The 539,807-nt window shown below is 38.9% G+C and overlaps 1 protein-coding gene and 2 long non-coding RNA genes across 6 annotated transcripts; all 3 read left to right on the top strand.

The window, feature by feature from the left end:
* The first annotated feature begins 90,602 nt into the window (after positions 1 to 90,602).
* On the top strand, positions 90,603 to 92,915 carry LOC121953026 (uncharacterized). Its single transcript, XR_006106475.2, has 3 exons — positions 90,603 to 90,911; positions 91,023 to 91,103; positions 91,518 to 92,915. It is a non-coding gene; the product is annotated as an uncharacterized LOC121953026 (long non-coding RNA).
* Positions 92,916 to 158,099: 65,184 nt separating this feature from the next.
* Positions 158,100 to 481,784, top strand: sgcd (sarcoglycan, delta (dystrophin-associated glycoprotein)). 4 transcript variants are annotated; one of them, XM_088089010.1, is made up of 9 exons: positions 158,100 to 158,948; positions 279,828 to 279,889; positions 351,351 to 351,536; positions 393,906 to 394,007; positions 403,311 to 403,398; positions 405,283 to 405,402; positions 450,197 to 450,269; positions 466,333 to 466,456; positions 472,502 to 481,784. In XM_088089010.1, the coding sequence occupies exons 3-9, from the start codon at positions 351,351 to 351,353 to the stop codon at positions 472,685 to 472,687; spliced, it is 879 nt and encodes a 292-aa protein (XP_087945136.1). In that variant the 5' UTR covers positions 158,100 to 158,948; positions 279,828 to 279,889; the 3' UTR covers positions 472,688 to 481,784. The 4 variants fall into 4 exon arrangements, with proteins under 4 accessions (XP_087945136.1, XP_042354718.1, XP_087945137.1 ...); XM_042498784.2 differs by lacking the exon at positions 158,100 to 158,948 and adding an exon at positions 167,105 to 167,477; XM_088089011.1 differs by lacking the exons at positions 158,100 to 158,948; positions 279,828 to 279,889 and adding an exon at positions 300,039 to 301,280.
* Positions 481,785 to 488,954: 7,170 nt separating this feature from the next.
* On the top strand, positions 488,955 to 518,116 carry LOC148187246 (uncharacterized). The gene is made up of 3 exons (XR_015779021.1): positions 488,955 to 489,122; positions 498,215 to 498,326; positions 517,632 to 518,116. It is a non-coding gene; the product is annotated as an uncharacterized LOC148187246 (long non-coding RNA).
* The last annotated feature ends 21,691 nt before the right edge of the window (positions 518,117 to 539,807 follow it).

The raw sequence follows: 539,807 nt of genomic DNA, 5'->3' as shown, positions 1-539,807 counted from the left end.
AGCTAAACCTCCCCAATTCTGAATTATATTGCCTCAGATAATATATTGGTTGTAAGGACAAATGTATTTGCAGTCACTCCTGAATATGTCTTAAATTGTGTGTGCTCACCGCTGCTTCTATATGGCAGGACCCCAGCAGGCTGCTTATAACCAGCTCTGCAGCACTCTTAGAGGCTGTTAATTTATGAGAGGGAGGAGGTGGTGCAAAATGGGGTAAAAATATCAAATATTTGTAAGCCCTGGGGAGGCACTTATGGTTTTTATGTTGGCTCCAAAGAGGAACATATAACTTAATAAGGTTTTTGACGTTGTGTTGTTTTGTTTTTTAATTGCTAATATTACACTCTTTACCATACCAAGAAACTGTAAAGCAGAAATTATCGTTAGATTTTAAAATTTCCAACAGTCTTTGAACAGATCATTGCTTCTGTCTGGAAAGCATAACCAAATCTAAGCTTAAAATAATAATACTTCATTTAATTCGCTTCATTTCACGTCTTATTTAAAATTTCACCAAAAAAAAAAAAAAAGTCCCCCCAGTCACTCAGGGAGGCTCAGTGAAAAACATTTGTAGCTCTGAGGAGGGTGGAGATTAAAAAAAAAAAAAAAAAAAAGAAGTCGTTATTTTTATTCCAAGATTTCTTTTTTAGCAGTTAGATGAGTGATGGCTGGTGCAAACCACTGTAAAATCTGACATATAAATTGGAGTTTGCCACTGGCTTCCTCTTCCCATGGCAACACACAGCAAGCCATTAAAACACCGAGCAGGCCCAGGCGAGCAAAACATCCCAATGCACCTCAGGAAAATATCTGTGTTTTTGTGCCACAAATATAGACCCTTAAGTGTGTGTCTGCCACACTGCCACAGCTCCACTCTGATGGGTCTTCACTTCATCCACTGCTTTGTGAGGACTTGGCCTGCAGACGTCTTCAGAACTGCCTCAGTGCCTTTACAAAACACAAAAACGATAAGCTGGAAGTGACTGGCTTTGCTAGAAGGCTTCAGTCGGACAAAAAAAGGGAGAACGTTATGTTTTTAAAATGAGATTTTATCAGCAACAGCAGGCTTTTTAAAAAACACGTTTTTTGTGTATGTGAAAGTAAACTTTTTAACTACGCATCACATAACCTTTTAATGTTTGTCAAGGTTTGATAGACATTTAGTCATTTAGTTTGTTGTTTTTGTCCTATGCCTTTTTGTTGTCCATGCTTTCTTTTCTAAAACTCCTGCTGGATGTAATTATGTCTGCTAAATGTGCTGTCTTTCATGTCCTCATCTCTTTATTTGCATTCTCTTTTGAATTCCTTATTATTGTCTGTAATTCTAAATTATATTCAGAGGCAACAGTGGTATGAAAAAAATGTACTCTGAATTTGTATTTTCTAAAGGTCACAGTGTCTCAGTGCTGTTGAGGCCCAGATTTTTGGTTTCTGCTGTTCCTAATTGGCCTTTAGTTTCCTGTTCCTGATGTGAGTGATCCTGCCAGTATTTGCCTGTCACCACGTCTCTCCAAAGCCCTTGTCAGCTCTGAGATGCTTTGAGTGTATTTCCAAATAAAATGCCATCTGTTGGCCCCAATTTCAGCAGACAAGTGCCCTCAATCTCAGGTTAGAGGCCGGATCGGTCCCACAGCACAAAGCAGCAGTGACTTTTGAAAAGAGCAAAAAGCTTCATCTTCTTTCTCTTGCCTAAACCTTCACTGCCTGACTGTCTCTTTTTAGTCCCAAACTCCCGAAAACCTCTCTGAACACAAATACAAACAAACAAAAAAACATTTGGTAGAATTTTTTTATGTACTGTTTCTTAAAATAATGTCTTTCCCTGCACAAATTATTGCCCTCCACTGGAGCCTGACTGATACTGAAATTTTAAGGCTGATGCCAAAGTTGATAATTTAAAGGCAAATAAAATATTCTTATTCTTATTCTTATTATTATTTCAACATAATTATTGTTTTTTAAATTACAAAAACAAATTAAAAATAGAATAAAAAAAACTTTCATTGCTTTCTGTAGACACATTGTCAACCATCTAAAGCATATATTTAGCATATTTTCATGACAAGGAAGTTGTGTTGATTTGCCTTTTGTCTTGTGTCTATGTTGTCTTGTGATTTCCTGTTTTATTTTGAAATCCTAACTTTCCTCTCGTTTCAGGTCACTTACTTCCTCCCTTTGTGTGTTTTCCTGCCAGTGTGATTGTCGGCCCCGCCCTGATTGTCTCCACCTGTTTCCCCTTACCTTGTGTATATATAGTCAGCGTCTCCCTTTGTGCTGTGCCAATTTGTCTTGTCTTGTCAGTCAGAGAACCAGCACCATATCCATGCTCAAGCCAAGTTTTGTTTGTTGCACGCTCCTTCGTATTGTTTAGGTCAGGTACCTAGTTTTGTTTGATACTTTGTTGGACTCTTGTCTTCTTTATACCTCGTCAGAGTGATTTTTTTGTTGTTACTTTTGCTTCCTCGTCAGAGTGATTTTTTGTTGTTACTTTTGCAGCCTCTTCGGAGTGATTTTGATTTTGCCTTTGACTAAGACTATTTTCTTTTGCCTTTAATAAAATTTATATTTTGATACTTTTGATCTCTTGTGTCGTGCATTTGGGTTCAGCTCCTAGTTCAGTCTTGTCACATTTCTGTACTGAAATGTGTTTTTGTCAGTTGAAATATACACCTATATCAATACCTTTTTGATGAGCAAATATATTTCTATTGATATTGGCCATGCTGATTATTTGGGCTCTACCCAACACCACAAAAGAGAAGTTTAAGTTCAATTCTCAGCAGCGCTGCCTTTGGTTTTGTGTTTTCACAAACAAAACTGCCAATTTCAGAGTGGGAAACCAGTGAGGGTGAAGTCGCTCTTGCCAAAAACAGGGGCAAAACTCTACACAAACAAACAAATAAAACTATTTCCACATTTAGATAGTCAAAAAGCAAAATAAATTATTTAAAACAAACAAAATTATTAATAATTAAAGTCAAAAGTACAGTCAAAGCGTGCAGCTCATGTTGGGCTGGAGGAAGAACCTCCAACAAAAATCCACTGATACCAGACAATGTCCCTTTAAATACATTAAGACTAATTGGTTGATTGAATGAATCCATGAGGAAAGTAAATTGAACACTGATGCATTCAATGGCCTTCAGAAAAGTGCTCTTACCACAGGAAACAAGTTTGACTTTTGTTTTCTAGAAACCACTTTCCCTTGCTCTAATTGTAATCATGCAAAGACAGACTGCAAAAACACACACACACACACAGACACACACATTTTCGTCTTGTGTAATGTCCATACCAATTAGTCGGCATTGTACAGATGACTGCCTCCGCCCGGCGGGTATAGATGCACAGATACACGCTGGGATTGAAGTGAAAAATGTTTGGCAAAGCTTCGGCCAATAAACCTGAGAGGCTCGTGGTCCATCTGGGCTTTCCGTCAGATAAGAGCATGTTTCTGTGAATCGTGCCGGTGAAGCGGCAATACTGCTGATTAATGGATGTGTGGATATAGAGTGGTGTGTGTGTCTGTGTGCCTGAGAGGGTGAACAACCCTTTGAGAGGATGTATAGGTTATCGCTCAGCTCATGCCCTATAGTTTATTGGTGACTTCATGAAACCACCTTGGTGAATTGCACAAATCTAGAAAGTTTCACGTCTACTTAGAGATTGCTCAGGAATGGTAGGAAAAATACTTTAAAAAATCAAATGTGCACAGAATACATTTGCAAATGGACAGCATAAATGTATATTAGGCCTCTATGGTTTGTGCTTTAGGAGCAAAAACTCACAATCTCACTGGCATTTTAGTCATGGGATGGTTAACATGACCAGAACATGGGGATATATAAGTCAGTAGCATTATGACATTGGAAGCGAGTCAGATGTTTGGAAAGTACAACAATTGACGGAGGAACACGGTGCATGCAGACTGAGAGTATGGGTTTGTAGTTATAGAAACCAAAAAAGTTCTTTTGTACTAAGCATTTTATTTCGGCTGCAAAGTTGGGCATTTTTTTAACATGGAGATCTATAACGACTGACTCACTTTTGGAGCCAGCCTCAAGTGGCCATTCAAGGAACTGCAGTTTTTGACTTTTCTTTGCCCCAGAGTTTCTTGGTTACAATGTATACCAAATAGCAGCAACATCCTGGTTCAGTTCTGCCTGGGGACCTTTGTTGTCCCTGCGTCCTGCCTGTCTCTCCACAATCAATACTAAGATGAATACTAAAATAGCAAAAAGACAATAGAACAGAAAAAAAACAAAACAAAAAACTTGTATAACCCCCACAAACACATAACCTACACTGCAAGTACATGCACACTGTTTCCTAAATCCAAATCTCCTTTGTCAAGAGTCACCTGAGTAGTGAAACATTTATTTTCCTTATTGTGGATTTCATGAGAAGTCACATAAATAATTGATCAAAAATGAGAAACTGAGCTTGTATCCTCTCTACTGCCCTCCACCGCCACTCCGCAAGGGAGCCATGGTGGAGTTCAGTGGTTACATGAAGTGAATTATGTATCATCTCATTCCAAGCATGAGCTCATCAAGCAGCAAGACAAGAAAACGTGCTACCAGCTTTGGGAATTAACTGGAGGAAAGATTCAAATAGTCTGGACTTTATTATTCATGACGGGTGAAATTGTGCAGTGAAAACATTCTGTATACAAGCGTCTGCGCTCCACTGCCGGGCCACTGCAAACTTACACACATACACACACCTGGATGAAAGACTGCGATGTCATGATGCTTCCTTTAATTTGTTTTTAATGTTGGTTGTCGGTCAACGTGCGGGGGCAGCCCAGCAGAGGCTCAGATTGAGAAACAAATAGAAATCAGAAGCCAGTTGTGTGGGGAGCGCCTCGGGGTGTTATTCATTTCCTTTTAACTTTTCCATTTTTTTCCCTCTCACTCTCCCTGTCTCTCTGGGGTGGTGTGCAGAGAACGACAGCCGCAAAATGGTGTTAGCTCCCAAATGAAATCTTCGGCACAAACACCACAGAGCAGACTGCCTGCTGGCCGCTGCTGGATGCTTTGCCCTTGAGAAACAAATCTAGACACAAAACACTTTGTTAGCTCTCTGGACAGCCTCCAATAAAGCCACATTCACCTCTGTTTTCCCCTGAAAAAAATTCCACAGTCTTTATCTCCCTGACAGGGGCGCATCTGTTTTTAAAAGAAAGAAGGAAAGTACCAGAAACAAAAGTACTTAACCGCCTGTCTGTTCCTGTTGCAGTTCAATATTTCAGTTGATTTGTTTTTGGAAATAACAACTGCAAGGCTTTTTTAATATTCAGTTGCCTCATCACACGCTGTGACACATACTTAAATGACAATAAACTTTTTTGATCTTTGAGACATCTTATGTGACAATAGGCCCCTGAACACAGACATGCAAAAGGCCCCACCACCTTGCCTACATAGGAACAAAACAGACTTGGTGCTGGCTTTGCCTGTTTTTGTTGATGTTGTTTGGTGTCTCTCTGTAGTTGACAGCATATTTTTGAGGGTTTGTGTCATTCATTGTGTCCTTGTGGTTGTTTTAAGTGTCTTTATAAATGTTTTGTTTCTCATTAAGGTCATTTTGTGTTTCCTAGGGGTGTATCTGTCTTTTTTTTGTTTTGTTTTGTTTCTCTTTGTAATTATTTTGTGCTTCTTTTAAGTCATTATGTGTCTCTTTGAGTTATATTTGTGTCTTCTTGGGTCTCTTTGTTGTTATCTTGCATGTCTTGTAGTCATTTGTTCTCCGTGAAGGGTTATTTAGTGCCTCTTTGAGGTACATTTGTGTCTGTTTTAGTAATTTCCTGACTATTTGTAGTTGTTTCTTAACTCTTTGTTGTTGTTTTTGGCCTTCTCAGTATGTGTTAATTTCAGTGACATTTTGCAGGTGAAGACTGGGGTCCCTGCACACTTCAGGGCCCTGGGTCCATTCAGTAATTCATCCATGCTTTTAGATCTTTTGAGCATTGAACATGCCCTGTAGGCTTGAAAGGTGGCTGTAAAAGGCTTGCAGTTTGCCTGTTGTTTATAGCATCTGTGGTCATGGAAGTCAATGGTTTTGACAGCAGAAATATATACACTTCTTAAACCACTGCTGCAGCATAGTCCACTTCTCAATGCCCATTTACTGCCACTTATCTTTGACAGTTGGCAAAGGTTTCAAAATGCTTCAAACAAACTTTAGTAGTATTTACACTTGTGATGAATGACCACACCCAAAGTTGGGCCAAAAAGCCTGCTGTAGTACAAAGAAGAGAAACGTACTGAATCACACAAATCACCATAATAGCACTCACTTTTGGACAGTTTTTTTCCTCAAAGGCCTTCATGGTGTTGTACATAATAAGTGGGAAAAAGAGACCTTGAGAAAGACATCTAAACCCGGCCTCCTTTCACAGCTCAGCAGTCATGGTCAATCACTGCATTTCAGAATGACTGTTTTTATAAAGTTGTTAAAAATGATGTTTCAACAAACACTTTTTAAAAGCATACTGAGGCTTTAAGCAAGACATCTTTCTTCCCAGCTACATCCTGGAGCTCTGCCTGGGAATAGCTCATCTGGGCTTTCTGTCAGATAAGAGACAGAAATGGCCCAGGCAGTAATACTTTGGGACTCCAGTGGCCAAATACAATCTCTTCAGTGTGTTCTGGGTCCCTTCCCTGTGGTCTCCTCCTAGTTGAATTTGTCCAGAATACACCCTCAGGGTAGATGAACCGCCTCAACCGTTCTGCGTCTTCAAGATGTTCCAGCTCCTCACCCTCTTCCTAACAATGAACTCAGACACTCTGCAAGGGACACTCATTTTGGTTGCTTTGTGGTTTGGAGTCTAAGCTGCTCACTTTTGAGCTCTTTCTCCATTTTTCCTCAGCTCTGTTTTCCAGATTTAACTCTGCAAGCATACATAAGTACCAAGGGAATATAATATTAAAATGCTGTTTCCTTTTCAGCTTAGCAGATCAGTAGGCCTGCTCTGCATCATGGTTTGTGTTTGTTTGAGAACACAAAGCATGGGTGCTATTCTGCAGCTCCTGTGGGTGCTGAGCAGCACTAACTGCTGCAGAAAGGAAGCAAGAGAAAAATATACCATTATTAGTTATGCAAATTCAAATGAAACTCAAAGGGGAGACACCACTGAGGGCATGGGATTTAAAATGATGAAGCTTTATTGATCAGTGTTGGCAAACTAATTTGATCAGCATGTAACATGCTGGAGCAAGACGTGTGATTTTGTTTTCATCATGGAGAGATGGATGTGATAAAAATGCAATCCACCAGCCCGTCTGACTCCACATGCCCAGGATTCATACATAACAAATACATATATATAACATGAATAACACATGATATTCAAATTAGAAAACATTGATATTACGGATGAGTGATCATTTTCATGTTGTTGGTAATTTCCATGAAGATTTTTATGACCCACCATGGAGTAAATGCATACTCATTTAAGTATTCTGCATTTTAGCTGCACTGGGTGTCACTATTGCATCACATCTGAATCCTCCTACTCCACACTGCATGTCAGGGGCTTCAGCAGCAGCCGCTCAAAGCCAGAGCGTAACGTTTCATAGGACGCAGAAGACGGTTTCCCTTAACGTGTCTGCAGACTCAGACTCCAACGGATCACATCCTACATAAAACTCAAGACACAGAAACCAATCTGGCACAATTCTGCTGGGTATGTGCGCTGCATGTCTTTCGATTCATCAAGATGAATTTCAATATCACAATCTGTCATGCATGCTGCAGCGCTCGGCTCAGAGCTGTGCAGTGTGGGGATGATGTGCAGCAGGCTGGGAAAAAAAGTACTATTAAAGACTGTTATAGTAAAATTGACTTTCTGTTACTCTGATACTGTGCGAGTGCATTCCGATATTTCATTACAACTGTACAATAGTTAATCAAATGTCCAGGCACACAGCCCTGAATGACAAGCACCACTGCATTTGCATCGGTGCCAAAACCCCACAGTGACTCCTCTCCACATAAATCCACTCACAGCTGAAAGGGCTTTCTGCAGAGGGATAAAGTCACAAAAATAAGATAAACAAACAAGTCTGAAGCAGTTGCCCCACCTCATCTCATGATTCCTTCTGTTGGGGGATTTTTGCATCAACACACAACAAAAGACACCATGTCGTACAATGTCATTAAGAGACAGAAGCTGTGTCCCTCATTCACTATTTACTGCTCACCATGTGGCAGATGGCAGAATTCTCGCACACCACTTATCTTTTTATTGACCTGTTTTTCTTCTGCCTGTGCATGCATGATGGTTGTTGGCTCTTGGTTAGTGACCATCAGTTTTACTTAACTGTACTTTTTTCATCACAGTTTGGGATCATTGGTGTCAGTTTTCACTCCTCTGCCTCTAGCAAGGCTGCTGTCATCGCTAATGGATGATCATAAACATAAAACAAAAGTGTTATTTTATATCCAACCACTTATTCTGTTGCTGGGTAAACATTCACACCTCAGCATCACCCACAATCAGCTGTAACAGGGAAGTTGAGAGTGCACATCTACCGGACAAACAGTATTTCCAGGTTATTTTTTAGCCGTACTTGTCCTCAGTTGGCAGTTGGTATTAGAAAATGAAAGACAGCATGGCAGAGTGAGAGCAAAGGATGACACAAACCCAAGAAATCAAGCCAGCAATGTTGTGACATAAAATGTTTGTTAGACCACTGGGTCACCAGGACACGACCGCATTTATATAAGTTTTCAGCTCACCCACCACAATAAATGTTGACATTGTACATTTGTGCAAAAAGTATACATGTAGCATTTGTATTGTATGATGGAGCTGATATGTTGAAATTATACATTTCTTTAAGTTTCAACGATGCTGTGGTTAATGTGTGGTTTTGTTTAGGCGCAAAATCACTTGTTTATGGTTAGGAAAAGATCATTTTTGCTGCTTTTGTTGGTACAATCATAGTGACAAGACTGGTTTTCAGAGATGAGGACTCAAGTGCATGATTTGAGAGACACATTCAGTAGAAAATCGAAAATCTTTACTTTCATGAATGGTTCAGTACACAGGCAGGCAGAAAAAAAAAAAACATTTTGTTGTTTGTTGGTCTCAAACAGTGTTGGTCTGTTGTGGTCTGCAGCTTGGCAGCCATCTCACCTAGGTATTACACAACCCACCATACAAAGTCAGCTCATATACATGTAATCAGACCTACATCATTTTAGAAATGCCAAATTGAAATATATTTGACATACAAATGTAACATATCTGTGGTTTGCAGAAACATTTTCATCTGGCAATCTGGGCTGAAGGTCCTCAGAATAGAAGTTTTGAGAAATCATCATAAATTAAACTTTACTTGAGAAAAACATGTTAAAAAAAGTATTACCATAGCAACAAGGGTAAACAAACACTGAATTTCACATTATTCTCTCTAAAACTTATATCTTATATCTTATCTTACATTTATTTCTAAATGTGGAGTGTGAAGATGCAAAGCATGAACCTCTCACTGAAATGCAATTTAATAACATTGTTTATGTGACAGTGCTATTTAAAGACACAATCTGTGATCCAAATGTATAAATGTCATAAATTGGTCTACCAGAATTCAAATCAGCCCTTTAAATGTGATCTATACAGTGTGTCTGTGAGATAATTCTGTCCTGAACTTCACTCTGTATTTACAGCGCTGTTAGTGTGGCAGCTGCACTTTCTCTGTCACTTGAATTAGGGCCAAAGTCAGAGGAGCTCACGTTTGTTTCTCGATGTTGCCGCGGGGAAAGTCACCTGATGCCTGGCGACACAGGAGATCAGAGGCTCTCTGGTCATAAAACAGCCCATAAACACAGAAACAATCAAGGGAGGAGCAGGCGTGTGTGTGGTTGTGGGTGAGTGAGTGTGTGTGTGTATTTGTGTGCTGAGTGCAGAGAATATACTGAATGCTAGTGTGTGTGTGTGTGTGTGTGTGTGTGTGTGCGTGGAGTATGTGTGTACGTTCGGTGTGTGTGTGTGTGTATGTGTGTGAGAGTGAAGGCCAGGTGGAACATAATTGCCCACCTCCCTGCCTGAAACTCACGAAAGCTTAACGTTAACTCTGAGCCAAACCTTCTTTATTAACAAGGAACATTGCACCTCTATCCAGTTAATGAAATATTGATTTGGAAATTGTATTGTAAGACGACAGAAGGCTTTTAAAGCGCTTAGTGCCTTTGCTCAGAGCCAACTTCATCAATTATTATTTTTTAATGGTATTATTTGAAAACGCTCCTAAAGCAGAGAGCAGTTTTCCCTGCGCTTAGCGTGCACTGTGTCCGTGATTAGCGTCATGTTTCCGTACTGAGGGAGCTCGGGTCCCCGAATGGCTGCATGTTTTTTTAATGAAAGATGTTGGCATCAAACTGAGTTTCATAATGGCGACGACAGTGGGATGTTGCTGATTTAATGATGTGTTTGTTCCTATTCCAGTCAGGCTGTTGAAAGAGAAATAGAAAAAAAGAAGGGAATTAGTCATCACATTTCCAAATGTAGTTCACAATCAGCAACTCAGTATAATGGGATTGTGTGTCTCTGGTGTCCGAGCTGGGCCAATTTTGAGAACCTCATGAATCAAAAATGACAAAAATTTGAATGTGTCTGCACTGTATCCATCTGTACAGTACAGATAAGAAACTAATCCAAACCAAATGGAAACCACTTGGTGCCTGAATTTGGTTATTTTGGTATCTGTGTTGAACAGCAGACTTTGGTGGACCTCGTGACTCAAACTGTGAGATAAAACTAACCAACACTGCAGTGGATTAAAAAGCCAAAAAACTTGACATCAAAAGCAAACAAAACATGTTCAGTACTGCATCAAATACATCAATCCCATTCACCCATATTGTACTGCGGTGGCTTGTGGCATATAAACTATAGGAGGACATTTAACAATTCTGGTAAATTACCCTTTTTGATTATTATTATTATTTTTTTTAATTTAATTGCAATATTGTACTATGAAAAAGTAGTTCTGTAAACCTGTAGGCATCTGATTTATCACAAACACCAAAGAAATGCCATTGAGAAGGCAAAGACCCACCTTGATGAAAACCTGCAAGCATGGATTAAGAATTTACGTTTTAATCCGCCAAGATATTTGATGGATTTAATCAGCCTTGTGGCCTGTGTTGATGAGAGATCTGTGGATGAACCCTCTCCCTCACCGGCCTGAAGTGCTTCTTACAGCTACTCTAAATGATCACAGAAGGTTTTACTAAATATGTGAAAATACAATATAGAACACTGCAACATTAAGACATGGAATGACATGGAAACATTATATAAAGCAATAACATCACATAGACACAAACAAAATCGAATAACATATGGATACATCAAGGACAACAAAATATTACTTTAAACTAATATAAACTACTATCTAGAAATCAGTCTAGAAAAGTCGTTATGATGTTAGTAAAGATAAAAATGTGGAAAAAATAGCCGTAGAGCATTTCAATCTGATCAAAAGTGGGTGAATAGTGTCCTTTTGAACAACACAGAAATGATCCCCTGGTGCCTACAATGGTATTTTTTTTTCTTATTGTGTTGTTATTTCTTGAAATATCTTTAAACACTTAATATCCCTAAAGTCATTACAACCTAAGCTGAAAGGTTGAGTAAGTCAATAAACCATAACAATTGATGAAAGCACTGAAGGTCATAAATTCAAAAAAATACTGTTTTTTTTTCCCAATCAAAATCTACAAAATCAACACACAAAATACACTAGTAACACAAATTGTGCTATGTACATTAAAGTAAAAAAAAGTGAATCTTATCCTGTTATTTAGTTTTTGAGACATTCTCATTATTATGAGCAGAATGCAAAGGCATTTTGATAGTTTAATCATTAATTACCCTTCTGCCACCTTTGTATGTTCTTGCAACACGTGTTACATAGCGTAATGACGTCTTTACGATTGAACTACATAATGACACAGAAGACGGAAGCCTAAGCTTAGTGCTACATAAAACATTAATGTTCTATTTATTTAGGATTTTATGTGAGATCAATATATACAGGATTATGCAAATATCTTATGGCTGTTACAAGAAAATATTAGTGCAACTGTCTGCTCTGACCATGTTTGCACTGCACTTAAGTTAAGGACAACTAACATAATGACATGATGAGGTGAAAGACAGAACCCTTTGCTTAATAATGAATGAATAATGAATTCTTTTGTTATTTTGGTTTTAAAATTAACTGTTTTACGTGTTAACAAACCATTGTTTAAGACACATGAAAAACCATTACCTTGTATAGGGAGTCTTGTTTCCAGAGACCCCAAAAGTGTAGGGAAATATCTGACTCTTTAGCTGCTAAATGCTCCACTATGTTTGCTAATCACTGACTTTTATGTCACCAAAAAACAAACAAACAAGATTACCAAAATTAACACCCTCACTGCATTTTCTTTTCTCCATGCAATGCCACATTAGTTATGTAGAAACAGGCTCAAGTGGTGACTTGATTTCTGTTTAATTTCACTTTGTATTGGAGGTGGCAGTGGCCGAATAAAGTATATTTCAGTCATCAATAGTTTTTTTTGTAAAATATAGCTGAATTTAGCAGTTTACATGACCACATACAGGGTCGAATGGGCAGCTTTCTATTCACTGACTGCCACCCTGGGCCGTAGTGTGTGGATTAGCAGGAGGTCATCATGGTTTATTACACACAGTCCATCAGAGGCGTTTCCATTCAGCTGACTTGTAACACACGCCCAGACTAATCAGCACCATGGACACTTCTCTCAGTTTGACCACCGTTACTCTCGATTGAAATGCACAACACTATTCACACTCCAGTACACTTAGTCCAGCCTTTGTTTTCGCTTCATGCTCCAGCAGCCCTCCACCACTTATTTTAGCATTGCAATACAAACTTTAACCCAATTTTATCCACATAGAGCAATTCATGTCTGTGCTGTGAAACTCAACATACTAAAGATGGGATCAAAAGCAGCAGCCTGCAAACATTTTGACATTGAAGATAATGTTGATGTGACAGTCTGCACCAATGCTGGAAAACTTTTTAAATTCAATAGAAAGAAGTAATGACATTTTCTATGTCAACATTTGACTTTATCTATGTTTTTCTTTTATCTATGTCAGTGTTGATTAAAATAATATAGCTAGCATGAGGCTTAAGCCAAATTTATGGTAGGGTGTTCATTCATTTATTTATTTATTTTATTTTATCATTAGACAAAAATGACAAAGTTTTGACAGAAAAACAACATTGCTCAACCTTTTTTTTTCATTTCACGGACCTGTAAAAACTGTGCTTTCTCCCACACAGTGTTATGGGCGTTACTATTGTCACTGTGGAAGTAGTAGTTTTCAATCACACCAACTTACCAAAGTTGCCCTCACCAGGCTGCCTGACATTTACTGAACCAAATATTTATTTAATATATATCCATGTTGTCACAACAAGCTGAAATCAACAGTGTTTGTGTTTACTGATTTACTGATTTTATTTCTGCTGCTCACAGACAGACAGACGTGGAGATGATCAATCAATGCACATATGTTAATAAATTAAAAACACATAAACAGTGAGATATTTGTGAGATATTAGTGAGATTTAAACAGCCAGCTGTGGGAATAAAGCTTCACAAAATGTGACAGTAAACTTGGACTGTAAAAAAATACAGACTGTATAAACAACGGACGTAGCTACAGTAATGTCACCAATTTGTTTTTGCCATTTTGAAGCCTTGAGTTCAGCATTTTGGAGCTGTAAGGGGCCACATTTGGACTAGAGGTAGGAGCTGAGGAGGAGACAGGGGTGGATCTGACCCATAGACTGCAGTGATGCCTTGAAGACAGCCTGTCAATCAGCTTTCCCCGCCCTTCAATATGCGGAACTTTGGGCCTTAATAAAATGTAAACAAGTAAATTATATGTGAATTATATATGTTTTGGAGCCAGCCTCAAGTGGTCATTCGATGAACTACACTTTCATTTTGGCACTTTCGCTTCATTTTTCAGCCTCAGGTTGCTGCTAAAGAAAAAAAAAAAAATCTCTGGTCGCCACGAAGATGACTGAAACCTTTTGTTGAAGCATAAATTGAAGCTGTCGCATGGCTGTTTAATTTCTGTCAAGGAACACTTTTTAAAAGTGTTAAGTGCCCAGCCATAAATCGGCTTTAAGGCCATGCTTCTGTGGCTTAGACTCATGGGATATGTTGTACTAATGGCTAGCTTAAATAGCTTCCGCAGTGTTTCAGTGTCTAAGAACATAATGTGATTAGCCTGATAGGGGAGCCATAATTTTTTTTTTTTTTTTTTTCCTTAGATGGTCCACTTAATGTGTCTGAGGCTAACCTCTAGTCATACAATCATAAATCAAAATTTTTTTTAAATTTTTTATTTGATTTCCTTTCTTTCATTCCTCTTTTTGGTAGAAAAATCAACTGACAGAGACTTCAAACTGATTTGAAACGTATAATCCATCACATCAATTTATGCTACAGCACAGTTGTAACTGTTACTGAGAAGTAAAGAATTTGGGCACTTTTTCCTCTTCTGCTGCCACTGTGGGTGGTGAGGGAATTAGTGAGACAGCTGGAAAATTCCCTTTAATTCCAACAACTTTCTCCAACTCTGCAGCCTGCATGTGTGCTCACCTCCCGGACCAGCACCGATCTACCACTGAGCACACAAGGGCCCGACACGGGACCAGATGTTGTTGTTGTGTTGTTGCTGCAGAGTCACTCACATTTTCATTAATCATTATCTCAACACCTTTCCTCCACTCCTCTTAAACAATCCAACATATGGGCTGCCTTGTCTGCCACTGTGCCCACAACAAATGCGGCGCTCGGCCTGCGGTTCATCAAGGTCCCACATGATGAAACAGCCCGAACCACTGATCTCCCTTTAATTTAATGATAACTATCACCTGTTCTCCAAGCGCGACGCCGCACTCTAGATGGTGTGTGAGTAATTGGCCTGTGCCTTTTGCTTGATTAATTTGATTGCTACATTTTTCACTGTCCCCTCTCTGGTGATTGCTTTGGCACTACAGGTGCTGGGTTTCATTAATTACGTCCTTAATTGGTTTGGAAATGTTGCAGGCAAGTTTGTTTTGGGGGAAGGTTGTGGTTTGTTGCGAGCGGCAAAACATCTCAGCATGTTTCTCCCACTTAAAAAGATAAATGAAGCTCATCTTTTTTAGCAGATTGTGGCAAAGATTCCAGGAGGCGTCGAAACTCAAGGACAACAAGCTGCTGTTGTATGTAAGATGGAGAGTCTGGAAACTAATATGTATTCCGCCCACTCTTGGCTTCTGCGATGTGTTTGGTGTCTTATCTAAAGACTGAAAGTTGCCATGTAAAGACCATTAGACTTTATCTGCCCACTTTAGGATACATTTGATGATGATCAACTGTGAATGATTCCCACTTTCACATGTTTTTCAGAGTCAAATGAGATAAAATACACAACAGATGGCTCTTTTTAAAGCCAAGGTTATGGATATTTCAGAGCTGCATGAGTGGCAGGCTGTTTGTAAGGTGTCACTACAGTCTGCGAGTCAGATCCACCCTTTGCTCCTTCACAGCTCCACCCTCTTGTCCAAAATCGTCACTTTAGCCTCCGAAAAACAATAGGCCAATGTACAAAATGCCAAACTTCAGGCTTAAAGACAGGAGTCCACAAATCAATGTGTCACTGCATCCATTACTTTATACAATCTATGGTAGGCACTCACTGTCATTAACAATTCAAAGTTTAAACCCTTTCATTTGGATGCATTAAATATGTGGATATTTGTATTCAATAAATGTTCTAACAAGGAGTGTGCCAAGATGAGCACTGTGTACAAAAAGTTCCTCAAAGAGCCATTCCCCTACCTCGCAATTATTACTTCAAAGAGTCTGGAGTCAGTAATGGTAAAATGATCAACAGCTGTCTCTTTCCATGATGGGGTTTCAATTTCTCTATAATTTGGTGTCAGTGGAGGCTTTCTTTGCTTCCATTGCTGTTTGATGTGGCAGTGGTGAAACCAAGGTCTGTCACGTTCACTCCCAGATTCAAACAAGCGGACACACGCCTGCAGTGGATGCTGTCATGTTGCAGCACGGCAATGTTGGGAGTTTTTGCTCCACTTTGTTTTGGAAGCTCAGTGGGCAATAGTTCCCAAACTGGGCATTTTGTCCAGACCCTTGTAGTTGATTGTAAAATACACCAATGAGTGTGTGTAAGGGCGGGTGACTTTAGGAGGCTTAGATTGATTTTTCTTACAATCTGATGGTGATCAACATGTAAGACATACAGCACCGCAGAGGCAATAAACACAGATCTTTGGTAATATTGGTTTGAGGTGCTTTTTAATGCCAAAGCTTGAGAGTGATAAAGATTTATATGTGGTTTGATTGCCAGGTGGTATTTTTTCTCTGTCATTATTGGAGCAGGCATGTGGAGCATGTCAACAAGGGAGTTTAGCTAAACCAAAAGTCTTTACAGGTATCTGCCTCTCTTCCATCACCTCGGTCTGTCCTTGTGATTCTCTCCCCTCAATTTTGAGGTTCCCAGATTTTTTTTTCATCACTTGTTTTTCCATCCAACCTAACTTTGGAGCCCCCTTCCTAAAAGCTAGCATGACATGGCACCACTGGAGTCCTTAGGTCTTCTAGTTTTATGTGATAGCAGTATCTAGCTTTAAAACTCAGCCTGTTACAGCCTCTGAAAGACAGAAATATTGGCCAAGGATTAATGCAATTTTAAAAAATGAATGCGTTATATACAGACCTTCATGGTTAACACATTAACACTGAGAGCTCTAGTCTGAACAAAGTATTACAGATGCTGTACAGTTACACTCTTCCTTGGACAGAAATTGTTCAGATGAACCCGACATTACTACATTCATCAGGTGGTGAAAAGAATGAAGATGAAGCAGAATAATGTGTGTTACAAGGTGTGAAATATGCTGTTGCAGCACCAGTGCAGGGAGTGTTGTCTTTTAGGGGGAGGGGGGCAACAACCATGTGTGGAAAACCCCAAGTCTGGATCGATGTACCCTTTCCCCACAGTCTAAATTGGATGGCCATGGATTGATTCATCTGGGAGCTCAACGAGAGCTCTGTGCTGCTGAAGACACCTCTACTCCTCATCTGTACCGCACCCACACACACACACACACACACACACACACACACACACTCACAAAGAGGTATGCGCTTACACACTGAACCTGTGCGGCATCTTAACTCCCCTTAATCATGTAATGTGCTCTGTGTCTAGACACCTGGATCCTCCACAGGCTGATCTCGATAATGGATCTGTGGCTTTCTAACACTTGACCCTGAGCGTAAGACTGTGTGTATGTGCAAATGGTCATTTGTCTGGCCTGGCCCGGACTGTCACTTTGCGAATTCTTATGGGGAGGAAAGGCAACTTGCTCTCTCACACACAGTCACTATGCAGATTCAGCCATCGCTAAAGTCCTGCATTAACAGATTTAACTGCACAGCTGCTGCACCACAGCAAGCATTTCCTTCCTCCTCTTAGATTTGGAAACAAAGAGGTCACAAGCTACTTAAACATAATTCATAGTTCTATGGTTGCTGTCGTAGGCCTTTTTATCCTAAACACCATTAATGCCAAACACTTTTAGTCTGCACATATTGCCACTGTAGTTAATCACAGTAGCAGAGGTGCTTTCAACCATGGCATGGTGTTTAGGAAAATTAGTGTATGTTTGCAGTGGCAGGGTTAATTGATTCATACTGTATGACCTCTCTAATGTAACTTCCAAGGTAAGCACTCTACAGTCCTTGGACCAAAAAATGTAAGCTTCTGCCTTGAAAGGTTTCCTTAAATGTTTGTTTTTTAAATCATTCTCATTTGATTATTTATGCATTATTCTCTTATCTTATGTGTTTTTATGTGTAATTTTGGTGTCACTGCTACCCATAAGTCTTTTCACGACTGTTGCTATGAGTGTGATATATGCTTTATTGCCTTTATTTATGTTATGGTTTCTCTTTGGTGAGTAGGAGGGTAAGGGCAAAAAACATGAAAAAAAAAATGGAAGAATTCTTGGTTGTTTGGTTGCTTTGTGATTTATACACACCGTGCATTGTTACTTCCAAACACACACACAAAAAAAAAGATTAAAAGTTCTGCCTCAGTGTTACCTATAGGGATAATACTTTTCAGCATTATACATTATGTAATTATGGATGATTATATGTATATATTAATCAAGGTAGCTAGTATTGGAATGGTAAATATGTTATTAAGCATATGAAAACTAATCAAAACAAACAGGGGGGCCAGGTTGCCCTGAGCATGCTTATCAAACTGTAATTGCAGTAAACATTTTTCAATTTTAAATCTGCATTTTGACTGATACAGACTCATGTAAAGGCTCCTTCTGTATGCAACCTATGTTTGGCTAAGCGTACAATGTATGGTGATTTTAACAGAGAGAAAAACATATGTCTTATCTTGGTGCAGTGCAAAATACTTATATTTACAAAATACAAAATACTGCTTTCTTTGATGTGGCTAAAAAGGTGAAATGCAGTGTGCTTTCCCTTGAATATCAATAAGGGCAATTAGTGTTCTTGGAGCTAAAAGGACAGAAAAAAAAGTCAAATTGTAGAGGCCTAGTAATCTCTTATTGTTAACACCTCCAAATAATGTTTTCTGTGAAAATACCTGGTATTTTTGCCTTTGGATATCTTTAGCAGTCATTACTTTGTTTTCAGCTAAGAAGGACTTTGTGCTGTACCAAGCAAAGTCATTATACTCTCTCCTTTTTCTGTGTTTACTGTTGCATGCAGCCGTTCGGTCGTCAGTTTGCGGGTCTGTCATTCAACAACGTAGATAGTCCTCTAAGGTTGAAAAGGACGTTCTGGGAAGCTGGTTTGTATTTATACCTGCTTCTCTTTCACAAAGCCACCAGCTAACAATAATCAGATCAGCTTTCAGACTGCAGCTAACCAACACACATCATGACAGCAGCAACCAAGCAGAACTGTGACGCTGCTGCTGCTGAGCATCCATTGATTTCTGTGGGTTTTGTCTGTCCTTCTGTAAAACTGCTCCTGTCACACACAGTCTAAGCAGCGATGGCACCTCCAGTCTCTGCCTCGCTGCAGCAGGAGCCTTCGTGGAGCCCGTCGGACTCCAGGCTGTCACAAGCTGTTTAGGAGGCAGCGGACGGCGCCAGCCTTTAATCAGCTTCAGGGTCTCCATCGTGCGGCTCTCAGCCGCCGACACGCTGATACAGACAATCCAATCACCCACAATGCCCGTCAAAAGACGGGGATCTGGTGCCGCTGCTGACTTTTCTGGTTGTTCTCTTTCTCAGATGCTCGAGGGAACAGAGCTGTGGAGCTGATCACAGAGTCAGTGGAAATTAAAAGTAAAGGAAACTGATTGGCTTTTACATGGAGGGCATCTATCTCTCTATCCTTTAACACAATTTCAGTTGCAGAGTTATTTACAATGAAGTTATTGTAAAGTTGTGCTGTTCGATGGTTCGATTTCTTCCTAATCTGCTCAAATTAACTCTTGTAACTGACTTATACTGGCAATCAAGCACCATATCTGTGAATTTTTTTACCCTGAAGAAGGTGTGCACACAATCCATCTATTCATCTATATCTTTGCTATGGATCTAAAAGCTGCTGTAATAATGTTGTAGTGCAATGAGACACCAGTTCTCTGAGGTATGGAGCACCAGAAATGTTAACAGTTCAGAAATTTGGTTGAATCTTTGTTTTTCATGTTATTTATCAAACTCAATCATATAAACAATGCAGACAATGACTACTTGAACTTAGAGACAAGTAAGAGTCCAGCAGGCAGAAGACAAAACCCCAGTTAAAAGACAGAATCTGAAAATACCACTTGGTCAAAACCAACTAAATATTAGCAATGGTTAGACAAATCCGACAATTAAAGTTGCCACGAATTTAAAGGTCTGGTGTGTTGGATTCAGAGGCATATAGCACTTAGGTTGCAGATTGTAACCACATGAAATTTCTGCCATGTGCCAACAGAGTAGGACAACTATGGTGTCTGACAATCTAGAGTACCTGAGTACCTTAAAGTATCTCACCAGCACCGAAAACAAGACAACGAAGCCTCAAGTATCCTTTTACCAAAGGGCTGTTTTCACCTGAATGGCAGTGGCCTGGTAATTGGGGCACTGAGATACCGATAAAATCATGTCCTGATGTGTTTGCTGCATAACTGCTCACTTGTAGTTTCTACATTTCCTGTCTGTCTCTTATCTTCACCTTCATCTCTTGAATGAAGTAAAACAAATGCTAAAAAAATAGGTAGGGTTGTATACATATTGATTTTAGACATTACTAAACTTAAGTTGGACCAGATTTGAAGTGTGTTCCATGAAACTGGATTTCTCTGGACCTCCATCCCATATTACTAAACACTAAAGCTGCTTTCACAATCACCTACCGGCAAGTGCATTCCCTAAAAAAGCAAATCATTTTTAAAAGCTGTTGTTGCCACTTCAGTCCAGGACTGTGATGACAGGTGTGTGCTTTAGTGAACAGCACTGGATATAGTGCAAACTAGTTTGCAGCCGCCTGCTGTAGCGAGATAATGGAAGTAACTGAAATTTACAACGTTTTTTTTTTTTTTTTTTACATATTTTGGACAATTACCCATCATCTAAAGTTTACTAGAAATGTTATCTCAGGCTTCAGCTCCTCCATCTTGTCTTCATGCCACCTTTATGCTGTCCCCCTCTATTTAACATGACAAAGCTAGGCAGCAACTGCCACAAGTTCAACACAGTGAACTCTGAGCTGAAGAGCAAAATCTGTGAGCATTCACGTAGGTAGCAATACTTCATACCTTGCATCATACCCCCACACACGATCAAAACCTCTTCCCCTCTACCGCCTGCCCTTCATTGAAATGACTGGAGGCTGCAAGGTACACCTCAGCTGTGTGAAAGCCCCTGAAGAAAAGCAACATGACAGTGAGCAGTGAGATGCAGCTGTAGGGGAGAGTCCACTGATACATTCAGCAGGCATGGCTGACTAAGATTCCAGCCTGTTCTCATTTAGTATTACTGCTTTGACACTGCTTTTGCTGTATGATCCTGCCACCAAAAGGCACCTTTCACAGGCACATGATACTGGACGGCATCAGTTGGGAACACAGCCGGACAGAACTTGTTGTCTTGTTATTATATATCATTGGAGGACTGGGAGGCACCTGGTGCGTGCGTTTGTTGACATTCTGGCGTTTCTTGCCATGTGTTTGTAGCAGCATCCGAGGCTATAAAGCGCAGACACAGAAGGATACCTAAAATGTAATATGTCCACTTGGAAGTCCACTGCAAAGTGGCAACATGTGACAAGAACATGTTGGAAATTCATGCTATTTTTGAAGATTTTTTTTTGTTATTTTGTTTGCTATGTAATGTATGAAATGTATTGATGCGAGGGAATAAAACCAAACCAGTACAAATGCAAGAATCAAACCAGATGTCCTAAAGCTTAGAAATGATATTAGAAGCCCTAGCTTGTAAGAATAAAATATAATGGCTGACAGTTTGATAATATTCTGCTTCAAATGTGATTTTAAGATTAACATTTAATTTCTTAGAGAATGCCACAGAGATCCAGTTTCAGTCAGCACCTCTTGGTCTCAAGGTTATGATGGCGTTCAGGCCTGTTGTTTCATAAATCAGGGGATAATGTGATTGGCTGAGATCGAGTCAGGGAGGCAATTAATTCTCCCCACTCCTTCAGCAGCACTTAAGGTGGCATTACTAACACTCCAAACGTATTATTTCAATCAAAGGGCTCTCTCCTCTTGCTGGATGAAATAATGGAGGGATGCTACAGAGAGCTATTTGTGTCGTCGTCGTCCTCCTCCTCTTTTTCTCTTCTTCATTATTTCTTTTTCTAGGTTCTTGGTCTCTAATGAAACTTTCTCTTTCCTTACGTTTGCTCTTTTTCTTCTGTCTTGCTGTCTTTTTTTTATCTCCTTATCTCCCATACACTCAGCAAATGGTTTAAACTGCCTTTCTTTGCTGTAATCTACTCCATTTTAACGCCTGATCATACTTTATAGTACATGTATGAATACAATAATTGAGACACTTCACCTCCACATGGGTCTTTGCAAAGTAAGTCTATGCGGTATTTTTTTCTTTACTGCAGTTCATGCTTCATATAAGAGCCAAGAGACATTCCTCTTGGAGCATTTGCACACGTTGGCCAACTAGAAATGATTCCCTGCACTCAAGGTGTTTGTGCATGACATTGGTGTGTTTGGGGAAGTAAAATGTACTCCACTAGACTACAAGACTCCATGTTTTTTAGGCAGCATGGTTGCACACAAAGTACATGATAGGATGCAATGCAAACAAACACAAATGTTGTCAGGCTTGTGCAAATTGAGGCGTATTCAAGCAAGTTGCAAGATCATTTATTTTCAATGTTCGTATAGCTAAACATACAGCGGAGCTGTTGTAATTAACCTGTACTTGCCAGCAACTGCATAGCGGCTTGAGAATAGCTACTGGTTGACATGTAATATTCATGAGCCAGGATTAAATCACTATTTCATGCTCGTTTTGTTGTCTGACAACAGAAGCAGAAAAAAGAAATGTAAATGAGAACAACTAAATCATGTATCCAGACGAATTAAAGTACAGGACAGGTGATCACAGAGAGCAGGAGGGGACTGAACAGATGTTTAACGGGCTGAGACTCAACAGAGTAACTGGTCTGGGTCCGTCCCACTCCTCACCAGATGTTGGCTGTGACGCACAGGTTTGTTGCTTGCCAACAACTAAAACAAGGATGGAGAAGAATAGATTAAACATTTTTCTATTGTTCAGGTGCTTCACTGTAGAGTGAGATTTTTCCACAGACCTAGAAACTCTGGTGGATGTATCACATTGTCACAAAAATAGATGGTTTTGTGTAGGCAGGTTGACACACGGACACAGTGCAGGCACACAGAGACATGCATTCTTGTACTTGTACTTTGTGAAGACCCTCTTTGAAATAATGTATTACCTAGCCCTTTACCCTGACCCTAACCATAACAACCAAGTGCTTAAACCGCACCCTTACCCTAACATAAACAGAATGTTCCTAAATGTTACAACGTAACGACCGTGTATGTTCTCTCTTTGGTGATTAAATAGGGTACTCCACAAACTGTACCAATAGGTAAATTTGTGAAAATGAAGCAGCGATAAAATTATGAATTTGATTATTTTTTTGTAGCACTTTCAGGAGTCACTCTGATTTATCAGGTATATTCCCTAGCACATTAGCTCATAATAAAATCCACATAATATACAGATTTAATTAATTGCACAGACTGATGTAAACATAGTTAGAGGTGGTTAGGATAAAATAAATAAAAACCTAACAATCTCTCTCTCTCTACTCCCTGTTTCTGTTATTTGCTCTTTCTCACTCCTCTCTCTGCAAATTGTGGTTCCCCATGGCTCTCTGTTTGAATTAAGCAACTCAACTGATTGCAATTACACACTGTCAAGGGCTCTTATATCACTTTGATTGAATAACAATTTTAATTCAATACCACCCCTTAACAAATTTTGTGCCATTTTATACAATATGGTGGGAGTCAGTTGCAATTTCCCTTCCCCAACTGTCATGTTAGTTATTTTTCCTCCTTTAAACCATGCTGCTTTTTTTTCTCCCTGCAGGAAGTGGATTCCACAGGAAGAGTGCCTCCTCTCAGTTTAGCCATGGATGATCATAATAGAGCTTACCATGATCCATCATGAAAGGGCAGTGTTCTCCTGCGGGATACACTATTATCAGGGCGACATTTGCGCCCTCATGCTCCCAGTTTGCTTCCAGTTTCCAGCTCTCGCTCACAATTATCTTTATGAGCATCTATTTAGAGAAATCTCCAGGGAAAGGAAATTAAATTTAGCTTCCTACTGTGTGCTTTCCGCTGCTTACAGTGGGAACCAATGAATCTTGACAGTCAAAAGCCCATTTCAGACATTCCATTACATAAATGTGATGGCAATTTTGTATGTCAGTCTCATGTTTGAATAAGCAACTGAGACACTTTTTCCATTAAAAGTCACAAAGGCAATCCTATATAGTAACTCCTGGTAAATTACTTTAAAATGTGAACTGAATATCTGACTGTTAACTCACTTTTGTCACCATGAAAGATTGGAATAATTACAGGCATGATAACTTTCCAGAGATGTAAAATTGTCTCCCAGGATATTATAACCCTTTATGTAACCTCAATATTTTGTATAACTTTAAACTCGTGAGTCTGTCAGTCAAAGTGGCCTTCTTGTATCATATTTCTTAGGGGTGCCTGAAGCAACATACCCTCACCAAAATAATCTTTGCAAGGTTTTGCTTATACAGAATTGGAGGGGGGGGGGCTGAGAAGTCTGAAGCACAAAGCACTCCCTCTTCTGTCACTGACAAAAGGTCTAAGAGCAAAATGTGTCCAGTCCAGGTTTGATGACACTGACCTTTTCCTTGGCCATCCCTTGTACTCAAACCTGAATTTCAGATGAGCTTATATATATTCAGCTGAGTCTCATCACCACAGTGATGCTCTGGAGACCATCGACTCATCCAGAGCAGCTCCCCCCTTCTACTTCCCATCAGCACCAGACCGACCACTGAAATAACAAGACTAAAAGTCTAATCCCTGCTGGGGGCCCTGGCAGACTGCAGTGTTATTTAGACCACACAGTACAACAGTTCTGGATGGACTGAACAATGTCCAGTTTTGCTGATATTGGCCGTTTTTGTTTAGGGTTAAAGGTGTATTCATGCTGTTGGGCCTGAACATGCTCAACAAGTGTCATGGCAGATTTCCTTTCAGGTGTTGGTGTCACACTGGTGCAAGAAGGAAAGGAGAGGGTTCATCCTCTGGGTAACATGAACCTGTTCAGTAAATTTGATGACCATCTACCTATTAGATTGAGATAAAGCACATTCAAATGTAATGTAATGAAGGGCTAAGTTACTTTAAAACAGTTCATTTATTCTTACAGTATAGCTTTTTGTGTTTCCCTGGTACAGGAAAAGAATAAGTAAAAACAAATAACATAAATAACAATATTTCAAAAAAAAAAGAAAAGATCAGCATCAGCTATTAGCCAAATTGCAATTGCATTGTTTTATGGGTGATGATACATTCTCGTTAGGGGTTAATAAAATCAGTATGATTCATGGGACCATGAATGTCTGTTAAGGATATCATACTGTGGGGACAGACAGCGCAGAGAGATTGAATAAACCCATCATCATAAGACCCAGCTCCTTGTCATCCAAAATGAGATCAAAACAGTGATCCGCAGCAAACACTTATTGGGGGTCTATCTGAATGGGTCGGCATGGATCAGTTATATTTTTGGTGACACTTTGTTGATACACTGGGGTGTGTATATTTACATATACTGTGATATTTTTTTTTAATGTGAACCCATTAAAAAAAAAGAAGCCCTTTCTCTTTCAATATATCTCTGTCTTTGGCACTCCCTTTGTAGAGGGGAGGATTGGGAATCCTCAAATGATCTCCAGAAGCATCATCATATCATCTGAAAACCAATGATCTGTTCCTTTGAAGGGGAAATGAGAGGGTATGATCTCAGTGGATGCTGTCAGCAAGAGGCAGTGTGACCTCTGGGCCTTTGAGAGTCCACGCTCTTCATTAACAGTCGGGTAAATATGTTATTATGGCCCAAGGCAGCTGCTCACTTCCACCTGAGCAAGGAGCCTGGGCTGGGCTGCCTGGGGCAACAATGAGCCCAGCATGCAAAATGGGTTCCAGACCATGAAAATATTGTATTTGTAGTGTTTTGTGTTTGTTTTTGTTAGTTTGTAGTCATGAAGATTGTGATTGTCTTTCTATTCCAAAGTTTTGTCCTCTCGGTGTTCCTTCACTCTGTCCAACTTTTTCTCCTTTGCTCTTTGTGCCTGTTGCCTTCTCTTTCTTCCTACCCTCTGCCCTTTCTCATTCTCTCTGCATGTATTTTTCTCACTCAGACTCTCTTTCTCCCATTCAACCTATTTTTTTTTTTTTGGTTTCCATTTATCGCCTTGCTTGGTCCACAAGGATCTGGCTATTGTTATGGAAAACTTTGGCTGAAAAAATGAAAAGGGAACACATTTACAGTCTTTGAGAAATTGAACTGACTATACATTATCTTTATTAAACAAGGGTATTTTATATTAATATAAAAACTTCCCCTACAAAATTATCATTTGTATATCAATTAGTCGGGTTGTCTTACCTTAAATTCATGAAGAAAACTTTGTGTCTCTCACATGCCTCCCTGAAAAACATATTGATTTATTGATAAATTGGGGGCACATTTAAAAACAGCTTTATAAACTCTCACAAAGCCCAATATAATTCAAGTAGCATTTCTATGCTCAGTGTTTCCTAAACATGCATTTTTTGCTAAAATATTGCTATTTAAAACTGAACTGAATGTGAAATTCATGTTTTCTTCAAAGCAAGACTCCAATACTAAGGTTTTAGCTAAAATGGATGGGTTGGGATGTTCTGGTGTAACTTGGCATGACTAACTGTTTCACACATGATCACTTTGTGGATGAAGTATTCATTTAAGTAGAAGTAGCAGTAGTAGAAGTAGAATGAAAGAAATGTGAAAACAGTCCTTCCTTTTGGGATGTTGATATTGTTTAGAGGCTTCCAAGTAATTAATTAGCAGTTCTTCGAGAAGCTGGCTCCATTTAGGTATGTTTCTCCGTGTCAGTGCATATAAAATATGTATAAAACTGTCTAGTTAAATTAACAAGGGTTGTAAAATATGAGGAAAAACAATACAGACAGCATGCCTCGTCAAAATCTGGCATATTTGTCAATAAAATCTCAGTTGGATTGTTCAGACTCTATCCTGGGTGGAAGTAGAGCACAGATTTTAGGATTGCAGCAATTCAGGTAAAACTGAATCAGGAACCAGTTGGGTTTTGGGGGTATTCCGTGATGGTCTGTATCTCTTCTGGTAAATTGGATTGCTGCAAAACTGGACAAGCACCTCGAGCTTGCTATGAGTGATGTCAAAGATTATCCATCCATGTTTTCCACCAGTTTAAAGGAAACACAGGAGGGCATTATTTTTCCTCCAGTGTTCTGTCAAAGTCCTCACATTTGGATTTTTACATGTTGATAGTGTCATTCAAACTTTGAAGAATAACAAGCAGTCTGGCAGTCACACTGGTTGTAAACAAGGAGACAATTTAGACAGATTACTTCCAAGACTTTCAGACAAACTCAAAGGTTGTTTAGTCTTCCAAATAAGCTTGGGTAACTTGGGGATTTGTTTACAACCTGTCCATTTATATTAGCTGCTCAGTGGGACCTATTTTTAGTGATGTTGCAGAATTACAAGTTCTCTACAATGACTTTGGTGAGTTTGATGTTATTAGAACTGATAATATAGTTGATGGTCAGTATAGTATAGTTAGTATAATATAGTTGATGCAAAAAGTAGAAATAAACCGTACTAATGCTTTGTTTGGAAGTAACCGTTTCTGGACATATAAGCTTTAAATGTGAAATGATGAATGGATACAACCCAATATAATATTATTTACGGAAAACTGGATGGAAAAGCTAACGTCAAAGCCACTGGAGATACTGAAGTTGCAGGCATTAAAATATATATCCTCCAGTGCACAGCCTGGTGAATGTGTGCCTCGGATGACTTCGACCTCACATAATTGGCTCGCCCTTCCTGACTGTCACACGCCGATCAACGACCTTAATGCTGCTTGATGACACACTAATCCGGATGACAGCGCTAAGCCGCTATATAGGCATCATCTGTTCGCCATGAAGCCACCGGACATTTTCCATTTTCCAGCAAGAAGGCAAAGTCGTGAATTTGATTCAGTGCCGAGTTCTGACCTCTGCTCTCTGCCTGTCACACACATTAGGAGACTGAGGGGGAAACAGAGGAGAGAGAGTATTGTGCTTCACTGATGCTATTGCATGTGTGTGTGTGTGTGTGTGTGTGTGTATGTGTGTGTGTAATCCCTTGTAAATGTAGTTGTGGGGCTTTGTAGTAAACTGTCTGTCTAACTAGTGAATTCAGTTACTGAAAATTAATTTCAGATTTAGCAGCAACTCTCTCTCTCTTTTTTTTTAACAGTGGCACATTTGCATGATTGACATTTTATTTGCTGGTAATGAGAGCATAAAAAAAAATGTGGTGTTCTTTTTGTGTACAGTGTCTGTAGACATGTACCAAGTATGCAAAAGTGGAAGCATTCAACTTGACCCTTTCAAGTATTGTGGCATAAAAACAGGACAATGTGAGTATTTTATTGTGTGTGTATGTGTGTGTGTGGCTGAAAGCAGGTGCTCAGGTGTCCTTGCTTTGAACTTGACACTAGCCTCATGAATCAATCTCCACTCCAGGGTTATCTGGCAGTAGTGTAGGCAAGTGTGTGTGTGTGTGTGTGTGTGTGTGTGTGTGTGTGTGTGTGCTTGTGTGTAAGAGGCAGGTTAAGACTGGCCAGGAAGGTATTAACTTCTGATTGATTCATTTGGCTTTAATCCACCTCTCAGTGAAAGGTGCAGCTCGCCTACCTCCTTTTCGAAACATTATTAACTCGATATTCTCACACACCTCTGTACAGGACATAAAGGTACCAACAAATTTCAGCAGTTTTAGTTCTTCTTCACTTTATGTATTTTCCAGCATGAGTCCTACATGACAAGTTCTCGGAACCTTTTAAACGCTGGTCATTCTGAATGAGAAAATATATATTCTTATACATCCATTTCATATGTTAATCCGATACTTTGGGAGGCTAAACAAATGGAAGTAGTACAAAAACATTGTTTTTGGCCTGGTCCTGAAAGGGTTCATAGAGATCCCTCGTAATTGCAGGTGCAGCAAAATTTTCCATATATTTTCTTTCCGCAGATTTCTAAAGTCACGATTGGTTCAGCGAACCAGAATATGAAGAACTGCATGGAGCTGAAAGTGATGAAGTGGTAAATGCAGGTTGTATTTTTCTCATCTTGACTTGCTCTTACTGAGAGCAATTAATACAAGACATGGAGTGAAAAAGAGGATGGCAATTATGATTAATTAAATTGTGTTGGTGTGTGCACATGAAAGTGTTTGTGTGTAAGTGTGTGTGTGTGTGTGTGTGTTGCATATCCATTAGATTCAATTTGTGTAGCAGCCTCCACAAGTCTTCTTTTATTGTGTGTGATGTGTTGACATGTACAGGCTCACAAGTTTTAACACCCACATACCTTGAGAAAGAGGTCTATGCTTTCACCTTCTCTTTGTTAGACTGTTAGATTTTCCAGACAAAAGTCAATCAGTATTGCTTCAAATGCAACAATACACAGAATATCTCTGCCAAATATTTTTTATATATCATGACACAAGGGCATATTTTTTATTTTCAATGTGAAATCTTTGAATGTCTTGTTTTGTCAAATCAGCAGTCCAAAACCCATTTGATTTGTAGCGTGGAAAACACTGCAAAGCTTGACAATTTAGATATGACAGAGATCTATTTGTCACTGTCACACATTGTCCCTTTGCTAAACAAGTTTGGCACAAAAAAGCTTTTATTAAAGTAGGACATCTGTTTATCCATCTAGAATCATCAATACCCTTCCCTTTTTAACAATATCCAACCTCTTTTCTTTGAGGAATCTCCTCCAAAGCTACTGTACCATAGGATCTAAGAAACACAAAGGTTCTTTCATGGCAGTAATTTGTTAGTCGCATTAAAACATTTCATGTCAAAACTGAAATACTGAACCTCTGAACATGGATGGAGCACAGCCATTGCATAATCCATGAAAGCCTATAAGGTCATAAGATCCAATATAAATACATAAACTCCTGTCATCTCTTGCATAAATTTGAGAACAATAATAACTAAATTTGTGTGTGTGTGTGTGTATGTGTGTGGTCCAGAGGAAGGTTGTGACACTAATGCCTTTTGAGAATACTGATAGAAAGCCACAACAGAAGGGGTAAGAGAAAGTGAAAAGGTGGCAAAACAGATCATAACCCCAAAAACACTTTACCAGAGACGGACCTGTCCATAAAAACAAAAAAAGACCCTTCCAGGTTAATTTGGCGAGTGTATTGCTAAATAAGCAAATAAAAATACTTACTTAATATGCAAACAGCAGAAGTGAGTTTACTTCTCAGGGTGTTTGGTGTTACTCTGTGAGATGGGTGAGAGGTCAACTGAGAAACTACAGCTGCTTTCACATTAAAATGAGCTAGTTATTGAGGTTTAGCATCTTAAGACACATTCCTGTTGACGTATTCTGTGTATGTCCAACTAAAGGCAGACTGTGGAGCCTGGATTATGTATGTTACTGAAGCTGTGGGACATGCCTGCGGAAAAAAAAGTGTACTTTAAAAAAGGCCCTAAATGTATTTTTAGATGGTCAGTAAACCACTTTGGTCTAGACTTTATTATCTTGGCAACCATTGGGTTGGACTGTTAGAAAATTTGCAGACATCTATATTTCCCAAATCATGATCCTAATGACTTTGTTGACTCAGTGACTCTGTTAAGTGTCATCATCAGGTCAAATTTGTACTAATCCAATGAAATATCTCCACCAGATAGACTGGTTCCCATATATTTATGGTTGCAATGAATTTGGTGATCTAATGAATTTTCATCTGATACCACCATCAGTTCAATGTTTCATTTTGCACAATACTTTGGTTTCACATGGCCACATCAGCATTCAACCCCAATTGTACTATGTGTATGTCTATGTTCATGTGGTTGTGCTTATTAATCATGTTCTCACTTATGAACATACTGGACTGCAACTAACATTACACCTGCATAACATCAGCATGCCAGCATTTTCATTGTGAGCATGTTGACATGTTGATAGCACTTAGCTCAAAGCACCGCTGACACTTATAACTGTTTTCTTTAATGCAAAGCACCGCAGATTTGTGATGAATAAAATGTAGAAATAAAAACCACAAAACCAATAAATTGGGGTTGCCATTCGGCAACCTTCAGTACATAAATAGCAAAATACAAAGCAGCTTTACGGTATTAATATGTGACTTGGTTTATGTGTGTTATGTGCTTGAAAATAAAGAGCTAGTGTATCACAGGCCATTGAAATAATTTATGTACACTGACTGCTATTGATTAGCAATGAAGTCATTACACTATTTTCTCATAACTTGGATGAAAACAGCTTTCATTCCTGTTGTTGATGTATGTATTGAGGCCCCTTTCAGCCATACTAATTCTTATTTGTCAAAACACTGTGCAATAAAGATACACAGGAAATGTATCATTACTTAAATGAATGAGTATCACTCTGAAAAGCTGCAATCTATACACCAAAATGGTTTTACTTTACATTCATAAATTGCTGGTTTGCCAGAGGACCCTGCTTCCATTTGCATTTACCATATATCTGCTCACTTAATGTTCATCCCATTAATTTTCTCCTGATTACCCGTAATTTGAATGAAATGGGATCTTTTCTCTTTTTTTTCCAGACAAAAGTTAGTAATTATTCATTAACTTCCTGATAAGTGTTCCTGAAAGCGCATCATTAACATTTTCCCAGTTATTTTCCAGCAGCTTGACTGGCAGTATTACATAAAACATACCCCACTTGCTGCTCTCCAGGATGCAAGGCAATTAAAGAACAGTATTTCTCCCTCTCATGAAGTAGGTCGCGGCTAATTGCATTTGACGATGAAGAGTGGGAACATACTGCGGCGGAAATTACATGCAAGGCTTGTCACAACAGCTGTATTAATAAACATGAAGACAAAATGCCTGTGGAGTTTGTCTTTGGATGTCTTTTGACAGCACAGGCTACATTTTTTTTACTCTTAACAAATTAAAAATGCAGATAAAGCTTTCCTAAATGTAAAACTATGTGTATTATAGAAAATAAACAGCAGAAAAGCTAATATTTCCCACTACTGGATTAAGTGTTAACAAGGCCAAGTTTCTGCCATTTTAATTTCCTGTCTAATAAAGCATGTTGCAGTATGGAGTGATTAAAAAGTTAATAATATGCAGTGTGATAACTATTTAATTGAGCTATGAAAATACAAGATATTTTCTTTCATGAATGTCCTTTTGCTAAGCATACATTGGGTTGTTCATTTCAGATTACATTTTTTTCTTTTTTTTCCACTCTTAATGGAGTCTTGTTGCAAACAACATTTTAGCTCGCAGGCAATAAAAATGTTGATAGAAATGTTATTATGGTCAAATTTATTAAACTCTGTAATTAGTTTTGTCTGAAGCAAAAGAGATATTAGAGTGTCTTTGTTTATAATTAATCACCGTATAAGACTGGTATTGACTTACACCTACAGTTACTACTGGCTGTGCTTCTAAAATGTGTCTTTTCTTCTTTTTTTATTCCCCATTATTTAACCAAGCAAAAGTTTCATTGTCATTAAAAACCTTTTTCAACAAAAAAACTGACAAAGAAGACTTTACAATATGAACTCATCATTAGAATACAAACATAAACAGCCAAAGACAATTACAACCTGCTGCAAAGTAGCACTGAAAAAAGAGCATCTAAATTGTCCCCATGAAGTAAAAGTGATAAATTATGAGTAAATTTTTCGTCCAAAAAAATAATGTGAATGTGCTGTACACTTACCTGTTTGTCAACCTATGTTTTTTTTTTTAAGATAGATGGCTCTTGTGCCCCTCTGTTGTCCGTCCTTGGACTGTCCTACTGTTATTGTTCAACATAAGTGATGGCCATGGTGGAAGAGTGATGGCGAGCAGCAGGTATAACAGAACAATACAACGGCCTGACCACAAGTGGTTTCCAGGAAGTGTTTCCGTGGCTCCCAAAGAGGCACACAGTAAAAGACACCAAAGACAGGCTGTATGAAAAGGCATTGTCAGGGTCCACTTTGCTTTGCTTGCTCATCTCTGATGACCCATGAGTCAGTTGGGCTCATGCTGGGAAAGCACACAAACATCCACAGTAGCACAGCTAGGTTTCATGGTAACCGGTCAATCCATCGAAACATCAAATGTTAGCTTCAGGTTTTGGTTTTCTCAGAATTGAAGCACAGCACAAGGTGTCTTTTGAGGAACATTCATTTCAAACTGATGTTTAACCATCACACAGGGAAAAATTCATAGCATAAAAAAACCCAAAATGGCAAAATGTAATACAGCCATAAGAAGGACATGCCTACTTTTACAAAGAATTATGTCTCTTCCTGGACTTTATTAGACATCAAAATGAAACAAGACAGACTGATGAGAACACTTCATAGATAATGTGTTTTTAATGCTTAAAAAGCAAGATGCTGCTTTTGTAGATGTAGATGTTTATGTTAATATAGAGTGATATATTTTACCATTAAAATATATACTTCATATTTAAAGCCCTGCTAGTTTCTCCTTGAGGTGATGTCCTCACTACAACCCACAATATGAAAATTATAATGATTTTACTATAATTTGCACTACACTATAATCTTGCATACCTTTTAGTTTTTAGTGTGGCTGCTGTGAAAAGCATTTTATTCTTCCTCTTCTGTATGGCCTTTCAAAAACTTGCCTTGGAGTGTTGGCAACCTGCAAAAAATGCGCAAGAGTGTGCAATTTGAGCAAGACTAGTGTGCTCAAATCAACCCCACTTTGGGGCCATAATGGCTCACAAGACTGAGAACTTTCTTTTTTTAAGAAAAAAAGAATTGCACATTATGTGACATTATTGCATCATGATGCCACTTATCAGTGTCATTTATTCATTTATTTCCCTTAATTATCTGTTCTTGCAAGCAGTAGCAATTTAAGCATGATTTAACACATTTATGCTGTTTAGGGACTCAGAATAGAATTAGAATTTCTAGAATTTTGACACTGAAGCGCATGATAAAATTATTGGTAAAAATAGTAAGGATGAAGTTACTTTGCTCCTGTACCAGGACATCTTAGAGTGTTATTCTATGCTAAAATCCACTTTGATACAAGGTCAAATATCTCAGCAACCATTTGATGGATTGCTATGAAATTAATATTCCCTGAAGGCTGAATCATATTGGCTTTGGATATCCCCTGACATTTCCTCTTTAGCACATTTGTGTATTTGAGTGAAATTACTCAACAAGCATTGAACAGATTGCTGTAAAAAGTGTGCACCCACTTGCAATCAGTATTGTTGCCATGGTTACCTGTAGTGTAATCCTTGTACACTGGTTTTACAAAGTATTTAAACTGTTGGCCTAATCTTTGTTTTAGGTGCATTGTTAGACACCTGCAAGAAACTCAGAAGCAAAAGATTATCAACGGCAATAAACACACAATGCATTGTGAGCTGGTCAAGAGGTTCTCCATCCCCTACTAAATGTGAACCTAAAGCCCTTTTGAGCTATAGAGGTTTTTCAAAGGTTTTCATACTTCATGCTTAATGTCATGGGTACAGACTCTTCTATGCATTGAAAGAATTGAATGTCCTTTGGAGTTAGGAAATCTCTTCAAAGCTCATAAGATTTGGAGAAGAAAAAGACAACAAAAGAAAGAAAAATGAAAGAAAAAAATGTCATCCACCTTGGCTGAGCTCTGGGTGGATTGTTGTGAAGTTTGGAGAAGCTAAAGCGCTCTGGTGTGGTGTGATTTATAGGAGTTGGGGGATTTTAGGTAGTTCTCACACAACCTTTCTGCCTCGATCTCTTTTGTCAGTGTGTTTGGAATATTACAACTGTCTCTCTGGAATCAACTTCATTAACTAAAAAGCAACTTTGCATGTTGTTCTTGTCAAGTCCAGCATCAAGTCCAGCACAATTAAGCTGCAGAGATGGACTGTTTATTTTATATCTGCCAGTGGTTTTCAGTTGGTTATTTCCACAACATTCATATGTGACAATAAAGTATTAATAAAGTAGGGCTATGGTGTTAACGCTTATGAGTTAGTACAAGACCCCATTCCTTCCTTGTCTCTCTCCTCTTTTTAGCCTCTTTGTTTTCCATCTATCCTATCCTATCCTCATTGGATTGCTCGTCCACTTTAAGTATATCTTCATTTTAAAGCCACCTGTTAGTCAGACAAACCTAAAGAGACAAAGAGCTCCTGGCAGCTCTAAGCAGAAAAACATCACAACAATATTTCTTGTTCTCAGGCTAACCATGTGAGCAAGTAATGGAGTCATAAATAGTAATGCAATTTAGGACTGAACTGTTAAGATTAACTTCAGAACCTACAGAGAGAAAGAAACGATTTCAAACAGAAGATGAATGACAAACTTTTTAAATACACTAAAATTTAGAAGCAAGTTTAAGTAGTAACTTGACTTTTTGATCTTGCTTGAAGGTAAACATGTATGCTTTTAAAATTAGCACCACTGCAGTTTGTTTAGCTTTGTTTTTTTTTTAAAATGTATTCCAATTTTCTATTTCCAAGTATTTTGCATTTTATATAGATTTTGAAAAGTGTATTTATATAGCACAACACTAATTCTATGAAACTTTTATTAAACAAATCCCCATCACAGCCACTGAGTGGTAAGGAGTCTTGGCTTTAATTAAAGCAATGTCACAATTTAAGGATCTGGGATATTGTGATCAGCTTTGATACAAAAATATCAGCAGTGACATGTTGGATTACAAATAAAGCTATATTAGCGAAAGCATCATTTAAATATATGTCTACAGCAGTGAATAATGTTCCGTTTATGATCACAGCTGGCTGGATCTCCTCCACACCCATGTACTTGTGAATGTACCGACTAATTACCCATGAAATGCATCAATATGCTGCATTATTAATTGGAAGCAAACTGTGAGGTATTTAGCAGAGTTCAGTATTTGGGTGCTCTCTGTGTGTGCCAATCTGCATATTTGATCAATGTGCTTTAATAATGAGCTGGTCGAGCTTTGACTTTCAGGACGAATAATCAATTTGCTTCCTCTAAACAAATGGAAATCTCCATCAGGAAATTATGGTGGTTATTTAACTCCACCTATTGAGGTGCCACTCAACCAATGGGATTTTCTTTTTTTTTTTTGCCTCCTGCAGCTCTTCATATTTCATTTTAGTAGGATTCACTTTTTCCTTGTGTCCATCCAGACCCAATGCAGGGCTCACAGCCTCTCAGTATGTTGCTCTGATGCTCCCCTGTTGTTCATCAGTGCTTTAAACTGACCCAAAACACAGAATACATCAACACCTGCTGCAAAGGGTGTAGGTTTTGCTTCAGAATGTGGTCAGACGGGACCTGTCGAGTGTGCATGATATGCCACAGAATAGCATCAGGTCGAAACACTGCTGGAAATGATGTAATATAAGGAGTGCAAGGGCGCCTATAGAGTGGAATGGAGGGGTGGTGGATGGATCCAACAAACCCTGGGCTTTCATGCAGGAGTCTGTCTGTGTTTGTTTCCTGTCTAAATGTGATGTTTTTTTTATCCTACACCTTACCATGTGCCTCGTTCCCCATACCAAAAAAGTAATATGTAGATGTGGAAGTCCACTGCAAAGCGACAATATATGATGACTTAGGATGAGAACATGTTGTATTAAATACTGCGGTGGCCATCTCTGCCCCCTGCCGAAATCTACACTTATGCCTGCAGCAACCCACATAGCTCTTTCTACACAGCAGAGCCTTTAAACATTCAAAATTATATACACAATCACTTTACTCACCACAGACAGGTGAAATGTTGTGAAATTTGTAGATTGCAGTTTAATAAAAACAATAAAAGATGAACAAAGCCCAAATGTGCAAGCAAGCAAAAGCAGGTGACCCGTCCTTTCCTTTAAATATCCCTGTGGAAAAAAGGGAGGCAATACAAAAGAAAAATCTGACACCCTGAAGCCATACACATACAAATGCATTACACATCATGCTTCAATTAGTTTGCTCCTCTTTTGTGCTCTTGCTCCCAGTGTTCCTTGCTCCTTTCATGGATGCTGTCTGAAGTGCGGAGCAGATGAAGGTGGATCAGGGCAACAGAGAGCAGAGCAGAGGCCAACACAGGGGATTCTCACTGACAGATCCCTCATTCGTCTTGACAAGCCTGGCAGTCTGAGCGGTAGTGCAAACAGCCGGTTCACACGCCTTTTATATTACACCTATCAGGAGCACTGCACACACACACACAAACACATATTCTATCACACAAAGTCAAGGGTAGGCTTACACATACTTTTTTCCCCAACTTTTATTTATCATGGGAATCTCAACTCCTTTCAGCACCACCTGCTTCATATCCACACATGTCCAGTTTTTCAAAACAGTAGAACTCCAGCTGGCAAGAGCTTCACTTGAAGAGTTGGCAGTTAAATGCTGTGCCCAGGGGCTCTTTAACCATAGTGGAGAGAATTTCCTATTCATGTTATTTACCATTATGTTCCAAGGCACACCAGGTATTCAAAATGGTAAAAAAAAAAGAAAACTTCCGAACCAGAAGTTCTCAAAGAACAGCTCCTCAGAGATCGGCCAGCTCCATTTGCCTCTGGTATCTTATCCACCCCTGAACCAGCTGGGATACCTCTAATTTAAAGCATATTCACTTTCAACTCATGTATTTAGAATCTCAATTGCTCTGTTTACTTCAGTTTTATAAGAATCTTATACCCGCTCTGTACTGGACGAGCTTCAAATGCAACTTTCAGTTGTTACAATATAGGACACGATTTATTTAGTCGTGCTTGCTATTCCCTGACCCACAGCACTTTTTAAAACTTCCAGGTATTTTCTTCCAAAGTTTTGGATTTTAACATGGGGGTCTATTTTAGAGACTGCAAGTGACTCAAGTGACACAATGACCATTCAAAGAACTGCGATTTTTGGCAATTCCACATTAGCTTCATTTTTCAGCCCAGGAGGTTGCCACTTAGTACTAAGCGATAAGGGGCACTGGTTCCAGTTGGGTCCTTTGTGTTGGCCACTCAAGACAGACCTGTTGCAATCAACTTTTAGCAACTGGACATAAAAGTTGGTGACCAAAAAAGGACAGCCTGTAAGTGTGAATTCAGCTTGTGGATACACACAGTGTGTTTTAGTGTTAAATGTGTGATGTGAGCAAAACATTTTAGTTGTAATTAGAACTCCACAGGGTACTGTTAATTTTAATTTAGTAATTGAGGTACACACTTTGCAAATAGTGACTACTAATGAAGCAAACATTTTATTTCCAATTGCCAGGTATTTACTCAACTGAAAGAAAAAAAAACCTTACAGAGTAGGAACGGTTGTGGATTGTGCATTGATGCAAGCCTGAAAAAAATCACAAAGGTCCATCTGAAGCCAAATGTTCATCAAAACAGTGATGTGATGTAACCAACTGTGATGGAAATAGATTGCACTTTGGCACAAAATGTAGAGACTTCTGTTGTTTGAAAAAATGATTGCAGTTGTTGTTTTGTTGCTTTCTACACATTTGACCTGTTGTTATTTTATACATGATGACGTTCTTTGTCCATGTCTACGCAAAAAGAAATATCTAACTGTCTACCAAACACCTGACTTTTTCTTGCTTTATTATCAGCTTGGCTCTATGGAGGGTAACATCAGTCTGTACATTGGTTCACCACTTTGATCCAGAATCTCTCTACAGCTGTTGGATGGACTGCCATGAAATTCTGCACAGACATATACAGCCTAAAGGATAAATCCCTCTGACTTTGGTGATTCCTTTACTCTTCTTGGAGTGCCACCAACAGGTTAAAATTTTCACATATCCTGTGAAATATCTCAACATCTTGTGGCATAACAGGAGAAACCAGACTAGAGTCACAGGGTTGGAATAACATAAAATAATTTAATTAATTTAACAACCAGGAAATAAGGGCAAGGGAGTCCACAAATCTTAGGTTCCTCCCAAATCAGGACAGCTTTTGTTTTCTTTGAAGGGCTGTTGTCCTCCTGGAGAAACACAGTGAAGAGAGACAGAGAGATTAGGAAGGATTTTCAGTCTTTGTTTCAACATTTTACTTTCTTTTGTTCTTTCCAGCTCCTCAGTTTCTCCTCCCCTGGACAGTTCCTGATCTCCTTCTTATCCAGCTTTTACTGATTGCTGATGGGACTGGGCGCTCTACAGGTTTGGGTGAGCTGGCAGTGCTGGAATTCTTGGTTGACAGCTGGTGCCAACTCCATCCTGTTCTCTAGCCTTCTCTGATGGAAGTCAGGTACCACAACCACAACCTCCTTGACACAATTTTGTTTTACAGACTCTCATGATTTACAACAACTTTGGTGATCCCTTCCCTTCCCATCAAGTGCAGTTATCAGGTAACAGTTTTAATCAGTCCACTGCTATGGATTCTGACAAAATATTTGCAAATCCAAAGACATACCCATGAGCAGCTGTACTTTGTGTTACTGGTAACTAGAAATATATATGCATAATTAAAGAAAAAAATGTAATGCTGCCAGATTTAATCACCATGCTAAAACTATGTGACCCATGGGACACATGGCACTTTGGCACAAATTTCATGAAGGGTGAAAACAGATTACTGCTTTGACATTGGACACTCACGTGACAGCAGACATGCATTGCAGATACATCTTCATGACTAGACACATGATTGAAAGTTCTGGAGACTGTTTAAATTTTCAGTGAAAATACACACATACACACACACACACACACACACACACACACACACACACCTGTATTTAACTTGAGTATCCTGTACTACACTTGCAAGGAAACTCATTGGCATCCTGCATTCTGTAGCTCCTGACATTAAACATCACCACTAAATGCCTGATTCAAACCTTGACCCCAATCTAAACCTAATTTTAACCCAAACCCAAACCATCTGAGCCCTCAAACAGGCCTGTGAAGGTATGTCTAAAGGTAAGGACAAGCCAAAATATCCTAACTTTCCAAAAATGCCCTCACTCTCAAAGTCTACACTAGAGCTTTGAATGTTGACCCCAGGCCATCCAACCCGCCATGTTCGGACTGGTGGTTTTTGTTGCTGTTTGTTTCTTTGCCTTTTAATGCAGACCTTGCAGTTTGTTTAATTTCATGAAGAAATAATGGGCTGTGTTGCCATCAAACCATCCTCACTCCTGCCTCTCATTAACACAGAGAAATGTTTTACAATCTCTCTTCCATATACAGTATATGGCATATGACGGTTTTTGGTTGTACTAAACATTTTTTAGGGGAAGGCACATGCCAGAGATCACGTAACAAATGTCTGTTACCACACTGAAAAGACTTTATTTGACTTAAGCTTGTAATAAATAATTAAATATTAAAAAAAAAAACAAATAGTTATTTTTTACAATTAAATTTGTGAGTTTTTAATGGCACCTAGGCCGATGACTGCAGCCATGGTTTGGGCACGGGTCAGCCTTGGACAAAATCTATGTGGGTGTGATGTTTTGGGCTTTAGCCTAAACACACCTGTCAGTTGCTCTCTCTGTTTGTTACATCGTCTCTGTGCTGGAGGGGCTCGGGGAACCCACAGTGCTGCTATTTTCTATGTCTAAATTGAAGAGAGCAGTGGCCTTGTGCCGATTCATTGAGGGAGATGAGGATATCACTGATGAAAACCTTGTAACTCCAACTAAAACACTAAAAAACAGTAACTAAAAAACAGTTCATGGCCATATTACACATACTGTTATTCATCACACAGACTTTCTTTGCTCACACATGAACACATAGAGAGCAGTTGGACATATCTGTACATTCTGGTTACAAACTTTTTGTGGTTTGAAAGTGGTATATATTTTATTAAACATCTTTGTTTATTAAGGCTGAATCGAAGAGAACAAAGCAACTGTAAAAATACTGCCAACTTAATACGCTGATAATTATGCATTGTTCAGGATAATCATTTTAAATTTTGTTAACCCAGTTCTTGTTTGATACAAAGAATTAATTGATTGGTTTGGATGCACTTGCACTCTCATTTTTAGTATCAGACAACAATGAAAAATGCATTTCATCACTGCATGTTTTGATATCACAGCATGCTGTAAGTTTAAATAAACACCATTCATGTTTACTTAAACTTACAGCATGCAGACTAAAGTTGGTAACTTGTCAAATTCAGTTTTGCAGGATACTGTTCTTCTTTTTTAACTTCCATTACTATGTAATCCCATATAATGAATGTTGTCCTTACGATTCAGTGGTGAAGTCAGCTTCTTACTTTAATAACTACTGTCTTAAGACAAAAACTTGCCTAATAACTCTTTGCTGTTTACATCTTAACAATTATTACAGAAGTCCTATAAAATCCCCATGAGAGCCACAGTAGTTTTATATATCCATTTCAGGTATTTAACTGAACCCATTCGGTTTCAGATTTCCAACATGCAGAATAACTCATTAAATCTAATCATTTAAATTAAAAAAAACATGTAACAAAGAAAACTGAATTAACCACCCTCACTTGAACACCATTAATATTAATTTAGATACTCGAACCCTAATACACTTTGTATTCAAGAAATAAAGCACAAGAGACTCTATAATGAGCAAAGATGCTCTATAAGTGTTCTTGGATTTACTCTGAAATGAAATCATCTCAGATACTGAAATTGTGCAGAAATCTATCAAAAGTGGTTTTATTGTCTTAGACCTCAGGTTATTGGTGTGTGGTTAGTGGTTAGTGGTTAGTGGTTAGTGTGTGGTTAGGTAAGGCTACTAACATATAACAGAACATTTGTCTAAATTGCAGAAAAGATGTGGCCTAAGAGATTCTGTTTCATTTCATAGTTGACTTTTTCAATGTTTAACTAAGATGCCAATCTTTCCTGTAGTTAACCGGTTTTCATGAAGTTTTTGGCCACTTAGGGGCAATGTTAAAAGCTGTAAATACAACACTAACATGATCAACCCATACGGCAAAGCAAACTTCCTTCTTTGTACCTTATTTGTTTATTTGGAAGTAACAGATAAATCTACTGCTTAATTTATACTATACTTCTGCAACTATGCTAATTTGCATTCTTCGTGGCTGGGGAATACACCTCTTGTGCCCACCAGGCATATGTAGTACTACAGCACATTGTACATAGCATGTGTTGTTATGTATCTAACAGAACAAAACTTGTTTGCACAGCTTACCCTCACTGTAGCTCCATGATTAACCTCAATTTCTCTTGCATGACAAAAGGAAAGCAGGTATCTTCACCCCCTTGCACTCCTGCAGCTCTTTCTTTGTTAATTTTTTGCAAATTTGTATCTCAGAAGCTTCCATTTTTTGGAATACTAACATCACGCCTCAGCTATTTGCCATTTTCTTTCCAGGAATTGTGACTTACTACATTTATTTTTATATGATCTTTAGAAGATAGATAATAATAATAATGATAATGATACCTTGCTTTGCAAGCCTTTCTTCAAACTGATCCATGCTTGTAGATGTTGCTGTAAGGGATGTGAGGAACTTCTCTGGAAATCAGTCACATTTTTCAGAAGGTGTGCAACACACTATGGCTCTCTGTGAGCCCTGCAAACCATCTCAGCAGAACATCTGCTTTATCTGCAGAGGTATAAATTATGCATACACATTTGTTGTTTTTGGACAAATATGAGTAATATTCGCTCTCCTTATACCTCAGTTTGAGTCTCCACCAACAGCTAGCTAAGTCACCAAGCCTGTCTTGTGTCTTGTTTGTAGCTGCACAGGTAGTATACAGGGAGTTTTTAGTTGTTTTTTTTTTTTTCCTTTTTCTCACTGAATACAGAGTTCTGTGGTTGAAAGTGTTGAGGAAAAAACAATGAGCTGAACGAGGTGCTCTAAAAAGCTGATATTAAATGCTGATATCTCTCTGTGAGATTGTCCCAAACTAACATTTGGATTATTGTGTTTTTATTAATGTTAATTTTGTATTTAAGATTAAGAGGCGTCTTTACAAATGTGGCCAAATGTGTATTCATCAGTCTCACTACCTCTCAAATAAAATAGTCCCATCAGATAATCAGCTAGGCTGCATTTAAGTACTACTTTGTGCATTAAACAGATTCTTTTCTGCTACACAGCATAAGCAGCCATTTTGCCAACACATAAAGCTACTGAACTCATCACTTTAAATATGGCGTTACTATTATGATGACAAGACCAGGATTTGATTTTTATGGCCCGCCACCTTGCTTAAGTAAATTAGTTTGAACTATGAGTGTTTGAGGTGTTTGACATCTCACCCACTGCATATGTCTCTCATTTAAGGCCCACAGTCAAACTGCCTACCCAACAGGCTCGCCCATGAACTTTAAAGTCACCTCAATATTGCATCTAAAAAAAGAGAAAGAAATCCATTTCAAGCAGGAGAGAGGGATGGAAAGGAAGACAGAGTGTAGGAGAGAGAGATAGAGACAGCGAAAGAGTCTCAGCGTGTCAAACCCAAATACTATTATACTTGTTATAATTCATTATTATTTCAATGACAGGGGTCTTGGTCTGAAGGTGACTTCATTACATTACAGGTTATTGCCTCATATATCAAACTTGGGTGGCCCCAATTTTTAGGCAGCAGAAGTGTCTGGCTGACTGTGAAATTGACTGCTCTCCATCACAGAGTAATTAGATTAGCCTGCTGGTTATGTATAAAACAAGAGCAGACAGAGCTAGCTGCTCTCCTGAGGCTGCCGGCAGGGACGAGGAAGGCGATATGGTGATGAGGGCACACAGGTGTACTGTAGTAAACTGTACAGGGAGACATACTGTAGGCGTATGTGTGTGTATGTGCGTGTATGTGTGAGTCACATTAGGGGACTCATTTCAGACTTCAGACCTGTTATTTGTGGAAATTGTGGATGTGTAATTGGGAACAACTTGGGGTCCCCAGATAGCTTCAAAAGCAATCAAATTCACCAAAAGCTCAGTTAAAGTTAAAAATGGTCTCAGACTTTGTTTGATTTTCCAAAATGCACTCTCTTTAAAGCATACAAAAGTTCGTTGCTGTGTCTCAAGTACACTACATAGCCTACACTTTGTACTTACGTAGCGCGCAACACGGCTGTGGTACACACCTAACAGAAGTGATGATTACAAGATCCGGCAGCTTTTCCTCTTCTGCTTGGCAAATTATTAAATGTTGGCAATAATGCTCTGCCTGATTGTCACTCTTCAAAAATATATGCTTGTTTGCTCGCTTGACTTCTTCTGTAGTTATTTATTTGTTGAAATTAATCTGCTGTCACAGCACATTTCTATACTTTATCTGTGAATGTCCGTGGCTGATGCTGGCTGACTCTGTCACCCGCTGATCAACTGAGTTAGTGATAGCTGCTGTGCACAACTTCTTACTATACATTTGTGTATGCTTGCACACACTTATGCCCTCACAATAGTAAGTATAGGTACAGAAGTATCTGATTTTAGACACAGCATTTTGGTCTTGTGGCCAATACAGCAACACACATTCAGCTGGGATTGTTGTTGCTTGTGATCAATAAATAATGGCTAAATCGCTCTATTTGTTTACTGACAGAAAGTTATATGAAGTCTAGATATCGACAAAGTGCCCAGACTTCAAATGAACACCACTCAATGTCAACTACAAACATGCCCAGTGCAGCTTTAAGAACCAGGCCTATAAGTGCTTGTGATTGTTCTTTAAAAAAGAAATTGCATGTTTTCATCCTATTTATTTTTCAGTTATCTGTTATTGCTTAAACCCTTTCATGTCTTAATTAAGCCTCTTTTGTAAGCCTCATTAAGCACTGGTGTTTTGCATTATTTGACATTGCATTTGCTGATATGATCGTTTTATACACAAAGTTTAAATTGCTTTTTCACAGAAACTTTACTCCACATTTCCCCAGAGGAAAGCTATGCCGTAGGTTCTCAGGCACTGTGTGTTAAGAGCAAATTTGTGTAACAGTGTTCTTGTGTGTCTATGAGAAAGCATCACGAATGAGCATAAGTGTGAATGCAAGTGTTGATGTGTCTACTCACAGGGTTTGTTTCCACAAGAAACTCACATTAGGAGCCACACTAACTATAACTAGCTCATGCATTTTGCCGAGATTGCTGCATAATTCAGGCTTGCTGCCTTTGTTCAGCACCACTAAAAACAAGATCGTTAACCAGCTACGTTTCCACTCCAAGCTGATAGAGACATCTTATTTGTACTGTTTACATGATGTAGATGTCTGAATTTGGTCATTAATTTTTCAGTGGAGTGTCTTAGCTCTCTGGTACAGCCTTGATCCTCCATGCTTCATCGAACTGCCTGTCTTCGAGCCAGAGGGTAGCTGAGCCATGAGCCATTCTGAAACACTGAAGTAGCATCTCTGCAGATCAGAAGTGCATGTTTATGCATGTGTATGCATTTCTGTCATTACGTGCTTGTGAATGTTGGTGGAAATAAATCCATATGTATAACAGGTTGTGTTTGTACTGCATGGATAAGCATTTGGGTGTCAGATAAGATAAAACGTCATTAATCCCTGCAGGAAAATTGTGTCATTGCTGAGGCCAGAGAAAGAAAATCATTAATTTATGGAGAATGTAACATTCACTCAGAATGCCTTGCACCTCTAATATTATAACCTCTTCTTACATTTTGTGTACTCACTGACATGCAACTGCAAAAATGATCCTTCATATTCATTTTTTATTTATTCTTTCTGCAGGGCATCACAACTTACTGAACTAAACAAATCCAGTTGAACTTACTTTAAAGCAATAACTTTATACGCACTGAATTTATAGACTAACGGTTTTCAATTTAAATTCAAAGAAGGCCACTTACTAAAATTTCCTCCCAGTGAAAGTCAGAACCTCATAATGTCTAAATTGCTTCCTCGAGCCTACCCATACAGTACGTCTATAAAATAAACAAAAGACTTAGTTTTCCATATCATGTCAACAATGTTGTCAATTTTCAATGAAGTAGGATACTTTAAACGTAGCATACAGACTCATTAAACTTGTACGCACTTGTATATATACCTTAAATAAAACTAGTCACAATAAACTTAAGGCCTGCATTAAAAGAAAACAACAAGACATAATATTGTAATGAAATAAAATGCCTCTTTTAGAAAAAAGAGTAAAACAGAACTTTAAGCTGTATATATATATTTATATATATATATACATATATATATACATATATAATTACTACTTTGTAAATAGGGTCACACTGCCCCTTTTTCGTGATTTTATACCTGTTACTGTTCAGCCAGAAGTGTAAATCCTGGCTGAACTCTCAGGGGCAACTCTCAGCTGTAAGTTGATCCAAATATGGTCAAAGTGTGCAGTGCTTCTTTAGTTAGAGTGGGAAAAACAGTCTTATTTCATGTCTTCATTTAAACAAGGACCATACATAAAAAAAAAACATTTATCTCCAAAAGAGAATAGATGATTCATGCCAGATTTAGCTATTAGCTAGTGTACATCTGCAAGTCCCTGGGCCTGTGTCTTAGACACAGTCTACAATTAGAGGTTAGTGGCTTCATGCTGTCACCTCTCCTGCATCTCTCTTACACTGTTCTCTCTAGTGAGCTGTCAACTCATTATAAATGCTCAACTGGACTGATTCAACTGACTGGAGGTATTGTCATATTAATTGGATCAACTGTACCCACAGTCTATAGCCACAAAAAGAAAAAAACAAACAAAAAAAAAAAACAGTGAATAATATTCATGGAACAATGTTCCATGAGGATTATTATTAATTATTATGAAATAATCAGATATGTGTCAAGGGTGTGGTGAAGTGGTTGTACTTTTACCCACAGCAAGAGGATTTCTGGTTCAAACCTGCTGGATGGTTTGGACCCTTTTGTGTAGAGTTTGATTCTTTTGCCCTGTCAGCATAGGTTTTCCATTGGTTTTGCTTTAGTATATGAACATACTCCCATTACTCCCTTCTTTGGAACAAAACATTACCCTTGAATCGCAAATGATTTGCACATTAACTTCATTTTCAGGAGACAGGACAGTCAGAAACGCAAATAACTTCTAAAGTGTGCTAGTCATCTACCATATTCCACTTTACTGACACAAATGAGTCATTGAACTATGCCATGTTATATGTCATGTGTCATACCTGCATGTGTGTAGGTTTGTTAGAGGCCGTCTGTCAGTGTTTTTCCTTTAGAGGTCAAAAAGCTTGTGGTATTAATGGAGCGTTTTCTGGATGAAAAGACAGCAGTGTTGTGGGGAAACGTATTGATGGGAGAACCAATGGAACTGTTCATCTTTCCTGATTCATTGGCCCATACATCAAAATTGGGAAGCCTCAGTGCTGATAGGGTCACACTGCCCTTTTTATGATTTTGGACCCCTCGTTGTACAACACACACACACACACACACACACACACACACACAGTGAAGTCACTTAAAAATTCTATTATAGAACTCTACAACTTTTTATTTTTATCTTCACATTAAAGTTCATGTGTTTTAGATGTATTTGCAACCACATGATGCTAAAAACTCCACTGAATGTGACTTATATGAAAATGGGCAAGAAAAAGCTCTGAAGGTGTGACATTTTATTCAAGCCCCTTAACTCCTGCTGTGAAAATAGAATGAGGAGGAAAAGAAGGCACATGAAGGAAAAGAGCAAGATAAGAAGATGAGAATGTAAATGAAATCTGCCATTCAAGTTTTTCCTTAGCTCTTATTCTTCCAGTTGTCTGTCTGTCCAGTTGTAGTCAGTGTGATATATTTTAAAGGTCTCTGGTCAATAAAATTAGTGAGACCATGATGGTTTTATCATAATTTAACGTGAGCCCAGCAGAGGCTTATATGGGTCAAACAGCCCCATAACTTAACGATCTTAAAGACTAACTGATGAACTTGTGAAGTGACAAACAGAGCATTCACGCCCAAAGGCATTAAGTTACGAAGATGACATCTTAAAATGTAATCAAGTCTATAAATCTAAGAAAAATATGTCAAAATTACTTCAGCTGCTCACCTCTTGGAGTAATAATCTGTGATAGATTCATATAAATCAAACTGTGTTTCTAAAATCTCTTTTAGTGATTGATACAACATGACTGTGATTCCACCTTTTACATATACATCAAAGCATTTGACACCTGATGTTTTGACACTGGTTCAGCTTGTTTGTTTTCACCAAAAACTACGTTGGTTGCACTTATGAGAGGCACGTGGTTTACATGAAATATTCAACACTGCTAAAATTGCAAAGAAAAGAGTACACCCAACTAAAATCAAACAGAAAAGTCAACAGCAAATAAATCCAAGGAATTACAGAAAATCTATATTAATTTTTTTGATATACAAGTGTTATCATCTGGGAAGTGTTGTGAAGTGCCTGAAGGCTATTTTTGGTAGCCTTGCTCACCATTTGTACTATAAGTAAGTAATCAGTGGAGAAGAGCACAGCACAACACATCTGCCCTTTAAAAAAAGTAAAACTGCATTGATGGAAAAATATGAAAGTTTTCAAATCATCCTGCAGAATTTCTCTGTTCTTTTACTTTTAGTTTTGGCATTGTAGAACCTTATTGATGTGTATGTAACCAGGTAAACATTTTGAAATGTAAAAATGATGACTAGTAGAGAAATAAAGATTTATAGTGAGCCAACCTCCTATCAAAGTATGATATTACATTGGACCCTTTGTGATTATAACTTGTAATTGTATTTGATTAGATTTTTCTCCAAAGACTACTGTAAACTGTTTGGAATGCATGACAAGGGAAATATCTGATATTATTCATAATTGATTGGCTGGCTACTTAGGGGCAATGGAAACAAGCTGTTAACACAACACTGATACATTATCACCTTATGGTGAAGCTGCTGCTTATTTACTCATCCAGCAGGTACAGAACAACATTAGTATTCAACAGTGATTATAGTTGTTTTAAAGACTCATTTCATAGTCAAACGTCTCATTGTGTTAACACTGTTTTACAAAAGCTGATTATGCAGTCAAACCCACAACCTACATGATGCAGTAGGACAAGCAAAGGTGTAAATAATCAAATTAATTGCAGCTGATTGCCATATATGCCCACTATACACTAAATGACTTTGAAATAGATATATATACATGATAATAAATACATGAATTAATAAATAGACTTTTGTCTATTAATGTCTGACGTCCTATCACATCTAAAGACAATATGAGTTTTTAGTCACAGATTATAATACTTTGCAAAGACTTAAGATCCTGCAGGGTCACTATTTGCAAGACTAAAATTAGATTCCTTTCGAGATAATTTCCCATGCTGCTCCTGGTGGGAAATAGCATGATAAACTCCCTTAACGAAATATAACAATAACAATTCCTCACGTGTCCCCAAAAACACATAATTCTAGGAACACAAGATAAAAGGTGCCAAATGTCAACAGTATTCTTGTTAATTTGGCATTAGTGTGATCCATAAAGATAAACTGTATTTGTGTACAAACTTAACATTTTGGAGTTTTTCACCTTAACTCGCTACCAGCCCCCATTGGTTAGCTGTGATATCTTAGTGGGTGAGGACTGTTAAAATGAGAGATGAATCATTTCAAAAATTGAGATTTCTCACAAAGAATATACGCCAGTTGATGGATCAGATGTATGCAGAGTTAAACAAACACTTGTCCACTCCACAGCTCAATCAGTTTGTCCTCCTTTTCCACAGGACAAGAGACTTCAACATCAACTTCTTCATGTCATTAAATCTAGTTTGATTTTAGAGGAGCAATAAGATGAGAAAAATAATGACCTATGACAGCTGGGACTGAGTTTTATTATAACTCCACACCAGTAGAGCAAGATCCTCCAAACTTTAGCAAAATTCTCATAAATTTATTCTGACACGTGTCATGATGGCATCATGGCAGCCCTCCTCTTCCCTTATGTGGTTATTGTTTGTTTTCCCCTGTGTATGATCCTTCATGTTTCTCCCCCTACTTTTTGCTCTTTGTCTGTGAGCTTAGTGGGCGTGGCCTTCTCTGGCAGGCTGTGCCAGGTGGAACTCATCCAGCAATCAACCCTCCAATATAAAAGACCAGCTAGAGACTCACTCAATGTCAGATCAGTCTGTCTACTCGTGTGGTAACTCTGTTGCTGATCCTGGCTCGCATTCAGTTGGTGTCATTTCTTGTGTTCCTAGCTTGTGTAGCTAATGCTCCCTTGTGTTTACCTTGCTGCAGATAGCCTGCTTGTTCATGCTTCCACACTTCATTCCCACCACCTGTCTGCCTGCTTGCCACATGCTGACCAACGCCTGGTTTGTGTGAATTGTTTGTTTGTACTAAGGACGCCATTACCACATGGAAGATGCCATGTTTCCGGATCGGAACTCTGAATCTCTGGGCACATTTCACACTGTATATATATATATATATATATATATTCACATTAAATCACTTGAACTTTGTCTATTCGTGCGGTGGTACAAATTTTTAGGTTCCTGATATTATTTTTGTTAGCTTACTGTCACATTCTCATGGCTTCCTGAGACACTTAAACAGAACATGGTCTTTGTCAATGTTATTATTAAGACTTTTTCTATAATGGCAAGTCAAAATGTCAGCTGTGAGTACAGAAAACACACAAGTGGATTAGCTCTTTAGATCTAGTGCCAGTTTTGGTACTAACCTGACCTTTGTACTGTATAATGGGCGAGTCCCTCAAAGGTTTAAGTGCTAAATACAGAGAAAAAAAAAGAAAAGAAAAAAATGTTAAATAATCTAAAAAGTAAACGATACATTTCATGCAGTAAGGAACTGGTCTAAGTTACAATGTATCTCAGTGTACTTGCAACATAATTTTCATTTATGCAAATTGAAAAACCAGTGTCAGACATCCGTCTGGTTTCAGTGGGCTTTCCACCCGCCCACTGCCTTTTTAATGTTATTCTCCAGCAATGATGATGAATAACAACAATTATCCATAGCCCTAGAAAACCTTGTGTTATTGATGGCAGATGCTTAGAGGAGCAAAACAAAGGTAGGAAAAAGAGCTTCCCTCCTGTATTCATGAGTGCTGCTTTATCTGAAAGAAACACACAGATAAAGGCCTAACATTAAAGTCTGGTGAAAGAAAAATTGTTTCTATATATACACATATCCCCACCAGAGAGCGAAATAACAAAATAAGCAAAAAACTATATGTGAAGAAACTCTAAAATAGGAGCCTTTGTGCTGCAGTTTTAGAGGTGACTGGAAGATGCGGCTTTTAGTCAGTTTTCAAAAGGTCACACATTCAGTGACATCCAGTGTTTCCCTCACCCTTTAGTTTGGCAATCTTTTTCAATTTCTTGATGGAATTTGGCTGTCAAAGCTTTCTGAGAAATGTAGACAGTTTTAAAACTTCACCTATGCAGTAAGATGTCATTTTCATCTATCCTCCAAGTACAGACTCCATCAATCCACTGTTTTCCCACTGCTTCTAGTGCGGCAAGTGTTGCAAAAAGGTATTCAGATCTTTTGGACTAAAATCCAACTGGTTGGTTTTCAGCGTGCATCCATTGCATAGCAGGCTTCTGTGTGGCTCAGTGTGACCATCTGCACTGGCTACGGTAGAGAACTGATGTTACTACTTCATGCAAAATTTTACTGGCTGTTTTGAAATAAGTTCTCCATCTGTATAGATAGATACTTTAAGGTATTTTTGTTGAATAAATGCAAAAAAAAGGAGTCAAAAGCAATATTTAGACAGAATGCCAGGATGTCAGTGTTTCAACACATATCTGTTGTCCCTTTGTCTCATTTAAAATCCAAGTCCTTGAGTACAGAGCCAAACCAAAACAATCCATATCCTCATGGACTGTACTGTACAGTATGTCGCTCCAGGTCACAGTGGCAGCAGCTTCCAAAGCAGGAGTTTTGTTCCTGCACTGTGCGTAGAGCTAAGCTCAACTATACACCATAGAGTTGATGTTTCATTTAGCCAGTTTTGTAGCTATGCTTCAAGACTGCAAATGTTCCTTATAAACCAATTTGTAACCTGGATACAACAGATCACTCACTGACGTTGGTAGGGCTTATATACAGAGCTATGGCTCACTAAAAGGGAGCAATTTGAGGTTCATTGTCTTGCTAAAGGATATTTCGACAGGTGGAAGCAAATCATTTTAATGCTGGTAAGCACTGACAAGTCTTGCTCTAACAAATCAACCGGATCACCAGAATAAATGTTGGCATTACAAGTTTTCGCAAACCATGGATATGTAGTATTTGTATGTAATTTTTTAGCAAATAATCTGTAATCAATTTGATGGCACAATCATCACCAGAAATGCTGCAGATGTCTCCCTACAAACAGTGGTCTCATCTAGATATCAAACCATCCACAATTCTGTCTACCTCCCAATGACAACAGATAAACTGTTTGTACGTTTTCCTATGAGAATCAGTACATCCAAATTCATACATATCCCTTGTATTTTGAAAGGATGTGATCACATGCTGAAAGCGCTGATGAGAGTAAACAAGGAAGCAGTTCTGGGAGGTTTTGAAAGGAGGCAGGTTGGGGTGGTGGATGGGACACAAAAATATGAACTGTGTGAATTCTTTGTGTGTGACTTTGAGTCATTTTAAGATACATCCTTGCCATGTTTCTTTTCCTAAACCCAGCCATAGAAACTTGTATTACCTAAACTTAACCTCCATAACTAAGTTCATTACCTAACTGTACATCAAGGATGTAACGTCATTCGTGGGATAATTATTCGTATGATATCACACAAACTGATGTGCACGCATAATGTTGAATTGTTTTAACTTTTGACCCCTCTGTCTTTCTCACATCGTAGGCCTGCTATACCCCGATGCCTTGAGGGACAGTTCACTCACAAGGGGATGAGGTACTCAGCTCTACACTCATCTCTCTTGGTGATTGTAATCCACTTTGTCAGTACTGTCCCTGCAGCTTTCTTTCCTCTTCCCCACATCAAGCTCCATTTTGAGGGAAAATACGGTTAAGTATAATATGATTCTGTATTTTCTCTCTTTGATATCACCAGGGCAAAGGTACCAGACATGGGTCCAGACTGGCTTCTTGTCTTGTGTCTCATTTTCCCTGCTTCTCTTGCTTCGTCTGTCCGTTCATGAAAAGAGCACACCCACCATTAAGTGATAAAAGCAGAGAGAGAAGGATGGAGGAAAGAGGGGAGAGAACACCAAAGGGATGCAGACATGGAGGATGGAAGAATGCGAGGCAGGCAGATATCATGGGTATAAGGAGGATGTAACTGAGATAAAAATCCGTTTGAGCTGAAGTGGGGTTGGGAGGAAGCTAACAATTTTCTGCATGAATCGACTTGGCTCATCATAGCTGTCGGGGGAAATGTGTCAGTAACATTGTGCGTGTGCATGTGTGCGTGATATGATAAACATTTGCTGCTGCTGCTTCCAGCCTTTCTCTAGCAGCAACCCCCACACCTCTCCAAACCTCTGGCTTCCGGCAGCTTCTCCTTCGTATCTCACGGTGCAAAGTGGACTCACACACACGCACACACACTGTGTGTAAGTGATTACATCAGGTTTCTCCCCCAGCACTGGGCTTCTCCTGAAAGGAGGAGATTTGATTAATTTGGCAGCTTCTTTTGAGGATATCATCCAGGTTTGGCTGGCAGATGACAGGGCTGTGGGAGTGTGTTTACTCCTCTATTTGGTTCGTTTAATCGCAGAAGTCAAAGCAGGTATAAGAATCTGTATTGCAGAATTTCATGGAGACAAATGATGAGTTATCTTTGACTCTGAGTAGATGTGGTCATTGTAGAAGAAGAAGGAAAAGCAAATGAATCTCCTTAAGTCTGGATGTTTGTCAGTGTTGGAGGATCTTCAAGACCATTAAAACTGGATTTTAAGTCTGTGTCAGCGTGTTAAGCCTCCTACAGACTGTGAGATTTTAGTAGTCTTATGAGTTTAGTACAAGCTACACTATGTAACATGGATCTAATAAACTTGGGTATGCCATCAAGACTGATGTATGCAGACTGTACAATGACAGCAGCTGCTGACTCGAAGGCCGCAACGTACATCCATCAACATCAATACCCAATAACAAAACAACATCAGCGTGCGTCATCTATCTACGCCACTGTAGTGGTAAAAGAAAAATGTAAACAAACATGAATTGAGCCCTTGCTATAGCGGCATTCATGTGTCGAAAAAAATATGAAGAAAATGAGATGAAGGAGAATGTGGACGCAGTTGTGGTTAGGGAAAAGAGGCCAACTTGGCATGTCAATTTTGCAATGAAGGCTCGAAGTATTAGCATCTGCTAGCATTAAGTAGTGCTGTGCAAAATAGTGCACCATTTAATGCCGCATTTCTGTTGGTTGGTTAGTGAGTACATAGTAAAATAGTCTTCCCAATCCTATCCCAATTTTCAGACACTGTCAGAATTTAATCCTACGTTGTCTTTGATTGCAAGACCATGACAACAGCCATCACTTTTAGAGCCACAACCAAAGATATTACCAAGTTTAGTTCACGTGCTCAACAATTGCTTGTTTTATCCAAATTCTGTGAGTGGGAGTACTAGATGTAGAAGACATCCTGATGTCCAAACAAAAAGATGAGCATGTAATGGAAACCACCAGCCCAGGGCAAGCCAAACAGAAATCCAGCATCAAAACCATACAAAAACAATCAACAAACCATTTATGTAATATTTCTCAACTACTGCTGACAACCCAGTGTAAATACAGGCACATACATATTGATTAGCACACTAAATTTGACAAAATGTTATTTACCGCAAAATTATTTTACTTGTCTTCCTACTTCACAACAGTACCCAGCCCCCGTCCCGCCAAGAAAACTTGTTTTCAGTATCCCTTACAAATCATCATACACGCAATAGGATGAACCCCCTCCAACAGATTGTAATCCTGTGAAACAATAAAACACACAAATTAAACAAGCTTTTGTTATTTATATAACCTAATTAATAAATTCCCTGTTATTAAAGGATTCTTTTTGTGAGAGTTCCTTCTTATCTGCTGTGGAGGTCCAAGGACAGAGGGTGTTGTGTGTTGTAAATTTTGATTTGTTTTACTGGGCTGTATAAATAGAATTTGATTTGAAGTGAATAATTTACAAGATAAACATCAGACTGAAATGAATAACAGACAAATAACCAAATAAAAACAGTGTAAGGGAAGAATGGCAAGTAAAAAAGGAGAAAAGGAATGTTTTTTTTCTTGGCCTTTCATTGATCACCTCTGTACGCTATGCATATCGTGAAGAAGCAGCAAGCTATGATTGGTCAGATTTACTGTTTTCATGCTGTTTATGTATGTGCAAATTAAAATATATATATATAAATAAACTAAAACAATAAACTACAGAAATGCTGCATTAGTTATTAAAAGACTATAATTTATGCACAACATGACCTGTCTATGAAAAATGCATGTGTTGATGGAAAAATTAATTTTAGTTTAGAAAAGCGTAAACTGGCAAAAACACTATTACCATACCTATTCAACTATTGCTTGAATTTTGACTCCTCCACCACAATTGATTGGAAAGTCTCTGAGGTCTCAACAAAAAAAAGATTATTGACATTTTTGCTGAAACATGGTTGCCTCTTTTGCATGTTTTTATCTCTCATGAAATTACCAAGCATGCAAAAAGCTGCGTAAATTTAAAAAGAAAAAAATACCAAATCACCAAAAACAATGTCTCAAAAACACTACCTCCATACATTTACCCGAGGCACACAATTTTACTTCCCTGATCATTTAGAAACAGTTTTCTATCACTTGAGCAGAGTATCTCCTGCCTGCGCTCCTTAAATAGGTCAAGGGAGGTGAGACAAATCCTTTGAGTTAAAGAGCTCTTCACATGCAGTTTTTTAACTTCACCATTTATACAGATAGTACCCAGACCAGCAGCGCTGAAATTGGATGTATATGAGAATAAATAACCATTTGCAGATTTGTTTTCAATGGAATAAACACATTCTGTCAGCAGAATGCCTGACCCCACTGTGGCCCCCGAGTGTGCAGCAAAGCTATTTAAATTTCACAGGAATCGCATCAGCTGTGGCGTTCACATACACAATCACACACTCACACACTCAGAATGAATAAACTTAGACATACACGGTCTTGACAGAATGAAAACCACCATGGGGGCTTTAGCCCACAAAACTCCAGACTCCAAGACATAAACACTCTCATTTAGGCTGAGGCATTAAGTCCAGGCAGTGCATAAGCTACAAAGACAACAGATAAACAAAAGCAAATTAAAAGTGAGAGCCCCTCGCTGATACTAAATACTCCATAAACCTCCCTGAGCAACCTTTAATGTCTTCAATGATTCTATGGCAGGCAGACTTAAAACAAGAGGGGGTGGAGGCAGACTGAGGGGGAGAGAAAAAAAATTGTGTAAACAAAATTTGTGGTTTTTTTTGTTTTAATGGGGGTGGGGGTGAGAAAGTAGAGTTAGAAAGTCTGATGAAGTTTAAAAAAAAAATTAAAGAGAAGTAAAGAAGAGATCAAAACAAGAAGTGGCAATAAAAATATGTTAACCCTCCAAAATCTAGCATGAACTTCTGTCAATGGCGCTGCCAGTGAAGACAGATGTTCATTTTCTCACATATTTCAACAAGCTCTTTTATCACCACTATTGGGCTGTTTGGATGTGATGCATCATTCTGGTACTGAATCTTGGGAGCTTTAGCCAAGTTGAAATCAGAAAAAAAGAGAATAAACCAATCTGTTGGCAAGTAAACTCCTCTCACATTTTCTTTTGGAGCTTTACTTTGACCATTAGATACAGTATCAGTCACATTATGAAAGACACACACAAGTACACAAGGTGATAAAGACAAAAACTTTGACACTAAAGCAATTGTAAAGACAAAAGTGATGGCAGAGCTGTGTGGGATTTAGGGGCATACATTAGCAGAAATTGAATATGATATAAAAAGTATGTTTTCTGACATCACGGTAGTGGCGTCCCAGAGCATAAACAACAGATGCAGAAGGATACATAACTCCTAATATGTCGGTGCGGTACTCCACTGACAATGCTGCAACACGTGATAAGTTGGGAGAGCATATTGAAACATCCCAGTGGTCAAATTTGCATAAAATAAAGCAAGGCATAAATATATATATTTTGCCAAATGTAAACACACATTAAGGACAAGCCTATGCTGCAAATTCCCACTGAGATATATGGTCTGAGCCACAACCTTCATCAGTGAGAGCCAAGGGTTAAATATTGAAACAGAAGTATAACTGAAACTGGGCAGTATGATGACGCCATGAAAGGTCTCAGCCCAACACCTTATGTGCCCCACAACAACCACCACCACCGCTTCCCTGTAAAGTTCTTTCCTGGTGGATCGATCATAATGAAGGTAAGGGTGTAATGGATCTCAGGCCTTGAGGAGAGCATGCTGGCTTCTGACGCTGCCTGTCAACCAGAGATAAAAGATCAGGGATAGTGGTCTGGTCCGATTCATCACCTCCTCCCACTTTTCACCCCTCCACCCAGCCTGCTCATTAACATCCTGGTTGGATAACGGATGGCCTCGCTCGGTCAAGGCCACACAGTAGGGAGCGTGCTCTCTCGTTCTCTCCCTGTCTTGTTCCTATTTCTTTGTACAGCCATAGAGTGTCTCATTTTCCCTTTACTTTCACTTCATTCCTCCTCCTCCTCCTTTCCATCTCATTTCATCTTCCTCACTCGTGCTACCATATCTCTTTCCCTCGCCTGCTCTACCTCTGCTGTCCCTTTTTCTTCTCCGTTCCCTCTCATCTTTTTCACCCACTGCCCTCTCTCTGCTCAAGCCAGCTTGTTAACGGTCTCATCCCTTCATCACTCCTTTCTTCTTCTACTTCAGTCACCCTTCTCACCTCTCAGCATTTGTCTAACCTCTTCAATGCCTTGTCCTCCATCCATCTCATTTCCCAGGCCTTCACCGTCTCACTCATCTCTCACCACGGTTATTAACCATTTCTCAAAGCGGCGCCACCTTCTCTTTGCATCAAGGATTTTCCCCTCATTTATCTGCAAATGAGTCCACCAATGGGCGTTACATGTCTCTTGTATATTTTATATATAATAGGCATGTTGTTATTGTATCTTTGTATCAACAAATTTCCTTGATGACTCCTAAAACAACAATGAACGTATCCTGCTCACAGGTTTTATTTTTTTATAGCCACATTATGAAAAAAATGATTATTCTAAGCCATATAACTCAATGGTGCTCAAAAAGTATTTAAAAACACATAAAAAAGTCATATTGTTGCATTGGGAGATACACAGTATTCTTTCATTATGATGAACATGGCCTGTTTAGTGTATTCTGTAACAATTCAGCAATTGCATTTTTGATTTCTGTGTCATTGAGCACGCTCAGGGATGCAGTTACATTTTCATTTAGTTTTACAAGCTCAGACACTCTGCTTTGTTTATTATATAGAGGAAACATGTCACCCCTTGGAATGTTGTGGCTTTTTTATGCTTAGATCATGTCCCAGCCAACATTTACATTTGTCCATTTACAACCAACATTGGACCAACGTGCAAATGTTAGCTGGTGTCCTGTCAGTCAACATGATATTGAAGAGATATCAGTGAGTATACAGGATTATGTTTAGGTGAGATATGTTTACCAGCTGCAATGTTGTATATTAAAGAGTAGTCTAGTAATTTAGTAACTCACTTCCGTTAAGTCAGTAGGCTTGAAGAGAGATATTTTTAAAAAAAAAAAAGGTCAAAAGCAGGGCAGATGGGTATGGGTTCTACTCTCAAAATATCGGATCTCACACAACCCATAGATTACCATTCCATTCCTCCTGCTCCACTTTGTAACTTAGGATTTCTGGCTTTCTTAAAATGTGTTGTCCCTAAATCCAAACTGATATTACATTAATGACATCATCAGGGTTATATTTTCATTCTTGACAAAGCTCCTACCTAAAGCTGTGACAGCTGTAACATATTTATTATAAGGTATGATAAATTAAAATCCTGCATGGTCATAAATTCTGCAAACTTTTTGTGGTACTTCATAAGTCACTCGCTTACATGTAATTTATTATGTGAACTAAACAACAGTTTGGTTGTTCAGAAAGTCATAGAAAATGCCTGGTGGCATGTTGTTAGAAAATCAGAAAAAGACTGACATTTAATTCACCTCTCATCCGTTCTCACCCCCTCACACCACAGCGCATGTTCTCTCATCTCTTCTTATCTACTCTTCTCTAATTTCCTCTCTTTTCACTGTGTCCCATCACCTGTCCTCATCTCTGTAACCCTTCTCCTCTCCTTTCTTTTCATTTCCCGTCCTTTCCATGTCACTTCTCTTTTTGCTCATGTCACCAGCTCCTCATTAAGTCCTTCCTTTCCTCCTTCATCTCATTCCCTCGTTCATATGTTTCTATGTCTCTCTTGAATAAAGCACTCAATCATCTCAATGATGACGAAGGGGACAGGGTTGTGTACTACCTGTTGTACATTCTATAATGTAGACTGCATGTAGAATAACAGATGACACCCCTTTCCCATGGTGACACCATCCTATACGCAATACAGTTGTACACTAGGTAAGATAGAGAACTCATAGATCTGTTGAGACTGAAATTGCTAAATATTGTGCTGCTGTAATTAGCAGCTAACTGTTGCATATCTGTTCCTCCAGCCTGTTCTCATTCCAAAGTCGTCTCTTTGGAGTAGTCCCGGACTTTCACCCTGGAGGTTGGTGTTCTCTTTCCATGTGACTGTTATGTTTGTTTATTTTTTCTACACCTAACCATCCAAGCCTTCGTTGCCTATAATCCTATAAGCAAGTGCTTTTGTTGACATCCCAACATTGGTATCCATGTGCTTTTGTTGCCTAAACATAACCACATTCTTATGTAGCTTAATCACACCATATGCTTTTGTTGACATCCCAGCAAAAGCATCCCAGAATATTAACCGCAGACACAGAAGGATACCTAGAGCATAATATGTAGACGTGGAAGTCCACAGATAAAGCAGTGATATGTGAGGACCTAGGTTGAGAATGTGTTGCAGGTTCCTTTCAATTAGTTGTCACAGTGACAGTGCTCACTGCTGATTGTTTTCTGCTTGTTTTTTTCCGCTACCATAATGTCTTAATCTGATTTAGTGAACATTTGAAAAGATTCAAATGTGTTGCCAGACTCATGACATTTGTTATTGGAATTCCTAGGATCTGGAGATGCTTATGAAATGCTGGCTAACAAAGAAAAGGAGTGGAATTTCTACGCACTATAACATCAATGGTATTTTGCCATGATGTCTTTGTTGACACAGATAAATTGGCTGCATGGCTGCTACTCTGCAGGAACACAAACTGTACTTGGCATCTGGCTCATTAATCTCACCCTTCTTGTGTGTTTACTTGCTTTAAATGACACTTTCCAAGGAAAAACTGACCATTGATGCTAAAATCAATTTCTTCAAGATGTCCACTCAAGCTGAGTGACTGAACTTCTACAATAATAAACGTTTAATATGAATCAGTATTTATATTATTAGGTTTTCGTGTAACTAAATCTCACGTTGCCATGGCACTATTTTTTTTCTGTCTGCACTGCTGTTCTCTCCTCTGCTTTACCCTTCTGTCTCACTTTTCATATAGCTGTGAATTCATGACTGTCGGCAAATGATAAACACTTTCTTCGCTCGACTTGAATATGAAACATAAAACCCGATCAGAGAAGAAAGGAGTTTCAAAGAGAAAAGAGACACGGAGCTTAAAAAAGAGACAAAAGTATCGAGACGCAGACAAGCAGCTCTGCATATAGCTATTACCACATCATTTCTTCTCACATCAAGCACCAGCTGTGTCTAAATTATTTTGAGTCCATATTTTCCTTCTGTAAATGAGAGGAATAAAAATATGATATGTGGAAACTAAACCCCTCCAGGAGTTTCTCTCTTTCACTGAGGATAAATCACATGAAGAAAAAAAGGAAAGACCAATCTCAGACTTCAGACACAATACATGGCTTCGCCTTGGAATCCAGCCACCAGGCAGACTGCTTAAAGTTTACTTTTAGGGGTGTAATGTGCATAACATTATGTCAGCACTATTTATTGCCACAGCCAGGAGTCTGCAGAGTGTGTCCTCAGAAACAGTGCCTCAGCAGCTAATGTATAAATTAGAGCGAACAGGAGTCAGTGGATGAGCCAAGATAGGCACCCTGCTTGGGGTTATTTTTCATTCTATTTCAATTTTTTTTTTCTCCTCCGTCACTCTGTTGGTATACTTCTTCAGTCGTGTTTTGCCTCTTTCGCTTCTTCTCCTGTTGCGTCTATCTCTTTCATTTCAGTATCGCAAGTTGATTTACATCTTTTGCCAGTGATGCAATGCTGCGGCATTTTTGGCAAGAAAGGTAGAGTTACTCTATTTACAGGTTGTTTTCTTTTTGTGGGCAGGGTAAACACAAGCAGTATGTCTACTGATGATTGTGGTGTCCAAGGAACTGAATCAGTTCTGAAATCAAACAAACTTTTGCTCAACACAAAGAGAGAAACAAAAATTACGTAAGGTAATATATGGGGCATTTTGTCTAGTCTTAATGAAAAGATTACGAGTGCACACATTTCCATCACCTTTCTGTCAGCTCCACTAAATTTGTGAAAAAAATTTGCAAAAGTTAAGCTCTTGTGTCTTTTTTGCAAACCCTGGTGGTGCTTTTGGTATTTAGCTTTGGATGATAGTAGCCAGTCACTCACCAGTATGCAGAAATCAACTCACCAATCTGCAAACTCTTGTGCTGATTTCTAGAAAGCTAGATTGACATTTTCAAAAATAAATATCATCAAACATTAAGGAGAAGATGGAGAAGAATGATCACCTGGTAAGTTAGCATCCCACTAGCCATTGCATAGGGGTTGGAAAATAAACTGGACGACCTCTGTGCCACATCAGCTTCTAACGGAACACTAGGAACTGTAATATCCTTTGATTCCCCAGAAACATCTGGAGACATGGACAATTTGGAAAAAATAGCAGCAAACAATGTATGAAGATGCAAAAAAGTACTAAGTTACAGTGCACAGGGTAAATGATCTGATGGGATCCCATATCACTGGAGTTTTTTTTGTTAATTTGTTGAAAGTACTTTTTACAAAAACTCTTTGATAGCATATAAGCATATTCTCTGTGATGAGTGTACATTAGTGAATTTATTTGCACATAAATAAAGAATGTGGCATTAAAAACAATCAAACGTTCAGAAGCATCTGTTTTCAATAATTTCACTGTGCAAATCTTGATGAGTCCCAATCACTCATAAACAGGAGTCACATTCACACATCCTTAATTATCATGAATCAGAACAACGGCACTGCTTCAGAAACAGTGCCTATTAATACTCTTGCAGACCAAAATGGCAATAAAAAAAGTTGTAAACAGAAACATCAGCAAACATAAAATTAGTTTTAGAGTTTATTGGAATTTCCCAGCCATGATACAGCCCAATAAACAGCGGACATAATGAAGACCATGGAGCAGGTCATCATCAGCTAACAAAACAATATTCACAGACCAAACAGGGTGTGTATGGTCTGAGTACAGATGAGCCATTAGAAATTATGGACAGAGGGGACACAATTTCGAATTGGGCCCATCATCCCGCTCCACCCATGATACCACCACAGACAATTTCAAATGGTCTCACTGCAATGAAAGGGCTACTATGGGGACTAAGATTATCACACATGAATACAATTGGGCTCATTTAGTCCATTTAAGTCTTAGTTGTTCTTTCATACCCAATGAATGTAATTTCAAGACTGTTTAGGGACCCAAGCATGCCAAAAATATTCAAATACACCATTAAATAAATAATAATAATTACATAATAATAAATAATTTTTTTGTTGTATTGTGATAATATAGTGGATTGGGAAGCGATACATCACACCAATACATTAATGAGTTGGAGAAATCAACTACTTCTGTTTGTCTATCAAAATCAAACAAATGTGGTTGGTTGTCTCCATGTTATAGCTCCAATTCTACACATGCTACTGGGCGACTTTTAAGACTTGACTTATGGTGAGGCATCACAGACATAATTTTGAGTCCATATGTGTGAACAGGGGGTTAATGTAGCTTTTACCTGGGGATGATGTCTGCCATGAGTGCCCTGCACAGACAAAATTGCTGATGAAGTGATCCTGCCAACCTCTTACTGCCTGTAAATCAAATAAACTCCCCCCAACATCTGGAGTGGCATGCAAATATTATGATCAATATTCTGCACAGCATGCCACGTGTGCCTGAACAACACCTTACAGAATAATCAATACCCCCTACATCCACCCAAAACTCCTAAAAAAAACCTTGCTAACTTCACTCTGCCTGGCAAATGTAAACTTGGAGAATAAAAAACTTTGTGAGAAGCCGTAGCAATGTTTCTTTTCCTGCAATGACAGATGGGAAGCCCAGCACAGGTATCTTGTATGGCTTTGGTTAATTATGGTGGTATACAGTATATTGTACATATAAAACTCTCAAACGTAGGAGTCTGCTCTTCCCAGCAGCACAAGGAAATAGCTGACGGGTGCATATGGTCTGATCACAGGGGAGTTATTCTCTGACTCTTTTTCTCTGGCTGTCGTGATGTATGCAGGGCTGATCTTTCTCTCTGTGCAGCCAGCCAGGGAATTATCCACTGAAATGATGGGAAATCTGGGAAAGCTGAAAAATCAGCAGTTAAAACAGAATATGAGTACCTTTTCTCCTGAATGTAATACAGTGTCCTCAGTCGTCAAACATAAAGTATCATTGTAAAGTCATGTAAATTAGTTAAGTATGTGATAATCAGAGGTGTAGACTTGAGCCCCTTATTAAAGCAACATGTTCTCACTCTGAAGTCATCACACGAGGATGGTCGGTTCCTGACTTTGGTGTTAATCGTGTTTCGTGTTAAGCTATGACATTTTAGGTATCCTAGCTAAATAAACCTATGACGTGCCCAGTTCAGAGTGAGAACAGGTTTAGTAACCATGTAATATAAGGAGCGCCAATGTGCTTGTTGGCTAGGTGGGTAGGAAGTTGGATGGGTTCCACAAACAACCAACTTTAGTGCGGGAGTACAAAGTCTGCGTCCCTTGTATGTTTGTGTGGGTGACCTTACAATGTGCCTCTTTTGCCTAAACCTTCCGTGACTTTGGTGCCTAATTTTAACCATCGTGACAGTCTGCGCTGTTGTGTGAACATAGGGACTGTGCAACGTCATCCCACCACATGTGCATTTGTTGACATGAGAGAGTTGCAGAGTTGCAGCATCCCGCAATGTCCTTGGTTAATGCAGCAAGGACACCCAAAACATCATAGGTTGATGTGGAAAGTCACTGACTGACCGTCACCATGTGATGAGTTCAGAGTGATAATCTGTTGATTAAAGAGGCGTTTCACCCCAAAATCAAAAACATATGTTTTTCCTTTTACCTGCTATCTAGACTTTTTGGGTGTAAGCTGCCCATTGTTCTCTCCAGTGTAATGGAACTGGATGGCACTCAGCTTGTGGTGCTCAAAGTGCCCAAAAAATAAGAAATAAATTAAAAAAAATATGAAAAAATTTGAATAACTCAACAATGTCTCTTTCCAGAAATCATGACCCTGTTAGTTTAGATACTCCACTTTCTTCCAAACTGCTGTGACAGTCTTTTTAATGGTCAGCATTCAGAGATTTTAAAAACTTTCCTCTTGACTTGCAATGACCTAAAGACTTGTACCGTGCTCTAGGAAATACACATAATGACATGTCTTGAAATACACAAACAATGGATGAGGCAGATGCGCCCCACCGCAAGTTACTCTCTATGTCATGAATAGGGCTTGGTATCAAACCTCAACCAAAACACAGACTGAGTATTGTCTAAATGTTTAAAATACATATGTAGAGGGTACCCTGTTTACACCTCATATGAATGTGTGATCTGCATGGGATTTCTTCTCTGGATAAGGAAAAACGTATTATTGCCAGATGTAGAATTTTTCATTGAGTGTTAAAAAAAAAAAGAGAGTGCCAAGTTCTTAACAACACTTTAGCTTTCATTACCTCAACTATCTTGACTATGACCACAAATAAAAAGAGAGAATAAAAAAGAAAAAAAAACAACAATGGTCGTCCTTGTCACTACATATTGGTCATTAACAATGCAAGCATTTTCTGTCACTTCACTGTAGCAACCATAGCCTTCTTCAAAGGGCTTCACTGTCACCTCCTCAGCTCATGCCATAACCAGTGTGTCATAAAGCCTTCACGTCACAATTACAGCCTGTAAAATGAGGAAGCAGCTGCACAGATGCCCGCCAGAGCGTCCTGTGTGTGTATGCGTGTGTGTGTGTGTGTGTGTGTGTGTGTGTGTACACCCTGATGTTGTGCATGTATGGTTTAGGTGACACCCTGCAGCGGACTCAGATGTGAACAGAAAAGGGTGGTTGTTGACCATAAAAAGAGAGATGCAGGCTTACTAATAAAATAATAACTGTGTGTCACAAAGTATAATCACACATACACACACACACACACACACACACACACACACAAACACACACACACACACACAGCAGCAGCGCGGTAGTAAAATCAACACATCACAGGTAGTGACAAGGTAAAAGGTGAGAGCAGGGTGACATCAGCATTGGCTGACAGAACGAGCTGAAGAGCTGCTGTCACATGGGAGTTTGAAAGAGCGAGGTGACAAATACGCCAAGAGGGAAAGAGAGAACATCCGCAGTCACAAAAGGTACAACAACTGTGTCCTCTGTTGTGCTGACAATGAACTGTCAACACAGCAGGGACAAGATGAAATAGAATATAACAAGAGGAAAGGATGAAGAGATGGAAGGATGGACGGAAGCAGAGAAAGAGAGGTGGATTGATGGGCAATAGAAAAAAAAATGATAAAAAATAAAGGGATGGAGGAATAAATGCTGGACTAGACAAGGATGGCTTAAACCTTTGCACCTTGTGCACATCGGTGTGATTAAAAAAAAGAAAGAGAGAGAAAAAGTCAATGAGCAACTTCCATCCATGGAAAAAAAATATGGAAAAACTCTAATTATCATAATAACATATTTATATTTATATTTCTTAAAGTATTATAATTTTCAAGTACTTTAAAACTTTTTTTGTTTTGTCATTGTTTTAACTAATATTAATGTAACTGTCTTTTCTTGTTAATTTTAGGGTAATTTTTATATTTCCCTGCTCATTACCCTTTCCACATGTTTTGAAAAAAATCCAAAAAATTCGCTCAGGTTTCAAAGCGTTAATTCTTCACCGTCTGTCAGGTCACCTCTTCGCCTTGGCATTCTTGACCCCCTCTATCCCTCTATCTCTTAATATTCTTTGTTGCCGTCTTTCACCGTTCCATCTATTCTTAATCTGTTTGTCCTTGCATTCACCCATTGGTTTTGCCAACCATGCATCATTACACCTCTCTGTCCCTTTATCTCTCCATCAGTCCATCTCTCCACCACTCAGGCCCTTCATCAATCCATCTTTTCTTGCACTTATGTATCCTTCCATCTCTTCATCTAGACATCCCTCTCCATCACTTAACCTCTCCATTCCTGTAATACCATGTATCTTTCCTTCTCTTTATATGACCAGCTTTCAACCCTTCCCTTAAACAATATCTCCAACCCTGCATCATCCCTCTCCGGCTGTCCATCCTTCCATCTTAAAATACTTGTTAAAGGTTTCTAAAAGAAGCACAAGGAAAGTGGTGTTGCTTCAGGTTTCAAAGGGTTAAGGCATTAACTGATGGATGGATGGAAAGTAGAGATGGACAACTGGATAGTAATGAGAAGATCCCTTCATCTCACCATGTCCTCTCAGTCCCTCTCCATCCCTTCATCCATCTTCTACAAGCTCCACTGTAAGACAACCGCGATAGAAAAAATCCTCCCCTCTGTGATATACATTCAGATTCACAGCTGCATGCAAACCAGTCAGATGTGACATCATCTGTACTCACACAACAACCAGCCTCCTCCCCTCCAACTCCTATGCAACTGTATGCCGGTGCAGCTGACCGTGAGTGGGATCAGAGTGGGCACGCAGCAGATTTGTCTCTTCAGTCGGGGCTTGAAGCTTAATGTTCCGGCTAAACCGTTACAGAATAAATGCTGACACAAAAGTGGCAGGTTCAGAAAATGGACACGGCTGCAGGGGTTTGGCAAGACGATGCCAGAGGACCTCTGTAAGTAAATGTGACGCGGTGTCGTACATCAGAAACATTGTGACACAACAGAGGGAATGACAAGGGGCATAAAGAGGGAGGAGTGACAGCACTCTCTCCGTCTTTTAGTTCTCTCTCTCTGTTTCTGACTCTTTCCTTGTGTCTCATTCCCACATTTATGACACAAGTTGGTATGTCAAACTTTATAGCAATGGTTAAAACACACACACACACACACACACACACACACACACACACACACACACACAAAAAGGGGGGGGGGGGTCTTGTACTCTTGTACTTGTACTAACTCTTGTCTTTTGTCTGAATAAAGAGTAAATTAGGAAACCAAATTTATGTTAAGGACTAACTTTTAAAAAGCCAGAGGCTGCAGGAGCCTGGTTTAAATCCTCCACGATAAGGCTTAAGAGCACAGGTGAATGGGAGAGAGGCATGTTAATTAAATGCATCATATTTAAGGGAGTAGGTGTGTATGTGCTTGATGTGTACAGCGGTGTACTATGGTCCTAATCTGCAATAAGACCATGTAGTAATTGGGTGCCGGTGAAAAATTTAGTAAGAGCTAGAAAAGATTAGGGAAAACATGTTTAGGCACAATAAAAATTAAGATAAAGGACAAGCAGAGAGAGAGAGAGAGAGAGAAAGAGATGCAGACAGGATGAATAAAAGAAGAGAAAGACGGCTACCTTTTAAAGGAGACAAATAATGGTTAGGGGAAGAGGATTATATCTATAGGGTGAGAGAGCGATTGTGGGAATAAAACACATTTAACAAGAGAGATGCCATGAGTGGGTGTGCTTGTGTTTGTGTTTGTGTTTCCGTGTGTGTCTGTGTGTGCGTGTGTGTGTCTGTGTGTGTGTTGACAGCATTGTGAATTCTATTATTCCAGTTAATCTCCATCTTGCTGGTTCTCCTCCCAAACCGCCCTCCTCAGATGTTTACACGCCACATTTCCACGCATTTTACATCTAATTGCTTTTTTCCATTTTCTTTCTTGTGGCAGAGAAGCCCCCCACCCTCCATTACTGTTGCATTTCTAGCTGTCCTTGACTCTTCAGCTAATTAGTTTTGGAGTAATTACCTGCTTCAATGATTTGTAATAGTCTTTCTTATTGGTTCAAAAAAAGGAAACCAAATGGTACAGGTACAATGAGAGAAATGATTCTCACATTTTGATTGAGTCTTTATTTGTTTATTAATTATTCAAATGTGTCACAGCCTTTCAGACTTTGATGTGAAATTGTAAAGATGTGGAAAAAGCAGCTAAACCTGTCCTCTGCCTGCACCTTATTCATGTAACTGTTAGAAATCCAGGGAAAGTAGGTTCCTGGAAATTATATCAACGTCAGGAGGGAATAAAGCACTGACACTGCCTTGAAATTATAGCTTGGTTTAAAAAGAATTTTACAAAAAACTTTTGGCACAGTACCATTGTTATGACTGGCTGTAACAAATGATATTCATATAATCATTTTATGATCTATTATTTCTATGGTTAAAGGCAGAATGAGGAGGATTTTTCTTTAAAAAAAAAAAGGTTGAATAGAGTCATACAAAAGTAATTCCTCTCAATCATCAGTTATGACCCACAGTGGTGTCCTTATCTGCAGAGACCCTGCCTGCTGCCTGTATTTTCTAACTTTGCTGTGTTTAGGATGTTTCAAATAAAAGTGCACAGAGAGCACAAACAAAGGATTGCCTATGGTTTGCATGTTCCAAACTGTATCTTAACTTATGTCCTGCAGTGTGGGACACACACTGATCTGGTCTTGGTCTTGACTTCTCAAAGTCTCTGTCTTGTCTCGGTCTCAACCCTTCGGTCTTGGTCTTGACTGAGTCTCCATTTAGGTGGTCTCGACTACAATATTGGTCAAATGTTAGTAGTAAAGAAGGAGAAAATAGTGGTCTATAGATACTGCCTTTATATACAAAAATAGATAACTTTCAAAGATTGCAAAGATCACTGTCCTCATACTCCCATGCATCCTTCATGTTTGCATTGATACAGTCAATAAATGGCAATTGAGGGCAGAGTCAAAGGTTTCTCACAATAACGAATGAGGTGATGGTGGAAGAAGTCATAATATTGTACCTTTAACTGGAGGCAGTGTTGTATACAGCTGAGAACTGGGCGGCCATTATATATATTCCTGATATGTTGTCTGAGAATATTTCTACGCATTTTCACATGTTACTGTATTTTATTATATACTACTGATCCGTGCTGTTCCGCCATTATTGAAATCATTTCGTCATCGCACTTGAAATGCGTCACATTGCCTTAATAAACTTTAAATACACCCCCCCATGTATCACCAACTGGTGTTATGTGACTGAAGTTCCAAGTAATGGCATCTGAAAATGACATAAAGATCTGAAAAACTCTTCAATCAAACTTGAGTTAAGACTATTAACATGGTGCAGAAAAGAATTTCTTTTTTAAAAGGTGCACAATTCAAAATATTGGTTCCCAGACAACAGATGGAGCAATTATTTCTGTCCTTGGATTGTTCATGTTGTGTGTGTATCTACCTCCCCACATGGGCATAACACTTGCAACACTCCTCGCAGTTTCCCAAAATGCAGTCATGTTTCAAAATAAATAACATAACTTACTGAGTTTTGTTTGTTTTTTTTTTCTGAAAATGATTGTCAGTAATCTATTCAAATGTACTTACCCCTCAATCTGCTGCATTGTCAAAGCACCAAAATGTAGCTTCATCACCAAAATCTGAACTGAAAAAAACATGTGGGTAGCGCATTTATGGACACTCAAGTCTGACAGCAAAGAAGTAAATCAAATGTTTTTCTTTTGTCGCATATCCACTTAAGTCCCTGCTGTGTTTAAAGATGAACGTATACACAAAAACACATTTCCCTGTCTCTCCATTTCTTTACTTCTCTGTCTCCTCCTGACTCACAGTTTTGTGTTTTCTTCACTCAGCGGTGCAGTCACAGTAAAACAGATGACATGCATTGTGTGTGCATCTGACTGCTGCTTTAACAAACACTGTTGGCACCAGTGTGTGTATGTGAGTGGGTGTGTGCGCTCATAAATTGGTTCTCAGGGTATCAGCACTACGACACTGAAATCTGCTCTTCATGAATTCAGAGGGTTACTAGAGCTGCTGTTCATTTATTGAGAGCATTGCACAGAGTACTGGGAGAGATGGAAAAAATGTTGGCGCAAAGTAACCAACATGAAACTTTATGAATGAAAGTAGAGAGTAAACTTCTATTGTATAAAGCTCTAAACAAGTTCATGCAACAAACTACACAGTCTGTATTTAACAGCCCTGCACAACAAGTGTAAATACACACAACTCCAATCATTTTGGCTGAGGAGACGTCCTCTAACACTACAGACTGTGCTTGATTGACATCTCCCTGGCTGGTGACCTCACACACAATAGTTCATAACACAGCTCTTCTCACGTTCAACCCGAGCAGAGGTATAAATAGCCATAGTAATTGAAAACGCATGTGAGGGGGTGTAAGGCCTTTGTGTGGACCATGTAGATTTGTTGTGCATGCAAGCATTAGCAGCTGAAACACATATTAAGCTGCAAATCCGATTCTCACTTGAGGTTCATACAAGCTCTCAGTGAATAATCAATACTTTGCTGCACATTAGATTAGAAGATTCAGATTTTACAGTGATTTCACAATGATTTTGTTCTAATTTAAAGGACTCAAAATCATAACTCTTCCCTTTGTAGCTCTGTGTGTGCGTGTGTGTGTGTGTGTGTGTGTGTGTCTGCTTGCTTACCTATCAAACAATGGACCAAACAGCGAACATTTTGGAAGTCCCCTGTTGGCCATGCTCTAAATCACCCTCTGCTGATTTTTTTTTTTTTTTAGTGTGTGAGTGTTAAAGCCCATAATCAGCACTGCTCCTGTAGGCTGGAGCAGGTATTTTAACAACTCATTCACACCCAAAATTGCAGAAAGGAAATATTTTCTTAATAACATTAAAGTTTGATTGTCATTTTTAAAATAAAGAAACACTCATTAGGTGAAAGAAAAGCAATTGACAGTTTCTCTCAGTAGTATATGGAGGTCCCCTCTTTGATGATATTGCTCAGGATGCAAGTCCCCTCTTGGCTTTCTATTTTATTTGTTTCTGGGAGCTTCTGAAAGGTGTCTGCTGGCATTATGACAATTGTCACCACAGAATGCACCTTTGATGGAGCTACGCTAGGCTAAACACCTCACAAAGCTAAAACTACAGAGACTGAATTGTTTTTGATTTATTTCTTAGTAAAACAGCAAATAATGTTTACACATCCGAATGGCCTCATGCATTGCCTCCTTATACCTCACAGTCCACAGAAAGCGACTTATTGGCAAAGTGAAGATTGGAACAAAATGGGTGCAGAGAGGAGCATTATGCTGCAAGAGTAATTGTTTGACATTTGCTGAAACACTGTTTCTCCATTGGTATTCATGGTTAACATCTACGAATCATCTGACTACAGCTGATGTCCTCCCAAAAATAAGCAAGGGACAAACTTTTTTAGACCCACACTTTAAGCCTACAGAAGTATGTTTTAAAAGATAGATTTTTGGTGGCGTATCCCTTTAAAAGTGCCACTCTGTGGGTGTACTTTTACCCTGCAGGGCTGGAAGGAATCACAGTTAAAACCCAGCCAGACATCGTTGACTTTGTTTTTGGTAAAGGATCAGTGTGTCCTAATTTCAGTAACAGACTCCCCCATTCTTTCCTGGCTCCTCTACTTCCTCCTTGTTCTCTTTGCCTTTGTACTCCTTTTCACCTCCGTCTCCTCCCTCATCACAGCAAAGAAAGAGGTCACCATCTGTGGCAACAGTAAGGCCAAGTCAAACACACCATCTATTTATCAGAGCTACATTAACTAGCATACTTAATACAGCCTGCCAACTGCACCCAGGAACATATTGGGGATAAATATTTAAAAAGCTCACCGTATGTCAATTTGTGCCAGTGTCTCCTCCATTGAACTGTGGATGAGAAAAACTTTTAGGAGGCCTTGGAAAATTAAATAATCAACAGGTAAGAAGATAAAATGCTATTCATCCTGTGTGGAGAAACAAAGGAGCTACTGTTCATAAGTAAAGATGAACACAAATACCTGTAATGCACTTAGTGGTAAAAGTTCTCAGATTCTTAAATTAAAGGAGTAATTTGTTTCTATTGCATTGCAAATTGCAACTGGCCAAACTTTTGTTCACCAAGAGTGAACTCACAGTTATAATTACATCAGTGTTTATTGTTCAGGAGGTTTTTACCAGGAGCTGGATTATCAATAGAGGTCTCTGCCTCTCTGAAACAAATAAAGCAGAAGCTTAAATCTGCTTTTGAAAAAAAAAAGACTGAATAAAGTAGTTTTAACATTAGTATTTGGTATTTTTCACCACTGTCCGGCTCTTCACAAGTACAGAGAAGGAAGCAAAAATGTGAACTGCAAAATCTAGAGCTAGTATTTGTCTTTGATTTTGGACTACTGTGGAAACATACAGCTACACTGGATCTTTAAGCAGAAAAGCAGAACTTTCCAAATGTAGAAATAATCTGATAAGTAAAAAGCTGCATTATTTGCAATCCAGCTTTAATAGAGCGAGAGAGAGAGAGAGAGAGAGAGAGAGAGAGAGAGAGAAAACATTGTCATTGTGACCTCTATAGATTGACATGTTCATCACTGTTGAACAGGTTAGAAGTTCAAGAGCTCAGGTGAGTTTTATCATCTCGTGTTTAAATAAAGAAGCAGCTCTGTGCAAAAGAAGAGCTTAGTTTGCATCATTTGTAGATTCAAGCAAAATGTATTGTCACAAGCACTATCCATGGGGCTGATCCTACCGCGTGCTCCGGAACAGATGGCACTGCCTTAGGAATGTGCTCTGTTCTCATAAAATCATATTTGTTCCAGTGGGTGACTGGGTATCACCACAACCAATTATCAGACTAACTCAAGTTATCAGCCTCATCCTATTCACCTGCGCGCACCCTATAACTTCTCAAGATTGAAATAAAGTGCTCAGAAGGCGACACGGGTGAAACAAGATAAAATCTGCTTTTGAGTTTGCCATATGAAAGGATACTGGTGTTATTGCTGCCATTTGAGATTGATTAAAATTTGAATTGGAATAAAATAAAGTTTAACACAGAATAGATAGGATCCTGAATATGGGTGGATTTTGCTGTGATTAATATTAATTCAGTGTTTCATACTCTGCATGCAAACCTATGACTTATGAAAAGGCAATTATTCAAATGAAAAATACCATGCCATTTTAAAGATATGACAGGTACATCCATGGATGAAATGGATTAAGGGTGGGTATTGGACTTTCTCTCACCTTTCATAGGTCACACAGCTTGAGGTTGTCCAGTTGTCAAACAGCCATTTCGATAATGTGTTAAAATTCACTGCGATCCCTCCTGTGTTCTGCTGGGAAAATGCTGCTGTAATCCCTTCGACATGTTAAACATCCCATAAAATGCTGACCTTTTTAAGAGTACCTGATTGCTTGACATTTGCAGTGACAAGTAAACTTGTGTTACCTTGTTGTAACAGGGCAGAATGTAAGAGAAAATCAATGTCACACATATGAGAGCAGCAGGCAACAACCTTGTGAGTCGACAGTTAAAAGCAGAACCACTCTGACATTCTGGGCACAAATCAAATACACAGAGGGAAAAATAAAGGGATTGCAGTCATGTGTGTCATTTCTGACTGAGTGCCCAAACACATACGAGCATTTTTTATATGATTACTGAGACAGACATCAACACTGCTTGAATAAAATATCTAAAAAAATAAAGTGAAAAGATTACTTTTATATTGGAAATACAGGAGCAAATGTCAGACCGAGGAAATCAAACTTGATCTTTTCCTGCAGCAGCTGTATTCATAGTCATTATTCATGCTTTAAATGTTTTAGTAAATATTAGTGTTCCCCAAAACTGAAACAATCAAGCAACTACAATCGATATTTCCACAATGATAGTTTGACATTGTAAAAAGATTATTCATAGTGATGCATGTACAGGGAATTATCACACAAATCTTCAGCTCCCCTTGGCATAATAGAACTCTATAATGAGTTTCAGGTCATTGTTTAGCTGTGCAGACTGCAACTTTAATGTTTTTTTATTTGAATTTTGACAAGCCAGGTGCTCCAGTGGATTTAAGTGGTCACCAGTGCACGAAAGGTATCTGCAAAAGAATGAGATGCTTGCATACAACCACTAAAAAATACAATATACCATTAAGAAATAAATAATTAAAAAATGGATTCAATAGGGAGATCAGCAGGTTGAGAACTGACAAGCATTTGTGTGTGTGTGTGTGTGTGTGTGTGTGTGTGTGTGTGCAGGTTGCTTCAAAAAAAAGTTTGTATGTGTTTTCTTCCTCCCTGGAGGAATTCAAGAATTCTCCCAAAGTCCACTCTGTCATGAGATTTCTGAACACACGTGGAGCAGCTTCTGGCTGGCAGGAGGCTGGCATCCCCTGGGGTGAAGAAGAAAAGGTTTGCCTCCTATCAGCGCCTCGCAACAGCTGTTTCAGTTGACCTTCGGGCCTTGATCAAAGAGGCCTGCTTTGTCTGGTGTTAATATCAAATGATGAACATTCAGCTCCTGCTCTGCCCTTTATTTTCGCTGCCAAACAGGCAGCGGGAACACATCAACTGGCCCTGATTAGTATTCACAGACGCTTGTATAAATGATTATGAGGCTGCTAGATGCTGTTGGACAGTCAAGAGAAGCCTAGCTGCTTTAAAGGACCATACCAGTACTTTGGAATCTTTGCAACAATTTAGATCCCATACTCAATGTGCATATTCATTTATCTGTTTATTTTGAAATGATTTCCAAACAAAATCACTGCTTGTCAAGACTCAGATGAGAAAATCGATACTATCATATCTGTACACTAATCTTAGCCTAGCATAAAGACTGCAAGCCTACCTCTGGCTGGCATTGCCATAGTAGATCATACCATAACTGCCATGGACATATACTGTTGAAAGAGATTAGTGCATCTAAAAAGCTTTGGCACTGAACAGGCATTTGGAAATAATCTTTATTCTAACTATTGCAACATTCTCTTTATTTAGACGTAATCTCAAATACCCTGATGACATCATGTTAGGTAAAAACTAAACAAAATAAATAAATAAAAATATTAAATAAATAAGGAATAAAAGCCCATGTTGGATCAGTATGCATTCAGTAAAAGAAGCCACACTGAGCCCCATCACCTTGTAGTGAAGAGGAAACTGTTCCCATATTTTCAGTGTCACAGGGAAAGCTGTTATTATGAGCCATGTGAAAGCAAAAGCTATCAGACATCAGAGAGATGGATTAAACAGGAAAGTGCCTCTCCTGTGAAGGATTTTAGATGGATCAGGACAAACAATCAATGAATGAGGCATAATTCACACCAGGTGCACGTTCGCATACATGCACAGGCACACAACCCACAACAGTTTGGCAATTTCCAGCCGGTCAATACTCCATATGATCAATCACGTGAGAGGGAAACAAAACCAGCGGTGGTTGTGGAGGATTGGTTGTGCTAAATTGTGTTTTTCACAGCCGCTTGCTGCTGCGGCATGTTCCACACAGGGACTTTGTGAATGATTTGCCTTTGGAGGATGTTTTTAGAAGATCCCATAAATTATAGAACACTCAGAAACACACCACAGCAGCCGAATACAAACAACCACTCACTTTTCCTCTCTAGTTATATCTGTCACCCACTGGTACCTAAGTGTTTGGGTTCCCAAAGCTTTGGCCAGATCTTTCAAACATGGCTGGCTCTCCCTTCCTCCAGCTGAGCACAATGTTACTTCTAGCACCAGTTCAAGAAATTAGGATCCCAATTCTCTACAACTTCAGTCTCCAAGCAGCAGGAACATAGTTAATCTGACAGCATGTGAAGCAGGACTCTTACTATCAGAGTATGATTATAGCACACATACTGTTTGGCACATTAGAGGAACATTTGAACAGATTTGTTAAAGTTTGGGGATTATGTGGCAAATGTATGTAATAAGCAGAAGCTGTATCCATTTTCTCCTTTGGGAAAAATGACATGTATGCTTCAAGGGAAAATCCTTTAACACAATTTGTGTCTTGTGTCAATAATTTTGGTCATCATTTTCATTGGTCATGACAACATTGTAGCCTAACATTGTCAAAACAAATCAGAAACGTTAGGTAATCTGGAACTCAGCACATTTTTGCCCAGACTTAAGACCTATCATAGTAAAAAAACATGATTATTTGTTAAGCAACAACAAACTGCAAATGGACTCCAGCATGTGAAGATGAGTTGTGTTAGTATTGTGTAGTATTACTATATTTGTGAATTAGTGTTGCTGTTTTTGCCATCAGATTTCCAAAATGATACTCCAACAGAAAGTTTCACATCAGCTACACCCATTTTGGTCGTTTTCAAAAATGCATCAATGGTACTCTTCTATTCTATGCTATGTTAATGCTCTCTGTAGTGCCCCTGGCTCTGGGGTGGGAGAGCTAAGAATAATGTCATCTTATATTTTTCGTGAATCGCAAAGAGTCCACTAGTTGTCGGTCACTTACTGAAACACTCCCCATAATAGACACACTGCTGTGACTGGTTTTAGGTCTGTGTCAGGTCATCTTGAAATATGTTTGAACAGGAGGGAGACCAGACACATTAGCCAGAGCTAATAAACCATGAACGCACAGATTTGTCTGGTTCCCAGGCTTATAGCGCTACTCTTTCCAAAGTAGTTGCAGAGATCTAAGAAAAAAACAGCATAGCTACAACAAGTTCTTGTCCATTTTGCAATCAGAACTTTATTTAACACTGATTATTTAACAGGGATCTAGATGCTGATACTTTACTGTATGTGCTGTCTTATTTAGGACAACTAATCTGAATTTCAGACCCTTTAAAAAATCCAGGAGAATAAGACCATAACCAGCACATAGCCAACTGCAAGGATGACTCTGTGCATGTTAATGTATCTGATGTCACAGAGCGTCATGTACTACTTATACAAGTTATTTTCCTCTGTGCAGAGGTTTTCATCACAGAAGCTGATGATCATCACCAGATAAGATTTGATGTCAATTTTGCAGTGCTTAACATTAATTTGAATTTCCTGTTACAGGGCTCTTCCTTATCATCTCTGCTTTGGTATTAAAAATCCACTTAACAAGTTCAGAGTCCCTTACTCTCTTTTCATTATGAGATAGCCCTTCTGCTTTCATCACCTCACAGTAGCATTAGTATGTAGGCCTCGTCCGGGTCCTCATCCACACGTCATTAGCAGACACGATGTGCAATTTCCTCAGTTGGGGGCATAACATGTGAGTACATGAGGGATATCTACAGTTGATGAGTTGAACATGTATGTGTGCGCACATCTGTTGGCTGTGAGCAGCTGCCCCATATCCATCATCTGCAGATTAGAAATCCAAGTCATTACTGCGGCCGAGTTCCTGTCATGTCAATCACCATTATGAGGAAATGTGTTGTGTGTAAGTAATTCCACAATCCGAAATGAATTCAGAATCATGTTATAAATTCCAGCTAAAGCAGAGAGAGAGCGCTGCCATGGAGTGCATGAGGATTTATATTTTGCACAACTCTGTGCATCCATTTTGAACCAAAGCCATTACCTGAACTTTGTCATTCATTCATCCTTACCTACAGGAGTTTGAGGCAGTGGAAGGTTTATCTTTATATCCGATGAGGATTCTGCTGATATTAAAACTAACGACAACTTTATTTAAAACTTTAATTTTAAAACATGTGGCTCAGCAAGAGTTCATTTTGTATTCCTAACTGTACCCATTTGGGTGGGAAGACGCATTAGTTTGACACAGGGAAACACTGAGTGAAGTCAAAGTGGCATCATTTAGTCAGAACTGATGGCTTTTAAAAGTGCAATCTCTCCCCCAAGTTTTGAGTCAATTTGAGCAGCTGTCACAGTTTTTCCAAATATTAATGAAACGTCTCAATTTGGAATGAAGTTCTTTGAAAGTGGCAGTCCTGAATCACCAAACAACCTCGACTGTTGCAGGTTCATTGAATTATTAAGTGATCTGTCTGTAATGAAATAGGCAATGCATAATCTCTCTGGCAGGCAAAACACATTCATGCACATATGCACACTCAGTCGCTCACACACATCACGTTATTGTGCTTTTTCTTTGCTATCTAAAATAGACACTCTAAGCTGATTGTGCATCTTATTTCCCTCTTAGTGTAGACAAATATTTGATTATCATGAAAAATTGTAAGACAGCTGGGAGCTGCACAAACTACACGTAGATTCTTCCCTAAAAATCTAAAAATGTCTCCACTAAACAGTTATCATTGTTGTCAGTCCATTCATTCATATCTGTTTGTTGACATAATTCCCAACATAGCTCTAAACAACACCAGCATGGCTATAAGTCTAGTTAGTCAGAGTAATTTAAAACATCTGCGTGGGTGTGTTAGCCAAGCTTTTACAAAAAACTTTACAGCATCCGGAAATTCTTTACGTTATAATGTGTTTAATCTGCTGCCCTTTACAGCCTGGTGTAGTCCACTTTTTGTGTCTTTAACTATATCTTGCAGATGCAAACTGTTATATTTTGGCAATCAATCAACACATAAGGTTTGGACCCCAAAGCATGACCCAGAGAGCAGGCAACAAGCAAGGTGAAACACTGAGTGAGGAACATCTGACAGAGAACAGATAGAAATGGCCTGGTATATTGTTGGATTATTAATGGATTAAGTGAGTTTGTGTTTTGGAAAAGTTCACAAGACTTCTCAAAACAAAAAGGGGTGCAGTAAAATATGTCCTTGCTTGCTTGTCAAAACTGTGCTCACTAAAGCAGTTGCACTCAATCTCCAGTGGTTTAGGTACATGTTGCTTATGCTAACCTTGTGATAAATCCTACCTTCACATCACTTACAGTAAAAGTCTGCTTCTGAACTTTATGGTCAGTTTGGAGGTTGTATTCTGCACTACTGTTAAGATGCATGATGAGAGATGTTTGTAATAAAAAAAAGGTTAAAAGTTATCTAGCCAATTTATCCAATCTTCTGGGTTTATGGATATCACAGTCCTGATTAAATTTTTTTAAAAATACCCTTTTATGTGGTTTCCAATCATTTCTTTTCCTTGGCAGCTTATTTGGCTCCTCCCACTAAGGCAATATGTTTATGTATTCCAAGAGAGCAACTAGACTTGCAAGAAATCTGACTCACTGCAACTCAAGTTATGTGTCTCTGAGTTCCTGTCAGTGAAGGCTTTTAATCTGGTGTGCGTCATATCCTGGAAGCCACCTCATTTGACAAAATGTCATGTCAAGAAAGAGTAACACAAGGCCAGACTCACTCCTAACATGAAGTGTGGCTAAAGGAAGAGATGAAGAGTGGCTGCAGGATGATTAATATGACAGCAGTCTTCCCTTTCTTTCCTTTTCAGCCCCTTTTTGTTCAGTTCAGAGCAGAAAAAATATATTAAATGTATCTGCTTTAGTGCCTGTTGGACTAAAATAAATACAAAGATTGTTTGGATACAAATTATCACCAGAACAAAGGGAGTATTAAATAACTGTAGATCTACGCTAAGACAAAAAGATACAAATTAGCTTGTTCTTTGCAGTTAATAGAATGTGTGTGTGTGTGTGTGTGTGTGTGTGTGTGTGTGTGTGTGTGTGTGTGTGTGTGTGGAATGTGTGTAATCAGATGAATTTGTTGAGGAGAAGTAATTGAGAAAAGAAAGATTTTTCAAGAGAGGAATAAAAATACCTGCAGTAATTTTTACAAGGACATGCAGATTTCATCCTCAGTCTACCCTCATCCTACCCCCCTAACAGGACTGATGCTGGATTCACAATGATTTCAGAACTACACTTTCAAGTGTCAGGAATCAAACGGCGGGCCGTGGTGGGCTCCGTGTTTGGATTTTCATATTGAATTAACCGCTCCGGTGGAACGCCGACCTTCGCTCTATGTGTGGATCGAAACTTCTCTTGATTCGTCTCTCCTGCCGGGAGCCCTGCGGGACCTCGGCTGGTTAAACATAGCTGGGTTCACGCAGGAACAAAGGCTAAGGTTAGCTTTGATGGCACATCTCATTTCTCCGTGCAGCAGTCAGCACTTTGAGAGCTGGAGGGAAAATGAATTGTGGCACGTGTTGCTCACCCTGCTTGAGTTGAAACGACAGCTCTGTCATTTATCACAAGAGCCTCAGCAGGAAGTGCTGAACTCTCCACGGGTAGATGAATAAACTATATGGAGGTAACCCTGTTTTGTCTTTGCTTTCTAAGCATGAAAAGAACATCCGTTTGTTCTGTAGGGAGACTCCTGCCTTGTCCAAGTTCAAATTTTTAAGTTAAAACCCATTTCATCCTAAAGAAAGCCTGGAGACCATAGAAAAGGTATGTGGTTCACACCAGTTATGACAAAGAAAGGTTGACATTTTGTGGGAAAATTAATGTTTATTTTTTTACGAAAAGGGTACTCACGAAACATGTGTAGTCTTTAGTCCATAAATCAGTGCTGTCCAAGAGAGAATGTGTGCATAGGATGTGTTCATGTGCAAACATGTTGTAATATATGGTGTAAAATAAATCTGGTTAATGTGTACAAATCATCAAAAACATCAAAATCCTCCATAGCAATATCAAAAATTAAAATCCTCCCAAGCCAATGTCAGGGCCTCTTAAAGAAATATATATTTTTTTAGATGAGAGACTGACAGCAACCCGCTGATATGACTGCCTTAGCTGTAACCTATACCCACACATAAAACCCATGACTTTAGGTAAACAGACAAAAAAAATACATTTTTTTTAATGACCAGCAGCCACGATGGTCAATATCATATGTGATGCTTCGGTGTGTATAGTTTTAGTTTCACTACTTAGCATGCAGGGGACCTGAATATCTTACAATTAGTACTCTCCGTGTCTGGAATGTGATGTGTTTTGGGATGCTGCCTGGCGGGAAAGTGCAGATACTTTTGATGAACAGTAACTGAATATTTCTAAAACAGGAGGACTTCTCTCACATGCATTTGCATATTAACACATGCACACAAGTGACACACTCTCTAACTAGAGGAAAATCCAAATAAATATTGTGGTCAAGGTGAATGTAAGGTGATGTTTGCTGCCCCTTCTTTCCTAAGCTACAGCTACAGGATTTATGAACACACCCTCCCCAACACTCGGCAGACAAGGAGAGCCGCAATCTAAAGACTTGGCCGTGTCACGTAAAGGTAATTTTTTTTTTTTTAAATGAGCTGGTCCCTCTGGAAGCAGCATGTAAAGGTAGGCAGACAGCCAGTTATGATTCTGCCATTGAAAAAAAACTTTTAAAAAATGTAGTAAGTTTCAAATGGTGTTCTGAGAACTAGTTCATTGTTTGAGCTTGGTTTGAAAGTGCACTATTCAAATTCTGCTGTATAATGTCAAAGTACAGTTGTAATGCAGGAATGAGGAGAGCTCGATACACTGGCTCCTATTACAACTGTCAGTTAACAATCTCAGGGTCAGCTACAAGCTCCGGACTGCAGTTTGACAAATACTGAATAGAAGATCTGCCCTTGACTTTGTGTGTGTGTGTGTGTGTGTGTGTGTGAGAGAGAGAGAGAGAGATTTGATTCCAATATACCATATAGCTAAAGTTATCCTGATGGTTACTAAAATCATTATCTTTCAATGTTGCATGTTGTTATCATAGTGTTTTTGACTCAGTGTGTGTGTGTGTGTGTGTGTGTGCGTGCATATTGAAAGGGCAAGTTGAGGTTGTGTGAGCTCAGTAAGGGAGGCCTTGTTGCCACAAGGGGGTCGGTGTATGCAGAGGTTGTATGTGATGAATGGGGTTTACCAGAATAATGGACAAGGGCTGCAGTCAGTGACATGAGATGCGGAACATGGATTTATCTACAGCAACAGGAAAATCAATTAAACCTATGTGTGTGTGTGTGTGTGTGTGTGTGTGTGTGTGTGTGTGTGTTCTTGGTGTGTGGCAGACGGAGACAGAGAGTAAAAGCTTCAGTAAAAGTCATCTTAAAAGTCATCTCAACTGCAACTTTTCAAGCTACCAAATCCCAAAAACTCTGATCAGAAGAACTGGACCCGCAGGAGCCAAATGTGAATTTGCATATAAGTATTTCAATCTGTATTGACCCACTTAGAGTGCCAGATGGGTGGGATGCACACCGCACAGAACCGCAGACACAGTGATGATATCAGTGCCAATCTCTCTGTCACATATTGGGTAGGGTGACCAATGGGCCAAGCTCTCTGAAATACTGGTGCAATCTGTTTAAAACTGGAGACCCTGTGAAGGATCATTGAGCTCCTTTGCAATCAGATAATCAGGAGGGGAAACCTCACTGTGAGGCAGTTTGGTCCCTGCCCTCCACACAAGGAAGAAAAAGTAACTATTAGGCTGAACTGAGTCAAAAACGAGTAAGAGTCTTATTTTATCTGTTATGACCTGAATACGACAACAACAAAGCGAGTTTTACAGCAGTATTTTTTTTTTCTGTGAATGTAGCTGTAGCTATGAAATCCCTAGATAAATAATGTTTTTTCAAGGTTCAATATATTGTAATTCTCTCCTTATACAAAAGTTCGTCTGTAGGGCAACAAAATTGTGTTTTTTCAGTGCTGCAGCATACACAATAAACAAACAAACAAACAAAAAAACACAAACATAGTAAAGTCTAAGTGGTATTTGGTTGAGTAAAGTCCAATGAATGAAAATTAAAAAGTGCCATCACACTTTTAAAGATATGACTTTAAAATAGTAAATTATTCTAATAGGTAAAAATGTACATTTAAAAATACAAAAAGACATTCCAGCCTACTCATCGCTCTGATGAAACTTCAACCGAAGTTACTGGATTCATAATTATAATATAATATTTTAATGATAATATAATAATAAATGACTCGCTTCTAGAGCCAACTCGAAAGTGGCCACTCAAGGATTTGCAGTTTTTGCAGTTTGTTTTTTTTTTGACACTTGATTCTGCCGTCAGGTCACAGCATAGCATTTGAGCTAAGGTTAATAAGGTGCTTAACTGCATCTTTGATGAGGATGACACATGGATGTGTCTAATGAAATAACATTGTTTAATTTTTTCCAAAAATAAAGGCACTAAGGCACTCAAAGCAAAAACAGCATGTCACCAACCCTTTTTTTGCAAAGCTCAAAAAATCCTTACTTCTACTTGTTTTAATGACAGAAGACATTCAGATAGTTTGCTTTTAAGAATGGGTATGTTGCTGTTCGAATAAAAATATCCTCATGTAACAGCTGGTAATAACTGCTGAGGATGCTATTTTTGACTGTTTCTTCTCGGGATCCTGGCGGCATAGTATTATGAGCAATTATTTGTGGTAATTAGGTCAGGAGGAGGCAGTAGCATGCTGAGGGGGAATCACAGCCCTCAGCGACCCTGCTGGGGAAACTTGAGCTCATGACTCATTATTGGCAGCACTGCAAAAAAGTGTCAAAGAAATAAGACGAAGCTCATCATGTGTCAGGACTTTGTCTTGTAAATGTTACTTAAACCAAATAAATGTTGGCTGCTGCTGGTAAATCTGTCAATCTTCAGCAAGCTTCTTCAGCAGTTAGCTCTCCATTTTAAAACAACAGTGACTACACAAAGCCCCATTAGTCCGGTTTAGAAACACTTTCAATTAAGAAAATCCTATTTAGCGGTTATTAATTGACATGTATTAGTAACATATGAGTCAGTTACTATGGCTTTTCTCTCAGTAGTCTCATTTTTAGTGCTTATTAGCACCAAGCTACAGGTTTGGTGCATATAACAGCATGTTTTATGTTCAGTATCACAATAGTAACTTCAGTTTTGTAAAATTAATGTATATGAATAATGTAGAAAAACTGTAGGTATTACTCAAGCCCCACTTGCACAAATAAGCCTGAATTATTAGAAATAGGGGAAAGTTCACAAGCTGTGTATCTAAATAATCTGTTCTCAGAGGAAAAGACTGTGACCTTGGAATGTGCACAAACACATCACTGTCTAAACTTTACCTTTAAAGGTGCTTGCACTTCACCAAGAACAAACCAAATCAATGCCTCCGTGTAGTGTTCAACCATACAGCAGGCAGGAAGGATCCCACCCTACCAAGATAGACGAAGATGCGGGGATGCTTAGCTAGCAATGAAAAGTCAGCCCCTTAGTTTTTATTGCAGGTACTTGAAATGCAGCTGTCCATGTAAGCTGCAGCGCCTTTACCTTGTCTAAATAAAGAATGCCAAAGTGCGCTTAATTTAGCTTTGGTCTTCCCAGTAATGGCAGTATTTGCTTGGGGTGAAGACCAACTGAGCATATAACAACAAGTGCCGAAGTCTGTCCATTTTCTAATAGTTGCAAGCAGTTTGCCTTCTAAGGTGTGGAGCCATCAGCATTTGCGAGCACAGACTCACAGTGTTTTGATTTTCTCCCAGAAGCAGCAATTTGATCACATCATTCCAGGGGTGCTGTTAACTGATGAACATTGAGATGACGCCACACTAGGAGCCTCACTGCCAGCCATTCTCAAGTGCAGAAGAGAGAAATAGTCATGGAAGACAAATTGTTAAGAGAAATGGCTAAGCATAGACAACAGTACAGTGAACATGATGTAGTTGAGCCTGAGCTTTTTCAGCAGCATTTATTTTTTAATGTCTGATGGCACACAGCTTTAATAATAACATTGTTAAAGCACATTTATTGCCTTCTTTTTCCATCTTAGACTGTACCAGAATTTACATAAGCACTAGGTTAAAAAATGTCCCTCTTTGAGTGCCTACCATGTCTTCAAACGATCAGCTAAAAACTTGACTGACACTTCAAATATGCCGGCACTCCTAATATCAGCTTTTTTATTAGCCTTTTGATTCAGGTTTAAATCAGACCTCTAAATAATTCAGTATAAGGTCTCCTTCAGTGAATGTTGTCAGAGTAAAGAACTGCGGTTATTTGTATCTGGCATCTGAAAAGAGAAAGTAATTCTTGAAAATGATTGTGCAAAGAACATAACAGTGCAAATGGAGTAAAATTTAGTTAATTTTTATACATTTCTTTTAGCACAACACAGTTCTGAATTGGCTGTTGGTGTACCATGTTTTTGTTTTGTTTTTTTTTTTGTTTTTCGTGGTTCAACCTGATGGATGTATAGTTTTCATTTCAGATTCAAGCTTTTTCAATGCAAAATTATAAAATTGTATATATATTTTTTAACCTGAATAGAATGACATAATATGTATTTGATGGTATGTGGCAGCGGTCTAATTGCATCTTTTCACCTAGCAATATTTCTTGTATTTTTTTGTTCTATAATACTGGGTCCATGAGTAATTTATCTCCTCCTAAACTACAGAATCTGCAAATCCTCCATTTCTTATTCAACTGGCAGATACAACACCGACCTGAATTTCCCTCAGCCCCAACTTTGTGGGTGGCTTGAATTGAAATCCCCTTTGTGTCCCCTTTGTTTGTCCCTGCTGGGCTTCCGTCTACAAAGAGAAACATGGCTTCAGGGCATCAGGCAGCTCTGGTGGCTTAATAATTCATGACTTGCCATTGTGAGTCATGGCACACTCCCCTACTGCAATCACTGAGATCATTTGCTCAGCAAACCCTGCTAAATGCCTCTGCCATTTGTCACAACAATAATTAAACGTTTCACATTGATCCAGCCACCTGTGGTTGATGCATCTGACCTGTAACAAAGTGGGAAACACACAGGTGGCACTGTTATTGGCTGACATGTGTGGAGTAAACAGAAAGCCCTGTTCAAGGGAAATGAGTATTGCAGGACAGCTTAAACTTTGCATGGCATATATGTTGTATTGGATACATTTGTCACTGTTTTGCCCTACAAGAACACACAGAAAATGTTTGTAGAGATTTGTTAAGAGCACAATTTACATGGGTGATTTGTTTTTTTTACGTTTGTGAAGGTTTTTGTATTCATTCTTAAGGGCATAGGTTTTATTTCAACACGGTGGTGGACACATATGAAATAATGCAGCTGTTAATTAATTAAGTTGTTAATTTAGTCAAAATAAAAGTCATCTGGCACTTGGGTTAGGGTTGGTGTTAACCCCATGCCATTATTGTGAAGGGAAAATATTATGATTACTTGAACATATGGGAAGTGCAGAGGTGCGTGTTAAAATTTTATTTGGACAGGATCCTTGTCCAACAAAACTCTATATACTATGAGATTTGAGGCTGTTCCAGAGATATCAAACATGACGGAAGCATTGATAAATCTTTGGTCATGAGTCCAATATGATTGCCCTACCGTGTGAGATTCATTCAACAAATGTCTTTTTTTTGGATAGTAAAGAACCTTTGTTTGTCTTTTTTAAAAAATACTTCATGATATTCTACAGAATACATTTGCAGAAGCCTACTAATTCAATGGAAGTGACCAGCTCTCTTTCCCATAGAAGCCAAGCCAAACACCATCACAGGGACCAGTATTAAAGTAGCCTAACTCGGATATATTTGCATACCCCAACATCAAGAAAAAACTTCAAAATACTCCTGAGATGTGAGGTTTTAGTCCTAAAACAGTAAAACTCTGCTGGGGTTTGTTAGAAGTGAGAAGGTAATGAGGAAACAATGCCAAAACATAGGGATTTATGGGTAAAAGGAGACAGATGCTGACATCTGACTGCCAACAGCTCCTAATGAACAAACTGAACTGAGGCAGACTGGACTGATGCACATATCCAGATAATTTCTCATGTGTTTCCCAACTGTTACAGACTGAAGAGAGAAGGCCAATTACCGCGCAGAGCACTGGCAATAAATAATCATTATTCTGCTGTTTAGCTAATATTTTGACAATTGCCATGTCAACTGACAAGTTTTATTGTCTATAATTAGTTAACGCTGAAACCTTGTGCTCCATAGAATTAGCTGTGTGTTATTAATGCACCCATGACCTCATGACTTGAAAAAAAAAAAAAGTTAAGTCTGTACTTAGTTAATCATGTTGATCTTTTCAGCTTAAACCATCCTCACATGGCATACAGGCACAAAAACCTAAAGTTCCTTACATCACACATAGCCACATATGGTATATCTACAGTCTTGCAAAATCCTACCACCAGGAGGCAAACAAGTGACCTTCCTCATTACATATGATAAACTGTTTCCAGTTGGCACAAGTCAGTATGACATCAGAAAGATGTTGGACCCTTATGTTGGACAGATGTTACATTTTTGAGTTGATGATATGTTTATTGTCTAACAACATTAGAATGTCACATTTTGTTTGTATTAACAATATGACTTGATGGTGGGATTTGGTCTCCATGCCTCATGACAAAATTTTGACATTATACATCATTGTCATTGACGTTGGTATGAGAAGTTTGGAAGATGTTAGCTTTTGGTTACTTAACAAAACAAGTTAAAACCAGACAAAATATCTCCATCATCTGTCATCTGCCTGCCAAATTTGCATACTGCAATGGGATCACAGTGAAGGCAGAAACAAGACAGCAAGAATGCCTATAAGATGGAAATACTGATTTCTACACTATAATAATAAAATTTTGCTATTTCCAAAAATTCCAACTGTGTGCGGAATGTTTCCGCCCAACAAAACTAAAGTGCAAAATCAATCTGTTGCCCTCAGATAGGACAGACATGATATCATTTGTAAAAGAAATAGTGTTTAAGCTCAAGTTATATAATTGTAAGTATATATTTTTTTCTGTTGATGTGTCAGAATGTTCAGAAGCGGTTTATCAGACAGGGGTTTTGTTTTTTTGTTTTTTTTTCAGGGAAAATCTACTCCCTACCATATTTTCCTGCTTTTTTTCAAACTTCACTCCCCTGTTATTTTTGAATCCCATTCTTGGCTCTTGACATCGGAGGAAACTGAGCGCTCAGTCAGTGCATATGAGGAGAAGCTCCCAGTGCTCCATTAATTATAGGGCAGGGTGTGAGTTGGCTGTGCAAAAAAGATCAACAAATTCTGTTAAAAGAAAGCCAACATGTACACACATATAAACACACACTTACACACACACACACACACACGTGGGTTCACAGCACATAAAGCAGAAACACATCTTGCTTGTTCGAGACTCCCTCAGCAGTCGAAGCAGCTTCGGAGCTAATTTGCAACCCAAATCCAAACTGTTTCACCCATTTCCTTCACATGTACAACACAACCTGTGATTTTGTTACAGATGTTTTGCTTTTTTTTTTTTTTTAGCGCCCTTCTGTTTTCCCTTCATGGAAACACATGGGGTCACAGCTGGAAGCAGTCCCAGCACAGTGAGCAGATATAAGTTTAGTTGCCACTTTTAGAGACCTCGGTGATTGTTGTTAAAGGAAAGAAAAGTGTTACTGATTCATTTTCCTGGTCAGGTTTCTCAAAGTTGGTGCAAGAGCCTTTAGGCACCCATCACTGTCCAAGCAGGAGACGTCTTTAAAAGCCTAGCTCCATTTATTTTGGTCATGGATTGTCTGGCTAAGGTCTTACCTGCAGGCCTTATCAAACAGGATTTCACACTCAAAGCTAAAAATAAATGTTACTGAAAAAAAAAGTTTCCAATATTTTGGAGTCATGTTTTTTTTTTCATTTTTGCTGCTCAATTTAAATCAGCCTAACTTGATTAAATTTAATTGAAATTGGTGCCTGTGTTGAAGTAAATGCCAAGTTTTAAAATTGTTCTGTGACCACAACATGGTCAGAGCTTTTAATTGGTGAAAAATCGACAGAAAGGAGTTAGCTTTATTTCAACAAGTATGCCCATAACTGTATATGTTGTGTTGTGTTGGTGAACTTGTGATGACCCTCCACATGTGGAGTGATGACATAGCATGGGGAAAAAGAAGGAAAAACAGAGACTCTACACATACTTTAAGCCCAGAAGACCAAAGGGTAGCAGAAAAAAATAATCTCTTTAAGGCTTTTTATTGATGTCTTTTATAGGTAGCAAAGGAAAGGTCAGCGCTGCCTTGAAGACGTTTTCTTTGACGTTTTTGAGTCTGCTGTGTGGATTGCTTGTTTATTAGAACCTTTGCACCTGCTGATAATTCCATTGAAGAACTGACCTCAGGTGCATCACTTCGCTGAGCGGTTTTGTATCCACAGGTGGTGCAGGTAATACAGCTTCATAATGCCACATTCACATCATATTGTACAAACCTTGAATATGAGCAACAAAAACTTCAAGTTGTAGTAGATTTCTGAGAGCTGCAAATGGTAGAAAGAACTACAACAATGTTCACAAACTGGTGCAGAAATTGTTGTAGAGCCTCTATGAGTAGAAGTTCAATGTATACAAAATTTGACATTAAAGCACAATCAATGCTAATAAGAAAGGAGCTTCTGCGTATTTTGGAATTAGAGTCACTCATTCTTCATCTGTGGTTTTTCAGTCCCAGTTGTTATTTCAAAGACATGCTACAAATGCCTTTAATTTCATTTGCCCCTTAGGCGTTTAATTATGTTGTTATTGCCAGCGATGTAGATGCACACAATATATGACAGCTGATGTCAACGGTCATTACCATTAGATGTTCCTAATAAATTCTTATGGAGCTGTCAACTTATTCGACTTTGCAGTACCACACCAGATCACATCAGCATGAGGTGGTTGACAAACTTGCTGACGTACAAATGATAGACGATCACTCACATTAACATAAATCCACATACTGACACACAGGATGGTAGGTATGGCTGGATCAGCTCGGTGACCTGCCTATCAGCTACATCACTTGCCCACCATACCTACATGATCAGCCCCCCTCACTCTCTGGTTTGGAAAGTTAGCCTGTATTTAGCCATGAAATGTTAGGTTAAAAGAGAGGAGGTTAAGATTAGGGTAAGATTGCAATTATCACTACCTTTTGGCCTCAGCACTGTATTGAAGCAGGTTTCAAATAACCTTTGCGTCAGGGGGACTATCTGTTTTTGAAACAGCCCAAAATTCTGAAGCCCACTTAGTTCAAAGAATGTCCCATTGGATCAAGAGCCTATTTCTTCGGTAGCATCTTATCCCAAAAACAAGCAACTGCTCTGAAGTCCCATTTCTCCAAAAAAGGAACACTAACTGCAGTTGGACAGCCCACTTGCTAAAAAAAAATGCTCGCCCATCTGTAGATGGATAATGTTAACTGACATTTATCAACAATCAACAATGCTGTGGGTTAGGAACAAAAAACACTTGCTTATTGTAACCCAGGTTACCAGGCCTTATTAACAGTCCAGTTCACCAGTTGATTAATTAGACCAATAAATTAATAAATTCATATTTTTTCCTGTGACAGATAAGTTACAGTCTTGCATAAAATGAATAAATAGGATTTATGGTTAAAAATCATAAATATGTTAATAAATAGATTAAAAAGATCAACACACACAAGTTCATTTATTTGTTTTTAAAAGAGTATTTTATTTCATTTTAAGTGTGGTGAATGTGCCTTTCTGAAAGTGTAAAAGATTCGGGTGACATGAGGAGTTCGCGTGATAGTGTAACCAATCAGACGCCACCAGGGCGTACGTGCCTGCGTGCTTCCGTTTTTTCTCTCTCTCTCTGTCGGATCGTCTCCGAGGCAGCGGTGTGTGCTAACTTCCTGCTGCGGACTATGCCGATTTTTGTCTGAGAGGGCCAGATATTTTAAGTTTAAGTCACTTTTATTGTCAGAGCAGAGAGTGGAGCCTTCCCTTTTTGCCGTGGGTAGATGAGCGGACCGTGTGTTTCACAACAGAAGCGGAGGAGAGAGTGAGTTGTGTTGATTAGCATTCGGCGCTAACTCCAGTCGTTAGCCGCATCCATTGCTAAATTGTAGAGGTTACACGTTACTGAACTCCCATGTCCCTGTCTCTTAAAAAGCGGGATCCTGGACTGATGAGAGCCGTGTATTGTGCCCTGTGCCTGGAGTGTGTGTGTGTGTACATGAACTGTGAGCCTCTGGTGAGTAACTTTTACTGAAGTTAGTCTGATAAATTGAGTGAAATGTGCTGCTTCTGCTAATGTTAATATGGATCAATGAGGCATTATTTCCATGAATGTGGTGGTTAAAAAAATGTTTTATATTACAGTGTTTTGTTTACATTTGCCCTCATTCTGTGTTTTTTTTTAAGTGAGTGGCAGTAGGGAAAAAAAGATAAAAGAGGGAAAGAAATGTTCAGCTGTTTTGCTTCATGTTAATACTGAGAAATGTATTTAGTTCATTGAATTTACAGTAAAAAGTGGCTAAAGTAATTATTAAGAAGCTGTGTTACAAAGTATATGCATAAAATTGTGTGTTTATATGTATTTATTTAAATTTAAAAGTATATTTTGTTTATGGGAACAACACAGTAACCCTGTTTTTGGCCTTTATAGGCCGGGTCTTTTTCTTTCCGTTCCCTTGTATGGATTCCTGTGTTGATCTGCAAGACATCTTCTTCTACTGGGGATTGTATCTGTCTGGGGATTGTCTGTAAAGGTAGAACGGGACCTCAGTAGTTGTGGCGAGCCATCCCAAAAAACAGAGACTGGAATTTACACAGGGACTGTGATTTATTTAAGAAAAAAGGGCTGATTTATTGAGGACTGTGGTTGATACTTCATGTCTGAAGAGCTGAAAAGCTAAAATCGTTTTTTTTATTATTTATTTTTTTCTACAACTTCATTTCTTATTCAATACAATACAACACACTTAAAAACTTACCTTTGATGTGTGTGAGGTTCTTTGCTCGGTCACTCATTGTATTTTGCTAATACACCCTTTCTCCTGTAGCGACCTAAACTTCTGACTACTGGTCCACAAGGTGATTGATGCACTGATGAAATAAATATCTGTATCTCCCAGTCTTTTACCATTAGCAGTTAGAGCTGAGGCAGGTTACATTATGGTTAGGAAAAGACAACGTTTTAGCTCAAAACACACATCGTTGGTGGCACAAAAGTCCATGAAACAATAAGAGGGACGGCCTACTGAACAACATCTGTGATTGGTACCTAAATGCAGCTAAGAAACACTTTGAAGGGCTAGTAAAAATACTCATGATTGGTTGTTCATATCCTGCTGGGAAATGCTACTAAAGGTTAGTAGAAGCATCAAAAAGTAATGGCTAAATCAATGCTGAAAAACTGAACAGGAACTGTGTATTTTTAGAGAAATGGGACTTTGCAGCGATGGTAGTTTTTGGAATAACACACTTTGAGAAAAAATGGGCTTTTGGTCCAGGAGGACATTTTTCAAACTAATGGGGCTTCATAATTTTGGGCTGTCCTTAAAATGGCTTGGCATCTGCATTCGTGTCTTTGTCTTCTACTGTTGGTGGGTGTAGTTTGTAGTGGCATACTTTTGGAGCCTACACGGCATGTGTAGGCTCCAAAAGTAATATGGCTGTAGCTCTCGATGTCTCACATAATTACCCGAAAAGTTATGTGTACATTCATCTGACATCTAAGCTTATATCTATCTTATATATATTTGTGTGTGAGTGTGTGTGTGTATACTCAACACTACACTGTATTGTGGTTGGTGTGTGTTGTACCTAAGATGTCCAAATATGGAACAAATTGCACTTTCAAAACTACATGGTAGCAGTGTGATCCAGAAGATGCCCTAGACTTCAGTATAACAATTGCATCACACCATGTCAACTTTCACATTGCACCATGCTGATAGTAATTGCTCTAAAATCTTCAAAGCCTACTACTTACTACTATCCTGTCCTATCACTCTGTCTATAGCCTGCTTCTTATTTATTTTTCTTGTTTATTTATTCTTGATTTAGCTCCACTTTTTAAATATATGTTCAGCTGCTTTGTGCATGTCCAAATATGGAATAAATTGCACTTTCGAAACTACTTTGATGTCAGAAATAAGAATCTTCTCTGCAGACATTTCTCCTCACACCCGATGATATTCATGGCCTTAAACTTCATGCCATTTTAAATATTATTTTTTGGCTGAAACGGATTACGTCAATTTATATCAAGTACTTAGTGCTTTATCAGTGCCAATATTGATAGAGTGTGTGGCCCTGTAGGCATTTTAACAGCATCCATCTTCATATTTGTTGTGCATAGGTTTGTGTGGTGCCAGTTTTCTACTTCCTCAGGCTGCTTTCTTTGTGCAGCCTACAATTATGCATACCGTTTTCTGATCAAAAAGCCCTTCCCAGAGCACATTGCGAAGAATTTTTTTCATGGCTTCCCACTGATTTCATACACATATGTTATTGTTCTAATTTTTACTTTGTGTTCAGTCTGAATGGAACCTCAGTAAAGCCAGCCTTCCTATCTCACTTGCTCAAATGCAAGCCCTAAGCACCACTTATTAACCCACCTGTTCTTGATTTACATTCCTACATCTCTAATTCAGAATTCCCAAAAAACAAATTAATAAAATGAAAAAGGAGAAATAGCTTTGGTGCAGATCCCTGGTTAGATCATGTTATGGGGGAAAAATACCTTTTTTTCATGCAGTGAGTAAAAAAAAGCAGTAATATATAATTAGTCTTCTTATGTTCTACAGAGACAAAATAATAGCAGAGCTATGTGGGAGGGCAGACAGATAAGTTTAGATTCAGGCCTCGAGGCGGGCCTTGAGCGGCTTAAAGGCTGCTTTGTCCCAAAGTGTGCCACATTATGAGTACAATCAAACTCCCACTTCATTGTAGTACAACATGCACTGACTGTGTGTGTGTGTGTGTTTTTTGGAATTTATCAAATGTAAACCCATTAATTGATCATTTTATCATTTTATGTTTTACAACCTTCTTTACCTAAATAACTGAATAGGTCAATTTTTGCCTCTTCCAAAACATATATGACTCACCCCCAAAACAACACGCAAGAGTTATCTGTATTGTAGGTATTGAATCATCTTCACTCTTTTTTGTAACAGTTGTAAACTACAACAACTACTATCATATTATACTGCAGTTGACACAAATAGCCTATGTTACATCTTGGATTTTAAGCATGGTTTACTTGTGTTTAGGGCATAGTGTAGTATTCTTTCAGGTTTGTGTTCATGTGTTTGTGTTGAGTTCCTGTTTTATTCTGAAATGTGTTCTCATTGTGTTTAGTGTTACTTTTAGTTTTACTTCCTGAGTTTTCCCGCCTTTGATGATTACCTCATGTGTTTCACCTGTGTTTTGTTTCACTCACCTGTGTGTAGTTAGTAATTAGCCCTTGTGTATATAAGGCCCAGTGTTTCAGAGACCAGCTTTTCACTGTCGCCTTAGTTTGTTCATGCTCTCCAGCCTTTTGCTTGTGTTTAATTCCCTGTATTTTGTGTGATTTCCCTGAATGGATTTTTCTGCATCAGCTGACTGCCTTCACACATAACCACATGCATCACGGTAGCAGTGTGATCCAGAAAATGCCCTTGACTACCGTTTTTATCGCACCTTGTCTCCTTTCACATTGCACCAGTAATACTGCCATTTTGCATATAGTGCTGTTGCAGTTACTTTATGCTACATCTGTTGTTAATGTGCTGTTTGCACAAGTTCCTGGTACCACTTCAGACATACCTAGGCACCATAAAATCCTCAGAGCATACACACTTACTACTATCCTGCCCTGTTTCTTATCTATTTTTTTTCTTTTTTTATTTATTCTTGTTTTAGGTCTACTTTTTAAATATACTGTATGTGTTCAGCTGCTTTGTGCATCAACAGGACAACTTTTTTACATGAATCTGTTGGCTGTGATCTCCAGTGATTTCACACTCCTCCTCCAGAGCTAATATTATATTCGTCCTACAACTGGGGCCTTCTGGCTGAAAAACCTGCCGTTGAAGTCAGAAAGATAACATTGTCCATGTTAATTAATTAAAGATATAACTTTACTCCCTGGCGTTCTTCCTGTTCTCCTGCTGCCAGAAGCAGCTTCCCACTCTCACTGTCAGAAATTATATATAATTTTGGCAATAAGACCAGAGTAAAGGGAGGATAAATGAGTTAATGGTGGAAAGTCTTTCCAAAACTTAGAGATGTTATGAAAGTATCTCAAAAAGTGCCTTAAAAGTTGACCTTCATCTGTTTCAGAAGAAGATGGAGTCTCTTGGGAGGGGATGAAAGCACATGGGAGCATTTTTCCCATCACTAAGTCACTGAAATTCTTTGTAGATTGTCACTAAAAGTTTAAAGCAGCAGCAAATTAAAGCAAAGTAATCAATACTTAATAAACCAGAATTTACTAAAATTATAGCTGGCTTCCTTTTAAGCATAACAGATGAGAGTTAATGCTTTTCTTTGGGGCAAACATAACATTTCTCTTTAACATCTTTGTAAATTGTTGTAAACAGCGCAAAAACATGTTTGGCAGCTTCCTGAAAAAGTCCAATTACCTCAAAGGATTTCATCCACTGATCTCAGGGTATATCAGCCTGACAAACCATCCTGCTCTTAATTTACCCAAAATGCTGAGCCAATCCAAACAGCACTGCCTTTAACTAATGACTGGACTATAAGTTAATGAGCAGGAAAGGAAATTGAATTAGAGTCGGCGTCTGGAAGCTCTTCAGTTGCTAAATCATTAAGCCAGTGCGATATCTTTACTGCCATAAAAACAAGAATTAAGGCAGGTTTTTACAGCAGTGCCTTGTTCTAAACATATTTGTGGGGCGTTGGCCAGCTGACACTTACTGCCCCTTGTTTAGGATGTTGTCTATACTTGGAACAGTCACTCAGAGGTAAACACAAATAAGTAGAACAATCCTACTTGACTGTTTTAATTTCCCTGACTTAACAAAAATGTACATGCTAAAAATACGATATCAACCAATTCAGGTTCAGGTATAAGATCATGGATACTCTTGACTGTGACTTCCAAAGTATTGTATCCGTTGCAAAGTAGGGAACCCCCCTAAGGAGTCTAGATGTGGTTGGTCTTGAGCATTGGTTCTCAAACTTATTTCTCTAATGAACCCCCTTTGAAATAATTTTTCAGCCAAGTACCCCCTGACCAGCACACAACATTTTTGGTAGAAAAAAAAGAGGTACAAGGCAGCATTGTGCCATTAGCGTCTTATTTATTAAACAACATTGTAACTGAATAACACTTTCAGATTTGGGGGTTGCAATTCGTGGACATAAATCCCATTAAAACACATAATCTTCTGCATTCACCCGATAGTTTGTGGGTTCTGGTTTCGCCTTCTTTGTCACTTGTCTCTCTGTGTTTTCAGCACCATTGCTGCTTTTAGGAGTTATGCATGACTGTTATTTTTTATTTTTTATTTTTTTTAAATCTCACGTTTCCCCTGAATATAAAGTTTACAACCCCTTTGAGAATCATCTGAATGTGATGAGGAGTTGACTTGATGAGCGCGACATGGGCACAGAATAGGTGAATGGGATGGAGGAACGCAAGACCATTATGCCTGAAATAACTGCTGACTGCAGCGAGAGAAGAACATCCTTAAAGTTTGACAGCGGCAACATGATTGGCTAATACAGATCAAAGTTAAATTTGATTGGTTTAACGGGAGAAGTGAAAACCTATAATCAATTAACCAGACAGCCTCATTTGGAATTCGTAAAATATGGCGCAAGATCGTGATACTATAAACACCATTCACATCTGCATGGAACTCTACTGGATGTAGTCAGGTGAGAATGCAACCAGTTGCGGTGTTATAATATTTCAGTTGGCGGTCGGACAGCGCCTGCCGTGTCATTTTAGAACGCAGCTGGACAGAACCTGTCAGGTCCACATGAAAATGCGTCAGGACGGCATCTAGTCGAAACGCTGCAAATAATGAGGCAAAAAATGTCTGGCAAACTGCAGGGCTCCAGTTATCCTACATATGTGTGTGTGCCATTTGACCAAAATATATCACATAGACATATTTAAAATGGCATCTCACAGTAATCTAGTCTGATGAAGAATGGTTGTGCTAAAAACGTCACTTCACTTTGGTGCATTAAATAAGTGATAACTGGAGCCCTGCAGTGTGCCAGACATTTTTGCCTCTTTACTTTTCACTTATGTTTGGCCCAGCACCTGCTCCAAGTTGGGATTGGGTGTGCGTGCATACTTTTGCTTCTGTAACACTGCAAGTAAAGATAAGTAGGGTGAGGAGCAGTGAATGGGTCTATCAAACCCTTGACATTCATGTAGGAGTCTGATGTTTGCTTCCCGTTGAATGTGATGTTTTTTTTCAACCTCTTACCATGTGTCTCTTTCCCCTAATCCTAACTATCTGTGCCAGTATGTGTCTGTTTATATAAAAATCAGATGCAGTAAGATATGTAGAGCATACAATGTACATGCAGAAGTCCACTCCAAATCAGCAATATGTAACAATTTGGGTCAAGAATGTGTTGGATTGGAAGGAGTGGGGAAAGAGAGACAGAACTGTGTATGAATGAATAAAGAAAGTCTGCCTAATGAAACTAACGCTAAGCTTCAAAATCAAATCAGTCATGATATTTCTACAATACTGTAAATTTAGCCTGGTTCCAGGCCTTTGAATTGTTGCCACTGAAGTCTGGTTTTGTGCTTATATTGGCATATTATTTCTCTAGTGAAAAAAAAACAGCTGAGGAGGTTGGAGCTTTGGCAACTGAATTAAGAGTGTGGACTTTATGTTCCTGTGCCAGAGCCACAAAAATGTTGCCTGAAAAGTAGGACTGCCCCAAATTACCAATGTTGTTTTTCTACTGACAACAGACTTGGAAACTTTAATGACTGTCAGACTGATTGACAGGTCTTTTATTGCACTGATTCATAGTTGACAACAACTAAATAAACTGAAGATTATTCAGTGCTGTTTATTGATGCTGACAAGGATTTATTCACATCATTTTGTCAAAGAAGTCTAAATCTTAATTCCTGCAGCCCTCTATTAATTTCCATTCATAAGGTGCTTGATTTAGCGTAACCACTGTGGTTATACAGTAGTAAGATGAGGTATTTTGCCAGCTGTAAAGTTATGAATGTTCTAAGTTAGTGCCCTGAGCCCTGAAGCCTTTCCCTGCTGCTGCACAGAGCACTGTTCACTTGTTTAATCAAAGTTTATTAATATGGAGCGTGTCGTGTGTCCAAATCACACCAAATTTGACACTGTGCAACCTTGGGTCCCCAGCAATACACACACACCAAGTTTGAAGTAAATACGAAGATCATTTCATGAGATATGAAAGGACACACAAAAAGAAAGACAGAGACTCATTTGTTTATTGTTAGGAGAAGATAGAGATTTGGGCTATTTTGGACTATACCAGTGTTTTTCCACCACCGTTTTCATTATTTCCCCAAAGGCATGCTGCTTTTTTTGATAGTAAATGGGCTAAAATATGCAAAACCACTCGTATGGTCCTTGAAACAGTGTAATCACATTCAAATCTACCAGAGCAGTAACAGCGAAATAGTAATGGAAGCAAAATTACAGGAATAAAACAAAAAACAAAAAGAAGAGATGGAGTATGTACACAAATTTGGATACCACCTGCCTCGTGATAACTTTTTGTACATTTGGTAAAATGTGCTGTCAACTTACATTTAAAGAGGGAATGGTTTCCCAGTGTGTATACATTGTAGCAATCCTATTATTTTTTCTTTCCTGCTGTTCTTGCTATTTCTCTGTGTAGCAGCTTCTTAAGGGAGGCCTGTTTATTAAGCACAGAAGTGTTCTTGGGCTTTCGGAGAGAGATAAGCAGATGCAAGTGCATTCAGCAGCACAAGGTGGATTTAGTGTCCTGTGCAGAAGGCGGTCATTCACAGGCAGCTGCAATTAGAATGATAGTGCCTGGCCATATGCTGTTTTACGTCCCATCCATTCCTCTGTGCAGCCCCGCTCGTCTGCAGGGATTGGTAACACCTTTGGAGAGAGCTGAAGTGCTAACACTACTCCCCGTCTCGCTGCCTGACGCTTCTCAAGGATGTTTCCCTCTCTGCTCTCTAAAAATATGGCCAGGAGCCACAAGTGATGTCTGGAAATGAATAATAAAGCGTGTAAGGACTCCACAGAGGGTGAGAGCGGACACGTGCTTGAGCTGAATTTGGATTTCTTGACAGGCTACGACCCGAGCATTTGCATAACCCCCTGCAGGTTCTTTTCTCAGCTGGCAGAAGCAGCTCAGAGATTTTCTTGCTTGAATATTTTCTTTCTTCTTTCCTCTCCTTTTCTATCAGTCTGTCATCTGCTTCATTATTTCTTTTTGTTTCCTGCTCTCTCTTTTTGCTCTCGTATCCTCTGCTACAGGCGACTTGACACTGGTAAACTGGGTTACTTGAATTTGCTCAACTAAGCAAATGGTTGACTTCACGGGCAATGACAAACATCTCCTTTAATTCCAACCAATTCACCAGGGCTCTAATGGTACTTGTGTTCACTCTATCAGGCACAAGGAGCCCACGAGATTGGAGAAAATGGTGGTAGCCATTCCCAGTTTTATAACATTCATTTAAAGGTTGGAAATACAATTATCTACAGCACTTTCTTAAATGGAAACCTAACCTATCACTGGAATCTGCATATACTTAGTTACTTTATGGGAATCGAACAACAAGTGATAGTTGAAGGTAATTTAAATTCTAAAACATAGAGATGTGTGGGTTGTTAATGCATATAAAACTGCTTAATTGTGACCTTAAATTTAGGTTTTGACGTCGGGTAACAGGATGTCTTATGTTAATGTTTATTTGACCTAGAATTTGACAACAGAGGACATTTATATTATGGAGATTCTAAGTTGTGCTGTTACGTAACCAAAATCCAGCCTTTTCCAAATGTTTCATGCCAGTGCATCTTGAAAGATAACAATATTTAGTCTTACAGTATGGAGAACAAAACTCAAGTCCTGCAAAACATCATAATGTTAACGTCAACATATTGTGAAATGCTAACGTCGTGACACATTTAGAATACTGTCAACACAATTTTGATTCCAACCAAAATTTACCATCTGTCCAACATAAGAGTCTGTCTTTCTGATATCATATTGATGTCTAGTGCCAGCTGGGTAAACTCTTCACCTATACGTAAAACTTACATCAGCAGCGTGAAAATGCTTATCTCTGAATTTTGTTAGTAGACATTCTTAGATATGTAGGAAATCAATGCAACATGAAAAATGAAAATGAATCCCTGTGTTTTGACACTCCTGTCATATTTTTTTTTCTTGATTTGACTTTGGAAACAATTATGCTTCAAGCATTTGAATTGCAGTTCCCATATTTTGACAAATTGATGGCACGTCCAGTTGGCTTTCCGTAGTTGGCTTGGCTTGTTTCAAATGTAGCCGAGCAGACAACAATTACTTTAATACTGAAGAACGCTTCCAAATGTGAATATTCTAAGTTCAGACGTATGCCTTTTGGTGTTGGTGACAGTTTTTCATTTTCGTAACATTTCCTCTTGCGGTCCCTCTAATCCTCGTGTTTGCAATTTGCAACCCATAGGAGTCCTTTTCACTTTCAAGGGGGTGTTCTGTAGTGCCAGGTAAATGTAATACGCCTTTTTAAGTATTTTTCGGCTTTCTGTCACTGGGAGGAAGTGTGAACTTGTCTCATGGCTGAACTCATGCTGTCTTGCAATAGTAAACTGTGCAAAGTCAAGATCGAGGTCCATTATCTGTGATATATTCACTTTATGTGCTTCACCACCCCTGTAGCTGTCGGGCTTGTGAGAAGAGCAATTTCGAGTATTTAAAGTAAACAGATATGGTTTGTTTAAGCAAATATTTACCATCAGTGGCTGCCAGGCACTGTGTGACATTACAATCACGCAATGTTTATTGCCTTCTATCATGAAAATGTGATTCCTCTCAGTGCTTGTTTATTTATTTCATTCTTTTTTTTTTTGCTTTCTCTCACCTTTTTGCATTTCTCCTTTTCTTCTTCACCCTTTCTCTGCTCTATAGAATGATGGATGTGGCTTTGCTAATCTCCCCTGTCCCTCATCCACTGGGAGACCCTCTCTCAACTTTGTCTGCCTTGTTCCCTGTCGTTCCCCCTCGTTTTCTCTATCCTTTCCATGTCTGGGTTTTGTTCCCCCGTTCTGTCTCTCCTTCACCAACTCCTCTCGCTTCTGCTTGATGATGGATGTCGCTTCATCAGCTTTCGCTTTCTGAGGGACTCTCAGGCCTGTGATGCCAGAGGACCCAGAGGACAGTGGGCCAAGCCAAACCTTCCCAACGAGGTGTTCATTAAACTCATCATGGGAAACTAATGAGGATGAATTTGGAGCCCGGATGTGCTTTGTATCAAGGGAGTGCTGGGCTACTCTCAAAGTGTCTGTTCATCTGTTACAACCAGAGAACTGAAACTGGCTTTTGTTTTTTGTTTTTTTTTGTTTGTTTTTCTCTTCAGGGTCTTTAGCTTCAGTCCTGTTCTCTCACATTTTTTTCCATTTAAATTGATATTAAAAAAATATATATATATGTATATAATGTCAGACTGCAAGGATATAGCTGATGCAAAAATAGTATAGTAAGCAAGTAATGTAAGTTTGAATAAAAATATAAGCAATCACAGTCTTAGCTCACCTTAAGTGAAGAAAAAATGTGGTCAGTTTTGTTTTCAGTATACTGCTCCTCTGAAATGGGGCTATCAACAGTCTATACTGCAGTTTACAGTGCTGCTGAAGTGAGAATGTTAAAGCTTGGTCGAGTTTGCTACAATTGTTCCAGAATGAAACTTGTCTCTTCACAAATTATTCAGATAAATAAGGATTTTTTTATTTCTGAAATAGTAAATGAACCAAAATTTTCTTTTTTTTAACAAAATTTCTGACCTGAAGCCACAAAAAATGATTTTTCCAATAAATATAACTCAGAAGAATAGTTTTGATTATAGCAAATCTGTAAGAAGGATGTTTCACTTCTCTCCTTGTCATCACCATATTTCTTTTCCTAAACCTAACCCTAAAAAAAACTTTACTTGCCTAAACCTAACCTACGTAACTTAACATTTTTTGGTAACTTGTGCATAATTTAAAATATGTAACTTTACATTCAGTACATAATGTGATGACACTCAACCCTGTTCCTTCCACTTGGTCAAGTCATTTACAAACTGCCCGCAGATGCTGAGCTTTGTTTGCACTAAGAGTCATTAATAGTAAGTTTGAGGTAGTCAATTTTTAGTGATTCTGATTTTCTGATTCTGATTCTAGTTTTGTGTTGCAACATACAGTAAGGAAAAAATACTCTTACCTCAGTTTAGCTTCACTGTATGTTCTGTCTGAGCACACCTTGCCACATTCATGGCCCCTCATTCTCAGGCCCTCTCTACCTTAACCACAACTAACCTTCTGTGTGCACAGGGCTGTGAGAGTGGCTCTGCAAGTCGGTGGCATTATATTATATGCATGAGCAATATATGCAATTTAAATATTCAGTCAGGAAGACTTCCTTTGCTGCACAGACATGTACTGTGAATAACCTTTTCTATAAAACAGCATGGGTACATCAAAGCAAGTTATAATTGAAATTAAAATAGCTGGTGCAGGTTGTTATGTCTCTGTTTCGGCAGGAAAATTTACACTTACAACTCTATAAATGTACACAAAACATGTAAAATGCAACAGAAGCATGAAGATGATTTCAAAGCCTCTCTGGCTTTTTATCTCCAGTTTAAAAGTGCTTTCCTTCATTACTTTGCGTAATTTGGATTCACAATGGTCCAGGGACTATCAACCCGTCTGTGTCATTTAATTATGGGTGTATGAAATGAGAGTTTTTCCTCCCGTACTCCTTTAATGTTTCCTGGAATTGATAAGAGAGAGGAAGCTCATCACATTACATTGCAGCGCTGTGATCCTCCTTTGTTGCGGCTCACTCGCGCTAATGGGCCTCATCAGCGTCGCAGGCAGATACTCGACTATTAGCCAAGAAGAGACAGAAGTCGTAATGGGAAACAAAGAGAAGGAAGTCAGGGGAAGAGGTAGAGGAAGGTGGGAGGTAGTGAGGACAGGAGAAGGGGGCAAAGAAAATGACAGAGAGATGTTAAAAATGTCACAGAGGCAGATTTATTTAATAACAGAGGTTACAATTATCCAGATAACCCACAACTAGCTCATTTACATTGATTTTTTTATTCTTCTTTTTATTTCTACTTTGTATCACTGGTAAAATAATGACTTTTGCACATTTTATATGTATCATACCAACATTACTAAATAAACTAAATGTATGAGCGGACTTTGTCATTGGTAGGTGGAGAGAATGGTAGATGGCATGAGACAGAAGCAAGAATGCTGCCAAGCTACAGACAGCCATTCGAAACCAACCAACAACAAAACTGGTTGTGCTTTAGCGAATCTTTGCGCAACAAGCTGTTGTTTTTTACTGAGACATCACTGCTTTTCCTATTGGGATTTTGGCCTGAAAACAGCTTTTTACTATAAGTTTTGTTTGTGCTGAAACCTAGCAACACATTATCAACAGTGTTATTGAAACAGAAAGACTCACAAGAAGATCAGCTACACTATAATTTACACATGTAACGTATATGTAGTTTGCAGAGGTGTTCAATGCTAACATTTTGTCTGGCAGCTGGGTTGGAATCTACTTGTATTCTTGAAATACTGCATTGGCAGTCACAAAAGAAGCTATGTGTTTCATGTTTCAGCAGTTCTAACAATCTCTCCCAGATAGCCAAAATGACCATGTCCCATAATAGCTTACGCCAAAAAGAATTGCCAAAGTCTTGCCAGAATTGGTATGACTCTACTCTTACTTCAAATGAGAGCAATAATGCTTTCTGCAGCTGACAAATAACATTTTGTACATTTACATTTAAAACCTCCAGAGTTTTGAAGTGGGGTTTAAAGGCAAGACAAACTTTGACATGGAAAAATATCGTTTACTTTCTGTTTTGCTACCAACTTCAATATTGGTTAAAGGCTATGAACTTCCATTACCATAATTATTCTTTTACCTTTACAAAGCTGTCATTTCAGTACAAATGGAGTCAACCTGCCAATAGGGGTTTCAGATCAGAAAATGCTTCATGGTCCAGGGGCAATTATAGATTTTGTAATCTGGAGTTTGATTTGGATGGTTTAATGGAGTGGATCATGTATACTGCTCAAAGCTGACACTGGCCCAGAGTTGGTCTGAACAATTCAACTTGGAGTTAATTCTGAGCCCACACAATATGTTTGCACCCCTGCCAATGGCAGACATTTGAGGCAAAGCAAGGTTACATTTGGTCATAAAGTGCCAGAACTTATTTGACCATGCAAATGCTCAGTCATGATCTGCCACAGTAGCTCTGGCTTCATGTTTTTTTGCAATAAATTATAGGTAAATGATGGCTTTTAGCAAGAGCACTCATAACTATGATGGCTTACTTGGTAAACTGAGAACACAACTTGCAGAATCTTAAATTTAGTCAATTTCAGTTGCCAATATTGAAATGAATCATCCGAAAAAAGGAACTCAAGGGTTCTAACTTTAAAGCATGAAAAAAGGTAATCAGTAAATGATCGAAATTTGAATCATTACAAACACATAAAGGCAATGAATCATTAGGGATTGAAATTTTGCATAACTTATTAAGCTAAAAACTTTTCATGTCAGTGTTATGTTTAGGTACATAGCAAACAAGTTCATGGCACAGAATACTGCCAAAATGACCTTGTTCACTGATTGGTTGGTAAGAAAAAACAGTAAAATAAATAAATTATAGCTTAAAACATCAAAATGAGGTCTGAGATTAATGGCCAAAATTAAAATTCTACAAAAGTACAAAAGTCACTTGCTCACACACGTAGCAGTGCTTGTGCAAGTAGAATAGCACAAACACACACATACGCATTGCACGTCGCCATTACTTTTTCACATAGTAGAATGAATAAGCCATTTGTGGTCATTCGTGAGAGATTGCAATCAGGAGCAATTTGCCCTCCTTCAAAAAATCAACACAGGTGATTGTTCTTCCAATTCTGAGACAAACTGACCCAAACACTCGTACATTGTATACGACGAGTCAGCCTCTGCAGTGCTGGGTGCAAATGCATAACTCTAGCCCTGGTTAAGTGAATTCCAGAAGGGCTGTTGAATGTTTGCTGTTGTTTTTGTTTGTTTGTTTGTTTGTTTGTTTGTTTGTCTGTTTTCTTAAAGATAAAACTGTATATTTTACAGTGGTCTTTTGTTGTGAGCAGTCCAAGACACACCTGTGGAGTAATCATGCTGTTTAATCATTGGCTTGATTTGCTATACCTGTCAAGGGGAAAGTATAGTATGGATTAGTTAAGGAGAAGTACTCACTAACTTTAATTCAACTCGTAAAAACTCTTGCATATACGTATTGCTCTTACATCTGTGTTAAGTTTATATATACAGTATGTGCGAGCTAGTGATGGGTGAACATGAACAGACAAGTAGGCATAAGTCGGCCTGTTGAATGTCAGAGTGCTCATGAATACATGACTTTTCCCACTTGATCACGCACTGTTATTATAGGGCACTGCTCATGCTGCCTGCTATGGTGAGTGAACAAGAAGCCATTGAATTGAGACCTGCACCAGCTAAGGCCAATGGTGCATTCACACGCACCACAGATGGTCATTCTTCCAACTTCTGTCTGTTCAAGAGCTTTGAATTGTAATGTGGTAAAACCGTAGGATGCTACAAAGATCAGAATCAGAATCAGGATCTGGTTTTATTGCCAAGTACATTTATTTATAGAAGGAATTTGAATTGTTGTTTTGGTGCAAAACAGGACATAGACATAAGACTAAGACAAAGGACTAAGACATAAGATACAAATATAGAACCAATTTAAAAATCTAAAATGAAAAAAAAAATAGAATATAAAGAACACAAAATCTATGTACAAAAAGGTGCAATGGAGGGATTGTACAGTTGTGCAGAAGCTGGAGTTACAGTGCAAATATCTACAGTCCAAAAGAAATAAATTAGACTATAGTGCATAGTAAACAGAGAAAGTCGAGTCCAGTGTGCGTTATTATAACGTGATGACATCAATCCATCCATCTGTTGATCCTTTTTTATTCTGCGATCAAGGGCATAGACCTGAAGGTTTTTCCTCAAGTCCAGAGGCCTATTGATGTTGAAATAGTGTCATCCATAATGCATTTCTCCCTAAAGGAGGCCTGTCTAGCAGAGTGAGAAGTTGAAGTTTGTACTTTCACAAACAAACATGCACACAGAAATCTCTGTTATTCAGATCCATTATGGATTTGGGGACCAGTCTCTGAACACAGTGTGGCTGTGATTTATCTATATGAGATGCTACTACAACAAGAGTACAAACTCTTCTGCTGATTTTCAAGTAGGCACACTGAGCGGACACACACAGGCTCACACACACACCCTGCCTGCACCTCTACAAGCTGACAAATACATTTGAGAGAAGATAATCATGCAGCCACACATGCACAAACATTTGCTCTCAGAAGGCGTTTTCTGCTGTGAGGTGGCCCTTCTTGTTCAGGGCTCAGCTACATCAGTCAGGTCAACAGGTGAGGTCGAAAAACAAATGTAGACGATGCTCCTAAATCTCAAGTAGCTGATTTCAACAACGACACAACATGAGACTCTGTAATGTCTTTCCTGGCTCCAACTTCCTTTTTATTTGTTGGTTATGCATGTTTTATAGTTTTAAACTGAAAAAATAATTTTGGATTGTTTTTTTCCCTACAGTTCTCCTGAAGTATCAAGTGAAAATTTGTCTTTGAATGAGTGGAGAGAAACAAGTCAGCATATATATTTTTTAAGATTAACAATCGCTAGTTTTCATAGCTCATAAATTTTGGGGTATCCAAAAATTTCCAAGGTGTGCTCATCCAGCTGCTGATATCATCTAAAAAGATACTTACAAACATGTGCTTTTTAGGATGCAAGCTAGTTGTAAGTATGCTGTATTTTGAAACATTTATACGTTTAATGATGGTATTCTATATAATGACAGTTTCAAACACAAACATATAAAAATGCCTTTTATCAGTTAATGTAGGCTACAAAACATACGTACTGTACATGTGTTTAGCATTGCTGGTATTAAAGTCAAAAGCTAGTTTATATTTAGCCAGATTGTTATAGTGTACATAGGAGGGCGCCCCAGGCAGCGATGAGGCTGGTTAGGTGACATTTAAACATGAGTCAAATGTATTTGAATTCATATTTTTTTATTTTTATTAATTTATTTTCTTTATTATTAAATGGGGTTTAGGAGAGTGGAGCACCTGAAAAAGTAAAGCCTATCAGTGCAAACAGACTTTGTTGGGAAACAATAAAAGAAAATAAAGAATTAAAAAAAATCGCATGCATTTTCAGAAAGTATTTTGGATGATTTGATAATTTTGTTTGGACTCTGCTTTCCTTAACGGCATTCAATAGAAATATTTTTTCTAGGATCATAGAGTGTAAGTACTATACACAATTTATATTGTGTTTGGATGAACTGGTCTTATAAAGTCCCTGTTTATAGTGCTTAGAAATTTTAATTTGTACTTCTACACATAGTGGCTTTAAATTTGGATTAATTCAGTCTTGGAGTGAGTGCTCTATACACTGTGCTGCACTGAGTATAGAAAGTTAATAAGAAATACGTTTCATGCCACTGAGTCTTCTGCTTTAGGTTGCTCTGTATATATCCTCAAAACCAAGTCAACCACTCAAGAAAAAAGCCTGATTGTAACTTTCAAGTTATTTTATATCACTAAGCTGGCCCCAGGGGGGCACTGAAGACATTTATTGAGGACAGAGAAAACTGCTTAACGTCTGGAGGCGTGCAGGCGATAGAACTGCCATATGTTCTCGTGTGCTGCAAGCAGACGTTTTAAAATTCAGAGCGGTGGAAAAAAAAGAAGGCTGCTGTAAAACTAAGTGGAAGCAAATTAGCACAAATTAACAACAGGACATTGATTTTTAGCTCTTAAAGGTTAATGTGGTCTGTGACTCTTCTGTCTGAGAGACTGTCCTGGGAGAGAAAGAGGCAGAGAGAAAGAGAAAGAGAGAGAGAGAGATCTGATGTGGGAGATGGAAATAAAGAGAGAGCAAGCATGAGAAAGGAGAGAGACAAATAATATTCTCTTTTACTTTCTGAAATAAGAAAATGTCTGAAAAATCTAGAGCCTGAGTGCGATAAAAGTTACTAAAACCAAAGGCTGAAATAATTAGAAGAAATGTATTCATTTAAATTCATTGATTAAAACAAATTGAAGATGGCTGAAAAGCAATCAAGAATTGATATTAAACCCAAGGAGAGAGGCAGAATGGAGAGAGAATTGCTGGGAGGGGGAGGAGTTGTTTTGTCATTACCCTGTATGTAATTATAAGAATTTAATTTAATATCTTATTAAAATGTTTTCCTTTTGTTTCACAAGGATCAGCTTCATGCCAATGATGATCATCTGGGCACAAAGACATTTTTAATAATCCAAATTAATTATAAATCGAGCCTTTTAATATAACCTTTTTTTGATTGCATTTTGTGTGGTTCACTGCAAATGTCCAGACCAAGAGAATATATTCTCACTTTCACCTCACCAAATACTACCCTTGCATGTGGCCGTATACATCAAAATATGACACACCATTTACCCCTCTAGCATCAGTTTTGGATGCTTAGGCATGGCATGTCAGTTTTGCTTGTTGTCATGTGTCCTTTCAAAATATATTTTGTTTTTTCACAGGAAATGTTTAGTTTCTACTCATTTAATGCAGACAGTTTATTTCCATACTAAACTTACAGCATAGGTAAAACACTGTAAGTTTACTTCCTTAGATGTAGGCAACAACAGCACATGGTTAGGTTTAAGAAAAACCTTTAACAAACATCAATTCCCCCAAAGCACTAGACCATTTCAGGTTAAACATCACCAGCTTGAGACAAACCATGGCTGAATCATGTGGCTAAACACTGAACATGACACTGAAGATGTTTTTAAATAGCAGAAGTTTCAGGTAAAACATTGAAAAGCATCAGTGGACATCAAGTATATGGGGGAAACTAACAATTGCAATGTTTTTATTTATTTATTTTGTATTTATTTATTCATTTTCTGAAGTACAACAGTAAGTTACTGGGCCAAATTGGTGGCAAGGCTCACTGTGCTACACCACATCCAGGGCTATGTGTGGTAGACCTTAAAACAGGGGTTTATCAATTTCTAAGGATATTTTTAGAGATCAACAGTGAGTGGACTGTAGAAGTGAAGCGACTGAGGGGGCAGAAGACAGTCAGCAGGGGAAAAAGGCCAAACAGGATTAATGTGATCATAGGTGTCTAATTCAAGGGTCATCTCCTCAGCTTTTGTTTAAACGGTGATGCAAGTAAGGGAACCCACTGGGTGTGCACACACACACACACACACACACACACACTTGACCAATGGACGCTCAGGACAGTCCTTATCAGTCGCCCTGCACATGGTTTGTACACACATACACACATCTGGCAGCTTCACAATTTTACACAGGTGCAGATTAAAAAAAAAAATAAAAAATTGAAAAACACACACTGGGAGACACACCCCCACACACACATACACACAGCTGCATAAATGTGTGTATATATAAAAATACAAGTACATACACAATTGCAAAAATATGATCACACACACACTAACCTGTACATCTACACATGTGCACATATACAGAAGTCCATATGTGTATTTGAATGTGTGTGTTGTTTGTGCCTGGATTCTTACCAAGTAAAATACTGTCATTTATATTCATACCCTCCGCCTGAGGAGAAAGAGAGCAGCACACTTTGTATCTGACACTAATGCACATAAGACATAGAGCCATTTTATAAATAAGGATTCATCTTTCAGGCTTTTGGTTTCCCTCCTTCTTTTCTATAGTTTTCCCATGAGTTTTATCTTGCAATGCCATTTTATTAGAATATTAAGATTTAATGTTTATGTTTTCTTATATTTGCATGTTGGTTGCATGCTTGCCATTGTATGCCATGCCAAGTTTACATCTTATTTATTTACTTCTTATTTATTTATTTTTTTCAATGAAATAGACAGGGACCAAGTTTTCACAGTTTACCTTGATGCCACACACAGGTGATATAATAATATGAAGTTAGACGAAGCAATTATTTTTCTTACCTGTCATATGAATTTTGTTAGATTTACTGTTGTACAGAAAAATACACTTGATTCATATAACACTGTGTGATAAAGCCCAGCAGATGTACCACCAAAAACCAATCGAGTGAGACACATTGTAAAGTGCAGTGTAGTGGCCCTGAGGAGGCTGTGAAACACTCATTTGTTTACAGTACTTCTACTTTAGAATTAATGGGAAAGTGCAGTGGTGTAAGAAGCATTAAGATCCTTTACTTACAAGTTAAATTAAGCAAGTGGAAATTTAGTGTTTTTTATCCTGTGCCATGTTTCTTAATTGTGATTATGCTGTAGTACCAGGTGGAAAAAAAAATTTTTACATTGTGACATAATGAGCCTACCCTCTGGCTCCATGTCATTTTCAAAACCAGTCTTTGAGCCTGGACTCAGGTCTGATATTTCTTCCACTGCCCTGTAGCACTTAGTATGCTATGGTTACACTTTTTATAGTAGTCTTCAATGTGTTCAAGTCCTGCTCACCCACCCAAGTGTTTGCCAATGTGTGATGTTTACCGACACGCCGATATCCTATTGAATCTCCTTTCTTTTTTTCAGTAATGTTGTGGATGGGAAATTTTGTTTTAAAAAGCGGGCGGATGGTAGCGTAGACATATGCGATTAAAATGCGATTAATTTCGATTAATTAATTACAAAGCCTCTGATTAATTAGATTAATTTTTTTAATCGAGTCCCAGCCCTACTGTTTTTGTTTGCTTGTTTTTATTAAAGTCACTCACTTCCATATTATTACATAAATATGCAAGTATCATCTGCAAATAAAAAAATAAAAATAATACATTTCCACCACAGCGACCATAAGTACACAACTTCCCAGTAGAAACAATCCAGTGGCACACATTACAAAATACAGTCTAATGGTCTGTGGAGGCTGTCTTTGATTATTGTCTTGATGTTTTTTACAGGTGCATGAGATAGTGTTATATTTATGCAGGCATGGCATATGTGACACCTTTAAAAAAGATTCTCTTGCATGTCTCACTCAGTATGAGGGAGACATGCAAGAGGAGAGGAGATCAAGTCTCAGCAGAGCGGAGACATATTTACTGATGTGATCTGTGTGGCAGCTCTGTGATGAAGAGATCAGCCTCAGAGGACTGTGATCCTCTCGAGCAGGTGACCTTTCCACCTGACAGACAGTGAAGAACGGGGAGAGACAGAAACACATGAGGACGGTGGAGCTCTAAGCGACACTGACATTTGTACACTGCAGTATGTTGACCTGCTGGGATGTGATCATCCACCCAAATATTTGTGGAAAGATTTTTGAGTTGCAGTGTCACGATTTCTGCAGAGTTGTAATTTTATCCAGAGTTTCTTTGTCCACCTTCAGCCCTTATTTATTGAGCTTTATTTCACTAAGATATGTACATATTCTTTGTTCTCCAGCTTGGCATGTTCCACTCAAACTGACTGCTACAAGTAAACAAGAGTAGGAGTCTACACAGCCATGCCAGTGGCTCTGTGAGGATGTACTCCAGCACACAGTGCTCGAAGCTAAATGCTAAATTTGATTTTAGAAAATAATTGGTGAAATGCAACAATCAATGTCCGGGAAAAATGTCTCATTTATTAATATCATTCAATGCCATCTTTCAAATTTAAAGTCAAATCAGCTATTTGACCATTAACTGTCAACTAAAAACAATAGTACATTAAGTTTATAACAGTTATATCTGATGTTGTCAATGTGCATTTTTACTGAAAACATCCTTCTCTGGATGTCTGGCTAATTCTTTGATTATTTTGATTTTACTCTTTGACATTGAGGAGATGTTTAAAACAGTGCATGTTACTGTAGAAACCCCAATTAATGCATATGCGCTGGGTCTTTAAAGCATCATTACCACAGGGAAAACACATAAACATATTGTTTCTGTGTAGTTTAATAGGAAAATAGTTGTCTGACAATGCTGTTAGATATCCTACATAACAGAAAACAGAGCAAGTTGACAATGTCAAATTCTGCATTCAAACAGCATTTAAAAAAGCTTTATGTAAAATATTTCACCCCTGAAAGACATTAGCTTTGTAGTGCAAACTGCAATGAAACAGAGTTAATTAATTATTTTAGGCACATAAATTGAACTTTTTTTTCTCTCTAAAATGATCATGGACATTGTCTGCTTTCTAATGTTTTTGATATTTAAAAAAAAGATTTTTCATGAGCTTCATGTTAACAGGGGGAGGTGGATGGGTTCGGCAATATTTTCAGCCCAGAGATCAAAAGTCTACGTTTTAACATAGCATTCCACAATATACCCACGGTCCTCATGCACTGACAGTTCACGTCAAATATGTCATTTGACATTATATAACATTTAAACCCAAAACACAACCTTTTTTTTCAAACCAAAACCAAAGTTTTGTTGCCTAAATGAGATGCTTTTACAACATTAACTACATGCTACAATGTTTTTCAGCTGTGTGTTACTTAGATATGAAAAAGGTTCCCTGTGCTTATCTGCATGACAAAGCGTCTGTATTCGACGACTTGGGAATGGGTTGAAACTTATACAATCAAGCTAATCCTTGCTATAATTTTGGGTGAAAAATAAACCAAAACTTTGCACCAACAAATGAAAAAAAATACATGCGGGTAGGCGAAACTCATAAATACATACTGTATATCATGCAACATTTCAGTCAATAATCAGCAGATCTTAATTCTCAGGGTATTCTGACTTTCACAAGGAACTTATACACAGGATGCATAAATATGCAAAATTTGATATTTGAAAAAAGAAAGCCAAACTGTTTGTGGGGGATAGGTACCTAATTAACATGCAACTCATCTTTTCACTGTATTCCTATTCAAAACGTACCCTTTCCTCACTCTTTCCACCTCAGTAAACTTGGAGTGAAACTTCACTTGTTGGGCCTGCAGCTTGACATTAAAGATTACGGCAGAGGTGCTGCTAATTGTTTTATTTTATACTCACTATTTTTGAAAGACCCACTGTCTAAAGATGAACGCGCCTGGGCATATTGACAGGCTGACCTTCGGTTCTGCAATTAATGAGAGTGAAAACCAAGTAAACAGCTTTCTGCTTTCGTCTTCTCCCAGAGGGGCTCTTCTCCACTTGGGCAGAAGGAAGTGGAGAAAGGATAGTAATGCTGCTAACATCTCTGCACCACACTCCTCATTGCTGAGGACACAGGGGGGAAAGAGAGAAAGATTTAGGAAAAGAGAGATATACACAGAGACAGGCCAAGACTGGGAGGGGAAAAAAATGAAAGACTGGCATGTTTCTCCACCACCACTGCCACCTCATCTTCCTCTTTCCCCACCATTCCTCCTCCCACTTAGCAGAGATTTAAAAAGATGAGATCTTTCAAAGTGGAGGAATTATATTAAGCTTTCCTCTGGGGTTATGTTGAGCTGCTGCGGTTTTTCTCAGAGCAAATGCAGCGAGGTGAGCGTGGCAGGACAGAGCTCGCCTGGGGAGATTAAAATCTGCGACTAAGGGTCCATCTTGCGGAGACCTGTCATATCTGTTTACCGGTTAGCATCGTGGCGAGCAGCCTTGGACGCCGGTTTAGGCCCAACGCCACAAAGGATCTTTCTCGCTTGTGTTTTTCTTCCTCAAATACTTTTCTGCACGTCAGGAGACCAGCAGAGGGGAGTTTAGTTAATAGATGAAGGCATCTCACTCACTGTTGTCCTCTTTAATATAAAACAAACCTTCTACATGCCACCTACCTCCTGCAGCCACCTGACTTGGCTGAGGTTTCCATCTCATTATCTTTACAGAAATTACACTGTGGGTTGTAAGATATTAAAGGCACTGCAAATTATTTCAACACCCATAAAGCAGAGAAACATGAACCCTCTTTATTAAACTGCAGGCATGTTCATTTCAGGAAATGTGATTTATAATAAAGTTACAATCAAACTAAAGGAAAGAAACAGAGCAAGTCTTAAATACCTGTGCATGAAAATAGAGCATATTATGCAAAACATGTTTAAAGACCTCTACTATCATGTTTTGTTTAGTTTTTTTCTGGAGAGCAGAAGTTTACTTGTTTGTGAAATATTGGTTGCTGTTTGTAAATCCAGTGTCACTGGATTTTCGCTGCATTATAAAACCATTAACATTTTTCTAGTTAATTAAAAGTTCATTTACTTTTTCTAAAATTTTGCCAAAACTGTGTTAAGTTTGTACCATAGACTATACAATGATAAACAGATTGGCACACACAGCTGTCAATCAAGATTTCAAATCCTCTTTTAAAGTATCAAATAACAAATTCAAAACCAAATTCATCCGAAAAATTAACACTTCAATGTACAGCAGCGTGATAGGAAATACCTAAAATAATAGAAACCATATTTGGGAAAAATGTATTTGACTTGTGCTTGAGTTGTTAGTTTGGCCCATCCACTCACATGGAGGGGGCAAGATTGAGCTATACTGCAGCCAGCCAGCAGGGGGCGATTGAGATGTTTTGGCTTCTATTCACTTTAGGAGGGCTGTTGTGTCTATCTTTAAACACAGTCCTCGGTTTGATGGAAGGAAATCGATACACAGAGATTGCTATTATGCAAATTCTAGCCCCAAATGAATTGCCAGCGCAAGATGGCAGCAGCCATATCCAGAATATTTTGCTTCTTTAATGTGCAGTGGGATGAAGATGAGACGTGTCATCGATCTTTTTAAACGATCATTGGTTTCTACACCCAAAAGCAAGGCTTTTCTTCAATAACAGCAAAATATGTTTTATATTTTGAACTTGAGTGACATGTTTGATTTATGCATCACCGCCTGTTGTTTCTTCTCTTTCCTGTGAAAAGTCTCTCCATCCTGTGCTTTTTATTTTGTTTTGTCCGAATCTTGAAAGCTTTAGTACTCTATCACCATGCCATGTTGAGTTGTCTTAGCTTGGAAAGCAAAGGTAGAACTATAAACTTTAATGATGGGTTATTCAAGCAATTAATGCAATGCAGTGCAGCAGTTGATGATAATATCAGGTAGACCTGTAACTGTCAAGTCAATATGTCTGTTGTGAGAATAGTTTATTCGCCTAAAAACTATTGCACATATTCCTGCCCAAGTTTCTGCCATATCTGTCAAGTTTTCTAATGTATAAACTGAAAATGTGCAAATTTCAGAATCCAAGTTCATATGTTTGCCCTGTGACAGATCGTTTCCCGGCCTTTTGCCCGGTGCATGCTGGGATATGCTCCAGCACCCGCAGCGGCAATACACATACCAAGAAAACTAACAGATGGATGGATGTGCTTGTTTCTGAATTTTAATACAGCAGTTGTTTTCCCCTTCAACCAGCTTAGAGGTGATTGACAGCAGCAATCACACTTACACAACCTAAATGCTGTTTGCTGAAATTAAACCGAGATGGTGTATAATGCATGTCCCATTCTGCTGCCAGTGCCTCTGGGGAGAGAAAAGGAAAATATGATTTTTCACTGGTGCTTCCTCAATATTAAAGCGTGCAATCTCTACAGGAAGTACCAATGTTCTCACCTCACATCAGATTAAATTGTCCATCTAATTGGGGCAACGTGGCTCCTCTTTAAAGGAAGAAAAATCAGTGCTTCAGGGTACAAGCATGTGATGGCAGTCAGGGCGAGAATGAAGCTTAAAGGGAGACTAGTAAAGAGACATGAACACATCGAACGAAGATGGAGATGTAAAGATACAAGGAGGAAGAGGGAGAGAGCTGCATGCTGCTGAGAAATTGGAAAGCATGCTGACCATAAAATCATTCTCCTCTTGGAGAATAATCAACTGCTACACCTCTACACAGTCAGCCTTTCCTGCATCATTGCATATTGGCATGTGCCGAAACGCAGTCATATTAATTAACCTCTTTAAATCAGCTCCAGTTGTTACTGTAAGCCCGTCAATGCAGCTAATCAATGCATGCATAATTACATCAAAGTAGATACAGCATTGAAACAGTAGAGTTCACTCCGCCTCCAGCTGATGGCAGATCACAGCTTTACTCATGCTCAAGATTTATATTCATCCCAAGTATTTTTCCCACAGGACTGTGTTTTGTTAGAGGGTCGATAAACATTGAATGAGAGGTGATGAGGTTAATTGCTCAAACAGAAGGTCAAATCAATTACTCACAAACACAGTCTGTGGAGGGGGAGGAGCAGAGGTCATGAAGCAAGAGGAAGATTTGTGACCCACTGGATCAGGATGAAGGCACAAGGAAGGTCTGCTCATCCTGGACAAGGGCTGGCCAAATATCAGATTTTCACTTCGCAATTATAATAGCCAAAAGTGTTAACGATAACCACACTGCTGTGACATCTTTTAGATTTTTGTTTTAAGGTATTGCAAAAATGTTATACCTCTAGTAGTATTCATAACTGTACAAAATCATATGAAAAGTCATTCAGTTGTTTTTTGTTTATTTATTAATCAATTTTACTCATCCTATGTGAATACAAGTGCAGTTTTTACTTATTTTTTAGTTAGTTATTGGTTTATTTTTTCTATAATTTATGTTTGTGTAAATATGTGTTTGTGTAAATATTTTGAAGATGAGAAACCCTGATCAGACTCGTCACGATTCTCCGAGTTATTGTTAGGCTATAACTTTTACTGGCCATAGTGATAAAAAGCAAACTTTTTAACACAGGACTTTCTCCCAGGAGATTGTGTTCTGTGTAAAGCCAAAAATCAACACTGACTTAACCTACATTACATACAAACATGCTTCACTTGATCTTTTACTAAACCTACACAAGCAGCTTTGATTCCTTAGTGATACCAAACATTTCCGCAACATTAAACATGTGAAAAACTGCAAACATAGGTACATGTAGCTAATACTGGTACTCTCTGATGGTCATATACTGTGTTTCTTTTGGGAGTCAGTGGCATTCTGTTGCTACGGTAAGAGTTCATGCTGGAGAAAGCATTCTTCAGCCTTAAAGCCTTCTCTCACATAAAAATGAAACATACTCCTCCAAGTAATGTTAATCCCACATTTGTGTAGCTTTTCCAAGAATGTCTTCAACTGCAACTAATGTCATACTCTTTATTAGTGACATACTTATTCTCAAACCCTCTGCCAGGCTCTTGAAAAAGGTTGGGATGATTCATAACATTTCTGGGGGAAAAAAATCTTACAGTTCAGCCCATCTTTCTGGCTTCCTGTGCTGCTTTGCCGTTTTTCCTTGCAGGATCATCAGAGCAACGGGCTGCACCTGAGAGGAGAGAGGAGATGAAGGAAATGTACTGATGTAGACTGGTGACAATGGAGTTGACCATCTAGTCAATTTGTCATCCTGAAAGTTCAGTTCTCACCATTTACACTATTCCATTGTGGGAAAATAGATGTTGGCTCTGGCCGGGTAGTATTTTGAAGTTCATGTGGGGGCGTAGTTGAAACTCCAGTGCACACCAACCGCAACTCCTTTGCATTCCTACACTCACTGCAGAACCCAGAATCAACACCTTATGAAATTGTGATGTTTTCTTCAGCTATTCAACTTAGATTAAAGACTTAACAAAATGCAGAAAATGTCTTGGCCAATGCGATATCCAAAGCATTGCCCTACCAACGGTTTGTCCACTTATCTGACTGCATTACTCTGTTGCACTATTTTATCTAATCTTCATCTGATTCTTCAAGGTACCAAAGTTGCTGAGTAGGGAGGCTGTCAGTTTAATTTATGTTTACGTAAGTTATAAAAACCACACACATACTACACTCACTCGTCCACACAAGCCTTCCATATCTCTACAGCCCTTCTCCACCCCCCACCCTTAATTATCGTAAACACATATTACAGCCCCATATTTTGATTGTTGTGATACTGTGTCCGACCAATGGGGACATCATAGTTAAGATATCTACAAGTGCTTGTTAAAATCAAAGGATTGCTGTTTTTGCCTTGAAGATGTTTCACTCACCCATACCAGATGCTTCATCAGCATTACCATTCATAAATGATTAACCCTTGCGGTTGAGTGATAATGAGAGTCTCTCCACTCAGAGAATCATGGTCTCATTCAAAACCATCCATTTCTGGGTTTCCCTCGGGAGTTTTTTTTAGAAGATACAGCAGTTGTGCTTTTGCACCTCAACATGATTGTTACTGATTGTATAATTTGTCTCTGATTCAACATTGTGATGTGCTGCCTAAATTATGGTGCAAGTGAGCTTAAGTGCTGTTTGCTAAGATTAAAGTAGTATGAGTGACCATACAATGTGACTGATTGTTGAGTTGATTCTTAAATTGAGTCAGCCTGATCCTAAAGTGCTTCATCCCATGATCACTAGACAATAAAACAATTGCTTTGTCCTCCCTGAAGGTTAATGTTTTATATTTTTAGAACTTCTTGTGTGATGTTAGCAGAGACAAAGACAGTTCGTATTTCAGATAAGGAAGCTCGCATCAGCAGTAAAACTTTGTGGGAATCATGGTACTACTTCCTTGATATACTGTAAACACATCTTTGGAATCACATATCCAAACTTTCCTAGCTCTATTCTGATTTGATTCATCAGTGCTTTTTGAGGACATGATGGTGGAATACGTTCCTTGGTGAATAAGGAAGCCTTTGATGTGTCTCAACTGAGTCAATGAAGAACAGGTGTCCTGGTTTCTCCCTGCTGGATAATGGAAACTAATGCATGCACTTAAGAAGCTACATCAAAGACAGGTACAGCACTTAAAATGCTAAAGGTGTGGAGTTAGTCCTCACTTCATTTTTACATTACATTCCCTCTGGCATTTACATCCAATGAAACCAGCAATGAGTGCAACTATAAAATATGATTAACTTCCATCACCAACAGTCATGTAAGCATCATATTAAGGTTAAAGTTCAGAAATTTCTCAGGCCTTAAACCTTTTTTTTCTGAAGAAAGTACCTAGAACTGCTGAAAAAAGTTGCTAAACATTTGCAGATGACACCATATGCTTTTTCTTTTTTTTTTTTTTTTTTTTTACGATTTGTGTCTTCCAGGCTGCTCTTTGTCTGTTCTGGAGAGATAAAGTCACCACACTTCCCATATAGATTTGTGTGTCTGCATTTGATTTATATGTTTGCACATCACTTTCTGAAACTTTATGAAACAGCTGCTCAGCAGCAGCTCTCACTTGTTCTTTGGTGGCAGTGACAGTACATCATGTTTCAAAAGACATGGCAACAAAAGTTACAATGAAATATGGTAAAATTTTAAAAGTAACAGATTGCTCATTTGAAAATGTGCTACTCCAATGATAGTTCTGTCATTACTGCAAAACCTCACCTCAGTGCTTTTCCGACTTGCCACAAGTCAGTTTGTTAGTTTGAAAGTTTATACATAAGTTATCCCATAACAACAGTTGCAGTGGCAACACTAAACATAAAACATGTCACAACTCTGACCGTCCTGTTACAATGCTTTGAGTAGGAATGTAATTTCTATCCAGTCTATAGCTTTGAGTGGAGCTGAATGAGTACAACATCAGTGGATGTGTCAATCAAATGAAGTCCACTGTCCACACCAGCTGTTACTCGGAGCACACTGAAGTCAGCTTTGGCTTAAGTGGAGCTTTTAATAAGATGAGTATTTTGTTTAGTGGATACAGTGTGGCTATCAAAGTTTCAGGTTAAAAAGGAAGTTGTAAAGAAAGTAAAATCCCATGACGCCACAACAAAATCAGCCATGATTCTGCTCTATGGCCCACAGAGGGAAGGCATGGAACATAGTGTATTGAAGATAGTATTGAAATTAATAGAGTTTTTAATTGTGTCTCAGACGTTTGTGTCCATGCTGAGGTCACCCATGGGTCGGCTTAATGCCACTCTTAATCATCAACATCAGAATTCTCAGTTTTCTTATTAATAGAAGGTCGTCTGCGGGTTATGATGAAGGATTTTGATTTAGTACAAGCTGCCACAGAAAAAGACAACCTGAAAAATAAAAGACAGAATGACAGAAGAAATAAAAAAGAAAAAGAAAGAGAGAGGTCATCAAAAGGCTATGTGGCTGCAGAGGCATAATTCAAAATGTTCCACCATTCAATCTCAAAGGCAGCACTGTTTAATTTGTCTGCAGTGTCATTTTTCTTGCAGGCTGGTCATTCTCTGCTTATCATGGCAGCATTACCATGAAATGGTTTTGGCTAATTGAAAGCCCAAGAAGGTGGCTGTCAAGCTACATGTGAGTAGCGAAGACACAGAGCAGCAAACAGATGACCATTAGCTTTCAGCTAAAAAAATGTATGTAATATTTATTCTTTATCTGTAAATGAAAACATCAGATTACTGGTAAAAAAAAAAAAAATTTAAAAATGTAAAAAAAACGTCATTCTTATTTTTGCTGTTGTACGACACTGGGAACACACAAACTGCTATAGCATGTTGAAATAATTGGTTCTTGTAATTGAAGTTAGTTTGCTTAAAAAATCTGCAGGAAGCATTGAGTTACACTGTTGGTAACCCGTCATAGCTTAAGATAAATAAATGAATAAAAAGATAGTGTTAACAGTGTTAAAGGTGGCTCTTTTTAAATCTTTATCAAATGCAGGGACAATAATTCATTCATATGCTCAATCTCTTCTTGTGACTGGGCCGCCCAAGGTAATTTTATCTTAGGGTTTGGACTTGGTTTTAGATAGATAGATTTTTGAAAAGGTTAACATTACCATTGGGGCTTACATATGTACAATTTATCAATGTTTTTTCAATTTTTGTCAGGACTTGTATCTCTCTCTACTATGTAATATAATATTAATACTAATAATAATAACTATACTCTAGGCCTACTAATAGCACAAAGTGAAAAAGTTATGTTGGATGTACTAAAGCCACTATAGAAAAAATTCATTATATATATATATATATATATATATATATACACATATATATGTTTAGTGTGTTCTCGCAGCAGGGAAAGCAAAAATGATTTGATTCAAGGTGACATCAATCCAGGTCAAAATCTGATTGATTCACTTTGCTTATGGAAACTGGGTATTTTTGATTTAAAAATTGTTTAAGCCAAAATAAAAAAGCACTCTGAACTGTGCTGTTGTTTGAAAGGTGCTATACAATTAAACTTGCCTTGAGTTTTGGGAGTGCTTCGCTTCTTAACCAGAATAACCTCAACCCCTAGAGACACGACTAACCTGCAAAAACAACTGAATCACCTTGACCTCTGAAACACAGGTCATCTGTAAACACCAAATACACAAACACGCACACTCACACACATATCTTTCCCAAGGTTAGCAGTGGAAGAAAGTGCCGGGATTGAAGGATGTATGAGGAATGGATGTGTGTGTTTGTGTGTGTGTGTGTGTGTGTGTGTGTGTGTGTGTGTGTGTGTGTGGGTGTGTGTGTGTGTGTGTGTGTGTGTGTGTGTGTGTGTGTGTGTGTGTGTGTGTGTGTGTGTGTGTGTGTGTGTGTGTGTGTGTGTGTGTGTGTGTGTGGATGGATGGACAAACAGATAAATGGACAGTAGGTGTCCACAGATGGATGAATGGATGGGCTGATCCTTTCCCTCCGTGGCTGCCAGGTGTCATTGATCAGCCTGCTCCTCCACGCTGCATTTTTAATTACTTGGTGAGAAAACAAATTAGACGAGGCTGTGGGGCGCTGCAAACGCAGAGGTGAAGCCAGACTGCGATTACTCAGGGTCCTCTTCAAAGACCATCAATAGAAGTCGAGATCGCTGGGAGCAGGAACTGAAGAACAGAGAAAAAGAGGCTGTCCTGTCATGATGTGTCTAAAGTGATTTACACTTGTTTGATTTACAGAGGAAGAGAGACGCAGCTGAGTTCCTTTTAACTGAGACCTGCATTGACCTAAAAAAATATATATCGACTACAATTATTTATCTTCCAAGTATGAGTTGTGATTAATGGCTACTTGGCTTAAATACAGTTGTCATTCTTAGGGGAGAGAGATATGTTTATTTTTTTTTAATTTCTGTTTAAAGATTACCAATATAGCTGTTGAAAGATAAAAATAAAACAAAAAAGTGGAGGTTCAACATGATTCTACAGTCTATGGAAATTAAGGCTTTAATAATAACTTTTGTAATAGTTTTATTGTTCGCCATTGTCTTCTCTTCAAAGTTAAATTGGCTAACCTGGACATTTGTTTCCAACTTATCTAATCGTCTTACTGTTTGTATTTATTGTTCCCAGGTAATGGGTGTATTACCAAACTGACCCACCAGGCTGAGGCCCAGGGGCCAAAGGGCTCAGGGGGCTACTAAGCCAGGGTCTCTTTATGAGATCACAGTTGTTAACCTGGATTTTTTTTTCGAAGTGTTTAGTCATTCATGTCAATAACAAAGCTCCAAAAGTCCTGAAAAAAAAACAGTGAAGGAATAGATGAAACCCTCACTGTAAAGATGTTACAAGAAACAAACTGTTAATCATTTCAGTTTAACTATAACACTTAAACTTTTTCTTTCTTTTCTATACATCCAGGCCCAGTGGCCCATTGTGTCCTGTTTCGCCAATGGCCATTAACTTGATAGGTCTGAAGTTATTATCAAAACTATAAAAAATAACACACATAACCAGAATTGTTCCTCAAAGAAGTAAAGTCTGATTTATGGCAGGGTGCTTGTCACTGTTGATGAGTGTTGCTTGACAAAAATGACACTTTTCTTTTAATATCACGCAAATGGAGAATTTGGTTATGTCACAGTCACTGTCATATTTTGTCTCACAATATGAATGGGTAGTGACGACGAGCCTCTAAAACATCGACTGGAGCTTTGTGGGGGTCTGATGTGAGCAACATAGGGTGTGATTTGGTTAATTAGCAAAATACAGAAAGTGCCTCTTCTTGTCCATGTCACGCATTGTTTGGAACAAAACATATTCACCCTGTAGCATGTTGCTGTGCATGCTTAATAGATGACCGCCTCATTTTCTTGCACTTCCAATGTCTTCTTGGTAGAAGTTTGTTTAAAATATCTTCCTAATTAAATTAACTCACTGTTTTCATCAAATCCATTATTGAAATGCAAAGGATACAAAGTAGCATTAATAACGATACATCACAAGCAGGTGGGTTTATATACCGATTGAGATGATATAATGTAACGATATGCGCTGGCTGGATGATAGAGTCTTGTAACCATAGAGACGACTGGAACCTTTTGCTCAAGCACAGATTAAAAACATTGTGCTGTTTCTTTGTTTCTGGTGGGTGACACTTTGAGCAGCTTGAGATTGTGACATGTCCCGTATAAAAGTTTGAAATTCCCTTCACATGGCACATAAACATGAACAAATACCAAGAAATGTATGAAAGTGTATTAATTTATTCCTGTCCTCACTGTATCAAATTGTGATGACGTGTGCATCAGTCCCTGATAAACACACTCTCATCACTTCCACTTGTTTGCCCTAAGAAATCAAAACATTTCCTCCGAGTGCTATAATTGTAATAACAAACTTGCTGTGTGTATGTTGACTGAGGGGTAATGTTAAAATAGCGACATGTGAACCAGTGAGCAATAAAGGCTGTGTCACTCTGTATTTTCATATTAATTCAACGGCTGGATGCGCGTCTGACAAATTTCCTCAGGGAGCGTAAAAGGTACTTTATCTGTCATATTACCTTACCTAGTTATTGAAAATAAGAATTATGCATTACTAGGTGTGTTGTGTTACAGGTGACATAATATAGAGTGAAAGTGCCATGCATTCTGCTGTTATTTTTTTTTGTTTGTTTGTTTGTTTGTTTGTCTGTGGTTTTTGTGTCGTTTTGTTTTTTAATTTATTGTACTTGTTCCCACCTAACACCTCCTGCCTGTCCACAGTTTTTGTTGTGTTTGTATAATTGTGACTCTGGTGTTGTGTTTGATAGGGTTCACTGCAGAGAGGAGCCATAATCTGTTGTGATGTCTAAGGTGTTTTATTGGAATGTGGCATTGACAAGGCATACCGGTTGTTTAATAAACAAGACAAACAGCAGATCATTGCTTTAGATGCCCAGTGGGGTGTCAACTGCAACCCCAAAAATCCTGAGATGTCACTCTGATCCATGTTCTCTGCAGAGGGCGCTGCTCTGCAGCATGTTCTGCAACATCATCACAGAGTAACTGATCTTTTGGCACTGTACACTTCAGCTGGATACAGGATAGTGAATAATGCCAGCTTTGTACCAAACATATACAAACAAGGTGAAGTCTGGAAGTCAAAATCACTGAAAAAAAAGATAGATTAAATTATTTCCAAAATGCACAACATGTGTAATCTAATGCAAACCACAATATTCTGTTCAGAACATTGTGGTTTATGCTGGTTATCATCATATTTGTGTTAGTTTACAGTGTACATTAGTGAGTTGGCTGTTACCTTTTATTATATCAGCTGTATGTCTTGCGCCATGGCTTCTGATCTTCAACATTATAGCATGATTATAGTCATTTATGTTTTATGAATTTTATAAATGATAACATGCATGCAGGTATTCTGTTGGTGTGGTGGTTGAGAAATAGTGAAGTAATATTTATATTGTTGCTGAATCACTATCATGGCGATTTCAGCACATTTGCTTGGTTCGAACTATATTTCAGAAAACCAAAATTCCTAATATACAACTAGTATAATAGGAATTTTGGTTTTCTGAAATATCTGAAAAACAAGTAAGGGACATTTTGTTCCCAAACAGGGGGTCAACTTCCCAAAATGCTATAGCTAACTTTGTGGTGAGTTAATGGTTGAGTCAAAATTATTGACCAACAAACCAGCTGACCTCCTACAGATAAGCATGCCATTTGTAAAACACTGTTATTTTTATTCAAGGTGACACAGAACTTGGAGGATTTAGTTGTTTTTGTGTTACTGCCTCCAGCCAGTATCTGCAGATATCTGAACAACAATTGGCCAAGTCCTAATTATTCACCTGTGAGGTACAAAGGCACTAATGAGGCCCAGATGCCAAGTCCCTCACATGCTTGACTTGGAAAAAGTTTCCCTAGCTTTCAGCGATAAGGAGATTTCTTATTTAATTTTAGAGGGGGAAAAAATCCTGGTTTGGGTTAAAATGAATAGATTTCTGCCAGAACGGTTTAATAGGTTGTGAAAGGAGTCTGAATGCAGCACAAATAAACTGATGTCAACCCAGGATTCAAAGGGTTAAACCACACTTGCCACAAAAAGAAGACTTTTAACCAAAGTAAGTCTAGATTTTAACATGGATGTCTCCGTGTATTTTGACCTGCAAGTCATCGTTATTCAACTCAGTCCTGATTGGGCCTTAATGGAACACCACTGTTTCCTGTAAGCTCCCTCTGTAGGCCATAGTGGTGCTGGCTGTGCCCAAAACTGAAGCATCTGCCTCATACATAACCTGTTATCTGGTGAAGGGAAAGGCACGCACCATCGCTCCTGAGCCTCTGAATATTTATTTAGGAATGCAGGTTTGCTATCAAGGTCAAACAGCCTCGGCTCTACCTTCACAGCAGAGTCATTTACCTCCCTGAGGTGGTGGGGGAGGAGTGATAGCAAGGAGAAAGAGACAGGAAGAGAAAGAGAGGGGGATGCAAAGACACTGCAACGTTTTGTGTTTTTATCTGCGTGCATTTTTTCCTCACACTCGCCCAGGGCAGATACGTCACGCACAGGCGAGAGACAGTAAGTCAACAGTGGAACTTTTTTTTTTTTTGGCAAACCTCCATGCTTGTGGAAAACTCTTCTCTCTGCTCAAAATTCACATAACATTACTTTTTTCTCCTATTCTTGTAAAATTCCAGTCATCTCATTTCTCTCCACAACTTCCTAGAAGTTCCTAAATTCCTAGATAGCGCCCAATCTAAATGACTGCAATGTCTGACTCAGAAGGGACACTGTCAAAGTGATGGAACCTGTTTGAAGATTTATCTCGACACCTGTGTAATGACTTGCTGTATTGTTATGTTTATCTGCAAAAGAACATAGAGGGAAAGGATGAATGCCTGTGGTATGTGTTGATACCACTCTGACTGTGATTACAATGCACTTTGATGCTGTTGCATTAAATGTTAGCTCATCTTTCTCACCTTCACTTCCTGGTCCTTGTCCTCTCTTTACAATGGGAGGATGTATAGTAGGTGGAAGAGGAAGCTTACTTACCCTTATTTCCTCCATGACTGTCTGTCTTTATGGTTTGATTTATTAACCCTATTTCACAAAAACCCATTGTCATTTCTAGGTTGCCAAATCCCAACACTTTGTCACTCCCCTCAGTGTCTAAAACTAATGTGTCAGGTACCTTATAGCATTTGTATGAGACGCGCCAGGCTTTCAACTAACACCAATGTTATACCCATGATAGTATTAGACAGTCAGAACAACCGATGTAGTACAAAGAGCAAGAAAGTCCATGTACTGAGTTCTCTTATTGGACTTTTTTCCCCTCCTTTGTTGACTGGGTTAGGCTCCTCTTTGCTTTTGTTTTCTCCTGTTTAAAATAAATTAAGAAAAAGAACTTGAATGATAAGAGAGAGCTGAACCACCTTATGTTTGTTTCTGTGTAAAGTAAACCTTGTAATCCGTGGCAGATAGCTCAATGGGAATTGAATATTCACAAAAAAACAGAAGGTGGAAGGGAGGGATGAGAATAAAATTGAGAGGAAACCTAGAACCTCTCTGATTCTCGACACGTGTCTGATAAATGGGGCATGACTGCCAGGCCTTGGATGGCCGGGTTGACAAAAGCGTACCTGATATAGCCACCCTGTCGTGTCTTTTCGTCTGTCAGCACCCATCATTTCTATCTTTCTCTCTTGCCTCTTTTTTTTTCCCTTTATTCCTCTTTATTCACATCCAGCTGACTCTCAGCTGACATCACAGCAGAGTTAAGTGTTAGAGACTTTTTTTTCCAGGTCACTGAAGTTTGCTGTGATTCAGTCCAGTCTGGGTCAGGGAGTGTCCAATGTTTGTACCCAACCATTCATTGACAAAGTGTGGGCAAATCATCACATATTATAGAAAAGTCTAAATATATTCATTTTTGTTTCAAACCTCATGTGGCCCTGTCAAGTTTCCAAGCATGCATTAATGATGGATGAAACAGAAAACTTTTTACCACTGCCATTTTCCATGATGCATAGTGGCCCTAAGGGATATATTGTAATAAAAATAATAATGTGATACTTTTCTTGCAAACAGAAGTATTTCCAAAAAGAGGGTTTAAAAATGCTTATAACTTAAGGAATAAGGAATGGCATCCATACATTCAGGTAGAGAATCACTAAAGCATCACTTATATGGCATCTGTTCTGTGTGGATAGAGATGAATTAATAATTTAAAATCTAAGCAAATTGGCTTAATTCCCTTCAAAAAAACATGGGGAGAAGGCAATTAGCAACAAAAGAAAGAAATCATACAAAAAATAGCAAAATTAATTAATTAATTAAAAACACAGGGCAATGACCTGATATTACTCCAGCTTTCAAAGGGTTTTTATTTGGCATCTGTGTTGGACAGAAGAACTTTTTTCAGATAAACTGTTGTTGAGTCAGATGCTTGAACACTCTTTTTCCTAAGGATTTTCCTCAGGAACTGTCCTGAGGTATAATCTGTGGATGTTTAAATAACTTCTCAAAAACATATTTTTTAACATATTTTTATGTAAAGGACTGACCTGTCCTGGTTTTAACCTCACTTGACCAGTTTTCTATATTCTCTATCTTATTTGTCCTGCCTGCCTGCTAACTGTATTTTTTTAATTCTCTGTATAGTGCTACTGATTTGAGAAGTGCGATAATTCTATTATAGCATTATAGCCAGTGTTTAGACACTTGAATTAATGCAATTATTTAAATGTAATTTCTGCTCATATTACAAAACTCACAGTGAAGCATTAAGGCAGTAGAAGGAAGACAAAATATGACACATTCATTTCTTGTTACCCTCACCCGCTGCTATGCTCTGTCTTTAAGCTGGAAGGAATTTAAAAATGTCAGTGTTAAAAATAACATGACCACATAGTTTTGGGGCCTAAAAATAACCAAATTTTAACCACATTGGTGGCCACTCAGAAAACATTGATATTCTATCTATTTTGGTAAGACCCTGACAAACATTTTGTCATTGGCGGCTCTGGATCAGTACACACTTAGGGGTGAGTTGGAAGTTCCTGACAATGACCTATTTTGTAATTTGGAAATGTTATGCCAGAAAACATCTTCCCTAGAGTTGAAAATTGAACACAAAGTCATATGTCTCTCTATATTTAATCCCTGCACACACTTTCGTTACTCTGCAATAGTTCAAAGCCAACGTCAGTGACTCCATGTAATCCTCTCCTGGTGAGAAATGAATTCCTCTCATTTTCTGTGCACAGGGCATGTTATGTTATGACACTGTGCTCATTTCATGAAATGTCAGGAGACGTGTGAGAGCTTCTGTGAATCCGAACGTTGTCACTGTGTCAGCACCAATGTCACCACAGCTAATCCTCTACATTTCCTGTACAATTAAAATTTAAAGAAAGAAAAAAAATGCTTTCTATGCACAAGAGCAAACACTCAACACTCCCTAGTTCATACACACCACAATCACAATCCTGAGCATGGAGTTGACTCATGAACTAACACACTAACGAACTTCCCTCTCTGGCTTTCTGTCCTCTCTTCTTCTCTTTTTTCTCTCTCCTCACACACACACACACACATACACACACACACACAAGCTCACATCATGACACTGTTTCATTATTCTGACCTGCACATCATGCCTGCATTGAGTCAAGCTAACAGTCCCATGGCTAACAGACAGCACAGTCCCCGCATGCTAATGTCAAATCTGATGATCATGAAGGAGGAAAAGGAGGGAAAGAATGTGGTGAAGGAAAATGAGGGAAGCAGAAGAAGAGTAAAGAGAGAGAGAGAGAAACAGGAAGGTTACAGCTGCAAACAACCCCTGTAACCACCACTGGCAACTTAGTTTTGTAAGCGAATGGTGATTTAGCAGTCATAAACGAGTTATGTAATTTTATGTTTTACAATACACATAGTTGATAGTGTGCATGTGTGAAATTGGATAACTGTGCAAAAAAAAAAGGGGGGAGAGTTAAAGAAATAAATCTGAAAACAAAAACAGTTAATGTTGAAAATTTGTCTTCTTAATTTGTTTAGCATTTTTATGTGGTAGAAAGCTCAATTAACAACAACAAATAACAAAAAGATAATTGCAAAAGCAAATTTCACATTTCTGTATAAAACTATCATTTTGGGGGCCACTTGGAGGCAGTGCAACAAGCTGAAACCACACTACTGACATATGTTAGATCACTGACATTGATGTGGTGAACTGTGCCATATTTTGGTGATAATAGGTTAATGTGAGCATGTTTACACAGCCTGCAGACACTAGTCAACATTGATATTTATTTGGAAACTTGCTCGTGTCCAAATTCCAAAAGTCCAATATTCACTCTCTTTTCAGTTTTCCTTTTTGGTTTCCACCAAAAAGTCCACTGGTTTGTGGATTGCCATTTTGAAGCCTTAAATTTGGTATTTTGGCGGTCAAGATCTTTTTTTTTTTTTTAATCTGCAGCCAGAAGTGACCATATTTGGATAACAGGAAGGAGCTTTGGAGTAGCAAGGAGTGTAGCGACAGACAGCCTCTCATTAAAAGCAGTCCCGCCCTTAAATATGCTAACTTTAAGCCTTTATAAAATGTAAATGGGTGAGGGCTTTTTGTTGTTGTTTTTTTTTTCATTTATCTATTATTTTTGTCTGTGTCCATGGGTATCTGTTGGGAATTATTTCATGCTGGAGCCAGCCTCAAGTGGCCATTCAAGGAACTGCAGCTTTTGGTTCTTCTGCGTTCATTGCATAATTTTTAAACCCTAGAGGCTGCCACTTGCTCTTAATCAGCTAAATGGTCCACTATGTTCCCTAGTTAGCTGATAGATTAGAGGCCGCCTTTGGTGCTGGACAGACCTTTTTCTGTTAAACCAGCTGCCTGCTGTGACAGAAAATGAATTTAAAATGATCAAATTCTAACAAATAAAACTGATTTTGAATCAATTTCAGTTTTAAAATGATACATTTTGATCATGAATAGTTGGTACAAAGCCATGTAGTGCCCTTTACCTAAACATAATGAGGGGCAAGGAAAGAAGACGAGTGGTGGAGGTTTGAATAAGATAATAGAGAGAGTGAAGGCAGAGGAGAAGCAGACGGACAGACCCAAGAGATGGATAGATAGAAAGGAAAATCTTCTGAGGAGGAAAGTTTGCTGCAATCCTGCTGCAATACTTTGACAATTTCCTCATCCCTTTGTTGTTGATGTGTTTTGGTATGAATTTTTCAGATGAGCAGGGGAGCAGCTCTGATACAAGGGTTACGGCTGACACGATGACAATTTTTTTGATAGACTGCAGATCAAAGAAGGTTTAACGTTGCAGTCAATCAAGTATTGAGGGTGACAGGATGGATGGAGGCGCAGATCTTATTGCTCATGCTGCTGAGCTTGATTCTAAAGAGTCTGGGTGTGTGTACTTGAAACCACAGCATAACATTTTTGTGTTTGCAATTTTTAAAAGAGTCATTGTCTTTTTAAATCACAGCTCACACCCAAATGGTCTTAGAAAATCTTAAAAGTTTGCTAAATAACTTCACATTTTAACAATCCCATTCTCTTTGTGACATGGAATAAATTAATGTAATTATATAAAAGGATGCAATTAAAGTTATTTTTAAAAGGGCTGCCCCAGTGTCATTTATATATTTAGTATCCATTAATTGAAGTTATGTTGCTCACACACTGGCAAAATACTAATTAAACTTTTCTTTTTTTATGGGCACGCTATTAATTTTAAGGTATTTGTAGGATTGTTGGTGACAGTTTTATAAAACCCTAACTTAACCTGAGCACTGTGGGGGGTACATGCTTAAAACATAGTCCAAACAAAGAAAATAAAAAGAAATTACAGCTAGGGAGTATCTGCAGGAAAACATTCCTCTAGTAGGTCATAAGTGGTGACTAAGAGAAATGAATCCTTTACGAGTTCATGAATTATTTTTTAAGGGAAAATCCTGCATTGTATATCTGTGTTTTTTCTTTATTGTTGGAGTCCTGTGCATCATGTTGTAGTCAGTAATCTTCAAAGTTCGGACAGACAGATCTGGCATCTTCTTAAGAAGTTAAATTGCATACTTGTACATCTTTGTGCAAACTTGTAAACTTTGTATTTTTTTGCTTCAGTTGTCACATTCTCAATTTTCCACACATATCTTCGCCGCAGTTCATGCCACTTACTGCAAACTTACAGCTGTTCTTGCCCACTCTCATCATTCCATTAACTGATACCCTGAGCACAACATTTTTAATTGGTTTGATTTCTTCTGTTTGAACCTTGTGACACCGTAAGAGTTTAAAAAATAAACACAACTGTGTAATAATAGTTGAAGCAGAACTACTGCAAAATAAATAAATAAATAAACAAGTCAACTTAAATAGTTAAACACCAAAATTATAACAAACATAAAGCCAATTCATTATATTAAAATGTTAAAGATTTACAAGAAAATGTAAAACCCATCTGTGGTACATGTCCTGCATAATATACAAGGGTTCTAGGTAAGTGTACTAATTTGGCTCATTAATCATTTGATATTTACGTCAAATGTCATCTCATTGAAACGTGCATCGAAATAAGCAAAAAGAGTCCCATTACATAAACAAGACTTGTGTTGTAGCACAGACCAGCTTCAGTTGAGCAGCCTGCTCAGATCGATGCCAGCTCTCAAAAAGCAGTCGGCCTGTCAGTCCTGTTTCCAGTCTGTGGCCTTTTGCTAACCTCCACCTTGAAATAGCCTGCTGCCATCATGCCCCTGTGTAGCAGAGCAGATGAAGTCCCAGTCGGCCAGTCTGTCTGCACACTCAAGCATGGTGATAACTCCCGACAGCTGGCTGCCTTTGCTTCCTTCTCACACCGTGCTGCCTCTTGCCCTCGCCACCGCCACTGCTGCTGTAATGACTGCAGACCTTTAAACCTCACAATGAGGGAGGCCTTCAAACTCAGCGGAAAAGAGGTGAAGCTAAAAATAGAATGCTGGGATTGGAACCGTGACGTCCAATCCAGGTTTAACTGAGCAAAAGGGTTTTGAACTCTGTGTGTGTGTGTGTGTGTGTGTGTGTGTGTGTGTGTAATGTTGGTGGTGATGCTTGGGAGGGGAGATAGAAATCAAAAGCAAAAATATAAACTGACAGTAGCAAGTGGCAGCCATTTTCGCAGTGTCCTTGAGGTTACTGATGGAGCTCTGCTATGTTGGCAGTGTGAAGGAGAGCGGTGTCACGTGCAGGTTTAGCTGTTTAAGCTCTGATCATTCCTTGGCAAGAAAACAAAATGACAAACAAATGAATGAAAGAGCGAAGGTTACAAGTGTTTCTGTGATTGTCTGAAGAGGTGTTTGCCCTGCTGACAGATCGCATCAATGTCAACCTAAAGGCATATTTAATTCAAAGTCACTGAATCATCCGTGCCTTTACCTGTCTGATTACCCGTTGGATCTGTCACAGTTGTAGACTTAAAAAATTTAGATGTGGACTCAAGCTGGACTACAATGAGGCCTTGAGGATTAGATTTTCTCAATTAAACCAATAAAAAGTGAAAATTCTATGTTTGAAAAAAAGGTATTTGTTCCCGTGTTAAAGAAATTCTACGAAATGTGATTTTCTCACCAGAGAGTTAACTAAAGTAGAGCCACCGTTGCTATGGTTACCTGCACTTTAATATACATTGCACACTGATACATCTATGTTTGAGGTGGGCTTTCATAAAACAGACAATCAACAACTTCTTGCTGTGGCTATGTCATAATTACAGTTATTAAACAGATGATCATGTGGGCATGTTTGTGAAAATTAACATCTGTCTCACTGTCAGAGTCTGTCACTGAAGTGGTCAGGTTCCTGTTGCTTCTTCCTCTATAATAACGTTGTGGTTGTTCATGTGTCAAACACGTCTTATCTCCGCACAGCTGCTGGCTTACCTGCTGTCATTTTTTCCTTCACTGGCAGCGTCTGCATTCATTTGTCTGCTTCATAAATATCTACATTTTGACAGTGAAACCTGCTGGTGACCTGTCATATCCGAGTGATGTTCTGTGACCACTGAAGGCTGGTGAGCTAGTGGTGGAAAATGTTTTGAAACAGGTGATGCTGTTCAGGCAATTTGCAACACTTTTTTCTTTGTTACTTAACTTGCGGTTACAGTGAGTTGTTAAATTGCAGCCTTTTTCACGGCTTGCTGTTGTTCCCATTACTTACTAAGAGATAAAAACATGGAGAAATGGGGATTTACAGAACTTATGTTGCCCTTTAAGATCATGCATAAGAGCAAATGTGTTTTCTTGTGAGAACCACTTTATTAATTGTGTTAAAATATAGTAATTGAAGGTACAAACCTAGGGAACTTTTCATCATACAGTGCCAGAACAGTATGGTATGGATCTGTTTTCTGCCATTTAAGTTGATAATCTTTGCAAATCTTAAACGGATCAGTGTTTGTTGAATGTTCTTGATATGGAGTATATATCAGGGGGAAATCTAATGTGCACACATGTTGTGCTCAGGTGTTCAGGTGTTTTTTTTTTCATCTCAATTCACATTCTTGTCACATGTTTACTAACCTTTTACCTGTGTGTGCTGTTGTTTCTGCAGGATAGTTTTTCAGGCAGGGTTATAAAATGGTCTTGGTACCTAGTCAGCTCATTTAAAACCTCTGCAATCAACAAGAAAGTGTAATGCATTTTATTTTAACAAAGTGTTTGATTTCCCTCTTCACCAGCTTGCTGTAAGGTACAAATGCAGAATTCTCAGAGCCAACCAAGCATGCAGCCCACTGAGATATTTCTCAGGTTTTTAAAGGATATTTCAGAGTGGAAATCTATAACGTCATGCCCTATGTAAACATTAGCCTACACAGGAACAGCCAAACATATTTAATAATTCTTCTTTTTTTCTAGCAGTCAGTGCATATTACTGTTCAACACCACTTTTTTCAGCTATTTTAATGCAGCAGGAGAATCAAACCACTCAGCGAGAAGTCACACAAAAAGAGATGCTGCATTTTATTTGTTCAATTGAAAGATTTTCAAACATTCTTGTGAGAGGATTCATTGAACTTGAAGTTATTACTTTGTCAGTCTGCACATATTGCGAGCTGCAAAGCTACCTGAGCCTGTCCAAACTCGTGATATAGTTAGTACAAGTGTGATGTTGGCTTATACACCTTGCAAAATAAGGCTGTGGCCCTGTGGCAGAGAGCCTCTGGAAGCCTGTTCATCAACTGGTCCAAGGTAATTAAGGGCAAATTTGCTGTGTACACTGTACTTTGTACAGTGCAATGCATTTGGGTACTCGAAAGGGACAGGATGTGTGGTGGTTTGGGGTTTTCGGGTAGATCAGGACTTTGGGTGGAATTCCTGGGACTGTGTTTGTGGTTTGTTGTGGTGTGTTTTCCCTTTTTTGGTTATGTTGCAGGGGCTGGGTGTGGCTTCTGGGTGCTTTAGCTCGCGGGGCCCTTCCTCACCTGCAACCCCTCAGCAATCATCTCTGGCATAAAACACTCAACCTCATTCGTCTCTGTTGCCAGATTGTTGCCAACTGCCCGTGGTTCGATCAGCTGCTTCACTCATTGTGATTTCTTTGCAATCAGTGTTATTCTGACTGAGAAGATTTTTTCATGTGCTTATTGACTTTTCTGTGTGTTTTCTCCAGTGCCTTCTCCTGCAAGCTTCAGCACCTCACAACCCAGCTTCCATGTGCCACCACCCGTTCCACCCCCATCTGGATTCCTCCATCACCAGTCTCACCAGTCTCACCAGCCCCATCCATTCACCCCTCTCTCTCAACATCAAGGATTCCCCTTCCCTTGCTCTCCTCATTCCTCACCCATCCCTTTTTTCCATTAAAATATCATTTTTTCATTCATTGCAAATTTGTCTATGAGTTTGCTCCTGGGTCCTTGCCTCACCACTGGTTTCCAGACTACTACAGGATGCATACAAAATGCAAAGGAAGCTACACAAACAGCGGTCAATTAAGCCCCTGTGGCTCAATTTTGTACCTGGGCCACCTGGTGGGTTTATCAAGCCATGCTGAAATATCTTGAAATTCTGTATGCAGCTGCTGCAGGGACATTTTGTTCCAAGGATGTACAGGCGAGCAAGTGACTTTTGAAAGCCAGAAATCTCTGGCTGTATCTGGGAAAGTAATAGCTGAGCTACCGCTATCGATCCAATGTATCAACCCCCCTACAGACATCATCATTTTGCTCTGTGGGGTTGTAAAAATCTTAACTTTGTTCCTTTAATTTATGAAGGTTATACGGTTTGAGTCAAGCTGAGGTGACATGTGGAACTACAAACATTGTAAACAACAAAGCGATGAAGTTCCAACCAATCCTTAGTTCTATTGCTTCCTCCCAACTTCTTCATCTGCCTTTTCAGTTTTTTACATCACATCTACATTCTGCTCATCATCTCCTCATAATACCCCATTATCTTCCTCTTTTCATTTTTTTCTCTCTCCACTTCTTTAACCTTCTTCCCATTTTCATTTCAATCCGATCATGAGAGCATGAGTTGTTATACAACACAAATTTGTTCTTTTTATATGAAGCAGATATTTCAAAACTTTACCTTTCAGTTTTTCATTTTATGTTATGACAACACTGGTTAATCTGTGGTGGGATTTAAGCACAAACCCACTTGGCTAGAGTTGGGAAAACATTATGTTTTTGGCTTAAAATACCCATTTTGGTATCTACAAACACATCTAGAAATACCCTGAACTCTACACACTTCTGTTGGTCTTGAACAATTATCTTCCGCTGTCGACTGTTTCTCTTGGGTTTCATGTGAACCATGATCCTGTTCTCCTTCTGACAAGACACCCAGCTCATATAAATGTAATCTAAACTGTATCACTTTAAAAATGTTGATATGATACATATGTAACATACAAACATGTCTGTGACTTGCAGAAACGGCTTCTCCGTTAGTGTATCTGCCCATATTTTTCCCCACACACTTTCTCTCCCTTATTTGTTGCTCACTGCCCCCCTCTCTATTTCTGTATCTTGCTATCTCTATTGCTATCATTTGTCTTGCTTGACTTGTCATTCCTCTGTTTTCAAAGAGAGATGATTTCTTTTTTTATTATTTTTTTTTGTCATTTCAGTGTCTAACATTACTTTTTCCTGTTTTATCTGGTAAAGTGGAGGTTCTGAAATGATCCTCTGTTGCTGCTGCAAGACCGGTCTTTGCATCATCAGGTAGAGTATTTTGGGAAAACAATGAAACCCCCCTGAGAGATATACAATGTAATGACATGTTCAATTGTGCACAAATAATAGGAAAAACTAACGATGATAAGTCTGACGATATGTAAAAGGTGTGTAATATCACTGAAACTCAATTTAGTTCAGTGACTCAATTTTACGGTCTCCTGTAGCAATCAATCCATTATAGTGACGATTCACACCCTTTCCCCTGTTTCTTACTCCAGGGTGTGCTGACATCTGTTTTGAACAGTGTGTAAAGGTGTAAAGTAAGCCTCAACCAATGTGCATGTCAGATCTTGTAACAGTTCCTGAAGCTCTCTCCACCAACACCTTACAGACGTCATAATTAGGGGTCTGTGTATGACAGTCATAGCCACATTACACAGGGATTGGCCAGATGCGCAGAGGTACCTGTATTTGAACCTTACTCTCAAGGTCACTTTTCATTTGTCATTCTTCACACAGCTACCGTAAGTGGACAATCAATCAAGTCTAGCTTTAGTGCCATGTCAGTTTTTCCGATAGCCCAAAATTCTGAAGCCCCGTTAGTTCGAAAAATGTCCTGTTGGACCAATAGCCCATTTGACCAACAGCCAGTGTTCCCAAAAACAAATCACACATCTCACATTTCTGCAGAAATACACATTCCCTGCATTAAGTGTCAATTTCCAGGTGGCATTTGAGCCACAATCCTGTTTTTAACGATCCTTCGCTGCAGCATTTTAAAGTTTGAACAATTGATCTCAGGTGATTATAACAGATCCTTTGTGGCATTTCCTAGCACTGTTCAAGCAATCGCAGCTAGGTGTTTTTCACTGACCAATCCATATCTTTTCATCAACTTTTTTGCCACCAAACGTGAGTATTTTAAGCCAAAACATGATTTTTTCTTGACCATAATCAATTAGTTAACCACACTTTGTTGATGATAAATGTAATATATGCATGGTTTACAGAAATGCGGAAAAAAAAAAATCTGGCCATAGGGTTGTCCAACTACAGGTGGTGTGTATTTGTAGAGAAACAAAACTTAGGAGCTATGGGCATTTCTTTTGGGGATAACAGGCTGTCAGAGAAATGGGCTTTCTGTTCAATTGGACACTTTTCAGACTAATGGGGCTTCAAAATTTTTGGGCCATTGGACAAACAGGCAGTCCCCCTGGCCTCCCTTTGTGACAGCAGTTTTTAGCCAGTCTCAACTCTTGCTGCTGCCTACAGTTGGACATGCTTTTGTTTTGCATCTGTGAAAATGTATTTTCATTATATTCCAACCTGTAGACATGACTTGACATGACTGACCAGTATATGGGATATTTTTAAGAAAAACATTTGACCACAATCCAATAAAGCATTGTCTAAAGTTCCACATGTTTTCAGTGCATTCAGACATTGACCACTGCAACCACTATGGTGATTAAAAAAAAAAAAATTCAAAAATTCAAAATGATGTTATGATGACCATCGGAAGAAAATCACAAACAGTATAGACACCTCAAAGGCAGAACAACTGTGTACATGTCTACTAAACATTGAGGGATATTTTCTAGAAAAGTGGGTTGTGAGCGGAGTCCTCTGTAACTGCAAGCAGAGTTGGGAGTGACACACATAAAGAGCTAAACACACTAGTGTCAAACAAACGCGGGGTATTGAATGGCTTGGCAAGTCAGTAGCAGGGATATACTGATCAAATGGGCAGTAGAGAAGTGGACTATGCTGCAGGTATGGTATTGGTTTTCTGGACATTACTGACGTTTTTCCTTTTGGTAAAACTGTGTCACCATTGGAATCCATTGTAATTTCTGTGTATGCAAGCTTACTGTAGGTGCTGACGGCCACAAAAGAGCAAACTTTGCAGAGCTACCTCTCAAGGTTACAAAGGGCACATGTTTGACAGTAGAATGTAGCTTTTTAGTTGAGTGTATCTTTAATTTCCTGTAGTGGAAAAACGGTACTTGTGCCTATCTCCTGTCTTTTTTTCCAGTCTCTTGCTCTCTGAAAATCCAGTTGTGCTGTGTTTTAGTACCCTCTGGTAGCACTCAGTGAACCAGAAATAAAACTGTTGGTGAAACCACCTGGATGATGATTTGGACCAAAACACTGCTCTCAGACTTGAGAGCTGAAGTGCTGTCCGCAACACATGTGTTTGTAATTATGGAGGGTCAAGAGGAGGGGAGCATTCAGCAGGGCTCAACGGAGGAAAATATCTTGAGTAGATATGAGCAGGGTCACTCAGCGGAAATTGAACATGTCATTTACTTTTTAGGACCAGCTGAGAACAAGGAAAAAGTTGCTATGAAAAAAAACATGTCACTGCATTCAGAAAAGAATGATAGAAAAGAAAAATGAGAAAATATTTTGATAATTAAAAGAGGTTAAAAGAAGGTTCGTATCAAAATGTTCAGAGTCAGAGAAAAATGGGAAAATCACAGTCGAGCTCTGTAAGGTTAGATCTACTAGCGTGTGATTGTGAAGCAAAATGTGACATACAGTCATTCAGTAGAGTGGAGTTTGGAGGTGGAAGACTATGAAAGCTGGCTTTTGTGCTGAGGAATGCGGTAATATGTTGTAAAATGAATACAAAGTTAAAAAGTCAAGAGAGAAACTCAATGCAAGCAGCGCGCATGAGCTTTTGACCTTTAACCACTTTAAATCTAGATGGTTGTTATTTAGCTCAATTTCTAAGAGGGATATTTGGGCACTGTACATACTGTAGGTCAAAGTTTTCTGTGACTCTTTGCGGTGAACTGTAAGATGGTAGCGTGAGCACAGACGGTTGTATTTGTATTTGCAGTGTGTAATAAAAAATGAGGAAAGTGAAGTAAATCTGGTTGTAGATGATCCTCTGTCCCTCTCTCCATTTTGCTCTGCATGGTCCTCCTCTCTCCTGACATTGCAGTGGTGGAATAATCTTCTTTTCTCAGTCAGAATCTCATTTTCTAATACATGCTGAAAACTTATCTCCACCACCACCTTACCCAGTGCTCTGACTCAACCTGCAACACCTTTACATCAAGTTTTGTCCCCTGTCACTTCTTACAGATGAGCAAGCATCATATCTATTTCAAATGCAATACAAATAAAATGTGAAATATAAAGGAGCAATCACACTGACCAAGGGTGGTATTTTCTTGGTCCTTTTTGCCTAGATCCATTCAAAGTTTTGGGACCAAAGTCTGTAGAATATTGTATGCACATAGTAAAGAAGGAACCAGCCCTAGGGTAGACTCATATAGTGACATGGCCATAGTATTTGCCTGTATGTATTTAGACCACTGTAGAGGTCTAATGTTGGGTTTATAGCCTGCAGTCCATCAATGCTTTACCTATGGCATAGGCTCTGCATAGACACATAGCCTGACATGCAGCTGGCCAGAAATGCAACCACACATGACAGTAACACAGACTTCCTGTTTTTTTTTATAAACTGAAAACCATTTCCCTCAGTGGAAGTTAATATTTTGTTTATTTTACAGACAATAAAGCCCCCACAAAATAGCATTTTATGTATTATATGCCATTGAGTAGAGGAACATCCACTGGGCACTAGGCTAATTTATGCAACAGAAAATTTCATCGGCTCATAAGCTAAGTGTTTTTGTTGTTGCTGCTGTTGTTGTTGTTGTTGTTGTTGTTGTTGTTTTTGTTTGTTTGTTTGTGTGTTTAGTTTTTTGGGGGGTTCTAATATATGGCAAAAAAAAATATTGACGCTTCAGGGTCATGCTTTATGTGTGACATTTTATCTTTATTTTTTTATGCTTAAAGATGTACAATACAATACAATACACCTTATACTTATTTTAGTTTTCTTTGCATGAGTGCTTGAACCAAAAAAATGTACCATGGGAGATTCAGTATAACTACCAAGCAGTAAAACCTGGAACTTTAGAGCTGAGTGTATCTACACTGAGTATATCTATATTGCCAATGTTATTTTTAACTCCCTCCACTGCCATATTATCTTTATTCACTGTAACCTCGGTGACTTACTTGGTCCACGGAGGCTTCAGTGAGTCTGTGTGGCACTGGAGCCGGAGGTTAGAGGCCCTGCTGCTTCTGCCAGCATGTAACAGTCCTCCACTTTCAATCCTCAGCTGGTTAGGTTGTTAGAAATGCCCGCCAGCTGATCCCAGTGGGGTGGAGCAAAGTGTCAGCTCCCCACATAGAGGTTAGAGGAGAAGAGAGAGGGTGAAAATAGTGTGGAGGGATTTGAATCTATATTCTCCTGTTCCATCTTTCACCCACTCACTATTTCCACATTTCCCATTGTTTCTGGTTATTTGTTTTGACTCACAAAATACAAACAGAAAAACAAAAGATATGCAGTTTGACAACGAATCAACCAAAAAGTGATCGCTGCTATTCCAAAACCCTCCTATCTTAAAATCTAAACCAACCCTTTACCAATGTTCCCTCAAACAATATCAGTCATTAACACTGTTACTTTAATTTGCACTGCACTTCCATCATACATTTCTCATTAAGAGATAGATTTAGGATTTCAGTGATTTGTCACTGCGACTACCTTTGGACATTGAACACGCACACACACGGTGACGGGGGAGAAGGGACAACTGGCCAATGTAGTTCTTCTTCTGTATCTAATAATTACACAGCCTCTCTCACACAGAGAGAGGAAACATACATGACCATTATTTCAGCTCCTATTGTCACGAGATCCTTACCTAGTCTGTGATTGTTGTCAATTATGACTTGTGACTCATTCACTCAGTAACACACAAGCACACACACTTGCATCATCATGCAAATGTGGGTGCACAATCTTCTACATTTCAACTCTGGGGCAGGTTAAGGGCCTGTTTCAGTTGTAAGCTTGTTGTTATCTATATAGTCAACCCTATGTTAACACAGCATTACATTAGCTACATTGCTAATGTTAATGTCAAAATACATCATATAATTATATTTGGGAATGCCTTTAAAACAACCCAAGTTGGGACGTCCTTATAAGCAGAAAGACATTGTTTTTCTCTAAAACCATAAACGTAAAAAAAACCAAAAAAAAAACATGACTTTTCAGGCTTTTCAGGCAACTAAAACTGCTTGTTTGGGTCAGTTAAAGGTCATGACCTTGGTTAAAAGACTCTAATGTGGTCTAGAGGTTAGGGTACTGACCATAAATTGCAACGTCCTTAATTCACTTCTATTGGAGGACCTTTTGTTGGCTTAAAATTGTCCAAACAATAAGGATAAAAAAGACACAACCACTGAGTGTTGTTAGGACACACGACTTATTTACACATTTACCATGGCCTCCTCTGTAGGACGTTTAGTGGCTCTATGACTGTGTCATGCCACTTAAGCCTCCTTGTCTGTGAGACAAGAATCACTACTAGCAAAGCCAGAAGAGGTCAGTGTTAAAAGGTTCTTTTTAAGTGTTTAAACAAGCTTTTTGTTTGTTTTGTTTTGTTTTGTTTTGTTTTGTTTTGTTTTGTTTTGTTTTGTTTTGTTTTGTTTTGTTTTGTTTTGTTTTGTTTTGTTTTGTTGTTAAGACAGATAAAAAATGAGTTGATCACTGGCAAAAAGAAAAAAAGTAATTCAAAGATAGTTAAATACACTACAAACTTTTTGTTAATAAAAAAGAAAAAAAACAATAATCAGGCCCCTATGTGCAAAAGAGGGCCTGGGATGCTCCAACAGAGGTTCTATATACAGACTAAACAGAGGCCGCACTGACTAAAGTCATCATGTACAATGTCATCAAACAGCTCCAGGGGCTCAAAGCTGCATTTGACCATTCCTAAAACTGGTCCATTGCTTACCCTTCACTCTGCTTACTGTAGCAACTAGAGCAGAAATTACACCCCCCCCCACAAAAAAAAAAAAAAAAAATTTGAACAGCTGTCATTATTTGACTATGATGAAACACAAGAGGAGGCCTGAGAGGAAGCCTCTGGTGGCTCTGCTCACTCAGCCGGCCTACCTTGCGATGGAGCATGTCATAGCCATGATGTGTGTGCTGGTATGCATGCTTAACACTTTTGAGTGACCTTGGGGTGGAACACCGGTTTAAATTCTGCTGAATATCATGTATATTTATTAACATATTAGGCTATAAACATCTTGCTATTACTCAATGCAAACTCACCATGTTGCAGTACATCATGTTATGGTTGATGCTAATATATTCCATGTTAATATTGAATAATCACTGCGATGAACTGTAATGAACAATGAACCCTTTGAAACCTGAGCAAATAGGCTTGATTTGTTTCAAAAACACAGGAAAAAGGCATGAGCAAAAAAATAAAAGAAAGAAAGAAAGTAGCATGAAAGAAATCAAATGTAAATGAAAGTTACCTGAAAAATAGTAAAAATCTTAAAAAATAAAATAAGTAAACAGAAATAACATGAAAAAAGTGGTCAAAAAATATAATTAAAAAAAAATAATAATTATGTATCAGTTTTAATGTAATTTGGATAATTATAAATAAAGATTTCCTTCTTTATCTACTAATTTCTTGTTATTTGTAAAATATTTATAACTAAGTTGCTCATTGCCTTTTTTCCATGTTTTTGAAAGAAATCGTACCAATTTTCTTGGGTTCAGTGGTTTAAATACTCATTAAAGGCCTCTGAATGCAGCAAAGGAAAGTAATGTCACTGCATTTTTCAAAACGTACTAAACCCACCTACTTCTCTTCACAGCTACTCTCTCCCAGGAGCTTAGGACCTCCAACATGGCTGCTGGAGGGCGTGTTATTACCTGAAACCCATCTGCTCTCTGGTACAAGGTGGTTGGAGTGTTCTGGTGCTGCTTTGATAGCAGTGAGGTGTTTCTCTGGGATGTAATGCACAGCTGTTGCTTGAGGAGGTGTGTATGTGTGTTTGTGTGTGTGGCTGTGCCAAGCCCAGTGATCCCTGAGCTTGGCACTGTCTGGGCTGGAGGCTTGAGTTGGACAGACAGACGGGGGTTTGTTGTTGTTGTCGAAGTAGATCCCTGGGGTTCGAAAAGCCGGTTGCATCTGACCCCTAACCTCCCACTACTGCCTCTGGCTGTGACACACACAGTCATACATGCATAGACATGCACACACACAGGCACACACATCCACAGGTATGCACAGGCACACACATAATAAGCACTGTGTCCACACTTGCACGAGCAAATATCACAAATGCACATATAAAACAGGACAGACACATACACATGAGTTATTCAAGCCACATTTGAAGGTTGAGACAGAATAAAGAAAGGAGACAGAAGCTCTTTCAAAGTTGTCGAAAGACAACTCTGAGAAATCCCAAGGATGGGAAAAGAAAGAAAATTTAATTATAAATTTCATTTGAATTCTAGGGGAGGGAAGTGGGAATTAGCGAGTAGGCGTCCACATGCCTGCATGTATGAGATGTCAAGTCTACCCCTCAGTTCATATTCAAAGGTAATTGTGGTGGCATTGTTCACAGAAATGAATATTGTGCATGTGTGTGTATACTTGAAAGGCAGAGCCATGGGGCCCATAGCTGCATGTTTATGTGGTGATGTGTGTCCCATTTGATGTGAAAATGAAAGCCATTGCAGCACCGTTGTGTTGCTGTTCCTCTTCTCTGTCTCATTTAAAATTGCTCTAATAGCATGTAAGTTGAAAGCAGTTTGTCTTTATTTAGCTGGCAGATTTTGTGAAAAATAGCTGGATAGAGTAGACCATAAATGCACAGAGTTATACATCACAGAGACACAAAACAAACCATAAAACTCAATCACTGCTAAATGGTTCAGAGAACCAATGGAATAGAAATTGAGGGGAATATGATAACAGAAGGTAAAAAAAACACATATATATTTACAGCCATTGGGATGAGAATGAGTTTTGTTCCAAGAATAACAAAACTTTGCACATTTCAGATGATGCCAGTGGAGTTCCCCTCTTTCTAGTCAGCAGCAATCACTCCAGATACAAAACGGCCTGAGAGTCAGTAAGCCACCAAGCCATTCAGTCAGTCTATCATCCCAGTTCATCATCCCATTCAGTTGCTATGTTCGTTGGCCTGTAACTATGTTTTAAAGCTTAACTTAAACTGATATAATTAGACAGCAAGTGAGAGGCAGAGATGGGCCAACAGAGTTTCAGCACCATGGAGAGTGACCCAAAGACAGACTTGGTTTAAATATTTCAGCACCATGGAGAGCGACCCAAGTAGGGACTGTGTTTAACTGTTTGACCACCATGATGAGATACCTGAAGAGAGACTGGGTTCAACAGTTTCAGCACCTCGGAGAGAGACCCAAAGACAGAATTGGTTTAAATGTCTCAGCACCATGGAGAGAGACCCATGGAGGGACTGAGTGTAGATGTTGATCACAATGATGAGAGACCCCAAGAAAGGCTCGGTTTATCCATTTCAGCACCATGGAGAGAGACCCAAAGAGAGACAGAGTGAAACCATTTCAGAACCATGGAGAGAGATTCAAATAGAAAGACTGGAGGCCTCTCTCAATACAGAGTGCAGGTGTCAAACCGGTCATGTATGTTGTAACCTTTCAGCAGCTGGTGCAGCTTAAAGGCTTAGTGGTAATTAAATCCCCTACAACTTAAAACAAATATTTTTACTAGTACTACCTGTGCCATGGTGCATATTTTTTTCTTTTATTAAATCATGGCATTTTCTGTCCATGTAAGAGACAGAAATACACAGAGACAGTGCTATTGAGCAACTGACAACAATTGACAACTGTCCAATAAAAATTTATCTTACCTTTGCCTTTAGAAAAAAAACCATCACACATAGATTTCAACATAAAACCTGGAACCTATGTCTATTTTATATTTGTTTTTATATATGTTGTCCTAACAGTGTTTAAAACAGCATGGTTAATGCCATATCTAGAAAATAACATTTTTTTTATTTGATGATAAACACCTATGAAGTGTAATTTAAAACCTCCGTTGACATTAGATGGTGTGAAATGTGTGGGATACTTGTCAATTCCACGGTTACTTAAGCCAGCTCACAAAAAAATTCAGTCTGGATAAGAATTTTTCTGGACTGCCTTACAGTTATCTATATACAGGATAACCCAGTCCTCAATATGATGCATTTTACAATCAATTAGTATACTAATAAATCAAACTCAATCCATTGAATCTATAAACTTGAACTTTGTCTGTGCTTCTGTGCAAAGGAATAGGCATTTTGCCCAACTTGGTAGCTGGAATGCATTTGGACCCAATGTGACATTTTAGACTATACAAACATAGCATGAGTCACCCAGTAAATCAGAGATCCATTCAGTAAATCAACCACTCAGACTGTCATTCTCTTGATTACCGCTGGCCATGAAATCATATATCATCGTCATAGCTACTATACTGTATTTTAAACTCTGTCTCTTTTCCTGCCTCACTTTGCTTGTGTGAATTCCTGTGTGTGCATTAAAGAAACAGAATCTTTTATATCTTGTGAGTCTTGAAATAAAGACAAAATTCAAGGGAAAACTTTGAAATAAACTAATTTCAGTCACCTTGTAAATGTTTTGCAAGACAGAATTTTTCATTGACCAATAAGGTATTGAACAGACAATACTAAGTAGTTTTGCGATATACTTTCTGAGAGCTTGAAATAACTGAGCATACTTTTTCCTTCTTTCTCAGTGTCTTTATCTTCTCTGTTCTCTCCATGATATCCCACCACCCCACAGCTCCCCGCTCCCTATTTCTCCAAATTATCAGCAAGAATATACTCTAATACAGACCCTTCCTGATATAATTACAATACTCTCTTGCATGTCCCGCTTATTCCCTTTCCCATCATCCTCTATTTCTCCCTCTCTGTCTCACTGCCTCCCTCTTTCTGATTATCTTCTCTCCCTCTCCCTCTTTTACTTTCTGGCTCACAAATCTTGAAAATTGAGATCTGAAGTGTGGTGGTGCTGGAAGCCTTGATACAAGGCTACCACTCTCAGTCAAATGAAGACACTCCTTTGGCACAGTGAGACGTGAAAACAACCCTACCCACATTCCTCTCCCTGTCAGAGATTTCTGTTTTCAGAGTAAGTGGGTCCTCAACTCGGTTTACTTGTCTTCACGTATTCCCATTTTATTCAAGCACATCAAACACGGATGAAACCTGTAGTGTGGTAGTATGTGAAGATGGAGGTGTATTTATTTTTCAGCTTTTAACTCCATGCTTTGTTGCAGAGTGTAAATTGGAGTACTGCTCTGCAGGTCTAGAAAAATGTTTCCCATCATGAAACTCACCACAATAAGAAAAATCTAAATACGGACTGAACTTGCATTTATGTTTTGTTTCCCTTTAATTATCCACACTTGAATCAGTTCTCCACATGGCTCAGGATAATTTTTAATGCATTTCCATCCTGCTGAGCACCGTCGTGTCACAGCACAGCGCTCACATGCACTATTGCGGCCCTACTGTACACCTTCAGTCGCAGCTGATTGCACAACACACATGGAGTGATAAGTATTTCAACAATTTATTGTATATTGTTGTGGTTTTTGTTGGGAGTAAAAAATTCCAAATCTATCCAAAACTCAGAAAATGTGTTTGAAGAATGATAATTGTAATTAACACCAAACTGAAAACTAAGAATAATTTTGCAATGTGTATTTAAATTTTAAATATTAGCCATTTATTTACTATATATAACAAATCCCTTATTTCATTCTTAAAAATATATAGAGAGGTCTTGCTGCCTGCTTTACTGATTTAAACCTTTACTGAAAAGGCTTGATGTGATAGAAACAGCCTGCTTCCGTTATTACACAGCACTCTTTTACCGAGAGAAGGTTATTTGGCAATATGTTTTTGTTCCTGCAGTGTGGTGTGATGATGCATGGAAAATGATTGAATGGAAAATACCATTGACTCATTGACTTCTGTTCATTTAGGTGTGACTTCTTTGTTGAAAGAAATTAAAGTGGGAGGCTGCAATGGGATGCATCTGTCACATTCATTTAAAGTAAATAAGTAATGTTTTATTTTATTTGATAGAATGATGATGATTGGATTTAAACAGTAAACTGATGACTGGACACTGACAGAAGCTAAGATTGCTATTTTTGTATAAATTCCAGTAATAGTATGTTTACTTTTGTTTTGAAAACTACAAGTTTAAATTACATCACTCAAATCATAAAGCACCTGAGTAGCTTCTTGCTATCATTTAGTTTTCTATTGTAGTCTGCAGACATTTTTATTAGTCAATTAGTCTAAAGTTTTATTGCTCATGTTCAGAAAAGTAATCAACTAAGCCTTGTTGAAGGAATTACATAAGACACAGACTGTTCTTCAGAGTTTTGTAATGTTCTCTACATGCGAGAGCCTGGATTTGATGTGTGGGGATGATCAAATTGTTAAGAACCAAATTAATGAGGCCCTGTTTGTATGTATTATTGGTTCAGGCATATTTTTACTGTTGAATGGTTATCCTGTTGGCAATTAGCTACTGTATGTAGGCCAACGTAACTCTGCCTTTTGCAAAATATGTACTCCCAATTAGCCTTGTCTGGATTACTACATTTCTCCAGACCATTAAGGATGGCAATATACCAGACAAAAGTCAGAGGGAGGTCATTGGCTGAATGGTTGGGAAAACAGTGGATACAACTGTCACTGTGTTCCATGTGTTGTTGAGTCTAGGCCACCATAGACTTTGTTAAAGCTAGTCTTGGAAAAGTTTGTTTTTTGTTTTCCTCATTCTTTGAGTCTGACTATACTATGCCTCAAATATGTTTAAAAGTAGGGGCACTGTGTATGCAGCAGTTGAACATTTTTGGCATCGTGCACCACTGAGCAACATTCATAGGAATAAACAGGGCCCCACCCTCAAAGCACTGTTTCCAGTTCTCTTGATACACCTGTCCAACACTGAACATCTATCGTATGCATACTTCCAGACTGATTAGAAGTATGTTTTTTTTCAGATTTTATTGTAATGTATGTTGTTTTGTCCAATGTATTCAACAATATAATGTGAAATGAGTGAGAAAAAAAATAAGGTTCAGGTTTAAAGTTTTAAAAAATGAAAGAAAATGTTTTGTTAGTTTAGCCCAGACTTTTTTTTCACTTCGCTAAGCATAGCTTTCTCCTTCTATGACTAAATTGTAGCTCCCAGTATTTGTGCTGCATGCTGTATCCACTGGAAATGCTGTATTTCAATGAATATTATTGAAGGAGTCCAGGATCAAATACATAGGAAATGCTTTGTGGGATTATTTTCTTTCTTATTGTCCAGCTCTTTGTGTTTAACATTTAGATAGTATTTCTCCCATTATAAGAATAGACGAAAACTTTCCTAACAGTTGAATAAAAACCTGATAGCAGATTTAAAAAGCAGAATAGCAATGATTCTGTGTATGCTTGTTCAGGCGACACAACATGTAGTTGGTGTGTGTGTGATCTCATGGCCTCCACAGAGCTCTTAGTCGTGCCGTTTTAACGCAGGCAGGAAGTGTTTCGCCCTCCTCAGCTGAAGCAGCGGCTGTATAATTCAGCCGGAGCGATGGGGACTCCCACCATGATTGAACATAATGATGTGTGAACCCATTAGCAGCTAATCAGAAACAGCAATGAAGCTGATGATGATGAAGGTGATGCCGATGAGAACTTCATCGCAACCATCAACCCCCCTCTCTCTCAGAAAAAAAAACCTAATTCTAAGGAGAGTAATTGAATTTGAAAAGAGAGGAGGTGAAGGGATCCTGCTGCAGTATGTTACTGCATGTGGTCGCTGCTTACATAACTACAAAAATGCCAACATGGATACAGGAAGGTGTTTATGAATAATGCAGTTGTACCTGAAGAATCAATCTGCCTTTACAATTGTTGAACTGTTTCAGTGTCATGTTCACTTCTGATTTTATTCATTCGGGCATGGCTGCTACTGCTGATGCAACTTAATGAGACACATGAAAATAAGGTCATCTGACAGTTTCTAGCACACTGTCAAACAACATCTTACAATATCACACCAAAACAAATCTGCCAATGTGGTAAGCATGAATGATTTTAGGATTTGTTTTGAAAGTAGCATGAAAATGAGGCCAGTGGGAAACATTATGTTATACTGTGACAGAAAAAAAGGGTTAAAGATATTAGACAGGAAAATTCATTTTATCACGTTTTTTTAGGACAGAAATTCTGCTACTTCACTTTACCTGCACTACACATAGAGGTCAGCATGACCCCCATGCCTATTCATCCCACAGCCCTTTAAAGTCCCACTCAAAGCAATAAACCAGAAAACAATGCACTTTTTGGGCTCTTGGGGGCAGCAGAAACAAGTTGTGAATGTGACATTGACTCATCATCACCTTTTAAGTTGATATGGTGAGCTTGTTAAACAGTCACTTATTTACACATCCAACTGTTACAGAGTAACATTATTGTTCATTTGGAGTCGCATTTGTGGACGTGGTGAATTTTGGTCAGATATTCAGTCTCTTAGCTCTATTTTTGGTCTCTAACAACTCCCGGGGGAAATAGCTGTCTCTTTAGTCACACTGTTCTCTAACTGTGTCTCTTCATTGTTTGCTTATGAGCTCATACAATAATTTATTAAGTTTCTTTTAACTAAAAACAGGGGCCTGCTGTGCTCAAAAGATATGTCAAAATAGCCATGAAAGCTAGCCTAAAACTACATTGTAAAATGTAAATAAGAGATTATACTACTGGTGTGTCTCCAGCCCCTGCTTAATCTCCCTGATCACGTTTGTCCCTTTAATTCCTCAGACCTGCCATTTTCCATCCAGCCACCAGTTGTCCACTGACTTTTCTCCAAACTCCATATTCTCACCTGTTTTCCATTTGCAATCACCTGGGCTTCCCTCCACACTCACACTTCTGTTCCCAGTATAACCTTCCACTGTCACCAGCTTGTTGCCAGATCATCATGTTTCTTTGTGTCCTTTGTGGTTCCTTGCATTCTTGGGTTTTCCTGCTAATTGTTACTACCTGTGTGCCTTCCAATCAAGGATATCAAAAAGAGGCTGGGACACTCTCTTTGATGCCAGGGGAACTATGGGCTACACAGACAACGCTGGGAATAAAGGTATGGTGTTTGCTCAGGTGCTCTCTGGGGGTGCTAATTTTAGCCTCCTTAGGTGTGCTCAGTTTGACAAAACTTTTGGGTTTACTCACATTAAAATTGGCCAACATAAATTAGAACGTTTGCATACAAAAACATTTATTCATGGTTTTTGTTTTTGTTTTTTTTCTCTATAATAGTGCACCAGTTACTGAGCCTTTCAGTAACTGCATACCCGATTTCATTGCACATTGCTTGGACCATTGTGGTGTGATGTATTTTGAGACTATAACTTATCTTCTTATTAAAAAAGTTTTGTTTTGGTTTTTTTTTATGATAGTCTATTACATTTTTCCATGTTTTTTTGTTTTTTATGTTAATCCAGCTTTCAAAGGGTTAAACAAAATCATTTTAACAGGATATATAAAGCCATCTGGTTTTCTCTTGCAGATCAAGTCAAAACCGTAACCTTGAAACACTTCTAATGCAAATGATGCTTCAGAGGAATGTCTTCAATCAGATAAAAATAGTCATCCTAAAACAATACATTATGACAGATATTGAGCAGTCACTACTTTTCAACACATTAATTCACTTACAATTTACACTCACATAAATATATGACCCCCCCACCCCACACACACACACACACACACACACACACAAAAACAGGCATTGCAAAGTGTCATTACATAACAGCACATACATCTACATATCTTAATCAACATTACTAAACTTATTAATATTATATAGTTTCACACATGCTGATGTCACACAATTTCTCTCACACATACACACATTCACAGACTGTCCAGTGACAGGGTAGGCACAGAGAGTGACAGTAGATGAGATCCCCAGACGTCTCTTTAATGGGAACATGGCTGCCACAGCTGATCTGTCCCATTCTTCATAATCATCTCCATGGCTGACATGTCGCACACTTCGCCCACAACAAATTCACGACTTCATCTGTCTCTCTTTGTGTTTCCGTGATTTCTCCCTCCTCCCTCTGCCTCACTGTCTTCCCTCCATCTGCCGACTTTTCAGTCTGGTCCTGTCACTTTGATTCAGCCTTTAGTTCAGTGAAGCTCACTAATGTTCACTGCAAAAAAAAAAAAAAGGAAAAAATGTATATACATATATATAAGGTTCTATTTTAGGGATACCTTCACAAAAGACAAATTACAAACTACAGGGTGCCTTTCATTATATGGAGAGAACAAAAACATAAGATATTTGGCCCATTTTATTTATTTATTTTTTATTTATTTCTGTCTCCTAATCAATCACCTTTGTAAACTTAAGGTATGCTTGGAATAATCATGTTTTGTTTTGTTTTATTTTAGTGAAAAGGGTTCTCAGACACTGATTTAGCATAAAAATCTAAACTGTCCCCAGTGAAATACTCTCAATAATATGTTGTTGATTGTATGCATTGTTGAAAATCAAATACAAAACAAATTAGTTTAATAAAATATTACAAGGCTGAAATCCGCTAAAGGTTTACTTTTAGGTAAATGTTACCTCAGAAGAATGCCCACTCTCCAATGGAGGGCTGACTCTCAGCTGTACATAAAATTAATTGAGTTTCTAGTTATGTACCGTGATCATGTTGCTTAGTGGAAAAAATGTAAATAAATAGTATGGTAAGGTGTTTTGCAGAAATGTGCAGCTTGATGGTTTTTATTTTTTTTTAAAACCTACTGTACCTTCAAAACCTACTGTTTTAAAGATTAGAGTTTTTAAGATTGGAAAATAAAAGCATACATTATGCACCTTTATCGTGACCGTCAATATTTCTCAGTCTGTGCCTCATGATCAACCTTGTGTTTGAGAAACCTTGTTAACACACCGAATGATGTAGATATTTAAATGAAATTAAGCACATTTCACTGGCAGAAATTTGCAAAGCTAAGCTGCAAAGCTGGGGCCCCAAAAATAAACATTTATATAACAAACAAAGGCAAAACATCTAAGACAATATCTTGTGAATGAATTGGCATTAAATAATCTATCCACATCTAGATAGGTGAATTCATTTATGTTCCTTTGTACTCCCTCTTTCTTCTTTCATGCTTCTATGATAAAAATGGCCTCCTTTTGGCACTTTGTCGGCTGTGTGCTGTTTGCCAGGTGCTGAGCAACCTTGCAGAGTTTTGCACCATCTCTGCTTAATGCAGTTCAACTAACTGCCGACTCTGCACCAGTCTTCAACTGCAAAAAAAAGGAACAATAGAATCACACTTGTCTTCATTTGCAGAGGACACCCCTCACACTGAAAAAGGAGTTGTTTGGAAAATTAGGATTATCTTTTGTTTCTGGGGTCAGAGGACAATGAGGAGTTGTTGTTTTTTTTTACGTAATAATAACAACAACAGTGATTTATTCAAAGAAAAAGAAATTCCTGGATTTTCCTCAAGCTCTTTTTTATGCTTTTACTTTGACAAAAACACTTGAAAGAGCTTGTGTGTTAAGTTAAGTTGTTCCCTTTTATAACCATTATAAACACATTAACCATACCAATTAATAGAAGGGGGCAGTTATTATGGTCTATATCAGCCATTTAAAGAAAGTTAAAACCCTCCTCTTAGTAAGAAATTGTTTTATCTTCAATGCATATGACCTGTGGCTTATGTTTGATGATTTTCCTCCTTAAAGCTGCATCAGTCCAGTATTCACTCTCTTTTTAACTCTGGTTTGGTCTCCTCCACCTTCTGAGAAAATATTTGGCTCTTCATCTACTAAGTTAAAGTTAGAAATTGCTACATCCTCCACAAGCTTTATCACCTTGTTGCTAACTTTGTAAGTCTGCCATTCAGTGATGGGCAGTTTGAGTACAGTGTGTTAATCATTGTACTGTGATAATAGCTGCCTGCTGCTCCTGGAAAGAAAGCTAATGGCATTGGATGACAGTAAAACTAAAAGTATTGAGCTGAAGAGGGGAAAAGCTCAGTTGAGCTGCAATGTTGGTTGCAGTTCTCTGGGGCTTTGCCACTACGACTAACCTCTTTCACATAGTAGTTTCCTCAAAAACCACCAGGTGTGGAATATAAAGTCACTTTATTTGCTCTTTTAAATAGAAAAAAAAATTGCAAGTATAAAATATGTTACATAATATGTAGAAATTAAGCCAGGCAGGCCCTCCAAAGAAAGAAAAACGTAATCACAACAATGTCGGCCCAAAGCAGATGAATGAATCAGTTCACATTTTTGTTTTCAAAGAAATACCTTAAATCCTTGCAGCTTGAACTGGGGAAGTACAAAGATATTCCATTTTTCCAATCATTTCTAAAGGCATTTCACCCTGTTGCAGAATGCGCTCATAGAGAGTGTCCTTACAGTACGACCAACTGAGATTAGTTCCTTCTTTTTATATGTAAATTACTCTCATGTGTAATTTCCTTTAGTGCAGACTGTGCCTCTGTGACGCGTAAACAAAATATATACGTTTCCCCTATAGCGTTTGCATGTTTGTCACTTGTCACAAGAGAATCAAAGCCACGAGTTTCTGTGCCAATAAAAATATTACATGCATGCATAATTAAGATGAGCTTTGTTTCTAAACTGAAGGTATACAGGATCCATTTGGTACAAAGCGTTGCTTATCCATCTCTGTTTCACCATCAGCAGTCACAGCCCGCTTTCACTTGCCAAGTACATCCTGACAGGGAAGAGGAATTAGCAAGTGATGTTTCACAGTTATTGTAAGAGGCAACAAGCACAGGCAAGAGTGAGACAGACACCATCTGAACACATACAAAACATTTATAATTCATTTTTATTATGGGTAAACTCAAGATACTGTTTTACAAATAAGTATTTGAATGATTAGCATGCACTCCTTCTGTGGTATTAACAAGTTACACTCCATATGCAATAGGATTTTACATCAACATTAGATACGCTAAAGCGCCATGCCTAGCATTAACATGTAAAATGGAAAGAGCTAGCTGCCTTTAGAGGTTGTCACAAAAAGAAAAGGAAAAATTAAAGAAGGAAAGAAAACGTTGTGTTTTCTTTCCTTGACAATTAATCAACATCTATACAGATTGAACAGAAATTCATCCAAAACTTGCTGAGATTTTTCAGTCTAGGCCAAAGTGGTCGACTGACGCTGCCACTATAGTCACACCATGAATGTTACTAATAACCATAATGAATGATTTCATTATATATATATATATATATATATATATATATATATATGCAAATGTGAAAACATTTGCATATATACACTCAGAAATTACCCCTTCTTGAAAAGAAAACTGAGATGCTTGGGGAATGAAAAATATTGTGTAATGTGAATGTCACTTGGTAGAGTCTGTGTTTCAAGTCTCTTAAGATTTTAAACTTCTTATAGTGACAAATTTCAGTCAGTAACGAAGAATATGTTCAGTAAGACAAGAGCCATTCCAAACCCATTTGGCTTTGTACTCATGAATTATGATCCACTGCCTGATTTTGAGCCATTAGATTATTTCATTAAGTCAGTGAAACATAAAATTCCAATTAGGATGAAGTTTGTGTATCACTGCCAAATGTAAAACTGTGGTGATTAGCTTACTAATTTACACTTTCATTGGCATTAGCTTTGCACTGATGTGGCCAGAGCTGCTGCAGTTTCCCCTCCGCCAAGTCAAGACTTTGATCTAATTCCAAACTTAATAACTAAACAATAGGGAAGCATCGGGTCAGTTGTAACAAAGATATGAAAGTAAGAGAACACACAAAAAACAGATTTCAGTAGTTTTTTTTTCTTAAAAAAAACAAACAATTTACACTAATTCTAAATGTTAATGTAAATGACCCTGCATGTGAGGTAAGCTGTAACATTGCATCATTAGACTTCTTGACACCTGCATTATTGGTATTAGTGTCTATATTTATCTAAATTTATACATACACATTTTTTTTGACTAACCTGGAGGTTTGTGTCCAAATGTCTCACTGCTTGTGTTTCTTGCCCCATCTGTTTTTTTTTTTTTTTGGGGGGGGGGGGTTTTTGTTGCCTGGTTCCCAGATTTTAACTGAAACATTTCTTAGAATGAATAAAGTGTAAAGAGGGTAACATTTGGGGAAAAAAAGACTCTAATTGGAGTGTTTGACTGCAATGACTTGGGTTTGACAAAAACACTATTTAGCATAAATGAAAATACCAGTATTTTACCAATATAAAGAAAGCCCTCAATTAAAACTCAGCCATCTATGGAGTAAATAAATGAATTATTTTTTAAATTGATTCTCTATGATCACAGAGGGGAAGGTGTGTCTCTTGATCAGCTGTATACTCTTTGACTATGTGGTGGTGGCAGCGGGGTTGGTGGCAGTTGGCAGGCAATACAAAAATGCAGAAGTACAGCCTGTAGTTTAAGTAACAGTCCCAAGAACCACCAGGGGAGGGAGAGATATCCAGGTGCTGGTTAGTTGGAGTAAAGTTTAGCACAGTTCATCTACACAAACTACATATCTGGTTGAAAATCTGCGAAATATCCCTTTAAATGTGAACCCAGGATGTCACATTTAGCCCTGTTCTCTCCCGCTTTCAGGTTGTTGTAGCAACAACTCAAAGGAAAATATTAGTGTCTCACATTTTGGGACAAACCAGTTTATTGTTTACCAGCACAGATCCCCCTTTACAACCAAAGACTGTTTCCTGACAAGCAACAACTCTTAAGTGGCAGATTCATAATAGATAATCAACGACCAGCCGAGACTCCCGATGTTAATAATAAAAGATGTGCAAGAAAGCATGTCTTTATAATTGCGTGTGCTGCATCAACATGCTGTTTGCAGCACCAAAAGAAAAGAAAATGGATCAAGGTTGAAATTTTTGAGCCCAGAGCACTTTAATAAACTTGATTCCTTTACTCTCTATTACTTTAAAACAGCAGACAATATTATTTTCATAACAAGTATTGATTAATTCTGTGCCATAGCTCTCTCAGCAAATTAAGCAGTGTGTGAGTCATGGAAATTTTTGCACTTAAAGCATCTGGGTATCTGTTTGTGCACAGTTATGTACATGCATGTGTGTTTATGTAGATGTCCATTTTATGATGACAAATTAGCACAACAAATACTATATTTACATGTATGAGAATTGGGGTCAAGAAAATTGCAGCACAGAAATGCCAGAAGTACAGTATGTTTAAAGTTATTACATTTTTGACATTAAAAAAAATGTTGCATGGAAAAAAATCAACATTGGGCTTATAATCATGAAAGCCTATTTGTAAGGGTCTTAACGGAATAATGAAACTAATATTTAACTTTATTTTGTATTGCATAAGTAAGTTAACAATTAAGAAGGCAAGCCAAGACAATTTTATTTATACAGCAGGATTTAATACAAGTAAATTGAATGTCTTTGACATTAAAACACTTACACAGCAACAAATAACTTCCATGAAATAAAATAAAAATTCATTAACAAAGTGCTTTACAGACATGAGCAAGCAATCAAATGGAATCGTGAAAAAAATAACATATTGGAAGCTTAATTTATTGATTCTTTTTTTCATTCATTTCTGTGTAGACCATCACAATCTTTCACACTAAATATTAGCTGGCATCTGTACAATGTACCGTGCATGATCAAAGCCTAATAGAAAAAAAGAAAGTCTCTAAAGTAAAATTACAAAGTGCTTTACAGACACAGAGATCACAAGTAATAAGGCAATAAAACAACATAGAATATCAATAAAAACTATTTAAAGAACACGTTTTGAAAATAATAGAAACAGAATAAACTTAGGGCATATGAACGCTAGTTTATAAAATATGTTTATGTACTGTAAGTGTGTGTGTGTGTGTGTGTGTGTGTGTGTGTGTGTGTGTGTGTGTGTGTGTGTGAGCACATACTGTACGTGCCTGTAGTATGTTTGAGTGTGTGCCAGGGCCGTTAAGTGTCCATGTGTTTTCTTTTGGTGCATGAGCGCGTGCGTCTTTAAATATTCTAATCGATGTTTACGACCCCTGGCAAGAAGAGGGCTGTCAGTGTGCCAGCATCACTGCAGCTGGGGACTCTGCCGGCCCCCACCCCGACCCACCCCACCCCAACACACACACACACGCATGCACACACACACACACACACACCACCACCACCACCACCTTTCCTCTCTCTCTCCACTAATTCTCTCTTTCCCTCAGCTGCTGTCACTCCTCTCGCACGTTTCTTTAACCTCTAAACATCCTGATCATATCCTCCATCCTTCACCTTTCTTACTCCTCTTTCATCCCTTTCTTTGTCTCCCTATCCCCTTCTGTCTCTCTCGCTCTCTCTTTTTCTCATAGGTGTCTCTCAGTCTCTCTCTCTCTCTCCCTCTCTCTCCCTCTCTCTTTCTCTCTCTCTCTCTCTCTCTCTCTCTCTCTCTCTCTCTCTCTCTCTCTCTCTCTCTTTTGGGTTTCAAATCATGATCCCCCCTCCGCTGCTGCAAGGAAAACTCCACCTACTCAGTGCTGTTAATGTAGTCACTGACAGTGTGAGCTGCTCTCTCTCTCTCTCTCTCCCTCTCTCTCTCTCTCTCTCGCTCTCGCTCTCTCTCTCTATCTATCTCTCTTTCTCCTTTTTTCTGTGTCTCTCACTCGCTCTCCTGGGCATCTCTCCCCAACCTTCCTCCTCCTCTTTGAGCATCCTCCTCTCACATCGCTCTCCGGCTCCACTTGCACTCGCAGCATCCTGCCCGTACACTGCTCTCCTCTCTCCGCCTATCTATCCTCTATTGCACACACACACATTTACACATACATGCACACACATGCATGCATGCGTACACTCTCCCTTCTCTCATTGTCTCCCCTCTCTCTCTCAGTCACACTTGGTCCTGTGCAGACTTGAGGAGCCCCAGATAGGAGATGCTGCTGGTGGTGATTCTGTTGGAGCTTTAGTAGTGATTTTTCTTTTTCCTCTTTAAAAACAAACAAAAAAAAAACTAAGACTCAGAACAATGTTGATGCAACAGCACCTCTTCCCTCTCCGCTGTGTTGATCTGCCTGCCTCCTGCCTGGAATCAGCCCATTTTGGGGGAATTTAAACAACAGAGAGTGTGCTGCGCCGGCTGTGCGCTCTGCGGTTCTGGTGCGCTGGATCTTCTTCTTCTTCTCTTTATCTCTCCACTAAAGGATGCTCAGTTCTTCCCCCAATCAGGAATATTACTACTGCAACTACCAATACTCTCACTGCTGCTATTCACTTCTCTGCCCCAGCCAGATTGCAGTCTGAGGTGCCCCGGTCCCCTAAAGGGAAGAAGCATGTCAGAGGCACCCGTGTTGCACATGGAAATGAGCCGTCTGCTGCTGGTTCTGCTGGACTCAAGCCTCTAAACCAGACTTGAGATTATCCGTAAATCAGGCTCTGAAGAAACTGGGGATCCTGAGAGTTCCTTTCTGACGAGCCAAAGATTCTTGTATCACTGTATATCGAGGAGCACCAGCTGCTTAACCAGCTCTATGGTTTTCTGACTTGTCCAAGGCTGCGATTTTGGCATCTGACTGAGAGGTAAGGCTGCTTTCACTTTGACTTTGCTGTGTTGCTTCTTTGTGGCATTTTCACTCTGCTCTGCTCTCCCCGAGCCACACATCGATTCTGTACTTTGGAGAGGAACGGCTCCGTCTCAGTGATGTGGCAGATTTTGCTTTGCTGGATTACTCTCTTGGTCTGCTGGAAGCTCATTTTAAAGAAACTGTGTCCACTAGTGAGCTGCTACCGCATCCCTGAGCTTTGTCTGATTAGTCATGACTTGCACTGCTCTGTCCTGTTTACTATGCATCAGCCAGTGTCTGTAGCAATGTCCCTCACTGTGTCTCTCTGCTCAGCAGCCGGTTAGAAATGAATGGCACTGCAGCTGAGAAGCCAGAGGTGTTTAGTGTTAAGTGGATTGCTAGAACCACGGAGCATCCAGCATCTGTTTTCACTGAGTTCATCGTGATCAGTCTGTTGGCATAGTTGCACAGGAATCTGCTCTCAGAGATGAACTGCAGCTATTTTAAGTTCATTATATCCATCTTTTGAGAGGAGGGCTCATTATCTTCAGTTTATGATTCATGTTTTTCTCATTCTGTATAAGCCTGAAGGTTTCATTTTCTCATGCCAGATATCAGAAAGATTTATTCTGTTATTTGTTGCATTAACTGATAAAAAGTCATGACAAAAAGAATAATTATTGAAAAAATGGCATTGTATCTGGACCAGCCTCCTGCATGTGGAGTTTGTGCAATGGATTAAGTTAGTCTGCTATATCGTACATCATCCGTGGGTTATTCCCTATAAGCATGGTGTCTTTTCATGGAGATCCAGATGTGGGGTAATTGTATTCAGTGTCGGGGTCTGTGCCAAAGTGCGACGTCCTCTGAATCAAGCAGTACAAATGACTGTGAAAGGATATCACATCCTGTGTCTGAACTAATATTTGTCACCAAGATGTTCACCCACAGATGGTGTTACTGGATCATGTCTGTGAATGGAAATTCAAACTTAAGGATGATTGCATTTCAAGGTCTACTGCAGTTTCTGGATTGCCACTCTTCAGTATTTGTTGAATAAATTAGTTACATGAAAGTCAGTGGATGTGGAGGTTAGATGGAGTAATTTTTGATTAAAAAAAAATAGAAAGACGTCTGCTTTGAGCAACTGCTCTAAAATTATTCACGGTTGCATTTATAGTCTTTTTATTCAGCTTTAGTACCGCAGAGAATGGGCATATTGAGCACATAGAGCCACAGGACTGTTGGGAAGATCTATATCAATAACATATTCAAAAAAACTCATGATATATTGTGGTGTAAATGCATATGTCTGTGAGGAATAATGGGATTATATTACTGATCAAAGTTAAGATCTACACTGTAAAAAGCATTAAAATTAAGTAGTTGTATATAATATCATTAATACACTAAGGACATTTTGAGACTGAGATGATATAATTTCACTTGCTGCCAAAGCAGTTTGTTGTTTCTCAGCATTTTGGGAGCGTCTGTAGCTTGAAGCGATGCAGAGTAAAGCAGATCACTGCTATAGTATCAACAGACTGACTCATGAGAATTTTTTGCAGTGTACTTGTTGTGTCTGTCAAGGAAACTTGATAAAAATCGACTCATGCTCCTTAAACTACAGTCAGCAGTTTCTTGAAAATAGTGTATAGTAAACATTGCACATTAAAAAACAAATTAGGGCATTTGACACTTAATTGCCTCGGCTGATTATTTATAGTGCAAGGGTCATCCTTGCTTCTCAATACATATGACAAGAGAAGAAAAGCTTCAAAATCCAATCACTTTTTTTTTTTAGGGTGGAGGTACAGTGTTTCTAAAGATGCATAGGCAGCAATATGGAGCTTCTCTGTTTGTTGACAGAAGATGGATTGAAGGAAAAACTTGAATAAGTGAGTGGAGAAACATAAATGCCCTCTGCCACCAATATCAAAACACCAAATAAGGGAATGTTTTTCAAAAGAATAGTGTTCGTTCCTTTGGTACCGTTTTAGAAACTTGGAGAATCAATGCAAAAGAACTTGTGAAAACTGTGTAAAAACACTTAACTTTCTATTGCACCAGAATGCAGCTGTAAAGAAGGATACTACAAAGTGATGGGCAGTTTATGTAAGTAATGCAAAAGAAAACGAATAGAGCCTCAATCCTGAAGGGCATTTAGAGATGCAAGACACCAAATGAATCTTAAGGTACATACAATATGTCCAGAGCAAATGCTGCCACTAAGGTGATCCGTATTAGATCCATCCCAGATAGCTTTTTACATCAACCTTATTTATACTGTAATTGTAAAATTTGTTGGTTAGCTTGAGGTTGTTTTGTGTTGAATTCTTGGCAGATGCTACAATCTTCTCCCTTGAAGCTATTGTGAATGTGATTAATTAAAATACTTGTAAGACATTCACCATGAGGTGTTTATGCTCTTCTTTTTTCACTCTGACAATTCTGTGCTTTCAAGTGTGAAAATCATCGAATCAATTACAGCAAGTTTTCCCCTCCCACTTGCAGTATATCCAGCCTTCAATGTCATTGAAAGTCTTGTATCCATTAACCCTTTGAAACCTGGATCACTTCTCTTGTGGTGCATTCAGACACATTTCAAAAGCTTTTAAATTACTTTTACTCTTCAGAATATTGAAGAATAAATAAATGCACAATGTATCTAACAACATGGAGGACTATAGTTGCATTATCATTATTGTTAAATTAATACATGGATGAATAAATAAATGTTTCTCATGCATGTTTGCAAAACAAAATTTTCCAAAAATAATTGACAATTCTGATTATCAAACTATCTTTTAGTAACTCGTCAAGCAACAAAACTAAGAGTCAGTGGCAATGCTAAGAGTTCTGTGAGGCTGTACTTTGTGTAGCATTTGTTTAAACTAAATGTTAACATCAGTGTGCTAGCACACTTGGAAGGAAAATATCAACATGCTGATGTTATCAGGGTGGCTGCCTTGGCTTGGCATGTTAGCATGCAGAATAGAAATGAATCTATTGAGGATGTCAAAAGTTCTGTATGTACTAGGTCATGGCACTTTCAACTTTCGAATTATGATATGCATGGACTTAGATGATTGATACAATCACACTGAAAGAAATAACCATACTGAAACCCAGTTTGAGCTTGAAGCTGTCCTGTATGTAACAAAATGAGTTTGGGTGGTGGAACTGTTTTGTATCTTCTGTGAGGAGCGAGAAAGAAAGAGCAAGTGGCAAAACACATATGGGAGTTATAGTAAGACAGAAGTATAAGCAGAAATAAAGAGGAGGACAGGAAGATGAGAGATGACGAGGCAGGAAAAGAAAGAACAAGGGAGGATGACGGGTGGCAGAGATGAGAACAGTGGGAGACTGTAGGTGTTGATCGAGTATTGCTGAGAACAAAGTCCCCGTCAGAAACCATCGCCATAATGATGGACACTTGGACAAGACAGCCGATGAAGAAAAAGAGTAATGAATTTTTAGTAAAGGTGCTGTGATGAATACTGCAGCAGGGAGCAGAAGAAGCTCCAAGGTGTTTCTCTCCATGACTCTCGCTCTACTTCAGCAAGCACTCATGAATTACTTAGGCTAAAAACTAGCCCATACACACTTCAATTATACACACACACACACACACAATGCCTAACTACATTAGATCGCAGAGGGCGTCACCTAAAAGTCAGGAAAGTTGATTTGGAGCCAGAGGACGAGTTGCTGTGTCCTTCAGCATGTCAGCACCTTAAACAAATCAATGCATTTTAGTGTCTGATGATGGCCTTCACTGTCCTTGCTTCGTGTTGGGATACACACTTTAATATGTGCACATGTTTATGCGTAACATAGATTTTTTTTTTGTCGTAAGTATGTGTTTGTGTAAAGCAGGTATCCTTTGAAACATGTTTGGATCTAAAAATAAGTACTTAAAAAAGCAAACAAAAAAAACAACATTAAACTGTCTTAAAGCAGAAAAGAAGAGGGTAGCAAAATACATTTTGCGTCACTGATATCTTACTGAACTATTTATCCTGTGTGATAATGGGTGATATGTGAGATTAGGAATAGGACATCAAGTCGAGGGAGAACCAGAAAAGAAGTTATTTTGGAAGGACTTTCTCTGCTGTATTGCTTTGTATTTTAAAACAAATCTTGTTCATTTTTTCCTGCCTCATGTGAGTACTTCAATTTCACAAAAAGCAACCGGAACATGAGTCAAAACTGAGACAAATTGCAGACTAAGTGGCCTAGGAACTTTGATATGTTTAAACGGCCACTATAGTTACTTTTTTCTAGAACTGTTGTCACCGCTGACATTTCGACATCACTTCTAAACAATCTGGAGTTGTGCTGTTTCACCTTGAATACCTGAAAAACCCTTTCTTTTCCATGCATACCGCCACTGAAAACAGTGAACGTATTGATTACAGACCACATTTAACAACAAAACAAACTATATCTAAAAAAAACTGTTTGCAAACTCTCACACAAAGACATTTTCTCTAAATGACCTTAGCACTGGATTCTGACTTTGAAGAGAGCATAGATAACAAATTGACCTTGTTAAATTAACACGCAAAACGCAGAGTTCACTTATTTTTGTTTTTTTAATATAGTAAGATGTCAATCAGTTAAGAGTCAACCTGTGTATCCTGGAACTTTGAATTCCTTTGGTTCATGTGGTTTATCTTGCGACAGCTGGCAACTTTAGTTCTTTTGAGAGCACAGACAAGTTTCAGTGAGTTAAAAAGTAGGTTTTAGCAAAATTGCTTGTGTTTCTGAAGTGCATGGCATTCAATAGGATAAATGGCACTGTAAATGACTAAGAGTTGTTAAAACTGTTTTAATATAGTTTTGCTGTTATTAAATGTGGTCCCAGTAGAGCGCTCCAGGGATGACATTCTTTTGTAGGTCAACCCAGAAGTTAACCTTGCCCCGGGTTATTCATCAAAAAGCCAATGGGATTTTGCCATTTGATTTTAGATTATGGCAGAAAAAGGGTCTGTGGTAAACATATGTTTATGATGCTTACACATTTTGTTCAGCAGGATAATCGCTCTCTCTTGCAAAAGAGATCATTGATCTTAATGGGACATACCTGGCTAAATAAAGGTTATTATTATTATTATTATTATTAATCGCCACATATGAACACCACTGTTATGATTTTGCTAAAACGCAATTGTGAGAAGTAAAAATCTATTGCTAGGCTATAACAAACTACACTATAGCCGTGTTGCCACCACTACAAGGCTGTAAGCCGTGTTTGGCCCGGTTTGGCATAGTGACGTTCTGTAGCCTAATGTAGCCATTTGTTTGCAACTGTCTTTTTAAATTCATATTAAAGCTTCAAATTGCATGAGTGGGGTAATTACTGGCATATTTTATGTGAGAGAACAAAACATGAAAGTCTCTTAAGCTAGTGTTAACCAAAGAGCTTATTTAAGGCTTCTAACCAAAAACCCATTTGACTTTGAAAAAAAGGGAGCTGGAGGTGCTAAAATGCCCATGGATTTTGGGGTTTCAGGACTCATTACTGGGGTTCTCTATCACTCAGTCAATCAAGATGTTCACTGTTTTTTGTGGAAGCATGCAAGGAAAAGAGTTTTTTTTTTCACAAACTCAAGGTAATGCAGCATGACTAAGTGATTGAGGGTAAAATATTCATTTAATGTTATCAGTTACACATGTTCCACTTATGTCAAGTATCTGCCATGACAAGAGTCTGTTTTGTTTTTTCTTACTTCTTCTCTCTCCAAGTTGAATAAAAACAACTCTTGTCCTCGAGTTACTTTCCATTCTTGTTGCTTCATTTCTTTCCTGCCATCTAACTTCCATTCTTTTCTTTCTTACATCTTACCTCCTTCCTGTCCTACTTATTGTTTTCCTTCATTCCAACTTTCTTTGTCTTACTTTGCTTGTGGCATTCTTTCCTTTCTTGCCTTATTAATTTCTGTATTTTCTTCCCTCCCACTGTCATTCTGTTTTTTTTCCATAGTTCTTCAGTTCTTCTTCCCTGTCTCCCTGCCTTTTCTTCTTTACATCTGTCATGTTGCTTTTATTTATTTCCCTCTGCCTATCCTTCATCCATTTGCTTCCTTCACAGTGCCTGGGTATTTCATATGTATGTATGTATGTTTATCTGCCTGATTGTGTCTTGTCTCCGTGTCCACTTTCCTGTCCAATTAGTCACACACAGAACATTGCATCTCCTCAAAAACAACAGTACAAAGACAATAACAGCTTCTCTGAATTCACTGTGAATATTTCTTCTCATTCTTTGTCAGCAGCGTACTGCTCAGTAAATCTGTGTATCTGTATGTGTGTGTTTTTACTGCAAGTGGGACTGTGTACGTGTGTGCATGCATGTGAGTTTGTATGAATGTTTGTGAGGCGGGATTCTCTCTGGGGGGCAGGGAAAATTGGAGGCTTACTTTCTTTCCACTAATTACCCAGCAACAGTCCCCACTAATTGTCAGGGCCTCGCATGCATTTGATGTCTTTAAATATCCAGCAGCATGAAGCCATGTAAACGAAGCACGGAAATGGCGAGAGGGAGGAAAGGGCAGAACAAAGCAGGTCATTGGATCTGCTTTGAAGTCGTGTTCAACCCGTAACCTGCAGAATAACTGCTGCTGAATGTGTATCCATCTCCTGAGAGGATCTGTGTGTTTGTTAGAAGGGAGGAGGCACTCATGTTCTGCATTGCATTAAACATCAACATAAAATGTACTGTGTTCAATGTGTTGACACTGATGCTGAATAAAAATACTGTTGCATTGAAATGAAAAGTGAGACGACTGTTGTCCATGGCCCCCTGAAGTATTCATTTCAAGATGGCACCTATAATGTAAAGAATGAACATAACAATGTGAACACTTGCATAGTTTAATGCAATCCAATGCAATGGTCCTGCAACCAATACTGCAGCCTGGTCTCACAGGGTATCAGAATATGCAGGCTAGGTCACTGGTCAGTGTCTGTAGGAGACACACAACGATACAATTGAGTTCAGTGAGGTTTAAGTCTGAAATTTGGAGCCACTGGCATTCATGTATGTAATGTAAATGCCTGATTCACTGTGGAATGTTAAATATATATATGTATATATGTAATTTTATTTTTCAATGTCCCTTCTTTGTTTCATTTTGTCGATATTATCTTGTTTTATTGTTTATGGACCTCTCTATGAGCTGAGTCCTTAGTAACATTTTGAATTGAATAGAATTGATCTGATATAACTATATTGTATTGTGTCTGGTAATTTATGAACATTTGATCATTATTATAACAACTTATCATTATAAGAGACAAGAAATTTTATCATCATGGCCATACTGACAAAGTCATTTAAACTTGTATAGTATAACAACAGTATAAAGTTCCAGTATGCAGATACATATTGATTGCGTTGCAGCTCCAACTAGTCAGTCAGCAGAAGAGACAGAAATGACAATACAATTCAGCACACAAAAGTAACCTACTGTTCACAAAAATCACAGCTTGGGTGTATTTAAAAATAAATAAATAAATGAATAAAAATATATATATATATGTGTATATATATATGTATATACATATATAAACTGCAAGTAGATCCGACTTACAGCAGTGGCACTTTAAGTGCAACAAACGATGATAATAGCATATCTTTTCATTTCCAGATCAATTATCAGCAACACAAACATGAGGGTAAAATAGCTTTCAGTGAACTCGGGGGAACAAATTTACCTCTACACACAGCAAAAATTATTATCTAGGCCTAATGCATTATTACCAAGAATAAAACCTTTGCAGTGGCAATGGAAGCAGGATAAATAGACGGGCTTCAATGGTGGCTGCTGCTATTTACAATTTACAGACTAAACGCAGATTGCAATGCATGGTTTTTATTTTTGTTCTTGTTTCTGATGGGAAATAGTTGAGAGAAGTGTATGTGCAGAGCACTAGAGTAAAAAGTAAAAAGCCTCCTGGGGCTCAGCACGAAAATTGAAAAAAGGAGATGATGTTTATTTCATTATTATTTTATACAGATTACGGTAACAATATGTTATTTATTTATTTTATTTTATTTGTTTTATTTTTTGATGGCGGAAGCTTGCATAGGGTACCACATGTGATAGGTCCGGCAGTGTGTAGGGCTATAGCATGGATGTATTATAAGGAAGTCTCAGCCCTGCCTGACTTCCTTATTATACATCCGTGAGGCAGCCACAGACCGCCGAGAGCGGAAAATCACCTGTCATGCTGGGCTGATCTAATACTCTTAATATTGAGGGGGGATTCGATCGGCTGAGTCGTTATTTTCGTGAGGAGTTTTCATCTTTGTGGAGTTTATGTGGAGGACGTAATTTGCGAAAAAGAAAGAAGACTGAAGAAGACAAAGAACTCGGTGTTGCAGAATAATTACGAGCTATAAAAAGTGCAAAATGTTGGTGCAACATGCAGCTAAATGCGCTAAAGCGACGGTTGGTGGAAAGTCAATGTTGCTGTGGAGACTTAATCAGGACCCTAAAAACTGGCGGACTTCTTCACGGCTCTCCGCTGATATCAGGTAGGCCAGTCTCTATTAGTTCTGGGATTTTGAGAATGTATAGGCCTGTATTTTGTCTGTCTCCAAATATTTGCTGTTAATGACAAGCAGCTTGTTTGTATCTCTTCTCTCTTTCTCTCACACACACGCACACCTTTTATTTTATGGGACTGCATTGTGGTTTCTGATTAGCCTATATATTGAAAAGCATTGACTGTCTCAGTGTCTCAGTGTCTTGTGTGTGCATCTGTAACTCATTTTATTGACTGCCTGTATTGTTGTGGTACAAAAGTTGTAGTGTGACTTGGTGTCCCAGCTCATCTAGGCTGGCCTGGTCTTGTTTTGATTTAGTGCAATGGTGATATCACTGATATGTTATACAAACTGAGGAGACAGATACCAGCAAAACATCCCAAAGTGTCAAAGTGAAGTCATCAGCGTCATTAGTTTCTGTTTATACCAAAAAAAATGTATTAGTGTTCAAGTTATAGAGGTGTAAATCACAAGTTTAATCGCGAACAGTACTAAATTGAGTTTTTGGACGACGCAGTATTTGTTATTATTATTAGGTCTGCCACTTGCAAGTTTGATTTGTTTGAATTCAGGGGCCTGTGATTGATATTGGATGATATCAGTAAATATGCTCATTGTCTTTTTCTCGGTTTTTGCCATTGTTTGCCTGGAAAAGAGGAAGTGGGGAAAGGAGGAGGTGTTTTTGGACAGAAATGGTGACACAGACATTCCATGGAAATGATACATATTGATGTTTTCGCATTGCATCAATGATATTGGATCATTACTAACTGAATTTATATTGCCTATCGATCCAGGTGGATGTAGTGCAACACCAAAAATTACTGCCCAAGTTTTTTCTCGGCATGCCCCCTGTGGGACTCTCTCCATCTCAAGGTCCTGGGCTGATTTTCAGTCCTGGTACATCCCTGTTTGTAGGAAACGAGACTTTTATGTGGTCTGCAGCAGCATTAGAAATTGAATGCTTGAAGCTAAACATTGAAAAGCAAACAGTGAAATCCAGTTTTGACATTTATTTTTAGTGGGGAAAAAATAAACATATGGATGGCAAGTAAAATGCGACTGATTTTCTGTTGGCTGCTGACAGGTGGGGCCTGATTGTATCTACCTTGAGGCTTTTATGTGTACATGACCTCAAATCTGTTTCTTAATAAAATGGCGGTCTGAGGATCTCAGAGAGGGACAGGCGGAGAAAGAAAACCGAGTCTCCCATCTCTTGTCTTCTCCATAAATAGCTTTATCTCCCCCTGCCACTGAGTGATGCTGACAGCCTGCATTAGCAACCTGGAACTGATTTCACTTAGGAGTTTGAGTCCTTTAAATTGATTTGTCTTGTAAGGAAGAACAAAAGCCAACACAAAGGTCCATCTGAAGGTTAGAAAACTCAGCGTGGAGGAGGCGTGAGGGGACAGATGGACAGAGAGCCGTGCAGAGAGACAAACGGGCATGTGCTCAAGGGAGCTGATGGGCTTTTGATCACATAAGTAGAGCAAATAGATTCAATAATGAGAGGTGGGGGCCAAGGGGAATCTGAAATGCCTGTTCACTTGACATAGATTCCTCAGGGTCCACCCGGTTAACACGTGATTTGATATCCTATGAAGGGAGACTTCCTGCTTTTTAATAATTGTCACTGGTTCTGGCAACAGCTGACAACTGTATCTGAGTATGTGTTGATTTGGTGATTTGCTGGTCAAAACGCATTTAGACATCGAGGAAGAAACTGTGAATTATAGCTGAAAGTGAAACCTTCTAAACATCTATGTTACATATCATTATTGTTTCAACAGAATTCTAATGACTGCTTTCAGAGATATAATTAGGATCTGCTTCAAATTTAAAAAAAAAATAGTCATTGAAATTTTGTTGAATTGGTTATGTGAAACCTATTCTCAAGAAAAAAGAAAAAAAAAACCCGACAAAAAATTTAAAACCAGCTATATGACTTTTGACTTTTAATTCAGTAAATAAATATTACTAAAAAGACTCAGATACCTAAAAGTAAAAACACCTCTGAAGTTGACTGTGGCTGTCTCAAGAGGCAAGAGTTTAATAGGGGCGACTGCGGCGCAGGAGACAGAGTGGGATGTCCACTAAATGGGAGGTTGGCAGTATGATCCCCAGCTCCTCCAGTCTACATGTCAAAGTAGCCTTGGGCAAGATACTGAACCCAAAAATGCTGCGGATGGTGGTTACATCAGTGTGTGATTGTGTATGAATGTTTGGAACCTTGTACAGTAGTTTTGGCTTCCAGAGTATGAATATGTGAATGTCTGAATGAGTGAATGTGACTCATAGTGTGAAAGAGCTTTGAGTAGTCCAGATGACAAGAAAACACTGTTATTCTGAAAATTCTGCCTGTTGGTGAGATGTAACGTCACAAAATGCAATTTTACCTAGCAGGAAGTGTGTGAATCTTCAACACCTGACTGTCTCTAATAGTAGATCAGCCTTTTAATTAACTTCACCAAGACAAGACAATGACCATCTTTCATCCTCCCACGTAAGAATTACGATAAGAGGTCTTGTTCTCAGCTGTGTAGACGCAGTGGTGAGTGCAGTGAGTCGTGTGTAGGTGGGATGATGGGAAACATGCATGTGCAGAAGTCAACCTTTACATAGCCTAGGTTAATATTAAACATAATTATATAATACATGCTAATGGAGAAAATATGGCTCTGCATTTTTTGTGAGTAGAGCCATCTGTATTTGTGTCTTTTGATGATGCTTTGCATCTACACACCTGCACCTGTATTGATAATTTATAAACCAAACTCTGCCGAGACATTCAGCAGCTGCTGATGTTGCTTTCCTGAGGTAAAGTCAGCTTCATCAACATTTTAACATGCTACCAGCATGAAAATGTGTTTCTTTGTTTTCAGTTTAATGGTGTATGATGTCATTTACATACAAAAAACAAACAAACAAAAAACGTCTGGGACTCACTGTAACAGTGGTGTGGAATTGTTGAAAAAATAAGTTTTTGATGGAGTTTACAGCAACATTTTGGGTGATCAACTGATGCTTTAAACCTGAAGGGTTTACTTTTTGAGGAAATTTAAGGTCCAGTGTGTAGGATGTAGGGTGATACATTGACAGATATTTCATATAATATAATTATTAATATTGAATATTATGTAGTGTATAATCACCTGAATGTGAGTATTGCTTTGTTTTTGTTGCCTCAGAATAAACTGTTTTTATCTATGTAGGGAGCGGGCACTCGTCCACAGAGATCGGCATGTTTCTACATTAGCCCAGAACAGACAAACCAACACTGGCTCTAGAGAGGGCCATGTGGTTTTTGTGTTGGCCACCGTACTTAGCAGCCCCTCCATGACACATGGTTCTTTCAAAAACACAGATTTTATAATGCAAAACTGCTTTAGTTCGTGTTTTTACCAGTTTAAATTACAAGGTCCGTGTGTTTTGTAGGAAGAGACCTCTGTGGATAATTCAGCTCCCGGTAAAAACACCTGAACAATGAATCAAGAATTTCTAACCAGAAGTTTCAGCTAGTTGCAATCTGTAACACCTACCACTAGATGGCTCTAAATCCCCCTAAATCTTGCACAGTGGGCCTTTAATTTAAATATACTGGAGAGTAATAATAAGAGCAAAAAGAGGATTGTGTTTTTTCCAGTTTCAATTTACCTTTACTGGGATTGTCAGTACATATTAAGGCATGTTTTTGATATTACTGGAGAAAATAGCAGCACATTTAAGAGAAAATTAAAAAAAATTCAAAAGATCACAACCCAAAAAATAGGATGACAAACAAGGCAATATTGTTCACAAGGATTTTTGTGAATTTATGTAACCAAATGCAGAGCCTCAGTCTGATACTGCATTACACAAACTGTTACAGCACTGTTACGCCTGTTGGCATCTCTGTCATGTGAAATGGTGAACTGTATGTGAGTGGTTAGCTGTCCGTTGTAACATGGACCCCTTTTGGCATTGAATTACAGCAAGCTCATATGGCTCAGATGTTTGTGTAGGACTAAAGAACATGCATTGATTTGTTTGTCAAAGGGGGTGAATAATTCTGATGAGGTATTGATTGTTGTAAATCAAGACATAAGTCACCTTGGTTAAGGGCAGCGGGGCCCCTGCTGATAGATTGTATGATGTATATATGATTATTGAAGCTTGAAACAAGGCATTGAAAAATGACCACTTTGCTGACTGGCTTTTAAAACTCATCATTCACTGAGGGATTTTATTGACAAGCTCACGGGGAACACAATTGCTGAACACTAACAAAAGGGCTCGAAAGTTTGTTATTTTTCATTGTCCCAAAAGGTTTTCACACACTGACATTCTGCACTGACGGCTTTACAGCGCGACAGCGAAGTGAGCCATGTTTTCAGATAGGGGAGAGAGTATTGCGTAATCAGCATACCATGAGTAGCCGACTGAGTGAACGCCAGCGGCTCGTGAAGGATGGTTATTGTTTCAGATAGAGACAGAGTGAACGAAGGGGAGAGAACAAGAGCAGAGAGTGAAAGAGGAGTTCAAAAGGCAGAAAATAAAAGAGACAGAAACTTGAAAGCGACAATGAAATACAGCATCGGAGATATAAAGGAAGGGAGAAAACAAAGGAGAGGACAAGACAAAACTGCCGAAAATGAAAGAAAACCGAGAAGATTACAGAGGATGACAGAGTCAGAGTGAAATGGACAAAGCAAGAGAATGAAAGACAGATAATAAATGAGACTGATGGCGAAAGTGAAGAGAAAGAAGGAGAATCCAATTATATTCGGCTTCAAAAAGTGCAGTAGTCTCATCAAATGTGTCGGTCATGCAGCTTCGGTGGGACAAAACCCAGACTTACCCCATCTGCACTTTCAGCTCCTCTCAAAAGATTTTCTCAGTCAGTTTGTCACATTTAAACAGGTAATTTGGGGGGAAATAAGGTCTTGTTATTTGTATTTCATAAGTCAATACCTTAGTGATGAGGACCGAGTTTCTAAATGCAGGGTTCCCACGGTCATGAAAAACCTGGGAAATTCATAGAATTCAACATTCTCATTTTACAGGCTTGGAAAAGTCATGAAAGTGGTGTAAATCATTGAAAGTTTTGGAAAAGTCATGGAATTGTGTGTGTGTAATGAAATTAATTCTTACAGTAATCTTTCAGGAATAACCTTTGACGTAATGTAACATAATTGTGAATATATTTTCTTTAAGTTAGTAAGTAACTTAATATGCATCGACTTGGGGCTGGACGACATGTCGTTTCAGCATCTACATTGTGATGCGCAATAATTGCATCTAAAGATGTTGCATGTCAAGGCAGATTAATGCAAACAATTTATCTGCTGCAAGTGCAGCAGATACAGTGGTGCACATGCTTTTTCAAAATGGAAATTTTATTATGGAACCTTAAAAAGTCATGGAAAAGTTTTGAAATTTTGTCTATAAAATGTATAGGAACCCTGTACATGTGTAATGCAAGACAAGATCTAAAGTAACATCTCTTGGAGATCACCTGTCAGTCAAGCAATAGCTTCTCTGCCCTGCTTGTTATGCCTGCTGCTTCTGCTCATTCCCAGTCGCAGCATCGTCCGCTGTATGAGACATTCCTGGGCCAGGTGTCCTAATGTGCATGAGTACAGGGTAAGCAGTCAGTCAGCTTGAGATCTCCTCTCCCCTCACTCTCCTGAGTTGAGGCTTCTATTAGATTCAATTTTGTTTCTGCCAAGAAAACACATCCTCTTTAATCTATTATTTGTTTTGTATACTAACGCTTGATCAGACAGAGAGCATTTTAACAGCCCCGGGTGGCTTTTTGTAATAGTTTTAAATGAGAGTGAAGCATTTTGCTTGCTGCTTTTGTGTTGCAGAGTGCCTTGTGTTTTTCCGCTTTATGTGCCTTAAATTTTTTGGGGCTGTACCTTACAATGTAACTGTCAAATTGGATTTGGTTACTCAATATGAATTTTAGACAGTTCAGTTTGTTTTCCTTACATAGTTTTTAAAGTTTAACTGGCTCTGTGGGACATTGACTGTGACAACGGCATTCACTTCAGATAGTAAATGAGCTAACTGCACTGACGACGGTTTGTAAATGTTCAACAACATTTTTTGCCATCACTAGATATCAAACAAAAGCTAGAATGTATTGTATTAAGTTGCTGTCAGCTGCAAATTTACCACTTTTAAGCAGAAGTTATTTCCTCCTCTGTGCTTCTGCCTGCATGTCGAGCGCTCCTAAGAGTGGCGGGAAAAACTCAGGAGAATTCTCTCTGCAGCAAAATCTGGGGACCAAAATGTTCACAGAATCACTGCACAGCAGGCTGAGGGTCTCCAATTTATCATTTGAATCTCAGACTTTCAAGGGGCAGCCCTACATTTTCTCTGAAATGCCTTGAGTAGAAAAAAACTGCAAGTCAGAGCTGAAAAAGTGCCCAACGTCATTGCCTTTTTTTTTCTTGTTTTCCATGAGATGCTTTGAAAGCTTTCTGAAGTGGCAATGACAACAATTATTAGCATTCATGGTTTATGTGAAGCTAATGTTAGCTTACTTTCACCCTGAGCTGGCCGGCAAGCTGAAACATGTCTGAACAAATGGATGCCTCAACTAGTTTCTAACATTTTACCAACCACATTGAGGCCTGATGATTCAATTGTCAGATTGCCACAGTCCTATCCTTAAATTAGCCTTAAACTGAACATTATAACTTTACAGCTAAATAGTGGTTAAGCCAAGGACAGGTACTCCAGTGGCTGCCTTGCAACAGTTAAAAAAGAAGCAGCAAAAGCTGCATAACTGCCAAAAGCATTCTGTCTGATCGTAGCAGGTTTCAACAATTGTGTTGCATTGTGTTTTGCAACCTGCAAAACAAACTCTGTCCAATTGGAGCATTTCCTTTTTGTTGCCTCATTGGCACCTGCATGGGCTGGCAGAATAAGGCGCCAGCCATTGAAAACATCATCCCTGGATTGTGTATGACTAGACAGTTTTTTTTTTTTTTTGCATATTATTCCAAGTCTCTCTCTTCCCTCATTTGCTGTAATCGCTCTGCTTTCATCAGGCTGGCAAAAACTACTCACTAACTGATAAAAATGCAAAAAAAACCCCTCCAAAAAACCCAACATTCTATGCAATGCATTTTCAATTGCTGTCAGATTCTTTTGATCTGGCTTGCGTTTCTATAGATGCCTTATTATTTTTTTGCTTAATGCTACCACTTTAAGCTTTTTTTTTAAAATCCCAAACAAACTACTGTTGCTGCTACTGGAAGTGTCTGGCTTTCTGTTTTGTGTAGTGGAAAGGTGGACGTATTGTTTCACAGTGTAGCTTATGTTTGCTTTAAATTATTATGAAATATAGAAACAAACTGCTTGTACTTGATCTTAGTTTGTATAATCCAAAGGACACATGCTTTAAAAATAAGAATGCTATCAGGTACTTCCAGACTCATTTTTTTTGTTTGGAACTACATCTTTGTGGTACATGATTAAATTTCATGTTGTGTGAAAATATCTATGCAGTTTCTATGAGCACTTGTATGTATGTTTATGTGATTGCTCTCTCCATGATCCCAATGTGAGCAGATATGCTATCTCACAGACCATTATTTGTGTGTGAATATGAATGTGCATTAGCGATTGCGCGTTTTGCGCTCTAGCACTTTCATGTTTGGTGGCATTTACATGAAACAGGAAATCACTGCCGGCTTCCGGACAAGACCACTTCTCCCTGAGCCGCAGAGAAAATTAAATGAGTCAGAATGTAAAATTTATTCATTATTTGATTTCCATCTCTTGACACCGGCCACTGAATCCCACACTATAACCGGCTCAGCACAAGTGCCCCTGGTGTGTGGCAATAAGAGCACAATAACGCAGGCATATCATTTTAATGCAGATGTTCCCGGCAGACACCCGTTTTCAGCTTCGGTCAGAAGCGGAGTATAATGTCAGTCAGAATGGAAACTGTTGTTTATTTTTCTAATAAGCATTACAGCCACATAATAAACCGTTCTCACTGGGACATTTGTGGAGTTTGAATGAGCTTTTGCAATTGCTTTGTGGTAATGTTTCTGTATCAAGGCTGTATGTTTATTTGCACAGTTTGCTCCTGCATGTCTGTGCGTGGTTTATTGTTTACCAGAGAGCAGAGTTAGCCACTGGAATCTAGAGCTTAAATATGCTGAGGCCAGCAGTAAATGAGCTGATATTGACTGTATGAGTGATGGTCATATTTACCTGTTGAATGGATGACTGCTTTGACTAATGACTGCCTGATTTTTCATTTTCTTAAGTCCCGATTTTTGCAAGGATGGTTGGCGTAAATTAAAAGATACAGTGGTGGAGGGAGGAGGAGGAGGTGAACAGAAATGAAAAATGGGTAATTATTGAAAACATCCACAAATCCTCAGAAGGCATATTTCAAGTGTGCGTACAGGGAGTGTTTGTCATATCAGATAGTTGTGTTTCTTTGAGAATATAGTAAAAGTAACAATCCCCCTCTCACTCCCCATGCCCCGCCCCGTTTCACTTTACCAATCTCTTCAGCTTCCGCTCAGTCGTTTCTCACTCCCGCAGCACTGTTTGTTTCCCAGACAGTACAAATGAATGAGGTGTCGCTTGAATGCCATTTCAAAGTACATTTGAAGTCGTCTGTTTTGTTGGTCCTGAGCAAAGTCAAGAATATTTTCTTTTCTACTGCCAGATCGAGTTTCCTTAACTGCAAAAAAACAAAATAAAAAATGGAATCAAGAGAGTAAGACGGGTGCTGGTTTGTCAGCAGACAGATGCTGCATGAGAAAAGATCCAATTAATTTAACACCAACAGTCTGATGGGAAAAATTGTGAAAAGTGAGTGTGACTTCGCTGTGACACAGGATTGGATCAAGGCTTAGAAACTCTGTGTAATAGAAAAAGATTGAGCTCAGGAGCTACTATATCATGTTCAGAGTTAATGTTTTTGTTAATGTCCCATTTTAGCACCACAGACACTTGGGAAACTACCCAAGAGAGCAAATAAGCTGTACTGCTGTGTGCCATAATGACAATGATATTTACAGCACAATTTCCCAGAATCCTGAACTAAATGATAAATTTCAACTGAATCAATCTCACAATAATGTCCAAAATCATTTGATTTATATTTTAGGTGACTATTGTTACCCACCGCAATGTAACCTAGCTTAATTTAAAGTTAATAACAGACTTGCTAGTGGCTTATTTGTTGACTATACTCAAGCAGTCATTACAGAATAGAATCAAGAAATCTTGTGCCAAAAAGTAATACTAAACCTTTAGCCTTCTGCCCTGAGTTTAACCTCACTTTAAGATGTTGGAAGATATTTCTGTCTAGTCATGTCTTTTCCTCTGAGCAAAACAATAGAGTTTCTGTTTTGCATGAATGAGCCTGTTTCACTCTGCATTCTTCCACAGTTTTGTGCTCTATGGCCACCATCAGTTACTGGATGCATGTTCATGGCTGTTATGTGTAAGCAGTAATATAATGCACTGACCACGTTTTAAAGTGTCTAAAGTATCTGCCAAACATGAACAGTGACAATTCTTATCTTGCTTCCATCAGATCTCACTAAAATTTAATTAAGCAGAGTTAGCTCCAACAGAATATCAATACTAATACCAGTTGCAGTCTTTTCAGACAAAGTATTGGTGTCATAACAGAAGTAGTATAAGATTGTCTGCTACAGCTCTTAAATCGAGCTGAAACTATAGGAGTTTTGGAATGATTTATCCCGTATTTATTATTTTGCATTCAGGCTCCCTCTGGCACAATAATCTTAATAAGATCCCGCAGTTTGCGATGCGCAATTATTTTCAAATCTGTGTTTGAGATCAGCGAGACGAAAATCTGAGAAGTTTCTCTAATTGGCATGATGCAACCTGATCTCAAAATCTGTTATGATTTTAAAACTCCTGCTTGAACCTGGCTTTACTCAAATCCCTAAATATTAAATATTTTTTATTGTTTTAAAATAAATCACACATAAAGTCCATTGGAGGCGGCCTTTTTTAAAGTACAGGTGCTGTGATTTTTGATCATAAGTGTCATTAACCGGCTTCTCCGTAGTGTTTGTCATCTTTCTTGACATCCTGGGAGATTTTCAGTTTCACTTTTCATTTTCAGAGTCAGACATGACGTGAGTGAAGCAGGCCTCTCCCCTGGTGTCAGCAGTCGTCTGGCCACAGCTGGTCCTGGGTAATGAGTCTCTCTCATCCAGGACTTCTCTGATTTGTTTCCTAAAACATTCTTTTCACCTCATTCTCTCCGTCTCTACTGTGTTTTTCTTTATCTTTGCTTTTTTGTTTTTCTTTTCTGTCAGTCTATTCTTTCTGTATGTATCAAACACTGAGGTCACCTGCCAACATTTTGATGACTCATGACATCTGGAGTTGGCTAAAGTAGTGATTGTTAGTCACTTCCTCCGTTACCTTAAGGATAAGAGTGGTTTAATTTGAAAAAATTAGTATTTACCTAAAATACTGCTGATTTAAAAAGGATGCCCCCAAGGTGTGACAAATGCTAAAGTGTAAAACAGACACCTTTTTGTGTGATATTTTGTATTTCCTGCCAAAATAGGTGGTGTAGAAAATAGTGAGGTTTTTTATGTGTTTACTCCCTGCTGTGCAGCACATGCACACATCTGGGATTTTGTCACATATTGTGCCACAATACTACTCATTTTAGTATTCTTTCCCACTGTTTTCTATTACCTTGAAGCTATATAAACAAGGAAGGTGCTTGTATGTTATCAAACACCCTGAATAGTTTCGTATATTCCAACATAATCTATGCCAACACCACAGGAGGGCTTTGTGTAACCAACCATCTCCATTCTACCTCTCATGCAGCACAACTGATGTGACATTTGGTGCAGAAATCATATTTACAAACGTGACAGTCACACCAGTGCCACAAAATAAATTCACACATAACAGGATAAGGAAGACTGCCTGGAGCACACAACACAGGGTCCAGTAAAAATGTAAATTTCTTTCTGCCAACAATTCAAAATAGGCCTCACACTGCCTATTTGATCCATATTGGTAATGTATTTAACCCTTTAAAAATTGACATCCTGTGGACAACAAAAGGAGATTATTGTTTTCCATGATCCTGTTTAAATAGATTCAAAATGTGAACCATAAAAGCAAATATACAGTATGTGTATATATATTTGTTTTTGTGGTGGCAACTCCTACTTTTGTATGCAAGTCAGTGGAACATCTTTTTAGGAAAGGAGACATAAACTGCAGTCACACAGCATTTGCATTTTTATCTGTACTTGTATGTATAAATTGGTTTGGCTAGAAACAGAAGGTGAGTGAGAAGGCAAGAAGATCAGTACTGTTTTCGTTGCAGACCCCAAAAACATCTGCTTAGCACCTCAGAGCTAGAAGACCCTGAAATATCAGACTCTTTATCATTATTTTTTATCCTAAATATGAGTAGGTAAATGCAGAGAATGAGTGCAGGGATGCAGAAGCAGTTACTTCCACACCTCCCCAGAAAAAAGCTAATCCTATGGTGAGGAAGCTGTTCCAGCCACTGAAACTGCACAGAAGTCCCAGTTAGTTGTGATACATTATGTCAGGCACTTGTCCAATGAACTGCGCTGTATTTGCAGTAGTGTGGCAGCTTCCTGTCACATGCCATCAGACACTTTGGGATGAACATCCACTTTGTCCTAACACTGAAACAAGCAGGGTTTCTCCATCCCTGTGAATCAGCGAGCCTTTCAGTGCTGCAGCAGAAGATTGCCCACAATCCTCCATTTTTTTTCTCAAACAGTACCAGTCTGTTGGTTGGAGAGCTGCTTTTGCTCTCAGCTAAAGGGAAGAGGAGGAGGACTAAAAGTCATGTCTTGTCAAAATGAGTTCCAATTTGTCTGTGTTCTTTGACAGTCAAGCTTTTGAAAAACCCTCTTTATGCATTTATCACATACTACAGGCAATTTACCCTTAAATGTCACACATTAGAACAAAGTTAGCCAAGTCGTTATTTCTCTGTAGCTACTGGTGGTGTTTCAACAGGCAAAACGTTCTTCTAGTATGTGTGGGTGTATGTTCATATATGATTTCTGGCTAAAATAACATCTGAGTGATTCTTCCAGTGACATGGAACAGCGTTACATCTGTGAGATTAAAAAAATAGATAATATAAAGATAGAAAACCAACTATTACCAACTACTCTGTGCTTTTAACCAGATAGTACTGCATAAAAAGTAGGCAAAGAATGAAAGCACAGATTTAAGAGCAAAATTGCAGCAGTAATTTTAGAGCAATATGTACAGCCACCTTACTCATTGTCTTTTTAAATGCCCTGAACATTACAAATAATTGTTGAAAGTGTCACAATTTACAAGGATCCTCAGCGAGCCTCATCTCACCTTCTTCAGAGGGCAGATGCTTCTCCAGATGGGCTGATCCATCCCACCTCTCCACTACAGGGAACTGAATAAAGCAGAAGTGCTCCAAAAAGAGCCCTTATTAAAACACTCCAGCACTCATTTCCTCCTCTCATGGCCTCTCGCCTGCGGCCATAACACCAGCGCCTGTAAGCTGCCTCTTTTGACCTGCGCAGGTGCTCTGGTCGTACTCCCTTGCCAAAAAAAAAAGGAGCTAATTTTGACTCGAGGCTCTTGCTTTGAATTTTACGATGTGGAATTAAAAGACTAAGGGAGGGAAATAAAGTCTTGGATTCTAATTAAGAGAGTTCTGTGCGTCCCAGGGAGAGATGATTATAGAGAATAAAAGCTTTTAACAAGCATGGCATAAGGTAATCCACCGCCATCACCCACCACATCCCCCATCTGGAAGACAATGCATGCAGTAAATGATGCCCCGGGCATGTCAGATTGATTGCCTCAAATTAAGTAACATACAAGTATGAGCCAGGACTGTCGGCCACAATACAAGATCTAATGGTCTAATAATGCATTTGGAATACTGCTGTGCATGTGTGTTGTCTAGTTTGCTGTCAGACCTGGCTCACACACTGTCCATTTGCAATATACATGAAGTATCTGTTATTTTTAACATTAAAAAATTTAATGGTTCTGCAACTTCTGATTCTGATAGCAGATGTTTGGTTGTGTAGCTCCAGTCCACTTAATAAGTAATATACTCATGGTTGTTTGTTTGTTTTTTGCTGTTAACAAAAGAACAATTTGTAATCTGTAAGCTAACCTTCAAACATAATGTGGTCCAAAAAATGGCTACTGAATAAAACTACTACTACTACTTTCATTCTCCAGCTAACAGCATACTAAATAATTACAGTTTTTGTTCTCCATTTCCTCAGAGGTCAGCACAGTTAAGATATTTTGCATAATTTGGTTCAAGGCACAAATACTTATAAGCTCCCCATAGCTGAAAACTATGCCATAGCTCTATGCGGATTTATTTCATCCCTGTGAGCAAATCAACTGATTAATGAAGTGATAACTTAAATTATCTGAAACTGAAATTAAGTTAACTGATTTTGGTTTCTTTACTTTTATTTTATAAACTCTGGTGTGGCATTTTGTTTTGCTACAAAACTAATTCTGGGGTCTGAAGGTCAAGTGTGCAAGGTTAAGTGGTATCTAGTGGTGAGGTTGCAGATTGCAACCAACTGAAAGTTGTAGCATGGAGAGCATGGAGCGAAAATGCGAATGGAGGCACCGTTTGGTTTGCCTTTTCTCAGCTGCTGGTGGAGTCAGTGGAAGAGGACCTGCTCCATGTATAGATATAAATGGATTAATCTAAGGTGACAAAAACACAATAATTCCTAGTTTTGGGTGATTCTACACTAATAAAAACATGACATGAATATTATATTCCATTTCTATCAATATATCCACCTAAATACTACACACTGGACCTTAAAGTGAAAAATAATTGAAAAGTAATCAAACAAACGAACAAATACATGTTGGCATTACGTTTTAACAAACCACCTCAGCAAAACTATGATTCAGGTCTGTGACATTCTAGTCAAAATCAGCATGCTGTTGATGATATCTAAGGTTAATGCCTTTTTGCTTGTCTACATCTGAATACATACACGAATATGATGTGCCAGCAAACACTTGTATTTTCCAAATCAATACTGCAAATCACAATTCTCTTTATGAGTCTGGAAAGTGACCCAAACAGCTGATTTGTATCGGCAAATGTTTTTATAGTGTTGTCAGTTTGCACTGTACTGCTGCTGTTTTATATTTATTATATATAAATATTTATATTTTAACTTCATTAAACAAGGTAAAAGTCTCACTGTGAGTAAAATCTCTTTTTATTAGGGTTCAGGCTAAGAGGCCAACATAAAAAAAGCATTAGAGCAATAAAGAGAACATAAATAGGGCAATATTACAGTCACACTGAGTAAAAAAAGCATATATTTTATTTTGTTAAAACATAATAAGTACTATTTTTCTCAAGTGTGCATTCAAATACATTAGGAACAAATACATTGCACTAAAGTGCTAATTTCTAGTTATAGCTGACTTGAGCTTCCGTGCACATTGCCGATAAAAGTACACCTGCATGCACTGGCAGTGCATTTGCTTTTGTAGCTGTTTGATGATTTATTTTATTCTCACTGTATATTTCCATGCTACCAGTAGGTACGCGGATTATCGTGCAAGCAAGCAAATTCAACCGTGGGAAAAGGTTATGAATCATGCATCACGCCACATTAAATGGTTATATAATGATATCTTCATGCTTAAGGCTCTCCATTTGATGTTTTTTTTCTGACCAACATATCCGTGTAGGATTTTATTTAAATGCAGTGCTGTTGAAGAGAGAGAGAGATTATGACGTGGGTGACACTACACTGTGTTAGCCACTTTGAGCTGCTTTCAGTCAGTATATTCCATCAGTGCTCTGTGTGAACAAGAGTATTTAAGCTTAGACTGGACCCCCCAAAAAAGATTATATGTGGTTTTCCTGTTCATAAAGTGCAATAGACAATTGTCAAAATGTGAGTGCAGGATTAGATAAAAATACATCCTGTGTTATCTGTCACCTGCATATAAAGCTTCTTACAGTGCTGTTAAAGCATATATGCAGATTTTAGTATATAGGGGAGTGGTATGATATTCATGTATGACTGTCATACATTGCGATGCGTTAAGATATGTGCACAGTGAGTCAAAAGAAGACGGGAAGCAGCTGGCAAGTGGTTAAAAAGAGAGAATTCCAGCAGTATCCACTTTTTCCATTATATAGTGAAAATAAATTAGTAGAGATATTTCCCCCTAGATGCAGGTCTCTAACCTGTTGGGCACAGCTCTTTTTTAAATACAGTGACAGTTTGCAACCATCTCTATGATCACTGGATGCCAAATTGCATCAGACTAAAAACTTGCTAACATTGCATGGATCCCATCCAAGTAAGTTTTAACCAGGAAGACAATCTTTTCCTAACCTCAAAGCTCCAGCGTGCAGGATTTAGGGGGTATATTGGCAAGAATGGAATATTATACTATAATAAGTTTGATGTATAATTAACTGAAAGTAAGAACGGTTGTGTTTCCGTTACCTTAGAAATAGCCACTTATATCTACATAGGGAGCAGGTCCTTTATTTATTTATCCAACTGAGATTCAGAATCTCTTTTCCAATGGAGCGCTGGCTAAGACAGCAGCACACAGAATTTCACATAAAAGTCCATCATGTTGCATCGCCATGTTTCTGCAATAACCCAGAATGGACAAACCAAACACGGGCTTTAGATAGGGCCTTGTCATTTTGCGTTTTTGCGTCTGTTACCTTAGTCAGAAATCCCTCCACAACAAACAGCACTGGAAAAGACATTGACTTTTCTGAATGTGGAACAGCTTTATTTCAGAGAGGAGAGACCTATGTGAATAATTTGGCTGTCGTTAAAAACCCCCTCAACGTTTATATCTTAAGTTATTAAAGAAAAAAAAAGGTGAACACACATTAGCAGGTGCTGGGCTAGTGGCTTGTCTTCAGAGAGCCAAACATCAGCGGGGAAACACATTCTAACATGAAACAGCTCTGTCAGTGTTTATACCAGTTTAAATCTTAGGGTCTGTTTGTTTAGGAGAGCAGGAGACCTCTGTGGATAATCTGGCTCCCAGTACAAACCTCCGTAATGACTGGATCATAAAAATAGGTAAGCACACTTTCACAGGTGCTTGACACAGAGAGAGCAAATAGTGTTTGAGAAACACTGATTTGTAGTGTGAAAGTGCATTATTGTGTTTAAGGAAAGAGACCTTTGCAGATAATTCGCCTTCCAGTAAAAACCTCCTGAACAATACAACACTGAAGGTTTTCTAACCGGGAGAAGTTTTACTTGGTTTGAATCTGCAATTCTCAATGTTATACAGCCACTAAAGCCCCCTAAATCTAACTCACTGGTCCTTTAACTTGCTAATCGTCAGTGAATAAAGTTAACAATACATTAACCATGGGGGCACCAGTTGAAAAATCCTGCTACATTTTAATTTTGGAACACAACCAATTTTGCTGTTTTGGTTGGACTAAGAGTGTTCATTGGGAATCCCACAGTTGATGATGATGTGCATACACACACTCAGCTTTTGGCGCAGTTAAGGACAGCAGAGTCACTCCTCAGGCTGCTATAATCCTTCGTAAGAGAACTGAGACTTTTATGCATGCGGCAACATCAGAGGGCTCACTTCATAAAAAGTGCTCAATGTGAAAGGGATTCACTAGGCAGAATTGTAATGCAGAGGATCCTTCTGGCCCGGCATCGCTGTGTTCGAGTGGTTTTGTTCCTTCAAAACCTCTGCGTTCTGTAATAGAAGAAAGGACGAGAGCATCAATCACGGCGGCACTCTGTTCGGCGGATGTTGGAAAATAAACTTGTTAGGAGTTGTATGGCTTCCGACTTTCATTTGTCCTTTGGGTAGAGCTGATTCGCAAATTAATCTGTCAACCGTTCATGCCTGATGCATGAGGCTGTAGGTGTGTTAAAACCATAGCTTGTGTCTGTGCTTTGCCAAACTGGATTATGTATCTGTTTGTGTGGTTTTTTTTTTTCCATGGATACCTCTCTAACTGGGTAATGTAAAATCAAGTCAAGATAGCCGACAGTATAAAAATAAAACAATAATAGATACATCAGTCCTTGTAGCAGTGCACCCTAACATTCAGTGCCCAAGGCAAGCTTTTTATGCCTTATTATAATTATCTTTTAAATGTATTGTTTTTTTTAACAAATAAGAACAAGAGCTAATTAGAAATGAACACAAATAAACAACTAAGCTTAAAACAATAATCAGTGAACAATGAGAAAATATAATATGGATTTTTTGTCTTCTTGGTTTTATACTGAGCCCTGGATGGATTTTGCCCTTTTATTTCTCTTACTTTTATGTTCTTCATAAACACTCCACCATTTCCCTTTGGCTCATTTTTTATTAATGTTCATATGCCGCAGCACATGCTTTGATTTAGATGCAATATTCTCTTTTTGTTCACAGTCAAATTGAAAAACTTGTTCTCTATGTCACTATTTTCTCCCATAGGGGACTGGTTAAAATAGTTCTGCTTCGTTTACTTTTACTTTTTTTTTTTTTATTGTCGTTATTATTATTATTATTATTATTATTATTTTTAGTAGTAGTAGTAGTAGTAGTAGTAGTAGTAGTAGTAGTAGTAGTAGTAGTAGTAAAGAGAATACCTAACTCTAACACTGTTCAATCATAGAGATAGATAGATTATTACAGTAAATTATTCACAGTATAAAGTTTTTTTGTGCATTGAAAAGTCGAGCTGTAACCAAAAAATAATGGAAGTGAATTGCATTAGGTCTCCCGATAGAAGAAACTAACAGACTAGACGGAGGCAAAATTTGCAATATCAGGACACCAAGGTGTCCTTTTATACTATTTTAGTGGACATGCCCCAACCTCACCTGGTTTCAGACCTCAGATTTTTTTCCAGCATTTTAAATACACCTGTTGCAGTGCATATTGACTACTTCTTCCTTGGTTTGAAAAACAGCCTAGCCAATTAGAACTCTTTAGGTGAGCTTAAAAAAGGGTCATCGTCTTTCATTGTCAGTGGCAGAACAGAACAGAAAAATGTCCAGAAAAGTTTGTACAAGACTGACACAGCACGGACAAAAATAAAAACTCTTAAATCAACATATTTTTATGATTGAGTTTTGTGTGAAAAAGATGAAGAAACAAGACTTTTTGCCAATCTCTCTCTTTCTCCCAGAGGGCTGAACAAAGCCTTTCCTTCCCCAATTATGTTGTCACAAATGAGAGAAGAGAGTCCTTCCTCGTCCAGCTTTCACGTTTCCACGTGTATCTCTCTTTTTTTCTTTTCCTTTCACTCTCTCTTTCTATCTGTCTGATTACCATATTTTCTCCTCTTGCTCCCCGGCCAAAAGTCCATTGACTTCCTCTTCATCTCTCTTTGCCGTCTCTCTGTCTTCCTGTCCACAGTATTGGCTGTTACCTCAAAAGCCTAAAAGTGTTAAATCATCTACAATACATTTAAAGTTCCAATATGCACATTTTCGCCTGGAGACACAAACCAGTCCTTCCCTCTTCAGCTTCATTTTGTAAAGTTCTTGACCTGTCTCTCTTGGTACAGCTCACCTTGATGAGCTGTCTGCCTTCAAAGCGTGTCGCCTGCAGCTGATGTAACCAGAATCAGTGAAGCCTCCACAGGCACTGAAGACGCAGCCAGTTGTCAGAAAACAACAAAGCTGACGTTCAGTGCTGTTGAGTGTGTCTTATCTGCAGCATGCTTCGCTCATCTTACATCCGTTTTAAGTTTAAGTTTGTGTTGCCAGCTATGATGGGCTTGATGTCTATATTTGTGATGTGCTTGATGTCTCTCATCCAAGTGGTATACCCCACAAAATGGCAATAACAACACTGAGAAGATTTGGAGCCTGTTAAAAGAAAAATGTTAGTGAGTCAAATAGTTAAGTTCAGTCTCTTTGAGGTCTTCGCCCTGATAATTTGAGATTTGAATCATCAGTTGGAAACCCCTCAGTTGAGTGAGATTCCTTCAAGTTAAGATCAGTCAGTGCAGTGCACTTCTGGGGATGTTTCGGTCCCCTCTTTCAGCTGCGGAGTAAGCGCTCCTCGCTTTCTTAGTGCTCCTCAGCTGTGGACACGAAGAAAGCTGCCCTGCAAGGAGAAAGACTTTGTCCAGCGAAGCTCCAAGATAACCGTATTTTCTGCCTTTTGCGTAGAGGTGGTGAATTTACAGCTCATGGCAAGTTATTACGACACAGTTTCTGCCCTTTGTTTAATACCTACCCAGTTACCCAGTGATGGCAATGTGGGCAACTAGAATCAGGCTGCTTAAACTAAAACTGGTGTCATTCATGCTGAGTCTCAGCCGAGCTGGGAAACTGGACCCAGACCGACATATTCCTTGTGGCGTGCTGAGTTTTGGCCGATACTGGGCCAGATCATTTTGGCTACCCGCGTAGTGTCAGCAAAAAATGTTGTTGCACATTTTCGATCTGTTGTTAGCGTAGTTAGCTTGTTTACCAAATTACGTATTGTCACTGTCACCATGAACATCCTGCTGAACCCTGAAGAAAGGAACAAATAGACAAATATTTATATTGAGCCGCCAAATCTGATTTGATTTACATAATTCTGAGTTGGGTGCAAGCGAGTTGGGTCTTTAAAGGTAAATCATTGCATCAAATTGCAAATTTGTGAGCATTTGTTGAGACTTTGTGAACAGTGAGTAAGCCCGGTCAAGGTTTGTGGATGGCTCCAAAAATAGTGTTTTTTTGACAAGAAATGTTGCATCCCATCACCTACCAAAAGTCAGCATTGACACATTTGCACATTTAATGATGACTGGACTTAAGCAAACTCTACTTCTGCCTGGTTTGAATTGTCTTTTTGTTCTTTTTGCTCCTTTGTTAACTTAATTAGCCCCAAACTAAATTATAGGAAGCAGAAGTGAATAAATAAATTGTTCTAGTATTTTAAAAAAAATGTAACTGCCTGAAACTCTTTCTAATCTTCTATTTCACCTCTAACTCTCTCTGCCTTGAACTCCAAAACTCCCTCAGGCACATATTGTTCTTTGTGTTGCCTGCTAATACACCACTGCCCCTGGATAAAGTTTAAATGACAAGAAATACGCTGTGATGAGGTTCCTTGTTTGTTTTTTGTTTGTTTTTTGTTGGTTGATTTTGAGGTTGATTTAGGTTGTCTATTATTAAACACTTCTTACTTCAACGTTTGGCTTTGAATCCCTCAAAGGCAAAATGTTTTTTCATTTAGGCCTTTAACAGTGTTAAGTAATATTTATTTTATTTATTCTTAATTTTTTTTTTGATCTTCCTGTCCCACATGGTATGCATTAACAGGGCCATGACTAGATGTATGTGTGTCTGTGTGTGTGTGTGTGTGTGTGTGTGTGTGTGTGTGTACATGCAAATGTGTACGTTTGCGGCTTACTTTCCACTTTAATGTGTTTATACACTCTTTACAAAGCTGCCAAGACTTTCCAAAAACTATTCATCCGTTTGGGAAATATATATCTTGTTTGAATGAGCATACTGAAATCTGAAATCTTTTGACAGAGGTGGTGAAGCTGTCATGTGTTCCCTCTTCTCCTCTCGGGAATGTTAATTGCAGGTCTGTGACAGTATGCAGACTCTGGTTTCCTGCAGGAAGGTCTGTTTTGCTACATACCCCTCCTTTGCTCTGACCTCACATGTAGGACAAACCACTTCTTGCAATAAGGGTGAATTTAAAGATAGCTAGTGAGCTCTATGGCCAAATTGGTGTTTAGTTTTTTTTTTTTTTTTTTTTTTTTTAGAGGATTTTTTTTTTTGTGAGCAGCCTTCATGTTGAAGAGACTGAAAGTTAACTGTGATGCTGAAAAAAGTCACCACATCATGTAGTGTTGATAATCTGTCCGCTGAACTTATCAGGAAAAGCCATATCACCATGCCCTGCCGAAATTATTCTGCTCAAGCTATTTGAAGCTCTTTGACATTGCCTGTCACATCAGCTGCATGCAAGTTTTTCTTGCTGGATTTATTGATGGTAATATAAGATCTGAAGTCTATTAGCTCATGAATGTTTAGAGTAATAATTGTTTTGTTAAACTCAATCGAGGTAGCATTTCCTTGATATGATTGATCTGATATTTGCAAGGTTTCCTTGATACATTTCTCAATATTTCTGAGAGCAAACACTTTGATATTCCTTTTCACTTTGTTTTTAGACAGTTCAGACAGTTATACTGAACTGTTCAGTCGAAATGGCCCAAAATATATGCCAATTTGATTCATGGATTTCTAGCGATAAATGTGGATGCAATGTTAGGAAGATATATTTTTATTAACTGCAGTTATTTGCATCCTCTTCTTTCTCAAGCCTGGTGAGTGTTATATGTATAAATATGACACTGCTCGGTTAAATCATATGAAATCATATCATATACCATCATATTTAGTTATTTGTTTTTCAGGTTCAGAATGTTTAAGATTTGTTGTGGAGTGTATATGTCACACTATGAGTAGTAGTCATTACCCTGGGCTATTCAAAAAAGAGCATGGGTGTGTGTTTTGTTTAAAGCAAGTGATCAACAGCATAATATCAACGGCAAAAGCTTTTTCTGAAAATTAATAACTCAGCAGTACAGGCTGTACTATCAGATTTACCTACATACTAAACACATATAAAGAGCGAGCCTATAGGCATCAGATCAGTATTCAGTCTGGACCGCACTAAAATATATATGATAATGGCAGCAATGTAAATAAATTACTACTTTACTATTCATCACTGGCCACCGGCCTCCCAGTGAGGACAGAAACCATTACAATGACGGATATGAACCAGAGCAATGCGCTCATCGCACCCCACTGCATGCTGGGAGCCAAGCAGGCGAGGCGGCGGGTAGAACCCGGGCCGGGAGACCTCCTGGGGAAAACAAATTATCACTGATGGGAAAAAAGCGGAGAGTTTCCACCTCTCCTCAGACCACAGTTTTACGATCACATTATATCATCTCCGCTGTGGGTTATCGCCATGATGAAGAAAGAGGTTTTTTTTTCTGTAGATTTAGTGGCTGTGATGGTGAAGAGATGTATATTCACTCTATGGTCATTAGCCAGTGAGAAAAGTGCACCTTCGCTGCTGGTGCTTTGGCGCCTGTCCCAATTGTTTTGAAAACGATAGCATGGCCCTTGTGGTATCATTTGAAACCCTGTAAATGCTCACCACTATTAGCTTAGCCTCTAAGGACACATTTGCGTTTTAGTGATTATGCAACGCATCCTATCAATATTAATAATCACTGCACAGCTGCAGTCTGAACTGTCTATGTTAACAGCTGTGAAAAGTATTCACTTTGCATTACTGCAGTATGTCATCATATTATATATGATATCTACAATATATACAATAGCAGCATGGATCGACAAAATGATTTTGTTTCAATTTCATAGCATTTTCATTTATATTTACTTTTTTGGTATTTAAAATTAATTTTCCTTTTGTCTTTTTTTCGCTTTCATTTTTAATATCTTTACTTTTTTCTCTTGATTTTCCTCTTTTTTTAAAAATGTGTTTTTTCAGATTTTGTAAATGTGTCTTTTTTTTTTAAAAAAAAACCAATGGATTCACATTTTTTGTAGCACAAATCTTTGTCGAACAGTTACTAAATGCTGAATATATTTAGCATCACTAGAACGCATGGTGGTACCTGCTTGTTTTTGTTTTGTTTTTTTGTTTTTTCCCTAAATAAGAGTTAAAGACAGCTCCAGCTTAATTACTGTGTTCAGTTCACCAAGGCATTGTTTCTGTGCACAATGCTGAGGAATGGCAGATGGCTAGACCTGAGATATGTGAACAAACACACACTCACTCACACACACAACACACACACACACACACACACACACACACACACACACACACACACACACACACACACACACACACACACACACATTAAGCATGCACGCTTCAACCCCCCTACATTCACATCCATACTGAGTAAAGTACATGCACTCACATGCACCTACAAACACACACAGCAGTGATGCTGCAACCTCGGTAATTAGAACCCAGTCGTCTTTTTGACACAGTCAGACTCACCTTTTGTAGCCTTGAGAGCTCTGTGCCTCTTTGTCTGAGAGACACAGAGAGAAAAGAGCAGTCAGGCAACTAAGGCTTGAGTTATGTGACATGTAAGGAAGTATCAGGAAAATGATACACGAGAAAGAAAGGTAAGGAAGGGAGGAGAGGAGGAAAAAAGGAACAGAATCACCTTGTGAAACATTTCACTGTCAAAAGTTCCTAAGATTTATCAACCCAGTTTTCTGTCTGCCTCTCTCTTTAGATAATTGGAAGGTAGCGTCTGTGTGCACAGAGCCACAGGGAGACAGAAAACATATTTTGGCAGGGCTTGACAGGTTAGACAATGGTATGAAAAAAAAAGAACAAATGCTGTCAGGAGACAATGGCAAGAGGACTAGAGGAGGGCTGCAGTGTGTACGTGAGTTTGTGCACGGGTGCAAAACCCTGTGTTCATGAGTAAATGTATGCATGTTTTTACATGGACATTCACACTTGTGTGTGGATCCTTTTATGCACCTTTCATGTAACGGCCTCGCATCAGTGAGACCAGCAGACTGTCTGCTGATAAAGGTCACAGTTTAATTATCTGCAGTAACTTGCTGTCTCCTGTCTCCTCAAATCAAGAGGCACTAAGGGTATATTTTCACTTCAAAGAACAAGTGCCTGAAATTCTCAGGTGCTCCATGACATTCAGTACTGTAGTGGTAATATTAATGTTACAGTTGCAGGTTGGGAGTGGTAGCATAAAGGTTAGAGAAGCTTGTGACTAGAAGTTTGGTTCGATCCCTGGAACAGTGGGATAAATCTTGATGGGGAAGTTGAAAAAGCCTCACTAGCCCTTAAACCATTTTCACTACTGTGATGCCCTTGAGCAACCTCAACTACTGCAGTGAAGCTACTATGTGGCCAGCGGGTTGGATACTGATTTCATTGTGCAGCCTTCAGGGGTGAATGTGGTCAGGGCGTCCCTGCAAAAGAGACCTGGGCTCCAAGTGAAACTTTCCAGAGTGAAATAAGCTAAAATAATAAAAAAAGTTTTGTTATTTGTCAACTTTAGGAAAGTTTTAGTAAGTAAAATTCAATGCATGGAAACTGCCATCAATCAGACCTATTTATAACTTTTCAAAGCCTCTTAAATGTGAGATATTTCTGTTTTCAAACTTGTCTACATCATAAAATGATCATCTATGGGCTTTGGATTGAACTGTCAGACAAAACAAGCATATTAATTAATTGATGATGGAAATACTCACTAGTGGCAACCACAAATGGATGGATTGATGGACATAAATTAAAACATAAAAACTTACCATTGGCAGTGAATGGTCAGCAGGATTGTACAGTGAACACCGTTGACTCTGTCTTACTGACATTATTTGACTTTGAATTTGGCTCTGTCCCAATCAGCTCCATCTTGGCCCCACAGTGGAAACCAGATGATGTTTATTCATCTTGTCTGAAATAACCCCCCATAACCCACATCCTGCTGTTGGGGGGTCCTCACCTACGATAGACTGCAACAGACTGTCTCTGCCCCCTAATAACGCCGCCCTCTGGCTATCTGCATTAATTTCTAGCTCCCCTGCCGGCTATCTTTGCTGAGTCCAAGCGTCCGGCTCTCGCCAACGCTCCGGGAGGTCATCATTTCGCTGTTTGTGTGGGCCCAGATAAAATGAGTATTACGACCTCGTTTAATGGTGTCGTTTAGAATCATGCTGGGGCCTGAGATAGCGTGGTGCCTACCATCCACTCTGACTTCTCTGGCTTTTTGCTGGTCAAGATGATGATGGGCTGGGTGAAACCAGGAGGCATGGCAACCGCTGGAGGGCCATAGATGCTAATATTTTTTTACAGTTTTAAATGGAATATTGCCTCTTTTTAGATAGCGGGATATGACAGAAAATAAAGGAGTGATAGGAAAAGGTCATCCTGGCTGGCTAAAAGTATGTGGACACCAGTACATTACAGCCATATGTGACTCTTATTGACTCAGTGGATTGTCATATTGAAACAGGGAGGGTCCTTGCTCAAACTGTTGCCAAAAAGTTGTGAGTAAGTGAATTGAATTAAAAGAAAAATAATCTACAGTAGTTTTAAGGACCTTCATATTGAATTTCTGTAGTTCTTTTGAGTATTGTATTTCTTGTGACGGTCAAATGTGACAGTCAAATGGAAAAATCCATCACATAATTATGTATTTTGTAAAATGACTCAATATTTACCAATTTCTGTGGTTAAGCTGTGACTAATTTGTATATCTAATGAGCAGCAGCACATTCGGCCATCCTCTCTGCTTAAACCACATCTGCTATCATAATTAAAACAACCTCTTACTTCTCAATTCAGCTCAGCACTCCGTCCCTGATTTAAAAAATAAAGAAACACAGTTTGATTTATACACTGCCACAGGCCAGCTGAGCATTCGTCCACTCCAGCGCTGGCCATCAAGGGCATCTCTGATCTGACTATAAATAATCAATTATTTCAGCTAATGACCCCACAAGATCCCCTTTAGACGAGGTCGAGCTTCCACTTGGCAGGAACCCTCCACCCCCGCAGAGTCGACAAGCAATTCGACATTAGCGGGCGCTGACACATCCTCCCAGCCTCCCTGACGGACTGAAGGACCAGCTCTCCTTTGCTGTGGCAGAAAACGCTCACTCTAAATACCCAGCTGTCTTGTCAGCCCGTCCGTCTTCCCAAGCGGCCAATCTGCAGAGTTTTTATATCAGGGGCTTTGCGCTTGATTAGACGGTGGCAGGAAAGATGTGTGAGAGCAATGTTGACGCGCCACAGGTCAGGAAATGATTGTCAAATTGTCATCTAAGAACATCATCAGAATCTTAGCATGCTGGGTACTCAAGATGGCCCAGAGTCCGTTCTGCATGGCCATGTGTCTAACTGGCATAAGTCTTAATTCTTATTTTAGTCCAAGTTTGAAACTCTTAATCTGATTTTTTTTTTTTTTTAAAGCTTCAATACACTTAGGTGATTTGCTGTAACAGCCCTATTAACAGTCCTATTATACAAAAGTCAGATGTTGGTGGGTATAATGGGTTTTTAAAAATTTTTTTAGTACGTTTATTTATTAATTTTCAAAATTTTACAAACAATATACAGATTAACACACAGTACAAACAAACATAAGAAGCTGCATAAGATCCCCCCCTCAGGAGGGCTCTAGAAGAAAAAAAAAAAAAAAAATGAACAAAAAAAGAATAAAAAAAAAAAACCAAAAACACAAACAAAAGACAAGATCTCCTGATCTCCTCAGTCTATAAAGGGGCTCCAGGTTAAAACAAGGTCCTTGTGTTTTTTGCCTATTTTATACCTAAGTTTTTCCAAAGGTAAAAAGGAGAGCACCTCCCGCAACCACTGCATAAATGACGGCGCTTTATTTGATAAGTCTGCGAGCAAGCAATGCCACTGCATGTGCTTGCAAGCTTGTTAATTTGAGGTTTGGGGGAGGTACTACTATCATGAATTATGTTATTTATATTAGCACTTTTTTTCAGGTAGTATCATATGGAGGTAGCAACACAGATTCATAGATGTTTTTTCCTTGTATAAACAAAAAAACATGCATTTTCTCACTTTTTGTGCATATTTTACAAGTTTATTTTGTATGTTTTGTCACAAAATCATGAATAAGATATACAATATAGCACAAATAAGAAATGAGACATTTCCCAGTTGTCAGTTGATAAAGACCAGGACCAGAGGAAGGTCCTGTTGGACTGAATTTTATTCAGCCTTAAAATGACTGTTGCAGTGAAGTTGCACCATTCTCCTGCTTACTGCTCATAGGTCACAGGCCAAACTCAACTACTAAGCAGTCAGATCCTTCAGCAGAAATGTTACTTGCTGATTCAAGAGACTGACCCATGTCACTCAGTTGAGAGCTGTCATTCCAAACAGTTCTATTTTTGGTGTTGACGTTTAGCAAACACAATAATCTCTTGCAATTAAATCGACCACAGACGGCCTCGGTGCCATCTTATGGCTGGCAAACAGCTTCTGCACAAGTTAGTTTTTCTGGATTTACTAATTATGTTGGATTTGTTTTTGTAAATCTTCAGCGTGGCCTGCTGGGAGATGAAGCAACATTTCATTTTCAAACAAAAACATGGTTTAGCTGCCGTCTGGGGTGGTTGTGCTATTTTGTGTTTTTTCATCATTGTTACAGGAAAAAAAAAACAGTACCACAATAGGGAAATACATTTCGGATTCAACACTGCAGAGCATAGCTGCGCCCAGCTCAGTCTCCAAGGTTCAAGGGAGGGTTGTTTTCCAATAGCTTTATTTTGCTCTTGCCCATTGGGAATGATAAATATGCTTGTTTTACAAAATGATGTAGTTTGAATACATAATAATGTGCTGCGCTACAGAGTCAGGTTCAATTTCTGCTTTTGTTCATGCGGGAGGGGTTGGATTGAAACTGTGTGTATAGAAAAACAAATATCAAAAAGCTGGATAAATAAATAACCACAAAAAATACAACTGGATTTAATAGGACCAAATAATGAAAATAAAAAATAAGATCATACAAATCAGTATTTTTTTCCAGTTGCTTTATCTGTTGTAATAATCTTACTAACTGGACAGGGCAATCCGTAGCATAACAGTAACAACAAATAAGATGCAACAGTGCTTTGACAGAATTTATGTCTTCACGGCTTTCAGAACACAGCTTAGAGCCGAAATATTAATTAGCTCTGCCATAATCTCCCTCTCTGGAGGAAGCATGGCATCTATTTTACATGGAAATGTCACACAAGCACATGTCTTAATTTCTTTTTTTAACATAAGTCGTAAGTTAATTAAAAATCTGAGCTGCAGGTACTGCTTGACAGTGCTGTGCTCATATCACTCTGTCTTCTGTCGCTCATGGTAACAATTTGATCAGAAGTTGAACAAAACCATAAAGCTTTTTTTCCTTTCTTTGTGGTTTTTCCTTTTTATTTTTTGTAGGAGAAACAAGACATAAATCATAAAAAGTGTCATTCTCACACAGCACAGTGTCTCTATCAGAAGACCTGTCACATCCCGTGGCTGACATGGAATTCTCACAGGGGGGCGGACATTTTATCTTGTTTGAATGCAGAAGGGGAAATAATGCCAGGCAGCTTTCTTTCCTCGCCTGTTTTGCCCTCCACCTCTTTCCCACACTGAGTCATCTGCTAAAGTCTTGTGCGTCGCTGATGAACTGTATCCTTCGCATGAACCTGCTCTATCTGCTGTAGTGTCATTAAAAGGAGCGTTCATCTTTAGCAGGTAAAATGCCACCTCTGCTGCCGTCATCCATGGCCTCATCCTCCTCTTTCCTGTTACAAGACATTGCTGTTCAGCTTCCACCCACTATGACTTTATGTGGGCTGATTTGCAGACATGTATATAGCAAAATTAGTCATATCTGCGTCCAGTAAACAAATCAGTTTGACATCGACTTGAATTAGGAACTGCTGCTGAATGAATTTAAGGTTTATACTAGTTTTCTTGGTTTATTGTACAACGTTTATGATTTCACAGTTGTCAAAGATAACATGAAAGGGGTCACTTGGATATTACAGGTCCCTCTATTTTCCAGGGTGTCAAACTCAGCAATTTAGTCAGGGGCTGCCATCATCTGATTCTGACACTCAAGCAACCCTTTAGCGTCTGTATGAGATACACTGGGCTTTTAACTAACTCCAGTGTAAATCCTTTTGTGGCAACGATGAAGTATTAAGAGAGAGAAAGTCTGTCAGATGGAGGGGTGACACGGGATGCAGATGGGTCAAACAAATACAGGACTTTCACTCAGGAAAGTGGGTGTTAATGTTCTCTGTCTGATGTACATGACATACATCACATCCCTTGACATATTTGTTTATTGTTACTTAAGATAAGTTACATTGGGTTATGTAAGAAACATACATCAACCCAGATCATTATGGGTAGCAATGTAAAGCAATGTAGTTTTGTTGCCTAAACCCAAATTAGTTTTGGTGATGAAACCTGCATTTCCTGTGAATTTCATTTTGAAAAGACCCAAACCAGGTAATGAGACGATGTTAACACACTGTATCTGAGCATCCAAAACTGACGCGTCATAGTTTGAAGTGCAGGATTACTGACTAAGTTACCTTAATTGATGAGTTGGGAGTAGGAATGTGTTGAATATTCAGTACATAAAAATGTGACACAAACACAGAGTCATTGGCCAGTTCTGTCTTGAATTAAAAAATATAGATTTAAATTACTTTTACCTGGCTCAATAAAGTGAAAGCAGTCCCCTAACTGTATGGAAGTGCAGTACTGATTTACTCAGGCACCTCATTAAGCAAACTACAACTTTGATTTTGCACGTTCATTTTCGTTTCTCAGATTTAGTCAGAGTAATATTCAGTCCATGAATGTTATAGTAAACCCTGCTCTGTATTTAATTTGTAACTGCCTGTCATACATTATTTATTTATTGTTTTTTATTCTTTTATTTGTCCTTCACTTTGCACAGAACCTACAGACCAACCACATAAAGCTTTTCAAAAGAATGGAAAAAGTCATTCAAACTTCCCAGAAATCGTATAGTAAATGGGTGAAAAGTCATTTCATTTGGCCCTCAAAATGATGTACCTTGCTGCCCTTCCTGTTCTCTTTCCTTTGAATCCGTAAAGCTGCAGCTGTCTTGTCTCGGTTGTTTTTTTTGTCTCAGCTGCAAAAGATGTGACACTCTGGGTTTGCAGCCTTGACATCACAAAGTTAATTTTAGTCCAGCAATGACACAAAACGGACCTGACAAACAGACAGACGGGCTGATAAGATGACCTGCGGCTGGTCATCGGCTCACAGGGCCTCTGCTGTCGCCATAGCAATGAAAGCTCCCTGTATATCAAGTAACAAGACTTTCTAAAGGAAATTAGAGGGATGACAACAGAGATGTGGGTTAGAGTCAGAGAGGGAAGAGATGGTATTTGTCTGGATGTATGTTCTTCAAGTCTGCATGCTTCCATTCATTGGCACTATAGAAATTAAGATTTAAATAACTCCGGAGCAGAGGAATATTTGACATATAGTATTACTTACTATTGTGTTGACTGATGAAGTATGACCTTTCTAACCATTATAACTGAATTCATTTGTCCTGCATAACATCATCTTGAAAAAGGTTTCATCTACGTGTGTGTGGCAGCTGGCTGCTTAGAGTATTCAAGTGACTTGATAGATTGACTGGCTGACGGGATCTGCAGGAACATATGTAGTCGCTCCACAATTATGTAGCTTTTTGTACGTTTGCCTTACACTGCTAATAATCAAACTCCCTTCAGCACAAATGAATGGCAAATTAACTTCCAGTTCTGAAGCTTTGGTTTGTCAGCGGCATCAGGAGGTGACCTGGAAATACTCAGACGAACCCTCAGCAGCTCGTCGCAGAGCGCTAGATGCCTCTCGGCTGCAGAAGCAGTGAGCAGCGTCAGCCTCGGCATCCATTCCAGCCTCTGCCACCTGTCCCACTCTGTCAGTGTCAGAGCACATTTCATGAGCAGGCCAAAAGCCATCGGCTAGATATAGCCACTGGCTCACAGAATGGTCCCTTCATGGGTCATTACTTACCAGAATAGCGGGCTGTTTACGAAGCCATTACCGCAGGCGCTCGGGGTTTTGTGTGGTTTTGGGAGGGGTCTGTTTGATACCAGCGGCTGAGTGTTGGGTGTATCTAATTATATCTTGTCATCTGGGATCATGTAAGAGCAGAATGTCCAGTTGGATGGGGTGAGGGCAGACTTGGCAGGGAGTCAGAGGCTTTCTGTCTGACCCAACATCATTAGACCCTTTGTGGACTTTTTAAAACGTCCTTTGTTCACAACAGAGCTGCAGCTGAGGTCATAGAAAAATATTGTGTTCCAAAAAATCTATTTTAAAATTAGAAAAACAGTGAAAGAGCGATATTTCTGCTACATTTATCATAAAAACGGGGCAAATAAATGAAATACTTAGTGTCCAGAATATCTTAGTTCTTGGACTAATGATGTGGATGCCCTGATGTAGACTATATCTTTGGAAATCTCTACCTGCATTGTCACCATAATGTACCTTTCTGAATAGTAGCTCCCAACCTGGGGCTCACTGAAAGGTCCCAGGATATATTTTGATTCAAGGTCCAACATGTAAGATCTAGGGGATACATTGGCACAAATGGAATAAAATAAATATGTTTCCTTTATTGTATATTCAACTAAAAATAAGAATCGTCATGTATTTGTGACCTCAAAATAAGATCCACGTGGGGAGTGGGTCCTCATCCAAAGAGTCTGCCATGTTTCTACAGTAACCCAGAATGGACAAATTTAACACCGGCCCTAGATAGTCTTCAGGTCTTTTATACTAATTTAAGCTCAGTGCCTTGAGAAGGAAAAATCACTTTTTGGTTGACATGCTCACTGGCATTATGAATAAGAGTTTAATTTTAAAGGGTCACAAGACAAAAAATGTGTGAACCCACTTGTCAAAAAAACAATGACCTGCAATACATTGTGAGAGGTGTATGTGATAAAAATGTGTTTTATCACAAGAGATAAAAGGGACAAAAACCTCTCATTGGTGTTGTACACTCACTGTACATGTCCTCAATCACATTTCTTCTCAGAAAAAGGACAAGTAGTGAGTTGATGTATGAAAAAAAGCCCATTAAAGCATCTTGGATTGATTACCCCTTTTTTCAGAGAATCATTGATGTGTCTGATCAAGGCTATATCTTGGTATCAGAACAATTCCTCCTTGGCCTAGCATCTGTTTTGTACCTACAGACAGAGGCTTCTTTAGACAGGGTCACTCCAATATCCCTCAACTCCCTCTGAATGAAGACATTCATCTTTTTGCTAATGCATCAATAAAATTGCTCGTATAATTGGACACTCTAGTAAATTTTGATTAAAGACCTCTAACACTTTGGCGCCTGATGGCCGTCTGAAAGGAAAACCCTATGTCATAAACTTGTTATATAACCCTCAGGATGAAATATAAAGCACCTTCCATTATCCTTGCTTATTTCTGTCCCCAAACTGAGAGGGAGTGTGTAAAATAATAAGTTCTAAAAAGTGAGATAAAGGCCGGGGCTCAGTAATTTATCTAAAATGCTAATATTTTCTCTGGGCAAAAAAAAAGCATAATAATTTAATACAGTTCAACTCTGTTACATCCCGGTCCAGTGATAAGGGGAAGTTATCTGCTGGCGCTGGCCTTTTGAATGCTAAGTAGTTCCATTCGAAGCTCTGCATAAACACAGAGGTGATAAGGACGTTTTGGACTCATGTCACTTCAAATTCCATTTAACAAGCTCTAATCTTCCTCCAGTGAAAATAAGAATAATGTTTCATATTCAAAATACATATTTTAGTTTAGTTAATACACGTAAGTCAAGAACATTCAGTAAAGTAGACTTAAATGTTCACCAAACTCAAGTCACACTTTAAAAGAGTTACCAAAGGTGAACTATATGTCAATACACTTCTCATGCTTAAGAATGTACTCTTGTAATTTTATATAACTCGTCTGTTTGCATTTTTTTACAAGGCCCGTAAACAAGTTACTCGTATTAAAGGACGAGGTGGCTTGGGTGTCAAGCAGTCTGCAGGGAGTCACCACAGTTTATTCGTCAGATCCGCCCCTCGCTTCTCCACAGCTCCAACCTCTCTTCCCAGTATGATCACTTCTGGCTCCAAAAAACCAAGATGGTAATGGCCAAAATGCTGAACACGAGGCTTCAAAACAGCATTCCACAAACCAATGAGTGATGTCATGGTAGCAATATGTCCATTATTCATACAGTCTAAAAGTACAGTGATGAAAAACACAACTCTTAGTTTTATGTCACTTTAAGCAAATATAAACTTAGTTTTTAATATTACATCCAATTTGTGCCAATATATGACCCTAAATCCTGCACACTGGGCCTTTGAATAATACTTTTGAATTACATCAGTCATTGTTATTTTAATAAATACTGCATATTTCTCTGAAAAATACATTGGACTTTGCTTAACTGAAGCTGTACTTACATTACAGTATATCTATTCAATAGAAACTATTCTATTCTGTTATATTAAAGAAAGTGTGTTAAGGTTTTAATTGCTCAGAGTGTAACTTTGACATCTCTTTATTTGAGTCACAAACAGTGGCAAGGTTTCAAATGATAGTAGTCTGTCTGAGCAGAGCTTGGTATCTTGTTTTTGACCAAAGCATGAGACAGACCAAACATCAGACTGACATCTGGAGGCCCTGCCTCAAGCGATGCAAAAATATTTAAACTCATTAAAACTAATTTAAGAAGAGCAAGAGTGCAGCTGTAGGTAAACGGGTTCAGTAACATCTGGGACTTGTACAGTGGCTGTGTTTGCATATTCATGGAGCCAAGCTCAGGGTTTATTGTATAATAGAGCCAAGTAAAGCAACTTTTCCTGAAGTGATTTTTTTTTCTTTTCTTTTCCCCTCTGGGGCTAAACGCTGCACTTTGGTATAGTCTGCTGTGGTGCATCTACTTTTTGACTGAGTACTGTTTGTTCCATGTTTTTGATATTTTCAAGCCAGATGAGCTTTCTTGGGTTGAAATAACAGCAGTATGTAAAGTGATGTCTAAAATTCAGATGCCACACCAATATAAATTGAGTGCTACTAACAATCCTCCCCAGAAAACATTTTCCTCCTAACAAAATCACCCTTGTTGTTGTTTTTTGTTGGTTCTTTTATTGTCAGTGCAGAGTGAAAGCCTCATCAGAAACCTGCCTTTCGAATTTGTTGCTTTTTGCCATGAGTTCTTTCGGAAATGACTTGAGCTGACATTTCTATGCAGGCGATCAGTCTTTGTTGGCACTGTTTAATCTTGCTGTTTCCCTTGGTGCATCCGCACTCTTCAATCATTATAAAGTCACAGGGAGAAACCCGAAAGAAAGCTCAATTCAGGATAGATGGAGCGTTGCTGTCTTTGTTTTCGTTATTGTTGTTTGCCACTCACTGCTGTTGCTTGTTTTTACTGTCCTTTCATCACATCATCGTGACTGTCAGTGTACTTTGTCTTCCTCCTGAGCGAAAGCCTCAGAACTTTCTTTGAATGTAACAGTGAACACTGTTGTAGTCTGTGGAATGGCACAGTTTGCTAGGTTTATTATTTTGATGCAGCTACCCAGTGGTTGCACAGCCCTGAAACTAACAAAAACTATATATATTAAAATGTATTTTAATTCCTGGGCTTTTTATTAATAATCAGTAAATACAGGCATCTTTCAGAACAAAAAAAACTGGTACAATTGCACACTGTACAGGCTGTTGTCATGCACCATTCATATCCCTTTTGACCAGTAATGTTCCACAATTTGTTTACAACCAGTGTAATCAGGAACGCGGTGGTCACATAACCAATGCCCTGATGGAGAGTAAAGTAGGAAGTAATCTGCATAAAGTGGCAGGTTGGGGTAGTGGATGGGTCAGACAACACAGTACTTTCCTCCATGGCACTGATGTTCAGAACCCTGTGAAAGCAAGTGAAGTTTAATATATTTTAAAGTTACGCTTACCGTGTTCCTGTTTTCAAACCAGACCAAAGTAAGCTTATTTACCCTAATCTAACTCATGTTACTTTACATTATGTACTTTTAACTTTGCACTAAGTTTAAATTTCATATAAATTGTTTTATGTGCATTTTCATAAGATATACAAATTGTTGTAAGAATATGCTGCACTATAGAAGGAAAAACACATGGTAACCTGTGTATTTAAAGAAAAGCTCCAAATATGCTGGATCCCACATTTTCCACAATGCAGCCTTTAGTAGGTTTATATTATATATTCATGCAACGTTGGGGTAATTTAAAGAATGTCAAAACCTCAAGTTAATAGGAGGATTTCATGAATTACTCCATTATACTGTAATTATTATAATGGCCTTTAAGCCATTGGTAAGTTTAAAAGTGAGACCAGAAAGCTCCTTTTTAATTTGAGAAATTAACTCAATTAGAGTTAATGTTATATATTATTTAGAAGGAACTGTCAGTGATGGTGACTTTGTTGCCATGTTGCTACCAGTTCATGGACTTGTTGGATAAGAGCTACTGTGTCAGAAATTCTAATAACCAACTTTAAATCACAGCTATGAGGCATAATTGTGGTCTGAGTTGTATGATGTAAATATAGCATTTGTACCTCCCTGCCTTATGAATAACAGCAATTCATTTTATGTTTTTTTTTTTTTTTTTTTTTTTATGGCAAAGCTCCTCTAGCCATAGGAGGAATTATAGAACAATTTGTGTGGTACTGTTCATAACAGGTTTACAGACTGTTATGTGTTAAAAAAATAAATAAATAAATAAATAAATGGATGGAACGCTCTTTAAACTGAAACACGCTAAAATTAACAGGAAACAAATGTTTTTACAGGTTCATGGTTGGTTTTAAGAAGCCTCTGGGATTCAAATGACTACTAATGTCAAAAAACATTTGACATTTTGGAATTTCGAAATGTTAATGTCAGCACTCATGAATAGATACTTAAACGGGATCAGGACCTAATTTGTGATACTTAAATTTTCAATCTCAAAGCTCCCGTGAAAAGACTGTTTTGTTTCCTTTCGCTTCGGGCTGGAGTGAGAAGCAGAGGCAGGGGGAGAGGAAAATTCAGCTCCCTGTCATTTTCAAAGAGTCAAAGTGCTTGCTGTGGAAGAGGAGACATAGCTGCTTAAGACCTAATCTTGCAAATAAATGAGTGTTTCCTCTTACAATGTGAAATGAAGCCAAAAAACACAGATGTGATGTACATGATTAGCCCAGTTTAAGATGCTGCTTTGTAGATAAGACAGTATTATAGCCTGATGGGCTGATAGCACCATTCAAACATAACTTACGAAAGAAAACCAGCTCCCATTGCAGTGACAGAAAGGCTCACATTTTCGCCGTTGCTGCACTGTTGCTTGACTCCCAGGAGCTGATCAAATCTTTTTGTGCTCTTTCAATTGCCGGAAGGCACTGAGGCAATGAACCGGCAACTAGTGGTTTGAAAGGCTTGAGTTTTGTGTAACAATATGTCTGCTGAGGTCTATTTTGCGGCATTTTGAGAGGTAATAGGTTTCAGTGGCTGCTGCTGCTGTGCTAATGGGGGTTACAGAACATGCAGGAGAGACTCTGGGAAATCTGAGTGGCACTGGTCTGTACTATCTTTCCAACTTTACACATTTTACCCAATGTCTTACAAAATATGTTTTTATACTACTAATTATACAATAAAAGCGCTGTCATTGACTGGCTTGCATTTCCTGAAGTATTTACAGTAAAGTCATGTCATTTTAAAGGTCAGCCCTTAGAGCATGCAAGACTTGCTTTTTGCTTATAACGTACAATGGGAACAACCTGATTCATGTCACAATTAATGTCACATAACATACTTTGAAAAACTGTGCTTGCTCATTCAACAGACTGATTTTTGTTTGTAATCAACAGGACATCAGTCTGTCTGCTGAAGATAGTGTGTCCTTCCTCCATCTGTAGTGCTGATAAGACAGCTGGTTGTGAGAAAAGTGACGAACAAACATGGTTCAGAGTTGATATGAATCGCACAGCTTAGATGTTTCTGTAACACTTACAGGTCACAGGTTCTGCTGTACTTCTCACCACTTTTTCTCATGATATTTTAGTCTTTTCTGCCTACTAAGTTAGCAAGTAACCAGAGCCTGGCAGTGATGTCTGACTTTTGATGCCTTGGAAACTCAAATAACAAGTATGATTATAAGAGCTTTATTTAAACTGCCATATACTACTAATTGGTATTTTACTTCATACGACTCATTTGTGTTGCTGCCTTTGTAATTGTGATTTAAAGAAGTCGCTGCTTGTATTGCTAATGGGGTAGATGTAATCACTACAGAAATGAAAAGCAATATGAAAACAATGTTCAGAGATCAGTTTCCTTTCCTTTTTCTTTTTTGAATTAGTTCATGCTGTTCATCAGCTGCTTGTGAAGTCAGGATCTGCTTCATGTTGAATTACAGTTTAAATTCAGCCCGTTTTAATCTGGACATGTAGTCAACTTCATCAAAATCAACAAATCAATGCTTACATGGTTCTTGAATGGCGGCTAAATCAACAGTCAGAGGAAGTCTGTGTACCTGCTGAAGCTTTAGCTTAAGTTTAAAATTTGTAGCAGGGGTGTACAGCTCAACATCCTGCATCAGCTGGCTGTTCTATAGCCTGATGCTGCACCAACTAACTTGAAGAACTCATGCTCTCAAACATCTTTAGTGAGGTGCAAACATACAGAGCTGCAAATCTGAAAAGTGCAGATCACATGCTAAATATGGTGGGCAAAAATCTTAACTGCTGAGATCGACAGAAGCTTATATTATATTACACTTTCATTAAAAAAAATGTTCTCTTTAACTGTTTAATTTAAAAATAATTCCCTGTAGCATCTGATGAGTTAAATGAGCAAAATATTGTTTGGCTAAGCAGTTTCTCCTGTGGGCTGAGCCAAAACCAAACACTTTATGATTTAATGTTGTTTTGTAGTTACTGTAATTACCAGTTTCCAGCATAAACAGCATTCTTGTCAATGTCTGAGTCGTAATTACATCTGCAAAACTCAGATTTTTTTTTTTCTCAAAGCTCCAATGTATCCGACTAGGCACAAAATTATATAGTGCCATGTGCCTGAAAAGCAAACAAACATGGATGGATGGCTGTCACCCAATACCCATTGTTCCAGGTAATCAAACCCATATTTAATAGATTTGAAACTATCCTTCATCCAACTTAGCAATCAGCGTTATCTGATGGTGTAAATATTTGCAAGTTGTTAAAATGGTAATCTTTCTCATGTCTACCATCAGTCTCATGACATAAATGCAGACTATACATACATGAGGCTTAGGGTTCCATGTGCAAACAGAATTACATCATTTAAAGTGGTCATTTAAAGCCATGTTTCATTTTATTTTATTGTATTTTATTTTGTTTGAGTTAATACTCAGAAAATAACTTTGGAGACAAATGTCTGGATAATTATGATATACCTTCTGGATCAGCTCACCCCTTTCTACAGGAATGAATATCTTGATCTATATATGTGGCTGTAGTTTTGTTTTTAGTTTTCTTGATGCTGGTCCGCCTCACATCACTGCCTTTTGTAGGTGGCTTCCTTTAATCCTCAGTGTAGGCTTGTATTTTTGGTGTTATCTTTTGGGAAATGCTTTGGTGCTAGGGAGATATGCTTGTAAAAGCTACAGGTTTTGTTTTGCCATCTATTCTGGAGGAGCACATTGTGTGTGAGAAAGCTGCAGGTCACCTCTCAGGAAAAAAGTAAAAGCTTTGGTTCTGTGGATTCTTCTATATTCCCCTGTTAGATCTTGACATCACTTCAGGGATTTTATGATGCCCTTTTTGTCTTTTTTTCTGTACTTGATTTCTGAATGTACTAAAGGAATCCAGCCATCACGCAAACACACACATGCACCTATACACAGAAATCACCCCATCGTGCACCACCACCCTTCTGTTATTTGTTGCGGTCCTGATCCGACTCCTAATATAATGATGCCACAGGATACACATAGCCCGGCTGCAGCCAGCAGACAGGCAGGTCATGATGCAGAATTAATGACTCCGTGGTGTGGCGAGCGGTTTCTCCCGGGACGTTTTATTTTCTAACAGCGAGAGCTCTGTGCAACACTGTGGATTCACATCTCCCTGTGGTCGTTTGTCTCTGAACCTCAGCTACACTTGAACTCAGCTACTTTGCCCCTCTGGCCTTATACAAGTCGCGTTAGAATAAATCACTGCATTTTACTGATTACAGACTAACACATATTCGTTTCACTTTGCAGATTCAATCTTATGTTATGTTAGTTTATGTAATAGCTTGCTGTGGAAGGGGGTTATACCAGCAAAATTCTGTCATTTTCCTAGAATGTTTCCCCTTGTCCATTACACCTGCTTCTAGATGGACCAAAGAATTCAATGCTTTTACTCTAATTAACAACAACAGTTTTTATGCCTCTGCACTGGTGTTAGCTGTGGCCGGAGCCATTATGTTTACGGGGTTGTCCATTCATCCCATTCCTGTGAACGTGATATCTCAAGAATGCCTTGAGGGAATATCTTCCAATTTGGCACAAATGTCCACTTAGACTCCACGATGGTGTAATAAGATTTTGGTGGTTATAGGTCAATGTTCAAGGTCACTGTGTCCTTGTCTGTCCCATTCTTGTGTACGCAATGTCTCAAGAAAAGCTTGAGGGAACTTATTTTTCACATGGCACAAACTTTTACCAAACCTGAAATTTCTGGTTGAGCCTGTTTAACCTCCATATTTTGACAAATTCCAAGTGAAATGGAATAATTGGAATTTGATCCAGGGATTTTATTTGATCAGTTAAGGTTGGGGTAGATTAGTGACTTGCAAACAGTTTTCTTCCACGCACACACCACTGCATCGTTGGCTCTTGAGCATGAGAAGGAAATTAATATGTTATACCTCAACCACACTCTTTTTGAAATGTTAACAGAGTTTTTGCCAAGTGTCATCCAAAAACACACCTCAAACCCAGAACCTATTCCTCTAGCTACTGCCACCTACATGCTGAAAAGGTCAAATGTGGTTTCACATGATCCCAGTTTATTACATTTACAAAGCTAAACAACCCCAGTCTAAAACAGTAGCTATTAAATATATGCTATCAATATGTCTTAAATGCAGAGAGGAATGTTAAAGACAAATACTCAAATGTTTACCAAAAAATAGAGTAAATGGTTGAGCAATGATGCTCAGAAACTGGTTAAATTAAATAAATATGGTATATTAGTTTTTTGTAATTGGATCCTCTTCTATAAATCAGCCTGTTTTCTGTTGTTCTGTTAACTCTAAATTTCAATTTAATGATGAAATAGCTGTAATTTATTTAATGTAAATTAAACATCATCAGCAGCATCATCACCGTCATTGGTACTACTTCATATTCCAGAAACAAATCCTCAGGCATACTGATTATTGTAAAATGTCACGCAAAGCCTTGTCTGGAAAAAAACAATGAGCTGCTTGACTTGGCTCAAATCACATTTACTTAGTGGGAAAGCTTTGATTATGAAGCCATAAAATTAAATTTTAATGAAGTAAATGGAATTATTTAGCTTGACATGGATTTTTGAGCATTGGGGCTATTCTTAGCATACACCTGAGCCTGCCTTGTGGCTGGAAACACTTTTAATTATGAAGTTACAAAATACCGTGATTAGTTTGAAATCTTCGTAAGATTGAAACGTAGAGCTGTAGATCCACTAAATATCGCGTAGCATGATAGTCTAAGAGCATTTCTGTGGACAAGATTACATCCTACACTACATAACTCACCATTAATGTGACGTTTAGCAGCACTTTGAACAATATCTGCATCTTTATTTAGAAAACAAGCAAACAAAGAGATAAAACAACAATTTACCTTCCTGACATTCCTCAACATCAATGCACAAGTCGCCTTGTCATCCTCCTGTTCAGTGATGGCTCCCTGACCCCGACATCTGACCAATTCTCTCCACTGATATCCACGGATCAATGTTAGTGTGTCACACACGGGCCAAAGTGTCCTGTGCTTGTAATACTGAACTCTGCAATTGATGCTCACAAATATGACACTGACTCTCCCTGTGTCTGAGCAGCTGCAGGCCTTATAGATTTATCTACACTTCACAGTGGGAGAGAGAAGAACGCTGTGAATAACCCACAGCAGCTCAAGGGTTTTATTCTGTAGTTTTTGTTGTTTTGAAGTTGTGGCACAGGGTCTGTGTGAGCAAAAAATTCACATCCTGCTTTATCCCACAGCTATCCTCACTTTTGGCATGTTGTGGACTTTTTTATTTATTTATTTAGAGACTTCCGTAAATTCAGAAAAATAATAAACTATTAGAGAACAAGATAAAACTACTGGGTCTAAAAATGTGCAGACAGCTGTCGTGCACCTGATTTGTTATTTCCCTAAATATTATGTCATACAGATGATCAGTTTGAAAGATTGCGAAATTGTGATGTATTTTTTATGTTAGCTAACTTTGTGCCCCCAAAAATCTGAAAATATACTCTTGCATCATTAACTGGTTTCATTTGGTGTACAGTAGTGCTTTATTAGTAATGTATGGATTTTGCTGTAGACACGGAGGTCTAAAAATCAGATGTAAATTGTGTGAATTGCTGTTCTTGATTTCTGTTTATATTTGTAGTATCATTTAAAAATGCACTGCATTGAAGTCTGCATTGAGGTTATGTTAGTTTGCAGTGTCTTGTAATTTCAAGTGGTTTAGAAGGTTCAAATATGTTTTATGCAGTTAATTAATCTACACAGAATATTTCATATTGGCAGTGGCTGTTTTATTCCAAGTTTAGCGCAGATGAGTTTAACATTTCTTGAGTGTTTTCTACAACTTGATTGGACTCGACCTGCAACCAATTAAAGTGAGAAAAACAGCCTCCTGTCTATATCAGGTCCAAGAGATACTGAGCAGTTGGGTCCACCAGCCTCTCTGTCGTCCACATAGAAGTGTGTTGTGGCGCAAATACAATACATATAGGAAAGAGTATAAATATGCTAAAACATTTGAAGTTCCCAACAGTTCAGAGCATGTTTGAGAAATGTGAGAGCACGGAAACTCTTCCTAGACTCTTTCCTAGAGACCAAATCACCTTTTAACTGAACTGCTCTGCTGAAATGGAATAAACCTTGCAGAAGGACCACCACCATCTCTGCAGCGCTCTGTCAGTCATAGTTCCTGGGAAGAAGCTGTTTTTGAGTGACAGGTGACACACAGACTTTTTTCAGACTGGTGAAACGATGAATATTTAAGTGTGACAAAATAAGGACACAGTCAAGACAACACTAAAGTGACTTTAGTGCATGTCTTAGAATATCCTTGAGCAGCCAAACTAGAATCCTGACTTTAATCTCATTGAACATTAAATGGAGACCAATTCACTGCACAGATCCAACGTAACTGATCCTGACGGGATCTTATAAGAAGAAATTGAAGGGCAAAAACAGCCCTAATCCAGGGGTGTTGGATGAATGGTGTATTTATTTCATTTAGATTTATTATGATGCGCATTAGCATTTATTAATAAAATTGCTAGTTTTTCTCGGGGAGATTACATGGGACTTGTGATATCATACAAGGAAAGTATAAAATAAGAAAAGAAAGATTGGTGTGCTAAGTATTAGATTAAAGATAGATACAGACTGTTGTTTCCATCTTCAAAAAATTGTACAATGACCTTGAAGGAATATTGTGTAGGATTTAGTGGCATCTAGTGGTGAGGATTGCAGATTGCAACCAGCTGAAACTCCCCCATGTGTCAAGCATAAACTCCTGACAGGAATCCTTCAGTGTTTATTTTTCACTGGAAGCTGAGTTATCCACAGAGGTCCAGTCCTCTCCAAATCAAATGGACCCAGTTATTAAAGCTTGTAAAAACACTAAATAAAGCAGTTTCATGTTATATATCAGTGTCAACTTAAGATCCAGGCATTTCCAGACGTTTTTTTTTTTTTTTCGAGAGCCAAATTATCCCAAAGGATGGACAGACTCGATGGATCAGGACCCATTTCCTATCAAGATATAAATGGCTCATGTTAAAATAACAAAATGCATGACACCTCTCATTTCCAGTTCATTAAAAACTATATAAAGCATACGTATTACATTATATTCCATTTCTGCTTATATATCCCCTTAAATCCTACACACTACACACTGGACCTTCAAAAAATGCCATTGTGATGTCAGTCTGGGGTTTTGAGTGTAGGTTTACAATGAAGGTGCATTGGTATTGGTCCTGGTGCTCCCCAATACTTGTACACACTGTTTATGTTCACTTAAAGTAGGACCGATACTTATAATGACATGCAGTTTGAGGTATTGCAAGGAAAGGTCTTGCTCGAGGCAACAAAACAGAGATATTTGACAGAAATTTATCACCTTCACTTTTAATATAGTCTTCTTTTATTCTTAAGAACAGCCACTTTTGCACCTCAAGGTATAAGACTCTTATTTAAATATTTTGTTTAAGATCTGAGGTATGAATAACCATTTATGTCGCCCATATTCAAGGTTATTTTATTTCATGGCTTGCAATACAATAATGAGATACATGACTCATTTAAAAACACTCGAGGAGTACTCAAAATTTTTTGTATTCAGATCAGTTCTGGTCTGCAAAAGTATAATGTGAAGACATTAAGTGAGCAAGTTGCTCTGATGATATGAGTTCAGAGTTTTTAAATGTTTTCATTAATTGTCGAGCTCTTAATTGTGTGTGCTTAAAAAATAGGTATTCCTTTTGCATTATACAACCATTATGTTCTTATCTGTTTGATCTATTTAATTCCTGGTGCGCTAGATTTTCTTGATGGTTAAATTGATTGTAAGTTGGCAGAGAGCTTAATGCTCCTCCATGTTATTCATTGTTCTAATCCCTTGTTTGTAGACACAAATGGTTGTTAAGTTGGAGAGAAAATGCTGTCTCATAGTCAGCTGACCCTTTAGTGAGGCACAGGTTGATGTTTGCAGGGTCTGAAGTGATGTTTGCTGTGTCACTGTTTGGGTTTTTATTGTTGACCAGAGGATTGGAAGGCGGTTAGAAATGGTCGAATCAATATCTCATATTTGTACAATCTTTAACTATCGGAGTGATGACAAATGGTTCATTGCATTCACATGGCAGCTTAGTGTGAATGGGCACTGCCTTTACTTGTTACCTGAAGCCGATCTGGCGATTTTCAAAACAGGGTAAAACACAAAATTATACAGGAAGAGTTTTATTGTTTGTTTTTCTTCTTTAAACTGTCTTGCTCTCAGACAAGGTTGCATTCTACAGAAAAAAAGACAGTCACCCAAAATCTAGCAGAAATTGTGATTTCACAACACAAAATCCTGAGACCTGAAGTTAAAGGAAAGATCAAGAGTTAGCAAAAAAGGATAATTAATGAGAGAATATAACTAAGCGACTACATTTTCTGTAATCTCTAAATGATGATTCACTCATTTGAACTTCGGCACTCCAGTTAAATGATCTCAGTTAAAACTCAAAAGGTATCACGCTTTTGCTGCACAAACTTCAACAAAACTAGCAATGTTAATTGGGCCAAATCCCATTTTAAAACCCATTTGTTGTGATAAATCTGAAGTCCTGCTGCTTATGTGTCTTTCATTTTTTATGGCTTTGACAGCACTTTGGCCTTTTTATCTGATTTATAAATAGAATTCCACTTTACTTGGAAATTATAGCAAAAGAGAATCAGCAGCCAGTATTTGTCATTTGCTCAACCACTTAAAACACCCTACGTTTACCCTTTCCTGGCAAATGACTCTCACAGGCATCAGAGTAATGGCTATTGTCTATAATAGATAATTGATTTTTGCATCTATTGCAAATATGATAGACGGGTTGCAACCTCTAGCTCACCTGGTAGAGTGTGCACCTCATGTAGGCTAAGTCCTTGGCAGCAACCCGAGATCTGACCCACGTCAGTTGAATCCAATATGTCCCCATCTGGGACTGTTGGTGTAGACAGTTGGTAGGTCATAAAGTCATTATGTGTTGTTATAGTTTCTTCTGTGTCAGGCACTGCCAAATCACTCTATTTATGATTTTAAAAAATATTAGATTTTTATACCTTCGCGCCAGGAATAGCTATGGCATGATTTTGAGTTGTTCGTCTGAACGTCTGTCCCATTCTTGTGGGAAAGTGATATCTTAAGAACACCTTGAGGGAATTTAATCAAATTTCATCCTTTTGGACTCAACTATGAACTGATTAGAACTTGGTGGTCAAAGGTCAAGGTCACAGTGAGCTTGCATCTACCTCATTCCAATGAACATGATATCTTAAAAACACCTTGAGAAAATGGGCACCAAAGTGCAGTGGTTTGCATAGATCGTTTGTGTTGCTGGGTGGAAGATGTGAATGTGTACAATGCATGTTTTTACAGACATGATTGTAAACTGTAACATGCAATTTTAATGATTTTGGGAGGCATTCAACCACGAGGCAGCAATTCTAGCATGATGGTTGTCCATTTCTTGCAATAGCAATGCAACTGCAATCACAGCCTACCGATAAGTTTGTTGTCTCTAATTTTAAGGTGTTCACCATGTGTTCTTTTCTGAATGCCAAAATCCCAAAACATCTTAGGCAGGAGCTCATGGTGGATTTCTGACAATCAATGTCTTGTACTAATACTTCTAACATACGGTGGTACTTTTTAATCTCAGTGGTGATGTTTTCCTTACAGTAAGTACTTTATCTAACCTAAACCTAAACTTGAACCATACTTTACCTGAACCAATGGGCGTCCTGTTTTTGGGTTACTGGCTCCAAGAATGAAATAACACGCTAGAGTTAAACACATTCTAAGAACTTTTGCCCTTATTCTGACTTTTTCTGTTAAACTTTTTGTTGGCAGCCTTCAATATTATACACAAGTTTGCTCCTTAACTTTTTTGTGGCCCCGAGGCATGAAGTTGATTCTTGAGACTGTGTCATGACTTGTTGTTACATCATTAAATTTACTGCTTATGCTGGCTGACACACAAATAGCTAATATTGTCTGAATATTTTGGGGGATTTTTTAGGTAGAGAGGTAGCGGGAAATGGAGAAAAAAGATGACTTTGTGGTTTGAGTTTCATCATCCTTCTCTCAAAACTTAGTGTTTTTTTTTAAAGTGGCATATTTGTCATGCAGGAAATAAATAACCATTGACTAAGCAGAGTTTTACTTTTCACCCTTTCCTATGTTCCTATTCTATTTTTTCCCCATCCATAACCAAGCATTTCTCTTCCGGTCTGCAAAAAGGCATAATGAATAATTTAATCCCCATAGCTCTGTTTCATGGGGAGGGAAATATATTTAGTATCTGATGGATATTAATGTTAATAGTGCTAAGCGTATTTGCATCCAATACAGTTGGTGACAATGCAATCTCCCTCAAATGTATTATACACACATGCACCACATAAATATGTGCTGTTGCTTTGCCGCCTGAAATCAGCAGTGTGCTCATTCAGTAATCTTCAGCATATTGGTTTGTGACAAATGGCTCACTCGGAGTCAAAAGAGGAATGGAAACCATTTGTAAACAGGCAGTAGCATTCCTCAGTGTGTATTACTGAGACATTAATCTTGATCCATGGGCACAGACATTTTAATTTTTAGGGGATCCTTATGAAGTTATAACTTAACACCTATGAATCTGAATGATGGACTTGGTTTGTTTGCTTAACGCTGAATCTGGCCGGTTTACTGTCCCTCTTATAAAAACCACATCAAGTTTGTATTGCTCAGTTGGTTTTTGGCTGTATCAGAAAGGTATCAACTGCAGTATATGGTAATGCTAGAAGCCATAGTATGTAGCAATATCCAATTAAATTGCATACTGTTATGTGTTGCTGTTACTTTTCACCCAAAACATGTAATGAAAAAAAATCAGTCCATGCAAGTTATTGTGGTGGAACCTGTTTGAATATGTAGGTGCTAAGGGATATTTTGGAGCAGGACATAATGCAGTATGGAATTATTCTAGTGTTAATTGAATGGAAATTTGGTTTTGACAAAGACTGTTTGATTTGATAGATTGGTTATATATATATATATGTATTTATGTATTGGTATGCTGTAAAAGCAGGTTTATTTTGTCAAACAAGCACTTTAGTTGAGCCTTTCCTTAAGCTCATGTGGTTCAACTGTAGTTATAAAATTCTTCTTTGTCCAAATATTGGGATCATGTTGTCACTATGAAGCTTTGCACAATGTACAGTTTTCTGATTATAATGGCTTTCCATGTGTTACTTTCAGACTTTTCAGTGCCATGGACAGTGCCAACCATCCATCTGCAATGGCTCTGAGGAGCTGATTTGTGAGATTCATTCAGATTAACCCTTGGATTGATCATTCTTAAGGAAATGGGATCCAGGTTTACAGACTTACAGTGGCTATGTACAGGAGTTCTCTATATGAATATCTGCTCCTTTCTGACTTTACAGTTGAGTGAAATGGATTTTTGAAATAACTTTGTGAAATTGTAATCCTGATTTAATCCCTTCATGCTGTGGGCTGTAGCTGGTATTCATACCCCAACATCAGGAACTGTATATTAGCTTTAGCAATGTCAAGTCCCCTAACACAGACTGCTCATATAACCACACTATTGCAGGGCAAAGCATGTTCTGGTATCGAATTGCTTTAATGTTACAATGTGCTGATTTAATGCTGAGTAATTTTGCAGACATCCACAGAGAGTGTGTCATTTTTCTGTTTGGTAATGAAAATGGAAGCGAGAGAGGCTTTGCCTTGGTGACACGTTGTAAAGGGGCTTTTATATGCTTTATCACAATAGGCTCACATTGAAAGTGGATTATTGCACCTGGCTGCCTGTAATGGCGTGCTGTCCTGCTGGACCACCGATACACTGGAATCCTATAAGACCAGCAGCTAAGACCCTGTTGGGACCCTGACAAATCCACAGGCTTACACTGCTGCCTTTGAAGGGATAGAAATCGCTACATCACTGCTGGAAAGAGGTTAGGCACTGAAAGCCATTGTGCAGGTCCTTGGTAATGCATTCATCCCACTGCTCTCCTGGATTACAACTGCACACTGTTCTTTCTTAAAAGTTACACAGTAGTTTCAAGTTTTCCTCCTGTGAAACATAACTCGTGTGAACCAGACGTTCACAGGCATTTGGGGAAATTCAAGGGTAGCATTTGAAATGAAAATAGCAGAGACATGGTGAGGTTTTGTCCCACTTCAGACCAGTTAGGTTACACCATAGTTAACTTGTTCATGCCCACACAGAAAACAATCAGTGGTGGTGTTTTTGGAGTTGAGCACTGTTTAAACACCCATGGTCGTAAAGGGTTATTTTGTTGTTTTTTCAACCTGCATCCTTTTTTCCAACGCTTTTTGGTAAAACAATTTTTGAAACTGGTCCAGTATTGAGCCAGAATAGAACAGAACAGAACAGACTGCCATGCAGCCACTTGGAGCATGAGCGCGATGTCCATTTAGGATCTGAACAGAGAAAAACCGTCTTTCTTAAGAAGATTTTTTTTGTTCTTTGTAACCTCTTTAAAACAAGGCCTCTTGCCCAGGCCCCTGCTCAAATATGACATGCCCAAAATGAATAGAGTTTATCTCTGTAACTACAAGGTCTACATAAATAATATTGCTATCATAAGAAAGTTAGAGAGATGTAAGCATTTAAATTTACTAGGTTAGAGTAAATGAACCTTAGACAGAATAAATGAAAGATTTTATCTCCACCTAATGAAACTTGATACTTTTAAAGTAAATATCTCTTTGGAATTATGCAGTGTCTCTTCCTGGTTTGGTCACTTCCTGCACCCACAACATGAAAAAGAAAACCACCAATATGGGCAAAGGGATGAGTCAGGCATTTTGGATCAAGGTATCCAGTTTTTTAATACATCCATGTTAGTCCATGGTTAACATTAGACAGTTGAACATCATATTTAACTTTAGGCTCAAAGCAATGTAGAAATAGCTTAAACTGGCCGTATTTCATTACCGAACTGGTGTAATCCAGGGATTATGCAGTTAAATTTGAGCAGGTAGTGAGTATTATATCTGCTCCATTTACTGGGAGGGAACAGTTGTGCCTTTGTGAGCTCCTCCTCTGCAGCATTAGGCAGAAAAAAAACATAATCTTTTACTTTGGATATTTGCTCTCTAAAGGGGAAATTTGCAGACATGACAATGTGACTTTTGTCTGGACTGGGTAGCTCATTTTCTGCATGGTGTTCATCACTTTCGAGAAAAAATGTTATCAGTTACATTCTTCCTACTCATCTGTGACTGACCTTTCTTCCTCCTCCTCCAGCTCTCCTCCGTTTTCCCCTTCACTCCCTCTCATTTCTTCCCTCCTCTCTCATTCTCTAAGACTATTCTTTACCTCATCTCTTTTTATTTCCCACCTCTTCTTTTTTCTCACTTACCATCTTCTCTTACATCCACTCGATCATTTTCTCCTCATGCTACATATTCTGTTTGTCTCTCCTCTTTACTCAGTACGTCTCAGCTCTTTTTCCTTGTCAGTTTTTCACCTCCTCTACCATCCTCCTTCTATTTTCCAGATATCCTCTCTCTCCATTTTTCCTCTCACTCTGCTCTTCCGTGCCACTTCAGCATGCGTGAACAGACTCTTGGAAGGCGTCGGCTGAGAGAGGTAACTTCACGGCGAGCCGGACCACTGTGTTCATTTATTAGAAACTTTCAAAGAGTTTCAATTTCCCTGAGCAGACTGCAGTGTGAATATTTTCCTTGATATATTCAGCATTCTGGTGCTACACTGCTGACACTTGTATTTTTATTTTAGTTTTATAGTTTTACACCCTTAGTAACTCTATTTTGCACTAGTATTTAGAGTCATTTGGATCGTGATTGGCAGGAGAAATAAGCCAGAGAAGGTTTTTTTTTTTTTTTTTTTGCGGTGTATAAATTCATTGTAGGTAGAACCACACTCCCTCTCTTTTTTCTTCATTCATTGCCTCCCCAATTGCCCAGACTGGCACTTTACCCCCCCTCAACCACTTAATCTACTTCTCTCTCCATCAGCAGAACCCTCTGTCCTCTTTCTCTCTAATTTCTATCAGGAATTCCACTTAGAGCTGCTTATCAATTCAGCCCACTCCCCCTTTGTACCCTCGTACAAATGAACAAGCGAGCCAGCAAACGGGCAAACAAACAGACAAATAAGTAAAAGTGAAATTATATAACAAGATGTAATTCATCAAAACACAATCAAGAGTGCGGGGAAAAGCAAGCAAAGTCAAACACAAAGTCAATCTGGAAAAAAACTATAAGACAGCAAAAGCCGGAGCAAATGGAAAGAATTCAACAAAGGGACACTCCCCCGGCACATTTGCATGAATTATGGGCCTAAAATTGAGCAAGCGATGATTGTTAGTCTCTATTAGATGGTCTGTCTCATTCTCTCGTCGGTGTAGAGCAACATGCTGAATAATCATTCGTTTCAAGGACAACAGAGCGTCTTTAGCGAGCTCGCAGCAAGCCTGGCAACGCTGCAAGAGCATCACCCGCCACGGGCTTGCTCACCCGTGGGTGCTGGCATTAATCTCGGTCACTTCTCACAGCACAAAGACCTTCCCAGCGCACCCTAAGCCCTCTGGTTTACTGTTTGTACCAACAACCCCTCCTAGTCTGCCTTCCCAGGGGCCCTGTGCCCTTCCTCCCCAGCCCAGGGCCTCTGCTCCCGGCTGCAGGGCTGTGCACGCCTGGGTGAGGCCGGCTGGGGGTGGTGGTGGTGAGGCGTTTAATTCTGTTATCACAGCCTCTTAACTCCCCTCTCCCCAAACTTTTTCTCCGGGCGTGACTTTCAGACAACATTGAAACACTGTGTGGGAAGGGACGTCCTTGATGACAGTGGTAGGGATGTTGTTGCAGCAGACTGAGGATGCTTCTGTAAAGACTTTGGCGCTGCCGACTGTTGCCTTGTGTTTTATTAGGTGGCGGTCAAACGGGGCGTGAGGACAGACGGGTGGTGATATTATATTAGAGCTTCGGGCGACTGTCATTCTGCAGCCTTCTCCTGCGTCTTTAGGACTGTCTGTCCATCCCTCTGCTGTCCTTCAGGACGCTCAGGGCAAGTCTTCTGTCTGAACACTTCCAAATGTCTGTGTGCAGCAACCTGTATTTAGTAGTTTGGGATTCAGGTTTTTATTGTGGTTTATTTCATCTTTGTCCAAATAATTAGGACATGAAACTGACATCAGCTGTAATAAAGCAAAGATGGCTAATCCATGTCTTATTTATATCTTTGTAGAAACTAAATTGAGGTAAATTACTGGTTAGATTAGATGTAGAAGTTAAAAAAGAGACAAAAGTCAGAAAGCTTGCAGCACACTACAGCAGTGATAATAACACTAACACACAAGATGTATTCTAAGAGGACATTAGTGTAGCTCAGGAGTCCATCTAGTCACTAAAAAGAAATCAAACAACAAACCAACTATGTTATATGTAAATATAATAGATTATTTTATGAATGAGGTTCAATTACATGACAAAAAAAAACAAATTTTAAAGTCGTGTGGAAAATAAAACCAGTATCTCAGAAAACCATCCTCCTGGTTTCCCTTTGACAGCTGATTTTGTTTGGAAACTGGTGATTTGTAGTTGTCTGATTTTTAATGTCTGTTGGAGCCTTTTTGTTCACAATACTAATATTTTAGAATTTTTAGAATTTTTTCCTTGCATTTAGATTTTTTTCCCAAATAGGTTTTAAAGGTGAATTCGACATTTCAGGCTTAAATATCTTCTTTATGTCATCTGTTTTACTGGAAACAAACAAACAAACACACACACAAGCAAACACACAAGCAAACAAACAAAAAAATTAGGGAACAGTTGATCCAAAAAGTATGTATCTTCAAAATCAGGCAAATTCAGCTGTCAGTTAATTATTTTATTATTTGGTCATCTGGATGCCATGCCATCCTTGATTTTAGGTTGGAGGTTGATGAGTTTGTGGATATGATCAAGACTAATCATAAGTGATGACTATATTGACAAAAAATAAGATTCAGGTTTTTCAAATGTTATATTTTCCTTTAAAAAAATCACATATATTTTAAAAGTGTTGGTTTACTGATGTTTATTTCAAACCCCTGGCAGTAGTGCTGGAACACCTCTGTTTTATTACAGTACAATGGATTCTACTACAAACTTTGCTACTGATACATCTAATTGGTTTTGATTAGATAATAAGAATTTTAGCTCATTAATTTGCTCATCATAATTGTTACTGTTTTACTGTAAACACATCTAATTTGCTCATAAGCTATGACCTTCTTGTGTCCTCCTATCATATTAACAGTTAACAAACAATGCATAAACATACTGTATTATCGTCAATTAGGTGGCCATGAATATTAAAATGTATTCCATAAATGAGCTTTACTGCATGCACACAGAATCAGGCACACACATCTATACACATGACGTGCTTCAGTGATTAATGCTGTGGTAGAATCTCCTGGAGGGACTATAAAAGAGCTTGTAAAGGGAAAAATAAATGAAAGGAAAGAGGAGTTACAGAACAAAAGAGGAAAGATCAGACAAAAAATGCCTTATCACCACCAGCAACAAGGCATCATCCCGGTCACCTTCTGTGTTTGTATTTATTAAGAACCAGCCAGGTAGCTATCAGCTAGGCTAAACTAAATGTGAAACCTCTGCTACACTGAGCAAACATGGTGGAGAGGAGGCAGCCAGCCCAGGTGTTGAAGGCCCGGACCACTTGTCCAATCAGTTGGTTTGACGTCCTCTCAGAAATGAAGTCACTTGCTAGATGTTTGGGAATGGTGGAGGAAACTGTGCCCTGGTGTTTTTTTAGGAGGGCAAGCAGATGATTTTTTCCCCCGGTATAGTCGTTTTCTCAAAATGCAAACAATGTTCTTTGAGCATAAAGAGACGTTATTTATGTAAACTAGAGTGGAGCAGCAGCATAAAACAAATGGATAATTTTCATTTTTGCAAGTAGGATTCTATTAGTGGACATACATAATGCAACACAACCCAAAGGTTCTGTAATACTGCCCTTGTGGATACTATCATGTTTAATTTTGTTGTGACTGAGTCAGAGAGGAGTTGATTCAACTCTGCTTATTTTCAGTGCTGCATTTGAAAAAAGTTGTTCCTGTTTTTGTACTATTTGGACGGACAAGAATATCAAGAACACTGAAGCTGCAGGCAGTCTGTCTGCTTACATCACTCATTCACAATCTGCTGCGTTGATAGCATTGGAAGAACTCAATAAATTCCCTGACATTTACAGTGGAAACAACTTTGTAATCTCAATATTGAAATGTATTTTTAAAATGTTATTGCTGTTTTACCATGAGGACATGTCCTCACAAAATAATCTTAAGAACATTTTAATCTTCTTGGTTTGAGAGCAGCTATTCGCTAAACATGACAACCACCTTACAACTGTAGTTTTGCATTTTAATAGGACAATTTTAAGGGAATAACTGGGGCAATTCCTCAGACAATTCATTAATTCAAATAGTTTTAGTGTTGTCTGTCATCTTCCAGCCTACTCTAGACCAGTGGTTCCCAACACGGGGTCCATATTTCTCCTTAGTCATTATTTCAGGGTCCACACAGTTTAATATTTTCAGTCATACTTGCATTTAGCCAAATAGGCAAGCTAGCCAGCTGCTGTCTCTGTTGCCATGTGTTATTCACTCACTTTTCAGCAGGAAATAGCACTTCAAAATGAAAGGTCTGTGTCAGAAATGTGCTGTACTTTAAAATAAGGTTTTTTTTTACAAACTTGGCACTTTTGCAAGTCACTTGCAGTCCATTCAGTATAGGCTCTCGACCCACTAGTTGGAAACCACTGCTTTAAATTAAAACATCTGCTTTCCGGAGGATACTTGCCGTCTAGTGCGGGGTCTCAACAGCAAAACAAAGTTCGCTTTCACTCGCCTGTACAGCAGCTTCTTCTCTAATCCATCAGTCTGAGCTGATTAGCTCTGATCAGTCTGACCAGAAAGTAATTGAAGGAATTGTTGAGTGTCATTAGCAAACAGACTTTTCCTAAATTCTCCATCTTTTGACTCAAATCTCAACAAACTGCTCCTGAGGAAAAAATCAAAACTCATGAGTAAAGTAAAGTAACCCCAGCCTCCCTTGACTGTTCAGCTACTGGCAGACATAGAGTCTATTTCTGTGAAAAAAAATGCTTGCAAATATTGAGAGTATTAAAGCAGCCATACTGTATGTAGGAATAGAGTGAAATAGAAAAATTGCAATGTGTTTAAGAAATACCTTTGCAGCTTCCTAGCTGTTGTGGTAGAAGAGGGAGGAGATGAGACAGGAAGATAAAGAGGGGTAAGCAGGGAAACATGTCAGATGTGATGTTATTGACTATGTTGAAACAATTATGGAGCTGCGGCCAACCTCATTATTGCACAAATTTGTGCATCCATCAAGCCTGAGCTTGGCCTAATCACGTTAATAGACCTCTCACACCGCAGACATTTTGACTTGTCAACCACAGGTGTAACTAATAACATTAATTATGGCTGCATTCCGTTTGGGCACTTGAACTGGAACAACCAGATGGTATATATGATGGTCTACTGGTGCCACTCACTGGAACACTGAAGTGGATTAGAGCCATTATTAGCATTTTGAGTTACAACGTGTCCCCATTATTTCCATATATCGAGACACTTTTATTGCGTGTTATTGTTTATTATACAACATGAAAAACCCAACAGACTCTGGTCATATTCTGCGGACTGCTGGAGTTTAATGTATTCTGTGACAGAGGTTAAGTGTCAGAATAATTCAGCATTCATGGAAACAACACAACTGAAGCAGTGATGCTTCTTTCATCTCACAACCTGTGAGTTCTGTATATTTCAGGCTAAATGCTCTGAAAACGTTAATTCCCTCCTCAGAGATCGGTGGCATATCATGGAGAAACCTCTTGTGACGGTAACATGCTCGGATGTGATGGGAGAGTCATGTTGGCTGTGAGCGTTTAGAGTCAGCAGAGAGACAGAGGCTCCAGTGTGACGAGAGAGAGGGCTTTCTGTGCTGTGACTCAGATGAACACAGCAGTTGTTGGTGGAAAAGGTCAGTGGATTTTGTTGGTATTCTGCAGCCGTGCGCTTTTTGGCAGGACACTTGACGGCGCAGCGGGCACTCGAGCTTGAAATGATGTTGCTTCCTCCGGCCAGGAGGCGATGGCTCCCATGCCACACAGCATACGCAGGACGCCATAAATCCTACAGTGTAAATAAAGACCCGCCTCGCTCCACCACGTCTCACTCCTTCTGTGTCCTTATTTTTTTGTAAATGCTCTCCTGTCTCTTTCCATTCTCACTCTCCTTTGCTCTCATTTTTCTTCTTTTGTGTTTACTTCTCACTATCTTCTGTTGTTTCTTTTCCTTTTTTCTTTTTTGCAAGGGATGAGGTGATAAACAAAAAGGTGGCTGATCGCAGACTTCATTGTGTGATCTTTTTAAAACTATATCTGCCAGTATCTTTTGTAATCAACTTTGTGTCTGTTAGATCATCTTTTTTTCTTTCTTTTCATAGGTCTCCTTTACTCTCCACTGCTTCCTTGTGAAAACTTTTTGTTCTCAGCTGTTATGTAAAACATTATCCTCATTTTCATCTGACTTTGCAGCACTAAAATGCAGTTTGAAGCGTGTTGTTATGTGAAAGAAAGGGGAGGTAAATCTCATTAAGTCACAGCTTGACTTTATTAACTGCACAGCAGGCAGTGACAGAGGTTTATCCTTTGACAGATGTTTTGAATGCTGCTTGTGGTGTCGGACCACTACCCCCCATCCTCAACACACACAAGCACACAAGTCTGCACTTCCTGATTACAGCCCTACAACTCCCCGCAAAGCCTATACAACAGCATTCAGGCCCAGCAGGTATTCTACTGCCTTTTTAAAATGACTTTACCACTGACAACACTTTGCTCTTTGTCATACAAAAAAACAAAAGGGCTTTACAGTAATACAGATTGCATGCAGACAAAAGGTGGCAAACTTTTTTGTAACCAAGCAAGAAAAAAATCAACCCTGATTTGTGTTAGGTGCAGTTACACTGCATCACTAATTTATGGTTAGTGGCAACATGCAGTGCCAGTGGAGAAAGCTGTGTAACATAATTTATTAAAGTACAAAGCTGAAGGTGTGTTTTCCCTCGATACTAGCTAACACATGCTAGCTCATCAGTAAAGCACCGAAGGTATATGTATTTTAAAAAAATGGTGGGGGTTAATGTCAACTGCAAGCATATTTACTGGGGCTAAAGTTTCTGAGCATGTGCATTTATCCTCCCAAATAAAAAACATGAAAGTTGCAGAGGACTTTTATTGGAGGAAAGTTCAGTCATTTGCACCTTAAATAGAAAAGACACAATGTTCTGATGGTGCCCCCCTTTTCATGTGGTTCCCTCCTCAATTCTGAAACAAAACTGACGCCTTTGGCCTATGGTGTGCATCACTATGATTTTGCAGACAGGGCGGCAATGTTTTTAAATGATCTGATTTTGCTGTTATTTAATATTTCTGTTTCATTTAAAAAATAAAAAATAAATTAAATATTTCCCCCAAGCCAGAGACATCCTGGTAGAGATGGGAATAGAGAAATTACTTGAGATGTTGTATGACGTGATGGTTAAAAACACAGCATTGACAATACAAGGAGCATTCGTCTTTTTTTATTTCAGGCACTTCCATATAACAAAGCGCTGAGTTAGATACCATATATCGCAGACAGATGATAAAGTTGCTCGGGGATCCTGTCCAAATGATGTCACTTCTTTTGGACAGCTGCTGTACAAACTAATAAAAATAGAAAGAAAACAAAAAACTTGACCTAACTAAATATTTGTCTTTGGTAATGGTAAATTCCAGGTCATATGGCATCTTTGCCTTATCTGATTCTCAATAACCATAAGTGCTCTTTCATTGACAACTGGATGAGTTTCAGTTTCTGCCTCTCATCCAAAAGGCCTCTTCAGTTCTAACCAACTGGAAGGGAGTGCAGGCTTTATACCCTGTGTAGGTGTGTGCTACAGAGTCGTTAAGGTCACTTGTGGGTTGTTAACCGAAATCGGATTTGTGTGTCGTTGGGGCTAGAATGGTCCAGGTGTGAATTGGTGTTGATCCCTCTGGGGAGGGAACTCAGGACTGCATTGTAAGTGGGTGATAAGTAGTGTTGTAGGCCGCCTCCTCTGTTCAACAATGGTCGTTCCAGTTTGACATAGACGGCTTCTTTAATACTTCGTTCAAACCATCTGTCTTCTCTGGCTAGGATGTGTACACCGTTGTCCTCGAAGGAATGTCCTTTCTCCTTCTGATGTAAGTGGACAGCAGAATCTTGACCTGAGGCGGTGGCTCTCCTGTGTTGTGCTATACGCTTATGGAGGGGTTGTTTAGTTTCCCCAGTGTACAAGTCCATTAAGTCCTGGCTGCATTGCACTGCTTTAAAATACTAAATCACATGCAGTCAGTGACCATCCTAAACTCATTGCATTGACTGTTACAGCAGCAGTGCACTGTACAGTGACTTTATTGGAGGTTTAAGGGGGGTTCTAGTTGGCCCCTTTTCCTTCTTAAACTTAAATTATATGGTGTAACACACTTGACTCTTTGTTGTGAAAGATCACTGCAAAAATATGAAAATAAAAATCCAACTAGGGTTACACTGCTCAAGAGTTAAGCCCACAAGTGGTTTCGTGCATTATGCTGTATTCTGAAAGTAACCTCAGCCAGCACGGACCATATGTTTGAGGATCAGTTGGGCAGAATTCTGAGGCTCTGTTTTGCTGCCCTTGGCCTGTTTGCAGTTTGGGGAGTGGCCGAAGCAGAGCAGTTGGTCTTTTTCCAGGGGCGAGGAATTAGCATTTTTCGGCAAAGATTATTTATCAAGGCTTTTGTTCCAAGTTCCTGTCTCTTAATATCATTTCCATATCTTAACATTTAGGTAACCTTGAGACTGGCTTTGACAGCAAAGTGGAACCTTGTGTTGTTCAGATCACTGAAAAGGCTCATTACCTGAAGTTAATCTTTGAACAGCTTTAAAATACACACCATTCTGCAATTTAAAAAACGTTTTAGTCTTTCAACTTGGAAAAATCAGTGATTGTAAAAAAAATAAAGGTGTTTAAATTTTGTGCTGTTATACCTCTTGTCAGAGGAACTGTCACTTTTTTCACCATATCTACTTTTAGAATCATCTCTGAATGTCATTCAGGAGTTTATTCACTCTGTTGAAATGCAGAATCCTCTTGGGAATGACATGTTCAGGAAATTTATTGTCAAAATATTTCACTGGCTGAATGCTTTTCTTTAAAACAACTCACAAATATAAGAATGCATTTCTGTATATACGGCTGTTTAGGAGGTTAAAAGTCAAACCTTTATTCTTGGCCATATTTGACCTGCAGTGGATGTCCTCCCCCATAAAAAAATCCTGATCCTGACTTGTTGAAAGTGGATTGAAGGTGAAGCTCATTCATAATAATATCCAGAGGTAAGCTGGCATGCACAGAATAATATTTCTTTCTCGAGCTTTATGGTTCAGCTTGATTTATTGTTTGCAGACTGGAAAATGCAGAAAAGCACCAACAAAACGTGATAAATTACAAAACTATAATTACATTAAACAGACAGGGAAGGAAAAACCATTTTAATAATCAGTCCACTGTTATCAGCCCTGCTCATTTTAAAATCTGCTGTCGTGCTTGGTTTGGGCCATAAACCAATGAAATTCTCTCTCGATTTATTAATGCTGTAAGTAATAATCCGTGGTATTCAAAATGATTTTATACAGTGTTGAAGTATGTGTAAAATGTGTCTTGTTACCTTGTTTATGGGGAGTAGCATTCATACTGGATCCTGTCTTGATACACTCGCTGATAATATTTACAGTTTTCCGGTGTCTGTAACATCCTTACAGAAATTTAGGATAAAATTTGTGTAATTGCACAGTATCTCATGCAGAAGTTACTTATGTTTCCAGCAATATAGAATATAATTTCAGATCAGCATAGATTTCATTCATCAGTGATATCTACTACTTGAATACTCAGCCCCTGGACAGTAATCTGAGGGGGAACAATGAGGTTGTCATTATCCTAAAGGGAAGGAAACACACCTACACATCATATCAGTTACATTATCCATATTGATTTTAAATTGACTTAAAATGCATCCCAGGCACCAGGAGAAAATGTTGGCATTGTTTATTTGTGCAAACCAAAGATAAATTACATTTTCATGTTTTATATCAATGTTTCTGAAGTGACGTAGTATATGAGCTGACTTTGCCATTGGGAGGGGATAGTGGATGGCATGCCAGCTAGGCAAGATGCCTGCCAAGCTGCAGACCACTGTCCGAGACCAACTCACAACAAAAACGGCTGTGTTTCAGCAACCCAACCTTGTCTCTCTAGCAGCTTTTTAGTCACCAAATGAGTGTGTCACTGTTTTCCACCAGAGACAGTGCCACAAAAATGATGATTTCTTTTTTTTTTTTTTACAGAGACATTGCTGCTTTTCCACCAAAACCGGGATTCCAAGCTGAAACATGATCATTTCCTTATCTTAAAAAAGTTGGCCCTGAACTTAACAACACATTAACCACTGTGTTGTTGAAATGTACATTATTAGTGTTTGCTACATAATACTGTACAAAATGTGACATATTTGTGGTTTGCAGAAATATACAGTGCAACCTTTTTATGGCTACTGGACTGGAAAGCAACTACAATGAACTTTAATTTTCTGTTGAGTTTGGCAGACCTTAAGTCCCAGAATGAGCGCTGCCATCTTGTGCTGTAAAGATCTTGATTGAGAACTTAATTTTGATACAAATGTATTTTTAAAACATGGCTGCAGTGGGCATAATGATTAGTTATTGTATCTGTTTGTGGCTATGTAAGATTATTAACTGCAAAACAATGATAGTGAAACAAAGTAAACTTCGTTTTAGTATTGTTTACACATCTAGGTTACATATGAGCCTACAACTTACAAGTTCAGTTGCTTATTAATAGTAAGTTTGTTGAGGGGCAGATGACTCAGTCTTGAATCCTTTCAAATCCCATTTGTTTAATGACTGACAATGGTTGACTCAGTTTTTTGTTTGTGCTCAATCACTGTCCCTTTCAACTTTTCTTTGTTCTGTCAATACTTTTCTTTTTCTCTTGGCAGAGACTGCCCCAATATTAGGCCTAGCTACAACTATAATGCCAAAAAGAGAATAATATAAAGAAAATATCCTTCTTTCATTCAACCATTTAAAACCTGGCAATACATCACTTTTCTTGTGCTGCTTTCAGATACCTTTCACAAGTATTGAAACCTATGAGGTCTTAGAAGATTTCGAAGAATATATTTTTTTAAAAGCTAAGGAAAAAGCAAAAAAAAAAAAAAAAAGCTAGGGAAAAAACTATATTTACAATTATCACAATTAAATATCTAAAATTTTAATTTCTTCTTTAATTACTTCTTACTTTGTTACTAATTTTCAGATAATTTAATCTTGCACATTTAACAATATCTTGCAAAGTTATGTTTTTTTTTCTTCTTTTTTGCTCATTGCCCTCTTGAAAGAAACCAGGCTAATTTGCTGAGGTTTAAAAGGATTAACTGGCAAACTTACTACTCATGGCTAAACCTTCCAGGGAAAATGTAAGCCTAGACTCCTGTGCTCCCGCTCTAAATTGCTTTGTATGATTTCATGGGAATTCAGACCTTGGGGGCAGGCAATGATACTAACTGTAAAGAAATATCCATCTTCTCCCTAGTGGTCCTGTTTGTTTATGCTACTCATATAGAGGTATCAGTATTAAATTGAGACTGTTTTATAATCAGTTAAAAACTCCTTGTAGCTGCTTGAACAAATCTCATTACCTTGTGCATGGGAAACAATAATTAGGTCTATCGTAGATCATTATGTTTCTGTTATGAAGGCGGCAGGAGATGTGTTCTATTATACAACAGGACTGCATTAAAAATGTGATTTTACTCACCAGTGGCTCGCAACCTTAATAGCCGACTTTCCATTATTTGGATCACATCCGTCCATTAACACTACTCTTGAAAGTGCTGTTGAGAGCTGTTAATGCCAACCTGTAATCAGACCTAAAGTCCCTGGACCAGTCGTGAGTGTTACTTACTCCTGCAGCCATGTTGTTTCAACTGCAAAAAAATATATATGAGGTGTGCCCCTATGGGAACAGGGCGAGAGGTTCCGTTTACCAAAACTGTTAATGAAAAAATCATATTTTATTCTTCTTTAGCTCTTTTTGAGTGTATAACATATTAAACTGACCTTCAATGAAGTTTGTTTTCTCACATTTCATCTCAGCCAAAAACACTCTTTTTTTGATTGTTTGGACAGCAAGCCATCACTAATAATTTACAGTGGCCAAAAAAGTTTTCGTTATAACTTGCAAACTTCCATTTTGTTTTCTCATAAACCAGTACTTGACATTTGTGTTTGTGTGTGTGTGTGTGTGTGTGTGTGTGTGTGTGTGTGTGTGTGTGTGTGTGTTTGTGTGTGTGTGTGTGTGTGTGTGTGTGTGCGTGTGTGTGTGTGGTTTGTTTTCCATCTTGTAGCGCCTGCCACTTTAATTTAATCCTGGCACTCAGAGTGTCAGACGTCCTTCAAAGTCAACCTGTAACTTTATTTTGCTGTGTGTTTTGAGAAACCTTTTTTCTTTGAGTGTTTCCGACAATTTTTCCTCAGCACTGGAGGGGGATAATAGTCTGAATATCTGCTGTCAAGGGAGACTCAAATTCCCTTTGGAGGAAACAGACATTTAACTTTGAAAAGCCGGATGTACATTGATTGAGATCATATCCTCATTTGAGAGATTCTTCTTTGTGAATCTGAGGTGAGGATCCAGGTGTCTTTTGCCTCTTTAACTTCTAAATTTGCATTCTCATTGTGGAGGCAATTACCAACACTAAGAGTATGACAAGAACAGCAAAATGTGAAAAGTGGTGAATTGAATGTGACAAGACTGAATAAATTGCACCACTTAGCAGCCATTTTTACTCTCCGATGTATGCAAGTTACTGATGATTAGATGGCACGGCAATACATTACAGCAGCCAAGCTATTATGTTCAACTTTGAAACCCCATCTTCCATTCCAACAACTTTATACAACATTTGGGCAGAGAGTTTGAGAGTTTTCTGCAGTAGTGGCTTGTTGGATGAGAGTGTGTGTGTTAATTTCTATCATTTAGAAGACAGGGAGGAAGGTGTTTATTTTATAATTAAAGAGCGAGCTTAGGTTACGTTCCAAGGTGAAGTTCTGCTGGTTAATTAATCATTTCAGTATCAGCTCTGCTCTCCATTCTAATGAACTGAAGTCACATGGCTCCACTTGTGCTGTATTGTGACTGGTAATTTCCTTGTGTTTTTACTCATAAGTACCCCATTCATCAAAAAGCTGCGCAGTCTTGCTTCAAACCCCAATATAGTTTGGTAACCACTCCAATTTTTAAAGGCAGGCTGAACATTGGGTTAAGGAAATCTTGGACTTGTAAGCTTACCATCCTTGTTAAAATGTGTGTGTTTTGTACTTTATTTTTTGACCTGGAGGGATTTAACTGGCTGAATTGATTCATTAATAGTTTAGGTTCATTGGTCTGTTGCATTCCCTTATAGTGAGGTACCCAGGGTTCCCAAAGTCATTGAAAACCTGGAACTGTCATGGGATTTCACAGTCTCATCTTCCAGGCTTGGAAAAGGTATTGAATTAGTAAAAAATTTTGAAAGTTTTGAAGTTTCAAGATCATGGAATTTTGTTGTGTGTAATAAAACTAATTGTTACAGTAATCTCTGAGATAATCTTCCACATGATGTAACATAACACATAATTTATTGTCTGTAAGTTAGCTGTTAACATACTGTATCTCTAATATGCATCATTTTTAAGCTGCGCCGTTTATTGTTTCAGCATTGCAATATGCAATAGTTGCATCGAAGGACGTGCAATGCCAAATAAGGCAAATTAACTGTAACTAATTTGCTGCTTGATTCACATGGAAAACTGGCACAGTTGTCACTTTCCATGACCAATGCTGGCCAAGCCTTCCCCTTCAAGACAGGTTACATGTATATGTGACGTAATGTGGTGCCATTTGTTATGGGAAGTGAAACTCTCCTGCGCCTGTGTGTAGCAAAGCACAATAATCGGGCCGGCAGGTGCTGTATGGGTCCTTGAAAAGGCATGGAGAAGTTTTGAAATTTGGTCCATGAAAATGTGTGGTAACCCTGGATACCAAATGGTAAATTAACTGCTTTTATATAGCACATTTCTGCTTTATCAGACAAAGTAGTGAACAATATGCATCTCATTCACCCATTCTCACACATACACACACACACACACACACACACACATTGATACACAAATGGTTGCAGGGCTGCCATGGGTGCTCGCCTGCCCATTGGGGCAGGATGACCCACTTTGCCTCCTGAGCTAAAGCTAGCCCATGCACAGTGTAGAAACAGAGCTATGAGTCCTACACTGTTTACTCAATATAAATGTTGAGTCAAAATCCAAAGCTGAGAATCAGCACTTTTACTGTTGTAGTAATTGTTTTATTTTAAATCCAATGCTGAAGTAAAGAGTCAAAACAATGAAAAATGTATGTGTTGCATCTCAGAATGCACTGCATGCAGAAATATGTCAAAATCAGGTTACTTTGATGTCATGAAGTTGAGTAAATTACATAAAAATGAACAAAACAAACTTGTAATGCAACAGACAGGCAACCTGGGTTGCGAACACAGTGGCTGTTCAGCTCTTTTTCATCTCCATCACATGACTAATAACTGATGCTTGTCTGATTCACATGAAAGCCTCAATTAGAGAACAGGAGAGTTTTGAGATATGTGAAGACCATGACACATATTACTTATAATTACATGATTTAATCAATGTGCTTTCTCAGATGCTCAAAGGAAATTCAAAACACAGAAGTGCACTTGAAAGTTGCACTTCTCTTAAAATACAAGAAAACTGGAAGGAGAAAGTGCCACATGTCAAACAAAGCTAATCACAAGCCTTCTTTCAAGCCTACAGTAGCAGAGAATAACATTTTTGCTTTGTTTATTTAAACGCTGTCTTTACTCGCCCCCCCAAAGATACAGTAAATCACAATAACTGCTTTTTCGGTTCACAGTCTGCCTCCACAAAACGTGACATGGTTGAGGTGGAGAGAGGTGGCTGTGTGCGTTTGTGGGCTGATGAATAGAAATCGTGTTTCTGCACATATTTTTTTGCCATATGTGTGGAGAGGCTGATAATGTCCCTATAATGAAAGTTGGTTCCGGCCACTAACGGGATTAGAGCTCAGAAATGAGCACGCAAGCATTTTCCTACGAGGTACAGAGAGTTTCGTTTTAACAGCCCTCTGTTTTGTAAGTCTTTGTCTCATCACTTTTCCAGAGATTGTCTCTCTGTTTTACTTTCAAATTCAGCTGGAGCCGTTACAGAAAACCTGTTTCATGCATTTACATCTGTTTTTCCTGAGTGCAGAGAGGCCAGTATCAAAAATAGCACTTCATTCATTTATCCTGCCTCAATTTTGCACAATATACTGAGAAGCTATACTATCCCAGTGAGTCAGATCAGTGCATTGTCCTTGCTAAATTTGACTTGAGTCATAATTATGAGGAAAAAAAAAAACAACTAATCACATAATACCAACTAAAAACAAAAGACAACTACTTTCACTTCAGGGTGACTTATGGGCTATACCTATTTCTTGGCTTGGAGCAATGACTTCCTTTTCTAAGCTAATAGTCCCCTGACTCAAACTTCATACTTTATCTTACTTTTAGCAAGAAGGCAGAAAAGCGTATTTCCCAAAATGTCTATAGACTGATCCTGCAAACGCAGAGGTGGCAGTTCAGAACACAAACATAGGAATCATTTTCTTTAGTAAGAGTTTTGAAGGAACTGACAAACCAGATATTTTGTTTATTTACTTTGGAGGACTTGTTGTGACACATATATTACATCATTATTTTTGTTTGTGATGCAAAGCCTTGACTCAAACCTTCGGAGTGAGAAACAGTCGCTTGAGGCAAAATCAAGAAGTCTTTTACATCGTGGCGGTGTCTTTTCAGTGAGTGTTTATGTTTTTGAGACTTTGGTGAAAGTTGCAGAGTATATAAAAACCCCAAAACAATACAATGACTGTAAATGTTCTGTTATTTAGGGGAGTTTAGAAATAAGTTGTAGTGTGTGTTAGGTCAATGCCTAAAGACATCTGTATGCCTCAACACTTCCTGCATGACCTTCTTCGCTAGAGCTGCTATGACACTAGTTTGCACATCATTAATATTAATGAGAAATTGACTCCATTGCTCATGCTTCCCTATTTATTCAATTACAGATTTTGTTTTGTTTGTTCCTCAGTACAAACTGTTCATATGTAAAGTAAACTAAAGTTCATATTTTGCCATTCATGATACTCATTGATGTCCGCCACAAATATCAGAAGGTTTGCATGTTGTTCTTATGTTTATGCTCTGTTTTGTTTTGTTTTTTACCTTTGGATGATTTGAATACTTTGTTTGCTGCAGTAGAAGCCTGATTCCACCTCAGAATCATTATTCATCATTTCATCTGAGCTTTAAAGGGGCTCTCCACTCAGATATCTGTTTTGCCTTTGACTATGTTTTATGTAATTAGCCTCTTATAACTCTCAGATTTTAAACTTTGAAGAGCAATACCTAATCACTACAGTGCCTCCCTAAAGGTACATCATCAACAATTTTGGTTGGGAAGAGATCTGATTGCTATTGCTGTTGAACTGATGGGGAAAATCTGAAATAAGAAATATTCCTGAGGAGGCAAACAGATGTTTTTCACACATGCTGCAGAGGCAAAGAACTACACAACATGAATTGGTGGGTGGCTGTTCATTTGTTTACTATACAATTACACAGGACATTTGTGGGCTTCTAACAAATTATTTACCAGCAATTTTGAGTTTGGACAAGATTATCCTGCTTATATTTGAGATACTTGATAGTTTTTAAAACACAAGTATTATTTCTTTAGAATTTTAGGCAGTATGCTAAAGAAGAAACTTTTTGGCACTTTGTTGTAGCAGTTTATGCTTGTCAAACAAGCTTCTGTCGCCTTGTAGCACTAACACTGATATAACTGTATTTATTTACAACCTATAATGAGGCCCCTAATTCAGAGCAGTTTAGTTGTCAGAAAATATTGCACACCCTGTAGCCAAATAAAAATAACTACTTTCAGCCAGAGTCACATCACCTGCCTTTTGCAAATTTGGTTCAGCGTCAACAAATTTTGTGCACTTGTAGCCCAGGTGTGAAATAAGGTCATACTTTCTTTCCAAGTAGTTCTCTATATTTTGTTCTCCGTCACAGACTCCCTCTTCTTTCTCTCCAACTCACTAATTACCTTCGGTTTTAAGTAGCTTCATTAATTCTGTAGTAACGATGCAGCGTTGACCACACTACCTGACAGTAATTCATAATTAACACATAACACTTCCACAGCAACAGGCAACTGCCTCCAAATTAATTATGCAGGACCGTGGAAGTGTATATGAGCTTGCAGTGACATTGTTTGAATAAAATGCTGCTCTCTGCTTTTTTTGGAACAATCATCTATGAAAGGAAGTGGCAGCAAACTCACTTTCTGCCAAAGTAATAGCATCAGCAGATTCAGTTGACTCAGTGAAGCACTACAACTTTTTTGTTTGCGCACATCCAGGGGTCAAGTAAAGTCCCATACCCCTTTAGAGCCGTCCTCCCTTTTTTAGCCTCATTTTTCTTCTACAGCAGCCGATTTTGAGAAGCTTCATTCATCTTCTGTTGCTGTTAAGTCTGAACTACAGTTCTTTGACACACATGCATTTTGTTTGCAAGAATTAAAATACGACCTTGTTCTCAAAAAGACAAGAACTTGTCCTCTGTACAGTTAAATAAAATTGTAACTGTAAACAAAAAGCAGAGAGCTTTATTTTCTTCTGATTACTGCACAACACTGGCCTGTAAGTTTTGCTAAGTTTGTGTCACCATAGTTGTTGAGTGGCTTCTTTTCCTCATATTTATTCATAGTGTCCGAACTTCTCAACTCTCTAAACAAAATATTCCTTCTTTTTTATAGTTGAAAGCTCACCGAAGATGAAAATGCGCACACATACATGCACACGACTGTTATTCAAATGATCACTGGTTTGAGTTATGGGCCCTTTTCTTTTCGAACAGTGAACTCTTTGAGCAGAGTCCTGACAGAGATGGAGTGCAGGAATAATTGTTTCATTGCTCGGTTTGAAGCAGGCCCATCCATCAGGCTGCCGCGTGTCCTACACTGAATGTGTACAATGTGTGGATGAGGATGGGATTCGGTGATGATGGGTATCGGAGAAACAAAGTGCTTATGGACTGTGGGGAGCTCCGCATTGAGTTACATGATTTTCTTCCTTCATGTACAGAGAGGATGAAGCAATATGCCAAAGGGATTGAGAATTTGAGCTTTATCTTTTAGGGATGCTGGTTTACACATCCTTGACATAACCACTTACCAAGTAGTGAGGCTCCTTTGACACTGTATAAGTCATATTTGTCTAATTTATAAGTGTGCTTGAAAATGATAATTATTTGATCTAAATACTGGATGAATGTGTACATTTTGATTTTATTTTCTGTAATAATTAACCCAAAGCATTTTTAAATGGATAAGCACATTCCTGGGACCTTAACTATTATGAATTAGTCTCATAGCTCAGATATAAGACATTAGGCATAGAATAATAATCTTAAAATGATAATTATCTGCTAGACCATAAACAGAAGTGGTGACATTATGGCCTTGTGGGGATTATGCTGAGTTCTGGGTTAAAGCTGACATTCAAAACTAGAACAATTCACCAGCCAACAGACTCATAAACAGACATCAACAATCAGCAGATTGAAGGCTGATCCACTTCCACTCCCATGTGAGATTCAGTTTATTTTGCTTTAGATAGGCCAAACCCCAATTAACTGATTGGTTAATTTTTAAAAGAAAATAAGACATACAATAAAAGAGGCCTTTCCTTTTAGTCTGGTGCTTCATTGCCTCTGTGAGCTTTATCACTCCTTTTTAATGTGCGATCCATTTAGAGGTGGTGAAATTAAAAAAAAAAAATGATGTAAATATTTTAACTTTGATTTTATTTTCTATTGGCTTTGCTGTCAGACAGCTGGCAAGCTGTGATAACATTTGAAAACATGCCCATTGTCCTACCCTCCAGTTTCTGGTACCTTGGTTGCTTTGCACTGCACACCACCCGGGTCTGGGATCTAACATTAAGCAGCTAGCCACACCGCTCATTCCGCGATTACAGCAAGTAACGCCATTCCAGTGATGAAATGCATTTTTGCAGAAGCATTTTAGCGACCCTTCAGTCTCCCACCAGTCACCCCGGTGAGTAAGTGGCTTTATTCTGAGCTGCGAAACCCCTTAAGCATTGTTAAGTACCGTTAAACTTCAAATAAAGGCCTAGTCCCAATAAACACCAAGTCCCTTTTACTAGTAGGGTGTTGCTACACATTTTGACAAATAAAAGCCTGCCTTAATTAGAAGCCTGGTCTGGTTGCCATTCTGTTCATTTGTATAGAAGTTCTTTGGATGTAAAAAAACAGATTGTTGGCTACCCGCTGGAGATAACATTAGTTAGCTGCGTCGATCACGTATACAACTACCGGTATATATGTTTAAACTTTTGTCACTATGTATATGCAACACATATCGTTAGCTTGGTAAGATTCTCTACAATTCAGTCATTCAATTCATTTTACTGAAACCATGACCACAAAGGGAGACTGCAATACCAGCATAGTTAACAAGAGAGATGGAAAAAAGAGGTTTAAATAAACAATTTGATTGTATTTCCCATTTTTGCTGAGCCACAGTTTTGTGTGAAAGGAATTTAAAGCGCATCCCATACAGATGCCCGTCCCAAATACAAGTTCAGTGATTTATGCAAATCATAGCCCAGCCTTCTAATTTAAGTTGTAAGGTGTTTTAGCACCTAGTTGTGCTGACACTGCACACAGTGGTAACAGAGCTAACAGTGATGACAAAATCAACTTAAACGGTTTTACAGCTTAAAACTGTGTCATTTACTCACAAGGGCAACCTGGGGGTAAACAAGACAATGACCACAATGTTTTCACAGCAACGCTGTTGGGTCGGGACAGCATTACTCACAGTAATCACCAAGTGAGTGGTGCTACTAAGTATCTACGTCCTGCCAGGCACAGCTGATGCGTACTGCAGTAAAATTAATCTATAGACTGACATGTTACCGTCAAAAATGTCCTTCATGGTCAATAGTTAACCATCAACATCCCTAATATCAAACACACCCCAAAGCATAGGTAAGGGTCCTGTCTCCACTAATTAAAATGCCTTTGGTTTCTACCTGTTTACTGAAATAAAGTTTACATTTACATACATTTTTAAGAGCAAAACAGAAGTGAAAGAGCCATATTCCCTAACATCAAATACTTTCCCTCTCTTGTCTCTGTTTTGAAAGCATCTCAGACAGGTTTGTTTTAATGAGTTTGGATTGTGTCACTGACTGCAACATTTTGGAGTTTACGCTTTATAAAGTTTGTGGTTTGAACTTCTGAAAGTCAAAAGGTCAGGATATTCACAACAGGATTTGGGAGCCAAATACAGACACTGAGGTCTGTCTGGATCTGGTAAAAGACAGTTTAAGAGATCAAATAAACAGTCACAGTTGGCAGTGTTCAGGCCGTCAGACCAAGCAAACAAATCCAAAATTCATCAGATGGGTCAATGGCAACAGGTGAGCAGAATGGGCAACAGGCTTGGCAGGGGGGACATGTAGAAAAGCTCAGAATGACTCAGACAAAAAGACTAGATTGGGCTCAGGGATTAGACAGAAATGTATTCAAACTCCGACCAGGACTAAGACAGAGACAGCGGCTAAGACTATGAACCCGTTTGCTTACAACAAAGAGACATATTCCATTTCATAATGTGAAGGTAACTGAAGGGGACATGAAGTAGGTCATTATTTAGAGATTTTCATAGACATGCTTGCAGTGGGAAGAGAAACACATTAAAATATTTTAAAATATTTACAGTAGAAAAGCGTAAACCATCTACAAAGTATGGGTTTATCACAACCAAATGAATTATTTATAAGCACATCTCAGCCCAATGCATTTTAGTTTTTTTGTGTCAGTGTGAAGCACATCACTGTTTAAGTTGGAACAAATATGTAGTTGGAAATCTGGAGATGGTGTTTTCCATAGTGACAGCCATTATGCAGCTCAGTAGTTATATAATGACAGTATTAAGTCTCTCCTCACATCGCAGCTGTTGCAAAAAACTTAGCTACACTTTATTTTCTGTCGTCACAGGTGTGCCTTGTTGTATTGAATAATCATCTTCATTTTGTTGCTTAAAAAACTGCCCCAATATCTCTCTTAACTCCCGAAGAAATGTTCTGCTTTGTCTGCCTGCTGGTAGTGGGGCGAAAGGATGACTGATGATCACGGTTGGTCTATTAATCAGTTAGTTTACACATCACTTTTGTTCAGAGCTGAATGATATATCAGCAAATATTGGCCAAAAGTAGGGTATTAATAGTTTCCAGGAGATAGAAAGATTTGATGATCCCTTGACCTTTCTGTTATCCTGATCATCAGGTCAATGTTTCTTTATCCACTCTTCATCTGTAACAGAGTATCGTAAAAATATATTGCCAGCAGCAAATATTCAAACTTCTGGAGGATAAATACTAATTTGTGTGGGTTAGCATGACGTTAACTGTGTGTGTTCATGTTCCTTGGAGGATAAGCCCTTTCTTTTTTGGACCCTCTTATGGGGTCACCATGGTTTAACTAAAGCGCTTGTCACACTTGTCCAACATCATAATGGAAAAAAAAATGGTCAGTTTCTTTAACATTCAAGGACTGCAGTTTTTGGTATTTCATCATTAGCCCCAGAGGATGCAGCTTGGGTTGACCAGAGGTCCAGAGGTCAGCAAGAAGGAAGATTAAAATACATACATACATACACACACACACACACACACACACACACACACACACACACACACACACACACATATATATGTATCTTCATACAACTAATGCCGTCACATTTCATGGGAACCAAAGACTGGTCAAAAGACTACGCCATTATGTGACTGCCATAATGGAAGGCTTTTATTCTAAATGGCCCTATAAACACCATCAAACATTAACAACAGTACTAGTTGTGAGGGTTTTGAGCAAATATCACCGCCTATACTGTAGTGCCCCCCTCAAACATAAAATCTCATAATGGCATTTTGCATCTCTTGAGCCTGTTGTTTTTGATAGCAGGGTATTTCGACTCATTCTTTGTACAAAGAAGCCACCACCACCATCATCATTCTGACCAGGTAGTGAATTAAATCAGTCCACATTTTGTTATTCACCTGCTGGGTTCATTCTAATTCAGTCCTGTCCTCTTTCTGGTAGAGCTGAGAGTTTGTTGACAAGCCGAGCAGGACACCAAAGGTCGGCGCTGGTCTTTCTGCCTCTTAGTATGAGAAGCTCTCCCTCCCTGAACAAGATTACACCATAAATCAGCAGCTTGCATTATAAGCCAGCCAATAATCCAGCCAGGAGGGAGGCTGCTGAGTTTGTGTGGTTGTGGTTAGTTGACTGAGTGCATGTGAGTTGTTACTGTACTTGTGTCTGTATGTTTAAGTATTTCCTCAGCAGCATACTGTGGATGTTTGGGTGTGTGGCTCCGGTTGTGTGTTGGTGTGTGACCATTAATTTGAGTGCATAATGGCGAAAATTCTTCTGATGCCCCACCAGTTCTTGGACTGTTATATATATATTTTTTCCTTTCTTTTTGAAATGGTTGTTACTTTGCACCTTGAGTCTGATGTGTATTTTAATGAGGCAAGGTTGTTGAGTGGAAGGCATACAATTAAGAAAAAAAATGTACCAAAGTGTTTTCCACCTTGCTGTTATGCACCTCTGGAACTGCTATAAGGTCCCAGTGGTGCTGGAAGTTTGTTTCAGTTTTAATATAAAATGGGGTCATTGGCACGAAACATTTGGAGGGATGGTGGCCCTTGACCGCTGTATTATCATCCAAGGAATCTAAAGGATTTGTATTTGACGTGATTAAAACCAAACCACAGACTGACACATAAAGTAAACCAGAACCTACAGAAATTGACTTAAAAAGTATTTTTAATGATGGCTCCAGACATTTTCTTCACCCTTTCACTGTAAAATTTGTTTTCTGTGATTGTAGTTAAATAGACAAATATCCAAGAGAGAGCAAGGGAGGGAGACAGCCAGTTTACGAATTATATCTCTTCTTTTCTTCTGTTTCTGTTTTCACACTACCAAATTAGCATGAAATGTAATTGTGGCTCATAAATACTGTGTTGACAAGTAGTCATGACGAAGCTGCTGAGCTGCAGGTAAAATCTTTGTAAACTTTGTATTCAGCGTTATGAATTTAAAAGAATTCAAATATGCTGAGGTGCAGCACACGCTGTCAGCATATGACCAAGTCAAAATATTCGCAGTCGTTGTCAATGTAAACTTAAGTACGAGTGGCGTCTTGATGCACGTCAATTCTTCAGAACAGGGGCAGTTTGGTCACATTCACTCCACGGTCAAGTGCATCAGGGAACAGTATTTTGACCACATGTTCTGATTGTATACAGAGGATGTTTGTGTCATAGTCTACTGATTATGACAGCTAGTCCCGATTAATGGCCCACATCGGACTGTGTTTATGAGCTTGGTTAACTCAGTCTTACCACCAGAGAAAATACTTTTCAAGCGCTTTAAGTGAGGAATAACTTCGCTTCAAGTCACCGTAATAAACTGTTTTCATTTTGCACCAGCGGTCCATGTAGCTTTTAAGTAACTGTAACTGTCAACTAAGCAAGTTGGATGTCAGCCTGTGAGATATCATGTTCTCAACACTTCAGTTCAGCTATAATAAGCAAGTTTGACCCGTAAGCAGAATATACGTTTTCAGGACAGAGGGCTGGACACAGAAAATAAATGAAAATGAAAAAACAATCCTTTACAAAAACTAAGTATATAACAAAGTGAGGAAGAGAAGAGCTGGAAACAAAGCAAATAGTCCAATTGAGATGTTTAAGGTAGTGAATGACATCAAATATTCACCTCATGTTCGAGGCAGTCATGAAAGTAATACTTCTGATCCACTGTCACATTACCTTTTGGAATGATGACGCCTCTGTCTGTACAGTCAGACTGTCAATCGCAATTTCGCAACCAGCAGAGAGACATCGCAGTAAATTAAAAATCTGCTGTGCCACACTTTTTTAGTGGTTATAATGTAATTACAATAAAATACTGCTTGATGTATTCCGACGACAGAATTTTAATAGAGCAATTACAATTCAATCTCTGCAGATGAAATGGCCACGGCCCCCAAGAAGTTAGATTAATAACAGTCTTACTTATTAACTGTCTCATTGCATAGATTTAATATTGCTGAAGAAAAAAAAGAGAGAAAACGATGGATCTCAGTCTTAACGATACACCAGGCAAAATTTGAGCATAGAAGAAAAACAATAATAATAAATGAGTATGATTAATTGATGATACAAAGAAGTAATATTTCAGAGTTAGGGAAACCGATACCACTGTAACTTAATGAGGAGATGAAAGCAGAAGCCTGTGTCGCCTCATTCAGCTCATGTCCTCATAGGAAATGAATATTCATGAGGATGTAATCACAGAATATGAAAAGATGGAACAGACTCTCGTTAAACTCATTATATCTGAATGGTCATTTCAGTGGAACAAAGAAGCTGCTGTACCATGTGACATTCATCAAATCTAGCAGCACCAGTGAACAGCTTCAATCTGAGAGATAATGTGTCTCCAGGAGATGCGGAGGATGTTGTCAAAGTCTCTGGTTGTGGAAGCCTCAGATTTCTGACGTATTCCGTCATGCAGTGTCTTCAAGTGACGCTAATATACAAAGTTGTCAGAATTTTGACTGATATAAACACACAGTAAAATCCTGATCAGTTTAGAAATGAAGCTGCATTGCACACAGAGGCAAGTGTTCCACATCATAGATACATAAATAAATGCATCACACACCAAAGGAAATGTTCCATATCACACTTTTAAATCTGGAGAAGATTTTTCTGAGAGCGTTTTTTTCCCCCCAACAATGGCTACAATCCTCACAATGGGAAATTAAAAGAAGTTTTCTTCACAGATTTAAGGGAAGCTGGCATGTTTTATTGATTTACAAATGGCCATTTTATGGCTGAAGTATTTCTTCAACAAAGATCATGGCCGGGGAAAGTGATAATAAATTATTACGCTAATAATTCAACAGAGGAGTGAGCTTTTTGATGCCCCAAAATGGTCTGTAAATGTGAGTCATGATGAAATGGTCGTCTCTATATCACTTCTCTCATCACAGATTTTGTAGTGTACATTTTTTTTTGAATGTAATTAAACCAGCTTTAATCGAAGACTCCTCATGAAGCTCTCATTATGGCACCAGCACTTCAGAGAGACTCAGTGCAACTTGGCATCTGTCAGCAGCTGAAGACTTGTCCCAGTTTGTCCCAATCTGCCAACAGGGATTATTGACAGCTCCTCTGTTTCATCAGGGGTAGTTGGCATTGTCATGGCAACATTATACATCACTGGATTTTGTGAATGATTGACTAAGTCCCGCACTATCTCTCTCAACATCATTTAGTTTCCACTCCATCTCTGTCGTCTTTCATATAATCTTTCCTCCCTTTCTCTTCCTGTCTTTCTAACTCTTTCTCTCTCTTTGCCTCTCATAGATTAAAAAAGAAAAACTCTGATGAACTGTTAATTGAAGTTTCTTTTCGCCTCGTCGTTCCCGTTCATCACAGTAGTGATCACATCACTAATATCTAATCATGACCTCCAATTGATTCATCCTGATGCCTCTTTAATTGTTTGCCTCCACCTGCCAATGCAAACTTTCTTTGAAAGTTATCAAAGACTTTTGAGGTAATGTTGAGTGACGCTGAGGAGTAAAGACTTTCTTTCCTCATATAATTTTTTACAATTACTTCAATGACCTTTCTGATTTATCAGGAGATACATGGGAGACATTATGACATCCAACAACAGCCCAGGTGTTAGATTTCCTGCGAATCTGCGTCAAAGACAGTGTGAATCTCTAACACACAAAATATGGAAACAAAACACACACGAGGCAAAGAAAGAGTAACAGAAACACTGCAGTAGTCTCACAGTAAATGCCATTTTGTTGAAGCCAATAATATTGGGTTTTGTTAAGCTAAAAGAGGTTGAGCTTCTGTTTGTGATTGCTGTTACATGAAAGCGGTGAGATCTCGTGGATTTCCGTCAAAGCATTCCTCGGACAGCGGTTGAGCTAATGTTTGCTTCAGACTAACAGACAAGCTACTTCACAGGCCTCAGACTGTGCACTCACCAACACCCACATCTCTTCCCAAGTGTAATTCTTCAGCTTAGCTCCATTTGGGGGATAATCATGCTCTCAATCAAATCTTTGCTACAGTTTTGCTAAATTATTAAAAGTATGAAGAAGGAGCTATTAACAGTTCCGGCAATGTATTCATTGATGTGCAAACTAACCATCACTGGATTGCTTCGATTCTGAGGAAAACTTAAAAACATAGTGATTCGGAGGCACAGTGGGAACTGTTCACATCAGAATTGTTGCATTTTTATAGTAGCAATTTTGCAAATTTCTGACAGCTACAATATCTCCCACTTGATAAGAAAGAACTACGTAAATGACAAAAAACCCTGTAAAATTGAAACAAAGCCAGACAACCATAGGCTTGTTGTTTAGTCAATGCATGGGAATTATTCAGAAATAAAACCAATGCCAAGTAGTATCAAAATGCCTGCCTGTCATTCTTGTTTGGATCAGGAAACTTTCTGTTGCTGCTGTCTCCGTCGAGCATGACATTTTTGCTAGATCTGGGAGTTCAGCATGCCGAGATGCCACCAAAATGTTTCAAAGTACGATTATACTACATGTCACTCCATATATATTAAGGGTATTGAATCAATCAACCTATTGATATTGGTTTCACTTTCAGGGTACTGGTATACTGGTTGGCATGTCAAACTGGTCCACAGGGGGGCCGGTGTGGCTGCAGGTTTTGTTTCCAACCAAGTAGCAGCACACCAGACTTGACTCATTTAATCAACTGATCTCTGTCTTCAGACAGTTGATTGGTCAAACTGTGTGCTCTTGGTTGGTTGGCACAAAAACCTGCAGCCACACCGGCCCCCCTGTGGACCAGTTTGACATGCCTAGGTTAGCTGTTATGCATCCATTATCTACCGATTGTATTGTATCGATTGGACAGTCCACATTGATTGACATTGTGGTAAATCTGCTTCATAAAACAAGCGGTGGTGATTTTTCTTGCACTTTTGAATTGACGTGTATGCACAGTATTTGTACCATATTGCTCTTTGTGTGAAAGTGATAATGTGCTTGAGGTGTGCATTGTAGCCATGAGTGCTGCTTTGCAACATTATCATAACCATATTTTTAAGTGCTTCAATTCAGGAATAGAGCAGTGGTAGGAAGAAAGCAGTGAGGTGCATCCGTGGGTGTAAGGTGCAGGTTATTTTAACACAGCTGTTATCAAGTTTGATAAAAGTGGTGGACTAAAAATAGAATCTCTCCAGGGTGAAAGACGCGAGTCTGTTAGCACATAATGTGCCGGTTCAGTTTGAAAATCTAGCGTGGAAAGAGAATAAGTGCCATTTTCTCTAAAACGCCCATCAAGTACCCTTGAGCAAGGTACTCTACCTCCAGCTGCTGCTATGTAGCTCCTGAACAAACTCAGGTGTATGTGAATTTGAGGCACTACAGAAATACGTTAAAAGTTCAAAAACAGCATTCCCAAGCACTAGATGAATACAGGTACAGAAAAAAAGGGAACTGAAATGTATTTCAGCTGGATAATGTTGTATTTATGCTCTGCATATGCATCAGTGGTTTTCATCTTCAAAGGACTAGAGGTGTTTTTCTCCATGCTTCTCTGCCTCTTTTTGTCCCTCCTTCCCATCTGCTGGAGAGAATTACCTCATATTAAACATCTTGTGAAGATGACTACAGCTAGCAAGTGATTAACAATTGCAGCCATCGGAAATAATTTAATGAATTCCCAAAGAATGAATTTAGTTTCTTAAAGTGAAAGTTATTTGAAAATGGCTATTAAAAGTATTTGCTTTAAATAAAAGTTTAATTTTACATTTTATGTTTAATTTTTAAATGTAATTTTATATTATCAACTCAAGACTGTATTTACAAATAAAGGAGTACAAACAGCATATGCAGCACAGCAATTATAGTACAGTGATGCCACCCAGCATTGAAAAGATATTTGCCAAAAAGGAAGTTTACACAGAAATGTGTCTTTTACAAATATAATAACAGAAAGTCAAACAGAGAATAATGATGCATGCTCTAGAGCAGGGTTGATTGAAAAAAGTGTAGCTGCTCCAACACGTTCTCAATACAAAATTGTTGAATACTGGTTATTGATCAGTGGCCCTGCGCATCAAGCCATGATGCTCTAGGTACCCCAAGTACAGTGTGTCAGTTTCTGCTCGTTATATACATGCAGTCCCTTTTTTTAAAAAAAAATAGACTTTAACTACTTTTACTTTGATGTAAGGTTTGGGCAACAAATGTAGGTTTAGAAAAAAAATATGATGTTGTGGTTTAAAAATAAGTGTGTTTGCTACTAACCTAACCTGATGTTTGTTATGTAATGTGACATTGTTTGGCACGAATGACCATAAAAGATCACCCCCCCCCCCCAAAAAAAAGCAAAAGCACCATAAAACATCATGTCACATGACTGTACCACATTACACAAACAGCAGTCTCCTGGGTGAAAGTCCTATGTTTGTTTGGCCCACCCCTATCATCCTACATGGACTACGACATCAGTTGCTTGGTGCATCTAATAATAACACAGCCTGCTGCGTCTCATGAAGATGAAAAAGGGTGCTTCAGTGCATCCGTATCACACCCCTGAACACAGAGGACTACTGACCAAGCATTGGTTTTTGATGAGTCAGGAGTGAGATTGCCCTAGTTCCAACAGATGGAGACTGAAACAGGGCGCTGAAACACCTCATATGTAGATAATCCCCACCTCAGCATTTTATAGGCTGGATTCCTTATATTCTGCAGTACTGCTGCAGACAACAGTAGATCACATGATTCTGTTCACACTACACTTTGGGGGAATTTCACACAAGAAACCAAAAATGTGAACTCTTTGAACATAAGTTTTGGGCAGTGTCCTTTAGTTTGCTCAGATGTCAAGACATGAGCAGCTGGTGAAATTTACATCACAAGGACCCTTGCATCTAGATAGATGGTGACAGTTTAAATTTGCCTTAAAATCCCTGTAAGAAAGTTATTATTATCACTCCCCATTCTCTGCAGTGCAACACTTGATGTATGCTTGCAGGGAGTGACAAGGTCACAAGAAGCCAAATAGCGACTCTGTACTTTGCATTCTCATTATTATTTGCATTATTATTATTAACTATTGCACATGAATATGCTGACTTGAATGCAATGTTACAATGGTACAGTACCTTTGTTTTTTTCGGATCTCTTTTTTTCTTGCATGGTTGCAATATTTTTTATCATTATTACCCTAGAGCACATTTAGTAAACCTTTCTGAACCTTATTTAGTGTCTTATTGTTCAGTTGACTTTGGCTTGTAAGGTGGTTTGAAGGACCTTTGTTGACTTAACTCTGGAAGGTTATTGATTGAGATAATCCAACAACACTGAAGTGAGGAGGTTTCCAGAGGACAGCAGAGATAGTATTTTAGTGCAGCTTGTCACTGTCTGACTTACAACCGCTCTGTTTTAGGATTGTTGTACTTCATTTTGTCCTTTTCTATTTTGTTTGAAAGTGCAGCAGCACACAGTAAAAATGTGAGGGCACTGTCTCAGGTCATGCTTATTCACACACACACACACACACACACTCACACAAATATACATGCACACACACAAGCATATAAATCAAGTAGACGCAACCTCATGGGAGCACACATATGCCTTTATACACACTCAGACACACACTGATGGCTTTCTCGGAGATTCACTGAGGCTGTAAAATGATCTTGTAAAAGAGTGGTTGGGGCCTCCGGCTCTGGCTCTAGAGGTTTCATTAACTGACACACACACACACACACACACACACACACACACACACACACACACACACACACACACACACACACACACACACACACACACAAACAGAGACACACCAACAGACATAAAGTGACCCCTGCGAGGAATTCATTCATTTTTATGCCCCTCTCACCTCATGGCTGTTTATTTGTTTTCCAACCCATTAGGTTAGCAGCTTTTCAGGACTATCCTTTTTTAGGGTCTCTGTCGGATTTACTCACTGGAGCAATGACTGGGTCCCACGAAGAAGAAAATGTCCGCTAGAAATAGTTATAAGAATAGGACTGCCTGAAGACAGTTCACACTGTTAGTTATGAATATGGCCAGAAGTGATATAACACTGTGCCACAGTGATTTTACTGTGTACCCTCTTCCACTGGCATTGTTGACTTCAACTGTTGGCTAAAAATACCTTATATTATACTTAACAATTAAAGCATCATAAGCATTCTAAAAAAAAAAGAGGTGGCATGCTCACTCAGAAATCTTTTGGAGTGTTCTGGGTGCCGACTCAAAAATCACAACAGTAAAAGGAAGTCGTCAGCACTTACCGATAAGCATTAAATATTGTTTATTCACACACAGCAGGCAAAAAAAGATGCGTTTCAGCACTAAGCTTTCTTCAGCGTTTAAGCATTGAGCTTTCTTCAGCATTCAACGCTGAAGAAAGCTCAGTGCTGAAACGCGTCCGTTTTTTGCCTGCTGTGTGTGAAGAAACAATATTTAATGCTTATTGGTGAGTGCTGACGACTTCCTTTTACTAGCATCATAAGCATCCCCTTAGTTTGTACTGTCAACCTACATTACAATAATAAACATATTAACTTTTGTTTAGTATGCTGAATTTTGTAAATTCTTCCTCTTTTCACTTGATGAGATTTTGTGCAGTATTATGAAAAGGCACAGGAGTTAAAAAAGTATAAACAAGGCTTGGGTGGTATGTACTATTTCATACTACCTTCCTAATTTTCACCGGGGTATACTATATACCGATGGCGAGTACTTTCAAACCTGTACATACACAATAGAAAACCAATAAATACTACGTAGAAACCCACAGAAAAGTAATACCATCACACCTACTTCCCTTATTAAATAAAGAGATACAGCTGTACACCTTTTAAATTCATCTTTCTCTCCGTCATGGAAGACTGACAAGGCTTAGTTTCCTCGTCAACTCATCATGAAACATACTTAAAACTCACCCAAACCGTCTTAGTTTCTCCTGCTAGTTATTAGGTTATTGAGTGAAAAAGAAAAAGCGTTATATCCTGCTGTCTCTCTCTGCTGTTCTCTGCAATTTTAGACCCAAGTTGTTGCCTAGCAATGGAATTTCTTTGAAATGGTCAATAATGAAATGAAGTTCAATTTTTTTCTTTGTCTTATTACTGTGCGTAAGTGTTTTGATTGCAAAGTGCTGCTATTCATCTTTTCACCACCTCTATTCGAGGCTCGTTTGTAGTTTGACTCTACAGTTCTTCGTACAATGATGTGATTGTCTTTGCCAACATAATATTATGTTTCCATGGCTCTTACTGATAATTGAAGATGTTCCTGATTGAAAGTGTGCCTCAGTGAATGAATACTGCATAGTTTGGAGTATGCATATGCTTTTTTTTTATTGTATGTTTAATGACTTTGTGGAAAGGAAGGTGCACCCTAAAAACACAATAGGTGCTAACATAGCACAGGAAAAATTTACTGTTTACCCTTATTGAACCCTAAAATGGAAACTATTGCAAAGTATATGAGGTTCAGGAGTTCAGCAGCACAACTTTACTGAGTTTGCTGTAGGGAACTGCTGCTAGAAGTACTGTTTGCCGAATGAATGCAGCACCAAAGAGTTCAAGAGGTGAAAGCTTCTGTTCATGTGCAATTTTGGCCCGAGTGCTCAGCTCTTGTTCAGCTGTGTGTATAACAACCACCAAACAAACACATAATCAAACTAACCATTACTCTTTACCTTCCCCTGTGTGTTAATACCTGTTACAACCAACCAGTCTGTGCTACCACACTTGACTTTTTTCTTATTCTTTCATTTTATTTTGAAACATCAAAGAAAATTACATGTGAAACAGCGATTTCTATCATTTAATGTGCTTTAGTACACTGTTGTGCATTAGGAGTCAGAAGAGAGAGAAAAACAGAGGATTAAGAAGGGGAAGAGAACATGCTCAAAACTCCTATGTGCACAATGTTTATGTTATTACAGCATCTTTAGAATTATCCTGATAGCAGACAGACATGAAAAGACTCAGAAGAGACTGATAACAGAGCACTAAGGCGTCTAATGTTGAATTCACAAAATGTACAGTAAAAAATAAAAGCATTTGTGACAGTGTAGCTGATAAAGTCAACATAAGATGTTGTTGAGGTGCATGTGCAGCGAAATAACAGCATTGTAGAAAGTATTTTTTTTTAGTACACATAAAATAACATCACTTTGATGCTAATGTGCTACATTTAGCCACCTGGTTAATTAACAACTGCAGTACCTGGGCTGGGCAATGATACAAAATAATGATCATGATAATACTTTCTTTTATATATTTCATTAAAAGGACATCTTTTAATGAAATATTGAAAAAGTCCAAACTGTCTTTACACAAAGTGTTAACTTTATTAACTAAACCCACACATTTTGGCTAACTTTCCTAAAAATAATTTTGTTGCCTGAACATAATCACAAACATGGCTCAAGAAGTAAATATGTGACCATTCACTTCAGCATCCTCCCTGCAACTTGTTTTTACAACATATAACTTCACTGGAAAAAAAAAAATGTTGTCAGTGAACGTAATCCAAGCAGCACTCGCATTTTCCTCCAAAAATATTAGACAGAACAAATGGAATTTCTAGGCAATGGGGTTGGACTGTAGGTTACAACAGTGTCCGAGTCAAGTAATGATTTTCTAATGCTGCGGTGATGGTGTCCAGATTGTAACAGTAATTATGTTTGTATGCACCAAATAGTCCAGTTTTGCTCTTATTCTAAGAGACAGTATTTCTACTAAGCAGTTTACATGTCTAATGAAAAGGATTATTCAACTAATACTCCTATTGACATGCAGCCATACGTACTCTGTGCCCTAACATGCTGTTTATTCTGTCAAAATGTGGAAAAATTGAAAAGCTGGAGCCGCTTTTTATAGTTATATACCAGTGGCTGCCACGTGAGCACAGCCTCCATCTTTCATTCTTTTAACTACCTTCTTGAAAAGGTCAGTGTTGCGATATTTGTGCGTATCCAAAAACCTGTTGATATCCAAGTTCTTTACAATCTTTAAAAGCAGGTGTGTCTCTCCTTCTAACCAGAAATGTGGGCTTTTCTGTATGCATCTCTACCCCAGCCTTGCTAGGGTAGAACTGTCAGCTTGTTGATTTGTGTACAACGTATCCATGACAACACACAGAGCTGACTGTAAACACACAAGAGGAAAACTGCCGTAAAAACCTCAGCTGAGACACATATTTCAGATTGCCTATAAACATGTCCAAATAATGACATGTCTTAATCGGAAAATGCTAACTTTGGAAAAGTGCCAAGTTTGGAATATTTAAAGGCAATATGGTGTTTACATGCCCCACATCATATTCAGAATATCATTAGATTTGAAATCATGGGGGAATATTGGTGTGGTGTTGGTGGTTTGTGTACCTGATTTATACCCTGTGCCCTCCTGCAGTGTCTGAAAGTGTCCTCCAGGTGAAGTGGTTTCTGAGTAAATCTGTCGTCATGTAGCCTTTGCTGAGCTTTGCTTTGGGTGTAGTCAGAGTTGCACACCACATGAGACAGTTGGAGGTCTATATTCTCAAGCATTTTTGAATTGTGCTACTTAACTCAGTTACAAAATCTATTTTTTTTTCTACATTGAGAGACAAGTTGTCATCCCTCCAACACAAGGAAACCTTTTTTTCCCCAGACATTTTCATTGTTTTCATTGATAAGGCCAATAACTGTTCATTTGAAGGGTGGCTTGTAGCCAGCCACCATGGGACGGCACCGTATTGTTTCGTTTTCTTACTATCATGCAGTCACCTTTGTACGTGATTGTTACATTTTGTGGTTGTCTGAGCAGGTGTTGTAAGCTCTGTCGACCTTGTTCCTCTGGGTTTACAGTCTCCTCCTGTATATTCATGTCAGCATATTCAAAGCTAGCAGTGAACCATCTGTGAACTCTGCCAGTGCCAGGACAACTTTCTGCCCCAGTGACAAGAGCCAAGTTTGACCCAAACTGCGGCACTTTGCAAATATATGTGCATATTTGGAGTGTGGGAACTGTGGATGACAAGACAGATTACAGAGAAGATGAGGAGAATCAGAGAGTTCCTCTGTCTGGCTGTATTTTAACTGGGAAAAAAATGAAGAAAAAAAAGCTCATAGAAAGTAAAAAAAAAAGAGTATGCATGAATAGTCATCCATCACTGGGTGAAGAAAGGTTAACAGAAAAATCTCTCTAGAGCTGATTTAGCCATGGTCAGTGAACAATAAAGGGATTCAATAAAGCAGGATTCAGCAATTTGTTCCCATCACCATGAAATAAAAGCAAAGCAAAACTGACAGTCAAGCTGTGACAGCTTTGAGGAAATATGACAGAGAGAGCGAGGACTTGTGGCTGCAGTGGTAGTTAAACCCACTTGCACTCAATTTAACCAGCATTTCCAGCTGACCTTAATCATTCAAATGGATGAAAGCACTCATTTTCTTCATCTGAACAATTTTAAGGTCAGTTCTTTTACCGTGCAGCTACATGGTTCTGTCTGAATGAGCTTCAGGCTGATCAGTGACAGAATCATTTAAGGCATCTTGTTTTTCTACAAAGTGAAAGACGACAGCAAAAGTTTCAGCAGCAAAGCCTTTAGAGTTGGGCACTAACTGGATTTAACATGAATTTAGCTTTTCTGGAATAGTTTTTAGACACACTTGCCAAACCAAAACAGAGGTAGTAATGTACAATGTTTTTGTGCGATATTTAATTCTCAACAAGCTGGTATCAATTCAGCGTTATAATGCTGTCTCTGTGTCTCCGACTCACAAACTCATCTACATTTTCTCTTTAAAGGGATACTTTGCAGATTTTTAACCAGCTTTGTATAATAATAATCCAGATAATATGTGTGAATGAACTGTGGTAAACTCCTGTCCATTCAAGTAGTGCCTTGATCTTTTCACTCCCCCCAGTGAAACTCCATCAGATTACCTTTGCGCTGTTGCTTGAACTACAGGTTGTAGTTCCGCATTTTCGTGCTGCCTGTCACTCATGCCACCACCACAGACACAAAGAGTATTAAATTGGATCAAGAGACAGACACACACACCCCTCTCTGTGTCTTTCAATCTTGGACTAAGCTCAGATCAAATGATAAAACTGGGCAGTGCTGGTTGAATATAAAACAAGATTATGTTACTGCATTGCCTATTTCTCCCCTAAAATGTTTTCAGAAACATATTTTAGTGCCTTGTTTAGCTGTAATAACGACAATTTGGGGCCAGGAAGTGGGTGCCATAATATTTTCCGCATTGTGTGAATGGAGACTGAAAAAAACTAAGATCAAACAAAACTTAGCAGTGCTGATCAAATATAAACCAAGATAGTGTTACTGCGCTGTCCATTTTTCTCCTCAGATACTTTCAGAAAGTACCCTGTTTAGCTATAGTAGTCAGAGTTAGTCAGCAGGAAGTGGGAGCCATACTGCTTCCTGTAGTGAAAATGAAGGCTAAAAACTAAACTAAACAGGCTGAAACTAAACAGTTTTGATCAAATGTAAAGTTATTTTACAAAAATATTTTTGAGTTCAGATTTTTTGTTTGTTACCAGCTGGCACGCTTGTGTAAAATTGAATAGTTTGCATTATGTCACCTACCAGTGGGAGTGTATTTCGGTCCGGTGTAGTGCATTCTGGTAATTGTAGGTTTTCTACCTCTTGAGCAAGAGCAAAATCCCACAGCCTTTTCCCTTGTTTTCTGTTGTCATATAGCACCAATTTAGAAAGTATTTAGGTCGTGCTACTGCAGTGTCAGGTCTAGTTTTATGAGAAGACCATCTTTCAAGTGTTTAAATACTTCTTTAGGACCTCGTGTGGCTGATGTGTGTTTCATCTCTCCATTTTGGGCAGTGTCATTACAGTGCAACTGTGTAATGTTTATTGATGGAGGAAGTTGGAAAGGAAATTGGCTTGATTAGGGTTTTGTCAAAGCCGTCAGCTGTTGTCAGATCAGGGACCAAAAGCACTCTAATGCTTTGGTGACTTTAGGATTTTAAGAAAATCATTGACAACAGAATTGATTTGACATATTTGAATCACTAAAAATTGATGTGAACAGGAGGTGTCATTGATGGTGTTTCTATTGACAGGCTGAGTACAGAGTTCTTAACACAGCTGAGTAATACTGAAAAATCCCTGGTTTTGACTGGCGTACTGTAAAAAAATAGTCATTGTAAGCACATGCTGCAGAGTTAAAACAGAAAAGATTAAGAGTTTAGACTGGAAGAAAATGTATTTTTGAAATGTGGACATGCTGAGCTATGTGGTTTAAAGCTAGAAACAAAGGCCATGAAAATAAGTCTTTTTTTAAACTAATGCCCTACTTGTATTCCACAATTACAATTATTGATGACTGGGTCTGTTGTTGTTTTTCTAATTTGCATTTGTTGCAGTGTAATATTATATCACTGAGAAGCTGAAAATCCAGTTTAAGTGAATTGAATCAAGCTGAATGGTGTGCTAAATATGAGATTTGTCCTTTTATAACATAGCTAGAGGATGGGGAAAGAGAATAGGTGTCTAGTTTATGATCTACGATGTTCAGGGCAAAGAGGAGAATCCTGGATTCTTTTCAGACTACTAGGAGAAGAGGGAGGAGAGAAGAGTATCACAAAAACAGAAAGAAAATGCAAAGGACTTCATCGACTTCACCGCAGTCCAGGAAGTTAAGAAGACAAAGCAGGAAGTGATAAGACTAGAAGGCCAAATCCTGTTGTTTTCGATTCTCATTGCTTTTGAGACCAGGGGAGGAGAAGGATGAGGTTAGGTGCAAAAGCAACATTTCTCTTTGAGGTTAGAAAGGAGGAAGACAAGACTAGGGTGAAAATAAAAGCAAGAGAGAGCAAAGAGGCAATGTGCAAGGGGTGATGCGGAGTTGAAGAGGGGTTGGGGGATTCCTAGACCACCAACATGGCCTTCTGTCCCACAATCCATCAGATAGTCAGAGGCTGCATGGCTGCACGGCACGATGACAAATCTGCCTGTCAGCCGAACACAGTCCAGCATGACAACTTGGCATTTTAACTTTCAAACTTAGACACTCAGACGACATGAAACTCACAGCTGCATACAGAATCAGACAGTCAGGAGGAACAGACAATTACGGTGAAAAGTACAAAAAAAAAAGGAACAGATTTGTCTCATACAGAGTATAATGTGTCAGATTTATGACTCCTTATGGTTATTTTTAACAGAGTTCGGATAAAACTGTGTATTTAAGTAACAAAATCTAACTTTTGAATGTGAAATGTGAGTCAGTGAGTTGGTAAACCATTGAACTTGCAATCTAAAAAGAGGGTCACGTAGTGGGGTTGAGATGGAAGCAGTGTGTTTAGTCATATTTTGGAGAGATACCTTGATTATACTTGGAGTGGTTTTAGAGGTCTCTACGGACTTAATGAAACAGCTGTCAAAACAGCTTGTCACCATTGGAGCACTTTCCTATGTGACATCGTCCGTTTGCAAAACCCTTGATCATTTTCAGTGATCTTTTACGTCCAACGCCAAACCTTGTTTTTTAAATTCTCACTTACACGTGCATGTCAAAAGTGGTGTAGTTAGGTTAGACTGACACAAATGTGTTTTTTTAACTCCTGTTGAATATTGTTATGAGCACATACCATGATATTCATTACAACTTCAGGAATATGAATATAATGGTGAGCGTGCAGCTGTTGACACTTGGGTTTGGATAGGGAAATGCATGTTTTGGAAGCTCTTTCCAAGCAACATATGATAAACCAAAAACATGCAGTCCAAAAAAAAGCTGCTTATCACCTAACGTTGGCCAGTTGTGCAGAAATTATTTAGGCAGTAACTAAGGCTATGTTAAAATCTCTACAGGTTGATATGACCAGCTTCTGTGGTAATCACACACCTAATTTGACATCTTTATATTTTCAGTCTGAGTCTCTTTCCCATTACATTTATTGTATTTGCACAAAATTCGCCTGCAAACTCACAAAGTTTATTCTCTTTTCTTGTCACCTTGGTAGCATGGAGTCAGTCAGTTTATTTACTGAAAGGAAGAGTAGTGGGATTCATTAATTCATATAACCTTTACACATATAGGCCACTGAAGACAACATATTTTATTAGAGTGCAGAGTTAACATCATAAAAATGACTCAAAAAAAGTTTAATCATAGAAAACATATGGATGAATCAAAGCTATGGGCTTCCAGGGATACATATGTTTATTGTGGAGACAGACAGATTCTTCAATATGATACATAGGACTTTGTGATATCAGATATGACTGTGAAAGCCACATCCCTCCCTCATTCTGCTTTTATACTTCACTATAATAAGTGAGACATCTGTTGCTTGGTGACAAGTTGAAGTTTTATGCCTTAAAGGTAGGGAATGATTTAAAGGCAGTTAAGAAAGTAATTAGTGAGTTTCTGATTAAATCCTCTTGAAATGTTTTGACATCTGCGTCACTGCAAATGATACAATAGAGAATGAGGAGAAAAGATCAATTTATTTGTGACTTACAGAGTGAAACGCGAGTGTTAGTAATGTAATTGCACTCATGCTTTTTGTCTTATTTTTGTCTGTCACTTAGTCTGTTGTTCTGGTTTGTCTACGTAACTACTACTACTTGGGCACTATATTAGCTGACAGTATCTAAAATGCAAACTTTTAACAAAACACAATCATTCAAAAGGAAGTTTTAATTATAATAAAGGATTATTAGACCTCTGATTTACATCCTCCTCCTCATTTCAGTCCCAATCTCTTTGTTTGCACTTCAGATTGTTTGTCTCAGGTGATAAGATCATAAGTGTTTGTTCACCATTTCAATATCCAATTTATTCAAACACTAATTTCTGAAAATTAGTCATCATCATGATACAGTGGCATTTACTAATCTTTGTTTTCACGTTGTCTGAAATCCTAATACAAGTCACAGAACAAACTATAGCTTAATTATCAGTGCAGGCACATAGATACCTGTGTGAATGGCACTGGTAATGGGGCTAATTAACCCTACAGTGCCATCAGTGGATCCATCATTATAAATGCATGCTGAGAAAGTGTTTAAACCCACAGAACTTAAATTACAGTCAAGATGTCAAATACATCTAATAAAGTCTAAATTGAAGGTCATTGCATACAAAATTATGCATAAACACTCTCAATTGAATAGTGCAGAGCAATTTTGAAAACTCATTATTTTTCCAAGATGTAAAGTATGCATCTTTTCTTTCTGCTCCTGCCATTTTAATTTTCATGTTGGGTTTTTGAATAACATATAATGATTGAATTCTTCACTCAAATTGCAGGATATGCTTTTCTCATCTTTGTTTGTACTTGATCAGATTTCTCACAACAGAGCAAAGGCCATCTTTTTATTAGATATTACTCTCTAGCATTTATTTTCAAATAAAGAAAGGGTCTGCTCACTACTAACCTTGATTTACTCTGATACACTCATCGTGTTTCTTATCATTTCATGTGGGATTTGATTTGGTAGGCAAAGCGAAATAAGAACAGCTGCATTATTACTAAAACATCAGACCCAGAGTCAGTGTTGGCTGCTAATAAATGGAAAAAGTCACATGTTGACTTTCATTTCTTGGCAAATGAGAACCATAGGAAGACGGTATGAAATGTTAAAAAAAAGGAAATGTTTCGTGACAAATTGGAGAAGGTGGGATGAAGGTGTGTTTTGCAAGAAATGCAAAAATGGGTATGGATAATATTATATAACCAGATATGATTTAAATGTTGCGTTTGACCAAGCAATTTAGGTTAATAGTGTTTTTTGCTGTTGACCCATTGACATCTTTGTTCTCAGTTTTTCTCAGCTTAATATTTATATACCTCCTTCAAAATAATTTAAAGTTATCCAATTAAAAACGCAAACACATATAGTTTTTCTGTGACACTGTATGTGGCACAAGTGCAATGTTTTACTGGTTACCCTCTAACACGAAGCCCACAGTACTAACAGTGTCACAGCAGAAGCCTGTTGAGGGCTCAGCAGCCTGGCTTGTTATTCTTGTTTTTAATTAGTCATGCAGTCTGCGGTACGATCACTGCGATGCAGGGCGGTTTAGGTCATGTTGCTCCCAGGAGTGTCCCATCAGGCTCCCGTGACCTCACACACCACATTAGCATTGTGATGACGACTGTGAACAAAGCTGCTGCATCTGTTTCAGCCTGTTTAACTCTCTGCTCAGGTATCACAAGGCCAACCTAGACTAAGATGCAGTGTGTTTTTGAGTCTGTGGTCAGGTTTAACAGTAAGACAGCAAATGGTTGCTTTTAAATTGATGTCATCTTACATGTTTGTAGATTCCTGTGGGGTGTGCGCAAGAGAGACAAACGCTGCCGTCACTTAAGACGAGTTTCCTGCAGCATGAGGTGTCTCTTTGGATCATTTCAATGAGCTTGGACATTTTTCACACTGCTTTTGAGCTCCAGGCATATTGCAGTCTTGTGTCCAACATGGCTTGTGTCATTTTTCAAATTTCAAACACACACACACACACACACACACACACACACACACACACGCACACACAAAAGAAAGCTGAAAAATGCTGATCATGACTGCATGCTTTTATTGGTCTCTAATCCAGCAACTACAACAAAATAATGTAATAAATATATAAATTCACATTGAATTTAAATCATCAGTAGCTTGTATTACTTACAGGGCAATGCTCTAATTTGGGATGATTATCATTAACTACTGACCTCGTATAAATATCAGTCCTCTGGAGTATGCAACACTGAATACCTGATTATTTCCCAGTTGCTGCAAAGAAATGTTGCCTTTATTCAGACAACATAACAAGTATATCAGTGCAGTGTTGAGTTGATCCTTATCAACTAAAGTTAGGAAATCTCATGTAATGGCACCACATTTACAGATATAACACTGCAGGATGTCAATCACAGAGTTTCCTGTATCTGTCCTTGTTCTCTATCACAGGACAAGGATAAGATGATAATCTGAATCCTATTAGCTCATACATTGAACCCAGGTATCAGGGGCCTTGTCAGTTTAAGATTGATATTTAAGATCTGTCGGACACTTGAGGACAACTGCTCAGTGAAAAATGTGAATGTGCTTGGACGCAGCTTCAGTTTAGGGCTGAGGGCTTGGTGGAGCCTTCAGGTCCTCAAGGAACTTACCGTCATGAGTCATGTCCTTTGGTGGATCCAGCCCTTAAATTTGGACATAGCTAGAGTGATGCACTTATAAATGGTACATGCTAAAGTCAGGGCTCTTATCGCTCAATTCAAGATAACAAACAGGCCATTCGCCCAAAAGCCTTATTGTACCCCACCACTCTGCTGCTCTTTCTTGACTGTTTTTTACTTTGTGTCTTTCCCCTAATCCATCTGATTGCCCAGGTGCTAGCAGTCGATTTACCCGTTTACTTTTCCACTGAACGTTCTTACTGCTCTCTGTCTCCTTCCTCTGGCTCGTCTTCAGCAGTAAGAAAGGAGTAATGAGAGAAGGAAACTGACCTGCTTTTACTGATCTGTGGGTGAAGGTCAAATAGTGACTCAGAGCTGGATAATAACAGGAGAAGAAAAATATAGAGCTTAAGTGGCTGCTGCTGCTACACTGTATGTTTGAGAGTGTGTGTGTGTGTGTGTGTGTGTGTGTGTTTACAAGAACGTGTGTGGTTCTTCACTGTTATGCATAACTGTGTGGGCATTTTAATGATTGCATTTGTACATTTAAATTCATGCTATTAATTGTACGTACATTGCCCTATCTCTCTGCCGAGGATGGGGAGTGTTCACCTTATATAGGGTACTTGGAGAAGAAAAAATAATTTTCACATAGTAAGTCTTGAAATATTTAGTGAGTTAACTTCAGATGATGGTCTCGACATTCATTAATTTATGAATTAAATTCATCAAATTAACTTTAATGCACTTTTGTTGCTTTCTTGGCACCACACTTGGCTATTAGATATGTATAACTCAGCTTAGGTGAAATATGCTTTTCAGTGGATGGAATCACAACTCAACAAATTCTGTCATGAGCCACATAAGCATTGTGAAGATCCTAATGAGAGCATATTTCAATGGGATGATCAGGGTCGAGAGGAGGGGATGTAAAAGCTGGTCTTTTGCAGGGGGATAAACAGGACACAAAAGTTGGTTGAATCTTGAACAATGGGATGATTAGAGGTCAAGAAAAGGGATGAAAAGGAGCTGAGTGCATGGGAATAAATTGGGTTGAAACGAGTTTTGGTGTGGTTGCGCATATATGAATACAGGGGTCGAGACTCAGGATACGAAAACATCTCGATGAACTCATCGATGTCATCCCCTTCAACTGAGTGAAGCAGGAGAGAAAGGGTTAAGGCCGTGAAATACCAAGCTGACGGTCAGACTTCTGCCCACGTTGGGCCAATGGTGAGCATATGCGGCCCTTTTTGCCATGGGGTCTCCTGCACTATTTGCCCTCGTCAACCATCATTGGCTACTTTCCACCGATTCAGCATGTTGAATTGGCGAAGGTGGCCTTGGAGCCCGTTGGTGAATGAAATCGCTCTGATTTGCTGTTCAGCTCAGCCCAGAAGAGGAGAGACAGAAGTTATAAATGTAAACAAACAGCTAAAGTTAAGAGTGGGAGGTCAAAACAAGCTTTTCTTAATGAGGCAGGATTGTTTTCTCTAACCATTGAGCTCTTAACAGAAATCTTTCCTGATGGGCTGTGGTGTTGTTCACTGGTGCACAGTAAATCTGCTTTCTTCTTTCAATAGTGGGTTGTGTTGTTAATGTGCAAACTGGCAAACCAGCCTCATGGGGCCAGTTTCCCATTTTGAATGACTGTTACCGATGACCGCCGTCTGCTGGTGTGGAGTTATGTCCTCTCACGCAGGAGCAGAACATACGTGCTGATTGGCCATCGGTGTGGTGTGTTCCTGTGCAACTTTTTGGCCAAGACACTGCAACATAGCAGCAGGCTTTCATAGCTGCTAGTTCTCGGATGTTGGCTTGGTGTGACACGGCCTTTAGACGCACCAATACTGTAGGTCTGAGCATGTGATTGAATTAATAAGACACAGGTGGTTGTAGTAGCTTGTTCCTAAACCTTAGTTATGATTTCTCTGTATCAACTCAATCTATGATAATATAATCTACTCAAGTGCTTATAGTGTGGCTGCAGCATTGGCAGTTGCTAGTTCTTTGCTCCACATGTTGAGCTTTTTTTATGTACAAGCCCGTGAGTGTGTTTGCACACAGTTCGGCGTGTACCCTGTCAGGAGGGGAGTGTTTAACAAATGACTGCCAGCTCGGGGACACAGGGGCCAGGGACCTCTGCTAGGGAGTCGGCCAACAATAAATCTCAAAAATCAATATGACAGGGCCCGGGGTAATCAGTATCAATGATTTTAAACTGGAATAAGTCCCTCGGGGAAAAGAATGATAAAATCCTCTGAGCTCCGAGTCTGAAAAACATCCCGAGGATGAAGGATGGAGACGAGAAAAGAAAAAGAGAAGGAGGGGGAAAGAGAGAGAGAGATTATTGATGCTTTTTACCCAGAAACCCCTACAGCGGGGTTGGGATCTTTGTTGTGCTTTCTCTGTCTGTCACTTGTGCTCTTTCCTTCTTTCTTCCTTTCACCTTCCATTGCTCATTCTTCTGCTCTAGTCTTTTTTACCCTCTCCTATGTTTACACTCTCACTCCACACTTTTTATAACTTCAGCTTGCTGCTTTTTACCTTTCACGCTATCTCAGACATTCTCCATCTGTAGTGTATCTATCTCTGTCATCACTGATTCCCAAACTCTTAGACTATTTTTATTCTGTTTTGTTCCACTTTAGCCACTCAGGATTTATTTTTGATATCACCCTCTCCCCCCTCTTCTACTTCATATTTCAGTTTCTAATCTCTCCACTAAAAAAAGTCCAGATCTACAGATCAAAGTCAACTAAAATGTCTAATTCTCAAATTACAAATCCATAGAAAAAGACAGTTGTATATTTTATCAATCCATGTCTTGGACCCAAGGGTATACTTTTCACAAGGATATGGGAAACATGTCCTTGGCTCTTCAGAGAATCCAACAAAGATCTGCAGGGATACAAAAAAAAAAAAAAAAATCAGCACGCCTTGTCCTGCAATGTTCTGCTAACACATTGTGTCATAATACTCTTCTACATTAAACTAAACCAGTACATGAATATTTTCAGTGACAGTTCACCTCAAAAACAAAGGTAAAATTTATTTTTCCTCCCATGTGAGTAGTATTTATATCTCTAAATGGTTTTGGTGTGAGCTGCTTATTGTTGGAGATATTGGCCATGGAGATGTCTGATTTCCCTTGAATATAACGATGCTAGAATGCACTCGGTTTGGTTTAATGTAGGAACTATTTTCATTCTACCAAACAACATCCACCAACCATATCACAGTGCCATATCAAGAAGCATCTGGGATAGAAATTTATGACATTTTATTGATACTAATAAGATAATCAATTCTGCTCATTGGTCCAATTCATTATCCATCCCTTCACTAATTACTGATCAATATTCTGTGTGGGAAATAAGTAGGTCCACATAGGATTTCGGTGTTAACGCAAATGTTTTATCATCCCTGAGTTAAGCACGGTGAAGAATTCATATAAAAAGCCATGAATGTGACACAGCATGGCACTAATGTTCCTATGACATTATATTTATGCTTGATTATAATGGTTGGGAAGCAGCACTCATGCATATGTTGTCAAGCACATGGCATTCCTGGATGTTAAGCCCATGTTGCGTAGAGAGATGTTTCAGCACATTGCTGATATTTCCACCCTTACTTGAAAGGAACATTTGACAAACACTACAAGCAGCACTGTTGTCATCTTCCTTCATGAAATGAAGCAGCGCTTTGGACTGTTTCTTCCTCTTGCCATGACTTGTTCTTGTTACAAGTTTCCAGGGGCATAGACACATGAGTTAGCAACATTGTTTTACAATGTGCAACTCTCAAAAAAACATAACATTATTAATAAAATAATCAATAGGGTTTGAGGAATATTATTCAGGTTGACCATTACAAAATGATTCTCTAGTCAAAACCAGTTCTCTATTTCCATCCAGAGGAAGCATCCATCTATAGTGCCCATAAAAATAGAGAAGAGAGGCTAGGGTGCAAGAGAAGAGGGAACATGTATTTTTGATTAAAGGGTGAACTGTCTCTTTATTTCAAACTCATTCTGCGGTTTTTATCAGCTAGGCAGCGCACAGTCAGTAATAAAACATTTTTACACATTTTCAGTGCAAATGTAACGACAGGTATCAGAGCGAAGACTATATCGTCATTGTAGGAGTAGTAGCTCTGAAACCAGCCCTTGGTGTGACCACCTCTGGAGACGTTTACCTGTCATTTGTTTTGTGTATTCTGCTCTTCATATGAGACTCATTGTCGGCAAGGAGATGGCTGATTTGGGTTTCGTGTGCAATAAGGGCAGATCTCTGGAACAGCGGCTTGTGCCCTTTGCTGAAGACAGTATTTAGTCACCCCCCCCACTCCTTGGCACTAGTCAGAAATATGGTGAATGCTACCCCGTCATGCTTGAAACATCTGGGTCTCTCTATGGGTAAATGTCAACAAATAACATTCTGTCAGCATTTAAACATTTATCTGCCCTGGAGTTTCTCTTTGCACCCCCCCACCCCCACCTCCCCCGCTCGGCTGCAGCTGCCCGGGGTTCCCCCCTGGATGTATTTTAAACCCAGATAACACCCTAATACCCTTACACTCGCTGCAGCCAGAGCTCCACAGGCCATCGTTTCAAATATTTTTTGCCTCCTTTTTTTTCAGCAGATAAATGTTGGCATCCATAATAACTCGCATTCAAAGGAATGCAAACCCCTGAACGCAGAGCAGGCAGGCCTCATTTTGGCTCCGGCAATACAAGAAGGCAAAGCAAGCTTGGCAAGCCCCTGAGTACCAGCTGCACAGCATATTTCACCATCGCTGAATACACTTAGTTGGTGAAACATTAGGTGCATTCTATTTTAGGTGCATTCTATTTTTTCAGTTTCAAGGCTTATAGTGCCGCTGTTGTAGTAAATAAGAGTAGTAAATAAGGGCTCATATTATCATAACTATTAATGAGTTCTCATTTTTATTTCACAAAGACAAAAATAAACCTTGAACCTCAACATAAACACAATGTGGAGCTTCCATTTCGTTCAGAATTCAAATCCAGCTGATCTTAACTGAATGTCATCGATGATGTTCTCAGCCTTTGGAGATGACCTGACTTCCTTTTAGCTTGGCCTTGAACTCACTGATTTTGCACAGATGTGATACTTGATCAAGGGGTTCCATAGTTTAGTAGCAGCAAAAACAGAAAACTGAAGAAACTGTGCTTAATGTCAGTTAAAGCAATTAGCAGTAGTGATAGAAGTAGATGAAACTAGCAAAATAACTTCAAAGCAACAACACTTTGGCAGCAGCAAATGTATTTAACAACAGCAATGGCAGAACTGATAGTTGACTCCAGCAAAAGCAGTTTGAAGCATTGTGGTAATACAAACAGCAATCAGCAGTGATATGGGTTATATTTAGGGCTGCCCCTTGAAAGACGGAGACCTGAATCATGAGTCGGAGACCCTCATTTCTCTGAGATTGCTTCAAGGCAAGCAGCAGCAAGCAATTTTTTTTTTTCTGTGCATTGTACTTTTCGATGCATATAACTATATTATAGCTATACAGGCTTTTGGGCTGGGGAAAAGGGAGCTTACAACAAAAACAATGATAAATGGGTGCAATGCAAGCTTCAACCAGCAGATGTCAATGTAGAGTGAACAGGCTTTGAAATGTTTCAAAAGTTTCAAAGCAATGGTTTAGAAGTATTGCAACATTTTAAAGTGTCGAATTTGCTATCTCTAACATTTTGGTCCCCAGATTTTGCTGCAGAGTGAGTGCTCTTGACTTTCACACTACCCTTTGCAGCTGTGGACATGCAGGCAGCCACACAGAGTTAGAAAGAGACCACACTTTAAGGTTAATACATGGGGAATTTCCAGCTCACAGTAAGTAAATATGATCCAGTCTGACTTTTGCTGATAGAGTCAGCAAAAATATGTTGTTGCGCATTTGCGACTTGTCGTGAGTGCAGTTAGCTTGTTTATTATATGACGTGAATGCCACTGTCACACTGAGACAGAGGCAGAGGCAGAGCCCATTCAAACTTTAAAACTTTGTATGGAAAGAAAAACAAATTGTTGAATATTCATACTGAACAGCCGAGTCCAATTCCACTGGCATTATTCTGAATCGAGCAGAACTTAGACTTTGTCATTGAAAGGTGTATAAAAATAACTTAGAGGCCATTAAATGGCTTCTTGAGACATTAGATGTAGCAATTTAACTGTTTTTGAGAATCATGTATGACTTGAATGGTGTTAATCCCCATGAATATGTATATATAATCCAATAAAATACAGCCACCATATATATTATGTACACACTTTAGGATTGCATGCCACTGCTTGTACTTCACTTGTATACCTCTCAGCTGTCTATCATCGGTGTGAACGTGTGAGCTTCAGAATAGTTCTTCTATTTCATAATGAACAGATACTGCATGATATGAAAATGTCATACTATATCAGATGAGAAGAACACAACATCTTAAAGGTCAATGTGGGAGGCAAAGGGTGTCTCATCCACCCACACACAGCACACTGTAACTTTCCCACAATGTTATGTAGGGATTGGGACAGAATTGAGACTGGTGATTGGTGACGGAGACAAGACGGAAGAAAGCCGCTGCCTTTTTGTGTTAATCTCCTCAGCAGGAGAAACAGAGAAGCTTCATCATTTCCTTTGATTTTGCTCTGTTCACTCATCGTGTCTTTTTCTACCCTCAGCTCCTCTGTTCATCATTCCATTCCCCAGCCTCCCCTTATTATCTTTCAGGCCCTCAACTCATCATTTCGTCATGTACTCCGTCATATCTCCGTTTTTACATTCCTTCCCTTCTCTCGGTCTGTCTGTCTCTGTCTGTCACTGTCTATTCAGAGCAGATTAGCAGCCATCAAACTGCCAGCCGACGCTGACTCATGAGCCTGTGAGTGTGTTTGTGTGTGAGTAGCTCCAAGAGCATCAAGGTTAATCTTTTGTCAAATCTTTGTGTTTAACCTTTGCTGTTTGCACACATGAGTCACTTTTTCTGCCCCTCTAGTCTCTACACTACTGCTGATAACACACACACACTTACCTTATGTGTGCAGACGTGCAGAAAGACACGTATACACAAGATCAATGCAAACACTGATCGAGGTTAAACTGACAAGCAACAGTGATGAATTACCTACCTCTCTTAAGTTTCACCTCCTGGACTTTAGCAAGCCCAAACGCCTTACTGTTACATATATATACTGTATACATACTGTATGTGCTCTCTGCTTCGACAAGATGCTAAAAATCCTGATACGATACTGTTTCAAATTGTACAGTATATCCACATTTTAAAATATCACTTAGCTGAAATTAACTCTAATCCATGTCTGCTGAACTGTTGTTGCCCATGTGCTCTATTTCAAAGGGAAGGGTATTAAATTCAATTAAAAAATTGGCAAGGACAAGAATTTGCAGTGAAAAATGTGTTTTCAATTACATTATGCACAATATTCATTTACAAGTGTGTGCAATTCTAATGTTGGGATGCAAGTATAATATTATCAGTGTACATATTGAAAAACAGTCCCATTTTAATTGGCGTTCCATGGGCCTGAATCAACCTCCGAGTGGTCCAGCATATATAAATGATATGACAAAATACGTAAACTACATAGACTGTCTGGAAGTAGTTAAGAAGTGAGCCATCTAACCTTTTTCTCATCTCTGTTGAGTTACACGTGCAGTAACGATAGCAAAACCAGCAATAAAATGCTTCACAAAACAGAATTTTCTCATGTTATGTAGTCCAAATTGTACTTAGTAGCCTTTCAAAACATCTGGGCTGTGGTTAAGTCCCTTGTCTTTCCTAAATATTTTTTTTTCTTGAACTCAATGGGAAAAGTCATGACACGAGTTGTTTTCTAACAGGCTGCTGACTATGTCTGGGTCCATCTACATCTCTTGGTTTTAAAATCTGACCTTATGGAATTTTCAATTGAACAGCCCTGTTGTAAATATTGAGTCAGAAATTAAATCAGTCGTGAGTGTTTTTAAATTCATCATGCTTCAAAGGTTAAGCAAATAATGACTCATAGCCCAAGAGAGAATTGTCAAAGGGCATACAGATGACCAGGCCAGCACTGGGCTGTATTTTGTTTAAAAGTGAGAGCCAAAAAGCATGTCAATGGCTACATCCCCATTATGTAGTTAGGACTTGCTTCACATTGATGTCGTCATTAAAAATGCTGTTGAAGCAAAAGGTAGATGTAACCTTGACATCTTAAAAATATACCCACCTTTAGCCATGTTTTTGACCTTTAAATCACCAAATCAGTATGTACTGGTTGAGTAAAGGGAAGATTAACGTTGTTATTGCTGATAAAGAATCTTCCCTAGTTCTGAGCAGAAGTCAAACAGGGCAAATCGACAGCATGTCATTTAGTAGTCAGAGAATGTTTCACTGATGCAGCCTGACCTTTTGATTTGTGATGAAGTGTTTGTCTGATACACAGCAAGGCCAGGGGATAGCAATGTTGGTTTGTTAATCAGAAGAAATTTATCTTGACCGAGATTGCCATGAAATTGGTATACATTTAAAGACATTGCACTTCCTCTAATCTTGTCTTTCCCTCACTTTTGTGCTTCCTTCCCATTGTGGATATTGTAATTCTAAATATGGGAGGAAAGAATGACAGAACTAATGAATCCAGTGATATTCTGACCTTTCCTCTAACATCATCATCAGGCCAAAGCTTTCACTCATACGCAAGCAATATCAAAATCTATCAGGCAAATTGGCATCGAGTTTGCTGAACACATCCGTGCTGCCCAGATGACTTTCTTCTTGCACCTCTGTCAGAACAACCTGTGAACTTTGTAGGCAAGAAATTCTATAATCTAACAGACAGGTTGACACAACATTGTTTATTCTTTCTAGTGCTGTGAAATGAATACATATTGGAGCATTTGGGCCAGTTGAAGGTATTTTGGAGTTTTGGTCTTGTTTACATGAAGGAAACTAATTTTGTGTGGCTTAACCGTTTAAAATCTGAGGAAATTGGCCCGATTTTTTTTCAGGAAGATAAGAAGAAGGCAATGTGTAACTTTGCAAGAAATAACCCCAAAAATTAGGAAGTAGTAAAGGTTAAAGAGAAATTTTCCTAAAAAAAATCAGCAAAAAAGACAAGTAAAAAATCAACAAAATGAAGAATGACCTAAAAAGTGCTAAAATAATATCTACATTTATTTCGTATATTTGTATATAACATATATTGAAACATATAATACATATATATGCAGTTCTCTTTTATTCTATTTTTACCTTTTTGTTCTATAATTTTCACTCTCTTTTTCAGGTCATTATTCTCATAATTTTTAATAATTTCTTGCTAATTTTAGGGGCTATTTCTTGCCAAGATGCTCATTGCCTTATTTCCAATCTGCTCAGGTTTCAAAACTTTAAACGCTTGTTGAAAGGTGTCCGCAAAAGATAACTTATGTCAATCCAGGTTTCAAAGAGTTGCCGTGTAAAAAAAAATCTTAAATCCAGAAGAAATCTGGAAGAAATACTAATACACTGCAGTATTATAAACACCCCAATGATGGTTTTATCTAGCAGAGGATAGACACAAGACCTGTTGCAGGGTGAGTGAGTCATATGAACTCTACATCCCCCACACATGCACGTACACACACAAACACACATGCAATGAGACAAGCACACAGTCTCGATATGTTGATATATTTTCTTTTTTTTAATGGGTTCTTCCATTTTCCAGCTAAAGGTCAAAGGAAAACTGAATTCTCTCGCGTGTCCACTGTACAGCACGTGCTCTGTCCAACCTACATGTCGCCTGTGTATGTGTGTGTGGCTGAGGTGAAGTCAATCTTCGAGCCAGGAAAGGACAAGTAGAGGATAGAGAGTGATGAGTAAAAATGTTGTTGCGTGAATTCTATATTTCCATAGTTTGTCGTCAGACATATAGGTACATACAGAAGAAGGCTCACCAGCACGCTGACGGCGGTCATAAACACAGTCGAGCCCCTCTCTGTGGAGCTGTAGTGCAGCGTTCAGCTATGATACAGCTGGTAATAAGTCATCAGAGCTGTGGGGGCTGAAGGACCCAGGAAGGTTTATTATCCCTGTCTTTACACACAGGAGCCTCACTGATGGCTCAGGATTTACAAGATCACACACGTACTGTATGTTGCTGTGGTCACTGTTCAGGGGATGTCATCAGTTATGTAGGGTTTAGTCCTGTTCGGTGCCTAAATCTCCCAGTGGGAGAATTTTACACAGAGATAAATTCACATAATGTATTTAATACAGACATAAAAAAAACAAAACAATAAAGACATTTAACCAAATATGACCCAATGGAGTATAGATAGATAGTGACATTCCTTAAGGTAGTAAATGTCTGGGCGTTCAAAAGAAGTGCAACACTGTATGCAAACTGAGCATTCAAAGAGCTCATCAAAATGTGACAGATCATGGGTAAAGAGTACCTTAATCATTTATCATTATGCTCCTGTAAGACTCATTACGTATAGTTTAAAAAATTGGGAGGTCTGCTTATGTCACTAATAACTAACTCCATACCACCAGATTATTATGCCTCTGTGCCTGCAATGGCCCTGGCCGAAAGCATTAGGTTTTCAGGGACTATGTCCATCTGTCTGTCCCCTTTTCGTGAATACAGTGTCTCAAGATTGCCTTAAGGGGATTTCTTTAAATTCGGCACAAATGTCCATGTGGACTTAATACTGAGTTGATAAGAACAGTTGCATAAACATTCCCTTTGAGTCAAGGATGAACTGTTTTGAATTTGGTGGTCGTAGGTCAAGGTCACGATGGCATTTTTTCAAAAGTAGTGCAAAAACACTTTTTCATAACTCAGGAGCAGAAGGAGAGACATTTAGTTGGTGACACTAATCTTGGGTTCCCACCAAGAAATTGCTGATTGTATGGATTTTGGGAAAGATGTTTGTGAAGCATTCATGTTTTCACAGATAGATGTGAGCTGCAACTCTAACTTGACAGGTTGGCTGTTGCATACATCGTTAGGCGGTAATTCTCATTTTTATTTTCAAACTTCCGCCTTTAGTCGATGACAGGAGTGACATCACTCAAGGATCTTTCACAGATTTCACACACAGCTTCCTCTCAGCAGACTTAAAAATGACAGATTTAACTTGTCACTGCTGATGTCATTCTTGAAGGAATATGAAGGAATAAGGATACAAAACAAGCAAAGTAATCTGACATCCCCTCCTGTACTAACACACATTCATGTTTGTGAAAATAAATCATCCCACCATAAAACCATCAAATCTCGATTTGAGAAGGTCATTTCCGGGTCACAGTTACATTTGGAAAATGTTGCTATGACTTAGCAAGTCTAAACCTTCCCATCCATTCTGTTTGGCGAGATCATATTATTAGGAATTACTCAAGTTTGAATATTACTCGGATTCAAAAGACACATTTGAACATTTTTATAATTTCTACATTTTATTTTTACCAATACTGTGAACACTCTGTTCCCATACATTATACACTACCTACAGAACTGCAAGACAAACCCAAAAGCTAAATATAGATAAAACAATTATGTAAAAGGTGATAAACATCTTAAATAATCAACGTATTGCTGACATATCTATCAAATCTATTTATGTATAGGTGGCGAGTGTGCTAGGGAGCTGACTATTAATAACGCACCCACTGTTCCTACAAGCTCTGTGGACTAATTAGAAAAAAACAGGTGGATGCCTGCTGGATGTGGAGGCATGAAGTTGTGTGCGTGTTTTCCTGTATTCCTATACTGATGAGGACAGAGGCTTTAGACTATGAGAGTGAGGACATTTTTGCAAAGTGCAGATATGTCGGATGATCCTTGCTTCAAGTGAAAATCACTGGCTGTGACTGACGACTAACTAATCCATGGATAGTAGTGCCTGGGATCTCTTGGCATAGTGGCATACAGACAGCAGCCAAGCAGGCTGGGTTTAAACAAAAATCTTTTAGCCACAAGACAATAGGCTATGATGTTTCTTTAATCAGCTGCAACATGAGAAGACATATTTGTGATTGTTCTGTGGCATTGATTGATTATGCTTTTGGTTCTCACCCCAGAGTGTCTGAAAGGATGCAAACGCTATAGCCTTCTGCCCAGGTACACTGGCAAAATCAGCTCTAATGCTTACCCTGTTCCTGTTTTATGAAGAACGTAAAATGCATCGCTGCATGTGTGATGGCAACATGACTCGAGGGATATCAATGCTGGCACGATGGTTGATTAGGCCAATGGTTTGATCCAAGCTGTAATATCTCAACTATTAAATGGAATGTCACAAAATTTTATCAAGACAGTCATGATTTCCAGAAGACTTTGGTTAACCTCTGACATTTCATTTAGTTCCAACAGATGAAAATTCCCATTTGTCATTATCATCATCATTACAGGAAAGGGTGGGATAGGTCTAAAAGATGTGAGATGTGAATGAACTATGATTAATAACAAATTGTCAATAAGTCACTGTTCTGACATATGACAAGATCATCTACATATTGTATTGCAGACATATCTACTGAAATGAGCATCCTAGCCAGCTTGCCCAAGGCTGTCTAGCCATGTAATACCACATGTACCTTGAGAGGTGATAGTGTGTCTCTGTAGTTTCCAGTCTAAGCTCAGTCAAACAGGAGAGGACAATAAAATAGAGCTGCCCTGAGGGCTTGTCCATAGGGTTGGGCTATACAATTAATATAGTGGCTATTGCCAATTGACTGAGTAAATTGCAAGTTGATTTTTATATGGAGCAATTTTCTTGGGGTGTTTTTTGTTAATTTATTTTGCTTATTTAATGGTCTGCATCTGAGAAATGAGTGAGATCTGCTGTTCAGCAGGCAGCAAGAGACAGTGTGTAGAGCTAGCATATCTCAGATGTAACTAATGAATTAAAAGTTCATTTTGACCCAAACCAGAGCTGGTGAATGGTGGATCAGTGGAGAGACTAACCAAGACTGTTTTGCTAAGTTTTATTGTGTCAAGTGTGAATGAAGTGTTTTTTTCTGAGTCTACAGGTAGTTAAGCTATAGTTCAATGAAGAGCAACTCAGAAGACGTGCTGTTGAATTTTTCAGTTTAATAAGAAAGATAGGAATAAAAACATTTCTTTTCTCTATGTTTTCTGACTTTCTTATGATAAGTAGACTAGAAATGCTACGAGAGCGATTTCTAGCTGGCTAGGAGGTGAGATGCTGCCCCCCCCCCCCAGTACTTCAAAGCATGTGCTCCAGCATTTCACATTTCACCTTAAAAATAAATCTAAATTCCTTTCTATTGCCTTTCTATGTTTTTTTGCAATCAATGTTAATGTGGCATGATTGTGTGCTGACAGTACATTCCCTGTTATGCGTGCTAAATCTTAGCATTTTTCTTTGCTAGGATGAGTGTTTCCATTGTTGCTAAGCTGCATATAAATGTTATGTGCAAGAAGTCAAACCAGCATCCCAACATGCTAATTTTAGCATTCAGCTTAAAGCACTGCTGATTATATGTATAGCTAAAGTCCACTTCAAACTGATGGAAGTTAAGCCAAGTCTGACAGTGTACAGCCCAACGTGAATCCTTAATCCTTTTGATCAATGTAACAACTTAACCTTTCCTCTGGTGCAACCTTAGAACAAACTTTACATTTCTGCCTTTCACATGGCAGTCTGTCTCCATTTTTATCCATCCAAGAGTTGATTCAACAGTTTTGTGGTCTGTAATAAGTGTTGTAGCCTCATGGTGCTACCAGTGAGGCTATGGACTTCAAGCGATGTTTCAAGGATCTACACTAGTAACGAGACACTGCGTGTTCACAACAGCAGATGGACAAGCTGCAGGGTAGATGGTTGATCAGCATAATGATAATAATAGTAATAATAATGCATTTTATTTATAGAAAACTTTTCAAGGTTCTCAAAGACACTTTACGAAAGTAATAAAAGATAATAAAATAGACTACACAAAAATACACAATAAAATGCACAAACAATTAATTTCGTTAGTTGTACAGTTAGATAGAAAAGTGGCAAAGCTCAGATTATACATCTAGAAACTTTATAAACGTGTATATGTGTATACATACATATATATATATATATAGATGATAATGTAGGATAGCTGATTGATTAATGCAGTCCCATGAGAACACCCTGTACGTAGAAGGGTGTGTGTACGTGTGTGTGTGTGTGTGTGTGTGTGTGTGTGTGTGTGTGTGTGTGTGTGTGAGAGCGTGTGTGTGTGTGTGAGTAAGCAGTTAACACCAGCTTCATTGCCAGAGGTTTGCCTCTCGACTAATTAAGCAGGTAGGCGGTGCAGACAGGGATCTGCCTGCACAGGATGAGCTGATGGCCATTAACACGACTTCTGCCTCCACTTTAATCTTTCTTAGCTGGAGAGAGATGGGTGAGAGAGAAAGAGAGAGAGAGAGAAGTTCGGAGCTGAGACAGTGAGGGAGGGAAAGAGAGTGACCTAGAAATTGAGAGACTTGAGAGAAAGGAATAAAAGTTTAGATGGAGAAAACAGATGGAGAACTGTGAGATGGAGTACCAAGGATGGAAATACATAGAACAAAATATAATATGTAGAAACATCTGGAACATTATGGAGTGTAATCAAGCATATCTTACATTTCACCCACAAGTATTCATTAATTTAATGCACCCTTTATGCATCTCTCAGTAATGAATAAAGTCAGTCAACATGGAAATGAGAAATAGATAAAAGCTTCTAGTGCTGAGGGTGAGGTTTGTGAACCGTACTATAATATTAATCCCTTTGGGTGTTTCTCATCCTCTTTCTGAGTTTTGATTCTACTCTGCCAGAGAGAAAATAAACAGTTTAAAAGAAAAAAATAATAATAATAAGACGACCAGGTCTGTGCTCTTTGTTTTTTCCCATCTCTGATATCAGGTATCCTTTCATGTGTGTGCCGCAGACAGGATCGCCTCCCTTCTCCTCTTGGAAAGCGCAGAGCGTGTTGGTTCAGTGCAGCTTGATTGGTTTGCAGTAGCTCATTTCTCAGCAGCGCTCGCAGGATGTTTGCAGTATTCAGAGTTTCTGAGTCCTTTTGAGCCCCGTGCGCCGTCAGCCGCTGCTTCTGCAGGCTGCCCAGGAAACTGAAGCCTTCATTTTCCCCAAAGAGTTAGTTTTTTTTTTTTTTTTGGTTAAACAATTCTCTGTCAGTTAGAATCACATCCTCCCCTGCAGATGCAGAGTTTCCCGCTGGAAACATTTTCTCCTTTAACTCGTTAGGTTTGCAGGTTTGTTTCTGTTATGCAGTTGTTTGTCTATCAGTCAAGTCTGACGATTTGCGGATGTTTTTCAGATATCTGCTTGCGTTTCCTGACTCGTATTTGACATTCAGCTATAACAGCACATTCTTACTAATAACTGCAACATGCATACAGGCACACCTTCATTTTTCCCACTGACTTCTTTGATCATTAGAAATTGCAAGAATAGAGCATCTTGATTAAGATAACTAAAAGATCAAAAGAGAAACTGCTTATCTGTAGAGTCACTCAGATGCTACAAACTTCTCAGCTCAAGCTAAGACTTGTACACAGGAGCAGATATAATTTTAATGTGTTATTTTAACATAAAAATACACTGAAACTTGCTGTGGACACTGGGAGAGAGTGGGTGTTTTTCAAAGAAAAGGTACGTAAAGTCACTGAGGTTAGAAAGTAGGCGTCTTTTATTCCTAATATCTGGTTAAACTTAGTAGTATTGTTTTGAGAAAACATAACAAAAAAGTTCCAAAGATTTATCAGGTGCAGGACTACTTTTGGAGGCTGAAATGCCTTAAACAACACATAGTACACTGTCCTGTTAGTACAGTTTTGCTTATCTGCAAATGAAAAGGCAATAAATAGCTATTACATAACTTTAACATGTAGGTTTTTTTCACCAATTTTAGACACATAGACAACTTTTCACCCATGACTTAAAAAAAGTCTTGCTCACTGTCTTACCGTATTTCTATTATTTAGATTATTGTAAAGAATGACTATACCTTTGTCTTCAGCAGTTGATTACCATTGTCTTCTCTGATGTTTGCCTAGCTAAAGCTGCATTTATTGATTTATTTGCTCGTTTGGGGGCAGTTAAAGCCTGTATACAAAATACTGTCACATTTATGCTTCATATACTGCATCACTTTATAAAGTTGGGTGTAACCAAACATCTAGAAGATACAGAGCAACAAAACAAATTTGAATTTATTGTTCAGTATCCCGTGTTGTCTTGACCAACCCACCAGCTGTGTTGCTGACTTTGTCAGCTGTTTGATGCTGGGCAGGTAGCGTGGCTGTTTTAGGGAAGTTTTTCTTAGTCACTGTCCAAGGACAAAGGGATGGAATCTGATGTAAAGCCCTCTGAGACAAATTGTAATTTTTGAAAATGGACTTTATAAATTAAATTAACTTGACTTGAGTTTACTCAACACATTCTCCTATCAAATGCTGATGCTATGCCTATAGCCCTACCCAGGGACAGCGTTTCAGTTTACATTTGAAACATGTATTATGTCTTTTCAAGATAAACTTCTGTTTCCACAAGAAATCTACAATTTTCACAGACTACTTCTAAATGAATTCACAATGGAGGTTTTAAGAAAAGAAAAAGAAAACGTTTTTAGTTTTTAGCTTTACATCTTTAGGTTTAGGCAACCAAAGCACATGGCTAGGTTTAACAAAAATCATGCTTTGTCTTAAATTTGTACAGGTGTTACTAACATAATGTAACATCAAATACTAGCATAACACACTGTTGTTTATATAACTAGAGTCCGGTGTTTGTTTGACCAATTCACCTCCCCTCTCATCACACAATGTGGACTTTCTCACTCTTTATACAATGCCCGAAGGTTTAAAAGCTGCCACTGCCAGGTGCATCTCACACCGCCATGTTTGGGTTTTGCTTATATAGTTGATATTAGAATGAGGTGTTGAAACACTTGTAAAAATGAAGATTGCACTGTATTTACAGGACATTATCTCAAGGCAATGATAGTTTTCCTTGTAGACTGATATGCAAGTATTAGATTACATGTAAAACCCGTAAGAATATCAAATAAACACATTCATTAGTAGTAATTCTGCAAATAACTGTTTTCTCTCTGCTTCAACTGGTTTATTTCACTTTCTTTCCACCAAACAGTGGAAACAGAGAGGCAGTGGCCCCGCAGGCTGATGACATGCTTTAAAATAAAACAAGTCACCAGTCGCCCTCACAGCTGCAGCTCAGCTCTACAATATAGTTTAAGGAGTTATAGCACAGACGCAAAATAACACTAACATGATAATAGCGAGTCAGAGGGAGCAGCTGCCTCTGTGAAACTTAATGCAGACTGAGGATACAGTTTTTAATTTCAGCCCTCAGCAGATGAGCGCCACCCTTCGTTAACCTGCCCTGACCTGCTCATTAATTCACATTCCTGCTCTAATTGGGCTGTGGTGTGTGTAATGGGTGCTGTATACTTGTGTAGAATAGAAAAGAAATGATTAACAAAAGTGACATCAGTAGAAGTTCCATGCATTCACAGCTCAGCCTCTGTCAGCAGGACGGCCACGAGCCACTTTTTTTTTGAAAGGGTGAAAATTTAATTAAATTGAGGAGGAGGTAGGTCATGTGGTGGCTGTGGAGGCTGGAGCGCTTTTGCATTCTTTATATGGCTACTTGTTGTTGGAGCAGCTGCTGCAGTTGTTCTAACAAATCTAAGAAAGTTCCTATTCCCAAGTCTTTATTATCTGCATTTATTTGCTTTGTTTGCATTTATTCATTTCGGAGAGTAAGTGAAGAAACATTTCTTTTCTAAATAATCTTTCTCTCTGAAGGAGGATGTGAATGTCTGTTTTTTGTCAGTGAGTTCCTTTGCACTCAGTGTATGTTTGTATGACACAAATGTTGAGCTAATGTTGTGTTTGTAGTTGGTTCTGATTTAATTAGTGTAGTGTACACAGAGGCAATTTGTGTTTGCTTTACACACTCCAGTGGCCTTGAATAGCTGTAGATTACTTATTGTGATAATTCAAACCAGTAATACAGGAGCTGTTCTCAGGTTGTATTGGATACTGTATTTTGGAGCAACCATGATAAATGCATTATTCCAATAAGAACTTGAAATATCTGTTTTTCTAATGTACTTGTACTGCAGGCATTTTAATGTACTTCTTTTTTTACGTGTTCAGTTGATTCCTATTTTCTTTTGTATTAAAAAAACAAAAACATAGTTTGTTTTATGTGCCTTGCTGCAATTAAGTGCATTTGTACGAGTATTCCCTGTTATCTGATTGTCTTACCAGACTCAGATATCAACTACATGGCCAAAAATAGGTTCATGACCTTTGGGGCTTTTTCTAGGATCCAGAATCTGGTTGAAAAACATTGTGAAATAGTGGAAGCTATAGCACCATCGTTCTGAAATTATCCACAATCAAGTGCAGTATCCAAGTGTTGACACACTTACAATATATTCGTATAACTTAATTCATCAGGTGTTTGGCCACCAACACCAGGCAGCTGCTGACCTTATCACACAACACTGTGAAAAAAAAAGTAGGTTTTTTTTTCAAACTTCCTGTAAAAATGGCCATTTTGACTCGTATGAGTATAACTAGTGTCACTTTGGGTCATGTAGTCCACTTGCAAGGGCATTCTTTCTTTCTTTACTTCCAGTCAGACTTGCAGACGAGTGTTTGAAATGATACATGATTCAAGTCAGTCTAATTAATTGTCCAGTGTGTAGGATTTAGGCAGATATGTTTTCGTAGAAATGGAATATAATGTTCATCAATATCTTTTTCATTAGTGTATAATCACCTAAAAATAAGAATCATGTTTGTTACCAAAGAATGAGTCATTTATATCTACATAAAGAGCAGGTGATCTCTAAGGCTATATAAAAAACACTGCTGCACACTCTTTGAAACCATGGGAGCTATGGGCTATGACACATGTACAGTGTACCTGGAGCTCTTTGGCTGTGCTTTTTTACCATCATTAGGTGCATTCGGCCTGAAAAAACTTTATTTTACGCTCAAATTAATTTTTTATGGTCTTCTATTAAAGCCTTTTTTTGGTTCTATGATAGTGTGCCAGCTTTTTAGCCTCATGGCAACTGCTGACCAGTTTTCACTGCATGTGTGTTGTACCCCATTGAATTGATGTGATATGGTGCTGCAGCCTCATCTCTTTTTAACCTCCTGGGTCCTGCCCCACCAAGGCCACCATGTTGTTTCTACAGTAGATCCATCCAGAATGAAAAAACAAACACTGACTCTAAATTGGGCCATTCAGGCTTTTGTGTCTGCCACTGTAGCTTTCCTACACTCATGGCAAACAAGCGTTTAGTTGGTTGTAATCTCCAACCTCACCACTAGATATCACTTAATCCTACACACTAGACCTTTTATAGGTGAAAAAACAATGAGTTTTCCTCATAATGTTGATAAGCAAATCATGCTGTGTGTCAGAGCTTGAGAGTCTTAATCAAGCCAAATTAGATAATGATGAGAAGGAATATCTATGTTATGTCACATTCAAATACAATAGGTTATTGGAGCCTACATTATAGCATTTCTATACTGAACGAGATAATATTAGATTATATAAATGGAACTGGTCAGATTTTCAGAGTTTAAGTTGTGTATATGTCTGATGGTAGCAGGAGTGATGGGATGGGATGTAAATTTAGGTTCTTGAACTTACTTGAAGTACTTGAAGACACCTAGTGACATAGATATACATAATATGTACCCATGTGTACAAACACACACAGAGACTGCTGCAGCATGCTCTATCTTTCAAACTCGATAATATTCACAGCATTTTTTATTGGGTTGCCTTTAAGTAAATGCTGCTGATTCGTTCACATTTTTTAAACCTCCATATGCTACGTGGCTCTGCTCCACAGAGCTGCTAATTCCTCTTACAGTATTTTCATTTCCCAACCTAAAAGGGAATCATTAAAGTCTCAGTCCAGGTGTGTCACCAGTGTCAATAACAGCTCTTAGCACTTGACACTGGACTTGCTGATGAATGTTTTTGCAGCCATCAGCTTCACTTCACCTTCAGTTTACTTTGGTATCACAGTGCTATGTGCTGCTATTGATACTCTTCAAATGCAGGACTTGTTTCCCACCTGCTGCAAATGGCACTCTGTACTGTGTGTATTAACAATATTAGATACATAGCTGACTTCATGGCTAAATCTGCCAGAAAAAAATCTAATCAAGAATGATACATATTTCCTGAATTCATATTTAGCTTTGCCAGTCTTGTGCATTGTTTACTTCCCTTAGCTGTTTTGCTCTAAATGTCATATTATGAGTCACTGCATCATTGCTGTTTTTGCTGTGCTTATGAATCTGTACTTACATACCTGAATCAATTTCAAGAGAGACATTTTGCTGTTATCATTTTGCTGCTGAGCATCATCTTTGAGCTCTTACTGTTTTTTTGTTTTTGTTTTTTTTCTGTCCTATTACGCACTGGTGTATGGTAGAAGTATCCTTTTTATATATTTATAAAAGCAGAGGAATGTAAATGAGTTTTTAATTTGGACTGGCAAAGTTTCTTTGTGAAGTTTCAAAACTTCTGAAAATGTTGACATAAGCACTCAGTGATTTCTAATTTTTGTGGCTCATTTATTATCTAATGAGACAATGAGCCGGATATTACACTATTTTCAGACCCTCAATGTAACAATATTCTGATTGTCCTTTTTTGTTTTAATGTTAAGGAGCTTTGCTGATTGGTTGGTATTCAAGTTGGAGGGAAATCAGTCAGTGGTGACCTTTATCCTTTGGTTTGCACCACTGAAGATGACAGCATATGACACCATATTAACAGACAGTTTTAATCTATTATAACTGATTTACTTTTCAATTTCATCACCCCATTAAATGGCTGTTATCAGCTCTAATTGAATGCACAGATTTAAGGTGGTAAGACCATACTGCACCTTCTATATTTGCATTTATTGTAAGTCTGAGACCTATAGTGGGCCTAGTGATTATGAGGGAAGCAAAGGAAGAAGGCAGGTGACGCATCAAAAAAAGCAATAAAGTCCTCATAGTAAGGAGGCCAGGGTGGGTGGATAGGTCAAACAAATACAGGACATTAATCCAGGAGATTGCTGTTTTTGTCCTGTGTGACAGCAAAAGTCAATGTTGACCTGCTTTAACTGGCATGCATAATACATTACTTCACATTACTGATGTTACAGAAGAAACATACTTATTTTAACTCAAATTTTGGTATATTTTCCTTAATTTAACCACATAGTTTTGTTGCCTAAGCCTAAAAAAAAAATTGAAGCATCATAATGGTAGAGATGACAGCTAATAATGGCTATTTAATGGACTGACAACATGTGAAAGAGGTGCAAAAACCTGACAACAAAACATTCTGACTGTCAGAACCAATCAAACAACAAACTATGGGAACTTGCTAGGTAAAGTCTTTATGCAACAGTGGTGACAGTAAAGTAAATACCATATAGCAGCAGCAACAGTGAGGAACTACAGTTGATGAATAGGTTTTGCACTTTTTTTAATATGTACATACTTGCTGCAACGTTGCGAAACCACTTAACCACAGTGATTTAACATAAAAACACAACAAAAGTCCACACAGCACAACTTTATCTAAACGAGGGCTCAGAGAGTTGAAACGACCTCCAGAGCTCCGTGAAGCTTCATTTGAGAAGGATTTTTGAGGAATTCTGCTGATCCGGTCCCTCGGTTCTTCTCAGTTCTGCCTTCTCTTTCTGTAATGAAAGCGATGACTGTGGGAGATCTGTGCACTGATCCCACATCAGCACTCCATAATTGGAGAAACTTGGGAAATAATAATATGGGCCTGGGAGATGATCAGCTTAGAGTTGGCCCATCCTTCACATGCTGACCGTATCTTTCTACCTCCTCATCTCAGGTGATTAGAGAAATCCCTCGGACCCTGTCAGAAACTCCGAATCAGCACACTCATACACTGAGGTGAGTGCATATGTGTGTGTTTCAGTCTGTAATCTGTGCATGCATGACCTTTGATGTGTGCGTTTGTTCCTACACTGCATGTCTGCTTGAGAGTCACTGCACAATGCTATACCAGTGATGGAAGAAGTATTCCTTTACTTTTCTTTACTTACTTGAGAAATAGTAAAAATACGACAGTCTTATCATTCTTCATTACAAGCGAACCCTGCATTACACTGTCATGGAAGCCTGTCATGTTTGTCAACGTTGGTTTTATTTTTTGTCACTTATGTCTGTTGCCTGTGATGACATTTTACTCACCAACTTAATTGTAGATATTCTTAAAGCAATGTCAACGCGCTGCATTGTAAATGTTTTTTTTTTTCTTTAAACAGTGTTTATAAAAGGAAGTCATTTTGCATTTGTCAGAGACTATTTTCAGCTGCAGATCAAAATATATTTGGTCCAAAGGTGGAGAGTGCACTTGATTATTCCTGGTACAGGGTGGTGTTTGTGGGATTCAGTCAGAATCAACTAAAGCATGTGTATGTTAGTGAGGTAGAGAAGGAATGTAATGAAGCAGACTGTTATCATGCACTGTTTGTATATTTACCTCCATAAAGTAATGCACCACAATTAGTATCTAACACCCATAATCACGAGCCAGTAATTTGTGTATAACCCATATAATGGGGAAGGATGGGTCACGTGACCAGTGCACTGAAAGGAGTATTAAGTTAGTAAAAAGAGCAAAAGTCGGCGCAAAGAGGCAAGTTTGGGGGTTGGATTCGTCAAACAAGCAAGGTCTTTCCACCAAGAGACTAGTGTTTGTGTCCTATGTAAAACCAAGTAAACTTTAAGTTATTTTAAGGGATCATCACCATGTTTCATTTCCCAAATCTTGCATAATTTTACTTGCCTAAACCTAACCTCAACCTGTGTAATATTACGTTCCATAAGTAACTTTTACATGAAGTATGTAAAGTGATGTAGTTCCTCTATACCTTTTATTAGTCAAACAAATAAACCAGAATTTGAGTCTTTATGTGGTAGTTAATAAAGAGAATGTGACATCTATCCGAAAACGCTTCTTTTGAAACATACAGACAGACACCATCTTTTTGCATTTACTGTAATAATGGTAATAATGGACACAAAGTGAGCCACAGCTTTACCCCTAACATCAGAAAAGTGGTGTGAATATTTAGATGGACATGTCCCAGAATCTCTCTCAAAGAACACAGCAAGTATTACAGAAAGAATTTCAGTAAATATAGCTGTTTTCTCTGAAACATAGTGAAAAAAAGTATAAGGTAACATTAAATAAAGATACTCAAAGTACAATAAACTTTTCCCAGAGAATAGTACTAAAGTAAATGCACTGAGTATGTTACCACTTCTATTGATGCAGTGTTTTAACTTAGCGAAGCAGAGCAGAAAAGCACAGGTGCCCCTCCTGAATTCAGGCCTCGGCAGCATCTGTTTGCAGGTGGGATGGGAGCTCTGTTTTACTGGTGCGAATAAATACAAAGGCGCAGAGCAGTCAGCTATATTCTGCCACATATTGTCATGTTGCCAGAGCGGTTAGACTGATTTCACAGGTGTTTCCTAAGGCAAGAAAACAGAAAATGGCTTTATAAAATCAAATAAAAGCACGGAGAACGGATATGCCAGAAACAATAACAAACGATTTCAAGTAACTAGACTTGTCAACTTGTACATGTTTGGCTTCCTTTGCTGCCAATGGACTGTAAAATAAAATAGAATTGACTTGAACAGGAAAGAGGTTTGGTGGCAGGCATGTCAGCTGCAGTGTTCATGGACTCAGTGGGTTGCTGCTAATTGGTTTGGTTGCTTATCTTGACTCCTGCTGGAGGAACTAAGGGAGCAGGAGGCTGGTTAGATTATCTTCATTCTGAGGACAAAGACAGGGTCAGGTTTGGGTCAGCTGAGCCCCCAGTTCATCTGCGGATTAGAGCCTGCCCTGAGGAGACTATAAATGTACAGTGCATAGGGCTTTCCTGTTTTCCAATACCATTCATGAATGCTGAGGCCAAAAAAATCCCATGAATTCACTGTATCAGATTGTACCTCTGCAAACAACTGTGAATTTGAAGCTGAGATGTCTTGCTTGAATGCCACATTACATCTCCACAGCAACGTAATCTATAGGTTAAGACGCATCTCTCACATTTTATTTATTTCTTTATGTAAAAAAGCTGATCCTTTATCTAAGATTTTAGGATTTTAGAAGGTCCCAACATGTCTAAAAGGAGCTGTTTTTTTACCTGCTACAAAAAGGCATTGGGTCTTAAAACAGCTCAGAAATGTTTCTTTAAAGAAAATGTAAAAAAACAAATTGTGAAAAACCAAAAGAGCTCCTTAGTATGCGAACGTCTTTGCTGTGTAAATGTTTTTTTTTTGGTGCTTTTTTTTCTTTAAGTAATGAGCCTTTTCTTTAGAACAGTGTAACCATGACCAAAAATGTAAAAGATATGCAAAATAGGTTATTTCAAACAGTGCAAAGCAGCTTTTGTATACATTTAATGCCAAGAAAGAAAGTGAAGTGAGATTCTACAACTGTTACAAAGATTGTGTTGGAGCATAAATGGATTTCCATTCAGTTTTTTTTCTCCCAACAGTCAATGTTGGTGTCTTTTAACTTTTATTTTCTTATATTTGACTTAACTGAAGCTAAAACAGATACATGACATCATACCAGTGGGGGTGTTGTATCTACAATCTGGGTATTTTAACAATCAATCTATTTTTTTTTAATAATTTATGTTTTGAGCATATTTTGTTTCTAAAATATAAACTATGCTGAATTTTCCCGAAAGAAATAAAAGTAGACTCAGCAGTAATCCCTCACACACGTATGATACACGCCAAGTGTGTGGCAGTGTATTTTTCTGCAGAAACTCTGTCCTAATTTCCTGTATTCAGGACATTTATGGGTGTGTGCCCCTACAGCGGCCAGGTGACGTCCGGACTTTATAAAAAGGTAGCAACCAGGTGCAAGACTAATAGCAGGCATCCAAGAGAAACAGCACCATGAAACCCAAATATGGGAGGCAAAATGCCAAACATGAAAGAATCTAGAGTTGGCTTTTACTTTTACTTTTCCTGGTGAGCATGTTGACAAACAGCAACTGACAACCCTGCATAGCATATGTTTAATGCATTTTAAAATAAGCTTAAGACATGCAGCCACTGTAAAGATGAAATGAGTTCACATTTCCTAAAAGTTCAGTTTTCCCAAAACTTGGTAACATGGTGCTCCCCAGGGACAGATATGTTGACAAATCCCTCTTTATTTAATATTCACAACGCATGTTTGTGTCTGTTTATGCATGAATGTGCACACACGCCAGAGAATCCATATTTCTGTCTTTATTTTATTTTATTATATTTTTGTATTATATTTTTAGCTTTATTCTTACAGGAAGTTGACTAAGCACTCTGGGTTTTCCAGCAAGAACCTGTATCATATTTCATCAGTTTCCACACTTTCTAAAAGCATTCTGACAGAGAATTTTCTTTTTTTTAACACTTTGGGATGAAATCCTCAGAATCCAACAAGAAAAAAGTGATAGAGAACTGTTACTTCTCTAAAGGTGTGGTATTTTCATGCTAATGATTTTAAAAAATGGTATAATAAAGAGTGATAAAAGAGAGAAGGTTTGGCAAAGGAGAAATTAAAAAAAGGGGGAAAGGTGAAAGAGACAGGAAGGGGAAAGAGACAGTTGGGAAGTAATCTGGCAAAAAGAAAAGACACAGAGGAGGAAAAAAATCATACCTTTAAAGACATGACACTGAGTGACAGATTGCGTGTCTGCCTGAGGTCACTGATTACCACACTTTGCAACACACACTGAGATGCCGATTGCACAGCAGAAAAGGAGCTGCCAGATGTCTTCTGCATGAGTTGCAGGTTGATGCTTCAAATTGACGATATTTACCTCCTCACAACCTGGTGTACACAAGTTTTTGGGCTGTTTCGTGACACCGTCAAAAAAAATCACGTCAAACCTGCAATGAACTCACCATGAACTTATTTGAGAAACATAATTATGCAGATAGCAGCAATAGATAACATCAGAATTCCTCAACTTTCACATGCATACATAGATTTGACATAGCTCCAAAGCTCTTATTTTTGCCGTTGTAATCAATTTCCAAATCTGTATTTGAATAGCCCATACATTAAAAAAAAAGGATTCAACATAATTCATAATGCATCTTAATTATTTGTTTTTCTCAGAAAAGAACATTTAAACTTAGTGATATGGCTACTTTTGTGACCACCTGTGACAGGCTTATAGATGCTCCAGCATAATGGTGAAACAGTCAAGTGTCTTAAACAATCAAAAAATTACAAAGATAACCCCCAAGAAGACAGGTACCAGAAGGAAATGCTGAAGGTAACTGGCTTATCACAAACATACAATTAATTTGGCAAATCACCTGAAAACTGTAAGTAGCTGAGAAATCTTGCAAAGTAAAGTGTTATTTTTATCTAGCTGTTATGGCTGATTTTGTTGTGACCTTCATGGTGACAAAGAGGCTAATTGTCATGTTATTTTAGGCACATTGACTGGGTGTTTAAGAAAAATGTCCTAATGATCAACGTATAATTTCACAGTATCAAAGCATCAGCAACACTTGTAGTATTGAGATTATCTTCATATTGAAACTTAAGCTTTTTTGTATGTAAATGATTTAAATATCTTTCAATGCCCCCAGTGTGGGTTACAGGCCAATAAATTGGGTGTTAAAGTTTTTCTCAAAACAGCATATAGCAGTTTTGCCAAGTTCATTTATGCCTTTACACCGTGACATCATTTTACTTATTGTGGGAATTTTCTGACAGAACATATGTGGCATGCTGTGAATAAAAGGTGGTGGAGGACTTTACAGATCCAGCAGTCTGGACTGGGTCCAAAACCATTCTGAAGCAGATGTGCAATGATATATATCTTTAAAATTATACCTGAAAGACATCCAAGGACTGTCAGACCTGGTCGGAAAGAGACCCAAAGATAGACCTGATATAAAATGAGGTTGACCCAAATAGAGAAAAAAAACAAAATAACGGATAAGTGGGTGGAGAAGAAGAGCGCTGAGCTCTTTTCTTGTAGTGTTTTTTTCCCTCTCCAGAGAGTTATGTTTAGAAAAAGAAAAAAAAAGCAGCCGTCAAAGTTAAAAGTAATAGTTTGGAGAGCAGCTAGTAGAGCGCTATTATAGGTTAGCTTCATGAAATCCCAATTTAGTTTTTGACAGTATAATGTTCAAGAAAGATTGAACAGTGATTTCACTGCGTGATAGATTATGGAGGAAAAGAGCAGCGAGAGATGAAAAGATGTGAGTCGGAGGGGAGATGCTGACAAGCGAAGAGATGCAGAAGAGTGAGGAGGAGAGATAAGTAAAGAAGTAGGCTGAGAGAGGGAGAGGGGGAGGGTGGATGAATGGTGGCAGAGAGAAGAAAAAAAGGGGAGATTAAAAATGTGTAGAGGAGGAGAAGCAGAGGTGGGCAGGCGGAGGAGGATAAAGTGGAGAGGGGCATATGACGTCCTGGCAGGTCTCCAAAGGCTCCCAGAGGCGATCCAGCTGCTTCTGAAGGCCACTTCGAAAAGCCTGTTAGCAGTGCCAACAATACAGGGAGGGAAGCAGAGAGCCTGAGAACAAGAGGGAGAACAAGAGAGAGTGAAAAATGGAAAAAAGGAGAGAGTGAAAAATGAAAGAGAGAGTTCTGTGCAAAAAGAGATGCTCAGCCAGGACACAGGGGGATGCAGGGAAATGTTGTTCCTGAGAAAAAGGCAACAAAGTGGAACAAAAACAAAGTCATGAACTCAGAATTCTCACTGCTGTCACTCTTGTGACAAACACAGAAAATGCTAAATAATTTAAATTAAACAACAAAATGGTGCATTACGGCGACTCAGCTGGGAAAAGCTCAATTTGCAGTCATAAGCGTTTTGTGTAGACCTCATCAATTTAAAAGTACCCCTGACGACTTCGCGTTTCATGTAAAACTTCAACATACAGTCGTCTAAAAATTGCCTAAATCCCCAGTGTCTGGATATGCTTGTATAAAGCCGATATTTTACAGTTTATAATCACTTCTTGATTCATGTTTGCACAATGAAAAGAACTGTTGCCTCTGTGTATTCTGCATGAAAGGACAAAGATTAAAAATAATAATAATAAAATAAAATTAAATATAAAAAATCAAGTATCAAGAGGACAATTGTGCCCAAAAGAAACTGATTTCACACAGAACAAGAATTATCAGGGGACTTTTATCATAACCGAAATATGGCAAGACATCTGTGCTGAAGTTCTGACTTCACAGCCGGCACATTTTCAGGAGATTGCAATCGACAATTATCTCCTCAGGTAATAATTATTCTTGTGGGACTTGAGGGAACAGGTTAGAGATGTTCCAGTCTGGGCCTTCATTACCGATAAAGATTTAAAGAGTGTTTTCTAGGTTGGTTTCTAGCAAGCCTCTGAAAACACGCAAGACCAAGAGCTCAGTCAGACATCTGGTTAGTGAATGTCAGTGTCGCTGTCCGTGGTGCTGAAAAGGTTGGCAAATTGATTTTGAAGCAACTTTGCAAAATTAACTTTCTGCCAGCCTTTTGCATATCTGAAATTCATAAAAGTACTACATACTAAACATGTAACCTCATACATTGTCAGAGTTTCAGCTTCATATTAAAGGTCTAGTGTGTAGGATTTATTTATGTCTAGCCATGAGGTTGAAGATTACAACCAACTGCAATTTCTCCTGTGTCAGGCATGTAGGAGAATTATAGTGGCTATTACAAAAAAAGCAAAATTTTTTAATTTAGTATAGTCAATTTTATTGTCCTATATTGTTGTATATCTGAAACTTGCGTATATCCCATTAATGTGACAGTGTGAGTGTGAGGACCATTCTAACTTTTTTGCTCTCCATTGTTGATGTTTGGGTAAATGAGGACTTGTGAAGAACAACTGAAAGTAAAATGAGAAAGTAGCCTGCTGAAATGACCATAAAGGCTAACTGTAGGGATGTACAGTATTGGATATGTTGCTAATATCTGATGTACCAATATATTACAACTCATTTGGAAAATAACTGATATCGATATCGATATATCCCCCTTTTTTTCCCCCGCACTTAATTTTAGTGATCATCGAATCTCCTCTGTAGTGGAATTCACATCATATTATTCATACTCTTATTGTGATGGCCCACCAGCAGATGGAGACAAAAAACACAATGCTTGCTGTATGTAGTATTTATTGTGCAAATATATATTTGCTTTTCATATCGGCGTGTTGGCTGATTCCGATATTTAATTTTAAAGCTAATATGTGTCGATAGCAAGGACATGCCAATATTATCGTGCATCCCTAACTAATTGTATACATATCAACTGTTTCTGTGGGTTGTAGACAGTTTTATCTTGATGTGGTCATTGTTCCATATCTGGATAAGTGCAGCAGTTCCTCTACTCTGGTTCTAACTACTATTCTATTAGTATTTATTGATCATCCCATGCAAAAGCATGTGATGTAGAGGGCTAAAATACAATGGTAAAGGGTAAAGCAGTCTTGGAATTTTTTGTGTTCACACTGCATAGGTTAAGCAGCCACCTCCTGAGGAGGTCTGAGCACAGTTTGTTTTGTTTTAGTTAGATTTTAAATATTACTTAACATTATTTAAAGATTTCACTCATGTTGCATCGAACATTAGGAGATCATTTTTTACATCTCTTGAAATGGCAGACACCAAGAGCTGAGGACAGCGACACTGACACTGACATTCTCCTACCGGAGACATCTGCAAAGAGAATGCCAGTCCTGCTGTCCATGGTGCTGAAAAAGGTTGAAGTAATTTGGCAAATTTAAATGTCTACATGCCGTTTTGCATATCAAGAGAATGTTAAATACTACATATTGCAAAATAAGTTCTCATATTTACCTCCCTGCTGTCTTGGCTTTTGGAGTCAGAAGTGACTATATTTGGGCATGAGGCTGGTGCTGTGGAGGTGAGAGGGGTGGATCTGACTGAGAAGCTGAGGACAGACAGCTTGTCACTCAAGCAGTCTGCCCTTAATTATGCCTAACTTTATGTCTTGATAAAATATCATGCCTTATATAAAAATTCACCCCTCCTATAGTTAGTCATGTAGAAATTAGCTGTAGAGACGTTTTTTGTACCATGCTAGAAACATGTTTAGTTTGTGTTTAGAGTGTCTATGGGGATTGACTTGCTTCTGGAGGATGCCTCTAGTGGTCATTTGAGGAGCTGCACTTTCCAGCACCCCTGTGTTGGCTTCAATTTTCTGATAATAATTAATATTAAAATGTTGGTTCAATACGATGAAAATTTTGAGGATTATAATTTGAATCAGATTTATTCATCAGATATCTTCTCCTGCAGGTGAGCCCCAAAAGCTTGTTAATCTGCGACCTTTTCAAGGTGTTTTTGTTTACAAGGCTGCTGAGAAACATGTTTTAAGGCTAAAATGAGAGGAAAAGATCAAGATCGTCTTAAGATGCTTATGCTCTCTTTTACATCTGTCATTTTTTTTCTCTCTACTGAATCTGTAGTGAATAATTTTTTTAGAAATAACCAACAAACCCTGTCAGCGCATCTCTGGTCTGACTACAGGACCAACAAAGGAGTTAAAGAAAAGCATGTTGGCATTTAAAACGTTCCCTGTCACTTCCCTCTGAATAATGGTTGCAGGAAATATTCTCCCATGAGGCCTTATGATAATAGCCCCATATGTGCCGGCCATGGAGACGGTAATTAATTGCTACAGGAAACTTGTGAGGTCGCTCTGTGGCGTACAGTGACCTCCAGACATGACTGCAATGACACAGCAGGATTTTTACAGAGCGGAGAGCAGTGTCAGGGGACGACAGGGAGAGGGTGGGCAGATTAGTGAGCAATTTGACCTTTCCGTAAGGCACCAGCTCATCGCCTCATTCCTTTTGTCACTAGATTAGAGAATTTAAATGCAGTGGGAGGTCAGCAGGGGATTTACTGCACAGCACTGTCAACCAGGCTCTGTCCCCATCTCTAACTCCTCTCTGTGGTCATGCCGCCATCTGTGAGAGTCTTCAAGAAAAGGGAGAGTTTTGATTGTGATGAATGAAAGCAAGGAGCATAGGGCGGGGGTTGAAAAAAACCCCAAAGAAACACAAACAGAAGCCAGAAGAGTCGACAAAGAAGGAACTAATGAATCGGCTTCAATCTTAAAAGATGGATGAGACATAATTGATCATATTGCATGAGGGAGTTTTGGAATCCTGCATCTCCACAATTTCAGTTTCAGGGCATTTAATGATCCTAAGGCATCATCATGTAACCCGTTCAGTTACCAAAAAGTGGAACAGCATTTGCATCATTACTCCAATTCTCTTTTAGTGCTTTCACGTGAAGACATATTTTAATTTCACAACATGCCGGCCCCATCTCTGTGTTAGAAGCAGCTACCACTGGTATGTCTGAGCATGCTGCAAAACAACAGATTGCAACCGATGCAGATTGACCCAGACTGGAATTAAATATCCAACTTGGGCCAATTACAGTTGATGGAATGACTTATAGACCCAACAGTTGTTACTAAGTTTGCCCCTTAAACCACTTAGTCATGAAAGGAATAGTTAGATTTTGGGAGATATGCTTATTTGCATACTTGAGATCAATACCACTTTTAGCAAACAAGAAGTGAATGAACTTTAGAAGCACTAGTAGATAGATTTTTTTTTTCTGACAGAGCCAGGCAAGCTTTTTACCCCTGCTTCCAGTCTTTGTTTAGCTAACTTTCTGCTTGGTATAGCTTCATATTTACAATACAAGTATCTGTGAAGCATCTTTTTTGTCTTATTATCATCAAGAAAAGTGCACTGACCACAAAGTGCTAACAGACTCAACTGGACACTTGCCGTGAATAAGTAGAGTTGTAAGAAGTTGAAGCCAGGCTTCATTTTGTATGCAAGACTAAAGCCTGGGGGGAAAAAAATCACAATTTCCCATGGGGTTATGTGAGTTTTGGAACTTTTTTTGCTTTCATTTACAGTAAACATTAATTATAATGTGATGCTGCAAGGCTTGAAATGATAGATTACAATTTCCTTTACTTGTCTGACCAAAGATCTGACAGAAATTCAACACTTGCAATACCATCCATCTCTTTACCAGTTACTGCAAAGCACATTAAATGTGACACTTCCAGCTCTAATTGGTCAGTTCCACCAGGTTGAACTGGGAGGCTCAGATATGCAAAAGTTGTAGTATGTTAGCGGCAAGGTCCTCAGGAAAGTCAGGAAAGACAGGGCTGTATTGCTGCTGGGTACCAAATTATTGGCATGGCATGGCTTTCACTGTGTCTTTATCTCCAGAGACTCAACAAAGAGTGGAGATCTCAAAGGACTTTGGTGCAGAGTGAGTTGCCCAAAAACTCTGAATAAGCTTGGCCCCTGGTCCTGCTGGAGTGCGTCTTGAAATTTAAGAATTCTTTCATGTGAAGTCTGGGGGTGTGACTGAAACAATTATAGGCTTTCTGTGCTTAATTATTTCATAGAAACAATTACTGTCTTAAATTATTAAATTTACAAATTTAAACATGAAGATCAGTTGAAGATCAGAGTAAAATGTACACAAAGACAGCAAAGAGAAAATGTTCAGGTGCTTCAATAAGTAGTAGTGCTATATGAAACCAGCAGGCAGTATTGCAATTAACACTCATCCACGTAAAAGACAGCTCATTATTTAGTTTACCACAAGAGTTGCTAGGAGAGTCAGGCTTGTGGCTTTAGCTTTGAATGATTTTGCTTTGTTTATTGCAGGAGCTGTGCATGATTGTTCATGTACAAAATTCAGTTTGAAATTAAGAGTAAAAGATACATATATTGAAACTTTTTTTGGTTCTCAATTTCACAATTTATGCAAATATTGTGGTTTGGATCTTGGAAAGTTTGAATCTCAGCATATCTCAGGTTCAACACAGGAAAACAAGACAAATGCCACATGGCAGGTCACAAATTTCTGTACTGCTAAAAAGGAAGCAAGATGATCACAGATTGCCACAAAAAGCTTTGTAAACTCCACCAGTGAGACAGCAAACCTGTGGAGTGCAGCAGGGAGCTGTGTGTCTGACGAGCTGTTAAACTCAGCCTCGTCTCAACAGCTATCCTGCTGCTGATGAGAGGAGGCCTCCTTAGCACAAGCTGCATTACACTCAGGCTCTACAAGAGGCCATCAGCATTACTTCACACAAGATGCCGAACGGGAAACTGTCTTTACTGAGGTTTTTTATACTTCTACACCAACCCTCTGTTTCTGTTAGAGTGAAGGAGAAGGGCTGCTGCTGCTACTCTGTGGGCAATCATCTGCTCTGAAATCTGTCAGAAATGAGTTAGTCGTTAATTAATGGCCATTAATTATGAAGAAATATGCTGAAAAACAGATGACAGTGACAGCTCCAGCTACACATTTGAACAAAAAAATGTAAAGAAAAGAATACTGTGACCTTCTGCTACGATGAGGAACAGAGCAACGTAGGCCGATAGCGCAGGTGTTTTTATATTTTTGGATTTTTTCTGGATATGTCTACTGATTGAATTGTTTCAACCAATATCCATTGCTACAATTACAAGTAAACATGTGGGGTTTTTTTTAGCACATTGTCGGTCTTGACGATAGAGCTGTGATTTTATTTTCTCTTCTTTTCTCTTGGATTTCTTACATTGATGCTCAAGGCTCTTTCGTTTTCAACCTGTTTACTGCACATGTTTTGTGGTGCCTGACAGTTTGCCAACCAGGTTTCTCTGCTGACATGTAACATGAGTTGTTGTGTGTTGTTGTGTCAGGGTTAGGGTTTGGTCACACCAACATTTCACTGAAATGAAGTGATTTTAATGGATTTGTCACAAAAAGTGGACTCACTCACTTCAGAGTTGCCTGGGTCCAGACCTTACAATCTGCCCACTCCACTGAGTTGACTGATTCCTCTGGCAAGGTGACACAAAAGTGTTTTTTCAGATGAAAAAAAAAAAAGACCGCCAGTGCCATGGGCAGGACTATTAATGCCGTTGTCATGTGTTGTCAAGCGGTACACTAGAAGCAATGAGGAGTTGTAACAACAATGGCTATTGCAAGATAAACACTGCTATCAACACTGTTCTAAATCGACACCATCTACTCAGTATTGCCTGACATCATAATTTGTTGCACTTCACTCTGCTGTATTCTTATCATCCAAAAGAAATATGTTGGCAGTAGCAGTAGTATTAGTATTAGTATTAGCAGTAGTAGTAGTAGCAGTAATAGTGTTTTTTTTTTGACTGATAGTCCCATCATATTCTGCCAAGGTGCAAAGCCCCAAGCACTTCTTTGACTTTTTATATTCAGGTAATTAGAGTCAAAAAACATCATATAAGCAAGGGAATTTCCAGCAGCAGTGGATGTAGTCCACCGATAATTCCTGATATATTCATCCAATTGCCCAACGCTATTACTCACACACACACAGGAGTTCTGTTACCCGCTCAGTATTAACAACATCCTCCAGACTTGCCTTGGGCAGCAGCAGTCTGAAGGAAGAGAGAATCAGGAGCTGAATTATTGAACAAATCAAGGTCCCAGGCTATGTATTTATATGATATTGGTAATGAGGCCGCTGGAGATCGTGACTTAAGTTGCAGAGAGAAGTAAGATCTTTATAAGCTCCGCAGTGCGTCTACATTATACTGAACCTGTGTACAGATGATGACTTTACCGACCACACTATGCACTACATCTCTTCTTCCCTCTGGACCTGCTGCTTGATATCTACATTTATTGTGTGTAATATCTCCATACGCTTGAGAGGAGCACTTTCTTAAATTTTATCTAACTGACTATTGCTCTGTAAGGACCTTTTCTATTGTTGTAACACATGTACATTAGCCAAAAGTGATTCGGGGAGGTATTCAGGTAGTGTAGAGCTCCAGAGTATCGTATGGAGGAAAGAAAGTTTGTGTTTATACCAGTTTTGTAAATCCATATACCAGGATGGTGTCAGGTTATTCTCTAGCTGTACCATCTACTAAAGTCAATGGCCATTTTGTTTGGTTAACAAAACAATCTAACCTCAGTGTCCATTGCTGTTTTCCAGGTCAAGAATGAAGACTCGAGTTGAAGTTTCAAGATTTATTTGGTCAGAATAGCCATGTTATACCCTCAAACAAGGCTTTTCTACACAAAAGATATTTTTATAAACAGATATTTTCCTTTATGTTTTGGCCTCCTGTCCACAGAAGAACTTTGGGACTTTTAGGATTACCAGTTTGCCAATGTTTCTTTTAGCACTGTTTAGTCTAATGATGGCTTTACACTTGAACTTAGTATTGCTTCTCTACTTAACAGAAAAACAGGGGAGATTGGGATTTTGCTGATGAGTATTGGAAGAAAACCCATGCCCACAACATCACTTTTGTGTTTGAGTGGGCTTCTTTATCCTAAAACTAAATGGGATTCATCAGGTGATGAGATCTCCAGAATATGTTTTGAAAAGGTAATCTTAGTCTGTACATATTACTGCCTTTGTGACAAGGTGCTAAAGACAGCTAATGCCAGTGAGCATTTGGAGTCATTTTTGCATTCTAGTGTAGACAGTGATTGTTTGTAAAACAAATGTTGTGTGAACAGAATTATTTTTCACATCAGTTTTCAAACATATCTGTATACAATATAAAGCCTACTCTAAGCATCAGATAAAAAAAGGTTAACAAAATAAAATTGCATTTTGTCAGGGCGTAAGATGATATTCTTACAAAATATAATGATCTTCGGATCACTGCCCCGCAGCTTCAGTCCCATGCGTCTCTGCAAATGCACAAAACAAAACAAACACAAAAAGATAGTCGATTCAATATTGTATAAAACAACTCACAGTCATTAAGTTGGAGTTCAGTCTATCAGGTTGCTACGTTAAAACATGAGTCTTGGGGACCAATTTGGGGCACAGGGCAACTATTGTTTACATTGTAAATATAAGACCATGACCACTGAAGGGATTAAAATCTAAAAATTAAAGAACAGAAGAAGTGAAAAACAAGGGCAGCTGGTAAACCAAAGCAGCAAATATTGCTTCAATAGTGACACTAAAGAAAAGCTGCAACAACAATGTGGGATTTCAGTAGGGTGTTTAGATGTGATATTGGACATGTATGTTTTTATATGTCATCAAAATCAGTAGTGGTTTCTCCTGCTTTACCATCAACACATTTGATTAATCCATCATACAAGTCTCATTTTCAAAATATGTCTCCAAGGATTTTTTATTTTTTTCTGTCAAACCCTATATTTTATACTTGAAGTATAAAGTACCATTTCATTTTCTGAACTGTTTATTTCGACAGGGAGTCTCAAGGCCTTTTTTTCCAACCACCAGTTAAACAAGATTACAAAGAAAATATAATTGCAACAGTGAAAAATGGCCCTGTGAATGTTACTAGCTTTTGGAGTCCTACAGTTCAAACTGTAATTACCTGTCTGTCTTGTTTGTCTCACAGGCTCATATTTCCATCCTCTGCTACTCTCTCTGTGATCTATTAAAGCACTTCCACTTCCTCTTGGATCAGAAACTCAAACACAGCTGCAGAGTGAAACAACCCACTGCAGTACCTCAAATTTGGCCTTTACCTCATTCTTCTCTGCAAGAAACAACCACCGATTTAGAGAGAAAATACGTGATTATAGGTACACACGCATTCTGTCTCCGACACACACTCCTCTCGCCACAGTTGAGTGGTTGGACGTGACGTGACTTCCCGCCGTGCTTCATCGTCTCGCCTGGTTGTCCATAAAAGACCCGTTTCATTTTCACTGAGAGTTTCATCCCTGATCATTTTCTGCTGGCGGGCAGCGGCTCACTTATCAGATCCCACCTCTCCCTAACCTCGGCCCTCATCCATCAATCCCCGGTACATTATTTAAACTGTAGTTTAAATGTTAAATAACAGCCAGCGTCTTGACTCTGCTGAGGGAGAACTGCAGAATGTAATCTCCGTCAAGTATTTAAGGAAATGTTCGCACTAAACTGTAGCAAAGGAATGTTATCGCAGTGATAATGTGCAGGATTAGTCGGCCCATGACAGAGCCGAGAGCCTCAAGGTGAGGTGGAGTTTTAAATGCTCATAAGGCCTGAGGAGAGGTTTGTTTTTCCCAGACACAATGATTCTTAAATTGCATCCACTGGGTGCATATTTATGTATGTTTGATCAACCTCACAGACACATGCACACAAATTATTAACCCCCCTATCAAAGAGTGAAAACATTTCATCAAAATTTTTTTCAAAAGCTTCTCTTTTTTGAGGTGCTTAGAGCTGATCATTTTTCTTTATTAAATAGATTTGTCTTGTATTCTTCGTAGAGGAGTATCAAAAATACAATATCCACTCAATTAAATTCTGCCTAAATAAATGCTGATGCAATTATATCTCCAAAATCTGACTTTTTTTTTACTACCAACAAAATTCTACTGAAGTAGTCTGAGCATAAGTTGTTTTTAAACTGTAAATCTGCAAAATAGTTTTCATCCATTTTCTGAATAATGGATTTTAATCACACATGGTTAGAATCAAAGTGGTAGAGACTCCCATAGAGTGGTACAATAGCAGTCATATACCCACCCCTGCAAAGAAAAGGCAGTCTGCTCTCCAACTGTTTTTGCAACTAAAGGTTACTTTCCAACCTGCTGTGTCTTAGCAAAAGTTGGTAAATAGGGGTGCATTCAACTGATAAAAACTAACAAACAAAGCTTTTTTATGACACAGCAGTTTTTTTTCCCATTAGATCTCAACATCTTAATCGGACTCGATCAACGCTTGTCATGGAGTGCCACATGGTTCAATTCTGGGTCCATTTTGTCTTGGTTTTGTTCTATATATTACACAACAGGTTAGCCTCCGTGAGGTGTTACTATGCAGATGACTCCCACCTCTATATAGCTGATGATACTGCGAATAGAGAAATTTCCTTGAGAAAATATTTTAGCACATTACTCCACTTACTTAGGAGATATGATTAACTTTGATGTAACTTTCCAGCTGCATATGATTAACCGTATACAGCTCATTATCTAAGGAACAGATCCGGACTGTTAAAAATATATACATAACATTAATTATTTTTAAGTCTCCACAAAGAGGAGGTAAATCGATTACAGCTCACATAAAACACACACATTAAACTCACATAAGTCCTGTTCCAAAGTCCTTGTTCTGACTTCTAGTCAGTCTTAGGATAGATTTTATGATCCCAGACCTTGTTCTGAATCCTTTTATGGACTTGTCCCTGACTCTTGTTGATATACTGCATGCAAGTGATATATGGCAACTCTTAGTACAAAACATGTAGACACAACCCTGTTCATATACCTTTTTGTATATTTGGTCTGAAGCTTAGTTCCAGTGAAGCAAAATATTTATGCTACTACACACAATGATATTGGTGATGCTTAACTTTTTGGCACAACCGTCTTACTACATGGCAATGCTCCTGTGCAAAAAAGCCAGGTCCTCAATGAAATGGTTACTCAAATGTCATAATGTGAGGTTCCTGACTTTCTTAGTTTCGCATTATCATTTTCAATTAATATCTTTGGATTTTGAAATAATTGTCAAAGTAAGCAAATCAAAAATAGCACAATAGACGTTGGGAATATGTCAGAGGAATTGTTTACTTTGTTATTTATTTATAATTCATTTGTTTGTTTATTCCTTTAGTCAGAGTTTATTTTTATATTTATTTAGTCAGTCATATTAGTAAACAGTTATGGTCTAATATTTATTTATTGTTTTTTTTAAGTTATTACTAATAGCTAGATACGCATGTGTATTGCATGTTTATTTGTTGATATTGTCAGTGCACCCTAATAAACTCTCTAATTTAGCTCTCTGTGGGCTTATTATTATTGGTGCAGTATTCAACATGGCTTATGGAATATTCAGTGAAATTTATTCTGTCTCTGATCAAAAAAACATTTACTCTGCCATACTTAGAGTTCCAAGTCTGATAACATTGACATTGCACATTGAGTATGAAAGCATTGTATTCACACTCAGCACACAAAAGCACCGACCCACTCATCCTCTCCTCTGTGTGAGATGCTTTCTCACATACAAATACAACTCACAGCTCAGCTGCTCCACTGCCAGCGCTGACACGTTGATCAGTCTGCATCTGCCAAACGGTGCATCGCATGGAAGTGTCTGACATTCAGTCGCAACAATCCCAACAACACTAATCAAACAGCAGATACAAGGCTTACATACACACACACTACAGCGCTTTGCTTATCAGCATCCAGCAGCACAGGTCTCTGCACTCTATGTTAAGTTCATTTCAATAGATGGCAAATTCAATGGCACTTCAGTTCACTCCAGTGTAAGTAAGTTCAGCTTGATTCCATCCGTCTCAGTTCCCTTCAGCTCAATGCATTTTAATGCATTCAGTGCAATTCTAAGTTTATAAGAAATGAGTCGCGAAATGTATTTTTGTGATTGTGGCCAGCATATGCTGCAGTGTGTGTTTGATCGGAGCAATTGGATCTCAGTTCTCTTCTCAAAGAAGAGGTGTTTAATCTGTGCAGAGGTCCATTTTTAATCATATGTGAATGTAAAGCTGATATAAAATACATGTTAATGACATGTGTAAGTGAGGTGTGACATGTAAAGGCAGTGATCCTCGAAATAATTCCACCATTTGCATGTAAATGACTGTCGTTTTGCCACTTTTAAGGATAAAACGCAAAAGTGATTCAGCCCAATAGCACTTAATAACAACTTTAAATCATTTATGTTCATTTTGCCTTAAGTCATATGTGGTGCTAGACAGGAGAGATTAGCTTGAATACAAATTACTAATACATCCACGACACTTCTTCCAGTCCCGTATCCTAAGGACTTACCCCCTAATTGGTTGATTCGCACCACGAAATTTGCATCCAATGCTGACATTCAGTACTAATGCAGGGAGCAGTGTGCCCTTTATGTAGCAAGGCGGAAAGTGAGTGTTGGATGGGCATGTAGCACATCTGATTTTCATGCAGAAAACTGGATTTTACATCACAGCACACACCATCAATTGAAGACGAACTTTATTGATCCCTTGCAGGGAAATGAGAACATTTGCCTTTTTGTTAACCAAAACCACAACTCGTTCCAAAACTAAAGTGGGATTGTAGCTGCCATTGCCCTCACCACTCAGCTCTCACAAGACCTCTACAACAGGAAACTGAACACTTAATGTGGTCTAATGTTGTTAGAAGTAAACTTTGACTTGACTATTTCACCTTTGGTCTCAATAAACAACTGTTTTTGCAATTAAGACAGTTTGGCAGCCTGTGTTCTCGGAAATTACTTTTTTTTTGTTTGTTTTATGTAGTTGTTTCTTTCAAAGATTAATAATATTACATCAGGGAGTACAGTTAGTGACAGTGTGCACTTCATGCTAGCTCTGGCAGCTTGACGGATCATCATAAATGGGCGGGGCTTAGATAAGGGTTGATTGGTAAGGAGTATATGCTCATATCTTCTCTGCAATTGTATCAGATAAGATGCGGTGTAGCTTTAAAGTCCTTCTCTTTATGATTCCTCTTCAGACATCACAATCACTTTCCATTAAGGTGAGAAATTATAGCATCGCAGGATTGTTGGGGGCTTCAGCGAAAAGGTGAACTTCTTGTTTAGCTTTCTTTTTCGTTAGGAAACCGGTGGGAAGCAACAGCCTCCTCTCTGAGCCGTTCAATAAGCCGTTTGTAGAACAAGGATTTCCATTTGCATTTGGAAGCAAAAAGGAGAAGATCCTGAGATTGTGGATTACTCCCCTGGCTTTGCTTTTGAAGGGAAGAATTAAGAAGAGGAGTACTGGGAGCTTTACAGGGCAAATGGAATTCAAAGTACCATGTGTTTGTGTGTGTGTGTGTGTGTGTGTGTGTGTGTGTGTGTGCGCGTGTGTGTGTGTGTGTGTATGTGTGTGAGTGAGAGCTTGCAGGCATTGCATGTCCGTGTGTGTTAATATGCCTTTTGAATGTGCACGTGAGTGTGCATGTGTGCACAGGTGAGCACTTTCATCAGTGTTTCTGCAGTGCCTTCAGTTGAGTTTGAAATGTGAAAACTGTGTAAACAAAATAAAAAAGTAAAGGATTAGAGTTTCATTTTCAGAAATGCAATCATATCTATTGCAGTTTGTTGATTATTTTTGGTGACTCCCACTAATGTTGTGTGTGAAGTTTAAAGGTTGCTTAAGAAATAGTTTTTATTGTTTGTAAAACTGTATTGCAGTGCACAGGAGGCAGGATCAGCTAACTTCTCTGACTCAGCCACCCTTTGTTTCAACCTTTGCACATGCATTTATATGTCTCGTGATACACCCTTCCCTATCTTTTAAATATTTGAAGTATTTCAGTGAAAATACTTTTAACTACTTCTACTTTTCTTTTGAGTGTTGGAATTGGAAAACGGTTCATTAAGGCCCACATCTGGATTAAAACATTCAGCAAACACAGAGAGTTTTAAATATGCACCAAATAAAACAGTGTCTCCACACTGAAAAAAACCACGATCAACAAGTCAGTGGAAATAATTTCCTGTAGGACTGAGAGAAAACAATAATTTGGTGGATGTGTTGATGCTTGCTGGCTTTGTCAACAAAGAGGGTTATGAATAATCAGCTGTCAATTGCGGATCCTACATGTTCCCACCTTTCTGTCATCTACAGTCAGTGGTGGGCTGTCAGGGCCATCAGGGCCTTCTCTGCTGGCCCTGTCAAAATCAAAATCAAAGTTTGCTTTTCATGATTAAATAGAAATGTGCCTGAAATGTGTCTATAAGTAATTACTTGTTCAGTGTGCTACTTATCCACAAAACTTTTTTTTTCTCTCTTATGGGGCTGTGCTGGGATTTCCTATGTTACTTAAATGCATCACAGCTCCTCAGACCAGCTGTTGTGGTAGTGCTAGCCTTTTGCTGGAGCCCTGACCTGCAAATTGATTACAACTTTGAGTGACAGTATTATCAACCAATCAGATTTCGACATGTAGTGGTAGACCGCCCCGGGGACCCTGTATCGCTGCGCTAGCCTTTGACGTTGTCAACAAGTTACGCATGTACTGAAGAGGAAACACAATGGCGGCTGCATTTACTGCTGCTACCGACCTACTTCAAGTTCCTTTTTCAAGAAGATGATTTGCAGACAAGAAAGAAATACAGGAGGAAGACCTACACTTGAACTGGATGGACTTACTAAGACAAGCAAAGGTTTTGTGCGCAATTCACGCAGAGCAACTATGACCACTGTGACTGGCTAACAGTTAGCACTGAGCGGATCAAGCTATTTTTTGGCCATGTTTACTGTTTAACACCGCTGAGGCGACGTGGAGTAGCTCTGGTTTTAACAGCTATCAAACATTAAGCCTCTGAGTGCCATCTCATAGCAGTGATACATCTGAAGACTTTTGGTGAGTCCAGAGTGGATTTACAGCTGGATGAGCAGTGGAGATGTGAGACAAGCCTGCACACGGAGAGTTTGAAAAAACGTGACTTTTTCAAACGGCTTATTAATTGTGGGTTTTTTTGGGACAGTGAGAATCATCTGTCAGGGGACACCAGGAAAGGAAGGAGTGGCTGAATGGAGGTAATTACTTGGAATTACTAACTTTGCTATCAGAGTATGAGGCCGACTTGCGACACCGTCTTACCACCGCCACAGTTTTTACTGGGGATCAGGAAAAAAATCAAAATGACCACATACATGCTGTTGCAGCAGCCACGTCGAGTCTGTGGCAGTTATGAGGCTACAGGCTTCAGCAATGCTGCCCAGCTGTCATATGTCCTCAGGTACGTCACTGAAACAGGCGTAAAAGACAATTATAAAGTTGAAGGTGAGTGGCGAAAGTTTGATGGCATCTTTGACAAGACGGTGGAGGCCGTGGGACAGCCAATAGCAGCCAGAGGAAGACCAGACCTCCGTACACACTACAGAGAGCTGCACAGAGCTGGGACCGACAGCATCTTTGCACAAATTAAGAATCGTTTTCACAAGAGGCAGCTGTTTGTTGCATTGCTTGATTCACAACTTCCCACAATTCAAGCAGACAGTTTGCGAATCAGAGCTCAGGAGCCTGAATGAGAGCTGCGGAGCACAGTTTGACCTTCCCAGACTCAGAGCTGAACCCAAAGTGATGTATAACATGACAAACTTTGAGGGGAAGAGCCCAAGTCATCTACTGACATTTGTGAGGGGCACGGGGCTTGCAGACAGTATGTCACAACTTTATTCCCTCCCATGCTGAACTGTAACAAAGTGTCCACAGCCTCAGTTGAGCGATGGAAGGATGGGTTTTATTTACAAATGATGGGTGAGTTTTACTTTTTTTCTCAGATAAAGTTATTGTATTGTTGTGGTTTATACAACATTGTGCATTGTTAAGGTTGTATGTGATAAGTATTGTTGGGTGTAACATACACATTTGATTTTTCTTATTGAACTGAAGGCCGTGCAGTGATAATATTATGATAATATTTGTTGTATGGAACCTTTTTTTCTGCCATGTTGTGTTGGTGTGCAATCTGGTTGCTTGGAGACATGTAGGATGATCTGATGGTGGTGTTGCAATCGCTGCTAGTGGTGTTGCAGTTGTTTGAGATCAGTTTTTGTGTTGGTGTTGATGCAGTGTTGCAAATAGCATGATGATGTGTTTTGTATGTGGCAGTGTTGGCAGTCATGTCTAGTTGTGAACACCCAACCGGGACGACATGGTGGTGCAGTGGTTTGCATTGTTGCCTCACAGCTAGAGAGTGGGTGGTAATGCGCTGTTTAGTAAAAAGGAAGTGATTTTGGGAGACAGCCAGTAACTCATGCCACCATTAGACTTGTGTGGCCCACAGTAAATAGCAGCATGAAATGGCTATTATGGCACAAAGACAGCTCTGGTACTGTTACCAGACAGAGGACAGAATATATCTAGTTTATGTCTAAATGAAGTTAGATGGGGATGTATCAACATTAAATTCCTATTTTTTTTGGGCTCTTCTAAGTGTGCACCATTAACAACAGCTGATATTAAGAAAAGTGACATTGTTGTTTGTTTGTGTTTAACACCTTCTTATCCCAGGTCAGTTACTTATGCTTTCTCCTGCCTTGGCAGTAATATGTGGTTAAAGTTATCATGGTTAGGTTTAACTTATTGGCGAGATTTAGGGTTAAGTTATGGGTTAAAATAAGTATATAGCGTGTTGTATATGTGCCTGTGAGCCTTATTGTGTTTTTTATTTGTGTTTAGATGATTACATGAACACAATAACTGCTGTGTATATATAGCTGAGTCATACAGCCTGCCGTAAAAAAAACGCTACAATTCGTGTGGTACAACTGATGCCGACCATTTCACAGCAGCTGCAGCCAAAGTGTCTATCAGACCACACTTACCATGATCCACAGATCAATAATATCCTAACAGAAACAGTCCTAAATTTACAAAGGTCTAAATGATGTAAATCCAGTGAACTATGCAGTCCACACACGTTATTACATCTGTAAAAATCCACTGGCTGCTGTTGCATAATTTCAAATTGATGTCTCAGTATCAAAATGTCATCTAAACTCCGTCCTGTTGATTTACACGTCACTTGGGGCAATAGAAGCTTTCATATCCTCTCCACAGCCTACAATAGCCAACAAAAGCTTGTAGAGAAAGGACAGGGCTGCTCCTCTTTTCATCTTACAGAACTAGTTAATAGCAAGCAGTCAGTTCCATGACTGATGGATCTTGTAGACCATGACACTTCTGGCCGTGAGAAGAGGTTTTAACCTGTTACTGTTATTATAGACTGTCATAAATGTACATAAACAATACACAAATGGCTCTTCTGTTATCTTAAGGAAACAAAAACAGTCGTTCTTATCAATTTGGGTTTTCTAGAAGTAATTGTATGTACAGTATGGACCCAAATAGACATTTCTGTCGTCACTGATTTAGTTTTCACTCATAATCACAAATTTGTTTTAACTTTGTTTTGTTTTTTTTCTTCTTTTTTGTTGTGAAAAAAATTTGAAAAAATGTTTTTATGTACTTTTCATGAAAATATACTTTAACATACTTTGAATTTGGACCAGGAGAGGCTTATGCAATGTTCCTATTATGTTTTCCAGCAAATAAAGTCCCAGTTAGTCATCTGCAGCATCTTTTTTTCAAGATAATATTCAGGTGAAGATAAAATACAAACGATTAAACACACTACAATTTTTTTTTGTTTAAACTTTTACTGAAATTACTGAAAGGTAGTAGTACCTACAGGGATTCTGATCATGCGGAAAATTAAAATAAATAAAAAAATAAATTAGAGTTAGCTTTCAAAAGAGAACATGCATGTACATGTCCTAAAAATGTAACAAGAGCAGCTTTCAGTTTACCTTGGCTATGCCTTTGGAAGGCATTTTAGTTGAATTAAACAGCACTGACTTTGCGTTATACCAGCACTGACTTTTGGTTTCACATGGGACACAAACAGTAGTCTCCTGACTGAAAGTTTGTGTTTGTTTATGCTTCTCGCCCACACTGCCAAAGGGTGCCTTTTGGCGTTGGTATCACAGGTCAAGTAAAGCACAGTAAAGCATTGGTTTTTGATGACCTGGGAAATAGAACAGGCTTGTTTTTTAAACCAGAACTAAAAATGTGTGTTTCTGCTGTGCTTTCATGCATATAGAGACTCTGACTCTTGAATCAATAGTTTTGTGCACCTGGCAGAGGACCTGTACTTCACAGGATTGATAGACAACTTCCCAGCTCTGATTTTAACAGTCATCGTGTAACTGTGACACCTCAGGTTCAGGCCCTGCTTGTTAAACACATCAGTGCCCATCTCTCTTTGAACCTTTCCATTACCCCCACCTGCACCGTGTACTGGGGAAAAGAATAAATGTAGCTCAGAAAAATTAGAACGGTAAATGTTCCCTGTGCTGTTTAACATCCGTTTACTGTTGGCACTAGTCAGGCCCTGTACGGCTGTTTTGTGGAACAGGATGTTTTGTAACAAGGAAAGAGGTGGAAAATCTAGCCGAGGGCAAAATGCTCAGAAAGAGAGGCGACACATTCAATGAAGCTAACGGCAGATTTTTCATGCTCCTGTTTATATGTTCTTGTCCTTGTCCTCGCGGCATTCAGTGTCTTATTTAGTGTCTCGTTCCATTTGCTCCACAAAAACATTGAAACATTACCTCCAATGCTTTTCTTCTTCTGCGTCCTCTCAAAGCTTTCTGCTGATACGTTCTTTGAATGTGTCTAGACAGCAGGAGGACCAGTGGATTTTTGTGACTGAGCCGTGAATTGAAGGAGGGGATGAGAAAGGACAAAAGTTTTCTCTGATTTCATGCGTTTTTTCATGATTTGTCTCCCGCTGTCTTTGTCAGTCCTCCCTTTTTAATGGCTTAGACAAAGCGTGACAATTGTCAATGTCACTTTGCTTCATCTGAAGGTTCTTTGGGAGTCTCTGTTACATCCAAAACGAGTCCTTGTGATATCTTGGTTGATGCAGACGACTGTTTGTTCAGTCTGACAGGAGCTTTTAGATGGAGAAGTTCCTCCTTTCTTTTTGTAAAGCGCTCTCATTCGTGGTTGCCCTTGGCAGAACGCACTTGATATGCGCTGCGCTGCAGATCCATAAAAGCTACCTCTTCTGATTCTGTTATTATGAGTTACGATTCTACCTCTTATATACCCAGAATAAGAAAAGCAAAGGGCGGGGTTATTGCATCCGCATGCAGCTGCCAGAGTGGAAGTTAATATATATTTTTAGCATAGTGATGCACTAATGTGCCTTATGTGTGACATTGCCAAGAGTAGCCTCAATCTCTAGATAACTGATATGATGCTGCGATTGGCTCAGAGCTGCTGGCAGTTTTCGCTGTGATGCTACAATGATCATGTGAGAGCTGGGAGGAAAATTACTGGAGGAAACGTGTGATATTGAGGAGATTAACCACTTCAGCAGCTTGTCTCACTGCAGGCCAAACCTACCATGTTTTACTGTATAAATGCAACCAGTCTTACACTTTACTGCTTAATTACTTTGCCTTTAACCTGAAGAATAAAAGTTCAAAAAAATGTAGAAAAGACTATATTTATACTCTTTAGAGCTCCCTTAATCATAATGTTCTTATTAATATTGTGTCATATGACTCCATGTAATATGAAAGTTGTTTCTCATAGTGACAAACCCCAGAGATAATTATCTCTTAATTCCACAGCTCTTTGAGCTTAATAACCTCTTCTAACTATGTTTTTGGTTATATTTTAATCAATTTTCTGTAGAAAGAGTTGGTACAAAACTACTGCAGAGCTGAATGCTGTAAATATGTGGAACTTCTTTACAATAGCTGCCTCTATGACTCACAGGATCGAATTGTGTCATTTGAAGGTACCGTTGAGCTCAACTGACAAATCCCCTCTGATGACCAGACAATGAGATGGGGGGATTAACAGCAATCACATAATGTCCCAATCTGGGGGAGTGAGCGCTGTTTGGCCCCTTGTGGAAACCAGTTTATTGACTTCTTAAGGCCAGGTTGTCAGCTCGTTCCCTGAAGTGCCAAGAAGCGATGTTTCATGCCAAAAATGCCATTTGCTTACAGATCAATAGGGCTTTTCAAACACAATATGTTTAGGAATGTGAGGGTGAAATCCTGTGAATGTACTGCTTAGGGATGACTTTTTTTTTCTTTTTTTTTTTTTTTTTTGCTCACGGCTTTTGTTGTGTAGCTGAATATTTCACCTTAAACTGGCAGTTTATGTCACCATTTTTTGTCTGTTTTCGCAGTTTGGGAGACTTTTATTTCATAACCATTATCTCATCCTCTGTGCTTCTCTCAGAGAACCCAGAATGTAATCTGTCATCTGGCAGTGACAGTCACACCCCACAAAGACGGCCTCTTCGTTTCTGACTCAATGAACCCGCGGCAGCGGTGCCAAGCGACGCTAAACGCTGCACCATTTTTCATGCCTTTTCCCGTCCCATTCTCCTCCAGCGGAGTGTTCGTTCATCAGAGCGAGCCTGTCTGCCGCCTGCCAAAGCCATCATCTACATCACCGCGCTCCAATGGAAACACAATCACTGCTTTCTATGGAAAACCAAACGCCAGGGTATAATAGGAGCAATATGTTTCTCTTCTGTCTCTGTTCAAACAATGTGGGTGGAATGGCCAGAGCAGGCTGGTGTGTGAGGGAGAGAAATTAGTGTATAAAACAGAACAGGATCGACTGATGGTGGAAATGGCATGGCTGAAATTTCAGCAACTGTTCTTCCTGAGGAATTATAGTCATGTCATCCTTTAGTGCTACAAAGTAAGTGGTTAATGTGATGCTTTTTGCTGAAAATAGTCTGATTCAAGCAGATAACACAAAACTTTGCGAGAGTTATATTAACCTTTTGAAACCTGAGCAAATTGGCTTGATATCTGCCAAAAACATGGAAAGAAGGTAATGAGCAACACAAAAATGTGTGAGAAATTATTAAAAAGGTACAACAAGATTACTTAAAAGCAAATAAACAAAACCAACCAAATTTAAACGGTTTGTGAAAGGCCTCTGACATAGCATGAAAAAACTGATGTTGATGCAGGTTGCATGTCGATGCAGGAGTTAATGGTCCATAGTAAGATTTAGGGAAATGTAGTAGTATCTGCCAGAGGGTATTTCAGATTGCAAACAGCTAAAAGGTAGATTTATTTGTCATTAGGCATAAAATTTCTCCCACTTAGCGGTCCCTCAGTGTTCATTGTTGCGGAGGTTTTCACTGGGAGCAGATTTAACCATAGAAGACTCATTTTTCTCCAAAACAAATGGAACAGCTGATTAAACCCAGTGAAAACACAGAATAAAGGCATCTCACGTCACAAATCAGTGTTTCTCCTACCCTTCTTGGCACGTCACAGATAGCCTGGCCCCAGCTCCTGCTGATGTTCAGGAGGTGTTTACCAGGACCCATTATCCACAAAGGGTTTCTTCCTCTCCAAAACAGACCCAGTGATTTAAACTGGTAAAAATACTGGGAAAAAAAGCAGTTTTTTGCTATTTATTTATTTATTTTCCAATACTCTCGTTGCGAGGGGGCTGCTAACTACTGAAATGAGAACAAGAAAATGCAAAAACACAAATATCCCTATCTGGAGCCAGTGTTTGGTTTGTCTCTTCTGAGGTACTGTAGAAACATAGCGTTGCAATATGGCAATCTCCAAGACGGGCTCTTTATGTAAATATAAATGGCTTATACTAAAGTACCAAACAATCAGACAAACTTATTTCTAAGTGATTACACACTCAAGAAAACATACTTTTTGAAACATATTTCATTTCTGCCAGTATATTTCTGTAAATCTTACACACTGGACCTTTCAATTTTCTTTTTTGATGGAACCAGAAAAGTAATTTTCAGTCAAGGTTAAATATCTTCGGCGTTTCTCCTGTATTGAAAAGGATGTTGTAAGATTTGCAATGGGAATGTAGGAGGTAATCATATGTTCAAGGACGAGTATGAGGTGGGTGTTAGAAAGACTTTCCAGGAACAAGTTCTATCACCTTTCTGTTCTTTTATACATTTCGACAGAGGATGTAGGAGGCAACAGGAAGTGAATGCAGCATAGGTCACACAATTTCTGGATTCATGTACTTGCAACAAATGGAGGTTAGATAATTACTGAAAAAATGGTTGTTGGAGTCAAATGATCTGTTCCTGTCATCTAAGATTGTGACATCTCAAATTTTGTGTGAAGTCAGTATTCGTGCTAACCATAAGGACGCCCAGTGTGGAATGTCTGTCGGTCATGCTGGCAGGCTTTGCACACTGAGAGGTAAAGATACCCTCGTCCTTGTTAGCATCACCGTCACCTGTAGCTCATATTGTAATTATCTGGAGGCAAAGCGCAGTACTGTACCTCACTCCCACTCTCACATTTAATCAGCATTCTCCACCAGATTCCTACCACCCTGCTACCAAATTACCTCCTACCTGCTCTGTAGCTTCATTTTCGTTGAGCAGAAACAGCTTCTATTACAAGCTAACCAGATGGCTGGAGCTTGGCGGTTGCACAGTGATCATTAACCTGCTGGGCTTGTCTCTATGTGCACCATGTCTCTTTTAATTTGACTCTCCCCTTTTGACTCCCAAATGTCAAAACTTCCCCAGACTCGCAAACTTTAAGACCATGGAGAGCTGAGGGCTGTCTTTGCAGGTCAGTTCATGATGACTGCCTGTTCAAAATCCACTCGGTGAACTTTTGTATGGACTCTTTTTACCTTCACTTGCCTTTGCGATAGCTGCTCCAAAGCTTTGAAATAGCCTTCCCCTCTCATTTAAATGTTCTATATAAATATGTATATGTTTTTAATGGCCTGTGGTTGCTTTTAATGGTTTTTAATATTTAATGTTTTTTCATACCTCCACGCCAGAGATAGCCAAGGCTGGAGACGCTCTGCCTTCGGGTTGCCAACCGGCCGGCTATCATGTTTTTGTGAAAGCGTTATCTCAACAATGGTTCAAGAAAATGTCTTGATATCTCGCACAAACACTTACTTGAACAATGAGCTGATTAGATTAGATTTTGGTGGTCAAAGGTCAAAGGTCACCCTGTCTCATTCTCAATTTCTTTCTTGTGAACGTAATATCTCAAGAACACCTTGAGGGAATTTCTTTAAATTTGGCACAAACTATGAGTAGACTCAAGAATAAGCTGTTTAGAATCTGGTGAATCAGGGTCAAAGGTCAAGGTCTTGGTGACCTCATACAACATGCTCATGGCCATAACTCAATAACCTTGGGTGTCCGCCTTGAAACTGTGCTGCTTGTACAGATCCGTTGTGTGTGAAGCATCCCTGTTTCACAGAAATGGATGTAAACTGTAAGTGCTTGACTGGTGTGCCTTACCTTTTCATTTGTATTGCACTTTGCTTACCTGTGGCAGTTTTAAATGTGCTATATGAATAAACTTGATTTGATTTGATACACCAGCACTGTTTCAAGGGTTGCTTTTCCTGTGTGAAGAAACAGTCACATCTGTTTCAAACAATGAAATCATGAGCACTTCCTCCTCTGTCCAAAGTTTTAGCAACATTCATGTGGATTGTTTTCATCTCTATCGCAGAGCACAAAGATATTACTTCTACAGCTCCGACTGCAGCAGTGAAATGTCTCTGTGCTCATTGCAGCTTTGCTACTAATGAGAATTTAATGGGAAACAGTCCCATATTTAAGTTAAATGCACATTTGGTGAAGCTGAGCGGAGTCCAAGCTCTGCTTTTAAAATTGGTCCCCCTCTTGCTGTATGTTTACAAATTCCCTAACTGCACATATGAAAGGTTGTTGTATATTCTAGTGATAGAGTTGATTCCATCCCAGGCTTAACCCATTGAAGACCCTGTTGTTCTTGTCAGCCTGGTTTGGTATGGGTATGATTGCTCCCTGGGACGTTCACGGCATAAATGTTATTATGATTACTGAGTATTTCTGCTCAAATTGCACATCCGGCAGAAAGGCCATTGTTCCTTATTAAAAATGCATGTAGAGAAACTTTGCTGATGCAATCCAGTAAAATGCAACACCATGGGGTGGTTTGTTGCACACAGAAGTGTTTTGCGAAAATGGATAAGGGTGGTTTCTGTCGAGCTGTGATACAGCAGAAATCCCCTCCAAGCCACAGAAACGACTGCAACTGTTACTTTTTTAGGAAAAAAAATTACAGTGTTGGAGAAAATTGAAGGCGAATGACAGGGCAGGAATACAACTGGAGTGTACGTGCTTTGCATCGGCTGGTGGTGACTGACGGTTCCACTGATTGTTAGTGATTTTGAATTGTTCTCAGTGATTTTGGTGAGTTCAGTTCCTCTGATGAAAAGAGACGAGCCCCCTGGCAAAAAAGACAGGCAAGAGAGAAGAGGAAATGGAGCGCAGCGCATACTGCTATGAAAACTAAACCGAAAAATATACTGTAAATAATACAGTAGCATTCATAAATTAATAGACGTAAAGATTTTTTAAAAGAAATGAAGCATGTAGCTAATGTAACATGCAAACGGTTCAACACCACTGCATGAAGTAAGTAAACTTTTTGAAGATACAGTGCTTTATTTGAAGAGAGAAAACACAATATAATATAAGAAAAATACTGACAGTGAGTATGTTTACATGCACAAAATAGTCCGTTTTTTGCCCTTATTCTGAAAAAGACAATATTCCTACTAAACTCTTTACATGTTGAATGACAATGAATATTTCGCTAGTACTCCTGTTTACATGCAGGCATGTATACTCTTATTAATGTGCCCTAACTTTTCTTTTTTCATGACAAAGTATAACCAAGCAGAACAGCTGTAGTTGCTTGTTATTTTGCTTCTTTGCATTAAAATAGGATTTTTTCACTGTGTCCTACCTGCAGCAGACTTGTTGGACTCTCATCTACCCCACAGCTTTGCAAACTGTTGGCAAAGTGGTTTGTGTACAATGTATCGATGATGAAACACAACAGGCCTACCTTAAAAGACAGCAGGCCACGTGTCACCAACTGCAGTAAAAACCCCAATTGCAACGCATATTCTGAAGTGGCCGTATACATATAAAAATAATGTTCCTTAAAACCTGAATAATACAGGCATATACGATATGTCTTAATCTGAAAATGCTTAATCCAGAGAATGGCCTAATTTGAAATATTTAAACAGAATATGCTGTTTACATTACCTGACAAAGTTCGCAATATTTTCACAGAGATTTAGAGTGGAAAATTATATAACCATAGCCAGTGTCTTTATCTTTTCTTCACTTTCCACTGCCAGTACCTCCAGGTGAGCTGTGGCCACTTGTGACATTTTGCCAATCAAGACTTTGTTTTCCAGCAAGGTGACTTTCAAAATGACTAATTAACAGGGAAACAAACTCGAGGCGCTGAGAAGAAAACGAAATTGCCGAATTGACCGGCTTCCTCAAGTGCAGAAGTTTTAGAGCTGTGTCAGCAGAACTGAGGAAGTTAGCAAATTAAAGAAGGTTTCAGTGACACAAAAGCTGCAAGTCTCCATTGATGCATTTACTCAGCATGTGTCTGGCAGCTTGTTGGATCAAAGTTAAAGAAAATGTCGAAGAGGTGCAGAAACCTGTAAGTGATAAAACATTTTTTAAAAAGTAAGCCTGTTAGCAGGTTCGGCAGGTTTTTTTCAATAAAGTAAGAGTGCTAATTTTGTTGTAAAAGTGTTATATAATGGTATATTTTTCCATTTATTTTCAGACCATGTCAAAAACACCACTGTTATCAATGCCAAAGCTGTTCTTAAAGCATTTCATAAGCCCCACCTCCATCCAGGAACCACCTGTAGGCTATGAGTTTAAAGTTCCTCTGGGGAAAGTTATTATTGTCTGTTCGCATTCTCTGCTGTGCTGAGCTTGGTGTATTCTTGTGCAGAGTGACGAGGTTAAAGCCTATAGACCAGATTTTATGGTCATGGATGAGTGTTTTATTGCAGGTCTTGGATCCTCCTTTATTTGTGAAAAATAATTGGTTTAGAATCATGAAATATATGGAGCGAGGAATATGAGGTAATGATTTTCATCCCAAATGGAAATATGGATTTACTTTTGGAATAAACAACCACTTTGGCGTTGTGCTAAAATAAGATTGAACAGTAAAACTAAAGGCCCGACAAGAGATGTTTAGTCAATTTCCACATAAACATTCGTATCTGATTATGATGAGCCCCTATTCTTCAGAGTCGCTTGGTTGTTTTCTCTTTTTTTGAAGTCGCTTTGTGATCTGGCAAGATTTGATCCTTTTGATATTGTGATGAGGAGTTGAGGAGAAAATTAGGTCTTTTTGATGAACTTGAGTTCAGTATTTTACCAAAAGAGTGTCTGAACTGTGTCGGCCTGATTTAAAGCAGAAATAAGAATCAGACTCACACCTGGAGGAGGAAGACAGAAAGAGTAAACAGAGTGCATTTTGATTCTATTTGGAGTCAGAAATAAACAGCCATATTTATTCATGATGACATCTGTGACACAATCCATATTCAACTAAGGTTCCCTGCATTTGGACTGGCTGTAAAACCCAGTCGCAGGGCCAGTCTGGGCCAGTAATTGGCTGTTTTGATACACAGAGTAAAGTAGGCTGGGAATGATCCAGAAACTCGGACTGAGAGGGGCAGGTTGTGGATTTTTATTTTGCCTTAGGTATGACTAACATAAGAACGCAATAAAAACAAAGAAAACATTTCTTATGTATCACCACAGAAATGACATATGAGGGCATACCTAGAGGGAGACGCAGACAGATGGAAGAGCTAAAGCTGACAGATGGACGAATGATGGGCAAACAAAACAGACAGTTGCAAGTAAAATGTCCTCTGTATGTCTCCTCATCCACACAGACAGACATAAATGTACACACAAGACATGAAAAAGAAGTGCGAAAACATAACAGACAGATTAATATATTTGTTATTCAAACATGTCTCAGAGGCAGGAAGGATCAAATTGTCTGAATTAAACATCAGAGGGGTGGAGCATAAGAAGCCCGCCGTTCTGGCTAAGTGACCTCAGATTGAACACAGATAGACGTAAGGGTTTTGGGGAAAACTATAGCTATCATTCTCACTGTGATGGATAAAGAGATATGTTTTCCTACATCTCAGTTCTGAGTGCATTTAATAATTTCACACTTTCACTTCTTTTTTTTCCCCGTTACAGGGTTTCTTTTCCGGGAGTTTTTCCTTAGGTGATGTGAGGGTCAGAGGGATGTCGTACACTGTAAATCCCTCCGAGGCAAACCATGTTTTGTGATAATGGGCTCTATACATAAAATTGACTTGAAATTGACTTCCATGTGCTGCATTATTGGCCAAGACACGAAGTCACTTAAAGCAGCATTTTGCTGGTTAAATAAGGAAGGGAAACAAATTTGTACTCCTTGTGGATCTGAATGAGGAGTCGGGGGGATCGTCAAGGATCTTGAAGACCATGAACGTCTTTACTAAATTCGTCATGATCCTTCCAAAAGTTGTTAAGATTTTTCACTCTAAACCAAAAATGTCAACCTGCTGGTGGCATTGGAAGAAAAGTTACAAGATCACATATACAGGTATCATTGGGAATCATCCTCAGAGGACCATGAATGTTTAGACTAAATTTCATTGCTAGCCATCCAGTAGTTGTTTAGATACATACATACAATATAAAAACATGAATAACTATAGTACATAGTTCGTAATGACATATAACACGAAAATCTAGCTTAGCCAGTTTAGGTGATGCTCAAAGTTCAAACTTGCAGCAAAAATATATAAATATGTTTTACTGATATTTTGAAAATAAAAACACCACTCTGACACTTGTGCTGAAGAACGAGTTAGATGAGTTACAGTTGCATAGAAATGATGACAAATTATGACACTGCCAAGCTGTTTTATGCTGTGTACATATTGTGCACGCTGACTGTGTATTTTAGGACACTGTTTTGTTGTCAGCCATTATTTCTTTAGTGTCTGAATGGTTATTCAATTTTGTGGAATACGTATGAAGGCATTTATTGTGTCCACAATGCACTATAATATTGAGTACATATCTATTCTAACACCAACATTAAAACTATACCACAATGCATTGTGAATTTCTGTCACTTAGCAGTCAGCAAATAGACAGTTGTCAGCAGCAACAACAGATGTAGCTTACCACATAGAGTAGGCGGGCTAAAAGAACAAACTCAGGTTGTCTCAAATGAGAAGAGGCACACTTATAGGGGCATTTCTTAGAGCAGCAACTTCAATAGCATTTACACAGCTCAAAAGATAACTTAAAAAATGTGCGTAGGCTGGGTCTTTCCGATCGTTTGTTGCATGTTGTTGTTTGGAAACCAACATAGTATTGTTTCCTAAGCTATTATAGGTTAACATCTGCTGCCACTTGTTGACATCAGGGCAGTAGTGGGCTGTAGGAACATAAACTTTTATATTCCACAAGTCCACTATCATGATAAGCGTCCCAACTCACCAGATTTATCAGAACTGGTTACAACTAATTAGGTACCTCTCTAGACTTCCCTATATAGAGAATACAAATTGGGTAATAGTGATTCAGTACAGACACAGCCACTTTGAACAAGGGCTATCATAATTATTAGTAGGAAGGTTTCCTGATCGCAGTGCATTCTTGTAATTAGCAAATAAAATTTTAGAGTTAGGCCTATATCTGTTTTAACTTGCTCACGAGCTCCTTCCACTTTTCTAAGTAGTTGTTTTCCCTGTGCATCCAGCTTTGAATGGGTGATGTGTTTACTAGTTTTGGCAAGTCCAACAGATGGTTCTGCTCAATAACGTCGGAGCTATATGTGCTAATGAAACTGTTGCCTGAGTAGGAAATCACGGTGGTGTTGTAGAGACCTGGATTCAAAGTACTGCACAACTTAGGCCTGTTTTTTGTTTTTTTTTGTTTTTTTAGTCTGATAGTTTATAGTGGAGCATGTAAACTGAACTGAATCAATACAACTAATTACTTGCAAAGAGAACATTGTCCCACTGCAGCCACTGTGGAGCTGGTAATGAGAACGGAAAAAGTTTTCACAGACTGCAGTGACTCAGTGGAATCCTACAGTGAGGGGTGTAGAGGTTAAATTCGTTTTCTTTTAGAGGCTATACGTCTGTTTAGTCTAGAAGAAGAGACCTTCAGGGGATTTTTTTCAAATTTGGCACAAATGTTCGCTTGGACTCAAGGATGATCTCATTAGATTCTGGTGGTCGTAGGTCAAAGGCGGATGTCACTGTGGGCTCATAAGTCTCATTCTTGTGAGAGTGATATCTCAACAACACCTTGAGAGAATTTCTTCAGGTTTGGCACAAACATTTAAGTAGAGTCAAGGATGAACTGATTAGATTTGGTGGCCAAAGGTCAAGGTCATGGTGACCATGCATCCCTCCCATTCTTGTGAAAGCAATATTTCAAGATCACCTTAAGGGAGTTTTTTTCAAATTTGGCACAGACACTCACTTGGAATCAAGCATGAACTGATTAGACTCTGGTGGTCGAAGGTCAAAATTCAAGGTCACAGTGACCTCATAAAACATGATTTTGGCCGTATCTCAAGAACCTTAGGGTGCCCTCCTTGAAACTGTGTTGATTCTATATGTATTTCATGCTTTCTGGGGAAAGTTATGTGTAAAGCATCCATGTTTACACAGATATGGATGTAAATTGCAAATACATCTTGACTGGCACACGGAGGCATACAACCATGTGGCGCCATATCCAGTTTTACTTTGAGGATCATTAAGCATTTCACATCTTTGTGAAAGTGAGGGAAAAAGTCTACCTGAAAACTGTCTGTTTGTTAGTTTCTTTCCCACTTTGGTGACTTATCTCAAAACTCCACCCCCTGACATTTAACTTACGCAGTGGATCTTTTTGAGATTAGAGAAAGGTAGACTCTTTTTGTCTGCCTCGACATTAACTCTGTTTAGCTGCCATATGCTCTAACTCCATCTCCTGACTATCTCCCCCATCTTCTTTTAAAGTCTTGTTTAAAAATCTGTCTGTGTATGAGATCTTCTGCCTCGCCTCCCCTGTGTATTTGCCTACATCTTTATTATGAGATGGAGCCTCACTGTGTTCCTCCTCTCTTTACCAGAGGCCTATTAGGGATTTCCCCTTTTATTTATTGATTAATACATCATCAAGCGGAGCTCCAGCCGCAGCCCAGGGAACAAGAGAGAGTTTCCCCTGGTGTCTGCTGCCTTCATCCCGACTGCCCACTTAAGATTCAGGACTCGCCCTGCCTGTTAGACAATGATTGCTATTATTCTCTTTTTTTTCTGCTCTAGTCACGGCTACTGGTGAGAGCGTGGCAACATTTTCATTGTGGCTTATGTGGGAGTTACAGGGAAAAACAAAACCTGACAATTGTTAAATTTACTAGGCTTAAAAAATGTTGGTGAATTTTGGGCGCGGACGTATCAGCAGCTTAACCTGTTTTATGGGCATATAAAAGGATTTTTAACCTCTTTTAGTAATAAAGCACCTTGCTTCTCCTTATCAAAGGCGCAACGCTGTGAAACTGCTGGATGTAACATCAAAGCATGAAGTATTCCCCTAACCTACAAAATCAGTCTCACCACAAACAAGCAGGCAGAGAGAATGGGATCAGTGTGGCTGTGCAGAGAGGGAGGAAGAGTGGAGAAGAGAGGAGGCAAGAGGGGAGAGCAGAGAAAAGAAAGTGGAGCTTTGTAGGAGAAGCTTTGTGAGGCTTTTTCCTCCCTCGCTGTCAGGCCACAGAACATTAAAGTGGAGGAGAGGAATTTGCATTCTCTAAATCGCTTCTTTCTCTCTCCTGAGCTCACATGCTGACTGTCATGCACGTGCACTCGCATATGCATGCTCTCTCACTCGCACATAGTTCGAGTCAGTGAAGCTTTGCTGCTATCCAGAACATGCTGCAAAAGCAAACAGAGTAACATCAAAATGTACATAAATGAATACAATAGGTACTAACATAGATTACCAATTGCCAAAAGTGAAAAAGCACCACAAACTAAAGCCCATAGAGCTGAAGTTGCTCCTCTCGAATGCAGTTTCAACAAAAAACAAATACTGTAGCTTTCCTGAGAGTAGGATTACGTGTAATCCCAGGTTGATGTATGGCATTAGTTGTACCTAATAAACCGGCAACAGCGTCTTTGGAAAGGATACTTACTTTCAGTTGATACTAGTACAACTCTAAGCTTTGTGGCTTAAAGGGACAGTTCACCCCAAAAATAATTGTTTTCTACCCTAACCTGTGGTGCTCTTTATAAATCTAGATTGTTTTGGTGCGAGTTGTGAGTGTTGTGGATATCAGCTTTCTCTCAAATATAGTAGACCTTTATGATATTCGGCTTGTGGTGCCCAAATTCAGCAGAACAGAAGGCAGACATCTGTATGGCTGAATATGGCTATTCAGTTGGCAAATCACACCAAAACATTTTTTTTTTTTTTTAAATCTAGATTTAAGAATAGTGCTGAAGATAAGAGGAAAAAACATTTTCGGGTGAACGGTTCCTTTAAAAAGGGCAAGATGACACAGTCAATAACCTGAAAGTGCTAAAAATTCAATATTACCATAGATCCAAAATGTGCCAAGACAACATAAGAGTCCAACTTCTCTACATTACACACTATGTGCATTAAAAAGCATTCTTTATGTTTGAAAACTTGCTTTGCTCTTTGTGTTTGATAGCTTAAAAACCTTTGACATTTGCACATCAAGGGTTTGAGATGCAAGTAAAAGCAATGCTGTAGACTTGAGACTTGAACTTGAGTAGGACTTAAATCAGAGATATGCTATTTTGATGCTTGACTTACTTCAGACAGCATGCAAGGAAGGGATATACTTTGTACAAACTGCTGTGAGCCAGTGGAAAGGCTACAAGGAGGACGGTAACTGTTATAATCATCCAGAATGTGCATGTTTTCTGCTGGAGAGGACAAAACTGATCAGCTTAAAGCAGCTGAAACAACAAATTCTTGTGCAGACGCAACAAAACACAGCAGGTTGTTTGCCAGTACCCTCTAAAATGACATCTTTTAAAATGACATAAGTGCTCCTTGTGTCTGTCACATGAACTTACACGGCATCTTGCAGCATAATGGCTTCAGATGAATGGAAATGTATTCATAACCATGAAGACACACACCCACACACATGCATATGTCAGACACAAAGGGGTTTTTAAAATGTCAGACATGATTGCAAAAGGACAAAACAAATCCGAGAAGATTTTCTGAACTAATTATGCAAAATCTCATCAATATTTCTGTTTATTTTCCAAGTCCTTTATTAAACCTTCAGAAAATCCTTGTTATAAGTAGCACCCCTCCCTCAGGCCATTAAGTGAACTGCAGTGAATATCCTGTTGCTCGCACTCCATAGCCGTGAGTGAGCACCTGGCTGTGCAAAGGCCAAAACAGTGACAAACACAAGACTGATCATCGTCATGTTGATCATAGGCTGAAGCATACATTTCAGTCATATATTTCATAATGTTGCTATGTTTGTTCCTGTATTTCATTTGCGCCATTAGCTCCAAGATACTAAGCCGATTGCAAATCACTTCATCCGCTGACATTGTGAACAACCAACTGTAGATCCATGTAGAGTAATTACTTAAGTTAAAGTTAGCTGGCTAACTTTTCTCAGAACCCCAGTAATTAGTCCTAAAACCCGAAAATGAATCAGCATTTTGGAACCTCTGGTTCCCTCGTCTCTAAGTCAGTGGGTTTTTTGAAAGTGTTTTTGGTTAAAAGCCTAAATTAATGGCTAATAGTTAACACTAGTTAGTAACATAATAATTTCTTCTATGACATAAAATGCATCAGGAAATACCCCACTCTCAAACTGTGAAGCTTTTATGTGTCTTTAAAAAGGCAGTTGTCAACAAGTGGCTAATTGAGACAGAGCATCATCACATCGAGCTGCACCAAAAACAGCCTTACAGCCTCGTAGCGGTGGTGACCATAATGTAGTTAGTTTTAGCCTAGCAATAGCTTTTTACATCTGGCGCCTGCATTCAAGCTTCAGTAATCCTGAAAGTGGTGCAATGATCCAAAATCCAATGGAAAAATCCCATAGGCTTTTTGATGCAGAGAACCAGGGTGACATTAGCATCCAGGTTGATGTTCAGAAAAAGTGGTTTAATTGATAAAACAACAAAACTTCCAATTCAATCTTTATTTTGTTTGGCCATCAAGCAACTAAACTCACAAATACAAACCGTGTATAAAAGAATGGGAGATCTTTCCCATCATTCCATGCAGCCATGAACAGTGTTGGAAGTTGCCTAGCAGCTTATATACACATGTATGGTCCAGCAGACTTGTATGACTCTATGTGATATACTTTGCACCACACAATACACACATGAAGAAGGGCAGGGCTCAGAGTGCTGGAGAGGGAGGGGTCACCATGACCACACAACACTCTCAGGCAAGCCCCGCCTCTTTAAACTTCAAACCCACATGTGTCTCTGCTTCTAAATCTGGCAGGAAGGCAGGGCTACAGCTCGGAGAGACAGAGTGCTGGAGCAGTGTCCACAGCAGAGCCTTCAAATAAAAAAAAAAATAAAAAAGGAAAAAGAAAAGAGGGAGACAGGCGGGTCACAAGAGTCCACCAAGCGTCCAGGAAACAGCTCACAGCTCAGGGACTCAGCCAAAAGAGGCGGGGAGAAGTTTGTTATTGGAAAAGCTGACAAGAGAGCAAGGCAGCGGGGAGGGGAGAGAAAGAGAGGTGGCTGTCTGACTTTGACTTTAGTCAGTGAAGGCCTCATGCAGCTTCTTAGCAGCAACTCAATCCCATTTTTATCTGCCTGACACACCTCGACTCTGAGCAGAGCTCACCAGGAGCCCAGAACTGAGCGGAAGTAAAGAGAGGAATAAAGAGGAAACAGGAAGGAAAAGGGAGAAAGAAAAGGAAGCATGGTAAGTTTAGTTTCACTGTTTGGATTGCTTGTTGGTGAGGCTGTTGTGGGCAGGGAGGTGGGCTGAGCTTTGAGTGCAGCTACTTTATTCCTTCAAAAAGTGGACCAAATCAGAGCTGCGGTTTCTCAATTTTAGTTTGCAGTTTTGCTTGTTTCCCTTGGCAGAATTTTTCAAAGTTTTTTTTTTTTTTTTTTTCCCTCAATTTGTGCTCACTGGCCCAGAAAAAAGAAAAAAAAAACATTATAACCACTTTACAAATGCAGAGCCCCCGAGACTGAAGCAGTTAAATTAATTTATTTGTTGTGAACCGAGAAGTTGGGAAGAAATGAAGCTCAGGAACTTTATTTTCTTTTTCTTTCAGAAATGAAATTGCAAGAAAAGTAATTTTCCAAGGCTGCTTGCTCTAAATCTCTCCCCCCTTTTTACAATCTTTGTGTACAGAGAGAGGGAGGAGAAGGGTGGGTGGGCTCACTGCCCTACTTCCCCATATCAGTCCCTGCAACACATTTGGTTTCAATTACTTTGTTCCTCTGGGGAACAAGCTGCTATAAATAAGTAACAAGAAGCTGAGTGTGGATGGGCTGCAGCCTACTGTTGGGGTTCGATGGTAGAGGAGGAGGAGGCGCATGCCTTAACACTGACTCTGGGTGGGAGGGATGAGTGGCTGGCTCAGTTGTGGTGAGGGGGCGTGTGTGTATTGTGGAGAGGAGGTCTTGTTTAGCTCCAGTCTCTGTGTAGCTCACTGGGTAAAATTCAGTCTTGTTTTTAAATCAATTGGGACAGTACTGTCTCAAGCTTTGGATGCCTGCCTTTTAGCATAAAACCAACCATTAATTTTCAAACAATCCTAAAGGTGAAGTGTGTAAAATTTAAGAGGATTTTGTAGCATCTAGCAGTGAATTGTACATTGCAACCAGCTAAAACTTCTTTTATTTATCAGAGCAAATTATCTACAGAGGTTTCTTTTTCTCCAAAACAAACAAAACTTAATGAAAACAGCTATAAAGCTGTTTCAGGTCCCAGATTAATGAACCTCTGACACAGTTGGCTTCTGAGGGACAGGCTGCTAGTCTACAACATGCGCAACCCTTGTCTCTCTTAAGATAATGTGTGCTCACCTTTTTTTCTGATCCAGACGTTCAGGAGGTTTTTAACATGAGCCAAATTGTCCTTAAAGGTCTGTTCCTTTCCAAAACGAACAGACCTGTTGTTTTAAATTGATCAAAAACCAAATAAAGCAGTTCCAAACATTGTTACTCTGGCGCTGTTTATTGCAACTGGGCTTCATACGGTGGCCGAAGTGAAAATGCAAATGGCCGTATCTGGAGCCAGTGTTTGATCTGACCGTTTTAGGATCCACTCCCTACGTAGATATACATGGCTCATTCTTAGATAAGACTATACAAAACTATTTTCTTATTTTCAGGTGACTGTACACTGAAAACATACATATTTTATTTTATTCCATTTCTGCCAAAATACCCCCCCAAATCATATACACTGGTCTTTTAACTAGAATTTAAACAAGTTTATCTGCAAAGCCCCTTTTTATCTCAGTATTAAAGTTAAAGTTCTTAAGTTCTAACTTTTGTGACTTATGCCAGGTCATTAGTGTCAGCACAATTTGGTTTGTGCACTCTAGAGCCCCCACCTCTTGCTCTAATAACTTATAAAAAACGTGATCTAAAGTTCAATTACTTATTTTATAATTGTGCCACTGTGAGCTTGTTTATATCCAGACAGAAAGCCAATGAGTGGTGCCTTTTCCCAAAGATTTTTCAAACCCAAAATTGCTGCCTCAGGTTTTGCAAAGGTCTCATTATCCCAATTCTGTTGACGAGATTTTCCGCGGACCTCCGTGAGCGTGACGAGACAGAAGTCTGGCTGTGCTTGATCGCACTTATTGAGATGCAACATTTTTGCTGAAGATGTAGTCTCGAACATGAAAAATCAGAACTTCGCTGTGTCCTGACCAGCAGGGACTAAGCGCTCTGATCAGACTATCATTTGGGTGAAACACCGACTGATTGCTTAAATTTTACACACGGTGTGAAGGATGTTTAGCCTGCAAGATTTGTAGTAGTTGAAGTTGAAGAATGAACAGCAGTTGAAGTTAAGATGAAAGAAATTAGCAGCGACTAACGTCTTACCGACAGCCATCAGAAGTTTTGAGTGTCTGCACTTGTTTTTACATTGCTGTCATTTGTCTGAAAGGAGCCTCTGCCACCAGCAAACTCGGGAGTCCATTCCCTCCCACTGTGACATGTAACACAGCCCACCCACTTCAGGACACACAGCAGCTGTCGCTCCACACACAGTTATATTGGGAACAGAGTCAGAGCTCCAAATATCCGCTGACCTTCCAGCCCCCAGCCCCAGCTCTCTGTCTCTGTCTCTTTATGGATGTTTTACTGTCTGTCTGCATGTAGCTCCCAACTGTCTACTGGTACCTCTCAGATAAGATATAAACAGACAGTCCGGCCTACACTCACTCAGATAGAGTATCAACATATTTACAAGCAGTGTCTTCGGCAACTGTTTGGATACACAGACATTTGGAACCTGTAGGAAGTGAAACCCTAAGCAATTCAGTTCATATAGGTTTTTATGATGTTTTTGCATACTTTCTTAGCCACAGTTGCAGTGTAGTAATGGGGAAGGCCTTGGTGTGTTGGATCTTTTGGTCAGTTCTATTTTGGTCTATATTATATCAAAACTATTGGATGGATTGCCATTTTGTCCAGACATCTGTGGTCCTTTAAGGATTAATCGTGCTTATTTTTTTGATTCCTGACTTTTCATCTAGTGCTACTACAAGGTGGACTTTCTGACTTTTTAGTTCGGTTTTTCTATAATTAAGATTCTCTTTGTCAATAAGCATTGCTGTCCACTGTGGTGACCTTCAATAAAAGACACCAGGCTATAACAGAATAAGCACAAACACCTCTAGACGCATCAGACTCTGTGGTTCTAACTCGGTATTCTGTTGTATACGAGGGAGACATTGGATTACCTGAGCTCATTAATCCTGAGTCACAGACCCTTTTTTCCAATTTAAAAAAAAAAAGAACAGAACAAAAACATTAGGGCTCGTATTGCTGATGGTATGATATAACCATTTATAATGAGAAATACTGTATTATCATATTAACTTGAGGAGGGTTTCAAACACATTTTTCAGTAGTTATAACTGTGGATAAAAAAGTGTGATTAAAATAGAGCCCTTAGTTTTGTTAATGTTAAACTTAGATGACTTATCCTCAGTTATACCCCCCTTAAAATTAGCTTTAAGCAAATTATTAATGCTGTGTAATATATAAAAAAAGATGTAAAGGTTCTTGATGTTACAAAAACATGCAGGCAACAGCTGTGACAACTGCAAGCATCATTTTAACTTTGATTTGCTGCTTCTTTCATGTACGTGAACCGTGGCTCATGTCAGAGCATTGTCTGTGACTCAGGAAACCTGGCAGTGTTTCCACCCACTGAGCGACACAGGGGACTATGCCACTAATACAAAAGTCATCAGAGTCTTTCCCATCCACCAGTGTGAGATGTGAGCTGTTTACTGAGTGTCTGGAGGATTGATCTTTGCAACAGATCTTTGCAGCAGAAGTTTGGCACATTAGAGCAACACTTCAAAAGATCTCTTCTGATCAACATTTAGCATCTAACCAGCAGCTCTGAATTGAGGTTTTCACTGCTCCGCTGAACAGGAAGGACGGAGACAGAGAGTGGGCACGCTCTGATCATTGGCGTTGCTAAAATGTTAAAATGCTAAATCTTTATCATTACTAAAAAACTGCTTGCTTTGCAACTTGTTAAAGGCTATGGAAAAAATGTGGTACTTTTGAAAGAGCAAGCGAGTGTGAGAAGTTACCAAGAAAAAGAGAGCAAAAAGTGAAGGGAATCAACCATTTATTTGCAGCTGCAATAGAACTAACAACACAACCCAAGCACCATGTTGCTTACAATCAGACTTTTTATGAAAGGAAACTCCCGCTAGCTTTTTCCAACGTGGAAACATATAAAAAATATACCAGCCGTGTTGCGTGGTGTGGGTGGACCACAGAGACAGAAGGCACTATAGAAACATGGATATGCCAGTTCAGTGAGCAAATATGATACATTTGTTGCTTTTTTAAGACATAATACAGTGGTTTGTCTTTTATACACATCCAGCAGTGTTTGCTGCCGGTTTTTCACCCCTCACAGTCACAGTAAACAGCACAGACCTAATTGTTGTCAGTAATCAGTTCACATGTCCTGATTTGATTATAAAAAATGTTTGTATTAGACCAGCACTCACCAGTTCACAGGACTATAACAACATGATTTTATCCAAATAAGCAGTGCTGCGTTTAACCCAGTAATGCTACTTTATAATTTATGTTGGTACACATGATGTAGTCTCGGTCCATGAATGGTTTAGAGTCCAGCAGGGAGTGTTTTGTTTGTTTGTTTGTCTGATTTGTTTTATTTTGTGTGTTTATTGTTTTTATTTTTTAGCTTTACAAAAGTAAACAAAACCAGCATGTTCATACAAACAGCCCACATATACAGAAAAGTAGCCTAATAAACACACACCCCATTAAACACACAAACAAACAAAAAAATCCAATCCAAAACCCAAAATACACATGCCACAAAACACAGATCCAGCAAAACCACTGTGCACTTTTAAATAGTCAAAGAATAGACCCCATATTTTAGTGAATTTATTAGACAAATTATTCCTATGAAAAGATATTCTCTCCACCTGTTTTATCACAACCAGGGAGGAGTGGAAGATTTCCATTACAAAAGGATGATTTCTATTTACTAACATTTGCAGTTCCCTTTCAAAGTGTTTCTGTTTGGAATGGGGCCATTGTTTGGCCTCTTGTATTGCTGCTTGCATCTTTCTTGAAAAACACTTCACACCTTCACGCTCAACACTTTGCTTTCTCAGGTCCTGAGCAATACACCCGCCATGGCAAGATAACCTCTTAGCAAAGCTGCAGTATATGAGTTTGCTACAATGTAGCATCATCAGGTTCTCTTTCTTCATCTGTTCTTGACTGTAATGTAGAAACTGACGTTGAACGAGCTGTCCCCACCATGCCGTTGTCTGGTGCAGCAGTTAGTAGGTGTCCCTTCTTAATACACTACAGTGTACATAATTCATTACTAATATATATTTCCCATAGATCTCAAGAGCTCGCACTCGACACTGTGTCCTCTGCAATACACCCACCAAGTGTGAAGTTGGATGAACAGTTATTGAAAAAAAAAAATAAATAAAAGGCCAGACAGTGACTCTTCTATTTTAGTTAGATGTTGCATACAGGCTGCTGGTTGACTGCACTCTTTTTCTTTTTCAAATTCATACCACATCCAAAAGTCATTGTACTGGTAATGAAATCTGCATTAAATGTTGCAAACATGTACAGTTATTCTTGTAGTTTGTTGCGATGATTCAGTTGTTCATTAGCAATAACTGTGCATATTGCAGGCGCAGAGTGTTTATGGATTAGAAACGACTAACTTTGTTTCCACAAACACTGGGCCAAACCATATCACACCTGTCTGCAGAGGTGTTACAGTACCTCTGACGGTGAAACAGATCCAGTGTGACTCTGATCAAGGACACTGTTCATCTTCAGAACAGCTTTTAAGCAATATGGCAGCGGGTACACAGCACTGTACAGCTGGCAACATGCCTTTAGGACTCATAGTTCAGCTTTCTGCCACCATAAAACCACCCGAGTCTGGAAAATTGTGAAGAATGACTCATCAGACCTTTTCATTTCTGTGCTACTGAGAATTACAAAACATCTTTGCTTGTTGACATTGGACAAGAACAGAATGGAAGTGTTGCCAGAGAGAGCTGCAGTGTCAAAGTGTCCTGAAGTGTTGATCTGATGTATTGTGTATTACAAACTGATTGCTCATGCATTAGCCATAACACTTTTATAAGATATTATGTTATTGTGGGTGTTTTTTAGGTGTATACCCCCGAATAAGTTAATGCAAATTTAGAGGAATAGTTAGGACATTTTGGAAAATACTGTTGGATACTTTCTTGATAAGAATATCATTGCTACCACCACGTTCTCATCCAAAGTTGTCACATATTGCCACTTAGTCAGAGCACTTTTGAGTCTACACATTACACTTCACGTTCTGTGCTCTTGGTATCTTCCTGCGTCTGCTGTTGACATTTCAGGATCCACAACAAACGCCGGGATGTCAACAAAAGCGTATGGTTAGGATTAGGCTACAAAGGCACATGGTTAGGTTGGTTTGGCTCTACATTCTTATGGGAAGTGAACATCGCCCTTCCGGGGAAAGTCCGGGGTTTGTTAGACCCATCCACTGCTCTTCGTACCTGCCTTACCTTCCAGCTCCTTACATCCTTACTGTCAGCGTTTCAACCTGACACCGCCCAGCATCATATCATATGGCCGCGACAGGTTCTGTCAACTGACGCCACAGGTCCACTTATCATAATGCCATGCCAAGTTCTGTCCATAACACTGCAAAAGGTTCTGTTTGGCTGCGTTACAAATTGATGCTGCCCAGCGTAACGGTGGCTTTTGGGGTCGGTATCTTAAGCTGTAATCACTGACAATGTGGCAGTATTTCAAGACTCTAAAATGACAAGGGGCCCTTACTACTTGTATGATAAATTTGAGGCTACCATGTGTGGCAGAATATTTCTTTTCCATGCAGCCGTGAGAGTGGTATTAGTATTCATGCTTTTCCACCCTCATAAAACATTTGCAGGGCATTGTGGTCAGACCTGTCTTCTTTTTCTTTACTAGTGCCATGCTATATTTTCTAACGCATTACTGCTAATTCTGCAGTACATATGTACAGACAGCACATATTACCCCCGTGCTCATCATGAGATGCATCTTCAAACATTGTTCTACAGATCCACTTGTTCAAAAGTCCACAGGATAACTTTTTGGATTTCTTTGCTTCACTGTAGCTTTTTGTCCTTTTTGTTATTGTTCATCATCACGGTTTTCCAGATTCTTTTTATTCGCCCCATTAGGTATGTTTACATTTTTGTCTGTTTTTAAAACTCATATATTCGTCATTTGAGGTCACTGGTTTGAATTTGAATCATAATGGCATTCCATGAATCAACTGTGAGGATTTATTTTTATAGATAAAGTCATCTCCCATGCAGTGTTTCTGTTATTTTCTCCACCCTCCTGCGGACAGATGGATAGATAGAACTGCGGGAGGTAGGGGTGCAGGGGGTCTGAAAGGAAAGATGAGAGGCAGATGAGTCTGAGAAGAGGAGGTGAAAAGAGGAAGAAAAGTGAGACAGGAGAGGATAGAAGAGGAGAGAGGGATTTGCTGAGTGAGTGATAATTTGAGGATTAGACTTTGAAGCAGGAATCGAGTTGTGCAGAGCCAACCTCTTCGCACATCCGCTTGGCATGGCTCCTGCAAAGTCATTTCCATGGAAATTATGACCCCACCCCTGTTGTTTGTGGCCATTTTGCCAGGGGGTAAATAGCGCCTAAACCCTCGAAAGCAGAGTGATTTTACAAAGGACATCAGGCAAAAAGATTCAGCAATTATATGTGTGATATATCTGTGTGTGCTTGATTCTCTTTGTGTGTAGTTTTTGCCCACAATTTAATGAGCTCCGTCTGTAAAAGCGACCAGACACCTGGGGATCCGTTACAGTCGTCTTAGTATTTATTTTCTTTCAAAGTGTGATCCAGCCATCAGGCAGGTCAATTAAGAGGGAAAGTTCTTATTTACTGTGACGGACTGGCAGAGCCTGCTGTCTTTTCACATCATTACAGCCTCCTCAGACCTCGGCCAACCTGAGCTGCAAATATAATTAGACTCCACTGGTCAATCAGTTACTTTAGTTGTAGATGTACGACATACAAAAACAATACAAAAATAAGTAAAGTGGTATTAAATGTTGGAAACTTTTTTTTCTCTCTTAAACTTCAATGCAATTATCCAGGTGTTTCATGATTCATATAAGGGCCTTCGTCTGCTTTATTTTCAGAGAAATAGCTTTTTTATTACATTGCTGATTGTGCACAGTGTGAATTCTGTGATTGCAACCACGAATTAGAAACATTAAAAATGTATTTAACAAAACAGCATCTCTCTAAAAGGCATACATCAACCTTCCAAATTCCTCATCATTGAGAGCCGCAGCACAGTATGTTAAAACTGGAAAGATTGACTGTCTGCAAACAACACTTGTCTGCTTTTTTTTTTTCACTCCCCCAACAAAATTGTTTCACTGAGACAAATAACACTAACTGACTGGTCTGCTGACAGATGAATGTGTGTTTGATGACAGTGGGCTCGTTCTGCCGGTTTCAGTCTGCTAATTGATGGCATTGCCTTTGCTGTGAACATTATGTCAGAGTTTGCTTCCATGTTTAAGCAGCTTCATTTATTTATCAGTCCATTTTTGTTCAGATATTTTTACTATAAAACACACCCTTTATGCTGTATGTTAACAAATAGTTAACAATGCATAAACTCCAAATTTAAGTGTAAAATTTAGAAAATGCACAGTAAGCACAGTTTTGTGATTTGCAGGAAAAAAAATGCTTCTAAACTGGAAGTTAGACAGTTTAAAAGTCTGAACAGGAAGCTTAATCAACTAGAGGAAAACATACAAACCAGTCCTTTTCTATTTATGTAATAAAAGTATATATAAAGGCATCCTTGTTTCATATTGCCCAAAACAAACAATTTAATTGAGATTTAGCTCCTCAGAATTGCCATTAGAGGATTCCAGAGACACGTTTTAAATCAGACTAGAGGTAAAACTTCAATTAAACACCTGGGAAAGCAGCTAATATTTTCTATTCCGGAGCTCATCTTTTGGTTGTGATGCACTTTATTGTTTTTTAGCTGAGATACCAAAACTTGGTCACTTATAACAAAGTCTGATGACATAATATATAAAACTTCAGTCTGAATCTGAAAGCCACATTTTGGCATTTGTTGTCTTGGGCTTTTTGGAAGTTATTACCTGTAAACAGTTAAGGCTTTTTGACTCTAATTTGCTGTTTACATGACTTTGGGGTTGATTACAGCCACAATTTAGTATCTCAGATATTAATTGACAAGGTGTTTGTCATATTTTAGTACCAATTAGGAGCAGAGTTTTGTTCCAGTGGCATTTCCGTTGCATTTCTTTTAGTGTATTTCTGTTGTTTTGTATGTTTTAATGAAGCTTCTGATCAGTTGTTGGATCTCTTATCTGTTGCAGCATACTCATGCCATCTGTACGTTCAGTTTTTGTTTGCTGAATTCTAGCTTGTAGTGAAAATGAAGCCACAATATATCTTATCATAGCCGTAGAAATGACAAATTACACTCTCCATGCAGTCTAGAGTTCTTCTGAAGCTGAAGTCCTGCTAGTTGCGTTATTGTATAATACATAAGATGTTTTGTCCCTGCAACAAACCTGGATGCATATCCTAAGAAATATCTGCTGCAGGCCAGCAAGGAAACACTATTAGGAGAAAGCCAAAGCCACATATTAACTTCAACTGAACTTTAAAGCATTTTCATGAAGACTGTGGATTTTTTAATTTATTTTTATACAACTTTAATAGCCCTGTCTGTTCATGACAGTGGCAGCCACCCAGTCGCTCAAATGCTTTCTTTTTAAAGAAACATTTTGGAGGAACTTAATTGCTGCCTTATGTTCAGTAACTTTTTTTTTTTTTTTGCCACAGAGGAACGGCCGTATTGGTTGGACATATCTGCAAAATCCCAGAATATGTCCAATGACCATGTTTTTGTTGTTTTGTTTAGTTTTTTATGTTCAAAACCAGTGTATTATTAAAATTCTCACTTTCTACTTTATCAGCACATGACAGTAATGCGCTTAAAGGTTTGGGAAAGCTCATACTAACGGTTAATAAGAACGTTCACTTTCCACCCCCTCACATAAAATGCAGAAAATTGCTAGGTGCAGTATTACCAAATATGCACATAATTCCAAAGGACACTTAGCTGTTTTTTCAGTACAAAAAGTGCAGCGTTTATGCACCACACACAAGTCATAGAGCGTCGGTTGGGGTGGATGTTGGACACATACCATGTGCAGGATGCCTGCACACTGTGCTTCACGCCCTGCGTGCGGTTAGGCAACAAAATTACTCATGTTAAGGGAAAGATCCTGGTTTTAGTTGACTACTGAAAGTAAACACACCCTTTCACATCTTTCCAGTCTCTGCTGAAGTGTCCAGCATTTAACCAAGACTACGTTCTTTCAGCGTCAAGGTTATGCCCCTTTTGTTTCTCCACTTTACTCTGGAATGAACAAATATCTCTTTCTCTTCTGTACCTCTATCTCTATATCTCCCTCTTTGTCTCTTAGTTTCTGTGCACTCGCTCTCTCCTCTCCCCTCCATCCCTTTTGTTTTCATTTATTTTATTATTATTCTGTAAATTCTTCCTCTGGTTTTATCTCTGTATATCTCTCTCTGTCTCTTCCACTTTTGTCTCTCGTTTCTCTGTTTTTCTCTCAGTATACTTATCTTTTTCTTCTTTTTCTTTTTTTTTCTTTTTTTTTTTTACTCCAAGTCCCTGAGAGAGAGCAGCATGACCGATTGGCACTTACCATAAAAATTGTTGTTCTAAATAGTCCCGACTCCCAAACAACGCAGTGTCGTGCATACTAATGATTGTTCATTATGCATCAGAGAAGATGGACAACTGCAGCCAAGCACCTGTAATGATGATGCTGTGGATGAGCGCAGAGTGCGGTAAATACCACAGATGTTTACCGGAAACCATGTTTGAAGTGCAGAGAAGTCAAAACGGCCATCAATCAGCTCGTAGAGAAAGATTCAGTCCAAAATGAAATTACACATTATTATGAAAAATCTTGATGCACAGACAGGGTGAATTAGACGTTGTGGATGTTACCTTATTTTGAGCTCCAAATAAACATGTAGTATCACGAGGTGCATGTTAGTGGTGTGTTTTAAAATCATTTCAAAGCACTGTTTTATGATATGACATTGCTGGTTTCAAGTGTTTTCCTGACCTTTTTGGCGAGTCAAAAATTCCTTCAGTCGCTCTTTGTCACTTAAACATAAACACAAATTTAGGCATTTACTTTCATAAACAACTGCTGTCAGTCATGTCAAGTCTCCCTGTCTGCTTTAAGGAAAACTTTCACAGAAATATGTTAAGGCTTTATTTTATTCACCAAGCAAATATCAGCAGTAGAATTGTGGCAAGAACATGAGTGGCTGTGTCTAAGGTCATCTTCTGAAGAGAAAATTAGGGACAAATGCAGACGCTATTTGTTGATTTATTTTAAGACTGTATGAATATCCAATTGATTTAGAAAACTATATAATGGTGCAAACTGTGATAACACAAAGAGTTAGTGGACTTCGGCCCAATCCTGATTCTCTCCCTTAGCCCTATCACTCCATTTTAAGTGCTGCTGTGTAGTGTAGGGTGTCTCATTTCTTTTGGGGGATCAAGAGGTAGTGGTCATCCAGAATGTAAACAAGCATATTCATTCATGTTAGGTGTTAGCTAGCTAATGCTATTTCAACTGTTTATCAGTTACTTAAGCTTACTGTTTTAACCTTTGATTCATCAGTGTTAGCTAACTAACTTACATATGTGCCATTGTCGGCTACTGATGGCGTAGTGTCATCCCATTTCCTAGGTTAGGTTTCAAATCCTATCTCTTGTGGTTCCATTTTAAGGGCCTCTACTCAGTGTAGGGCACTCCAAATCTAAGCGAAGGGTCAAGGGGAGGAATTCAATTTGGCCTTTGTGTCATGCTGAGTACATTTTGTAATTGTTGTAAAGCTGTTTGTTTTGCACTGCGGGTAATTAAAAAGAATTAATATCTTACGCAGGTCAAATGTTGTTGTCAACCGATAAGGAGTAATGATAACAATGGCAACCGACAAGAATGACGCTCTCAGTCTTCTTCTCAGTTTTCAGAGATGTTGTTGTTTGTTGTACATGTTGCTAAACCAGTATGTTTTGCATTAGTGTGGACTTAAAATCATGTTAGATTCAGGGGGGTACATTAGTGTCTGGCAGTTGGTGAGTGAAATTGGTTAGAGTAAACGCAATGTCACAATGAAGGAATGGAGGGTGTTGTCTGATATCAGTCAGTGTCCTGTTACTTGTACATTTGAATGTGGTCTCGACAGCAACAGAGCCTCACAGTTCAGCTGTGTTCTTAAGCGTTTGACTTTTGCAGACCAATTTCCTGGTTCAACTTTCACCTACAGTCCATACCGCAGTTATGTGCACACACACAGTGTAGTGTTTTCTATGAGAGGACTATTTATAACCAACACTTTGGGACCACTCGCTTTCTGTTTGACCTCCAAATTAGTGGTAAAGCTAATCTGTTTGAAACGATTTGATGGTCTGACTTTTCCCCTGTGGTGGGCAGAGTTTCTGCAGCTAAACATTCTTGGTGAATACTGAATACATGACTGAATAATGTTTAAAAACAGAAGATTCCCCTTGCAATGTTACATTGGATGCCACAGAGACAAAGGGTGTGGGCATGGGAGACTGAAATACCCCCCCCATCCCTGCATGTAAGAAAACAAGACAGGAAGTAGAACAGTTATACAATTCCAGTCTCTGAGTGTTGAGATAAATCCTCTCCCACTCAACTTTTTCAAAGCACATTTGCACTCTGGAGCTTCAAAGTAAGCAGACAAATCCTCAAACTACCAATCTCATGTCAGAAGTGCTATAACCTTTGACCTAGTTTCATCTAACAGTTAAAAATAAACAGAAACTTCAGATGATGGTCACCCAGGGAGGTAAGATCTCCAGACGACTCCAGTATCTCACCATCTTCTTAAGATATCTTAAGATCCTGATGGACCTTTCTAACGCCTCCACTGCTTCTTTCAGGCCCTTTACGTCAAAGACTCACACTGTGCGCTTTTTTTTTTATTCTCGGTTCTTGATTTTATATTTCACGCTTAAGCTGTCATTTATTTCCCCACACTCTTCTGCAGCACACCTTATTTCCTTTATTATGTACTTCCTCCTCTTTTTGTTCCTTTGCAGCGCTGCAGGGTCATCGAGTTCTTTATTTGTGTCCACTTGTGCTGAAAACTAAAGGACTCATATCACTTGGAGGCACTTTGGATAAAAGTGCTCTTCAAAAAGAGCACTCTTGAAAAATAAATGAAATGTGCTTTCATGCAGCAGTAGCAGAGAAAGCTGATATTGGTCGATACTTCGCATGTGTCACCTCAGAGTCTTTCTTCAGTTTATGAATTGAGGACTGTCTGTCTGCAATTACACAAATCTTGCTTTTTTTTCGAGTGACTTATAGCAGACAGCTGGGAGAGCAAACCATTTTCCATTAATGGTGCACAACGCTACATGGTCCAACCGTGTCCTGTGACTTTTCTGCGTTTTCTGCTGGAAATGGAGATAGGCTGGTTTCTAAATCATTGGATTACATAAAACAGTTTATGTAGAGGACAGTGTGTCAAACTGAAGGATCATAAAGCAACTTTGGACACTTCTTACAGTCTTCTTTTTTTCTCTCTATGTCTGCACAATGGATGATGGTAGTTACTGCCACTCAGTTGTTCTATGGCAGTTGTGAGAAGTGGATAAATTTACAGACTCAGTATTGAGGTAATTTCAGACAACAAGCAGTTACAGAGAGGGCTATTTTCTGCCTCAAAATGGTTTTTCTACTGGTGACTGTGTTCCCTATACCATACACCTTTACACCACAGCAGTGAACAAACATCATTTAAAACACCAGATTCTACGTTTGATTATCCAGTCTGGACAATGACTGTACATTAAGATGGACAGCACGTCTCCACTTTGTCCCCCTGTACAAAAATGAAGCCAAAATATCCCCGATATAGCCGCTTCAATCTTGTGCTGGTCATTTGGAGCCAGCCCCTGCGCAGTAGAGATCTCTGTGGTGTAGAGCTCAGGTGTCAAACTAATTGTGAGTAACGCTATCAATCGAGAGCACGGTAGCTGTCATGTTGTCCATCATTTTTAAAAGTCCAGGGTCTAGGCCACTGATATGTTTATGATCCTAGTTAGCTAAATGTGCTACATTGATTGTGGTGGTGGTATTGTAAATTCTTTCCCCGATACCAGATTTTTGTGATGATATTTTAGAGCATGTGGGTAGCACTAGCCTTCAGCGTTTGCTACAGGTCTTGGCCCGTAGGTGCTGCTGCACATTTCACCCTCCTGGGTGCAGAAGACATGTTTGTAGCGGCTTGCAATCTGAAAGAACCTTTAGAGTGGATTTATAGTTCAGTGACGATAACCAGAGACGGTTGTTATGCTGATTAGGTTTGCAAACTTCGTGTCAGGAGGTGATTCTAAAACAGAAGAGGAAAATATGTTATTGCTCATACAAGTAAAAGAAACAACTTTGTGATAGTGTCTGACATCACTTGCTCACATTTGCTGATGAACAATTATTATACACTTATGTTATATTAATTATATAATCATTCATAATAATGCGTGTGCACCTGAAAAAGCAGAATGGTGGAGCTACCTTGCTTTTGTTTTTTTCTTCTTTCTTTCCTGTTTCAATTAGCTTGAGCTTATTTCATTAAATTCAGTTTTATTTAGGAGTATGAACCATTTAAAATGCTTTAGGACTTAAAGCTATTCCATTCTGGTTCATTCTGCCACAGAACCCTAGTACATACATCAGGAATACATACAGGAACCAAAAATAACAATGTACAGCCTGCTTTAGTTGATGTGTAGTGATATAAATACCCACCTAAATTCAGAATTCATCAAACTTGCTATGCAACTGACAAATACCCAACCTGAGATGTTTGGGTATTAGGGAGTTTGGCCCCTAGGACAGTTGCCCACTTTCATACTAAGAAGTCAGACAGTTCACTGGACAGATATATGAAGAAAGAGATTATCATCTTTTTTAATGGGTGCAGCCTGAATGCTTTAAAAAAAAAGATGACTAGAATTGTACAGACAAAATGTCCAAAAAAGAAAGTGTAGTTATGCACCATTAGCATTTTTGTCATAAAAACACATCTAACAGTAATGATAGAAAAGCCTCATTTGCAAATAGTTCTTCGCTGAGGGATTATAGACATACAGAACCCTGATTAAATGCCAGAAACATTGTTTCTCATTGGTAGAGAGCCCTGCTGAGCACACAAGCAATGTGGACGCCCACAGCAAACGCTGCAGACACACTTCCAAGGATTGTGTCCAGGAAGGCGCTTTTGGCTGTGTGATTAATATACATTTACTTTGGTTTTGTAAATCGAAGTTGTGTGCCATCTGGTTGAACCACAGCAAATCCACAAGCCTCTGAAAAATCCCCCACAGACTTGCCCAATAGGCAGAAAGATCCTGCTAACGGACGGGCAGCTGAGCCAGTTGAAGGTGTCTGATAATTTCTGGATCACCATCAATCTCTGTGTAACACTAAGGAAACACTGAGAAATGACTGCAACCGAGGCACTAAACCAACCACTTCACCACTGGAAAGGAGTTTTTTTTTTTTTTTCCAGGGTCAAAGCTATATTATTTTTAAAAAGAAATAAATAAAAAGTACTCATATATACAGTACAATGTGGATTAATTGTTTTTCAATTATCCAATGAGAACTAGAATATAAAACATAATCTTGCCATCTAAAGGATGTGGCACATCAAAGACAAACACATACACATATAATAGTACTGCCTATTGGCCCCAGATTGATCTTATAAATGCAGGTAAAAGCAATAAAGCAAGCATACTTCTCAGGAAGTTGTTAGTTTCACAGCATTTCAGTATGACCATAAAATAGCCTCGCTGAAGCATAAAATTATGGCATACCATGAAGTTCATCCCAGAAAACAACTTTTTGCCTGTTTTTATTGCTACTCCAAGCACTTTTGCACTCTCTCTCAAACTTAAAGGGGACCTTGTATGCTCATTTTTAGGTCCATACCTTTATTTTGGGTTTCTACGAGAACATCTTTCCGACTTGATCCAACAGGAAACTGATCCTAAATCAGGGTGAAATTAACAACATCAGCAACCAAGATTACATGTCATTTTGACATGTAGCCACATATAGTGGTGTACCTCTACACTGGAAATTAGTGGAACGGAGTATAGTGGCACTTTCTACCATGATAATCACCAGTTAAAGATTGTAAACCAAAATTTACCCAGTTGTCCCAACTGGACACGTTCTGGTGGGAATATGACCAGAAATCAGGGAGAAATTAACAACAAACTAACCAAGATGACATGTTTCCCTGACTTTAGCATGTAGCTACAATTAGCAGTGTATTTAATGTAAACAGTAGCGTGCCTGGAGTAGATGACTGTATATAAAACCTGCTGTGATCCAATGTCATCCTGTAGCTAAAGTTAAAAAAATAAACAAACAAACCAACAGAAAGTAGTGGAGGGTGGGCTTGAGTGATGGCTTAAAATCAAGGGTCTAGAGATTGTTGTATTTGGTACAGATTTTGAAGCCCTACGAGACTTTATTTAATGTCATTTAGGAATAATAATATGAATAAAATAGACCTTACTTGACATTATCGTGGCACTGCAGAGGCGGCTGCTGCTGCACGGACACCTTTTAGTGCAAAAACAACCTTATATTTCCCTCTTCAGTATGTCCATATTTGCTGATTGCTTGTCGCCTGAATTCGATTTTCCCGTCAGCAAGCCATTAGTTTTCAGATGTCAGTGTCCATCAGTGGAACACCTAGAGTGGTGCAGCAGCATTATCAGATTCATTAGGCCAGGCTTTAAGGGTAGACCGTAAAACATAAAAGCTGTATCGAGTAATTCCTCTTTTACTCTGGTATAGCAGTTGTTGTTTTTCGTTTTGTTTTTTTTATTAACAAAAGAGTGACTCTTGTGCGTTTAGCTGTAAAACTGTTGCATCCCTTTTAATTCCAAAAGGCTTTAAAGTGAATGAAACAACGCAATATCGTGGCTTTCTTTTACTCAAGAGTTTCTCATGGGGATGGAGAAGAAGTGTAACATTAGTTCAGCAGGCACGTCTTGGACTTCATTTGTCCACTGTCTCACACTGACTCACTCTCTGCATCTCCTGAGATCTCATGGAGTTACTGCAGTTAGCTCCATCACTATTTCTGCTTTTCTTCTCTTTAAAAAGTAGAAAATATTTCTGACTCACTCCAAATTACTGAAATCAGTCTTACAAGTTGTACATTAAAGTAAAGCATTCAAATCAGTTGAAAAGTAAACATTGAAAGTACTCCAGTTTCTCATTAATTTCTCTACAATATATAAGACTTTCCACTGCATCAGTTTCTCTAAAATAACAATCACCAACAAAATAATTCTTGTTATGTGTGACTAAAACTAAAATAGTCCAATCACACGTTCGTTGGTGAGAAAGTTTTATTGCATTTTGTTTCAAGAAATTTCACTGGATTATTGGAAAATTGGTAAGTGTGTGTGCGTGTGTGCGTGTGTGTGCGTGTGTGTGTGTGTGTGTGTGTGTGTGTGAGTGTTTAAATTGAAGTCTTATTTTACTTGAAGTACCACCTCATTGTTCTTTATTGTATGTAAACACAAACAAGCTGTGAAAAGTTCTCACAGAAGAGCTCCTCAAATAAAGTTATTGTTATTATTCAGCACCATTACTTCCCCCGAGGCGGCTTCCACAGCCGAGCGTATGAGTGTTTATGGTTCATGACACAATTATGATTAAGATGTTAGCCTCTCACGGTGAGGGAGGGAGATAAAGAGAAAGAGAGAGAGAGAGAAATAAAAAGACACAGAATGAGAGAGAGAGAGAGAAAGAGAAAGAGAAAGCAAGGGAAAGAGACAGGCAATTTAGCATCAGTGTCTCTCTCCTGGGATAAAGGCGAGTAGCTCAGCGCTGACCTGTCACTGCGTTGGGTCTGATCGAAGAGGACGCTTTACATCTCTTTTCCACACAAACCAAAATATTTTCTTTCCCTCGTTTTAAAGTTTACACTTATTTCTTATAAGCTTTATTTCCATTAAGCTATAAAGTAAGTCCAGGCAGTCTGCTAATATTGAATTTGTATTGGCAGTGTAATTTTGTCTTTCATGATTTATTGAATCGTACCAAACGATTTGTTGTATAATTTAATAAAACAAAACAGTTGTTTCTCAGCAGATTTTTTGATGGGTTGATTGATTTGTTGGCTTCATCCCATAGTGTCATGGTGAACTTACAAAACATCTAACAAGAACCAAATATCTAATTATGAGGTAGGGTGTCACAAATTCAAAAAGGAAACGTCCAATAATTTTATTTTTTTTTAATTTATTTTTAAAATCACCTAACAGAAATGTCCTATTTACAAGGACACGGGGTACTCTGTGCTCTGGCCTACTCTTCTCTGACCTTGCTGTTTTATATTTTTCTACAAATCTTACAAAAACTAAATCCTAACGTATAACATATTACCTACAAGCAACCCGGATAAATTTGTACTTGAGTGTCACAGTGTTTGGACAACTTGTCAGATGCTTTTGGAATAGGAATTGAAATCTAATGGTTCAGCGTTGGCATCTGTGATGGCACCACGGCAACACCAGACAGATGTGTGACATATTATAATGCCACATACTGCTTTAATTATAGACGCCAAAGATATTGTACTAGCAATATTTTATCCACTTAGTTTTACAGTGATGGTGGCAAGTCTTTCCTTGTCCAGCAGTAACTGAATAGAGGATTATTGTTTAACCGTGTTTACATGGTTTAGTTTACTTTGATAAGAAGTTAACAGAAGAAGAGGCATGGTGGAAATGGCTTTGCTGGATGTGTCATCCTGAAAAGCAGCTGTGTACTTCATTTTGCATCATGTCTTCAATCTTAAACTGCTTTAACGTTGATGCTCAGTTGTCAGCACAGAAGAATGTGTCCTCCATGCAGTGCGATGAACATTAGCTACGCAGTTATTTATATTGTTACAATCAGTATTATTTTTATATTCAGTCTAGTAGATAGTCTCCAGACTATCTATCCAACTGAGCAAAGAGTGGTTTTCCACCCAAACTAAACATATTATTATAAAAGTCACATAGTCATGTTGGAGGAGAGTCAAATGCAAACCTCTGAAATACCATAAAGTGTTTGTGCAACAGCTTTGTTTTAATGAATAAGATTGTCTTAGTAAGCATAAGGGCAGCATGGTGGTGCACTGCACTGTTACCTCACAGCAAGAGGGTTTGCGGGTTTGACCCCCGGCTTGGGGCCCATCTGTGTGGAGTTGACATGTTCTCTCTGCATCAGCATGTGTTTTCTCCCTGTTCTCCAGCTTCCTCCTACAATCTAAAGACATGCCGGTTAACTGCTGACTCTAAATATCCCATAGGTGTGAATGTGAGAAGAAACGCTTGTCTGTCTCTTTGTGTCTGCTGTGATAGTCTGGCAACATGTCCAGGGTGTTTCCCACCTCTTGCACAGTGTCAGCGAGGGTAGGCCCCAGCCCCCCCACAACAACCCTGGCCATATTGGCAATGAATGGATGGATATCAAATGTTAGATGATCCTTCTGACTTTTTGGATTTTAAGCAGGAGGTGTGAAAAAATACACCATTTAAAGTGTGATGTCGTAACTTGAAATTCCCGGCTGTATTTGAATAGGGAAATTATTATTATTATTTTATTTTTTTTTTTTACACAGATACTCTTTAGTGTTACACACTGGCAGATTTTACACAAAAAAACCTCACTCCTTTTTAGAAAAGGAATTTCCTCTTGGAATTTAGACATGTAGATTTTCTTTTTGAAATGCTCCATCTCTGCTCTTTTACTGCCAACAGAAACATGCTGTAACTTGGACATCTAGAGGGTAATGGTACGATTTAAGGGCCTTGTGTTATTTTTCAAGATATGAGCGGCGTGTTGTAGGCGGTGAAAGCAGGGATAGTCCATCCCAAGGGCCTCTTTATGCACCAAAGAGGAAATACTTCCTCGTCTCTACCTCCTGAATGATTGCCTCTGTGTCTAAATTCTGCCATCATCCAAGTACTTCTTGTTACTTCCCCTCATTCCTCACCTCGCTCCTTTACCCTGCTTCTCCCTAAACTCCCTCTCTATCCCATGTCTGCCTTTCTAAGTAAGCTATAGAGGGTTCTCTGCATTGCCTTGTTGATGTCCAACATATCTTAATCACAGCAGGGTGCCTATCCAGACTCTTAGCTTGGCGGCGTCGAACCCACTTCTCTTCTTTTTCTCTGCATTGCCATGATGACGTCCTCTCTCTCGTTAACTCCAGTCCACAATTAGACCTTTTAGAAGATAAAGTCTTGCTAACAGAGAGCCCGCTAGCTTTGGTGACATTAAAGATTAGAAGTTAATTATACTTGTGAAGTATCGCCTCAGGGTTCGCAGGCTTAGCAGCAAAAAAAGGTCGATCTGTGATGATAATCTGTTATGTGTGGCTTGAATGAAACATGTCTAAGGACAGATTTTGCCAAGCAGACACTGTTGCGTTTAAAGTTAAGTGCGACATACGTGTGTTTCTGTACATACTCCACTTGTCAGCATACATGGACCTGTTCACATGTGCATACAGTCCATGTGGTCATTAATTTGGATGGCATTCAGAAATCTGCAGAGGGTTTTGTCAAACATAAGCATGTGGTTAAAGTCCCAGGGAGCCTTAAAGCGACATGGTTGAGAGTGCAGTATTTAGTTGCTGTGAGCTGTTAAGTCACCACTTGTAAGCAGAGGGCAGAAGATAACTTTATCCTGGAGCCTAACCAAGCAAAGTCTTCCTGCTTCTGTCCCACTGAGACTCTGGGTCTGGGTCAAGACCCCAGGAACAGCACCAGGCTTTTAAGCCAATTGTACATCATGGCCAAACATGAAATTAGAACTATTGAGTCCATTGGAGTGTCACAACCCCCATAAAATGATTTGTGTTGGTATCAGGATTTGAATTATTTGGTGCAATAACATTTCTCAAGTCTAAAAGAGCTGAATTATTGAATCATTTTTAATTCCATTCAAGTTAGCAGAGCGCTTTACTGGAAGTTGGCTGCTCAGCTGCTGTAAGTGTCTATTGTGTTTGCTCTATGGGCCCCATGATGCAAAGGATAATTTCATACCATGGAAATTAAGCATTTCTGGCCTCATGGGCCACTGAGCATCCCTGATAGGAATGAACAGGCCCTGCCTCCAAAAATGTATCCAGTTGTCTTTATACATCCATGGTCTGGGTCCATAGCTGCCTGTACTGGACAGCAGCATGAAAGTGAGGAACACTCACTCTACAGCTAAGTGTGGGAACCGAAATGTCCCCTGCAAACAGACAAAAAAAGACTGTTTGACATGTAGATTCTCAGTTGACTGAGGGGTCTCTGACTCAAATCTTCAACATGAGGGCACAGCCCTAGTTACTTGGGATAATTCAAAGAGCCTGGTGTGAAGTATACAGTTTTTTTTTTGGTTTTTTTTTTGGTTTTTTTTGTGGTGGGATTAAGTTTTAAATAAAAACTGTTCACAGCAAGGGATGCGGATTATCCAGTAACCTTGACATTGTTTTGCCAAAGACAAATTGCCATTGTGTTTAACAGAGGTCATTATTCAAAGCTGTAAGCACCAGAAAAGAAAATCCATTCACCTCTAATGCACATGAAGGAAAGGGGTTTAGGCAAAATGTTTTCTTTTACGCCTCTAAACTGCCTTTATTTTGCAACTGTTTTTCATTAACATTTTGATTGTTTCGCAATGTTTTTTAAAAAATAACTTCGCTTAGGGAAATTAGGGGAAACAAAGCCATTTCAAATAAATCAGAGTTGTATGTTTGTCTGCTTTGCTTTCTGTCTGCATACATTTTCTGCACTATGAGACCTTTTAACAGTCCCAGTTGGTTCTGTAAAAAAAAAAAAAAAGAGCAAATAGCGGAAGACAGGGTTTTTTCCCCAATATTAACTCTTAGAGATGAGGCAGTAATAACAAAAGCATGTTGTAAAAAGGAAACATGAAGTGTGATTATCTGTGTATGTGAAAATGATACAACAGTAAATAACAGCCAGGTAAGCAAAAAGGGGAAGACACTTCAGAGCGATTGGACAGTGTAGGTCAGCCTACTCATGCTTCTGCTTACAATTTGTTTGATGGGTTTCAGGTCTTTAAAAACCACCTGTGGTGCTCACCAATGTTGAAAGTTGAAGTATCCAAATTATTTTTACATCACAATGAATTCTGTCAACCTACAGTTTGTTTGGCTGCACTTTAACAGACTGCACCAGTTCTAAGGGTATCTATTTCAGGTGTGCAAGCACCTAAAATCCTGTATTATTAAAAACTCCAAATCATATATGACTGACATGACTGACATGTAACTTTAAATGACAATTTGGCCTTATTCCTATTGATAAAAATACCATGATACTCACCAAATGAATTACTCTTATATGGGACATCAAACAGGTTGGAAAAGAAAAGCTCCCAAATAATTAAACATATTTAAAAAAGAGAACAAGGAATAACCAAAAAAAAAAAAAAAAAATCATTATCATTCTGGTTCAAGTTTGTAGCTGTAGAGGCCTTCAAGGGTCCAAAATCCATGAACAGAAAAGAAAACATGAATTAAGGATTTATTTTTTTTACATGCTATTTTTTCAGAGGAATGCTTGAGGATGGCATACACTAGAGGATGAGTCCAATGTGAAATAATAATCATCAGAACGACTACATATTTTCAATATATGGTCTGAGGGAAGATGCTTTTTCTGAGTCTTTCTGTGTGGACTTATGGCTACAGGTGTGTCTGCTTGAAATAGCTGATAGCCGATTTTTCCCACACTTTAACAGTACAATTTACAATTTACTATCCTGTGTAGATTGCAAGAGATCAGTGCTGATAGAGAGACATATACAGATTTTCACTTTCTTAATCTGGCTAGACTGACTATAACTTGGGTCCCTGGTCAGTTCTCAGTTGCAATACCCAAAGTGGACCCATGATGACTTGTAGTTCAGTGTTTTCATGTGTGAGACAAATGAAGACCACATCTAAAAAAAGTCAGACTTAAGTTGGATAAAAACGAGAAGTGGCCTTTACTTTGAAAACAACCTACATTTTTGATACTAAAAAAGAACTTTGTTCACCCCACATCCCCTCCTCTGTGAAACTGGGATTCAAAGTGACAAGGCTGCCTCTTTAACCTCCAGGCCATTTCCAAAAACAAACCCCTTTGAAACATAAATTTAACAGCACATACCGTAAGAGATGTAGTTCCTCCTCTCTCCTCATTGCAAATCTACAGTTTGGTATCATATCTGTCACACAGTGCCTACAAACACAAGCTTTGCCTAATTATCCTAATCATGTGCTTAACAGTGCTGTTGACAAGCATACTAAAGCCACTTACAAAACAGAGAGGAGGAGAAAAAAAGCCTTTTCTACTTTTGCACTCGATTAAAAAGAGAAAGAGCCTAAAGTTACTCAGCTGTTTAAGTATTCATTATGCCCTCCAGTCAAGCTTGGCCCTAGGCCTGGCTTCGCGTCTGTATGGCAGAATTAACTGCTGAAATTTGGATGTTTTTTTATTCTTTTCTCTTTTTTTGTTTAATCGCTGAAAATGAGCTATGTCAGAATTTGAACAGGTTGGAGCTCTCATTAAATTGTTTACCGTTATTCTCTGACCTTTTCAGTAGCTGTAAGTATTAGCCACACTTGTATCATCTGTAATGGTCCGGTAAGCAGCACACGACAATGAAAGGCTGTGCTGAGAATGTGGCCTCAGTGTTAATGAGGGGCAGCAAAGTGGGACAAAAGGCAGAGCTGCCGGTGCACTCAGAAATAGGGTCAAAGAAGCCTTTATTTAGAGAGTACGATAAATATACAAGCATTTATCTCAGTCACTCTGCTGCGCAAACACTAAAGGACAAGTGTGGCTTATTTGCAGGTTTTATTTTTGTAGTTTGGCTCATTGTTCCTGGTAATTGTTTTCAAAAATAATTGCTAAGATCCCGGGAGCTGGGCAACATTGCTACAATGAAATCATAAGAAATAGGAGCAGTCTAATGTTCAGACAGGTTGTGAATGAGCCAACACTTTCTGTGGATTATCAAAACCACTTTATTTAGAGACAAAAGCAAAAGTGAGCACACCTGAAATGTTGATAAAAGAGAGTGTGGGAGTGGGGGTGCAAGATTGTGAGGTTTGGGCTCCGTTACCAAAGCGTACGCACTCAGTCAAAAAGGGAGATAGAGTATAATGTCCGGGTTTGTGAGTAGAGGTAGTGCATTGAGTTCTGTAATCCAGCCTCGGGGTGCCAAGTCTCAGAGATCATTGTAGATTATCATGATTATTGTGTAGCATTGGTAGCGCTATCCTCACAAGATGTCAAGGTAACGTCAAATTCACATTTTCTATAATTGCACAGCAAACTCTAAATGCAGAAAACTACAGGAAAAACTGGTCAGTCTGGGTAATAATTATATCATTTATTGGGATCATTCCTGATCATCTGAACCTGATCATCTGTCTTGTTTTACTTGGTTTCTTTTTAGTGATTACATCATTTTCTCATCTCTTTAATTAACTAAATGCATACATTGACATGTTTTTCCAATAGGAAGGACACATTTTAATAAACCTTTCAGGCTTGGAATTTATTATCATAAATGTATATTAATCATATTATCTGTGCTTTTGTGAGTACAGTGGAAATAGCTTATGGTGATTACACTTAAATCAAAAAGCTTTGGACAGAATTATTTCTATACAAATACTGTTCAAATAACTGGCATATAGTACTCAGGCTGTGTATTGGCAAGAATCTGATGATCCAGTACAAATCACGATACAATGGATACATTTCAATATATTCCTGGTACTCTAAGCAAGACTATATATTGCGATTTTTTTTTTTTTTTTTTTTGGCAAACTGGCATAGTTTAAAGGACAAATCATCATATGTATACAGTCTGAATTAAACTGCTCTGATTGCGTAAAGGTTATGTAATCAGATGAGTTTATAGGCCAGTATTCATCACTATGTTACGCTGAAGTAGAAGAGTCAAGTGATTGAAGATAGATTGCAATAACACTGCTATCGATATCTTGCAGACATGTTTATATGCATATTTTATGAGAAATGTGATCTGTTTTCCATCTTCTGAATGGATTGATCTTTAGTTCTACAACATTTAGCTCGTTTGGTGAGAAGGTTTCTTTCATCACAGTTTCATCCCATTTCAGTTTCATCGGCTCTTTGCCTCCACTGCCCTCCGCTGCCTCAGTGCTCCTCTCTGTTGTTGTTGTTGAGGGTTATAAAAGGAAAACAAATAAAACTTGTAGAGAGGTTCTGGTACTTCAACCATACAATAAAAAAGAAGTGCTCTAGGGGCTCTTTAGATGAAGGAACAAGACTATATAAATAGCAATGGAGGAGTGGCGGGATTAAATTCAGTACAGAACCTACTGGATCTCCTCAGTCCTGCTTCGTGGCTGAAACAGCTGCCTGATACAATAAGAAAGCCAATGGACAAAAACTAAAAAGAGAACTTTTCAACAAAGAGAATTTTTGATGAAAAGATGCAGTCAGTCATGTGTGGAGGACAGAATGAGCTGATAAATGCATTGTAGCGAAGAGCTAACACTTATTAGCTGTTAGCATGCAGAAGCTCCTGCATCCGTCTTTACTAGAGATTACCTTCAGTGACCCTAAACCAACAGTTGGTAAAATGTTTAGTGACTTTTCATTCAGCCGATCACATTTCTCCACTTGCCTGTTCGCCCACACACTGTAACAGCCAATAAACTGCCCCTGGCCATCGTCCATTTTGTATATTCATACATTTGGAGGCGTCCGAGCCCCAGTAATGGCATATCCATTGGCAGCAGCCGTCGGCTCCTGGTACTGATCCACATGTTGTCTATAAAAGACCTAATGGGGAGCTGCCTGGCTATTTGGCAGCAGGAATAACCAATAACATTTTGTAAAACCTCATTTCTCTCTCTAATCAGAGACAGACTTTGTTTTTGGACCGTCGGGCTTTCTTCAGGCCCTCTGAATGAATAGTTGGCTGAACAAGAGGCACCTTTGGACAGCAGCAGTGGAGGGAAAAGGACTCAAAAGGCTGATGATTTGATTTGCCTCCAATTTGCCACTTATTTTCTTCCTCCCTGGCTCTTCAACTTTGCTTTCTTAACACACACACACACACCTCCACTCTTATGAGAGTGGCCATTATTTAGCTTGTAACCAAGCACCGTTTTCTTTTCTCAGTCAGCCCATAGCCTAAGAGCTTATTGGAAAGCTATCAGTACTCTTTGTGCATGGAGAGAGAGTCTGTAGAATGCGCAGAGGAAAGAGGAGTTATATTTCATTACTGCAGTGCATTTGTTTGATTTATGATACACTTTGTGAGAGAAGTATTTGCGTGGAGATACGAAAGCAATCAAGCAATGAATACATTCATAACGCTTTGAAAACTATTATCGATTTTTGTTTGTATTTTTGATTAGAGTTCCCTGTGTGTTTATTAAGCTACGATAGAGGATGCACTGTATTTGATTTTGAGAGACATATCGCTGTATGGAGAAAGCTATAAATACAGTCCCCATCATGGATGTAGATACTGATGGAGAAGTTGTGCAAGCAATGAAAAATCTTCCAATTAAGAGACATTACAAGGGCTCGAGGCAACAGTTCAAGATCTTTCATATCTGAGCTACTGAAAAAAAAATGAACCCTGACTCTTCAGAAGATAATGTTATCACTGGCACAATTTATCTTGCAGGTTTTCTGCAATGATAATCAATACCAGCAGCATATACATACAGAAATAAAATTAAAGGGTAATGTATAAATAGCAAACTAAAAACTCAACTAAGACTGTAATATATACAAATACAGTGACTGCAATACACTTTCTATTGTGGGACTCCCTTCCCAACAAACACAACAGCATCAGTCTTTTCAGCTAATGTCTAATTCGGACACATGTTTAACCTCAGTTGACCAAGACGTTTAGCAGCCAAATGAATTATGACACTTCTACATGAAAGCGAAAGAGCAAAATAGTATAAAATAGATTCTTCAGTATTCCTTCTTTCTTTCTTTTTGTCATTTTTTAGGTCAGAAATATTGATGCAAAGGAGCACATGTCTTTTCAGGATTAAGAATCTACAAAATGAAATTGTGAGACTTTCCATATGTATTCTTTTATGTTTAGGCAAGCAAATGTGGTGCAAGAAGCATCTCTCATATCCTTGCATACTTTTTGTTCACATGGAGATTACAAAATGTATCAAATTTATTGTCTGAAACCAGAATGTCCTCCATAAGAAAATCTGATTTTGACGAACTGTAACATAATAAAGATGGTGACACTCTAGGAGGTTACAGAAATGTCCATGTGGACATCATAGTAGTGGCACCTGCATAGATAAGTTTCTCTTTTAAACTGTCCACCAGTGTTGTTGGTTGTTCAGTGTCTGCTGCTGACGTAACTCCACTGCCCTCACCATTCATGGATTTAGCTGGGACATATTTCGGAAAGTGTGCACAATAGTAGTACACACGGAGACTCTTTATTTATTACAAGAGTATCACCCAATACAGTGTTACCAGAATATGTGTGTGTGTGTGTGTGTGTGTGTGTGTGTGTGTGTGTGTGTGTGTGTGTGTGTGCGCGTGGATGATGTATAGGCTTAACTGAGAAGTAACACATTTACACATGAATGCGTCAGCACACACACACTCTTCTCCATCTGACTTGTGAGCAGGTGACACTGATGTTGGTGTCACTGTGAGTGTTGCTCTCCTGCCAAGCTGCTGATGCTTTTGTCTCAACAACACCTGGAGACACTTGGCAGCTTTTGCAGTATTCCTTTTTTTTTTTTTTTTTTTTTGTCAGGGTTTGTTCTTTTTACTTTCGCCAAGGACATTTTCCAGTTCACATCATTTAAATTTTGAGAAACAGATTTGTGGAGTTCTACACTAAGTGCTGTCAGTAAATCACATTTTTATTATACAGTAATCTTATTTATGAATAAGAGCCGTTATGCTGATTGCAGTTCATTTGACTGGCATATTCCTTTTTTATTAGTATATAAGCATTGTTGCCAAATGTGCTATTAGAGCAACTGTTGCACATTTACAGTAATTAAGTGATTCTAGTAAACAGACAAACAGTTCTTGATTATTCAGCTATTCATTATCATGATAATACTACATGCTACCTAGTTGAGCTTGTATGTATATACTGTATATCCTCTCTTTACTTGTCACATTCTAGGGATTTAGTCAACACTGTCCTCCAAAACTCTGCCTTAAAACTTTAATGTTGTGGGACTTTTTCATTTTTCTCACTGTCATCAGCTTACCAAATTCAACTGACATGATCTGTTTCATTTTGAAGTTTTAGTTTCATATCAGTTTCAGGGTCAGCTATCACAGCCTGTCGCACCAGAGCAGGAAAAAAAAATCAAAAAAACAAATCTAGAAAGAGGAAATGGAAAACCTGCCTGTCAGTGTTTAAATCTTGTGTGTGTGTTTTTTCATTATCAAACTCCTTGGTGTAAACAAATGTCAGAGTAGCCCTGTCAGCCGAACTGGATCCTGTTCAAACGGGTGATTTGACAGGACAGTTGTTTGTCCCAGGGTGAACACAATGTGTCTGCCGTGACTCGGAGCCACATTTGGAAGTTCTGTGCTGTGGCAGGTGCTCACAGATGGAAACGTTAAAAGAAGGTGCGATGAAGGATCAGGTGTGTTATTAATCCCCACTCACAGGCTGCAGCTCTTTATGAGGATTGTGCAGAAAAGCTGATCAAACAGCCTTGCTTACTTTTGGCTCATACAGCTGTTTGTCCTTATATTCATGTTTGTATTTGAATAAGTCTGAACATAACACACATCTTGAGTGATGAGGTGCATGCAGCTTTTAAACTGTGAGATCAAGATTAGATACTTCGGGGGGTGGGGGAGTGATAATGAAACAACATATTGTAATTAATCCAGAATAAATTTAATAGGGAAGATGCTTTGTCCTTCTTTGGATGTAGTTCGAGATGATCTCCACAGCAGTTGCTATGAAATTGGGTGCACATATTCAGTGAATAATTAACCATGATTCCACCATTGCCCTTACCTTCACAACACAACTGGTTTTGTGGTCTGCAGCCTGGCAGGGATCTCACCTACCATCCACTCCACACACAATGACAAAGTGAGCTTATAAACCACTTTGGAAACAATGTGATAGACTTGATACGTATAAAATAACATATTTGTGGTTTGCAGAAATGTGCGATCCATTCACTACGTAATAGAAATAATCACTCAATTCACATTTACACTTGAAGTTTGGCCTTGTATGTTTTCATGTGCACCCTTCCTTAACTGTAATTTTTAGTGCTGTCAAATTATTATTTCTTTTTTTTTGTGAGATCTATTGCAGAATTTCAATAGTTTATTGCGATCAAAAAAAAAAACTGTATGGTATTAGTATAAAGAGGGTATTTCTGTAAAGTGGAGATTCAAGGGTACCCATTGAACCAATTTCCATTTAGATATCTGGAGGTGAGAGGTCAAGGGACCCCTGTGAAATTGCCATGCTGTTTTTTTCTTAGCCAAAATGTATCCTAACTTTGAAACATTATTTACTGAGAAGCTAATGTGACATGGATTCCTCAGGTTTTCTAATTTCATGTGATACCAGTATCATCAGCTTTAAAACTCAGCCCAGTGCAGGCTTTTTTAAGACAGGAATGTTGGCTGATGATTTACGCGATAAAAAAATAAAATAATGCGTTATATACCGACCTTAATCACATCGAGGCCATTTAATGCACTGTGACATGAAATTTTCACACCGAAGTTCCATTCTGCCAATTTTTAAATATTGTCATTGTCTCCTACGGTCATATTTTGCTTGAACTTGGCTACGCTGTCCCCAGGATCTCTGGTGGCACTGCTCCATTTTCTCCATATCTATAGGCTTTTAGAAAATGTGCACAAATACTGACAAAATGAACACAGTGGAGGGACAGAAGGCTCTGTCCGTCTAAATACCTTTAACAGTAGTCTTCTGCTGTCTGCTGCTTGGTAGCTGTCTCGCCTAGGTGTTATGTCATCCACCATCCTCTGTGCCTTCAGAATGTAATCTGAACTTTGTCAGACATATGAAATGTAAAAAGTATGACATAGCCCTTACACTGACTGCAGAAACGTACAGTGCCAACATTCTTTTCTGCCAACTGGGCTGATTGTGGTCTTTGTTGGGTGCTTCCCTGGTTCAGACAACTTGGGCCCAAAACGTCACATGTAGAAGTAATAAATTCACGAGAGCATCACCTAGTGTGCGGGCTCTGTTTTTGTGTTTTTGTATTTAACTGCTTTTGGATGTGCGTGCTGCTAGACTTTTTTCCTGCTTCCCTGGTTGAAAAAGTAGCTGAACCGATCAAAGCTTTGAGGCCAAGATTACATAAGACAGAAACTGAAAAATTGCCTCAAAAACCTTACGTTTTTAGCACTAAAACTGATAAAGCTCTGAAAACGTCACTATCGGTTTGATATAAGACTTTCGCACTGCAGGGTGTAATAAACAGTGCATCCTCTAGGGGATCTTAACGAGCTTTGGGTTATTTTTTTTTCTTCTCTAGTTTAATGTTAGCCAAGCTTTGTTTACTCTCACAGCACTGATTTCCCTCTTTTCTGTCAGCCTAGACATCACAAAGATATGCCTCTTCATCTCCCTGCATCTCCCGTCAAACAAAAATGAAAATCTGACCGTACACAATGAGATTTCCCTGCTTTTGCTGACTGGTGCTGTGGAGTCTCCTCTGTAGCTTTCAGCACTTTCTCACCGGGCCCCTGTCTTGTGCCATTTGTTTCAGTTAGCGGGTAATGTGTGTGGTTGTCAAAAACGATTGGCTTTGGTGGTCTGAGCCGCGCACTCTAAAGCACAGTGGACAGTAAATTGTATTTTTCCACAGAGTTATTAGGCCATTATTATGGCGCTTGAAGTGAACAATGCCTCCTCGTCTTCACAGGCAGACAATTAGAATCATCATTAATCGCCACTATCAGCACATCAATGGGGCAGAGGGGGCATAATGGAGTTATAGACCACTTATAGGGCAATCAATCAATGCGATTGCTAACTAAACTGTCTTTCATCGTGCCCAGACTGAGTGGCCGGTCAGTATTTGCTGAAGTGGAGTATGTGAGAGGAATGTTTATGGCATGTTATTTGTACTAATGTTCAGATGTACCCCATCTCTTATCTTAAGGTCATTTTCTAATCTACACAGTCCCTGCAGCTGCATCGCAAATCTACAAGCAATCACGGGTGGCTCCATCACAGAGGCCCAATGGGTTGCAATAACGGCTGAATACATAACAGCCAGACTAGACAAAGAGAGACTGTAAATTGTTGCTGCTAATGCGAATTGCAAGCACCAAACAGCAGGCAGACAAAGTTAGCCACTAGCTGGTGAGCACAGTGGAACATTTAGTGGCTAAAGAGACAGATATTTCTCTCAGGAGTCCAAATGGGAGCTAACAGAGGAATGGATATTGGACCTACATTCACTACAACTCTTAAAGAATGATAATGTTGCTCTGCTGGATGCGTAACGTGGGAAACTTTGCTGACTTACTCACCATAACAGTTTTCTAAGATGACAATTTGTCAGTGTTGCATTTACAGCTTGTTGACAAAGCAAAACAAATGAATGCAAATAATGCAGCTTTTAACTTTATGCAGATTTCTTGTAGCACTCTCAAATAAAAACTATAACACTTGTGTTGATTCCTTAATGGCCCAAAAGCTGTATAAATAAATTATTTAGTCAGTGCAAACCTGGCTGCAGATGGGCCAGAAAGATAGAAAGATACAGGTAGAGTCAGACTGTGTCTTTGTATCAGTAACACAGAGGTGAAGATGTTCCCCTTAGCCATAATCATATCTTCCTTCTTCTCTGTGTGTCTCCTCTCAGATGACCCAAGAACAGTGCACTCATAGGAACAATGTCCAGAGTTCAGAGAAACCACAAGTGTACAAAGTGGGAATATACGGCTGGAGGAAACGCTGCCTTTACTTCTTCGTCCTGCTGCTGATGATCCTGATCCTGATCAACTTGGCGCTAACTATCTGGATCCTCAAGGTCATGAACTTCACCATAGTAAGTCTACCTTTTGCCCTTTTATTCACCGTGGAATCTTAATGTGTGTGTGCCTGTGCTGATGAATCGTCATTGAAAGCAAGGCAAAAACGATTGTAGCTGCATGAATGGTGCCGTTTTCAAAGGAGGGATTAGTTCAACCAGAATGTAGTACAGTGTGATTCCTTCTGTGGTGAATATTTGAGTTGCTCTGCTCATAATCCCGGGCGATTCTTTAAATGTTTAATGGTGACCCTCTGACAACAAGGTCACACCTCTATCTTTGATGCTCTCACCTCAAGATTACATTTACACTTCATAGTAAAATACTTCATTCACACTGATTCCATGTTCTTCAAGTATATACAGATTGATCTGCTTGCTTTCTGCTGCTGTTGGGACTTAATGTGTGAAAGGTAGTTTCACTTTTGTTAAACAACCTTTCGCATTCACTTTATGTGGCTTACACACTTTGCACTTAACACTTTGTTGGTAATGCGGTCAAGTGCTTGCAGGGTGGTGAGCGAAGTTTTTGTGTACTTGAGATAAATTACATTACCCTGACTAACTTTGTAAGCTGTTTGTGTCATGATCCTTCAGCGTGTCTTGAACATGATTTCTGTCAGGATACGAACCATTATGAAAAAGTTATTGTTACTGTCTAATGATCTTGAAATGATCATTTTAGCCAGTATACTTTAGTTGTTTATGTTTTTATGTATTTGCAGATGTGATTGCAGTGTTTCCCACAGAATCTGAATCTGTGTGTGTGTGTGTGTGTGTGTGTGTGTGAATTGATTGGTGCATTAGAGCTAATTAGATCTATGAATAAGAGGAGCAGCTGCTGTAGAGGACGTGAAAGCACATTTTTAGACCCAGCGCAATGAACAGTTCATTTTATGTTCACTGCACCTGGCGATCTGCTTCTGTCTGTGCCAGAGTACGCTCTGTGCTCCGAGAGTGTGGTGCCGTTAATTACCAAATGATTTGTATATTCTGATAGTGCTTCTAATGAGCAGTCAAACTCCAAAAGTATAAAATCTATATGTGGGCGGCAGGTGTTCTAATCGTGGCAGGTCGCCACAAATATTTGAATGGGTGGTAAATCCTGGATTGATACGAATACTAAATTCTAAAGTCTAAGTCTTTTGAAAATTGGTAATGCTTTGGATCTTTTTAAGCAAACTAATTGTATTTGTAATTAATGTTCGACCTGTGGATTTGGGATTTGGTATCGACTCGACTGAAACAAAATTATTATGAATGAAATTATGTGTGACTTGTGCCTATAGTGACACATACTGCAGGGATGTCAACGCAGCACAGTATAGTTCAGAAGCTGGCGTTATACTCAGCATATTTCTTTATTATTTGACTTTAACTCACTGACAATCTACATTGTTTTCTGCAATGTTCTTTTTTTCCCCTTTTCTTGTTTTGCTCTTTGTCTCTCTGTCTTGTAAAAACAACAAAACAAACACCTTTTGTTCTCTCCATCTGGGGTGCATTTAGTCTAAGTGAACCAGAACGGAGGGATAAAACCTCTGAAGCTGTCACCCCCCTCCTCTCCGCCATGCTACTGCTACTGTACATCAAAGCAGAACAAAACAAATGTTAGGAGCTGAGAAGCTCACATATGAACCATTTTATCTGAGGATCACAGACTAGATTATGTATTTATGTAGATAATGTTTCCAGGTGTGATTCTTTGTTTTCACTGCTGGGTTGTTTTTACACCACAGTTTAGTCACCAATGCCCTGTCTCATGGTAATGACTAACTAGTTGGTGTTGTTTCTTTGCCTGACTAACTCTTTTTCTGATTTAAATTCCAACAAACTGAAATGATAAACAACTTAATTTCCTGATCAGCACTGAAACATGCTGGCACCAGGGGCCAAATTCATGTCAGAAAATGACATCAATGATGTAATACCTGTTAATAGTGAAAAAAAAAGTTGGATAGTGCATCATGAGAATGGACAAAATGTGCCTGTTAAAAATGGTCCTCCTGCGGACAGCTGCAGGAGACCATTGCTTGTGGGGTTCTGTTTAAATAGATCTAAAATAAAAACCATAATAGCTAAAACATTTGTTTTTGTTTTTGTTTTTTTTTTTGCTGTAGAAAGCGAAGCCTTCTGTCTTCCGTTTCGCTGCAATGTACACTCATAATGATGACACTGTGCTATGTTACCTGTGGTGCAAAATCAAGCGGCGGTGCCAGAGGAATGGATAATAAATCTATCACAATGCCTACAAACTACAACTCATCCTATACAGTCAGTGCATTTAGAAAAGAGCCTTAACAAATACTGTCACACTAACTTCTCTCTCTTTTTTGTCCATATTCATCTTTTATCCATCATGCCCCAGGTGTTTGAGGTTTAATGAACTGGAGTCGCTGTCTGTTTAACCAGTCAATTAATAAGCAATAAAAGAGAAAAATATGCATTTACATACTCAGTAAAAGCACTGTAGATTATTAGGCTAAAGTATGTGAACAATAATAAAGATGTATTTGTGATCAAATTATTCCACTCTCCATGTACATCTGCAGTACTGCTGTCTTTCCAAAAGACTGTGAGATGATCTTTAACTAAGTCTGACTGTCTCTTTTTCCCCTCTGTCTTGTTTCACTTTTACTTTTTCTTACTGTCCCTGTCTGTCTGCTCCAATCTGTCTCTCTCTCTCTGCTTAGTAATCCACTGTGCCTGCGATGAGTCAGAAACAGATGCAACAGAGTACGACACACACGCATTTTTATTGCACATACAAACACGCTCGCATGGTCGTTGCTGTGAATAATACATGAAGTCTGCTTCACAGTGGGGCTTTAATATGAGATCTACATAAATCAGAGAGCAGTTTTTCAGATGATGAGCTGTATGTTCTGACAGCGCTGCACTCGGGGTGTTATAATGTTTTTAATGCGTCTGCCTGCAGATTATGGAATAAGAAAAAAACACTTGAAATGAGGTACGTTTGAAAGGGGCTAAATCAAATCAGGCCCCCTTCGTCTTGTAGCCCCGCCCTGCCACAGGTGACTTGGAGTGATTGTCAGGACCTAAGGCTGCGTTCTATTTTCAGTCCTCTTTGCATCTGTCACATGAGTTTCTATTCAGTTTAGGAAAAGAACGAGGTCACGGCTGTTTCTCAGGTTTTAACATAATGCCCTGCTCATTGTGAGACATGAAATGTGGAGTGGCACATTTAATGAGAGAAAAACTGCTGAACTATAAAAGTGCACTGAGCAGAGTGGAGATCTCCGCCAGGCGGCTGCCCGAGCTGTTTGCTGCAGTTCTGTATGATTCTGGTGATTACAGCACCGCTGTTCTAGAAGAAAAATACACACGCTGTTTATTTTTGATAGAGCTGTTGTGCGTTCACAGAGCAGATCATGTTTTCCTGCTAACAGGCACTGAATGCAAAGTACAGATAACGTGTTATAATGAGTATTTATGTGTTTTAATAACTAAAACACAGCCAAAAAATCTTTGATTCATATCGTTCATAACTGGACTTGTAACGGTATTAACTTTGTCTGAAGGCTACAGCACAACAAAGAAATAAAAACTATAAACAACTAAAACAGACAAAACCAGAAGCCATTTACCTGCATAGCCTACTTATGATAGAAGCACAAATATCAAAGAAAAATGACCAATCACCAAAATCTGCTAGTTAACAAAATCTGGCGGGCAAAGTGCTCCACTTGTAGCAAACTCCTGATGTGATGTGATGCTATGCTGCACACAGGGAAAAAAACAGGTTGCAGCCAGACCACAGAGAGCTGCGCCTGCTGGAATTATTCCTCCGGACTCCTCTACATACAAGATGGCTGCGAAGATAAAATGGGGAGATATTCATCTTGTAATTTACCTAACTTTAGTGAATGATAAGATATCAAATATGAAATAAATCTACAGCTGCTATGGTTCAAAATGAGATCAAACTTTTCCGTGGATGTCAGTTTTTAAACCACGACTAAGGCCAGTTGGTGATCTGCAACAGACAGTTGGGTTTTAGCTGAAGCAATTGTTGAAAACTTGTGGCCCCCACCAACCAGTTAAGAGCAGTGATGAGTCAGCAGTCAATGACAGTACAAAGCAGTCGATAAACAGGGTTTTCAACAACTATGAATCACCACAACTAAGAGAGGCCCTTGAGTATACACTCACACATGTGCAGACAAAATATTTTTTATTTATTTATTTTATTTGATCCAAAAAAAGATGGCCTTTTTTTTCCTTAGATGTATAGACAGCTTGTTATCTGATGGACCAGTCACAACATTTTGAAGTTCTTGTCTCAAACACTTTTCCAACAACTTCTGAATCTTTATGAGACAGAAAAACAGCTGAATCGTCGGCATAGAGACACAGTTCAGATAAGCATACTTGCAAGTGCCTGGTTAGATTAATTTTTTCCCTCCCCTCTCTGTAGTAAAGTGCACTTTGGATAACTACAAGTTCAAATTACTTAAAATGTCTCTTTATGTGTTCCAGTCTCATGTCACTTATGTTATGAATTCCCACAAAAGGGATAGATTCAAAAGTTTCAACGCTAAAGTGTGAGCACCCTCTCAAAAGTCAAAAGCGCCCAATAGTTTTCTGTTGGCAAACTACAAAGATGAGCCTTTGCAAGGTTTACCCTGCTGCAGCAAAAGCAGCAACTTTGGAATTTTGGCAGTAAAATCAGTGATAATGAGATGTTTTGTTATCTGCTGAATTAATTCTAAGGCTGTGGGACATGAAGGGTAAATCAAGAAACCAGACCACCGAAACAATATCCATAATGAGCGGATCGAAATCCATGAATGTACATGAGATCAGCAGATGCTGGTAGATTTATCCCTGTATTCAAAGCGGCTAAAGTGAAGGAGTAGGAGTAGGAGGAGGGGGAAAGAGGAGGCTGGAGGTGGGGGAGCTTAGAGGTATGAAGAGATTAAATATTTACTGTACACCAACTGCAATTACAGAGACAAGTATGAATAATGAATATGGACAAGCAGTGGACATCAGGGAGAATGATGTTAGTGTGTGTGGGAGGATGTAAGTCTACTTGTATGGATTGCATAGGGTGTTTAAAGATATGTATGTGCAATAATAAGCTGTTGAACTAAGTTTAACCTGCGTGCGTCTCAAATTGTACAGCATTCTCAGTGTATATATTTGTGTGGGAAAAGTGTACAAATTTGTGTACATGTGCTTGAATTTTAAGAGTTTTGGAAATATTAATGTGAATTTCACATTAGCATACATCCATCTGGTTTAAATGTCTTTCAGACAAAAAAAAGAGCTGTTGATAGAATATTTACGTACATTTATATCTTTTTTTTTTTTTTTTTTATTTTTTGTCTTCAAGTTTTGGACTGCCAAACCCTTCTGTTAGGGCCTCGATCAACAACCACCCTCATCTTTGTCAACATGTCTAAATAATCTTGTGATAAGAAAGAGTGTTGTCACTGAGTCTGGTCTTTACAGTAGCTAAATTGCAGCTTGTTGTTGTGTAGTTTCCTCTGAGTTGAGGTTCAGCCTGAGGTCACTATTATGTAGTTCATCCCTACTATCCACAAATTGATTTTTTTTTTTTTCCCGCACCGGGAAACTGACCTCTGCTCTTCTTTGAGACATTTCTCCACTGTAAAATTTAGCAGCTAAAGGAAGCTCCTGTGGTGCTGGAACAAACATCACTACAGTATTCTATGTTGCAGCCTGGTAGTCCATAATAACAAAAAACAAGAAAATTTTGTCGCCCAATTCCATCCCAAAGCTTAAAACTAATATTAAGTGTCTGATTATAAATCAGCAATTTGGCGTTTTTCCACCAAAACATCTCTATGTATGATTGTTAATTTATTGTAGAAAATATGTAGTGTACAATGGAGAAGCTACAATAACCAAAGTTGTATATCAGCAAACCTAAGGGTTAAAACTTTGCTAGTTCTAAATAACCATAAACACAAGCAGACTCCCTTTTTAGGAAATAAAAGCAGCAGTATATCAAATGTTCACATCTTCTTTACGCAGCTGCAGATTATTAGAAGAGAAACAGACATGTTCACACGTATTACTTTTTTGCATTTTAACCATCTGGGGCCGCGCTCTCCACTCTTATTTTGAGCTATTATGGAAATGTGTGTCAAGTCCAACTTGAGCGCTCCCTGCTGCACAAATGGCTCTTTTAAAAAAACCTGCATTAGCATGGGTCAACAGCTTATCAGTTGATATCACTGCGAGTACTGTGCAACAAACAGAAGAACACCAAAAATGCACCGGACAAATACAGTGATATATGAAGGTATGGGGTTGTGAATGCAAACTCTTTCTGCTTAAAATTTTAGACATGAAGTGGGGTTAGTGCTGTGATACACATATGCAAACCTATAAAACTGACTACTTTTCTCACACATCCATTCTTATAAGAATTCGTGCCACTCTTGGTTGAGCCAGACAAGTGCAAGCTTTCCTCCTAAAAACACATGTACATGTACGCAAGTGTTTGTAAAAGCTGCTCCTTTACGCTCCTGTCTGTCTGAATCTTTTGAGCCTAAACTCAAAATGAGAGTAGAATAAACTGTGTTGGAACCCTCCCTATACTTTAAAAATGAAAGCTAGGACAGTGGCACTCAGATTGAATACAAAGAGCTATATGGTCTTGTACCTATAAGAAAAGACCTAAGTCATGTACCTATATTGACTTCTTGGTTTTAGACAAGATTTGACACAAACTACTGTCACCCGGTTTAAAGTCCATGTTTCCTTGACCCATCCACCTCCGCTCTGTCCACTGTATGTGGACTTAATTGCTCTTTATACGTAATCAGTGTGTCCACCACAATAACAAAAGATCTTTATAGACTTTGCATTGACATTGTTTTTATTTTGTTAGCACAACATTTTAACACATTTTGAGTCTGCTGCCACATAATACATCATTAAGATTTCATGTCAATTTCAAGGATTTCTATGAGCTTGGATTACTCTCAAAAGCTGAACAGAAACTGTAGGTTCACACTAGAATGCAATGATGTGCACTTTAAGACCTTAATTTATATATATATATATATATATATATATATATATATATACGTGTGTGTGTGTGTGTGTGTGTGTGTGTGTGTGTGCTTTAATTATAACATCTTTTTATGTGAAAAGATTAATTTTAATTCATACATACTCTAGGAACCTGTTATTTAACTTTCTTCAAAGTTGGTAGCTCACACACCTTTTTTCCAGCTCCAACATATGGCAGACTGAGTGTAACATTAAGAATTTAAATAGGTAATTAAGTAGAGCTCTTAAGGCTAAAGCAATAGCAGCAAGATGGCGAACCCACAGTTGGCCTTCATAGTCTGGGTCAGAAACTAAGAGAGCTCCAGGCAGCAAAGTCATTAAAAGTTAATAGAATTCCCATAAATTTAAAATAAAGGGTTAAAATGCTCCCAATTAGGATTGTGCTTAATTAGGAGCAGCCACTCTACTTTCACCCTGCACTCGTTTTTTATTAAGTTGTCAAACACAACAGTGTCAGTGCAGCTGGTGTCCCCTGGGGGCCATTTGGTCTTTGATGGCCAGTTTCCAGAGTGGTCTTAATGACTTTTCTAGTTATTTATTTATTTTTTTAGAAAATGCAGCCTCCAAGCAAACCAGTGCATCCAGTGTTGGTTGATACAACACTTTCTTCTTGTGCCATCCTCCTAGAAATTATGCAGAAGGTTTCCAGTAATGGGGAACAAGTCAAGGGTCTGTGGCATATGTATGAAATCTGCAGCTTTAGTCATGAAGTCCGTCTTACTTTGCTCGGCACATTTGTGACTGTTATGTCAGTATGTTGGTGCAGGTATTTTTTGTCTGTTTGTCAGGCAGTGGGTGTGAGTGTGTTACTCCTTGCCTCTGTCTCCGGAGAGATCTACAGCTCCATTTCCAGCTTCCCTTCATGTTAAATAGGCCACTTGTAGCAGCAGAGTCAGCCAGGAGCTCTCAGATTGAGACAGATTAAAGTGGCTGCACCTCATGTACATGGTGGTCCAGAGTCTGTGTGGTAATGAGTAAAGAGAGGGTGTGGGGGTGATGTATTGGCTGCCCTCCCTTCCGGGTCCTTCCACTCCAGTGAACCAGGCCTGCTCACCAGCCAAAACAACGGCCTGAAGGGAGGAGGGAGCCGATGTAATGGTGAGACTTGAGAGTTGTTAACATCTAAGCTTCAGCTTTGCTGTTGAATTTGTCTGCCCTTGTCCAGAGCTGGATTAAAGACTACAGGGGATTGTGGCTTGCTTCCACTGTGTGTAGACTATTTTCTGGGAGGTGGAATTCTAATTTTGCTTCCTTTTAATTACAAAACATTGTTATCTTATCTCAAAGTTTTGGTAAAATCACTGCTGTTGGCAGGAGGAATAAGCAATTAAATGAAAAATTGTGTTCAGAGAATACTCATTAAGACAATCAGTGGATTGTCAAAACTATATAAGCTTATTGGTTTGGTGGGATGGTTATATCTTGTATAAAAGGATGTTAAATGTACCCACATAAAGCAACAAAAAGTTATAAAAATCAGATTAAAAGGTAAAATGTATGGAAAACAGACAATAAAAACATCACTAACGGCTGGGACACATGACACGTCTTTAACCACCTGTAAAATGTGAGGTTTGGAGCTGGTTGTTACTAATGTGCCAACAATCAAGAGCGGGTCTGCAGGTTAGGATAGGATAGACTTTATTGTCCTGTAAAAAATTTGACTTGGACTCCACAATGTCTGCAGTATAAAAACAGTAAAAACAATATATTGTACACATCCATCAATTGTGCGCGCCCATCTGCATCATCATGAATAATGGATACATATTACAATAATAATACTATAATACTGTGCGGAAGACCAAAAAAGAAATTCAACCATACACATTCAAGCCTAGGTTGTGTTGAGGGGTTAATGGACAGTGGGACAAAGGAATTTTTAGGCCAGTTGTGTCTGTTTAGGAGGTCTCTGTACCGTCTGCCAGAGGGGAGGAGCTTATACTCAAGTGACACACATGAGTTGGATAGGAGATGACTTTTTGTGCTTGTCTGATTATGGTTTGTTGAAAAATGTCTTGAGGACTGGATTGTTTGCAGACTCCCGTAATCGTCATGGCTGTCTGTATTAATCTGTGGATTTGGCTTTTGACTGGACAGTCGAGTTACCAAACCATGCAAAGATCCCAAAGGGCAGGAGGCTTTCCACTACGCCTTGATAGAATAGGAGCTTCACTTTCTTGATCAAATCAAAGCTGCTGAGCCTTGTCAGAAAGTTTCATCTGAAGTTGCTTATCGACCATAACCAGCATTGCATCATAGCTTGCTAACCAGAAGTTCAGAGCTGATATTCTTCCTGGCGTGGTTTTTGAAGTGTGTATTAGGCCCTAAATATTGTCAGTGGGACAGACCGTAAAGCAATATGATCGACTTTGCCGCCATAGTTTCCGTAGACTGATATTTATGGAAGAAATACAAGATGTCTGACGGCTGTGATTGGTTGTTCCTCATCACATGACATGCAGTTTGCATTGCTGCATTTAAAGTTGAACTTTGTTCATCTCAGGGCAAAGCCGTCACACTTTGATAAACAGGCACTTAGAAAGCCCTGCGTGCCATGATGGCATTGCTCATGCTCTCGCTGTGTGTCTATATTGAAATATTGGATTTGGGGGCGCAAAAAAATGCAGCACGTGTATGTTTGAAATGCAAGCACTCTGTAGCATTACCTTATTGTGGAACTGCAGACTAAAGAGTAGCACCTTCATCTTTTCTCCCTTTTTTTCCATGTTTTATAAGCAAAACAACATTTTCAGCTGTACTCATAATGTGCTTTTGAAGTAAGAACCAGCATTTTCACAGATGAGGACAGAAATTAGAGGCATCAAAACTGATTTAAAACAAATTATAATCATTAAACAAAGTGAGAAACAATATATTGGATGAACAGCAAATGTCAGGGCATTTATTTAAAGTTGTAGATGGTCTAATTATCTGAACAAATGTAAAAGTTTGATGGTAAAAAAAACTGCTTGGATTGTATGAAAACAGTACAAGCCACAGATTAATGGTCAAAGAGGATCAAAAACAAGCATGCTGCCAGTTGAACACAAAAGGAGGTAGGGCAGATCTATGATCAAATACTGCTGCTGAGACCACTGAAACTTTTTGCCTGAAGCAATGTCACATTTTTTTTTTACTGCAGTAGCTTTTCTACAAGTGAAAGGTTAGTGTTTTTGTTGTAGTGGTCTCTAGGGGGGGAGACAGAGAAAGAAGAAGAAAGGGGGGAGGCCAGTCCAGGAAACAGAAAAAAGAACTGATGTGAAAGCAAAGATTTTGGAATGCTTTCAGCCATATTAATCAGACTCAAAAACGTTTCAGTGTAAATTAGAATTGCAAATAAGAGTCATTTCATTAGAAAAAATGAAGCAAATGTTGACCTATAAGAGGGCAGCTGAACATAATAATGTAATTTAAAACATTTTAAAAACTTTTCCAGCACTTTTAGACATCCATCATGCTGTATATATAGTTCATATTCGAAAGCTCTTTATAGCAGTTGGTTGACTTAAAAATGCGATTATACTGACAGATAGGAGTTAACTTTATTACCGCAGAGCACTTTTAACAGGACACACAACCAGGGTAAGGTCCGCCCAGTCTCTGCTGCCAGGGAGAGATTAATGAAGGCAAAGGGAGGGATAAAAAGCTCAAAACACTTTCCATTTTCTTTACCTGGTTTCCCACTGGAGCCTGTACTTAAAGTGAAGTGAGGTGAAATGTTGTGACTGTGTGATACGGCTCACTGCTCCTGGGAGACAGAGCTGAAGCCCTACAGGAGGAGGTTTGCAGCAGCTCAACACTGTTGAACCAAGAGCCTCCCTCTCCCTGAGTCCCAGAAGAGGCCAAATCGGGGCCGGCAGTGCCAACAACTCTGACTGTCTGGGCCCAGAGGGGGAGCTTGACCTTCCCCTTTCCATCCAAACCATCAGCACTCACCAACTCCCCAGAAGCTCACTGTCCAATGTTGTTTATTCATGTCTGCTGGTTTACTGAATACAGATTTCAGCAGGAAATTTGGCAAGGTCATAGCGATGTCTGTAAAGTTGCAGTGGGAGCTGCTGTCATTTTTAGACTGAGTTAGGAAAATTGAAGAAGTGAGGTTGTTTTTTTGTGATCTGGGCATTCACAATATGTGTGAAAGGGTCAGTTCACCCAGAAAGAAATATGCTGACTTACTTCCTTTTTTCCCCACAATAAGTTAAGTGATTCTTTTTATTTGTTTTTTCAATAGAATAGTTTAAAATGACAGTTACAAATGGTCAATTGATTCACTTCAGTTCAGTTTTTATTCACAAAGTTGATAAAAATATAGATACAAACAAGAGTTCAAGTCAGTTAGATTTGTGAACTGAGACACCCTGATAAGCTATTCAGAGCTTGTAAAAAGGGGCCCAGACATTAAATGACATTTAGACTTTACCAATATAAATATCATCCTGCAACCTAACTCTAATCTAAAACTCAAAAGCGTTCAAAATTACTCCAAGATCCTTTAAGTGTAGTAACACTAATACAATACATGTAGATAAATGGCGTGAGGAGAATAGCAGTATAATTTACCTGGAGTATGTATTTCATATAGAGTAATCATATAAAAAAAGAGATTAAGCAAAAGCGTTAGTTGCAAATAAAGTAGAAACAATACAAAACCAGGACAGGACTAAGATCAGACAAATACTCAAATCAAAAACAAAACAAAACAAAAAACCCCGATAAAATAAAAACAAAAAAATATGTCAAGTCAATTTTATTTATAAAGCCCATTTTCACAAAACACGCTTTGCCTCAGAGGGCTTTACAGCATACAACATCCTTCTGCCTGTACACCCTCACATCGCCGAAGGAAAAACTCCCCAAAAACAACCCCTGAAAGGGGGCGGGGGGTGGAAGAAACCTCAGGAAGAGCGGCAGACGCACAATAGATGTCCTGAATAATAAATTACAATAATGACAAAAGGAAAGAGAAAGAGAGAGGGGAAGAGAAGGGGAGAGATGCACAGCAATAATGGTAACAAACGCATGTCATATTTCAATATATGTGTATAATGAGCTAAGTAAAATAAAATATTGTCAGCTGCCTGTCACAACAAAATTTAATGTCCCTAAAATGTAAGATTGATTTTTCAGGAATATCAGGAAAGTCCAACCCTCATATACACTTGAATAAAGGGTCCTACATCCTGCAAAATTTCCTCAGGGCGCTCTTTATTATGCACCTTCCCTTATCCATAGTGTGTGATGGAGTTGTTGGAGACGTTCACTTGAGTAGTACCAAGCATCTGGCTGGTACATGACGAAGATTATAAAGGTTGCCTGGAGGATAGAGAGTGGTATCTAGCCATACAGATAGTTCTGAGATATCTGCCCAGGCCCGGCCCACATGGTACACATACTCACACTGAGACTTCAGTCAGCAGGGAGGAACTCAGTAGTCAGCAGCTCTTGGAGGGCAAAGCCAATCCACTGTAAAACAGGACTTGAACCATTACGTCTCCTTTATGTGATGACCCATACTCTGATATAACATGAAAGGCTTTGAAATAGTTGGTAATACAAGCAAACGGGACAGGAGATGACCTAAGAGCTGCTGAGATGTTTACCTCGTCCTGTAATCTGAGAGAGGAGTGCCAGCCTATATTTATGTTTCAGACACACACAGCTCTGTCAGTCTCTGTTTCTCTGACACACACACACACACACACACACACACACACACACACACACACACACACACACACACACACACACACACACACACACACACCCTCTGAGTGCTTGTGCTGGTTTATGGGGCAGAGTGATTCTGGCCGTGTGGTGACAGCTGGAGAGTCTTCAGTCAGTCTTAACTCACTCAGTCAGTATTCTCCACCAAATTAAAACTCAGTCGGTCACTCTGTTAGTTAGCAGTAAATTAAGAGTTTTGACATTTATGGCTCATTATAATTTTGAGCCATTACTGAAAAGTGTAATTGGGCAAATTTTCAAAATGTTTGCATGTATCTTATCTAATACTTTGTGGGATTGTAAGTAGTGCTGGGTGGTACACCGGTTCATCCAGTATACCGGTTGTGATGTTCCACATGATATGAATATGCCATATACCATAAAACCAGTGCACGGTTGAAACAGTCATTGTGACGCTTCAACAGGGAGCACATTGCATGTTTGAGTTTACAGCAAGGGGCGCTACGTTGGTAGCAGCTAATATTAAAAAAAAGTCAGGCACACAACAATGTGTGACTCATAAACAAATTGTAACACATATAATTAAACATTAGCAAAAAATGCTCCGCTCTGAACGGCATGATGGGTACAGCTTGCCAGCAAGCCAGGTAGCAAAACAGTCTGTCTGAGACTCACTACAGTACATTCAAGATCAGAAAAGAGAGATGGAGGATAAAGAAGGAGACCAAAGACACTGGAGAGGCACCAGATGAGTGCCTTTAAAAAGATCCAATTTTCCTGCGTCTGAAGAAAAAAAAAGCACTTCACAGACAGCACAACAGAGCTCACCAGTAACGTTAGCCTGTAGCTGTACTGTTCCAGACACCATGTCGCTGAGGTCAGCAGTGTGGCAACATGTTGTCTTGGTGATGGTGATATGTAAACAACAAATGCATGTTGACAGAAAAACCGCAGTCTGCAGGCTGTGCTACTGAGGTGAAAATCAAGATAGCCTTTTGCAGGTGAGGAAACTCAACCTTTTATAAAATACCCTCCACTATCTTCCAGCTGTTGTTTTCCTGTTTAATAGTTTGTTTTATTGACTGGTGAAATAAATTCTTATAGTCTTATCACACTTGATACCAGTTTTCAGGGCATAAAGCCAATGGTCTGTTGATCCTTACAAATCACCACTGATAGTCCATCATTGGCAATTCAGTGCTGAAGTAATGTTGAAATTAGAAATCAAATTGTGATCATCAAAATCAAAAGACTTATCAAAACATGAATTGAGAGAATCGTGTGTGAACTCCTTACTGTAGAAGAAGCCACTAAAACTTTGAACTACTGAAGTGAAGCCTACAGTCAGATTTCAGACACTTTCAAAAAGTGGCAGAGAGTAAATGTAGCAAATATTGCAATGCATCAGAGACATCCATTAAGTCTTCTACCTTCTCCACAAAGTCCCCAGGTTTTGCAGTGCTTCAAGTGTTTGTTTTTTTAGATGGTCTGCTGACAAACTGAAATAAATGTAATATGTTGACAAGTCTGGAAATATTATTATAACTATTGACTAAAATACTGACTTTTTCTTCCAAAATGTAGGGCTTTAAATTCTTCAACTTTATGAGTCAAACCTTTTCTCATAGAAACCTACGCAGTTTTATCTGTTTGTGTTTGGGGGGGTGGGGGGGGGGGCACAAACTACAATATGAGACAATTTAGCCTTTACAGATAGCAGTTCAGTCATAATGCGTTTGAAGACTCTCAGCAGATAAACATCCCTGGCTCTGCTGTGGATTGTTGGTGATGGTGACAGGAGAAAGAACAGTAATTTTCCCACTGATTGCAGGCTGCCTTCCTCCGAGCAACATTGATAAGCTTTTTCACGGGTTTCACTCATGGAAAAAGGGGGCGGGTAAAAAGAACTCAAATAAAGAGAAGATGAAGAAGTGGAAGGAGGAGGAGAGGCAGCTGATAATGATGATAACTGCTTTTGACTACCGCTTAAAGAAAGAACTATGTCCCTGTTTAAGCGTTTTTCACTGGTTGCCAGGCCAGATGATGTTAGTGACCTATAATATTTATGATTCTAGTGACTTTATCGATTTTATTTGGCCACAGTTAGATGTGTTGTCCTTGGCATGAGCCTTGTGACTCATCCTGAATCTGGGTTAAAAAAAGAAAGATAACTACAACACTCAGCCTGTCAAGCATAGTATCATCCAGTAATTAATTTCTCTTGCTTGCCTTCTTAACAGAACCTCTGACTAATGCTTCTTCTATTTTTTTTTAAATCTGTTTGTTTCATGGTTGAGGACTCTCTGTATGGGTTTTTTTGCAATTGCACAAAAGCACTGTTTCTTTGTCATAATCCAATTTACAGAATTTGCGATTTTTGTGGACTCAACAAAGTGAGGGCAAAAGAAAAAAAAACATACTTTTGAACAACTTGTTCTGACCATCATTGTTGGTTAAGAGACTCAAGTCACAAATCTGGTGATTTAAGACTTAACTCGACCAATGACCCAAGACTTGGCCTTTGACTAATGGACTCAAATTGACTTGATATAAAGATGAACAATTATGTTATTTCATTCAAGGCGATTGACTGTACCAGACAGCAACCAATCGTACTGTTTAAGCAGGAGGGAACCATGTCATTGGACCACTTTGCCAGTGCTTTTGGCCTCAAAAGTCACCTTTTTCATGTGCTTGAAAGGTTGCTGGATGGCAGCAGGTAAGAACCTGGCTGGACAGAACTGGTCGTGTTGTTCTTATATCCCTGGAATATAAAGAGCAGACGCAAAGGGATTCCACTTACAAAGCTACAGTATGTTACGAATTGAGATGAGAAAGTGTTGATCATGTTCGGCAGTGAGGACCAGCAGACAGCAGCTTCAGTGTACAATTCGGGCTTGACTCAAGAGATGTTAGTCTTGACTGCAGACTTCATAACCAACATCTAGACTTATGTTTGACTTGCAAACCAGATACTTTTTCCTCACCATGCCCATGTCTATAGAGAAAACACAATGCATTACAACACAAGCGCTCAGGCATGTTTAAAATGAGTCATCAGGTTATTCAGAATTGCAGTTGAACTTGCAGAAATTCTTTTTGGTTCATCTTTCACAGTCTTGCACATGCATCTTTTTTCAGTGCTGAACTTAAATCAGTCGTATGGGTTTGTTCAACTTTCATCTTCTAAATTTTTGTGATTTAACAACTTTTGATTTAAAAATTTAAAAAAAAAATCACTTTATACTTATCTGTTATCAAAAATGTCACTCGTTCCCAAATATGAGGCTATGCTGCTTTTCTCACTTTTGCTTTTTGGATATCAGAAACAATATGTCAATAATTAATTTAAAAATGTAGCCAACAGGTTTTGTGCTTTTGTAAGCCCAACTGTAAAGCATTACTGGGTCTCCATAATGATTTTAGTGCGAAACCTATCATCATTTCTCACGGCAGTGATGTCCAAAACAAGAACAATAAAAAAAATCCACATGGTAAGAAAGTGGTGTCTTGGCTGTGAGAACAAATTTAAGTGTGCCAGATAAAAAAAATAAAAAAAAGATTGCTAGCCAAGGTCAAGCCTCCAACAGTTTTCCACATTCAGGTCCAGACTCTTCCCTCGTGAATTAGTCTGAAGCTGCATCCAAACAGCCCATTCTTGTGACTAGCTGACAGAATGCAGAATTGGCTGCTGGCGACATTAAATCCCACGCTGTTGATGAGATTGGAGTTACTGGCTCTCATTGGGGACAATTAAACCTCAGTACCTCCAGCAGCCTTTACTGAAAGGTCAACAGAGAGAGTGATGGAAGAAAGAGACCATGAGGGAGACAAAGGAGGAAAAGAAGTCCGCCCGAGACCGTCTGCAGGCTGTTTTCACAGTTCACGTGCATTTCATTTTAGCAAAATGAAAGGAATGATGAGAGCGGGACAATAGGCATGCAGTGCATTTCGGAAGTGTGAAATGGAGTTACAGTCGAAGACACTAATTACATTTGAGGCAGAGTCTGCTAACTTCATGAATTCAGCGCTCAGGGGATGACTAATAAAGCTCGACTTTAAGATTTTATAGTCCCTAATGGGAAAATTAGCTTGCTGCAAGGCGTCTAACAAAATGCATAATTACAAAACATGAAGAGATAAAAACGCAGAAACATACGGGAGTGGCAAAGAATGGTCTGGCAACTCGCTGGCTGAGAGATATTTGAATGTAATAATGAAAATATTTAATTTTGGTCCTGCTGTTTAATGCTCAGGAACTAACAATCAGGGGAGTTTATACGACAGATTGAAATAAACTAAATGGAGATTTGTACACTTGCTACTACTGTGTATCACAGTAATTAGACTGATGGGTGACTCTACTCTAATTGCTTCCAGAAAGTTTAAGTCAACAAGACGGTTGTTTCAAAATATTAAGATGAAGTTGCAGCAGTTCCAAAATATTATTATAATAATTAAGTCATAATCAGAACCCCTGCAATACACATTAAATTAGAAGTAAATATAGAAGCAGTCTGGGGCAACAACTATTACAAGAATTAATTTGTTACAGACATATTCAGTGAAAATCAATCCCAAAGATTTGTCTCATGGCAAGACAGTAAAATGTGCAGAAAGTAGGCACCTAATCACTGCAGCAAACAGGGGACTCACATTCCCAATATGTAAAATATGGAATTATATCTTCCTCTGTCATCATAATTGATCACACTATAAGATCCTTTAAAAAGCTGAGAGAAAGTAAATGTGTCCCCACCTTTATTTGTGAAACCAAGTTCAGAACTGGATAGCTGCTTGTTTTAGTAGCTTCGAGGCAACAGCTTCTTCTACTTCTACAATCCAAAGATTACTATTGCTTTTAGTTGTTAGAAGTTTTGTGCCCTCCACGGTTTGATTTCTTTGGTGCATCTCATCAAGGTGTTCTTGAATCCAACTCATTGGCTGGCAAGAAAAAAATACATCATTGTTAGGCGTCATCAACAGAAATTAATCTCGTCTTCTGTCTTGATAGGATGACTGTATGGACAATCATGTGCTGTGTGGGACTGAAAGTCTGGGCACCTCCCGTTAGACCTGTTAAAGCTTTTTGAGAAGAAATTCGGCCCAACACTATTATTCTCTTACATTCACAGAGTAATGAGTAACAGCTGGAGCAGAAATCAAACATGCCAGTATCAGTGCTTGCCTGATTCAAGCATAGATTAGTCAGTCTCCAGAAAATTACAATTTTAATAAGCAATTTAATGTGTTAAGTAATTTGTAGCCAAGTAGCTTTTCTCTGACTAAATTTATTATACTGAATCCCTTTGGAATCTGGAAATTTATGATTGGCTAATTTTCTTTTGCATTGGGAATCTAATAGGGATTGCATTCATTGTTATTAGTTTAAAGTGTTATGTTGTAGTCTAGAGCCAAACCAGTGTACTGGATGACTTGAGTACTGATTGTGACTATCTTAGAGATCTATTCAGATTTTCCTCAAAATTTCAGTTCTCCTCCAGAAGTTTGTTCTTTTGAATGCCAGCAACTTTCTCTACTTTTTGACTTTCTTGTTTTCCAAAAGTCAAAACTTGGTCTCCTATTGTTAATGACAGATGAGTCCACATCACTTTGTCTGACTGGGAGTCTATCTAAGTGGTATAGTCTACCTCCTGGTCAGAATCGAGCGGCTGACTGCAGACATTTTTAAAACAAAGCCGAAATGGGTTCAAGACAAGTTCAAGATCTAAGAACGCGTTGGACTGTGTTGAGCATTTTAAACTCAACTGCTATAATGATCTATCCATCACACTGTCTGCTGTGGTCTGAACAATATTGAGTCTGATATTGGCAGTGTTGTGATGAAAGAAACAAACTCATATCATCTCTGTACAAAGAAGTTCTGCTTCACAAGTTAACAGGCAGATAAATACTGTCTGTCACACTTAGATCTTTATGAGGTGATGTTGGTGTTTGATCACTCACAAAACACACACATAGAAACACAAAGGCTCTGCTAATGAGGCATCAGGTGGCTAATGTTGGAGATGAAATGATTGGGACCTGAAAGTCATTAGTTTGAGCCTGACGGACTGAAACAACAGCACTCCCTTTCTATAATTGCTGCTTCTGACATACCCTTGAGCAAGGTCCTTTACACCCGCAAATGACACAATGACATGTGTCCAAATAAAGAAAATATGGAATCACTTCCTGTTCTCTCAGTCAACTTTTTTTAATCAGCTATCTGCGACAGATCATGCAGTGGTTTGCTTGCTAAATCCTCAATCCTGTAATTGGATCTCCAGAGAGGAAGTGCTCAGAGCTTTTGTGTCGACTGAAAATTACATCGATCAATATGTCACTCGCTGCTGATCGGTTAGGACAAAAGGCTAACATGAACACAATGTTTTCACGACTGGCAAAGGACGTGAAAAGCAATTTCTAAGTGAAAAAAATCCAAACTCACAGCTACACCAAGTGGAACAGAATCCATTTTCTGAGATGCATCAAAGTCATCGACCCAAACCCCAGAGACGCGACTCATCTCTAGCACTCTCTGACTTTGTCTCCTCTCTGTTATTACACTTCAAAAGGTAGCCGAGTTTCACAGGGTTACACACTTCCTGCTAGGTGTTATGCATCCAAGGTAATGGTCGGGGTGTTGCATCAACCGTTCCTTTCTGAAGGGTGCATTTCAAGACACAAGCTTTCGCAGCACATTTTTAAGTTTATTGATGAGGTAAGGCCTGATAGTCTTACTCAGCAGTAGTTCAAGAGGATTTGGTGATACAAGACCCTTGAGCCTCATACTACATGACAACCTCCCTGACTTTTGGGATCCAGCCTTTTTTAATTTACTAGATGGAATATGAAACTGCAAAAGAACAGGAAAATGTGTTTAATTTAGAAGTAGAGGCCAGGAAGATGGAAGGAAAAGTTTAAAGAGTAAAGGGGAGTGAGGTTAAAAACAAGGAGAAAAAATAGGAAATGGAGTCAGTGGGTAACGCAAAGCAAGACATTACACAAAAGGAGTTGGTAAATGAGTCTAAAGAGACTTAAAGAGGTATAAAGAACAGCAGAAGAAGAGCGGAGGCAGAGGGAAGGTCAGAGATTGTTTGAAGTAGTGTTGGGCTCCCAGTGGAAAACAAAGCTCTGTAGTTTTACTCTTAATAGGAAGAATGTTCAGCTGCTGCGTTTCATTTACTTGTGGCTGTTAGACCATTTTGAAAGCATCTGAAAAATGTGCAAACAACTCAGAATTAACAAGGATCAAACAAAACAAAGCTGTCATTTTTCTTTAAACAAAGAAACAGTTATTGACAAAATAACAGTTTACAACCGCACTGTAGTTCATACTTCATAAAACCAAAACACTATCCGTTTTTCACCGTTTATTCAGGCATTCGGTCCAATTTACTGACTTCAGTTTTGACAGTGTTGAAGCTGTATCAATCAATACTTCCTAAGATTTAATCTAAAGTCTTTGCAATGTGAAGGGCTGCTTACAGTCACAAAGCTGCATGGAATAATCATACACTGCTGATTCAGTTTCATATTTCTCTAGCTTGTAGTGGTTGGTTTGAAAGCGCATCTTCTGTTTGATAGGGATGGGAATTGATCAGATTTTATTCATCCCAATTCCATCAGCGATTCTGGTCCTTGGTACAATTCTTAAGAAATTCCCTTGGAAAGTAGGGTTATAAAGGTTTCACCGTCAACCCAAGTGATACATTCACTATCTAAAATGGATGAGATGGAAGAATGGCACCAGTGATATTACAGGATATTTGTTGTATTTAATGGATGTGCTACTTGTTTGGGAAGCACTCTCACTTGGAGGTAGGCTGTCAAACACATTGCAGTCTTGGAATTGAAGCCCATGTTGTGTAGAAAGATGTTTGATCATATTTCCACCCTTTGTTAAATGTATATTTTAAGAGACATTACAAGTAGGAAGCATACAATCCCAATGGATCAGGCAATTTGGAACTGGTTCTCATTCAGAAGTTGATTCCCATCTCTGTTTTTGGTTTGGTCGCAGCGCACAATCAAACTGGGTACCAGCATCAGCAGGTAGCCCTTTTTAGCAACCTGTAAAACATGTTGCTTTGCTCAATTGCAAGCCTATGAAAGTTGTAGTGGTAGTATGTGGACATTCAAGTAATTGGCAATGAGGAGCTCTTGAATAGGTATCCTCTCTCAGGCTGGCTGATGTGCTCCTGTCAGTGTTGTGATCTTGTTTCATGCAGATCAGCATTCTGTCTTTTGACTTGCTGTGTAGATCAATACTAGCATCGACTCATCCGGCTGCTATTATGTCCAGCCTAGCAGGGAGGGCTGCATAGTTTTTGTGCTTCACACACCAGGTGGTCCTGTCAGAATGAATTCAAGTTTCTTGAGTCAATGACAAAAAGTCAGAGTGCTTAGGTTGAGGCAAATGTATATTTTAGATGAAATCAGGTCCATCTGTTTCTGCCCCTGCAGGAGAGGCCTGTCGTGCTGTGAAACTGTCTGAATCTCTTTTTGTCTCTTTCTGCCTTCTTCACCTTGTCATCACTGCATCCCTTCTTTAATGTGCGGTTATGAATGAGGACAAAATGTTTGACGGAGGTACATGCAGATGTCTGTGGCTTTTGACGTTGTTTCTTTCACTCTGTCTCTCTGCAGTCTCCCAGTAATGAAAGAAGCTCCCTCTCAGACGTTATTATCGATCCCTTCACAGAAACCCTACCAACACACCCAACACACCCAACACACTGTACCGTTATCTAATTTCAGTCATCTCTAAGCTTTACTAAAATCACGTGAACCTTCATTCTTGAGGAAAACTTAGAGAACATACTGTGATGTCTGACTGTAATCTCAAAATGACCACATTTGCTGTGAACTAAAGGCATCAACAGTCTTCTTGCAGCAGGAAACAAAACATTTGGTGATATAAAATCTCCTTGCAAATCAGTTTAAAATGTTAACAGTGAAATTAGATACTGTAAGCTTTTCCGAAACATAACCATTTTCAACTGCATACATATATTTAAAGGAGAAATGTGTAATACCTGGCCATATTTTTCAAAGAAATAGGGGACAGCATTTTACTTCTCCACATGGTCCCTACAATTTACATTCACTCACTAGTTATTAAAAATGAATGAATAAATGAAAATAAATAACCCACACAAAAGCTAACTGTTGTGGTGCAAGAATGTGCAGAACTTGACCAAATTATGGTAACTATGAGAGCTGGTAAAAATAAAACAGCAATCTTATAATCTTTGCTTTTGGTGTCAGCCTAAAGTTTAAATTATAGTTTGTTCAGTTTTTGCAACACCACAGAAGAAAGAAAACAACCACACTGATTGTTTGGATTTTTTTTCAGTACAGTTTATTATCATTGGTTGTGCTAAAGATATTTTTTTCCAAATAGCCAACATGAGCTGTTAGTTACGAGTCTAAAAAAACTGTAGTTCTGCAACAAACCTTATCTTTTTACTCACTAAGATCTGTCTCCAACTGTGGAAAGCCATATCATTGTTACTCTTGTTGTGCTTCTTTTTACCACTGTTATGTTGAGGTCTGTTTCCCGTCAAATAGTGTTTCCCCTTGTCAAAACCTGTAGCGTACACCGGAATATCACTTCTCTTTGCCTGGGATCACAGTTTCTTGCAGACACAACACTGGGAGCAGGTGGTTGGGGTGGTGATGAATGTTTTTTGCCACTACCAGCCCTGATTCTACATCCTCTCATTTTGGATTGAGGGGAGGCTTCAATCATTCCAAAACCAGAAGCCATGGAAACCAGAACCATCTGGAAACATGGACAGTTATGAAGCAGCAGGGCAATGACATAAGACAGAGTGAAAAAAGGACTAAATTACACTGCACAGGTTAAGAAAGCAATGCTTTGGATTTGTACCTTGTTTATTTGGACATGACAACTGATTGAGGTGCAAGGGGTCTTATAAAACCACCCTGACAGACAGGCTGGGTCAGGACTAGCTAGTTAGCATGCTAATGTCAGCATGTCTGCCACATATACTGTACAAAAATGTCTTTGAGATAGCATCAAAACTGTCAACACTTTTTTATGTCAGTAAACTAAAATATTGGCCAGATCTAACTCATTGGGCATTTAATTGTCCCTTTGCTTACATATAAACATAACCACTTTATTTTTTGTTGCAAAACTCAATCTTCACTTTGGCAGACCCATTATATCCCATTATATCCCTCACCATCTGACTGTAATCCATTATTTCAGCACTCCAGGCTGTTCAGCAACAAGACACCCAATTTTAATCAAAAAGAAACACACAAGGACCTTTTGTGTACATTTTATGGTTGAGGTAAGGGAATTAATCATTTTACTGATTTGCTGTTTAACAGCAAATGAATCAACAATTTAAACAGTCAATTACTTGCTGGGGTCATTTATCAAGAGAAATGCCAAACAGTCTGTGTTACCTATTTCACAAATGCAAATATTCACTGCTTTTCTCTGTTTTATATAATTTAAAACTGAGTAACTTTGGGGTTTGGACTGTTGACACATTTTCAAACACCTCACACCTTCAGATTTTATCAGAATCAGATCAATACTATTTAAAATAATAAAATAATAGCAAAGAAAATGCAAAATAGAGGATTATTTAGTGTTTGTGCTGCCATTTCATACACCTTCAAGACTAAATTATTCTAGCAATTTAACTATCACATGTCATATATTTTGCAGCAAGAGGTTCATTTCTTATTTACAGACCTTGAGGATATTTTCTCAGAAAAAAGATGGATGTGTGTTTCTGTGTAGCGTATTTTTGTGAGTGTATTACCTGGCACATTTCAGTCAAGCCAAAGTACACCTTGCACATGTGTCAGCATCTGTATGCTGCATCTGCCAGAGCCTCCGTTGTGATTTTACTTTTTATCCAAAAACCTGTTTTTAGATCTATTCTTTTATCAAGCGTGGGGTTACTTTTATGTTGTTGCTTATTTATCCTGGGACTGGATTCAGCTGCAATGGTCATGTGTGTGGATACACCAGTACTCATTTTTCAAAGAGGACATCCAGAACAAAAGTCCGAGCTTCGCAAAATAGATCAGCTGATTGAGAGTTTTGTCTCTAGCGGCTGCACAGGCAAAGCACATTTCCTACTCTCAGCCTTGCAGTCTTGCTCGGCAGACAGCCGGATCACCTCCATCCCATGTCAGCAATTGTCTCGACCTCTGCGGCAACCCTTCCCCAGCTGCCCTCAATGCATACCGACACTGAGACTGTCCAGCAGCTGAGGCACTGGACACTCCCATCACCGCTGCTCCACTGAACCCGAACACCACAACACTGACGCTGCCAGATGATCCAGGGATTGGCTCGGGAACTGAGCGCATGGTCTGGATTTCTAAAAATGTTTTGCAGTCAGCATGTCAGAAACTTGGGAGTTATTATTGATTCTAATCTTAACTTCCAGCGTCACATCACCACCATTATGAAGACAGCTTTCTATCATTTAAAAAACATTTCCAGAATTAGGAGCTTCCTGTCCGAGTTGGACTCAGAAAAACTGATCCGTGCATTAATGTCCAGCAGATCAGAATATTGTAATGCCCTCTTTGCTGGACTTCCCAAAAAGACAATTGGTAAACTCCATCTTATTCAGAATGCTGCAGCAAAAGTACTAACTGGAACTAGAAAATAGAACACATTACACCTGTGCTGAAAACACGCCACTGGCTGCCGGTACAGAACAGGATCAATTTCAAAATATTACTGCTTTCTACAAGCCCCTAAGCTCAACTAGATCCCTCAGATCATCAAGCATGGTTTTCCTAAATGTCTCTAGGATTAAAACTGTATCAGGTCTAGGTGCATTTGGTTACTATAGTGCTGTTCTCTGGAACAAACTGCCTGATAACCTGAGATCTGCTGCAGCTGTATCCTCATTTAAAGCAGTCTCAAAACATTGTAAGTGTGCGGGGGTGTGCATGTGTTTATGTATACGTTTTCCTTTATGTGCGCATGTTGTAATGAATTTGTCAGGACTAATAACATTCTGTGTACGTTTGTGTGTGCATTATATGGTTTGCTGAATGCTTATTTTTATATATGCTTTTTATCTCATTGCTTAATGTTTTATGTTTTACTGTAAAGCACATTGAGTCTACCTGTGTAGGAAATGTGCTGTACAAATAAGATTGCCTTGCCTTGAACATTTTGAGTGCATGTTGGTTTAGCACACATTTCTTTTTACTTTCCTGTGTGAACTTGTGTGTGTGTGTGTGTGAGAGAGAGAGAGAGTGAGAGACAGAGAGAGAGCATCTCTGTGTTTGCTGTGCGGTATTGTGTTTATGCATGGCTTCCCTTCATTCAGTAAAGTCCCATAAGGTAGAGATCAAAAGGCAGGGGTGGCAGATAAAGCTGACAACTTCCAGCCATACTCGCCCGACTTTTTTTTTTTTTTTCAGATGGGGGATTGGAGGAAGATAACATTGGGAGAGTGCACACACAATTCATCACACAACTCAGTGGCCTAAACTAGAGGGGGGATGTAGCTGCCAAGAATATTTTCCATGCATGGCCTACACATTTTAGACATTTAAAAAATATATTAAAGAAAAATCATGAAGGAAAGTTAAAAAGGGAGGGAAATGGACTTAACTTCTTGGCACTTCAAAAGCAGAATATTAGAAGTATGGTCGACTGGTATATTTTTCATTTAAAAATAAATGTATTACCTTACTGCCACATGGCTCTGCGTTCCATAGGGGCGATAGATATAAATATATGAATACCTAAACAGTTGGACAGATTGGATATTTCTTCACTTTCTTCTCTATTGGCTGCCTCAAATTTGAATAATAGCCGAAGAAAACGGCCGTCTCCTTCTCTAAATCCCCGCAGGAGGCTAAATAAACACTATGACAGGGCTGAAAAAAGCATCACCAAATCTCTCCTATCTGCTTTTTCTTGCTCCTATTAACCTTGATTCATCCAGACAGGCTTTAACCAACAAATTCCGCAGTCCAGGCCTCGTTTAGCACTGTGGATCCTGAGCTGTTTGTTTTTCCTTGTGCCCTTCATGGAATTATAACTAAGTATCAAGAACATAAACTTTTCTTTTTACGCTGTTCTACAAATTCACAGTTAGACATATAGTGTATGGGTGCATGATAATATCGATATATCGATATTGGTATTAGTTATCAGACAAATTGTTGTTTTTACATTAGCATTTCAGCTATCGGCAAAACAATCCAATAACATGCGTCCCCAGTATAGCTGATGGCAGCTCAGTTGCAGTAAGAAACTACATTTTTCATCTCTGCAAACCACAGTTATGTCACATTTTTACATCTTATATGCATCATATCAACATGAATAAAGAATAAAGTTCAGATTACATAGATGTGAGCTGAGTTTCTCATCAGTAAAAAGAGGGGATGGTGGATGTTTCACCTAGGCAGGACGGCTGCCAGGCAGCAGGTACCAATTAGTAGACGACTGCTCAAGAACAGTAAACAACATAATCGGATATTTTTAATGACATTTTTTACAGACATGTTTGTTGCCACAAAACCATGTATTTTAAGTCAGAAAGTGATGTTTTCCTTATCCCTAAGCAATTGGTTATCATAACTAAAGACACAGCTTTGCTACAACATACAATTGTGATGTAAATAGACATAATTTCAACATGTCAGTGATTTGCAGAAACACAATGCCAACATATATTTTGGCAGTGGGGTTGTGGAAGGATACATCCATCTCACTTTTATTTGTCCAGTTCCACTCTTGATAAAGCTTGATCAGAAAGGCTGGGCCCATGTAGTTAAGGATGCTTATATCCATCCATCCATCCATCCGTCCATCCATCCATCCGTCCATCCATCCATCCATCCATCCATCATTTTCTCAAAGTTCAAATTTATTATTCCCAAACTGAGTAATTATTTTAGCACTGAAGGGACACACACAGACAGGCTTTCAAGGTCATTATGTATGAATCCTGGACTTTATAAGGTAATCTTTGGACAGTGGCCCCTGGAACTCATTTAATTATTGTTTTCGACTTTTGTGATTTTTCTCAAAAATTGCATCCTACTAAAGAGGTCTTAAGCCTAACTTTTGAGTACAAATGATCAATCAATCAGTTAATCAATAACAAACAAACCGATGTGACTACAGTTTTTAGTAGTTATAATGATTTCTCACTGTGCAACTTGGCCTTTGCCACTTTTTTTCTTTGAAGATGAAGAAGAACGTCTGCACCTTCACCCTGATAAAACAGTCTAGTTTCCTCTCCAAACCTCTATACTCACTGTACTTCTGATCTCTCTGTATCTTCCACAAGAGTCCTCAGTAAACCTCCGTATCTGAAGCTAGCTTCAGCCGGTCCAGATTAAAAGGAGATTAGAACGAGCAGTTATCAGTTGTAAAACCGGAATCTTGAAGTGTTAGAAAGAATATGTGCTGGTCTTTGGGTCTTGAGTAGTAAAAAATAATGACAGACACAAAATAATGTTAGACAGAGATTGTTTAGTCTAAATGTGTTAAAAAGGTAGAGATGCTGAGAAATACTTTGACATGAGGCCCCGCGCTACAGTTTATCCGATAAAGATTTTTATTAAGATGTCTGGTGGTAAGTATTCTCTCACTTAAACTACTAAAACTCACTTTTAAGCACTTTTTAAAGGTGCTATCAAAAATACACTTATTTCCTCTTACCTGTAGTGCTACTTATCAGTTCTAGATTGTTTGATGCAAGTTGTTAAGTGTTGGCAATATGGAGATAGAAGCAGTGGTGATGTCTGGCTAACCTTTTTTTTAAATGGAACTGGATTATTCTAGCGTTTTGATGTTTAAATCTGGAACTGTCACTAGCACAAGTCTCCCGCCCATGAGATTCACATTTCCTTCTGCACAGTGATTTGGGGATAATTTTCAATGAATTTGTGCTTTGTACCATGCAAAATAGTATCAGGAGATCGTGTTTGTGATCAGATCATAACCTCTACAACAGTGATTCATCCTGCATGAGAGTGTTTCCAGATGTTCAACAGTTCTTCCAATAGCTTTATTCTTTAGTCTTTCTGTGCATATACTGGAATTCCTGGGACTATGAGCCATTTGATAACCAAAGGTATGTATGCAGTATGTGCGGCTGTTGGGTTAGCTTTTTTTTTGTCTTTACCCCCATAGAAAGTCTGCATGAATGTCAGCTAAAACACCAGTAAGCCTGTCTTGTTTGTTTTTTTTGTCTGTCCCTGTCCCATCTGCCTTCAAGGCGTCGACGCCCCTTTGATGGCGCTCGTGCCTTGAAAACAAGGCCATTCAATCTGGGCAACCCTTAGATTCAGTGAAAGTTTTTGAGTCGTAAATTTCTGCACAGTACAGAAGAGGGCAGGATTTTTATTGCATACCTCTTCGATGGCGTCTGGAGCTTCAGGCGCGGCACAAAGACCTCATTTAAACTGTCTCTGCCAGAGAAAGAAAAGGAGAAAGGAGTGGGGAGGAGACGTAGATCAAAGGGAGAGCTCTGTCCACTCTGCAGTGGCACGAGAGGCTCAGGGGACTTCCAGTGAGTTTAGACGCTGTGTGTCTGTGGTTGTGTTAATATTACTCATCCAAAGTGATTACCTGAACAGTTTTCTTAAAACTGAGAGTTTCAGGTCACTATTGTACATATAGTGGACATTTTAAGATAGTTCCTAGGGCACTTAGTCAGCAAGGTTGTCTTTGTTTTGACTTGTGTTCCAGGTCCACTTCCTTTCTTTTTCTTTTTTTTTATCCAAACTGCTCACGTGAGACAGCAAAAAAACTTGAACAAGGTTTATTTGAGAATACAAGAAAAAAACATAGCAGGCAAAGTGTGCTCAATGTTAAATATCATTTTACATGACCTGCACTTCCCATTATGCCTTTGAATTTCATCAGGTAAACCTTGTAGTTACAGCAGTTGTAGAACCTCTCCACCACTTAGTCAATTGAACACGCACACATAAAAAAGTAAACACACACTAACACACACTAACACACACAATGATACACACACAGCTTTAAATCTGCAAATACATAGTCTAAGAGTACTTGTACTCCCCTAGCATTAGTGCTGAATGTTTTATGTTAAACCACAGGGGGAAATTAGCTCAAATTCAATATTTTTCCAGCTGCGTGGTCAGACAATTCTGGTTAAACATTTGAAAAAGAATAAAGAAGCTTTAAAGTTTAAAACTGCAGTTAGGCAGCAGAGTGAATTTTCTCATGTATTGAAAATATGGCACACTGGTGTAGTTCAGTCAGTGAATGTATGAAACATGACATGTTAGTGCTTCAATAAAAACATTCACAAGTGGATCCTTCTTTGCCACGAGAACATAAGCTATAGATTTTTTAAGTGCACCTTTAAGCTACCTGTAAAGTGCAATTTTGAGTGCAGCGCTTTACTTTCCATTATCTTTTTTGCCGTTGTGGTTTTGCCTGCTCTTACAAAGGATTTGAATACTTTCAGCTTCAGACCAGAAGCTTCTCTAGCCGTCATAGCAGTAGTTGATCAGTATACTGCCGCAGCACGACTTCATCCTGACATACATTAAACTAAATGCTGCTGTTGACAGACGTGGCTGTGACAGTGACCGAACCTCGTTTCTATATCTGATGAAACTTTATCACAAAGCTGCTCCAAGAGCCATAAAAACAATAACCTCTTCCAATTAGCCTGCAGTAATTACTTAATAATCAGGAGATAATTGCACCACTTTGACTACTGTCACAATTTATTCATAACAGTCTCCTCCATGTTTGTGAGAGTGTGAGTGTGTTTGTGTGTGTGTGTGTGTGTGTGTGTGTGTGTGTGTGTGTGTGTGTGTGCGTACTCTACATTTATGGTGACTAAATGTTACCACAGTGTTTGAAGGTGAAAAGTGTAAGAAAGTGAGGACTTTGTAACTTGGTTGTTTAGTTTTAGGACTCACTTAAGATGGTAATGAGTTTTGTCAAGCTGAGTCATGACGCTGAGTGATTTTGAGACTAAAATCCAAAATGTCTGCTAAATAGTAATGAATATCACATTCCTAGAAATCTAGACTCAAACTTTTTTTGTAGAGCAGAGGTAGTTGTTGTCGTAGTTCAAGGTATTGTATGTCATTGTCATAGGTATTGTAGGTATTGTTGTCCGGAGCAGTTGATTGTTGAGTCACATTCCTAGGTCGTCAAATACTGACTCTTTAAGTTAGTAGTTAGACTGAGCCACCAACCCAAAGCATCGGTATTTGACTAACTGGAAATGCGACTCCACAATCAACTATCTTTCTCCAGAGTCACACACAGCAGCTTCAATACAAGTCAAGTACAGATACAAGTTTAAAGGAATACTTTACCCACAAAATCAAGAAAACCTTGTTAAATAATTTAAAAAAATCCAAAAATAGCGAACAATCTTGATAAATTGGTGTAAAGGGGGGGCACATTTCACAACAGCAAAACTATACCAAAACATCACTTTATAAACTCACATATGCACATAACTTGTGCAGTATAATTCAAGTCTCATTTATCTGACCATAACCCAAACATAGATTTAAGCTAAAGTCTTACTATTTATGACATTTACACATGTAAGTAACACACCTGAGAAAATGAGTGCGTTTGAACTCTGCTCGCACAATCCATCCAGTTGCCAGGGTACACACTAATTGACTTATATTTGATCCTTTTTTGGTCAAATATTCCTTAAAGTAAAAGACCAAAGTCACTTAGATTCTTGTGATGCAGATCATAAAACACAAAACATACACACATTAAACAATACTAGCATTAGCTGAGCTTAAGTAGTCATGGTATCACTTTTTTTTTTAAATACTGCATCTTACTGCTGTTTTCAGACAACAAACATTTCAAAACTCTACAGTACAACCAATACTTGGTATGTGTGTGTTCATGAATCCAGTGGCACTCATGGCATCTCATGTACAATCCCCACTCCCTGCTGTGTCTCTTATCCAGCACACTGAGCCTGCAGGCTTGTGTATTCACATGTCAATCACTGCCAGTGTGAAGACCTTGATGCTGCGCAGCCATCGGCCTCTGAAGGCCGCGCTGTCCGTCCCAGATGAAGATGAAGTTAATAGGAAATCTATCGGCCTGTGACACTGACATGTGGCAGCCGCAGGCGCAGGGAACAGAGATGGAGTCCCTGAATAGACTTGCAACACTGTAACCTGCTCATGGTACTGTTCTTAATCATTTAATTAAGAGGACGTAAAACATTTTGTGCCCTAAGTGGCGTCTTTATTTAGGACAGAGGAAGACAGAGACAGAGACAGAGACCCCAGTTAAGAGGGTTGCTTGAATATGTCATCAGGACAAACTAGATGTTTTATGCTTTTACACCATTTGTTAAACAATGATTGTTGGCTGGGTAAAGTGAGGAAAAAGGGTGACTTTCACTTAATGTGCAGACAGTCGAAAGTCATAAGAATTAAGTTAAATTTGCTGGCAGGCAATGCTTTTGTTCTTGCAGCTCTTACTGTATGTGGTATCCCAGCACCTAGCACATGCTTTATTTACTAGTAAAAAAAACAAACATATGTAATGCAAGATTTGAACATAAGCTAATGTTGTAAGGAAGTACAATATCACATTTAACCAACAAGGCTAAGAGTCTTTAGTCATGCAAGCGGCTGTGATGCTGCAAGTCTTAACATTTGTTAAGTAGCACAGTTACTTTAGTCCAAAAAAAGTATTTCACAGCTGCAGATGACAGACAGTTGGCTTTTGCAGAATTGCTGCAACATGCAAGTACTTTGTTTGCGTTTGTGAAAGCTTTATAGACAATGGCACCAAAGTGGCTTTAAAAAGCTCAGTTTCTCCATCCATACTGCAGTGTTATGCTGGTCTTTCTCAAAATTATACCTTGGAGAGCTTTTTTCGAACAGCTTAGGTTTTGAAAGTGGTGGCTTAAAGTGGATGTAATAAGCAAACGGAGAGAAAAAGATGGCTTTTCAAATACATCCACATTAGTGTGGACATGAACTCTCACTCACTATGTGTCTCCACTTTCTTTCTCAGCTTCTAATTTAGTTTTTCACCCTCATTTTTCCTCCTGCCCTCTTATGTTTTCATCTGACTCTCCTTCCCTCTCCTTCCTTCTCACTTTACTCCGCTTGCAGTCGGCATCTTTCGCCTCATTTACACCCCAACACATCGTCTGTCTCATTTTCTCTTTACCCTTATCTTGCTCTCTGTGTTTATCTATCTATTTTACCCAGTCTTATCTCTCCCTGACTTTATCAATACCCCCTCCTGCTCTCTTTTCTTTCATCTTTCATTCTCAGGTTCTCTCTGCTCCGAATCCCCCTCCCCCATCTGCTTTCCTATCCCATTGATGGATGATGTGGTGCTGCGTCGAGGGCCTCAATCAGAGGAGAGGGGGTTCGCTGTGGAGAGCAATCTCAAAGCCAATTCCACTGATAGCCATCGCAGGGTGTTGCAACATGACGTTGCAGCTATCACCTGTTGCACGAGAGAGAGAGAGAGAGAGAGAGAGAGAGAGAGAGAGCAGCCACTCTGAGTCACAGCTCCAGGTGATGCTTCGCTCAGACTGTAGCACAGAGGGGAAAACTTTTTTTCTGTTGTTGTTATCAAATGGATCAATTGAAAAATGTATTAGTTTGGAGTTCGGCCATCTTGGCTCCTTGCAGCCACACAGGGCTGGTGGAGGCTGATTGAAAGAGCACTCAGTGTTGCAGGATTGGAAAGGGAATGGATTGCAGGAGACGCATTGTTGCCGCTCGATGGTGCCTCATTTTACTCTCCAAGTGCTTTTTGGCGAAGGGCTCGCAGGGGGCCAGAGCGCTCTTTTAGTATTCATTTGCATTTGAAACGCTAACACAGGTTTTGTTGGTAAATGATAGAATAAACAAGGAAACAGCTTCTCCTCCGTTGTCATATGTTTACCTGTGGCAAACGTGGTGCGGTTCTACCTCTGAGCCCCTCATCATTATTTGCTGACGCGTGCTGGAGGGAAAGTGTTTAAGCTGCCTGGAGGGTAAGATTTACACAGGTTGTAATTTAAATCTGGTGATCCACAATTCTACAGTATTTACAATTCATATTTTCTGATTGTAATGTTGTCATGACTCCCTGACTCCCAGTGTGAAACAAATTCGTGAAAGCCTTTGTTTTGTCTCTTGCTGTGTCCCAGTTAAGGGGCTAGATTGTCTGAAGTCCCATTTCAAAGACTCCTTCGAATGCAGCCAAGAAATTCAGCCCAAATTGCCCAGAATTGGATTGGACCGGTGCATCTTTGCAGCCTCCAGTGTCCCACAGTGAATTTGTTAAAATCCACTATGTGTAGGATTTTATGTGAATATTGCATTTGCTTTGTTTGTTATTTTGTTTGTAGATTAATGGGACAATCCTGGTTGAAATTGTTGCAGTCTCAGCACACTGATTTTGGATGATGTATGGACAAACCAAAGACTGGCTCTAGACAGGGCCTTTCACGTTTTTATGTTTTTGCATCAGCCACTGCAGTTTTCCTACACGCATGGTGCACGAGAGAAGTTTCAGTTCTGCAACCTCACTGCCAGATGCCATTAAATCTTAAACACTAGACCTTTAAGCTATTGTTAGGGCAGGGCAACTAAAATCCCTGATTGCAGTTATGGTTAAGCTTATTTTAAATGCAGATCTGTATGGGGATGCAAACTCTGGTCTCTTGCTCTACCCACCCAATCATCAACCCTTATGTCCACACCCTTTTCTTAAGTCCTTATAAAGGACTTGATTGTGGGACCTTCTAATCCAGCCTTGGGACAGAGCCCCTGTATCCCTAACCTATACTGCATGTTTGCAAGTTTGTAGTTTCTCTCAATAGGCTATTTGTAGTTCTTTACAAAAGCCTATTGCAAATTATATATATGAGATAATATCAAAACAGAAGTTTTACACAAAAATCCACCCACTCAACACTGTTTGACAACAAACCTTATCCTGTGGGCACATTTTGAAGTGTATATTACTTCTGTTGTTCTTGCAGATAATTGTCCAAACACTGTAACACTTGATCCGAGAATAACTTACTTTGTGTAGGAGTATCCAAACACAGCTCTTACCTTTAAGCATGCAGAAGTATGATTAGGTATTCGGTATGCAAAATGTCTGACTCTGTGTGATATTTTCCCCAAAGCACCAAGACGTCTATATTTGCTTTAGCCTCGGGTGGTGGCTTGATGCATATCGATGCAGACGCTCAATAATAGCCCGAGAGTTCCACATTATTGACAGCAATGACTCCCAGCTCTCTGGAGATCTCATCTTCAGAAAAGGAGATGGAGGGAGAAAACAGGCAGAAAGAGATGGTAAAGATAAAGAAACAGGAACAGATAAAGATATAGGGGGCAGATATGAAGAGAGCGATTCAAATATCCAGTGTTACATCAGCCCTTATATTTGCTGTTGCTCTACACCTCTCCTCGCTGCCAACCCCCTTCTTTCTCTGCTGTGGCACACACAGCTGAGCCAAATAAATCTGGAGAATAACAGAGGGAACTGAAGGCACAAATGTTATTTACAAGACAGACGTTTTCTCCTGCACTCATACACCCACAAACAGCCAGGTAAACAGAGCGGGTACATATCTAACACACACACACACACACACACACACACACACACACACACACACACACACACACACACACACACACACACACACACACACAGAGACCGCAGTCACAATCAGTCCAGAAGCACGTGTTCACAAAGAAACCCACACACCAATACAATAAATTCTCAATAACCATCAAGCTAACAGAGTGGTGAGAGTGGAGGCAATACTGGATTGAGTGTAGATCAATTTAGACCTTGTTTCAGCAAATGCTGTGGAGAGAGCGAGAGAGAGAGAGAGAGAGAGAGAATATGAGAGGAAGAAAGGGATTAAGGTGGGGAGTGAAATGGGCGAGGGGGAACTTGGGTATATGTGCGATGAAATATGTTCAAATCTCTCACAGCTTCAGACAAGCAAAGGGAGAAAGGGATTTAAAGTGCCGGGCCTAACTCACACCCCTCACAGGCTGCAGTGGTCATTGCAACAACAATTCAAACAACACAAAGTGCTGGATGAAAAGGAGTTCATGTATGCTGAGATGTAACTCATAGGGTCATATTTTCAACATAGAGAATTAAGTAGGTATAATACACCTGGTATTCAAGTGGTAAGAACACCATTGCGAGACAACAAAGATAACATAATTGCTCCCATTTCAGAAATTGTCAGAGATAATGGGCCCTATTTAAACGCTCTATAGCGCATGGTCTAAAGTGCATGGTGCAAGTGCACTTAAGGCATTTAACTCAATTTTCTTAATTGGATTGATGCGCAATCTGGGTTAAAAGTAGAACGCGAGGAGCAAAGGGGTTGTTTTTAGTCAGTGGCGTGTCCAGACTTTTTTTTTATTGCCCAAGGCGGCACTGACTTATGCAGGGGTGGCCTTATGCGAAAGCTGGTCCAGACACACACATTGGCATATGAATTCAACCAATCCCATTCTCTTTGAAAGCCAGGTGATCCTGCATACAACTATTTATATGGTCGATTCAGCATATTGAAAAGCGAGTGGTTTTCTGCTGAGAGTAATGCAGTCAGAGCAAAAATGTCACTCTAGCAAATATCATCGACCTGTTGAGCAGTAAAACTAAAATCAAAGGGAAACTTGACAGAGTAAACATAATAAAAGTTTTTGTTTCTGAAATAATCAATGAAATTCTGCTGCTCGTCGTGCATAAAGAATATCCCTCTTAGTGGGAAGTCGGACAGCAGCTCTGCAGCTCTGCTCTGCTCTCTGCTATGTTCACATTTTAGAAAATGTAATTTATGTTTTCCTCATTAATGTGGTATTTTTTCACCCATTCGCAACCCATCCAAGTGGTTCTCTGTGTGTAACAAGCAGCGTGTACACGTGTTAAGTTATTAAATACTACATTATCCTGTTTTTTTAAGGTCAGTTGGCAGCATAATTACTGTAAACATGACTCCATTTAAAGGCACAAATAGTGATGAAAGGCAGGACACAGACCATCCAGGCTCTATCCTGCCTCTTATGCCGGTATGCGTCTTTGTTGCAGGACTGGAAAGCGAATGGATTTTGAACAGGACACGCAGGTTAATAAATGGATGAATGGATGACACACCTTTTAAGCATGAAATTGCTCATAAAAATTCAATCTACTGATTAGATTATGACATACACTCTGATGCCAGTGTATTAGGAACACCTAGTTAAAACTATTGCTTGGACCTCTCAGCACAATTCAACCACACAAGGGTAATGTGATCAAAGACATTATGCACATTAGATGTAAAATATGGGTGTCATAGAGGGTGAAGGTTTGGAGTTTTGGCAGTAGAGATATGCAGGTTCTGTTTGTCTTAGTGACTGAGTGCTATTATTGAAATTATATTATTGTCACTGTAATGACAGTCATCTGAATCATGGCATAATCTGTTATTTGTGCTCCGACAGCAAGTTATTTTAAATGTTGTGAAGAAAGGAGGGAAGGTGAGGAGAGAGATTCAGAGAAAAAACATGTGGCAGGAGAGGGAAAGAGAAGTCGGGGAATATTTTGAGGGACGGGGGAAATGAGAGACAACAGACAAAGATGGAAAAAAGGAAAGAAACGGGGTAATAGGAATCTAAAACTGACAAACAGGATGATCAGCAATGGGACCAAACAAGGGTGAGGATTAGAAGGAGATGAAAGGCAGCAGGTGAGGAAAAGAAAAGGAGAAGAGGAGAGGTAAGGAGGCACACCTGAGTGTTCAGAGGCCTCTGTCCTGGTAAGAACGCTCCTGAATTATTCATGGCTGCTCGCCTCGCTGTGCCGGCTGCAGCGCACTGCTCACTGCAGAGAATGAAAAGAAAGAATTCCGGCTGAAAAAGTAGCTGCAGACAGTGCAGCTGTGCTCAGTGTTGTGAGTAAAGTCTAATTGCAGTCTTTCAGTGAGATGAAGATTATGATTTGACTGACAGATGCAGCTGGATTACATTAAACAAAATGTTTTCACCCTTTCTCATTGGATTACACTCTCAGTTTTATCCTCCCTACAACTTTGGCCACACTTCTCTAGATTTTTCTCTTCCTTTCAGTTAATTGATAAGAATCCACAGACCTTGGGGCACCTGGTGGCAGCGGGTGCCCCATGTATGGAGGCTAAGTCCTACCTGCAGCAGCTGCGGGTTCGATTCTAGCCTTGGCCCTTTGCTGCATGTCATCCTCTCTCTCTCCCCTTTCATGCTTCGCCTCCTATGCAATAAAGGCATAAAAAGCCCAAAAAGTAATTTAAAAAAAAAAAAAAAAGAATCCAAAAACCCTGAAGACAAATTACATAAAATTAGTTTTTGTTGTTGCTTGTATAGAACTTAAATGTATGTATTAGGAAAAATGAAAAATAAATAAATAAATAAATAAATAAAGAAATAAATAAATATATATATATATATAAATGAGAATAAACCAGTAGGGATGCTCTGATTTAATTTTTTTTGCCCAATATCCCAGTCAGAGTCATCTGATATTGAGTATCTGCTAATACCAAGTTCCAATCCGATACTTGTATTTAACTGTATATTATAGCTGCACAATGCACGCTTCAAGTACTTTAAAGTAATCAAAATCAATCCAGTGTATTTGCTTGACAGTTTAATGGCACTACAATGCAATACAATAAACAGTGTCTGCATCTAAATAGTACTTTAAGGGTTTTTAATTTTATTTTTTACAAAATAACAAAGTAAACAAATATGGCTCTTATCACAGTTCCACTTAGTGCAGCATATTTTATCAAATAACCAAGCAACAAACTAAAATAAAAAAACAGAAACATGCCCCCAATTCCACTTAGTGCAGTCCTTGTTTTTTCCCCCTTTTTTAACAAAATAACTAAGTAAACAAAAAATGTGTCTTCAGAAATGTCTCTCAAATCCATTTAGTGTAGCATTGTAATAAAAGTACAGAACACTATAAGAGAGTAATATAATCATGATTCCACTTCAAAGTAGCATTATAGCTAAACTTTAACACTGATTCACTGATCACTTAAAAGATGTGTTGATCAGGCACGGTAATCATGTCTCCATTCTGATCAGGTCATCCCTATAAATCTTCATCAGTCTTTTCCTCATGTTGTCGCTATCTCTGTCATGTTTGCATGCAAGAATAAATATCGTGCACTATATAGGGAATATGCTGTCAGAGGTTGTACACAGCCCCAGGCTCTCTGTGTGCCTCTCTCCATGGTGCTGAAACAGTCAAACAGTCTACCTATTAGGGTTTTTCCATGGCCCCAGGTTTGTCGGCTTTAGCTGTGCCTAACCAAGCCATGAAGACATCCCTTTCTATTACCGCCTCACAGCAGGGGATAGCCACGCCAAGCCGCACTGCTGCGGTCCTGCTTGTTTGCAGGGCCGACCGACTGACCTCTACCAACTCGCGATGGTCTCCTCCCCTTAGCTGTGTCCTCAACAGCTAAACCGGTATTCGTCTGTCCTCGAGACCAGAGAGAAAGCTCTGTTTTAAGAAGTATTCCACTCTCAGTACTTTTTTAGCTTCCACCTGAGTCTCTGTGGTTTGGAGTTTAGTTTCCCTCCAGTGTGTCTTTGTACTTTCATCCATGTAGGAGCTGGGTTAAGCTCGTACTGATACAAATTAAACTTTTCCTGCTGTTGCTACTTCTCATAAAAAGCATTCCACCGGCAAACCGGCAAGATCCTTTTATTTGGGAAACTTTTGAAAAATGCTATGTTTGTGTCAGTAGGTTAGCAGAGCTGTTCTTCACTAGAAACAGGTGTAATCAAACACACATTGTGCACTATTCAGATAGCCAATCAGTTTTGAGTATTGCAGGGAGGAATGGTACTGTGTATGTGTCTCTCTACATGCTGATAGCACAGTCAAACCCAGTTCGTTTCTGAGGCAGTCAAGCCAAGGCTGAATCCAAAATAACTCCCTTGCCTTTAAATCAACATTGTATAGCTCAAAGCATTTATGCTGTTACCAAATATGAGTATGCTTTAATGGTAAGACTTGATAGAGAAATCAGAAAATGCTTCTGGTACTCCCAGAGCTTTCAGTGCAGCCTTGTGTAGCTGCACCTTCACTTTACAGACATTTATTTAAATCCTTCAAAGCATTTGTATCCTCAACAGCCGATAGTTTCTGTCCCTGACAACTTGTCACAACAACTTCTTGTGGGTTCCCTTCTTTTTTCTCATCTAGCTACTGTGCATTCACAATTAGCTGTAGTTCTCCACTGGACAATGGCAGTCATCATGGCACTTACAAGGTTGCTCCTACAAGAGAAACAAAAAAAAGTGTCCCTGCATTATTATTCTATTATAATACTCATACAGTCAGTTCTTTATGAAATTTATGAAATTGACCTGATTCGGGGTTGTATTTCAATTTTCCACATGAGTTGAATTTCTGAAATCCAGTTCTTTGTAAGTACAACTTATCTCCACAGAGAAAAAAAAAGGTGTTTGAAATGGAGAGGACGAGATACAGACTGAAGTAACATTACTTTTCAGCTATTATGCATCTTCAGCGATTATCCAGACTTAAGATATGAAGTAGCCAGTGGGATGAATCACTCAGCGTATGCTGTGTATTTCAGTGAAGAGGAACCACATGAATCTGTGGATATTTCTAATAGAAATCAATATGCCTGTGAAGACCAGTGTTTAAGAATATTCTGGTGAGAACCTCCAAGTTGGGAAGATATATGTCTCCTTTCTTACAGTTGATTTTCGTCATCAAAGTGTCAGAAATTGAGTTTAAATAACGTCTGCAGGCCCTCTCTGACAGGCCTGCTGATTTCCACCTGGGGATAATTGACAATCGCAACACGTCCAGGACTAACCCCCCTGTTGCCACAACAGTGCCAGAATTTTAATATGTTTTACACAGAGGGGGTAAGGATTACATGAAGGAGGCTTGAAAACAGTCCTCAGTTACTTTGGGATTTCAAGGGGTCTTGATCTCCATTTGCTCGTCAGAGCCTGAGGGATCAAAAGACAGCGGGAAAACAAAAAAAGTCTTTTGCAGGAGAAGATCACATGGGCAGATAGACGGCTTTTTTCTCCCTCTTTCTTACTCTTCTATCACATTGACGTCTTATCTTTGAAACAATCCAGCTGGTGATCTCTTTTAATATATATATAATGACTGGATGGAAAGTGAAGCGTCAGTCTTGCTAGTCTTATTTGAATCAAAGTGGCCCCTGAGCCAATCTCCTCTTATCATTGCTGGTTAATATCTTTTGGTCCATTGCTATTTTGGTATAAAGACTGAGACAATGGACTTATCTCAAAAAAACTGCTGCAATAAATTTGACTGACTTAAAATGCCTGCACTCCATTTTATTGTTTTTATAAGATTTGGAGTGAAAGAGCAATAAAACAAACAATGTAGATAAAAGGCAAAGCCTTACATTTAGATACCTAGACTGTATTTGTGAGGCAAAGTGAATCATGTCTGTTTTGCTGCCGACTGGAGAATTTCATTCACTGACCGCCTTGAAAAATAGACTTTCCAGCCTTGAGGTTGCTCCCAAATTTGTTTATTTACCCGGTTTTATAAAATAATGTTCTATGCCTGCTGCCACTTGAGAGTGCTTCAGTAAATTTACCATTTACAACATGCATAAGCATTTGGTGTTTTGCTGGGTTTAAATGAGCTTGGCTTCCAGAGAGAGAAACTAAATTTATCCTTTGGGTGTCTGTCTGAAAAAGTAAACAAGGACAAAATATAGAAGTGTTAACTTTAAAGTGAAACATGCAGTTTTGACTGAGGCTTATCAGCTTTCTTGTTGAAGTTATAATTAAGTTATTCTGAGCCTAAAATGAAGCCAGTCAGTGAATCCAAGTCAGATGAATGAACTTATTCATAACTGGATGATACTGAATCCTTATGTACACATCACATCCTCGCTCTTCTCAATATTAATCTGCAATTGTACTAAATAGGAAATTTACAATATAATATTGTACCAAATTCACATAAACCTCCTCTTATGTAAATACTGTGCACTTGATTTCCCAAATAGGATGCCTCTGAGCTCTCAGGTTACACTGATGACTGTGGTTTGCCAAATGCATTGCAGTCTTCAGTCTTAAAGCAATACTTCATCCTCCAAATGGCCATTTGTAATAATCATAATAATATTCATATTCACATTTACATTCACATTCATAATCATAATCATAATCAGAATAACTTTGATATATACATAGCTCTTTCAGGGTACCCAAGGCCACTATACAGAGTAAGAAAACAAAAGTAAAAACACAAATAAACAAAATGAAAATAAAGAACAAACATGAACAAAAATCATAATAACAATGATTGGTGGAGATGAGTGAAATTGTGTATCAATCACTCACCCTATGTTATGTTGAATTTGTGAAGAAAACCAATGAAGGATGAATCCAAAAACTGAGAAGATCTGTGATGAACTTAAGTAAATGTGATCCATGTTTAATGACAGCAAAACTATAACAAAATATCAGTTTACAAACTCTCACACAACTCGTATAGTATGTACCAAGTCTCATTTATCCAGTTCAGTACTTACCGAAACAGCAGCCCTCTTTGACAGGAAGCTGAACTAAAAGTAAAATTTATCTATTCTGTCTTCAAGGCCAGACTCCATTGACAAAAATGGTAATTTCACCTCACTTAATACAACAATATAACCCTAACCCTAGAACAACATATTATCTTGCATTTGATAATAAAGACCAGTATGAGGCCAGCCCTGTTTATGTATTCAATATGCACACCACATTGGTCTATAGATCAGTTTGTACAACTAATGCTGAAGTCAAGCATCAACCACTATCTCTGCATTAAAAAAGATTAAACGAGATTAGAGCAGCTGATCAACTCGGGAGACAGTGTAATGAGTCTAATATGGTCTGTGTACAGTGTTGAGAGTTTGTCCCTAGTAATCTGAGAGTGTGTAACAAAATAACATCTACCCTCACAACATCAGGTGTGTGTGATATTGACTTTAATTTTTCCCCACACAGCAATCTTGCCATGTAGATAAATAACAGGTGTTATCAAAATGCAGGTGTCAGAAATAAAATGGCAGGTGTTGGACCCAGCCAGCGATGAATGTTCATGGCTCTGCACCATATTGGCAGGAAATCCATGAAGAGAAGTCTGTGAAGAGTCTTGGCTTGCTGACAAGTGCTGCACTGACTCATTATTGATGTTGATAACAGTGGCAAATATAGATCAAAAATTGAGAAAACATCATTAAAACTTGGCATAAATTCAATCTTTGTAATAACTCTGTCACATTTAGAGTGTATTCAATACGCATCCAGTGACTGCTTTCACTTTAAAACTGATTGGTGGTTGGATATGTCAGATTGTCAGGTGTTGCCATGTTTTGGCACAATGCCTGAAGAAATAAGGTGAGTTGTTGCAATGGCTGCATTGACAATTTGATTCTCAGACACATCAATGATTTGTATTTATTTTTTTGCAGATGGATATGTGTTGAATTCATGACCAGCCGATATATACTTGCTCTAAAATCATAAGACTCTATAAACTAATTGTGACTGTGTCTTTGTTCCTCACAGGATGGCATGGGCAACCTGAGAATAACAGAGAAGGGCCTGAAACTGGAAGGGGACTCTGAGTTCCTCCAACCCCTCTATGCCAAAGAAATCCAATCCAAACCAGTAAGTCACTCACAGAAAGACACACTAATACCCTACTGTTTTCATTTTAGACAGACTCGCATTAGATTTGAATACAAAGGTAGAACATGCATAGCATAAATCATTGAGATGCTGGATTTCTCTTTGTTTTTCTTTTTTAATTTAACCAGTAGTTCTTGTTGGATGTTCATTCTATAAGGATAGCCACACCCAGTGAGTTTTATAGAGCTAGCAAAATTAGCCTAACCCTTTGAAACATGAGCAAATTGGCCTGTTTTTTTCAAGAACATAAGAAGATAGCAATGAGCAACTTTGCAAAACATAAAGAAGAGAAAAAGAATCAATTAGTAAAAGTTACAAGAAAAATTCATAAAAATAAGCAAAACAGAACAGTAAAAGAATAAAAACAAACAAGGAAATAAAAAATGCCAAAATAATATCTCAATATATTTCTGTAATGCATTTTAAATATAAAATTATGATAACTATACAGTATATGCAACTCTATTTACATCTTCCTTCTTTTTTTTTTTAGGTCAAACTTCTTATAACTTTAAAAAAGTTCTTGTAATTTTGTAACAAGATGCACATTGGTTTTTTTTCATGTTTAAATCAAAACAATATGCTATGGTTTCAATGCTTGTATATGGCATCTTGAATCCTGCACCAAAAAACTGATATCAGCCAGGGTTTCAAAGGGTCTTACCTCAATGTACCACTTGGCATCAACAATAAACTGGTAAGAGTTTGGTGAACTTATGTCAAAGGCCAAAGTCCAGTCTGACCTTGTCTTTACCATCCTTATGAACACAATATCTCAAGAACACCTTGAGGAAATATCTTCAAATTTGGCACAAATGTCCAATTGGTGGTCAAAGGTCAAGGTTTTTGGCCATAACTTAAGAAATGCATACGCTAATTACAACAACATTTCACACAAATGTATAATGGGATATAAGGATCAAGTGATAACATTTTATATCTAAAAGGTGAAAGGTCAACTTCACTGTGACATCATAATATTATGCCAAAAAATTCTGGTCATTGAACAATGTGCGGGGGGAGGATACGTTTGAACCATCCATGTTTTCACAGACATGGGTTTAAACTATAAGTGCAACTTGATTGGTGCGCAGAGGCTTATAACTGCAAGGTAGTCACTCTTTTTTTTCTTACACACTAATTAGCCACAGCACCAAAACACAGACTGAGAGTGTAACACTGGGAGAGTAATGCGCCGCTGGAGGTGAGAGGGTGCAACAGTGTGAAGAGATGAGTGGCTAATGACTGTGAGTGTGACGGTGTGAATTTTAGTCCCAAAGCCTACACCATTACACAGTGGATAAAGCATGTGAGACAATCCTGTTGGGACTCGTACTGGAAGTGTCAAACTACAACTGCTTCCATCCCACCTGCGTTTACAACTTGTATTGATTCCATTAAGTGTCTAAATGTTGCTCTAGCAGAGCTTGGATTATGTTCGCAAAGGCGTAGATACAGATTGTGTGGAGGGGAACTACACAGCATGCTCCCACAAAAGCATTGATCCATTTCCTGCTACACATTTGGGTCAGGTTATAGTGTCAGCAGACTAAGCCGAGTAGCCCAAATGTGTTTTTTTATATCCATTCCTCATAGTGGATCCTGAATCATCCCAGGTCAGATAGGATGTGTAGTCTGTCTAGTGTGCTGTGGATCTGCCCTTGTGTCTCCTTTCAGAAAACATCCACAGGGAGGCAATTGTTTCAAGCTAAGGGGGCAGCAGTTGTAGTTCAAGTTTGTTCCTGATGTCCAAGTGGCCCAAAGGCCAAGCAGAGGCTTTGAAAAGTCATTTAAGCTTCTTATGCCTGCAATCTGTTCTTGCAGTCATCGCCCAAAGCTTTGGCTGGAATGTACAGTGACTAGTGAATCAGGAGCAAAGGCAGGGTTTTTTGGAATTAACCTTGGGTTTGTAACTGTAGAGGCAGTGTTTCCCATAAAATGAAAATATATGTACTTGTAGCAGAAGCCGACAACAGGATGATATTTTTTTTTTCTTTTAAACTTTTAATGCATCTGTGTTCCCTTTCTAAATTTGGAAGTTTTTGCAGGTATGTGACATAGAATGTCTATAAAGATGTACAACATGACAACTTTCCCAAGGGATGGCCCATGCCACTCGCTAGACACGCCCCTGCCCGCTGTGACTCAAGCAGGTTTTTGTTTACTTCAGTAATCAGTATGTTACTGAGATTTTTTTTTCTATAAATTATTCTTGGTATTAATTTTGGTTTTGTGAAACAGTAGATTTCAGCAAGGACTCAAAGCCTTCAAGACATGTCATGTCATAACAGGACAAAACAAATCATGTCATGCCACACCACATAGCATCATGTCAGGAATCCCATGTTATGACAAGAAAATCTGAAATCTGATTTAAAATCAGTCCATGCCATGGCAAGAAATGCCATAGTGTGACAAAAACATATTGTGTCATGCCATAACAAGACATTGCATACTCACTTCATTTCATATCATGTCACCTCATTAAAAAAAGAAAAACAAGAATGTTTTGTGCCACTTTATGTCATGATGAGAGAAGATGTGTCATAACAAGATTTCTAATGTAATTTCATTGCTTGTCGTAACAAGACAAGAAAATAAGACAAGACTAGAAGATGAGACATGACATCATGACAAGCACCATATGGCTCCATCAGTGCTCCTTGGTGGGGATAGAAGCGGATGCTCTCCAGTGTGCTGCGCAGAGCCATAGCATCCGCTTTCTTACAGGAAGTCTTTAGTGTTGACCGAACTGAATGCAAAATGCGTCTTAGGTCCCCTGTTTGCAAAATTAAGATTCTGGTGTGCTTCCTGCTGTCCATATTACAACTGCAGGAGGGGTATCCAAGATGTCACAGAAATGGAGAGATGGGCACGATACAGTGATATGCACTCTCTCCCTCTGTCTATACTCTGGCAGTGATAATAGCTGTGTGCAGGTACTGGACGGATGGCTTGATAATGCAAGAGAGCAGCGCGCTTTATCTCTGCTGTCTAGGACCTTACGCAAGCTGAGCGAGGATGAGCGATGGAGATAGGAGAGCAGAGAGGAACATGAGAGAGTAAGGGAGCAAAAGCGAGCAGAGCGAGGACGAAGATGAGGAATGAGAGAGAAGAAGAGGAAGAAGAAGTAGAGACAGAAAGGGGGAGACAGATGGAGGAAGACTGAATTAGAATGAGAGAGTTGGGAAGCCAGCAAGCATATTCTGACAGGCTGTGATGCCCAGGAAGGAAGCAGCCAAGTTCAACAACAAATCATACAAGCACAACATGTTTGCGGTGTAATATCAGGGCATGGCAAATGTTCATATTGAAATGAAGTCCAGATTTGGCTGATTTCTGGTGCATTCATTTGGCACTGTGTTAAACAGGTTTTGTTGGTGCAGGCCAACGTATGAACATCAGTCAGCAACATGTTCACACATATAAATACAGGCTCATATAGCTAGGATATGAAGCACATGGAGGAGGGCTGGAGGCTGATACCAGACCAGTAGTGACAGTAAAGGATTCCTTTTACATTGTAAAATATAAATATTTGCCTGAAAATACAAGAAAATGAGGCTGAGAAATAAGCCTGGTGTGAGATGTAGAATAGAGACAAATACAAAAGGAAAGGGCAAATAGGAGGTATGAGGGGAGGCAAGGTACGATAACAAGAGCTGAGAGAGGAATAAACAGAGGAGAGGACAGACAGAGGGGTAGGTGGCTGCTACTATAGCTTTTGCAGAGAAGGTGAGAAGAATGTTAATTTCAAAGAGGAGGCGATGGCAAAAAAAAAAAAAAAAGTCAGTCCAGGAGAGAATAGAAAGACAGATTCAAAACTCAAACCAATGAAGACCCCTGCTGTGTGTTGCAGTTGTAGTCTGGTCTCAACAGCCCAGTGCCTCTTGCGCTATCTCTCTCCCATTCAGTCTCCTCGCCATGTATCTTCTCTTTGTTTTTTAGAGCATCTATCTCTTTCTCAGTTTGGCTTTGTTCAGTTTAAGTGAATTGGGTATTGTTACCAAAGGCCTGTGCTGGGTAGCAGGCTTTGAGGTTAGTGAGATATTGCAGGTTTAACCCTGATTTTTCAGGGTTACAACCATAGACTGTAAATTAAGATGGACAATGCTTACACTTATCCCTGCTATGCTACAGTGAGGTTAAAATATCCGAGATACGAGCATTGCCATCTTGCAGTAGCGATTTCTGTGGTGGAGAGTTCCCACCCAAACACACGTCCGACCAATCGCAGGCAGCTGCATTGAATGCGAGTGTGCAGATTGGCTTTCATGGCTGCCAATCATGGCGGAAAAGCCCCCTTTTTTTTATAATTTAATAACTCAATAAAACCAAACTGATCATGAAAAAACACTTGAACAAACAGTGATGTGAACTACCACCAGTGACAGAAACCATCTTTGGGAAACATTTATTTGGTGTGTACTTTGACTTTTTAGGTCAGCCGATGACCATTAACTAACTTGAAGGGGTGGGTCTTAGGACCTGTACTGCAGTCAGACACCAGGGGGCGATCAAGATTGAATAACCTCATTTTGGTGGAGCTGTCAGTTCGTCTACCTTTACAACTATTGTTCACAATTACAGGGGTACATCACCATCACTCATGCTGTATACCTAACCTGCTCCAGAACTGGTTAAGTTTGAAGTAACAGAAGATCCTATGGAGCTCTGTGCTCCGATCGACTGGCTTTCTCTCATTATTTTCTATATGAGAGATATAGATTCTTGTCAAAAGGAATGAACTTCTTGGTCCATTTCATTGCAAAATCCTTATATATATATATATATATATATATATATATATATATATATATATATATATATATATATATATATATATATATATATATATATATATATATATATATATATGTATGTATGATATATAATCTGCAAAAAATGCTCTATTTTACTAAATACCGAATGAGCTTATTTTCCAAATAAGTCATCAGTTAATAGATCAGCTAACCATCCACCACCCATCACAGCCTGCTGCAGTACCTGTGTGCTCCTCAACAAAGGGAGTTTTGGTGCTAAGCTACAGATTTCTTTGATGAGACCAGGGTGAATTTCTGAAGGGGCCTGTGTATTGCACCCCAAAATTGGTCCTTTAGCTCAACTTACTGTGGTGTAATTCAACCAGTGAGTTTTTTCATAGCCTTTGGAGCAGCTCTGCCTTCAAGAAATATTTCTATAACCAACTCCAATCCACATCTTTCTCCAAGTCTCTCATCTCACTTTTCTCTCTTTTTTTTTCTCTCTCTGATTCCTCTCTGTGTGAGAGGTGTCCTGCTGGGAGTAATATGGTCTGTTGCATTAGTAACGAAGAGAAGAGGGAGAATGAGTGGATCAGAGGCACCACACGACAACAAACTAAACACATGTACTGTACACAAACAGCCCCAAAAGACTCCTGCAGTAGCCTCTCTGAGGCATTTCATGAGACTGTAGCAGAGAAAAAAACTGTGCAGAGAGATGGAACGATAAGCTGGTTGCCATTACACACTGTAGTCTCCTCTGTGTGTGGGGTTTTCAAGCTCAAACTGGGTGCAGTGAAGAAAACCACATTATATACATCATCGTCCCGTAGAATATAGACTGCCCTGTGTCTCTCATCAGGCGGGTATGAATTATAAAACAGATTGGGTGCCATCAAATTCAGACCATGGTTTTATTAAATTTTTGGAATACCAATGGGTATGTTTTAATATGAGTTGAGTTAGAGAATGAATGAAAAAATGGGGTGAAGTCAGGTAATTTGGGACACTTTTTGGTATATTACCAAGAAACCACCTAAAATTCTGAAGAAGAACCTGCTCTGTGTGTCTGCTGTATTTCTATAAAGAAAATATGTTGCCAAGTGAAATACTTACAATATTTGGACCTTCCAACACATCAAGTTTTTTTAAATAGATAAATCAATTAAGTTCAGTCAAAATGCATTGAATCATTAATGTAGACTCACTCTAACCTTTTTGCTACACTTTCCGTGTTCTTTTGCTGCCTTTTTCTTGGTGTCATTGTGTCTACAATGGACATGCATGTGTTATTGCTAAATCTGGACTGTGGTTGAAATGGGTTCACTGCAGCATATCCAATGTGTCTTAAGTGACTAATATACCAAGAATGTCTTTGACATGACAAGATGGCTCACAATAGCATAACTCAAGCCAAGCCAAGAAGCACATTGGTTTTAAAATGTTGCATCTTATCTTATTTTTTGTCCCATTTTACCTAAATGCATTAGTTAATCTTATTACCAAAAAGAACAGATCAAAATGCCACATAATTTGCCTTTCAGGTTCTGGAATCAGGTTTTTTTTGTTTGTTTGTTTTTTTTTTACTCTTTTGACCATTCTGTTTATCTTAAACCAATATCTAATGATTGTTTCATGTAAAGCACATTTGTGTAAATAATGCAATAACATGTTTGGTGTCTGGCTGCTAATATTTAAAAAGACCAAGATGAAAAACCTTATTTGTCCCATTTTACTTGAAATGACCCAACCTCACTCCTGAATAAATGGATGAATGAATGAATAGATGAGTAGATTTACTGATACAAGTAATTGTGAAATCACCCATTTCCTCTTCCTGTAGACTGCATTGCTCACTGGTGAGACATGTTTTTCATGTCCTCCATCTTTTGTCTGTCACTGATGTCAGCAGAGCCACAGGTAATGAGAGCTAACGAGTGAGCACTGACTCACTGACAAAGCCCCATTCTCAAACCCAGTTGCAAAGCTTGTTATTTTTCTATTTTCGTAGTAGTGCAACAATGCAATGGTTTACTTAGTGTTTTTTTTTCTTTTAAGAATACCTCAAAACAAAAATGCCATACCTCAAAACGGACATCACGCAGTCTGTCACAGAATGCAACCAAGAATTCAACAGACCTATTTCATACTGTGAGATATACATTGTGTATATATATATATATATATATATATATATATATATATATATTTGTTTTTGTTTTTTAATTTATTTTTATTTAATTTTTTTAATTTGGCAGAAACGTCCACTTGGATGAATGAGCTGTGACTTTGCATCTGTCTCATGCTTGTGAATGCGATATCTCAAGAAAGCTTAGAGGGAATTTCCTCAAATGTGGTGCAATGTGGACTCAGCAATGAACTGATTAGAATTTGGTGGTTGAAGGTCAAAGGTCAAGGTCACTGTGACTCAAAACATTTCTTAGAAATCAAATTTTAAGAATCCATACATTGTTATGACAGCATTTCATTCAAATGTCTTATAGGATTAAAATGATGAAGTGATGCCACTTATACCAAGGTCATAGGTCAACTTCACTGTGACATAATGTTCTGCAAAAACACTTTTCTGGACATTACTTTGATGTCATATCAGGAGCAGAAGGGGTGACATTTGGTCAGATACTGAACTGATGACTAATCTTTGAAACTCACTTTGAAACTGTGCTGATTGTGTAGATCTTTTGTGCTGCCGGGGGGAAGATGTGTATGAAGCGTCACAACCATGGATATAAACTGTAGCTGCAAATTGACTGGTTTGCTGAGGCACTTAAAAGTGAGGCATTAATTGTAGTTTTAGTGATGTTTTCAGAGCTTTGTTGTGTGAAAGAGCCTCGGTCTATTTGAGCAAATGGTCAGTTCTTCAGTTTTGTTCTGTTTTGTGTTGTGTATTTTGGCACATTTTCAATCCCAGTACAGTTGCACTCCTTTTTGAACTCTGCCCCTAAAGTACAGCTTTTCATGAAACTGCCTCAGTGTAGTTTTAAGGAAGTTTTAGTTGGATCCCGATTGGGCTGCTTTTAGCAAATCTGCTCGAGAGCTCTTATCTGGACTCCGTTTGAGCACTGATGTGAGGCAAAGTTTACTCGAAGTAAATGGGAAAAACCAAAAAGCTCTCTCTTGCAGCAATATTTCACAACAATTAGATTAGACTCTGGAAATTATCTATAATGGTGGAAACTATGTGAGCCGGTAGAGCATAAAAGCTGCATTGGGATTGTTTCTCCCTTGGTAAATTATTGTGACAATGGCAAGCACATTAGAAATAAACAAAAATAAGAATAACTTTGCTGCCAAGGCACTCAGGTGATACCATCATTTTTAAAAGTCAAATCAGTGCACACATTCCTGAGCCTTGAAAGACGAAGTGGACTTGTCAAACCTGACCTGCTCAAACGACTCCACAGTTAATGATAATGTAATTATTAGCAATGCAGCACCTTCTGTGTATTAACGTTTTTTCAAACTTCCTGTTGGTTTCACATTCAGGTCACACCACATTGTTATTGTAATAGTTTCTTGCTTGCATATTATACATTTGGTGTATTTACTGTGAGAACTTCAATAAGTTTGGCAAGAGCCATAATGTTATCAGTATTATACACACAAGACATATCCCCTCCTCGGCTGCGAGCACAGCACAATGGTCAGGCCGTTATCTCTAATTAAGAAGTTGACTGAGGCATGAAGATTAGTCGGGCACAGAAAGAGCAGAGTGTCCGACGTGATCAGCATAAGCGATTGGTGCAGGGCACTCTGGGAAATGGAAGTTATCAAACGGAGCAGGAGGCTGAAGTGTCTGCGCTCGGACAGTTATTGCGTGTGTGTGTTCAGCGTGAAGTTGTACATTTGTATGCATGTATATGTGCTGTTGTGCTTTTTTAGAGTTACAGCTGGCTCAGTCTGTATAAGCCCAACCCTCAAGTCAGCTCAGGTGTGTGCCAATCGGGTGAGTCGTCTAACGCTGTTGACAGGAAACACTGGATGAATGTTGCATTCACGTTCTCCTCAGACGGTGCTCTTTACTGAGTCGGGATGTTGTTCTTCTGACTTTGGTGTTTTTGTGAGCTTTAAGTTATGATGGAAACAACAGGACGCAAAATGTCAATATAAAATAACACAAAAAAAGACCTTAAACAACATAAGCAATACAAGCAATAAAATAAACAAATAAAAGGAAATTTAAAAAAAAAACATAAAGTTAATAAATAAATACATAAATGGGCAAAAAATGAAGTAATTTAATGTTTTTTATGCTTTTTTTGTGAAAACCAGGCTGAGTTTATACTTTGAGAGTGAGGACACTCTGAAACATAAAACACTGCTTTTTTCCTTCGACAAAAGCATCTTAAGCTTGAACAAATAATTTCTAGGATGTTTTTATTTTTTTCTTTTATTCTCATCAGGACTCATACTTGTTCTTAAAAAGAAAAAAGAAAACAATCATTTAATGACCATTGCACCACAAAGTGAATGAATAAACGTATCTTTGTCTCCTCAGGGCCGCCCACTATTCCTACAGTCGTCCAGAAACGTGTCGGTCAATATTGTCAACAGCAACAACCAGCTGCTCACACAACTTGTAACAGGTAAGACGCAGCAGGCTTTCATGTATTTCATTCATCTTTTTCTTTTGATATGATACTTTTTGATTATCATTTCTCAAAAACATCAAACGTGACAACACTGACGACATCAACTGTAACAGATGAATGTCATGTAGAAGTTTTATATATTCCACTGGTCTGTGAAAAGGGTTTCTTCTAAAGCTTTCCTTGGGCAAATTGCACATTCTTTTCTGTTTTTTTATTTGCTTCATTGCCATTTGTAACTTTCTTTAAAGTATGGTAAGGCTTTGCAGAGTTATAGGGATCATTTATCATGACACTCCCTTTCCAGATTGTTTAATTTTGAAGGTAAAGCTATCCAGAATTTTCCATCAACAAAAAGATCAAAGAAACTGAAGGGACAATGAAATCTGAAAATTGATAGCAGATATGTTATTTCTCAGAATTTTAATAATTGGCCAATTTTACTGCTGTCTTGGAACCCTATGGGGAAGTCCACACTCTCAAGTCAGGAAGCATAGCCCTTACTGTCAGAAGTCACTGCCTCATTTTTTAGTATTAAACATTAGCACATCGTAAATTCTTCCTTCGTTCCCCTTAACCATGCCAGCAGAGTCCTCAGTTGCACCACCATAACTCTGTGATCGCACTTTCGTCTTTGCATTCCCCCAGTCTCCGCCTGTCACACTCTAATAGAGTTGGCAGTCTTCTGTGAATGAAAATCACTTTGTGTAAACATGCACAGGAAGTGTCTCTCACGTTAAAAAGTGCGCTGACATTTGCCTTCTGGGTCTGAGGAGGAAGACGAAATCTGCTCGGATGTTTCTCTTGGATGACTAAGCGGCGTTCGTGTATGGGGAGGAACTTCACATCCCAGATGGAGAGTGACAGAATCAATTGCGTGTATGTCAATCAGTCACCCCCAGCGCCGAGTATTTTCTGCGGCCGCGTGAGACAAAGCAATTCGAGTTGGAGGGAGTTGTCTACATTTTCCATTTCTTGTTTGTCAGGATACTGGCCTCAGTTTTGGCTGCTTGGATCTGAGTATTTTCTTCAGTTTCCTGCAGAACTTCAGTAAAATGTCATGGTGGCAATTTCTTTCAAAAATAGGTCACAACTAGATGAATGAGTTTCTAAACATTTCACCACAAATTGCTCCAAATTGTTGCTTTTTTTCTTTTTATCTCAGTAGGTTGTAACAGTTTATTCAGGTGACACTTCCCAGTAAAATATTAGGGTCATCTTTGGCTGTGATCACACTTAAACCAGAACACATGATTGCTTAATATTCAGCATTTTCATGAATGGCACCAAAAAAAAAAGTTGACAAGTTGATTTTACTTAAATAAATGTAGGAAACCAATCTGCCTTGATCTACTTATGTTTACTTAAAATTTAGTTATACGTTAATACTTAATTTTAGTTGTTGCAACTTAAAAAATGACAAATGAAATGACCTTGTTCTTTCAGTTAAACAAGTTTACTGTGCTCTATGTCAGTACTCTGCTTTTTGCAAACTAGTCAGTCATATTTGTATTTTCTTAAACATGTTGAAAAGAACAGATCTTCTAAATTCATTATTTGCAAAATCCTTTTAGTTATGATTTGCAACAACTTCACAAAAATAAGTAAATACAGCAAAATTTTGGATACACTTCACATTTTGATATAAAGTAAACATAAAATAAGATTGATAGTATTATTTACTTTCTTGTATGTTGGGGTTTGGTTTCTCAAAGTAAAGTTTGAGTATTCTTTTGCTTAAGTCAGCGGGTCCTGCAGGACACCTTGAATGTCTTCCACCTGGATGCATTTTAAATGTTCAAATACGGAGTTAATTCAGTAAGAAATCAGCTCCAGTCGCTCCTCTTTGATGTTTCCTCTCTTTCTGTGTGTTCGGTTCAGGATCCAGTGGATTTAAAGCACGAGGCAAGATGTTTGAAGTCAAATCCACCTCTGGGAAGCTCCTCTTCTCTGCCGACGAGCAGGAGGTGGTGGTGGGCGCCGAGAGGCTCCGAGTGATGGGTGAGTAACCAGCTGACGTGTACGGAAACTGGCCGGCTGTTAGGATAAAGAGCCACGTCAGGGTGTCAGGATCTCCTCCTTCTACGCCAAAAAGATGTAGCAGGATTTAGGGTCAACTTTATTTAACTTTATTTTTTCTTAAACCACATTTAAGAAAAATGACAAATAAATCAACCTTGTACGTTGTGAAATCAAAGTGAATACATCTGCTTACTGCTGTTGGTGGTGTCCTGACAGGACATTTTGTTGTACTATAGCTGTGACTGTGGGTCTAAGTTTGGCTGTGGTTTGTTTGATACTGGATCCAAGGAGTTTAAGCTGCTTCTTATTGTGGAACTCAACTTTGGCTTACCTTAGATTTTTAAGGAAATGAAAGCTGCAATTTTTTTATGTTCATTTCTTTGGAATTGAAGTCTTATTTCGTTATACCTCATATCAGTTCATTATACCAACTGGAAATTGTCACTTCATCTATTCCAACTGAAAACCACAACGACTTTGTCTGTCTCTTTGTCTCTGTCTCTTTCCCTCACACACACACACTCACACACTTCTGTAACTGAGCTGATGTGTCACACTGACATACAATAAATGCAAAGTGGAATAATGTAGCGCTTATATTAGCATGATAAGCAGTCAGTGAGGAGAGCAGGGTTCAGATCTGTGCAGGTAGTACTCGTGTATGAGAGGAGTAAGATGACAGCTAGCAAGACAGGATGATTTTTAAGCTTTTCCAGGAGATGGTAAATTAAAGCTGGGGGAAGAGAATGATGGCAGAGAGCTCATACTTACCAACAGGAGTCAAAGAGGAGAAGGTGACGCGTAGTCTTTAGACAGGACGTAATAAGTGATAGAGTTATTTTGACTGCAGCGGTCAGTCCAGAGCAGAGGGCGTAACTGAGGAGAGCAAAGGCAAAATTAGTCTGTGCACAGGAAATGGCAGATTTAAGCTTAATGTTGACTTTCCGTTTCTGTGGTCCATGGGACAAGACTGGTGCATAAACCTAGATGTGGGTGCTCGACATTTTTAGCATTCAGATATGGTGATATAGTTGTAGACTTTTGTCTCTGATAACTTTAATGAGCTCTAGAATTTTTAAAGAAAACAGCATACGCCACAACTTGAGTCCAACAATACATAAATACTGCATTGGTGAATTATTATTATTACAGTGACCCTCAGTGTGTTCACTGCGAAGAGAATTGTCTCAATAGTGTGATGTTTTATAAAGGAGGACAGTTTAACTTACTTAAAATGGGCAGAGAATTTCTCTCTCAAAAAAAAGAGTGAAATAAGCCTGTGCGTAAATGTTGTCCGCCCCTCTAAATGCTATGAAAAAAAGTTGATAACAGCAGCTGTTTGGACAGTTGAATGCATTACTTTAATGATTAGCATTCTGCATATCTGGCAGCATGTATTGACTTACAGAGACATGATCTTTGCAACTTCAAAGCAGGATGCAAAGATCAGAGTAACACGTTATTGACAGGTTTTGCTACATTAAGTTTGGGAAAACAACTTTTTGAACACATTTTTAGCATCTTATTTATATATATCTGTGTGTGTGTGTATGTGTGTGTGTGTGTGAGTGCGAGTGCGAGTGCATGTGAGTGCGAGTTTGTATTGGCTGACCGTCCAGCAGCTCAGTGAGGTTTACGAGGTCACCACTCAGCTTTGCTGGAAAGTGATGATGTCATGTCGGAAAGGATTTATGTAATAGCCATCAATGAAAAAATTTTGTTATTCCATAAATTCATTTTGATGCAAAATGTCCAGGTTCTTGGACAATTTGTTGCATCTGTTTTCCATGTAAGTATTTGCTGGAATTCAGCCAGTAGAATGAATGTTTGCATATGTGGTCGCATCAAAAGACCCTTGGCTGTAATAAGAAAGTTATACTGAGAAGTTGATAATGATATCACTGAAGATATGCACTTATATATACAATATACAGTATATTACATTGCTTCTCCATGTGGAGCAGACAGCAGGGCTTTCAAACATGAGAAATGCCAGTGAAGACTTTCTCCAGCCTTAAAACTCTCTGTATTAATTAGGTTTAAAGAAGTCAGCCAACCATGCTGCATGAGGACAGATTTAATCATTGCTTCTTTCTTATGATTTTTTACACTCACTCATACAGCAGGATAATTAGGAGGGAACTAAAATAACTTGCAGTGAACATAATTAAGATATATATAAAAAAAAAAAAAATAGAGAATCGGCTGGATGTTAAGCCCCAGCCAAATAACACACACATCTTTTTTCTGAAGCTGTGATATCTTTGATTCACAGTTGATCTCCTTTTCTTTTTTTTTTACATCCGTTTCATTTTCTAATTCCTTGTCTTTAATTTCTTCCTCTCCTCCCTCCTACTTAAAAAAAAACTATTTTCTTCATCTCATTCCTGTTTCCTCTCTCACATCATTCACTATTATACTTCCATCTGCCATCATTCACCATCACTCTTCCATCCGCCCACCCGTTCATCAATCCATCCATTCAATCTCATTAATAGATAAACAGATATTTGAAGTGCCTTCCTCTTGACTGGGCCGCACATTTCCACTTAAGAGCTCCCATGGGTGCACTATCTCTCTCTCTCTCTCTCTCTCTCTCTCTCTCTCCCTCTCTCCCTCCCTCCGACTTTCTCTCTCTGACACACACCTTTTAGAGCCCTCTGTGCGAGCAATCACTCTTCATCCTCATCTACATTCATTTACATCCTTTCCAGCCTCACTGAGTCAGAGTTCATTACTGTCACCCACCTCAGCAAAGTGCTGCTCTTAACAGAGGGAGACGCAGATGGAGGGTGCTGGTGGTTTGAGGGCGGGGAGTAACAAGTAAGTACAGGTAGCGTTGGGAGTTGGTTAATAGAAGGGAGTTGTTTTTAGCGTAGTATTTATTTTAAAGTCAAAACTCTTTAGAATATTCACCCATTACTGTCTCTTCAAACTTTTAACTGTCACAGCAGTCTGACATCAATAAACACAACAAGCCTGTGTTTACTGAACCAACTGCTGTGATCACTGTTGCATGATGTTCACACAGGCACTTGTGGGTCCTCTTTGATTTCCAACTTGAAACTGGAAGAACACGCAAAAAGGGTTTTAGAAGATTTCTTGGATGGCAGTAAGTCTGAGCAGACAAAGAGAAACAGAAGACAACTTTAAACAAAACTTACAGAACCAAAAAAAATATTGATACAACCAACAACCAGTTAATTTCTGTTTAGTTCATGTATTTTTTAATTAATTTTTAACTAAATTTTTTTGATTCTTAACAGTAAAGGTGTAACAGGCTAGCATTAGAATAAAGCTCAAAACATCCATTAGGAGCATACTTAGATCTTGACTTTGATGGGGGGCACAAGATATCTAAGACCTTGTAAGTAATGGCGTAAAGCTGTAAGGTTTATCCAGATTAGAGTGTAAATAGGAAGATCTAGGCATCACCAAAATCATAGTGATTCATGCCCTCCCCGGGCATGAATCACTGAATATCAACTTTAAATTTAGTATAGCATTTATGTCACTGAAATGCACTGTAGCACACCATTACATCAGTAAATGCTTTGGCTGGTTGGTGATGTCTTGCTAACTCATGTTTAAAACAATGGCGGCTTTACAGTTATATGATAAGCTAAAACATGTTTCTGAAGACATTTGAGGTGAGAAATATGCAACTCAGTAACAGACTCTTGGTTTATATTTCATGAGCACTGCATAGTTTTACAAGTTGATCTCAGTTTTCCAGCCTCCATTTTCACACTTTTGAGTTTTTATTGCTAAACACAGCACTAACGTGTTTTTCTAAGAACATTTTTAGTAAGAAAAAGGCAGATTTTGTTCGGGGGGGGAGGAGAGATTTCTGGGCACAGGTTAGATTCAGTAAAGTCTTACCAAAATTCAATGTCACATTCATTGTTTTGATACAAATCTGGTTGAAAATTGGCAAACTATTCCTTTAAAAAAAAAAAAAATCAACATTGACTTCAGGACACAATCACCAGTCTCCTGGGTGAAAGTCCTGTGCTTTTTTTACCCATCACTTCTACTACAGTTTTTTGTTTTTTTTTTGTCAGTGAGATTGGGCTGGAATTTTAAATGACTGCAGGTCTGTCTGTCCTATTTTAATTAATACAGTCCAAGAGCTAATCATAAAAACCATGCTTACAGTCTGTGCCCTCTGGAAACAGACATGAGGGGACCAGAATGAGAAAAAAAAAGTATTGAATTCAGTCTTTCACAGCAGTTCAGACAGTTGAGGTGAGAACACTAAAAAGTCATTGGGAGCAGGTGTAGGTAGAGAGTCAGAGCAGAAACACAGAGGGAGAGAGTGCCAATGATTTGCCAATTACTCCATTTATCTCCACAGCCGTTTGATGAGGCCGCTCAGGGCTACGGGACTAATCAAACACCTTGGCAACCGCTGCCTCAGCAGACAGCGACAGGCCTTTGAGTTCCCCAAAAGATTCTGTTGTGTTAAAAGTTTCTATGTGACACCTGAGTGTATATTCATGTCCCTGATTGTTTTATTTTTATGTGTTTGCATGTGCCTTTGTCTTTGAACCTGATGAGAACTCTCATCTCTAAATAGCTGCAGCAGGTCTTCATTTGAATTTTTTCAATATAGCTGCCAGGACAAGGTTAATTTATTGTCATCCTACAACGCAGGGTTTGCTGTATTCCCTTTATGAAACACAAGAGAAAAACAAAGCAAAACAGAAAGATAAAAAAAGATTCTGATACCTGAATCCTAGTACCATTGCCAAAACAACAATCTTCTCTTTTTTATCTTTAACAAAACAAACCCAAACATCTAAAATTCACTCGGGTTTAATTTTGTCTTAATATCACACAAGAATTTTGACAGACAAGTACAGGCAAAGTAAATACAGTCTTTAAATTAGTTAAATGGGGAATCAAATCAGTATTTTATCAAAATATACAGTCTACATGTCAAATAACCAAAGAATCTTACCAAGCATGCAGTGGCAGTTGTATGTACCTCCTATGTTTCCATATTCAGATACTACAGAAATGGTTTGGTCAGTACTAAGTATTGTAGTTTGTGTGTGAATGACATGGTTTGTTGCTTTAACAGCGATACATAAGCTTTTTCTCCTAAGATGGGCATACACTGTTTGATTTCAGCCTTATTTAGAATGCTGTATAAGTCCAACTCCCATCATAGAAGTTAAAGCCAAATATCACTTTTATGTGCTCACACTATACAGTCTGATTATCAAGCTGTGACTCTAGTGATCACACTGTACGTGTAAAATAGACAAACCAGTCTGTCAGCTCCTGCAGACTGTTCTAGCTATCAACAGTTGTCAATAAAGATTTGTTTTAAAGCTCCAGGGCTGTAGGAAGGCAGAATGCAGAAGCACAATAATGTGGAGACAGCCATCCTAAAAAAAGCTGGAAAAACTGGTCAGTACAAATTTTGATTCTGTCTTTCTTTTTGTCTCCCTCTCTTTCTTTTGCTAATTTTCTCATTGTCCATCTCTCTCTCTCTCTTTCACATACGCATATGCAAGTTAAAAAGTTAGCAGCACCAACAAACTAGCTGGGTTTTGGTTACACTGTGATTTATTGAGTGAGGAAAAAAAAGGCACCGACCTGACATTTAGCTCTGATTTAAGTGTACAAGACGACCCACTAAAACATCTGACATGTCAGAAGTTCATTTGAACGTTCAACAGACGATCAGAAACAGTTCATGATCGGTCCTTGCGCTCCTGTATACTGCAGGGCAAGCAACGGCTTACAAAGCTGGAATTTTGCCACTTAAATGTCTGTGCAGTTCAAATTCACCTTTAAGTACATAAGATTTGAGTATGTTTGTGTCTAAATGCATACTTTGTGTATGCATTTGCAGTAGGCATTTATCTGGGCATGTGCTCCTGTCTGTGCAACACACAGAAGTGAAACAGCAGCTGTCAAAGCCCAGATCGGACCTGAGGACAAGCTGCTATCTGTCTACTCATCCCTTTGACGTACAAAGGGACTGCAGAGGCTTTTAAAGCTGCCACATGTCATTACCAAGTCCTTCCTTCCCAACCAATAAAATGCATAATTATATCCTGCATATAACTTTAACTGGCCCGACTGAGGTCATTGGGAATCCATGATACTGCTATCATTGGCTTCATTATGGCTTCTACAGCTATTTACAGTCCAGTCAGACACGTCGACTGGTTCCCAGCAGACAGACAGTAAATGAGAACACACAAACAGGGAATATGATGATTGGCTGGGTCAAATCATAGTTAAAATACTTTCTTTATGGTTTGTCTGAAACCACTTTGGCTGCAAATAGGTTTGTTACATGGGGGAATGTGCGAGGAGGTGTAACACATAGATAATCACAGAATTGTTATTGCTCAAAGGTATGACGTTATGAAGAAATGCTAATTCTGGAAGACTGGAGCTCAGCAGCTTTCCCTTTTTCCTTCCGGTCACTACAAATAGCAATCCACATGGGACAAACAAGCCTAAGTCCAATTTATCGCTCACTTTTTGCAGTACCTTTACAAAATCTTACAAAAAAAGGTAAATGCTTTTTGACAATCCATCCAGGACCTTGATGTGATTTTGTTAGTAGGAATGGTATCCAAAAAATTCTTGCTTTATGGATCTGTCAAGTCCCAACGATGTAAGTTTAGTGAAAAAATGAAGGGCAGCAGCTTTGTACAGTAGCAGAGGTTTGTAAGTCACTGGGTCAGCTGATATTCCCTCCTGCACCCGCTCAGACCAGCCTCGAATCAAACTCCAGTTCCAAAATAAGCACTGCTCACTCATGCGATGTGTTCATGCTGTTTTTCCCCTCAGAGCTCTGGAGGAAACTGCTGAGCAGCCGACTGGACTGATAAATACAGTATACAGCTTATAGCAGAGTGGACAAGGCCAGAGGTATTTAAACTTTTACAGGCAGAGAGCCCACAGGGAGAAATACAGGAGTCACCTTGGTGTTCAGGATCAGAGTCATGTTAACATCTCTGCTTTGGAGAGGAGCAGCGGGAGGAAAGCAGGTGGCGACTTTTACAACACGGCATTGTTTTAATGAACATGACCAGACTAATATAGTTACTTGTCGGGCTGTGGAGACTAAAATGTGTTGTTAAGGGGAGTTCTTGGTGATGGTTATATGTACTAAATTCTTGACTTGTACACTTTAGACCAGAGTTTGTGTCTTGTCTTATGCTTCAAGGCAACATCTCTATTTGCATTATTCAACCGCAAGCTTTCTTTAACCAAGAGCTGCCAAAAAAAAGATGTTAAAGCTAGATAAGATTGGGCAAAACGCCCATGAAAATCTTTCAGTATATTGTAAGTCAAGTGGTTTGAGAGAACACTAGACATCTGCACCCCCTCTTGGCGCTTGTTTTCAGGCTTTCGAAAATCTGGTCTGTAGCGGGAGACTTTGTCCGATCACAGGTCATTTCAGAGAGAGGGAGTTCTTAATGGCTGCTCTACAATGCAGATGCACATGTACTTAGATGGTGAAAGCCTGATTCGATGGTGTAGAATCCTACATGGAAAGTTGCTACTCGAGCATTTGCAACGACTGCATACACTGTAGAGCAAACAAAAAAAATTATAAGATAGATTTATCAAAAATAAGGTAAAAAAAAGTCTGAAGAGAAACAAAACATATAGTGGCTATGTTGGCCAAGCGTTTCAGAGATGGGGAGAACGTGTTGTTAACAGTTTCACCTTCTGCCAAGCCGAAAGCTCATGGCTGCAAATAATTCAACTTCATGTTGTAAAACTTGCTAAAAACTTGATCACATTATGTCATCTGAAAGGCTTCACCTCTGGCTATGTTAAGTCACAATCAGCTAATGCAAACCACAGCTCGTAGAGGCCTGACCCCAGACTGTTTTGACTCCCCACCAGATTGTCTGTTGCTGCCCTTTCACAGGCTAGACCCGGATGGTTACACCCGGTTACACTGCAGGAATCTGATTTGCTACAGGCACTGACTGAAGATCCGTTTCCAGAGCTGCTGGACATTCACTTTATAGTGCCAGGGACAGAGTTGGAGGAACTGTGGGATGCAAAAGCTAGCAAATTCTTGTCTCATTTGTTGTCTTATACAGAGAGAGTGAGAAATAAGATTAGATAAATCATTGTGTGTGAAACTCTGGGTTACTGTATGAAGCACATGCTCTTGCTTGTCTGATGGGAGGGGCCTAGGATGGCGAGGAGAGAGCTGCAGGAAGAGGGTGTATTTTAAATCTGCCAATTTTCTGCCTTTTTCAGGGAACCACCTACCCCAGCTTTAATCATTCTTTAGTTGCCAGACCTGCAAATGCAATGTTGCAGAAACATTTAATATGACCATTATGTCTTCTCGGAAACATATTAGCCAGTGTAAATGAGTTGTATATGAATGTAATCTGAAGACATGGTTGACTTACCCGAACAGGGATTTTTCCGGACGCGTGTCATCAGAGGGGCTGAAACATTGAGTGCAATTACAAACCTTTAGGTAAGAAATTAATTGGCCTGCATTTGGAATTAAAGCGGGGTTGTCAAAGTTGAAGGTAAACATGTTCATGGTTCAAAAGCATACACTGAAACAGTTTTATGGACATGAGCTCCTGTAGTCCTTCTTTCATTTTCCACCTCTGCATTTCCTTTATCATAACCTTATATTTTCAAAAATGATCCAGAGTTTCCAAGGGCCCCACAACATAATGACATCACCTACTGATATATTTTCTTTCTTTTCTTTTTTTTTTTTTGTTGTAATTATAGTGAGACCCCTGTCATTACCCTTAATTATGTCTCGTTGACCGACTCATTCAGAATGAATTTGGCCCCAGATAATAGTAGCATACAGACTGTAGGGGGAAATAGTGAGCAGAGGAGAAAGGAATAGGAAAAGAAAGGTGAGGAGAGAGAAAGGTAATTTTAAGAGAGACTTTACCCCGCCTTTCTCCAGTCGAGACATGTTATCAGCAGCCGGTCTGCTTTGATGCACTCACTAAGTAATTACCACCCCACATTATGGTACTCAGCCTCTTTCATATTCTGCATAGGCAAATCAAGGATGGCTGGATGATTACAGAAAAACATTGTGAAAGAAAAAAAATGTTTTTCTTTCTTGTCTACTTTCAAATATGTAGCATCGTTCTGCAGAGACTTTGTCTTCTCTGGTAGTCTGAGATGAGAGTCAGGCAGCTCTTTGGTGAAAATCATGATCAATGATAAATCCATGTTCAGATTTGGCCACTTTTATAACCTCAAAACACATTTAGCTACAGGATGTTACTCATCAAGAGATCAAATCATTCATAGAAACCTTTTTTAGGGAATACATCAAAGCTTTTAGCTCAAAGATAATATTTCAAAGGTGCTTTTTTTTTTTAAGGTTTAAAGGACTGTTGTTTTTTCTGATGTTAGTTGTCCATCAGTTACTAAGAGATGACAATAAGCAACTACTCCCTTTGTTTTGTACCTGGAATCATTTTATTCTTCTGATCTTGCACACCTAGAAATGTGATCTCCACAGGCAACTGTTTAAAACACGCAATCTATGTCTATTACAATTCTTCGCAATGACTTTTAAAGCTGTAGTGGACACAAAAATACATTTAATGAAGATAAATTAAATCCAGACACTAGAGATTTTTCGCCCTTATATTTCTCATCTGCTTGAAATTAACTGGGAGTCATGGTCATCACATAAATCAGGAAAAATTAAAGACATGGTATTATAAATCTGTGACATGTTACTCTGTATGCTTCAATATATGCAAGTATCAGCCTGTTCTCATTTGGAACTTGTAGAATTGCGTCGCTTTGCCAGTGCTTTCAAGAAAGTGACGTCAAAAGGCACCTTTCGCTTGTGCGTGAAACAATGCTGGGTGAAAAAAAAAAAGAAGTTGGCCGGCCAAAACCAGTCATGGAGTTATCATACGCCAGCATGTGCGTTTGTTGATGTCCCGGCACTGGTTGCCATGTGCTGTTGTTACCTAAACATAACCACGTGCAGCGCCATCCTACCATGTGCATTTGTTGATATCACAGAAGTGACAGCCTGGAATGTAAACAGCAGATGCGGATATTTAGAAGCGGATGTCCACTGATAAGCTGCAATATGTGATGACTTGGGATGAGAATATGTTGCAAGTAGACCTACACACATTATGAACCCAACTGACTACCAAGTTTAAGTTTAGGAATACCACATACTTTATAGGTCAGTTTAAAAGTCCTGAGTAGTACCACTCAGCCTGTGTGTTGCATGACTTCATCTGTGGCTCTGGAGGAGCTTTGTTAACTCTGAGTAAATAAACTTTATGATGTCATTAATGTCTGACAGAAAACCTTCATAGAAGTGTTTCAGCTGTGCATGGATGCACTATGAGATCTGGATACTGGACCCCAGGACAATGCCTATTTAGTCAAATGAGAACTGCTTTCCTGGCACATATGATAAATACGTTTATTCTAAGGCTGTTCCCAGCCCATTGACTTTTCATCATGATGACATCATAGATTTAGAAATGGCTTTTCTCAGCTTAAGGAAATACATTTTAATAATAAATCTATATCGATCATTTCTTTAAAAAATATAGTCATAGTTAACCTTGTTTGAGGTGTTTTGTCAACAGTTTTACAGACATCTCTTTCACAATGGCGGTCTGTTTCTTTTTGAACCAAACTGGAGTGTTTTGACAGCAAAACTATGATTTTAACTTTTCGATTGAAACAAAATTCAGTCAAAGCTGAATTTGAATCCTCTCTCTGTATAGTCCAGGACATCTTACCAGATAACAGCAGCAGTTCAGCTAACATGCAGAAAAGAGTAGGACTGAGGCAACATCTGCATCTCCCACTCTGGTCCCTCAGCGCACCGTCTGAGGATGATCCGATGAAACTGGTATCAGAGTCAGAGTTTTTCGGATGGCAGATGGACCAGACCATGCCAGATTCGTAACTCTTTAACAGCTTCTTTGTATAATGTAACAGTCCAAACTGAAAGACAGTAAAAATATTAAATATTAACTCAAATACTCTAGAGAGAATAAGAAAGATGTGTATTACCCTGAAAGGCTACAAATAAATCTTTAAGTGGTGTGATTTTATAAACTGCTTTTAAAGGGCAGACCTCTGGTTGAACTCTGTGGATTCAGCTGGTAGCAAATCCTCCTTTTTAATATGTTTGGCTGAACTTTGAACTCAGCTTACTTTGTGTCACTTTAAACCAGCTGCAGAAGACGTGGATCTGCAGAATATGTATGTTCATGTCGTCCTTTCATTACCACTGCAGGAAATATGAAAGTGTGATACTGTTAATTTAATTAAAGGTTTCAAATTGAAAATGTCTATTTAACGTGGGATTACAGGGACAGATTAACCTCTTCTTCTGTAAAAGCCTCAGTAGCTTTCATGGAGGACAGTCCAGTGTGTTCAAAACCTCTGTCTTATTTTTGTTTTAGTTTTAGAAAGCACTTCGAACAGCTCAAGAATAGGATATGAATGCAGAATTTACACAGAGTTTATATTTGGTGTCCAGGCTCTGACGTTGTTGCTTCCCACAGGAGATCAGCACAGTAGAGAATAGTAGGTGATGATAATGCTGGTGTGGTAGTGGGGCTTTTTAAATGCCATATGAACAAAGCATTCAGCAGTAAAAGGAAGCAATATTATAGCTCTCAGGTGACCAGTGTGGCAGCAAGAGTGACCAATACACCGATGGCTTTAGTTCACCACCTTAGCCAAAAGGGTGAGTTGGATATGAGTTTCAGCGGACTCAAGTTGACTCCCGGAGTCAGCTCCCAGCCTTTGTTTTATTTGTGACATTAATATTTTGTTGGTTTTAAGTTGTTTCTAAGTAACCAAAATCCATCGTCTTCATCAACATGTCCCATGCCAATATCATCTTGATGTAGAATGACATTTAGTCGTGATGTATGGAGACCAAAACCCAACTTCTGTAAAACGTCATAATGTTAGCATCCACAAAATGTGAGATTCTAATATTATCAGACATTAAAAATATTGTCAACCTGATTTTTTTTCCAATGAAAATTTAACATCTGGTCTACACAAGAGTCCAGTGTCTCACTGATATCCTTTTGGTGTCCAATTCCAGTTGAGAGGTTACAAAACTACTTGGCTAGGTTTAGAAAAAAGGTCACAGTTTGGGTTAAAACAAGCGTGTTTGTTACATTGACTTTTGGTTTTACACAGGACATGAAGAGTGGTCTCCTGGGTGAGAGTCTTGTGTTTGTTTGAGTGGTCCACCACCCTGACCTCTTTCCTGTAAGGACTTTATCATACTTATACTAAGTCACCTGACCTCCTCCTTTGCTCCTGTCATAATTACTAAGGCCACTAGAGAACTTAAATATGGGCTGACCTATATGGCCATTTTTTGTGTGAGGGCAGGCCGCAGAGTACATACAGCAACATAATTATGTCTGAAGTGCAGCATCTGTTGCACATATTGTGTTGGGCTTTGTCCACAACATTAACTTTTAAATAACAAACAAATGAATGTAACTGAAAAGAAAACCTTTACGTTTTGTGACATATAAATTCAAGAGAGAAGAGAAATCAAGAAAAAATTAATTAGATGTTAAACTGGAATTCTTTATATATGTTCTACAATTGATTTCACAGTAAACTGAGCTTTGACCTGACCTAAATTTCTCTTGAGAGTAAGCGATAATTTTAATTGCAGCTTTGGATGTGAGATGCTCTAACCCAAGATTCCCCAATAACAGCAGCTCAAGTTCTGCCAAAGGAGTTAAAGCTGCAGGGCCAGATCATGTCGACCTGTTTAATATGTTGTTTAACAATGTATCAGCCCTTTATATGTCATATACCCAGCATCCTGTTCACTACATGTTCCCATCATGAAAAGGATATTCTATATGTTCACCTTTTTGACACATTGTACATTCTGCACTCTGCAGTCTCATTTTTAACAGGTAAGAAAACCAAGGCCAAATTAATAAGCTCAGGGGTCAACTATGAACTGTGAAGGAAAATAACTTTTTAGGTCACCTCATTAATGTGTAGGACACACCGTCTCTGAGCATCCATCGATGGAGTCCTGAACCTAAATTGGTGCAATCATTGCGGTCATGACCTCAAAAGCGAAATCTAACAAGAGCTCCCTGACAAAAAGACATCATAAAACCATCCATCCTTAAGGGAGACAGACAGGATAAACTTCAGGAAATTAATTGGAAAGTTTTTAAAAAGCAACACCTAACAAACAGAAACTCTTCAGTCCATCTACAGTTGAGCGCCGGGATTATTTTAACGGCACCTTTGACCTCAGCTTTCTTTCCTTCAGGCTCTGATTTATTCTCTGTCATTACTGAAACAGCACTGACCTTCAGCGGCTGTGAGCAAAGCTCTCCCACAGCTTCCACCAGACTCTTGATCACAGGGTCACGGCTGTAAAGGGCTCAGAGATCAGCTGCCCTCTGTACACTCGCTCCATGAGGTCTGACCCGCTCTTCCTCGGCTGTTTTGTAATGAGGGAACTCTGTTTGTGTTATGATGTTTTCCTCCCAACTGCTCGGACGGACCTGGTATTATTCCGCCCCTGTCTTCGCCTTGTGGACCCTCAGTAGCCTGAAGCTAACCTTGCATCAGCCTTTTGGCTCCAGGGTCGCCTCGGATGTGATGAGGCCTCTGTTGGAATATTTGCCCTTCGGAGAGTGCCTTTTCTTAGAACTGAGAGGACTTTTATTGCATTTCTTTTTTATGTGCTGAACCATTTTTCAGTGAAGACAGACAGAAAAAGTAGGACAAAAAGAGAGGGTGATAACATGCTGCAAAGATCGCAGGACAATTTTGAACCCAGGAAGTTAAATCGGGCCAATTGTCAAGCCCCCTGAGAAAGTCCTCCTGGCAGCAATCCTTCCAGGCTGCATGCTACTCTTTGAAGGGTTTGGACTTTTCTTTGTTACCAGTGCCAGTGGGCCACCTGTGTTAGGTACCAATACAAGACTAACTTAAAATACCTTACTCTGAGTAATATACATGTGTTTTGTTTTGTTTTGTTTTTTTCCTAGTCATGCACAATTATGAGCTAAAAAGTTAGCTAAAAGGACACATTCACAAACCTTTCCCTGCTGTTTTTTAACAAGGGATAAAGTTAGATCTTGATCATGTTTTTGCATACTGCTGTTTTCCCTTACTACCGTCATTGACAAAATAATCGTTGACCCAAATCATTTTTGGACTGGCCCCCTCTATGATAGCTGCCTCATGTTCTAGCCTCTGCCTGTCTTCTGAGTGCTAGTGTTGCTGGGTTTGTGCACACTGCACTAAAAAATAAATTACCCAATTATGTTTGAAAGACAAAACAGCTCAAGTCTCAAATCCTGAATACAAAGGCAAATCCCAGCACATTCTCATTTCAAACATATACTTTGTTGTGGGAGTCCAGTGTTCACTTGCCGTTTGAATGTGACATTTTATTCTATGCCTACCCATGTGCCTCATTCCAGTAATCCTAACCATCCATGCCAGCATGTGCATTTGACGTCCCAACGTTGGTTGCCATGTGCTGGTGTTGCCTAAACATAACTACATCCAGCATCATCCCACCATGTGCAATGGGGAAGATACAGGAGGATACCTTAAATGTAATATTTAGACCTGCAAGTCCACTTACAAAGCAGCAAAATATGATGTCTTGGGATGAGCAAGTTTTGCAAAGCCATGTTAGTCTATCAAGTCTCAAGTTTTCATTTTGCAACTTAGGACTGACTCAAATCAAGTCAAGTGACTTGAGTCCCCCACCTCTGTCCTGCTGTTTAATAAAGAAGATATCTAACAAATGTCCAAACACTTAGTCTGAACTAGGATTTAAATTTAAATAATGGTCCAATCAAAGAAAAAGTACAGGTTGAATCTGAGCAGGCAGTTGATGGGGTACCCAGCCTGACTACTAATAGGCTCTGCTTTGTTGCAATTACTGATGGCACAGGTCAGGGTAATGACCACAGTCCAGATAAGAACCTTCAGATCTTAACAAAGGAGAGACCGTTTACAAGCAGCCTGAGAGGAAGGTCTACCTCCGAGCCTCAGCCCAGGGTATTATATTCCCACAGGGATATATGTGATATTTATTCAGTTGCTAGCAATGTCACCTCCTTCACTGATTTTCAAAACATTTACCTGCCCTGCTGGTTTCAATAGGGATGGGTACAGAGATCCAACTTTGCATCTGAACAGATTCCATTTATATATGCACTGGAGAGTTATCATTGGTTATGCATTAATGCATATGCGTAGCAGTGTAGCTAAGCTTTAGGAAAGAAAGTAGTGAGACAGCACACTGTCATTAGTGCACCAAAATGTCTTGCAGGGAGGACACTTATATGTTGAAGCATTTTCTGCAGCTGTTATGAAAATGCTAGCCTGGCTTTAGACCTCTGAATCACATTTAACCAGTGATTCACCTTGTTTGGTGTGCTCACTGACAGATGTTTTCGAGAAACCTGTCACAAATAATGAAGGGCGTGAAACAAACTTGTGATTCATTGTGTTGTTAAATTATGCAGTGTCTTTGATTTTTGTAATCGTGGACAGAATCATCTAATGGAGTCTGTCAGCCTGGTTTATGAACATGCAGAGAACTTTCAACTTGTTAAGGGTAGAACAGAATTTTTATCTACTGGTACTGGTTCCTTATCAACCAGTACATACTGGGAACAATTTTAGTTTGCTACAACTCTGAACATTAAATGTGTTCTGAAGAAAGTGAATTAATTGCTTTTTCATTGTTTTTTTAAGTGGAGTAAAAAAACATTTCTAATAAATGACAAGTGAGTTCTTTTATTTCTATTAGTGTCCATTCAATAAAACAGTATCAGATTTTAGAAAATGACTATAAATTAACTGGTAGCCTAATTAGCCGGATAGCTTGTGACTTACATGCTCTTTTGAGGTTAAAAAATGATAAGGGCTCTCAGAGGTCCATGTTTCCCTCGAATATTTGATTTTCACAGCTAAGAAAGTTTTCTTATGACCTCAGGATCCACAATTGAGATGCAGCTCTGAGGCCACAGGTTTCAAACTTCAGTCACTGCGGGGACATATTTTTAGAACATTATGCAATAAAATCCTCTCATTTTAAAAGAGATCTAAGTATCTTTTATGATTTTCCATTGCATTAAATTTATATTTTTAGCACTATGGACTGAAAGTACCATAAATGACAGTATTACACGTTGTCAGTGGCAACATTACATTATCAAGTTCATATTACAGGACTGAGCACAACATTTCTAAACTGTTTGGAGGCCTGTTTGAGTTTTAGTGCAACACACTATTAAACATATTGGTCTGTGGTAAACCTCAACTAACAGTTCAGCACTTGGGAAAATATCTACCTTCACAAGAAACTACCTGGATGATCTTCATCTTTATGTCACATCCAACCTCTCCCAGGCTCAGTCGTATATCCGCCCAGAAAGCTTCAGTCTCTCACTTTTATAACCAGCCCTCCTTCCCTCAGAGTGGACACCGTTAAGCCGTAATAAGACCATAAAAGACACCTCAGAGTTACTGCGTAGGGGGACGTCACGGCAGAGAATTTATTCAAGGCGAGACAGAGGCAGCCTACATTTCATGGTTTTATCTGGAGTGAATGGGGAATGTGCTAGTGTGCGAGCAGCCATTGGATTCCTGTCAGCTGACCACGTTAAGGAGATGATGAAGAATCCACTAAACTCCAGTGACTGCAGAGCTACTGATCTCTGTGTGTGTGTGTGTGTGTGTGTGTGTGTGTGTGTGTGTGTGTGTGTGTGTGTGTGTGTGTGCGTGCCTGTGCGTGCGTGCGTGCGTGCATGTGTGTGTACAACTGCTCATCTCTGCTGCATTGGATGTCAAGTAGACCTATAAAATGAGTAGCAAACCAAGGAGACACTTGTAAAATCCTCAGTTTTGGAGATGGACATCATGTTAAATGGTGTTTGTTTAGTTGTGAAGTGAATGTCAGCAGCATGACAGGAACATTAAAAAATACAGTAAAAAAAAAAAATAAATAAATAAAAGCATGGTCTTGGTGTCCTTCAGCATGTTAAAGTTTACTGAAAATGTGCTGTGACTGCATCATTGCGAGTATAGAAGTTGCCCAATGCTCCACCCACCATGGGAAACATAATTGAGGGCTAAAATTGCGGTGCAGAGTTTTTTTGGGTTTTTTTGGATTAGGTTTAGAGTTTAGGTTAGCATAAAAGGGTAATTCTGCTGGTATTTTGTAAAACTAGGTATCCATTTCTACCAGCCATGTGAGCAAGTCAAGCGAGCATGTCAGCAAGGGGGCTACATAAAGCTCCAAATTTAGGCTACATTTTGGCGAGGGAACACCTGGCATGGCCAAGGGGTCTCTTGCAGTTTCACTTTTGAATCTGAATGAATAACAGCCACAATGTAAGCATTTTTTTTTTCTTTTAGATGTGTTTCCCTTTGTATCAATCTGTACCCCTTCTCTAAAATTGGAGATTTTTGTGGGTCTGTGAACACAGCACAGGCAGAGCTCTCCATGAGTTTTTTGGGGTTGGGGTTTTTCCTCAGCACCATTGTGTAACTTGTGGGGTGGATAATTGATCTATTGTTCCATTAAGAGCTGATCAGATTGATGGATGAGAGGAGCAGCTGCTGTGAGTGAATGCAAACTTTTAGACCGAGTAGAATAAATCGTAAGTTTAGCTTTCAATGCACCTGACATTCTTCTGCTCTGCCTGTGCCCAGAGTGCACTCTGTGCTCTGCTAGTGTGATTCAATCAATCACCAAACAGTGCATATACTCATGTATTTCAGCTGTACTCTAATAAATGGTAGAGCTCCAAAAATATTAAACCTATTTGTGGTGGCAGATGGCTTAATCATGATGGGCTGCACATGATTAACCCTGCACATGATTAGTAATATTAAGTGTAAAATAAGAAACCAAAGTATATCAGTCTGCAATTCCTTAACTGTCATATTGTCATATACTTCATCAGCATAATCAAAGTCCTTAGTTTCAGCTATGGCTTTTCATTTTGGTGTGCCACCCTAAGATTTTCTCTGGCTTTATCTGGACACTGGAAGAGAGCTCACCTGTCTTTAGAGACCTAAAAGGAAATAGTGTTCCATGTATGTTAAGGCACAGGTTTTTATATCTGTGTGTTTTTGTCCCTCACACCTGGCTGACTTCAGGTTTCGAGGACATCTCCTGCAGCCTTGTTTCATGGCTGACATAAATTCAGGCGCCTGCGGTCATGAAGCCAGATTAGATTGTAAGCGTGGTGGAGGGAAGGCACTCTCTCCTCCCCTCTGCTCCGGGCGTCTGCAGCTGGCACAGACTCTGACAAACGAGGCACGTCCGAAAGCTCTCGCGAAGCCGTTTGCAAAGATCACGGCTGGCATTGTTTGTTTTCGAATAGCAGTTATATGTCAGTGACAGGCAGTCAGCATCCTATAGGCAGTAGAGGAGTGTAATGCGCTCCATGTCTTTATCCCCCCAACACGTAATGGGCCATCTGTGTGAGAGTGGAGGCGAGTGCAGTTAGTGTTAATGTCGTCATAACATCTAGCATGGAAGCATAACCGACAGCCATGATGCTGTTCTTTCAACACTGCTGGCTGAGTTTACTCTAAGGTGACTTTCACAGTCATCTAAGATCTGTTCGTGTCAAGAGGAACAAATGGGGAGGTGGGATAGCTCAAATAATGGGGGTGGACTATGGCACAATGTTGTTGAGTGCACTCTGTTGTAAGTTTCTAAGACTGTAGTGTTGTGATGTTGCCGAAGGGCATAGTATTGGTTTATATGAAAAGATGTTTCTGTTATTCTGTCTTTATACATGCAGACAGTTGACAAAAGAAACCTGAATAAATGAGTATAGAAACATAAATGACGTTTCTTTTATATAGTCAGTGTAAAAACACAAGTGGATGTGTATTGCAAATGGAAACAAAAGCATGTCCCTGCAACTTGAAAAAGTTGCGCAAATAAAAAGTTCATAGTGCAAGCCCATAAACAAATACTATCTGTACTTAAAAGTTTTATCAGGCTGAGTACACCTAAGGAGGCCAAAAATAGCACACTGAAAAACCACCTTAGTGGGCAGTGTCCCATCATTTCTATCACCATCTGCTGTAACCCTTCAACATTGCAGCTCCGGGTACTGTGTCATGTCCCAAGCTCCCATTGGTTCAAAGAGCGTGTCCAAGCCTCTTTTTAACAGCCTTGGAGTAAAGGAGGATGACGTATAAAGACTGAAAGTCCCTGTAAGTAGGCCAGTTAGGGTGGTAGATGGGTCAGACAACACAGGGCTTTCCCCCTGGAGGCTGGTATTCAGAATTATAAGACCAAGTGAACTATAAGTCATTGCATCCTGGGTTTAGAGCCATGCATGATGATTGTGATTGGTCTAAAGAAATAAAAACAACCCAGATTATTTTTTTACCTTATTGCAGCATTTTGATGGTTCAGCCAAACCATTCTCCAGCACTGGCACAGCACATACGAAGTGTGGAGATAGTTCTGGCTATGTGAGACCTGTGACTGGTCATGTGACTAGTTATGGGGTTGGGGTTTGGATCTGGAGAAAAATAACAGACCTAGAGATCAGTTGGAATATCACACAACACAGGCGCACTCCCTCCAAACATGTTGCCGATGTGTATACTGCAACCGTCTGTACAGCTGGTACATCGTGGTGAATAAACAGCCTGCACAAACAGTCCAGGGATCAAATTTTTATGTTCAGTCTGAACACACCTTTTGACGACACTCTCCACCACCATCATCATTATTATTTTTGACAAAATTGTGCTCTCTTGTTTCCACCCACCTTTACTGTATCTTCTCTTTTTTTCAAATGCCAAATTATTTTTATCTCAAGTAAAATTTTTCTTGAAATATCGAATTTTTTCCACTGGCATTTTCACTTTTTTTCTCATGTGTAACAGATGGTTGGAGGAATATATATCAGAAGATGTTAGTCATTTTCCAGTCTCGACAATTAAATCATATCAAGTGACTACAAATTGGATTCCGACCCGAGGTTTAGAAGCTAAGATTGAGGCCCTCACATTGCCTTCCTTCACCTCTGCTTGTTTCACTTCTACTTGAACAGCTGCAGAGACGCTGATTAATGCACACACAGGAAAGCAAACATGAACAAACACAATTCGTCCCACCTACACATCATGTACTAATTGTCAGGATGTATCTTCTTTGTTGTTGTTGTTGTGTAAATACTCTGCTGCTTGTCATTTGCCCGAGTGCTGCCCTCATTTGTGTTTGTGTCTGCCATATGGCTCTCTTATTATCATTCTAACAGCCACTGATTGAATGGGAGGGATACAAATTGTGGATTTTACCATAAGTAAATGATTGAAAATTCAGACTAGATTTAGGCTGAGTGTTCAGAGAAAGTTTGGTTGTATCTATTTGTGTAGTTCTTCCTAGTCTCTGCATGTAATTAGCTAGATCATCTGTATAATGTACTGTATTCATTCAGTATTACTACAATCATTGATTTATTTATAAAATTGGGAAAGAAACACCTGATTAACAAAAGTGAAACCATGATTTTACATAGAAAAAATAAGGATTTCATGGACATGTTAAGTGTTGGAGTCCATTGTATCCTGAAATCATTCTCCATGCTATGTGCAGAGATCTGAGGCTAAAGCCAAACCCCAAAAACAACATTGGACTGTGAGGCACTTTTGTAGTGGCCACTCTCCAAATTGTAAGTCATGTGATGCCAACTTGCCTAACAGGACATTTTTCACTTTTTGTGGCTTAAAGACTCATGTCAGGAAAAAATTTTTTAAAAAAAGGCAGCACTTCTTGGATCTGACAGGGATGTGACACAAATTAATTTCCCAAAAGGTCAAGGCACTGGGCCTCATGAAGGTTAGACATTAAAAAGCCGAAACTAGCCCAGGGTTGAGCAACTGCACACAGAGACAAATGAGTTGAATATTGATGTGAGATTTCCACAGCCACATCAGACATCATTCCATCGGTGCTCATTGCTCAATAAATGTCAAATAAACTTGACTCTGATTGGCTGCACGTGACCATTAATTCCTGATAATGAACACAGTTAAACTGTATGTTCACTGTTCTAAAATAATGCTCTGGTTACAAAAGTATCATGATGATTTGTTTAATTTAAGAAAATCTTGATATTACAATGACATGGATAGCTGGATAGTCTAGACTAGAAGTCTCTCAGTTTGCCAAGTCACATCTAAGAGGTGTTATGGTTTTTTGAAAAACTTCAAATTTTGATTGTAAAATGCATGAAAATATAAATCAGAGGTCTTTTTTTGTTTGTTTAGCAAGTGACAAGTGTATAGGCAGGATGCTCAACACACTGGACAGTTCACAGCTCCCCACCGTCAATTGATTCCTGATAATGGACATCTAGTTTGGCACAATTCCTTACATATATGAAGTGCCCCAGCAATGACGTTTTACTGTAGGGACATCATCCTGGTTCCCTCGTCAAAAAACCTATAGGATTTTTCCATTGCAAAACAAACATTTATGATACTTTTACATTTTGTTCAGCAAGATAATCTTCACAAATGAACACCACTTTCATGATTTTTGAAGCCTAAATGCAGTCACTAGAAGTAAAAAGCCATTGCTAGGCTAAAACAAACTACACATCAGTCATATAGCGGTAAAGCTGTGTTCAGTGCGGTTCAGCATGATGATGTTCTGTAGTCTCATTTAGCCGCTCATTAGCAGCCACCTTGTTTGAGACACATTAAAACTTCAGAGTTGACAAGTGTGGTATTTACTGACATATTTCATGTCGTAGAACAAAACATGAAAGTTTCTTCAGCTTGTGTTAACCATAGACCTTATTTAAGGCTTCTAACCAAAAACCCGTTAAAGGAAAAAAAGAACTTTGAGACAAGGGTACCAGAGATTTCTGGGTTTTAGGACTCATTACTGGGGTTCTCAATACAGTACACAACCAATACTAGTTAATGAATAAAGACTAAAGAATGAGACATTATAAAAAGTCATCAGTAAATCATCAACACTTCTGGATGTGCTATTATTGCAAGTTTTAACTCCATATATCAAAAAATAAATATTCAAGGTGCATATCACCTTTTCAAAAACACACTGTCCTCATTCAGAATTAAGCCATTTTTGACTGGAGTTCAGTTCACCTTTTTTCTCTTTTTCATTTGAGAAAGGAGGATTTTAATTGTCTGTTAGCGCTGCAGGCTCCTCGTCCCCCCTCTTGTTAAATGTGTCCAGTGGCTCGTTTTGCTCTGTTCTGCCCAGATCCTCCTCCAGCTCTCTTTGACCTGCTGTAATGAGATGGAGGAGAACTAAATATATTTCATGATAATGTGCAATCTCACTATCCTGTTGTGAGACTAAAGCCTGGGGCCCCCCAGGCCCCATCCAGCCCCTGACCCTCATCAGCTGTACATCAAGTCCAACACGTACCTTCATCCTCCTCCTCTTTCTCATCCTCCCTGGCTTTAATAAGCTGAGTAATTTTAAAAAAAATGACTACAAAGACACAAAGAAAGAAAAGAAAAGGAGGCAAAGTGAGATCGAAACACCTGGAGAGAGGAAGGTGGAGGGAGAAAGATAACAAATTTGAGATTTAAGGGAGCTTTATTAAGGGTGAAGACGCAGGTTTTATGGGGACTTTTTCCTTGTCCGAATCAACTGTTTAAGGTCATAGGCTGTCGTATGCTATACAGATTGTTAAGTCTTTAAAAGCAATATTGTGATGTGTGATATTGGGTTATATAAATAAAATAAACTGAGCAGGGAGTCAAGGGACTGTAGAGAGAGCAAATCTGCTGGATAAGCGAAAGGACCTGAAGCTACTTACTTTCTGTGGCCCTTGTGGCTTCCTCAGATACAGATTTATATAATTTTGTTGGTAAATGGGTGGAGATGCACCGCAGCCAGACGGATAGCACCAATTTCCCTGCATTTGGCCACCTGGAGCATTTTCAGCAATGACTTGCAGGAGGTTCCTTATTACAGAGGTTGAGGTGACATTTTACTCTTAAATCTGGCTTGCAGCTAATAGCAGTCATGGCATTTAATGAAGGGTTGCAAACATTGGGGAAAGTGTTTCATGTGCACATAAATTGCTACCATTGCTCTTATTCTCCCACTGTGTACCAAAGTGCCTGTTATAAAATATGTTGTTAATGGAAGGAAAGTAAGTTCCCTTTAAACTGCTCAGTAACTAACCAGAACTCAAAGATGCCTTCTGTCCAACAAAGAAATAGTAATCATACATTAAAAGGGGCTGCACTCAACAGTTGAATCATTTTCAATTTACCTGCTGTTATTAAGGTTTTTAAAAGTCAGGGAGTAGCAGAAATAGACACCTTTAACTATTTTTATACCTGTGGCTGGATGAATTATTTTTTTCGGTCGTCTGTCCATCCGTCCCATTCTCATGAACCCAATATCTGAAAAACACAGCAAGGGAATTTCTTCAAGAATAAAGTGATTAGATTTTGGTCAGTGTGACCTCTTGTGTCTCAGTCTCGGGAATGAGACCTCTCAAGAACACTTTGAGGGAAATTTGGTACAAATGTCCAGGTGGACTCAAAAATGATCTGATTAGTATTTTGAGGTCAAAGGTCATGTGTCACAAAACATATTTTTGGTTTTAACTCAAGAATTGATAAGCTAATTAAGACAATATTTCACACATTGATATTAATGACATTTTATATCTAAGACGTCAAAGGTTGACTTCACTGTGACATCATGATGTTTTGCAAAAACATGTTTCTGACCATTATGTAATGTCATAACTTAAGAACAGAAGGGGAGACATTTTGTCAGATACTCAGTAGGCGACACTTATCTCGAAACTGTGGTGATTGTATAGATCTTCTTTGTTGGTGGTTATTCAGTTTATTTGTTGTATTGTTTTATTTCTTTGTAGCCAATAGCTAGTATATATATATATATATATATACATATATATATATATATATATATATATATATATATATATATATATATATATATATATATATATATATATATATATATATTACAGAGAAAAGACACAAATTGTCACTGGAACTAAAGGTTATTTTTTATATACATGTGCTAATAATATTTAGGATGAAAAAAAACTGAAAGGCTATAAATCAACTTGTCCACTGACCAAAGTATAATTAAAGTATAGAATGACAACAACAAAATCCACAGGGATACCAAATGTGTATATAGCGACAAAAATATACTTCTGTACGATGTGAGCTCGGGATTGCTTCACGCTGTGACATGCTGCTGTTCTCTGTTGCCGCCACAGTTTTCGTTGAGATCGGTGAACAAATTTATCACTGACAGATCACAAACTTGCTCAACATAAATTACCATTTAGCTGAGATTCTTGTTAATTATAGACTCTAGCATGCAGCCTGACATTTGCAGTTTGCTTGCAGTCTTTCATCTTGTTAGACAATTAACTTTGGATAGTGTTTGAATTGCTCTGACACATTGTAAATGTGCAGACACAAGCTTAATTTAGATGGCATGTGTGTGTGTGTGTGTGTGTGTGTGTGTGTTGCAAGGGAGTTCTGACAGCACTTTGTGGAAGTGCAGGGATTTACAGTAGTAGTTATTGTAGTGAGATCACACTCAGTTGCACTTGGGGGGGGGGGTCCAAAGAATTTGTAGAGCAAAGTTTGCCCTTGGGAAGATATACTACATGTGTGTATGTTTGTGTGTGTGTTTGTGTGTGTTTGTTGATAGGTAGGGCTGACAGCTCTTGTGAAGAGCCTTTTAAGGTGGCGGGTAGTTGTGGTCTTAATGGCCCAGTATGGTCTCCCAGAGGAAAGTTTTTGGAACAGATGGTTGGTTGGGTTATAGACCTAATAGAAAAATACATCAGAGCCTCCACAGCAGTTTAAACTCCTCCAGCAGCTCGGCGACCACATCACCTGACTGACAGTCTGGAGAGAAACTGCAGTTCTCTTTACGGAGCCACTTTGAGCTGAAACAAGCATGAAACAGCAGTCGACCGCAGTAGTTTAATATAACTTTACTATGATGAATATAATAGGTGTGTGTGTGTGTGTGTGTGTGTGTGTGTGTGTGTGTGTGCGTGTGTTTAATCTGTTGTGGGCTGCTTGCAATAATACCACATCATTTTTAATTAACTATTGTAACACGATATGAGCACATTAGGCTGTCATTTAACTTTATTCACTAATTGTTCCAAGAAATTTGTAATTAAATTTATGTTTAACACTGTTTTTGTTTTACTCATGCGGGTGGAGCACAGTTCATATTTTAACTAATTACTGTACTGTGCATAGTTTATGTTTGTTTTGTTTTTCAATTTTATATAATGTGATAATATGAGGGGGGAAAAAAAGAAAAGTTCCCCAAATTTCAGCTTTTTGATCGAAGAGCACATTGCACTCTGTAGCCTCCTCTTGTTCAGACATCACAAAATAAAGGTCCAGTTTGTAGGATTTAGGAGCATATACTGGCATAAATTGTATCTAGTATTCATAACTATGTTTTTGTTAGTTTATAATCATTTTGTTTTCGTTGTCTTAGCATGAGCTATCTATATATCTACATACGGAGCTGGTCTTCTCCCATGAAGTCCACCACGTTGTTCTACAGGAGCCCAGAATGGACAAACCAAACACTGGCTCCAGAGAGAGCCGTTCACATTCTCATGTCAGCTACTTCAGTTCTCCTACATGCTTGGCACATGGGAGTAGTTTCAGTTCTGCAACTTCACTACTAGATGCCACTAAATCACATGGTCTTCAAAACAATATTAAATAATCAATACAAAGACTTACATTAGTTGTAATAGTAGCTGACATAGAGTTTGTGGTTTTTATATTGTCTTGTTCCGAGACTTCCGTCAGCTTCAGGCTGCATACTTTGTTGTTTTCTGATCAAATGGCACTCCACTTTTTTTCTCATTTTTTTTGACAGACAGTGGCCTGTGGGGGACAACAACTACATCAGTCTTTGCAGAATCCAAACCTAGTGATAAGATCACCGGCACCCTTCCCCTCCCTCATTTTTTTTTTTTAATTTTGCAGACATTTTATGAACTTCCACATGAACTTATGCCCTCAGACTTTGTCATTGATAAATTACTCTATCTGTCTAATCTGTACAGCAGTACTACACTAAAGCAGTTCACCGTCTGTATCACTGTGGTATTTCACCTTGGCAGTAGCTTGTGCATACATGTGTATGTAACCACTGGAAAAGGTTGGACTTCTGTAAAAGCTCAGCAGCACTTTGGGTTCCCCCCTGGCTCTATAATATCTCTGCAAGTCTTTATAATACCCTATTTTCTCCATAATACCTGTAATTCCCCACCACCAATAGCTCTGGTCTGGGTAAACAAAATAACTTCTCAGTGGCAGATGGCCTGAAATTCGAGTATGAATGCTATCTTATGGGGTTTATAAAGGCTGTTAATCTTTCTTCTCCAATTTTACTTTGTTTTATTTACTCTCTTCACTTGGGGCGTTTTTCTTTATCCATCACATTTCTGTCTCTCGCCCCCGTTTTCCTCCCCTCCTCCCCTCCTGCTACTCCGCCTCCTCCTCCTCCTCCTCACCCCAGTTTTCTCTCTCTCCCTCTCTCGCTCTCCGATGCTGCTGTTCCTTATCAGTACCGCTCGCCTGCTGACATGAAATACCATTAAGTGAATCTTCATGAGGCCTACAAACACTACTGATTTATCCTGCTGCATGCTTCATAAGTTCCTGATTGATCTCAGCCGCGGACAACAAAAAACTGAGGGAGGGACAAGAGCGAACGCAGAGACGGGGAAGGAATCAGATGAGGAAAAAAGAGGCAGAGGAGAGGAACAGGGAAAAAAGGAGGGGAAGGGGGGGAGGGGGGGGGGACCAAAGGAAAGATGAGCGGAGGAAGAAAGGAAACATGAAGGGCAAAAGCAAGAAATACAGTCAAGACATGAGACAGGGAATAAGTGAAGTAAAGCTAAGGGAGAGAGAATGAAGGAAATGAGGACAGTGGTAAAGAAAAAAAAGGAAAGAAACAGTAAAAGGAATAAATTGTAAAATCTGGCAAAATGATTTTACTTTACAAAAATATATAGGAAACCACATGCCTTGAAAATTGTAATATAACTATTAATCTTAATTCATGTTTACTTTGTGTTTTATTGTTAAGTTTACTTCAGATTTAGTTATATTCACATTTTGCACCTTAAAAATGACAAGTTTAATTAAATCAGTCTTTCTAAGTTTTATGTCCTATATATCTGTATTCTGCTGGTTGCAGTCAGTCATACTTGTATTTTCTTAAACATGTTAACAAATCAGATAATGCAGATCTTCTAACTTCATAATTAGCAAAAATTTGTGATGATCAAGATCAAGTTAAGTTAGAATAATGTCTTAAGTTGCTAACACTAATACAGAAAAATGAACTGGAGAGAGAAGCATGAAGGTGAAAAAAGAGACAGAGCTCATGGAGAATATTTAAGGGATGAAAATTAAGGAATGTTAAGATGGTACAGGATTGTAAAAGAAGTAGGAAAGGGACCATAAAGAGAAGGACAAAAGAAAAGCTGAAAATGGGAATTTGCAGGTAGACAAAAAAAAACAGACATAGAAAAGAGTGAGGGGGAAATTAATGAAGGGAGGAAGGGCATAATGGGCGGGAAAAATGAGGGAAAAGTGAGGTAGATGGAAGCATTAGAGGGTGAAAATGAGCGAGGTAAAAGGAGAAGGAGGCGAGAAGGAAAGGAAATGAGGGGAAGAAGGCTCCTTGGGGAGGGAGGTGTAGGATGGAGTTGAAGGAAATGAGATGAGACAGAATAATGACAGATGGATGGATCAAATGAAGTGGTGGTGAAGGAGGCGAGGAAGGAAACAAGGCCAAAGAAGAATAAACAAGGAAAGAGGAAATGCATAAAGAGTCAGGGGAAGGAAAGTGTATGATGACAGGAAGGATGGCGTTATAGTAAAATTGACAGGAATAAGACTGTGGGAGAGAGGAAGGAAATAAGTATGGGAAAAACAGAGAAAAGGAAAGATGAAGGAGATTTTTTTAAAAAAAGATAGTGTAAGAGTAGGATAAAAGTTATCCAAGGGGGCGGAAGAAGGGAAGGAAAAGAAAGTAAGATCACCACCGAGGTCACATTTTGGAAACCTACTGATGAAATAATTCCAAAGGAGGAGGCGTAATATTTTGGCTGGAGGAACTCGAAATAAAACCCCTGGGATGGGTTTTATCGATCCCTCATGCACTCTGTTTGTACACGTTTACGAGGCAAATAGAGAGAGAGGAGGACGATGAGAGGAAGGATGGTGAACAGAGTGGTAAAGAGCGAGTGCGGAGGCGGCGAGTGGTGTGTAAATGTAGGTGGGCCGCATCGATCCGAGTCTGTGGGCCCCTCATCGACTGAGCAGCAGATGAGGACTGATTACACCGCAGTTAAGAGGCACATGAAAGGAAGCGCAAGTAATGGTCAGACAGGTTCCCTCCTCCCCCTCTGCAGCATTAATGGATTTGTAAATAACTTGAATATGGTTGTCTGTGCGATGCGTGACCTGCAAGGTGTGGAAAGTCACAGATAAGAATGATCATAATGTCAGTCACGGTGTTTTATGTCTCTCATGTCCAGATAAAACTTCAGAATCGATTTTATGCACATAGAATTACATTTGTGTACATCTTCATGGGGCAGATAAGAAATCCATCTACGTCTCTCTCCCTGGGGAAGAACATCCTTACAATGTGAAAAACAACATAAAAATACAAACTTAAAGGTTACTAAATGTCAACTGTGAATGGAATCAGGGTCCTAATTACCTATTTAACATTTGGGCTGGGAGCTCCTTCATTATTATATCAAAGGGGAATCAACAGTGATGAGATCTCCAGTAGGGGTTTTGAAAAAGCTAAAGTTAGCCTGTGCACTTGACTACCTTCCTGAATAAAAAGGAACTGTTCAAATCTTCATGAGTTGATCCTCATACAGTAAAATGAACGGAAGGTGGGATGTCAATCCAAAACTCAGTTTGCTTAGGAAAATGGTCAGTAGTCATTTGAAGTATATAGCAGTCAGAGTAAATGAGCTATAACATTAAAGTATAATACTCTATTATAAGACGGTGTGGAATATTATACCACTGAGAGCTGCACACACCTTCCATTCTATTTCAATGTTGAACTACTGTCTTCATTTATTTTCTGTGCATGGAGAAGTTTTGTTGAGATAACGTTCCAATTTTATGCAATTTGATGAAATCACTGATGGATAGGCAAAGATTTTAAAGTGAAACTGCGTGGTTTATCTGGCATGCCAGTTTGGGTCTGTTTTTAAGTCTTAGTCATTATGATGTTGATGTTGAGGCTGCAGTTTGGAAATTGGTGAAATTTTACAGAAACAAATCAGACATCACCGTACTCTACTCACAGAAGATCTGCCCAACGGTCGACATGGACAAAATATGTTGACACCCAAACATGACAGCATGGTATAACGATAGTTGATCATTTAAGTATGTTATAAAACCATGGTTAATAATGGTTGATGAGGTCTGGCTTTCAGTTGGTGTTCTAGTCTATCCCCAAAGTGTTGAATGGGGATGAAATCAGAGCTCTGCAAAGGCCAGTCATGCTCTTCCACAACAAACTAGTAAAACCATTACATAATGGACCTGGCTTCGTGCACAGGGGCATTATCATGTCTATTCTTCTCAAATGTTCTCATATGCCATAGCATTAATATTTCCAAACCATGAAAGATGGCATTAGAACTAAAGTGACATTGGTGTCCACTTACTTTTGGCCGTGTAGTGTACACTCTTTAAAAAATCTCGAAGAAATTCCGATCTTTTTTCTCTCATTTAATATATTTTATAACACCCTGATTCTACTTCTGTAATATGATTTTGTGTTAAAGCAGGATGGATAAAAAGGGATATTTAAATCAGCCATGTTCATTTTTTTATGCAGCGGACTCATCAAATATGTTTGCTGCGAGTGTGCGGATAGTGTTTCATGTATATGTTATTTTCGAGATACACAAAGTGCAAAAGAATTAACTGAAATGAGCTCAACACACACACACACACACACACACACTTACTCGCTAATCAGCTCGGCCCAACACTCTTGAAGTCGACATCCCCGGCAGGCCTATTTGCAGAGGAATATCAAATGTCCTGCTCAATATCATTCTTTCCCATTAGAGGCTCAGGACTTCATTACTGCCGCCCCTCTGGCTGCGGGCTTCAAACACTCACAGACGGACAGACAGACAGACTAGCGGGCAAACAGCCTCTTATCTTTTACAATCTCTGCTGAGGACTAAAGGACGTTGTGTGCTCAGTAATGCCCATCTGTCTGTCTGCCTGTCTCACTGTAGCTCTCTCTGCCACGACTGCTCTTTCCACCCTGCATGCCATCATGGTAGTTTCTCATTGCTATGCAGCAGTTTGTCTTTTTGTTTGTTTGTCCTGCAAGAGGATGAGTTTTAATTTCCCTTTCTGCAATAAAATTGACATCACTGCTACTCAAACCCCAGAGTGATTGTAAAACAACGCACGCAGAGAAAGTATGATACAACATTACATCCATTTTCACACTGCAGTGTTCTCATTTGATTTCAGTGGGGTAATAATGCAAGGTTACATGTTTTCATCTTTACATATTATTATATTGGTATTTAAAAAAATAAAACTAAAATGAGATGTGTATTTTTCAAAAATGCATGTCCCCTAGCATTCAAAAGTTCAAAAGCAGACATTTTAAGGTAAACCATGTAGTGAGGACAGCCCAGAATGCATTACTGGTGTTGGAAAGTGAAGAAAAATTTGAACAAAAAATAAATTGGCTGTGTATATTGCACCAATTCTTTCACAAATAGAACAATTAGTATATAGCCATGTAAGCAGCTCTGTTAAGTTAGCTAAATGCTAGCATTATCATGCTAACATGCTCACAGATTTTTCACAATGTTTATGATTTTCTCCATCATCGTTAAGCATGTTCTCATGCTAACATTTGCTTATTAGTACTACATACAAATTAAAGGTGAGAAAAAAGACAGAGAGCAACTTAGTTAGAAATGCTCCACAAATTGCAAGAAATTAGCAGATTTAGCAAGTTTTTTTAAAAAGAAAAACAGAGGAAAATGTCAAGGGGAACAGAAAAATGTTAGGGAAAACAATATTTATAATTATAAAAATTACACATTTAAAATTGTGTTACAGATTTATTATATTTTTAAGCATTTCTTCCAGGCCATTTCCTTAAAAATCTTTTCAAACTTTTTTAGTTTCTCGTGTGGGCACCATTAGTGTCAGAATCCATCCGACAGGTGAGATATTTCATTCTGGTGAACTGATCGTTGGACATTGCCATCTGTGCTACAGTGTGAGTAATTTCAGGTTACCATTTGACCTTTCATAGATTGTAGACTTTTGCATTTGAAGCTAAATTGAAAAGGTGTTGGCCTGTGCGGAAGGAAAAGTCTATATCAGGATATATTTTGCTGCAGTGTGAAGAACATTATTGAGCTTGTACTTTACTCTATTCCTCCCTTTCTCCACTTTCTTTCTTGTGGTCATGATGATGGGGGGATGACGGAGTGGAGGTGTATAGAGGTGGCAGACAGAGAGATGATCAGATGACCTCCTCATGCAGTCACTTTAATCATTTTTATCATATAGCCAATCGTTGTACAGCATTATTCAAAAATTAAATATAAAATGTGCATCAGCATCATTTTAAATTAAATCTGATACCTTTAAGTTAAGGCTAATATCATAACTTCAATTCATTTCTTTTCCTGCACACGTTTGAGGTTAAATAAATCATAAGAAAAATTCAGTTATTCTTCTGAAGAGGTTACAGGTTAAATTAATCAGTTTTGATGTTCAACCTGTTTTTTTTCAACTGTTAATTACAGTAACTCACGACACCATTCATTTGCACATACAAACCAATGCACCAGTGCTAACTACAAGACTAACAGTGGCTATGAGCACATATACAAACCCAATACAGTGCTAAAGTGCTACACTGATAGGAATTATTAGCACATACAAACATACAAACATACAACATACAAACATTGCAGTGCTAACCGCCAAGCACTAAGCTAGCGGGCAGAAGGGCTTTTAGCACATGTAGAAACACAATATGATGGTAAACGCTATGTGCTAAGCTAACAGTAGCTATATTAGCAAACAAACAATACACTGCTGACATTAACATAACCAGCTAAACTAGCTGGGGTTTTTTTGTTTGGTTGGTTGGTTGGTTATTGCTTTTTTTTAACATGCAGACACAACTCGTCACTGAATGCAGAGGATTAACCCTTAAACACCTGGATCAACATCATGCTGCATTTAGATGCTCTTTTACTAACATTTAAACCTCTAAAGGCAGAGAAAGTTTGATTTCTTTGAAATGGAAAGAAATGTTCAAAAACCTGCAAAAAAAATAAAAAAAAAAAGGGTACCAAGGAAATGATCTGAAAGTAGGGGAATACATCCTGAACGCTATATTTATAATTCTCTTAGTGATATATGTAAAATGTTACAGAAAAAAAAATAAATGTAATTAATTTTTTAGCACTTTTTGAGGCCATTTAAGGTCCTTTTTTCCCTTTTGGTTTGTTTTTACTGTTATTCTTATTTCCAGGTAATTTTCTTACAATGTTGTATTAATTTCTGGCCGAGTTTTTGACCATTTCTTGTTAAGTGGCTCTTACTTTGTTTTTGAAAAAAAAAAATCAGACCAGTTGACTCAGGTTTCAAAGGGTTAAAGGAGCATGTGTGTTGAAAAACTCTGGTTACTCAATAGTCTTACCTCCTAAGAATGATAGAACTCAGAAAGAGCTGAATGTCAGGAAAAAAAAACAGAGGAAATAATAAGAAGCGGACTCCAAGCAAGAGATATTTAATGTGAGGAACTGGGAAAAGGGAGTCAAGCACAGATCTGTTGTCAGGCTGATGACCTGGTGTCTTTATTGTTTGGCCTTTTCAGCACATTGTCACATACAAGCATGTGGCCGACAGTCCTAATGATGACCAGACGAGACCTGCATTCCACTGCCAGCTGTCTGAAATCAGAATCCTTCCATAACAAAAATCCATCCCACCCTTTATCCTTCATGTCTTTATGCTTACATCTCAGCCTCTCACCTCCAACCAGTCTTGACAAATGCACGATTTGAACTGCTAATCCAAATCAAGAATTTCTCTGTAATCTTCCAAACCACCGGCAGCCCCTCTAAGAATGCACTGTTGTTTCTGTATCACTCTACATTGGTTGACAGCTCGTCAGCGCACGCTGGGATGGATGTTGCAGTTGACACCGTGGATGGCTGCTGTGTATCGTCTGTTGCCGATGCCACACTGGCATTGTTAAAATGTCTCTCGAGTTCTCGCCGATCACTGTCGAGCTCGTCTGTCACTCCGGTAGTGGCAGAGTCTCCGTGCTCCGTCAGCGTATTTAGCAAGAAAAAAAATAGCAAAAGCAGAAGTTGGGGAGTGATATGACCCGGAGTCAATGATTGATATTCACCTGCAGTGTGGAAGAACTTGTTGGTGGCTTGTCACGTCTTTCCTAGCTGGCTGTAATCCACCGGCTGCATACTGTATGTGACGTGGAGAACTTGAGTTGAGCAAGAAAGATCCATCTGTCACCAGGCTGCCATGCTTACCCTCCCATTCCCTTTTTTTTCTGGTGTGCTTTCTCAGATTTTCTTTCTTCTTTATTCCTCCACTTCTCCATCTCCCCTTTCTCAGTTTTTCTCCCCTTTCCTTCTATATCCAGCACTCACTTTGATCTCCATTCTCTCTCTTTACTTTCTCTAATCCGCTGGCTGCATATACTATTTGACAGCCTAAACTTACTGTTGAGGTGGAGAATTGCCCCCCTTAATAAAAGCTACTGATTTCCTTATACTATTCAAAGGAGAAAGGGCAAAGCGTCTCAGCAGGGAGTACTGGCTATTTATTAGAAAGGGCTGCTGGCTACACCTCCAGTCTGACTGCAATTCTAAAACGGAAGAATATTATATACTCTGCGGCAGAGAAAATGAGAGCGAGCAAATGATGGAATGAGAGGAAAGATAATACAGGGCAAAGAGAGAAAAACATTAAATGGGTGAATATTAAACTTCCTGGTCCTGTACGGTTCTTAGAGGCAGGTCTCTCTGTCTTCAGGATGTTATACTCAACTCGGGGATTTTGCTTTTTTTTGTTATGATGACTGTGACCCCGAGTGCACAGCTTTGCTCATGCTGTGTTGAAAAATGTGAGGCAGAGCTCCTGCTAGAGAACTCCGAGTTCTTCTTTCCCAATAACATTAAAGTTCCATGCAAGTTTGATTTTAGCCACATAGTGGCTCCTGGGATGGTGGTCAGTCTGTCCAAAACTTCTGTCCAGCAGAAATATCTGGAAGACTATTGGATGAAATGTCATGAAAATGTGTACAGATATTTATGGTTCCCATTTAGGGGTGGGTGATATAATGGTCACTCAATGTGAAGCAGCTTATAATAGCACAATAGCAGCATATTGTGATCATTCAGTTTAATTTGTAGTGTGTGTGGTTTTTTTTTTTTTGCCACAGGCATGAGACTCAATTTGGTGTTTTTGGTTCTCTGCTCTCTCCCATGGCTCTCTCCCTCTCAAAACAAAGAAACACAGACACAAAGAAATGCTCACAAACACAATACATCACATGCATCCCCTGCCCATCCAGACCACTTTTACCTGAACTATTGTGTAGGAGCAGGTGAGGCGTGCATATTTGCAAATATTATTAATATACGAGCTGGAGAGCTGCTACTCTGTTTCCAGCTTTCAGTGAATAAATCATTGTGTTAACAGTGCCGTGGTAAAAGTTAAAACTTTATGAATTTAACAATAATGTCAGCAAGTAAAGCATGTGTTTGTACCTGTAGAGCTCCAGATCACAACAATTTAGTCACATTTTACGACCATGAAGCACCTGTCTGACTTGTAAATACTTCCAGTATGTGAACTTGGAGGGTTTGTTAGATTGTTTCAAATTTCAGGTCAGTCCTTAATAAAACCTGCAATATGCCTGGCTGGGATTTTAATGTTTGAAATCATGTGAACTTTGAGTCATTTTTAGGTAAATCTGACCACAGTAATATTACTTGCCTTAACTTAAGCTTAGTAACATACATCAAGTACGTTACATCATTCGTTGGCTGGTGGTTCTTAGATACAGAACTGTTGTATGAGGATAACGGTTACCTGCACATACCAAATTTTATATCCATTTTCTATGATTGCGGGATAAATGTAGTGTCAAGCTAGAGGGTATCTCTTTGAATTCCAAGGTGTTCAGGTGTGATGATGCACCAACCATTAAAATAAGGTTATATTTTATTATTATTTCAGTAAGGGGGCATAGCAAAACCTGCCTTTTAATTGCTTACTTCTCTATTTTCAACATTTTCTTTCAGATGTCTCAAAGTTATTTTTGGAAAATGTAGGCAGTCAGTTGCAGTTGAGGTGGCTGAGGCAGATTGAGGAAAAGTGATAGTAAATTGCAACACTTCATCACAAAATCACTACGGAACACACCAAACATCACAAATCGGCTTTATCTAACAGCATGAGAGCGAGGTTTTCTCTGACAGGATGAAAGTGGGTTTCATGTAGTTAGACGTCCAGTCGGTGCTCATAATTTCACAGTTAGACATGCGAACAGCATCACAAATTCAGCGAGCTTGTGCCTGCAGTATTTTACCCAGCTGTCTAGTACTGAAATGCTACAGGTCCCATGCGGTTGTGATCATGCTGAACAGTCATCATTTACATCTGTAGATTAAATAGGATTTAATTTAGAGATGCGCATGTCACTGGTGGTTAAGTACATCCGGTAGGACTTTGTCTATTAGCGCTTCGTCTTTATATCAAGCCCATGCATTTATAAAATACAGTAGGTGGGTTACAATGAGCTGTGTGACTGCACATGCTAATCCAGCTCACATGTGTCAGGAAGGAATGTGACATTAATATTTATGTGTAATCTCTCCAGGAATCTGCCCGTGTACTTGCATTTGTATGACTGCACGCATTAAACTCATCACAACACTGTTAAGTTAAATATAGCAGGCATTTATGCACGATCATAAAGTAAAGGCAGGCTGAACCTGAACTGTGCTTGAAGATTAAATTTCCTAATTTTATCACCATCAGATCAAGAGCAGCTGTATTTTCTCACTATAGCAGGGGATGAAATAAACTATCATTTCAAAGGGATCTCGGACAGATTTGCAGAGACTTTTTGAGTTTCTTTTTAGTTGATGGTTACTGTGTTTAAGCTGAGCAGTGATGGAATACGTGATGTAACTAGAAATCAGGCCATGCAGGCCTACTCCACTGATAAAATATAGCTTTTTTGTGTGTCCACGTTGTAATGTTGAGAGTTGACAATCGAAAGCAAATTGATGAAGATGCCAGAAAAGGCTCTACTGTTTTAGAGAGCGGTCAGATAATATTATCAACCCATAACTAACACATACACAGATGTTTAATCAACGATACCAATGCTTCAGTCACATAAAGAGAGTTTTAATAGAAGTGTCAGGTTATAATGACAGGGACATTTTCTAAAGGCCGACCCACAAAATTGGACTATATTAGTCAGCTGGTAGCTAAACAGCTGACTAATGAGCCGGTGATATTAATCATGAATGAAGCAGCTGATGCTGATCAGCAGATGCAACTGCAATGTCAGTGCTCTGCCTGAACTAACACTATGCTCCATTACAGTTTAGTGACTCGGTTTAAAAGGATAAGATTGTTGGTCGTTATGAAAACCAGAATGAGTGACAAGCTTTATGAATTTTTAGCTGCAGCCAGCAACTCTATAAATCAGTAAGTCGAGCGGTCCACAAAAAATGTTCCTTCCCTGTGGGGGCCACAGTTTTTGCCCTATAGGTGGCTGGAATTTGGCATAGAGGTCAAGTATTTGTGTGTGTTTGTGATTCAGAGGGTAACCTATTACAAACATTTGCATAGGTACCAAATGGATTCACAGACTTGCACCAATTTTGTGGAAAGATTGGTTATGATAAGCCATGATGAGCCAAGAACAGCTGATTAAGTGTTTGTGCCAGCTGGCAAAAACAGACTTGGGGAGAGTCGCCTATAATAAAGAGGCGCATAAATTTTGAAAGGATTCTCGTCACTGAAATTTTATAGAAACACACAAACACACACATATCGACACACCATTTTACCCAGCTTGTTCTCATTTCCAGGTCCTTAAATACAGACCCTTTGTCATGCCCCTCGGCGTGTCATATTGACGCCAAAGGCCCCCTTCAGCATTTTTTGGGACTCACCAGGCTTTCAGCTATATCAAATGTAAACCCATCCACAGCAATACTTGGCGCTGAGAGCAGCTGACCTAGAATAAAGAGCGGGAAAGTCCACGTTGGGTGGGAGAGAGGAGAGCCAAAAGTCATAGTAGTTTTAACGTATCGTTTTATAATTTACATATGGTCGTCAAAAATGTTACATAACAAATCTGATCATTTTAATCCAAGAGATGATCTTTTTTTCTAAACCAAATGGAATAGTTTTGTTACCTAAATCTTACAGTTTCCCTTCATTTACTACCTGATACAATTTGTTTTAGCTGTGTGTCACATAGATACATTAATGGGTACCCCGTGCATCATAATCAGATGCTAAAGGGTATGGCAGCACGTCAGTATTTGACAACATGGGAATTGGTGTGAGTGTGTGAATGGATGAATGCGTGGATACATGCGTGTACAGGGTTGCAGCAACCCAAGAATTAAAGATGTGAACAAAACATTGCAGCAACAAGCACTTAAATGCATCAATATAGATGCAGGATTTTGGTTTTGGGTTATTGTTGCTCATGTATACCCCCAGTCATCACCAATCATTGAGATTATTCCTAGAGGGAGTTTCTTCTTTGCCTTGTCTCAGTATTTCATCACCTCTGAGATACTTCAGGCCAAATCTGATGATATCTGCGCCTGGTCTGACTACTACCTCATGAACACACGCACACACACCCACTGAGACACACACATCCATATATACACAGATACACATGGACACACAGCTGCACAGACACATTAATCTTTAATAGCATCATTTATTTTCACACCCGACACCCCCCCGCTCCTCCCCACCGGTCCATGAACATGTCAGTGTTGTGACGTATTGCTGCTGTCTGCTCAGTATTCATGTGGAGCCTGTGATCAGAAAATCAGATAGATAGATCAAGTTTTATTCACAGAGGCGCACATGAATGGAGTCGTCACACTCTGCTGAATACAAATAAAGACAGCAGGGCAAAAATATAAACATCTGCAGTGTCACAATGTCCATAATCTGTGACATTTAATGAGAGTAAATGTCTCGCCTTCATGCTCTTTATCAGTGTCTAACACACAGATAGAGCCAGACCGATACCGGATGCTGATACCGATATGAGGGTTATAAAAATCACAATCCATTTGCCAATATTATTTTAAATATATAGGCCTATACAAGAAACGATAGGAGTTATTAGTGTATAATTGTTACCGAGATATTTAAGATTTGAAACAGAAACTTGTCAGCGTAGGTCACGAAGAGCGTAGCACCAAATTCTGAGCCCCACTGAATGAGCAGTCTCTGTGGACCTCCCGCTGTCCTCCCCTTGATTCATGTCTCTTGAATGCACCTTTTACATTTTTTCTTTACAGAGTCAGTTTGATATATTTCCTTTTCTTTTCTCTCTTTCCATTTTTTAAATTAATAAAGTGTTTTTTGTTTTTTGCTGTTTTTCTTTTTACTTTGAAACCCAATTTTCTGCTCTCATGGAAAGACATAAGAGCTTATAGTGCTCCAGCAAAGATCTTTCACTATTTTTTATATAAAGTTCAGCCTCTGAACAGATTTATTCAGCCAATTTTAGTTTAGTTATGGCATTAATTACTCTTCATATTTGGCTTTTGGAGAACCTCCCTCCTACTGGGGCCCTGGTTAATCAGTCCAGCTTCTCCCCTGCAACCCCCTGTGGTTCACTGTTTCTCAGTGATCTTAAACACATCTTTTGAATTTCTTTACTGCACTTAATTGTTACTTCTCAGATGATATATTTATGGATCTGCCAATATAACTGTCCAGCGATTCATCAGTCTAACTCTACACGCCACAGTTTATATCCAGCCATTACCACAAAAAATCCCTCATATCAACAAAAAATGATGTGTCTTACATTTTTGAATAGAGTGAAGAAGAAGGCTGGGTTGCATCTGGAGGTCAAATGTCTGTTATATCAGTAGAAGAACTTGATGAAAGAAAAAATAAATGTACAAGACTATGAACAAAGAAGAGAGGTCAACTACAAGTCCACAAAAGCACATGAAGAAACATCTAATCCTGCAGTGCCTTAAAGTCCTTTTTGTTCCATTCCTCCCATGCAAAAATGAAAAATGATCCTCTGGCCGAAAAGAAATGACCATGGCTTATTTCAGATACAGATCAGAGTCATTGTTAACCTTGGTGACCAATACATTGCGTTTCTTGAGGCTGCTTCATGATAAAAGCCACCCAGTAAGTCTGTAGGAGAGCCGTCAGTTATTTGCGATGCTGATATCAATGTGATGAAAATAATTCCTATTCATTTTTGAATTGCTGAAAAAATGCTGGCAATAAATAGTTTCAAAAATTTGATATGATTTCATTAAATTATTCAGGACTTCATAGCTGAATGAAGTCAGAGGTTAAGCTTTGGTCACTTCCCTTATAACTGATGATCAATTTTGGATCAGTTCAGAAACTAGTGCTCTGTTTTGTTTATGATTGCGATGGAAAAGTATTCTTAATATGCCGGAGTTGGGGGTTTTGTGATTCCCCGTGTGGTATCTTTTCAACAAAAATAGTTGCTGAAATTCCTGAGTACTTCTTTGAGTACTAAACTGCAGATAAAAACATAATGCTCAGAAATAAAGCTGAATCATTCATCACTGATGGCCCCAAAATAACCTTTTATAAATCTAAATAATCCAGGATGCTCTTGTGTGTGGAGGAATATTAATGTTATCATTAAAAATGAAATATAAACATTTCTCTATACACTGCCTTACTGACTGTGGTGAACACATCAGTGTATTTGAACTTTCTATATGGGTGATAAAAATGGTGGTTTGAATAAAATAAAATTACATTGGTTTTATCCTTTAAACTAGCGATTTAAGGCAGAGTGACAGCCAGAAGCAAAGTAAAGAGATTTTTGTTCTTTTTATTCCGACAGAGAGCTGGGATTTCTAATGTGAGGCTTCTGTTTTATCTTCACTCACTTTACTGTAGGAAAGAGGCAGTGACACGCACCGAGGCTTCCACTTCACTTTACATCCTCCTCTGTACTCTGGCTCTAACTGACTGAACAGGTATTTAAATGTCACCAGAGCTTTCATGAGCTACTAGAGGTTTTTTTTCTTTTCTTCTCTTTTATAAGTGCTCAGTTTTGCTGAGAAAAAATTTGAGAAATTAATCTTTAAAATTCTGATTCAGAAAAATAAGATAAGATCAGTTAAAATATAACATTTGCAATAAAATTGAAGAATGTACAAATTTTAAGGTCTGACATATCAAATAGGTGCAAATCCAAAATGTATAACATATATACAATTCTAAAAAAATGGATTTAATTCATGAAAATCTTAAGGATTTAGCTAAAATCGGGTTAAAGCTGTGGTGGGCAGTTTTATTTTATGCCGTTTGACAAAAAACCCTAATATCTCTGTTGCTAGCATTATACAGGTTAGAGGCAATGCTGCTGTAGGTTACCAGCCCACTGTGACATCCAACACTGTGGTATTTGTGCTGGTCAAATTTCAGCCACTATAGCCGCTGACAGAAGGTCCGTCTTCCAAGCTGCTGCCAGCCAGCGTCCTGAGGATGTAGTCCACAGTGACAGGGAGTGAGGCAGATATTAAATAAACTTATGTATGGGGAACTCTGAGGACAGAGAGGGAAGAGCTGCAGAAGGAGGGTGTACACTCAAACTCTACTGGTTTGTGTTTGTTTGTTTCCTTTTTTTCTGATTTTTACAGATTTCTGCCCCTGGTTTAACAGTATCAGTTATAAAAACATAAACAGGTTAAAGGTAGGGAACAGTCTATGCGGGTTGCATAGAGATATGTATGTAAGAGTGCATGGTTATTGTGATAATGTCCATGATAATGCACTCAGTGTCCCATTATGTCCCTCAAGTTGGTTCAAAGGGGTTGAGTTGTAATGATAAAATGAAAAATAATAATAATAGAAAAACGTTGCCTCTTTATTTTTTAATTGCACCTCTAATTGCTGTACTTTCACTGGTGAAGTTGCCTAGTAATTACGAAATTTCCAATAGCATAGTATGTATTACACGTTTTACTTGTTAATTATTGATGTGTATTTACAGAAAGTATATAACTTTAAGTGTTTCCACAACAAAATTTCAACAAGAGTTCTACTTGAGAAAAAAAAGAAAGAGTGCAGAAGTGTCTCCACCTGCAGCAGTCATTAGGAGGAGAGTTATCTATTCCACACGGGTGAACCGAAGCTCCATTTTGCATAAAGATATTTTATTTCCCTGACTTTTTGACAGGTTGAAATGTGTTATGAAGAGCTCCCTGGAGGAACGAGAGTGTTGTAAATATCTCCAGACATCAGGGAAAGTCAACCATTAAATGCCTGTTTAACTGAAAAAAATAAAATAAAATACTCAAACTTTTCAAACTTGTCGTGCCACAACTAAATCCATCCAGGTGGCTTCAACGGAAATACCTTAAATAAGAGAAGGTTGTTCATTTTAGTTATGATTGAAACTAAATAACTATTGCTGCACTTTGTGACGGATTTCTCAGTGTCCTCTAATTGGGCTGAATCCACAAAGGATCTAATCTTACTTTACGCCCACAAAACTGTGATGCTCTATTGTTTTTACAGCTGGGGAAATATCCATCAATGAGCACAATATGATATTAATTCAAATCACTGAAATAATGAGGAATGTGTGCAGAAGGTGGAACCAGGCTAATATATTTTGACACTGGGAACTTCAGCTGTGACGCACATTTCCCATGTGTACCATCTGACGTCATTATAAGCCCTGGGATTGCCTTTCATCATAGTTTCATCCCCCGTTTTTTTTTTTTTTTTGGCCGTCTTGCACCTCAGAATTGTGTTGGGGGTGCTTCACATAAAAAACATACCGCAGTGTGTCAAAAAAAAAAAAACATGTTTTTTCTACTCTTATATCATAACTAATGTTACTAACATGTAATTCTCAGGGTGGCTGGCAGTCTGAACTCCATGAAACACTTTTACAAGCTGGAACCTGGAAAATATAAATGAAAGTCATTATAAAACTCTAATACTGTACTTTACAGATATCAAACATGGATTTTGGTTCTTTGAATTAATCTGAGCAACACAGAAACAACAATCAACAATCAAATTCAGTTGTCACTGGAATATCAATTTGTTCCCCCGTTGTACACAGGGTGGTTTGACAAACCCATTTCAAAAATGTCAAAAGTTTGATGTGTTGACTGAGACATCGGGTCCTCACCTGTAAACACACACATTTCATCATGAGACTAAATGCCAACAAATATTGAATTTCACAATGTTGAACATGTTTCTTCTCCATCTAACGTACAAGTGAAAGCCAAGATGCGTGTCACAGAGTCAGGAGTGTTTGGATTCCCAGCAGTGCCTCAAATGCTTTGAAACACATTTAGTCATGGCCATTGATCTGCACCTGATGCTTTGTTGATTTGATGTACCTGAATGCTCCGGTTTACTCCAGCTGAGCAGCTGCATTTGCACTGTAGTCAATCAGAGCCTCGGGGTGAGGGCCAACAGAGTATCCTTAGTTGTTGTATTCTTTTTCTTTTTTTTCATCAACACAAACAAGCAATGGAATGTAAGTCATACTTCAGGTGATTTACGATCTGAGGATTTAAACTAATCATTTTTAGAACATTTCTTTACACTTTTTGGAAGTTTGCAGCTTGTCAGTTGCAGCTTCTCATACTCAGATAACGTTTATCAAAGCTGGATTTTGTTGTCTCAGTTGTGCTTTAAGATATAAGGTTAGAATGAGGTTATGGGTTACATGACAACATGTAGGATCTAACATTTAGCATAGCCCAGAAGACCACTTTTTTACACTCTTGAAATCTGCTGAATCTTAAACTATGTATTTCTGCAACTTTATTCATGATTAAAGTGCAAAAGTGCAACACACAGCAGCTGTGTGATGTCACAGCACATTGTGCACCGTGTCATTTGACTTACATCAGTAGCTGAGCTGTAGAGACACAAAACATAGTTGAGGTACAGAAGCAGAGATCTGAGAATCTGAGAAGCAATTCTGATGAAAGCTGCTGTTTTTTTTTTTTTTTTTTTGTTGTTGTTGTTGTTTGGTTTTTTTTTTGTAGCGTTGATGGGAGATTTTTGTATCTGGATGTGTTAAGGTGCACTGAAGTGCTGCCGTTGTGGCAATGTTCTTACAGTCCACCAGGATATGGGGAAAAAAAATAATAATTACATTTTAATAGTTTAAATAGTGTCCCTTAAATAGTGTCCCTGTGATAATTCTTAAGACACATCTCTTGTTATATGTCAAATATTTGTCAAAAAAATCAGTATTAGAGGATTTTTCATTTTCATCTAAATTGGGTACATGCAACACATATTGGATGTCCATCCATCAGAGGTGTGGACTTAAGTCACATGTCTAGAACTTCAGTCAGACTCTCTTACAAATTTGGTGACTTTAGACTTGACCTAACAAAATTAAAAAAAAAAAATTAAAAAAAAAAAAGCATGCATGAGTTTTGAAAATTATTAATTTATTCATCGGATGTTAAAATTACATTGCATTTTGGTGAAGTCTAGTATGACTTTCTTAGGGTTTTAAACTAAAAGTTTACAGCTTGGGACTTAACTGGAGACTTGCCTGTTTTGACTTGTGACTTGAATTGGGACTTGAGTGCAAAGACCTGAGTCAACAATGACTTGGTCCCACCAACGCTTCCATCCATGACATTGCTGTATATGTTGTAAAGTGTGATGTGTTATTCGGAGCAGTATGAATAAACCTGACTTTGACTGGACATTGTAGTTACCACATTAACATAAAGTTAGCATTATCTTGGGGTGAAAGGACTCCGCTGTTGCTCATTGCACTTAGACAAGACTCAGTCAAAAAAAACGTAGGCCCTTTTGTATGCTTAAAAATAGAGGTACTGTGTCCTCTCACAGAGCATTGTCCTGTTGCTTCTTATTGTGAACCCTTATTGAGAGTCGCCTCACTGCCCACAGGAGGTCATGAATAAAAATGCAAGATTGAAATGCAGTCTCCAGAACAGCAGAAGACTGGCCTATCATAGTAAACAGAGCATATTTTTGAGTTCATGTTTTTCTGAATTTGTCAGTGTTGCTTCGAGCTGCTGTGGCAGCAGCTTTAAATCTATTCTCCTTTCCCTTCGTGATGAAATAACATTTTTATTCTAAAAATACCCTTGTGATATTCCATCCGAGTATGCTTCCCTATCAAATGTGTGCGAGTTCATGTTATTGCTGAGGCGAGGCGAGTTGAGGGCTGCTGTGCGCACTGACTAGAGCCGTATAGATCGGCAGAGTCTCAGAGATTATGTCCATTGATCGGACAGGAGGGGTTTGTGGTTTCAATTGACGGCAGCCTCCTGTCTGATGTTGTGTTCTATGATTTCAGGGGCCGAAGGAGCCGTGTTCAGCAAATCAGTGGAGACGCCACACGTCAGGGCTGAGCCGTTCAAAGAGCTGAGGTGAGTCAGCGTTTTTCTTTTTTTACATACATAACACGTGCAGTAAATAAATACATGTGTGATTGCAAACATGTATGTACACTAAGGCAAAGACAGACATAGGTGTAAATAACATGTAAACAGCCATAATGAAGTTATATTACATATGCACTGCATAAATACTGCAGTAATTTGTAATGTAGTGCAATAAAAAACTCACACAAAAACACAAAGCCTCCACAGAGACGAGTCACTCACTTAAGCACCAACATACACCTATGCAACTGCTTTCAAATGTACACAAAAATGCCTTCTTTACTTTATACAGTTCAATATTTATGTGTGATCTGAGTAGAGCTGAAACAGTTTGTCCATTGACAGAAAATTACCATTGATAGTTTAATAATTCATTCATCCTGGAGGCAATTTTTCCAGTAAGCTTTAAAAGATTTTAAAAGATTTTGCTGGTTCTGATATATTTTTGATATAATGTATAATAAATGAATATCTTGGAGCATTGGACTGTTGATCAGGTCGATTGAAGAAAAAACAGTTAAGTAGGGATTTGGGAGGTTCAGTCTTATTATCGATTTTTTGTGTGTGTTTATTTATAACGTCATGTATATGAATGTTATGTTATGTCAAAGAGAGTAGCATGTATGCATGGGTTTTGCTTAGGTACTGTGTGTATAAATACTTTTGCGCACACATATATAAGGCCTACATATCTGTCTAACCTTATCATGGGCTCAAGTTCAGATATGCTTTATTTGTATGAATGAGTACTGGGGGACAGAGCTCCACTGAAGTTTTATTTGGTCAAATAGAAGAAAGAAGAGACTTCAGAATTGTGTGTTTTGGTTCATATGTGTCCTAAGATGTGGAAATGAAACATTGGAACCTTAACTTTATTTGTCATTGCTGATTGATAATTACAGCAGAGAAAATGAATCGTAAAATCCAACATCTGGAAAAATCAGCTGTATAATCTTTCTTCATTGAGAGTTCACATAATGAAACAGCAGCCTGGACTATTGAAGATTTACATTTAAAATATGTGTCATTAAAGGTTCTGTATGCGTCTTTATAATGCACTTTTATGCCGCTACGGCTGATATCCGGATGATGTTTTTGCAGAAGTGTAGTGCCCACAGCCCCGGTTCCCCCTGGATAACAACACTAGCTCTGTCAGCACTGTGTCCTTTGTTTAGTGTTCTTCACAGGTTCGTACCATTAGCTGCTAGCTGCCAGCTCAGCCACCTCCATGATGAGAATACTGTACAGACATTTCAAATTTTGCAGTAACCCCCTTTAAGTGTCCTTTTACTGCACTTATTTCTGCCATGATTTGACGCTTCTGTGCTCTTACAGGCCTCCTTCCTCAGTTCTTCAGTGTTTCTCCACTTTTATTGTTTCCCAGTAAGCCCAGTCCAATTACTTAAGCATCTGATCATATACCTTATATATAATATATACCTATTATTGAATTTGTTATTTTAATATATTTATGGTAATGATCTAATCACAGTTAAAATATATATATTCACATACACTTACTCTTGTGAAATGCTGCACTCTAATATTGTTGTACTGATCACTGAAACACCACATTTTCATTTTTTCTGCGAGTATTTGAATTTATGATGCATGTCTAATTGATGAATCATCGTACCTTTACTAATGGCTTTAAAATCCAGTTTGATTCATCATATGCATTCATTTTCTTAATACGATTTTGCCCAAAGAAAAATCTATTCTGTGTCCAAATATTTTTCATTAAAGGATATTGGGTCCATGGTCTCGTTTCGACATTGACGTGCTTCAGTCCCAAGGTCTCAATATGTCCTGAACTTATTCAAGCGCATAAAAGATCTTGCCACCTTTCAATTGACTGGCGAGAAAAAAAAAGTGAAAACCCCTTAAAGAGGCAGAATTTAAATGTAGAAATCCATGAGGACTTGGAGAGAGCACTTTTCCACGGGCAATTAGCACTCCTGTCCAGTAATGTCTGTCTGTAGGAGCCAGAATCAGTGCTGTGTTAAGTAATCTTCAGATAAATGGCTCCATCTTTGGCAACAGCTGCTTCATCCCTCCATTTTTTCTTTTTCCTCTTTATCATTCCATCTCCATGTTCAAATTAGCACTCAGATGTTGAATGAAGTCAACACAAATCAAAGTAACATATCCTGTACAATGTGAAATAAGCAGGAGAATTATAAGATGAAAGAGAGTGATAAAAGAGAAGCAGAGAGAAAACAGAGCAGTGTTTGAATAATAAATAGATAAATAGTTGAAATAGAGACATTTTCAGACAGACAGAGAAAGGGAGGGAAAGAGACGAAGTGAGCTGAAAATTCTGAAATATTTTGGCAAAACAATGAGATTTAGAACATACTGATCATGCATATGTAGAGCCGAGCAGTGAATAATGTTGCACTTTATTTATTAATTTTTAAATCTTTCTAAGTGATATTTAGATTTTGGGTTTTGCCCTAAAGTAAATTGATTAAGATTGGGGTGAGATGGTAGTACTTTAAGGTTGGAAAACAATCCTATAAAAAAAGAGCATAGTTTACTTTTGTCACTAGAAAATTCAAAGCAAACTGGTGTCAGAGGTTGATATTTCGCTGAGCCATCGATCTTCACCTATGCAGTTTTTGTGGTTCTACAATAAGGCCCCGATTCCACAAAAGCATTTTTTTCCAGCTTAAATGCCAGACGCTTTGGAGGCACAGCGTTTTTTTTCAGCGGAGACACTTTAGTTGCGTCTGGTAACTATGAAACCAAATATCCACAGAAGTAGAAATGTCGGCAGGTGAACAAGAGAGAGAGAGCTAGTTGCTTTGTATAACATAAGTTTGTCAAAAACTTGGGTGCTCATGGAAAACGGGAAACAACTGAAGAAACAGGAAGGAAATCCAGGCACTCCAAAAATGGGGAAAATTGGGAAAACTTGTTGGAATTACAATAGTTGAACATGTTTAGACCACTGCCAGTCTTCATCAGGGCTTTAAAAACATATGCAATATAAGTATATAGCAGCAGGAACCAACAGGAGGCCAACATGTGACCCAGATAACAACAAGTTAAACAGATAAAAATCAGACAGCTCCCCAATACAAGGTGTTTTTTAAGTTTACTTTGAACTATGCATCTAACAAGTAGAAGCTGTACATTTCATCTGAAAAAGGAAATGTATTTTAAAAAAGACAAAATGAATTTAACATATGCAAATTAGACACACCATCCTGTAATATCAACAAATGCAGGAAGATACCCAGTGCATCATGTAAACATGAGCTGACTAAGCGGCAACATCAGGCGAGTTGGGGTGAGAACGTGTTAGCATGAGGAAATATATTAATATATAAATTACAGTGTATTAAAATATTTCTCCCCCGTTGTTGTTGTTTAGCACTCAAACTCAAAAAAAAACCCAGAATGTGCATAAGTGCATGTGCAATAGACTCTCAGCGCCTCGCCACACTGCTGGCATTGTTTCATAGTGTAAATATGTTTGCAAAGAAGCAAAAAAATATGCTGGCTTGAGGAAAAAAACATGTCAGTGAACATGGTCCCAAATGTCACCCAACTTCATCCTTTGCTCCAAAACAGAGTGTGATAGTCGCTGGGGCTTTTTCACATAAACAGGTCATTTGTGGTTTTGGGTCATTTGATGAATCATCTGAAGTTGGAAAGTCCTATTTCTTTGACCAAATTATTGCTCAATAGACCATAAAACTAGTTTCACCAATCACAGATCAACCCACATAATGATGCACATGGTCAAAACTGCATGCCTTATCCATCAGTTACAACAAAAGCTGTTATCAAATGCGTAGTTTGGAAGTGGTTACTCATACTGTAGTAATGAATCCACAGATGGTTATCACCACCTCTGCTGCTACATGGAGCTTGTGAGCCTCCTGTATTGTTTTGTTTTTTTACGGTGCTTTTACTGCATGGTTCTCTCTCAGGACTCTATCAGCCTTGTTTCAAGCAACAGCAGACAGCTGGTTTCAGCAGTCAAGCTCTGATAAACCCACTGTATACCACCTGCACAGCACTCAACACCGCACGCACACACACACACACACACACACACACACACACACACACACACACACACACACACACACACACAGTTAGAGACTAACTGGAGAGGATAGAGCAGGATTTAGAAACAAAATAGACAGATATTTTTCATAGAAATAGGTGGAGACCAAATTCCCTAAATGGATAGTCTTTTTTAGTTGTGTACAAAGGTAAACTGTTCGGTCGACTTATAATATGATAATATATAAGGGCTCTGTTCCCCTGCACCTAAATGGCCAAAAAATCCATGCTGGCCACAGTGACTGTTTGCCAAGAGGGAACAAATTACAGCCACCCCTCAAGCCCAAGAGTTTGATAACAAGATTTTAGGTGGACTATCACTTTAAGGCAGACAGGTGTCACCGCAGCCCCCTGACAAGCATCAGTCAGATTTAACTCTGACCGACTGTGTGTTGCTGCGCCTACCTTCGTTCTCACCCGTTGTGTGTGTTTTCTGTCCCTGTGTATGTGTGTGTGTATGTGTGTGTGTGTGTGTTGTTGTGTGTGGACAGCTGAGGATGTCTCCTTGGTGTAAATGTCTTGTTTATCATCTTTCTCCTGCCTGTGCTGTCAGATGTGATGACAGTCAATCAGAGCAGAGAGAGAGACATTGTGACAGTAGAGAGACAGAGAGAGGAGAGAGAGAGATGTTTCTAACAGGACAGAAATTGAGAAGGAAAAAAAGGACTGGAAGAGAGCGCTACAGTGCTGTGTGACAGAGAGAAAAAAGGTTGAGAGAAGACAAACTATGAAATAGAAAAAATAAATCCATATTTATAAGCATACTTATTATGATATTAATGTTAAGCCCCTTGACGACTTAGCCGTTCAAATACTAATTAACCATGCACACGTGTTTTCACTTCCTCTACCTGATTAGAGCTCTTCTCAGGGCTGAGTGGGCGTGGACAGACTGTGCTTGATTGACACTCCGCTTTGCACCTGTTAGGTTTAGTAACCTCATGTAATTCCCAGCACATCCACATTCAGCCTTGCAGTCTAATCAGTCATTTTAACTGGAAACACCTGCGAGGGAGTGCAGAACCTTTAAATGCCTAAAAAACACAGCTGGTGACAATCTATTTTTGCTTGCTACTCTTTTTACGTACATTAAAGTCAGTTATTCTGCTTTTATTTGTGTATGTTGGTCAACAGCAACGAAAACAAAACTTTGACACATAAAAATGTAGTTTTTATTCTAAAAGCGAGTCTCCCAGCTTGCAGTTTGTGGTTTTAAAAATATTCTAAGAATGGCACAGTGGAACCAATGCAATGTTTTAGTAACATTTTCAGCGGCAAGTTTTCTTTTAGTTATCAGAAGATTCTTAGAGTTAGAGTAACATTCAAGTAGAGTAACATTCTCTTTTAACATCAAAAACAAATGTTTCAGTTTTTTTTTTTATTGCAAACATATCACATTACATTACATTTTTATTTTTAAAAAATGCTCTGTAATCTCAGGCCTCAATAACGTTCTAAATGTTGCTTTGAAAAAAAATTCCTCCTTTGTTCTCATGTAACATTTTAGGAACATTTTTATAAAAGAACATTCTATCTGTCACCTGTCATCTGTCACCTCTCAACATCACCGAAAACATCCTCAGAATGGTGCAGTTAAAACGTTATACCTTAGTCAGCATTTAACCTTAAAGGAACATTATTTAAAATGCTAAACATTCTTAAAATGCTCTTTGAATATTAGTTGAAAATGTTTTCTTTAAAACATTATTGCAACTTGTAGGTAACGTTAGCCAATATTGTGGGAATGTTTCCTGCCAGCTGGGCTGTCATGAAATGTAGAAATATTTAGATATTTTTGCTCTTTGGTGGATGACCTCCTGGGTAAGCACCTGACGTTCTCCCCGGTGTCAGAATTGATGCTTTTACACAAGAAATATTAGAAGGAAACTGGCCATACCAAAACTTTGTTGTTGTTCTTTCCATTTGTTTAAGAACTATGACTTACCCGATCAGCTGCAGCCATGTCCTCTCTTTCTCACTGATAGCAAAGCAATGAAATTACAATTCTGTCATTAATTTGGACCCAGATCTGTTCAAACTAGGAACACAGCACTATGGCATTGTAAACATTACAAGCTTTGGACCCAGAAATACTATTTTGAAAGGATATAACATCAACTTAAAGAACAGTTTGGACGTTGCACACTCGTAACACCACAGAAACAGGTCACACCCAAGCAACACAGACACTGAAACACCAGCTTACATAAAACCAGCTGCGTCCCAACTCAAACCTACCCCAGTCGAATTTCAAACAGTAACCACACCTAAGTGTTCTTTAGAAAAATTGTTACATTGTTTTGATGTGAATTGAAAGAGAAGCTGAGAGGGAAAGTGGCAGACTGTGAGGTGAAAATAAGAAAATCTAGAAAGACGGAAGAAAGAGATGACAAAAGTACAAAGTGTGATGATTAAAGAACAAGAGGGAGTGAGGGAAAAAAAGGGAGATGTGAGCAACAATAAAAAAAAACTTGAAAGGACAGGAGACTGGCAAAACAGAAAAGAGAAAAAAAATAGAATAGAGGACTTATTTTTGTCAGAGAAAGAATGAGACAGAAGACAACGAGAAGTAAGTGAGTAAAAGAAGAAAAGAGACAAGTTGGGAAGGAGAGATAATACGCAGGAAGAAGAAGAGCTTTATGTGACAGAGAGGAAATGCTGCAGAGACGAGCGTGACGGGAATTAGGGGTTAGAGAGAGAAGGACTTTGATGACAAATATCTAATAACAGTATTTCAGTGGTGTGTTGCACCGAGATGAACTGTGATTCATCAATCACTGCTGCTTTCCTTTCAAAATCATGATTTCATATAATAAAAAAGTGAGAAAAGGTCCCGCCTGTGATGCACAGATCGTTTCTGAGCGTCGCTCCAAAGCCCCTCATCATGTGATTGTCCGCATAATTTGACAGTCAGAGTCTACGGTGATGTGTTGGGGTTTTTTTTCCATTTCTTTTTCCCCGTGTTTATGCATCTTTGGTGACAACCAGCCAATTGAGAATGAAATATGGCACAAACTATCCAATTATGTCAGAAAAGGGGAGCGAGCTCGTTGGAGCATGGCTAAAATCTAATCTTACTCTAATCTCTCCCAACCCCTTGGCAGGTAGCAATCGAGGATTCAAATCCCATTTCGGGATATCACATTAACCACGAGCACACACACACACATCCCACCCATAGCTGTCACTTTTTTTTATCGAAACCGTAACCGTCATATCCATCTGCGTGGTAATGCCTTGTCAACAGGATGTGTCCTTGCATCAGAGAAATGCTTTTGTGAAAGTAAAATGGCAGCATGAGTGAGTTTGATAGTGCACCTTGATTTATGTCCGGACCAATTCAGAGCACAGATAAAAGGAATAAAAATGAAGCAATAAGAAGGACAGTGAATGTGGGATGGGAAGGGGGAAAAAGCAATGGAAACAGCAGCAAGAGCAATCGTTAAGGTTCTTTTTTGTTAAGGTGAAATGAGATGTGAAGTGGCTCATTTCCTGCAGGAGCTGAGAAGCTGAAAGTTTTCACATCATGAAAACTTTAATAGACTCACATTAGACTCACAGGAACTCAATCTGGTGAGGTTTGTCCCAAGGCACTGTATGGACAGTGTTTTGCAGTGTTCGCTCTACATGGAAACATCATGGCGCTGCGATTGAAACTGCACTGAGATGGAAACACAGGCCATTCACACCAGTCCGCGCTATTCTACAGCGCTTCTTTTTCTTTGCTCCTTTTCTAATCACACAGAAAGCTCTGTCCCTGCTGGTTCGTGTGTTTCTGGCTGTGTGTCTGTGTCTGAGTGTGTGTGCATCCCTGTGTGCCTCTCTCCCTCTCTGTTTAGAGACAACTGACAAACATTTTGGAAGCACTGGATGCATATTTCATCATTTGTGACGATCAGACATTGTATATCATATCCAGTATAGCATGTATGTTATTCACAGTTGAGTATTTAGTATGTTTTCTTACAGGAAAAAATAGATCTGATGCTGAAACTATTGCTGCAGATCATGAGCTTGAGCTCGGGGCCGCTACACATCCAGTGTGAACGATCTGATTGCTCAACTACAGCGCTGAAAGGAAGTAGGCAGCGCTCCATGGAAAATCAGCCCCTGCATTAGATTCCTTAGTGGGAAGAGGTTAGGGTTAACTCCAAAAACACTCCAGCGGCAAAATTGAGGCAAAAGTTTGCTTCATATTTGGTCTGAACACACCTTTAGTCTTGTTCTAGCATCACCTCAAGGCAAGGCATAAAGGTTTTATCTGAACACATCCGTAAAAACCCTAAAATATCACCTGTATTTTTCAATTTAATAATTGAGACATATAATTCAAGTACTTCTTTGTTTGTTTCCCACTGTCGCTGTCCTCAGCAGCAGCAGCAGCACCTGTTTGTATAGCACCTCAACATGGAAGTGCAAGACAGCAGAAAATATTTTTAACCATTAGAGAAGAAGCCATGACACTGCACCCCAACCTGGTAAAGATCAGAGATTCAGTGAAAATTGCTTTAAGCTCTTTCTCTCTTTGTCTTCCTCTCCTCTCTGTCTCAGCTCGTTTCAACTTGTGCCATCTCCAATCTCCTCTCCTCTATCACCTTCCTCTCACATGTTCACCTCTCATCTTCCTACTCTCCTGCCCTCACTAACACCCCTCTTCTTCTTGCCTCAATTATCTTCATCTTCACCTTTTTTTCTGTCCCAACTTCACTCCTCTTTCCTGAGCCATCTTCTGGTCTCCCTTCATCTTCTCCCGATCTTCTTTTATTCTCTTCACGTGTTGCCATTTTTTGTTTGCTTGTGCTTCTTCTGTATTCATCTCTGACTCTAAACGTCACTCCCCTCTCTCCGTTCGACCTTGATTTTTGATTTATAATAACTTTTAACTGCAGAGGCTGTTAGCAAAGAGCAAGGCAGTTAACGAAAAACAATCCCGCAACAGGAAAAAAAATAGGAAGTCAAGCCAAGAAAACCAACACGTTCCTACTAAAAATAATGGGCCGCATATTACATCACTACAAAAGAGATCACGACTCAAGGTGACCTGCACCCTTACTCAAGAACAAGAAAAAAAAAGCTGAAAAAATAGGCAGCAAATTAGTATGCCCCTTCTTTTCATCTTATTACTCTCCTTTTCCCTTTCTGTCCTCTCTAATGTCACAGTCGCACCTTTCTTTTCCTTCTCTCTGCCCTGGTCAAACTCCACACCTCCACCTTACACTGATCTCAGTAATTGAGAGGATGGTGTGTTCCCCCGCAGTGTCCAGCTGTTCACGAAGCCCCGCGAAGCAATCAGCTGCCCTCGTATTGGCCCGAGATTGCCATTTAACCTATGATTTGCTGCGTGGCAAGAAGGCAGCCCATTTTCAACTTGCCATAGCTTATATATTTAGAACGCCAAACAGTCCTGACCACTGTGTTCACTCCGTGTGAAGCAGATAATTTAAAAAAGCTGTCGTCACCAAGGACAAAGGAGGTGCCTGTAGAGCGAAAGGAGAGTACGGAAGCTGCCCACGGGTTTCAGACTGTGTGAGTTTACAATTTCTGTCATGTCAAAAACCTCCAATCATTTCCGTTGTTATCTGTAAGGCTGGCGATATGAGGAGGAAGCGTGAAAAGTTATTAACCTTTGATCTCAGTCGTAGATATGAAATGCTGCCAAGAAAAGAGAGAGAAAGGATAAGAGGATGTACAAAAGTGAAATAGAAAACAAGAAAGGGAACAAGATGAAAGTCTATTGATTGCTGTGGGGAAATGAGGTTGTGGCGGCCATAAAAGAAACAGGTGACAACAGGAAAATAAAGATAACGATAAGGAAAGAGAAAAATAGATAGCAGAATAAGTAGCATTAAAACAGGTGGACAAAAAGTGGAAGTGCATAAATATGTGATAACATCAGCCTGTCAGACACAGCTTGTCAGTAATGGGTAAGATTACTTTATCGCATGCATTCTCGACATTTGATTTTTTACATATGGTAAAGTGTTCCGTTTCTTAGTGAAATCTAGATTTTTATGAAATATGAGAAACTGTTTATATTGGAACAAGAGAAATAAGAGTAAAGGAAATGGAAAAATAATTCACAGGAACTGTGAAGAGGAAATGAAAAGGAATATAACCCTGGGGCGGAAATATTTCCCTGTCTGACTCCCAGAGGAGCTGGGAAAAAGGGGGAGGATGATTGCAGGGGAAGGCCTTTGGAGGAAGACACTAAAAGCCTCAATGTTGAATGTAGAAACTTCTTACTGTTCCTCCTCACACTGTATTTCTGTGTAGAGGTGAAGAGCCAGGAGTGCTGAGCCACTTGTTCTCATGTTTATCCTAAGATCCCCTTTGAGACTTTTGCTACCTCAGACTTCCACCAAAGTTGATAAGGAGTTAGACGGGTTTGGGGCAGTCCAAAAAAAATGGTGTCTTGGATGGATGACAAAATAACAACGTTGCAAAGCAACAAGTTACGATAATCACATCACGATTGCTTGCAACACAGTAATGTAACATGTTACTTTTCTAAAGTCAGTAATCACATTACAATTACTAATCGAACAATAATGTCATTACTTTCATTACATGATTCTTTAGTTATCTGCATAACGAGAATCTAATACGCCTGTTGAGCAGCAAAAAAAATCTCATGAGGTGAAACCGCTTCGCCAAGTAAGCTGGACTAGTCTGCTATATAGCTAAAGTTTTATTATTATATTAGCCGCCTATATCACACATAAAAATATAAATGTTTAAACTTTTGTCAGTAAGGACATGCTACACATTGTTAGCTCGGCTTGATTCTCCAAATTCTTTGGAGTTGAGTTCATTAACTGAAATTATGAGCACCAAAGTATAATTAAAGTATAATAATATAAAATTTATTACGATACACCGCGATGATAAGGTAAGCAATAGAGATGAAAAAAGTGGTGATTCCTTATCTCTGAAGTGGTCTTAAAGTCCAAACATATGTCCACTCCTTCAGTATGTTTTCCCTCACAACATAAGGCTCCACTGATCAAAGAATCAAAACAGTTTCTCATAAAAAATGAATCCAAGTTTTAAATGTTGTTTTAAAACAAAAAGTGTTTTTTTGGGAATGCTGAGCGCTATTAAAATACCCTAACTCTCTCTCTCTCTCTCTCTCTCTCTCTCTCTCTCTCAATTAACTAACTAATTAACTAATTAGTTGTGTAATTAAATACTTTCTTCAGGGAGTAATTAAGTAAAGTAATAAATTACTCTTTTTAGAAGTAATGAGCAATGTGTAATACATTACTTTTTTGGAGTAATGACCCCAACACTGCCCACCACCAGCCATCCACTTCTGCAGAGCGTGAGAGTTCTCCATCCCTGAGCTTAAGATATGAAGCCATTCAGTATTCTCACCACAACCCCCAGGGGATCAGTTTTTACCCTCTTGTTTTGCAAAGCATAAGATTAAAGTCTCATCTATGTTCACTTAATGTCCAGATGCAACAGTTTTAAATTGTGCTGGCTCCAATCTGTTTTTATTTGCCCTCTGGTGGCATCGGTTAGCGAGAATACTGATAGATAGTGTCAGCACTGTTGTTGACGCAGGCAAAAGCAAACAGAAACAAACTGATAAGATTGGTCTGATATGTTTGAGAAGCCAAAACGCTTGATGGTTGCAAATGAATCCAATTTAATTGAGTGCTTGTTTTAGATTGTCTTTAAAAAAAAAACAAACCTCAATACAACTGAAAATCAAACAACTACAATGATGAGGCATTAGATGATATGTGTTCAATTAATCACCATATTACACGCTCTGTAATTAATTTGTGTTAAGGCTTAACCCTCTGTGGGCACAGAGCAAGGGGTAATGCAAAGGGGATTAAAGTTTAATTTGAAAATTTGCTGACTCTACTTATTAATGGTTGTTTTTATGTCTCCGCACCAGCAATAGCCATGTCCAGAGGCATCACTTTTTCGTGTTGTCTTTTCATCAGTCGGTTAAACTCAACCTTGGACAGAATACTTATGCCAGTTCAGCTCTTATAAGCAAATTCAAGGATGCACAAATGAGACAAAAAGCACCGTCAAAGGGATAAGTTCAGCCCTAACTGTGCTGCCAAGCAAATAGTTTATTATATACAAAGCTGCCCCTTTTTCTGTGCGTATTGTTAAAAAAACAAAAAACTGTCCAATTCTCAAAGATCAGCACTTGAAGCCACACGCAGTGAAATTATTGGTGTATTCGGAGAGCTGTTGGTAACTGAAGTGCACTGAGAGACTTAAGACCAGACTAAAAAAGAGAAATATGGTTTTTCGCTGTCACATTTAAATTTCATGCCTGAAGTTTCGCTGTTACACATCAAACATTACTGCACAGTGGGGGTCTTAAGCTCAAATTCCCTGGTCAGTGGTCAGGTTGTTGATTCAGGGCTTCAAGCAGGCTCCCTCTCTTGAAACTTTCTGTACTCCACATCAAATTTGGAAAGAAAAACACATTTAAATGTCTTTATTCTGCTTGTGTTGAACAGTTATCTTCTTTTTTTTTTTTTACTTCTAGCTATGTTTTAATCGATGATAGTCTGAGACGACACATATCCATAAGATTTATCGTAATTGTACAGTCACTAAGGTCAGATATTAAAGATATTAAAGTTTCTGATGTAATAACAGTAAAGAAATCCTTTGGCATCTCCTCTTTTTTCTCTTTTGTCTTCTAACCATACCATGAAGTGGAGAGCACCACTTGTTCCTCCATCCACACTTCTTCATGATACCGTTGGCATAAAAAATGTTCATTCTTTATCCTCCTCCTTGACCTGAATTTGAACCCCAACATAGAAAAGCTTAACACATAATGGTTTTTTAAGGCTGAAACAGAACTTAAGTTTGCTGCTGTTTCCCCTCGTTTCACATTTACTGCTGTTACATGCAACCAGCTACTGTACGGCAGATCCTCTCACCTCTTCTTAACCTCTGAAGAAATTAGGTCAACACCTGATCCACTTTGTTCATGAAATCTGCCAGGAGCAAATTCAGAGAATGACACCAGTCAAGCCGACTGCAGCAGAATACATTGGAAATAAGATAGTTGTGTTCTTCTATTGTAATTCGCTCTTTTTTGTTTCACCCTCTGTTACTTTCACTGATGCAACTTGTAATACTTTGTTTCACTTATTTTTCCTCCTCTCTCTCTTGATATTAAGAACATTTCTGCCTTAACTTTATCCATTAATGTTGCCATGTGCACGTTTTGAGATTAGTATTGTAAAGCAAAAAAAAAAAAAAAATGTTCTTAGTCTTTGTGTTTATCATTTTTACAAACTCAAAACCTTTAAAGAGATAAAGGATTTATCAACCAGGATGCATAAGGGTATTTGGGAATAATTTAACAAATTGTTACAGTCTGAGGCCTTTGGCACAAACATACAAAACGCCCTCATTTAAATGTAGCAGTAGTTAAGTGTCTTGGTTCTTTTTCAGCAACATTTTTTAGGAATGCAGCTACTATTGTGTTGTTTCCATTATCAACAACATTTTGAAATTTGCAATCATGTTAAACACACAGACAGAACATTGAAATAATCAAAACTGACAACCATAACATGAACCTATGGTGTCGTTACATTCACCAGAATAAGTTTTGACATTACTGGTTTGTGCAAATCATAGCCATGTTACATTTTCACATTTCATATGTCAGGGAAATATTGAAATTTTCGTTTTCATTTCTATGTTAAATTTTATGTTGTGACAATTCTGCAGTAATGTGGTTAGGTTTAGGCACAAAAACTACTTGGTCAGTGTTAGGAAAACCTCATGTGTGGGTTTTTCTTTTGGTTTTTGTTGCTGCAAATCATACCAGTCATGTCCTGAACTGTTGTTAAAATACACCTGATTTGGTTGGTCTCGAACAGTATTCTGCCAGCACAGTCGCCAGAAGACAAATGTTGGTATTGTACATTTCTGTAAACCACAAATATGCTACATTTGCATGTTTTTTAAGTGACGTAGTATATGAGCTGATTTTGTCATTGGGAAGTGGAGGGAATGTTAAATATCATGTCATCCAGGCGATATGCCTGCAAAGCTGCAGACCACTGCTGCAGACCAACAAACAACAAAAACATCTATAGAAAAAACAGGAAGGAACCAAGGTACTCACAAGGCCTTTGTTTCATAAAAAACAATAAATTCTTTGACGTTGAAGAATTTATTGTTGTTGGGGTTTTTTTTATAATTATTTTCTACGTTTAAAACTCAAGACGAGTGCCTTGGTTCCCTCCTGTTTTTTCCTATAGAAGTTCATGCCCTTTTTGTACTATTACTAGTTTTAAGAGGCTCTCCTGTACAACAGAAACAGTTCTTTTTCTGTGAGTCATTACTGTGTTTCCATCGGCTTTTAAGCCTCCAAAAGTGAGTGTTTTGCAACAACCCATCTGCAGGGATAGTGTCTTGAAAATAGATTGTTTTTAACTTGGGCATAGCAGCTCTGCATGCGGGTATGATGCCCTACCAAACTGGATATTTTAAGACAAAACATGATACGACCGGGTTGAATGTGCTGCTGTCTGCTGCTTGGCAGTCCTCTTGCTCAGGTGTTACGGCATCCACCATCCCCTCCTCCTCCTAAAGAGAAAATAAGCTCATATACATGTAATCTGAACTTCGTAATAAATTTGAAATGTGCAAATGCAACATATCTGTGGTTTGCAGAAACAAACTTCAGCATTTTATTTTGCTGATATGGCGTTATATTATATAGGAGACTCATTAAATCATATGTCATTTAAAGAAAGCTTAGAGGAAAGTGGAATGTACAGAAAATACTTCCAGAGCCTGCAGCTCCATTCTGTGCTAATCTGACTTTTCAGCTCCAGTCTTCTCACCAAGAATCCCTGTTGACATAAATAAACCAATCAAGAGAATATTCCAAATGAACATACGACACATATATCCTTGATATAAATACTTAGACCCACAACCCTAAAGCAAATGATGGACGGCATACACTAAATCTGTGCATATAAACAGAAGCTTTAATGGCTGCTCCTCACCCAGAACAAAAGCTCACAATCCTCCAGCTGAATAAAGTGTGTGATATCAATGAAAACCTTCCCTGTGGAGAAAATATCATGTATTTTATCCACAACTGCCATAGTGACAGGAAGTCTACAGAGACCTCCTCTGCAGGTCTGAATCTACTGAAGCATTTTGACACCTTTGCTGCTTGCTATAAAGATCGGCTCGTGGGTCTGAGTGGTTTTGTCAAGATGTGAAGAGGAGTGGGATGATTTTTAATCCTCGAACAGAAATGTGTGAGCAGCCACAGCTTGCAGGTGGGCTGCAGTGTCGGATCCACTCAATTTCTAATCATTTTTGGTGGTCCATGAAGTGTGTGTTTTTTTTTAGGACTAATTTGAATGTTAGACATTAAGACTGGGACCATTTTTTGGATGTTACACTTTCATCTAGCAGAGAAGGAGTGTAACATAAAATTTTTAAAGGCCATTCTCTCCACGCTCCCAAAACAAAGTCTGAACACCAGTAGTTTAAGGTGAATTTTGTTATTACAAAATATGTGTGTCTACTCACCTAAACATATCCGTTTGATTGTTGTTGAAAAACAGCAGTGCAGGTGGTTTTTATTAGCTGAAGTGTTTGTTTTTATTGGTTAAAGTGATGAAAATCTCTGCTACGTTCTGCACAGTGTCAGGATGACAGATTGCTGAAACAGTCTAATAAACAGGCTGCTTCAGGATCGTGACTTTAGTTTACAGGACCTTGTTAGTTTCTAATTAGGCTGTTTGACACAAATCAACTTTAAGAAAATGGAGCAAAGTCAAATTCTCTACTGAAGATAGTAACGCAGAAAAGAATCTCTGAGCGTATCCACGCCTTCAATTTCTTTGTTGTCCTCTATCTTTAGTTTTAGTTTTGAGAATTTGCCCTCCCACTCATCCAAACACGAAGTTTTCAGAACTGTTCTGCCTCTGTCTCCTCCCAGGCTGGAGTCTCCCACTCGCTCCCTGCTGATGGAGGCACCAAAAGGAATCCAGATCCTGGCTGAGGCCGGAGACATCCAGGCCATCTGCAGGAACGAGCTGCGTCTGGAGTCCAAAGATGGAGAGGTGTGTAAACCAACAAGGGAAAATTAACCTTTTGTCTGTTTGAAGAACTGCATCAAAATGGGAAAATATAGCGCTAATTCTGGTTTATCACAGATTAGGTCTAATAGTTTTGGTATTAATAACATTTTACGTATCAAGTTCACTGCTTAGATTTGGCAACACTGAGACATCACTAAAAAGTTGTCCAATGGGTCACAATTCACAGTCAACTGACTGAAACAGATCCCCAGCTTTGTCAAACTTATTGTGAGGAAGAAAAAAAAAAGAAGTTAAATTGCAAAATGATTACCCAAACTGTTTGTTGTACAGCCAGCACAGTCTAAATCCCTCTTGTAACTTTGGCCCTCTATACTTACTATGGCTGAGAGCACACAGTTTTCTTTTGCAGTAAGGGAATATTAGTTTAACTGCTATGACACTTTGGGTGCACTTGCATTGGAATAAAGTGGTTAAGATAAACTGTTGGTTGTAATAAACTGGAATTAGCCTTGAAAGAGCTGCCCTTTAATCAGTCAGTCTCTGAAGGATAAAAATGTAAGTCTGGAAAGGATTTAGATTTGAAACCAGAACTCAAATTATCATTAACCTCTTATGATGTTATGAGTCATTCTTTGCTCTTTTTTATTTTGCTTATCTTATTTTGGAACAAAACATTCAAAGAGGTTCTCTCCTACATAAAACATCCTATAGAGATGTGATACTTAGTGTGTCACTAAAGTTCATCACCAACAGGCTTCTTTTTTCAGGGAAGGCTTTTGACACATACCAATTGTAAAATAATAAAAATTAATGGTGGATGAATTTAATATAGCTCTTTCAGTTTCAGACTCCTGGTATGCTGGTGGAATTTCTCACTGGGACATTTGAATAGATCAGAGCCATAGCTTATGTTATTAGTAACACCTGTGCTTTTCCTACTGTGACAAGTCCAAATGTCAGCTGTGAGAACAGTTTGTCATGACCTTTGTTTAATTAACAGTCACATATTCCAGGATGTAATCATATTTTTAACCAACACGCTCTCAATCTGAACCAACGGGCCTGGGCTCAGTCAGTGACCTTCCACGTCAATCTATGATGTTTTAGGTACCCTCGAGCGTCAGCTCTTTACGCTCTTGGATGCTGCTACCGTGATGTCGACAAATGCACATGTGGTGGGATGAAGCAGCACGGTCCTATGTTCACACAACAGCACAGACTGTCATGATGGCTGGGATTAGGCACCAAAGTCACAGATGGTTAGGTTTTGGCAAAAGAGTCACATGGTAAGGTGTGGAAAAAAAACACACACACATCGACTCAGGGAACTCAAGCATGGAAGTCGGTGGTTTGTGGGACCCATCCACCTCCCCACCCGCCCACCCTATAAGCACACTTGTGCTGCTTATTATGTGCTTACCCACAGTGTTATTAAATGACGCTGTCCTTCAGCATTAATGTCACTTATACGATGTATTCACGTTAGCTACCAATTTTAACTCAAAAGATGATTTTATTTTTTTTTAAACCTAACCAAGTAGTTGCCTTAAACCTAAACCTGACTTTGACCACATGATGGTTATAGCAAGTTTCACACAGTTGTGAGAAGTGACAGCATTAGATGACTTGTGATTATAACATGTTAGAACCAACAGGCCTGGGCTTTCCAAGCCAAACCTTCAGGACATGTCGGATTTAAACATTGACAGATTAGGGTTCAGGATAACTTACTTTGGAACTTATCGCACACTGAGGGGGTTGAGAAACTGTTGGTATTTGACGGCCTGGGATTAGTACATGTTGAGCACAGAGAACAGCTTGATTTGTCCCTGAAATGAACTTTTAAGTATAACTTTCTTTATTAAATGCGGTCCTCTTACTTCAAATGTGTTCTTCACACAAAGACAAACCTCCCACTCTGTGTTCTGGCAAGTTGAGAAATTAACTTTTCTTGTCCTCCAGCCATACTGGCTGACGGGGCTCCATCTCCATTCAATATTTCTCCTGTCCAAACTTATTTTTAGCAAACAACAATCCGAACAATAGTTAGCTCCCTCAGCCAACATGGACCAGCATTTAGCTTATTGGCTGGTGGCAATTTCCCACATACTGGCCATCCACCAGAATCTGAGCCTCATAGAGAAGCCGGGAAATAGAGAACAGCAGTTGATTGTTTTTTCTTTCTTTTTTTCCCTTCCTATCCTCCATTCAGTCTCCAGTTCGGTTCTCTTTGGATCTTTCACACACTAATTTTAACAACTTTCTCTTTCCATCCATCTTTTCCAGTTCCTTTCCTTCCCCCTCCTCCTTCCTCTGTCCTATTTCTGTCTTTAACTTTCCTTATTTACCATCTTTTTTCCTCCTTTTTGCTGATCCACTCCTTATCCTTGTGCAGCTTCTTTCCTTCTTTCATCCTTTCCTCCCTGCTTCTAAATTCCTCCAACCATCCAGTGATTCGTTACACACATCAGTCCTCACATTCATCACGGTCGGCTGTGCTGATAAAAGGATTTCCCACCTTAGGTTGCACCAGTCGTGTCATGTCAGATCTGTTCAAATCAGCGAAGGAGGATTAGGGAGAAGAAAGTGTTTAAAAGTTTCCCACAAAAACAGTTTCATACATTAAGACAGGCCGCTGATATGAGATGGACGAGCAGAAAGAGAGAGGCCATTTCTGGAAGGTGCCCTTGGATTCCGTTCGGTCCAATTAAAAGTAACCACAGTAGCCACGCCCCTCGCCACGTCTTCCTGCAGTTTTCATGGGTGTGTGGTCGAGAATGAGGCTGTTGAACTTGTGATGGTCAATTCAGATAATTAGAATCACGTTCTCACACTCCATTAGTGTTGCAAATGTCCATTTGTCAAACCTCTGTCTTACACACACACACACTCGCGCTCTCCTCAGGACCCCCTTGGCACCACCACCGCAATTACAGAGTGGCTTTGGTCATTAGACACCCACAAACCACACAGGCAGAAACAGAAATAGACTCACACACACACTTGAATAGTGAAATACTGTGTTTTTTCAGTCACTCAGTCACAGAACTGACACTTGATTACACATGCCTGGTCTTTTACATGGTGATTTGAATTTTTCCACACCATCACCATGTGCAGCACTAATATACTAATGGATCATTGTACCATGCTATATTACCACTGGGTGTGGCCACAAGTACAACAGAGCAAACCTAACTACACCCAGCTGGGATGCAACCTATAGAGGCTAGTGCTGCATTTTTTCCCCTCAATCCCAAATCAAGTGTGGACTCCAGATTCCATTTTCAATAATACAGCTGTCTTATTTGGTTGTTCTGTGCTGTCTTGTAGCCATTTTGTGTGTCCTTGTAGTTGTTTTGTGGATCATTAAGGTCATTTTGTGTCTTTTATTGTCATTATGTTTAACCTTATAGTCAATCTGTGTCTCCTTTCGGTTGTTTTGTGTCTTTTTGATCTTTTCTTTTCTTTCTTTGTGCTCATTTTGTGACCAGTTGTTTTATTTTTTTAAAGTGAAGTTGTGTCTCTTTTATGTAATTTGGTGTCCTATTTGGTTATTTTGTGTCTCATGTTAATGTTGTGGTTTTTAGTCTTTTGTCATCATTTACTGTTTTGTGGTTATTCTATATCTCTTTGAGGTAATTTGTGGCTTTTTTGGTCATTGTGTGTCTCTTTGGTTTTGTGACTTTTTTTGTTGCTTTATGTCTGTCTATGTCTTTGAGGGCATTTTTGTTCTTTTTGGGGTTAAATTTGTATTTTTTTGCTTTTTTTGCCTTGTCATTCTGTGCAGTGTTTTTGTGTCTCTTTGTGGTCATTTTTAATCTTTCCCTGGTCACTACATGTGTTAATTTTGTGAGTTTTAGTTTCTTCACGGTAATTTTGAGTCACCTCGTAGTTGTTTTGTGTCTCTTTGTGGTCTTTTTGTTTTTGTCCTCCTGGTCAGTATCAATTTGAGTGACACTTTGAAGGTGAAAGTCAGGGAACCACCTGACACTTTGCTTAGAAGGCACATTCAGTAATCCATCCAAGTGTGCATAACTACAGTGATTGTGTATTGGGCTCTTAGCACTGCCAAAGGTGTCCAATCTCAGTACTGTGCTTGAACGCATCCTGTATAGACAGTTGTGGAGGACTGAAACTGCTGCTAATGTGTTGCTCTCCCAACACAGACTTTGTGTTGGTATAACTGATTCTTCTCCGCAAGGTTATTTGCCAGTGAAAATCTAACTACACAGTAAGTCTTACCTTTCCATTGCTTAATCTGTTTGTACTTTTGTCCTTCACTAGCACACAATCACACCCTCATCTTTACACACACATGATGATTGTCCAGCCACACACACTTACACACAAATTCTCTCAGTGTCTCACACTCTCTGCCCCTCGTGGTGAAAGATTTGTTCAACAGCAGCTGTCTGAAGAAGTCAGCTGAGACTCTGCTTTAAAAGTGTTCCAGGTCATTTGATGGCGATGCCTCCCAGAGGCGCCTGGTAATGGCTCCTGTACCTTTTTTATGGCTGGAGAGCTCCTCCTCTCCTCGGCCAGTGAGACGGCCGGCCCTAGACGAGCCCCGGGAGGCCGGTGGGAGGAGAGGGCAGAGAGATGGGATTCATGCAGCAGTGGTTTGCGTCTGTGCAGAGGGAGAAAGGCAGTTTGTTCCAATCAATGTGGGGTTGAAGGGAGTAAAACGAGTGGATGAGTAGCTGTGTGTGAGTGTGTGTGTTTGTGGTGGTGTGGCAGAAGAATTTTTTTGGTATTTGCTCTTTTTAGTCCTCAGGAGACAAGAGGAATGACCTGGGAATAAGCACACACTAAACTTTTTCATGCTTTTTTTCTGTTATGCTCGGCCTTTGAGAACAACTAGTTACAAAATAAGATGTATGCTTCATGGGATGATTTTGTTGTTCTTTGGCGCTGCTGTTATGCTTTTCCACAAATGATGTAAGATTTTTTGATATTTTATTATTGCAAATGATTTAAAAAAATGTTGAAAAATAAAAAAAAATTGTGCATACAGCCACCGTAATAAGGAACAAAATCTCCCCAGGGGAGCATACAACCAGACCCCCAAACTACCACTGCCTCAGTCTGTAAGATTTGTCCTCAGAGATGATGCCAAGCAAGTGCATTCTGGGTGTCTTTTCTCACTGATATCACTTTTCCATGCATTACTATTCACACTGTGAGCTTCAAGTCCAACACATGACCTTTATCATTCACTCCAGTCGCTCAGCTATCCTGTCACTGCGCACTGAATGTCTAAAAGACCTGCAAGTATGGACAGAAAAATCTCTAATATGCAAGATCTGATGCCAGAGAAATTGGATAGATGCCGCTATTGAGTGTGACTCTCAATATCTGGACCACTTAACATTCTGTGCAACCAACAATGTGGAGTGCTAAGGTGTTATAAGTCACTGACACTATTTGTGCGAGTCCAATCCTGTAAAGTAGAAGTTCTGGGAGGAAAAACAAAAGCTAAACTAAAGAGAGGGGGTGAAGAGATTTGCCTTGAGAGCAATTAGAGTGAAGAAATGAGAAGAGACACATGATTCAGCCTGGGTTAGCTGAGGTAAAGATGATGGGAAAAAAAGATGAGTTTTTGTCTGTAGAGGAAGAAAATGTGTGACTCTTGTGGTCTGAATGAAGAGTGAGGATTATGACTGTAATGAGGTCAAACATACTGAACACTACGTTGGATTGTGATGTGGACGGAAGGCAGAACATGCAGATGCAGACGTTAATTTAGGAGTGACATGGGTGATTTTAGGGAGATTGAAGATGAGTTAAGCTACATCTGGTTTTCTGCCAGAAGTTACACATCCTGACCACTGACAAAACAGTCCTGTCCAGCTGGCCTGAGTCCAGCACCTTAATTCACCATCAGCCAATAAGAAACTACTTAAATTAGACTTGTCCTTTAAACAGAAAGTGGATAACATGTCCAAAGTCACAACAATTCAGCTCAGAAGTCCAAATTTAAACCTAATGTACCAGACTCTCAGAACTCATTTTAACTGAAGACGTTTTTTCCAATCTAACCACTTTTCTCCCCCTCTACCACAGATCTCTCTGGATGCTCGGAGGATTCGCTTGATGCGGCTGCCCGAGGGGAAGGCCTCCACCAGCTCCTCGTCCTCTGGGACCAGGCAGACTGTCTACGAGGTTTGCGTTTGCCCCAACGGGAGGCTTTTCCTCTCCCAGGCCGGCACTGGATCCACCTGCCAGATCAGCAGCAATGTCTGCCTCTAGGACTGATACATACAAATATAAATAAATACGCAGATATCCTGAAAGAAAGACGGCAAAAACAGACAGATGTACACATATCGCCTGCCTCCGGGACAGCAAACACAGACACTACATAGAAAGACTGCCAGAGCTGATGGAAGTATAAACAATCATAGATACTGTAACTATACAGACACACTGATGCATACACTTTACAAACACTCAGACTGATATTTAGGCTCAACCGATAAAGCCAATACCGAAAATTTTGGATCAAAGCTGCTGACTGCTGATCTTTTGTGCCAATATTTCAGTGCTTAAAAATATTTTCTCCCTCAATTTTATACTTCTCAGAGTGGAAAAGCCTTTGAGATTGGCATTTAGAGCATCACAGGACACTAAAACTCTCAACTGAGTGTCGTACACATCTCTCTCAGCTCTTTATACATACATTACAGCAGCAGAGTTATTGGGCCTTTAAACTGAATTACACGAACAAAAGCAAAAAAAATGTCTTTCATTGTAGGTTTTAACTTTATTTTAATAAAACTGGGGTCAGAGAGGAACCTCCATCATATTGACCCTCAAACACTAACAACAGTATTGGTAATATATCGGTTTGACCCTATTTATTAATTGTGTACACACATGCATATGCACACATTCGCATATATACATGCATTCACACAGTTTACATATTTTAACATGGTATACACACACAAACACACACATTAACACACACACACACAGTCACACTTTTTGCTCGTAGGAGCCTCCTGGTAGAATCTGAGAGGAAAATCTCCAGAGATTTACAAGAAGAGACACTGATCTGTTCCCTTTCTCCCTGAAGAGCATTTCAGTACCAGAATCACTAGGGTGATCACCCATGGCAACAAGCCCCACCCACTCCCCCTCCCCTCTGTTTTTCTTGTCCTATTTTCTCATCTGATGGTTACCAAAGCTGAGCTAATTAAAGTATTTCCTGTTTTTCATAAAGCATTTTAAAGCCTCATAGGCATGCTAAAAGAACTTAATTACGACTACTACTAATATGCATTGTGTCAGGACTTGGCATGAATTTATTATAAGAACTGGATACCCAAGTCTAAAATGGCACCCATTCACTTGAATGAAAATTGCCCGGCCACATGCCAAAAAAGGTTTCTAGCTTATGCATCCGCTTGGCCGATACACTTTGTACTGGGATGATGTCACTCACATTTAAATCGCTTTCTAGGCTCTGGGAAAGTTTTACCAAAATACTGTTACACCTTTGTGGATTGAAAATGTACCGCAAGTTGCCTGTGGGACAAATTGACAGCAAGGTTGGCAGGCAGCGCCACATCCAACTCTCTTAATACATTCAAAGGAGTCAGAAAGTTTCAAAGGTAGGCATTTTATAAACTGCCACTTCAGTCCAAACCAGTGACTAGACAAAAAGATGCACAACACATCTCCGCTTCCTCCCAATGTACAAAGATGGAGCCAAAATATCCTCGATAAGGCAATCTTGCCTTGTTGACAGTATTCAGAGACAGAGTCTGCACAGTAGAAATTCCATTGTATCCAGTTCCTGCCATTCGACCAATCAAGAGTAGAGCCATTGATCACAAGGACTTGATCGCCACACACAGCTGTCAATCATGACATCAAACCCACTTTTTATAGCATCAGACAACTAACTGAAACCAAACTTATCAGAAAATCTAACAATAACTACCTAAAATGCCCAAAAATATCTTCGAGGTATACATTTTTTTGGCAGGTATGTCGATATTTTAGTTTGGCCAATGTCCTGTCCACCATCATGGTTAAGGTAAGGTTTATGACCTATGCTGCAGACAGCCACCAGGGGGAAATCAATATGTTTTGAGTAAACATTTGGGGAGCTGCCATGTCATCAATATTTACTATAAAATCCATGGTCTGGACCCATACCAGATCCAGATGTGTATACATGTATTAAGTACTATTAGCATGCCTATGTGACAATATATAAACCACATTAGAGTCTTGTGGACACAACTAAACTTTATGATTTAGCAACAGTGTAAAAACATCCAGACTTTTAAATTATTGGGCCACAGTTCATTTCAGTCCAAAAGACAGAATGAAAGTTTTCATTTAGGCTCTAAACTAAAGTTATACCACACAATTTTAAGCCCATTTGGTCTTTGTTACAATCTGTTCATAGTATATTATGACAAATTATAACTCATGCCATGTTCATGTCCTATCATGCACACCCAACTGGGAAAAATCATGCAAAGTAGTTTGCATTCAGTTATTTGAATTATTTCAGACAGTGTTAGCAACTAATAATTCACTAGCTGGGCTTTTGATATTTTGAACACCCGATTGTTTCCATGTTGTAGCTGAGAGATGTTGCCCACTTCTTACACTTCTTGTGATATGACGTCAACATGGCACAAGTGTTGCCACAAAAAACCTCAACAGCTAAAACACTGGTCTATTAAATAGGTTTTTCTTTTCCTTCTTTTTTCAATGTAAACCTTTGAACTGAATAGAAAGCTATTTTAATTTCACATGACTGTCAGAGTTCTTTTTTGCCTGCATAAATTTCGTCCATGTCTCCTCCTGCCAAAACAGCATCACCCTCCTACTACTCTGTCATTGAAGACAATTATAAACAGCTCAACACCCTGTTCTTAATCACACAAAACAGATTATATGTCATTGTCTAATGTTACCTGCTCGAACCTCGGTGGTGGTCACCCTACTTGTTTCTTGCACTGGGACATTTTTTTAAAAAAAAGGACAAACAAACTATCGTGAGCCACTCTGTTGAAAGAGGGGAACTGTGCCTGTGCCTTATGTCGATGCACTTGTGGCAAGAAGAAGCACATCACACAGACTTTCTTTGGCATCAACGAGTAACATAATCTCTGATTTCAGTTCAGTTTCATCCCAATTCACAAATCTCTCCTTCTGTGCGAATGCAAAGACCTTCAGCCATATCTGACTGTAGTTCCCCCTGCTGTCAGCGCCTGACTCTGCAAAAGGATGAGTCATTTTTCTTTGTCTATTTACCACTTTAGCTTTCCCTAGTTTGGGACAAAGCTCTTGTTACTTTGTTTTTTATGATCAAATAATCTGTGTGAAAACATTTATATGTTTCTGTGGATGTTTTAAGTTTTTAAGTTTATTTTACGACTGCACTGATGGGTCTGATTTCCAATCCTTATCACAAACTACTTGGTTAAAAACATCTAGCTTTCTCCAACACCATATGATCTTTGTCTTTGCATGCTTGTTTTTTCATCTCAACAGGCTCACATTTGGCTTCCTAAGATAGTAAAAGCATGTCCATGTTTAACATTAGAACACTTTTCTTGTGTTTTAGGTGGAGACCACTTTAGCACGATCACTCCTTTCTTTACTTGTATTTTTATGCAACACCATAGCACTGCATCACTGCTTCCATGAACTATTTAGACCCCACTATAATCATCATTAACAGTACCACTATGGTGTAGTTTCCATATACATATGTTCTAGAAAATGACAATTGTTTGGAAAATGTTGAAAGTAGACCTCCAAAAGTGGTTGCCATTGCACTGAGATCCCATCCATACTTGTCATATTTTGACACTTGGGGAGAAGCCCCCAGCATCACTATAATGAGGCAGACTTTGTAGGAAGGGTCAGCTGCGTCACTTAAGTTGCCGCGCATTAATAAAAAGCAGACCGCTGTGAGCTTTGGGCAATAAAAGTACTTTGTCAGAGTTAGGAAAACCTTGTTTAGGGTTAGGAAAAACATGTTGCTTATGTTAATCGGGTGAGTTATCGCACTAATGACTAATGAGTGACTAAAGATTTGTGACAAAATAGCTAAAAGTTTACTTCAAGTTTCACGAAAGACACAAACACCAGTCTGCAAGGTCAAAGTCTTGTGTTTGTTGGACCAAGCCACTTTTCATGCTCTTCATACCAAGCTTGTTGCTTTAAACATCTAATAATGACACTGATGGGTTTACATAGTTGGTTGAAAGCCTGATGTCTCTTATACAGACTCTAAAGGGTGTCCATAGCATCATTATAGTGTCACCTGGCACACTGCCTAAGTGTCGTCGGGCAAGACAAGGATGATATTTGAATGTATTGCAGAATTGTCAACATTCTTGTCTGCGAATAGAGTTGAGTTTGCAACAGCCAACTTTACACATATCTGTAAAGTTGGACTGTTCATACTGAGCATGTCAGCAAAATGATGAATGATGAATGAATTTGTTTTCCTTACAATACCAACAAAGTCCTCTTTAGGCAGAGGTGACCCCAGTTGCATGGAAGCATGAGTATGATAAAATTCAAGATGTTCACAGTTTTTTTCATATTTTAAGGCACTAGATTTTGACTTTTGAAGATGCAGTAACTTACTATGTAAAGACAGAAAGATCTTGTGTGATAACACTCGCCAGAAACTAGACGTTTTTTGACCAAGTGTCTTGCGATAACTCGTGAGCATGTTCATAGTAGTGCACAGCATTTATTTATATCTTATGTTGTTTAAAGTGTTACATCCTTTTCAAGAGTCAGGTGTACCAGCCTTCTTGCTGTCTCCCAGCTTCTCTGTCGCTGTATATTAAAGGACTTTGAGAAACATTTCACAACAAAATTGAACCTATCTGATGTATTTGTTTTTTGAATACACGAACACAAGAGAAATACAGATTTTTATACGGTTGTATTTGTAAATAATGTATACATAACCGTGTCGGTGCGATACATGCCGACTAAAGAGAAACACTGCTCTTTTGCAAAAAGGAAAGCCTTTTTTATAATGTACATCAGTATGTGTTTTTATACTAAAAGGGCAAAAAAAATGTTTAAGGATTCATTGAGTTAGCATGTACAGCAATGTATACAATGTTCGCCTGTGGAGAACAAGCTGGTTTTGTTTTTATGCTTTCTCCTTCCTGTACTCGTCTCTCCTGCTGAGCTCAGATGTTTCACACAAACACAAATCTGCTTTCTTTTTGTTTTGTTGTTGTTGTTCTGTTGGGCCTGAGGTCTTTGCATTCTCTCCAAGTGTGCCGTGTGTGTAAATTTGTGCTACTATGAGTGAGCTTTTGTTTTTGTTCTTCTGCTCCACAGAACGTGTCAAATGATCCTCAGAGAAGAAAACACAGAAACCAAAAGTAAAGAGAAGCAGAGAAGGAAATGATACACAGGGTTACACATTCGTTGGAATTATCGGATTAGTACAGAAGCAGGCAACAAATATCCACTTACTTAAAAACACATTGATCAGTCATCTTATTAATTAACAGACCATAAACAACATAATGAATCAGACTTTTCTTAAATTTGAATGCAGGAGTGCATGGTGCACACATTTTGCAGTCAAAATAACCTAAGATACTGTCTATACCATGTATTAAGATGTGTTTTGGTGATCCAAACACAGTGAACAGCTGAGACATATCGCCGTTCACTTGTATTCAGATTTCTACTGCCTACATCACTTACCCTAGAAGGTCTAAGGGCCCCATGCACAATTGTTACATCCACACTCTTACAAGCTGCTCACCAGCATGCTTGGTAGGCATGTAGAATTTGTGTCGGTACAGCTGAAGATAGCTGTTAGCAGAATTTGGCACATCTTCTTTCATAGTGCAAAATCAACCCTTTGTGAAATGGGGAAGTTATAGCGCGTGTGTGAGCTGTTAACAAAACAGCCACCACATCCTGTATTGATGACATCTTATTGGGGACGCCAATTTGTGATCCTAGGATAGCCAAAGGATTTCCCGTCCTACTCTCCCTGTGAGTGGCTAGTACTCGTGGCTTTGTTGGTTGAATCGGTTGGGTTTAGGCAAGAGGAGTGGGATTGGTGTGATTTTGGATACAATGGGCCAATCCTTTGCCATCCTAGGATTCACAAATTTGCGTTGGGGAGGCATCAAGACGCATTAGTCTTTACACTAAAAACGATAAGTGGTTATATGCTTCCAGGACCCATCTGCAAGTGATTTGACTGATGAAATCACAGTGCATCTTGATTGTCGTTTACACTTACATTCAGCGTTTTCCACTTGTGGTAGGATCACCCAAGACATACCGTATGCTATACTGGGTGTAAACAGGCTCTGAAAGCATTCTGACTATGACACTGATCAGGCATGACCCAGTGGATAATGTTGCTCATCAATTATTAATATGGCCTAGATCACATTCTGTGATGCAGCCCTGTGTGTTCCCACCGAGTGCTCTGTTCTTCTTTTTCTTGCTACCCACTGGGGTTAACATCCATCCTGATTACATCTTTCATTCTTCAGTCCGAAACTGCCATTCATGGAGTAGTTTTCAAAGATGCCAAAATAAAAGGCGTTGTTCAAATTGATTGCAGTAGTCATTGGGTCCTACCTGACAAGAAAGCTCAAAATTCATTGTAGCAAACAAAAAACATTTTTTTCAGAATGAAAGCTGTTATGTCATATCGCTAAAGTTCATTAGCAAGTTAAACCACATATTGGCAAAACAAATGTGTTAGACCAGCCAGCTCCCTTTGAGTTAGCTGTGTGATTAGCTTCAGTGGATGTTCCAGTATTAATGTTGTATTTTGTTTACATTGAACTGCAGATGGTGGCTCACCAGTTTGGCAAGTCTGTAGTTTTTACAGTTAACTTGTAATTATGACTAGGAGACTAATGCCAATATGAGTTGCTTGTTGTTGCAACCTTTGCTAAAATGACACGGTGCTCAAGTTTCCGTTACACTCTTAGATACTCTCTTACCTTAGAATGTTGACAGAAAACATCCAGAACATGTCTGAATTTTTCAGAGATACAGATGAAAAACTGCAATGAAATAACACAATATGTTACAGAAGCTAGTTCGTAGACAGTGCAGGCTTCAGCTCTCTATGAAAGTGAGGACATCCCAAAAATGATGATGATAATAGGGTCAAGCTGATGGTTCAACAGGCTAATGGTGATGGTTATTACTTTTCCTTTCTTGGCTTTTTCTTACCTTCTGCTCTGCAGTCCAAGATCTATGTGTACCACACTGTAATTCAAATAACCAAATGTTATACAACTGTACAAGGTCCCTAATAAGAACTTCTAAATACAGTTTTTGCAAGTTTTCATACATTTAGAAACTGGTTTCAGACAATCTGAAAAAAATGCAGCTTTGATCTGAATTTGTCTCATCCTTAAAGAATCAGGAAGTCATCCTCTCCCTCAGGCTGAGCATCACTGGACTAAATTCTTTTTTCATCTGCAGTGCAAACATTTCTGCTACAATTTATGGTGCACAGACATATGAAGAAAGACCTTTTCAGCATAACCATATCTACTTAACTAACTAACAGCGGTTTACTTACTGCTGAAATATGACACGTCACAACAAAGCTACAAATATTAAAAGTTATAATTTATTTTAAACGTATGGTAGGAAAAAAAAACTCTTCAACAAAGTTAATGCAGTATGAGAGATTTTCTTTTTTTCCTTAAAAATATCTAAATCTACAGCAGAAAAACACTTTGAATATTTTATAAATTGCCAAAAAATGTACACACCATACTGGATAATGGTGATGCCATATTTTTGGATATATATTTTTTTTAATCATTTTCATCCTTTTGTACATGTAACTGTTTTCAAATATTTCATTTTGGAGATAAAAACTTACCATATGTTGGACAAGACTTTACAAATATGTTGCAGCCTGTTATAATTGAAGTTACTTCTATACGTCTCATGATGTCATCTGATCATATCAATAGTAATCCATACAGAAAGTGGAACACTGAAGAGTGATAACGGATTGAATCTACCCGAAATGTCACAAGACAGCTGTCCGCTGTTTTATCTCACAATGTGTCCTGATTCACCCAGTTTTCACAATTCGCTGACATTTTCATCATCTTCACAACACTATCGGCACATGAGTAATCACATGTGTGAAATTGGTTTCCAGAGAGTTTTGATGCCTTCTTTGTCTCTGAGCGTAAAAACAGCAGACGTGTGAATAAGAGCCACTGAAGGAAAAAAGACTGTGGTTTAAAATAAAAACACACCCTTGAGCTTTTTGTCAGTCGTTAACGAAGCTTTTTATTCCGTAGAAAATAGCCTGAACTGTCTCTTAATATTTTTAAGAATGAAAAATGCAGTTATTTAAATCCAGGCCTTTTTTGCCTTCCTTCGTAAATCAAAGCTGCTAGCATCTCCAAGATGCCAACAGCTGTTCCAGAAGCTGCCCTGGTACCAAGAGTCAAATATTCAACCCCTCAAAATGTAAAACTGAGTCTGTTTAAAGCCGTCGTGGAGCAGCACTGGCCACATTCACCCAGCATAAACTTCCATTTCCTTCAGCGTACTTTAATTTGATCGTTTTCACCCGACCCTCACGCTGAGCCCTGGCAGAGTTCAGTCTGGGTCATGCCTCCTTTCTTGTTTGCAGTGTTATCAGCAGAGTGAACCGGGGCCCACCCCAGATTAAGCCGTGCTCCTCGCTTTCTTCAGCTTATGATGGCGAGGCCAGACTGCAGAGAGCGAGTGTTTGATCTGTGTTTCAGAGCAGCTGGAGGCCTGGAGAATGGGCGTCAGCGGGTTGGCTCATTAGCCAATCTTCACTGAGCGGCTAACCTCGAGCTACATGCACACTGCAAAAAGTATTCATCTTTGCGTGTCATTAAAGCTTTTGTCCTGAGTCAAATTTGCAGATATTTTTAAACAACTGATATGAACTGCATCAGAGTGGGACCGACTGAAAGTCACATTTAAAAGAACCCCTTTCTGCCCATTTCTTTATCATCACAACAACTATCAAAGGATGAAAGTTAGCGGGATTAGAGGCCCCCCCATCAATCACACATTCGATGTGCCAACTTAACTCTGTTATCAGGGTTTTGACGAGCTTTTCTCACTCAGCGGCTCTCTCTTTGTCATTTCACCAACACTGATGGCTGACTGAGGACGTTTCAAAGTCGAGCATCTTTTTCACAGAAAGGCAAAGATTTCACATGATTCTGTGCCGTTTCACAGCAGGTCTTTAAAGAAAAGAGCTTCTGCTTCTTCATACAAAGACCCATCTCTCTTAGAGATGACTTTTTTCTTGGATTATTGGAATAAGAAGCCCATAAAGCTGAGAGTGAGCTATTGACCGGGTGTCTCTCTGTCTTACGCTTCAGCTAAAAGGAGAGAAAAAAAGGAGTTTCTCTTATATTTCTTTTAAAGAATGCTACCTAAAGAGCTGCATTTAGAGAGAATGAAGTCTGTGCAATTCATCACAGCCTCGCTTGAGGTATGAATATGGAAAATGCAGTTTGTTATCAAATCAGCGAGGCTGGTTTTCTCTGCTATTTTCCCAGCAAGGTTCCACAGAGAAATGATTTTATCTGGTATTAAATATTAAAATCACCTGTGTTGTTTGAAGCCAGTTTAAATATTTTACTAGTATTGAACACGACTACAAGTCAGCTGTTTAATCTGCTCATTTGTTGCACGGTTTCTCCATGCTGAATAGGAACAGGCTTTCCTCGATTTTCTAGTTTTCAGATATTACAAACAACAGTTTTTTTTTTTTTTTTGGTCAGACAGGAGAAGTGGAGGGAGACAGTGGGGTCTTATTTTTGCTCATGAAATGAATGCACTTACATTCAGCGTTTTCCACTTGTGGTAGGATCACCCAAGACATACCGTATGCTATACTGGGTGTAAACAGGCTCTGAAAGCATTCTGACTATGACACTGATCAGGCATGACCCAGTGGATAATGTTGCTCATCAATTATTAATATGGCCTAGATCACATTCTGTGATGCAGCCCTGTGTGTTCCCACCGAGTGCTCTGTTCTTCTTTTTCTTGCTACCCACTGGGGTTAACATCCATCCTGATTACATCTTTCATTCTTCAGTCCGAAACTGCCATTCATGGAGTAGTTTTCAAAGATGCCAAAATAAAAGGCGTTGTTCAAATTGATTGCAGTAGTCATTGGGTCCTACCTGACAAGAAAGCTCAAAATTCATTGTAGCAAACAAAAAACATTTTTTTCAGAATGAAAGCTGTTATGTCATATCGCTAAAGTTCATTAGCAAGTTAAACCACATATTGGCAAAACAAATGTGTTAGACCAGCCAGCTCCCTTTGAGTTAGCTGTGTGATTAGCTTCAGTGGATGTTCCAGTATTAATGTTGTATTTTGTTTACATTGAACTGCAGATGGTGGCTCACCAGTTTGGCAAGTCTGTAGTTTTTACAGTTAACTTGTAATTATGACTAGGAGACTAATGCCAATATGAGTTGCTTGTTGTTGCAACCTTTGCTAAAATGACACGGTGCTCAAGTTTCCGTTACACTCTTAGATACTCTCTTACCTTAGAATGTTGACAGAAAACATCCAGAACATGTCTGAATTTTTCAGAGATACAGATGAAAAACTGCAATGAAATAACACAATATGTTACAGAAGCTAGTTCGTAGACAGTGCAGGCTTCAGCTCTCTATGAAAGTGAGGACATCCCAAAAATGATGATGATAATAGGGTCAAGCTGATGGTTCAACAGGCTAATGGTGATGGTTATTACTTTTCCTTTCTTGGCTTTTTCTTACCTTCTGCTCTGCAGTCCAAGATCTATGTGTACCACACTGTAATTCAAATAACCAAATGTTATACAACTGTACAAGGTCCCTAATAAGAACTTCTAAATACAGTTTTTGCAAGTTTTCATACATTTAGAAACTGGTTTCAGACAATCTGAAAAAAATGCAGCTTTGATCTGAATTTGTCTCATCCTTAAAGAATCAGGAAGTCATCCTCTCCCTCAGGCTGAGCATCACTGGACTAAATTCTTTTTTCATCTGCAGTGCAAACATTTCTGCTACAATTTATGGTGCACAGACATATGAAGAAAGACCTTTTCAGCATAACCATATCTACTTAACTAACTAACAGCGGTTTACTTACTGCTGAAATATGACACGTCACAACAAAGCTACAAATATTAAAAGTTATAATTTATTTTAAACGTATGGTAGGAAAAAACTCTTCAACAAAGTTAATGCAGTATGAGAGATTTTCTTTTTTTCCTTAAAAATATCTAAATCTACAGCAGAAAAACACTTTGAATATTTTATAAATTGCCAAAAAATGTACACACCATACTGGATAATGGTGATGCCATATTTTTGGATATATATTTTTTTTTAATCATTTTCATCCTTTTGTACATGTAACTGTTTTCAAATATTTCATTTTGGAGATAAAAACTTACCATATGTTGGACAAGACTTTACAAATATGTTGCAGCCTGTTATAATTGAAGTTACTTCTATACGTCTCATGATGTCATCTGATCATATCAATAGTAATCCATACAGAAAGTGGAACACTGAAGAGTGATACCGGATTGAATCTACCCGAAATGTCACAAGACAGCTGTCCGCTGTTTTATCTCACAATGTGTCCTGATTCACCCAGTTTTCACAATTCGCTGACATTTTCATCATCTTCACAACACTATCGGCACATGAGTAATCACATGTGTGAAATTGGTTTCCAGAGAGTTTTGATGCCTTCTTTGTCTCTGAGCGTAAAAACAGCAGACGTGTGAATAAGAGCCACTGAAGGAAAAAAGACTGTGGTTTAAAATAAAAACACACCCTTGAGCTTTTTGTCAGTCGTTAACGAAGCTTTTTATTCCGTGAAAATAGCCTGAACTGTCTCTTAATATTTTTAAGAATGAAAAATGCAGTTATTTAAATCCAGGCCTTTTTTGCCTTCCTTCGTAAATCAAAGCTGCTAGCATCTCCAAGATGCCAACAGCTGTTCCAGAAGCTGCCCTGGTACCAAGAGTCAAATATTCAACCCCTCAAAATGTAAAACTGAGTCTGTTTAAAGCCGTCGTGGAGCAGCACTGGCCACATTCACCCAGCATAAACTTCCATTTCCTTCAGCGTACTTTAATTTGATCGTTTTCACCCGACCCTCACGCTGAGCCCTGGCAGAGTTCAGTCTGGGTCATGCCTCCTTTCTTGTTTGCAGTGTTATCAGCAGAGTGAACCGGGGCCCACCCCAGATTAAGCCGTGCTCCTCGCTTTCTTCAGCTTATGATGGCGAGGCCAGACTGCAGAGAGCGAGTGTTTGATCTGTGTTTCAGAGCAGCTGGAGGCCTGGAGAATGGGCGTCAGCGGGTTGGCTCATTAGCCAATCTTCACTGAGCGGCTAACCTCGAGCTACATGCACACTGCAAAAGTATTCATCTTTGCGTGTCATTAAAGCTTTTGTCCTGAGTCAAATTTGCAGATATTTTTAAACAACTGATATGAACTGCATCAGAGTGGGACCGACTGAAAGTCACATTTAAAAGAACCCCTTTCTGCCCATTTCTTTATCATCACAACAACTATCAAAGGATGAAAGTTAAGCGGGATTAGAGGCCCCCCCATCAATCACACATTCGATGTGCCAACTTAACTCTGTTATCAGGGTTTTGACGAGCTTTTCTCACTCAGCGGCTCTCTCTTTGTCATTTCACCAACACTGATGGCTGACTGAGGACGTTTCAAAGTCGAGCATCTTTTTCACAGAAAGGCAAAGATTTCACATGATTCTGTGCCGTTTCACAGCAGGTCTTTAAAGAAAAGAGCTTCTGCTTCTTCATACAAAGACCCATCTCTCTTAGAGATGACTTTTTTCTTGGATTATTGGAATAAGAAGCCCATAAAGCTGAGAGTGAGCTATTGACCGGGTGTCTCTCTGTCTTACGCTTCAGCTAAAAGGAGAGAAAAAAAGGAGTTTCTCTTATATTTCTTTTAAAGAATGCTACCTAAAGAGCTGCATTTAGAGAGAATGAAGTCTGTGCAATTCATCACAGCCTCGCTTGAGGTATGAATATGGAAAATGCAGTTTGTTATCAAATCAGCGAGGCTGGTTTTCTCTGCTATTTTCCCAGCAAGGTTCCACAGAGAAATGATTTTATCTGGTATTAAATATTAAAATCACCTGTGTTGTTTGAAGCCAGTTTAAATATTTTACTAGTATTGAACACGACTACAAGTCAGCTGTTTAATCTGCTCATTTGTTGCACGGTTTCTCCATGCTGAATAGGAACAGGCTTTCCTCGATTTTCTAGTTTTCAGATATTACAAACAACAGTTTTTTTTTTTTTTTTGGTCAGACAGGAGAAGTGGAGGGAGACAGTGGGGTCTTATTTTTGCTCATGAAATGAATGCAACTGGTGTGAATTTTAGCTTTTTGTCTGGTGAATGGAAATGTTGCTCTTCCCTGGTTGTCATTTGATTTGTTTTTCCTGTGCTGGCTGCTGAGAGTCATCACAGGATGTTGAATGAATGTATTTGTAAGATTTGTGTTTTATCTGCAGTGAGTGTAAACCTTTAAAGAAATATATTTTGTGTTTCTTGACCTGTGTATGTGTGTGATTATGTGTGTGTGTGTGTATGTGCGCCCAGTGAGTACTGGATCAGCGGTATTTATAGATACTTCTGAGTGAGGTGTTTTTACCTGCCAGGTGTACCAGGTGACAGGGTTTACCTGCACATGAATGTGCACACAGAGCTGTAAAGACTTTTTGGAGTTAATAAGGTAAATCATGCACATCCTGTACTCCACGGCGGATAAAACAAATGCTAACCAATATACTTGCAGTATGATTTGATTCAGGTGTAGTAATCTTTCTTGTTTTTTTTGGCTTCACAGAAACATGTCAAGTGACCTTTTGAAAATGAATGGTGTCATTTCAGTGGAGAACAAAGAGCAGAACAAGGACTCTGAAAACTAATGAATCTGTGGCTTCTGATGTCATGCTGTCATATTTTCCACATGTACCAAGCGAGTGTAAATAGAGCGAGCTGTTTCGTAGTAGGGGATGTTTTTGTACTCTTCACTCTGTCACTTGATAAACATAAAGGTACCAGTTGTCAATCCTTGACACCGTCACTGGTAACAGATTTTAAAAAGTTTGGAAACAACTCAGTGTTTGCGTTAGTTCAAATTCTGTGAATCTGAGATTTGTGAGATTGAGAATTTTGTCATTTTTGTGAAGACTTGCAGGATTTTTTTTTCTTTCTTTCTGTTTGTACCGTGATATATGCGAAGGGGATCCTTACACATTCTATGCAAACAAATGGATATAGAAGCATTTTAATAATGCAATGAAATGTAAACGTTGTAAAAATTGTGAATGAAAGTAAACGCTCTTAAATTTATTATACTTTCTGTATACAGTTTGTATTTATGAACTGAGTTGCAATCTAAACTGTATCAATAAACTTATTTTAAAAACATTTCCTCGAGCTTACACGCTGACAAAGTGCACTTTTTAGTTTTTTCTGTCTCACTCACACATACATACACACACCAATCTTAATCTTACATTTACTGTGTCCAGAGAACATATTCACAGATGACAGCTTGCCGCTACTGTTGGCCACAAAATCTGGTTTTCAAAACTCAATATTGGGCCCGTTTCAGTTTTGGGGGCCAAATATCTCAGTACATAGACAAGCAATTACTGAGTGCCTGGCACTTGTCTGATCTCACCGAGCCAGATGTGATTTTGCCACCTCATGGTGAAAATAAACACTGGGGGCAAATGTCACGTTGTGGTTCTGGATAGCATTGAAATCAGCTTTTCCAAAGCTCCACCCCCTTGCACTTTTTGTTCCAGTTTGGGTGCATTTCCAGTTGAGACACACTTGTTTGAGAGAGAGCTGGATACAGTGCCGAGAGTCAGCTCTGCTGCCCATTAGTCCCAAACTCTGACTGTGGTACTGCAACAAAATCCCCTGCGGCCCAAAAAGCTCTTTTCCCAGTTTGAAAAATATTGACAGGACAACTCCATGTGTCAACAAGGTAAATTATTACTCTTTATGTTATTGATTTTAAAACCATTACAGTCTGATTTTCATATTTGAAGAACCTGCTAAAGTACTTTGGTGTCCCAGCTCAGTTGAGGTATTTTAATGAGACGTCCATGCTTTAAAGTCACTTTGAGCATCGCTGATGAAGTGTTGTATTTTCAAAATTCTGATTTTTTTCTCACCATTTAATTATCCCTACGGTATTTTCAGTTGGTTGTCTCTGAACATGTGGCCACTATATGATAAAACCCACAAACTCAGATATAGTGTCATTAGCCCAGAACTGATAGTACAGTTATCTAGAGTAACTTTTTCAAAGAATGAGGACCAAAATATGACAAACTTGGTGACGCTGCCAGCTGTCATTCATTTTCATAATTCAGAATTAAGCCAATTTTAGGCCCATCCTTCCTGCTGACATCGATCGCCAAAGCCCTGATTTTCAGATGGTACAAAAGATCATGTTGCCAAATTTTCATGTGTTGTGTGAGGTAAGAGTCCTTGTTACATCTCCCTGTCTGCTAAGAAGTCCATCCTGGCCTCATCGATTTTATATACTAAACATGTTTAATATTTACCATCTGATATCCTGTTGTGAGGGGCGAACCCTGAGGATTGTTGGTAGCCCCGAGAGGCTTTTCAAGCAAAATCAAATGGGATTCAAATGAGAATTTACTCACCTTCAGCTTGTGCTGCAACATGTACATGTTCACGTCATCTCCATGACTTCATCCACATACATTTTCTGTAAAAACGTTTTGCAAATAGGTTTTCAAAAAAGTTTTAGTGTGGGCTAGTCTGAAAGAACAGGCAAGTAGAGTGGACTGAGAATTTTAAATAAATGATCTGAAGGAGGTAGACAATCATGACCACAATTTAGATTTGTTTATTTATTTATTCTTTTATTTTTATATTTTTTACAGCATATTTTTTAAGAAGATATTCACCCTATATTGACAATAAAAGCTTTTACTAAATTTCACAGGATCTGTCAAACTGATTTTAAAATAACCGACTTGTCTTATTCCCTAACATTTTTAACATAATATTGATTTGCTTTGCCTGGGGCATGTTCAATCTCAAAACATTTTCGACTGTTTTGCCACTGTTATTGGACTGAAAGACATGTTTCTTCAAAATGTTGTGCAACTGCGTGTAATGGTCTTTTGAGGTTTGTTTTTTTCCATTTGTTGAATGGGTCAGAGGTGCACCCAATCATCAGTGATGTTCATAAACCAAATCTTTGCACATTCAGTTCTTGTTTGTATTTCACACTTGTTTTGACAATATAGACTGAAATTTTCCTGTGCCAGTAAAACACCTTTCAATCAACAAGGCAGTGTGGCTGTTAAACACAACAGGGTGTTCAAAACATCAACATTTCCGTTTCAATGAACATCTTGCAACGTATTGTCGGGTCTGAACGCAGCCCTGCACCTGTGAGGAGGGAGGGGCTGAGGTTAGGACAGCCTGCATCTGGTAGTCTCTCTGCCTCTGTGAAATGGACTGTCTCTTGGGTTTCTGAAAGTTTGTTTTGTTTTCTGTCTTTGTGATAAAGATACGACTTTCTCCTCCAACCAATAAACAGCCCCTGCACACCAACCACACAGGTAGGCTCATTTCACTTATTCTGAGTAAGTAAAGCTCTCCTCAGGGCTGTGTGGGAAAACACAAACGTGTTTCTCCTCTATTACCGCTGCTCTCTGTGTTTCGGTCAGACCTGACTTTAGCCGGCTGAAATTCGCTTTGCACGCTGCTTTTAAAAAGTAAGCAGGGCAGCAGATAGTGTGGTTAGGTCTGTAGCAATGAGCTGCAGGAGCTAGCGTGGTTGGCAGGCTAACACTAGCTGGTAAAGATGCCAAACTTTCAAATGTTTCAACACTTGCAAACAATTGTTTTGAAACGTTTCAAAACCTGTTGGCTCAACATTGGCATCCACGGACAGAAGCTGGCATCGCAGTTATCACTCAATGTTTGTTTGGAAAGCTCGCTTTTCCCCATCCATAACGCAAATATATTCATTTATTTACTTCCTGTAGGATATATTATGTGACCTAACGATGGTGGTGCTATGCTGTAGTTAGTTGATAGACACACAGAAATAATACGATGCATGTTTTTATGCTTTGATGACTGTGGGATTCAAAATGTACAGTCTGAATGGTTTTCCATGGCGCAGCTTTTCTACTTTACAGTATGAATGTAAAAAAATAAAATAAAATGTTGACAGTGTATTTTAGATTTATTGTAGGAGCTGAGTTGGAACTTAAAAAAAAAATCAAAAAGTTAAATAGAAATTCATGCCATATGCATTAACACAACCAAATGAAAAGTAAGGGTCCCCAATTATTATTATTATTCCTATCATTGTTATTCTATATATATATATATATATATATATATATATATATATATATATAACAACTAACAAGCATGCTAACACTAGCCGGTTAGCCATGCTAGTGATTCCAGAAGTTGTAGTCTAAATGAAATACCCATTTAAAATCTTATCCTCATTATTGTTGCAGCCAGGCAGTATTCTTCCTCCACTGCTTGTTTTATTTTTTCACCATGCCGTTATGTAAACAAGGAGGATATGAAAGTGAGCCAATTTAGCAAAAACAAACAAAAAACTTGCTTAAAACCTGCACATCTCACAGTGCTTCCTTACTGAAACTGGCAGCAGGCCTAACAGAAGAGACCAGAACCGGCCAATCTTCCCCTAAATTTGTCTTTTTTAAATTTTTTTTTTTTTTTTTTTTAAATACCATTGTTGTCAATCATTTTAGTTTGTGCTGACACAGAGTTTTGTGTGATGTCGGTATTCTCTCCCTCTGCGGGTTCTGAGGTGCCAGCATTTTCTTTCTTCTGCTTCAGGCTGTGTACTCGTTTGTTCTGATCAAAAACTCTTCCATTTTTTTTCATCACCCAGAATGCACTGGGCAGATGAATCAAATGAATCATTTGCTGTGGTTACACAGTAGTTGTATTCTCACAAGGGAACAATAGTCACATTTATGCAGGACTAAATAACAACCGAACGATGTGAAGAGGGCAAACGTCTATTAAAAGGGCATTGTTGTACCTAATGCTTGATTCACAGTCACTTTATGAACTGTGAAGGGCGCCTTTGTTCTGAATATCTGTGAATTTGCGATTGTGGTGCTTGCATGCGTACACTCTTTCAGAAAGGTCAAAGTCTACAGATCCTGGAGCAGTTTAGTAAAGCCACGCGTTGTTGCCATCATTAAGGAGATTTTGTTTTTAGTCCGTTGTGTTGTTGTTTGTTTGTCAGCAGGATTACGAACAAAACTACTCAATTATATGAACCTGGTGGACATTCTGTTTTGGGATTGTCTGTCCATCTAGTGAATGCCATATGTCAAGAATGCTTTAGAAAATGTCTTCAAATTTTGCACAAATGTCCACATGGACTCAAGGATGACTGTACAGATTTTGATGGTCGTAGGTCAAAGGTCCACTGTGACCTTGTGTTTGTTTCATTCTCATGTATGTACAATGAACGGTTTAGAATTTCAAGATCAAAGGTCACTGTGAACTCATGTTCGTCAATTTATGTGAACACAATATTTCAAGAACACCTTGAGGGCATTTCCTCAGATTTTGCTCAAATGTCCACTTGGACACACAGTGAGCTGAATGGAATTTCATACTCAAAGATCGAGGTCATTGTGACCTCACATTTTTCACATTTTTTTGAACGCAATATAAATATCCACTCAGTAATTATGACAGTATTTCACATAAATGTCTAATATAATAAAATGATTTAGTAATGACATTTTGTATCCTAAAGGTAGGAGGTCAGCTTCACTGTGACATCAGATTGTTCTGCAAAAACATTTTTTGTGGCCATTTATTTACATCAAAAGGCAGGAACGAGTGGGGACAGATTTGGTCAGATACTGAACTGGTGACACTTATCTTGAAACTGAGGTGATGGTAAAGCTCTTCTGTGCCGCCTGATTGAAGATATGTGTGAAGTATTTATGTTTTTGAATATGTCATGTCATGTTATGCTCATGTTTGAAGCATTGTCTACTGTCATACCTATATGTGACAAACATGAATGTAACCCACACTTGCAACCTGACTGGTTCATTGAGGCATACAACTGCAAGGCTGTAACTGTTGTTTCATTCTGGCACGGTTTTGAATCACGGAGTGGATTCGTAAAATACTTTTCATTTTTGCTATCGTTGAGAGATGGGGCATTTGGCCTTGTTGAAAGTCTGCGCTCTCCCAGTGCCCTTTTAGTTATGTTTGGATTACTGAGAATTCTTACTTTTTGAGCCTTTCTGTCTCCTAGTTCCAGTTGTATCAAATCAAACTGTTAATTATGTTAATATTAAACCTTTAGTTGGAGGCATTGCTTGTGCACATCCAGGCCTTGACTCTGTAAACTTTGTTTGTTGACGTGATGAAGAGCCTTTAATGAAAAGGGGCTCTAAACAGCAGGAGGTGTGCAATTCAAGCTGTGGACTAATTAGCTGTTCAGTGATTGAAAGCTTGTGTACAGGAGCGAGTCTTCCTGTGCAACGGAGAGAAAGCTGCAGTTGTGGAATAACACTGCTGTTGTTTGGCAGCAAAACTGTGGATTAGGCTGCACAAGCTGTTAAAACTATTTTAATGGTCATTTTATGCCCTTTAGACAGTCGGACTGTGGTATTTTGGAAGAAAGGATCAATAGAACTGCGCAGGGCTAATTAGCAACATGTTTTGTGCTTGGCTGTAAAATAAGAATGAAAACTGTGACTCACATGGGACTAAGTAGATAATGACAAAAATGTGTTTCAAATTGTTCTCCTTCAACATCTTATGCAACCATTCTATACCATTCAGTGTCCTAAAAGTATTTCACTACATTTTTTTTATTGAATTGTTACAAAATAACAACAAATAAAATAGTTAAAGGATAGTGCTGGTCAATATTTTTTGTAGTGTCAAAAAATCCCTTGAAAATGGCAAAAACCAACAATATGTTTGTCCATTTCTGATTACCCTGACTTCCATACTATGGATGAAGCACTTTGAGACGCACTGGATTTCTACTGAAGACATATGTCTTTAAATCCAACAAACAGTAGTAATTAGGGGGGACTATTTTAAGCGGTGGATTAATCCATTTTTGGTGCTGTTGTGAGTTTTTGAGGCAGGGTAAGGGTCAGGGTTAGTATTTGGGATTGAGTCAAAATAAACAACAAAGTTATCTACATTTGCTTTCTACTGACTAGAATTTCCCAGCTGCAAAGTGTTTTACACTGGAAGGACAAAAAGACTTCTACAGGACAGGCTGGCAGAACACAAATATGCCATTCGCACAGATGATGTGAACCATCCCGTAGCTCGACATCATCAGGGCTTCCAAAACAGCAACCCAGCCACATTACAAGCCTTTGGCATCGACCACATCCCACCCTCCTTAAGAAAAGCAGACAGACTAAAGAAGCTCAACCAACGTGAAACATTTTGAATTTATAAATTACAGGCCACCAAACACCCAGGCTTCAATGAGGACCTAGACTTTACTGCATTTCTGTAAACATTGTCACTATGTGTAAATGAAAGTTTTCTGTTTTTTGTTTTGTTTGTGATTTTTTTTTCACTGTTTTGTTGTTATATTTACTATTTATGAGTATTGTGGACCCCTAAATGATGCCATCTGCTGGAATTTGTAAACACCTACACTCTTCTCAGGCCACAGTCCCCAGATACAGGTGTAAGTTTCCTATTGGTGTTAAACTAATATAAAAGGACCATCTGTTGTCCTGAGATCCGTTTGACTCCCTGACGAAGGCTTGGTTGCCTAAATGCGTTGTGTGTTTTAAAGGCCCATCATGACCATGCCGTAGAAATAAAGGCATTTTAACATTTCAAGGGAGTGCCTTGGAATTTCCTTTTTTCTGTTTATCCCAGTATATCCCCGCCTGAAGAGCACCTTGAACAAACTGACTTTTGAGTTCAGGAAGCGCTCCTTTTCTTGCGTTTTTGATAAACTATAAAGTGTTCATGGTAATGATGGAACATGTCATCAGAGCCACAGTGTGGCCAACGCTCTCTTGCACCGACTGAATAAGTCAATTTCCAATGATTTCTAAAATTACAATTCTTTGGAAAAACTATGATGTTCCTCCAAAGTTTGGAAAGACATCATGGTTTGACATTAAATGGTTAATCTTGCCACAGACATAATGTGACATATGTCACATATGACACATCACAAATGTCACTAGTGCAGCATGCTAAACTTACAAGCATATTAGGCTACATTTTTTTACACACACTTTTGTCACTTTTCATGCTAGATATTGTCACTTCCTCCTTGGCTCTTGTAACAATCACTATAGCTATTTATGTTTTTTGGTGAGAGCGGGCTGATGTGGCTCATTGATGTATTTTTAACTGTCACTGGGGCTCCATGGCACAGAGGAGTTAGATATAACAAGTTTTGAAACAGACACGCAATACTTATTAGTAGATACCTCCAAATTTTCAAATTCAAAAGCTTTCAATTGACACTGCTCTGTTTGGCCTACTGAACCAGGGCAACCACCTGGCCTACAAAAAAAATAGGTTGAATCATTTTGTCAGCTAGTGTGATGCAGATTTTTTTTTTATTAAATGTTGGGAGGACCCGAGGGTTAAATATTACTTCAGGCGGAAGAGGGAGAAGGTCTTTCCAGTGGTAATTAAGGGACTAGCAGACAAAAATGATCCAGTTGTGCACATATCTTCGTGTCTACCTGGACAGTAAATTAAACTGGAAAAAGAACAGTGGTATTGTACACAAGAAGGCTCAGTCAAGATTACTCTTTTTGAGGAAGCTAAAATCCTTTGACATTAGCAGGAAATTTCTACATGTTTTCCACCAGGGAATCTTAGCCAGTGTCCTGTTTTATACTGTGCTCTGCTGGGGGGGCAGCATCACTGCAGATGATGAAACCAGGATCAATAAGATAATCAGAAAGGCTGGCTCAGTGATTAACCTTACTGCAGACTCACATGAGGTCACGAGAACAAGGGTCAAACTGTTTTTTGAAAGCCATCTATTACATCTATTACACACTGTGTTTTTTTAATAGACTCAGAAGCACGTTTTGTGAGCGACTCAGGATGCCTCAGTGTTCGTCTGAATGACTCAGAAGGTATTTTGTTCCATCAGCTGTCAGGTTGTTGGATGAACACTTTTAGTTGTGTTCTTACCTGTTGATTGTGTCTCAAATGGCTTTTTATGGTGTTATTTATTTGTTGTAGTGTACATTTGTATTATTTGTGTACTGTGAATGAACTGTGAATGTTGTCTACAAGTGTCCCTGGTGGCAAATGAGTTTCCCCATTGGGGATCAAGCTTTCTAATCATTGTTGTTTTTGCTGAAATCAAACTATTTTGAAAAGCAGAAATGATTTGAGATGTTTCTTGAAACCAGCAGTATGTTAGTTGCTTGTTATCATCATTTTGTAGTTCACTGTTCTGAGATCTCTATCTTTGCATTACACCAAAATGAAGCAAAAGCTGAGTGCACAAAGTTTCCTGGATTTTGTTATCAGATTCAGTCAGAGTTTCTCTTTCCCTTAAATGCACAGCAACCTTTCTGCCTTTCCCTTCCTTTAAAAACTAAAATTTCAAATGATAAAAAAAGCTCTGTTGCCATAAAACTAACCTTTTGAAATTTAACCATGACCATTCTTCAGAGGAAAAGAACCCAGACTGAATGTGGACTGTAAACTTTTTTTAATTATATGCTGATATTGAGGAAGCTTTGCTGCTCTGTTGGGCTGTAAAGAGAAACAAAAGATATAAAGGGAGAGAAAAACGAGTGGGTGAGAGTGTGAGGCTGAGAATGTGAGACCGCTGGGAGCCATAAGAGTGATGATATCCACCGAGGCTTCCTGCCTTGTTGGGATGTAAACAGAGAGAGACAAAGGAGTCTTTTAATATCAACTGACATTAACATGCAGCTCATATCAACACTGTGTACAGATATGATTTAGAGGGCATACAGTCATGTCTGGCATTAAAATACGTCTCACAGAAAAAAAAAATGAAATGATATTTCTCAGCCCCCTCATAAAATGTAGCTTGTAGCACATGTCTATTTGAATCATAACAAATGCAAGAAATATGACAGTAAGTACACTGCAGTTGTGCTTCATGCAACAAATATCATAATTAATTGTGCGTGCTTGCCAGTTGAATCAAAATGTTATTAAGGATTATGAGTGGTGGTGTAGTCAAGCTCTGTTCGCATGGGACTCATATTAATAAGTGACCTCATGTGATTTAGAAATTACAGTTATCTTTGATATCAAGGCCTAACATAATAACTGTTGAGCCTGTTAAAAGATAGAAAATGGTCCTTTATCACCTGCTGCCATGCTTGTAGTTCATCATCTTTGGAGATCATCCTCTTCTCTTTGCTTTTTCTGCAAACTGATCTCCAGGCTGTAAAGTGTGATGAGCTACCTGCAACCAAACTGCTGTCATAACTTTCATTTACCTTTGCAACCACCATAATTCTTGACAGAAAAAAAGAAGAAAAGTGCAGAAAACCTTGCCAAAAATGACCTCACATCACAGACATGCCCATTTACACAGGAATCATTTTATCACATGACCTCTATGTTTGGAAAAATATGGTAAATAATTTGCAATGGAATTTTGATTGATAAAGTACGGACATGGCAAAGTCACACAGGATTAAGGCCCATGTTGCGCTCCATGTTGCTCCACATGAAAATAAAACACCTCTGTGACAGCTGACATAAAAGAAAGGATCAGATGCTCTAAAAGCTAAATATTCCCAATCCCGATCAGTTAAAAAATGCCTTGATTGGACTCTGATCTGATGTTTGAGATCGTATTGGGACATCTATAATGCCAAGAGTTAGATGAGGAGTTTGAAATCACTCTCATGTCTGTGTGAAGCAGCTAATTAACTTAGCTTAGCATAAAGACTGGGCATAGGAGAAAGCAGTTAGCCTGGCTCTGTTTAAAGCAATCTCGTGCATCAGTACCAATGTGATGTGTGTGATATAAGCTCCCTCTCTGGGCCCATTCAGACATGATGTGCCGCAAACTGTTACCACTCTGCTGTGTCCTGTCCCTGGGGCAGGTGGATCTAAGCTCTGTTAAAATACATTTAAAGGTTTGTTTTTTCTTGGTAAAAATGTATTGTTTTTGCTAAAATAGCTTCCGGTTGTGACTACATTGCCCTTGAGTAATTTCTTTCAGTTTGTTGAGCACAGTATGATGTTGGTACATGTGCATATGTTGGCTTGATTGTTTCATTGACTCATGTAGCTTCGCATAAAGTCTCTGTGGTGTAGCTCGCTGACCAGCAGTAAGCTAATTAATTATTCTTCTAGTTTAGTATGTTCTGTCGTGTTTTTATACCAAAGCTGGCTGTGGGAGAGCTTATTTCATTCTGTTGTTACCAGTAGAATAAATGGCCTGTTGGAGCCTAAAAATGCCTGTTTATGTCTTATTCATCACATAACACAAGGGAGAGTGCATCACTACTACATCAGCAGCTTTCAAAGCACTACAAGAACACTACTTCCTCCTTTGTTTCCTTCCTCCAGAAATGATGGTTTTGATCGCTTAGCGCAAGTGTATAAAAAAAGTTTCAGATCAATGACGACCTGGATGTTTACAGCACCTGTGACGGACAAAGACAAAGTAGAGCTTGTAGATCATATTCATCACCAGTGTACTTAAGCGTTGCCAACGTTAGCTGTATCACCTCGGAGAGTTGTGAGGGTGGGCGACTATTTAATGTGCTTTTAAAAAACTCCCATTCACTGTGCTATTAGACTGTCGGCCAATAAAGCATCGGGAAAGTGAAACATTCATCATCAGTTTTCTACAAGGTCAAAGCAAAGCTTTCAAACTGTCTGCGAACAGTCGGCTCAGGAACAATATATATGTGTCCCTTCACTTTCATTCACTTGATGCAGACTTCATTATACTGCCAGCTCAGATTGAAGACAATATTTATGAAAACACAGTTTTCTGTCAAATGTTCTGCCCTGCAATATTGTTTGATAGGTATATCTTGATATTTGTTTTTGCTGCTGTCTCAAAATTGAAACCATACATAATTATCACTAAAAAACAATGTGGCTCAAATGTCAGCCTCTCTTGTAGTCGCTCTGCGTTGTTTTCTTGTTTTTTTCACATAACCATTCACAGAAGATTATTTTTTACTCATAGCACAGAAACACTGCTAATGGAACTCTTTGAACTGGAGACATAAAGTCAGTTTAACAGAGCAATTTTCATGGAAAAGAGAAGATTTCTGTCTGTCCTCTTTTTGTTAGACATCACTGAAATGAACCCCTTTTCTTATCTGAATGGCAGTCCTTTTCGTTCCTTCCCGAGGCGCTGACAGAGCTATTACTATGATGTTTTCATCTCGGCTTGTTGATATGAAATATACTTGTTGCTTCAAAATGCCAGTTCTTCAACATTAAGTGCAGAGAATCTTATAAATGTATCTTCTTTATGTTAAAGCTTTTGTCACTCTGTAAAAGAAAAGGCATCTGAGACCTTTTTATTTATTAAATTGCCTTATTGTGTCATGCCCCCACTAAACACCATATGCTTGAGACAAAAAATAGTTTGTAGTTTACATTGCACTGCAGGAATTAAACTGATTGAACTTTCTATTGACTCCTGCAGGATGATTCCGTTTCGTCTTGGTTTCGTTACCAGCTGCAGAGTCATCTGAAGATGGGATGAAGTCAGTGCCATGCTCAAGGACACTTCAGCAGAGCAGACTGAGACTCCTGCTGTAAGTTATATTAATTAACACACTACAGTCCATTCACACCCCCATCTTGTCACTGTTTTGGGAGTGATCTCTGCATCAGAGGCTGTAAAGATGCACAAAGGCATCTTTTGCTGCAGCAGGCAACAACCCAATGCGTCCAAAACAGCTACTTTGTCAGTAGTACATGTGGGATGGGTGGAGGCAGAGGTGGATGAGTCACACAAAGTCTGGACTTTCAACCCAGAGTTATTCTAAAAAACAATAGTGTGCCAGTGTTTGTAGCATTATACAATAGGGACATAGGTTATATAAAGTTACATTACGTTATAACAAGCATACTTAATATAAACCAAGCTGTTTTTTAATCTTAACCACATGCTTTTATTGTCTTAACATAGGGGAATAAACTTAAAATGTAACTTGTACATTGTACGTTTATTTTGAAAACAGAAGTGTATTTTGAAAAGATGCAATGCGTGTGACGAGCGTAAATTGACACGCTGTTTCTGAATGTCCAAAATTGATGCAGGAGGGTCATATTTTGACACATAGGTCCACTTACAAAGTGACAGTATTTGATGAACTGGGATGACAGTGTTTTGCATATTACTGGTCAAATGAGCAATCACAGTGTAACAATCTAAAATTTTATATGATTAAAACATAAACCAATATCACTGTTCATAAAGTGAAGCGGTGCAGTCTCAAACTAGTTTTCCGATAATTTGCAACTTGTTCTTTCAATTTCAGTTGTGTATAATGGACTATTTTTGATTTTCACACCGGGATTCTTTGAGCTTTACTGCTTTGTTCCTGACAGAATGCAGCGTATATGTGTGAACATATAATTTGCATTCACGCCTCTGTGTATCTTAATCTGTCTGACTATGTCTGCACAGTGTGTATTTGAAAGTGTTTTTTGTGTGAACGCCCGAGCGTGTTGTCACCGCCTCAAACTGACAGCTGAACTATCCACCCAGCATTAATTGAGTTCACACACGCATTAGGTCGCTCTGGGGAGGGAAAAAAAATAACAGTGGAAAAAAAAGAAAACACCCTTCACACTATAATTTGTTTTCCTGTGTCGCCTCCTGACACCGTGAAGATTGAGGCGAAATATTAGCGAGAGATTACGTCTAATTTAGAAAAGTTGTTTTGCCCATGTCGAGCATTTGGACTGACAGACGAGGACGGGCTGTTTGAGTGTTTATCAGCTGTCGTCGTGAAACTCTGGAGGGCCTCTGATATAGACGTCCATGTTTGTGTTGGAGGGAAGAATCTTCTGGAACAGAGTGGACAGAGACTGAGGGGGGAGACAAAGAGACGATCTGCTGCTGAAATTGGATGATGAAAGGATGAATGGATGATGGAGCAGAGATGAGTAGGGATGTGATTATTAATTGGTGATTGAAATTAGGAGTCAGAAGAGGGAAGGAAATGAGTGAGTGAATGAGAAAGTGTGGGGTATGGTCATGGGGAAGGAAAGAGAGAGTTGCAATTCTGAAAGCGTCAAATACCAAAGCTTTGACACTGCTTTCAGCATATTATCTAGAAACCAAAACGCATTTTTTGCATGTGCGTGATACACCCCTGGACGGTGTCGGGTGAGAATGCAGCTGGACAGAACTGGTCATGTTGGTATTCACTCTCCTATGAATGGGATTTTTTTCTTTTCACCACATCTTACTATGTGCATGCTGCCTCGAATCCTAACCATCCGTGCCAGCATGTGCATTTGTTGACGTTCTGGCATTGGTTGCCATGTGCTTGTCTTGTCTACACATAACCATGGGCCACGTCATTTCATCATGTGCATGTGTTGACATCACAGTAGCGCCATCCTGGAACATCAACCGCAGACAAATAAAAATACCTAAAACACAATATGTAGACACAGAAGTACACTGCAAAGCGAGTGGGTGGGATGAGTCAGAGTAATCACTTGCCCTTTTTACACATAGCCATTATGCCGCCTTTGAGTTTTTATACAGAACCAAACAATGGCGACACAGCGCCGTCCCAGTCTGATTTTAGATAGCATGTCGGCATCAGAAGAAAAAATGTCTGACAGTGTGACATGTAGCAAAGCAGCGTTGGCCTCTAGTGTGATGAGTTGGCATCGCTTAACAGTAACAATGGCATAACAGGGATTGACACTCATTTATCGTTCCTGTGATATGGCCGCTGATCTTGCTCCAAAGAGAAGGAGCTCTTAGACCTATTTGTCTGCCAAATTTGTTGGCATTTTCAGCTATTTTTCTTTTTTTCTGAGTTAGCTGCCACCTGCTGTTAGCTGCTTTTTGTATCACCCAGCAGTGGGTCACACACATAACATGTCTTCAAAACGTCACTCCTGTCCTATCAATGGTCCCGTCCTGCCTGCTGTCCCTTTTAATTTTTATTAATTCAGTGCTCTTACGACCTCCACTGCTGTCTTAAAGGCAAGACAGCTCAACCCCCACATTACCATTTGCACCTTTTATAAAAAACGGCCAAGCAAAATAATGGCATGACATTCCCGCCCTGACCATGCAGTGTAAAAGGGGCTACTGAGTGAGGGAGAGAATAAATGTATAATTGGACACAACCTGCACAAGCTTTGTGTGAACAGTTATGCCAGAGAGCTTGATCAAGCCAGCTTTTGGGATGGTTTAGTTGAACTAGTGCAGAGCCCATCCAAGACCACCTGTTCAGGGCGACATTTGTTTGCGGCCCCCGAATCGCTGAATCAGCTCCCATAAAAAACAAACTAGTCAGAAACACCACAAAACCACTTTGTGGAGGTATTGATTTCATAAAATGTGTATTAGCCGCTTGTCTTGACATAACCATTGTGATTATAAAGTAGAGCATGGATGTAGTTCTAGTTCAAACTTACACAGTCGGAGTTGCAGCGGCAAAGTGGAGCTGTTCCTGTTGGCTATCTGCTTGTGTGGAGAAGTGTTTGGTTGTAACTTTTGTAAATTCAGCATCAAGAAGCAAAAGCGAACTGCAGTCACCAGAGCCCTGAAGCCCCGCCCCTGATGCTGCACAGAGCGCTGTCTACTTATTTATTCAGCACATTAACACTGAACATGTTGAATGTCCAAATTTGACATTGCACGTCTTTTGGTCCTCAGCAACACACACATCAAGCCTGAAGTAGATCGCATAAGCGGTTCTCGAGATATGTGAAGGACACACACACACACACAGATAGACTGAGAGTCCTTGATTTACTGTAGACTGCATGAATCTTTGAGTGTGTCATCATGTATGTCTCAATGATGACCTCTTGAAAAGTGCTACTTCTCGAGCTCTTGCTGATTTATTGGAGAAATATACTTCTCAGGGTTTCCCCCAGTGCATAATAGGCCCGGTGGGCCACCATGCCTGACCTGACCCCCCATCAGGCCAAGCATTTCTTCTTTTTCTTCTTTTTTTAAGGGGTTTATAGACTCCAGTCACAGTGGGGTGGTTGGGGACGGAGAACATAAATATTTTGAAAGTTTAATGGCGACATTGATTGGTCAATGTGAATGCATCTCATCCGAGATCAGTTTTCTTTTTCACCTGAAGGCTTTGCCTCAAACCACTCTGAAGTATCAAACGCTAACCCCTTGATTCCACTGGCAGCATGTCGAGAGCACTACGGCTGCGGCGCTGTTGTGCTCCGTCCTCCACACGGCTCTATATCCCACCGGGAGTGTCTGTGAAGAGTTTCAGAAGTAGAGTGTCCTGCCAGCTGATACTGTACACCCTATGAGACTGTGCTTATTTCGTCCCTTTTTTTCGTTAGAAGAAATACTGGAGACATAGTCACATTTACAAATCTCCAGTCAACTGTAGCATTAACTAGATGCAGGGCCCCATGGAAACACTTCTTCTAAATTCTCAATTCCACAACTCCATCCGTGGGTTCGTTTTCTATAGGGCCCTGCCATCGTGTGCTGGCTGATGCTCGGCCACCGTCAACAAAAAGACACTTTTGCTGCCAGTGGGCCACCATTTGGCCCCCGGCCCCCTCAAAAGATACTTGCCAGTGGGCCTTACAACTTTACTGGGGGGGAAACCCTGCTTCTAATGTCAAACCCTTTCAGCCCTCACGCAGACAGCAGATCATCTGGATCACGATAGATTCACAGATGTGATCTTCTCTCTGTGAAGTGTGGGAGAAGGATGGATGTGCTTTGGGTGGTGAATTGTTTGCTTGTCCCAGCGGGATGCACAGGGAAAAAAATTAACAATTATGCTGTGAGCTGCATGCTGACTGACGTGAAAAAAAACCCCATCTGAATCAGACACAACCAAACATTTCATTCCATCTCTCAGGGTGATCCCACTCCAGCCTCCATGGACTATTCTTTCTCTCACACCTTCCTTGCTGTTCACAATAATTACAAATAGATACATAACATAATTTTCCTCCAGCAGCCGATGCTCCTTACAGCAGCAGATTCAATTCCAAGGCAGTACACACAAGTGCTCATAAAATTATTTATTTCTCGTTTGATATTTGCGTGTTGTTCTGCAGCTGCTTCCTTATCAGGTGCATTTGGTGAAAACAGAAAGTGAATATGTGCATTTCAATTTTCTGTATAATATTTTCATGTATAGTTAAAAAAGGAGGAACAATACTGAAGGTTTTTTTTTCTGTCAAGTGGCATTTAAAATACAAGGCTAGTGGAAAAGGCAATACCATGCACCACTTTTATTGTGTACAAGCTTGAAAATGGCATACACATACTTATTATGGTGAAAGATAAGTTTTTTAAAAATAATATAGAAATATAGATCTTTATATAGTTACATCTTTGTATAGTTGGCTTAGAAACAATTCAACCAATCACTGTGCACTTATGTCACTCAAGGTGCTTATGCTTGGAGAGTACCTACTTTTAAAAAGGGGCATACGAAGTCCTTCAAAATGGTATTCTAAGGACTGTTCCTAGTTCTCATGGTGTGGACAAATTGAAAAGGGGGCTCTGAGAACTACATTCTTTTTCTCGAGTTTCTCGAGTCCAGAAATGCCTTATACAGTATAATACAGACAGTAGGACCTATGCAATCAAAACAACAGCAAAATTCAATTTATTTTACAGCAACATGTTGGTGGGACTAAAACCTAAAAATGGAGATAAATCTCCTGCAGTTAAACAAGTATCTGCCCACAGACAAAGGAGAACATGACTGTTCTGTTTTGAATGCAAGTGCTGTTGCTGTCATATTGGGATGTAAAATAGATCACCAGTTAAATAGTAAGGCTTTATGCTTTCAAACAATGAAAAAAAATCAAGCGAGTGCCACTCTATATGTGATAAAAATTCCCACTCTTCTCATATTGGGGCTGCTGTATAAATGCAATCCATGTTTGGATCATTTGTTTGATAAACCACTGACCCCACCTCAAAGGTCATAGGTTGGCTATACAGCTGTAGAGATTCATTACTGTCAAGAATAAAACTTAAAAAAAACAAAGACAAATTTGTCCTTGTGACATCAGTGCAGCCTGGACAAATCAGCATCACCTGAGTTTTTAGCAGCGCATGCTGACACGCACACACACACACACACACATGCGCGCGCAGGGTGAGCTGCTGCAGCCGACTGCCCAGAGAGCAGTTAGAAGATGTGTAATCAAGACAGAGGTTGGCTTAACAGCTCAATTAGCAGCCGTAATTAAAACACTCTTTCAAAGACAGATAGCATGGATCTCTCTCTCGCTCTGTCTCTCTCTCTCGCACACACACTGAAAAAATGTAACCATTACATACAGGGGCTCATTAAGAACAGCAGAAGTAATGTACAGACATTTCTGCACTTACACACTGAGAAAGTGGCACTCTTTCATTTATTCAGTAATGACAGAAACCAAGGAGAAGCTCCTCATGCATGTAATTATTAATCAGCACCACCAACAAACCTGACTACATCTTCTTATATAGCGCTGCTGCTGTGAGGATACTTCCTGTCTTCAGTTCTGATGCTCACAGACACTTGTTTTCTCATATATATATATATATATATATATATATATATATATATATATATATATATATATATATATATATATATATATATATATATATATATATATATATATATATATGTTAATTCCAAGCAGGACAGTAGGTAACAGAGCATTACCACAAGTATTTTGCTTCAGGCTTCTTTGATCCTCCACACTGAACCTCTGTGGTTTTCTGCAGTCATAGGTGGGCGGATAATTCGCCAGAACCTGTGATGTGATTTCATTACAGCGTAATAATCCTTTACAGCTCGTCCTGTCCCACACGTAACGACAATAAATCTAATCAAAAAGAGTGTTCAGCGCTGAGGGAAAAGGAGCACAAACAGCCGCAGAGAAAAACATTTTTATTTCTCTTGTCACTTTTTACTGTATCTCCGTGTTGCTTTATGGTTCTCACCACAATATTTATGTCCCATTGTCCTACTCAGTAGAGTTTTTATCATCTTGATTTGTTGTTGTTGTTGTTTCTGTTTTCTTCCTTTCTTTTTCTTTGTTAGTGAAGTCCTTGTAAAAGGATCTTGTTTTTTTGTTTGGCTGTTTTATTCAACCAGACATTCCAAGTTGTAATTCCTTACTTCTTTCTGTTTTATAATTAAGCTCAGACATATTTCAAAGCAATCAACTGAGCAAAATTAAATCCAGTATAGGGGAGAAAAATGCTAATTGTAGTATCCCAAATGCAATTACCAGTCAATGAAAGAGATTAGGGCTCTTGTGAAGGATCCATCAGAGTGATGACAGTTTCTGATCAGAGCTTTTAGCCCTGTCCATGATTTCCTCAAAAATTTCAGGATTTGTTTTTAAGTCTTGCTGCAGACCGTCTTGTCTTGGTTCCACTTTAAATGTTCAAAGAAGGCAGTACTTTATTTATTGTGCCAACTTAGAGATGGTTTTGCTGGATGGTGAATGTAGAGAGACCGACACTGAAGAAGTTTGCATCCTGAATCTCATGTGCGGTTAGGTTTTGGCAATAAAGAAACTTGGTTAAGATTAGGGAAGATTTTGTTTGCTTCAAGTCACAGCTGACTGTGGTTTTAACAAAATCATGATCTTTTCACTAAACTTAACAAGTCCTTTTACTGCCGAACATAACCATAAAAACATTTAATCGTGCTGCATGAGCAGATGCTGTTGGGTCTAGATTAAACTTCATTATGATTTTGTTTCACATCTAATGCTGGCATTTTTAAATATTCTGATTAAATACTGATACATTTCATTTTGAAAAGCAATAGCTACATAATGAGCTTGAGGGGCAGAACGTTCTGAGCTTAGATAGAGGGAGTGAAATTGCACTTCTGAGTGTCACTTTAAGAAAAGCAGAGCCATAAATCAACTGAGCTGAGGATATTGGAGAAGCTGACAGTCACTCTTGTAATGGAGAGTAAGTCAGTACAGCAGGCAGCTCCACAGACAGGGGAGGGTGGTGGAGGGGGGGCGGAGGGGCATTAACATGGTTCCCACTAATTGGCAGTTTAATACGTGTTAACAAATTACAGCGAGGCTTATCACGTTAACGAGTTTGGATGACAGAACTCAGTCAATGAACATGATGAGCTCTGAGTAGGTTTCCATACTCTGCTAGACTTACTGTACAGTGGGCCTGCCAGATTCTGCTCTGTTTCACTGATCAAATCCCCCAAAACTGGGATTTTCTGTGAGAGATTCTGAGATCCCAGTGTCAAAATCCAACTGAAGTATCCTCAAGCACGTTGCTGAATTCATCCAATTTGGATCTTGTCCCTTTAGTATCTCCCAAGGAAGGTGATCAGCCTCATCTAAAGGTCTTGTTGTTAAAAATGTCAGATTTTAACAAAGGAATAATTAACAGTATGTGGTCACAGGGAGTCACAGTGTTATTTTTGATTCGGCAACTTGAGAAGCCCCAAGTTAGGCATCCTTCTGCATCTGCTTTTTACACCCTGGGATGCCACTACTGTGATGTCAGCAAATGCACATGGTGGAATGGCACTGCACACGGTTATGTTACACATACCATAGATATTTGTATATTTTTTCTGTATTGAAGATTGTTTCCCTCATCATCAGATTGCTTTTTACTCAGTAAATTAGATGGTTGGTTTAACCAAATAGTTTAAAAACACTTATCTCTTATCATGTCCATCCATGCAGACAGCTGTGGTTTTATTTAACAGGGGCTAGAGAAATTAGAGCAGGAGTGGACGGGATTAACAAACAAGAGATAAAAAGTAGTTGGATGAGGGGAGGAAGAAACAAAGTAGAGGTGAAGAGAGGAGAGAAGTGGTGAAACGTGTTCTAATAAGCTGCTGCTGACTCACATCATGCTGCTGGATTAATAATCAGCTCTGGATGGCCTAATTGAGAAATCTCATTGTCTTAAACAAGCGAGGAATGGCCAGCGGCCAAGGACACTAGAGGAAGAGCAATTTCCTATTTCCTGCAGCAGTGTTTTCATCAGTTATTAAGCTGCATTGATCTTTTCCTTCAGTGTACCGTATGGGAGTTTGAAACATTTCGAACAAATAAAGTGTGAGGAAGCAGCTGCTTAAAGTTCAGAGCTGTGACTTTGTGCGTGTGAAGATTGATGGTTTCACACTCACACACTTTTACACTGTTTAGCCTGATTGCAGAAATGTTTCAGTGAACTAAAATCAGCAATTTTGAATTCTTGAGTTCAATTTCAGTCCCTAAAAAATAAAAAAGCGGGACCTTCTAAGGCCACCAACCAACGATGTGTGAAAATGTGTTTGGGTCTAACCATGAGAAGAATGAGAGGCCTGATAAATCAACTCATACATGTTTCTGCACAAATGCGTTTGATGATTTCCAGCTCATAGTGAAAATACAAATGTGATCACAGTTTATTTATCTCAGCCTGACATGAAATGGAAAAGTTTGCTTTGCAGGACTTGTTTTGTTTAGATTCACACAGCACAAACACACAGAGACCCAGGACATGTAAACAAAAGTTTATTCACAAGCAGCTTGTTTATTAGAGTTTGTAGTAACCCGATCTTTAACGGTTTTCGCTTTGCTTTCCAAGCGCTGGTGATGCGGTGTAAACATCCATCCCATAAACCCGCGTGTTTTGTGCTCATTTCCTGTTGTTAGTTTGAATCTTATCCCGACTTGTTAGAAACAGTTCTGCATATCATTTGGAAGAGGACCGACACCCAAATTTTCAAAGCCTCAATGAACTGGAGCCAGTTGAGCTGGAACAACATGGTGCCCACTTTCCACAACAAACTCAAGTAGTGAACACTCGAGAACTTGAAAACTCTCCAGCCATGTGAATACACCCGCGGAAGAACACTGCTGATCTGTGTTGGATGCAAGGAGTCATTTGTTTGAACAAAATGTAGTTTTCTCTGCAAACAGAGTTCTGAAAGTCATCTGTTCTCTATAAGTACTTCAAAGGAAGAGATAACCAGGCCTTCCTTTTCTTTAAGACAATCCGTTAGTTCTGTGTTCATTCACAATATTCTAGTAAGACACCTTTTCAAACTCAACATGCTCTCCATCTATTTTACATGAAAATAGATTTTTATAGTGAAATATCTACAGGAAGGTGATGTTTCTTTCTCGTAAGGAAAGTGCAGTGATGTAATATCCAGTAAGTATTGATTTATTGACTTGTTGGCCAAAAGATGTCTAGACATCTGGGTTTTTTGTAAGGCTGTGTTCAGACTGGCATAATTGATTTCAATGATATCAATGAGTCTACCATGACAACACGGCAGAGATCTTGATGTAGAGGCCAAAAACTGCACTCACTGTCTCACTTAGACAAACAACACAAAGGTGAGGTCTAACACTTCATTAAGAGTGTTTTCTAACACTATGAGAAAAGTTGAAGAATGAGGTAAACTGGTTATGTCATGGTCTGGCTCTGCAGCCAGATACTATTTGTTTGTTACTTTTTGGTGTTATCTTATCGTTGGCTTTTGGTGTTATCTTATCGTTAGCTATATTATTTATCCATCATTTGTTTAAACTCCGGTGAATCAAGAGGATTTTGTTGTTTTGGGAATTCTGTTATGTTCTTTGTTTCATTCATTCATTTATTTGGGTTTGCTCCCGTTTTTATTTTGAGATTCTCACCTAATGTGTCATGCCTTGTTTCAGTGATTATCTGCCCCGTCCTGATTTGGTCCATCTGTGTCACTCTGCTCTCCTTGTGTATTTACTCTATTTTCTTCTCTCTTTGCCACTTCATCTTACCTGTTTAGTGAGCCTTCCTGCATTGTTTCCCCTGAGTGGTCTCCTTGTGTTTTTGACTACTTTTTCCGCACATTGGACTTTGAGCCTGCTTTTTGTTGTTTGGATACCTCTGCCTGACATTTTCTGGACTTCCTCTTGTGTATAGAGCTCTCTTTGGCAAGTACATAGTCTACTTTAACTGTTAGTTGTGTTGTCAGTTCATTCTCTGCTGGCACCGGTGTGTGATAGGTTGGTTCTCATTCCCAGGTGCTCACATAGCAACATATCCTCATAAGGTTCGTATGATAGCTTACGCATTAGCACCCCCTGAATGAAGTTACATCCCTCAAGTAAAGTTACAAAATAAGCATAAACTCTATGGTGGTTAGGTTTAGGCAAATAAATGTGGTAAGGACATACTTTAAAATGTCTCAAGGTTCACTTAAACAACAAAAGTCCCCTGGGGAAAGTCATTTGTTTTGTGCAACACATTCTCATCCCAGCTCATCAAATATTGGACAGAGCTGCTCACGTCTACATACGATGTGCTGGGTATCCTTGTTGTTCAAAATACACTTCCGTTTTCACTGGAAATGTACAGTTTCTGCACGTTGCATACAGTATTTTTCAATCTTCAGCGTTGACAGAGCACCTCATATTTACTTTCATTTTGTTGTGAAACACAAAAACATGGTTAGGTTTAGATAAAAACAATGGTTTGGCTCCACATTCACACTGGAACAAACCCATCCACTGCCCCTGTCGCCCTGCCAATAGGGACTTTCCAGCTCCATATACTGATGCGTCCAGTGGCTCATCATATCATGCTGCCATAAAAGATGTTGTGTGGTTGTGTTTATAATTAATGCCGTTCGAAGGCTCAATCACTGACCAAGCGGCAGTATTTTACAAGTTCAAAATGAGAACAGGCTGGTTATGTGACCCATCCACAGCCCCAACTCGCCTCCTAACTGGATCATCTAGGACTGCATGGGATATGTATGAATTTTGGTGCTTGACTTCTCATAGTTTAACATCTGAACTGTGCATGAGAACAGCCTGCACATAGGGACGCTTGACCACGCCCTTCGACATGTCAGACAGATGCTAAAGTGTGCATCGGTCTGAGACACCACTGGGCATTCACCATACACCTAACCTCACCATAAATCAGTGGCAGTATTAGAGAAACTGACATAGTATAATCAGACCATGTGTTTCTTTTGCCCCAAACCTAACCATTCTTAACTTTGTAGCATAGTCCTATCCATCGCTGGTTGCCATGTGCTCATGTTGTGTAAACATAAGGACCATGCAGCATCATTCTACCATATACATTTGTTGATGTCACGGTAATGGCATCCTGGAGCATAAACAGCTGACATAGACAGATACCTAAAATGTCATAAGTACACCGGAAGGTCAGAGTTGGGGTGAAAATGTGTTGTATTTTCTGATCTTTCAATTTCACATGCCATATTAATCTTCTGTTGCTGCTTTTTGGCTATTATAGTTGAAATCTAAGAGTTTTCTCAATCTGTTTTACATTAGAAGGTTTTCATTGTGAAACCTCTGGGGAGTTTTGAGTTCCATTAAGAACACATGCAGATGTTGTTATGTTCAGAATGAATTTATCAGTGAGTGAGAATAGTTATTTATAGAGAGATAGCAAAAATATGTTATGATTATCTGGAGTAGTGATGGGATTTATTAATATTGATTTAATTAAGTTTTTTCCTCCTTTTAAAAAAAAAAATCTAAAATGCCAGCTTTTATTTGAGACTTTACAGTACTTTTGGGGAAAGAGCTGTTCAGCATTCACCCAGAGGTGCACTTCTTGAAAATGTGTCAATTTTCTTTGAATTTGACCCAGGTGTAGTTGTGGTTTTGAGTTGTAGCTCTTATGTGTTTCACACCAATCTTAAACGATCTCGGTGGAGGGAAATGAGCCCCGGCTGTTTACAGTTCAGAGTTTATGCACTGCAGCTCTGTATCTGACTGAACTAAACGCTTTGGTTCAAATTCAGAAGCTATTTATTCAACCTCATAATGTTTGAACTGCAGCCTTTAGGGCACACAGTGAACCACAGGGTGTAGTTTTAGTTATTATTCATTGATTCAGTTTTGTTCTGGCGATGTGTGCGCTCCATCCATCACTGCTGTAAAAACACAACCTATCTGTTCAGGTTGCTTCTTTCTCGACCACCCACCATTTGTTTCGGGCAGCTGATGAAATATGTGACTCTCCGTAGGCTGTGTGAACTTTTCGTGCATGTCTGTCTGGTTTGTTTTTGTGTTTGTCAGGTTGCAATTAGCGAGCGCTGTTTGTCAAACAAGCAGACCGTCAGCACTGCGGGTGTCCAAAGAGAATGCTAAACAAAGCATGTCAGCTGTAAAATGTCTTTGCTAAGATTGCGTGCACATGCGATGACTGATGCTTGTGCAGTTGTGCAAAGCTACTGAAACATTACAAACGAACCCCATCATTATTGACTCAAACATGTATAGAAACACAGTGATGCACATATACACTCGGTCATACACAACACACACATCATGCATGATGGCAAACACGGTTGTCTGCATGAAGACAAAGAATGCAGAATAACTGTAAATCCTGTAAAACTGTAAAGAGTAGATGGCTGCAGTCTACAATTGGCAGTGATAAAGGATGTAAAATCTGATAGATAGCTCATGTACATCTGACCCAATTTCAATCGAAATACCAACAACTCACTTTGTACCACTTGTTTTTGCCTCTTCTCCAGCTTAGGAGAAAATACATGCTACGACAATGAAAAAGCCCTCAGTGCCTTTAAAAGTCCTCACAATATCAGTATAAGTAAAGTGAAACTCTAAGCATTAGGTAATTTTAGGGGTACAAATAGGGATGCCATCCCCCTTGTTAGCAATATTACTAAAATGTGTCACTCTTGTTAACCTGCATCCCCTCTCCATATCCTGGGTTTGGATGCAGATGCCTTCTTATCTGGACCAAGACCTTTAATTACTGAAAACTATTCAGTTTTAAGGGGACGTTTCTGTTTTAATCTCTGCAGCTTTTTAACACAAGTTTAGCAACCAGGAAACTCACAGACTAATAGCATGTGTTGAATCATTTCACATGATGCTACACAATCAGTCAAATGCATGTATGTCAACCTTGGAATGCCAGCCCATACTTACTGCAACTTGTCAAATACTACTGCATTGTCAGTGATGTCAGATGCCAACGCAAAGAGGCTCTTTTAATGCATGATATGTACTGGGCACATCAGTTTTAGAGGCAGCATGCAGTGACCCAACCAGTCAAATACCGTTGCTTTGACTTCAGACACAGACACACAGAGGTACATTTTGCGGTGGTTTGATACTCACCATGTGACAGCTGTTTGTAACACCACTGGCATCTACCCCAATATAAGGAGCTAGAAAGTCTTTGTAGGGAAGGCGGTTGGGGTGTTGGATGGGTCAAATAAACTCAAGACTTTTACCCAGGAGCCCACTATTAGTATCCTGTGTGAATTTTAAGCCAAAGTGTAATGTTTTGTAATAAACCTTACGCAAGCTTTTGCTGCCTAAATCTAAAAATAAAGGGGTTTACCTATGCTGTGAGTTTATTTAAAAAAAAACCTGTATGTATGTAAAAAGCAGAAACTGTACATTTCCTGTGACAAGACAGGTGTATTTGACACAGGAGGGTCCCTAAAGACCCATATATGGATGTGTTGGTCCACGGACAAAGCGGCAGTATTTGCGATGTCGGGGTTTGAATATGTTGGGAACGCACAGCATTTGTTCTTAAACTGAACCTGAAAACCAAAACTTAAGAAATTCAGTAACTTTTAAATCTGATCATTTTAAAATTGTACTGAGTGAATAATAGGATACTTGTGTAGCCCAAGCAACAGCATCAAAACAGAACTGGATCAAGAAGGGTGCACTTATTCTTGAGTTGTCTGTTGAAAAGGGAAAAAATGCCCTGGTTGTTTACAGCTACCATCAATGGTGAAAATTCTAAATACAGTTTTAAAAAAATGGCAACACATTTTTTGGTGCTTGTTGTGAGGAGCTTTTTCCCCCCACTGCTAGTGGAAGTGTTTTTGTCACATTTAATGGATTGCAAGTGACTTTTCTTTTTCATGGGTTTGATTGCCTGTTCGAGACAAGTGTTGACATTATTATACTTCAGTATCTTTGTTCAGTTTCGCTTCTAAAAATGATTTGCACATTGTCAGTGATCAGCTTGCAGATGATCAGCTGTCTATTTGACTCATGTTTGGTATAAGTGGCATGTTTCCTGCCATGTTTGAGAGTCACTGGATGAATCTGAAGCACTCTAAACAGCAAATTAAAGCCGGGGGCTACCACTACATACTCTATTATACCTGCTGTGATGATATAACCATATTTTAACTATAATGATTAAACTGACAGTTTTACTGAGGCTAACATAACTGGTAAATTGCTGTGCTTATCTAATCCAAGATAAACACAGATCCAGATGTGCATGCAGTCATTTGTTTTGTCTATCCTAGATGTCTGCACAGGCAGATGTGTCCACACCTGCAACTGTCCTGCCATGACTTTTGGACTGCATGTTAAAGTCTTAAAAAACTTCTTCTCAGATGACAACATTTTTACAACTGACCCATTTAACAGACAATTAGAGTTTAATAAGACACATTTTGCTGGTCAAAACAAAACAAGCAAGTTCTTGCAGTAATGGTAGTCAGGGCTAACCAGCCATTAGCAGGTACTGTGCCAGTGCCGTGCTGAGGAGATTTTGCTGTGTCTCGATAGAAAAACATGGTGTCTAGTGGAGCTTTTGCAATAACTAGAAGCACATTTAGGCCACTTTGAGAGAGTTTCTGTATGGGTAGCTGTGTTGTAGCTCTGCTAGTGGCTCCACTATAAGAGGCATTCTTGGTGAGTATCTCAAGCAGTGTCTGTGCAGCCACAACTGCTAGCATGCAGCTCACAATAGTGTTGATGTAAAAGAAGCCACGTTCCAGAAAAAAAAAAGTTGGTGTTATGTGTTTCTGCAAAACACAGATATGTTACATTTGCAATTGTGCATAACACCCTTTGTGCAACTAACGTTATTCTGGCAGAAAACGCAGTGATGTATTAGTAAAAAGCAACAGTATTTTATGGCACTATGCTAGCAGAAAACACAGCAACGCAGCAATGTCTTGGTAAAAATTCACGACTTTTTTGTGTCCCTATCCCCGCTGGAAAAACAGGAATGGGACTCAAAAAAATACCCACATTTGGGGTCTTAAAAGCCACTGGAAACACAGCAATGACTTGCTAAAAAGTTACAGATTTTGTGGTTTGGGGCTTTCAAACAGTGGTCTGTAGCTTGGCACATGCCTCACCTGTGTGTCACGCCATCAACCATCGCTCCACATACCAATGACAAAATCAGCTCATGCACTTTGTCACTTTAGAAATGTTGATAAGATACATATGAAACGTGCAGATGTAATGGATTTGTGTCTTGCAGAGATGTACAATGCCAAATTTTCTTCCGATAGCTGGAAAAAAGTGTGTACAGGGCCGTTTGACCGTCTAGACGAAGGAACTAAGACATTAGCAAAATCTAAACACAAGTGGTCAGCCACAGACAGATAATAGACAGGTGTGAACAACAATGTCTCCGCTGTCCACTTGTGTTCAGGTCGCTGAAACGCGTGTCGTTACCAGGTATAAACAGGCTCCTATATCCACAGATCAGATGCACAAAGGGCCACTTTTACTTTCACTAGTAGCTTGAGTTTGGCTCCTAAACCTCATTAGTTGAGAGGGGCCATAAGTGTCCTGCATAAACCATAAGCTCCTGGTTTTAATGTTTCCTTTCTCAGCACGAAGATACAGTATGTAGGCTATATGCTGTTATTAATGAGCATATGAACAGGGTCACATTGAGCATCTCACTGTGTATACACTCTGCAAACGGCACTTATCTCTTTAATGTATGTATAATGTATACCAGCCATCACAGCCATGTCATAACGGGGATGATGGAAGGCAGCTGCGGGTGTCCAACACAGGCAGGCCTATTAAGCATGCATTAAAACTGCTGATGGCCTGTGTATACCAAGGCAACTCATTTCTGCAAAACAGAATAATATGTGTGCCAGGAGAGACTGAGAAGGTCATCAGCAAACAGAGCAACAACAGTAATGCTCATTACTATTCATTGAAACTGGCATGTAAATAGAAAGAAAAAGTGGTGCATGTGAGGCTCAGGCTGCCAAGAGCTAATGAAGAACCTGCAAGTGGAAGTGCTGAGAAAACAGACAATGCTGGAGCGATGTTTATTAGTTGCTGTGCTCCTACAGCGCTGCAGGTGCCGGCGACGACCTCTGGCATCAATCTGTTTCAATCACATGCTCTGGTAAAGGCTGTGTGTAGCATGAAGGGCAACAATTACACCTCCACATTCAGCTGCTATGCTTTAATATATGCAAGAGGTACCGAGTTTATGACCTCTAAATTTTTTTTTGTCATTTCTCGTAGTGCTTCTTTGCCATGTGCCACCCAAACTGTTTGGACTCTGTCACATCAACATTTAAGACATCTGTCATTGAATTCATTGCAGTTAGAAAATTCACTCACAGAGACAAAGCACATTTTTGACAAGTGGTGTAGTCCAGTTTATTGTAGTGGGTATACTGTGATCACCAAGGGTGGTGGGGCCACAGCCAATCTAATGCAATCACTTATTCCCCCTTACTTAGTTGATCAATATAGTTGTAGGTCTTTGCACTGTAACTTTAAACTTGATAGGGCTTTTCCCCCAGTAAGTTTTGTGTTTCATACAATTAATGGACTCCTTCAAATTGGTCTTTTTAAGTAAAATGACAACCATAGCTGGACAACTATGTAAAGAAAAATAAATCTCTTAACACAAATACATAACACATTAAAATTGAGTTTTTGTGGAACTCAAAATGTTAACTGTTCTGGTAATAGTCCCTGACCTTTGACCTTTAACCACCTAAATGTAATTGGTTCATTGTTGAGTCTAAGTGGACATTTGTGCCAAATTTGAAGAAATTTCCCTCATGGCATTCTTGACATATTCTTGACGGATGTACAACCCAAAGACATAATGGCAAAGGTGCAGAGACATAAAAAAAAAAAACATAGTATAAAAGAAACAGTCATACACAAAAAAGGGAGGCCCCAGTGCACAGTTTGTTCATGTGCAGAACAACGTTTCAGCCTCTCGAGAGAAGGGGACAATAAAACATTTGTTCATTTTCAGTCACCAAAATCAATCTTTTGTGTTTTAGGCCATTTTCAAGGTGGGATCTTTTCTGAGATATACTTTGCTCTCTTGCTTTTACAAATCTAATACTGCTTTCTCCACCATAGCACACCACAACTATAAGGGGGGAATCAGGAAAATCACTCCCCAAGATACAAGTCGAGGACAAAGGCTAAGGGTAGTGGCAAAATTATACCGCACTTCTTCACAAAAGTACTCCTGAAGTGGACTTAAAGTACAGAGTGTCCAAAGCTGGATTATATAAATACATTAACCGGCCGTTCTCCAGCTCCAAAATACCACAGGAGGAACCTCCACTTCTCCTCCCCTCAGAGTAATAAGCTCCCAAAGCAAATCTTTCCTGACAACGAGCAGCACTGAGCTTGTTGTTAAACCTTTGTAAAGCAATAAGCATGCTGCAGTTTCAATTTGAAGAGACAACGTGCCATGCATCAGCATTTTGGTGTGCATGCCAAAGTACGCTGAGATACTTGAGTGGAATTGAGGCTCAGTGAACCGTTCATAATGATGCATGTCCGTGTATGCAGCAGAGTGTCCTGCCAGAACTAGTTCATAATTCAGTGTCTGACCCAGAAATGTATTCTTTTATGTAGAAAAACCACTGAAACAGCGTTTATAGCATCAAGGGACGCTGGTTCTTTTTTCGGGGCTTTTTGAGGCAAAATGACTCAATGTAACCTGCTCATTCAGTAGCAGAGGAGATCCAACACTGTATTTCAGACCTCTAACATAATTCATTTACAAAAACAACTTAACTGATATGCATAAGTAAATATATGAATAGCAATTTGCTTTCTTCTGCATAGGAAATAAGCTGACATTGAAGCTTTTATATCTGTCACAAATACAGATGAACTTAAGATGCATTATTCTTTTCAGTCACCATATAGCTTATCTTTCTAATTTTGCGAGAACAGGACCAAAATATTATGTTCAGATATTAGGTTCAGTCTTAATCTTAAAATTTCTGTTAATAACTTTCAGAAAATCTTTGTTTTTAGTGACTCTCTCTGAGGCCATTTAGTGAAGTGACTGACTGTGATTGACCTGCATCCTGTGAATTGAACACTGGAAAATGAATTACTCTCATATGTAGAATAATGTTACTACCTGTATGTTCCTATAATTAATTTGGACCATCGGCTCAAAGATACTAATTAGCTTGCCATTTGCAAATTGCTTTATCAGCTGCAAAGCAACCACCAATTAAGCTTTACAGCTAGCTAGCTGTAACTTAGCTATGGATCTCCTGATCTCCTATAAACCAACTACACCATGGTCACATGACTTAATGTCACCGCCACAACAAGACTGTAATGCCGTGTTTTGCATGGCTCAGTGTAATAATGTGCTGTGGTGTCATTAAGCCACTTGCTAGCAACTGCCTTTTTTTTTTTTCTCAATGCTCATAAGTGGGGATTTACGGAAATATTTTATGTCATAGGGCTAAACTTAAAAGTCTTAAGTTTGTGTTAACCGCAGATGTTATTTCAGGCATCTTACCAATAACATATTTTTAGCCAAGGGAATCTGGGCACTAAAATGCTAACTCATTTTCAAGTTTGAGGGCTCATTTCTGAGGCTCTCTATAGAAAACCAAGCGAGTCAAGGAAAGCCTCAGTTTGTAGTTAAGTTACAATCCATTAATCATTGACTATAAATGCAAGGTACTACATGTAAAAAGTTGCATATAGTACCTTTAACTGTGGAAATGTTGGCTCAATTAGGTTTGATGCTAAACTCTTCCATCAGGTACCTGTTGTAGTAAAAACCCCAGGGCGCGTCTGTCCTCGCCTGCTCTGAGGCATTTTTATGTTGTGTCTCTCTCACACAGGAAACTCAGGCTGAACGGTCAAAATGTGAAGAGGTTCACGCTGGACGAGCACCCAGGGGACCCTGCTGACAGAGAAATGTTCTCTCTCACACTTTGAAAAGTTACCAGGTCTGGGTTTTGTCTACTCTTGAATAATTTAAGATTCTCTCATCCCTGTTGTGTGTGTGAGCTGTCTTGACGCTGCTACTGTCTGTCTGACCTTGTGGCTCAGAAAACATTCAGATGCTGCTCAGCATGCCTTAAGGCAACAGGAGCACAGGTGCACACAGCAATGATGAGCTCTCTGAAAATAGCGCTGTGGACTGTGAGTCAATGAAGCACTATCTTTCTTTTTTTTTTTTTTTTTCTTTTGCAGTTTGGCAGTTTATATCCCTGTCACTATTCAGGCTGAGTTATGACAGTTATGCTAAAGGCCATGGCATCTTTTAGAAGCAGAGCTCATCTGCTATTAGTGACTTTTTGTTTTGATTCCAATGAGTTTAAGGGCTTTGTGGCTTTTGGTTTCATACATCTGGCCACAATTTTAGAGGCACCCTGAGCTCAAAATAGTTAAACTGTGAGCACATTAAAGTTCTATTTTACCATTATTATTTTATGAGTTCTTTTTATATCAAATATCATAAAATTACAATACGTTTTTTTTAGGCACTGGGGCGTTTTTCAATGACTATAGCTGCTGTTTCTAGCTATTATGTGTAGTCAGTTTCTGGCATATTAATGCCACCGACTGCCCATCAGTGGAATAATACAAAACTGGCAGCAGAAATGTGTTACCTGCGCACGTTAACGCAAACATGACATTCAAAACAGTGACTTTAATCCTGAATTAATTGCTACAAAAAGCTACTAGTGGTCAAAACTTTATAGGGAATCCTGAAATATACTGTGTATGATTTTTCTAAAAATAATAATAATTTCTTAATACTATATATAGGAGTAATGTATAGACTAATGTATGTTAATTGCCACTAATCACATTTTTCTGACATTTTCAATTCCATTGTTTCGTATTACAAAACCATTATAAAGTCTAAATTGACAAAGTTAAGCAATTCTTATCAGATTGTCTTGATTAGGAATCAAATGACAGAAAGAAACTGCATGGGACTGACATAAAGTAGGCATGTCGGTGAATGGGGGGCTCATGGGTACCCATAGAACCCATTTCATTTAGATATCTTGAGGTCAGAGGTCAAGGGAACTCTGTGAAATGGCCAAAATCTTTGGAGCATTATTTTGCTCCCTTGCCTGACACCCTAATTTCCGCAACAGTCGTTTTTGTTATGATATTTTCTCAGTCAGTGCACAGTGTACCTTCTGGGGATGTTTCAGTCCCCAGATTTAGCTGCAGAGTGGGTGCTCCTTGCTTTCATGCTACTTTTTGGTACAGGCAGTTGCAGATCCAGACCCAGGGTGAGCTTGAGTCTAATGGAGACAGCTAACCAGAGGAAGAGAGGTTATGTTGGAAGTGTTTAATTTTTAGCTTGTTTGGTATCTAGTATCGGAAAAAAAGTTGTTGCACATATCTGTTTGGACGTTAGTGTAGTTAACATGCATTAGCTGAGAGGGCTGACTTGACTTTTTTATGTCAGCATCACGGTCACATTTTACATCCCACCAAAACCCCTGTTTAACTTATGGGAAAAAGAGACAGTTTATCAAAGTTCATAATGAATCACAAATCTGATTCGACTGATATCATTCAGAGTCGGATACAGGCATGGATAATAAAATAATGGCTTCGTCCCAGTGTGTCTGAGCATAATTTTGCTGTTGGAACAGGTTTAATGGTGAAATTGGATCACCATTGGATGCCGTAATTGCTGTAAATCGAGCTAACCAAAACTGGAACAAACTACAAACCCTTGAAAACATTTTAAAGTTACACAAGGTCACTTTTTGATACTCAAAAGAGAGATTTTTCGTGGAGTATCGCCTTAAGTCCCTTATTTTCCGACTACCCCGTTCTTCTGTTATTGTTTTTCACTCTTTTTCCCCTCCAGACTCCTTCTTTCTTCTAGGCCCCTCTATGTGTAATGGCTTCCATACCGAGTAGCTATTTTTTTTACGAGCAAAGCGTGGGATTAATGTTTGCCAGTGGAGGCAAATGGCCGTCCAGGGAGTTACCTGTCAGGACCCTGCAGTGCGCTGGCCTCTCCACGGGGCGATGGATGTTACACAACAGCGGGAGACGTCACCCCAGAGGAATGTGGCAAATGAGAGGGGGGGGCGGATCAGAGGATGAGGGGGGAGAGGGGTTGGAGCTGAGTGCTTCAGTGACTGCTGTGGTACCCAGACATGAGTCACAGCAGGGAGATAAAATGGGTCAGTGGATACTAACCTGGAGAAATCATGATCCAGTTACACAGTGTTTTTGAGTGTGTGAAGACTGAAAACAACTGTAAGTTTTCAATTTAATCCTGTTTAAGGCACTTTACAGTAATATATGTACAATGGTTTATACAACATTATACACTAAACAAGTAATAGCACATTATGCACAAATCATACCTTTCTAAACTGTGTGTGTGTGTGTTTGTGTGTGTGTTCAAGTGGTCAAACTGGAGTGAATGTTCAGCAATTAAATGTTTAGTGTTGTGATTATTCTCAGATGTTTCTGTGCATTAGAGGTAATAATTAACCAATACAAAATTAGCTGACTGGATAGAGAATAGGTACTTCAGCTTCCTATTTAGCCGGCTATTAAGATAAATGTGTTAAAGCAGTGATACTCAACTAATGGCCCACGGGCCAAATTTGGTCCCCATTAGTGTGCCCTAACCATTTTCTAGTTCTCAATAAAAATAAAGTGATTCACACTGGAAATTGTTTTTGTACTTTAAGTATACATAAGATGTGCATAAAATGGCATCAATCAAGAGCTTGTTTATCCAAGAAAAGTGCCACTGGAGGATCCCCTGTGCCCCTTGACAGAGGTCCCAGCTAAGCCCCATAATGTCCTAAAATCACAGAAACATCCTAAAATCCCACAGACATCCTAAAATCCTAGAAATGTCCTAAAAACCAACAGATGTCCTAAAATCCGAGAAGCATCCCAGAATGCTCGAAATGTCCTAAAATCCCAGAAACTTCCTAAAATCCAAGACGTGACCTAAAATACCATATCCTAAAATCCTAGAAAAGTGAGAGGTCCTCTTCAGAACAAATGAACCTGGTGATTTTAACCAGTGAAAACATTGAGTAAAGCAATTCTACTATGAAAATGTTTTTCTGACACTGCTCATTGTGATTGTGCTGCTAACTACAGTGGCAGACACACATTAAAACACAAAAACACAAGTTGCCCTATGAAGCCAGTGTTTGCTTTATACATTTTGGGACAATGTAGAAACATCTCCGCAGATGAACACGCTCCCTTTGTAGATATAAACTTTTCATTCAAAGCTTACAAAAATATGATAATTCTTATTTTCAGGTGATTAACCACTAAAGAAAACATTCTTATTATTTTATATTCCATTTTTGACAATTTATCATCCTAAATCATACACACTGAACTTTTAAACTATAATCAGTACCACAAAGCCTGACCCTGTGGTAGAAAGCACCTGTCCTGTTAAACTTGGTTAACTTGAGAACAAAAACTCTTTCTTTCACTCTTTGTTTTAACAGATGAAATAATAGTAAAATTTAACCACTCCACCATTAGCTAAGCACCAGTGGAAACGCTGTACGCACCACTGGACATCCCTGAACTCTTTTTTTTGTGAGATGGTAATTAGCTCCTGAAACTTTTGCATTTTGAATCCAGTTGCAGAGGGAGAGCGGGGATCTTAAGCTCATGGTGGGTCCCTGGGATCGGAGCTCATTACAAAAACACTTTTGTTATAAGAGGACCCAAAGGTGTCTGTCTTTAGAGCCATTCTGGGTCCTGACCCTCAGCTTAAGAATCGCTGCTGTAGCCTCTAAGGCCGGAGTCAGTGTCTGGCTCTCCTCACACTAATGCACTCACTCTGTCTCCTGTCCTGAGGTCAGCCTGTAAACACTGAAGTGATGCTGAAAGCAGATAAAAGGAAGCTCTACTCTACAAACAGGGTGAGAAAGTTTAGGACATTATGCCAACCCACACTGGCATGGCTTTGGGAGCAAGTGCCCAGAGGTGGTTTATTTTGGCCAAAGTTTGATTAAATAATGGTGTAAATTTATCATGTTTATTTTCCTTTTGCTCTTGTTGTGAACTACCAGGTCTAGAAGTAAAGGGTTCATTAACTGATAATCGTCTTTTTATTGGGCTGTTTTTCAACCAAAAGAATAACACTGATGAACTGAAGCGAGCACGCACTTTCCTGCCGAGCAACAATGGTTTAAGAACTATTTTAAAGTGTTGAACACAGAGAGAGCAACCAGGTCTTTTAATTAGACAGAAACTTCATGTGTGCTGTTTAATCAGGAATGCCATGGCGACACATCCTGCAATATAGTATGCTATTAAAACTGCATTAATTGATTTTTTTTTTTTTGCCACTCCAACTTAGCCACTAAGCAGGTAATGGTGTTTTTCAATAGTGTTGGGCACAGTCAATAACCAACAAAGCTCTGCTAATTCTGATAAACACATACTTCCTATAGCAGTGTCACAAGAGTAATTCATGAAGAAGTTAAATGCAGAAACAAAATTTAGTGAAGTTTTCAAAGCAGCTCCTTGATTACCAGAAAAATTTGTCACTGCAAACAATTTCCATTTTTGATTAGCGCTGTTCTGTGCTTCATGGGAATCATCACCGCAGTTGGGGAGCTCCTTTTATCGAAACACATTACTTTGCTGAAACAACATCAACATCAAAGCTGCACACACTGACTCTCAGCTTGTCAGACTAAATTACAAACAAGGGCTGCAAATCCCATAATAATTGAGACGCTGTAGATTTGCCACATTTGTCACAATCGATGGATTTAAATTCTACTTATTTGAGATGAAGCTGAACTAACCACCAGAGCTTTATCCTCTCATTTCCTTTTGATTTTTAGAAACATCAGATGTGACCAAAAATACGTCTGAGCACTAAAGCCCAAAGCTTTGAAACAATTACCTTTGGCTACATTCAGCTTCTCGTCTTGGTGCCCACACATATGCCAAATCATACAAAGGGTCCATTTAGGGCATTCAGCAGCCCCTGCTGTGTGCTTAGCTGCATGTGTTTGAGCATTTTCCCACCCAGTGGCTGCCTGTACCTCCAGGCCCAGCAGAGGAGGAGCCTGCTGGTGCACCACAGGACACTTGAAAGTGTCTACAAAGTGGTTTCAGCCCACACACCTGGCCTGAATAACCTCCTCGTGTGAAAAATCATCTTTGGATTCTTCATCCTACAGGAAGAAATGATAGAAGAAGAAACTGTGAGAGAGAGAATGTGATACAAACACATGCAAGTGGTTAAACAGCCTGCACTGAACGCGCTGAGAGTTGGGAATACAGAGTGATTTCGCCAAATCCCTTGCCATATTTGTACACACATCATATAGGTGCGAAGGCTCATGAAAAAACAGTGTATTTTAAAGAAAAAAGTAATTCCTACTCACTTAAGGCTGTGAGACACCAAGCCAGCGGTCCATCATTGGCCCTTGTCGACCCTCGACAGCATTTTTTCAACATGCTGAATCTGCAGTGGTGGCTGTGGAGCCTGTCGGTAAATGAAATCACTCTTATTGGCTGTTCAGCTCAGTGCACAAGAAGAAAAACAGAAGTGAAAAATGTAATCAAAGGGCTAAAGTCAAGAGGAAGTGAGGTCAAAACAAACTTGTTATATAATGTAAGATTGCTTTTTTTCTGTGATTGAGCTCTTTAACAGAAATATTTCCTGGTAGTTTGGGTTGTTGTTTACTGCTGCGCAGTAAATATGCTTTGTTCTTCCAACATTAGATTATGTTGCTAATGTGGTAACTGGCTGACTATTGTCATGGTGGTCTTCCAGTTTCCCATTTTAAATGATGAATACAGACGGCTGCCATCTGCAGGTATGGATGGGTATTTCCTCTCACACAGGCACAGAGCGTATGCGCTAGTTGGCCGTCGGTTTGGTGTGTTCATGTGCAACTTTTGGCCAAGACACTGTGACATGAGGCGACACAGCAGGGGGCTTTCATCGCCGCTAGTTCTCTGATGTTGGTTCGATGTGTCTTGGCCTTTACCCCCAACAATCCTACTTGGATCTTTGTCAGGTCAAAAAAAAATGATTCAAGTAGGATTTAAACATTTTCTACATAAAACTTGTGTGGCATGGAGTAACTTTGCAGGTGTAACTTTTTTCGGCCTGCTGTTTGATGTTTGATCAACGCTGCAGCGCCTCAGAAGCTGAACTACATACAAACATGTACTTGTTTGAGCAACGCATCTAAATGTAGCACACAACAGAAGACCGATCATGTCAGAAGTGTTCTCACATACTGGAAATGCTCCGTTTGGTTTAGGCGATGGTGGCACCTGGATAGTGCTAGAGTGTGCAGGAGGTAGGACATAACTTAGATTACACTACAGCCAAGTAGCCAGTTCCTAATGGTCATAAAAAACACGCTCTTGCTGTTCCTTGAATTTGTCTGATGGTTTTGGCTTCAGCCCTTACTGACGGAAGTTCCTGAATCTCGTCATCTCTCCAGTCACGACATTTTTGTTGACTTCTTCATGTAAATGGCCATTCCTCTCCACCCTCGAGTGTTTGTTTTCTTCTGCTTTTGCACAGTCCCCACGGTAGAAATATCATCAACATGCCCGCTTGCTCACTGTGAACTCTGCAGACAATTTCATGCTCTGTTCACAGATAGGCTCATTTGGACATTGCACTGACTTTGTACCAGGGAGCTTGCAAGGTAAGGTCTATTCAATGTCTGGTCCAAATGTTTTGAAAATTTGCATTCATACGGTGCCTCCAGGTAATGTCTCGATAGCTTTAGGGTTGCAGTACATATGTGAATGGGACTGTAACAGCTTTAGGTCATTTTTTTTAAATGCTCTTTCAACATGAGACATCCTTACCCAAGCTGCATCGCCCCTCTTGATCCACAGCTGTCTTGATGCCCTTTCTGCTGCTTCTGTGATGTTCCTGATGCCTCATTTAGCCTTTGCAGTCGACTTCAGTGGCCACTCATTGTGTCCACCTTCCTCTGCTCTAGCATTTGGCTGGGAGGTCTGCGTCAGGTCTTCAGCTCAGACAATCTGCCTTAATGTGTCAGACATCTGGACACAGCCATGTCTGTGACTGTCTCATCCACTGCATGGGAGATAAGAAAAACACTAAGAGAGGAGGCTATGTGCTCTCTTCTGCCTCTGTGTTTCTGTGTATTGAGTGGGAACATACCCTCCTACCCTCCTCCATTGTCGGACTTAATCTCAGCAGTTAGAGGGATGAGTTGTAGGTCTTATTTATGTTAAAGTATGGCTGACGTGCATCCCAGTTTACAGAGGTATTAAGGTAGACATGATGACATCGTTCACGGACTGAATCACCAGCCAGCCCCCCACTCAACCTTCAACCCGCATTGCCCATCCCCCTGCTGAGGCCAATGAAAGAGACATGATGGATTTCAAAGTAAAGTTGTGTTGAGTCTCCTTATAAAGCCAGGCACTGTCAGGATCGCTGCCGCTGCAAACACGTCTTTACCTGCAGATCGTCCTTGAAAGGTATGTGGAGGGTGTAGGGAGAGCACAAAAGACATAATGGAGGCGAGGAACATGAGTTGAACGTGAGCGAAATGGAGGAAAAACAACAGATATTGAGTGAGAATGAAAGAGACAAAAGGAAAATGAGGTGGTAGAAAATGGTAAACAAGAAGAGAATCAGAGATAAAAAAAGAGAAAATCAATTTAACTCAAAGAAATGTTTGCCATGTTCACAATGTCCAACACAAAAAATGGATTTTGTTTTCATGCAGACTTGGCAAAACCAAACACAAATTAAAAGAATGTCTGAGATTCTAACATTTGAGATAATCCTCAAAATACAACTGGTATTCCATAAATTTCAATTATTTTTTTGCAATTGAAAAGTTTTGATGTCTTTATTAATGCCTTGAATTAACAGTTTGTACCAAGTACATATTTGTACTCCATCACCATGATAACCACATGCTTCACGCTATTTAACTGGCATTCATTGACATGTAAACAAAGGGAAACACAAATATGTACTTTGTACATATTTGTGTTTCCTTTTGTTTTAATAGCGCAAAGCATGCGGTTACCATGGTGATGGAGTACAAATATGTTTTTCATCAGTCAGTTTTAGATAATCACAAATTCAGCATATGGCCTTGTCTGACAAAAATGGTCATGCTGAAAAACTTTTTTATTTTTTTAGTTCAGCAAATCTTGTGTATAAACATGAGTTTTTCCAGTGTCTCTGTCTTTTCCACTTTCACTGATTTGTCTGATCATATCTACAGAAATATTATATGTGCTCATGTAGCTAAAAAGTGCTCAGAATACAAACAGTTAAATATTTGTATGTTTTTGTTCTGCAAATTCTAACAAAACATGTTAAGGTAAGATGCCCTTATTCAAAATTGGCTGTGTAAAAGAACTGGTCCATGGACAAATGCAGAAAAAAGTTGCATGTCCCTCCTGTTCAGCACTTCACGTCTTCTTGATGTGATTTCAGAGGACAAAATGTGTTTACTATCGATCCTAAGAGCATTAGTGTTCCCACACTGCCTGAGGTTGAGAGCGTCGGAGCAGTCAGACCCAAAGTCAGTCAGTCCCTTACTCAGTAATTTATGCTGTGTTTATGTTATTGGGAGCTAGTAAATACACGTTTCAGACTTCAGCATCACACATCAGCATCCCAGTTGTAATCATGACCTCTAAACTCAGATTTGTCTGAAACGTCTGGAACATCAAACAAAATGCCTAAAATTACAGATGTGTTTGAAAAGGCAAACAAACATGGAATAATCAGCCTCTGTTGTTGAATCCTAAACCCAAATTTAATGGATTAAGTGCTATATTGTCTTTTCTTACTTTTACATGACCAGTGCTTCAGTCGTATAGCCATGTTGGGTTGACAAAAGGTATGAAGCTACTTAAAATCCCTTGCATCGAAGATATTTTATGAAAGAAGCTCCAAAGCTGTACAGGCAATTTTCTTTAACAGCTTGTTCAACCTGTCCGCGCTGTTTACTAGCACCCACACCGCAAATCTCTCCCCAAGTTTAGCTGCCTAATGAGCTAACCCTGACATCACATCAGATCAGAGAAATGTATTAATTCCACCAATTTTAAACACCTTTTTCATATATTTTCTTACAGACACTTTATCATACTCTGTTCAACATATTAAAGAAACGTTCAGGTAGCCCATTAGTTATTAGAAAATAGCCAACTATTCACAGACAGTGTTGTTCCAACCCTTGTCAATAGGGGGTGCTGCAACTCAAGGTTGATGTCCCGGTATTCGACAACGATGTTGCATGTGGCTATGTTTAGTCAACAACAGCACATGGCAACCAACATCGGGACGTCAACAACAGCACATGCTGCAAAGGATAGGATTAGCCACTAAGTCACATTCAGACAAGAACTGAACACCTGTTTGTTCAACCCATACCCTCCCCTCCTGCCAACCCTCTAGGCGCCATGACACTCCTTATATAACATTGTTACCAGGAGCATTTCAACCTGACTCCGTCCTGATGCGTTTAATGTGCAGGCAACAAGTTCCATCCAGCCGCATTCTCAAGTGACGCTGTCCGTGTGTGTATCAGGTGGAAGCAGCAGGTGCCATCTGCTGCCATATAATAACTCCGCAACTGGTTTTGTCCGACCGTGTTACCACCTGACGTCATCCAGCACCATTTCATGTGTATGTGAAAGATGCCTTTTGGCGTCACACTGTTACGCCAAAGCACCGACAAAGTGGTGCTATTTTACGAGTTTGGAATGAGAACAGGCTGAAAATACAGGCTCATCAGATGGGAGGCAGTGTTCATTGTTGAATTGTTGGCGGAAATTGTAAACATGAATTTCCATGGGCAAATATAGATTAGTTTCTGAATATTTTATTTCAAATCAATTTTTGAGGTTGGTGAATCTAGTAAGAAGTAAGACTCATATTGATTTCTTATAATGACTGAACGTACAGTGAAAAATGAATATTTTTGTTGAACTAAATTTGTGTTAACTAATAATTGTATTGGTTTTCACGTTAAAGATTTCAAGTTACATCTGCTTTGTTACTTATCTTGTTCCTGTTACTGATCCTGCAGTGTGACGGGAGGATGTATTTAGTATTGATCCAAAGAACACTTCCCGTCTGTCCCTTGTGTGCAGATGTGTCAGGACTGTCAATCAGCCCGTCAGCCAGTCGATTTTGCAGGAGAAGTGACGTGAGTAAGCAGCTCGTTTGGAGTTTTGTCTAAGAGCTTACCTTGGCTCTGTGTGAGATGTTAGTCTGTACTGATGAGATAATCTACTTATAACTTTATTCTCAAGCGCTGATCATCACTGCTGCGGTGCTGCCGTCACCATGGCGCTCAAAGCTTTTGGATTTGAACTGCACTTAGTGCATTTATTTTGAAGTAACATTAATTTTACACACCAGTTTTCCAGAGATTTTGGCTCTCACCTTGAGTGTCAAGTAATTATGATTACTAGAGGGATAAAGTCAATGTACCCAATTTTGTGGACAAATCTATTTTTATAACAGCTCTACAAAATTGACTGGGCTCTAGTTTTCTGTATCTACGTGTCACCTAGATTTATTGACGTTTTATCGCTCTCTCATATCCAGCCACACAGATTTGCAGTTATTTTTTTTTTCATCTTTATCTTACAAAAATCTTCTCTTTTTAAGAAAGTTTTGGCCAAAATGGCACTACAATTATGCAACACAAAAAAGCACAATGGCAACACTGACCAGAGACTAAACAACGTTGCAACCACGTATGAAACTGAGAAAAAAAATATATTTGTAACACATTAAAACACACAATTAGAAACAATTGTGTCAGAATTTCACTAAAGCTCTTCAGCATTTTTGCTCTGACAGGAAGTCACTGCAGTATATATATAACGGGGTCAAATGCTTTCCCATTGGACAGATGCATGACCATATGCTGAACTAGTTAATGCCAGCATCTGTTACTTCTAAATTCATTTTCAGTAACATGTTTGACTGAGAGGCCCGTTGTATTGCACAAAATAGGTTCAATAATGTTACAGGGCAAATACAGTGTAACACAGTGTAAACACATTGCCACACACACACGCACTTACACATTCACATAACACCCACGTTCGGATATCTGCATCAGCTGGTTAATGGCCTTGGCATAGCTGTTATCAGTGGTCATTTGGCTGATTCAGCTTTATGAATTTGTGATGACAGCAGTGGATGATAGGCAGCTCTCTGACTGGACATTCAGTCTAATTTCCCTCTTTTTTTTCCTTTATTGTTTTCTTTTTTATGCATCTATTTGCATCAATTTTCACAAAAAATGTCTTTTTCATTCTTTTTTTTCTCAACAAGCACAGACTGACTACATTACAGTAGTTAGCAAGATATTTTAGTCAGTACCAAAGCTGTGAACGAGGCATCCTTAGGCCTGAGATATACTTGCTGTTAACTACTCTTACACGTATGCATGACGGGTGCAATGCCACCCCTGCATCAATGTGGTGCATAAAAATTAAGGCAATGCAGATGCGAGATGCAGTTTGTATATAAACAGCAGGTGCAGTGTAAAAGCAGAGCGGATTTGACAGAGTAAACGCAGCACAAGAGACACTCCCCATTGTCACGACAGGCTTGATTTAGAGGGCTTGTGTACCACTGATGTTGTTGCTGCTGTTGCCTTTTCTGCCTTGATCTCAGCATTAACATGATAGTAACCTCCTTGAGTGTTTACATCCCACACATCCGGTAGTTGTATACAAGTATGCTATGGGCCTTAGACCCATGGATGGATTGCTGATGGGGCCTACTGAGCATAGGCACAGGGGCCCAAATTAAGTCACCTATAATATGTCACTTGAGGGACATGTGTCAACCTGGGAGAGACTCAAGAAAGAAATGACCAAAGCGCAAAAGCGCAAAACCGGTGTAAAGAGACACAAAACCACAACAAAAAGAGGCTAAATGACTCTAAATTCTGTTTTTTGCACCTATGCAGAAAAGGGTCCCTTTGCGTGTCTGTGCTCAGGGGCCCATTGTATCATGATCTATCCATCCTTAGACCCATGATGCTAGTCTGGCATAAAATTATTTGGGAAATATCCCAATGTGAATAGAACTTTCTTAAACAACTCTGATTCACGGGGTTATACATTTATTGTAAAGTTTGCTTTTCTTTTTTCCAAGCACTGAATGTCCAGGAAAGCCATGAGACTGATAGACCTGCAGCTTCAGGTATTAGTGATAGAGGAGTGGTGTAAGACATTTCTCTGGACATTTCTGATACTGACCTGCTGTAAAAACATCTTGGCAAAGATGAATACAACAAATAATGTTGTTGTATCCCCCACCCCCAACCCTCACCCCAACTCAAAAAAAAAAAATCTGCAATTACCTTTTATTTTTATTATATTTATTATAAACAAGAGCCAGTGACATTCAACACAAATAAACAACTAAACTAACTTTTTTGGTGTTGTGCCCAGATGGCTTTCACCTCTTAGTTTTGCCTTATTCTCATGCTCTCCACACACACTTTCCTATGTTGCCACCTTACTCAGCCTATGATGCCTATAGGAAGATCTGCCACTGTACCTTGAAATGTAACTGAAGGGACAGCAGCAGAAAATTCTGATAGGAATGATCACATTTTCAGGATTTGGTCATAGCTGAACATCTACATCCATGTATTTTTTACATGTCAGATATTGTTAAATGTTCTGTAGAGCCTTTCAGCATTCAGTGTGTTCTCTATCACCAGAGAATGTTTGAGGTTGTCATACATTTGTAGATGCTTTCCATTTTTAAATGCATACAGCCACTGAATAGCTCTTGTTCAGCTTGACTATATGCGCTCTGTTATCTGATCAACCAAGGTGGCGACTGTTTGTTACACTGGGCTGCAGGTACCTTTGATCTGTGGCTTTGAGGTCATGTGATGAAAGAGATTTATAAAGGTACAGAGCTCTGCAAGGATCAAACGCTGAGCCGAGCCAAACTTAGCTACAGCCTCCCATGGGTCCCATCTTTATCTCCAGTTGATATCTTAAGGGCTGGTGGGCTCAATTTACAGATGTAACGTGCTCGCCTTGAGACATGTTTCTCTTCAGGATGACAAGTCCCATGAAATGACAGTGAGACCATGTGACCACCATTTCCATCCTCCCTAAAGAGCTACTGGTCACAGTTGAACTCTTTTGTTGTGATTCAACTTTTGTTAACCAGCATGATATTTAAGCATTAGCAGGACTGTCAGTCATCTTCTACAAACATTTACTCCAGTCCATACTCATTTCGAACTTAAAAAATAGCACCACTTTCGCAGGGCTTTCGGTGTAAGTCCGCAACACTAAAAGGCACCTTGAGCGTACGCAAGAAACACCAGTGGACAGTGTGGACAGAACCTGTCACAGTGTTATTATGCGCGGGCAGTCACGGCCAGACAGCACCTGCCGCATCTGCATTAAATACCTGTGAACACAGCGCTTCAGCAGATAAGTCTGCCAATATGTGTGTGTGTGTGTATGCGTTGTTTTGTTAATGTGTCCATGCGACATCACTAACAGCCCAGAGAACAGGTAAACAGAAGGCAGCAGCAGGAACAGACGTCTGTGGAAACTTTTCTGTGGTTACATCTCTTTATATATCTCTTACTTATGTTGTCTGTCCTTAAAACTTGGTGCAGACTAATTTTGAATAATGTTTGAGCGCTGCTTAGGAGGAGACAGACGGTAATAATTGGTACCACATCATTGCATTTTGCCGATTAAGGAGCTGAAATTAGCGCGTTCACCCAGGTGTTGTGTTCCCATCACTGCCGATCGGAGCCGGAGGCATATATACCTGGATCTACCACTTAGTCATTTGACCCGGGTGTCAATGCCAATCGTGCGCATTTCCATTGCATTAAAAAGCCAGATATTAGGTGGTGCTAGTGTAAGTGCAGTAGGAATGAGGCTATGGTGATGAGTTTGGATGAGAATGTGTTGGTAATCCACAATCAGCTCACATTTTTATTGATAAACATATCGAAGGAAAAAAAATACTACTAAAAGAAAGGAGTAATCAAATTAAATCTTGATTGGAGGAGTGATGCAACGGCAAAGTCTAATAAGAGACAATCATAGCACAAAATATACAATATACAAAAAGAAGGTGGTGCAATTTCATACAAGGTTAATGGAAAGACACAAACGTGCAGATTCCTTTTAGAAGAGGATTGTGTAAACATATTTGAAATGAGTTTGTCTATACTGAAGCTATTTGATTCCACTTCATGAGACAAGTAAATGAAAAATGAGAAAAACTGAAAAATAAAATTAATAGCTGGAGTTTCTGGTAAATCAGTCTGGCTCTAAGCTTTGGCACAAACACACCCACAGGCAAATGTGTTGTTAGCTAACATCTGTACAGTCAGTGCGATAACTCTGTAACAAACTGGCATGTAATGCAAAAACATCCAATGGTAAAATTTGAATAAATACAATGAGGCGAAACTTTGTGTCAGTCAGAACACAGTTGCCGGTGTTTTATTGTAAGGGGCCTTGCATTTAACAACCATAACACACGCTGAACTCGTCATGCAGATAGTATAGTTGGAGTTGGAGTACACCAGACAGTTTTGGTGGAGGTCTCTGTATTCTGTTACCATGTAGATGAAGGGTCAGTGAACTCAATCTTTATCCATCTGAACAATCAAACCAAGGAAAAAATCAACTGCGACAGCAGGAAGTCGTAATTGGCTCTGGCAGAGCACTGTGGCTGAACTGTAATGTATCAAACTGTATTAACAATATTAATGTGAAGACGTGCTGGGAATGAGAGAGAAAACAGCAAATCTCTTTGTAATACAAAAAAAAAAACCCAAAACCAACCACTGAAGGGGTTTTTGCATAAAGCAGCGCTAGGCTTCAGTTTGTCTGAAAAAGTGCATCAGAGGGAGTGGCTCAATCTTATTCTGATAGATACTTGTAGCTAACAGTATGATCTACTGCACCTGACAGAATGACCCACACCACATTTAACTACATTTACACAGGAAGCAGTCTGCTCTGAAGGATAAATGTACTTGACAGAACCTACACCACCTGACAGAATAACCTTTACCAAATTTAACTACATTCATACAAGAAATAGTACATTCTGATAGATTTTTTACCTGCCAGTATGACCTACTGCACCTGACAGAATGACCAGTGCCACATTTAGCTACATTTATACAGAAAGTCATCCATTCTGATAGATTAGTAGCAACAAAAGTAAGTGTTAAGCTCACTGAGTGTCAACAGAAGATCCTGTGGATCACAGAAGAGATGAAGATGCAACTGATCACTTTATTCGCTACTTTGCGAGGGACACAAAGTTAAAAATATACATACACTTTCAGAGTGTGCTATACAAAATCTGACAAGTTAACAGTTAACTCCAATTCCTATAAAAAATACTTGTGGCTCCTGGCCATCAGGGGGCAGCACTGAACCAGGTGACAGTTACCAAGGTGAGGTCGCAGGTTAACTAGCATGACAGGCAGCTCCAAGAGGAGGTAAGACAGCACAACTAAACATGTAACTGACAAGTTCAAAGCAAGCTGGAGATCTGTGCAGAAGAGTTTTGCTTGCTCCTCCTGCACCTGAGGGGAGTTTACTGATGCTGTTTTCTGCAGCCAGAAGCCTGAATGTTGCTGTAAGGTAGACAGCTCATCAAGATGAGTGACAAGCTTCTGGGCAGGAACAACAGCAGCAGAGGAGGACCGGACTAACAATACAGTCTGTACCCGGAGGCGAAAACCGGTGGAGAGGTGAGCAGAGGAAACGGGTTAAAGAAAGCTTTTAGTCCTCCTGACAGTCAAAAGATAGTGTGAGTTGTGAGCAGCGGGGAGCAGCACAACACAGAGAGGGCGTTCATGATATTTTGGACACTTGAGTGTGTGTTTCTGGCATTGTGCTTTACTTTGTGTACAGTTTGATGAGGTTTGATGTACTGGAGCCATGAATGATTAACAAAAAGCAGCTCTTCTAAATCCAGAACTGGAAAAGTTTGCTATGAATGAGACGGAGGTCCGTTTCACACAGCGTGTGTAAGAAGTGCGTGACTGTAGCCTGGATGAGCTGCAGCGTCGCTGCTGCATCATAGTAAAAAGTGGTATAGAGTAATCAAAACACCATTTTCACGCGTAAAAGTCGGCGAGCCACCGTTTACTAGACGCGTTGCAGCTGACTTGAAAAAAAGAGAGAAAAGCAACCCTGTATCTCATCATATGACATTGTTTTAAGCCATGCTAAAACCATAGCTTTCTAGGCTTAGGAGGCTACTGAGCTTTGCTTAACACAAGATAACTCATGCAATGTAAGCTGTGGTAATCTTTGTCTTTTTACTGCAGGAAACACATTTTGTTTCTTGAAATAAAAAATGATTAGAGGATTGCATTAAAGGAAGTGGTTATGTGCATCAGGTGTTAAGCATAGCCTTTACAGTCTGTCTCTGCTTAGTTTATCTGAATGCTAATATTGCAATTAATAAATGTGTAATCATTTAGTCTCACTTGAGCAGAGGCTTGGTGAAAATCTGCACTGATGAACATTGGTTTAAATCACAGGTAGGCAACCTGTGGCTATTTAGCCTTTCGCTGTTGATGGATTTGTAGCTGAAACAAGTCTATTTCTATTCATCTTCCCCTAGGTTAAAAAGGTTAATTTATCTGAGAGTGCTTGTGTTCTGTGTGTTTTTGAATCCTTGGCCCAACAGTGATTCATCAGTCATATATTAATATTGATCTCTTGCCTCTGATCTTGGATCTTTTAATATAATAATAATATTATACCTTCTGATCCTTATAATTATTCTGTTTTTGTTATATTTTACTCTCTATACCTTTATATTTTTATTTGTCTCTCTCTGCGGGCTGCATTCAGTGTATGCAAGGTGCTATGTAAATACATTTTATTATTATTATTGTTATTATTATTATTATTATTATTATTATTGTTATTGCTGTAGTTGTTGTCATTGTTATTATTATAACACTGCACCTCTATAGTATATTGTTTAAGATTTGGAGCTTAACACACTACTATTTTTAATCTTCTTCAGCCCATCTCCAGTGCCCCTATGCCTTTGAAAAAAAATATATATGGACATGAATGACGTTTTAATTTTCATTTAACATTGTTTGAGGCCTAAAGGGATTCATTCATTTGCCAATTACAAATGTCGGGAGCCTATACACCACATAAAAAAATATTTTATTTTAGGCCATGAAAATAACATATTGCAATTCTTAATTTACTTGAATAGACTGTAAAACTGGTTGGCATGGTGGTGCAGTGTTAAGCACTGTCACCTCACAGCAAGAGGGTCAGCTGTGGCTTTTCTGTGTGGAGTTTACGTTTTCTCCCGTGTCAGCGTGGGTTTTCACTGGGTTCTCCAGCTTCCTGCTGCAGTCCTGAGACATGCAAGTTAGGTTAATTTGTGAATCTAAAGAGCCTATAGCTGTGAATGTGTGTGTCTCTATGTGTCAGCCCTGCGTACCCCGCCTCTTGCCCACTGTCAGCTTGGATAGACTCCAGCCCCCCATGACCCTGATTAGGATAAACAGTTACAGATGAGAGATGGATGGAGACCGTGTAACCATTATTATAAGGCTGAAATATGTTTTGCAGTTCCAAATAGATTTTTATGATTTCAATACCCAAAAAATGACTTTTTGATACACGGTAAAATATGACATGTTGACTTTACCTAAAATAATCTTGGAAAGTGATTGCTTTGAAAATGGAAAATAAATGTAACCATAAATCTTTTTGTTTACCTCATATCAAAGTGTTAAGTTTGCTTGAGACTGTAGCTGTATTTACTTAATTTTGTGAAGTTGTTGTAACTTAAAACTGACAAGTAACATTACCTTGTTTTTTCTAATAGCTAGAAACTCCAGTAAACCAAGTTAGTCTGACTTAACTTGATCATGACAGAGGATTTTGCTCATGATAAATTTGGGAGATCTGCAAGTTCTGTTTTGTTGAAATGGTTTGAAAAAATAATACATCTATGACTGACTAGTATGCAACCAGCAGAAAACAGAAATATAGCACAGTGAACTTGGTTTACTGAAGTTGCTAAAACATAGATGGACTGATTTTAATAAACTTGTAATTTTTTAGTTGAATCTTCACAAATTAAGTAAATAAAGCTAAACTTTGAGTAAACTTAACTGTTATATATATATATACATGTATTGAGATTGATATTGTCTTCCAAGATTTTTTAAAAGTAAAATCAACTTGTCAGATTTTACAGTGTAGTATACTTTGTCAACCCTGGGTTTAAACAAAAGGATCATAATCAGAATAACAGTTTTTCAGAAAAAAAAAAATAAATAAATAAAAAAAGTAAGAGCAATACATTTACAGCACCTTGCAAGTGAAGTGGCACTGATGCTTATTATAAACAAGAGGCAAAAGTTTCACTTTGAAATAAGGGACATCACTTCATTAGTGTCAATCTAAGGACAGTTAGTTACTGCAAAAAACTGTTCATAAAGAAAGACAAATATAAAACCTGTGTCATATATTTCATTTTTATTGTGTCACTTTGGTTTGACAGATCATCCTGGTAAACGAGAGGCCGCGTGGCTGAATCCTGCAACCGCCAGCCTGTCAAAGTGTCACCGAACACGGATCTGAACTCCCACCTGCTTACTCAGAGCGGTGAGTCACTCTGGATATGTGCATTAGCTGGACGCATGCAAATACGAATGGATGTGCTCTGTCACGATTAAGACTGTGCCTCTTTCTGTTGGCTCCTTGGCATTTCTCTCCGATACGCAGTGAGGAGGGTTCTGATCATAGTGGCGCAGCATGCAGCTGAGTGATATTTAATTACCTGCTTTTGGAAAACCGCTGGGAATGCAACTAATTTAGGTCTTGTTTGAAGGGTAAACAAAAGTGCCGGAAGATGTCTCCCATCACCCTCCCAGCAGATGAAGAGGAGGGGGTGGGGGAGGGAGAAGCTACTTTCTATCACACATATTATAATAGCCGTCTGAGAAGCTTTTGGATGGGATTGGAGGCAGTAATAGTGACATTGAATGGTTTTAACTTTGCATAACACCATAGTGAATTGATCAAGCTTTGGCTTGTGTTGGTATTCAAATAGCGCGCTTTGTTCTGGGTGTAAAAGCTTTGGAAACAAAAGCAGGAGAATGAAAATGGAAAAGAACTTTGCTTTGATGCTCGAGCACTGTGTTTCAAACGTGCAGGTGGAGGAGCGAGCTGACATGTTGACTTTCATGCTGTCAGATAACGCCGAGTAGGTTTGAGACTTCAGATGGTGGATGTCTAATTTTGGAGTTCAAGGAAATCCTCATTGTTCACATGTTAAAAATCCTCCAGCTGTTTTACTGTGGATAAATTAGAAGCTGACAAAACTTCAGGTTAGATAAAAAAATCTTTGTTGCTGTCAAGTTCAAACCAAGTTCAGTGTTTCAGAGCTGCACAAACTTGATGTGAAATCTATCTGTACGATCATGGTTACATTGGCTGTTTCTGTTCTTTTTTCTGAAGGAAACAGTTTACATGTCAGTGTTCATGCACTGTACAACGTTGTGTTGACACTTCAGGTGCATTTTCAGTTGAGGACAGCTTTTTCTTGTGGGTTCCAATGGATTTCAGTTATTTTGCACTGACTGCCACAAGTTACTTTGAGCAGATAAAAGATCTATGTCGTGGCTTTCTTTCTGTAAAATTGAAAAAGCATAAATTAGTCTGCAGGACAGCAAACTTTGGGGACAAATATTGAGCTGGCTCTCCGTTATAACCACAAGTTGTTGGATGTATTCAGGGTCAGAAATAAAGCATAGCTAGCAGTACAGGATTCCCTTCATTTGAGTATCACTAGACCCCCTCTTCAATAATGTTTCCTCAACAACAGAACTGTTGTTACTTATCCAGTGACATGAATGACAGAATACTTCTTGCTACATCAACACTACACCGCGAATCGTTGCACTTCCTATTTACCTGAAATTGAATTAGCATGTTAAAGTGAATCGAATGCACTAATGAAAATGACTTCACTGGCCATTTACTAAATGCCTTCAATGACCACACATGCACAGTTCCGTTATCCTTTGATGTTTTCAGCTGATAGCATTAAGAGAATTGCCATAATGGCAGTGCCAGTCAAGTCCGGAAGTTTGTTGTTGATGAAAAACAAAATTGGGTAAAATTAGCTCTCGGGTGGCCAGAGGAGGGCCGTGTTCAGACTGCTTCTTCTGCACAGTTACTGTATGTACACGCTGATGAAAGCCACTGATAAAAACCTATCTCATTATCACTAAAGTGAGTTGTTAACGTGAGCAATGGAGCAGCCTTAAATGATGTAGAGGAGCCAAAATTACTTTCTAAAAAGTCTAAAATAAATTTAGCATTTTAATTCTCCTTCAAAGCCAAAGATGTCCATCTAAGAGAAGAGTTTTTCTTAAACAGTGTGAAAGGAATCTGACAAATGATGAAACTATCTGCAGTTTTCCAAAGAAAATAATCATATCTCAGGAGTTTTCTTGATTTATATTACCGGTTAGCTAAATGACATTGTTCATATTGCTGCCAAACATCCTGTTTTCCATCAACATAATGACACTTGTTGCTCAAAGGTGCTTGAACCAAATTAAACTCTAAACATAGATTTTTTGCCTCGCTGCATAATTCCATAAATTTAATTTTCAATCAAAATAAAGCATGAAAATTAGAAACACAAATTACTAATTAAACTGAGCCCCTTGTATTGACTTGCGTTGTTGATCTGACAGCTGTTGCTTTTGATTTGTAGAATGTGTGTGTATGTGTGTGGAGAGGTGTGCTGTGTGTGTTAGTATATTTAATTCGGCTGACTTGCTGCTTGGTTTGTCATTACAAACACGTTTTACATTAGTACTTTTTGAACAATAGTGATAGAGAAGGTGATCACCATATTTGTTTTTATTTCTTAATTGTCCCGATTCGGGTGGCAGTGTTATGCCTGAGTTTTAATACTGATACCAAAACAACACATTCTTAGATATTTTAAGTTTACGCTCATAAACATATTTTTCTTTCTAGAAAACCCATTTTGTCTTTTTACACAAGAAGTCACATTTTGCATGATATGTGGAGCCAAACATTTTGGTCACTACTGTAAAAGTGCTTAGGTCCAATCCCTTGACATTTACTTGTTCCACTTTTAACCGACTATGGGGATGTCACTCATCGAGTTCCTATCCTGTCATCTTTCCCTCTCCTCCTTCGATTCATCACGTCCTCCTCCTACTTCCCAGCAGTCTGGACCTATACAGTTTATTTAGGCTAATCTCTGTCCCCTGAGAGGAAACGTGAGTAAACAGATTTTAACATTGATGATGATGATGATGATGTGTGTTAATGCCTGTGTGGTTCCTGAGAGGGGACCTATTATGCTCATTTTCAGGGTTATCCTTATATTTTGGATTTCTGCTAGGACATGATTATGTGCTTTAATATTCAAAAACACGTCATTTTCCTCATACTGTCTGTTTTGGAGCACCTGTATTCACTGGATTTTCCTTAAAAAATGTAAATGTAGAGACTTAGAATTCTGTCAATATATTGATATTGTCTATGAAAATGTGTGAGGGTCCTGTGCCTAGAGCAGATGACCATATAAAGAAATCTGTCAGTGTCTGATGTCATCTTGTAGCCAAACAGTTGGAAACAGAGTATTCAAAAGGGTCTGAAGTCTGAGTTTTACATGCTTTTACCTCATTATTTGAAACTTTGACAATGTTCAATACGAACTTCCCAGATTGTAACATTATATATATGAAAGAAGATAAGGTAAAGCATACTTCGTTCCCATAAACTGGCTGCATCTGACAGATGAGGGGGGCTAAGACTTTATAATACTTTTCCAGATTTCCCTCATTCAGCCTCATCTGTACCCACTGGTGGATTATTACACAATGGGCCCCTGGGCCTGGACTTATGTGTGTGCCGGCGAGGCCAGGTTAGATGTCATTTCCTCTCTTCAGTCCGGGCCAAATCCTCTACTT

This window comes from Plectropomus leopardus, chromosome 15, assembly GCF_026936395.1.
Source record: "Plectropomus leopardus strain MGB_pleo_1.0 chromosome 15, ASM2693639v1, whole genome shotgun sequence".
NCBI classification, from domain to species: Eukaryota; Metazoa; Chordata; class Actinopteri; order Perciformes; family Serranidae; genus Plectropomus; species Plectropomus leopardus.
The sequence above is the reverse complement of the archived record's forward strand: the minus strand, read 5'-3'. Positions and strand labels throughout refer to the sequence as shown.

What these genes read in the sequence shown, in the direction of transcription:
- sgcd (XM_042498783.2), top strand. An exon ending in AGGTCATGAACTTCACCATA is followed by an intron (nt 351,537 to 393,905) that starts GTAAGTCTACCT and finishes TGTTCCTCACAG; the next exon opens with GATGGCATGGGCAACCTGAG. An exon ending in AAGAAATCCAATCCAAACCA is followed by an intron (nt 394,008 to 403,310) that starts GTAAGTCACTCA and finishes TTGTCTCCTCAG; the next exon opens with GGCCGCCCACTATTCCTACA.